Source organism: Haemaphysalis longicornis, unplaced genomic scaffold (assembly GCF_048455015.1).
Source record: "Haemaphysalis longicornis isolate Haplotype H1 unplaced genomic scaffold, Haemaphysalis longicornis Haplotype H1 scaffold_8, whole genome shotgun sequence".
Lineage (NCBI taxonomy): Eukaryota > Metazoa > Arthropoda > Arachnida > Ixodida > Ixodidae > Haemaphysalis > Haemaphysalis longicornis.
In genome coordinates, this window is record NW_027526445.1 from 33,650,901 (window position 1) to 34,227,616 (window position 576,716).

The 576,716-nt window shown below is 47.2% G+C and overlaps 1 protein-coding gene, 3 long non-coding RNA genes and 1 pseudogene across 6 annotated transcripts; 2 read left to right on the top strand and 3 right to left on the bottom strand.

Annotated features, from left to right (window-relative positions):
* The first annotated feature begins 11,886 nt into the window (after positions 1-11,886).
* On the top strand, positions 11,887-359,913 carry LOC144149862 (sperm-specific sodium:proton exchanger-like). Of its 3 annotated transcripts, none has more exons than XM_077681576.1 (26): positions 11,887-11,914; positions 261,751-261,864; positions 312,734-312,970; positions 314,000-314,260; positions 314,563-314,703; positions 315,685-315,801; positions 316,636-316,906; positions 319,101-319,244; positions 320,067-320,238; positions 322,396-322,477; positions 324,057-324,247; positions 325,803-325,973; positions 329,292-329,389; positions 329,507-329,567; positions 331,445-331,726; positions 335,102-335,305; positions 337,445-337,630; positions 339,529-339,693; positions 340,296-340,421; positions 341,515-341,613; positions 345,047-345,364; positions 350,584-350,781; positions 353,326-353,520; positions 354,811-354,978; positions 358,303-358,461; positions 359,736-359,913. In XM_077681576.1, exons 3-26 carry the CDS (start codon positions 312,793-312,795, stop codon positions 359,901-359,903), a joined length of 4,155 nt encoding a protein of 1,384 aa, XP_077537702.1. In that variant the 5' UTR covers positions 11,887-11,914; positions 261,751-261,864; positions 312,734-312,792; the 3' UTR covers positions 359,904-359,913. The 3 variants fall into 3 exon arrangements, with proteins under 3 accessions (XP_077537702.1, XP_077537701.1, XP_077537700.1); XM_077681575.1 differs by lacking the exon at positions 11,887-11,914 and adding an exon at positions 204,746-204,767; XM_077681574.1 differs by lacking the exon at positions 11,887-11,914 and adding an exon at positions 210,732-211,488.
* Positions 143,045-148,929, bottom strand: LOC144150201 (uncharacterized). The gene is made up of 3 exons (XR_013318456.1): positions 148,729-148,929; positions 148,035-148,121; positions 143,045-143,862 (listed from the first exon to the last, which is right to left on the bottom strand). It is a non-coding gene; the product is annotated as an uncharacterized LOC144150201 (long non-coding RNA).
* Positions 359,914-427,414: 67,501 nt separating the features above from the next.
* LOC144148239 (uncharacterized) lies at positions 427,415-431,827 on the top strand (annotated as a pseudogene).
* Positions 431,828-462,147: 30,320 nt separating this feature from the next.
* Positions 462,148-467,737, bottom strand: LOC144149050 (uncharacterized). The gene is made up of 3 exons (XR_013318148.1): positions 467,485-467,737; positions 465,851-466,124; positions 462,148-462,419 (listed from the first exon to the last, which is right to left on the bottom strand). It is a non-coding gene; the product is annotated as an uncharacterized LOC144149050 (long non-coding RNA).
* A 47,312-nt stretch (positions 467,738-515,049) lies between these two features.
* LOC144148741 (uncharacterized) lies at positions 515,050-520,838 on the bottom strand. Its single transcript, XR_013318046.1, has 3 exons — positions 520,541-520,838; positions 518,739-519,008; positions 515,050-515,854 (listed from the first exon to the last, which is right to left on the bottom strand). It is a non-coding gene; the product is annotated as an uncharacterized LOC144148741 (long non-coding RNA).
* Between the last annotated feature and the right edge of the window lie 55,878 nt (positions 520,839-576,716).

The window sequence follows — 576,716 nt, forward strand, 5'->3', positions numbered from 1 at the left end:
CCGCACCCGGAACTCACAACAGCGCAAGAGCAAGACTGGAGGCTCATACAAACAAACACATACCCACACCCAACCCGCCTGCACCTAATCCACCCAACACAAGTCCCATCCCCGAACTGCACCCTCTGCACAGCCCCAGCCACCCTACCCCACATTCTGTGGGCCTGCCCCCAAAACCCCTATCCCCGAATCACCACAGCTGAGCAGTGGAGAGAAGCACTGGCATCCCACGACAGGGAGGTACAGACCTCCCTGATCGCAAGGGCCGCCTCGGTCGTCGTTGGGCTGATAACAACGACCACTAACTTCTCACGCTAAAGACAAGCTCAGTTTAATAAAGTTTTGTCTCTCTCTCTCTCTCGGCGAGTTCTTGGTATTTCTAACCGCGGGCATGAAAAATTACGATTTGCTAAACACCATCGCAGTTAATGTCGAATGTCACCGCCCGCCACACCTATATTTAAACCTTAGACGAGAAGTTCAGTGTAGATGGTTTGTTTTAGGACAGCGATACCCGGCAAACGTCGATTACATTGCTCACATCTGAAAGTGTTTATTCGATAAGGAATATCGCCGATTTATACCATGTACGGGTATTATTTAGCACTAAAATATGAACGCTATATTCAAAATCTCTAGCTCAGCTTCTTGATTACCCTGCTTCAAGCAGAATCTCTCACAATAACCTTTCTGCAAATATATATATATATATCGGCACATTCCCTCTTCTCTTATAATGTTCCGGCCACATATGCTCCGACGTATCCTGATAACTCTCTCGAATAAATTGCTGTCCAGTAGAACAATTCTTAAAACGTGTAGAGTAGTTGACCTGAGATGTGCATTATTTGAAAAAGTTCTTCCTTTTGAAAGTTAAGTTTATTTCTGCCTGCTCCTGCTATGTTTATGAGGATTGAGTATTTTTCTCTGTTATGTTTTCGTTTTGTCGAATGCCTTGTTGGCTGATTCATCTGAATGTGAGATATCTTCTCATTGAAAAGCCAAGATAATGACGTGTCACATTCATTGCGCGTTCCGGCTCTATGCCTTGTACAGGGGGCTCGCGCATCCCTCAAGGTACTTCTGTTAACGTTTTGACCTGGCTTACGCATCATCTTTTTAACTGGGCTACTCCTCTCTTCCCCTCCTTCCCCTACCCCTATTTTGGCCGCATGGCCTTCCCTAGCCTAATAAAGGACTACAACAACAACAACCTGCATCGTTTTTTGTCCATGTAAACAAACTACAATTTAAATTTTGGCCTTGAGGTGCCTCAAACACTCCCTCTACGCACAGTACCGCATGCGGGCGGTTTGCGGCGGTATACTGATTGACCTGAAATTATTCTGCAAATGCTTCAGCATGCACACGAATATTGCGACCTTGTTCTACTATGCTGTTAAACCAGCCGGCATCTAGACTAAAAGATGACACAGAGTTCGATTTTTCCTAACACCGTTCCGCCTCTTCGTGTAGTTACGTTTTTGCCTTGTACAAATGTAATCAGTTAGGCAGAATTTGAATGTTGACTGTCTTTCCAGAGCAAACATTGCCGGCAAGTGAGGGAAGCCGATGCTTCTGTGGTTTCCGACGTTGCGAACTTCATAAAAACTAGCCCGAAACAAGGTTCCAAAGTGCGGCACTCCGTAAAAAATGGTCATTCATTTGTATGCAAGGCGATTTTTTTTGCGACAGCGAATAGTTTTGAAACTTTTAGTTGTGGCAGAATCGGCCGTATTTATGTATCTTAATCTGCAACTCCCTCGCGTTGTTTTCAACATCCTTATTCATAATGATGACGATGATGAATTCATAAAACTGGGCCATCTGTCGCAAATATGTCGCAAAAACACTTGGAGCCTCAACAGAGTTCTAGAGACGGAAAATTCAAGTTCACGCAATTCACAGCTGGAAGCCGTGATGGCAAATTACAGCCCACTACCTTTTTCCCCCCTCTGGTTAGACACAACAGAATCACCTACACTCTAACTGAATGGTTTTTCACCTTCTGGAGAAAAAAAAACTCACCCTATTATTGGCGAGGAGTCTTCGAGTGGGTTTGGGGGTTTCCGAAGCCACGTCAAGTCCCTTGTGCTGGCAGAAGCACGAGAGTCGCCTGTTGTGGTTCTGCGGCGAACAGAAATAATTCAGCACCTGTTCAGAATATTCACGCAACACGCTTCCCACCCGCTAGCTGACGAAATAATAAAGCGAACTGGTTCAGGGGTCTCTGCCATGCTGCAAGACTACCAGGCACTCCTTCCTGGATTCACACGGTGGCCTGATCCAAGTCCTCCCTGGCTTCTTCCACAGCCTAATATCACTGCTGGAATACCAGGCATCGACAAAAGAGGCCAGTGTTCCTTTCCCGGCGTTGGTCCAATTAGTGCTGATGCGTATGTATAACGCGCACGTGGACAAGCTACATGTGTACACGGATGGGTCTTGCAATACACGTAGCTCGGCTTGCGCGTTCGCAGTGCCTGCATTAGGTGTGCAGCAGATGTTCCGATTGTCGCACAGAACATCCTCTGCATTTTCTGAACGCTGTGCCATTGCAGAGGCTCTCAAGTTTATTGCCACTAGGCAGCAAAGTGCATCGTGGGTTGTCTGCTCAGACTGTAAGCCAGCACTTCTGTTCCTATCAAACATTCAGGCCCGAAACGGGTACCGAATATTGGCTCTTACGATTGCTGAACATCTTCAAAAAGCCCGTTATAAAGGGCATGTCGTAAATTTCCAATGGGCACCGAGGCACAGCGGCCTAAAAGGAAATAAAAGAGCAGAGAGACTCGCAAAAAAGGGGCACGACCACGGCGACGAGCTCACCGTTCCTCTCCTCGTCGATGACATAAGGATCATCATACGGAAACTGAGTGAGCAACGCTCCGCAGAGGCGTGGTTTGATCAGGACACGAAGCGGTCATTGCTGTACGCAAGAGACACAGCCTTACAGTTCAGACTGAATGTGGAGCTGCCCGGAAATGTGGAAACTGTTCTCCATCGTATGCAATCGGGCGTTGCCTATACAAAATCCTTTCTGTTCAAAATTAGCTGTGCGAACTCGCCATCCTGGTCGTGCGGGGCGCCCGAGGAAAATGTCTCCCACGTGATGTTAGACTGCCCACTATATTCCCGGCAAAGACGCGAACCCAACTACAAACTGTACTAAGGTATCCGTCGTGTGATGTGTTTAGCATCTTTACTAGGACAATGGCCTGATGCGGGTCTTCAAAATAAGGTTGTTCGTGCCTTTAATGTGTTTTTACCTCGAAAAGAATAGCGTCAAAGTATTAGGCGGTTTATTAGCTTTTTATCGCGAATCCGTGAACCCAGGAGGACATTTTATAGACAACTATTAGAACTCACGAAAGCTATCGTGAACAGTTGATTTGTATAGCCGGGTCTATGGCCCTTTATTGGTGAAATGGAGTAGCCGGGAGCACACTCGCTTCCAACCTCTCCAATCAATAAATCAGTTAAACGACCACCACCGATTGTCGTCATATACGCGTATGTAAGCGGATTGCCTGATACCTCCTCTGAAGCGGGGAATATGAAAAACGTGCTCCTGTTATTATAACCGCACTAAAACAACTACAAAATAGTAGCAAATAAATGCAATGACTGATGTCTACACGTTCAGGTAAGAACTATCTTAGCGTATCAGGCAAACATATGCAGCGGACAGCGGACGCAATGCCTACTTCGAGGTGATTAGGAAGCGCAGCATCGAATTCTCAATAATCAATAAACAATTGTCAAAGATGAAAGGCCTAGCGGTAGGTTTCTTTAACAAAGAAGGCATCAGAGTACGTAATAAAAAATGCCCGCCAATCTGCTCCTTTCGTTGCAAATCTCGAGGAAAGACGATAGTCGACTGGCACCCCCTGCCAAGTAAATGCATCCCTTCTCTTTCCCGCTCACCTCTCATGCTGTTCCTCTCCCGTCTCGTTCCACCCAAGATAACACGCTAGAGGTTTAGTCAAGTCAGTTTAAATTTCAAAATGGGAATGAAGTTTAAATTTGCCGCGTTCCACTGCTCCAAGTCGGGTGCGACGATACCGGCGCTACCGTACGGCGGAGACGCGCGTGAATCGAAACACCCTACTACAACTTTTAGAGAACTACGTTGCCCTACTCCCTGAGCATTTCAAGTGGAACGTGGACCATATCTAGTGGAATATTTTGTTGCTGTTGCCGTATGATTTCTTAAATGCCGCCAGGAGCGCGGGAAACAGCAGGCGACGGTTTTCTGCAATTGATGTAGTATTTCATTCGCTATAGCAAAAACCGAGGATCCATTAAATTTTTAATAAAGGAAGACGGCAAATTCACTTATGTATTGATTTTCTGCCTTAAGTTTGCGTAATATTTTGTTCTTGTTCAGCAATGTTGACAAGTATGAACACTGATACCGGACTTCGACGTTCAGATTCTGGAGTCTGGAGGTCTTGGAGGTCTTGAAGGTCTAGAGTCTGGAGGTCTTGGACTCGTCCACATTTTTGTACACCAACGGGTTTCCCGCTTTCTGCTCTTCAGAAATATCAACGTCCGTTGGGTGCGCATTTGCCGTATTTATTTCCTCCTGTAGGACTAATGCTGGCTATGGCTTCCTGGGGACTGTGATATCTTTTTTTCTCTTTCGTGGTATTTATTTCAAACATAAAACAACTATTTACAAATATTGGCGCTTATACACAGGTTTAATCGGGTAACCCGGCATCCGGCGAGCAAAACACTGACAACACTTTCCGCTAGTAACGGTACAGTGATACGTGCACCGGCGCAAAGGGTACCAATAAGGTCTCAAATCATTTTGGTCATAGTAACCTTTTACTTCAATCATCATTTTACTAAAATGCGACTTAAACGGTACCATCGGCTCAGCGTTTCCGCCTAAATGGCGCGTTGTCTATAAACTGTGTAGAGCCGTCAGGAAAAAACAGGTCATACGGCACATAATCGCAGGTAGCTACAAACAACCGTACAGTGTGGGGGGTTGATTGCAAGTATTTCTGAAGTATTGTTTCATTGACAGCAAAGACGCTAGGTTGGTCTGGAATGTGCATGAACGGACACGGTGCTATCTCAGTTTTCCTAATTGCAAGTGAGAACACGATTAAACGTAACGACAGTACGAGAATATTACATGGTCAATCACACAAGTGAACAAACAAAAACTGCGGAAAGAGAAAACCGGCCAGGTGGTTGGTCTAAAAACTTAAATACACTATGAACAAACACGACCACTTCTCGGAAATCGGCTCCCCAGCTTAAGAAAGGGGCAGACTTAAAAAAGGCCAAGTTAAAGATAGTGAGGACCACCATCTCCGCTGTTTCGTCAGTCTTCGCATCTAAATAGCGAAAGTGGCCGAATTTTTTTCTTTCAAGTTTCGGGGGTGTGCCGTGGCGAAGCAACCTCTGGACTATGGTGCACGCTGTAGTGGAGAAGTACGGATTGATTTCGACCACTTGCAGGGGATCTTTAAGCTGCGCCGAAATCTCCACAGCTAGGCGTTTTTTTTTTTTTTTCTTTTCGCCTCGATATAAAAAGCAGCCACCGCGTCCGGGATCGGACTCGCGCTCTTGAACTCTGAGCAGCACAGCGCCATAGGCACTGGGGCACAGCGGGGGATGGGAAACATAAGTGGAGACGTATGTGTCCCGAAGCGCCATAAGGAGTTTGCACATGTTTCACGACTCACGGCGCCCCCATACTTCCCCGCTATATCCGGGATATATTTAGGAGTATTGACACTGACACCTTCGACCTTTCCCGTAAGTGGGGCCTCAGAAACAGCGAGAAGGCCTGTTTGTTGAGCAGGCTCAAGTTTACCGTCGGAGCCTCCGGCACGAATACGATCGCGTGCGCAAGTGTTTAGGCATTAGGTTGAGTGTCACGCTTGATCGACAAGGCGCTTCGATCGACCGTCTTCTCACGAAGCCTTAGCGATCGAAGAGGTCGCTCGATAGAGAGCGCGGTACGTGCGTGGTGTTTGGGTTTACATGACACTTTATCAAAGCGAAGTTTTCTATGCCCGCATTTTACTAGCGAAAAAGAGAGATGCGGACGAAGAAGTAGTACACAGGACACTCGCTAGTGTCCTGTGAGTGTCCTGTGAGTGTCCTGTGTACTTCTTCTTCGTCCGCATCTCTCTTTTTCGCTAGTAAAATGCAGTCAGATAACCAACTAGCCCGACTTTCTGCCTTGACTTTCTATGCCACACTGGTGGCGTCGAAGTCCGAGCAAAACGCACTGCAGGAAAGCCAACTTTACACAATGGGTTTTCCCCAAAACAACGATGATGATGATTCGTGGCGCTTTCTATGCTCCACTGTTGTCGTCACTCGCCTCACTAATGCCGTCCACTGTTACGCCTGAAACGCACTGCAGAAAGGCCAACTTGCGCAATGGGTTTTAACAAGTGCCCCAAAATAAAACGAAAACGCTCCCCCTGGTTGGAAGCGAACGTGGATCCATCGCGTTATGAAGATGACGTCTATCCGATTGTTTCATTCCGACACGGTCGAAGCAGTTTGAATGGAAGCAGTTTGAGGAATTTGACTCAGGTTACATGCACGCTTCGCGTTTTAACCATTTTAGCCCTTGTTATGAACTGCTGTGAGCAAGATCTGGGGATGACTGACATATTTCGCGATATCTCCACAGACTGGCAGTTTCACATGCTTGAACTGACGACGTCCTGAGAGAAAAAGGTGTGTCCCACCGCCTGCTCCGCTTTAACGAGCCACAAAATTCAGCGCTACGTGGAAGCTTTTCGAGTTTCCGATACGGTATAGCGTCGCTCAGGTGGGGTCATTGGTGGCACTTGCGTGCAACGCCAAACCTGTCTCACCCCCTCACTCACTCTCTCAAGGGGAGAAGGGAAATTGGGAGGGACGTTGGGTGTATAGAACCGGTTCACTACGATGTGGCAAAGAGTACTTCGTTGGGGAATAACACTTGCAGTGTGTGTGGGAGAGAGAGCTAGAGATGGAATGGAGGGAAGATTATGTGCCAAAGTGTGTTTGAGGGAAGCTGCAGGTGTGAAATTGTGAAGGGTGATTTCATTGGCCTTTGTTAGAGAGGGATGGGGTGGGAGGAAGTGCACAGAGAGAGCTTGCAATGTGTGACAAATCGCTTTGGGTGAACAGAGTAGCGGCATTGAAGTTGGGTGGATGAGGGTGGGGGGCCTGGTGAATCGCTTCTCCGTCCGCGTCGTGCAACGCTTCATTGCCGGTAAACTCACAATGACCAGGAGTCCATAAAATGTAACGCACCCCGGGGACTAAAACTGAATCTAAACAGAGGTGAGAGGGAGATGGGGGGCGAAGCAAATCAATTAGGTTAGCTAGGAGTACGGCAACTAAGTGGAATAAAACAGGCAAGTCGGTTGTAAAGGGACAGCCAGAATTATAATCATCATCGGTGAGCGGGGCTCACTGCACGTGGGGACTCGCACTCACACACGCCAGTCCAAAACAATGGCGCGGCTCACTCACCACTCAATCATGAGTGGTGAGGGGGGGGGGGGGTGTGAGTGCACTCATGAGTGAGCCTGTCGACCTATGTACTTAAGTGATCAGAAGTGTAAGCTTGAGGTCCATTTCATGTCTTGCACGGCTTGCGACTTCGGTGATGACCGCGTGCACAACTTGGGACAATCGTTTTATAACGCCTCATGCTTCAAAACATGTATCTTTTCATTCGGAAACAGGAAAGATGTGTGGAACCCTAGCCATTTGAGATTCGCTTAAAATTGAACAACGATCGGTTGCAATACCGTTCGGGGGCTTAAAGGAATCATGCAAACAAAATACAAGTTTGTTTTATTCGAAAGATTTAGTTTTTATAGTTCCCCCAGCTTTTGTCCGGCAGCAAACGATGCCGTATTCACCCAGAAATTTAACAATTTAGGTTAAAATGTTTGAAGCTAAAACGGTTAAAATATTTATTCTTCCGCCTAATTGTGTGTTTTCGTCACGTCTGCCATTCAGTTTGAAGGGCGGGTATTCAAACGAACTTGCAGTGGGTCATTATTCTTCGCAGTCCTGCTTTCCGTCAATCCTCCCAGATGGCGTTACCCTACTCAGCCGCAGACCGTTGTCCGTCGTTGCTTTGTTTTCGACCGTATTTTCATCTCGCTTGTTTTTGTTATGGTAGAAACTTATCGTTTTGTGAAACATGGGGTATGCTCGACCAACAGGGTCACGTAAGACAACGTCGCTTACGCCAATCGGCCGGCGGACTACTGTGCATCTAAAACAAGCATAGTGCGCCCAGTAACAACAGCAGTACGCATCGGTACTTCTACGTTTACGTGTATTTTCATCTTTCATTGTTTACCCGACTATTCTTGGTGCTGTAAAATGAATACGTATTCCATTTAAGCGCAAATAGCTCATTGGGCAAGCTTATAAGCACTGTCTAATTTGCGTTTGCTTTTGCCGGCCTAAGCCAATCACACAGCTGGGCTGATATGACATCATAGGTCCCGTTGCGAGAAATGAGCTTTTGGGTCGCATGGCCATTCCCTTTTTAATGGGTAGCATTCTTTGCCGAGTACCCCCACAACCAGTTCTGTGTAACGCCCTGCATTTCAAACAAAAATGCAGATATGGCCGAAGCTCCCCCTGTAACCCCTATAATAGCGTAAATGTATATAACTGGAAATTTTGAAAAACTAAAAAGTGAAAAAAAATATATAACAAATTAAATTACACCATCTTCCCGTGGGGAACCATGAGGAGGATGCGAAGCGTCATGGGGGTTCCGTGTAGGTTCCATTGTGTAGCCGTTATGTTGTTTCATTTATCGGAGGAGAGGAGGAATGCCGGAGAGGAGAGGAGTGTCGGAGAGGAGAGAAATGCCTCGCATACTACTCAGGGTTCCCTACGAGAAGATGACGACGGTGGTTGAACGCAAAGCTATCTCGTGATGGATTGTTTGGTTGGCCAATCCCTAGGGGCATCCTGCCATAATCAACATCACCTTTGTCTGGCCAGGCATGCGCACTGGGTGAGCGGACGGCGGACAACGACAAAGACAAGGGAGGGGTAAGCCCCGTACGCCGGCGGCTTTCACGCGCGTGGGTGCTTGTTGTTTATCTGCTTCCAGCAAGAAAAAAAAAACGCTCATGCATTGCACATTCAATGAATAACAACGATTATTCCTACTAGTGGTTTCCCTGAAAGGTAAGCACTCTGTGACAAATAACCAACACGCACACACGCGCGCGAAAGCCGCCGGCGAGGCCAGGAGAGATACCGAACCGGAAGTGGCCGGAGCAGACGACGTACCCGTGAGGCTTTGCGCTTTTTACCAGTCACCCATACACCACTATGACGGTGTTTCGCGGTAATGCAATCATGGCGACCGCTGTCGCGACCCACCCGGCTACTTATTCGAACTTCCATGATACTTTCGGGAAAACCCGCTGCGAACATAGAGAACCGTTGCATGGCCCGACCCAATCGCTAGATCTGCGCTGACGTCGAATTGAAAGTGTTTGGAGCAGCATTGTACTGCAAAAAATGCACGTCAGCGGCTGTGAACGTGCCTGATCCTTGAGCAAAGACTGTCACTTTAGAATCGCCCGTCCTGCGCCCTCCTTCACCTGCTTTGCCATGGTTGTCGCCCCGTAGGCACATCCTAAACTTTAGCGAGATTTTGATTGATTGTAGGGGTTTAACGCGCCGACGCAACGCAGGCGATGAGGCGCGCCGTAGTGGAGGGCTCCGGATTAATTTTGACCACCTGGGGATCATTAACGTGCGCCGAAATCTCGTACACACGGGCGTTTTTGCTTTTCGCCTCCATCAGAAAAGCGGCCGCCGCGGCCGGGAATCGAACCCGCTACCTCGTGCTCAGCAGCGCAACGCCTTAGCCACTGAGCCACCGCGGCGGGTCCTTTAGCGAGATTTTCAGTACGATAAAGACACTGCTTCTTGCTATATAGTACTTTGTTTCATTTAACTTTTACATTCATTAACCGCGTCAGCTAAGTGTTGTGCTTCAATAACCAAATCTTTGGAGCACATCGGCAGCTGTGTGACACTCAGTGGGGCACTTCGATTTACAGCCTCGGACTCATCGCGGGCTCCCCGAGAAGCAGTCCGGCATTAGATTTTCCCATGTATCCCTATGGCTTCGGGGAATCCTCGGACTATCCGCGGTGAGTCCGTGACTGTAAATCAAAGAGCCCCAGTGTGACATTTTATTTGAAACGGGATATTAACATTGTGAACAACGAAAACCAACGAACAACGACAAAGTTACCCTAAAGCAGGAAAACTGGCCCCACTGCGCATTGGAAGTATATCAGGCTAGCAAGAAACTAACAGTTTTATATTTTTATCCCATTGGGTCAATTAAAGAAGGAATAAAAATTTTTAATCGCGGTTCGGTTTAGTCGAAAATGCACCCCAGGCAAGTTCTCCTCTATACGCAGGTATTTAAACCTGTTTTCGCCAAGCGTGAAAAAACAATTAAGTGGTGCGTACGTGCGAAGCTCGCAGTGTGATTAGCGAAGTCAGGTATGCTTTTCTGAAGAACCCCTCTGGCCCCCGCTCAGTCGGGGTTTTCAGTTTTATAGCCGTCACCGGCCCACTTAATCAATTATCATTATCGCGTCCGCCTCGTCTGCCTGCGGGGTTAAAGGCGCGTTTCCTGCCCCCTGTAATTGAGACCGCACCATTATATTCTCATTCACCAAGTCTCACGACCGCTGTGACTCAGCCACGCTCTCGATCCTCGTCGTTCGGCCGCCGTTCGCAGCGTCGTCGAACTTGACCGAATTTCCCGAGGCGGTAATAACCTCGCCCCGAGCGAACCCTAAGCCGCTCGCAGCCATCGACTGCAATCAAACATGGCGGCGGTGTTCCGTAGAGCATTCAAAAAAGTCACGTGATCGCGATTCCTCAACACAGCCGACCAATGAGACGCCGTCTTTTTTTTTTTTTTTCCGCGGTGTCACACTCGGGTCGTCGAGGGCCCCTGTCTAAGTGACCGCGCGACTTTGAGCTCACGCGAATAAATAAGCACCTTCTAAAGTAGGCACGCGAATCAGATCGCACGCGCGGCTTTTTAATTGTCCTCGGAGCGCGCGAGCGATGTTTTTTTTTGGTTGTATTTTGGCGCGCTTTAATCTCGGCGGGCGGCCTCCTCCCTGCCACACGCTGCCGGGCTTTCGAGCCCTGCAACAGGTCCACGGCGGAGAGCAAGAAAAGAGCAAAAGAAATCGGAGCGAGCTGCGCATAGTTTTGTTTGCTGACTTGTTCCGGCCACGATAGGGGGGCCCCTCCGACAGTCACCTCTAATATGGCAGCCGATGAGGAGACGGAAAGCGAAAGAGGGGGGGAGGGGATAGAAAAGAAGGAAGGTTGTTCCGCGCCTGTATGCAAGCGCCGCCGCCGGACTACGGTCGTCGCCGCGTCGTCTGCTACTGCTCGATCGTTCCGGTCGTCTGCAGTACTTTTCAGTGTCGGGGTTTCCTCTGTGCGCTTCAGGTCGTCTGCTCCCCCGAATCAGCCCGGCTCGGACCAGATCGCTATCTGCAATCGAAGAGTTTTTGTTGCTTATTTTGCGACAAGGCAGCAGTTTGGTGTTTATTAAACCAAGTTGGGAACGAAAGTTTCCGTCTTCGCGCCCTCTTTGCGGGAAGCTGCTGAGCGTGTGACGCCTGTTGCCGGGTGACAGTAGGGCGCTCGTCTGCTTCAATCACTGGCGGCAAACTCCAACAGCTTCATCGGACAAGGTGTCGTGGTGTGCTCTCTTTTGTGGCTATGAGGCGAAGTGTTCGGCAGTCGTACGGTGGCTGCGAGTAAACTGAGTGCTCTGGATTTTATTAGCCCGTCTTCATGAATTCTGCGACATCGGGACTGGCGTGACGTCGCCTACTGAGATTGACAGGTGAGTAGTAAATACTTATCTCAACGTCTAGTTTTTGCGCTTTCTTTTTGCGGCGTTTCGGTGACAAAATGAAACAAAAGAAAGTATGACCCGGCTGTACGTCACCGCTCTTGCTTCGAAACGACATGCTAGTCCACGTCATTTTTCGTCCCTTAAAAGAATCAATTTTCTGGTGATTAGGAACTGTGAATAAAACGCGAAATAACTGAAAACGCGATCACAAGTACTATCTTTGCTCAATATGTCTGTTTCTCTCTTACAGGGTGAACGCTTACTTAAGCCTCAGGAAAGCTTACTAGCAATGTTCTTCCCTGTTTCTATGTTCTTCTGTTTTTTTTACGCCGTTACCACCAGACATGTATTTTTCGCAGTCATTATGTGCGAGAACGCGACGGAAAGCGGAAAAGTGGGCTTTAAATTCAAAGAAACGGAAAGCACAGGCGAAAACAGTGGAACAACTACACTTTACACCACGTGCTCTCACGAAAGCGTTCTTTTGCCGTATTCTTTGGACAAGTGACAGTTCCCGCTTCGGATTAACTCATGAACCACACGTTTTGATGGGGCAGATGTGGCTGCTCTTTTTTCAACCTTTTCGGGAAGAAGGTTTAGAACAATCGCAGTATTCCGACCGCTATTTGACTGCAGAATCGTCGGAACAACAAAAAAGTATTTTTCCCGATATCGCTAACGCCTGTCTTGCGAAGTTTAATCAGCAGTAACTATTTCACCGAACCATCGAGGGACGTGGACTTAACGTCGTACGGTGGGCGAACATGCAAAAAGCCGCGTGCCTCGTAGAACATTTCTCCTACTTTCAAGCTGTGTGCTGTCAATTTGTCCAGACTAACTCTTGAAAAGTCTTGTTAACCAATTTCAACAGTATACGCAATTGTTTAAAGACAAGTTAAAACAATTTTCAGGTGATAATAAAAACATCGCCAAAAAGAAAGAATCATCAGATGCCGGGCTTGCGAGAGTATAACGTTTAGTCAGACTTGGTCTGTATGCGCATGTACGATTGACTAATGTTAGTCGTATTGATACCAACACATTGCCGCGCTATAGTTATCTACTGTCAGTAGTCGATTCAGCCATTACACCATAACGCGCAAAATTCGTTGAGCAGCGATATTTCATGTATACAATCTTAGTCAAAGCTTTCATCTGAGGGGTGGCATTTCTATATGACAACGCGCCTATCCCGCGTCGTAATTAAACGGTGTGCCGCTCATTACCGTAAGCCTAGTTTGGGATGTTGGTAGCATAGATTGGCCACTATAATGCGTTAATGCGTTATAGTGAAGAGGCCCCGCCGGACAGCCTTATTCAGTACGAATCACACGTGGATGCTCCGAAATAACAAGAAAATTCATACCGTGTCCTGAGCCATTCACTTCAATTTGCGGCTCCGCGGCGTCATCATCGACATATAGTTATAAATGCCTCGTTTTTGTTTCGATATTCCTATTAAAAAAAAATTATACCTTTGCGTTGGTTCCAGAAGTGAAAGTCAAACTGTTAACGCCCATTTCGTCAGCGTTATTTTGTAAGTTTTATTAACAAAACATACACTTCAGGCCACATTTCTTTTAGCCACCCGTGCTTAAAGGAGCATGGTGATATATGCAGGATATTTCCACCAAATTGCCACGTTGGCACTTTCCAACTTTTGCCGCCAACCTTCACTGACTCTGTGCTCTGACTTCCGAGTGCACTTTCCTTGAAGTAATCCGTTACACGTCATGGGGTTCATACTTTTGCGAGGAAAACTGCGAGTGGCGTAATTAAGCTAGGTAGCATATGAACTAACGAACTACTTTTCAGGGCATTGAACTGCTTTTAATTAGTTTTCTTAGGAAACTGGGTTGTATTTGGTGTAAAGACCCCACAGCCACATATCATGAAAGCGGAAGCTTAACTTTCAGAGTGTAACCAGAGTACTCTTAACTACAGTGCTTTCGCCATCTTTACGGTGTAAAACACTTGGTTTGATTTCTGAAGTCAGGCTTTCGTTTTCTATTATCTGTGGTCTGGAAATTTCCGGTGCGGTCTAGGGACTTTCGACCCCTACTGCACATTCGCACCCTCACCCGACGACAGGGTGTGAGCGCTTTCGAATTTTTTAGGGGGAACACCGGATAAATAAACGAATGAAGGTCCTTATAGCGTTCATTTTAAAATCGTGGCTTTCTTTCCGCACGAGCATTATCACCAAATGTTAATTGCCCAAAAACGGGGTGGCCGTGGCAGCTTTACGCACACGTATTAACGAATCACGCTGCAGTCTTAGCTCGCGAACGCACAAGGTGCTCTGAGCTATAGAATGGCACCGGAGACTCAACTGCGGGTGAAATGCTGTCGGAAGTCGAATGACATTGGGCAGTTCTCATTCACAATGGCTCCTGTCCGAATAACAAGTAGACTTGAGCGAAACACGAGCGCTTTAGGGCGCAGTCTTTGCTGCCACCCGGATATGCAGCCGCGGAGGCGCTCGCCAGTCACCCGTCACTTCATAGCGGGCTTCTGTGTTCAAACTGGTTAGATTGTTTGGCTGCCTTTAAACTTTCACATCCTTCGCAGGGAATGCTTAAATTATCATAATATATCGTTTTTTTGTCACAACTGATCATGATGGTCATCAGCGAACGCAGTAGTATCCCCCCCCCCCCGGAATTCTGTTCTCCGCACAAGTGCACTTTAGGTGCACTTACGTCTAAACGGAAGCTTAGATGATGATGATGACACTGTACCGTCTGGCACGATGAACATAAACAAACGCGCAGGAAAGTTTACATATAAGGTTTCGAAAAAATAATTTAACGCTGTTTCTACCGCGCTGATGTGAAAAACATGGCACCGTGGACCTGGGAGAGGACCTTTTACGGGCCTTCGCAACTCTGGCATTAAAAATCTCTTGAGCATCATCAACCTGCTTATCAAGATCCCGCGAGTATCAAAACTAAATCAGGGAACATTGACAGCCGGTTTCGGTTTCGAGCCCGAATGTACCGCGCAGGAGCATTTTCAGGCTAAGTGCGCCTTAGAATAGTGCAAATACGGAAACGTAGGCAGCGGCGTGCCGATGCTTACGGACACAGCTGGAGCACTATAAAAAAAGTTGCAACGTAATTTCACAGAGTTCTCCTCTCAGGCTCATGTTGCACTGCTTTCAGTTCTCCTACGTTTCAATATCCGGTCCGTTTACTTGTAAAACTGTTATCTCGGTGTTCGGTACACCGTTTGGAATTTATGTGCCGGGTTTACACTTAGCACACCTTATTGCCGTGGTCCATATCGTGCTTATACCATGCATACGCGAACATTTCACACGAACCTCCGTCGTAAAGCCATGAGTTGAGATAGAACCAGTTACAGTCCCCTCGGAGAACTTGGGTTCACTCAGCGCAGTGTACGTAGCAAAGATAATTTCTAGCGGAGCCTATATTGCACCACGTGGTGCGTCGTCGGAGCAAGGGCAGGCGTCAAGTTAGTCCTTTCTTTCTTCCTTTCCTTTTTCTTTCTTTTTTTCTTCCTTCCTTCCTTCCTTCCTTCCTTCCTTCCTTCCTTCCTTCCTTTCTTTCTTTCTTTCTTTCTTTCTTTCTTTCTTTCTTTCTTTCTTCCTTTCTTTCTTTCTTTCTTTCTTTCTTTCTTCCTTCCTTCCTTCCTTCCTTCCTTCCTTCCTTCCTTCCTTCCTTCTTTCTTTCTTTCCTTCTTTCTTATTTCTTTCTTTCTTTCTTTCTTTCTTTCTTTCTTTCTTTCTTTCTTTCTTTCTTTCTTTCTTTCTTTCTTTCTTTTTAGAAAGGCAGGAACATGCTAAAGGCTTGATGCCTGCCTAGGGCCTTTGGTTTGGGTGGAAACTAGCGTGCGGGCATAATGTACAATGCACAACACTTGCAGTTGTGTGTACAAAAGAAAAAAAATAGTACAGAAAGAACATCTGCAGTCACGCGCCTTGAGCGCTCAATCTGCGAATACTTAGCACGTAACAGAAAATGCGCAAAACGAAAATTTCGCAATGGCTATAGAATCACAACCCTTGCGAGTTTTTCACTGCAGTGCGATGGACGAACAAAGAAAACAACTATATACACATGAAGCGGGGGCTTACTTAAGAATATATATTTACAATTGCGCTGCTACAATTTCTTTCATGCTCCGGTAACTTTCAGCTATATGCAATAAACTGCTCTAACAGGATATTTTTAACGCGTATTTTTGGCAACCGTTGGCCACAATTTATGTGTTGCTGAACTTTGTTCAATAAGGAGGGGATTCTTGACGACCTTCCTCCCATACGTGTAGCGTTTTGGCGATTCCCAGGGGTACCGGTAGAAGATTGCGCTCCTGGGCACCGCCTGGAATCGCACACAATCAATGTCCCATTTTACGGCACCGGGATTGGCCGATGAAACAATGTGTGCCCCTTCTTGACATTCTTTCGCGCACACTCATGGGTTACGGCTACGCGAAAATCGAGTGGGAAGATTTAGGTTTTCTTCACTGTCTGCAGGACAGTGGGGGAAAGCTGCTATAACGTCTGCAGGATTCCTTTAAAGTAAAAAGAAAAAATCAGAGCTCCTTGCCTAATTAAGAAGAGAGATAATTAAAACGTAAGGCTTTTTCCCATGCAATTCGAGTCAAAGTCAAAGTACGAAATCTAAACTGCATCTGCCGTGTCGTAATGGTGCAGTCGGATATACGTTCCTATTCATCTTCACAGCGCACAAACAACGGGGCAAATGGAAGTATAAGTGTTATCCTTCCCTTTGTCCCGGTGTTTGTGCGCTGCGAAGATGAATACGTACCAACTGGCCCGGTTTTGCACGCTGCTTCGCTGCTTCGGTTTTGCACGCTGCGTTGGCTTCGTAACGCGAGCAATCCATGATCGACTCCGACCACTGATCTCCACTAAGTGGAGATCAGTGACTCCGACCACGGCAAACGTTTTCTTCTTGAGGCGCAATGCGATGATGGAACGTTCATTACCATCGGCGATTCTAAAGGTGGCTTTCTTGCAGCACGTTTCGGTGTAATGATGAGCGGCACCACGTAGGCATAGAAATCATCGCTCTGAAATGCATCGCGGGCGTTCCCAAATGAAGTATATGGCTAAGAGAATAATCTAATCGTTTCCGCTACCTAGCCAGGTTAACTTTCCAGCATTTATTCCTTTCCGCTACCCGAATGTTGCTACTTTTCTTCCGCTGCTTGAGCCTAGCAACGTGCGTCGTTTTCCGTTCCCCTGTTTCACCGAAAAAGCTTCCACGCTATTTAATATCACCTTTAGTTACTTTACTTACATCATCCTTTTTTTAAGTGGGACTTTCCTCACCGTGTTTAGCTTTTTGTGCAAGGTTCTTGTCCCTGTTAGGTAAAAGGAACTTCCCTACGAGAGGCAACCTACGTGTAACCAGATTAGGAGTGCATTGTGAGGCGCCTAGTCTCTCACGAATCACATGCGGGGCAAAAAAACAAAAAACAAAAACGAAAAAACTGTCAGTTGGCCAGCCAACGAATTCCTCTTTTCTTCGACACAGGCTTGCGCTGCCCCGATCTTACCGTATATTCTCGGCTTCGGGAAAACGTTGGCTGAACCCACAGGCTGTCTAAATTCGGGTTTGAAGAGTATCCCGGATATTAAGTGTCAGTTTCGGTGTACTCATGCCGGCGACTCAACAAGGCTCGTCAGTAACTTTCACGAAAGCTGGAGACATGATAAGGCCAGCTGTTGTATATTCATGTTATAAGGATGCTGATGTTGTCAAAGGCTGTAGTTGTCTGGCTGCCCTGGTCGGTCGACGAGGACCGGATGCTTGCTTCGAGAATACCACCAAAGGGCAGAAAACGCGAATTCGCAACAAAGCAAAGCTGGCGCGCACTTTATCCTCGTCATTTTACAAACTTTTAGCCTGATATTCTGCGTTTCCAACTACGACTGCTGGCGTCCCTTTTGTAAATAGTTGAGCTGAGAGCTTTGAAGGCTTCGAAGGAAGTATGGAATTCGTGTTTCGAAGCGCAAAAGGACCAAATACGAGGGAGTGGACAACATGAGCGCTTTCTATCAAGCCCTCAGGGCGATTTCTATAAAGTTGTCTGTACTCTCGTGCTTTGCTTTTTTGCCCTTTTAGCAATATAGTCAAACTAGTTCAATTTTGTGTACTTTTAAAGTGTGTAACTTTGCAAACGCACACTGTCAAACTTGACTATTTTGCTTTTGTGGTGGCACGCAGTTTTTGTCAATACAGCAGAAAACCCGCAATTGTCGTATACTCAACGAGCAGCTTCCGTGAAGCGAACTAACCTCGGTTTGCCGCTACCGTTCTTCAGTGCTCCTTCAGAGTATTTCCTTTAGTAATTTAGTTTTCGGCCAGAATTCGTTATGGAACCGGCTGTCGTGTGTTTTCCTGTCCCACATTCGAGGGTAATGCTTCGGCAATTTAAGTCTCGAATTAAAATTCTGAGCGCTTATAAAAAAAACAGCGCAGTATCACCTAAAAACCCGATTGCAGTGAAAAGTTTTTTAAAGAACAGAAGAAATTGGAAGAGGAATTAGGGGAAGATAAAATACACATAAAGGGCGATTACAGATTAAGTAAGCCCACCCTCTAATGCAAATAAGATAAATGAAAACGACGGCAAGTACGAGACGAAAAGAGACCACGGCTTATCGTATACAAGCCATTCATTAAGCCACGCATATTCGTCAGAGTAAAGCGGATCACCCAGCGCGCTGATAGTTTCAGGCGCATTATGGTGTCTTGTTTTTCAGATAACTCCAGTTTTCACAAAGTGTAACTTTATAAGGCCTAATAAAGGTGGCAACAATATAGTGCGATATTAATTTTTTCCGTTACGCTGCAACCATTTCTCGTAATTTTTCAATCGTGGCTTATGATGTTTGCCTCACTCGAAGCAAAAATGGTTCGTACGTACTACTCGGATGGCTTAGAGATTGCTTTGATGCCAGCAGGCCTGACGAGTTATAAAAAGGACGGACGCTTTTACAAATCCCATTTCCCTGTAATATCTACCGTGAAAAGCGTTGAAAAAGTCAGCATAACGGTTTGACGCGTCAATTTAGAGATTCAAGATAAAAAAGTGCCTTGAAGAGGTCATTTGAACCCAAAATAAAGGTTTGCATGGGTCCGTTAAAATACTGCCTGCAGTGCATTAATAGCAACAATGCCAGTTTATCGGTTTTACCGCCAGCTTGAAACAAATAATCTAGTTATCTAGGGAAAGAGTTGAAGCAGTGGCGAATTCCCACTCGCTTGGTACTTAGGATATGTCACAGGGTCACCGATCAGGGCTACCGCTCAGAAACATGACTACCTATGTGGTTGTAGCGGTGCCCGTACTTCCATTTGATGGCAACACTTCAAAGCTAATGCGCAGTTAAAACACTTTTAGCTATACTTTAATGTTCTCTCTAGTGCGCCACTGCTGATTTCATTTAGCGCGAAATTCGAAAATTTACTAGTTTACCTCGTTTTAACGAATACTGATATCGCGAATTATCGGTTATAGCAAACTAAATACAAGCTTTGGTTGGTCACGCTTTATTTCAGCCACGCTTTCTCTTTTATAACGAAAGTGAAACGGCGAGGGCTGCGCGCACTATCGAATATAACGAAGAAATATTTGACCAGTGGGCTGAGAAGCTACCTGGAAAAAAACTCCCGGTGTAAGAAACTGCAGAAGTAGAAAATGCCCCTTTGTTCGTGGACACTGTGGAAAACTTTATCCTGCTCAGTGCTGTGAGTAGCCAACGGACAAAGATTAGATCCTTCCTCGAAAAATTGGAACGCAGGCCTGTTTTGTCAAATGAACTATGTTCTGTTGTAATTCCCCGTTTCATGTCCTGGTTCATTGAGCTTGAAATGCCACAAGGAGAAGGATAAGGGTTACCTTGTTTACAGTAGGTTCGCAGATTAAAATAACGCGTTTTTGTATAGGTGATTATTGCGGGAGCCAGATTACAGATTAATTTCAACCGATGTTAGCTCTATTGTTACAACGAATGTCGGATATAATGAACTAAATGACTGTCCCGATACTACTTCTCTAACTAACTGCACAGGACCGGGATAACTGGAGATTAATGGGAGAGGTCTTTGCCCTGCAGTGGACGTAGATAGGCTGATGATGATGATGACTACTTCACTATAATGACATTAAACTGTATATTATTTGCGTTTTTATTTTTGGTAAAAAGTGTCTGTCGTTGATGGAATGAATATGAGTGGGTCACGAACGTCTAGTTCTCTCAAATTTAACCTGGCTAAATTAGGGGGGAACGAACCTATAATACTACAGCCTCGCCTCACTTCTTGGATCTTCCAGCGCTGGGGTGCAGTGTACCACAATATCGTTATTCATAGATGGCTCCGTGCCACACATTTTTTTATTTAACCTCCCTGACAACGCATAGCGAACGGAAAATTTAGCGCAACGAATCTACCCGTACCCCCCTTGTGACATTCCTCATTGCTGCAATCCTTAAGCATATGAAGAAGGGGGGGGGGGGGAGGTGGTTTCGGCTGCCCAGACCAATTTCCCACTTAGGCCGCCGACGCTGGTGCAAGGACAAGCTGGGATGTACGATTCCGGTCGAGCCGGCGTGCATCGCGTATCATCGAACTCCTTTGGTTACCCATTAATTATACTTGCACGGTTACCTTCGCGACGGCCTTAAGCACGTGCTGCAAAGCAAATAAGTCGCGGGGTCGGGTAATCTCGGAGGGGGCGAAAAGGCCGGCTTCGACAGATTACACCGCATGGCGGGAAGCTTCAAGGGAGCCGGCCGCAATGCGGTGTGACTCGGTGTGGAAGCTTCAGCTGCCCGGCGCTGCGGCTGCTGGGTAAATAAGCGAGGGCGCAGAGTCGCACCCTGGTCCCGCCCACTGCCCTTCCGCCTCCTACTGCATGCCTCCGCGGACAAAAAAGAAAGTAAGGAAAGGAAAATGCAGTGCCCTTCCACTGCGTGAGGAAGGATGACCAGTGTAGCTGGACGCAGTCCAAGGGGTGCACAAAACAAAACGAGCTTGTTTGTAATTTTTGCTAAATGAAACTTTGAAGTGTTACAATTTATTTTTAGCGGACGACCGTAGGGCTGTCCCCTTACCTCCCTTAGAAGCTCAAGTTTTGGAAGCAGATGGTATTTCCAGAACGTTAGAACATTTAGAACTTCACTGTGAAGTACTGTGATCACGAAACGCACGGTATAAATTAATCGTAATGTTTGACTGCTACTAGCGGGTAATTCGTGTATGGTTTGTTTCGGTATAGTCTCGAGAAAACAAGACTTACCAAGATGAACACACATGAGCACAGGTGATGAACTAGATGAAGACAGGTCCGAGATTTCACATCATCACCATCGTCATCATCATGACACGCTCCCCAAGGCCCGCCCACGGCTTACTATACTGAACAGCGTGTGGGTGTGCTCATTAAGAACGGCGTTCGACAGAAATAAAAAAAGGATACCATTTGAAGCTCGATACATAGAAATAGGGGTGTGCGCTGCTAGCGTGCATGCTTGTTTAACGAATTGACAAGGTAGTGTTGTCAGTTGGTTGAGTAAGATGGGGCTAACATAATGACCTCGCCAGTCCTGGGTTTATAAAGTGCATATAAGTGCAATTGTGCCGGCGGAATCCCTGTATGCAGAACTGCACGGGGGGCATCCACGCTTCAGCGAGAGAAATAACCCCATGTAGCGCTTTCCTGTTCACCGAGTCACTTATAATCCGCGTTTGCAACCGCGTAAACAGGTTGTAAGCACGCCAGTGGTGCTCGTTTAATCGAAAAGAGAGTACGACAGGGGACTTCGATCGGGTGTCGTGAATAACAAAGTGCGAATAAATTCGGAGCAATAGTGCTGACGTTCGAATACGGGCAGTAAAGGCAGGTAAGTGTGTTCCTGCCGTGATTGGCTGGTGGCTCCGGCATGCCGTTGTACCGAATTCGCGCGAATATAACGGGCCCCCAATTCTAACGCGCAATAGAATTCAGCATCCCGATCTACCACGCACACGAATTAACGCCATTAACAGACGCCTAAAAATTATGAAAAACATTTATTTTACATAAATCGGCACATGCTGTGGGCAGCTAAAGCCCTTCCGTGAAGCTTTGCACTTAAAAATGGGGTCCCATTGTTTTTGCCAATAGCGAACACGCGACTGCGGGACGACTTAAGCACGGGACGCCGTCCGATCCCCTTTCGTTCCCGCCGAGATGATTGTTTTGTATTTAAACGAGGCCTACGTCATTTATTGAGCCGTTTGGTTTCAGTGTAGAGTTGCTTCGGCTCGGGTTTTGAGGTTTTTGAGTTTGACGTCCACTGGTAACGCGCAGGTATTTTTTACATGCCTACTTCTATAATAACAGCTGGGCGTTAGCATCGCGCAAATACGTTGTATGACTACGTAAAATACCCACGCTGTGGATATTTCACACGTGGACGCGAATTGCGAATTCTCCTCTATTGAATGCTTTGGCGCGGGCGAATGACCCCGCACGGCCCTGAACTAGTCCGCAACCCTGCAATGCGGTGTGCCTCCTATCCTGACAAATGATTCTTAAATAGCGCACAGATATTGAGAGATATCTTAATATCGAAACTTATTTTGCTATTAACTGCGAGAACCATTGCTTTCTTTGAAATGAAAATATTTTGTTATTAGACGGACGAAAAGTTTTTACACGTTGTACTGGAACTTTAGTGCCGTTGAAAATTACGTTTAAAATAACGTTGGAGTTGAAATCAACTAGGAGCGACGAGCTTAAGTAACTGTCCGGCAAAACGTTAGCAAAACTGAGTGGAATTTTATAGTACGGAGAAAGGAAATACCAGTAATGTGCAAAAATATTACCCCATATAACGAAAGTGTACGACATTCTTTGGTGGCACGTAGCGGTTATAAAAAAAGAAAAATTGGGCCCATCTCCCCGCGAGGGGGACTCGAGTAAATGCGTCGCATAGGGGGTGGGTGTATTACGTTAACGTTTAGTGTTTGGGGAGTTGGTGGTAGTGAATGCGTTGTATCAGCAGCTTCTTGACGTAGTTTGAATGAGTCAAGGACATAAGGCGCGTTCGTATCCTTTGATTCTGTGTCGGCTTTGTGGCGCAGTGGGTAGAGCACCATGTACATTGCGTTCCGGCCGCAGGGTCGAGGGATCGAAACCAGGCGCCGGATAGTATTTTTTTTATATAGTGTAGGGGGAGGGGTGCGGACTACGACTAGGTACGTCAACGCGGGTGACATCGTCAGTTACTGAAATGCTCTGCATTTAAAAAATAATCGATGTGCGGCGAAATTTTAAGCTTACCTTCCGTCATATTACAGTCAAATTGGGGTATATAGTGCCCCAGGCTTCCCACCCGCGTTAGTAACGTGAATGGTAAGTGTGCTGCCCGTGGGCAGTGAAATTACCGGTGGTCGTAACTGGTATGGCGCGGGAAATGCAAGAAAAATGAATTAGCGGATATTTTCTGTTATTTTCGGCTGTCCTTTCAAAGGCGCATACGAGTAATAGAGTTCATCTAAACTTTCGCCCGCGGAGGAAAATTGCCTGGCGACTCAGTGGGCTCAACGTAAGAAAACCACACTTTCTTCTCCGGTTTTTTTTATTTCTGAAACTGAAATAGGATTCACACCATTCCCAGTCACCGCCCGACTTTTTTTTTTGTAAGCAACGTTTTTGCCTACTTTCCCTTTCCCACGTGCAGGATAGCAAACTAGGCTCTAGCCAGGTTAACTTTCCTGCCTTCCTTCTACATCCTTCCTTCCTTCTTTTTTGTGTTTTCAATTTGGTGGCCGAGCTGACATAGCTTTAACTAACTGGGAATGACAGGCATAACTTTGTTTCCAAGATAAGAAAATTTTAACTTTTTCCTCGTCCAAAACCGCGAATCATTTAAGTGCGTTTAATGCGTTTCCATCGGTTCGGGCTGCTTCCTTTTGGCTCAATAAATGTCACTATGTTCACATGAAATGGAATTGTGCGCTGCATTATCACTTGGATAAAAACGAAAACGTTTCTTTGCTTACCCTAACTAACTACTGAAATTGTGGTAGGAAGTGTCGTCGAGCAGTTCATTTCGTCGGACGTGTGGTAACCAGTTTGGGAACGTTTCACGTACAGTAAACGGATTTGTACGTACTCAGAAAGCTCCCGGCAAGAATCCATCAATGAATTGGACAGCTTCCAGGTTTCGCTGTGAGGGAACTTTATATAATCCTCCTATCACAGTGCAATCTGGAATGGCTTCTTGAGCGGGGCGGAGTCGTAAGAGTTTCCGAAACAAAGATTGGGGATGTCGTGCGCCACAGCTTTTGGACGATGCTTTAAGCACCCGCAGAATAACTGAGGACCGATGCAGTGGGTGCGCAAATAGTGTACTTATACTCACTCTTTACAAGGCTTGGTCCGTTGGGCTGACGTGAACGAAACAGTACGTTCGGGTCAATCGTCAGCAAACAAATTGTTTTCTTCTGATGGAGGCGAAAAGTATGCGTACATTTCGAAGCACGTTAATCGACCCCAGGTGGTTAAAATTATTCCCGAGGAAGCTACACTACGGCGCGCCTCATAGCGCTTCGGCACGTTAAACTGCACAATCAAATCACGAATTGCTATCTACTTTTACTCTTGAGCCTCCTCCGTGTTCCGCGCCGTGTGCATGAGCACACAAAACAGCTGATTGATCGATTGATTGATTGATTGATTGATTGATTGATTGATTGATTGATCGATTGATTGATCGATTGATTGATTGATCGATTGATTGATTGATTGATCGATTGATTGATTGATTGATTGATTGATTGATTGATTGATTGATTGATTGATTGATTGATTGATTGATTGAGACTTGTTATCCTGTAGCGTCTCTTGGGATGTGGTAAACATTGTTATAACACTGCTTATGTTTCGCGAATTCCATCAAATCTAAAATTTCTAGGTGTCTCGCAGGGAACCAAATTTTGCGAAATAAAGGGCACAAAAGGGGAAACAACGTCTTAGAAAGCTCTTAATATCTCTGTATTCTCGCGCATACGGTCTGGATATATTGTTATGCGCTTAATTAACAAGTAATCAGAATATGAAAGACTTTGCTACATATTAAAATGCGCGCATTTCTCAATAACTGGTTTGGAAACGCTCGAAAATGAGATACTCGCGAACATGATGTCTTTCGCATAATTTGTACGAAGCGTAGAACATAAGTTCATCAACGCCAACAAAATTAAAAAGCTTGAGCTCGAAGAAGGCCGCACAGGAACGAAATGTCACTGGAGCTTTGCGTAATCTTCAAAAACCTTATTGCTTATTTCGGTATAACTGCGGTGAATACTTTGTCTAGCATTTCAGTTCTATGAGTAGATGCGCAAGCGAGCTTGTTCTGTTAGAATGTTAAGTAAGCGTCACTCAGACCTCCATTACATTGCAGGAACAAGAAATGGCATTTCTGCGAATCGACTGAAGGGTGAGGCAATTAGCCACGTAAAGCTGATCTTGAGTATATTGGTTTCGTAGAACGAAACGTTTTTTTAGTGGTACCGATGGCGTCTTGTCAAAAAATTAGCGCATTCGCGCAAATAGTGGATCACACGCGCGAAGTCGGCGTCATCAGTTGTATCACTAAGGCTTTTTTTTTTATTCGTTCATCCCGCGCACGTGCAATGACTGGAACCACCTTCCACGAGACCTTGTAGAAATTAAGGATGTCAATTTGTTTCGCTCTGCATTGTGTAGTATGACTTCAATAAGTCTTGTTTTGTGCACGCGCAATTTCTTACGCGTGAAATGTATTTAAATTACTGCATTGCTTCCGAAATGTATGTACATGTACAAATTTGTATGCCTGTAGAAATGTGTTAAGTATTTTCTTCTACATTGCTCGACCCAGCTTGGTAATTTTTTTTAAATACCTGCCTGTTTTCATGCTTTTCCGCCCTTAAACCCACTCCCCTGTGTAATGTACGACCCTGAATGTACCAATAAATAAATAAATAAATAAATAAATAAATAAATAAATAAATAAATAAATAAATAAATAAATAAAAAGAAAAAAATTAATAAATAAATAGACCGGTTTGTAGACCGAAAAGCTCGGACAAGATGTCTTGGCACACGGCGCGTGCGTGAAACCCGTGGCTTCCATTTTGTCGAAAACGCGAAAACGCGAAAACGCGAAAAAGGAACGGTTCTATAGGTAAGGGAGTACAGGCATCGGCCATGAAGGAGTAAAATAGTATACTTTATCTCATCAACCACATATGGGTGTACATTTAGATCGTTCGTATGATGCGCTAATTTTGAGCCCGGAAAAATCGTTGGGTGGGCTCATTCTGCGTTTGCAATTTGGGTCTTTGAAGGCACGGCGATCGATTGGATGCGCTTTCAGCGAAGGTTGAACGCATATTTTGACGCGGTTTTTGATGATAGAAAGCTTTTGCGCTTATCACAACTTTCTGTAGGAATGGGTGGACAATATTTTTCTACCATGCGGCAGCCACCTAATTCGCACGTTTTATTTGTCGAGCCTGTTTATGATTCGTTCGTAGTCACTTGCCTTCGAGATTGCCGACAGGCTTCACCAACAGACTTGGATGCTTTTGATTATAAATCCTCGCACAAGCACTGATTCAGTAGGCATCATTCCAACGGTGAGAGCCATCAACATAAAATGACTTGGTTGCTGGCTAGTTCGTAAATTCCTGGCAAAGAAATGAAACTGCTATCATAAACGCTAAATAAAGTACTGACGTATTTTAACTGATTAACGTTTACACCGCACCCTGGTGGGCAGAGCTGCCGATCCTGTCTGTGGCAGAAAAGGGAGGGCGGTAGGAGTATAACTTTTTTCAAGATTCGAAAAGTATTACTTTTACTGTATATTTCCGCGGTGGTAACTGTCCCACGTGAGCGACGGTTGTTACGTTTGCCCCAGTTGAAGAACGAACGAAGGCCCCGTGTATTGTGGTTTGCGAATCCAAGCGGTGGCATTGGACTAAGCCCTTGATTGGCGACCCCATAAGATGCCAACCTTTGTCTCGTATACAAAATAGCGGTATACGTTTAGGTATGAATTAATCTGTCGATGCGAGCTAGCTGGTACGCCATCATATGAATTAGCCGGAGGTTCTGAAGTCGTGCTTGGCGCTTTAAACCTGATTAATACGATTACATTTAGATCGTTCGTGGATGCGCTCACTTTGTGCGCGAGAAATCGTCTCATTGGTACAGTTCTACCTTTGCGATTTGGTTCAGGAAGGTTCGACGCGACGATCGATAGAACGCGCTTTCAGCGAAGATTGGGCGCACTTTTAGCTTTCGCGCTTCTCTAAACGTTCTTTAGAAAGGTGCTGTAAACTTTCTTTTCTTATAAGCGTGTTCGGTGCGGTTATGACCCTCTGCATACTCCTTGTCTAGTTTTCCAGAGTAAAATTTTTACTTCACACTTAGCGTGTGTGGGAGCTCTTTCCTTTCTTGTGCGTTGTCGTTTTGTTTTGCGCTGCCTTCACCATGAATACGTTCCAACTATCCCAGCTAACCACGCCATATGCTAGCTCAACCTTCGGACTTTTCCGTTGGCCCGTCCTCCTCCTCCTCCTCCTCCTCCTCCTCCTCCTTTTCCCCTACCGCCAACAACTCTCTGGGGCGGGGGGTATGTATCGACACGTGGAAATAAGTGAGCCACGTTTCGTGCAAAGGCATCAAAAAGTTCTTCATCACGTTGACGTGCAAGATCAAAGCACCAGCTGCTGTTTGGGGGCGCTCGTGGCCGCGCCTTGAACGGACACTTTATTATGCATTAAGCGGAGGCGTGCGCCGACGCCCACTTAGGCGTTCAATTATGCATACGTGTTCCGCGCGAGCGGGAAACAAAATTCGAAGTTGGCGCCAAAAAAATACAACAGTGAGCACTAGTTTGTTATGCATCTGTACGGGAGAAAACAGGAAAATGGGAGTTGCTGCAGCCGAGTGCTTTCTATTGACGTATGCGCGGGCAGAAATTCACCTCCGGGTGCAGGGGATTTTTTTCCACGTTAGAGACCCCCTGGGACGGCCATGTTATTCCGCTGTTCCCCCTTACTACATTCTATAACCGCGTTTCATGATACCAGAGTCCTCATGCCTCGTTTTAAAGGCGACAGTTTAGCACATTTTGTACATGCAGTATCCGTGTAGTATCAGCAGCCAGGCTCTTACTTCTGCTGCGACCAGTTTTCATGCTAGGTGGACATGATCACACTGCTTAGAAGACGCCACGAAACAAGGAGAGATTTTCGTGCCAAAATAGGATATGCTTTACGCGCGGAAACCTACACACTTTTGTTCGCTCTTGCAATGAACTGATGTCATGCAAGAACGCTGCCTGGAATATATATTATATATATATAGAAAGGACGTTGCATGCTTGGAAGGTGGTGAGCACAAAGGAAGTAAAATTCTGGACGAGGCCAGCGGCCGGTGCTGCCAATGCTTCGACTTGCGTGACTTCGTCAAACAAGTCTCTTTGCAACCCCCCCTCCACACACGTACACGCACACCGTTCTCGGCCAGTCCCAGGCCGAAACACCAGAATAAGCCTTATGTTTACACTCTGGCTATTCAATCGCAAATTTTACCTAATAGCCAGGAAATGTTTTTCTAAACTGTATGTGTATGTATGTATGTATGTATGTGTGTGTATGTATGTATGCATGTATGTATGTATGTATGTATGTATGTATGTATGTATGTATGTATGTATGTATGTATGTATGTATGTATGTATGTATGTATGTATGTATGTATGTGCGTATGTATGTATGTATGTATGTATGTATGTATGTATGTGCGTATGCATGTATGTATGTATGTGCGTATGTATATATTGTCACGGGTTGGGCATGTACCCTCTGAAAGGAATATGGACACCGAGGGATTGGGCCCAGCCCGGACAGCTGGTGCGGTGGACGGTTCACCGACGAGGAGGAAGAGGACGAACCATCTCGCTCTCTGGCTGCACCCCCTTGAGACTGTGTGCTACTGTGTTCCCCACCGTGTGGCATATTTAATTACCCCTGCAATATACCATTTTCCCCGTAACAATATGTATGCATGTATGTATGTATGTGCGTATGTATGTATGTATGTATGTATGTATGTATGTATGTATGTATGTATGTATGTATGTATGTATGTATGTATGTATGTATGTATGTATGTATGTATGTATGTATGTTTGTGCGTATGTGCGTATGCATGTATGTATGTCTATGTGTATGTATATTTAAAATGCACAGCGGTGACTTACATCGTTCATGCGTTTTATCCTCTCGTGTTGTGTTCTTACGCGCTATATAAAACGTGTTTCTGGACCTTTTCCCCGCCCACATGAAAAGCAAGTATACAGGAACATGTTGTTTTCCCCTCTCCCGCGATTACATTGTGGAACGTCGTCAAAGATAGACAAAACGACCTTGAAGCTCCCTGCTTTATGTTTCGAGGCCATAGACGCCGCTCACGGAGGTTCCTGGTAGTAAAGCAGAGCAAAATATGACTGAATACAGGACTTCTTTTCAGAACCATATTTTAAAAGCGATATTTTTTTATACTTCAAGCATTCACCTGCAATAACCGCGCAGAGAGAACACTGTATGTATGTCTAGAACATTTGTGTAGTCATTTATTTGTTGATTTGCTTTAAATAAGTACTAAAACAGTGTATCGACACATTGTTAAGTTCCAATAAAGCTTGGTTATGCTATGTTATTTATTTATTTGAATATACTGGTGACCTTGGAGGTTCAGCCAGGAGTGGTACAAAGAATACACTCAAATAGTACACACAGTAGGGTCACGTAGGACAGGTATGAATATTTAGATAAGGAACAAAACAATCTTACAATTTCGACATTATTAAGTTGAGCGAAAAAAAAAAATATATTAGGTGGTTGATAAGTTTACAGCTGGATGTCTTCTCTCCAGAAGTAAATACCACATGTGATGTATACTCACTCATATAAATTTAAAATATGGAACCAGATCGATAAATGATTTTAGAGCTTTACAGTAGTTAATCTTCAAACGCTTTTGCTGTCCCTTTATCTATATGCATATCCATCTTTATGAAACGTATGCAGTGGAACGGTCGCTTTAGCGCAGCATTGGATACAAAGCACGGCCTCCCTTTTAACGCTAGCCGCACAGGATAACTCCGTAAAACACATAAGAGCATCAAAGTAATTATTCATGGAACCAATGTGATCTGCCGAAAATTCCGGGCACGCACAAATCGACATTCCCGTTGGTCTCTCAAGGAACAGAGAAACGAGTCTATTAAAAAATCGCCTGCCCCCTTCAGTAGGACGAACCTTACAACCGGTAGTCCCAGCTTTTGGGAAATGCGGACCTTTTCAATTTGCGTTTCCGACTCGCTTCGCGAACATTTGTACGTTTTCGCAAATAATGTCCACCTTTCACCGCCTCTCTCACACAGCTGGGTGACATCGTTCATAACTACACCTATCTTAAATACATGGCTGCCATTCACGAGATTACACGCATCAGTCAAAAGAATTGAGCGGATGGACTGGACTGCGGTGGGAAAGATGTTCCTCTAGATAAAGGACATTTAGCTGGCAGCGCACCGGTCTGCCACTCCCGCCACCCCAAGCAGGTTTCGCGCTTAACGATTTGCGTCTTTTATGGAGCAAATCGCCGCAGCACACGCGAGGGGTGTGTCTGGGAATGCCCAAAGAAGGTGGCGGGCCTGAATGTAACCCTGTTTGGTGAACTACCCTGGGCCGCGGCCACGACCCTTAATCATAGATTAAGGGTCGTGAGGTACTGTCAAAGCACATGACAGGGAAATTTGCGCGGGGGGCATATCGAAAAGGTGCCGCTTTTATCTGCATCTTTGATGCAATCAATTAGTTTAAGTTGTACATCACGTTCTGCAACCCCCTTGTTCTTTTTCTTTTTTTGCTTCCTGCAAAGCTGGTAAGTGAAGATGCCGTGACAACGTTATCTAGCATGCGGTTAAAAGAACGTACAATTCACCAGTGCTCGTACTTGTAATAGCAGCCAAGCAAGGTAATGTCAAAGGAGCCCGCAATGTATTCGTCGGACAGAGGAAAAAAATTGCCCCAAACTTTCGGTTGCGACGGTTCGTTAAGCAGTGTTTCCCCCCAACTAACGGAATTCTCAGTAATCTTTGGTCGTTTTCACGCACTTTAATTTGTCGCTAAGCCGTACGTCGAGCTATTATCTGTGAACATTGAATGAAGGAACTTCTGAAGATTACCCAAAGTTCTTAAAAGTACGCAGCGGTGCTGCCATGAGACAGGTCAACACACACCCCCATGACGTCCACTCGCATGCGGGAGTAATTGAGGAAGCGTCCGTATCCCGAAGCAACGCTGACTTCTAAAGTGATGGTGTTGCTGGGGCTAGCTAAATGTCTGTCTGTCTGTCTGTCTGTCTGTCTGTCTGTCTGTCTGTCTGTCTGTCTGTCTGTCTGTTGGCACGGTGCGTAAGGGGCGTGCGAGAAATGCTCTATTGTGGGCCCCTAAAGCCGAAGTGACGGGGAGGAATGAGATGCTAATGGATTCCTAAATATCCACCAGTGGATACTCCATTAGTTCATTTTGTCCTCAAACTTGCTCGTTATATCCGCAGAGAAATGTCCATTTTATTAAACATAAACTCTCGCTGACACGGTTTACAGTGTATAATCTGATCCGTACGTATAGGAACCGCAAGAACTTTGCTAAAACTGGCATCCTGTGGTTAATCTCGCGTGGGAGACGCCCAGAGGCTTCGAGACGACGCACGTCTGTGTGGGTGTATCATCACGTAGGCCGCTCTGTTCAGTTCGCTGTCCGGCTGCTCTCCAGGCGCAGACCTCGAAGCCCTCCCGCCAAAAAAGTGGCAAGGGAAAAAATAACATTTAATCTCCTCGAGGCATCAGCAGCATGATGTTATCCCCAGCGGGTCTTGTCCAAAATTTTTCCACATGACCCACTCATTTCTGATAAAATATTACAGTAAAAGCTCGTTAATTCGAACTCGAAGGGAACCATAAAATTGAGCGAATTAAGCCGGGTTCGAATCAGCGGGCAGGCGGTATACAATGAATGGAAATCGCGCCACACTGCGCGGACAGAACACAAAGAAGCCACCTCTTGACTCGTTATCGCAAATTAGGCGCTACTACACTTTTGTGACTGGTCATTTAGTAAAAAATGTTTCGTAAATAATAATGAAATGCGCCGGAGCACAGGCGTCGGTGGCGCCGCGCCCTCTGTGGAGCCGAGATAATATGCTGCAGGTGCTTAGCGCGCGCGTCACGCGGTTGTTTTTCTGTTTCGTTAGTTTGCAACTCTAGTAAATTTGCTTTGGTTTGGATTTGCACCACACTGTAATCACTCTGGGCCTACTTCTTCTGCGAGGAGCGATGAAAACCAGGGGATCCCAGTTCCAATTAACCGTTCCTGGATACCAGGTTTGTTTTTAGACTATTTTATCAGCCGTTCACCCATGTTTCAATGCTGTAGCACAGCATTATGCACACATTCTTAACAGACCTCTGCCGATAGTAACTAAAAACGAAGTCGGAAAGGCGGTTATGGGGATGAAAGAAGGGAAAGCCGCGGGGGCCGATGGAATAGCCGTGGGTCACCTAAAAACATGGAGGAGACATCGTATTACAAAACCTTGCAAAGTTATTCTGAGAATTTCCGATGAAGTTCTTTAGCCAGGATAAACCGCAACATACTTGTGATCCCCAAAAGAGTTGATGTCAAAGAGCTTCAGAATCACAGACTTATACAATTATTACGAGCTGTTTACGAAGTATTTACAAAGGTAATAGTTAACAGCACAATTAACAGCCTATATTACTACCTACCGGCAGAACGGGCTAGATCTAGGGAACGCTACTCGGAAATTGATCACGTTCATGTCGTGAATTAGGTAATAGAGAAATCCGCGGGTTAAAACTAGCCATTTTGTAAGACATCTATGGATAACGAAAATGCCTTTGATTCAGTATACAGTGATGTAGTACTGGAAACGTTGAGATACTTATTTTTATTTATTCACAATACCCCTAAAGGCCCCCGTGAGGGGGTATTGCATAGGGGGGTTACATAGCACACGTTTTGTATTAGCGCAGTAAAGCGGAAAAAATAAACAAAAAGAAGCAGGAATGTTCACACTGAAAACGCAAATAAATATACATTGTAAACTTGAAAACGCAGTAATCAAATTATTATAGCAAACAAAACAGACAGGAATATAATACAGATGGTTCAAACTCAAGCACGACACGATGTACAATCTATCAGAACAACAAGAACAAAAATAAAATACAGAGCAAAAATAAAAATGTTCAGTACACAATTTCAAGAACGGAAAAAAAAATCCAAAAAGAAGAGGAAAGTGCTAGGTTAGCTGTTGAATTAGTTCCTGGAATTTCGTGTTGTCTTTTTGAGAAGCGATATGAGATGGTAGATTATTCCATTCGACTATGGTACGTGGAATGAAAGATCGGGCAAAGGCAGATGAGTGGCAGTTTGTGCGTTTAACTTTGTAGGAGTGGTCTCGGCGAGGGAAAATGACTGGAGGTGGCTCGAAGAAATCATCGCAAAGTGACGCGTGGTGATACAGCTTATGGAACAGTGATAGGCGGGAAAGTTGGCGGCGATGTACTAGATCAGGTAGTTCGGCGCGACGTTTTAATGCTGTGACGCTAGAATGAAATGAGTAGTCTGAATATATGAAGCGAGCTGCCCGGTTTTGCAGAGATTCAATATCAGTTACGATGTATGCCTGATGGGGATCCCAAATGGCTGATGCATACTCAATTTTAGGACGTATTAGTGTAGTAAAGGCAAGTTTTCGAATGTCAGAAGGAGCATGTTTAAGGTTACGCTTTAGAAAACCGAAAGAGCAATTAGCGGAAGCCAGGGTGTGTTTTATGTGATAATGCCATGACAGATCGGGTTGAAGGTGAACTCCTAGATATTTATAAGTGGATACGAGGTCAATTGAACGGTTATTGAGCACGTAGGACGTAGGAAAGCGGGAGGCGCGATTAGTGAAGGACATATACTTAGTTTTAGAATGGTTTAGGGTCATTAGCCAAGATGAGCACCATGCATTGATAGCGTTAATATCAGTTTGTAAAGCTTCACGGTCATTATCGCAAGAAATTATTCGGTAAATCACACAGTCATCAGCAAAGATTCTTATTCGGGAAGAGACGCAGGATGGTAAGTCGTTAATATAGATTAAAAACAGTAGCGGTCCTAGTACGCTGCCCTGGGGGACTCCGGAAGTAACAGGTTTGAAAGAAGAGGTACAAGTGTTAGCAGACGTGAACTGTAGGCGTGATGAAAGGAAATCTTTTACCCATGATAAAATGTTAGAGTGAATGTTAAGCCGAGAAAGTTTCGTGAGGAGCCTGTGATGAGGAACACGGTCGAAGGCTTTTGAAAAGTCAAGAAAAATGGCGTCAACTTGGGATCCATCGTCGAGAGATGAATGAATGTCATGAATGAAACCTGCGAGCTGTGTGTCACAAGAATATCCTCTGCGAAATCCGTGTTGGTACTTATGTATGATGTTATGATCCTCCAGGTAGTTGATAATTTGTGTGTGTATTATATGTTCGAGTAGTTTACAAATGTTACTGGTTAACGAAATAGGACGATAGTTTAGGGGAGAAGAGCGTTCACCAGATTTGAAGATTGGAATTACTTTTGCAATTCGCCAGTCATGGGGTATGCAACCTGATGATAAGGATTGGGAAAAAAGAGCACACAGTATGGGACAAATGCTGGCTGATAAATGTCTGAGTATTTTGTTATTGAAGCCTGCATGATCCGAGGCAGTAGAAATTTTGAGCCGATTGAGCAATGAAAATATTCCAGCTTCACTGATTATTATTTCAGGCATGCTGATGTCTGGAATGGAGTTAACTTTAGGGCATGAGGCGGTGTCTTCACACGTAAATACTGATATGAAGGCGTCGTTTAAAACCTGTGCACACTGAGACATGGGAATGGCATCATTATTACTGTCAGTGAGGATGATGTCAGGATTGCTAAGAGGATTGATAACGCGCCAAAATTTCCGAGGGTTATTTTTTAACATAGATGATAAGTCATGTTTGAAAAAATGACGGCGAGTTGATGCAAGCAGTGAATGATATTCTTTATCGCATCGTTTGTAACGCAGCCAGCTATCGGAAAAGTGGTCTCTTTTATTGGCGCGGCGATAAAAACGTTTCTTTTTGTTATTGAGGCGTCGAAGTCGCTGGTTATACCAAGGAGCGGTGTTTTCTGTTTTTATGGTGATAATTGGGATGAACCTGTTGATTAAATTGGTAAGTGCGTTTTTGAAAATGACCCAATTATCTTCAACTGAACGCGATCCGTGTTCTTCCAAGAAATTATCTGCGAATGAGAACAGTTCATTGTTAATGCTTGTGTAGTCAGCCCTATTGTAACATCTTATTTGTTTTTTAGTAGTTTTGCGCTTGATAGGAGAAATGTGAAGAATACCAGTAAGGATGTCGTGGTCCGATAGCCCATCGAGATGCGTGATGACAGACAAAATATCAGGGTCGTTGGTAAAAACTAAGTCGAGAATGTTAGCCGATGTGGACGAACTGCGCGTGGGACGACTAATTAATTGAACCAGTGAAAAATCGAGACAAGACTGAACAAAGTTATGCGCTTCGGTTTGGCCATCCGTAACCGATTGAGTGGACCAGGAAATGTTAGGAAAGTTGAAATCGCCAAGAATTAACAATAGAGAATTTGGAAAACGGGAACAGATTAAGTTCAGCACACGGGTAAATTCACTTGAAAAATCAGTATACGCATCGGGTGGCCGGTAAAAAACGCCAACAATTAGGTCACGAATACCACACTTTATGGAAACCCATACACATTCCAAAAAAGAACTAACATACACAGGCACGGCAAGTACTTCATTTGCTACCGCTAGGAGAACGCCACCTCCTTTTCTGTGTTTTCTATCACAACGGAAGAACCTATAGTTAGCCCAGGTTAGAAAAATACTGCTATCGGGAACGTCCTCGTTTAACCACGTTTCAGTAAGCGCAATAATTGATGGAGTGCTAGAATCGATCAGGGAAGAAAGCGGAATGCTTTTTGACCGAACGCTTCTGATATTTGTGTACAAAAAAGAGAGGTCACTAGAACGGACCTTTTGAGGTGATGGACAGCAATTGTTTGTTGAATGGGAAGTGAGATGGGAATGCAGTCATACCGTGGTTGGATTTGGAACGGGTGCCGCTTGATTTGCAATAGTGTCCCACACGTACACGTCGTTGTTTATGCATAGCCTGTCAAAAATGAGCTTCACACGGTCACCATCTTTTTTAATTGTTTTTGAAAACTGCAGTAAGTTTCACCGTTTGTCACGAACTGGCTTCGAAAAGTCACGTGACAAGCCGTAAGACGTATTTTTCAGCTTGCCGCCACGGCTCATTATCGCCTCTACCTCTTTATCATCGAAGAATTTGGCAATAATTGGCCGCGTTTTATCTGGCGAAAAACGTCCCAGGCGATGTGCTCGTGCGATGGATGTGACCGTAAGTTCAAGCTGGTTTTGACAAAAATCATTTACAACCTTTTGAACAGCATCCCATGTCTCTGCTTCATTACTGTCAGTGATGCCATAAAATAAGACGTTGGACCTTCGCGAGCGGTTTTCTAGATCGTCAATCTTATCCTCGATATTAGAAATATTGCTTAGCCTTGTGACGGCCCCTGAGGCACCAGAAGACTGAAGTTTAGATTGTAAATCGACGATTTCGCTTCGAAGTTTTGCAATTTCCTCGTTGTTCGCGGGAAGTTGCACAGACGCAGACGACTCCAATTTGGATTCTATTTCAGCGACTCGTTTGGAAAGCAATTCAAAGTCATTTTTCAGGCCTATATGAATGTGTAAGACCTTGTTTACAGATTCCAGCACAGATAAATTTGATGCTTCTAGCCGTTGAACTGCATCAAAGACAAAATCAAGTTTCTCTTCCTGAGGCTTAGTCATGGGCCCTGGGTTTGACTCAACGTCACCGTGTCGCAATAACAGGCGCCAAAGGTGCAACGCTGCCGCGCGAACACGCTTCCAAGAGCAAGAACAAGGGGGCCACGACACCGCAATAACACAAACGTCATTGTCACGGTAGCTATGCGTATTAAAGTAACTGACCTGCAGTTGAAAGAACGGTGAGCGCATCACAGTCATCGCGCTGTCGTGGCCCGAAGTGGCGTCGAAATGCGCGCGCTTTTGACCTCCCTCGTAGGCGGCTGGTTCAGCGGAAGCAGTCACTTGTTGCCAGACAGGAATCCGGATGGCCGCCGAAAGCGCTGGTGCTGCCGCAAAAACTGCAGAATGGCCGTCGCCTAACGATGGCCCATCGAAGACGGGACAGGCCTCGGTGCGCCAGTCTTGCTCGACTGGGGCGAACAGCTTGGCAGAGGTGATAAGCGGCGACTGGCCCAGGACAGCGAAGAGTAGTATCTGCAGTTGAAAGAACGGTGAGCGCATCACAGTCATCGCGCTGTCGTGGCCCCGAGAATAGTGTCGATACCTGAGAATAGTGTCGATTTCCATACTACTCTTTTGGAGCGAGAGAGAGAGAATAAACATTTTTTAATGAGTGTAAGCGCTCATATCAGGGAACTCTCCTGCGAAGGGCATCCCTACTCCGGTATTCTTACCCTGCGGCTTGCCTGCAGTCCAGGCCTTAATAACCAACTCTTGCTGGTGTACAAGGACCGGATAGGGCAGACGAGCCCTCCACTGCTCAAAAGATAGGACGGGGATAGGGGGGTAGGTTTGGAGTTTGCCTGTAATCGCCAGACTGGTTGCTTCTTGTTTCGTTAACCGAAGATCAGGTGGTGGGAATTTTCTTCCATTTTGATGGCGCAGAAGAACCTTCCGTCTCGGGAAATGGCCCGGTGTATGTACGGGAGGACGGCGGCGAGAGCCGGCTCATTACTGTCGAGGCATTCACGCCCTGGAACCCAGACGATTTCCATCTCGGGTAGCTCTGCAATGGTTTTCAGAATGGTCCGTGCTGGTGTACTGATTCGCCCCCGCTGATAACACCGACATGCCGCTTGCGAGTCAGTTTGTATCGTGATGAAGTCCTTGCTGGTCATGGCAGCTAGGGCAATGGCAACTTCCTCTGCAGCTTCGGGTGAGGCTGTACGTACAGTCATAGCTGTCATTTTTTACCCGCGGCGCTAAAAACGCAGGCGACGTGTGTTGCATGGTTTGCATATACGGTGCGTCGCTTTATCTAGTTGTTGGGTTATTTGCGTACTTTGCAGTAATGGCTTTATCCCTTGTAGGACATATGTATACAAGGAATGCATGGGCAGGATCCTTCGCAAGAATAGTGAGAGGTTCCCCACAAGGAGGTCGTGAGACAGACACACCATGCACCTGTCCAAAAGTTATTTACAGCGCGGCTGCAAGGGGTGTTTAAGAAGCTTTATTTGGGGAAGTCATGATGCGAGGAAGTGGAGAATATTTGAGCTGCTTTAAATTTTCGGACGATATTGTGTTTGTTCCGGGAGCCTGGAGAATACCTGCAAAACATGCTTCAGGAACTCTCGTCAGAAAGGTCCGGTGCGGGATTAAATATGTGTATGAAGAAATCCAAAGTAATGGTAAACAGACGCGCAGAAAGCGCTCCTTCAGCCTATAGGCAATAAAGTACTAAGATAGATGGCTGAATGTATCTTGGACAAATTGTCTGTGCTGACTGCTACCACCAAAAAGAAGTGCGACGTAGAATTTAAATGGAATTGGAATGGCGGTTTGGATAGCGGAGCATTGGGCAAACGATCTCAAATAGTGCACAATAAGCTACCTCTGTCGCTAAAAGAAATTGTATTCAACCAACCATATGGGGCAGATACTTGGCGTATTACTAAACATATTAAAAAATCACAAGTCATTCCAATGAGCTGTGAAGACGGGGAATGTAAGGGTAACGCTTAGGGATGGGAAATGAACATCCCGTATTGATCAGAGAATAAACCAGGCTGGAAGAAATAATAGCACAAATTAAGGGATTGAAGTGGGCTCGGGCCGAGCATGAAATACAGATAACTGACAACTGATGGACCATCCTAATAAAAGTGCCTACCGAGGGACGGTACTAGACGAAGGGGAAGACCGCGAACTCGATAGATGGATTAACCAAGAAAATTCGGGGGCAAATGAGCCGTTAGGGTGCAGCAAGAACGGAGCGGTTGAAGGAGAAGGAGGAGTAATAAACGTCCCTATGGAACGTCCAGGACCCCTTGAGGCCACCCGACTTCTTGGGCTCTCTTCACCACCAAAGCTGATCATCAGGGTCCGAGCTGGACAGTGAGACTTTCTCCCAGGGCTCAGGGGAAATCTATGGGAAGGGCCACCACTGGCTGTGAACGCAAGCAGGTTGTGGTTTTTGCGTTTGTTGTAGAGATAATGATAGTGGTGGTAAGGATGATCATGATGATGATGACGACTACGACGATGATAATAATGATGATGGTGATGCGGGTTAGACTAATTATTATACGATTTACCTCTTCAGGGGGTACCTGGCGTTAGAAGTGTTTACGCCGCCGTGTGTCCATCGCTGATGACGATGCAAATGCTGCAAAACAAACTTCCTCGGCCATTTCGAAAGTTTTAGGCCTCGAACCAAGGCCGCTCTCTTTCTGAAGAGAAGAGGCTGAAAGAGAGAGAGAAGAAGGAACTTTAGTGGTTTAGAAGAGAGCCCGTCGGGGGTGGTGTCGTCCTTCCAATATTACCAGTTGATATAGCCGCCTTTCCAGCGTGATTGACCAGACGAAGCATGATGCTGAACACACGTCTGGATCAATATCTTAAAATGCTGCATTCTTCGGCACTTGTCTACTGTTTTACCATCGAGAAGTAGCCGGCCTCTCTGCACGACGAAACTTATCTCGTCTGAGTGAACATGAATGGACCGATTACGGCTTCGTAAGCCTGAACGTCTGCGTACAAGTTTCGTTAACCAGGCCTAACAACAAAACTGTGTCGATGCAAACGAGGGCACAAAGTGATACTGAAGAGTTCCGGAACTCATGAATATTTGAGACGCACTCCTCCAGTGCTCAGAACATTGAAGGAAATAGAAGGGCAGCCTTAGCCTCGTGTCACTGGTCCGACAAGTGGCTGATTACTCAGGAAGACAAGCCTCTCGTCTAACGTAAAGCACTATGGCTGAAGCTTCGTTCAATGTTCGCAGTGTTTTTACCCGTTCGCTGACCGCCATCCAACACTCATCGCGGAATATATATAAACTTAAATGTCTTATTAAGTATTCCTTCCGCAGTTCACCCTTTCGTTTATTCACCCCTCCCAGAAGTGATTAGCATAACGCGTCCGTGGCGAAACTAACTAAAAGGCGGCCTCCATAAGCCTGGACTATAGTGCGTCGAAACGATATGCAAAGCCGAGTCGGGATGTAAGCGGAAGCGTCGGTCCCCTAATTAATGTCCGCACGCCGGCCTTAAGCGGCTCTCCACCCCGCACCACGTAAATTTGGCTGGCTACAAAGAGATAACATCGCGCCTGCTACATTTGAAAAGACGCCCCCACTCGGCTCTTCTTTCGGCAAACTCGTCCACCCGGGGATTTAAACGCGCCTGCATGAATAAAAGTGGAAAGATAAGCAGGCAACGTGAATGGCATCGTTTTATGGTTTGAATGAGGAGCGACTAAGCGGAAACTTACATTATCTCACAATTCAAGAGCCGAACCTCCTAACGCGCAGTTTATGCCTCCTAGCGTGCAGTGCGATTCGGATAGAGCTCGCGGACACTACCAAACGTGTGCTGCTATGCATCTTTTATATGACTCCTCTAACTTTATCTGATGTCGGACGTCCATCCGAACCCCTAAAATAATCTCCTATAAAGCCGATTTAGGAAGGCTATCAGAGGAGGCATTGAGCATAAAGTATACTGGCGCGCCTGCGCGGTTGGCCTATGTACTGCGAAAACGGGCGCTACGAGATGGGATGTAGTAAAATTTTAAGGACGCGACCTCAAATCACGAACCTTTCCGCAGTCCTCCACTTCGCAGCATTAGTGTGGCCCCGAACGAACACCAAGCCCGACAGGTTGTATGGGACGCGACAATATTGAGGTGACAGTACGTGGAAAGATGTTAGGACTAACGGATTCGTACGCCGAAACCGTATTTAAACTCGAGGTTATTCGATGAGCGAGACTTGTTTTGTGGCCGCCAGGTGGCGAGGGAAAATTTGGGGGTGGCAGCCTTCCACGTCACTAAAAAAGTACGCCGGAACATTTCTAAAATCCATGACAACGAGCAAACATTTTTACTGTAAATAAAAGCTTAATTGCCCGGTGACCTGAGTAGACACCGTGTCTGTAAATCAATAATTAGTTGCACTAGAAGCTCCAGTGCTCGTTTGTAAGCTTACGGTTTCCAAAATTTTTGGCAAATACACAGGAAGATTACCTTCTCTAAATAAAAATCTAGGGCTTGGGTTCACTACAAAGGCGCTTCCGTACATATAAAATGCTCAACGGTTGCTGGTTAATTTCTATTTATAGCAACGTAATATTAAGTAATGTAACTAAGTTATATTAAGTGAAGCAGCGCATTTAATTTTTGAGCCAGTGTAGCATAACGGAATTTAGTAACTTGTTTATACACGTGTCCGCGCATTAGTCTGATGGCTGTCTTCTATAGGTGATAGTCGCTTCTATGTCTGTGGTACACTGTACAACCGCTCTTACAAATAAAATTAAGCTGGCGTGCAGGAAATTTGTGCTTACGTCAGTTTCGCACCTTAGCGCGGGATCAAAACGCTGACTAGAAACGCCAAGCACCTTGAAGTCACGTTCCGGGGAGCGAAGTTTGAATTGCGATTACTGTTGGAAGAGGGCACCGAGGTCGTTAATATGTGCTCCTCGAACTCGGTTCGAGAACTAACTACGCAGCGCCTATGGTGTGCTCGTCTGACCAGTAATGGGCCACGTTTTCCGAGGGGGATTGGACTACAGAGAAAGGCCCTTTGTGCCGGCGTAATAATTCCGTTGTCGTCTGGTGGTATTGCACTCTCTCCCTTACGAGTTCTCGGCTCGTTTGGCCTCGTGGGCCGGTATGAAGAGGCCTAGTTGATCTTTTCTTGCAGCAGCGAGATATGAATTCCGGTTTGTTCCGTCGTTATTACAATATGACGTGGTCCTCACGGGAACCCGTGCTCCATGCCGTTCATTGAAGGAAGGACCGCATGGTCAGCCGGATGGTGGCCGCGGATAGTACGAAACCCTCCTGCGTTCTGGCACTAACTTTATTGCTAAGATTTGTTCACCATCTCGATGACAGTGCTGGTCAGCGTTTAACGACCTGGGGGTGAGATTCTGCTCCTGTTTTAACACCCTTTTGCCGTTTGGTCACTAAAGTCGGTTTTAGTGGTTCTGTCAATACGTTGCCTTCATGCGCACTGTAGACGCCCGAGCTTTCGTCATATCCTGGGTTTATATGCTTTTGGCTCTGTTGATTTTGCATCCTCGCTGTGGAGTAGGGTCCCATCGCCGAGAATCGTGGTTGTAATGTGACGCTCCCGAAGAAGTCGTACGGGTGGGCAGCTTTTATTATTTCCGGGTGTGCGCGCGTAAGTCGGTCCCAAACTCGTATACGCTGGGGTGTGTTCGGTGCACTCCATAATGCGTGAGAGGTTTCACGTGGAACAAACGTCCATTGCGGTCATAAATGGTCTTTGGGAAATACTAATGTAAGCGAATTCCCTGTTTTATTTGTGCTTTGCACTGGAGACTCTCAGGGAATTTAATATCTACGGTTCGTCGATGTTTGTGCGGCCTATAACCTCGGATGTCTCAATTTTTCATCACAGCGTAGAAAATGGGCGCATGTTTTTTTTTTCATTGCGTCCACCGAGGGTTTTGGAAAATTACAACAGTCGTTGACACGTGGGCACCGGTGATGTTTGAAATACTCACAGCTGGAAAAGCGGGACTCTGGTGCATTTAGGATGGAGAGCTAACCGTCATTGACGAAAAATGGAGCGCATTAAGACGTCATATTTAGAAGCTCATTCATTTCTCAAGCTCTCTTTAACGTCAAAGTTCCGCAAGACTCGTGATTGATGATCGTAGAACTGCGAGTGTTTAAACCTCCCAGGATGCTGTTCATATATAGTCCGCACACCTGTCGAATGCTCACTCAAACGTACTTCAGCGCCAGTCAGGTGCCCGCACTGAACACAATCTACGTTACAGCGTTCAATGAAATTTACTCCCACAGACCACGACTTATTTCGGTTGACCTTGTTGCCAGAGCCTATAGGAGAATGAGGAGCTCACGTGCTTTCAATGTGGAGGAATTGCGAATGAGTTAACTCGCCAAAGCATTCAAAGGTGCGTTCCAATTACTTTAAAATACCGCTTACGCGGAATCACCGCCATTGTCATTCTGGAATGTTCGCATTCTCCCCAGTGTAGGGTAGCAAACCGGGCTCTACACCTGGTTAATCTCCCGGCCTTTCTGTCATTTCTATCTACTCCTCCATATTTGCAGAAATTGCCAAATTTACAGCTCGTCAAGACACCATCCCAAGCCTGCTACGATACAGGATACCTTGAGATCAAACTGAAATACGGTGACAGCGCCGTCATTTTCAAGTTTGCGTAATAACGTTGAAGAAGTTACGTGGAATGATTGGAACTTTCTAGAAGTGTGAAGGCCAAGACCTAGTGGCACCTTCTGTGGATCTGGTGTTGAACTTTCTGTTGAACTTCGCGACTACGCCCGTCACCGCTTGACCAGCCCCCTAGACAGCACCCTTTGTTAGCTCGTTCCGCTCGCTCGCCATCGCCAGGAGCCCCCTGTTCGCCTCTTTTCACCTCTAACGGCGACTCGTATTGCAAGTGCGCAGCAACCGACCCTCTGCAGGCGCTGCTGTCTCCCTTTCCCGGCATGCGTTCGCCAGCTGGCGCTCGCTCCGACCATAACTTGAACTCTTTAGGGGCGAAGCATTTTAGGGGCTCGGGCTGTCGGCGTCTCATGTCGTCGTATTCTCATGTGGACATGGTACTAAACCTCGGGACACTCGCTTTGCAACGCTTCGCTCTACTTTTTAGCATACTTCTTAGCGTGCTGCGGCGTGTGACAAGAAGACAACTTACGGCCAGTCTGTCTCTAATTTAATTGCCTAAATCTGGTTAAACGTAAGAGAGGGCGCCACCGCCTCAGCAAGCGCGCGATCGTTCCTTCCACCGGCTCTTCTCCAGCGCCCAATCAGCGCGCGCCATGTGGCAAAAGAGAGACTTGCAATCTTTCAATACACTTATACACTGCTTGCTTCGCCCCTTTTAAGGTTTCACTTTATTGGAGATGGCCCGTGATTTTGGTTTTGTACCACCCATTTTCGGTGTCTCACAACACGCGTTCTTGAAACATGAGGATCTAAGGCTTTCGTCTCAAAAAACTGACACGTATCCAGTTACTTCGGCGCATATGTTTTTCAAACACGACGATCTTGTACCGCCCCTGCCATGTAACATCCTCTTTTACCTCCCTCTCCCATTCAGTATGCTCTTCTGCTCCCCTCTCACTCCTCGCAGGATGAAGGCATGCAGGTTTGGTCAATTCAATTTTCCCGCATTCCCTCTACTCTCGCACAGTTACTTCGTGCCTTTTGTTTCTGATGTGCTTGGAACAGCTAGAGGCGTCATCATTGTTTCGAAGTGTTTGGTTTTATCTCGCCTTTCTCCGTCACCGTTTTTAACCGGTACCTTTTTTTTTCGTTTGCTATTGTAAAAGCCCATTTCATTGAACTATAGCCGAATAGCTAAGGATCGACGCGCACATTATTGCGTTCGTGTGAAAGCTACAAAATAAAGGACCTCAATATGAGTCTCAAATTTGTATACCTAATTAAATGACCACTCGTGCTTTAGGCTATGCAGTTAAATTTTGCCTCGCATTCACCCAAGGTTTCCTTAGCACTACGTAAAGTGGACGTGTATCAACCGTGGGAGCATTTTTCGTCGTTTGGAATGGTCATGCCTATTATAAACTTTGTGGTGAAGCAATATTTCGCCTATGTTCTGGACAGACAGACAGACAGACACACAGACAGACAGACAGACAGACAGACAGACAGACAGACAGACAGACAGACAGACAGACAGACAGGCAGTCAGTCAGACAGACAAACCAAATATCTTCTCGTTTAGGCAGCCCGAGAAAAAATATGTTCGTAAAAATCGGCGGCTGCTTGTGAAAACAAACCAAACAGATGGTTATTTGCGGCTGTCGCCGCCCAAAAATGAACAAATTGTTCTTCTCAAGTAAACATGCTACGCGTATACTTCACGTCAACCCCTCTTCCCCCCTTCCCTTTGTGACCGTGTCCTGAGTTATCGACCTTCACATCCTCGTCCACCTCCTCCCCAGTGCCCCCCCTCCGAAAAGGCCACTCTGGATCACCAGCCTCAGGCGCGTTTTTGGCAATCTGATACGAAACATGGCTAGGGGAAAACAACTCCCGACATGAAGCTCACAGGACGTTTCATTTGCCTCAAAACGACGACAACAACCTCGACGCTGGGCACTCTCTCGCATAAAGATGCTCTCATTTTTTCCGAAGGCGCGTTTCCAATGCCTGGCTTGGCTGTGCGAGATTGGTTCCACGGGGTATAATTTAATGGTCGTCTCTCAACGAGGCCTCGCGGCTGGCAGCGGTTTATGGGGTCTTGTTTTTACTACCAGTGAAAGCCTAGCGTGCGCAGCCGTATTTCTCGGATTGAGATGTTTATTGTCATTTTACAACGAAGCCCTCGGCGAAAACAAGTCGTACGCGATACGTGCTCCGGCTTATCTCGGTTTGCGGTCCGTCGTGACCATTGGGTTCTGATTAGCGGGAGGGGGAAAAAAAGTCGTTTAGAGGTTACGTTGAGGGTTTCGCTTTTCGTGCAACGAAATAGGCGCTCTGAGCCAGCGACTGCGTGGTTGACATATCAGGAAACACGCTCTTCAAAGAGGCTTTATCGAGGCTGTTCTCGTTTTATAGAATAAATCGGCTTGTGCTCGTTTCCGCGAGTTAGTTAAATGCGGAACACGTCCCGGACGAAAGCATAAAAGGTTTATGGGACAACCATGATTTCACGTTATCTGTCGGTATTGTTTGAACAGTGCACTGCAGTGATCGAGCAAATGCCGCGGATTATTGAAAAAAATAGTTCATCAGACTTTCACTACAGCGCTGCCAGTTTGAGAATATAACCTATTTGCGCACTAAAATCAGTTCACGCGTGGCATAGGTTGCATTCCGAATCGATTTCTAATTCAAAAAGTCCATTGCGGGGTTGATTGATTGATTGATTGATTGATTGATTGATTGATTGATTGATTGATTGATTGATTGATTGATTGATTGATTGATTGATTGATTGATTGATTGATTGATTGCGGGTTGTAACGCACTGACGCTTCACAGGCGATGAGGCGCGCCGTAGTTTAGGGCTTCGGATATCGCTAATTCAAAAAGGACTGCTGGTATGCTTCACACGTTTGCAATGAGAAATTGCTAGTTTTGGCGAATGCTGAGTTGGTACCCCACTCCCTGGTTGTGGTTGAGCAATATGCTCCAGTTTGGAGCTGGAGTGCAAAATGTTCCGATAAGGGCGTTCTTGGAGGAAGCTCATTTTCTACACGCCTGTATTGAAGTCAACAAACGCGCTGGCTTTTTCTTACTGGGCTTTAGTGAAGGCATGCGCCTTCCCTGATAGCATCGGCTTATGGTACGTTAGGCAGTGAGAAGCCGTCTGTCCTTTAAGCGGATAGCGCGCAGGAGTGGCGTATGATACTTAGCATCTGATACATATATGAGCGGTCAATTAAGGCAAAACGCAAGGCCCTTTTCATAAAAGATGGTTCAAATGCTAAGCTTTCTCCCATGCAACTTGAGGGATAGTCTAAAATCCACACTGCCTCGTCCGAGTCGGAATAGCATGAAATGATTGAGCACATCTTTCTGTACTGTTGGGAAGCGGTATTGCACTGAAATGCCTTTGACAGAACCTTGTTTTAAGCCACCACGTCATCCTACCGGAGGCTATAGAGCTCTTACTCTGTGTACGGCGCCTTGCGTTTTGTTTTGACGCCAAGCAGGCAATGAAGAAAAAAAAATTACACCATCTTCCCGCAGGGGAACCCTGAGTAGTATGCAAAGCAGCCATGGGGTCGATTCAAGCGCCCGTTAGTTTTCAGTTCGACGTTTCCGTTAGGTTGAGGTACGTAGCTACCGTTATATTTACAGATTGGTTTGCATGGTAACTACCACACTTTTAACTTACCGGAACTACGAAATGGGAAATTGCGTTGACCCCATGGCTGTTTCGCATACTACTCAGGGTTCCCCTACGGGAAGATGGTGCGATTTTATTAGATGCGACGGGGCTATGTCTCTCCCTTGTCGTCATTGCGCCGTCCACACCCCCACTGCGCATGCTCGGCTTGCTGAAAGCACGTTGGTGTCTTATCCTTTAATGGCTCCTGGAGTGACAGTGTTACCGGTGTCTTCCTGGGCCGGCCCGAGATGAGCCGAGCATGCGCAGTGGGGGTGTGGACAGTGCCACAACAAGGGAGGGACATAGCCCCGACCATGAGATGCTGGAGTGACAGTGTTGCCGGCGTCTTCCTGGGCCGGCGGATGGATGAACGACGGACGACGGACGACGGATCCGAGAGCAAGAGATGCTTTGCATCTAAATCTGTCGGTATGGCGCAATCTGATGGACGTCGGCTTCGTGACGCCAAGAACCCAGGTTGGATTCGTACCGCGGGAAGCGTTTTTCTTTCTTGAGGCGCTTGTGTAAAGGCGCTTGTGTGTGAGGCGCTTGTGTAAGTGAGCATAGAAAGCTCCGCTTTAGTACATATTGATGAACACAGACGACGACAGAAGCGCACCGAGCGCGCTTCGGTCACCGGCCGAATCAATTCGCGTTGCCGACAGAAGCGACTCGTGGCCTTACGAGGGCAGCGCGTTTCGTCTGTAGACTGGGAGAAATACTCGGAAAATCATTTTGTGGAGAACGAATTCGGAACGGAGTGCAACTGAAGCTTCATTTCACGTCGAATACCACCATGCGGAGGATTCGTCCATTGCTTCGCTGCGTTTCTTGCACGCCGGCTTTTGCACTTGCACTCAGTGAGCCACTCAGTGTCCTGGCATTGCATTTTTTCCTGGATGCGCGGTACGATTGCGATAACGATAGGGAGCGGCCGCGTTGAAGCGACCGCTTGCGGTACAGAATGGAGTATACTAACTTAACTTCCGTACTGTTATCATTATACAGGGTGTCCCAGCTATCATGCACCAAGATTTAAAAAAAAGAGTAATGGCGTGTGTCGAAGAAAACCTAGTGCATAATGTTGTCAGTATTGTGTAAAAGCCGGGCAGCATTTTTTCGTTAATGAGGCTTCACTAATTAATTGTAACTAATTATCTAAGTCGAGAAGTACTGTCCTAATTACTAAAGTGTCAATGAGGCACTTGTAGGTACCCACGAGGAGCATCTAACTGCGGTATTCTCAGCGACGAACTAATTGCATACACGTTTATCCTGACTGATAAAGAAAACCCGCGAAATATGAAAAATACCACGTGGTGTCGCCTCCGCGCGCATCGTGAAGCAATGCCCTCAAACAGGCTGCCTCTGAGTTAGCCAGAATGAAATAAACAAAACAAAGAAAGAATAAATCACGACCAAGTTTGTGCCTTATCTGGACACGCGCCCCACGAATCTTGCTGTTGCTGCTCCTTCCATGCATGCCATTATCAAGGTGACACGCTGTCTCTTCGGGCGAGTGACAGGCGAAGCAGTTGCTTTCAATCAGCTTATTTGGGGACGCTGCTTTACAATGCGTGCGGAAGCGCCGTCACGTGATATTTTTTCATTATTCCCGGGTTTTCTTCATCAGTCAGAATAAATGAGTACGCAATTAGTTCGTTGCTGAAATACCGCAGTTAGATGCCCCTCGTGGGTACGTACAAGTGCCTCATTGACACTTTAGTGATTAGGACAGTACTTCTCGAGTTAGATAATTAATTACAATTAATTAGTTAGCCTCACTACCGAAACAATGCTGTCCGCTTCTCCACAGTGCTGCAAACATTATGTACTAGGTTTTCTTCGACTTACGCCATTACCCTTTTTTTAAATCCTGGTGCATGATAGCTGGGACACCCTGTACAAGAAGACACGGTGGGTTGAAGCGATAACGATTGCGCGGGGAACAAAAAAAAAAAAAAAACAAACAGTGGAAGTCTTCTTCGTATCTGGTCTCGACCCGATTTCGACACTGTGACATACCCCGGCAACTTTACGTTAAAATGGGCTCAATTTAAAAAGTACAGCTAATAAGGAAGTCCTCAGAAGAGGAAACATGATTCATTGTTACGGAGTGCTTCATTCAAAGCGGGTATTATGTGCCCTGAGTGCACTGCGTGGGGACCATTAAACACTTCTGATACAGTAAATTTTCGAATAAAGCGATTTCATTATAAACGCAATTTACTGTAATTGATCTACCTGCAGCGCTATTAATAGCAACAATGAGTGCGTCTTTGTTTTTGGCCCGCTGCTTTAGTTAAGTGTTTCTGAACAACCGTTTTCGGCTGCCCGACTATATACCACCACCGACACCTGGAGAATATCCAGTGGCGGTAATGAGACGAAGGAGGAGCTTTTATTGCTGCTTTTGACTTGCGCTTGAGTATAGTTAACATATGTGGTGCCAGCTGTGACCAGAAGATTGCTGTACAAAAACAAACCTTGTTAAAGTTGTGTGGGAGATGCAAATAACAGCCTCGAAACAAAATTTTTGTATTAGGCATGCGGAACTAAAAAATTAAAATATTAAAGCTATTTTAAACAGAAAAAGCAAATGGCTTTAAGCAACAAAACTTAGTCACATTTGCTTAAGCAAATGTGACTAAGTGAATTAGCCTGGAATTCGAGGCTAATTCATCAGGTGTCGCTACTCGTATTCTCGTATTACAAGCATGCCTGAATACGGAAACCGACGCAACACCGTGCTGAGACATGTTCACGCCGCTAAGTTGCAGTAACCACAGTATTTCGTTAAGTCCGAACGACATGCGTAAGCGTTGATGCGGCAACAGCATGCTAATACTTTTTGAAATGCAAGAACTGCAATAACCGTGTTTAAATAAATGTTTATTCAATGAATTTCGTCAATTAAAGGCAAATAATGGCTGTAACATGTTCTTTTTTATTTGGAGGTATGTAACGGCTTTACTTACGTTGTCGAAAGTAATTTTTATTCTAACAAGAAAAAAAATGAAGGCCGCTCGAATTAACGCGTAAGACTTGAATGTAACGAAGCCGTACGCAACCTTCATGACCATCATGAAGGTTTAAGTCCACGATTGCGGCCGATTTCCTTCTTCTTGGCTGTCACAACAACCTTGACTCAATGATTGATGCTATAGGTGTGACCTTCTTTCACTTTTTAGAAAGTGATAATCATTGGACATCGCCTTGGAGAGGCGTACGCTATGACGTGTCTTTCTCATTCCGAGCAAGCGGTGCCACGCTTACGGTGAACTCTGCAGTTGGGGGGGGGGGGGCGCAATCTTGGTCAATCCACCTAAGTGAGTATGCTTGGCTTGACGAACGCGCGGAGGGGACGCTGGGTGGTCGTCGCGAGGCGCGCAAACACGAGCGCTAGGCATTTTCTTGGTTTTGTTAAGTGCCTGGAGGTCGCCGCGATGCCCGCGCTTACGTGCGCGAGCTCGGCAATTTCTTGGTATTCTTAACTGCGGACACAAAAAATTACGACTTGCTTAACAGCTTCACCGTTAAAACAAATGCGTACGAACAGTAGTCACAACTCCGCACACTGGAGTTCCTTGGGCCGACATGATACTATCTACTGTGGTTATCTACTAGTTCAATTCTAGTACAGCAGAGGAACGCGCGATTGCCCTGTATTAAAATAGATTTGGCAGGACAACTACTTCAGGAACCATCGTTAACCCCCCCTCCCCCCCAAGAATAGAAACAAAAACAAAAACAACGACAAACAAACCCAAATAGTGGCTCCAAAGGGGCCGTTAGAAATGCTATTTGAGGCCGAATATCACCGGAGGCAAGACGTGTTCGGGTGGATTTCCGGAACCACAGAATAGTGAACAGTTTATTGACCCCAGCACACTGTTCCTTCCGCTTCAACGAGACAGCTGACAACACGGAATGAAGAAAACGTGGTGCAAAATAGACGTGGACGAAGAAAACAAGGTAAGACTCCAGACAGGCTTAAGACAGGCTTAAGACAGGCTCCATGTCTTACCTTGTTTTCTTCGTCCACGTCTAGTTTGCGCCAAGTTTTCTTCTTTCTTAAAGTATGTACCAACTACCTCAGCAACAAGTTTTGTGGACAACACGGCTCGACGACTCGCATGCCGAGCCACCGACGAGTCCGCGCTGAGGTCGAGAAGAGACCGCAGGGTCTCATATAGGAAAATTACTAATCATTACAAAATACAAAAGGGAAATTACTAATCATTACGTTTCCCAACATCCCCGACCCATCCATTCTTAAACAAAAGGCAATCGGTGGTCTCGCGTCTTCTCCACTCGAAAGAAATGCGTATCCAAACCTTGTGGCATACAGTCATTACCACCCTGGACAATAGTCAGGCATGTGCGCGCTACATAAGCACCGGGTGGACCTTTCACATATACTACGCTCATGTCGTCGGGCCACCCAACAAGGCTGCGAAATCACGAATGACGAATAGTGAAAGACTGCACTGCTCAGCTGCGGCCCAGATGTCCAGTTGGTTCACTCCGTCCATTTGGCTGAAAACGACGCCAGGGCCTGGCCGCCGTTTAAGGACAAAGACTAGCCCTCCTTGTGAACAACCGGTCTCTCTCTCTCTCTCTCTCTCTCTCTCTCTCTCTCTCTCTCTCTCTCTCTCTCTCTCTCTCTCTCTCTCTCTCTCTCTCTCTCTCTCTCTCTCTATCCCTCCCTCCCTCCCTCCCTCCCTCTCTCTCTCTATCCCTCTCTCTCTCTCTCTCTCTATCCCTCTCTCGCTCTCTCTATCCCTCCCTCCCTCCCTCCCTCCCTCCCTCCCTCCCTCCCTCCCTCTCTCTCTCTCTCTCTCTCTCTCTCTCTCTCTTTCTCTCTATCCCTCTCTCAATTTCTCTCGCTCTCTCTCTCCCCCTCTCTCTATCTCGCTCTCTCTCGCTCTCTCCCTCTCTCTATCCCTCTCTCTCTCGCTCTCTCTCTCTCTCTCTCTCTCTCTCTCTCTGTGTCTCTGTCTCTCTGTCTCTCTGTCTCTCTCTCCGTTTCTCGATGTTTCACAGCAGCACTCTGAACTCGGATCGATAAAGATTATTGGTTTCTGCGTGTACTTTTTTTATAGTGGCGGATCAGTATTTCAATAGTTACCAGTTGTTTGTCGTTAACGTGTGTCGTTAACAGCATCTTGCACGCACTGTCGTTAACGACAGTGCGTGCACGATGCTGCACGATGCTGTTAATGGCGAATACTCGCCCTTATGAAATGTATTGATCATTTACACCAAATCGGCGTCTCAGAGACAATCCAGAACTGCATATCCTCACCTGTGAGATCGTGTGGACTGTTACGTCACCCACGCAAAGCTTCAGGTTCATTTTTTAGGGGCGCAGCACCTTAGGACCTCGCTTTGCCCGGTGCTCGGCGTCTGTGTACACAGTGTTGCGCATGCGCGAGGAGCATTGGATTGGATTGGATTTGGATTGAAGTTGATTGGGTTGGATTGGATTAAATTGAATTGTGTCGGATTGAATTGGATTGGAATTGTATATACTGTACACACGCGTTGTCACTCATTTACATGCGCGAGTGGGCGATGCCACGGGTGATTTACGGTAAGAACGATTCCGAGTGCTTCGCCCACTCCTCATGATTCACTTCGTGGAGATGCGTTATTTTTTTTACCTCTCCTTTTTCCACCTCACTCTTCCACCCTACTACTTTTACGACCTTTACTCCCTTCTCCCCATCCCCGCAGAGTAGCATGTAGACTGAACATGCCGGCAAACCTCTCTGCTTTCATCTAATGAAGGGCTCTCTCTCTCTCTCTATCTATCTCACGGGATATGACACACTGTTTTCCAACGCCTTGCGTTGCGTTTTTTTTTCCTTAAATAAAAGCTGGTAGAAGTCAAATCTTCCTCGTGCTGTATTTGTTTTCTTTTTCTTTTCGACACTGCGCTAACTCTTCGTCTGAAAATTCAATTTTTTGTGCTTTTCTTGCGTTTTTCGTTGCTTTTTTTAATCATCTTGAGCTCTTGTATCTTTGTTCTAGCCTTCTTGCATGATAGTGACTACTTTATACTTGTATTGTGTACGCTTCTTTCCACTCCTGCTTGAACTCTATAAACCCTGCAGTATTCAACAAATAAAAAAATAAATAAGTAAACAGCGTTGAAACTCGGCGCGCAGATTTTCGCCGAGGTCTGTTTCTTCGCTTTGTTTTTTTCTCGCGCCGTTACTAACCTTCTTTTTTGTTCAGATGGCAGAGGCATTACTGATCCACACATCAAACATTTGTGACCCGTGTGTGTGGCTTAGTCATCCATTAGCATCGGGGCACTCGTAACCCGGCACCCCGTTGCGTACCTGACAAACACGAGCCGACGAAGATGTAACCCTATTGTCTCTCACATCGAAATGTGTCATCGGTTTTTTTGTATACTGCGCTGCAGGATGCTATTGTGTCGCCATATTTTTCGGAAGGATAACAAAGTGCGTGACAGTTTTTATGTGCGGAGTACATCCAGGCGAACCACGACAGGTTTTTTGCAGCTCATAGCGGCCGCACACTGTTGCGACTATACGGTGCAACAACTGAACTGCCCTGCGAACGAACGCACATGGCGAGGTTGGAAATTCTCCGTGACACAAACTTCAATAGATTTATTTATTTATTTATTTATTTATTTATTTATTTATTTATTTATTTATTTATTTATTTATTTATTTATTTTGTGCGTAAGCGTAGGGGTGCGTTCATACAGGCCGTATCGGTACCTGTTCATAGGCGAGGCATCAGGAGCAGGCACCGCCCATGCGCAAATTAACGGTGGAGCGTGACATGAGAGGCCCAGCGTCAGCGCGCTCACAGCGACAACAAAACTATTGTGACCGTCGTTACTTCATAAGTGACGATGACTTAACAGTTGTGCAGATCGTTTCCCTTCGCTGCTTCGCATTATCGCGCGCGGAGCCGCAGGTGTTGCCATTCGTTGCGCAATCCCGGAGAGGAGAGGAGCTTCGGAGAGGAGAGGAGGAATGCCTCGCATACTACTCAGGTTTTCCCTACGGGAAGATGACGACGGTGGTTGAACGCGAAGCTATCTCGAGATGGATTATTTAGTTGGCAAATCCCTAGGGGCATCCAGCCACAATCATCATCAGCGGTGCCTGGCCAGGCATGCGCAGTGGAGGTGTGGACGCCGCACAACGGCGCCCACACAACGGCGGAGGGAACAGGCTCGACCTTAAGCTGCTTCGCATCTAAAAAAACACAGAAGGACCGAGAACATCACCACCCGTTTGAGGGACGAGAAAAAGGAAATTTGGCGGCCAAGAGGGGATTGTGAGAGCGCAAGATATGAGCAGCTGCAAGTCGGTGGGAGCATAGAGTTTCTTCTATCTACACTAGATGGGAATCTGGCACCAGCGTCTATGCGGCTCATATCAAGGCAGTCTGTGTCGTCATGGGCCGCCATTATACCATGCGCTCGCCTTAGTTTCGTCACTGGCTCGGATTGAAACGTTTTAGTGGCCGTATATCTGAAGGCAGTGCAACAAAAACGCAACAAATGCAGTGTTATTATATAGGTGGAAAATAAAACAGACTGTTTTAAAGCTAGGAAAAAAGCCAGTAAAGCGCATTTTTGACCAGAACGGTTACTATTCTGCAGGCCAAGCTGGTAGTTAACAACAATGTTAAAGTTTGGGGGGACACTCAATAGACACTCTTCTTTTATTATTTTAACATTATTTCAAATAAATTGTTTGAAAGGCTTGGAAATGCTTTTGAGGGTGCCTATGAAAACGTCGCCTTCGGGGTGAACCGGTGCACCGACCGTCCGCTACAGCTTAAAAAAAACATCCCCCTCGCGAGGGGCACGGTCAAATGCAGAGCATTTTCGGGGGGTGCACATACCCGATTTTATCTGGTTCGAAAGAAATTGACAGCGAGAGCGAATGCCGAGAACCGCCCCATCACGGCACGACCGCGCCACGGCCACGTCCCGACTATGTCACGATCACGCCACAACTGTTGTTGCTCCCGCGCCAAACTACGACGCATGCGCGCCCCACCTGTTGCTGAACGCGATCCGAGCACGCAGAGAACACGCGAGGAGCAGCGGAGAGCAGGCGAGGAGGAGTGGGGGAGAGGGCGCACCTGGAACGGCTGTTGCGGACGCCGAGGCACGCCAACGCCGGGTGACATCGTGAGTTAAAGAAATGCTCTGCATTTAAAATGTTTGTTGGTGAGCGTGTTGGTTCATACTTGACGAAAAAAGAAAACGTGGCGTTAAACCATCGTAGACGAAGACAAGATTGGACGGATACGGGCACCCGTATCTGTCGTATCTTGTCTTCGCCGAAGTACGTTTGGTTTCCTTGTTTTTCCGCCAGCTACAACTTTCGCTATGGCATATTACCCGCTCAGTCATACGTTCCCTAGACTCCGGCATGACCAACGTTAGATACGATCACGCACTGCCTGCTCTTTCACCGAACACGCAGTTGGCGTGGCTACCTCAGAACAGGGAAGATTTAGGCTACCTCGTACTTTGTAGACGCGTTAATGCATATTCAAGAAAGCGAATCCCCAAAACCGCTTAAGAATCCAATTGTCATGCCAAGCCCAAGCAGAAACTGTGGTGTTCCCATCAACCCCCCCCCCCCCCCCGACATGGATTCCCCGGTGCAGTTTTCTCTCTAGTATACTTACTAAGAAACTTGATGAATGGGGCAGACCTTCACCCGGCAGTAGAGATAAAGTGCAGTAATTCCTCGTTATAACCAAGTCAGCCGAACGGCGACAAACTTCGTTATAAGCGGTATTTAGATATAAGCGGCCACTCGATAAAAGCTGAAGTAATTTAGCTTTAATTTCGCCCCAACTGCGAGGAATCAAAACTCAATGTATCCAGTGAGGCGAAACTTTACTCAGGTGCAAAAAAGGCAGTGAGCTTTGGCCGTTTCAAGTGTTTGCCGGGAGCGAGCAGCCCCTGCTCCAATTTGACGAAGCATTGCCTAAGACTTTGGTCTCCACTAATGCATTCGACTGTATTTCGCAGTAAGCTTAAGTACTCCCGCGTCCAAAGACACACGCCGTCGGCGCCCAAGTGACTGAGCGTGGCCGGCGACGCAGGAGGAGCATTGGAGGAGCAGCGACGTCGAAACTGGCTACAAGGCGACCAGGAGTCGACATGAAGGCGAGAGAGGGCAGTGGCTGGCAGACCGGATAGCAAATGAGGAGGAGAAGGCCGCTTTTATGGGGGAGTGAGGGCGTCACGGAATGCTACGAGAGTTTCGCGCTGGAAAGCCCCGGAAATTCCGTGGCTCGAGCCTGAGGTTGTGTTTTTTGAGCTCAAAAAAATATTGTAGCGGGAGCTTCACTGGCCCAGGTTGAGCAGTTTCGTGTGGCTCGCGGAGAGCCGTGCTGCGCATGCGCGAGGAGCAGGGACGTCTCACGGCGCACAGAACGCTGCTCGGTGCCCGGCGTGTCTCACGCACCCCACGCACCCAGCGTCTTCGCCTGCCTCCGTTCCGGACGTGGCGGCTCGGTCCACTCGATGATCATGCGAGGGGTGCCCCGGTGTGGAACCGATGGCTCGTGCATCGCAGCAACACCGGCGTTCGCCTGTGGAACCATGCAGCTTAGCTCTGGGGCGATTGGTTACGCTGCGCCGGAGCCGCTTAATAAATATACACGTGTCACATAATGCGTATACCGTTATACCGTGTGTGTATCACTGAAGCAGCAGTAAGCATGATAATTAAGCAAATCCTAGCCAACCAGGAAAGATAAGAATAACCAGCTGAACCGTAGCTCACTACGTATATCTTGGCATAGTCGAGCTAAGCCACTGCTAATATTTTAACCGTTCATTGTGGGTACACAGCGCAATCGTGAAAACTCATCGGTTTTGCACCACTGGCTTTGCATGATCACTTGGCAATTTTGTTCCTGAGATGTGCATCCGTGCAGTTTGCAAAAAAAATTTCCCGCATTTCCCCGAGGGGAAGAATGTGAAAGTGCGAATGCACGAGTTGAATTTGCGCGGTTCGGTAATGTTCGCGGAAGAGAGATCACACACACACACACAACTACAAAGAAAGAAAGATGCATTTATTCACAGACACCTATTTGTGTTGTCGTTGTACTTGATTGCTAGAGCGGATCTCAGCTTTGAAATTTCGTGTCAGTACTCCTTTAAGCGGGTGCATTAGCCCTTCTCACGCCCGATTCCTGGCCAATCCCCCACGTGGGTATGTGCCATGTCAGCGGCCAGGCAGCGCGCGCCCATCTCCCCCCGTTGCTAGGGAAGACGAGGAGCGCGCGCACCCGCAGCTGTTGCTATGCGGACTACGGCGGCGGACGATTCAGGCTCGCTTAAGAAGTGCATTCGCACTTAATAAGAGTTTTTCGGCGCCCCGTTGTCGACGACGCTGCTAATTATACGGTTCGAGTGTCGGTATTTGCGCACCGTCGCGTCCACGCTATTGACCAATGTCTAGGAACAAACTTCAATGGCCCTACCACGCATTTGGGCCGTTTGTCTAAAGTCAGATAGCCCGAATCGAGCACGACCGGCTCGAGAAAATCGCCGGGGAAACAAACCCCAGACTGCGTTGACCCGTCATGTTGACAGCCCGTCTCGCCGCTGGGTAACTTCCGCTCGGCGACGCCTCCACTCGCCGCTTCTACGCGAGTCAGGCTCCTCGTGCGCTTCGAGTAATGCGGCCTAGAATGCGTGCGTTTGGGTTGGCACCAGGGCCCGTTTGCCCGAACGCGATAAGTGTGGGAAGAAGTCCTCAACTACGACTTTAGCGCTGTCTAGGTAATAAGTCGTTTGCCCAAAACTGATACAAACGCTCGGTTAAGGTAGCGTTTCCGTCAGGTTTTCTGGCAATCGGCTTATTCGCCGTGGCTGACTTCGGCTTATTGACGTCTTATTCGTAAGCGGGAACTTAATCGGGATCTTATGCGAACGAGCAAACGGGCCCAAAGGAAATGGCGAAAAAAGTGATGTTGCGAACAAAGCGATTTAGTTATAACGATTGAGGGATTACTGTAGGCCCATGATGATGATGGTGATGAGGACGATGATGACGACGCATCTAAGTTTTTTATTTGCAAAGTAGACGTTAGCCTTCTGCAGAACGTAAAGGCAGAGCACTGGTGAGCCAATAGTTCGTAGTTATAAATTCATAATTCATTTTGCTAGTGACAACAAGCGTATGTGCGCAGGCAAAAAAAAATTGCCGGACGGTGGCTCAGACGACACGGTACAGAAAGCCAGCCATTCGTAAATGTTCCACCACCACCAACTGTGCGTCATTGCTGCCGCCCGCTTTTCTCGGTTGGCGCTCGGGATTGCGCGCCTAATTTTGTGGAAAGAAATTTTTGGAGTTTTATTTTTATACTCTTGGAGTTCTTCCAACCACGGACTTTTCCCATCACGTCGCTTTTCATCAGACTTTCGTGTTTCCGCTCTGTTATTTTTTCTTCTTATAAGTCATGAATTCCGAGGGAAGCCAGCATTAGGTACGCCTCCTCTGCGCTTCTTAAACTCATATCGTCGACTTTATAAAAATGGGATTCCTTTGAAGTACTGGAGACACGCAGTTTCGCAATGCCCCTCGTCGCGAATTTCGAGCGACATGAATAGTGCTGCGGCAGCAGATTATTGGCACGGCGATCGCATTACCGGCGCGTGCGGCTCGTGGAGAGTACTGACAATGAGCTCGTCGTGCCAATAAGCCGCTCCCGGCACACTCCATTCGTCACAGTGAATTCGTAACGGCAGGGTTTGCGAAGTCATTTTTCTCGGATGCTTCAAAGCAATCCTATTTTTCTAAAGTTGGCAATTCACTTCAGCGTATACACGCAGGCCGCGAGGCGACTGCGGGTTTCTGTGGTTGCGTCCATGTACAGCGGATTAATTTGTGAAGGAAAATAACGACTGTGTTTCACAACGAACAATTGGTTGATGCCAAGCACCATAAAGCAAGAATAAGAAAGTCAGCACTAATTCCCTGCAAACATGCTCTTCCGCTAAAGTTTTAAACGCTGGAGGAAAAGCGGTGGTAAACGGGATTGTTTTTGCGCGACAACGACCGGAAAATAAATAAATAAATAAATAAATAAATAAATAAATAAATAGGGCACGAAAGAAATGAAGAAAGAAGAAGGGAAGGAAAAACAGGGAGAAAGAGAAAGAAAGAAAGAAGAAATGACTTCCAAAGTTAACTTCCGAAAGCACAATGTAATGTGCTGTACAGTGTAGGTGTGCAGGAGGATGTCCGAAGGTTGGAAAGAGCAGGCGGGACCTACTGTGGTAAGGGAAGAAAAAAAGAAAGACGGAAGAAAGCGAAGAAAAAAGAGCAAAAGAGAAAGAAGAAGAAAAGGAGAAATTGAAGGAACGAAGGAAAGGTAAGGACACAGAAGGAAAGAAAGAAAGAGAGGGAGAGAGAGAGAGAGATAGGCAGAGAGAGAGAAAGAAAGAAGGATAGAAGAAGATAGAAACCAACCGAGAGTGAAAGAAAGAAAGAAATGAAGAAAGAAAGAAAGAAAGAAAGAAAGAAGGAAAGAAAGAAAGAAAGAAAGAAAGAAAGAGACAGAGAAGAAGGGAGGGAAAGGAAGACGGAAAGCACGGGATGCCGGAGTTATGTAAATTCCGCCGTGCGGCGGGCCTCTCAGAAAAGAAAAACCTGTTACTCGACGACAACGCACTGCCTTCGTCGAACCCTCGGTAAATTTGGTTTATGTGATTCTGACATCCTGCGGTAGAAAATACGCGGAACTGTCGCTAAAATGGCATTACCGAGTCGCTGCGCGAGCATCTCGCAACGGCGTGCCTGGCTTTTGAAGAAAGCACTTGAGAGTTTGGCGCTGCTTCCCCGTGTTTTACGAATGTTCCTGGGCTCTGTTGAGGAAAGAAACAACAATACTCAATTCGCAAGATATTGTTGAGGCTGCTGAAATGGTATGGTTGGGAAAAGTATTCCAGGAAAGAAACAGGAATACTAAATGTGAAATAGATGTTGTTGAGCGTGCTGAAATGGTATGTTTGGGACAAGTTTTGGAAGCCTCAAAATCAATACCTCTCTCCTCAATGCAAAAAACTGGCGGTCTCTCGATGTGGACGGCGGTGCTCGAACAAGGTTTGAGCGTTTTTTAGCGCTGTGTGGTTTCGTTGTGTGTCATGATTGCTTCACGGCTGATGCTGGAATAAAGTTTGGTACGAACTGTGCCTGTGTGCCTTTTTAACGAAGCCCAGTTCACTTTCAGACCAGGGATAGGGACGGCCTCCAGCTGGTACATTTATTTCTATTTATTTATATACTTTAAGAGCGCACAAGGGGGAACATCAGCGTGGTACAAGTCTCAACTATACATTTGGTGAGGGAACAATACTAATAACAACGTAGTCAGTCAGCAACAACATGTAACACGCTTTAAGAGAGGCAAACACACATTGTCAGCGCGCATAATACATTTGACAGGAAAATGTAGCAGCAAATCCTGAGCGGCTTAAATGATATAACAAAGCAGATTTGAAGCGTGGTGAATCGGTGAGGGCGGCGATATGCCTCTCACTGGGTGGAGGCCCTACGAACATCCTCCTGCTCACCAGTATAATAAATGTTTGTCTCTCTCTCTCTCTCTCTCTCTCTCTCTCTCTCTCTCTCTCTCTCTCTCTCTCTCTCTCTCCGGGTAGAGCATTCCATGTTAACAACAATGACAACGCTTAAGCGCCCAACTGACACGGGCCCTTTTTATAGGGGCCATGAAGACAAAATACAAGTTTGGTTCATTTGAAAGACTTATTTGCCCCATAACAATGATACCAAATTTATCGCACACTTCTGAGGAATTACCGAGATATCAAGGAAAAGAGGCGAAGCACTGGCGGCTCCTCGACCACTTTCTGCTGACGTCTGTAGGACGTCACAGAATCTTCTTTGTGTGATTGGCAGCCGCGTCGGCCAAAGCCACCGCCGAGAGAAGCATGACTGGGCGATTGTAGAGGGGCCGTTAGGTCTGTTTGAATATATCACTACAATTCTAACGCACAGTTTACACACTGATGACTATGTATAGTGCGGTAGCCCTCATTGCATCACTCCGGCAAATAATATGCCACTGTAGCGCGAAATTCGATCCTGTCACAATTTCTTGCAGTTTTTTGGTTAACGAAGAGTCTTTCGTGGCTGGAGTGGAACCGAGTGGTTCGCGGAAGGTCACTTCTTTAAAGCTAAACAAAGTGGTCATGTCCCTTTTAATGCCTGGACAAAACCTGGCAATACGGCTTGTCTTAGCGATGTGGTCGATCAACTGGTGATGAGAAAGTCTAGAAGTGCTCCAGTCATCTACAGGTTCTTTGTTTTAAAAAAAATGGCCGCGTATCTGCTCCTTTCGTTGCAAATGCCGTCAAAAGACGATAGTCTTTATCGGCTTTTGCGAGGTAATTGCATCCCTTCGCTTTCCCGCTCACCTCTCATGTTGTTCCTCTTGCGTCGCGCTCCTTTCAAGGTAAAGACGCCAAAGGTTTACTTAAATCATTTTAAATTTCCCGCGTTCCCCTGCTCCAAACCGGGTGTCTCGATGCGAACGCTGCCGTACGGCGAAGACGCGCGTTAATCGAGGCGCCCCTATCTAGTGGAACCTTGCGTAACTGTTGCCGGTTGATTTCTTAAAATGGCGCCAGAAGCTATAGTGGCGCGGGTGACAGCAGGCGACGGCGGAGTGAATTCTTTTTCTGCAGTTGATGAAGTATTTAATTTCGCAAAAGTCAAGCATGTTTGATTTTTTTATAAAGGAACGCTGCAAATATCACTTCTGTATTGATTTGCTGTCTCATATTTGCGTAATGTCTTGTTCTTCTCCAACAATGTTGACAAGTATGAACCTTACACCGGACATAGACGGGTAGATTTAGCTGTGACTATATAAGACTATTCCGCAGGCATTGTTTCGCTTTGGCCGGGTGGCTGAATCGAGTCACAGACAGACAGACAGACAGACCAAAATTTCTGGGTTTAAGTAGCCCAAGAAAGACTATCGTCTTTAAAAGAAAAACGATAGCCTTTCTTGGGCTACTTACGCACAAAAATTTTGATCTGTCTTTATGTGTCTGTCTGTCTGTGACTCGATTCAGCCACCCGGCCAGAGTGAATGGTAGTCTGCGCAATAGTCTTATATGCCCACAGCCAAACCTAAACGACTACGTCCGGTGTCAATCTTGATACTTGTCGACATTGTTGAACAAGAACAAAACATTACGGACATGTTAGGAAGCAAATCAATTCATGAGAGATATTCGCAGTGTTCCTTTATTTTACAAAAATTCATGGATACTTGTTTTTGGCGATATCAAATGAAATTCTACATCAACGGCGCGAAATCGTCGCCCGCTGTTGCCCGCGCCACCATAGCTCCTTGCGGAATCTTAAGAAATCAAACTGCAGCAGTTATGAAACGTTCCACTAGATAGGTTCCATGCCCCGCTTGGAATGCACGTGGAGCAGGGCAACATGGTTCTCTAAACATTGTAGTAGGGTGCCTCGAATCGCACGCCTCTCCGCCGTACGGCAGCGCTGGCATCGAGGCACCCGACTGGGAGCAGCGGAACGCGGTAAATTTAAATTGACTTGGCCAAACCTCTAGCGTGTTATTTTGGGAAGAACGAGACGGGAGAGGAACAGCATGATTGGTGAGCGGTAAACAAAAGGGAGGCGTTTACATGGCAGGGGCTCCAGATCTACTATCGTCTTTCGTCGACATTCGTAACAAAAGAAGCAGATACGCGGGCATCTTTTTTTCGTCAAAAAATTTGGTTCTAAGTGCTGATCGTATGCAAGACGCTAACGCAATAGCCTCGCCACTGTTCGAATGGCAAGGTGTGAATCCCTTTCTTCGTTCCGATTTTTCCTCCACGTTCTTTCGTTCCATTCATGGCGACGTATTCTGAAACGACGTTTCGACCTTCTGGGCTGCGCAACACTCTAGATACACAGGCGCACCTTGGCGGCTTCCGTCACGGTTGACCCCGATAAATGGTCGTAAATTGCACCGACAAAGGCTCCTTACCGATAAAGGTGCGAGGAGCCTCCTTCGTGGTCTTTACGCCCCAAAACAAACAAAAAGAAACACGTTGCTAAGAAAACACGCCTAGGTGGAGCCCATTTCAAACAATCGTGGCTTTTACGGTGTCGTAAAGAGAAAAGAAGTGGCGGCGAGAATAACATTGATTGTAGAGTCGGCAACCGCCGGGTTGCTGGCAAGGAGAAAGTAGTCCCCAGTCCATCAACGAACCGGTTTGGGAGATGCCGAAAAAAATTCGTGTTAAGAAACACGGGCAGCGCCAATAACGTGGACGCGACAGCTCACGTAATAAAACGACGCAGCCAGCCGTTTTCCAAAAAATCGTTGCGTAAGAGCACATCCTTGTTGTTTTTTTCACGTATAACGATTTCTCGTGCTCAGTAAGGGAGCATATATGTATATATTGTTTGCAGTAAGTAGGCGGGAATGAGCGAAATGAGTTGCGGTTAAAGCCGAATTACATGGACGCGTATACAACGGCCTGCTCGCACGTTGACGTCAGCGCGCGGTGAACAAGGCTCTATCGCGCAGTTCGTCGGCAAAAGCAAACAACCCCCACCAAGGCAGAGGTCGCAACCGTGCCGGCGGCTGCACTTCATAGGCCTCACGCCGCTGGAACCGCCTCAACCGAAGACCGTCCGTAGTGTTTCGAACCTTCAAAGGCATACGGACAAATAACGACATAACCTAGACTTTACTTTTCTTACATGACAACCCATTGTAAACGTGGGAAGAAAACGCATAGGAAATAAGTGCAGGGAAATCTCTTTGATACGATTCGGCATAATCAGTTTTTCATCCTAATACGCTTTTCTTTTCATTGCCAGGGAACGGCCCTTAGAAGTAATGCCTTTTCTTGCGTTTAATACGATGACATTTATGCCAAAAATTGGATAATACGGCCGCAAAGGTGGATCTTGACCGACATTTCGAGGAATCTTACGTTTATTCTACCCTAAACCGCGTTCCAACAACCCACGATTTGTACGTTGCATAGTCGCTGAGGTCGCAACAGCACCGGTTTTGCGGGGGAAACATCGCTGCCAGGCGTGGGCATGGCCACTCCGTCCAATGATGATGATACGATCAGCCGATGCACCACGTCATGTAGCGAAGCGGATGATATTCACCCCGGAAGGCGTCCTTCTTCAATGGTTCAAACAAGTTAGAGCAGCAGGAGACAACGTCAATGGGCAGTCGCGAAACAGTTGATAAATCCGTGTTGTTCTTGGAAATTGAAGACTTGCAACGTCCGGCGGCTGACTTTACCTAATTAAGGCACGACACGAATTGTCCGGCGTAACAAAAAATAACGGCCGCTTTTTTTTTTTTTTACGTTCCAGAAAAATTTACTCCCGGGCTTTGAAAAGAAAGAAGTGCCGCTCGCTACCTCAATGCTGCTCAATAAAAGTGAGTTGCTGAGGGAGTGTGCATATTTTCCTAATTTTTTAACCTCTTTGGAGAACACGATTTTCGCATAATACGTTTTATGTTCGGGTTCCCTTGTAAAACGTATCAACGACATTTAACTGTACACCGTGCGCCGTTATCCTGGCCACTCGGACAGAACTGGTTTCATCGCACAGTACGCGCAAATGCAGCGCGCTGCCGTACAGACTTTAACGAAACAGTCTCGCACCAATGCCATTGCTGTACTCCTGAAATGCTCACTGCTACGCGGGCTTGCGCCGAGCTACGTCGATGCGCGAGTACTTCTAGGAATACGCGACCGTGTGGTTGGTCCTTTCCTGCTTGCGGCAAGCATGTATTTATGCGCCAGCATGTAACAAAGTCTGCTTGCGTGCTTTGAATCCGCAGCTTATGCGAAAATTGTGGGTGGCTATGTTGACGTCGCAGCCAAACGGGAATTGGGAAATCAGCCGTTAGCTTCTGGCGGCAGCGGTCATCGGGATTGGCCAATATAAGGTTATATGATACTATTGCTAGGCCTATATCCACCCTTAGCGTTGTGCAACAGTGACGATATTTAATCTTAGCCACGCGCCTATGCGGTTCAGTCGAGTTGCCCATGGCACAGGAACCCCTCATCGTAGTTCGAGGGTTGCCTATCCCGGGTTGTTTCAGGCAACTTGACTATTTCCTGGGTGAGAGAGAGAGAGAGAGGGGGAGAGAGATAGATAGCGGCTCTCACGCAGTGCTGCTGACGTTCCGACCACGTGGCCTAGGGTAAGGTAGCCGCTAAATGCACTGCCCTGTTCGGTGGTCTTCGTCTTCCAGTTCTGGTCCAGTCTGTTCCGTTGTTTCTACTCTCCCACGGTTCCATCGTTTACTTTGCTGACACCAGCGACATCCCCTCAAACTCAACGGGGGCGGCTTCATTTCTCCAACTCCCTTCTTTAGGCACTGCCACGGTTTCCGTTCTTTCCCCACCGGATTCGACCTCAATCGTCCTCCCTCGCCATTGCCATTGCCTCGCTACGCTCACTCTTCCTACCAGCACGCCAGCGTACATCTTCTCCGACTGTCAGTCAGCTCTTCGTAATTCGTCAGCCCTTCGCCACGCTTCACAGTGGCTTGGGTTCCTGGCCACGCTGACATGTGCGGAAACGCCCTAGCAAGCGCGCTTACCCGAGTACCTTTCCCGGGTACGCCTATGTACTGGCCCACCCTGTACCACTCACCGATGGTTCGTACTCAGCACCCCGCTTCCCGCCTTACTAATTGCACACCCAACGCCTAACACGCACCCTGTACCCACCCCCCTGTTTCCATTAAACTCGTGAGGCTGCGTGCCTGGTTGGGCAGGCTCAAACCTCTTTACTCCCCTCCCATCGCATTCTTCACCGCATCTATCGGCGCCCAAACCGTCCTTCCTGTCCCACCTGTTCTTCCTACCTCTCCATCCCTCATTCTTATTGGGACTGCACCCCGCCATCTCTTGACCCATCCCTCGCCTCCATCACCTCCTGGGAGCTCTGGCTGTCTCCTCCACCGACAGTGAACATCCAGACTGCCCAGGAAGCCCTATATGAGCATGCGCACCGGATCAGCACGGTCATTCTGCAGTACTACGTGGACCCGGTGAATTGAAGACTGAAATTAGGACCTGGACGTACGTCCTGCCGAAAATAAAAGTTCGTTCTCTCTCTCTCTCTCTCTGTTCCGTTGACTGTTTTATACTTGGCCGTGCGTCTTTATTGGCTTCTTCGAAGAATGCCAGACGTAATCTTAGTCTAATTCTAATGAAATCATACTAGTCATGCCACACGGCCACTTAGTTCGGAACGAGTCAAACGATCCCCCGCTACGACGATTGAATAAACGTATGCTTCGTATTGGCGTTACACTTAACCCTCATAGGAATGTATCTTAATTATTGGGAACTTATTTCGGGAATTCAGGATTTAATGTAATGAATGAGAACTAATATTCAGCGCAAATATTTTATTTTAGGCGAGAAATGTTTTTTTTATGGGTAATGTACACAAAAAAAATCAGCAGACAATCATTCGATACGATAATGCAAAAATTACACTTAGCGGCACGATTATCCCATGAAATGAAGCTGTCAGATATATGAGTCAATATCTTGATGTAGTTCCCCTAACAAACATTTTACAAAGCCAGGGGTTGTTCACTTATCCGTTCTGCGATGCGTGACGTGACTAGATGCAAATGTCACGCTTGACTCAAAACCGTATAATTCGCTCATCGTCCTTTAAACAGCTGTGCCGTATTTGCTAGCTCGAGTTAGTACACCTGAACGATGACATGTCTGACAGGTTGCCGTAATGCGTGTGCGTACGAGTCTTTCTTAACACACCTATTGTCCACTTTGCCCGGTCCGCGGGGAATGCGTCTGCCAGCGCGGAAGTTATGTGTTCCGTAAAGGAAGCGTAAACCGAAATGACTACTGAGTGCGTAGATGATTATGTACAGGAGAGCAGGGCATTCCGGTCGCATTTCACGAACTAGCGACTGGGAAACGAGTTTACAAAACTGTACGCCCAGGGTACAGTATGATGTCCGCCTCGATGATGTCCGATGATGTCCTGCAACTCGATGATGTCCGGCAACGTCTCTTTATAATACCACAGTGACCTTTAAATGCTTTAGTTCTTTGGTAACCCACCAGGGTCGATTCTAGCCATGCGAAGGACGTTTCTTTTTTAACCGAAAACACGCAAGGAACACGCAATAAGTAAAATTTGCGCTACAGTGGCGTAATATTAAAATGGGGGTCCTAGTATGGGCAAACACAAACACATATATCAATGATCTAAATACACTTTAGCATTCAAGTGGGGCTGAAAGCCCCATGACTGTAATTCCAGTCATGCTTATCGGGAGTGACTTCGGCCGCCAGCTGCCATTCGCGCAAACAAGATTCGGTGACGTCGTGGAGTAATCGCTAAAAAGTGACTAGGGAGTCACCACTGCTTATCTGTTTTCCTTAATATCTCTATCATAGGTTTGAAGTTTACAAAAAAATGTGGTGACATCCTTATCGGTACAAAATGGCCCTTTTAATAAACTGAGCTTTCATTTTGCCACCATGAAAAAATAAACGAATGAAGCCAGCACCATTTTGAGAGAGAGAGAGAGAGAGCAGTGCTTCTCCGCGCTGGCGTAACTGTAGCTTTCGCAGTGCTTCCAGTCGGCAAGGGGAGAGGGAAAGCGTTGATCGGAAGTGTGGCAGAGTCCAGTATTGCTAAAGGGCGATTTAAAGGGACTAAAGTGTGTGCGCGGGCCTGCTCTTTCCCTTCCTTTTTTGCCTACCCTCTCTTTCATCGCCCTACACACCCTTTCCCCAGTGTTGAGTAGCAATCGGGGCCCTAAGCCTGGATAACCTCTCAGCCTTTCCGTTTGATTCCCTCCCTTTTTACTCCGTCAAAGGGGTTTTATCTCTCTTCCACTTTCAAAGACAACATTAGCCCATCATTGGTCACTGATGAGATGGTTGCCGTGCGCAGTACACGAATTCCACGGCGTTCGCTTTCGCGTGATTCATATGCGAGGCAGCGAACATTTCACAGCACTGGCTGTCAGTGACAACGCCCCGTAAACTGCCCTTTGCGTAAAGACGAAAGAAAGAGAAAAAGAAACTCGCCGTCTCACCAATTTATTTCCTTGAACATGAATAAATTAAACATATACAGGCTCCAACTGGCGCACAGGCAACCCATAAGCCTTGTACAGTGCCCGCTCGAGGGTACGTGTCACACCCATTGAGAGCATCATCATGGTCATCATCAGAAACAACAACAGCGGCAGCTACAGATTTCGACAGTTCATAGCTTCTAAGTCATCGACAACGCCATCGATGGTGGTATAAATGACGGCGTTGTTCGTGCACATGAAGTTTTTCAAGGTGATAGTATTCCGTAGGCTACCTAAGCGCTCATATTCTGCCTGTCTGTTTGTCTGTCTATGGCTCTATTCAACCACTTGCACCCGCTCAAAAAAACCGTGCACCGCTCCCTCAAACGACGATGATGGTTGAACGCTAAGCTTTCTCGTGACGGGTTCTCGGCTAAGTTTTCCAAACCGCTTCGACCATGTCGAAATGGAGCTATCGGATAGACGCCGCCGTCCTAACGCGTGGGAGCCAGGTTTGATTCCCCCCACAAGAAGCGTTTTTTTTCTTTCACCTCGGCTCTTTCACGCTACAGACGTGATTAGTGAGAACACTAAGCTTCGCATTAAAAAGAATAACTACCGCGTATCCGCATCCTTCCACTGCAAATGAGACGCTGCCCCGGCTCTTGCATGTTCCCATTATTCAGGGCAAACGGAACCTCAGGTATATATTAGCGTCATTGAACAAGCTACGCTCAAGAGTACCGCCACTTCGTGCATCCGGAAGCGTCTGGGGGCCATTTTGTTCCTGGCTTGCAGTGTTGCCATCTCTCCCAACGAAGCCGCTGCCGGTTGTGACGGGCAGAGCGTGACCGGCCGCTCCAGCGTCCGCGCAGCAGAGCGAGAGAGAGAGAGAGAGAGCGAGAGGCGCCCAGAAATAAAATGGCTGCGCCCATATGTAAACAAATATCACGTGGTGCCGACCGACCAATGAAAATTCTTGCGGCGCATAACAATTAAAGAATAAAGTGCTGATACTTTAAAAGTCGTCATTTAGTGACGCTAGCATATATCAAGCAAAATACATAACCGGGAGTCCGGGAGTACATGCCTTCTTTTAATAAGGAGCACGCGTTGGATTGACTCGCACGATAGGAAACGAAAAGAAAGCAACGCGTTAAAAACGGTGGCGAAGAAGGCTGCGAAAAAGCAAACAAAAATTTGGTACAGCTTGCGCTAGTCGTGCAAGGCTGGAGAAAACACAGAGCTGGCGGCCCCTTTCCCTTCGTCGGAGATGCAGCTGTTCCTCCTCACATGGATTTCCCAACTTGCCGCTGAAAGTTCTCCACAAATAGCAGGCCCGGATCGTTTCGTCAGCAGGCTATCACATCGTTCATATTCAAAAGTTTAACTGCGCGAAAGACGAATACAAGAAAGCACACAGACGAGCGCAGTCTCACAACTGAAGTTTTATTGAAAAAACAGAACATATATATGCGCAGTCACATGACACTTCATATGACGTTGTGGGTAACCGATCAGCCAAGGCCACTCCAAGAACAAAAAAAAAATCGTCTTTCGCGCAGTAACACTTTTGAATATGAACCCCTTCCAACTCGCCCAGCTGTCTCTCATTCTATCACATCGTGGAGCGCGTCAGCACGCGCTAGAACCCGCGACCAAGTCCAAAGCCAACGCCAACGCTACGAACGCAGAGGAAATGCTGTGCTGCCGGAACGCAATGATAGCTCAGTTGGATAGGCGCCGGTTTCATAATGCGTGGGACCCAGTTTCGATTCCGACGAGAAGAGTGTTTCTTTTTAATTGGCCGTACATGTTATTGTTCCGCCGCCCCTGCTAACCCCGTATTCCTTCGGCCTCTGGGGTAGCCCAGTGGCTAGGTAGCCGGCTTCAGGGTGTGAGGGTCCCGGGTTCTTTTCCCGGGACGTCCCTAGCCACATTTTGTTCTTGAGGCTTCAAAGTTTTTCCCAGTGACGGACGGTAAAAGCTCGGCCTATACGGCTCCGCTTAAAAAAAAGATGACATGCCATTTCGTGCCTTTTAAAGCCAAACAGAAACGCCTTCTGCTGCGTTCAGGCTCATTGCCTTAAGTTTATTCTTTATGGGTATGCTTCACAGTGCAATACGCAATGTGGTACAGCCTGCTTACAAGCACCAAGCTAACAATGATTCCTCCAAAGTTGGCTTCACCTGTAGACCGAAATGCATTTTGGGGAGGACATTTCCAAGGGGGAATATAAGCAGTGATATCAAAATATGCAGGCCCCACGACCGTTTCTATATTTCTTTATGATGTTTTTTCCATACATTGAGAAAGGTTGGTCGGCGATCGGTCTGCCGCCGGAGATGATCCGCTGGATCGTGGCCATAGACAGGTTCGCTGTAAAAAAAGAACAATAAGTCATCGTTTTGCGGGGATACGCGCGCTGGCTCCATAACTGGCGCACGGCAGAGGATGTAGCGTCAGACATCGTTGCCCAGGCTGCAGACGTGAATATGACATCACCAGTGCGTAATCGCCTGGCAATCGATCTGCAAAGGTACCTTCTTCGAATCATGGCAAATAATAGCTCGACGCAAATCTCGGCGTCAAGATTGGGGGTGGGGAAAGGGAACTAGAATTAGTGAGAATTACGTCCTGCTCGTTAGGAGCACTACCGCTGAACGTACCGTCGAATCAAAAGATTAGAGTAAATAGTGTATTTCTTCTCAAAGACATTGCGGGCTGCTTTTGCACTTACATTTCTCAAGGTGTTTGTGAATCGCAAGTTTGCCAGCGCGATGTACCGATTAACCCAATTTACCTCTTAGTATGCGACTTTTCCCTCCCTTTGCCAGCATTGCATGAAACTACAAGAAGAAAAGTTCTAGAATGAGACCGAAAACTGAAAGTAATTGAGTACAGCAAAGCTGCAAATAAGGAAGGCACCCATTAAAGGTACCCTGTATTCAAACTGTACGTGTCTTGTGCTTTAGCGGCAAAACGGCACGTCGATGATTAATAGTCGGGGCAGTTATCCAGTGTAATTCATCAAACAGAGCCACAGCTAGGCTGCCGATAGAGTATCACGCTAACGCAGAGTAGAAAGAAATCTGGCGCATCTGGCGCTAGCGTTTAGGTGAGCCGCGCTTCAGCGAGCTTGCTATCGCGCGCAAAAAAACACATTATCTCGTAAAATATTGTTTAAAGTCGTTTTATCAACGGGAAAGTGGGGCTTCATAAGATTACTAGTGAGGGAATTTTTTGAGGAGCTTCATGAAAGCCAGCGAAATAAAAAGAATGTCAACCTTTTTTGTTAGTTTTGGCTTCAGGAGCAAAGATTAGCTATGTAGGTAGCCAATCCAAGCCAAGCAGGAGAAAAAAAACATTTCTAGGGGCTGTGGCGGCCCCCGCGACAGCAAGCGATTGCAGCGACAGATTTGCTCCTAGTGTAGTAAGCAACTATGCGGTCGTGCTCCAATTCACGGAAAGCATGGTAGACAGGTTGGGAAGCAGTCTAATTTAACGTCTAAAACGACGAGAATTGTAATGGCACCGCGGCCGCAACGGCGCACCAAAACTTCGTATAAAGGATCACACCAGACTAAATAACAAACGTGCAAAAAAAATAGCAGTGGCTTTGCTCGGCTATGTCAGCACATACGTAGCGTGAGCTGATTATTCTTAGCTTTCCTTATTGTCTAGGATTAGCTTGATTATCATGCTTACTGCTGCTTCAATGACACACACACGTTATACGCATTATGTGACATGTGTATATTTATCAAGCGGCTCCGGCGCACCGCTACCAATTGCCCCAGAGCTAAGCTGGTTCCACAGGCTAACGCCGGTGTTGCTACGACGCACGAGCCATCGGTTCCACGCCGGGCCACCCCTCGCATGATCATCAAGTGGACCGGGTCACCAAGTTCGAAACGGAGGTCGGCGAAGACGCTGGGCCCGTGGGGTGTGTGAGAGACGCTTCGCAGTAAGCAACGTTCTGTACGCCGTGTGACGTCACTGCTCCTCGCACATGCACAGCACAGTCTCTACGAGCCACGCGAAACTGCTCAACCTCGGCCAGTGTAGCTCACGCTACTAAATATTGCACTCGCTGGATATACAGAGTAAGGAAGACAATGTGCAATTCCTTACCCTGTATGTCCAGATAGCGTAATAATTTTTGTAAGGCATGCATAAAGCCGGGTTCAGACTGCTGCCGCAACTGTCGTAATAACTTTAAAGAATGACGTAATTGCACGTCTTAGTCAATATTAGTCAATTTTAAAAGCGAAGTAGGTACACAAATATTAGTTTACAAGAAACGTTATGGCCTGGGAACAAGTTTGTTAGAACCTTCGCATGCAATGAAGGTGGCGCTGGTGTCGTTTTTCCGTTTAAACAGCAGCGTATTCTGCATCGTTGGCTACGATGCTGTCTTCGCAAAGCAGTCTTCGTTGCCCTTTTCGCGAGGATTGGAGCATGGCTTCGTGTGGTGGACGACCGGCTTATGCGGCAACGGAGACGACTAAATGGGAAAACGGAACGCGCCCTACGAGGCCGTTCCGCTCCTTCGGGATCGCCGGACGCACCCCTCGATCGCGTGCGCTGCGGCACTCTGCGCTATCGAAACCTGCTTGGGGTGGCGAGAGCCTTCATTGCCGTCGATGCGTTGCCCACTAAATGCACTTTATCTGGCCGGCTGTAAGCCGGTCCATACGTTCAATTTTTTTGGCGCAAGCGTGTAATCTTGCAAATGGTTGACGTATACTTAAGATAAGTGTCATGACGGATTATGTCATCAACGTGTGAGATGGAGGTAGTGAAAGCTGGGCATTGTCCGTGAGCCCGTGCAAATCTTCAAGCAAAAAAATAACTGATCCCCGACTAAGTGTGCCAAAAAGAAATCAATAAAGAATGTCCACTATGCTCTGAAGTTGGGCTCTGAACTTCACCTTGCGAAGTGACAATTTTAATCTCTACTGTGGTTTCGCTGTTTCTCGAGAGGCAAAAGGGGGGGGGGGGCGGTTTCCGCATATCCGAAATTTTAGACATATCCCATTGGATGTACGAATTACTACTTTATGGCTCTTGTGTGCTTTGCAAAGTTTTTTTGCACGGTTGGGGCTCAAAGGAAAACCGTGTTGTGTGTTCACTATTGGGCTCCAGGAGCGGTTCCACTAGGTTCCGGGAATATTAAAACCACAGGGAATAACTCTGTGGGCTGCAAAAGCATTTGATGTTTAACTACCGACAATTCCTGAAGTTAAGCTGGCTGAAAGGGAAATGCCGCCTGTATAGAGTTGTCCTAGGGAGAAGAAAGCAATAAATGTGCAAAAAAGTTCAGTATTCCTGGTGTCCTATGATTGAGAGATTATTTAAATACTTGGTGAATTTATTTATTTATTTATTTATTTATTTATTTATTTATTTATTTATTTATTTATTTATTTATTTATTTATTTATTTATTTATTTATTTATTTATTTATTTATTTATTTATTTATTTATTTATTGCTTGATTGAATTTAACATCCCCATCTAATCTGCAGGATAACATGCTTGATTTCGCAATTTGTTTTAAGACACCTACACTAAACACCATGCCCTTCTAATTTCAGCGCTGCTGTAAGCGACCGAATCACAGAATTTCCTCTTCGTTTGTAGCTGGGGACAACTGTCTACGCTAGATCAATCATTTTTGGTAGCGGGTTCGATTCCCGGCCGCGGCGGCCGCTTTCCTCATAAAGGCGAAAAGTGAATCTCGGCGCTCGATAAAGATCCCCAAAGTGGTCAAAATTAATCCAGAGCCATCCACTACGGCGCGCCTCATCGCCTGCATTGCGTCGGCTCGTTAAACCCCACAATAAATTAGATCGATCATTTTTTCTGCTTTTCTCCACCAGTATTATAATCTCTTTTGCAACTCTCGCCCACCTTCCAGGCCTACCTTTTTCACGACCTGCGAATCACCTTTGACCTCTAGAGCGGTAAGAAGGTGATCGTTTCCCTCACTCAAATATCCCTCGCGATATGCCACACGGAACACTCTCTTCCGACACACGGTGGAGGAATTGACAAGGCCGCTACGTATTACCGGCCACGGACATTCGAGGCACGCTTGCAGTTCTAGCTGCTTCCTGGTCCTGATGCATGAATTGATGTTCAACTCCCACCTGCACTTACCTCGAAGATTTCACTAATAGACGACGGATACGCCTCATTTAGGCCGCAAAACACAGGCAAAACCAACGGAGACAAGGCGAAAGGAAGGCCTTCAGTGTCGAGCCACGGTGGCACGCTGCAAATGCATATCATGTCCTGACGTCCATTAGGCTAATCGGAGATACGCAGGGCCAATATAGCACCCCATTAGGCATGGCATTTATTGCACCGGCTCCCGTAGAGGATTCTGTCGATAAGATATTGGCACAACGCAGGGATATGCACCGTTAGAGTCAGGGGTTTGTTTACATATTCGCGACAGCGAGCTCGAAGCTGCTTTAAGTGAACGGCTGAAGAGCAAATGAGATGGTATATAATATAGTAAATGCGGCGTTTATGCACTTGATACGGCTTGTCGATACAGCCATCATCATTTCGATGTGTGGCCTTCGATCCGTAATATTAGAGGGGAGAGAAAGAGATTATCCGAATACGTTTGTCGGCCGCTTGTCGGCTGGTATTGTTGCCTCGTGGTACACAACGAGGCCAGTTGTATGTAAAACACGCGCCAGTTCTGCTGCAGATCTGGAAAGCATCTCTGCCGCATCAGCTTTTTTCTATTGGGAAACCGTGGTGTCACTCGTCGGCGGTCTGGCTCGATGGAAGCGTTCAAGTTTGAGCGCGCAGATAGGCAGGGGAATGTTATCAGCCGCGCGACCTCCACCTGAGGGTCGTTGTCGTTCTTCCGAGCGGAGGTCGCCGTCTTGGCGGTTACTCTCGCCGGATAAGGGGGCGGAACTTGGCTGACAGAAACGAACGACCACAGCGCTCCTTCGTGCCGTGGTTGTATACGGCCCGATTAAAAGTAAGCGCGTACAACCTACACGGCAGAACCCCCCCAAAGTGCGTTTTCTTTCAAAACAGTAAACTTTTTGGAGTGTCCAGATTTTTCTAGCTCCAAATAAAGGTGAAGCTTTATGTTTTGCGGAAGGAACCAGAAGCTCCAGAGAGGAAGGAAGGAAGGAACGAAGGAGGGAGGGAGGCAGGAAGGGAGGGAGGGAGCAAGCAAGCAAGCAAGCAAGCAAGCAAGCAAGCAAGAGAGCAAGGAAGCTGTCTTGATGAAACTGGCTTACTAGCTCAATTTTACAACTTGAACTCGCGTAATCATTAGTTAATAGGCGATTTCGCTTTGCGAATCTTGCAATGCTCCCTTACCCCTAACCAAAAGAACAAATATTTGAGCAATTTGTGTCGACACTGAGTTGGCTTCGCTCGTAAACTGAGCCGCACTTCGCTCAGTTTCATTTCAAATTTGTTTACCATGCCTTGGATTTTCTGCTGATCCTCCGTGTTTGTGTCGTCCGTCCTCTTTGTTGCTGATTTGTCTTCGTAAGGGCGCTACAGTGATTTGGTTGTGTCTTTCTGGTTGATTGGTTTGTTTTTTTGCGTGTGGGACTGGATAGCAGGCACCGAAAGCACGCATCGAAGGCGCGCACAGAAGATTACGGAGTAAACAAAGATGTTCCGCACCCACTTAATACATTGAAAAAATGGTGAGGTGGAAAAAGAAATTATGAGAAGAATGAGCAATGCGTGGTCCACATAAGGCACAACAAGGCTTCAGAGGCTACATCGTTCTAGTTTGAACTGGGGACCCCCTCAGGGATCCATACTCACTCCGACCCTTTTTAACCTTGACCTCTCATCCTTCAAGCACTCCGTTTACGCGATTGACACGACGTCTGTACTTCCAGTGAACGCGAAAAACGAAAACCGCAAAGTGTAAGATATCTTGACACGTGCTAAATTTCCTCAGTTGTGGAGAGTGTAGTCCCCCAATTTTAGAAAAACCCGTATTGTCAAGATTACAGAGAAAGTTGGGGTAATCTAGAAAATTACGCAAGAAAAATCGCAGTTTTAAGTGCAGTAGAATTCTCAGTTTCATTGCAAGTGTTTGCTGACTGGAATGTCGAATGTGCACCCAGAAATGTGCAAAGCTGTCGGGAAATTAGTGTTCGCGAAGTGATAGAACACCATAATTGACCTCACTAAAGCTCAAATAACCGAATCGGAGGTTCTGCGCGATAAAAAAAATACGGCTTAAGCGTGCTCATGCCGCGTGTCTTAACGAAGAGGCGATTGCGCGTACGCCTCTTCAATGTTTTCAGTCTATGGGCGCAGCCAAGTCCACGATTGAAACGTTACCGCGGTTCTGGGCGTTTGGGGCACTCATGCAGATGAGCTCAGTGCGTGCAAACGACGGCCACTTCTTACCATAAACGCGCGTATCTTGTTATTTTGGCTTTGGACGATCCACGAGGACGAAATAAAAGTTGGGGTAATTAAAAAGACCGCTTTGTTTCAGTAACAATGACGTTTTTACAAAAGATTCCAACTACTGAGCTAGTTAATAAGGAAAAGAGATTAAGCAGGAACGACCAGCCTTTTTTTCACGGCGGTAGTTAGGACGTTGCAGGGAGTTGTTTGTCATTGGCGGCCACGGACAAAAGAGGCTGCGAACAAACGAAACTGTGCGATCATAGTGGGGCTTGGAGATGATAGATAGAAGCTTAATTAGCCACGGGATGGTGCGGTTGAATGAGCCGCCTCGGTTCAGGCAGCTATAGTTCTATAGCAATTGAATACCCAAGTGCAGTTAATGCTCACAATTCTGTTTTTGGTATTGCTGTGTTACGTACTCGCGATGTGGTGTGGCGAACAATATGAAAATGTTTGCATACTTCTTGCGTTTTTTCGGTTAAAAAGACGGCTTTTGTGGCTGGAATGGAGGTGAGTGAGTTACCAAAGGCTGGTTGTTTCAAAAGAAACAAAATTGTATTTTGCTTTAATCGCTCCTGTAAAGAATGAGACAAGCTTTGCATGTGAAGGATGCGGAGATGTAACTTCATTTCACTCCCGTCGAAAAAGAAATGGCTCTTTCTGCCCTAGAACTGGTAGTGTGCGTGGATATATTATTTGGTTTCGTACGGACGTAACAAAGTCCCCCTCCTCAACTTTATGCCGCTATATTCACCGTCCTTCTAAAGCTTATATCGCCTAAGGCGAGGCGGCTAAGGCCAGAACGAGTGAAACCCCGTTGACGAGCCAAACTCCTGAACGGCCATGTCCGACTTTACTCTTTACTAAATACCAAGGTCTGAGAGTGGATCTCTCTTTTGCCTTCGGTGCACAAGTTGTCGAGATTTACTATTTCATTTTCGAGCATGGGAGTCACGTCATCATAGCTATCATCCTGCTTACGGACGAGCGGATGAGCCATCCCTCAAGAACAAGGAGGCATGCAATGACTGGGGAATCAGAAGGATGCAGATAGGATACAGGGACAATGGTAGCGCTGCTCAGAGACACATAGCGGAAGATGGGGAGAATGGAAGCTCGATCCTCCTCTTTGTGAGTGACAGTGACCGATGAGTACACGTAGTGTAGAAAATGCAAGGGTATGAAGTTGTTCATCTTCATCATCACAATCTTGATCGCTATTCTAATGATAGGGACGTAGGATCATTATTCATCTGCTTGTCACCCTTTCCTCAGTAAGCAATAAATCTGCTCTAAGCAAGTATTCAAAAATAATTTCACCCGGAACGTTCTGAAACGTGAACAAACCGCCGTGCAGCGAAACGGTCCACAAGCAGAGCTTCCTTTCGCACCGTCTCTGCTGCAGGCGGCCGTCGGTCAACTACGTATCGTTGTCTTTACAAAAGTGCCACCGGTAGAGATTATCATCTCCTTCTTTGAGACACCGTGCTGCCGACTTATCGTGAGTCGAAGCCCTTCACAAAATCCGGCTTGTGGAGAATATAAGCGTCTCAATGACGAACGTAACCACGCGCTGAATGCTTCGCCGTCGTGCCGTACTCTTGAGGCTGCCGAGGGCACCCCTGAGGAAACCCTTTTCTCTTTTATCCTCGCCGTGTTGCGGTGGTTCGACGGCCGCCTATACTGTTGGGGGGGGGGGGGGGGCAGCAGCCAGCGGGGAGCCTTCACCTACATCTGCTCCCCAGTGCGGCGCAAGGCGATGTCTCGATCCGTCGACAGCGAAAGGGGGCGTGGCGTAATTAGAGGTGACGGCCTATGCAGCTCCGACGGGGATCCGTGATACGCACGATCGGTCTTGCACCCGTCGCCTCCGCAAGGAGAGGCGCGGGCGAATGAAAAGAAAAGACAAAACTGCAGGGAGGGTGCACGAAAGAACGACAAGGGCAGATCGCTCGCCGAAAGGTTTGCAGGCTAATCTCTGCTTTCAGGGAGTGCGGCCACGAGCGTTCGCTGTCTCGTCGACTTAGTGACCGGCAGCTGTATAGTCGACTGGAAACTGGGGCTGCTTGAGGCGCAGCTCTTAGCCGAAAAGGCGAAGAGAAGAAAAGAAACAAAACAGGGGCGGTATTCTCGTGACTGTCCCTTTTGAAAACGTCCCTTTTGAGTCCCTTTCATGGTGACGTACTTCCGGTTAAGCAATGGGCGTTAACAGTAGGTTTGCTGTGCTTGCGTTACGTCACTTCCGGTTGTTTGCTTTTAGCCAATCAGGGGCGGTATTCCCGTGTTTTGTCCCTTTTGTGTCACTTTCAAAAGTGTCCCTTTTGAGCGATCCCTGATTGGCTAAAAGCGGACACCCGGATGTGACGCCATGCAAGCACGGCGGAGCTGTGAGCTGTGGCTACTCGGAGCATAGAGTTTCTCACTAGTTGTTATGTATGAAACTCTATGACTCGGAGCAGACGATTTGGCGCAGACGATTTTTCGTCGCCTTATTTTTGGTTCGCTCGCGGAACAATAAACACATAAAAGATACTCTGATACGGTTTCAGTTCTTTAAAATGCGTTTGCAAGAACAGTTACGGTATTTGAATCAAAGGCCCACTGCTTAACCGGAAGTACGTCACGATGAAAGGGACGTTTTCAAAAGGGACAGTTACGAGAATACCGCCCCAGGGCTCGCCAAAAGGGACACTTTTGAAAGGGACGCAAAAGGGACAAAAATAGGAGTCGAGAGGGAACACAGAAATTGTGGGCCACTACACACTGTGAAGGTGGATAGTCAGCGAAGCTAGTGTCACTACATGAAATGTAAGAGTACCGCTGATGAGGCACGAAAGTGAGTAACGGCGGCCATTTTGGTGTTTATCAGAGTTGCGAGATTGCCGCATCTACGGCCTCGCCGCTAACTTCAACCGGGTCGCTTGTTAACAAGACTGCCGAATATGCAGCAAAACGGCATCTTCGGACACACTTATGCTGCTGAGATGCTGCTACACAAGTTATCTTTTATTCGCGTTCGGAACGACGTCAGTCGCGCGCAGCCGCACAGCAGGGGGGACAAGCTAAGCCTACCAGAGTTCACCGGCTAAACCGCAACAACAAAATGGCGGCGCCGATGAACTGTCGCAGTGTAAAAAAACGTCACGTGAGTCGAACTCACCAATGATCATGGCGGCGGCACGGAACAAAAGGATAAAGGAGTGCCGATACTCTGTAACATTATCTAGGGGCACTAAGCGAAGCTTTTTAGCTCAATACATCGAGGTGACACAGAATTCAAGCGGGATGTATGAACAAGTTTTATGTGTCTTGGATAGTCATCCCTTAAAAAAGTAATATGTACAGCCATGGACAAGTGAAACACGAATACAAAAATATGAAGAACGAGAACACGCAAATAGCGCGATTTCTTTCTATGCAAGTCAAATTGATGTGTTGCTTAATTACAATAACAATGTTGGGAATTAATGTGGCATTCAAGTTATAGCAATAGCGCGCCATTATTGGACCTCCACGAACAATATTTTACGTTTTTGCATGTACTGGTTCATTTTTTTCGGGTATGCATTTCATTTGTCCGTGCTGTACATGCACACACAATAATCTTCGCTTTACTGACCTTAAAAATGGGGTCTTTGGAAAACTAATAAGCTGAAAATGCTTATACAAGTAATCTGATGAATCAGCGTCAGGTGGAAATCATGTTATAAACGCCGTGCGACTTTGGTGTTGACTGCCCGCACACACATAGGGACGTTATTTTTCTAACTTTCCAAGCATCACGGTATAGAACACCTCGCGCTTGAACGACACGTGGGGCCTCGGGAGTTTTCGTTGGCGGACATAAATAATACGCGGAACCCTATAGGGTTCCCCATATTTTTAAAATAGCTAGACATCGGCCAATAGCGGAAGTGTTTTTCTCCTGCAGTTGGATTCCGTTTTGAACATGTTTCTTTTCTTTCCTACATATACAATCACTCATCCGGAAATTTTTGTGCGCCCGTGCTTGCTTGCGTTGATGCGTTTAGCAGACATCTAACAAAACGTGTTTGTCAGTAGTGCTCTCAAAACTTTTGTTGCTCTCGAAGCTCGTGTCACGACCTTTTAGCTGCAGCTGATTAGAAGGTTGGGAGGTAGCAAAGTTTTGAGACTTACGTGTTATCAATTTGAAATGGTGGTGGAGCAATTTATGAGTGTTTGCAGATTCTGCGGCCAATGAACTCAAGAAAACTATCCCGGTCACATATCAGCACGACCAAGAAGGTATAAACTAATTTTCTGCTGGACAGATTTGCAGAGGAATGCCAAACTCCGCCGTGTGTCCCTAGCTTGGGGCACATGCGTAACGTCACGCAGAGAGAGAGAGAGAGAGAGAGAGAGAGAGAGAGAGAGAGAGAGAGAGAGAGAGAGAGAGAGAGAGAGAGAGAGAGAGAGAGAGAGAGAGAGAGAGAGAGAGAACAAGCTTCATTCAGCGACTGAAGTCCGGGCCGCGGCGTTATATATGAATCCTCCGAAAAAGGGGGCGTTCGCTCGGACCCTGGAAAAGATGGGATAGTAGCCGCGCGTATCATGCCAGGGATTGTGTTTTCTTGCAGGCTGGCTGTTTTGCTGTTGGGCTTGCTCAGTAAAAAGGTTCATATTACCATCTAACACACTCGGAGCCTTTATAAAGAATTAGTCCCCTGCCATTTTCATTTTTTTTTAAATTCCTTGGCTTGCACGGTGGCGGATTGCGTGGCGCAGAGCATGCCGCAAGGAACGTTCTCCGGCTGAGGCCACGTAACTGCAGCATCAGAACGCCATTCCCGAGCTGCGCCAGAAGTTACAGACAACGGACTAAACGGCCACGCGTGGATAGTGACTGTCATTGGTGGTGGGAGGGTCCAGGAAGGAATTTTTAGCGCCACCCAAAACTAAATATGAGACGGGAAATTTACGGGTTGCAGTTCTTGGTGGAAGCTTTGGGTGCGAATGACACCATACTCCTTGAAACAAACAAGTTGAACATACGGCCGGTGCTGAAGAAGCGTGCAGATTCGATTCGGCCAGATTGCGCTATTCTTTCCGGAGGTCTTCTGCCAAAGAGAAAACTGACACTGGAGCTAATTCAACTACCAGTCAAACTAAAAAGGAATACATTTCAACAAGACGCGGATGAAGAAGAATGCCCAAAGGATGCTCGTTGCCTTATTTCTAACTATTAACAGTCTTGCAACAACGTTATCAGTCCTGTCTGAAATAGTAAATCACTGTCTTTAAACCTTCCCGAAGCTTGAGTTGTATCTGAGCTCTGGATCTTACTAATAAGATGCAATAATGGCACTGCACATAGCATAACTTGCAGATGACGGCGCAATATACAAAGAATAACTAGCCCTGTCGTCATTATTGTGTTGAATTCTTATCAAGATAACTTGAATAATTGGGGCGTCGTATGACAAATGAAAATATATTAGAAAACTAAGGCGTTTATATGGATATCTCGTTCTAACCGCTGGTTTCACATAAAGAATGTGTTCATTTAGAGGACACTAGCGCTATCGTCGAAATACCTTAAACTGTTTCTTCCTAAAAAGTTTAAGCTAGATCCGTCACACTTAACACATCATTACTGAAGCACTGAAGAAGCCCGGCATCTTCAAGGGATGCCAAAGCGATGATCTTCTGTTAACAAACAAACCACGTTTCATGCATGGTCTTTCTTATCCTACCATCACTGCAATAGTCTTAAATGTATGGCGTCGCCATCATGCTAATTTAACTGACTTTCTACAGTCGGTTTGGAGTAAAGGTGCGCGCAGATTAGCATATTTATACTGGTGTTATGAAAGTGCAACTTCCTACAAAAACGTGCCTAATCTTGCATCCCTTTCCAAGCGCCGAAAAATGGCGCGGCTGTAGTTTTTCTACTGACACCACCAAACAACTTCCTGTTCTCCCGCAGTTATATTTCCCTGCCGGCTTCTAATAACGCTCGCGTTGATCCCGCCTGACAAAAGTAAACCATGTCTTCTGAAGTACTGAAACGCGCCTATAGCATTATCGATAGGAGAACAAATTCCCTGCCAAATAATATCGCAACACTGAGCCAGCACCTTTTTAGCAAGCCGTCAGAGTGTTCTTAGAAACTGTGAATGGTTACGGAAATTATGCCGAGCTCTTGTTGAAGTTATTTTTGTGTGTGCGTGTTTATGCGCGTTCACGCTGTTGCACGGAGTACAGACCATCTGAGTAATGCATCGTGCTCTTGTAGATAGTGTGCAGGTTCATGCAAGCCTGGTTCAAAGCAAAGCTTTATTACTTTCGTAGACCGGTTTCACTGCCGGGGAGGATTTGACCTTCATTTGACCTCAGCTGCACCGTTCCCTTGGCAACGTATCACGTGACTCGCAGTGCCGAGCTCCGCCGTCAACCACGTTCGCTAGCCGCCGTGCGCTCTCCGCAGCCGAGTCGCCGACCCATCACGCGAATCGCCGTGTCAGTGCGGGCTATCGGCCACGGATCAGAGCGAGTCGTCACCGTATTCTCTTCTCCAAGCGTTCCGCGGGAGCTGAAGGCATCGAGCGGTAGCCAGCAAGCGTCGGCGTCTGCCGAACCCGCAGCTATCGCCCGGCGAACTGCTTCACTGGAGAGGGTCCCGAATGCCAAGCCTGCGAAGCTACCGTCGACGAGTGAGGAACAGCGCCCCGTTCGGCTCGGAAAACGCCGCAAGCGGGACGACAACAGTAGAGAAACGCAGACTTTGGAGAATAGTATAATAATTACAGCTAAATTAAACGTTAACCAAGTGAAGCCGTGGCTTAGGCAGGGTACGCCAAGCTTTCGCTTTGCATATCCAGGATTAGCTGAGCTAAGCCGCAGCCATTTTTTTTTCAATCACTGCAGTTATGGGACATTTTGTCTCACATATACATGAGTTCATTGCGTGTATCGCATACGCATAGTTCCCGTGTTGGCCACCCTCCAAATCCCCCTCCTCCACGATTGTAATACTCGGGCCATGGGTCCTCAGGTGGGTGCGAATAGGGGAATAATTGTTGTCTCAAAACACTGGCTGTACGCGACGGGGTTTAACTACTCATAAGACGGTTCGCCGCCTATACGGATTGCATTGCGGGTAAGAAACGATGTCCTGTTGAGTAAAGGCAATGCCGTTGTAGCGGCCACTTCGTCATCGACAGCAAGCGCCTACCATCCTCATCATTGGCCGGTACCAGCAGCAGCAGCGCGTGACTTCGGCACGCCGGCAGAGCCACGCGCGAGCGAAAAGAACACCCAGGCTTTTGCGCTGCTCGGTCGCATTCGACGGGCGCTCCCCTGTTCCTCCACTACATACAAAAGTCACCAGGCCGTCCGCACTGTCAGGTATGCGGTGGCTATCCGGACAATGAACATACATATTGGCGCTGTGTACGGGCGACCTCGTCTTCCACATTTCTTTCGACCAACCCCTTCCCCCCTGATATTCCCTACTCGTGGTCTAGCTGGGCCGCTCCCCCTGAAAACCTACGGGCAGCCCTGTGGTCCCTCTTGGCTGCCCACATTGAAACTCTTTGTGCACCTCCGCCAAGCCCACCACCGTCGGAGGACCGTGGAACACCCCCTTCCTCCGTGGACTGATAACTCCGCGGCTCGGACTTGAGCTGCCTAATAAAGTTTCATCTCTCTCTCTCTCCCCGACTCGCCGACTCCTGTTGCCATCGAAACTCATCTGAAAATAAATGTAGGGTCAGCCGCACGACTACATCGGCGCCTAGACCTTGAAAGTTGAGGATGGTAATCTTTTGACTTTGGAACATCTTTTTTTACATAAAAATCAGTGCATGAACAAAAGTGGCAAATACATCGCAATTTATGTCGGTACTGTCGTTAGACCAATCAACGACAGGCACCGCATCTACTGGGGCAGCAAAAATTAAAATGAATACCCAGGTTTGCAATTTGTGCATTTCTGCTTATGGAGAAAATGTGTCAACATGAAAATTAGACCCGAAAGTAGCAAATGATTAGATAGTATTATTCATCTATGGACTAAAACATCTTTCAAATGTCATGTACACAGATCAGAGATAGGAAGATTGTACCCCATTATGTGTGGGAGCTACGCTAGGGTTTTGGACACTGCACAGTGACGACTCACACCCGCTTATTAGAACACAGGTAGAGAAGATAATATCTGACAAATCAAGGAGTCCAATCTTCATTGTCAACAAATCCGCAGCCGCAACACCACGTGCTGCTCTCTGGTCATTTGCGGTGTACGAAGAACATCCGCAAAGGGAAAAAAAGGCCACCGCTGGCGCGATTTTAAGAACAAAGCGGACGAACTTGTGGACGGGGAACATGAGGACGAAAAACGTGTTTCGCCGGATTGGGAATTGTTGATTACGGGGCTTAATGCGGCGACGCTACACCGCGGATGAGGCGTGCCATAGTGGAGGGCTCCGGAATAATTTCCACCACATGGATATCTCTAAAGGGACCCTGCTACCCTTTTGATAAACGCTTTCACTCTTTCCTTTGCGTCTGGAAGCACTGCGAAAGCTATAGCTATCGCCAGCACGGAGCGGCACTGCGTTATTTGCTCGTCGCACTAGATAGGTCTTCTGTTTCTGCTTTCGTTTTGGCGGCTTTATTTTTAAAGTTGCTATTGAAAAGCGTTCATTGCTGCAACTGAAGCAAAACAGGCCAACAGCCGCTACATGGCCTTAATGACGTGATTGTAGCCGTCGAAAAACGCCAAGACCGGGAAAGAGAGAAAAATCTTTTGAGCGAGTGTCCAAGTTATCTGATGGGCATAGAGCAGTGATTTTTGGCTGAGGCACTTTGGGACTCTGTAATCTAAGCACTGCGTGTGTGTGGTGACTACGTTCTGCACACATTTAGGATTTCCAAAAAAGATGAAAAAAGGTAGTGCAGGGTCCCTTTAACGTGCACCGAAATCTCCCACACACGGGAGGTTTTTCGTTCGCGAATTGTCATCGTAAGCATGTATACGAACATCATCAGTGGTGGAATTTTTTTTGTCGGCTCTACGTCACAATATCTATCAGCTTCCACTATGTCGGCTTACGTCCTGGCAACTCCCCCATCATAGGTGCGGGCAACTGCTGATTGAGGCCATAATCGCCATCGTCAGCAGGTGGAAGGGCGAACTAGAGTACTTTGAAATATAAAAACTTGCAGGCCTAACTCGTTTAGGAAGGACCTCAGGTCCCGTCATATTGCAGCTTCTCACAAGTTTTTTTGTTAAGCGGAATCAACCTCGTATTTGTATTATTTCAAATCAAACCAAATCTTTATTTTTTTTTCATGGAGAGAGGGAGAAAAAGGGGAAAAAGCCGCACATTTGCAGCTTGCCGGAGCCCAAGACCCCCCCATTTTATTTTGTCCTATACGGTATCGTAATGTGCAATAGTTTTCTCGTTGCGTCTCGAGTACACGCAATTTTATGAAGGAAAGTTTGACATCCGCCTAAATGCAGCCATACGGCTATCCACCTTGGGGATTTCCCCTAAATCTTGTTTATTAACGCAATTTTATACAAACAAGTATTTTCCCACTTGAAAAAACAAAAACAAAGAAAGCCCAGAAAATTCTTGTTTTTTGTGCTTATTTTGTTTTTTACTGGTCCGTTTTCTTCCACTACCGCGGCGCTTCGACGTGAGTCGCGTCTCTGCTCACAAAGAGCCAACTCTTCGGGGCGGCCATCTCGAAGAGGGCGAGCGTCAGAGGAATGAACGAACGTTGCAGCGACCAGTCCTTGCGGTTGTCCGTAATCTCTTCCACCCCCCTCCTTCCACTTTAATTCATCCTCGCGGCGCGTCCTGCCCGGAGACCAAACGTGAGCGCGTCGTGAGTTGCGCCGCCACCCGAACAGTTTCTCTCGGGTGCAGCGGGTATGACATCCCCGCAGAGGGGACTTCCCCTCCGCTCGTCTCCTTGGCACCGCCCTCCGTCATCTGGAGCGAGGTCGAAGGAGCGCCCGCGTAGCCCTCACCCTCAATCTCTTTCCCTCCGAGGGGAAAGGGAAGGCATATCGCAGTGCGGGGCACTTATACATATATGCGCGCGTGTGTTTGTATTCGCTCGACGGTCTACGCTCTCATACACTCTGTTCGTATTTATTCACTTCACTGTTTGCAGGGCGCAGCTGTATAAGCCCCCCCCCTTCCCCCCCCCCCTCCTGACTTGCAGATTTTCTCCGGTGCCCGGCAAAGAAGCCGAACGGCGGTGTCGACTTTGTGAGAACTGTGCGGGCGGCCTCCGCTAAAATATTCTAAACTGAGATCAAAGCCAAAGCAAAGTTAGGCGAGGGAACGAAACAGCAAACCCGAGGAACATGTTGTAACCAGTGGAGACTTCAAGCTTCGGGATGAAATTCCAAGAAATAGATGAGAGGAAAAAAGTTATATGGGTTGTACTTTACGGAGTAACGCATTGAAAGTGGCAAAGAGGAAAGCGTAGGAGCTAGAGGCGTTTTTTCTCTCCTTTTTTATACCCTGCGGCAGCCATGTAATTCGCTCGTTTTATTTGTTAAGCATGTTTATGATTTCTTCGTAGTCACTATCGTTCAAGATTGCCAACAGGCTTTACCAACAGTATTGGATTCCTTCGATCGTAAATCCTTCCACCCACACTGATTCAGTAGGCCTCATTCCATCGCCGACAGCCGTAAAGATAAAATGACTCTGCTGTTGGGTAGTTCGCACATGGCTGGCAAAGAAATAAAATTGCTACCAGAAGCGATATATAGAGTACTGGCGTATTCTACCTGATAAACACTTACACCGCACCTTAATGTGTACAGCTGCCGGTCCTATCTCTGGCGTACTGTTACTGTACACAACCGCGGTGGTTTCCCTCACCACGTAAGCGACGGTTGTTACGTTTGCCCCAGTTGACGAACGGGCGGAGGCCCCGCGTACTTGGGCTTGCGAATTCAAGCTGTGGCATGGTACTCAGCCATTGGTCGGCGACCTCTTAACAGGCCCACCCACGCTGCGCAACTGTTGGACCTCTGGGTCCTCCAGCTGCGGCGCGATGCTCAGGAAGTGCCTCGATGCCAGCGCCGCGGTACAGGGTGGAGACCCTGTGCCGACGCTATTGGGTGAAAATGCTCAACGCGTTGTTTTTTTTTTTTTTTTCCGTTTCCCACGAGACCCGGCAGCGCGGAACAGATACGATGATGCAAACTTCGCCAGTAAACCACGTTGCGGCGATAATTTTAGCGCGGTTTTGATACAATGACTTACTTCGGCGGCGAGCGAGTGACCCAAAATGGCGGCGCCAGCACGTATACGTGTCTCCACCCTGTACGGCCGACACGTGAATCGAGGCACCCTAGATGCTCAGGAAGCGAAGCGACACGTCCTGGTGGGATGAGGCATTAACTGAAACTGCTAGAAAGCGGGCGCGAGCCGGCGCAGCCATGTGAGCATGCGACAGCTCGTCAGGACCGCAATGAAATGATGATGATTAGCGTCGTCTGCTTCAAGGGGTGACGAAGAGGAAGTCACAACAGCAACCTTCATATTTACGAAGGTCGCGTGGACGTAGCTAAGTCATACTGACGTTGTCTCCGGATCGCGCAGTCACGGCAGGAAAATCACGTCAAGACGACAACCGCCGGCCCACACGCAGGAGAAGCCATTGCATAGGACCGATGAGAAAGGGGAGCGAAGTCCCCGTGGTTACATTGAGTACGTTTTACTCCGCAGAAACTCCTGTCCTCGTCCTATATGCACTATTCCTGTGGAGTTCTTTTCGTATGAGTGATGGGTATTGAAGTAATCTTAAGTGTGGAAGGGGGGAACGTGCGTGTGTGGAGGGGGGAGGGGTATTTAGCACCCACTGTAAACTTGGTAATAGTACTTTCGAAGGTACTAGGGGGCGTTGTGGATCCTGGAGTGGACGAGGGAGGAGTCGGGTACAGCGCCACCTTCAAGACTACAGTTCCAAAGCCTATACACTTCATGGTTGCCTCCCCCCGATTTCGCTACTCCCGGATGTTGAGAGGAGAGACAGAGCGGCTGCCGCTTTGACTGCGCGTTCCAATATTTTGAACGTTCCTTCATGGTTTCCGTTCTTGCTCTTGTTCAGTTTCGTCTCTGAATTTCGCGTGTTTGCGGAGAAACGCTGGCAACCTTTTCAGTGTTTCAGCGTTCTTCTTTCCGGCTGAATCACTTCTCTGCCCTTGAGCATCGCTGCTCCCCGGCTCGCCATCGCGACTTCTTTAATCTGAAACTCAACAGGTAGCCCTGGAGGCAGCACTCTCTCGAACACAGGCATCAGCATCGGGTCATAACCCTCTGAAGAAACATTCAATGACTCGAGGGCTAGTGTGTACCCTTGGACTGTTTGAACCGGTTTTTGAAGGGCGTCTGTTTGCTTTGGAGATTTGATTCTTGAGTAACTCATTCACGTGCAGGTAAACTCATTGCTCCTGATTACCAAATGTCTCCTTCAATATTGCCACTTCTTCATCATAGTTGTTTTCGGAGTACTGGAGGCATTCTATAGCGGAGGCTGCCTTTCCCGTCACCGACGACATCAAGTAAATAAAATTGTGTCCTCATGGTTGGCCTTAGGTGCGCAGCCGATTCATATACTACGACCAAAACCGCTGCCAATCGAGCGCATTCCAGTCAAACTTAATGAAGTCCAGCTTAGGTAACTTGTTTAGCTCCATCACGTCGGTCGAGTGCGTCCGCTCTGCGTTATTTGCAGTTATTGGAATGGTTGGCCCGCTGACCTGCGTTGGCTCTGCTATGCTGGTCTCCAATTGCGACAGAGTAGCAAATATCTTCATATCGTACACAATATTCCCTACAAACTCGCTATCTGCTGAGTCATCCATGATAAACTGCTCCATTTGTTCGTTTCTTGTCCTGAGATCATCGTCTATTCCTTCGATTTGCGCTTGAAGTACGTTCAAGGTTCGCTTATCCGCTTCGTTGGCAATTTTTTCTTCCGCTAGGTTAGTTAGCTGCGTAATCTTGGCTCTGAGCGCTTTCCTTTTCTTGATTAGTGTTTCCTTGCTTATGCTGACAGCGTTGTACGCTTATGTTGTTGCACGTTAACCCCAGTACATCGTTCTGGGTTCCGGCAGACTCCGCCGCCTTCCCTTTTCCGTCCAGGTTTCTCAGCTGCTGCTCGCCGTAGTCGTCTCTGCTGCTCCGAAGCAGGTAAGTCGCTTGTTGACAAGGCTCGGAGGGATCCTGCAGTCACGACACCATCTTTTTGATGGCAGAAAACAACGCAAAGAAACCGAACGGAAGACGGTGATGATTGTAGAATTTAACGCGCCGACCCAACGCAGGCGATGAGGCACGCCGTAATGGAGGGCTCCGGATTAATTTTGACCTTATAGAAATCTTTAACGTGCCCCGAAATCTCGAACACGCGTGTGCTTTTGCTTTTCGCCTCCATCATAAAAGCGGCCACCGCGGCAGGGAATCGAATCCGCGTCCTCGTGCTCAGCAGCGTAACGCCTTAACCCGCGAGCCGCCGCGGCGGGTCTGAACGGAAGGCGAGAAAGCGCAAACACGGGCGCTCACTAACAACTGAATAAATTTTATTGCGCGGAGGCAATGTAAGAAAACACAAAAAGAACACTAAAAGAAGATACAGTTAAGATTGTAGAAATTGCTAAGATTGTACCACCTTTTTGTTGAGACGAGATATACAGATAGAGAGAGAAAATGAACTTTATTTCAGCCCAAACTGGTAGAAGATTCTGATTGCACGGTTTAACACACCGACGCAGCGCAGGCGATGAGGCGCGCCGTAGTGGAGGGCTCCGGATTAATTTTGACCACCTGGGGACCTTTAACGTGCGCCGAAATCTCGTACACACGGGCGTTTTTGCTTTTCGCCTCCATCAGAAAAGCGGCCGCCGCGGCCGGGAATCGAACCCGCAACCAAAAACTGGTAGAAGGAAGCGGGCGACAGGGAGGAAAGGCCTTCTCCGTTATAGAGCTGCTGCCGGAACACGCAGGTTTAATGCCAAAAAAATACAGTTTCCCCGCTCGCTACGCATGACCAAGTCTTTCTTCTTCGTCGTCTTCTTGATCTTTGATGTGAATATTTTACACCGGATAACCCCTCACGTGCGACTTCCACACCAATGATTTTGTTCCGCTACTTGTCAGATTTTGTAGTAATACGAAAAGGCCCCCCAACGGGCCTACATCGGGCGAGCTGCTTCGCGGCACCACGGACAATCTGAAGCAGCGTTGTACTATTCAGTTATTATTACCGTCGTCCAAACATGCACGGTGGGTTTTTGACTGACGCGGAAAGGCCGCTGGAGAAACGCCCCGTCACCCCACCTTTCTGCGCCTCTCTCCCCTCCCCTCTAATTCTCCTACAGTCAGAGTCATTGTGCTTGCCGTGATTGACAGCGGGGAAGAAGAGTTTGAGATTGGCCGCGGGCAGCAGGCGAATGGAAAGGATTGTCCTTTCATCGCTGCCGCCGAACTCTGCAGCCAGCGAGGTCGACAGGGGTGACTCAACGCTTTCCGTGACGCGGTGGGACGTTGCGTAGGCGCGCTGGCGAACAACGCGTCAGACGAAATTGGAAGTTGGGAGACAGGGTACGACTGGTGGAGGTAAAAAAAAAATCAAGGAAAAGGGAGTGTAAGGGCACTGACCTCGGTGCACCATTGGGGACCTTCGTTCTGTCTCATTAGGTGACAGCCGTCGTGTGGCTCACTAATTAACCCTGTCTGTGCGCGTCGTATTAGTGGTTCGTCTGTCGCACTTCGCCCGCGTCGGCACAATTGTTTTCTTATTGTAGTTCAGCAGTAATTTGTAGCAACGCGCGGAAAATTGTGACCTCATTTCACGCAGCAAGAAGCCCTGCCTACGCAACTTTTGGGGATGTCTTGTTAAGAGAGCTAATTCATTGTTATGCAAATAAAGTTTGCCGAATGTTCCCGCGTGGGTTATTTACGGCTGTGGAATAAGAATACTAACGTGTAAGGCCAGAACTCTCATAGGCATGTTACTGGTTGTTCTGGAAAAAAAATCAGGGAGTAGAGACAGGCTGGTAACGTACATGGAGATTACGCGCCACTACACGTTGAGTCGCCTCAAGTACCCTGCACCACGCTCTTCCCTCAACAGATGGGAGTCGGTTGCGTGGAGGCGACTACAGTGAAACAACTTCCCCATCCCCGTTTTCTACAACCGATATTTCCCAGACACATATTCCGACAGAAGCAAGTGGCGTGCAGGCAAAGCTACTCTACAACACATCAAATGGGCATGCCCACAGAAACCTCACTCACATAATCGAGCATTAAACATCAGGACTCAAGAGCAATGGCAGCCCGCCTTGCTCAGCTCTCACCCCGACTTACAACAACTACTCGTCCAGCTGGCGGAAGATGCCGCTATGGCCCCCGGGCTCATGTCCGCCATCTTACGGGGTAGGCGAGGTGACTTCCCCCCTGTTACCCACTTCCTTCTACCAGTTTGGGCTTAAATGAAGTCCCTTCTCTCTCTCTCTCTCTCTCTCTCTCTCTCTCTCTCTCTCTCTCTCTCTCTCTCTCTCTCTCTCTCTCTCTCTCTCTCTCCATATCTGCTGGCTTCGCGGCGAATGCCGTCGAAAGAGGATACTCTTCTGCCGGCCCTGCCACGTATCTGCCCCTCCACTCTACCCCCCTCACCCCTCACTTTCTTCTCCGCAGACAACCTCGGTCCCCGTGATAATGCAATCGAGGCTTGCTTAATGCAACTTAATTTTATCGTGTTTGCACTGACGGCCGGCCATGTGTTCAGATTTTTGTCACTGAACTGGGCTAGGAGCTAGAGACGCAATCTATAGGCTTGAGCGTGATCCATTTTGTATTTGGTAGTTAAAATATTGTTTTTAACAAGCTTGCTTTGTTTGTTGCCTCAAACTTTGGGCCCACATCTATTTTATTTTAAAATAACACTGCTAGCACCAGTTGTGAACTTTTTTCGTGCCGCAAGTACGCCTCATGTTTTCTTCTTGCTTAACAATGTTGATAAGTGTGAAGTACGCTCCCAGATTTAGTTGTTTGGAGATGTTTTGACTGGCTATATAAGCGTTTCGTAGCGAAAATTCTTTTTAACTTTTGGCCGGGCGGATATAGTGATGTACAGACAGAGAGACATACAAAAATTTGGGCGTTTAAGTATCCAAGAAAGATATTGCTGTGCACAGTTTATTGATTGATTGTGGAGTTTAACGCGCCGAAGCAACGCAGGTGATGAGGCGCGCCGTAGTGGAGGGCTCCAGATTAATTTAGACCACCAGGGGATCTTTAACGTGCGCCGAGATCTCGTACACACGGGCGTTTTTGCTTTTCGCCTTCATCAGAAAAGCAGCCGCCGCGGCCGGGAATCGAACCCGCGACCTCGTGCTCAGCCTGTGCGCAGCTTAAATTTCGAAGCAATATGTTACATTGTCGGCCATGATGTCGGGGTATCCCCTTACGCTTGTGGTTTAACGCGGTATTTCGGGATAGATTTATAGACGTTGCACGCGGATACCCTATAATGCTGCCCAATTTGTCGTGAAATAGCTCGATGTGGCGGGGGGTTCAAATCTCTAAGGTATTTGGCAAATTATGAGTCACGGGACGCGAGAGGTTTTATGTGCGCCGGTTAATTAGGGGCTTTAAAAATGTAATACTGATGTAAAGCCCATTGCATCGTTTTACGCATCTTTTTAGATGTATTTGGAGCACTGCGCCTGACGATGGTGCACGGAGCGTCAGGGGTGATGTGCAGTTAGATTTTTATAATCGCGGGCAGCCTTCGCGTCCTTTCGGAGAAATGCCTAAATGCCTGTTTCAGCTGGAGCGCAGGCACTAGTAAAACCGCTCCTGCTCGATTAAAATAGTAGCGAGCTCTTTGTTAAGTTTAATCATAGCCCAGACACTTCTTCAACGCACGCATCATCAACACAAAGCAGAGAGCATATTTTAAGTGTCAACAGAAATTAGCAACTTCCTTTCAGAAGAACATCGCTTTTAATCACGAGAGGTTTCTGATCGCGAGATATTTTTTTCTCACTGTCTTAAATGGACACTGAAGTGATATGTAAACATTGCGGGATTACTTGCGCAAATTGTAGTCCGGAGTCCCCAGGCCATGTTTCGACCACCCTGGGCGCGTTTACGCGATTTTATTTAGTAGAAAAATTAATTCGAAAATGCTGTCCTCCTCTCTTTACGCTCGCCCATTTTCTGCGGCGTTTTCGTGTGACGTCGAGAGGAGCCGAGCTCGCAATTGGCTGCGCTACTGCACGGCTCCCCGGCCTTCAGACAGAGTCAGTCGGCCCAGCCACAGAACAGGGAGGATTGCCCAGCGTTTCGTCCGCCGGCCGCCGACGGGTCGTCGCAATTCGTTCGTTCAGTTGAAACGAAGCCAGGACACGTTTGTGAATGGAAGAATCTGCCTTTCTTTACTTGGTTAGTTTGTACACTGTATCTAGCTCCAAGTCAAGGTCGCTTCACACAAGCGCTGCACAAGCGCACATGCGACTCTTCGCTGACTGGTACGCCAGTAGGAAAATATAAGGCCTCTTGAAGGCGGGAGAAGAGTCAGCGAAGTCAATATAGGTACTAAGGAAATGAAATCAACTGATATTTTTACCGTACAGCGTAAAACTAGGGCGCGGGAAGCACTTTTTTGCGCTGGGCGAACAAGCACAGCGGTCAGCAGCACGACTACGCATCTGCGAACGCTTTTCCGTCTACGAAACGCAATTGCTAGACGTGAGCTATTGTGGAAACTCGGGCGACGCTTACTGCACGAGCGCAATACAACAAATAGTCACCTAAGCTGCTTAAAATGCCAAAACTAAATAAAAGTGTAAACTGGTTGTACAATATATACATTATATTACCAAGGGCTGCGGAGCCCGACCCGTGGCCGAGTTGGCTGGGGCGCTGGGTATGCCACGGCAATTATTTTGCAAGTCACGAGTTCGAATCCCCACGCGTACGTGCTTTTTTTTGTAAGTTAACTTTTTCGTTTTCCGCCGATGTTTTCTATATTGAGTTCACCTTTTTTTGGGCCGCAACGTTCATGGCTCCACGAACTAGTTCACAAAACGCGCGCAGGCTGGCACTGGTGCGCTAGCGAGTTCTCGTTGGCGTGCTGTTGCCATAAGCACCGACTCTTGCAGGCAGTGGGCACAGGCCAGAATGAACAGACCCTTGGCCTGGTGCGAACACGCTTTTTACGATACAAGCATGAGGGAGGCAAGCTCCAAATATGGGGGAAAAGCGCATGACATTTGGGCGTCTACGGGTACGCGGAGGGCGTTCATGCACTGCGTAGGTCTCGGCTAGTGAATGCTACGATTCCAAGCGGTCCTGGGAGGCTTATCTTTATGCATTTTTACAGCTGACAACATGGCAGAAGCGCGGTACGATGATTACTGAGTTATTGAGAATGCCCATCCAACAACGCCACCGGTTGTATTTTACAGAACCGAAACCGAAACCGAAACTTGTTTGGTTGCTCACCTTGGGCATCGTCCAATCACGGTGCCCGCTCCTCCTAACGTCACAGCTTTAGTTGGTGAGGCCGCCGCAAACCGCGCATGGTAGTTTTTCTTCTTTCGCGCTTTGTAAAATAATTACCGATTTGTCAACCAGATAAACGATGAAAAGTGTGCTAATTTGAGCGAGTCTACGCAGTGCAAGCAAAAACGGGAGCTTGACAAATTCACTTCAGTGTCCCTTTAAGGGACTTCCCGAGATATACAGAGCCTCCATCTGCTTTGAAGAGCACTTCACGTCCGCTTCGTTTGCGTAAGCTGACCACAGCTCCGGAAGCACAATCCGAAAGCGGGCCTTAGGCGTTTATTTACTCTTCGAAGGAGGGACGCAAAGCAGTGCGTTGCGACGTGGGCGTGGAATTTTCCAACCGTCTTTCGTGCCTACGTGACCGGCCTATCATTGCCTGTGATGTATTTGTTTCGCTGCAGATTTCGATCTGCAACAGCCGCTTTCCAATAACGCGCCCCCTAATTAACTTCTCCCTCCATCGACCTGCTCTGATAGCATCTTCATTCAGTGCGCTGCCCTTTTTAATCAAATGAATTGAACGCGAAATTTGTTTCTCGCTTGTTCCCATTATTGTTTTCGTTTCTGTTTCTTTTTTGTTTTCTGCATTACCTCCGAAACACATGTGTTTTCTGCTTTCTATGTGCTTTTTCGGTGCTAGGAGAATGAGCACGTCGAGGCTCAGAGAGACCACGAAGACGCAGTTGTTTTATTTAAAATTGAATTACCTTGGATATCTCGCTCAACGACACCCCAGACTCGAATGGCATTGTAATCACCCTGCACGCTCCTCACCCTAATGAATAAATGCGGTCGGAAATAACAAACGTCAAAATTTACCGCTACACAACGTCGATAACGACGTCATTGGGGTGGTACGAAAAACGATGTAAGCTGTCCTCTAACTCCGGGCTGGCGAAGAAGCGGTGCGATCATATGGAAACAGGGGTGGAATTCTCAGTTTTTTTCCATTTCATGGCTTTTTTCAAAGTGACCGTTCAAGCGAGCCCTGATTGGCTGAAAGCAAACGACTGGATGTGACGCAGCACATGCAGGGCGATATTATTGGTCAGAGGTATCGCAAGCGCAATTACGTCACGACCAAAACGCACGCGAAATGGACATTTTCGAAAGGGCACAGCTCAGAATTCCGCCCCCGAGACAATCGCGCAAGCGCTTTTTGCGGGTACCGGTCGCCTCCGCCCTTTTCCCCGTGACACCATGAGTTGTACGAGAAAGGGTATGCCGCGTTGTCACTATAGTACTTATTCCTCATTAATGCTTTAACGCTGCTAACTCCTTACTTCACCACCTCAGTGAAAAACCGCAGCGTTACCTGACGAGCGTCGGCAGAAAACGTGGTCAGAGCTTGACGAAATTCCCTCGGCTGGCCCCCCATCTAAGTTCTCATTCGGTGCGACGGCCCAAGCACACACACACCCACTCAAGTGAATTGTCTAGGGACGATGAGAGCAGTCGCTAACAGCTGACGCCCGGTTCAACAACGTTAGCCGCGAAGTTACTTTCTGACGCCTAACGTGACAAACGTGCAACCTTTGCTTGACGTACGATGCATCTGATCACTGCTAGGTACCTCGTTCGGCTCATCGTGAAGGTAACCACCGCACGCTGAAGCTGAGTATATGCCTATACTCGGTGACAACTTAAGAACGGCGCCAGAAGTTGCCGCTGTGCCTTATCACCGTAGCCGGATGTTTGTCCGCGCGGCGCAAGTAGGGCGTTACTGGGAATATTTTGAACACGGCGTGAGTCGTTCCCGTGATTTTTCGGACTTAATATGCTTATAAACGACTCCAGTGACGACAAACAAACTGCGTGAGACAAGGCAGACGATATCACGCATTCATAGCAAACCCCTTTCAAAACGCGCGCGCACTGACGTCACGGGTCCGGTGCTTTGGCGGAGTGATACACTACATGAGGTGGTGCCGTTCTTAAGTTGTAACCGAGTATAGCAACGTTTCACTGGGGTAGATCGGCCAGCACATATTTCTAGGGACCATAGAGTAACGGTGAGAGCAGCCATCAGGATCCCTAATTTTGAATAGGCTGGAACTTCAGCATAGTGGCACTCCGTTCCGATATAGGTACAAGCCAGCCTTATGCGGTGCGATGCAGGAACTTAATCAAACGTGTTGGTATGCCCCGTTCCGCCCCTAAGCGTACCTAAGGTATATCAAACCGTACTTATTAATTGTGAGAATGCGTGCAACTGAGCCAAGCGAACATTTTACTGGGGCCTTCCAACAACTTCGGCACTGCTGAAGTTCGAGCCGATGTCGTACGCGCCAAGTCCCGGGATTTCACACTTGCTTTCGTTCCCTGGTGGGTACAAGCCAGCCACTTCCTGCATGCACACAGCGCCACCTACTAGTTCCATTCGGGCACTCCTTCTATCGACATTCCGTTTCCAGGTCAGTGCATGCCGGGCACTTTCGCTGGGACGCAGAACTTTTACTAAACGTGGCTATAGTTCGTTTTAGCAGTTCATCAAGAAGATAGCGGAAGTGTTGGAAGCTAGACTCTTGACGGCGCTAGGTGTAACAGGAAGTGCCCCACCTGTAGAGACTTGCAAACGGAATGTCGCTGCAACGTCAACATACCAACGTACAGTTCACACATACCCACTCAGGGAGATTGGCCAGCTAGAGCAACCACTGGAAGCCCATTCCCAATTCACCAATTCCGACTGGAAGTGACGTTGGCAAAGCCAGCCGCACGTATGCTTTTAGAAGTCAAGGAGAAGTGATGCTCACGCATTTTGACGCCATAACAGGAAACTTGGGTGTTTCTGAAACTTCTTAAAATTGAAGATCTTAAGCTAATTGCTCAGTATTTCGTGGCGACTGCTGTACTAGGTGAAACAAGTGGTTGAATTTCTCAGCGGTGCGTGCGTGCTGCAGCTGCACGTATTAAAGAAAGCCCAGCAGAAGCCTCTCGTATCCAAAACGAATAACAGAAAATGTGGTAGAAGGGAATAATTTTAGGAAAGTCCGTGAGCAGTGTTGCTGCACCTTTTACAGCTACGACGGCTAAGTCTGCCCGAATGTCGCGGATAATGTTGCGGCGCTTTGACAAAGTAAAATTAATGGGGGCGTGAATGAGTACAGCTAATTACCGAAAGATTTCGCGGCGTCTATTGGTTTCTTCGGCGTGCCCAGTAAGCTGATTTTTACAGCGGAGCTGTCTGTAGCTAAGATCCAGCAAATACGACAGACCGAGCGTCGAATAACAATTTTCAGCGTATGAAAAAAAAAATAATAAAAAAACTTGGTCTCCCTAACTGACATCTCAGTCTGCCAAGGCATTAATCGCACAAGGGTTGTAACTGGTGGTTCGTCAATAACGGATGTTATGCAGTTCTGACACCCGGAAATCAACTTCGCGTAGACTTGCCCATATACATGGCCGAAACGCGGGAATGAAGAAAACGCAAATGCTTGCGGAGTTGTTAACTAACTAACTAATTAACTGACTGACTGAGTGACTGACTGACTGACTGACTGAGTGACTGACTGACTGACTGCAACGGCTTACTTGCACGAATGCTTTGCTCTGTGGACAGCCAATCTACTCGCCATTTGTACAAGTGCGGCACGCACACACACAGCTGGCTGGCGCCGCATCTTTTCAAAGTGCTACGAGTTGTGCCGCGCCTCCGCCAGATGGCGCCACGGGTCCCGCGACCGAGAGAAGACGCAGTGAAACATCCCCCTCGCGAGGGGCACGATCAAATGCAGAGCATTTCCGGGGGCGCACGACGTTAAGTAGTTTGCGTTACGTTAATGTTGTTGCACTTGTGGCAACTGCTGACGAGAGAGCGCTCGTCAGCAGTAATTTGAATGAGTCAACGATATAAGGCGCGTTCGCAGCGTCCCATTCTGTGTCGGCTTTGTGGCGCAGTGGGTAGAGCACCATGTACATTGCGTTCCGCCCGAAGGGTCGAGGGATCGAACCGGGCGCCGGATAGTATTTTTTATATATATAGTAGGGACAACGACGGTGCGGACTACGGACGTCAACGCGGGTGACATCGTGAGTTACTGAAATGCTCTGCATTTAAAATAAGTGTCCTAGGGCTTCCCTATATTGATAATATAAAACGTTTTACATTTTCCCCGAGAAAATACTTCCAAGAAATTCATTTCCAGGAAGTATGGCCTTTCTACAGGGGATGCATGCTTACAGCCCCACATTATGCTCCTCTCCACGGCCGCCGCCTCTTTCCGGAGTAGTGGATACCTCTCGCCACACGCGACGTCTCTCTCCCAGCTGACATTGAGCAATCCCGCGCGCTCTGCGGCGGCAACCTGTGCGGCGCACTAGAGACGTCATTGTCTGTACATGCATGTCCTTAGTTGGTTGACGTAGGGACCACACCATCGTCCTTATAGTTCAGCATAGCAAGTGCTCTGTGTAGCTAAAACCCAACACAGCAAATCCCACCAAACCACAGGGTGGAAGGGCTCGGATACTTACAGAACTAGAGGCGCAGAAGAAAGGGAAAAGGGTAGTGGGCCCAGTGGACGTCCTGACACGGCAAGAGGGCTGTACCCCGAATTCCCGTTTCCGAATTCCGGTTTCAGCCGAATTCCCGTATTCACGTTTCAACCGCCACCGTATAAACCCATTCCCGAAAATATATTCCCGTATGAACCCTTCCTGGATTAATCCGCTCCCAAAACGCTCTTCCCGTTCGAACCCGTCTCGTTTCAACCCGATCCCATTTCTCGTTTCTGAAAATATGAGTCACGCGGTGCACTGCTCCGGCAGCGCGATCTCCAGTGGCACCTACGTGCATTACAGTTTCTGAAACGTACCCCTAAGTGTGCATCTACGGAACAGACCCATTTATTTCTAGGCAGTAAATAATCGCGAGTTGGAACATGGCCCATATTTGTGGCAGATGATATTCTGCGAACACCCGAGGATGAAGTTGCGTTCTTTACTCAGAATTTGCAGCGGCGGAAGTCCAGCACAGGAGAAACCTTTGACCTTGAAAAGGGGCGTGCCTTGCTTGGTCTTTGCCACAGTTCGCGTCCGCATTCGTGCGGATTGAATGGAGAGTAGCCGGAACGTTGATTCTTGCAGCGTAGCCTTAAATGTATCCGCCTTTCAGACAGGGTTGGCAGGGAGTGAGAACAATTGTGGGGCCACTTTGTCTCCGTTCACGTAGCCAAGAGGGCGAGTAGTTCGCTGCCTAATTCTGTGCTTCGCTGTTCGGCTGAAGAACGCAAAAAAAGGCCTGGTACAGTTGCCGCGCGGCTCAACTGTGGTTTGACTCTCGTCTCGATAGCGCGTTCCCATTTCCGTTCCTCACCACCGGTCCCTGTAATAAAAAAGCACTTCGATGTAGCTTGTTCACACCGAAGCTATACTGGGAATCTTCGATTTACCAGTCCGGGACGGTCCGCGGGAAGTCCTCCGACTGCGTTCTGACCGGAAGTCCCATAGGAATACATAGGGAAATAGAGCGCCGGGTGGCGTTTCGGGCAGTCCTCGGATCATCAGGGACGGATAATCGAGGAGGCCCACTGATTTGTCTGATAAGTGTAAAAAATCTATAAAGTTTGTGCTATCATACATGACCTTCCCCATGAACGAAATATTCGCACTCAAAGATAAATAGTGTGTCATAAAGAGGCCCGAAAACGACTGGTCATCCTAATCAAAGCAACTTAGCAACAAATCAACACGTGGAAACCTCATGTAGGCAAAAATAAGCAAGATATCCCAGCCTCTAAAATTGCCTTTATATTTGATTGGGATTTGTACTAGGAGCATTTTTAGGAGTGGGGGGAGGGGGAACTAGGCGACGTGTGAAATGATTGTCGCTGATCTGCCTCCCTCAAAGTTGAATGTATACACCTGCACGCTGAAACTCGCGGAATCTGCTGAATTTGACAACGAGAGCAGGCTCGCGCGCCTCGGTAAGAGTCCTTTGAGTCATACTGGGAAAGTTATTCACGGAAAAGGCGAAAAAGGAAAAGGTAAAACGGAAGTTCCGTTTGTGCCGGGTTACCACGGGAAAGAAATAAGCGAAGACGGTGCAATAGGAATAGGTTGAAATGGGAACCACAGGAGCATTATTTCCTGAATATTGTTTCCTCCACGTGCTCCAAGTGCAGCTGCAACATGTGGACAGAAAATGTAGACAAGGGGAGGGGGAAGGGAGGTTTAGTGGATAGTGAAACAATCGTGGTTGAAAGGGGGAGGAGAGGGTGAAGTTCTGGAATCTTCTGGAATGCACAGAATCTTCTGGAATTCTGGAATGAAGTTCTGGAATCTTCTGGAAATTATGCACAGCCTGGTAGCCTACAACCACGACCTCCACATACTAGACGCCAAGCGGCTGAGGAACTCCACCCTGGTCCAAGTGCTGTTCCAGGGACCTCACGTGCCATTCTGGGTCCGCTACAGGGCGGCCACCCTCCGCTGCCACCCGTTCAAGCGGAAATCAGAGGCCTGCTTCAACTGTTGGCAGCCGGGCCATCGAAAAGACGTCTGCCCCAACCAACCACCAACCCAAAGATGCCCCGCGTGCGGCCTAGCCCAAGCCCCGGAACAGCACCCGTGCAAACCGAACTGTATCCTGTGCGGAGAGGCGCACCCAACGGGAGCCGCGGGTTGCCCCCGCCGCTTCCAACCAAGGCGTAGACCACCACACATCAAGAACGAGACGCCGAAGGTATTAACCAACAATCAACAGAGCAGCACCAACCAAGGCAAACCACTCCAGACAGAGGGGAACCGCAACCACAAGACTACCAAACCCCCCGAGAAGACGACGCAGGTGAAACAACTGCCACCACTGGGGCAAAAGCGGAGTTACATCCAAGTTCTCAAAGGAGCGACCAGCACCGCAACAATGGTTACACCAGCACAGGCGAGTACCCAGGGCCTTTTCGCTCCCAACTTCACCCCTCCTCCCCTACATAATATACCCCCCACAGCTCAGGATAGCAAACTTGATCTTATTCTAAAAGAGATGCAAAATATGCGAGCCGACATAGCCCTACTTAGAAGCGAGAACGCCCAACTGAGGGCAGAGAACAGTAACCTTAAAGCGCAGATAGCGAAGCTGACAACCAGCAACGCCGCGGAGACAGAACCCACCCCGCCACCACTTAAGCGCAAAAACATGAGAAAGCCGGCGACTACCCCGAAATCCGACGACAACAAGGTCAGAGTAGACATGGAAGAACTCAAACAAGAAATGCTTCGATCACTTAACGCCACCCTAAAAGAATCCATAACGGCCCTGCGCGCGGAACTACTTGGTCTGGCGAGCGCGGAGGCACCGGCAAGCAACCCAACCGACCAGGCAAGCATGACCCCTCTACCAATAGATATCGAGCAAGATGCCGACTTCTAGACAAATCACCATATGGCAGTGGAACTGCAGAGGCTACAGAGCTAAGAGAAGCCAGCTGCAAGCCCACTTGTCCACGCTAAATGAACAACCCGACGTCATAGCATTACAGGAGACAGGACCCAACACCAAACTTCTCAACTACACAGCACACACACACCCCGATCACCCGCAACTAGCTACACTCATAAACAGAAACATATGCACGTCCACTAGCGAAATCACCAACACAAATATACCGCACATATTCACCACTCTATTGCCAGTCAAGAAAGGACAACAGCCGCTCCACGTGCTCAACGTTTACAGCCCTCCAAAACAGACGACCCACAACTTCAAGCCCCTCCTGCTCGAAGCCCTGAGAATAGCCGGACAGCAACCCCTGATAATAGTAGGAGACTTTAATGCTCCACACGAGGCATGGGGATACCATAAGACAACGAGCAAGGGCAGGAAACTAGAGGAATTAATGCAGACTTTGGGCCTCACTATACACAATACGCCAGGAACCCCAACCCGCATCGGCAACAGCGTGCAAAGGGACACAACACCGGACCTAACCCTAACGCACAAAATAGTAGCGGGAAAATGGAGGGTCACCTCTCAGAACTTTGGGAGCGACCACCACATAATAGAATTAAAAGTCAACTACACGACGCGGCTGGCACATGAGCCACCAAGGAAACCCCTCACCAACTGGGATCTATTCAGACAGAAATGTGCGCAAGTGGAACCACCCAAAGAACTTTCAGAAAGCAACATCAGAGAATGGACGCAGAACATTTTAAAATGCAAAGAAGGCAGCGACGCACCAGTAGACCCCATGATCCCGGCCCCGTACGTCGATTCTAAACTACAGCACATGTGGGACGCGTATCGCAGCATCGAAGCGAGATGGAAAAAACACCGGCACAGGAAAGCACTGAGAAAAAAGCTACAGAACCTTAAGATAGCAATAGCCAAACACGCAGACTACCTGACGCGATTACAGTGGCTCCAAGTGTGTGACGAAATGCGCGGCACACTATCGATGAAGCGCACGTGGGCGATCCTACGGAAACTAATCGACCCCAGTAACAACAAGACAGAATCGGCAAAGAAGATCACGAAACTTATACAAGATTACCAGGGCACGGAATTACAAATGCATGGGGAGCTTATTAAACTATACGCAACGCAAAATGATAGTGCGCGCTCTCCCCCTCCGCATTATATGGGCGCGAGCAACGAAATGCTAGACGCCGAATTCACATTCGAAGAGGTGCACGCCGCCATTAGAGAACTCAGAAGAGCGACCTCACCTGGAGAAGACAAGATATCCAACAAGATACTACGACATCTAGAGGAGACGGCGATTCAGACTCTAACAGACTACTTTAACAAGGTGTGGCGGGAGGGGGAAGTGCCCCCTGACTGGAAGCATGCTAACATAACACTCATTCCAAAGCCAAGCAAGCCAATAAAAATAGAAAATCTCAGACCAATATCGCTTACGTCGTGCGTGGGGAAACTCATGGAACAGGTCGTGAACTCCCGCATAGTAGATTACCTCGAGACGAACGACATGCTACCACACAACCAACTCGGTTTCAGACCAAGGCTCTCCACTCAGGACGCACTTCTACAGATTCAACACGACTTATTAGACCACCCACCGAAAAAAGACAACGCGGCCATTTTAGCCATTGACCTCCACAAAGCCTTTGATAACGTCTCGCACAAGGCAATACTCACAGAAATCTCCACGCTCGGGCTAGGAGAAAGAACATTCGCTTATGTCAAATCCTTCCTCACAGGCCGGACGGCCAGGATGAAGCTAGGAACGTCCCAAACACAGATCTTCAAGATGCCAGACAAGGGAACCCCCCAGGGAGCCGTAATTTCGCCTTTGCTCTTCAACCTCGCAATCCGACCGATGGCCAAAGCATTATACAGCATCCCAGGACTAAGATCAACTATATACGCAGATGATATTACCCTTTGGGTTAACCGGGGCAGCGACGCCGGCATCGAACAGACACTAAGGACAGGCGCCGAAATAATCGCGGAACTCGCAACCAAGGCGGGCCTCACTTACTCAACGACAAAATCCGAACTGATGATCCTTCATCCCCCCAGGACGAAACCGGCCACCCAACCGCCCATCAAAGTCGACATCGGAGGACAAAACATACCCACGGTCTCAAGCATAAAAATACTAGGACTACGGATACAGGCCAACAGAGGGACAACCGAGACAGTACGCGTCCTACGATCACACACGATACAAACAATTTCCATGCTAAGAAGAATAACCTCAAGGCAACGTGGCCTCACAGAGGAAGAGAGACTAAGGATCGTACAAGGCTTTGTAGTCAGCAGATTCAGTTATCACCTGCCTTATGTGAACTTAACCCAATCGCACAAAGATTCGCTCGACGCTCTACTTCGGAGAGCCTACCGCACGGCCCTGCACATTCCCCACTCTGCTTCAACAACCAGACTTGCGAACCTGGGCATTCACAATACCGTAGGAGAGATAATCGATGCCCATCGGACAGCACAGATACACAGGCTGGCGCAGACCACGACGGGCAGGTCCATACTGCAGCGGATCCAAATTCAACCGCCCAACACCGACTCCACTCCGGCCAGGATACCAAGAAACATCCGAGCCCTAATCAAAGTCAAACCTATCCCCAGAAACATGCACCCGACCTTCCACGCGGGAAGAAGAGAAGCACGCGCGCAGTACCATTCGCAGCACTACCCACCAGACAAAGACACCGTGTATGTGGATGCGGCACGGTACCCCGGCAGAGCAGCCTTCGCAATCGCAGGCATCGCCTCCGCCACAGAAACGCAACCAACAATCAAAGCCTCCATCTGTACGGCAAACCCCACCACTGCAGAAGAAACGGCCCTGGCTCTCGCCATAACCAAGACGCCAACACCGACCGTCGTCCTGTCAGACTCACAGCAGGCGCTACGCAATTATGAGAAGGGCAACATCTCAGCCTCAGCCCTGAAAATTCTCGTGAAAAGACCTCCCGACCAGCCCGTGATACTGCTGTGGACCCCGGCTCACACTGGCGTGGGAACCAACGAGGTAGCTAACGAACAGGCCCGAGCATTAATACCCCGGGCGAGCACTTCCCTTGGTTCTACGCATGGATCCGCACTCGAGTTCACTGGGTACGCCCTCACCACATACCGAGACATCACACAGCACTACCGCCTCAGCCGCAGAACACTACCCCCGCCCAACGCCAAACTTACGATAGAGGAAGCACAGATGTGGCGCACTCTACAAACCCATTCCTTCCCACATCGCACGCAGTTACAGCACTCCCACCCACACCTCTTCCTCTCCGCAGAGTGTCCGAGATGCCGCAGCCTCGACACGCTATACCACTCTTTGTGCGAGTGCCCCGCGGACCCTTACCCCCCCTTCCCCACCCCCACCCACTGGGAGCAGGCCTTGGGTAGCTCTTGCCTCGTGGATCAACGGACCCTGACGCAACGGGCGCTGCAGGTCGCTTCGGTCATCTGGGCTGAGGCTACCGCCCCAACCTGAACCCGGTGTCTCACCAATAAAGTGTTTTTCTCTCTCTCTCTCTCTGGAATGTTTCGGAATATTTGGCAAAATACTCGATTCTGATAAGTAGAAAGGTGGGGGAGAAGGTGAGTTGCGAGGGGAAAGAAGGTTAGAAGCGGTGGGGAAGTTGACCCAGTTTGAGTTTATAAAGCCCGCACCCGGAGAGCACTAACACCCGATGCAACATAGTGCCGAGGAAAACGCTGGACGACAAGCGGCAGCGTGCAGCAGCGCTTGGCCAGCGACGTCTCAGTTGCAATTGCTTGGTGATTTGCGTATAATCTATGCCTTGCCTAATTGTTTGATGTGTGCGTTAAAACCGGGCACGATATTTATTCTGACCTGGCAGTCATTCGAGTAAAGTAAACTTCTGTTTGGTCTTCGTGATGACCTCGTGTTAACAGGCTCGCTGATGAAGCTGTTTGCGTTTCCGCATCGTTTGTTGCTTTGTGCGTCGGCACTGTGCCTATCGCTGTTGTTCGTCCTTAAAATCAAATAACGCTTGCATGAAAGCGTACACATGGAGAATTTCGGTGATGCGCCTGGTGCGCACAGACAGCACCGGAGTATGGATCAGAGTTGACGGTGACAAAGCTTTGAAAGTGCTTCCAGAGTACGGAGAAAAGAGGGAAGGCGTTTATTCAGCACAGTTTCAGTGCCCTTTCAATCGCGAGATCGTTTGTTCGGCGATTGAAGGGGAACTCGGAAACAGCCTCTTCTTGCTTAGCGCGGCGCGTGCAGGCTTCTTTTCTGTTTCCCTTTGGGACTTCGGAACGATCGTTTGAGTGGTGCCATGCAATCGAGTCTTCTGCATGTTGCAATCCTGTTCACCGCATTTATACCATGCTGCGCATGTAGGCGTTCCTCTTTCTCTTTTTTTTTCCTATCAACTTCCTACCCCCCCCCCCCCTCGCCTTCGATTTCGCTTAAAAGATACTTCAGTTAGAATGTATCGTCCTTTTTCTGAGGTGAAGGGATGAATGCATTTTTTTTTTGTGTGTGTGAAGTAGGATGGCTGTTGCTTGCTGGAGAAAACTACACGTTTGAAAACCTTCCTGGGGTGCACGTTGAACCCCTCTTGCTAACACCGCCAGAGTGGTGGATTTTTGAGAAAGTGGATCTCTAACGGGTTTATGCTTTTGCGTTATATGATCATATCCTGCCTAATATGTGACTGTGTGCGCTTTACTACACAAAGAGTGTCTCTCGCAGTGTCCCTGGGCCGGCCGCTGTCCGGAAAACTAGAACTGAGCGACGTATTAGGTCGTTGGAACTCTTTCAAACGTGTCGCTCGTGCAACGAAAGCCTTATTGGCATACCTAAAAGACACAAGTCTTGATCAGACTTTGTAATTAGTTAAAATCATATGTATTCCTCTTCATCATTATAATTATAATCGTCATCGCATTCATCTGGCGTAGCAAGCCAGGCATCTTAGCCGGGCTGACATCGGCAGTTTTCATTAAAGACTGTTCTCTCTCTCTCTCTCTCTCCTAAATGCACACAGTTACCCTGTTTTCTTGGACAACCCCGCGGTGTATTCTACGCTTTCTTTTCCAGCGATATTACTGAAAGTATAATCGTAAACTTGGGTTGCGCCAGCAGGTGGTTTTCCGGAGCTACCTTATGTCTGTTTGCACTTCAATTGCGCATTTTCTGAGCGTTCGTGGCTGCCAAGTGACGCCCTCTCTTTTTTCTCTTCGAACGGCTAGCCTTACGCAGCTACATATTCGGCCACTGAGAGACTCGTTCGTTGCCTGTGGTATCTAGTTCACCTCGGTTGACAGTTATAATATGCACGAAACCGTTCAGCGATAACCAAACTCTTTAAGCCATATGCAGTTACCGGAAGTAGCAGAGAAACGTGCGCTCTACGTATACGGGAACATCGGGAGAACGGGCAGGTGGAACAAAGGAACGAACAGGGAAGTCGTGAGACCTGTAACCTGGAAAGATTGCAGCCTCTGAGGAAAACACGTCACAGCGGCCGTGCAACATGTTGCAGGAGAGGTGATCCCTTGGTGGTGAATGGGCGTGTCAAGTTGCAAGGATACGGGTGACACCCACGGTTGACGCTAAAAGACGGGCGGAGTGGAGATTCTAACGTCCACCTGCATGCGCAGCCAGCCTCCTGCTATTCCGACAGGCACAGCTACTGCGCTTGCAGCCTGGATGTTGAGTACGCTCGCTAAGAGGTGATACTCCAAGCATTGTAGGATTTCAAGCAACTTCTCTTCCGCACTGCATCATTCGCATTCATGTCAAGATAATGTGAGTACACGCAGTGTAGGCTTTTCTAAACAATACATTCCCCCTCTTCGATATGTATAGGGAGCTTAAGATAAGGTCTAGGTGTGCAAGATCAACCAAACAAGATCCAGGCGGTGACTGCTGTTGCCACGAGAGCATTCAAGGCCTGCCATAGACATGTCAACGAATCGAGCTTATCGAGAAATAGAGAGAATGAAATGTTTAATAAAAAAATTCCCGGGCCAGCTCCATTAATATGAAGCCTGGGGAGGGGTGAAACATGCAGTGCACAAGTGTATTCTTGGCGCCTTGGCGTTTTTGCCAACGGAGATGAAACCATAGGTGGGTAGAGGTATACAGCTTTGCTGTAAAAGTCTCGTATTCGAAGCACGAAGCTCTCTAGCGCGAGACGTAAACGAGTGTCGCGGTGTTTTTAGTACGCGTTACGAAGTGCTTCACCGCGAGGCGTAAACGAGTTTCCCAGTGTTTTAGTACCGTGACTACATGAGACAACGATTACGAAGACGACAGGAGACGCCAACAGCCCGAGCACCTAAGGGGCTTCACCCCTAAAACCGAAGAGGTTAGCCCCACTAACGGAAGGGTTTGATACTTCAGATGGGGGGGTCAATACAACGAGCCAAACGATAAAAGGAGAGATGAAAATATCCAAAATAAGAGGGAATATGATACGCAAAAAATTGTAGCGGAGTAATTGACACTTCACTAATTGGAGATGGGCATCTGGGGACCAGATGTTTAGAGAAACTCTGACAATCTGGAATCATTCAGAAATGTTGAGCTGCCGTATACGAAGGACGGGGACAATGGCCGGGGTTGGGCGGCTTGTCGCGCTTCACAGGGCGGCTCACCTCGCTGTAACCAGCTGCCGCACACGGGGCCTGATGGAGCCGGCAGCTGCGTTGATTGAGCGCCAGGAACGCTTTTCGCTGGCAGCCGAGTAAAGACGGAGTTTGTCCAGCGGACGCGCGAACGCCTTCGACAACGAGCCTACTACCTTGACCCTTCTTTTTTCGCTCTCTGCAGAACTGTCGGCGCCTGCTTTTCATTTGTTCCCTTCTCATCGTCGGTACGAGTCAGTGCCGGCTGTATTGATACCATGCCTTCAATCTATTTCTGCCTGTCTGCTGTCATCCGCGTCATTTACACCCAGCAAACCGTGCTAGTAAACGCAAGGTGCGTAGAGAGTAAAAAGAAAGGCAGGCCTTCTTAGCTTCCGGAGCATTGGGGCAGCACGCACACATTCCTACACACACGCACGCGCACGCACGCGCACAGATGTGCCCATTGCCGATCCATCATACGCGTCACCATCACCGTTCAAGGTACCCGTTGGGCTCTGCAATGAAGAACTCGCGGACAGATAGCCACAACGGACCAGAAACGTTCACTGCAATTTTTCCACAATGCCGCCTTCAAAATGTGTCCCATGACAATATCTCATAAAGGCGTTTGTCTTTCTCACTTACGCAAGATATTGTCACGTATCTAAAGACGACGAAGTTGTCTTCAAGGAAAACAAGTTTATTGGAGCGAACTTGTTCTCCCCTAACAACTCAAAGAATACACAGGCGGAGAAGCAGCAGTCAACAAAGTCACGTTCGCAGACTGGTGTCGGCGAATCGAATACCGCGGCGTCTGCTCTGCGGGCATTTATGTTCGGGAACGGATGTTTCTCGAACCGTTGAATTACATCGAGAACACTGTAGATAAAGGAAGATTATTCTAGTCCAGTGGCGTTAGGGCGAAACATCCTCCCTACCAAATGAGATAATCCCTCCAGCATAAGAAAGAAAAAATAGAACATGCGCTTCACTCGGAGCACAGACAACACAGCCTCGGCGCAGCCGGGCAATTAAAGCAAAAACATAAATAAATAAATCTAGCGCATGGTTCGCGGCGATATTTCTTCCATCGTTTTATCTAATGGTCTTAAAGAATGAAGATGGTTCGTATGAAGCTGAACGGATGGGACATGAGAAAGGGACACATAGTTAAATACATTGTGATTGGATTAGGGCTCATTCCTGCGTCTCTTCACACGAGCCAAGTGCCAGTATTTGTAAGCCTTGTATATTGTCACGAAGCCAAGGACGACGCAGTTGTCTTGAAGGAGAAACAAGTTTATTGGAGCGAACTAGTGCTGCCCCAACAACTCAAAAGAATACTGGGGTGGCGAAGCGGCGGTCAACAAAGTGACTTACGCAGGCGAGTGTCCTCGAATCGAATGCCGCGGCGTCTGCACTGCAGGCTTTTATCTTTCGGCGCGAGTGTTTCTGGAGCCGTCGATTCACATCCAGAACGTTGTAGGTTACGAAGATTTTTCTGGGCTAGCGACGTTAGGGCGAAACAGTCTGCTTATCTGAATGTGATAGCCCGTGTGGCATAAAAATAAAGAATGGAACACGCGCTTCGCATGGAACACAGATAACACAGTCGAGCGTGGCCCGGCAGTGAAAACAAACAAAAAATAAACAAATCCATACATGGTTCGCGGCAATATATTTTGTTTGGTATTGCTCAAAAAACGTAGCCAGTACTGGCATCAAAGCACCTTAAGATTGTGTTCGCGCCAATCACAATTGTGCCAATCACAATTGCGCCAATCACAATTGTGACATTAACATGTCCATTATTTAGCTGTAGCATTGCCCTTTAAAAAACTTTGTCTCCCTAACTGACATCTCAGTCTGCCAAGGCATTGATCGCAAAAGGGTTGTAACTGGTGCTTCGTCAATAACGGATGTTGTGCAATTCTGACACCCGGAAATCGACTTTGCGTAGACCTACCCATATACACGGCAGAAACGCGTGTATGAATAAAAGAAGCCACTACGTAAAGCCGCGCAGTCGACCGGTTTGTGGGAGCTTGGGGAACGTAGTCAGTGGAATGTGACGGTGTACGTATTCTTTTGTTGTTACTCATGGTTGGGCAGGGATAGCGAGCCGTAGTACCTAAAAGAATGCACGAGCTGAAAAGAAAATTCTATGCCCTTCAACTCTGCGAAGGAGGACAACCAGCGAAGCTGGGCGCGGTGCAAGGAGTGCACAAAACAAATCCCGTTTGTATTTAATTTGACATTCACCATACTTCCCCACTAATTCGCTGGATGAAACGAAGTTTTATTCTAATGGGCAGACACGCGGCTCTGCGATTCATTCCCGCACAGTGCCCAACTTACTGTCTGTGTAACACGCCAAACCAAACTGCTCAACCGCGGAGGACAGCAGCCATGGTTCGCATCGGGCCGTCAGGCGTACGCGCTGAAATCTCCCACCACCACATCCGGGATGTCATCGGTGAGCGCGTGAAGCCTGGCTCCACGAGCATGTCCACCCGCTTTCCAATCCCCCTTCCCCCCATGCCCGCATGACATGGGTGGTGTGCGCGGGCATAGATGTCAAAGACACCGGCCGAAACTTAAAGGTCCAGACACATGTTCGGAGAGCGACGCGTTTCCGCGCGCGTTTTTTCCCTTTCCAATACCGGCACTGTAGCCTTCGTGCGTGCTCGTGTCGGCCGCAGGACCGGTTTTCAGAGAGGGAAAACGCGTACCATAAGCGTGTCGCTCTCCGCACATGTGTCTGGACCTTAACGTATGTCGCTCCGTAATCCTATCAGGATGGGCGGGAAAAAAAATACTCGCCAAAACGACATTCGGAAAACAATGGCCTCGGAAAGCGAAAAATTTTCCTTCTACGCCGATGTGTCCACGTGAACGATATGTGGAAACAGGGGCATATACAGCTTCGCTGTAAAAAAAATGTTATAGGTGGTATTGCAGTACCAGGGGTGATGACAAACAGATTTGTGCTGGGTTGAATTGGACCGCGGGAAATTTCGAGTGGAGTGGTAGCACGTTTTTTATAAGGGGTGCTTACTGTATGTACAGGAAGGATCTTAGTGTAGAAGTCAGAAGGTGACGACCTATCAATATCTCAGAACCCGCAGCTGCATTGAGTTGCCGTCACTTAGAATTCGCTATGAAACAGCGATATCTGAGCACGACTCTTACCTGGACACCCGGTCAGATAGCAGGATTAGACGGCCTTCAGGAAATAAGGCCGTGGGAAGCTGACTCGGTCTTTTTGTGCACTCACATGTGTTGTATCCGCCGCGCACCATACGTGGCAGAGAGACGCAGACGCTACCTCGTACCCACGGAAAAGAGCCTTTATTCTTGTTACACGATATTTATAACCGGGCTTGCGGTTGCTGATGATGATGCTGGAACTTGGCCACCATATCATTGTGCGCCACCTGGTGGCATGAACAGAACTACCTTACACAACACAACATCCACTCCTCCCAAAAAGGGGCAGCACACCGTCACACAACACAACATCCCCTCCTCCCAAAAAGGGGCTTGCACAGTCACTGCATTGTCTCATAAGTCATATTCAGCCAGCCACGCAGGCTTGCGTCGATCTCTGGTGGATCGCCGTGGAGCCGCCTTTCAGCACTTGTCTCAGTCCCTCCCTACACGTTCCTTGGTACACTCATGTCCGTGACATCAACACTCGGCAGACCAGTACTTGCAGTTGAAGTTGGAACTGCCATTCTGTCGGTGCTGGCCGGGGTAGTAAGTGGCTGGAGCATCTGGGCACTCGGGGGCTGTGCTGCGGTGGAGCCGGGAGTCCCAGGGGAAACGCAGGTTGCTTCTGTCGCAGGATTCCAGGCTGCAGTGTATGGAATCAGCCGCTCACGATTACAAACGCGACCATCGCTCAGCTCGTACGTGTCCTCATGTTGGCGCTGAACCACGGTGAAAGGATGTGAATACGATGGGGAACCCTTTGGCACATGTCCCGGTAGCTTAATCCGAACTGCTTGTCCTGCGCTCAAAGACGAATGTTTGGCTGCACGACGACGATCCGTATAGTGCTTGCTTGCAAGCTGTTTCCGAGTTACCCTTTGCTTGACGGCTTGAAGCTCCACGCCTCCGACCTCAGGAACACTTCCAGTCGGTCCTGCAGCGAGATCGAGTCTGGTCCTTGGGTGACGGCTGTGTAAGAGAACAGCAGGTTTCTGACCCGTAGTTGCATGCGGGGTGGAGCGGTAAATCCCAAGGTACTCTGTGACAGCCTCCTTCAGTGGGCGGTGTTCCTCCAGACACACCTGAACGTAGTTCTTTAACACACGATTAAACCGTTTCACTTGTCCATTTGACTGTGGATGATAGACTGCCGAGAATGTGTGGTGGATACCTCTATTGCGCATTGGATTGGATTGGGAAAACTTCTTTGGGGCCTGCGAATGAAGTCCTATTGCTAGGTCTTCATGACTTGGCCAGAGTCGTCACCGCAGATGTAGCCAACCCGGCTAGGGGTCCTCCGCTCCCCGTCACCGGGTAGCCGGGGTCCTCCTGCCTGGCCAGCGCCACGATGACTCGCTGGACAGCCTGGAGTTGAAGATTTTGGTCTTCAGTCCGCACCGCCTCCTCGAAGGCAGGTGGCATCGTTCTTGTGTTTGATTCGTCCGGGTACGCGAGGCAATCCCAGACGATGTGCTCGAGCCTTGCTGGAGCTTTGCGGCACACCCGACAGGTTGCATCAGGGTATGTCTCCGGGTACATCTTGTGCTTTAGGTAGGTCTATTGCGCAAGAATTCTTCAAACTCGACGGATGCAAATTGTGGCCCATGGTCACTCACTATCTCCTTCGGAAAGCCTACACGGCTAAATATACTCCGCAAAAAGGACATGGTCGTCGCTGAAGTGACGTTGGAGGTGAACCCTACTTCTGGCCACCTGCTGAAGTAGTCTACTAAAGTAATGGCAAAACGACAGTCCTGAGGAGCCCTTGCGAAAGGACCAACGATGTCGATGCCTATCTTCTCGCACGGTGCTGAAGGAAATGGTACCAGCTGCATTAGCGGCACAACTGGCTTTGCTGATTTGTCAACAGACTGACAAACGGCACAAGACTTCATGAGCTGTTCGACGTGCTTGTTCATGCCAGGGCACCAGTATTTTTCTCGGAGTCGTTGCTTTGTACGCGTGATGCCTGGGTGTGATTCATGGGCGATATCCAGAAGTCTGCCCACCAACGAAGAAGGTACCACGAACTGTTCCCCTCGGAGCAGCAGGTCATTCATCACTGACAGTTCGTCCCGAACCCTGTAGAAAGGCATTGCTTCTGGAGGCAGCGTCTTGGCTGATGGCCACCTGGACGCTGTTTACTGCATCACTTGGCAAAGTAAAGAATCCTGCGCAGTTGCGGTTACGAATTCCTCGTGAGTTAAGCATGAAGAAACAAAGCAAACAGCATCTTCCGGCTCCGGACGGGCTCTATACTTCTCCTGCGGTAACCGGGAAAGGGCATCTGCGACAGTGTTTTCAGTGCCCTTCTTGTATTCTATTGTGTAGTTGGATAGCAGGTCAGGAGAGACCCCTTCCGGTTTACAAGAAGTGTGGAAGCAGCTCAGTGACGTACCATTTATCTGTAGTTGCAGTGTGTTGATGGCGTCGATGCCCAGGAGATTTGTGCCTTGTGGTACCAAGTAGAAAAGGAGTTTAGCATGCCGGTTCCGATACTGGACTGGAGTGGCGAAGCATCCTTGAATGTAGATTTTTCTGCGTGAAAAATCGAGCAATGTCGCCGATGTTGGCTGGAGTGGTGGTGGAGGCCTCAGTTTGCTGTACGTGTCAGCAGCAATAATTGAAACTGCAGAACCCGTGTCCACGAGGAAATCAACGAGAGTTTCTTGAACTTGTATGCGCACTCCGGTGCTCTGTTCCCCTTTAAGTTGCAGTACGCTGAGAGCTGTTGGATCGTGGTACTGGACTTCTTGAACAGCGAGTGACTTCTTGCTTATCTTCTGGCTACGACAGACTCTCTCGAAATGGCCTACCTTGCCACAATTGTTGCACGTCTTGTTCCTTGCTTTGCAAAAACTAGAATTGGCTAAGTGTTTCGCCGAGCCGCAGCGAAAACAAGTCCTACTATTTTGTCCCGACGAGGCATGTTTGGCTGGCCCTGGCGCAGAACGCTTATCCACTTTTTGCACGTACCCTGCAGGGCTAGCTGATGACAACTCCTTGGAATATTTTGCAACTTCTTTGATACTCCGAGCAATTGTTGTGAGGGCCCTATCCAAAGTCAATGAGGAGCCTTCCAAAAGTAGCCGCTCCCGAAGTACGGGGTTGCTCGTCTTGGCGACGAGTTGGTCGCGTATGAACTCGTCGGCCCTGACATTAAAGGCGCAGGAAAGTGAAAGTTCTCGCAGCGAAGAAACGAACATGTCCGCGGTCTCACCCCGCAACTGAACGCGTTGACCAAACCGCTGGCGTTCAATGACAACGTTAGTACTTGCTGCGTAGTAGGCCTCGAGCGTCTGTAGAGCAGTCTTGAATTCGTCTTCGTCCTCCGTAGGTTGCTTCTCTGGTAGCGTGTAGTAGATTCGTTGACCCTCGACCCCCAGGCAATGTAGAAGGAGCGCCTTGCGGCGTGCTGGCAGGTACGCGTCGCTTGCCGACGCTACGAGGTAGTTCTCGAACAGCCGACGCCATTGCGTCCACGGTATGGCGGGCTTTCCCGGTGTCGGTAGAAACGGCGGCGGCGGCGTCAGTGCCATTGAAGAAGATTGCAGTATGCCGTACTTGAGTAGTGACGTGGCGTTCCGCCCGCAGCCGAAAGGGTTACCTCGTCGCCATTATGTTGTATCCGCCGCGCACCATACGTGGCAGAGAGACGCAGACGCTACCTCGTACCCACGGAAAAGAGCCTTTATTCTTGTTACACGATATTTATAACCGGGCTTGCGGTTGCTGATGATGATGCTAGAAATTGGCCACCTTATCATTGTACGCCACCTGGTGGCATGAACAGAACTACCTTACACAACACAACAACATGGGTAAGTCCACGTTCACACAACTTATCAGCGTATGGTGTCTAATTACATGTAAAGATCTTGGCTCCTCGGTGCAAAATTCGAATATCAGAACAGCAAAGAGCTATTTCTGGCCTGGAAACTCGCTTATAGCAACGACTACGCAGCTCTGAGAACCTTTCTTACCTAACGCTGAAATTGGTGGAAGGGGACGGAGCCAGCGCCGCTGTCACCTGTGAAGGTGGCCACAAAATGGTGCAGCTGGCCCGTTTTAGAGCTGGTTGGACGCGTATAGGCGTTTCCTAGTCAGCACAGCTAGGCCACACATGGCGCCATCTAGGAACATGTTTCAAACTATATCCACGTCCTTGTGGCACCCTATTTATTCGCTTTACAATCGCTTAGTATCGTAGTCTGGTGGGGTGGTTCCGCTCCTATGTGGCAATCATGCAAACCCGAGTTCGAAACCGTTTGGCGCTGTTGTTTTTATTTTGAATGGCCTGGCATACTTGAAGATCCTTATTTTTTATCACGCATATAATGTATTTAGGATACCTTTATGCATTTCAATTTGTATTTCGGGTGTTTAGTAACATTTAGGGCAGTCTCAGCTACTCTTTTGGTACGTTTTTTCTGGTTTTGCCTCATTTAGTTCGGTTTGGCTATTTTGCCTAATATTTTTAAAAGCTGTGGTTGTTCGTCTGTTGGGTTGGTTTCAGTTCTGTCTTTTTTCAATTTGGCGGATTTTGTCAGCTTTAAGATGGTGTCGTAAGCATTTATGCGCGTTATTGTTCTTTTAAATTGCGTCGTTTCATCCATTTTAGGTCCGTTTTGGCTGATATTCATTTCAGTTCGGCTGGCTTTCTGTGCTTTAGGTAGATTTCTGCTGGATTAACCCCAATAGAAAGCTCAGCTGACGCCTGGCTATGCTGAATAGGAAACGCATATATGCCTGGCGGAACACAAATATAGGGAGGGTAGACACGAGAATTTCCGCGTAACAGCCACATTTTGGAGTGTCCCTTCTTGTGGCGTCCCCAGCATATTATGCCCCGGTTCCCTTTCCTAATTCAGAGCTTTCAAGGCAGTTCCACGTACAGGTACCAAAGCGCGAGCTAGGTTCAATTGTTCGCGACATGACTTAGAAAAATTGAAGTTTCTAGAAAACGATTACAAAACACTTAAAGTTGTTAAATGCTGCGTAATTGGCAATACCGGTTAGCTTTTTGTGTGCACTGCTTGGTAATGTTATCACTACGAAACTTCGGTCATCAGTGAAGAGTTCGTGATTTTTTAAACATATTTATAAAAACTTCATTCAGTTACCGCTGTGCCAAACATAAATGTGAACTTGAGGCATCAGATATTCTAAGCTGAAATTAAGCAAATCGGTAACACGTTCCTTGCTCAACTGCTCCTGCCTTGTACTGGTGTGGGTAAAAATAGCTCCTAAAGAAATGGTTCCGGAAAAATGGTGCTCGTACGCGCCCACCAAAACACTCTTTTTTTTTTCTTTATTAGCGGCTTGGTATAGTAAACAAAAAAACAATGACACATGCGTCAACACAACATAATAATAAAAACCCCTCCCGCTGCTACGGGTGGCGCGTATTAAAGGCGTTTCAGGTTAATTAGTTCATCCAAGATGTTAGCCCAGTCAGGTTTGTAGGGAGAAAAAAGGATTACGTTTGGAACTATACGCAACAACAAGAAGCCGCTGCACACACATTTGATGAAACGCTAACACCGTTCCGTTTGTTAACCCAGTCTCCTTGTTGCGTATTTAAAATGTAGCTCTTCCCTTGCTATATGCAGTACCAACTAGCCTCTTTCACTGCTTTCTTGCCACTCCTGCCGTCACTGCCACAGTCTAATTCAAACGTCCCCAGGCCTTGCCAAAAGTTCGCAGGGCACGAATAATCATGAAAAAGGCCTAACTAACGACTTAAGTCAGGGGGAGTTTTGTTGTAATTGCAGTGAATATCGGTATTTGTCAACATTGCGGTGTAAAATAATTTCATTTCGATAGTTAACTTCTTGCTTTCACATATTAGTTGTTTAGAAACCTTGGATTAAGCCTGTGGACTTCTCCACACTCCTGTACGCATTTCACACGTTATGAGATTTCTCCTGCGGCTGAGCTTTTTTTAGTGAGACCGATGCCGTCCTGTGAAAGGATTGGCGCAGCTTGCTCTACTTGTGCGAGGTTGGAGATACAGCAGAGCTGGGGGTCGACCTAGCTTCGTCCGGTTCTGCTAAGTTTTGTAAGGTTTTGCTAAAGGTTTTGCTAGGCTTTGCTAAGTTTTGTTAGGCTTTCCGATGTTCTTGCTAGGCTAGACTAAGTGTTGAGGGGTGAGGCCTAATTTAGGCTGATGTTACAAGGCCATTCCGGTGGATCCCCAACACCGACAGCGGATTCCAGGGGGGGAAGAGGCTAGGTCGACCCCAATTTCCGCTGTTTCTCCAGCCTTGCACCACTGGTGCAAGCTGCGCCATTTTTTTTTTGCGTTTTGTAGCCCGAGAAAGACTATAACCTTTAAAGTGGTACAGTAAGGGGTGCGCATATGCACATGCCGCTTGTGCTCACACTCGAGCAGGTGCGAAAGCCGGCTTCACTGCTATGATACCCTGTCTGCGGTGGTGCACCCTTTACAGGAGGCGCAGTTTTTTTTTTCTTGGTATTTTTTTTTTCTAACGCCACCGGACCAAGCTGAAGCTTAAATAGCTTCGCTTTTAAAAACTAATGCATTTGTCTTTAGAGCTATTGGTCGCCCTTAAAGCTCTGATAAGATCTTTGGACACAGAGCGCGTGCGTGAAACCGGTCTTCTATTGTGTCAAAACTCTTAGTTGCAAATCGCAAAAAGGGACCGGTTCAAATAATACAATGCACTTATCAACCATGAAGGAGGTGTACGATTGTATACCTTTATCTCATAAAGCACGTATTGGTATACATTAAGATTGCTCGCAGATGCGTTTACTTAGTGCGCGAAATATCGTCGAATGGGTGCGTTCTTCGCTTGTGATTTGGGTCTCTAAAGATTTGGTCGATTGGGCACACTTTCAGCGTTGCTTTTGGCGACTTTTGACGCAGTTTTGACGTTAGAAAACTTTCGCACTTCGCTTGACTTTCTTTAACAAGGGGTGGTGAAGTTTTTAAGTTGAGATTCCTAAAGTGCCCCATTGCACAGAAAGCCATCGCTGTTGCAATTGTTGTTTGTTACCGAAATTGGCCGGCGCTGTAAAGATTGAACGAAACACACATTTGAGCTCGTACTGGGTGTCCACGGTACAAACGCGATGTATAGCAGCAAAAAAGCCTGTCGAAGAAGCAAAAACGAAGAAACGAGAGCGAGCACAATTACGATGTAGGCGTAAAGAAGTTGACTAATATCGCCAGGCTTTAGCCTTCAAAGCACATGAGAAGACTTGAAGGAGCCACCAAGACAAAATGCAAGTTTGTATCATGAAAAGGAGTGCTTCGTTCGAATAACAATATCAATTTCTTTCTGAACTTCAATGGGATAATGGCTAAAGTAAAAACAATTGGCCGCGTATCTGCTCCTTTCGTTGCAAATGTCGACAAAAGACGAGAGCCTTTCCTCGACATTTGCCAAGTAAATGCCTCCATTCGCTTTCCCGCTCACCTCTCGTGTTGTTCCTCTTGCGTCGCGCTCCTCCCAAGGTAAACACGCTCAAGGTTTGCTTAAATCATTTTAAATTTACCGCGTTCCACTGCTCCAGGCCGGGTGTCTCGATGCCAACGCTGCCGTACGGCGAAGACGCGCGTGAATCGAGGCGCCCTCTTCAACGTAGACAGAATTCCAAGCACAACGTGCAAACTATCTAGTGGAACCTGTAGTAACTGTTGCCGGTTGATTTCTTAAAATGGCGCCAGAAGCTATAGTGGCACGGGCGACAGCAGGCGATGGCCGAGTGAATTTTTTTTCTGCAGTTGTGAATTTTTTTTCTGCAGTTGATGACGTATTTATTTCGCAAAAATCAAGCATGCGTGGTTTTTTTAATTAACACTGCAAATATCACTTCTGTATTAATTTATTGTGTTATATTTGGGTAATGTTTTGTTCTTCTTCAACAATGTTGATTAACATTACGCCGGACTTACACGGGTAGATTTAGCTGTTACTATATAAGACTATTGCGAAGTCCTTGGTTTACTTTGCCCGGGTGGCTGAATTTAGTCATAGACAGACCAACATTTCTGGGTTTAAGTAGCCCAAGAAAGACTATCGTCTTTAAAAGCACGTGAAGCAGAGGCAACTCCCGAGCCGTTTTCAGGCGATTTCTCCATGACGCCACAGAGTCTCGTTTGTGCCATTGGTGGCCACTGACCTAAGCCACCGCTAAGTCACGTGACTGGCCAATTGTAGTGGGGCCACTGGCTCAATTTGATGGCACCACTTGAATGCTCCGTTATCACACTAACCGTCCGCTGTGGCCCAGTGGCTAAGGCATTGCGCTGCTGAGCCCGAGGTCGCGGGTTCGATTCCCGGCCGCGGTGGCCGCTTTTCTGATGGAGGCGAAAAGCAAAAACGCCCGTGTGTGCGACATTTCGGGGCACGTTAAAGATCCCCAGGCGGTCAAAATTAATCCGGAGCCCTCCACTACGGCGCGCCTCATCACCTGCGTTGCGTCGGCGCGTTGAACCCCACAATCAATCAATCAATCGTTATCACACTAAGTGCTGGCCCGCATGATGTCACTTCTGCCCATGTTGCGTTACTGTACTGCTCATTTCGAACGTTTTTCATTATTTCTTGCATTTTTTTTTTTCGGTTAACAAAACTCCACGTTCGTGGCTGTAATGGAGCTGAGTTACCAAATGCTACTTTCTGTGCAATCGAACACAGGTGTATTTTGTCTCCACAGCGCCCTTAAGTTCCCGCACAGAATGTGCCCTCCCCCTCCACTGAATGTGTGAATAGCGCCACGTCCCCTCCGCGCCCGTGTGTTTCCCAGACAGCGCTCTTCGTGGCCCAAGGTGAAAGGAGCGTGGCGGCCGCGTTCGCGGAAACCGGCCGACGTGCGGCGGCGGCGTGCAAAGCGGAAGCCGCGCCGTGCTCCCCCGGGAAAGGGCAAGATAATGCGATGTATGCATGCGGCGGCGGCTGCCGCAGTATAATTAAGAGCTCATGAGGCCGAACTTGGTGTGCATCCTTCGCACACGCGGGGTAGGTAGGCCTAGCTCCCCCCTCCTCTTCTTCTAAGAAGAGCGTGTGCGTGTGCGCGCGCGCACCCGCTCTTAATGGGGCCGATATCTAATTACACCCGTCGCGTGGGCAGTAGAAGCGAGAGGGAAGAGGAGGAGGAGGTGCTCGAATTCCTCGGTGACGCCGAGGTGAGGTGGCCGGTGTATATACCGTGTTTCTGCGAGCGCAACCCTGGGCGAGCGCTACCAACTGGGCAAAGAGTTTTCCCTACGCAGTATCACTTCACGGAGATTGGACTGCAAAACGAGAATTCGTTATACAACACTGCGGAAGCTGATGGTTGTACTCAAGGCCAATTATCACTTTTTTCTAAGAGGAATACATGATCTTAACTTGGACATGAAAGTTACATGGTCGTTCCACCAAGTGAGCCTGTATTTCGCGTGCTATTCCTGTCGCTATAGTTTCATCATCGTCATCAACAACAGCGTATTAGGTCCACTGAAGGACGAAAGCCTCTCTTATCGACCCCTAGCCTCTCCTGTCCCTCGATGCCCGAGTTCATTGTTTCCCTCTGAAAATGAGCCCAGTCAAATGAGCCTGAAACATGCCATAAGTAGCGTACTCCTGTTTTAACGCCCAATTAAACTGCCCGGAACTCTGCCTTGGGATTCATTTTGTTTATGTTGTTTTGCCCTTGAGTTATCTTATCATGTGTTTAAAGCGTTGCTCCCGCTCGGCCCTTCCGTTGCACGCTGCACCGGTATTCGAGCTTCAAAGGGAAAGGGTGTCACCTTGTCACTGACCTAGACTGTTCGTGTTTGATCGACACTGTACTCAACCTAATTCGACAGTTCTGAAAGATAAAGCGTTCATAAATAAACGCGTGTAGAGCAAACGCCATGCAATTCCATTCACCGATGCTCGCCTGGGCAAGGCACCCGGGTCCGGCATTCTTCAGTCGTTTCTTTGCGATATAAAATCCTCTATACAAGCCTTACTTTCTAGTTCTACGTCCTACTAAATCTTTCCTTCGTGAAGTCCTCTATGCTAGTCCTACCTCCAGAAAGCCGGTTTGCTTTAACAATCTAACTGGCCCATCAAAGTTACTTTCACCAAACTGCCACAGGACTTAGTAACGTCTGGGCGAAAGCCCGATCCTATAATTATGGTATTGTCACTACGTATCTTTACCACAAAGCCTGCCAAATAGTGATCTCAAGAAAGTTCAAAGTGCTGTGGCTGCTGTCGAAAGGCAATTCAATGCATGAACTGAAGCCCGACGAATGTTGTGGCCGGAGGGGATTCAGAGTGACACGCAAGCAGGAGCCATTCTGATCGAATCGACCTCAAGTGAGTGAAATCTGGAATTACACATGAAAAAACATAACGAAATGGCATTTCTCGTGCTTTTATCTATGGCTGCGTAGCCGCCAATCGCCCTCTGACTCTGACTTTCGCTTTGTTTCCTGTATTCTACGAACAAGAAAAAAAGAGCACGAACAAACCAGGAAAACGGAAGGTAAATTGAATAAAAAAAACACACAAAACGACCTTTGACCGACCTTTGACCGAACTTGTTTTAAATTCTGCTTAAGTTTCCCATACATGCCGCGTGCACGCCACCGTTGCCAAAGAGACACGAAAGCGCATGCATGGTTGCGCAATTACGAGGCTGAGCCTCCTCCGGCATCCTCTGTCCTACGCGCCAGAAGACCTGCATCTGTTTAAAGGCAGCTCGAGTTGTTTAAGACCCGCCGGCGGCGTGAAATGTACACACGTCTTCCCCCGTGTCGAACACGGAAATTTAGCGCTTCGGTCGTCGTCGGACCGCGTCCGCCGTCCTTGCTCTTCGGCCGTAAAGATTAAAAAAAGCTGACCCAAGCCTTGCGTCCCACAGCGGCCAGTACCTGGCAAAAGCCGTGTGAAAGTGCTTTTGAGTTGATGCATGCGGCCTGTACTCACGTTGTCTCAGGCAATTTGCCCAGTGGAGGAAGCATTTTGTTAGTGATGTACTGATCGCATCAGATAGTTTTTGGGCGTTGTGGTGAGGAGAATGTTCATCCACTCGACTTTATGGACTGCAGAGTGCAAGTCATGACCCCTTATTCAAAAGCGCAAATTTAACGAGGTCGAAGCGAAGACCACGACACTGGCGCTGCTGCTGTAAATTGCAACTTTAATGGAAAGGAAGGCTTGATGCCCGTCGGGAAAGAGGGGGGGGGGGAGAGGATTCCGTCCTAATGGAAATTAACTTGAAGAGGCATCATTTATAAATCACGTAGACGACGGCTAAATTTTCCGTGGTAGGCCCCTTTTCGCGGCATAAGTGATTCCCCTTCAGCCGTAGCCACTAGTCCTAAGATCTTCTGATGGTAAGGACGATATCGCAGAGGCTTCTTGCGCACGTTTTACCAAAGCGGGTAAGGCAATGTTTAACTGAGATTATTCAATCTGCTTCACGAGTTTCGAAAGTGTAATCACACCCACCGCTGCTTTGATGGTGAGAACACAATTTCCGAGATTCATGCTCAAGTTTCTTCTCAGCAGGGAGTCCAGGAGGCGAAAGAATGGTTCGTCATGGTTCGCTCTTCGGCCACTCCTTACTACAACCAGAAACGACAAATATACAGGACATTTCTCGATCAATGTGGAGGCTAATTTTCTGTCAAATAGACTGCCTCGGGCCCATGCCCACCCACGGCATGAACTTATGCGGAGGACTGGCCAACCAATTTGCCTCGAGCAATCGATTGATAGATGGAATATCATTCATACGATGCCAATGGAAAATTTCTCCAGGCCATCTTGTTTAGGTGATCTTGGAAGCTTTCGTTAACCAAAGCTTCCGAGTCTCGTCTAGTCGACGAATTGCTGCAGGATCCCTGGTTCCACACTGTATCTTCTACTGGCATGGCATCTCCGGAGAGTCTGGATGAAATCGTTAATGTGTTTTATGCGAACGTCGACTGCCTGAGGAAGCGATTGAAGCGGCTGCCAAAACGTCACAGGGGAACGCTCGTTTGTGAGAGCAACGCATCGGAGGTACCAGATGTGTCGTGATCCCCTCCTCCGTTCTGATCTCAGGTTTTGGTATTACAATTTACTCGCTGAGTGCAAAAGGCACGTCGAGGCAGCAAAAGATGAAGCCGTCAGGAGGAGGTGCACTACAGCCTCTCGTAAGAATTTATATGGAATTCCCTTCAAAATTGCTTTTCAAAAGTTTTCGTCTCCTTCCGTTCTGCCCCCGCTTCACTCATCAGACATCTCACCTACATCCTCCACTTTATAATCGGCAGCGTTACTGCTAAGAACTTTTCTGCCAACCGATGATTTCGAAGGCAATACCCTTTCCCATAGGGCTATGATGACGCTGATACTTCGGACGGCATACGCGCAAACAACTACGGATTACGAATTCACTAGGAATTAACTCCGACTGGTTGCTGGGAATTTAAATTGAAATTCCGCGCCTGGACCTGATGGCATTGCGGCCAGTATGTTGGCCCTTCTTGTTGGGCATGCTTCCCCGTTTTTGCAGCGCGCGTTATTAACCAATATATCCTGTTTCGCTCTACGGCAGAGCAGGGTACACGCTCTCTCTGGTCGCGGCCACGTTTACGGGTAGCATTTTGCGATGAAGGGATTTTATAAATAATCCCAGCTCTCGACATACTTCCCGAGGGTCGCGCAAAAGTTGGAGGAAAAGAATCCAGACCCTAGCCGTGCCGATTTGATCTATCGCCTGCGAGCATCTTCCTCGTCAACGATTATCACACAGCTGAGGCATCTTTCATTACGTGTGCCTGACATGGCAAGGAGGCCTCGGATGTGTTCGCCTCTCACGACGACGGTGCCACCCGCAGCGCAGGCGCAACGGCTAAAGCGCCGCGCTGCTGATCCCAAGGACACGTGTGCGATCACAGCCGCGCGGCCGCGTTTTTTTAGCGAATGCAGGCGATGAACGACAACGCCGTGAGAGTGGAGATTTTTAAGCCCGTTAAAGATTCCCGCCTGGTCTAAGTTAATCCGTAGGTTATAACGCAGGTGTAACTCCAAGTTGCACTTTTCGGATAGCATAAGCGAGTACAGAAACAAAGGAGGTGCAGGAGTTGAGAACTGTCGGAGGGACCTAGTTACATGACCTAATTACATGACGTAAACGCAGCAAGCAGTTGAACGTGTTTTAGAACATCCTAACACAGGGGTCGAAAACCGTTCCAGGCGGACGGCCCAGTTGTATAAAGCCGACACGGCAAGGCCGGACGGCCCATCGGGTGGGGGTAGGGGCGTGGGGGTGAGCTTTTTATTAACTGGTGCAAGGAAATGAAGTGAAGCCGTTATCTGACTAAGTGTGAAGCTGGGGGGCAATGCAAACTGGAAGCGATCTTGCTTTGTTTCTGTCTAAACCCATTTGAGGTTAGAATTGCCGTGGCAGCCTTGAGATAGGAAGTGAAACAAGGAGGGGTTTCTGACGCCGTGCAGGGGGCTTCAATATACTTCTTCGCGGGCTGCATGCAGCCCGCATGCAAGACAAGCAAAAATAAAACATAGAACAGGAACCATGCAATGATGCTACTCCGAGAAGAAACACACAAACAATCTGTAAGAGCAATTATACAAAGAAAAATGATATTGTATAGTTTGTCACATGCGTATATCTCTGAGCAGATATAACAAATACTTTGCGAAACGAATGCAATATGTAAGTTGACTTAATTTCTTCAGGTATATTGTTCCATGTCAACACAGCAGCAAATTTTGCGGTTTTATTGCCGTAGCATAAAGTTCCATCGCAGCATAAAACCCCAACGTTTGAAATTTAACAACTGCGCATGCGCCCACACTGGCTTGTGAAGCTTTGTATTGGAGACGCACTATGTTGGGCCCACCCGGTATCTTAGTCAGCAGGCCTTTTCGCCTCCGCACTTCACGTGTTTGGGCTGAATGCAGCGGCTCCCAATTCTATATGCGGTGTGAGTGGGAAAACTGACGCCGTGTTGTCTGGTTCTTGTTTCGTCCCAGATCTTTGAGCGCTTTTTTTCACAAGGACGACTACGTGTAGGCAGTCGATTGTCGGCATCGGAGTTTCCATTGCCCTATGCGGGGTAGAGCGTGCATCCTGTAACACTGCGGTCCGAGCTCCCAGCGAGCACGACAAGAGACGTAACAACCCCTGTATTTTGTACAACTGAAATTTTACGGGGCTGCGATTGACATTTTCCCATCCACGTGAAATGCAGCTACAAATCTTTTGGAGGGGGTTGCGCTGGGTATGCGGACAAAGAAGGACACAGAGAAAAACGGAAACTTTAATAAGAAGACGACGTACGCATTAACAAGCGAATTATTATGAACAAGGCGAAAACACATATACTAGAAACAGAATGAAACAACAAATTGCGAAGGTATAAATGCAAAATATCACAAACGTAAAATTTAACACGGGTATAAATGTAAAGATAGCGGGCGTCAAAATCCGTTTTTTGTTCTGTGTCCGTTTTTTTTTTCCGTCCGTCTTTGTCAGTATACCCAGCGCAACTACCTCCAAAAGAGAGTTGCATTAATGAAGCCTTAATGAAACACTAATGCATTAATGGTTTATTAATGCATAATGTAATAATGCATTATTACATGAAGCATTAATGAACTACAGAATCGAAAATAAGGCTAAAAAATAAATTCGCTTTGCCCTAACAAATTTGTCACAACACCGGAATGATCCTGCCACAACGATGAGACCACCGCATCGATATGAACGGTCGCTCGTAAATCCTATTTTAGACGTGGGACAGTGCATTAGCTTTCCCAAAACCTTCACCTTTGATCGCATTATTTGGTGATGCCGCAGCGCTGTAGTGAAGCGTATACACGCACAGCGCGTTGTCCTGCAGCGTGCAAATAACCGTCCGCATTTCACGCCCACGCAAGGACGTGTGCGCCCTCCCGCGTCTCCACGTTCTCGCACACCAAGTGCTCGTTGCCAAACCAAATAAAGAAGCCAAGAACTGTCATTATCCAGCTATTACGAAGCGGGAATTTGTGGTGGGAGTGGGAGCGTCGCGGTTTTGCGCAATGTTCGATCCGCGCCAATTTGTCGCGTTCGCCGTCGCGCCGTAACGAGCGCGGGATTAATGGAGATGTATTTTGCCCTGCCAAGCATTCGTCGGGTGACAGCGCCGCGACGTAGTTCAGGGAGGCCTCGTGGGCAGTTTGAAGGTCCTGCTGGTCGCTTTTCTGCCAGCCCCCGGAATAAAAGGCTCATCTACGAAATTGCGCGCGTGGAACGAAACATAACGCGCAGAAATTTCCAAGCCGTACCTAGACGGGACCATTTCCTAGAAGATGAACACACCCCGTTGTATAGGGATTCGTCGTAGCATTGGGCTGAAATGCGGGACGCAGGTGCTGTTCTTGCCGCCACAAATGCTGTGGCTGTAGAGTATTGCTTGTGTTCACTGGCGGGAGGCGCGCATGCAGACAACCGTGTGAGTGCGCCGTCACTCGTTACGTCGGGCTCCGCGGGATGGCGGTACTTGTCCGTGCTAAGCACATGACTGTGTTGCACGTTTACAAATTCCACCTCACCAAACGCAAAATATTGCCCCGAGTCCAATGTGAGTGCGATGAATAACATCTCTGTTGACACCACCGTTGAGAATCGTTGTGAAACGGAGCAGAAGACGCGCGCCGGCGTTTTTTTTTTTCTTCGGAATGCGGGCGCAGTGACCCAAGCCGCGCCATGTCAGTGGCGCATCAGCCATGCCTGTGGCCGTTGCCAGTGTTTCCAAGAGAAGAAATTCACAGCTAAACTTTTCAACGAATACCACCTATACAATTCTCCACCTCGGGTTTCAGGTCTCCCTCCAAAACGTTATTCCGTAGTTTTAAAAACGTGCGTCACGAGGGTTGATCGGCAGGATTGACGTGGGTGGTGCGAAGACTATTCAAAGTAGAAATTCCGGCTAGTTGGTGATACGACTTTTACATGGTGAAAAGCGCACTAGACGGGGACAGAAGAGGAGATTGGGACACGGGACGAGCGCCAAACATCAACTGAGGCGTTACTGACAGGAAAGGCAACATAAATATGAATGCGCAGAAACCCTAAAAAAGACACGGAAGGCGCAGCTTTCACAGAGAATGTGATTGAAGCTGCAGATAGGCTCTTTCTTTTGTGTGCAAAGCCAGAGGCGCTGTGCTCACGCATTCGTTTTTTTTCCTTGATGATTCAGAACGCCTCGCAGATCTCTCTTTGCAGCTGTGTCCTAAAGCTGGGTAGGACGCGTGTTCCCTGAAAGTCAGGCGTGCAAGAGCACCGCCGGCAGTGACCTGCCAAAAATGTCCTCCCCCGCCAATGAATTTACGGCTGCGCGGTGCTCTCTCAATGTTTCATTAATGCAGCGTCCGGTCTGTCCGACGTAGCATCTTCCACAATCTATAGTGAAATCCTGTAGACCACACCTACTTTACAACCCACGAAGGGTGTGGTGTGCTTAGTTGTGCAGCCTGCCTTTGCAGCTTCTTTGTTAACGATTTTGCACATACATACAAGCTTGCCTGGCGCTGAAAAAACAACCTGGGTGCTGCACCTTCCTTTTTTTGAGCCGGTGGGACAGGTTGTGTACATATGGCACGACGACAGGCCACGCCTTCTGGCATTCAGCTTGATTCAGTCAACAAAGTAGTAATACTTGGTTCGCCAATAAGGATGCTATGAAGACAGAATACAACTTTGTTGAATTAGAAATAACGAGCCCTTGTTAACTCACTGAGCTCCATTCCACCCACGAAAGGCGGTTACAACAGAAAAACACCAGTACTGCTCAAAACCTGTGAATTTGACGCCACAGTGGTGTGATACTGGCACAGGTGACGTATTATGGGCCAGCAATGAAACATGATTATTAGGTGTGTGAACTGCAGGTTACCATTCAAGTGATGCGATCAAATGAGAAAAAAATACACGATTCCTCGGGCGCTTAAGTCTCCTTACGTGGTTTGAAGGCGAAAGCACTGCGTTTATCAAAGAATTCTCCACTGCTGCATCATGTTAGCGTCTCTTTTTAGTGCGAAGCAGTATACCTATAACCAGGCAAGGATATTTTCGTGCCCGCATCAGCAGAAAACTCCAAGCCTACTTGCCTTCTCTAGGGAACCACTCTGTTACCCTGAATGACCAACTGTAATCTTGCCTTCGCATTACATGCCCTGCCAACGTCCATTTCTTCTTCTTAATTCTACTAATATGTCCTTAACACGCGTTTGTTCCCTGACCCACCCCGTTCTCCTCTTGTCCCTTAATGTAACACCTATCATCTTCCGTTTCATTGCTCGCTGAGTCGTCCTCAATTTAAATTTAACCCTCTTTGTGAGCCTCCAAGTTTCTGCCCGGTAAGATGCAGCTGTCATACGCTTTCTTCTTCAGGGACAATGGTAGGTTACCATTCATTATCTGAGAATGCCTGCCGTATGCCCTCCACTCCATTCTTATCCTTCTAATTATCTCTGCCTCATGGTAGCGTAGCAGGGGACACCAGAAAGTTAGATGGGCAGATGAGATAAAGAAGTTTGCAGCGATAAATTGGTCGCCGGGGTAGTTGGAGATTATTGGGAGAAGTCTTTGCTCTGCAGTGGGCGTAGATAGGCTGGTGATGATGATGACTACTGGATACTGGCTATACACCCAGGCTACGCAACCAAACTACTGGCACCGCCAGGGATCGAACCTGGAACCGTATAGTAGAAAGGCAGACCGAGGCTACGCCCACACGAGGAGGTGGGGAGACAGACGGCGGTTTGGATTCAGCGTCTGGGGACGGGGCGACACGCGCTTTTTGGAGGCGACACATAAAACAGGAGTGAGAGGGAGGCAGTGAGAGAGGTGACGCCGTAGCAGCGTTGGCCTTAGCTGCGCGTGCCGCCGTCCTCCTCACCCCTTGGAACGACTCTCCTCTCCCGACGCTGCTGCGTTCGGGATCGCCCCCGGAAATCCCAGGTAACGGCTGCCAGAGTCTCTGGTTTCACACTTTATAGTGCCACGTGTGCGAATTGAAGGGACGCTGCAAGGGTAATCGTTGTAGGTGTCGTTTACAGGTTCGCAGTCCAACCACATTCACAGCGTGGATTGGAGCAATTTTTTAGCTTTAATTTTATCTTCGGACGGGAATCACTCCCAGCGGCACACGGCTGCAATTCCCGCGGCAGGTTCCCCACACTCAAAGCTGTCTTCCGCGTGCTCCCGTTCTACGCACGTGCCGTCACGTGACCTGTCATAGTGCATGCGTTATACCAATTTTGTTCTACTGTGGCGGGGCGTCGGGTTGCCGCTATGGTTAGTGCATTTGGCTGCTACTCTCGTGACCAGGTTTCACAGCCCACACGAGCCCAATTTGTTTTCTTTTGCCAGCGGCGGCCATTTTGGTACCATTCGTGATGACGTCGACAAAGACTGAGTTCGGCGGCCACCAATCACGCAAACAAGATCCTGTGACGTCATGGCAAGGTTGCCAAAAAGTGGCTGAGTAGCCACGACTGCTTCGTATGCGTACCGGCCAGGTTTCCTTAATTCTACGGGAGACTCCCTAATTTTGATGGTGTTATACCATGGCACGACCGAGACGAAAATCTCCCAAAAACGCACCCGTACTTTGCCAGATCTTTCTCCGAGTCTGGCGACATTGCGACAAAGCTACCAGACAATCCAATCCGATTCTACACAAATCGACATTGTTTTCCGTGAACAGCTGAAAAAGCGTAGTCGGCCGTTCGCAGAAGTTGAACCGGTCAGCATCTAAAATACGCTGAATGTGAGAGGCATTTCAGCATAGCAGGAAAAAATAACCCTCTCCCGAGCATCCATGTCTGCCAACCCTCGGTCATGTTCTTTAAGAGATGCTTCGCACGGGCCAACACTGTTACGCTCGATGGTATTCCCATGATTTTCTGAAAAGGGCGGCGTCAGCCACGTGGAGGATTTAGCCACTGACCGGTGTTGAAGGTTGTTAGTTGTATGGAAGACACAGTTCGGTTCCTGCTCGGTTGTAACTAAGTTAAAAAGGCAAGTAAAATATTTAATTCTGTTCTTACTAATCCCACCCACCCGCCCAGATTTCCCCTAATGCCATCGTGGCAAAGCTGGCAGGTATGGATATGTTATCTTTAGTATTGAGATTATGTACTTGAAGTTTGCGATAAAATTGGTCTAATTTATCGGAATAAATCAGCGTTGTAATAAACAAAATTGGTATTTTTATGGCCCTTTTAAAACCAACACCAAGAAGCTGTATGAGAAGGGAAGGAAAACACGATGGCGGGGAGGGATCCCGTAAAAATAAAATGTAGCCGCTCGAAAAAATTCAATAACAAAAAAAAGAAGAAAACACACACCCTAAAAAGCGCCAGCGCAGCCGTCATAGCATCAGGAGTTTCTTAAGAGATAGAGACGCAATATTCTTGATGCAATGTTGACGCACTCAATTCTTGCCGAAAGTTACTCCAGAGTTATTCCGAGCCGAGATTTAAACGCAGTGGGGGGGGGGGGGCAGTAACCTACTGGTGTATACGCTTCCTAACATTCTAAACTAGGCCTGCAGCAAAGCCATAGTTGAATAGATAGCAGTCTGTCGCAACGCGCATGGCTACAGTCTGCCCCTGTACCACGACAACTTTCCAGATACATACTTAGGATTATGTAAATAGTGTGGACGGAATTATCTCTTGTTTTCTTGTGCTCATGGTGCGTGCTTCCCCCCCCCCTCCCTCGCTCCGCCCACCCGTCAAAAGGAAGAAAACCCGTCACATTAATCACGCAAACAGGTGTAATTAGTAATGAGCGATATGAGGTCGTCCGTGCCTCATTTAAGAATTGCGTCCGCCGGTTCCAGCCACACACTAAACTTTTTTACACCCTTTTTGGCCGAAAAGGGTGTAAAAACCTTGTCCCATGGCTAACACCTTTAAAAGGTGTTTTCGCAAAAAAAGGGTGTACGGACGAAAAAAGGGTGTAAGAACAAAAAAAAGGTGTTGAGGATGCTCAACACCCTTAAAGGGTGGTGAGGACGCTCAACACCCTTAAAGGGTGGTGAGGACGCTCAACACCCTAAATAAAGGGTGTTGAGCATCCTCACACCGTTATTTAAAGGTGATGGCATGCGCAGTACCATGGTGTTGCGCATGTCATCACCATAGCCTTGGAGGCTTGCGACCTATCACCAAGGTGTCCTAATGCAATTCATGGCGACAGGTGTATGTCTGGAGGCTCTGTAAGTAAATGAAATGCAACAATTTATGACTAATGCCACAATTTTAAGTTATATATACAGTGATCCCTCGTGGCATCAAACTCGGATATCTTGAAATATCGGTTAACTTGACATGACACACAAAAAAAAAACGTAGTAGTCTGAACCAAAAAAGAAGAAATAATAGAACTTCACAATTTCATGCACGTGACGATCACAACATTGGTGCACTAGAGGGACCACTGAAAACCGTTATCAGTGTGCTCACTACACATTAGCATTCAAGTGATACAACTAGACAGAACTGGACCCCCACTACAATTGCAATCATGTTTTCTGGTGGTAGCTTCCAAAAACAATATCCCATGTGACGTGCACCCGTAGAGAACTTGTATTGGTATTTGTCGTCACAACTTTTTTAAAAGGCAGACAATCACATTTATAAGTTCTATTGACCATAAATTGCAAAATTTCTTTTGTGTCAAAAATCTTGAGACTCAAGCCGAATGAAACCACGTTTTCCGAACAAACTTTTACAATCGACAGTAAATGTTGCAACACAAAAAAAGAAACAAGAATGTTTGCAAAATTCTGTGCATGAATCCTGAGACTAAAACTAATTCACAACCATAAACTATGATTGAGGTGTCTATTAATAAACATTTTGGCAACTTCCCTTAAAACTTTACAGCCAAGCACATACCAAATATTAAGATACAAGCAATTATGAACTTCCTTCCCTCCGAATGCAATGAGGTGGACACAGCAGTCTGAACTATAAAGAACATTTATCTTTGACCCATCCTATAGCCGGTATTCATTGAAAAGTTTAGCTGTCAATTTCTTCGTTTGGCAACACTGAAATAGCCACAAACATGGCTGATCGCGCGGCTCGTGCCACTGCGGCCGCACGCCGAAGAAAAATATAACACCGACGTGCGTCGCCTGCTCCGTTTCAATCGATTCTCAACAGTGGTGTCATCAAAGTTGTTATTAAAAGCACTCGCGTTGGAGTCAAGGCATTACTTTGCGTTCGGCGGGCTAGAGCTTGGAATGTCCAAACCATATCATGCGCTTAGCACGGACAAGTACCGCCAGAATCCAAGCACACCCTTTAGGGTGCTTGGATTCTTTCGCCGCAGGAGCACCCTTTTCTGCCCAAAATATCATAGGTAGGAGCTTTTCCTGCAAAAGCACCCACCTAAAGGGGTACACAAAGGGTGCATCATCCTCGGTTCACAAATGGCGCTGCAGGTGTGCAGCCACATATGGCACAGTATGACACACAATTACGGTATGAAACATTCGTGCTTTCCAAGCTCCGTTCTATGAGACATTCCATTAAAGCTCAATGTCAGCTGATAATTTATTTGAACTTTTTGACCCACCGATTTTTGAAACATCCATTTATAAAGTCTAATATTACAGCCAAATCGCAGTACAGAAGTTGTATCATTGGAGGATGTTGATTTTTCGAAACGGTGTTAAAAATTCAATTTTATGTTCATTTTGCTAAACTGCAGCGCACATCCTTCGAGCTTCACTGCACAGCATAAACGTGTTATGCAGTGAAAGCAAGTAGGCGTGCAACAGATCAACTGCACAAAAGTTCTTCGAACCTTAAAACCCTTGGCTTCTCAGCATTTCATCAAACTTCCAATCACGGTAGCTACTCGCAATGTTTAGTGCCTTATTCTTGAGCTGAGCAGAAAAGCTCAATATTAAGGCAGACCAAATACAATATGTATACTTCCCTACGTACTGTGGCTTTATTCTACCCATAAAAGTTGGGTCGCCACTGCCACTTATTTTATTTTACATTATTCTTTTTGCTTCATGAAAAATGACCCCACATAGCAATATACCAAGAACTGTAAACATCACAGAACAATGCATATGAGTTCCCTGGTTGAAATGTGATGACATTGTTGTTATAGCAGTATTTTATCATGAGTCTAGCTTGTGCATGGTGCCTTGCATTATGTCCCTGCTGGTGGATGTGGGGTCATTTTTCGATGTTGCAAATGAAAAGCCAACAGCCAGTGCCCATTAGTTTCGTCTAGTATTACGAGGTGCGTCATGGGAACCATCAAACCCGTCTATAGCCCTTTTTAGAGTTGACTAGAAATAAAATCAGCAATATTATCGATAAAACGTTTAGCATCTTTTTTATTAGCAGCTTTAGTGTTGCTACTTTCCATATTTAGGTTTTTTCTGCTTTTCTTAATGACATTTTTGTTTCGCTGAGAAGGTGCATAACCAATGAAAGCTTTTCTGTAAACCTTTGGTAGCTATGCAATTGTTAGAAAATATTTTACTAAATAAGGCAGCTTAAACTTAGAATACTTGCATTTAGGAACATTAAAATCAATTTAAATTGATCATACATTTCTGGCTGTTTTTACACAAAGCTGCACATGGGATATTAAGTGCACCGCGAGGAGGGCTCTGGATTAGCTTTGGCAACTTTGGGATATTTATTGTGGACTTAAATCTCCACACATGGGCATTTTCACTTTCTGCCTCCACCAGGAAAATGGCCACCAATTTAGAGAGCTATTCTTACTAGTATTTGATGTACATTTTAGAATAATCTCAAGTATTATAGCCACAAAATTATTCTCTACAACAGCACCCAGCGGGTGCTGTTATAGAGAGATTGTGCACTACACCAGACAATGTACTACACTGTCGAGAGCTTTGACATCTACAAAGCAAGCTAATACTGGTAAAATGTTTCATACCATAATTACTGCGTGTTCAAAGCTCACGTGTGAAGTACAGATACTGGTGCTTCAGCAAGAACCGAGGATGAGCACCCTTCCTGGTTCTGAAAAAAAATAAACATGGAAAAATGCTTTAAGCAGGATTAAGAAACAGGGTTGAAAGAAAGTGAGTAAGCAATTCTTTCAAAATATGCAAAGCAATGCAAACAAATATTTATTTCAACTTCATGTCTACAAAAGACAATCTCATTAAGGCTGGTAATGGGGTCTTGGGTAAAAAAAGAGCAGAGAGCACTTATATAAATGCTACAGGGAACCTTCAAGCCAAAAATTGCTTGAGCACTTAAACTAATCACTGTTCAACAAATTCATGAAAATTGAATGGATGAAAAACCAGCGGTAAACACAGGACACAGTTAAAAGAGAACAACGGGACAAGCTTATCCTGTCGTTCTCTTCCGTACCCTGTGTTTTCCGCTGGTTTTTCATCCATTCAAACATGTACCAACTAGCACAGTCCGATGCCTTGGTATCATAAAAAGACGAATTGTCACTCCTTACAGACAGTTGAAAAAAAAGAAAGTATAAAGCAGGTGACAAAATTAAAATGACAGCAGATTGGTTAACTTTTAATTTTAAGTGATAATATAAAAAATAATGGCATGAATGAAAGTGAGCAGCAACCACAGGACCATGATGCTAGGCCAACATTCCACTTTGAAGCAAAATATCCGCTTTCAACGCTACATAGGCCAAACATGCAATGCGGCAACCCTTTAGGCCCACAAAACCTTCCATAATCTTTAAAAAAGCTACAATTTAGTTGAGAAAAACTGACCACAACAAATTGGAATTGACAACTAGATACAGTTGTCACACCCAAGCAAGCCGGCGAAAGATGAACAGATATCTAGCTGTCCTACCCCCTATTTGTGCCCTAGCCTCTGATCCGCTGCAGCAAACAAAAAAATTGTTTATATGTAGAACTATTGCTCTTGGTCAAACATAGACAGTTCTAATGAAGGAGCCAAGTAGGTTCCGAAACGTTGGGAACGCTTCGGATAAAGTCCTTGGCTAGAGTATTATATTTGTTTCCATCAAACACACAAAAAAAATGCATGGTAAAGCGCTAACATTAACTTTGTCTACTGCGGTTCCTTCATGGTGACATCACTACAGGAACCAAAAATACAATACAGTGCATTAAAGGGGCCATTCGGACAACATAGAAGTTCGCTTCGTTCGAAATATTTCCTGTTTTATAGTGCCCCACCGCTTCATTCACTGAGAAATTAATTTAGGTTAAAAGTCTGATTCTCCCACCATATCGTGTGTTTTTGGGATGTCAGCAATGAAGCCATAAGTGCATGTAATCAAACAAACTACTGCGTCACTCGGGTCTGCAGCCTTGCTAGCCATCAGTCCTCCCAGGTGGAGCTACCATACTCATCCACAAACCGTTGTTTGCCATTGCTTTGTTTTTGACCGCGTCTGCACCTGGCTTGTTTTCGTTACTGTAGAAAGTAATGGTTTTGTGAAACATGAGGTATCCTCGACAAACAGGGTCACGTAAGACAACATCGCCTATGCCAATCGGCCAGGGCCGTGCAAGCCAACTCCAAAGCAGCGGAGTGCTGTGCAGCTAAAACAAGCATAGTGCACGCCGTACCAACAGCAGTGCGCATCGGTACTTGTATGTGTACGCGTATTTTCGTAACTTTCATTGTTTACTGCCCCATTTTTACTGCTGTAAAATGAACATGCATTACATTTAAGCGCAAATAGCTCGTTCGGCATGCTTATAAGGCCTGCCCAATTTGCGTTTGCTTTTGCCAGCCTCAGCCAATCGCACAGCTGGGGACATATGACATCATAGGTACTGCTGTGGGAAATGAGCTAGTGGGTCGCATGGCCATTCCCTTTTTCCTAGTTATATAGCTTATTCAAGTGAAGTGCGCGTTAAAAATGGTGTCAGTATGATTCTAACGAGGCAATCTGTCGAATGAACCGAACTTGTGGGTTGTCTACATGGCCGCTCTAAGCAAAGGCAAGGCAGCCAATTTTTCTGTTTAGACTGCCTTCATGCACACAGTAGTGCTCTATTACTGCCAGAAACTCATTACGGGACTCCTGACATATTTACAGTTGCAATAAAAATCAGAAATAGAACGAATAATCATTGGACACTCCACAATGTCCAAAAACAAAGGAATAATGTGCGAGTGAGCTACCTAAAACACTGCGACAGAAGATCATATACATCAAGGCAACTAATAAAAACCATGGCTAGTGCATAGCCACTATGCAGCTCATTTGTTAAGAGCTTATGTGCGTCCCCACAAGTTGGCTGTGTAAACCCACTGACACCTAACAGAGTCCAAGGTTCGACGAAAACACGTCAGGGGAGAGTGATTCATTGATGAAATACAAGCAGGCACTCACCTGGTCAAAAACAAATAAATAAAGATGCCTTGGGGCCCCTACTGGCCCCTTGTTCACAATGAAGAGGGGGTGAAAGGTCGCGACTATCTATAGGTTCGGTGGCGCAGATTGCGCATGTATATCTCGGGGAGATTACCCCGCTACCGGTTAATCGTGTTTTTAGTTGGTTGAATATGCTCCGATTCTAAAAGTAGTCGTGTCGACAGGCGCTTCTCTGATGCGATTATGCTTGCGGAATCCTAATCGATGGGGTGGTCAGTAGCCAGGTGATGATCCGCCAAGGCAATTCAACTTGCATTGCATTTTTTGACATCGTTCTGGTGCTATTGAATTCTTTTAAAAATTTCCAGTTTCACCTATGTAGGATTAGGAACGAAAAAGAGACGCCGACCAGTCCAAACAAAACGTACTGACGTTTGGGCTTCCAGCACGGAAGCCTTGTTCACAATAAATGCATCACCAGAAGTGGGTCGTTTAAGTGGGCTTAAATAATCGCTGCAAAGAGAGTGCGTAGATCGGGTTTAGATTTCCGTCGTTACGTTTGACTGTGTTAGATGTGGTCTGAATGATTAGTGATTCCAGATGTAGCCGTGATGCTGTCACTTTTTCTGTAGCGACGATTCTTGCATTGTCCCAATCAATCTTGTGGTCATTCACGACGGCGTGTTCGGCTAAAGCATTGTTGCGGACGCTTTTATTCTTTACGTCACGTGCGTACTGCTGCAGACGATTCTTATAATTTCCTGATTCCCCGATATACACGCCACTGCAGTCTGCACAAGGTATCTCGTATACCACACCGGAGAAGCGCTCCTTGGGCAAGCGGTCCTCGACTCTCACGAGCTCATGGCGCATCTTTTTGGCTGGAACGTGGGCCACCTGCACGTCATATTCCCGTAGGATACGTGCCAAACATTCACTTGTTCCTGGAAGGTAGGGCACAGGAACTCGCTTCATCGGGGCAGGAGGCACGTCCAGTTGTCCCCGTCGGGTCAGTTGGCGTTCCGTTGCGTTTTTAAAGTGCCTAGGGTAACCGCAGCTAGCCAGGTCGTCCCGTACCTTTGCCGTGTCCATGGAGGAAAAAAAAGTTAGGAGACGGCATGACGTCACGCAGCTAGCCTTCGCAAGCCCAGGTCCGTTGAAGCCGCTCCCTCCGCCGTTTCCCTTTCTCAAGCCGCCGCAGTCGGCCCTCCAAGGTCGGGTGGGCCGGCGGCGGCGGCGGTCTCCGACTCCGGGGCATCTCTCGTGTTTCGTTGGCGGTAGCTGTTCCCCGTCCTTCCTGCATTTGTCTGCTCGGCGATCTCATGCCCGTGTGCGGGCAGGAGTGCCGCGTACGTGCGGAAGACAAAAGCCGTGGGAAAAAAAAACAACATATAGCAGGCTTCGCGACAACGGGCCGCAGAGCAGTTTCGAGCAGACGAAATTGAAGAGCGCGGCGGCCCATACAGAGGCGGTGCGGTGGGGTCACGTGGTGCAGTGACGCCTGGGCTTGGTGCAGGGCCTGCACCAAGTTCTGGCTCCGCTCGTCGGTAAAGGGACCACTCACATTCGTAATTCTTTCGATTTTGTCGAGAAGACTGGCACCACCGTGATCGAGAAAGACGACTTGATGGTGTCCTTCGACGTGAAGTCCCTTTTCACGAGCATTCCGATTGACCTGGCTGTCAACCTATGCACCGCTGCTCTCGAGGCTGATCAGACGTTGCCCAAGAGATCACCGATAGATGAGCCAGAACTACGCAGGCTTCTAGATTTTTGCCTGAACAATACGTACTTTGTCTTTATAGGCCATTTTTACAAGCAAAGGCAGGAAACTCCAATGGGTGCCGCTATTTCGGTCACGGCGGCAAACCTGACCATGGAAGCGCTGGAGGCACGCGCGCTAGCCTCCTTTGCCCCTCAACCAAAAGTGTTCTTGCGTTATGTCGACGATTGTTTCGGCGTCGTTCAGAAAGACGCGGCGAACAGCTTGCTGGCCCACCTCAACAGTATGGAACGTGCCATTCAGTTCACGTCAGAAGAGGGGGCCGATGGCAAACTTCCCTTCCTGGACGTCCTCGAGTCTCGGCAGGGCCAGAGGCTACGTTTCAGCGTGTACCGCAAGGAAACGCACACAGACCGCTACCTGAACTTCAACTCCGTGCACCCCGCTTCCCGCAAGACGGCTGTTGTTAGCACGCTACTGCAGCGTGCGAAAAGATCGGGCTCGAAGCCCGAGGATGCGGCGGTGGACACGGCAAAGGTACAGGACAACCTGGCTAGCTGCGGTTACCCGAGGCACTTTATAAACGCAACAGAACGCCAACTGACCCGACGGGGACAACTGGACGTGCCTCCTGCCCCGATGAAGCGAGCTCCTGTGCATTACCTTCCAGGAACAAGTGAATGTTTGGCACGTATCCTACGGGAATATGACGTGCAGGTGGCCCACGTTCCAGCCCAAAAGATGCGCCATGAGCTCGTGAGAGTCGAGGACCGCTTGCCCAAGGAGCGCTTCTCCGGTGTGGTATACGAGATACCTTGTGCAGACTGCAGTGGCGTGTATATCGGGGAATCAGGAAATTATAAGAATCATCTGCAGCAGCACGCACGTGAAGTAAAGAATAAAAGCGTCCGCAACAATGCTTTAGCCAAACACGCCGTCGTGAATGACCACAAGATTGATTGGGACAATGCAAGAATCGTCGCTACAGAAAAAGTGACCATCACGGCTACATCTGGAATAACTAATCATTCAGACCACATCTAACACAGTCAATCGTAACGACGGAAATCTAAACCCGATCTACTCACGCTCTTTGCAGCGATTATAGAAGCCCACTTAAACGACCCACTTCTGGTGATGCATTTATTGTGAACAAGGCTTCGGTGCTGGAAGCCCAAACGTCAGTACGTTTTGTTTGGACTGGTCGGCGTCTCTTTTTCGTTCCTAATGTACCCTCCCGGCCAGACGGGATTCCATCATGCTCTCGATTTCACCTATGTAGGATGCGTCGCAATCCTTGCATGGAATTTTGTAGGCAACACCGGGGAATCTTGATTTTTCTAAAGGGTCCTTCACGCGTACTAGCTTCTGATTAAGCCTGTTCGTTGGCACGTGTGCAATTTTAACGCCATATGTGCCAAACACCCTTGCAAGAGCTTCACTGATGCCTTGCGTGTAGAGGACGGCAGCGCGGTTTTGCCTGTATTTTTCAGGAACCCTTTCGGGGGAGGCAACTGAAGCCCGGAATTGTTGCGTCCTCACAAGCTTTGAAGGGTAGCCATTGCTGCGAAGGTCCTTCCTTACCACGGCTAGCTCTTGCTTGCGCAGACCAGGCTCAGAGCAGATTCGTGATGCGCGTGAGAAGAGTGCAGCGGCGACGGAGCGTTTTTGGCCTATAGGATGCGCAGAGTCGAACCCCAGGTATCTACTCGTGTGGGTAGGCTTTCGATACACACTGGTTGTAAATCCTTGGGCCGACCATCTCACAAGTACGTCGAGGAAGGCGATCTGCCCATTATTTTCCTGTTCCATGGTGAACTGGATGCTTGGAACACAAGAGTTTAGATGCTCAAATAAAGGCATTACGTCTCGGCGGTGGATCACACAAAAACAGTCGTCTACGTAGCAGACAAACATCTTGGGGCCGCCTTTTACGAGTATAGCGCAGAATTTTCTAGAGCCTCTAGGGCAATATTCGCACAGACTACTGAAACGGAAGCTCCCATCCCTGTTCGAAACCGCTGGTCCGTTGAAAACAAAATATATGTGTTCTGCAGGCCAAATTCCAGGAGACAATACAAGTCTTGCGTCTCAATTGGCGAACGTGAAGGCAGAGATGCATCGTTCTCGAGTAGATCCTTGCAACTCCAGACCGCGTAATTTTGCCTGGAATTTGGCCTGCAGAACACGTTTTGTTTTCAACGTATAATGTTACAAGCAGCGGTTTGGAACAGCGATGGGAGCTTACATTTCAGCAGTCTGTGCGAATATTGCCTTAGAGGCTCTAGAAAATTCTGCGCTATGCTCGTACAAGACGGCCCCAAGATCTCTGTCTGCTACGTAGACGACTGTTTTTGTGTGATCCACCGCCGAGACGTAATGCCTTTAATTGAGCATCTAAACTCTTGTGTTCCAAGCATCCAGTTCACCATGGAACAGGAAAATAATGGACAGATCGCCTTCCTCGACGTACTTGTGAGACGGTCGGCCAAAGGATTTACAACCAGTGTGTATCGAAAGCCGACCCACACGGGTAGATACCTGGGGTTCGACTCTGCGCATCCTATAGGCCAAAAACGCTCCGTCGCCGCTGCACTCTTCTCACGCGCATCACGAATCTGCTCTGAGCCTGGTCTGCGCAAGCAAGAGCTAGCCGTGGTAAGGAAGGACCTTCGCAGTAACGGCTACCCTTCAAAGCTTGTGAGGACGCAACAATTGTGGGCTTCAGTTGCCTCCTCCGAAAGGGTTCCTGAAGAAGACAGGCAAAAACGCGCTGCCGTCCCCTACACGCAAGGCATCAGTGAAGCTCTTGCAAGGGTGTTTGGCACATATGGCGTTAAAACTGCACACGTGCCAACGAACAGGCTTAAGCAGAAGCTGGTACGCATGAAGGACCCTTTAGAAAAATCAAGATTCCCCGGAGTTGCCTACAAAATTCCATGCAAGGATAGCGATGCATCCTACATAGTTCACTGGAAATTTTTAAAAGAATTCAATAGCACCAGAATGATGTCAAAAAGGGCAATGTAAGCTGAAATGCCTTGGCGGATCATCACCTGGCTACTGACCACGTCATCGATTGGGATTCCGCAAGCATAATCGCATCAGAGAAGCGCCTGTCGACACGACTACTTTTAGAATCAGTGCATATTCAACCAACTAAAAACACGATTAACCGGTCGCGGGTAATCTCCCCGAGATACACATGCGCACTCTGCGCCACCGAACCTATAAATAATCGAGACCTTTCACCCCCCTTTCATTGTGATCAAGGGACCAGTAGGGGCCCCAAAACGTCTTTATTTGTTTATTTGTTTTTGACCAGGCGAGTGCCTGCTTGTATTTCATCAACACCGAACTAACCCGCCTGAATCACCACTTCATAGACATTGAGCAATTCTTTGAATTGGTTTATTGTAGCAAGCTGTCTTGTTTATTTCCTTATTTTTTGGCATTTCCTGTCTCATTTGAAATTGGGAGACCAGATAGCTTTTACTACGGGTCATGCACTGGTGACAACAAATATTTGATTTCACTTTAAACAATTTTGAGTTCTGTTTTACTGCTCACCAGCCAATGACCTGAAATATAAGAGGCTCTTAAAACATGTGCTGGCATTTCTTTCCTGCACTGTAGTACAACTAATCATGACTTTTATCATATTTTGTTCACAAATTGTAATATTTAGAAAGTATTCAGCTGAATGAAAACGTTATTTCAGAAGCATGCGCAATCAACAAGGCCTCAATGACTCTCACCACGTGGTTCACTTGATTCCGTCACAAATAACCTGATTGCAGCCACATTCCACCCAAGACGAAGGTAACATACCCTCTGGGATGATGAATATTTAAAATGCCTTACGAGTAAGTGCTCAGCACATGAAATTGTGGCATTAAAACAGAAGATCCGTTTGCGGCATCCTTCACTTGGGGCAGCGCTTGATCACAAACTTCAAGAAGCTGAAAAATGCTCCATGCGCCGCTCCAGCCAGCAGAAACAATGCAGGACGCAAGTTGGTAGGTGGACCGTTGGCATCCTGCGATTGTGAAGATTTTTATTTAGTAGATGCTCTTTTTTTTTGTACCGTTGTTCATTTTTCCTTTAACAAGCAGCTGAACTCCTGCAGGTTCTACGAATCATACAAGCATAATAAAATGCAGCAATGCAGAACAATTGGCAGGGTTACCTCAATTTTTCTTTTCTAGGAATGAAAACAATGTAGGTAATCTATACACAACTACAATCAAACCTTTCAATTTTTACCTACTTCACTCCTAACAAGCCCGCATACACGTTAGACATGTGAGAAAGCTGCTAAATTTATGCCCACAAACTTAATCAGGCATCAGAAATCGGCAGGGAACGACGTGTTACCTTTAAATGGCACTTTTTTTGTTCAAAACACGTAAATGGGCGAGAAAGGCCCATAACTATGATTTCGTACCCTTATCTGGAATGGTTTTCAGGCAATGCTTACATCTCACTTCAGTACCTTCAGGTGGTGGAGATCTTTGAAAACTCATTGCGGGCAAGTGGGTTGTGTTCAAGCTCTCGTATCTTGCCAGCATATGCTGGATTCCAGCATTCCCAATTCAACGTGACGACTTGAATGTGGTGGATGCAAGAAAGAATAAGCACACGCCAAGGGCGTAGCCGGGGGGGGGGTCCAGGTGCTCCCCCCCCCCCTTCATAATGTTTTATGCCAAGGCTGGGGTGCGGTTTAGGCAGCCTGAAAAACCGCCTGAAGTCACCTGCAGTTTTAAGGACATTCTTGCTCACATAAAGCTGAAAACAAGGGCTATGTCAACGTCTGATCCCTGCGCCCGCTCCAGATGCTGTACCTGTCAATATATACAGCCCGGCTGCATTTCGCGCCGGATACACCGACAAGCACCGGGAACCTGCCGCGAGCCGATCAAAACAGCCCTACTGTTTCAATGGCGGAACAGCACGGCCGGGGAATGGCAGAACAGCAGGAAAAGCCTCATATAGGCTTACATGTGGTCGGGAGCGTGTCATTCCTTGTCTTTACACTGGTACAAAGTATAATCACATGACAGAGCATGTCGCTGTATTTTGTTCAGTCAACTATCAATCCTTGATATGTTTATTTTTCTACCGACATCGCATTTCATTGACTATTGCAGATCCATAATTTCTGCTGCATAAAAAGCATTGCTCTGCCCATGTTGTATTTCCTCCACATCAACAAAACTACACAATTCTCCTTATTGCGGAGCTTTGTTTTTTTGGCACTATTCCACTGTTTCCTTGACCTCCCTCTTGGTTAGAATCAGCATTCTGTATTTGCTTAACCGGAATTTTACTGAAGCCATGTCTGTTTCGATTTAACAGATAGAAATATAATGAAATTTAAGAAACGTGCAACAAGCTCAACATTCAACAGCAGTGCAATAAGGTGTTCTGCTTAGCGCAAGTTTACTACTCACGTTACTAGCACAAAAAATAACAAAAGGCGATTACTTAAGGACGAAGACGCACGTTTGCTAGCTTCACCGCCATAATATACGAATGCGCCACATGTACAGTCCACTGCGATTCGATGGTTGTCGCGGGAAAGCTACTCTTTCAAACGAAGTAGAAAGAACACCAGCTTTAGCAAATATTCTATGCAAGTTTCGTTATCGTCGGCGTAATAAAGGGCAACCAAGTCCAAGTCTGTGCTTGATAACAACGAATGTACAGCTTGAAACCCAAAGGGTGGCAAGTCAGTCATGCGGGCCATTGTTGTATCATGGAACAGCCAACAAGGGAGCGAAGAGTGCGAAATCTCGATTTTCATGGTTCCGAAACGAAACCGTGGGCTGGTGGCACGCTTGGCCGCTCGATGCTGGCGCGATAACCTTCAAATCGTGCTCGACTGTACTTCATAGCTGACAAGAAAACTTAATAGTCCCTTTTCTAAAGGAAAATCTAAAACACGAGAATCTTGATAGCAAACATTCAGTGTTGGCCTCCACTTCCTCCCGACGAACTTCGGGAACCGCGCGCCACTCACGAGCGCACTCATGATCACGCTCATGAGCGTGGGTCCGCCTAACCACCTGCTCTCGGACGAATGATTCGCCCGTGGTCTGCCCATAGACCAGCGAACGGGAACTTAGGTGATCATAATTATCATCACCATCTAAGCTCCTTAAAGGAGCCATGAAGAGAAAACACAAGTTTGGTTCATTCAAAAGATTGTCTCATTAGAATCATACTGACACCACTTTTAACGTAAACTTCGCTCAAATAAGCTACATAATTAGGAAAAACGGGAATGGTCATGCGACCCACCAGCTCATTTCCCGCAACAGAACCTATGATGTCACATGAGCTAAGCTCTGCGATTGGCGGAGGCTGGCAGAAGCAGACGCCAATTAGGTAGAGCTTACAAACTAGACGAATGAGCGATTTGCGCTTAAATTTAGGGCACATTCTTTACAAAGCAATAAGAATGATGGGACAAACAGTGGAAGTTACGAAAGCACATGTAAACATAGAAGTACTGATGCGTTGTGCTGTTCGTACTTCGCACAGCATGCTTGGTTTAGCTGCACAGCACTGCGGGGCTTGGGGTTGTCTCAGACGACACTGGCCGATTGACGCAAGCAACGGTGTCTTACGTGACCCCATTTGTCGAGCGAGCACTATTTCAGGGAACGAATATTTTCTCCCAGAACAAAAACAAGCCAGATTTAAATGCGGGCAAAAACAAACCAAACGCTTGCCACGGTATGGTGGCGCCATCTAGGTTACAGAACGTAAAAAAACGCGGGAACAAACCAACACCGCTGTACATGGTGGAGACAACCTTTGAACGGTCCCGTGCCGCCACAATTGGGCCAACGGGCTCAACGCGTTATTCTTTTCGTTTCCCACGAGACCTAGCAACGCGAAACAGACAATATGATTCAAACTTCTTCAGTAAACCGCGTTGCGGCGATAATTTTAGCGCGGTTTTGACACAATGACTTGCTTCGGCGGCGAGCGAACAACCGAAAATGGCGCCGCCAGCGTATACGTGTCTCTGCCCTGTACGGCGGATGCGTGAATGAAGGTACTCTAGGCTGCAGAGCGGTCGGTTCCTGTGATGTCATTTGGGACCACAAAAACGCACGATTGAGCGGGAAAATCAAAATTTTAACCTGAATTGTTTAATTTCTCAGTGAATAAAGCACCATTTGTATCCGGACAAGCGCTGGGGGCACTATAAAACACGAAATCTTTCGAATAAAACCAACTTGCATTTTCTCTTCATGGCTCCTTTAAGGTGGGCTTTACAGTTAGCGTTGAGCATACACAAATCGCATGTTAAAGTCAGTTATTTCAAGCTTCGTTTGCAAAACAACGCGCAAGATGCCTTGCCTACATATTTCCCCGTCCCATCTTTTGGTCGACCACGGTTCCCCCCCCCCCCCCCCCCGAAAAAAAATTCCTTGCTACGCGCCTGGCAAACGCCCAATCAGGAGTACGTTCAGCATGCACGTCGGTTGTATAAAAAAAAGGGTGTAATGTATTGCTCAGAAGACTCAATGCTTGCACGCATCTTGGAGCAGCAACGGCCTTGGCAGATGTGTTTGAGTGGTTTTTCCTCTCTCATAACATCCACAGTGCTTTCAGGAAAAGCCCCAGGCCTAGCAATTAGCATGTTCCAGTTAAGAATAATGCTGCTGATACTTTACATTTTCAAATCTTTTTCTTTGTGGAAGGATGTTTCTTTATTGGCGGTACAGCACTAGCGTGCGTAAATCGCAGCCTTCAGAACCCCAATCAGGCCTGTTTAAATGGTACAGGCAGTTACATAACTATTTGAAAAAGTGGACTGCAAGGACTCAATTCACATGATAAACATCCAAAAAATAGCTGAAAACAGAACTGGTAAGGCTTTATCGAAGACTAAACTACAAAGGTAATAACATTTTTGTGTCACCACCTAAGAAATATGGCTTCACCGTAAACATGACTAACACCAGGAAGTTCGTATACATGGTGATTAACTGCTACGCCCACATTATGATTTTGGGTGAAACTTTTGAGTTTTCCGAAATTAACAATAAAGGTTGCCATTGAGCGCCTACATGTTAGGTTATGCATGAAACACCAATAATTGTTACGGGGGAGAGAACTTGTACATTCAAGTGACCGAACCTTATTCAAGTGTGATAGCCCACTGTGCTACCAAAACTGTGTTTGAAAACTTACGTTCTGGCAGCCAAACACTGTTGACAATGCTTGTGGCTCTTGTCCGGTTGAATGGAGGGACGTGATGCGCTCAGACCGTCCAGAGGTCTAAAACGGGATGACACATGATTACCACACATGCAAGAATGGAAATGATTAGGTGCACGAATGTTACGTCTCGGGCAACACAACATTCAGCCAAAATCACTGCCCGCGTACCGCCGCACCGTACACATGGTGAGGTGGCTCGCCGCAAACGCAACGAAGCTTGCGAGGCGCGCACATTCGCTCGCAAACGATTCTCCCTCGCAATTCCCAACACGGCACAAACGACTGCGGTGATCAACGAAGCCGAAAACGCTGCGCAGCACAGTTTAGAGGAGTAGCCGCCCGTGTTATGATAAACTACGCGTAAGACGTGGTTCCCAGTGGTGAACTCTGAAGCTGTTCAATATAGTGCTGCGGAATGGGAAACGTTACTGAGTTACTGAGCGCCACGGCGTTACTGAGCGCCAGTGCGTTTAGCGCTCAATGCAAGCACCACAATCTTTCGCACATCGCCTTTCTAGAGACGAGCCCTCTAGGTTCAACCTCGCCAGTTCAGTTAAACAATTCACACACGCGTGCTCCTGTTAACGAATCCTTAAAGCGGCGATGACAGCTACAAACGACATCCAGTGACAAGAAAGGCGGCAAATGCGACGAGACAGCTTACCGAGAGGAGCCGACGCAGAAGAGCGAGCGACGTTCAGAGGCAAGCGCCAAACCATATTAGCCGTCTTCAGGTGGCAAAGTTGTTCTCAAATACTTCATCGCGAAGTCGAACACGACAGGCACAACCGAAGACGACGAGGTGCCCAATTAATCATAATAACTGCGCTTGTTTAACCGCACACCACAGTAAACACGTAAACAAATGGTAAACAATCGATGAAAGACGGGTCACGGGGTATCTGTTCCGGAATCCGGCCACGCCGCCGCGCGCCGTACTCAGGGTATCGGCCGTTGGCAGGGGGCAACGTTTTTAGATTAGGTCAGTTTGCAAACTGCGCCTCGAGAGGCGGTACCATTTTGTCGCCATTCCGAGAGGTGGCGCTGGCGTTGCGTTGAGATCTAGTTTGTGGAGCGAGGCTCGCCCCGGCCATGTATTTTCGCTGTGCTGTTGGCGCTCGCCTGTTCGTCACGTCTGTATTAACGTATTAGCTCTGTGCTGTCATCGTGCATACATATTTTAGTGGATCTCTGAAGTGTCGGTGGAGTTTGTTGACGTGCTGCGCGCCAGGCTGCCGTGCGGGGTATGCTTCGGAAGCGGCCAAGTCCGTGCAGCGGCATTTCTTCAAAGCGCCGGAGGGTCCTGACGGATTGAAGGCGTGGGAAATCGCGATTCCGCGGAAAAACTTCAAGGTTACGCCATAACATACGTTTGTGACATTCATTGTGAGCCTTCAGACGTCGTCAACTGTTACGAACACGCTGTGAACGGTCAAACTGTAAGGATACCGTAAGGCAGGTGGACTCTGAGGGACGGCGCGGCGCCCTGTATTTTCCCTAACATACCTGAGCATCTGTCGCCACCAAATACGTCAAAGTCATGCCAAAAACCATCCAAATGGATGACAGTGGTTCCCACCTATGTTGCGTCCTGCCAAAATGATGGGTCTTTGCGCGAGGAAACTGGCGTAAGTGGCGCGAGTGGTGTAGAAAGCGCCGATGTCAGCACGTACATTGGGAACTGCATGAGTTGTGGTTCGCAGTTATGCAGGAATTCAGCAAATGTACGACATTTCAATCGTGGAATGTGAAGGCTTCGCCTAGCCAGGTTATTCTTCTACAAGCTTGAACATTCTGGGTGCAGTTGTGCTGATTGAGAAAGGTGCAGTAGTCGGGCAAAACTTGTCGGATGAAGTTAATTCAAGAGGTTTACTTGTACCGCCGTGTAGCTACAGCGATAAAAATGGGAATATTCACCCTCAGCTGACAAGGCAGGAGAATGTAGCAACATTTATTCGCTACATTGTTGCCTTAAAGATCAGCCCTTGGAACAAATGTTACCTGTTTCCAGACGTTTCATCCGCAACAACTGCCGTGAAAGGGCATGCAGTGTGTGTGGCACAACATATTCACGGTGCTATCAGATCAGATCCCTACCCGGCGCGGTGGTATAAGGCGCCGTGCTGCTGGGCGCAAGGACTCGGGTTCGATTCCCGGCCACGGCGGCCGCTATTCTGATAGAGGCGGAAAGCGAAAACACCCGTATGTTCCAGATTTCAGCGCATGTTAAAGATACCCTACGTGGTCAAAATTAATCCGGAGCTTTCCACTACGGCACGCCTCATCGCCTGTGAAGCGTAGGCCCGTTAAACCTCTTATAAATTAATTCATCTGACTAGTCAAAACTGAGAAGTGTTGCAAGAAATGTAGATTGCAAAAAGAAACAAGCAGGAAAAATCAACGCAGAAGACGCCATAAGCGATGGCTCAGCGGAAAAACTACCAGGCTAAACGCTTTAAAAAATCGGCATATCAGGGCCAGAAGAAGATAAGTGAAGGCTAACGCTTTAAAAAATCGGCATATCTGGACTACAAGAAGATATATGAAAGTGTCTGTGACCCTAACAGATAGTCCATCAGATTTACGAACCAACAAAAAAGAATAGCAATACGACAAACATTCTCATCCGAGAAAAAACGTTTATTTCTTTTAAAAAACCACATTTATACCTGTCAGAGAAATAAAAAAAAAACATTGGTTTAATAATTGGTTCAGTTTTCTTTGTTAACAGCGAAACTGTTTAACAAATCATAATTTTTCGTGTCCGCAGTTAAAATACCAAGAATTTGCTGAGCGCGTGCACTTGAGCGCGCACGTCAGCACTTGGTTTCCAATCGGCTCACTTGATCAGTTTTGTTGGGGTTGTAAACATGTTCTTGTGAAAACGTACCTACTGCATTTGCTTCCACAGCCACGGCCGCTGGATCGTGCGCTCCCATCCAGCGGCCGTGCCACAGCATAAATAAAAATGTCGAGGCGCCTTTTCTTGATTCCAAGTAGATCGCTGACTATTGTAGACTTTCCCGCATTCTCAGAAGTGTAAGACGTATTCGGGTATGCTTTAAACATTAATGAGCTATAAGGGATCCCGTACTGGGGAAAAAGAAATGAAAAAATAAATAAATGGAACGGGAAGCAGTCGAAGACAAGCGGACTGTGCAGTGTTTGCCTTGTCTTTTTTTTTTTTTTTTCTGAAGTACAGCTTGTTTCTCGTTATAATGTCGATAAAATGGTAAAGCTCTTGTCACTAAAGCGTAAGAGTAGCGCGAAGTTGGATTTCGCATGTCAAAGAAGAACATTAACGGTGTGCGGTGGTCGTTCACCGGCGCCTTTCCAAGCAAGGAGTAGCAGACGACGCGCCGAGACCGATCTCAACGCTACCGCAGCGCCACCGCCTGGTCGGCGACAGCACCGGCCCGCGCCGCGGTGCTTGGAAGGCCGCGCTCTTTGCCAACTGACCTAATCTAAAAGGCTGCGTCTGCTGCAACCCGGGGCTTCCGAGCCGATTCCCCCCGAACTGGCTGCTGCGCCCCACGGAAGTGACGTATGTCAACAAAAAAATTGCATAATTGCATTACATTGCAATTACTTCAATATTATTGCGTATATTTTTGGCAGTGACACACTAATATTACAGTATCAAGATTTATTTTTAGCCTGAGTTTATTGTCTTTTAATATGACGTCACCTAGTCACCGTGACGTCATGGACATGCTTTGTAGATGTTTGCATTATATTTTTCTCTGCGAAACTCGAGTTTGTTATTGTGTTTGACACTCGCGTAGAAGAAGTTGTGTAAACAAATCACTTTTTATAGATTTACCACGGGTTTTACGGATGACCTACGGACGAGCGGCATGGAGAAGAGGCCGAATTCCATCGAAGAGCGAATTTTGGCCCGTACGGGTAGAGTTCACTCTGGTACGGGCTTGTCTGTTCCGAGTTTGTTCCGTTGGCCTATTTCAAATATTCCGGCTTCGCGCGGTGCCGAGGCAAGCAGCGTCGGCGTTGTGTGGAGTCGCTCACGAGTGGTGCGGTACTGCGCTGTGTTTTCGTTTCATATGAGGTGTTCAGCTCCAAGCCTATGTCACCGCGCTTGTATCTTCTGCAGTAATTCACAGTCTTCAAAGTCCGATGACTATTCGTGGCAGCAACGCGAAGTGCTGGTCAGCGCTTGCGCAATGTTTTCATATCAAATACGTACGTATCAAAACCAAATGTTGCCCCAAAATGTGCAGTAAAGTACGAAGCACTGTGTTGCCTTCAAAACGTGACCGATGTGTGTGGTGCGTCATAGTTTTCCAGAGGTTTGTTTGTGTGAAGCTGCTGGCGACGCAGTCATCGATGCTATCATCACACTCATTGCTATACACGGTGTTGTGTCGGTATCACAACGCGAGGCAAATACTTTGATACTGCTCCATACTCGACTTGCAAGTGTCCAGATTCGTATCGCTGCAGGAGTGTATACGTGAATAATCTAGAGCCCCATCAGCTAGCAATGGTGCGTCGCAGTGACAGCGAGTTCTCGTTCGTGCGCTTCAACTTGCCGTGATCTCTGTCGTTACAAGCGTGGCCAAAAAATGCGCCGGATATCTGTCGTGAGTTACTGTGGCATTTTCCGTGTGTGTTGTGTTCGTGTGCTCCAAAATTTACGATGTCGCCAAACGTACGTGATCGTGCCCATTTATGACAGGCTAGGTGATGCGTCAGTGGCTTCAGCAATAACAGATGCTACGTGCTGTGTTGAACTGTTATATCTACATTCTAAGCATACCATCTAGGTGACTCTGCGCAGTTGTTTCTATTTGCTCTAACCTCAGTTGCCTTGTTCATCTTTTTTGCAGGGTATTTTTATTTACGTGTGCACGCAGCATATTAGCACTAAATCAACCTTACACACTTACCTGTACATGCCATAGCCCTCTTCGTAATCACGTGTGCATGTGCTACTGTTACCCAGCAGTATTTCGTCAGCTACTGTGCATGCTAGCAAAGATTGTTTGCATGTCGTTCTGAACCATTGCTAATAGCCTGAATTTCCTTTAGTATTACTAGCATACCTTTTTCTTTCTCACCTGCTGGCTTCGTGCTGCTTTTAAAAGGAATTGACGATTTAACGCTTATGTCGGACAAACTTGTAAAAAACAATACACGGGATATACCTGCTAAATTTCTCCATGGCACAAAGCACGTACACTGATCACACAGGCTAAAAGTATGTCTGACGTGCTCCACACTCTTCGTCTGCCCCTCAACGCTGTCATGCTTGATTTTTACCCAACCGGCAAAACCACTTCTGCTCACTGACGAGCCAGGGTCACTGTTACGCCCACTTCACAACATATAGTGAAAGCAGTCTGTTCTGATTTTTACCCAACAAACCAAACCACTTCCACTCACTGACTAGCAATGTAGAGTCACTGTTAATAATTAATCGTTACTAATAATTTAAAAAATCCAGATGTAACTGTAGCGATGGTGAAGGCGGTAGTGAAAGTCCGGGGTGGGCGACTTTGACGGCGCTTGTGGGTTTCAGTGCATTTGGACTAAGAACGGCTCTCACGGGGTAGAAGCCCTAGCATCCTTCTGCTCGCAAATCCATAAAATATTTCTCTGTCTCGTTGTTTAATGCAAGGCAAAGTTGAGGCCATTGAAAAGCACCATCAGAGAAACATGAGAAAGCGTTGCTTTTGCCTCCGTGGACTGAACCAAGGTGGACCCACTAGGTATATCTGCATCTAAGCATACATTGGGTGCTGCTGCGCAGCCGACTGGTACCCGTTGGCAAACCTGCTTCCCACACAACAACACAAACACATGCCTGTTGCATGCGGCCTGTGCGCATTTTGTTCGTCTGCGTGGAATGGAATGGCTGTGCCAGCAGGAAATAATTCATGAAGCACTGCAGGGCAGTGCAACAGTCGCCAGAAAAAATTTCCATCGGCAGACTCGCATACTCGAATGGCAACTGGCAGGCTCCATGGTTCAACACAGTGGTAATTCCAGTGTGCCACCAATGCAACAAGTCTCTCCATAGTATCAGGAGATTCGAATATAGGTTAACAAGGGCGGTGTGACAACTGTCGCCGTGCTGAAAAATGCCACAACAGGGCTGTATTGTGCACAGATTTTTGTTGCCACTCCCATCCCACCTAGTTGTGCCAGCTTCCAAGTTTACCCCGTATCATTTCAAATTAACTGACGTTTGCTGGTGTTTGATTGATAGATGCAAGCACCAGTAAAGTGTGTCTGTCATCTTTAGCACTAAAATCATGTTCTCAAGGGGAAACCGAGTTTAACGAGGTTGCGGACATGAAAGCTGGCAGTGCTCATGGGGGTCGTAGCAGAAAAGTTGCAGCATGGCGTCGTGCTGTTTTTGCTATGTTGATGTTATAAAGCGCATGGTATTTATATGGGTCATACGTTTCAAACAAGGCACTAGCTGGAAGTCGTTGCTGTCCCTTCCCTTTGTTACACTTTGTAGTTGTGCTCTTTGTTTGAAAAAATTATTAGAAACTAGCTAGTGTTATTACAATTATAGAACTTATTTTCTGTGAAGGAAATGCTGCCTTGTGCCGGCTAAAGGATACACACTGTTTTGGCTACACACATCATAAGACAAGATAGCAATGCAATACTCCACAGAGCCCGTGCACAAGCTGCTGCCTTGCATTGGTCTGACCCACAGAATTGACAGGAACAGCTCCCCAGGACTGATCCCGAGCAAAGGTTCTGGCTCGCTCATGCCCCTCAACTTCACAGAAGTCAATGAAACCTTGTTACACAGTCTGCGGCTTAAAGTAGCATTGACCTGAAAGTATCTGCACACAATTGGACGCGAGGACAGCCCAGACTGCCTTCTGTGTAAGGCTGTACAGAGACAATTGATCATTTGCATAGTTTTTGACCAAGGTATACTAGTGGGTGAAAAGACCTTGAAGCAGCCTTACTACGCTTGAATGCTTACCCTCTGTCTGAACGAAAGATTTTTGGCACGTGGGCTGACACGAAGAAGCAAGATCGAGCTGTCAAATCGCTGCTTGTCCTGTCAGGACTCTTGGGTCTATGTGGTGAAATTTCAGAAACTGCGGAACTTTTTTTTATGGTCGGTAAATAAGTTAAGCGAAATATGCAGTGATTAGTCTGTTTCTGCGCCCCATACATGCTTTAAGTGTACAAAGTTCATTGGTTGATTTCACTGTCATTTCTCATACTCTCAGTCCCAGTGGGATTTAAGTAGCAGGCCCAAGTTCAGTTTCTCAGGCTGGCCTCTTCTCCTTTCAAAAATCTTTTACTATCTTTACCTCTCTCTTGCCAGCATGCCAGGTGCTTGTAACGGTTTACTAGGATTCGCAACGGTCACCATACGATAAAAATTTCTTATGACTACTTTCATTGCTGAAGTTCACTGCACTCAGTGTACTAGGGTGTTTGGCGCACAATAGTAATTATGACTGCAGACAGCCTACAGTTCTTAAAGCCCACATCGAAATCTTGCCACGGACTCGTTCTTGCCTTCACTTCGATAAGGCTGTCACAAATGGGTTGATCAGCCGAACATGCTGGAAGGGATGTTTTTCTACACTCTGAATTAATGTTTGATCATTGTGCATACATTAAATACATTAAAGCATTTTTGCTGGTTCTTCCTTTTTATCTCTTGACACCCAGTGCAACCAATGGGCTGGTAAAAGCTGTGGCTTGTCATATGTGTTTCCAGTTCATAATGGTGCATTCTGCTTGTTGCCAAAGCCAACTGCAGAAAAGTTCTTCAGCCATAATGCAGTGCTGGCGATGGTCTTTTGTGGGCTATAAAAGCAAAATGTACTGGTTGTTGGTCAAATAAAGTGAGCCAATTTTAAATGTTTCTTCCCAATGCCGGATGTGTTTTCTTGGAGGTTGTGTGTTTGCTTAGTCCTTTTGGGAACAGTTGAACATGTATGGCTCATGTGTTGGCCATGAGACTAATCAGCATTTGAAGGTTCATGGGGCAGGTACAACTTGTACAGCTGGTGAGCGAAGGGATATAACTATTACATTTCCGATTTTCTTGCAACATGGCACTAGCATACAGCAATTAGGATTTATAATTTAGCTGCAGTTCTTTTTTACGACAATACTGCTATTGTGGCCATTATAAAATGAATAATAATTACGACCAGCCGCCATACGTTGCTGGCCGTAATGTGTGCGGCGTCATCAGAAAACGTCATGTCATAGTTACTCCCGCCGTTTACCGCGCACGCGTTTTGCGATGCGCGTGCGGCATCAACCTGGCTTGCCCGTGGAGCTCGGAAAAATACCAGGAAAACAGTCACGTACGTCTGCGCCACAAGGATGAGCACAAGACACCTCGCAGACGCCCAGCTGGCGAAGCCTAGGTGTTCTACCGCGTGCCGACGCATTTCACTTTAGGAGGAATGGGAAAGCCTGCGGACAAAGCAATCCGGGTCAGCCAGTCATGCATGCAGAAGATGGATATGACGATAATTTTAGGGACCTTATATGACGATGACTACTACTGCCACAGTGAGAAGCGACGACGGAACACGTAAATAAACAAATTTCGCAATACGTGGTGGTGTGTCATTCGGTGCTTCAGGAGGATCTAAAAAGAAAGCCTCCAGCTCGCCTTGCGTCACTTAGTGCAAGTTTCGCCAGTTTTAAAGACGAAGGTGTAACATCAAACGCGAAAACTGACCGTACATATACGTGGCGTCGGCGGGGCCACCGCTGTATGGACTGGTGTACTTGAACTCATTTCGCCAGAGCAGCAGCCAAATCCTCTCACCACGGCGCTAAACCGGCACCTTGGCAGAATGGAACCTTGCTGCCACGTGCTGCCAGCTGCAGCTGTGCACGTGGCAGCACGTATACGCGTAAACGGATGCGCACACACATCTCTGACTGCTGGGGAACTTCAGCGTGATGAGTATCCAGCCTGCTTGTCAGAAAACGAAGGCCTGTATGCTTCTTTCTTTTTGGACAACAAACGTCACATGGTTGGCCGGTTCTTCATCACTTGCAGTGGTAGGCTGTTGGACAGCTGCTGCTATGACCAGAAGCAACATGCGCTCTACTTACATGACGTTTGTATACAAATTATGTGCAACAACGCTTTTATCAATTTGATGTTCACAGTAGCTGTGGGCACAGTTTATGTGGGAGACTATATTGGCGCTACATTTGCTGCCCTTACCAGCGTGTGATACAGCGCTGTGCTCTCGCTGTTTATTAGTTACCAGCACAATTTTTACAACGGTGTGTGAAGTTGGTGAAATGAAGTACAGTGTATCTGTGCTTCCTGCTTCGGCGTGATTCTTTCCAGGCCATCACTAACAAGGGTGGCGAAGTTGTGCTTGTGCCAGAAGCCAAATTTTTTGACGCTTTAATTGTGATCAGTATATACTTGTAGCACTGCAGTGTACCTTGTAACTTTGGAAGCTCGGAAAAGTTGGTACAACATGACCAAATATACAGAGTTGTAGGCACGACGAAAAGAGGCATATTAACACGCGTTTACTCCAAACATCATTTTGTCACATCTAATATAATTCAGGCCTCTTTTGTCCCAGCTGTGCTGATTCCACTCCCCAAAATAAGGCACCTGCTGGTCTTTTTATGCACAGAAAGTATGGTGAGGTTTCAAAACATTTCAGGCTGCTGCGCCAAAACTATACGGACAAAAACGCTGGTGTTCAGCGTACTACAGTGCACCAGAACGGAAGATCAAGTGCACTGGGCACCAGTAATCTAGACCCAAGAGAACTCTTGTCAAATGAGGGCCTTCAAAGGTATTCCTTCGGCCTATTCTTCTCCCCACAAAAGCCACAGATTCTATGATCTAAATGGGAGCGCAAGCAGCCTTCGTGCAACACTATTTAGACCTTTGCCGGCAGAGTCTTCAGCCAGTGCCCACGTTTGAGGACAGCAGATCAAACCTGATGGCGTGATATGGGGCGCACACACACCTTCCAAAATAAAAAGAAAGAAAGAAGTGCGGTTACAAAAGCCGGCGAATTTAAACGTGCAACACAATCCTCTGAATCCTCCACTCGGAGTGGTTTTGCCTTGCCCGCAGGTACGCCGTAGATAATACAACACCGAACGACAGGCGATGTACCGAGGAGGAGAGTTATCAGCCTGCGCTTACGGCGCGTACAAAAAGCGCGTGCTTTTCATCGTAAACAATGAAAAGCACAGCCGACCTAAACATGAGTGCCGGCACGGCCCCTTTGCACGGCTCTGGTACTAGTTTCGGAGATCAAGAACGACGACCAAATCCAAGAAATAATAACAAAAAACAGGTGACGTCACTTCCGTGGGGCGCTCCAGCCAGCCCCGATCGGGCGAGGCTGGAGCACCCCGGGGGAAAGGATCCCCGGGGTGCAGCAGCCTTTGCCAATCTAAAAACGTTGGCAGGGGGTTGCGTAAACAAATTAAAACGACAACAATAAATAATTGCCTATTTTACTGAATAAAACATAATCTTTAGGTTTATTACTTATTGTGTGTTTTATAATAAAGAAGCTTAGATATTTAAAGTTTACAAACACAAAACGCGAACTGAAGCTTTTGGCGCTCGATTTGAACGTTAAAAAAAGCAGCAGAGAGTAAGATAACACTGCGCAATGAAATTTGGCAGTGTTCTAGTGTAAGTAATCGTATTATTATTTGGCGTCTGTTTATTTAGCGCCCGATTTCATGCCCCTACCTCCCCAACTTTTGTTTTCTTTTGATATCTGCCTTGTTCTCCAACGTTGTTTCTGCAGGAGAAACTAGGTGGTCTGTTTATTGCATTTGTACACAATATTTACGGTCGCTAACAATAAGAATGGAATAAAATTGTGATTGCTAGTACGTTATAACTCCACTGAGTGACGAGAATGACTGTTGTCAGAGAGGGCTATGATTGTGCTGGTGGGGCAGGAGAGGAACAGGGAACGACGGAATGATGATACAGATGTCACAGTTCAAGGCTGTGCTGTGCTCCGTGCAAGGCTGTAGGAAACAAAAAGTGGGAGGGGGAGTGTTATTCTGTCGATGTCGTAATAAGCAAGGGCTGATATTTTTCCTGTTTCAACGTCGGTGCTGCCGCTGCTTTTTATTGAATTTGGCAGCTTTTTTTTTTTTTGCTTTTGAACATTTTTGACGAGGTTGGGTGGATGGTACAATGGGATGTCTTTTTGAAATTATATTGCATGCATGACCTCAATCAATGATGATCTGAACACCTTTTCCCCACCCTTTCAACACCCTTAAAAAAAAAGGGGCGTTGAGGTTGGTCAACACCCTTTTTTTCACGCAAAAAGGGTGGAAAGCTACAAAAAAGGGTGTTGAGATTCAAGAAAAAGGGCGTAAGGGCCTCCCAACACCCTTTTTTCAATTATTTTACGCCCTTTTTGGCCAAAAAGGTGTAAAAAAGTTTAGTGTGCACCTGGGGTTGTTTCATCCCGCTTAGACAAATTCCGCAAAAAAGAAATGACTGGGATGCGTGGGACTGTCCAAGAACCGTTGAGCTCTCCCACCATCAACAGCGGTCCACCACAGCAGGCGCTAATTACTGTGGCCGGAGCTGGTCATAGCTCTATTCTAAAGCTCGTAAGACGAATTGACGGCATTACGCGAGCGTAGTGTTGCGGGATCGCACGCCCCTATAATATCAAAGGACATCCTAGGGCCCCCGCAGAGCGGCATAGCGGGCAGTATAGGGTGGCTTGCAATACAGGACATCTAGTGGGATGGAGATGATGTTAGTTTGAATGGAACTGAGCTTCCGTTCGTCCTTTTTGCATTGGTCTCTATGTGCCGGTGGGTAATTCAGACGCCCAAACCTGCAGTTGTGTGATATCCGTATGGAGGTTGGTTTAAGCGTTTTGACCGCATACCACTTTAGGCTTAGATACGCGATTACGCATACCTAAACAGATTTATTTATTTTGGGCCGACACCTTTCCAGCAGGGATATTTGTTGTTCAATGGTATCCTCATATACCAAGCACATCTTCCACACACACAGACACACGCATGTACCAAAAATATAGTCATCATGGTTTTGTGCAATAAATTTGATCGACGTGGCAGCAATTTATTACGCTTGCCTGCAGTCGCACTGGCACGCAGTCAGTGTAAAATCCGAGGGGCACGTTTTTTTGAGCGGTGCGTATGCAGTGCAACCTACCTCTAATCCTACCCCGGTTTCCCCTTCGAAACAAGACGCCATTGCTACCCCGTGCTACAGCGTCGTGCAACCTCGCTAAAGCGTCGTGCAGTTTCACGCGGCGCGGAAAGTATGAAACAGCCCAGATTGCACTTGCACGGCTTCCTCGCGTGCAACGTACGCATTCATCAGGCTGTGGCGGGATGCGACGCCGAGCACCTGAGTTTCGAAACAACACCGATCTGTCGGACGGAGCGCGCAAGATGGAGGAAGATCGAGAGACGCGTAATAACAGGCTGTCAGATACCGAGTTTGTTGTGGTTCTGCCTTGACTGGTTGCGGCATGGAACGGGTGTATTTGGCCGAGCTCGTGCGAAAACCGTGGGAAGACAGGATCTGCACGATCCCGCTGTCGGCGGTATAGGTATACAGAAGCTACGGGAAACATTAGGTGCTCTCGGGGAGCGACCCATTCTTGGTACCTTGGCAAATAGGTTTTTCAAGCTGAAGCCAGAAGCTGCAGCACCTCGTTTGTTTGGACAATTTTGGGTAGGCTTTGGGGATGTTGAGCACCGCCTATAAACACACAAAAGCACACACGTTCAAAGGGAATGCGTCCGAATGCGTACGTGCCACATACAAAACAGCCTACCTGGGCTACTCGACAGAAGCTTTGCGCACGAAGCCAGAGAACGTTAGAGAACATTGATGGTGATTAAACTCAACAGTAATCTGTCAGGCTGAAATGGCATAGCTGTAGAGCAGCCCCAAAGCGTCAACTATTATAACTTTTTGTAAAATTTTGAGATTTTTAAAACTTTTTGAAATTTTTGTAAAATTTTCTTTTAATGCAGGTACATGCTTGCGCACAGCCACGTACAGATCACGAACCACTTCCGTTTCGTTGCTGTTCCGAAGATATTACCTGCTCTGCTAGCTTTTTATACACGTTTAGTACTTTTTCGTATACCCGTACTTTGCTCTACTTATAACCCACATAATATGCACGCAGTTCACCACCACAGTGAACCAAGCGCTGTTGTTTGATAGGTAAAATACACAAGTGAATAAACAAACAAACAAATGAAAGAATTAGTGAACGCATGAATGAAGGAATATTAACCAGGCTATAGCCCAGTTTTGTATCTTGCAGGTCCAGCAGGAAAGCACAAAAGGAGGGGCGAAGGTGCGAATAGAGCGCAGAGAGTCGTGACCAGCGTTAGGGTACTAGATGTTAGATTTCATGGAGAGCCATAGAGTCTTTTGTGCGAGTCTGTCGCTCGCAGGAAGCGTTTTAGCGGCTGTGTAGCCTTCTGCACTCATGATGGAGAAGGGCGATGATGACCTATGAAGAGCACTCGGTCAGTGAAGAGCCGCCGAGTATTTAGCGTACAACTTGCACAGAGTCGGTAAGAGCTCTTTCACTGGGTCTCTTCACAGTCCGCGAAGTACAAGGCCATTGCAACGTAGCGAAACGTACGAGGCGACCTGCTGCAGCGAAACAACCTTCATTCACGCATCGTTAGAAATTCGGGCCCCCCATGGTCTTTTTACTTCTCCACTGTTACAGGTTACCCCCCGCCCCCCTTCCTTTTTTTTCCACCCGTGGACCGCGAAAAGCCGCCCCATCGTGTCCACCTCCTCATTTTGTCACATTTTCTCAGTTCAGCCACCTGCCTGTCCCCCCCCCCCCCTTTTTTTATGCTGAATATCGACATCCATCTATCGCTCAGTTATGAATAGATTATACAGGTTATACGCACTCGCACTCTGCTGTCCCGCCATGTGGTCTTGCGAGTGTCTCGCAATCGGTGAGAGAAACGGAGCAAGAGAAATGGCATTTTGACCGTGCTCTTTCCCTAAACAAAGCACGCCAATTCGTGGGAATTAGTGAACAGAGCAAAAGAACGGCGCTCAGTGTACATATTAACGCCAAAGCCTTAGGTGTCTCATCAAACGCGAAAAGCGATTGCGTGTAGTCGTCGTATTCGTCGATGGCGTCAACACCAGTGGTAACGAAATGGCCACCGCTACAGAGCAAAAATAAATTGGTTTCTCGGGGTACTTAAAACCGGGCAGGTGCTCTGAGCGCCAGCGCTAAGCAGGCACCCTGCTAGGTCGGAACAAGAAATTAACCTGACGCGTGCGCCGTGACTAGGGTTTGTGGCGGCACATGCGTAGAACGGGTGCACGTGGAGGGAAGCTGCGGGGTGGGTTGAAACCAGTGTGCCTGTAGGAGTCATCATCATCATCATCGTGTATACTCCCACCGCAGGGCAAAGGCATCTCCCATGAATTTCCAATTACCCCGGTCCTGTGCCAACTGCGACCAATTTATCCCCGCAAACGCCCTGGTCTCATCTGCCCTTCTGACTTTATGCCGCCCCCTGCCACGCTTGCCTTCTCTGGGGATCCACTCCGTAACCTTTAATGATCAACGGTTATCTTGCCTTCGCATTACATGCCCTGCCCACTCCCATTTCTTCTTCTTAATTTCTACTAATATATACTTAACACGCGTTTGCTCCCTGACCCACTCCGCTGTCTTTTCCCTCAACGTTACCCCTATCATCTTCCGCTACATTGCTCGCTGAGTCGTCCTCAATTTAACTTGAACCCTCTCAGTGAGCCTCCAAGTTTCTGCCCCGTAGGTGAGTACTGGCAAGATGCAGCTGTCATACACTTTCTTCTTTAGGGACAATGGTAGGCTACCATTTATTATCTGAGAATTCCGGCCGAATGCACTCCACCCGATTCCTATCCTTCTAATTTTCTCTGCCTGCGGAGTAAGTCGCGTCAAAGGACGCTGAAACGTTCGGGAAGGGAGGTACCCACATACAATGAAGCATTAAAGATAGGCTTTGGTAATGGCTGGGATATTGCCTTCAAAGCACGTAAGTAGACTTAATTAAGTGCCCAGAGGAAGTTTTCGTCCCCTTCCTATCCCTCACGCTCCTTCAATTAAACGCGTGCGAGAGGCAAAAACACGACAGCTTCTCATTTGCGATTTAGCGTTCTCGTTTAAGCATTCACTGACACCAGTTTCACGCTGCTACTCAGGTTGTAAGGTATGCCATCCAATGCCCCACTATATCCACATGATCCCCGTTTTGCGTACGACGTGCCAAGAAGAGCAGTCGCCTCGTCCCCGCGAATGCAAGCCCGCACGCACGGCTGTTTTGATGGATGTAGGCTCAGGAAGGGCGTGTCCGCCGATCTTTCCACGGTGTCGGCCCAGCCACGCTCGGAGGCCGTCAGGCGGGGAAGACACGCGTGTGACAAGGTCGGTGCGAGCCGTGTTCAGCTGTCGCCTCCTTTGCTGGCGTGCACCATGCACACTATGCGTGCCGCGCGGCGGTGTATATAGTGTTTGCGGCGGCGCTTCGCGGGAGCTGCAGTGAGTCGACGCATTCCCGCTCGTCACCGGTGGAGACGCCCCGGAAAAGGCCCGCCAAGTTCCGCTGCTTCTGGTGAATGTTGCGTCCGGAGCGCGGCAGCTTCGAGATTAAGTCGCTTCTAGATCAAGGTTTCACCAGTGAATGTATACGTATAGAACGGGAAAATCCGGCGCAACTTCACGAGTCAATGACGTTTCATTCGGGAGACACATCACACGAACAACCATACTTATAACGCCGAACAAAATAGACGGATGACTGTTTCGCCTTCAGAGTAGGCATCAGTGCTTTATTTGCACGGACTTTGCAGTAACCACTGCCGTAACCAAAACGACGCGAAAAATGAACACCTGTACAGTCTGAAACATGTGTGTGATGTTTGTTTTATACTAACTTCACTGGTGATCCACCTTACCCGAGTGAAATGGTCCCGTATTTTTTCTTCCTATTTCTGGTTTTCTGTACATTTGCTGACTGATTCGTGGCCCTACCGTACGTGGCCCTATCTCAGAAGGATATTGTCTATTTTAAAGGGGGCGGCTTCCACCAGAGAAGCTCCGGGTGCAGCTACGCTGCGGCCGCGCCGGCATCGAACAACTGCGATTTCGCGCATTTTCTTCGATTAGCAGCAGTTTAAAATGCAACATGACGTAACAGTTGCCTGCGTTATTTTTTCTCAAGTGGCTCAGGGGTATGCATAAGCAAGCCACGGCTGTCTATAATACGCGATATTAAAGTAGAGCAGACCACTAATCGGGGAATCGTGGGTACGTGACATGCGAATTCAGGGCCAATTTTGCGTCTTTGTGTTGATTTCCCTTCATCTATTCAGTGCTCTTACGTTGACCCGCTTCTGATCAGATGTAATAGCCTGGCTTGCTTTCTTAAAACACGCCAGTATATTTAATGCCTTATCAATAATTACAAACTAAAATAAAAATATGGAAATTTTTTTTCACATCCAGGACAAAATCCTTTCCTCTTCCGTAAAATGTTTGCGAACTATTTTTGCGTCTTGATACCCACTTTCTTTATTCCTCTTTATTCCACAGTGAAGAAAGGAAGGGAGAATGTTTCGAGAACTTAGTATCGCCGTATGCACAATGTAATCGTACTTTGTTTTTGCCCGACTTGACCAGTTTTGTTCGTTTTGTAGGAAACTCGCCGTTGCAAGGTTTGTTAAGTTATTCGTCCGCGCTTCACACATAACAAATGATTTTTTAGTGCCCATTTCCGCGTCTTTCCCTTCTAGATAGCATAACGCGCTCCTAATACCCTTACTTACTCCTCTATGTCCTAAAAGGGGCTTGCTGTATGTACTTCCTTGAATCAATAAGCAACAGCCAAAATCCTTAACAGAGCTTCTCGCTCATTAAAATGCGTCCTAATGCAGACCCAGCTACACTATACAGAAAACAGAAGATTTGACCATAAATTCAAGAAATATTGGTAGCGGCCGGAATATAAAAAAATTAAGCGCACATTCATCCATCGGTCGATTGGGTTGGTTAATTTTCTCGATTCATGAACGTTCGGACATATACTCCCGCATAACGCGAGTGTATGTCCGCTAACATGAAACCTGGTGAAGGGCGAAGCATGCAGGGCATAAGTGTATTCTTGGTGCCTTGGTGTTTTTGCCCACGGTGATGAAACCATTTGGGGAGAGGGGTGGAGGTATACAACTCTGCTGTAAAAGTCTCTTATCTTTGAACCACGAAGCCCTCTAGCGCGAGGCGTAAACGAGTGTCCCGGTGTTTTAGTACCGTGACTACATAGAACACGGTTACGACGACGCCATTAGACGCCGACAGCCCGAACCCCTAAGGGCCTTCGCCCCTAAACAAAGTGCACATTGTTGATTTCTCAGCTGACTTTTAGGTAGCTTTTGTTTCCGGTGTTTCGGCTTCAACGTACCAATGTTATTTGCAAAGCCCTAGGTTACGTGTGTTTCATCAATTCTTGGAAATTTGAACTCTGTAGCGAGCAGCATAACAGCGCCGAATTTGTCGCCTATTTCAGACATTAGCTTGATGACCGATGACGGTGCTCACATAAACTGCGGCCTCAAGTTTCACCTTCGTTCAGATGTCTCGGAAAACGGGATCAGAACTCTGAGCCCTGCTGTGAGAAAGAGGACAGGTTAGTGCGCTTTCCAAAACATTGCCTGCGGGTCTCCGTAAAACAGCTCCTACGGAGTTGCCTTGCGGGATAAGTGAATGCCCTTTAACGGAGAGCATGCAACTTTACTTGTGTCCGACGGAGAGCATGCAACCTTACTTATGTCCGGCTATATTGACATGTCGTACAGCGTGTTGTCGCTGCAATTGAGCTGACCCAAAGTTATGCTACAAAATAAGGCTGATAAAGCAACACGCTAAGTGCACTGTACCACGCAAAAATTCAGGCAGTCTTGGGAATGGGGCGAACGCGGGCCACGGTAACCTGGCTCCAGCGATTAAATCCCCCCGCCCCACTGCGTATACGTGTTCCTGTGACTCCGCCCACCACGGGACACAACGCTGGTATACGATACCCGTAGAACAAGTCCAGCCTAACCAGCCCATACACTAGTTATTCGAGGAGCCGTGCGCGTTGAGCCGCCTAGGAAGGTTATCCCCTTTTCAAAGGCGGCATTGTTTACGCCAAGGCAAAGCCTGGCCATTTAGGTGCGCTGCAAAGAATGCTCGTGGGTCAATGTACGCCCGCTGGAACTCGAAGCTAATCCAAGCGTCAAGTTCGAACAGGGAGCGTCACGCTTCCGGACGTTCACTCCTCTGCTTCTAGATTGCTAAAAGATTGCTTTCCTTTTTCCCGCGTTTTTTGTATCGGTACGCCTGCCCTCATAAAGAACCAGCCTGCCACAACGTAGATGGACCAGAGGGCAGCGAGGTGAATGGTCTGCAGTCAGCCGTGGTCTCACAGACGGTTCTCTGTCGCAGCCGAGATACAGGAGAAGAGCTGGTGGAGAAGAAACGGAATCGCGCAGCAGCCTAACGTCGTCCTCTATAACGGTATGTATCTAACTTAGTGGTTCTCTAAAAAAGAAATCCCTCGCTTTTTATACGCCTTATGCAATTCCCAGGCGGCGCCACAGGGAAGGAGGCCTTGGGTTCTACCTGCCTCCGCGTTTCCCATATACGTTTGCATTGTTGAGCAACGCAAATGAGCGCGGCATTTTAGATATTTACAGCGAAGCTGTTTGGCAAATCGTAATTTTTTGTGTCCGCAGTTAAAAATACCAAGAAATTGCCCAGCGAGCGCACGTGAACGCGGGCCTCGCGGCGATTTCCCGGCGTCCCCGGGTAACGTTTGTCAAGCCAAGTATACCCATGCACTTAGGGAGATTGCCCAATATTGGTAAAAAAAAAGAAAAAAACTCAAGTGTTCGCTGCAATCGTGGCAACACTTGCTCGGAACGACAAAGACTCCAGCATTCGCCGTAATCGTGGCAACACTTGCACGAAACGAGAAAGACACGTCATAGCGTACACCCCCTCCAAGGTGATGTTCAATGATTATCACTTTCAGAAAGACTGAAAGAAGCTCACTCACTATAGCAACAAAGATCGAGTAAAGGTCATTGCGGCAGTACTTCAAGTTTTGCGCGCTACTGTGAGCTTCCTTCGTTTTTTTTTTTTTTTCTAGCGGCACGGGCTCCAGCCCACCACCAGGGTAAAGCACACTCTTAAGCACATCATTTGGCAGACAATATAAATTATTTGGCGCGAAAATCAATTTACTGCGTCTTGCAAACGGCAGGTGCGTGACAGAGCTTTCCCACACGCAAGCGCAAAGACGTTCATATAATAGAAGCACAGTTTGAGCCGAGCATTTTTCGCTTAATCTAATAAGCTTTGTGACAAAGAGTTTTCAATTACCGTCCGCCATTGGAAACTAAACCGAGTGCACTGAGCCAGTATTGCACAATTCGTGTGTTGAGGGCTCCGTGCAGAGCTGATCGAAGGACGGTGCATGCGCTGGCCGCGCCGACTGCGCACTATGTGATTTCCCTCGTTTTCGATCGTTAGCACCCATTTAAAAGTACAACTCTATCCAGCAGCTAACTGGGTTCGCTTTTCGTACGGATGAGTGGCATGCGACGGTGAGAAATAGGTGATGGAGAACTATAACAAGAACAGAGTGAATGGCGAGGACGTGACAGGCGACGTCAAGTCAGTGCCGGTTTTCCGTCCTTGTATCGCTTTCATTTCTTCTGTTCAGCCCTTTTACGTCACCTATGTGGCTTTTCTGCTCATGAATTCACCCACCTCGTTTTCTCAAAAGAAGCGTGTGGTAGAGGCGAAGCTCCTTAGGGGCTGAGGCTGTCAGCGTCTCCTGTTGTCGTCGTAAGCGTCGTCTCATGTAGTCACGGCACTAAAACACCGGGGAAGTCGTTTACGCCTCGTGCTAGAACGTAATGCGCCCTAAAAAAACACCGGGACACTCGTTTACGCCTCGCGCTAGACAGCTTCGTGCTTCAAAGATGCGAGACTTTTACAGCAAAGCGGTATAACTCTACCCGCCAATGCTTCATCTTTTTTGGCAAAAACGCCAAGGCACCAAGAAAACACTACTACACTGCATGCTTCGCGCCTCCCCAGGATCCGCGTTAGTGGAGATGGCCCGGGATTTTTAAATACGAATCGACTGCCGTAATATGCTCTACCTGTTCTGCAAGAAGCTAGTCCTTTTCAGTGCTACGAAAATTCCTCTGTGCTTCATGCATTGCATAGCATTACAGGTGTAATTTCTGCACGCGTGCATCTGACGGTGGCATAACGTATGCAGAGTTCACTGCTTACCCCTTCAGGCCATGGCAGGCCGGAACCCTGCGCGGATATTCTTTCGTAAATAAACCAATGAGCAACTGTAGAGACCGTTCGTAGAGTGTGTTAACAGAATGAGTCAACACGGAGCCAGCTACACAATAACCGAACTAGAATATCATTAATAATATTTAGGGCGAAAATTCCACAACTTTGTGGCCCCGTATGGATCTGTAGATCGACTTTAATAGACCGGTTGGATACTTCCGTAGATTTCCATCGATTGGTACGTAAGCACACGCACAAACACGAAAAAAAAATGCGCTCCGTTTATTTCTTTGCCGGGTGATACTTTCCGATAGTTTAGATTCCTGATTGAGGGCTCAGGTTTACCCGTATACCCAACGCCGTAGGTCACGTATACGTTCGGTGTATTTTAAATCATTCGGGCTGCACAGAGCGCCCAGAGTAACAGTGCTTATTTGTTTAGCTTTTTCAGCCACTGACGCCTTTTGTATACAATGAATTGCAGCTGCTATGCATCGCTGTAAAGAATTTGGCGACTCATGCCTGGTCCATATAAATCATCATCAGGTTTCCACTTCGGACACATTTCTCTGAAAATTTGTTGCCCCTTGAATGGCTAGTACACTCATGAGTGCGGCTGCGCGCAAAGCAGCTTGTGCGAACTTTAGAAAGTGACGCGACATAAGCGAATGACAAACCAGAGGCACCACCCATTCGGCTGCTTTGACAGCTTGCCGCGCATTCCGCTGTCTCTGAAATTGCCCTTAACAGCGAAAAAAAAGCGCGCAAAGGAACAAGCTAAGTGCGCGCAATCGCGGCAGAATTGACGCCTTCTTGTGAATGGGGCTGACAACGCCAGCAATGAAACGACTACGGCGATTTGCGCAGGCTGGACCACTTCTGTATTATGAAGTTCGACTTGTTGCATCGTCAATCGCCGAGGCACCTGTTTTCAGCCATCCCGAGGGTTCCTTGTTCTTTGGTTACAAGGAACCAAGGAACCGGAGAACTTGTTTCTGGGTTCCAGCAAGCTTCCTTGGAAAAAATCAACGCATATCCACGAAGTGAATCATGACGAGGGGGCGAAGCACTGGGGATCGTTCTTTCCGTAAATCACCCGTGGCACTGCCCACTCGCACATGTAAATGAGTGACAACGCGTGTGTACAGTATATACAATTCTAATCCAATCTATTTCAATCCAATCCAATCCAATCCTATCCATTCAGTCCAATCCATTCAATTCAATTCAATCCAATCCATTTCAATCCAATCCATTACAATCCTATCCATTTCGGTCCAATTCAATCCAATCCACTGCTCCTCGCGCATGCGCAACACTGTACGCGGACGCCAAGCCTCAGACAGAGCGAGGACTTCGCCCCTAAAAGGAGCGGTTTGAAAGCGCCGGCAAATGTACATACCACCAGTCCACCACCTACTCGCGCGACAACGCCGCGCGCGGGGGCCCGTCGTGCTGTTTGCAGGGAAAAACGAAATACGCAGCTTTTGGGCTTTGTTTGACCTGCAAGTAAATTGTCGTGATATTTTAACTCTTGTGATACCAATAAAGCTCATTAAACTCCTTTATAAATTAATAAAATTCGACCGGCCATTTTCCAGTCAATGCATGCGAATATATGCTGGGCTTCTGCTCTTGTCCTGTATACCCACGGCGGCAGGGCATGAGAGGACGTCGCATGTCCACTCCAGCGCAGGAGGCTTATGAACATCGCGCGTAGCGACACTGCCTGATATTTATTTATCCTACCTAAATTTAAAGTAAAACGTCTGTTGACAGCAACTGAACTGAAGTGTGACGACTCGGCGCAAAAGTTTTTTTTTTTTTTTAAAGCGAAAGCTCTATAACTCCACCTAAAAACCTGGAAAACGCCTCATTCCGTCACCACGACCTTGAAGCGCAGCCAATGCGCCATTGAAAGAAATGTATACCCCCCCCCCCCCTATTTCTCTAGAACGGCGTCCTTCAACAGTATTGCGCCTGAACAGATGCTAAGGAAAACAGCGCATAAAAATGTACTATACCGCAGGAGTACCTATTTCCGGATAATTATATACTTTTTTGTCATAAGAACACATATCAACACAGCTTATACAGTGAGAGCAACATCGAGAAGCGCGCCTACTTTGCATGATTATTTTAATATATTTTATGCTATAACCCGCCGCGGTGGCTCAGTGTCTAAGGCGTTGCGCTGCTGAGCACGAGGTCGCGGGTTCGTTTCCGGGCCGCGGCGGCAGCTTTTCTGATGGAGGCGAAAAGCGAAAACGCCCGTGTGCACAAGATTTCGGCGCACGTTAAAGATCCCAAGGTGGTCAAATTAATCCGGAGCCCTCCACTACGGCGCGCCTCATCGCCTGCGTTGCGTCGGCGCGTTAAACCCTACAATAAATCAATCTTTTATGCTATAGCCGATCGTTGCAGTTCTTACAGCCGTTTCCCCGAAGCCAGAGGTGCTAGTGTTCTTAAATATTTGCAGGCCCACGACACCCACTTCCTTACCCACTTCAAGTCCTCCAGAACTATTTTATCCCCCAGTATATGAATACCGGCTCCCATAATAGCGTTTACATGAAGTTTTAGGTGAAAGCCTTAAAGGGACACTGAAGTGAATTTGTCAAGCTCCCGTTTTTGCTTGCACTGCGTAGACTGGCTCAAATTAGCACACTTTTCATCGTTTATTCGGTGGACAAATCGGTAATTATTGTACAAAGCGCGAAAGAAGAAAAACTACCATGCGCGGTTTGCGGCGGCCGCACAAACTAAGGCTGTGACGGTGGGAGGAGGGGCGCCGTGATTGGACGATGCCCAAGGTGAGCAACCAAACAAGTTTCGGTTTCGGTTCTGTAAAACACAACCGTTGGCGTTGTTGGATGGGCATTCTCAATAACTCAGTAATCATCGCACCGCGCTTCTGCCATGTTGTCAGCTGTAAAAATGCATAAAGATAAGCCTCCTAGGACGGATTGGAATCGTAGCATTCACTAGCCGAAACCTACGCAGTGCATGAACTCCCTCCGCGTACCCGCAGACGCCCAAATGTCATGCGCTTTTCCCCCATATTTGGAGCTTGCCTCCCTCATGCCTGTGTCGTAAAAAGCGTGTTCGCACCAGGCCAAGGGTCTGTTCATTCTGGCCTGTGCCCACTGCCTGCAAGCAGTCGGTGCTTATGGCAACAGCACGCCAACGAGAACTCGCTAGCGCGCCAGTGCCAGCCTGCGCGCGTTTTGGGAACTAGTTCGTGGAGCCATGAACGTTGCGGCCCAAAAAAAGGTGAACTCAATATAGAAAACATCGGCGGAAAACGAAAAAGTTAACTTACAAAAAAAAAAAAAAAAGCACGTACCCGCGGGGATTCGAACTCGTGACTTGCAAAATACCTGCGGTGGCAAACCTAGCAACCCAGACCACTCGGCCACGGATCGGGCGCCGCTGGCATTGGTAATATACGGTATATATTGTACAACCAGTTTACACTTTTATTTAGTTTTGGCATTTCAAGCAGCTTAGGTGACTATTTGTTGTACTGCGATCGTGCAGTAAGCGTCGCCCGAGTTTCCACAGTAGCTCACGTCTAGCAATTGCATTTCGTAGACGGAAAAGCGTTCGCAGATGTGTAGTCGTGCTGCTGACCGCTGTGCTTGTTCGCCCAGCGCAAAAAAGTGCTTCCCGCACCCTAGTTTTACGCTGTACGGTAAAAATATCAGTTGATTTTATTTCCTTAGTACCTATATTGACTTCGCTGACTCTTCTCTCGCCTTCAAGAGGCCTTATATTTTCCTACTGGCATACCAGTCAGCGAAGCGTCGCATATGCGACGCTTCGCTGACTGCGCTTGTGTGAAGCGACCTTGACTTGGAGCTAGATACAGTGTACAAACTAACCAAGTAAAGAAAGGCAAATTCTACCATTCACAAGCGTGTCCTGGCTTCGTTTCAACTGAGCGAACGAATTGCGACGACCCGTCGGCGGCCGGCGGACGAAACGCTGGGCCGACTGACTCTGTCTGAAGGCCGGGGAGCCGTGCAGTAGTGCAGCCAATTGCCAGCTTATCCCCTCCTGACGTCACACGAAAACGCCGCAGAAAATGGGCGAGCGTAAAGAGAGGAGGACAGCATTTTCGAATTAATTTTTCTACTAAATAAAATCGCGTAAACGCGCCCAGGGTGGTCGAAACATGGCCTGGGGACTCCGGACTACAATTTGCGAAAGTAATCCCGCAATGTTTACATATCACTTCAGTGTCCCTTTAAGTGCCCCGTTCTGCGAAAAACTGCCGTTGTTGTCCGGTCAAGAAAATTGCAGCCGCTGTATAGAGTAAATAAATAAATAAAAAATGACTGCGGCTTAGCTCCGCTAACCTTGGATATGCAAAGAAAAAGCTTGGCTTAGTCCGGGTTGAGTCTTGGTTTGCTTGGTTAACCTTTGGTTTAGCTGTATTGCCGACCACGTCTCAAAGCCGTTCGCTTCCGTGCAACACTCACAGAAGGAGGGGCCGGGCGAACGCGGCGTTCATTCATGGCGAACGCACCGTTCCTCTTCGCCGGGTGCGAGACGAGTCACGTTGCCCGAAACGACTCAGCGCCGCATGCATGCGAGGCTGCGTGGGTGGTTGGCTGCCTCGGCCGCAGCGGCGGTGGCGACCACTGTCGGCGCCCGCAGGCGCCAACTGCGGGCCCGGCGAATCACGCGATGCGCATCGAGGGGTGTGTCGCCGGGGGTGTGTGTCCGGTCAAAAGGTCACTTGCGCATCCTTCGCGAAATCGCTGGACAAAAGTAGTAAATCTTTGCTTTCAAAAAACGCATGTCTGATCCATTGGGGTTTGAACGCGGGTCTACGCAGCAGCAGCTAAGTGCTCTACCGCTGCGCTATCTGCGCTTCCTTTTCTTATTGCCAGTCTTCAACACACATGTACAACATAAAAATAACCACAGGCTGCATGTGGTGCGACACACACCTACATAAACCTACCAGCCGTCTCTGTGGCTTGTCTTTGTCATCTGGTCATCACTTTAGAGTAGTTAACGACTCCACAAAATCCGACCAATCTTGGACTGGCTGCTGGACTCTCAGCCCCTCAATGAACTGCGTGACACACTCCCAAAAAAACTGCCGGGCCGGTCGTCCATCGACATTATCTGCGGTCTCCGCTTTTTTCCCTTTAATGCACATAAAAGTAAGGCACACTCACGATCACACATAATGACTAAGAGGCAATGCAAAAGCTGCGCTGTTTTAAATTTAATGTTTGTTTTTGAGACAACAGTGACACGGTAAAAATGCCAGCGCCTGCATACACACAAAATGCTGCCAGTCTGATCCTTGCTAGCGTTGACGGATTTAAAATTCCTTCATAGTTTACGAAGGTTCAATTCTTAATTCTTAACAGCTATTCTAATACATACAGTTGAGCTCTTGGCAGCACTTCAACAAAGTAAATTCCACCGCGCGTAGCGAAAGAACAAAAGTAATTGTTGTTGTCGTTGTTGCCTTCTTCGTGACACACGCCTACTTGGGGGATTGGGCTGGAATAGGGAGCTTTAAGGAGATAACGCGCCCACTTCACCAAATTCGCATAACTGTGAATTCAAAACGTAAAAGTTGTAGAATTATGCGCGCCGCGTGACACCTCAACGGGACACCACGTGTGTAGAAGAAAAAAAGCTGGTGGAAGTAATTTCTACGCCAAAAGAAAAAACAAGAAATAAAACGAAAGCGGCGAATGGAGTCCATGACTTCATTGGCGGAAGGAGGCAATGAGGCCTTGTTGCGGAATTTGAGGAAGGGTATGGGGAGATGGTTCGATTGTTCATATAAAGCTTTTTCGTTGCACTGCGGGCGTTCACTTAAGCACGTTTTGTGCCATATATACACGCACGCTTGTAGTAGTGGCGAATACACTCTGAGTTGATGATTATCCGGGTATCCATAAGGAGCCTTTCGGGAGCCACAAAGGGTGTGCTAAAGAGACGGAAATACGATATAGCAGCAAGGCAGTTTTTAACACGCATATCCAGACTTTTGCCTTCAAGGCCCGTAGGCATACTTAAGTGACCCGAGGAATTTTATTGTTTATTAATACAGCTATGTCCATCGATATTTGCTTCTTGCGGTTTCCTTATTACCCGAGATTATCAACGAGCCCAACGTATACCCGTTTTTTCCTAAAACCGACGAACCTGTCAACAACAACGATGTCGTTAACTCTAACGTTCCCCGGCTGCCGGTAAATAATCGCTGTCACATACCGCAGCTGGACCTCGATGAAGCCGCCGTGGCTATTGGCTCGATGCACGTAAACGCGTGGTTATGGCGGCGTGCCGGTTGAAGGAATTCCGAACATCAGTTAAAAAAAATCTTACGTTGTTGTTGTTTTAAAAAATGTTTAGCTATGAAAGCTACGTTTTACCAATAACAAGGGGAAAAGGATGAGGAGGGAAGGGGATCACAGCCAATCTCGTCTACTTGGCGAAACTACATATATGACCCTGTCCGGGCGGTAGCTTGGCGCGTTGATCGTTACGTGCGTCCGATCTGGGTCTCGTAAGACGTACGTGTGCGTGCACGCGTGTGTGTGTCTGTGGAGGCGCTGTTAATGGCTCATGGTGTGATTCAGAGCTTCTTTTAGGTTGGGCACGTTTTGTCTTCTAATATTAAGTAATTCACAGAGGCTACATTGGTTTGAAGCGTGGGAAAATACTCCACATTTTGCTATGCGCGGACTATGAAGCCTTAAAATATACAGGCTATGCACGAGTTGGGGGGCTTCGTCGAAAGCTAAATTATGCTTTTCGTGTGGCGCCAGAGTGAGAACCCAACTTTTGCAATATCTTTTCTGAGGCATTATAGCTGATGTTCAGCTGTGCGAACTATTCATTGGTCATAATCCGCTGATTGGCATGGACGAGTTCATTGCGACTTGCCTATTGTGAGGGGTGGTCGGTGGACTGAGGCGGCTGGACTGAGGCTGCGTCCTTTTGACCATTTCCGTATTTACTGTATGCACATTTCTGTATGTACAGTATTTACCGAAGTAGCGTGGAAAACCGGGCTAGTTGGTATAGATTCATCTTCACACAGCGCAAATAGCGGAACAAAGGGGACGATAACACTGCACAATCGGACAGCATAGGGGTCCGATTCAACGCTCGTCCAGTGTTGTCCTCCCCTTTGTTCCGCTATTTGGGCTGTGGGGAGATGAATCGGTATTTACCGTCTAAGTGTACTCATTCCCGGTGCATCGTTTCCGTATACGTTAAGCGAACGTCCTGGTGCAGCGAGCCCAAGAAGCCGGACGGACTCAAGGGGTCCTGGAATGAGGACTCTTCCCCAGGGCTCACAGCTTCAGATACACGTTTATTCCTCCTCCTTCAATCAATCAATCAATCAATCAATCAATCAATCAATCAATCAATCAATCAATCAATCAATCAATCAATCAATCAATCAATCAATCAATCAATCAATCAATCAATCAATCAATCAATCAATCAATCAATCAATCAGTTAATCAATCAATCAATCAATCAATCAATCGTTTATGGAAATTATACATGCGTCTATAGATATCAGCGGGTGCAATTGGTTTAGCCCTGAGGATTTCGCTAACACACCTCTGTTTCAAGCTGGATTTCGCTAGACGGCTGCTACCGGTCATACAACAGCTAAGTTAACATGATATTAGCAGCAAAGTTCAACGATTACTATAAGACCCCCGACCAGCGGCTCGAAACTTATTGACTTACGCAAAAAACAGGGGGCACTACTTTCCGAATGACCACGGGCTGTGTTATCAGTGAGCCTACATGTTGTAAATATCAGCAACTATACTGGTCTCTCAATTCCTAAATTACTGTGGGCTCCTCCACTGAACCAAACTAGTTTTCGTATTTTGGCTATGGCACCTTCACGTATTAGTTAATTGCACAATCACATTACACACAATGAACTCAGAAATTTGTTTTAATCTCGAACCCACCGGGAGCAAATTTCTTCGTACGGTAATTCATTTCACGCAGGAGAAGCAGACCCATCACCTACATTGCATTGAAGTGCTCAAAAACTTGTCTCTGGCGTACGAGAGACGAACTTAAGCGGCTAATTTGGTGGGTACAAAAAATAGCGCACTCAACCTCGAAAGTGGTCGAGTAGCGCGTTGTATATGCTTTGACGGCATTGTTTAACTGGGAGACACCTCAGCCAAGTTGAAACAAAGGCGCTACGAAAAGTGACCATAATAATTACAATTAAGTATTTAGTGCTCGTTGTTTAAGCATGTTTACTTAGAGCGTCTTTTAAACTGTAATTGGTAAATATTTCGAACTCTGCGATACCAACTCGAAAGGGCGCTTGTTTTGAAGATTTTATGGTGAGCAATGATGAAACTGCACCATGCAGCGTGGCGGGCTGCCCCAATATCACTCAGCCTCAAATTCTTTGGCGCAAATGTAGCTCAAAGCCCTCACTTGCTCAGATACGTCTGATACGGTAAAATCATCGCATCATCTTTTCACGTTACGGTCGACGTTAATGCCAGCTTGAAGTCACTCCTAAAGTTTCGTGAGGTCAAAGCATCATCAGTTCAATACCCTCTGCCTGTCGGATTGGACGGATACTTCTGACATGCCACGAATGCGCAGAAGCTGTAATCGGCGGCGCTGTTGCGCGCAGTATTGCGTAGGTCAGGGCTGTTTTCCGCGTTATCTTTTTCGGCGAAGGAACCTCTCTTTGCCAGAGAATGTTTAGGGAAACTTCCGCAATCTTTATATTTCTTGGACACTCTAACACGTTGTGATTGAATAAGCACTTACGCTCTTTACTTCGTATACAAATTTGCTGTTTCATTGTATAGTTTATTACCTGAATGTGCTGTAAGTTTGTCTTCTGGTTTTAACAGAACGCAGACTTAACAGAATCACAATGATAGAAACCTCATAGATCCCTGAATTCGTATGTCTTGATTGATTGTGGGGTTTAACGCGCCGACGCAACGCAGGCGATGAGGCGCGCCGTAGTGGAGGGCTCCGGATTAATTTTGACCACCTGGGGATCTTTATCGTGCGCCGAAATGTCGTACACACGGGCGTTTTTGCTTTTCGCCTCCATCAGAAAAGCGGCCGCCGCGGCCGGGAATCGAACCCGCGACCTCGTGCAATTCGTATGTCTTGCTGTTGCCTTTGGAGAGAAAGAGGGGGAAAAAGAGAAAAAAAATCCTACAAGTGCATTATTTGCATACGTTGAGCCCTGAGGTGATCTATGGCTCTAGGTTTCTGTAGCCAAAAAGTTGTCGGAAAGAAAACAGACATCTTTATCGTCCACCTCAGATACCAGCATGCGACATTAGTTTGCAATTCTTCCTTTTTGCTGCTAAATAAAAAAGAAAGCATACGGCACCCACCTTCATTTGCAAGTGTTTTATTGAACGGCGTTTTTTATTGGCGAACTTTGATACCTCGCCGTCGTAAGCCCCTAATAAACGGCGTCGCTATATTGCCAAATTCCGCGGCGTATCTTCCAAACTTCCTTCGGCGAGCATCCGCATTGGTAAAACGCAGCTGCTTGCATATTTGCATGCGGGTACCGATCGCGAAGCGCGGCCATTTGTGTACAACCCGCGCGTTTATCAGCCAGCCAAGAAGAAAAAATATTGCAAACAGGCAACGACCATCCCGTACTGGTCGGCTAGAACGCATTGGCGATGCCTCAATGCACTCGAAAAAGCTGCCCAATTTCAGTGGTGGTCCATTAATTCCACGTTTATGAAGCTAATCATTAGGGAGAGTATAATTAGGTGTTACGAGGTCTGGGCTTATGGTCCCTCGACAATGGGCGCAGGGGCACGGTGGGAATTTTCTGAACCAGTTAGCGGACAATTGTGGCCACTGGAACGGCGACCAAATGCGTGGACATGAATGTCGTCAGTAGTGTATATTTTCTTTAAACGTTTCGCAGCTCAGCATTACGCATGCAAATAGCGAGAAGATTTTGTTGGTGTCTTGGAATTACCGGAGGTCAGAACGAGGTCACGGGTTCGATTCCTGGCCGCGGCGGCCGCTTTTCTGATGGAGGCGAAAAGCAAAAACGCCCGTGTGTACGCGCCTCATCGCCTGCAATGCGTCAGAGAGTTAAACCCCACAATCAATCAATCAATCAATCAATCAATCAATCAATCAATCAATCAATCAATCAATCAATCAATCAATCAATCAATCAATCAATCAATCAATCAATCAATCAATCAATCAATCAATCACCGGAAACACGCTATCAGAAGCCATATATTCTAACAAATACCTAACAACGGGGGGCTGTACCGGGTAAGGATTTTCAAGGAGTTGACAGGCTTTATAACCACAGTGGGACTGCATACTCTAACGAAGTCATTCCGTTCAGCTTAACTGAAATGCGCTCAAACACCAAAATAAGGAGTTTGTGCCACCAACAATAACAATTCGACAAATCACGATGCCCTGCGTGCGATTTGACGCAGAAATTCGGTGTGCTCTGTGGCGTCACCAAATGTAAGCGTGGCGGTCTGCATTAACCCTTTCAGCCCTGAATTTTTTTCCATCGCAAAACTTTTTCCTGTGTGTTTTCTTTATTAAGTAGACCCTATAAGCTTAAGAACGAAAAATTGAGCTTGTGATGAAAGTAACTAGCACTTTGAAAGCATGACATCTAATTAGGTCATCAGGCAATTAAATTTTAAATTTACAGCAGAAAAAGTTTTTATCTTGTTTTCCTCAATTTTCGAAAACAGTAAGTCCACAGACAAAAAATGAGGCTGGTAGTTCAAGTATATTTAGAATTGGAGCCATGTCATCGAACAGGACTTCGGTCACTGTGACGTCAGTTTGGGCTTCACTGCAATGCCTTCCTCTTTCTAGCGTTCAGCTATATCAAGAAATCAACAATGGCGATATCTATCGAAAAGCCATCCGTGTAGAACTATATCCCAGACAACTAGCTGTTTTGGTTTTGTTCTCAAATGGCTATAAGTCTTTTGGTTCATGTCCTAAATATAGGACGCCATGGCCAAAAGGGTTAACGAACTCCACAACACGGATTGAGTTTTTCGTAAGCGAGATTTTTGGAAGGCAGGTTAAGTTGGGTATTTTTGCGATATCGTTCACTAGAGGTCTGAGGTGTCTGAGGTGTCACAAGAGGCACGTGTAATGGGGGAGGCCTGGCTCTGGTAGACCTAAGATGAATGTCAGAGGGCCTAATTTAGGTGCCGATGTATCCAAAGGGGGATCAGTAGTGCACACACAAAGCGCTCGCTCGCACGCAGGCCTGCACAGACACTTGCACACATTCATACCATTGAGAGAACTCTTTTCCTAAAAATCTGGATAGCAGTTTTATTTCTACCATTAAATTGCGGAGTGAGCAACTGACTGAACATAAAGCCATATTGACCCTCGTTCGCCTTTCAATAACCACCGCATTCTGCCTTCTCTTGTCTTTAGTTTAACTCTGCCCTTGTTTTGCTCTCATCATTGTTTTAGGGTCGAAGCTCCTCTTGCTCGGGCCCTGTCCCGTCCCTCGTTGCTGCCGTGTACCTACCGCTGATGGTGATTGTGGCAGGATGCCCCTAGGGACTGGCCAAACAAAGATTGGCCGAAGAGGTCAAAACGTTCAAAGCGTTCATTGCTACCCAACAAGGAGGAGAGGAAGAAGACGTGGTTGTCGTTCGTCGTCTGCGAGCTCAAGACACGTACGGGGGGTACGACGCGACACAAGACGCTCTGCAGAAGGTGACGGCCATGGTGGCTAAAATGTCACACACCGAATTTCCCGCTTACCCATGGAAATTCTCATCGTCCAAAACAAGCCCTACATAATCAACACAAACATCGACGTCGTCGACGGGCTTGCCAATGGAGCGGTGGGAAGTCTCAGGTTTTGCGAGCGAGGAGTGGTGGTCTTGACGCGGCGGCGCCCGGTTTAGATCCCACGACTCCCTGGCCGCGACGGGAGGTACGTGGCGCTCTTCCCACTACGCTACAAACCGAGACGCGAGCATGGCTACGAACGCGCCTTATGTCCTTCACTCATTCAGATGGTGTGCGCCGTCAAGAAGACCTATAACAACGTGTTGAGTCTTTATATGATGGGTGGGCGAATGTTTCGCGGTTTTACCGATAAGCATTTTATCTTCGCCCCTCTCATCATCATTAACTTCGTGGAGTTAGCGGGATTTTTTTTATTTATTTATTTATTTTCTTTTTGTTTGTTTATTTATTTATTTATTTTACCATCAGGGCATACAGCATTGTAGAAGGGAGGGGCTTACATTGAAGAGTAAAATAAATCCACAAAAATGCACGCGGCAAGTGTATTACATCGTACACGCAGAGAAAAACAATACTGTTTATAAAACACGTAGTGCAGCAAGCGCAATGAACGCAGTGATAAGCGCAGTGAGACACAAAGTAAGGAGGAGGAGGAATAAACATTTATTCAACTGTATGAGTTCCGTTGTTCGAAGCCTCCTTAGTCCAGGAAGCCTTGGTTCATGGCTGCCCGGCGGGCCCTGTCCACCAGTCGTTGAAACTAAAAACAAAAAGGCCCTTCATCCGCAGTACAACATAAACATGTACACAGAAATAATGGGCCGATAAAGCATATAATGTACTGACAAAAGAACAATAGATTGATTGATTGTGGGGTTTAACGCGCCGACGCAACACAGGCGATGAGACGCGCCGTAGTGGAGGGCTCCGGATTAATTTTGACCACCTGGGGACCTTAAACGTGCGCCGAAACATCGTACACACGGGCGTTTTGGCTTTTCGCCTACACCAGAAAAGCGGCCGGCGCGGCCGGGAATCGAACCCGCGACCTCGTGCACAACGCCTTAGCCACTCAGCCACCGCGGTGGGTAAAAGAACAATAAAATTGCAAGAAAATTGCAAGAAAATTGCAACAAATTTGAATTTGAAAGGGCTTCTCGGAAGCGGTCAGGGTTAGTAATACAAGCTAATGAAGCAGGAAAGCGGTTCCACTTACGGCAGGTTTTCGGCGGAAAGGAATGAGAGTTGGTGGCAGTGTTTTGTTCCGGTAAATGAACTTCGGGACGGTGGTCAAGGCGTTCAGAAATAAAAAAAATGCGAGTTGTATCCAGCGTGATTTGTGTACCTGGTTATTGTGATAAGCGTTCTGAAAGAGGCAGCGGGGACAGTTTTCTGCGTGTAGCAAAAGGCGGCAGGTTCAGAGTAGACTTCATAGAAGTGACTGAAAAATTCGCGTGTAGAAATTTGTAGTGTTGCCGTACGCGTGAGCCTTCTTGACATGGGTGCAGGATTGGGTGAGCTGGTAATCCACCTTGAAAACTATAGCGCAGCAATAAACAAGGACGCACAGTTAAATGCGGCAACAAAAGATAGTTGCTGAGGAAAGGCACAGAAGTTACTTTTGCACTTCTCAGGACTATATCAGCAAAGCCATTACAGCAAGAAAAGTGTAGATGGAAATCACTTTAAACTCGTGCTGGTGGATGCGTGTTGGTGGTTAACTGTATGATGACACCCGAATGGAAAAAAAAACGGGAACAGGTTTCGCAACCGCACACAGTCTAGTCTACCGCAATCATAAACCTAACCCCCTAGAAATGTGTGATGTTCCGAATACACCCAACTAAAGGTAAAAACAAATCTCATCTCTATGAAACAAACCTACATGCTGTCCGGTGATTTTCCTTTGCTGTAAATAGGCTAAATCAATACCAAAAAAAAAAAAAAGTTTCCGTTTCACCTGGGTCAACACACAGGTCGTCCAGATCGACAATCAATTATACAGTAATGACAACCGAGCAAGACACTTCTCTTATTCAAAACTGGCGCCGACGTAATCGTTATACGCTTTACCCGTCCCAACAGAACCAACGGAGCGTTCCCGCGCGGCAGCACGCTTATTAATCAAACAGGGGAGCTCCTCGGAGGAGCTGGACGTTGTGGATCTGTACTCCGTAAAGGTCGCCGCTTCAAGGTCCATGCATCTTTCATAAGCGCGGTCAAACAGTGCATGCATGCACGACTGATGACTTCACAGGACCTCAAAGTCACCCTTCTGCCCAGTGACCTCAGGGTCGTCATCGTTTCATGCACAGAACCAAGCTGCAGTGACTGAAGCCGTGCGGGCGCCAACTGATTTGCCCGTTATCAATCCACTGCACATGTGCAACGCAGCGGCGGTCAGTTCGCAGTACTCAGTACGTATACGCCCTTCTTTCAAAGTCAATTTCTTACGTAAACGGGCCGAGGGAGCCTTACCGGTGAGCCTGCCTGCAGCTACGGCACGGGTGTATATACGCATACCGATTTTTAAAGCCGGAGGCGCAGTTGCACACATTCGACGCTTTGCATACTAATGCACTGGCACTCCTTGCTGCGGGCATTTTCTTTATAGCTTTTTTTATTTCTTCTCCATCGCTGATTGTTTGCCGCTGTTCTTAGAAAGCGCCCAAGCGTCCGGTTTTTTAACATTCCGCGTCGACCGCTGCGCGCTGGGTTTATTAGGCAAGCAGGTGGGGATTCACCTGGCTTAGTCGCGTGTATAGCTGGCATCCAGACTGGTAACGTTTCTTTTTTTTGTTTGCCGTTTCTTTAATACGCGTGGACGGGTCTGCGTGCATCGAATGTCCCCGTCCAGCAGGCTGATGCGCGATCGCTTGCGCATTCCTGAAGTGCGAAAGTGTTTGTGTCGAGGTGTGGTCACATTGGCGGTGAAGTGGTGAGGGAAAGTTCTCATGGGCCTAAATAGTTCTCCGATGAAGCAAGATTGAATTCGCGCGTGAAGCGAGGACACTGACTCTGGGAATAGTCGAACGGCGACTACCGATAATTATTTTTCTGTCTCAACCGATGCGTCAAGCTTATTCCGGGCTTCATCGTATGCTCTCTCCACCACGATCAACCATTCGCGCAGGTCCTTGCAGACAGACCAAAATGAATAAAACGATCGGAATGCTAGTAGAATGCAGCCATTGCTTCCCAAGGCTTTTTCTTTACTTTATTCAATTTTAGGGGCGAAGCTCCTCTTGCTCGGGCCCTGTCCCGTCCATCGTTGCTGCTGTATACGGCACGGCACATTAATGATGATTGTGACAGGATCCCCCTAGGGATTGGCCAACCTAAGATTGGCCGAAGAGTACAAAACGTTTAACGCATTCGTTGCTACCCAACAACGAGAAGAGGAAGAAGAAGAGGTTGTAGTTCATCGCCTTCGATCTCAAGACACGTACCGGAGGTACACGACACAAGACGCTCTGCGGAAGGCGACGGCCAAGGTGGCTAAAATGTCACACACCGAATTCGCCAACTTACCCATGGAGATTCTCATCGTCCCAAACAACCCCTACATAACCACCACAAACGTCGACGTCGTCGACGGGCTTGTCAACGGAGCGGTGGAAAGCTTGACGTGTCGAGTCTTTATATGATGTGCAAGCGAAGGTTTCACGGTTTTACCGATAAGCATTTTTGCTTCGCCCCTGTCATCATCATTCACTTCGTGGAGATGGCGGAATTTTTTTCTGTCTTATTATTGTTCCTCCCCGTCAGGTTCTTTCTCTCTTTTTCTTTTTTTTTTTGTAAGTCTGCCCTGCCCCTCTCCCCCAATTTAAATCCTGCCTACAAAGCCAACTGGAAACGTTTTTGTTTGTGAATGTGTGCGCACGTGTACGAACAGCGGGTGGCCCTCACCGTACCCTGTGGTGTCGCCGCTGTACATAACTTTATTAGCTCAAGGCAACGCCCGCATACCCCTCCCTCCACCGAGAAACGTCTTACACAAAACGCTGAATTATCAAGAGGTTGGCAAATATAAGCTATTTCATGAGCCCTGCGCACAGCACGTACCGGTTGCAACGATCAATCGAAGGTGGATTCATCTGCGCCATGGCAAATCATCTGCGGTAGTATTGTCCTCCGCAGGTCGCTATGAGTTGGATGAGCGTTCTTGCAATATTTCGTCTCTGTATACAACCGTCTTCACCCACCTGGGGGCTTTTTGAAGGCGAAAGCCTTAGAGGCACTTTGCAGCACTTCCGATAAATGCTGCCAGTCTTGCCTTTGCACCTGGAAGCATTGTTAAAAAAAGTGTAGTTATTACGAGCACAGAGCGGCACTGCGTGATTTCCTCGTAGCAGCAGAATTATCCGCCTTCCGTTTCTTCTTTGCTTTGTGGCTTTTTTCTAAAGTGCCTATCAAATGCGGTTATTTCTGCGACTTAAAAGATACGGCTAATAACCGCTAAATCGCTGTAATGACGTAACTCGAGCACTCAAAGAACGCCAAGACTCACCAAAGAGAGAAGAATATTTCGAGCAGGTTTTCGAGTTACCTGATGGTCATAGAGCAGTAAGTTTTGGCTAAAGTACTTTGTGACCCCGTTTCAAAGTACTGGATCCGTTTATCTAGTACGTTCTGAAAGCATCTAATATTGAAAAGAAGTGTGAAGAAAGGTTGCAGGTCCCTTCAAATGGCCAGTTGTGCGACAAATAAGCGTTGTTGTTGTCTGGTGCAGAAAATTGCCGTCGCTGAAAGGAGTAAACAGATAAACGCATCTGAGTTCGCATGGTAATGGAACGCGGCTGTCCAGAATTGTAGCAGAGTACGTTAGCAGCACGCTATCTCAGCACGTTGGCAGTGGCGGAGAAAGAGATAGCCTAACGTGTGTGGCAGTGACGTTTTATCGTGCGAATGACGAACGTGGCGACACGTAAGTTAAACAGGTGCAAGCTAGCCATGGACAACTCTGATTCTGACGGAGCTGTCGTGTGGGGCGTCCCCAGTCTGCGTGGTGAAGTGATTCACCCCAAAATACGAGGGAATGAAAGAGAAGAAAAAGCCGCAATTACGAAATCGCGTCAAAAACGAAGCAACGAAAGCGAGCAAGGAGATGCTGATACAATGCAGCAGTAAGGAAGTCTTTGAATTGTATCGCCATCCTTTCGCACTAAAACACAAGCAGTCTTGTTTTCCCCGAAAAGTTTTGCGTAGCTGCAACTCGAAGCAAGAAGTGATTTCGTATGGCGTTCTCAATGCATGCGCTGTGGAATGCCGGAATGTGCGCGGCAGCGGTGGCTCTTTAGTTCCAGATGGTTTTGGTCTACAGGATGAATATTTTTGCTTGATATTTATTCTGGTATGCAGCGTTTTTGTTAAATCAAAACACGCCTCGCACTTTCGCCGTGACGCTACGCAGAGAACTGCGGCGAGCTAGTCATGAATGGCATCCTAAAAACTTCCTTAGCGCTCAACGCGGAAAATTTTTATTCACTGCTTGCTAAATCACCCTTGGCTCTCAATTTGGTGGAATTTGAAAACGCCTTGTATGCAAGAAAGCAAGTTGCTGTTTTGATTTCAAAAACTGTAAGCTTTGTTGACATTTGCGCAGGCGACACAACATCTTACACAACTTACATGTTCGCAATGAACACGTGAAGTGTTCATTTTTTATCTGCAGACACCCCGAAATAGCCCAGAAGTCCTCCCTTTCGCCACGTTTAATACCGCTAGCCATATCACAGTATTCGCTGAGCCGCCGCCGCCCTTGAGCCTGCATAGCGAAAATCGTTTTCCCCTGACGAATGTTGCCCTTAAGGTGGCCATGAAGACAAGATATAACTTTATTGAATCTAAAAGAAGTAGCCTTTGTAAAATTACTCGGCCATTCCAGCTACAGAAGGCGGTTTTTGGATCGAAAGAGAAAACTGAATACACATTAAGAAGCTCAAATTTCGCTCCGCAGTGACCTAATATCGGCAGGGGTGACATAATACGGGCGAGAACTGAAACCTTGTTATGAGTACGTTAATTGCACGTAGCAATGAAGTGGTCCGACCAAACGAAACTAGAGGCCCCACGGTGGTGTTGAAAGCCTTTAGAAGGGGAGGGGGATAAGCAGGGGAGGCCCGGCGACTCAGAAGAATCCGAGTGCCATGGACGCGGTTTCTGCTCTGCCGACCAACAGGAGCTGGTCCCACTACAATCGCCCAGTCATGTTTTTTAGATGCAGAGCATCTGATTCACTAGCCTTGTCCCTCCGGCGTCGTCGTCGTCGTCGTTGTCGTCAGCGTTGTCCACCCCTCCCCCATTCTCCTCGCCGCGCGAGCTGCGCTCTCCGCCGCTCACCCCCTCTCCTCTCCGATAGCGAACACTCTCTCGCGAGGGGCATTGGATTGGATTGGATTGGATTGGATTGGATTTGGATTGGATTGGATTGGATTAAAGTGGATTGTGCTGGATTGTGTTGCGTCATAGCTGCGGCACGTCGCGTCATAGCCGCGGCAGACGCGCTGGGGCCGGCGCATGTGCAGTACTCTCTCTTCCGCGGTTTCCTCTCCTTCGGGCGCGCTGCGCATATAACCGGTGTGCCGTTCTCCGGCGAAGCAACATCCACGCTTGGCTCAAACACCTAGAGTCCACGCCGCTTTACAAGTACACCAACGTCGTCATCGACTGGGACCGGCTTACGCAGTCCCCTCAACCTTATGCGCGCTATGAAACGCGGTCCCTTCGCCGCTCCGCCTATGCGTCGCAACTACACAGGGGTTCCCGCGAGGGGAGGTGGGAGTTTTTTGGTGGGAGCTTAGGTCGGCGGCCGCCAATGGCACGAACAAGATTTTGTGACGTCACAAAAATGTCGCCAGAATGTGACTAAGGGGTTGCTACTCAGCCGTCCGCTCCCCACGAGTTGTGCTACAGATGTCGCCGACTTCTTCCTGGAGGACTTCATCCTGCGTCACGCTGCATGCTCCGCGCCACTTGCCGGTACTTTTTGTCACAGATTGTCGAGGACCTTCTTCGCTCTTATGAAACAAAGCACAAACTGACGACTGCATACCATACTCAAACAAATGGCCTTGCTGCGCGGCTCAAAAAAACGCTCACTGGCATGCTTGCAATGTACGTCTACAAAGACCATCTGGATTGGGACTTTACACTACCTTATATCACATTTGCATACAATTCGTCCCGGCACGACACTGCTGGGTAATCTCCGTTCTTCCTGCTCCCTGGCCGTGAGGCTACTGTACCCTTCGACACCACGCTGCCGACTTCAAGTCATGCAGCCGACCACTGCATATGCCCATGACGTCATCGCCCACGCTGAACTAGCGCACCAGGTTGCCCGAAAACGACTCTTGACATCACAAGCATCCAGGAAGTCTCGATACGACGAGTGCCTCCGCCCTGCACACTTTGCTCCTGGCTCCTTGGTTCTTTTGTGGACCCCTTCTCTATACGAGTTGGACTGTGTGAGAAGCTCATGTCCCCCTTCACTGGCCCCTACCGCGTCGAGCGTGCCGTCGCCCCCGTCACCTACGAAATTGTGCCCCTGCTCGCTGCTGCCTCTGACATCGTCTGGGCAATCAGCACCTCAGCTCGTTCACGTGAGCCGCCTCAAGCCGAACCACCGACGGAGTCTACCCGCTACTGCTCCTCTTTCATAACAGGCACCGGGACGGTACTTCTGCGGCGGGGGAGTTGTGTGACAGACTTTGGCCAGCTTCCCGAGAAACTTACACGGAGCATAGCCGCATATCCATGCGGCCAATTTCTCCCTATCTGGCTATGTGCTCCGGTGGAAAGACGCTGGTCGATGACCAACGGAAAGAAGAGAAGGCAGACGAAGTGCGAGTTCCAGCTGGACTGGGTCTGCGCCATCAACCCGCCTCTGTGCCGGTGACTACGGTGTCTGTTGTAAAGACACCTTCTTCCTGACAACCTATCTCTGCGTTGTCACGTGACAATATCTTCCTTATTTTTTGACGTTTGCCACAAAATTGGTATCATTGTTATAGGAACGAAGCGGCCTTTTTACTGAACCAAGCATGGCCCCTTTAACGGGATATTGCGTGGAGTTGCATTGCATAAGGTATCAACAAGCCACTCTCAACCATGCAGTCACTTCGAAGTTAATTAAGACTGTCGTCACCAGCAGAAGCTATATGGAGAACCCGGCCATGCTGCTTATCAGGCAACTGCAACGTAGTCGAGGACACGTATACCGGGTGGGCGTATATGTGCATCACGAACACTAAAAAATGAAGGGCGTTTCAAACCTCTAAACGTATGCGCTATTAAATCAGACCCCCAGGCTTCTGCTTTCCGTCCAAAGAGGGGGGCAAACATAGCGCTATTTCGATAACGGTAAAACCAAAAACAAACGTTAATAGACGATCCTTCCGGCAGCTTTTGCCGTAAACGTGTAAGCGATTCCGTTGATCCTCATTCTCCAAGGATAATATTTCATACTGTGCGCCTTTTATCTGTCGCTTCAAAACGAGAGACGAAAAAATTGCCTGCAAGGATGGGCACGTGCCGTGCTGGCAAATGTGGGCGTTTGCCAGTGGTAGATCATCTTGAGGATATAAGGGTATTGGCCTTGCCATTTTTGGTCGATCGCCCGCGTGGATACGCGTCATGAGCCCGTCGGGAATATCGGTCTTGAGCAGCAGCATGCAGTGTGTAGTTATGGCTCCGCTGTTTCCATTTACGGTGAAAGCTACACGCCATGGTAAAATTTCCCTCAGCCACCTGGGCCCTACAACGGGTCTAAGCACTTGAATAGAAAATCCACAATTATACATCGAGCACTGTTTCGGACTCCACAATAGGGAAAAGGGGGGAGGATCCGTAAAAGGTCGCTTTAAAAACATTAACCACGTGTGTGCTCTTTTCGTTGCAAATCTCATCAGAAGACGCTAGTCTTTGGAGACATTTGCCACGGAATGCCCCCTTTGCTTTCCCGCTCATCTCTCATGCTGTTCCTGTACCGTCGCGCTCACCCCAAGGTAAACCCACTAAAGGATTGCTCAAGGCGATTTGAATTTACCGCTTTCTACTGCTACAGGCCGGGTTCCTCGATGCCAGCGCTGCAGTACGGCGGAGACGTGCGTGAATCGAGGTGGCCGACTTCAAGGTTTATAAACCGCGTGGCCGTTCTCCACGTGCGTTCCAAGCAGAACGTGCAACCTAGCTAGTGGAACCTTTCGTTGCTGTTGCCGCGTGATTTTTCATACGCCGCCAGGAGGTGGCGCGGGCAACAGCAGGCGGTGGTTTTCTGCAGTAAATTTAGAATATCATTTGCTATTTAAACACCAAGCATCCATGAGTTTTTTTAATAAAGGAGCATTGTACATATCCTTTCTGTACTAATTTTTTGTCTCATATTGGCGTAATATCTTGTTCAACAAAGTTTACGAGTATGATCATATAAACCGGGCTTAGACGTTTACATTTGGCTATGAGTATATAAGACTATTGCACAATACCTATTTTACTTTGGCCGGGTGGCTGAATCGAGTCACAGACAGACAGACAGACAGACAGACAGACAGACAGACAGACAGACAGACAGACTAACATTTCTGAGTTTAAGTAGCCCAAGAAAGACTATCGTCTTAAAAAAAATCCCGGGCCATCTCTATTGACGTGAAGCCTGGGGAGGGGCGAAGCATGCAGTGTATTAGTGTATTCTTGGTGCCTTGCCGTTTTTGCCAACGGAGATGAAGCCATTGGGGGGTAGAGGTATACAGCTTTGCTGTAAAGTCTCGCGTCTTTGAAGTACGGAGCTCTCTAGCGCGAGGCGTGAACGAGTGTCCCGCTGTTTTTTAGTACGCGTTACGAAGCGTTCCAGCGCGATACGTAAACGAGTGTCCCGGTGTTTTATTAGCGTTACTACATGAGACGACGGTTACGATGACATTAGACGCCGACAGCCCGAGCCCCTAAGGGGCTTCGACCGTAAAATGACGGGCAGTGCAAGTTGTTCGGCCGTTTATCCATGGAATGCAGCATATAGTGCAAATTCTGGGCAGGTTTAGACGCAGGCAGAAGAGTTCGACAGATTTGGGATCTCTAGAAGCTAAAATAGATCCTGAGGAGGAGGAAGAGGAGGAAGGGGACAGTGAACGGAGAGGCCGAAAGGTTATCCAATAGAGCCTTGGTGAAGGCTCTGGGGAAGACTCGGCACTGGGGAAGGGGTGTTCGGGGGATGAAAGAGAGGGCAGGCGAAAAAGAGGGGATAGGAGCGGGGTCGCGCACACACTCTTTTGTCCCTTTGTGGACAGAATGCAAACGTGCCGCCATCTATCGGAAGAAAAAACGGAACGAGCACGCGACGCCATGTTGGGGGATGGCGGTCGCGGGATTGCTTGGTACGGAGCGTGTGAGGGGCGGGCCTTCTGGGCTTGGGGATCCTTTTATATTCAGATTTAAGCCCAGCAAAATGAGCGACGAGTGATCTGTGGACCTTTCTCTGTTGCCCACATTTGCGAGCGACTTCGTAAATACGCATTATGCATCGAAAAAGCAGTCAGGGAGGCACCGGCAGGGAAGCTTTTGGAGGATGTCGCGTTTCTTCTTATTCTTTTTTTTTTGTTCTTTGAGAACGCAAAAATTGAAAGTACGTCTGTGTTGGTTCGCAGCCTCCGGGTTTCTCAGGAGGTCATTCCTGAAACGCTTCGACCTGATGCGGGCTGCCCTGAGGTTTAAATGGGGAGGGGGGGAACGGGTGCATTCCGCGATATAACTCTACGCAGGACCCTCTGGGACGCAGTTGAAACCTGAAAAAAGAAACACTTAATAAAAGAAATTGCATACCTGTCATTTTTTAACAGCGGGGCTGTTTTAGGTCACCGTAATGTGTAGCGCGTAACGCGTGTGGCGTGTAATGCGTTAAAAATTGCCAATATATTACCAATCAATTGTCAATGAATAACTAAATTACCAATAGATTGCCGAGCGCTGGTGAGCGCGTGCCTCCCGGCGACCGCCGAGCGTCTCCAGCACACACAAAGGCTTTAGCAAAACAAAACAAAAACTGCGAAAACCTTAAAGAGCGAGAAAATGCCGAACGCTCGTGAGCGCGTGCCTAGCGGCGACCGCTGAGCGTCCCCTGCTCGCGCCCTGGACAACAAAACTGGGTGCACAGTACCGCTAGGAAAATTCCGCTGGAAAAATTTGATCTTGGGAAAATAGGCTACGGTCGAACAGCTGGCGACGAGCGGTAAATGACCGATACACGGAATTACCACGTACAGCCGGTAAAAGGCTTGTCTATAACACAGCGTTCGTACTCTTAGCCCTATCCTGCCACGCCGGAGCGGGATTTGAATAAAACTACTGCGGAATTCTGAAGTTTTAGCCCTTCGCTTTTGCCTCCGACATGTTTGGAACGAGTATGTTTCGGCAGCTTTCGGATGTAGCTGGTTGAAGTTGAAATCGCTGTTATAGACAAGCGTTTTACCGGCTGTACGTTACTTGCGCTACTCATGGCGCTACGTGAAGGGTGCAACTTTCGTGGATCGCTTATTTCCTGTAACGTTTGGCAAACGAAAGAATGCGTAGTACTTCCATAAAAGCCGACCGAACGTCCAAAATAAAAAGAAAACACGGGCGCGCAAAGCACGAACGGCAGACTCAAAACTCACCCCACACGATAAAGTACGAGCTGACCGATGCAGTGCGCCTTAACTACCAGCACGCACGAGTGCTCTGCGGCAAATACAGGGCTAGAAAATAGCTCACTTTGGGAACCTTTTAGTCCTGCACATATTATTCGTTTCGTGACTACGCATGCGATCTAGCTATAATATTAGTACTGCGCGAAGGAAAGTCGACACATCATCATCTTTGTGCACAGCAAGTTACACGGCAGTATTTAAGCATCTTGGACATCGATAAATGCCGACGTGCGCGTCGCTAACCCCGGGCTATCATGTATACTGCGGTGTCCGGAGATCCGGAAATCCCCCAACATGGCGGAAGCGCACGCGGTTCCCGCAAGAGGGCGCCAGTTTTTGCATAAGGTCTATAGTCTTTCACTAAGCAAACGAGAGGGTTTGCTGGGTTTCCCACCTAGAGGCTGCTCCGCTAAAGTTGGGTGCTGGAGACGGAGGTTATTGAAAGACAGCACGACACTGGTAAGAGGCGTACCAATTGACTGATTATAAAGAAAGATAATGAAGGAAAAAGTGGGCATTTTAGTTGAGGCTTAGGACGTAAGCTAAACTTCGAATCATTCTGGATTTCACTGAAACATTAAGCCGACGCTCGGTGCGCCTACAAGCTCATCGATACGTCGTCCTATTACCATGACCCATTCGAAGCGTCTGAAGTCCACTCAAAGCCATCTTTGTAGACGTTTTGCTTTTCATGAGAGTAAAATGGGCCATTTATGTTTGTTACTGGGACCAACACTGATATGGCAATTAGCTGAAGGCATGATAAGTGTGCTGGCACACCGATCCCAAGGAAGCTGTTTTGTACGTTCTGGTAAAGATTGCAAGAAGTTCTTAAAACTGTCTACGCAACTTTCCATCGCGTAAGCTACACCGTCAACTGCGCAGTAATTACCACGAACATAGGTTGCGCTTTTACTCCGCCTACACAGGAGGCAGTACAAGCGTTCTTTCACTGCTTTGACTGCTTACATCGACATTTGGTACTGAAAAGAATACGTACCAAGCCACTGATTATACGTGTAAACAACAATATCGTGCTTTTACTGGAAACTTGCGAGACGAATTTATACTCTTTCGCGGGACGGGAATGTGAATGCCGTCACTGAAAAATTGCGAATTGTAGGGAGACAGTCGAGGTAAAAAAAGTAAGTGCACTAAATTTAAACCTCCCTGTAACTTCAATCTCAAGTTCAACCACACCAACTCAAACTCGTCGCTGAAATTCATGTCAAGACCTCTCACTCCGCATATCGCATATTGCAGCGTCACCCTCATATGGTAAGGCTATGGTAACGACGTCATTAGACATGATTACGTCGTTCCTATGAGGTTGCTTACTTTTGTTCACTTCCAGAATAGAATATTTGTAACTTCGGCTTTCCGGAGCAATGCATCGAAGCCGCAACGATCCTGCCAGGAACGGAGACTGCGGTTTAGCTTCGCAAGCACCTCCCGTTCACCTAAGTGCGCCCGCCGGCCAGACGCTCAAATTCCTTTCACCTTATCACGCAAGCGACGCACGATGGCGCGCGAACAAACTTAACAGTTGCGAAACTTGATATATTCAGCGAGAAGGCACAAAAACAAACGAAGCGAGGGAAATAAAACGCCTAGTAGTGAGTGCTATCCTCCTGGGGAAGCGGAGAATGGGTTTCAGATAGAAAAGCTTAAAAGCCACGGAGCTGCGCTGAAAAACAAACTTTTCAGGGGACGCTGGCGCCAGGCTGGTGTATGTGCTCCTATGCGCTCTGTGATAGAATTGGCGAAATCGCGCACGCCTAGGTATGGGTTGCGCTCGGTCCCGGATTGCCGGCGACGCCAACTTCCTGTATGAAAGTATTGACGGCTTCAAAAATAAAAAAAGAGTAGTTATTCTCAGCGGTGCTGCGTAAGAGGAGGCGTACAGTCGCGTGATCTCCCTATGGGCAAAAAACGAATTGTGGAGAAACCGGAGAGAGAATGCAGGCACTATGCGCTCGCGATGCGGAGAGGAGTTTGTGAAGAAAGCACGAAGAACAAAACACGGGAACGGATAAGGGTTAAAAGCCATTCGACTCGGGCGGGCAGAAAATCCTGATCGATAACCCGCGTGCTCGGCCAACTATTTGTTTTTCTTCTTCGCCTTTTCGTTAATATTGTTCGGACCGCTCGCTCTGAAGGTTGCGCCTGTTCGCAACTAAAAGTTCACGGCACAGTCTGGCAACGTTGTGCGACACAACCAACATGGCAGGCGCATGCAAGTTTGCGGAGCAACTTTCCCTTGCTCCTAGTCTGAGATGCTTTCGTTGCAGCGTCTGCTCGCGGTGTTCCATCGAATCGGAGTGCATCGCCGCTAGGGATAATCAAGTCAAGTCACCTTTATTTGGTATCAACAACAACAACAACACAGATACCAGGGGCACAGACAAAAAGCCAGAGAAAGAAGGCTTGACGGGGTCTGTGCCCCTTTCGTAGTAATGTACAAAAAAAACTAATCGTGCGTGTGAAAACGGTAACAAGCTAATACACACAGTTGAAATTTTATACAGCAAACATTCTTGATCAGCACATGCGCGAAGACACATTTCAGACACAAAAATGAGAAATACTCTATAAATAACAGATTCACACAAAGGAATATCTATGTACCCAGCGAGTTAAGTAATGACGGCAATGTAAAGGAGAGCAACTGGCGACCATAATTTGTGCGTGTAAGGGGAACCACCCATGTGTCAGCATGGCGAATATGACGAACAGGACAGTTTCGTTTCATAGTTGATAATTCATCGATGATAATGTTGTTTCGCTTCATTCCTGCGTAGTAACGCTTGAGGAGCGTGTCATTATAAAATCGTGGAACAGCGCGGATACAAAGTTCTTTAAAAATGGGTGCAGTGTGAGCATCATGCGGCAAATTTGAAATAGCTCTCACAGCTTTCTTTTGTAAGATATGAAGTTTTGTTATGTTTGACATTGTTGTGTTTCCCCAGACCAACTGGCAGTAATTTAGTTTGGATACAAAAAGGGAATTATAAATTATTAGTTTAACACTTGTTGGGAGATAGAAACGCAGCCTTGCAAGAACACCTGTAATACGCGCCAAGTTTGTTGAAATCGCTGCGATATGCCTATTCCACACCATGTGTTCTTCGAATATCACTCCCAGGCTTTTCGCGTGATCTACTATTTCTATTTTAGACGTACCAAGCATAAGATCCCCATCAACATTTCCTTTTCGGTTTTTTGCTCTGAAAAGGACAGCCTCCGTTTTAGTGGTATTTATGTTTAACGAGTTGCATACGCTCCAACTATGCAGTGTACTTAATGCACGATTTGCTTCAACCAATAGCCTTGTACCATCCTTACAGGTTATAAGTAGTGTAGTGTCATCAGCATAGATGACGAATTTGATTGATGGGGCAATGCTCACTAAATCGTTTACGTATAGAATGAAAAGTAATGGCCCAAGGATGCTACCTTGAGGAACTCCGGCTGTTATAGGTTTAATTTCGGACAAATGAGTGTTTATTGCAACGGTTTGGCAGCGGAACTGAAGATACGATTGAATCAAATTATAGAAAACTCCCCTGAAGCCATAATGGTCAAGTTTTCTTAGCAGCGTCGCGTGATTTATCCTATCGAATGCCTTTGAAAAGTCAACAAATACACCCAGTGTTAATAATTTAGCTTCGAAGGCGTTTAAAATAAATTCTTTTTGCGTTAGAAGAGCATACTCGGTCGATATGTTTTTGCGGAAACCGAATTGGGAGATTGTTATTATAGAATGTTTGTCAGAAAAAGAAGTCATACGCTCAATTATTAGTTTTTCTAATCCTTTGGAAAAAACCGGCAGCACAGATATAGGGCGGTAATTCGAGAAGTCATTCTTGTCACCCGCTTTAAATACAAGACAGACTTTTGCATGCTGCATGCGGGCTGGAAAGGTTCCATGCTGAAAGACAAGGTTGTAAATGTGTGCAAGGGCAGGGCAGATTATATCGATTGCGTATTTGACAGGCCCAATCTGTAGGTCATCTACATCAAGTGCTTTGCTATTTCGGAATGAACTAAACGTGGAAATGATTTCGTGCTCAATTGTAGGTGCTAAAAACGCACTTTTGCAGTTCCTGGGTGCCATATACTCTAAACAACGTGGGTCGTAATTACTCTCACCAACAGATACAAAAAAGTTATTAAAAGCGTTGGCCAGCTGCTGACCGGACATGCGTATCCCATTTTGCATTACTTCGGTACCCACTGTGTTATCTTTCTCACGACCAAGTAAAGTGTTTAGATTCTTCCACAGTAAATCGCTACGTCTTAATATTTCAGGGCTAAATAGATTGTGTAGGTAATTTTGTTTGGCTTGCCTCAAGTAACTTGTAACTTTATTACGAAACGTTTTAAACGTGCGCAGGTCGGTAGGGTCTCTTGTCCGTAAAAAGTGCCGATAAAGGGCATCCTTTTGTTTAATTAATTCAAGTGAATGTTTTGAAATCCATGGTTTCCGCGCTTTTTTTATTTGTTAAGGGCGTTTGAACGAAAAACTTTTTGTAACTAGCTGTGAATAGGGACAGAAAAGTATCGTACGCAGTGTCAGGGTTTGTTTGCTGATGCACATCATCCCAGTTTACTTCCGATAGGTCCTGTCGAAATTGCTCCAGCAGGAGTGGGTTTACGCTTTTAAAAGTCCTTTGGGGGGTGCACTTTAAAGGCTTGGTCGATACATTGCTTTCTTCTATTAGGAATATTGGAAGGTGATCGCTGATGTTGACGCCAATAACGCCCGACACTGTTTTTTCAGGGTTAATATTTGTGATGAAGACATCAATTAGCGTTGAGGACTCTTTCTGAACGCGAGTGGGCGTATTAATGGCGTTGGTGCAGGCATTTGAATCCAGAAGCGTCATAAGACTACAGTTTTCTGATGACGGAAGTAACATGTTTATATTTATATCACCGCCCAAGACCACGTTCAAACCGTTATCGTTAACCCAGCCCAAAAACTTATCTAGAAAGGCTAGAAATACAGATACATTCCCCCTTGGAGGCCGATACACCACAGCATAAACATAGCGATTGCAAGAAAGTGTTAAAATTTCATAATCACGTTTGGTTTGACAGATACTTGTACTTCGCTTCGAGGAAACATAGAACGATTTCGAGCCACTTCAAATAACGTCCAGCCCAGTCAAGATACCAGATATCGAAGTGCCTAAGAAGAAACAGAAGCTCACCCTAGACTCAAGCACCACAATCACAGACTCTCAGACAGCTTGCAGGAATTATGAACGAGTCAATGGCGACGATCTTCCACAGCGGCGCTTGATGTTCCCCAAACAAGCCTGAACACTCCAGGAGTATACATATTCTCGGTTACCGGCCACGTATCCCTTGGGCTACAAGCGCTTGTATACACCCGGCCGTTTCAATCGCTGGAGGATCGCCACCGCGCATGCCTAACCGACAACCTTTATTTCTCTACCCAGAAATTTTGGCCCACTGTCGACCTCAACAAGGAATTATCACCCATCCACAGTCACAAATCACAAGATACGACTCCAAAACAACGCCTATTCGCACCGTACCCTGCTCCATGATACACATCCAACGAAGCATCGATGATAATGATAACTGGCTGCTTATTGGCGCGAGGCCAGCTAGTGCAAAGATCGCCATCCAACCGAGTATCAAGCCACCTGCACTTACTGCCCAGCAGTCGGTACCCTATACTATCAGCTATGGGAATGCCAGCAAACGCGATGTCTACAACTCGCGCATCTCCAATCCAATACGACGTCCAACAGTGGACGGCGCGGTTGGCCAGCCAGGTCTCTGCGGTCAAGCTTGACCTGGTGATAGGCCAGCGCAGCCAGCCACGGCCAGGGGATACCAGGGTGATGATCCCCTCCACCGGGCGCGTGCCCTAACAGCAGCACCTGTTCTGCAATAAAGATTTTATTCATTCATTCAAGGAACTAACTCAACTGTGGCTGCGCCCAATTCGCTATTTGGTAGGAACTAGCTCAACTGTGACTGCGCCCAATTCGCTATTTGGTAGGAACAGACGACATCGGGGCGTCTGAGGTATCATATCGTATTTTGAGCAAAACGAAAGTCTTCTCCAATAAGCCCAAAGTTGTGGAAAAAAGCAGCACTTGCGCGAGAGGGCTGTTAGCGCGCGGCAATTCCATTTGAGCAGCGCTCGTTTGCTTTTCAGGGAAGTTCGTGTGCGGCTTTTACAGCCCGGTACGACTAAAATCAAGATACTAAGACACTTCATTGCCGATGCACGAATGCCAAAACAATGTGAATACAAACTGCACACAATCACAGCTTTGCGCGGAAGAGATAAAACAAAGCGATGGTTTTGATTTCGTTATCTTTTTCTCGCGATGCGTGCTTACGCTTGTTTCGGTAATAACCGTACCAGTGGCCGGTGATGATGATGCTGATGAGGGGTGTTTATGGGAAAGAGATTGCGGCCCCGCAGCTATCACTTGACTACCCATCAATCGGGCAAGCGAAAGAAAGAAAAAAAAAAGGGAGGGGGGGGGGGGGGAGACTAGCCGGTAAAAGGAGGAGCGGCTAAGCGGTAAAAAGGAAAATAGACCGGAGAGCGAGTCTTTGTCTTGAGCCAAAGAGGGGGCCTAGGAATGAAGTGCTTTTGGTGTCGTGTGGTTGGTTAGTAGGGAGCTTCACGTAAGCTGCCATTACGTCAGAGCAAGGAACAGCATTATGTGAGCAATTTTTAATAAAAAATATGAAGGAAGCTCACTCTAACGCATAACACTTAAAGGTAGCGTAGCTGCACGCAACCTTCATGACCATCAGGACGTTTTAAGCCCACGATTGCAGCCGATTTGCTTCTTCTTCGCTGCCGCAACGACCTTTACTCCATTCGTTCATTTTTTTTTTGAAGTGGTAATCATTGGACATCACCTCGGAGGGGCGTACGCTATAACGTGTCTTTCTCGTTCTGAGCAAGTATTGCCGCGATTACGGCGAACTCTGGAGATCTATTATTTTTTCGCAATCTTGGCCAATCTCCCTAAGTGGGTGGGCTTGGCTTGAGAAACGTGCGCCGGGGACGCTCGACGGCCGCCGCGAAACATGCACACACGCGCGCTCGGGATTTTCTTTGTTGTTTTAACTCCGGGGTGGTCGCCACGAGCCGCGCGCTCACGGGCGCTCGGCATTTCATTGCTATTTTTAATTGCGGACACGAAAAAATAACGATTTTCTAACAGCTTCGCTGTAAAAAACAGGCGGTTGAGCGTAGGGGAGCCATTAGAGGGTGGAATAGAGGCGATTACTACGCTAGTCTGATTCGCGTTGTTTTTTTTTTGTTTGTTTTTGTTTTCTTAAAGTGAAATCTACAAATCTTCGTTTGTCTTCAGTGCGCATTAAGCAATTCTGTATAACCATCAGTATAGATTCATTCCATTACCCACGTCGGGAAACCAGGGCGGTTGGCGCCTTAACGACAGAAACTTCATGGTTTCGCTCAAGTTTCGCTTAAGTTTCGCTTTAACGCCCTGTTAAAGAGAAACTTTATATTTTCGAAAGCGAAACTTCATAGTTTCGCTTTAACTGGGCTAGTCGCAAGTGTCGCTTTAACAGGACTAGGCGCAAGGAAAGTTCAGCGCTCTTGTGTACGCAGGAACTTCCTCCATAGCAACCCCATGCGTATTTGCGTGAAAGAAATAACGAGGTTGAAGAGGAGTCAAAAGCAAGGAAAAAGAGGTCAACTGGGTTTATCTGTCGCGCAGCTGATCGCGCGGGCAGCTGCCCGCCTGATCGCGTTATCTGTGCGTGAAGCACAGATAAAGTAAGCAGCGTTCAGGTGACAATGGCAAAACAGCTCCCGCAGGTTACTTCAAAATGGGAATTAAGGCCACGCGTCGCGCATACTTCCGCGTAGCAGTCAGCTTAGGATCGGCAACGCCGCCAGGAGGAACGGTAAGGAAAGAAAACACCAAGAACCACGTAGCTTATAATGAAAAAGATTTTAGTGAATAATTTAAGAAGAAACACACGTCTAAACACCGGGCGCGTATTACAGCTTTGCTGGTTATTCATCTGTACGAAGTGTATGCGCGCATGTTTTTAATTTGCCGTGGTTGTCCATCTTAATTAGCTGAGATACACAGCGGGCATTTAACGTCCGTTTATCCGCCAGGTTTTCGCAGAAATGTCGACGTTCCGAGTTAATTAACGTTTTCGATTTAAAATACGGTGTCTTGCGCGCAGGAGACGCCGCACTATAGTGGCCGACGGTTCAAAAGATAAGAAGGGGTGAAAAATGCACCGGTGACGCCACCTTTGTGAGGGAAGCTCCTTAAATACAGTATAGCAATTTTGTTGAAATGAAAATTCGGTAAATTGCGGTCTGCGATCAAAGTTTCGGCCTTCCGGAATGGAGATGAAGACGCACCATTACGCGATATTTCAAGAACGTTACCTCGAAGACCACGAATTGTACGGAAATGGCCGCCGCTGCAAAGAATAACTAACTAACTAACTAACTAACTAAGTGACTAACTTACAAAATAAATAAATAAATAAATAAATAAATAAATAAATAAAATGGCGCAGACTGCACTAGGGGTGCAAGGCTGGAGAAACAGCTGAGCTGGCGGGCGCTCTGCTCTCTCTTCTTCGGAGACCAGTCTGTCGCACCTCAAATGGATTTCCGAACTTGCCGCTGAAAGTTCTCCATGACTGGCAGTCGCGGATCGTTTTGTCCGCAGCCTTTCGCATCTCAGCCAGAGTGGACCACGTCAGCACGCGCTACAACCCGCGCCAACCGGCTTCGCGAGCTCGGCGTCTGTAGGGCCTCTGTGCTCCCCACTTGAAGCGCAGACACACGTGAACTGGCGAGGAGAAGAGCACGCAAGAGATACGCTGGACCGAGTGTTCTCCAAGGTCGAGCGGTGGCGGCGCACGAGATAACGTCGTAGTTAGGCTACGCGTGGCTGTGGTCTGTGCAGCTGCGCGAAAAACGTTTCGGGCGCGTTGTGCTGGAGGAGTTCTTTTTGTTGGTTTTTTTTTTTTTGCGAACGCCAACGGACCAAGCTCAAGCTTAAACCGCTCTGCTGTTAAAACACGTTCGTGGCATTTGGAGGTTTGAATCGGGTCGTAGGCCAGGAAAGGGGGTGGGGGTGGTTTGCGAAAGAGGAAAAGGAAAGGAAATGCACTGGGGATATTTTGAGCTCGGCCTGCAGGGATCTCACATGCCTACAAGTCAGTGGAGGGGAAGGCAAGTAGAGGGGGAGTGATAGGATAAAGTAGAGAGAGAGAGAGAAAGACAAGTGCGCCAACCACTGAGCTAACAAGGCACAGTGCCAGAATGGAACAACGATTAGCCTGATGCGTGCTTTGTGGCAAGTGGAAGGGACAGGTGTAGCCAGCGGAGAGCTCTTTTCTGTGAGGAAGCTGCAGCATGAAGTGCGGCAGTCGTCCTGTCTGAGTAATTCGCTTCAAAAGACGATGAATCGAAAGCGAAGAAATAGACGCAAACGTGATGTACCAGTAAATAAGTCTGCTAATCGCTATGCAACACGGATTGTAGTAGGGCTAGTTGGTACATAACACAGCAGGAACAGGCCGATAGGAAGACCACGAAAACACAGCGTTGCACCGCCGTGTTAGTGTGATCGTCCCATCGTTGTGTTCCTGCGCTGTTTGTGACTCAATCGCTATGCTTTCGCCTTGAAAGTACGTACTCAGACTTAAAGGGACCCTGCAACGCTTCCGATGAACACTTTCAGGCTCCCGTTCGCGTCTGCAAGTCCTGCGAAAGCTATGTTTATCGTAAGCACGGAGCGGCACTGCATGATTTGCTCCTCGCAGCAGATACGCCTGCTTCCGTTTCTGCTCTGCTTTTGTGGCTTTATTTTTGAAGTGGTCAAGGAATCCGTTCATTCCGGCAGCTGACAGAAAGCCGGCCAATAGCCGATACACCGCTGTATTGACGTAATTCCAGCGCTCGAAGAGCGCCATGACCGGGAAAGAGAGAACATTTACTTGAGCAAGTTTTTAAGTTATCTGGTGACATAGGATAGTAGTTTTTGTCTTAGGTACTTTGTGACTTGCTATTCTTGGTACTCAGTGTATTTATGGAGTGTGTTCTGAAAGCACTTTGGATTTAGAAAAAAAAAGATAAAGTTTGCGGAGAATATTGAAATTCGATTCAATGGGGCGTGCTTAAACTAACATGTAGGCGGAGTGTTAGCACTTAATTGTAGCAATGCGCGGATATTTCAGATTATTTTATGAATCAAATAGATTTTGTGTGCTAAGGAAAAATCGACACTTTTTATGTTTGATAATGCGATTACCGTGATATATTTTGAATCAATATCCATTTCTTCTTTGTTTGTTTTTATATTTTAGATTACCGTTTCTTGTAGTGGGTATATAAAATCTACGTAATTTGTGTGTTTGTACGTATAAACGTATGTCTTTTTTTCATCATCCCCATTATCATCATCACCACCACCACCACCACCATCACCAGCCTATCTACGCCCACTGCAGGGCAAAGGCCTCTCCCATACATCGTCATATCCCGGCCCTGTGCTAACTACGACCAATTAATCCCCGCAAACTTCTTTATCTCATCTGCCTATCTAACTTGCTGCCGCCGCCTGCCACAGTTGCCAATTCGCTTCAATTGAGTCGTCCTCAGTTTAAGTTGAACCCTCTGAGTGAGCCTCCAAGTTTCTGCCCCGTAGGTGAGTACCGGTAAGATGCAGCTGTCATACACTTTCTTCTTCAGGGCCAATGGTATCCAGTATGCTTTATTCGAACACAGGCAATGGCATTATGTTTATCTCCTCTTCCATTCTTGCGCAGCAGGTATGTTTTGTTTGAATTTGTGATAAGTCAAACGCAGTGCCATTCTTCATCACGCTTCGTTGTTGTCTTGTCATTCTATTGTTTTCGTATTCTACAGTTGAAATAGTGAAATTTATCGCGCTGAAGTACGCCTCGGCTGAGAGGCACACCGTAGTGGAGGGCTCCCGAATAATTTGACCTCCTGAGGATCTTTAACGTGCTCCGAAATCTCGACACACGTGCCTTTGCTCTTTCCCGTGTGTCGAGATTTAGCAGGAGTGCGCTGCAGTGATGGAAGACTACCCATTACACTAGCACGAAGTGTGAAACCAGTTGCCTTACATAACGCATAGAGGATAAACAAAAAAAAGTCATGAGCTGTTCACTCTGTGGTGATGGGTGATCAACGAAGCTGTGAGTAAAACGTTGATCCAATGTACTAATTAATTTATTGTCTTCATAGAATACCAACATGGCGAAATGTACGCACACATACATATTGTCTCGTGTTTCTATTTTTATATACATTCGCGAGGACGACTCGCCGCCCCGAGGAGTGGGACGAAGCTTGACACGCATGTCGTTTCAGCATGCCCGCCTGAGAAGAAGTACCCGCGTCTACGGGAGAGTGGAAGCAAGGAAAACTATCCATGCAAGCGCTTAAAACTACAGCAGCTGCCATTCTTTGGGAAACGTATCGAGTTAAAGCAATTTAGATACTGGTCAGCTTAAATATAACTCACGACACAGACAAAGACGAAAGACGAAGCACAAACGCTGACTTAAGTGTTTGTGCTCTGTCTTTATCTGTGTCCTGAGTTAAATTTAGGCTGACCAGTATTTAAATCAAACAGGATCCAACTAGCTCAGATTCCGCCAATTGGAGTTAAATCAAGTGCGGACTCCAGTAAAATCAAGCAAGCACTTGGGTAAACACACAAACAAAAAAGCAAACAAACAAACAAACAAACTGACAAACCTAGACCAGAGTCCGTCGAAAGCATTGACGGACTCTGGCTAGACGAACGGCTCGCGCTTCAGATACACGCGGGAATTTTTGATCACGCACATGAGAAATTCATGCACCCTTAGCCATAAACAGCTTTGCGGTAAAAAGCACGTCTTCGTTTAATTTTTTTTTTTTGCTAAAAAGGCTCAAGCATTACTTTAAAAAGCAATTGTATGATTTATACTGAATTCAGCTGGGTACTTTCGTTGATGTGGGTTTGCTTAGCAAAGTGTTAGAAACGTAACAGTGCTCAAATACACGCTCTCGAACTTGAAGGGTAATCGGAGTAGTCGCATCGCTTCAATGGTAACGCGCGCAGTTAACACATTGATTACTATGTCTTTAGGATATGTCCACATTCCGTCATTCCTGCCCCTATCGTGTCACAGCGGCCAGAAATTTGAAAGTCTTTCAATATCCCGTGCGTTTTTTTTTTCGGGGAAAAACGTCTTTCGTGGCTGGAATGAAGCTGACTGGGTTATCAAAGGCCAGTTCTTTAAAACTGAACGAAGTCGTATTTTGTCTTTACGGCCACTTTATAATGGAGTCTACATTTTAGGCGCGAGGAGTCGACAACCGCCCTGTTTTTATAAACATAACGTTGACCGAATCCACAGCGGACGTAATCGCCAACGTGACCGCGAACGTGATCGCCCGCGGAGTCAGACCCATTCTTTATTGCTGGTATATTATTTTTGTGCGAGACAGAGAGAGAGAGCGAGAGAGAGAAAACACTTTATTGTTGAGACAGCGGGTCCAGAGCGACGTCGAATTACAGGCGCACGAAACCGGCAAGATCGATAACGCATTGTCTTCGAGCACGGAAGAAAAATGACGCCACGCATCTGCGCGTTTGTTCCACCGTTTGCGTATAACCGCCTGCGAACACTTCAAGCCCCCAAAAAAAAGCAAGGTGGGCAAGGGGGGGCCTTGGAGGGTGCTTACTGGAGCGCGTCCTAATACGGCGTGCGGCTTTATTCGCCAGCCACGATATCCGCTACCGGCGATCTGTTGAAAGGTAAACTCGATTACGCCGCGATTAATGGAGCCGTCTTTTCTTACGCCCTAGTCTGTTTCCTTATTTTTTTTTTCGTGTAGTTTTCGTCTTCCATTTTTCTCTGAGTGCGTGAGCAACAAGCTTGCCGGTATTTTGACAACCATAAAAGGCAATGTTGAGGGGTGGTCGGAATCAATAAGGAAGTGGTCGAGGTGGCACGTGATTGCGTGTGCGTCAGGTATTTTGATCGAGTAGCTGCAGGGCGTGTATGCGGTTACTACGACTCCGGGCGGGGGGGGGGGGGGGGGGGGGGGAACGCGAATGGATGAATCAAAACAGGCAAAACTTGAATGTATGAAACTTATAAGCACGGGTGCGCTTGAAGGCCCTGAATAAATTGTCTGCAAGGTAAGCGTGCTCAGGATATACTCAAGGTGTATGTAGAACGAACGAGCCGCTGATCACATGAGTGACGAAGCGATTATATTGAAGAGAGGGTAATAAAATGCTGAGTGTAGAAGACTAAACTACGGGGTGGGATTATCAATGCACCTATGAAAACTTTTTTTGCTGTCATGCAAAAGTGGCCGTAGACCCAAAGTCAGTCACGCGGTTCAGTTTCAGCCCAGTGCACTTGATTTACGAGTTCTTGCAACCATCAATAAAGTTTTGGGGAAGGATGATGTCGAGCATATATAGATTTGACATCCGCGATTGGGCCCTACGCATGCCAGAACGCAGGCCGAACTTTCGAGTCAAATTGCATGCTACAAATAGTTATTCCCCGAAGCTTCATTGACGGCTGCGAGAATTCGTAAATGAAGTGCATTGGGGTGAAGTTGAACTACGGCATTACCTTGCTCTGTAATGTACAGGAGTCACTTGTTTCTCTGGGTGCAACGTTGTGTGAGCGTTTGTGCATGCGCATGACAAGAGTGCACATTTCTCTATGCATACACCTCATTGTTTGTGCATATGCATTTTGGGAAGTCAAGTGCCGTCCGATTTCCTTCGATTGTACTATTCCTTGATTATTTCCCTTTTAAGGACGTGGGTTCGATCCCGGTCTCGGTGGCTGCTTTTCTGGGGGATGCGAAAAGCGAGAACGCCCGTGTGTAGAGATTTGTGAAAATCAATCCGCATCTCTCCACTACAGCGCGCCTCGTAATCCACGCGTAGCCTCGATTAAACCCCGCAATCAATCAATCAATCAATCAATCAATCAATCAATCAATCAATCAATCAATCAATCAATCAATCAATCAATCAATCAATCAATCAATCAATCAATCAATCAATCAATCAATCAATCAATCAATCAATCAATCAATTCTGTTCGAAAGTACTACCAAAGTGCTTCAATGCTTTACTGGTACTACACAGGTACAGGACTCGCATGGATTATATAGAGACAGAACTAAATGCGGTAATGACATATACCGGATGAATATTCAATGCTGTCAGCATGAATGATAGAGCCTTTCCCGAAGGTGTTCGAACCCAGAGGGCTATTACAATGCTTAAAAATTTCTTCCGTACTTTCTAGTCTGCGCTAGTATTCCATGACAACCAGCGAAGAAAATTTAGTTGTACCGGTGTTTTTTCGTTGCGTCTGCGCGTACGCTCGGGCAGACTTACTCCCGGAACTAGACATATATATCACATGTTGTGACAGATGCTTATCGCCCCCGATTCTATTTACTCGCGAAGTTAGATTGGCAGAAACCGCCCGAGGGTATGGCTACGCGCTGTCTGTGCGAGCGTCCTGATTGTGAAACTTGTCGCGCAGCGTTTAATTTGTTCGTTGTGGCGCACGTGGAACTCATTATGTGCCTGTGACTTTCCCTGCGGCTTCCGCACTTTTTTGCTTCCCTACCCCTCCTCCTCTTTCTTCTGCCAAGAAACCTGTATACCTGTCCATGGGGTGGCAATTTTCCAGGTGCCCTCGGGTGACGCGCCGCGCTTATCAGTATTTGTCGCTTTCAACGCGACTTTAAAGAATGCGCCTCGACGTTGTCCTGGCACGTTCTACGTTGTCGCATGCCTAATTGGTCCCCTAATTGCTGCGCAGACGACAAGAAAAATATAAATATCGCACGATTTCACCATGCAATCACTACGCCGATAGGTGTCGCCACTACCGTTCTCTCAGCTTCATCTCCCGCGCCGCTATCTACGCTATTTGTTATTCTCCAAAAGCGCGCGCACGGAACAGCCGACCCCCCGCTGTTCTCGTGCGTGGTGCGAAAGTCCTCACGTGATCCAGCGGCGCTAATAAGCCGAGCGTGTACGTTGTGCTGGCAACGTGTTTCCGATTCCAGAAGAGCGAGCAAATGCGCGTGTTGCTGCGTCTACGCTGCGTTGGTCGTGGGCATCTCTGTGGACACGGTTGCCAGGATTGGTCCCATGTGGACGGTATTTCCTCTTGTGACATCACGAGTACATTCTATCGAGCAGTAGGAGTGGAATCACGCTGGAATGCTGGGACAGCTTACCCGTCCGTGTACGGTTGTGCATTCCTGGAAGTGAAACTTTCTATGCACGGAATTTCGCAAAAGAAAGAAGTAGACGGAAAAGATTGGCCCTGTGAAAACGCGGTAAGACTGCTTACATCCAAACACACCCCTTCACGTCTGTTGCATGGAAGCCATTCGTTGCTGGATACAGCGTAAAAGCAACCGGTTCCCGCGTGTTTTGTCAGTATTCACTTTATGCGCAAAGAAAAAGAGATGATTTAAGCGGACGTAAAATGTTTACACGTAATTCGCTCCCGATGATTGGGCAAAGAATGAATCACACACGTGGTGCAGTAAGCGCATATCTTCGTGTCCAGTTGCTATCATTCCTGAAGAATAGTTGGCTTCGGAGAAGATGTGTAGACGCGCATAAAATGTGGGGTATGCACACAGGGAAAAGAAGGAAAGAGCTGCGCAAAAGCATGATAACGAAACGGAAAGTTTGGCTTGCAACTGCGGACGGGCTCACGACGGACGTCGCTAAGCCTCTCGCGGCGGCGGCCCGATCATGTGGCAGCCGTACTATCCCGGGGACGTGCCGGGAGTTCGTAATCAGCCCATATCGACCTCTTTGCCCGCACGGGCGTCTCAGCTCGGTGGTCGCGTAAGTGAAAAGATTCCCAAGGAAACGCGCCTTTATCCTTCCATTCGTCGAGCAAGGTGATCCTATTCAGACCTCTCTGGTAAGCGCATAACGGGTTATATTTATATGCGCTGATAAGCCGACGCCGACCTTTTCATTTTTTGTCGCTTTTGTGAAGGATGACGTGTCTGCACCCATTTGTGCGGCGCTGAATAGCAGACGGCGGATTGCGTCACCTCCCTTAATACGTCGTCGGGATGGTATCTAGAGTGTCATCCGAAGTTTGCTGCCCGCACCTCCCCCCCACCCCCCTCCATAAAAAAAGTTCAGTTGTGAAGGTACTGCAAGGAACTGAGAATCCCAGTCGATTAGTTCCTCTCAAAATGCTGAGAATTGTGTAGTTTCATATAGCGTTGCGAGCGGCATCCGCACGCTAGGAAATTTGACCCGCCCTTTTTATACGTAGCGAGGACATCCTAAATGCGTATTACGTTGGTTAACAGAAGACCTGAGACCACGGCCTCGGGCCGCGTGTAGCTCTGCACCAGTCGTGACGTCTCAGGCGTATTGCAACGTCGTTGTGATCGAGAACAACGCAATAGTCGCTCTCCGTCGCACAGGTTACCTTGACGGCGATTGTATCTTTCGTAATAAGGGTCGACCGACAGCACTGGCTCAGATATGGATTACGTACACGACGTTATTTTGTCAGACAGGCGTAGCAGACGGAATGTCCTCCTCCTCCTCCTGAGAAGGGTCTGCTGACGGACTAGTTGGTACATGTAACTTCCACGAAAAACAGCGCGAAGACAGAACAAAAGAGGGGAACTACACTTTACACAAGCGCTGACGGACAACTGAGCGCGGTTTATTTGCGGCAGGAAAATATACGCAAAAAAAAGCAAGGATAGAAATTTCTTGTGTCCTGTTCTAACGCTGCTCACCTTCGAAGTAGCCTTCTTCTCACTACTGCGTTTGCCGTGTCTGAAGATGAACTCGAGCTATTCGGTTCGATAAGGCTGATGTCTTCAGCGCAAAGTATGAGAAGTGTTCGAGGAATGCGAGAAGGCGAATGTTCACGGGCACTTGCGCGCTGGAAATGTCGCCATACCTGAGCCCGGCGTGTAGACAAGTGGCATGAAGACAAAATACACTTTTTTGTCAGTTTTCAAGAAATAGCCCTTTTGTACTCACTCAGATCTATTCCAGCCACTAAAGATGCTTTTTTAACAACAAAAAAAGAAAAACGCAAGCTACATTAAAAACTTTTGCAATACAGGGACGTAAGTTGTGCAGGAATGGCGTAATATGGGCCAACACTTAATTAAAAGACAGTTAGGCCTATGAGTGTCTTTGCTGCACGTAAGAATTCAAGGGATACATTCAAAGGGAATTAGAGGCTCCAATGCATTCACCCAGTCATTCTTCTTGGTGGGGGTGTGGGTGAGCGGACACCATGCAGTCACAAAAACAAAATTTTGTGAAGTCATAGCGACTTCTGCCGGAGACAGGTTGGAGAGTCGCCACGGCTTAATGTGTTTTCTTTATATCTGTTACTTGTTTTAAGTTCACTACAAAATAGGTATAATTTGTATTGGGACAGAGGATTGATATTTTGGCTTCTTGACCGCTTTTGGCTTTTTCTTTTTTTTGCTGCGGAGGACCCGCTTGATTCTTTTCCAGCGTTGGTCAGTGTTGGAATATTCACCCATCTAGGTTGTGATTCTAGAGCCTATTGTACACCGGAGACCATTCCCGGCTTTCTTCTCGGCGTGTATACACGTGAAACAAAGCGATTAACCACATCGACGCCTGTTCTGCAGTTTAGGTTAAGGTTAGCATCTTTTATCTAGCATTATTATAGTGCCAGTCAGCAGGAAGATGAACACGAGCGCTGCTGAGCACAAGGTCGCGGGTTCGATTCCCGACCGCGGCGGCCGCTTTTCTGATGGAGGCGAAAAGCAAAAACGCCGGTGTGTACGAGATTTCGGCGCACGATAAAGATCCCCAGGTGGTCAAAATTAATCCGGAGCCCCCCACTACGGCGCGCCTCATCGCCTGCGTTGCGTCGGCGCGTTAAACCCTACAATCAATCAATCAAGATGAACACGAATGACCCATAATTTATGTAGCACGTAAGACTTTTTTTTTTTGACATCGCTCATTAGCCATCATCATGTCGCCTACAGCTGAGCCGTGTCCCGTTCAAAGTGCTATGAAAGCTGGTGTTATCGCTGTCTTGGGCGAGAGAAAGACACCTTTTCAGGCTTAGAGTGAACGGAGGATTCCAACTTCAACAAAAGATAGCAATGCTACATAACTTCTCTAAAGGACTGTCAATAAAAGCTTTCAGTAGCGAAATTCGCTAAAAAAATGCGGGATAAAATAAGCGCGGGAATTATTTCCGCTGTTCTGCCACTCTCCTGCACAGCCATCATCCAGCTAAAAGCGTGCTACGGGATAAAATATGTTGTGGTTGAAAACCGCGTCCCCACCACAAATTTCGAGGAAATGCACGTTTTGTCCGAAGAATTCCCGGAGATGTGCCATTACTTACCCGCGCAGTTTAAGTCTTGCACAAACTCCTTGTACTGTCATTGCCCAGGGAATTGTTACGTCCAGCGTAGCTGTACTTTACGCGCGTAACAGTTGCATAATAACTAACATTGAGTTCTGCATTGTCTGCGCGTTTAAACATCGCACGAGATCTTCTTCGTTCGCCCGCCTATTCTTGTTGGTCTCCTGTAACTGCTTCCTCTCTCTTTCTTCTCTGCGTACTCCGTTATCTGCTTCCTCTCGAGCAGTTGGCGTCCAAGTGTCCCTGCGAGAACCTGTAGCGCTGAGGATCAGCCGTCGACGCTCTCCATCGAACCTCCCCCTCTCTCTTTCAGACCAACGCCTCTCCTGTCCATGGTCGCAGACAGTGCCTCTTCACTGCTGACGATTACTAACGGGGGAGGCTGGCTAGGTGGCCGCGTCACAACAGTCACTTTCGTTTGTGTCTCCGGTGTTGACTTTTCACCTCGCCTCCTGCGCCACCTTCCCCCTCCCCGCTACCGCCGATCCCCTTCCCCCGCATCGGCGCCCTCTCGCTCCCTCCCGATCCCCCTCGCCCGTCATCGGCAACGTGCCATCCGCGGGGACAACGCCGATTTGGTTTGCTCAGTTCCGCCGTGCGCCCGTGTCGCGTGCAGCTTGCACGCACGTTCTGCGTGTGTTCGTGCGTGCGTGAACCGAGGGCTTCGACTTCGTTGTTATTGGTGTAGCTGTCCGCCGACAGCCCGTCATCATCTCTCTCACCGGTCATTGCTTTCAACTGTGTGCAGTGCACGCACCTCTGGGAATCGCCGGTTGACTTACTCGAACCGATCATCTCCGTCGCTTCGACATCAGCGCGGTGACAGACCTCTGAGAAGAACGACGGGCTCGAAAACGGTGTTATTTGTTGTGCCAAAAAGGAAAACGGTTATTCGTGCATCGACTCCTAGCGGGCCTATTGGATTTACCGTGCGCCGTTTGAATCTGGTGGAGTGAAGCCGGTGGACAGCGCCTTGCGGGGAAGTGCGTCGCAGTTGTTCGGCGGATTGCTCACACCGAACCGTCTTTGTCGGTCAGCACATCCACGACGTAGTATCCGCTTGGGGTAAGTCTTCAACCGACCAAGTTACTTGTCTCTGGTAATAAAACCCAAGATAGAGAGTGCAAGAAATGAAGGTAGTTGTATGTTCGCTCGAGATCGTCGAAGGCAGGTTCACAACGCGAACACGCTGTCAGCCTTAGCTGTTACTGTAGTTTACCTCGTGTCTTTAAATGCGCGTTGTGTGGGCGCTACCACAGTTAGCAATAATTTCACGAACATAGCGCCACGGCTTATTACAACGCAGGGCTGTGAAGCAGTAGTTAAGAGAAGCATTGCACGAGTGGTAGTTCGGGAAGCCCTAATTTAAAGTCACTTTAGCATTACTTCGAGGAGTGCTAATTAGGCGTTACTCCAACGCGTCTCCTTCACGGTGTAGACACACATACGGAAGCACTCTCTAACCTACGAACACCAATCGTTCCCCAATGGTACGGGTGCGCGTTCTGTGGTACAGCGCATGTTTAGCGATCTTGGCTCCTATCGGACTAATTCGAAACTGTGGCAGAAAGAGCCACCTTTCGTATTTGCTCTTATGGCACAAAGCGCCTGAGTATTGCCTCACATGGCAACCTGATGCTTTCATTGCTCTCTGCTCAGGGCTATCGTTATACGAGTTCGATTGGAGAGACATATTCCTGATACTTTCGAGCCGGGATGAATACGCTAACCCGAGTGAAACGAATATCGCCCAGTAAGGTGGAATTAAGGTCGTCTTGCCCCCATCGAAAGTACGTTGTCGAGGCCATCTTGGAGTCTTTTCTCGGACATTTCCCCCTATCGAAGCACGAGTTCTGGTGTACAGCTGTAGCGCGTACAAGTTTTATCTATTACTCGAAAGCAAACAGCCGCCGTGGTGTGCGTCTGTTTGCCGAAGGTTCCGCACCTAGCTAGAAATACACGTTGATCGAGCAGAACAAAAAACATCATCACTTCCGTTTTGTGACACCTATTTCGAAACGTTCCTTGTGCCAACAATAGTGCTTCCACGAAACAATGAAGGCCCATCTTGCTCCTACGCTGCCCGCCCCTACTTATCGAGCGTCTCTGTATAAGCAAACAAAGCTAGATATTGCTATTCGGGCGAACGGGTGTGCCTGTGGGTCACAAGCCGACGTCTTGCATTAGCCGCGCAAGAAACGTGTTCATTGCTTGTAGGCGGCGACAAGTACATCCATTTTTATTTGTTTTTACACCGATATAAATGTTGTTTCTGGGTGTTTAGAACGGTGCAAGCGTCTTTACAAGCCAGCACAACGTTGCTGATGGCGCGAAGACTATTTTTAGTGACACGATACGCTCTTGTGTCGTTTTCTACTGATGGTACCCCGGGAAGTAATCGAAAGAAAAAAAAAAATGTTAGGGGGATAGTGTAATTTCACAACTATGTAGAATTTCCTGCGTAAATCTCAGAACTCCGCTTAAAGAAAAAAAAAAAAGGCGTCAAAAGTGTTGCTGAAAAGAGTCTGAAGGCTGATTTCTCATAATTTTCATTCTCAACGCTGCATTTGCTCTTTTTAAGCAAGCGTCAGTGACAAACAACTGGTTTTGTCACCTCTGCATCAAGATGAAGTGGTTTTCGCCGTTGTTAGGGGCGAACCCTCTTAGGGGCTCGGGCTGTAGGCGTCTCATGCAGTCGTCGTAATCGTAGTCTCATGATGTCACGGTACTAAAACACCGGGACACTCGTTTATACTCGCGCTAGAACGTAACGCGAACTAGAAAAACACCGCGACACTCGTTTACGCCTCGCGTTGGAACGCTTGGTGACGCGTGCTACAAAAACAAGGGACACTTGTTTTCCACCGCTTCGCGCTAGAACGCTTCATGCTTCAAAGAGATGGGACTTTTATAGCGAAGCTGCATACCTCTACCCCCCCGTGGTTTCATCTCCGTTGGCAAAAACGCCAAGGCGCCGAGAATACACTAATACACACTGCATGCTTCGGCTATCCCCAGGTTTCACGTTAGCGGAGATAGCCTGGGATTTTCCGTATAATAATTAGGTCCTGGGACAATCGTGGTGGCTTCGCTAAGTCATCAGTTAAAGCTTCGTTCTGGTTTTCCCAATATTACGTGTTTAAAGTGTGCCATGCGTGCAGTAAATGAATTCGCTATACTTTGTAATCTCTTGAGGCCGCCGAATGTGCCGGAACCACTCAGAATGCTGGATGGCTCAAATTGAAACTGCCCCCCTTTGCTTCGTTATACCCTCCACTCGCAGCTTTTTGAAGTCTTCCCTTTAATTAACGCCGCATAATTAATTTTTTTTTCAATTACACACCCGGATGATCGTTCCGTCTTGGCGACGGTACCATGGCTTGAAAACATTTGCGGAACTTTGCGTGCGGATCGCATACCGTGGAATCGCGGTGTCTAAGGCGGTTCAAAATTAACCGTAGTCATAGGAGTAAATCTCAGAATGAGAAAGGTGTAACAAACAGAACGAAGAGACGAAAAAAATAGCAAAGAAATAGTTTACGTCAAATTTTGGACGGCGTTCTCTTTAATCCAGGTTCTGAGAACGCTTTCCGCGCACAAAGTTTTGTGGTTTCGAGCAGTGAGTCCCGCGACGGCCATTTGGGGTGTTTTCATTTTAGCCCTCAGACTGTTGTTTTCTGTTTGCCTCAGGTTTCTTTACTAATTGAACAAAACAGACAGACTACGGGCGTACGTTTCCTACGCACATGTCCGTACGTACGTTCCCACGTAGATACGTATATTCTCTCGTGAATTTGAGTCGTCGACCGCGCAGCAATATTTAACGCCCTTTATCAGCTCTAACTACAGTGATATTTGGGGAATCGTTAGAGTCCCTCCTAACTAGTTTCTCCTATTAAGGTTGCATTGTGTATAAGTCAAAATGTAAGTGGAAGCCTTACCGTGCCCACATACACGAACGCGAGCACACACGCAAAAACACCCCGACTCAGACAGACAGACAGACAGACAGACAGACAGACAGACAGACAGACAGACAGACAGACAGACAGACAGACAGACGCAGCATTCTCACCTCGGTCTCGGTAGCGCCTCCTTGTGCCGCGAGAACAAAATGTGCATCTTTCGATAAAACACTTTACCCCGCTAAAAACTATCGCTTCCTAGCTTTAGCTTTCCCCAAATTTCATTGGGTGCCAGTCGGCCGCGAAATTGTTTACTGAAATTTCATTGAGTGCCATTCGCCCGAAAAAAAATCTTTAATGTGCCTTGAGCCAGCCTACGGCGAGGTCTTTAAAATTTTGAACTTATGTGACCAGATCGTCTTATTAGAACCAACTTGAATGTGGTATATACATCGAGGGCAAAAAAAAAAAAAAGGTTGTGAAAAACCCAAAGCCCTTATCAGGAATGGAGTCTGAGATGCCGCGACAGAACTTCGCCCGCACGCCGTCGCTCCTTCAACGAACAGATCTCAATTTTAAAACTCGCAGGAAGCCGTGAATCCCGCCGTCCATACGCCGCCGTATTTCAGGTTTGTCGGCTACGAGCTCTCGAAGCAGACCGTTTCTTCCAGCCGCTTCTAGAACACACAAAAAAAGAAAGAAAGCACGCCTCTCGCGGACATTGCAGAAGCGCGGGGTGGAATGCTAAATTGAATCAGAAACCGGACTCGCACTCATGCTTTTTACTCGGCCAAACCTCGTGTCCTTCTTGTTAACCGCAGCATGTCCCGCTTTGAGTCTTTGCGGAACGTTGAGGGGAACCCGCCCAAGCGTACACGCGCTGCTTCTCCGTCTCTCTGCCGCGCGTTTTCTTTTCATTATTGTTATTCTATGCCTTCAACGTAGCCAGTGCACTAAGCTCCGTTTATTTAAGACTGAGTGGCGACCGGCCGTGAAGAATAGAAAAAGTGTCGCAGCCGGCGCGCAAAAAAGAATAAGCAAGGAGAGGGAGCACCGGGCATTGGGGACGTGCAGCCGCATACGTATTGTTACCCGTTACGTGGGAGAACAGCTGCCGGGGAAACTCCTTGCGGAGGCAATCTTCCTCTCTTCTCGCGTTTCCTACTTTCTCGAGAGGCGCTTCCATGCCGCGCCTTTCTGCGTGCTCTTCGGAATAATATAAGCGCCACGAACTTTGGAGTGTTTCAACGCGTCGGTCACTCTACATTCCGGCTTGTTGAGCGGCTACACTGAGTGACGATGAAAAGGCGTTTGAATGTGGGCGCTTATTGTCGATGAATACATTTCGCTGCGAGGCGGGAAACTTCCGCGGGTTACAGTTGCTGCGTTGAGGTGGTTGCGCAAACACGCGATCCGCGGAGAGCATAGACCGGCGAGCGAAGTTGCGTCGACTGGGCATTTTCTTCTGAGAAATGCGCCCCTTTATCAGGGTACTCGTAAACTGCACGATTTTGCATTTGCTATGCGCCTTGCTAAGCGTTGCTATGCGCCTTGGGTGAAACCGTGCACGTGCAAGCCTGCAGTTTATATAAGCACGTGGTGTGGAGAGGTATTGCGTCATACTACTCTTGGTTGCTGAGCGGCCAAAGGTTTAGGAGAAGGTCGACTGTCGACGAACAAGCTACCGACAGTTTTCAAGCTCCCTTGTTCATTTCGTTTTAACTTCGGGTGCGTTCCAATTTGCTCCTTAGACTGCTTCGTTGCCGTCTTCGCGGACAGTCCGCCGTGTTAAGCCCCGTTCCAATTCAAACGAAGCAGTCGACGAAGTCTTATTCGAAGAGACAGCATCGAAGACAGCAGCCATGCGGACTACCTTCCTGTCGAAACTACTAAGCGACACCAGCGACACCTTTTTGTGTACTAATGTTGTGACAAATCAACTTGTTGTTTTAGTGAGAGATTTAGTATAGTTTACTAGTGGTGAACATGCTTTTGTTTAGTTTTTTTAATTAGATGACGATTTTAATATTAACGGTAATATTATTTACGAAACCTGCGGCTTGCATTACTCAACATGTCTGCTACCAAGTTTAGGTCTGCGTTGGTGACCGCTGCGCCGTTCCATTCTGCTTCCGTTAGACGTCTAATTTGACTGCTTTGTAAGCTGTCTACCAAGCTGTCCACGAATGGGAACGCAGCCTTAGATGTATTTCCCTAGGTACTTTTAACGTACAGCCACGAAGAAATAAATTGAGAACCAGAAAATACGACCCATAACCCGACAAATTAAAAAAAAAAGCTTTTCGTTGAGGTCCCATAACGGCGCGATATTGGTAAATTTGGAAAGCCACACTTCCCAACTTTGTTAATGTTATAAGCCACGCGTCATTTTGACTTGCCGCGGATAGAAATCGCGCTGTTTGTGCGTTATGGTTGGTATTTTAGCATTCGCGTTTCATGTGAACATGACTGTATTTGATATTTTACTGGTTCGCGCCTACAATCCGCTGCTGTGATTCGTGGACGTCGTGAACACGAGGCGAAAATACGTCGAAGCAATGTGGAAACGCTGTAGTATTTCCATTTCACGTGACAAAGTATCGCTTGCTTTGGCATTTGAGGTGTTTTTGTTAATATTGCGCTGGGTCATTTATTAACTAGCGGAAACCGCTGTGAAGAATAAGTGGATCGGGTCTTTCGCAATATTGTTGTGTATGTTTTTGAAATCACCAATATAGGCGAAATCTAGCTAGTTCTTACGAAATCACCGACCATTTGTCTCCAGTAAAATACATCAGCATTTTACTGTTCCTGCATAGAAGTACTTATGGTGACTATAGATAACCAGCAGATTTAGCTATCTTCTCCTGAACAAAACCAACGAAAAAAAAAACTTCGTGAATAATTTATCTGCCTTTCTCTCTCTCTTTCTCTCCCAATATATATATATATATATATATATATATATATATATATATGTAGGACAGAAATAAGAGTTGGCAGTCAACAAAACCTCGGAAAGCAAAGGGGAAGATGTGGTAGGTCATTGAAACAGATAAAGAATTTTGAAAGAAAGAAAGTGGAGAAAATATTCCCGCCAGGTGGGAGCCGAACCTATATATATATATATATATATATATATATATATATATATATATATATATATAAGGTTATATATATATATATATATATATATATATATATATATATATATATATATATATATATATATATATATACGGTGTGTGTGCTGGCGTGCATGGGCTGATAACACGCACGAGCTCTTCATTCCCAGTTTGAAGAAGTTTCTCCAAATTTACAAACTTTTAATCTGCTATATTTCCTTCCTTCCTTATCGGCATTAACAGTTGCTTGATTTTATGTTGATTCTCATGCAGCGCTTCGACATTTAGTATTTGTGATTTAAGAATGACAGCTGCGAAGATCGCTTTTTGTTTCACTGTTTTGAAAGGCGAACGTATTGTTACATATGCAGAAGTTATCTTATTCTGGTAATGTCGAAGTCTTGTCAGTACATCTTGCTCGGCCGATTTCCAGCTAACACTCTCTTTGAAAAGCGCCTCATGAGTCCTTTTTCGAGGTGGGAAATGACTACATTTTTTTTACTGGCGGAGTTATAAATTTGGGGATTTCTTTTGCAGTTCGTGCATCCCATCTAAACAGAAATAAATTTCAGGAACACAATGGTCTTTTCGTTATCAATGCCTCACAACTGGTTTTAAATATCTGGAAGCGCGCTCAAAGAGGCTTTTCGCAATGCCTAATGAACATGAAAAGCCTCTTTCGTAACAGTCGCTGCGTGGTCGCCGTTTCAAAGGCTGAAAGACCATCATCATGAATTTGTTTTCTTTTCTCAACTACTGGGTAATCTTTTGACAGGAGATTCAGTTCTAAAATGCGACGGTTTTGTCAACAGCTAATTGTCTACGATAATCAGAACCAGCTGAAAGACCCATTCGGACGCAGCGCCACCATTTTATTGTGCCTCATTCGTGGTTCTAGCCGTGCATCGGCTGACGCCGGCCGCGCTTGCAACATCTCTTCAACGTCCTTTGGGGGCGCAGCACCTTAGGATCTCGCTTCGTCCGGTGTTTGGCGTCCTTGTACAGAGTGTTGCGCATGCGCGAGGAGCAGTGAATTGGATTGGATTGGACTGGATTGAAATGGATGGATTGGATTGGATTGGAATTGTATATGGATTGGATTGGACTAGATTGAAATGGATTGGATTGGATTGGAATTGTATATACTGTACACACGCGTTCTCACTAATTTACATGCGAGAGTGGGCAATGCCACGGGTGATTTACAGTAAGAACGATCCCAAGTGCTTCGCCCTCTCGTCATGATTCACTTCGCGGAGATGCGTAAATTGTTTTCTTGCGGAAATGATAAAATCCTTAATATTTATCGGATTGTTTTTTTTTTTTTTTTTTGCAAAGGTCTTCCCGTCACGGCGTCAGACAAATTTCTCGTTCAGGCATGTAGGCCGTCTTTGAAAGACGGAAAGTTTGTGAGTCGGGCAGACGTTGTTCTTAACAAAGACTGGAGATGGCGAAAGACAGCCGAAGTCGACGCTTTTAAGGTGCCGTTGTATATGCTTTTCAAGGAGAGCATCTGTTTCTGTCGCTGAGCGAACTGTACGACAATGTAGCTATTTTTGCAGATTTCATCGTCTCCTGAGCGAGCGTTTCTAACTTGCGCAACACTCCTGTTACATTCTTGTCGCTCTTTGCTTCGATTTCTTTGATTTTATGTTGCCTTGTCTTCAGAGGACTGTTCGGTGTGCAGCAGACCGTACTCGGCGTCCGCAAGACCTTTTTTCTCAATGGTTTCATTGTGCTCCTCGCGTGGCGCATTGTACTGTTACTTTATAGCAGCGCTTTCCGACTTGATAGCAGGTCAGCGGAATGGCTCCTCATATCTTCAAAAACCGAATTCAAATTTTCGCGGGTCGTTGTCGCTTCGCTATACACTGCAGCGACGAAATTGAGACTAGCCGTTTAATCAGACATGACTAGGTAACGCGCTGCTACGCTGACTGTGGAAAGGAAGGAACGTGCTGGCAAGTGTTCTGAGACTGTTTTTGGTATTTTAATTCCGCCCCTTTATTGTAGATACCCGCGAATACGTACTTATGCCTTGTACGGTTTGTAAATATATCCTAGCAATGCTTCGTTACTAGGGCAGGCGACCTTTTGTCAGTCTCCGGCATAAAGCAGCCCACCCAAGGGACGAGGACGGATACCCAGCCGGCTTGATGCATGCGCGCCGGTGCGATATACCTGACGGTGATTGGACCAGTTTTCTGTGCGATGAAACGCACGCGCCTCAACGCATCTGTCACCGCTCACGTGTCTCGCGCTTCAGGCACAGCCCTAACGGGGATAAAATAGCACTGCCGAACAAGCAAAAAATAGATGTAAATTGACCCATTGATCTCTAAGGAAATGACGCTGCACTGGAGCTGATCATAATTGAATGATAAATTAATGGAAACTCAACGGCCAGATCTTAAGACCCCGCTTCTCGCTAACGTGGAAGTGAAAATAAGAACGGAGGCCCGACCCAGTTCTCGTGAAAGACCGTTTTTGGTGGCGCGCCGTGATCATGGACGTGAGCCATGAAATAATGGGGAGTATTTCCGTGTGTTGAATGAGGTACGAATATATCTTTCGTCTACACCGACGCACGATCAACAACCCACTTCGGACCTACCTAGGCATAGTAGTATACACAGCTTCACTGCAAGAGAGAGAGGGAGAGAGAGTAATCGTTAATGATTACTGAGGAGGTTGGTCCCGCGAAAGAAAGAGTTGCGGCTGTAAATAAATCTGGTAGATATTTCGCTGCGTTAGTTGTAGGCCCACACTTGTAACCACGGTTTTTGTCATGCTTGAGCGTCACACTGCTTGCCTTTTTAATGGGATTAACTTCAAGCAATTGGATATTGTCTCAACTCGCAAAACTGAGAAGAACAAGGGCAATGCAGTTACGAAAATAACGAGACACCGGCCATTCAATCTCAAGGGCTGATGGGCGCCATGTTCGTATTACGTTACAAAGGCCAGAAGAGGCAGTGTATCAGGTGGCGCAGTGCTACAAAACATTCGGCGGACACGGCATGGACGCAGGCCAGTCTGCGTGGATCAACACAAGTTGCGCAACCAAGCGACAGTCATTCGTATTTTGCTCGTACAAACAGCATCAGAAGAGAACCTTCAATCGTCGTGACAGATTACCACACCTCCAGCGACTATAAATGAAACTTTAACGCAGCGGCAACAAGGATGGTTACCCGATTCGACGGGTGGTACACGCAATTGCCTGGTCAGCGTCCTTGGGCTGCTGCGTTAAACCTTCATTTGTAGTCATGAACCGACTCGCCCCACAACACGTTTTATTTAAACGCCTTCTGCGACACCGCGTCAAACATGAATCTACGCGTGCAAGAACTTACTAGCAATTGCAACAACCACAAAAAGTACTCCGACGCGCATGACGAGAGAGAGAGAGAGAGAGAGAGAGAGAGAGAGAGAGAGAGAGAGAGAGAGAGAGAGAGAGAGAGAGAGTAATTTCATGGAAAGAAAAAACCCAGCGCAATGCTATTGTCGTCCTAGCGGGTAACTGTGATACAACTTGTTCCGGGATATTTTCGATAATAAAAGAGTTTCAGCAATTTTCTGTAATCATATTGACCCGCAGACGGGAATTCTGTTACGTTTACAACTTCACTGGGAACGAACTCATTATCACCAGTAAATGAAACCCGCTCTAATGATAGAGTCGTCTTAGCGGCCAATTTCAGCATGGCTTCTTCCTGAATAAATGCATTACATTGAGAGCTACGTAGCATTTTTTTACTAGCATTGGAGACGAAATTTCATATTTTACGCGGCTGTGCTGGCGGGCGCAGGTTTGGTCAATACCTAGCCACATCCTGATTCGCTGCAAAAGACCACATAAAAATCATGATGTGGGCTGTGGACAGCTAGTCTCTGCTCGGGAAAGGGAAGAAAGAGCGCAGATAGAGTATGATAGGGATGAAGTTGGGGGAGCAATGAAAGTATGGCAATATTCAAAAAATGAATGCCTGTACATAGGCAGTTCATGATATCAGTTCATGAAGACAGTGCCTGGAAGCAGCCAGGCCACTACTGCACATAAATGTCACCACTGCTTTGAACGCAAGTTGTATACAGAGGGCCAAATAACACAATCATCACCATCAATGGACAAATTCTTGAAAACAAGTCCAGGGAAGCTTGCAGGCATGCGCAACACTTGAATGGCGAATCTGTTGTAGGTGAGCGTTGCCGGACACACAGTTCAGTTTCAGTATGATTGTTTATTTGCATAGTTGCGGTAACAGTAATAGTCGTCGTATGCTTCGAAGAGGTCGTCGTGATCTTCGCGGCGAGTGGTGGAAGCGAAGTCATCCTAGCCATTGTAGACTTACACCAGCTCTTCGTCATCTGCTCTATAAGCAGCGGTGGTGGGATCTGGAAGTCGTCTCGGGAAGGATTGGCACATTCGTAGCCACGTCCCCCAAGCATGCAGGGTGTCTCTTCATCTGTAGCGTTAGCGCTATTTTTTTTTTTTTTTTTTACGTGAGCGGTAAGGTTTGACGACAGCGCTGGAGCATTTTCTTCTTTTGCTAAAGCCACTACCCGAGCCGTCGACTCAGCGGTCATCGCGAGGCATGCGCTCACGAGCGCTGGGCAGTTTCTCGATCCTCATCGTTTTTGCCAGTTACTTTAAGCCACTGCGCGTGCCGTGGACGCGCGGCGGTGCCCGCGAGGCAGGCGCTCACGAGCGTTTGACAATTCCTTGGTTTTTTTACTTGCAACGGTGCTCGTACGGCTTGTAAAACAGCTCCGCTCTTATAAGACAGCTGCCGCACTATATCAGCGTCGCCGCGGATGCCCGAGTAGTACCTGACCGGAGAGAAAGAAGAGGGCTAACCAGCTAGCCCGTGGTGCAGCCGTAGCTGGGCGCTTTCTTTTCCCAGTCTAGCCAAATCACTGCTCCGTCCTGCATGCGCGTGGAGGTGAAGATATAGCAGTAAGTGAACAAATTAATCTACGGCGAGGAAGAATAATTGAGGAAACTTGGAATGGGCGGTAATGAGGGGCATTGAAGCACGGGTATAATGTTAAAAAAGGAGGTATGAAAAGAGAAATAGGAGAAGAGGTGTTAAGGGGAAAGGGGGAAGATGACTTCGGTTAGATTAATGCGCTGCTTAGGCTTACGATACACACGTCGTAAGCGTGAGCAGCGCAACGTATCGTAAGCCTAAGCATGGCATTAATCTTTTAAAAACAGCGCGGCAGACGGGAATAAGGAAGAACAGACGACACGAGCGCTGTTGTAAAATGGCGCACTAAAGGGAGTGTTGGTACATCATATGGTTTAAAAACAGCGCGGAGCGCTTGTGTCGTCAGTTCCTTCCATAGTCTCGTCTGCCGCGCTGTTTTTAAACGATATAATGTACCAACACGCCCTTCAGTACAATCCTTCGGCATTAATCTAACCTCAGTCTGAAATGAACCAACTAGTCCAGAGAAGTACTTTACTGAGGGGAAGAGGAGTAACCGCGAAAGGAAAGAAAAGCGGAAGGACATAGGCAACGGCAGGAAACGCGGAGAGGGAAATGTTGCAGGAAATGGACAGATTCGAGAGAGCGAAAGGTGGGAGTAAGATAGAGATTGGGACAGTGAGGCGGTACGAAAAAGGAGTGAGTGGGGCTTGAGGAGAATCGGAGGAGGGTATGGAGGAGGAGTGCAAGCGCGTGAGAAAGAATAACAGAAGGGAAGGTCAGACGGGGAGAGGAGAAATGCAGTAATGAGTCAGAGGTGGTGGAGGGAGCTCGAGGTGGGAGGGCAGGGAATAAGGTAAGGGAGAGGGTAGAGAAGGAGACGTTACGCGGCCGTAGCTGCAAAAATGCAATCTTCTTCGGACGTCTTTTGCAAAGGAGAAAGCAGATACGTTACCCCCTTTTTTCCTGCCGGGTTTCAAAAAATCTTGCACCCCTTCGTCTAAAGATGACGACGGTTGAACGCCAAGATTTCTCGTGATGGATTCTTTGGTCGGCCAATCCCACATTGCGAGTATACGTGCTACTCAGAAGGTACGCACCAGTTCGCTAGAATACCCAGCGCAACTCTCAGATGTGCACTTTGTAGGCGCAACGTTTGGGTTTGGAGTGTACGGCGCGAAGCGGTAGCTGCTGCTTGGCGTTCAGGGAGCAACTTTTGGTTGGTTGCCGGTTAAAGGTGCTAAACTCCCTATGTGAGGTTAGTCCTAACGTCAATTGAAAGCTAGGCCTAAAGTCTTGTGGCTAAAAGCCTTACGGCATGCAGATGAATTTCCTTCTCATCCTACGTCGACCTTTGGGTAGCGACTGTCGATGTTTACCTCAGAGCATGACGTTATGCCTATTTACGCCAAGCTGCCGCACGCCAGCGTCATTTTCTTCCTCTGTTGCACATCAACCTTCAGCGTAGGGGGCGTAACGGAACTGTCGCCAAGCTTCGCAGGGAAGCATTTTAACTTCGCTGCACTTCGCCAACAATCATCACCATCGTCAGAGACAGTTGGCTTTCCTGCAGGGCGTATTCGCGTCCCAGACGCCATCAGTGGGAACATGAAAGCTTCGCTTTTCTATGAGCACAGAAAAAATGTGGTTGATCCCTCTTCCATAGGAACCGGTAAAACACGAAAGTGAAATGTGCCCTTACAGGAGCAGTTGAATGTTTATTGTGCATATGAACTTGCACATTGCATTTATATTTCGTCGTTATTGCACCGTTATACGCATCAACGTTAGACACTGGAGCCGACTGAAACCACAGGCACTCGCAAACCATCCGTGCGAACGAAACCAAACGGGTTTTGAGCGAATCGTTTGGTGAACACACGGTGTGCTGCAGCGAAAGGAGCAGCGAACCGTGTCACGAGAGCGGCCCCCGTACACGTAGGCGCTGACATCGAGGCACGAACTGTCGGTGCTCAATAGAGTCATGGTGCAATACTTCTATTCGCCTCTCCTAGACAGCACCACCATCTCAAGAGAAGGATGTAAGGCGCGTTCGTTATTCTATTTACGCGCCTGTTCATAGCGCAGTCGGGAGCGCGTGTTTCGTACCTCCCGTTGCGGCGGTCGAGTTCGTGGCTCGAATACCGGGCAGCCGCGTCAATCGAAGTTTTTGTGGCGATGTCATTTCCGTGGTGGATATGGCGTCAGTGAGATCTTGGCGGACCGCGGCATGAAACACTTTCGTGTTAGAAAGCGCGGCAGTCAGATAACGAAAACCTTATGTGCTAGTCACCAGTACTCTTGGAGGGTCCGATATCGCCTCTAAGCCGTACGAACTCTGGCAAGACATATGGGGTCGTAGACTGGGGACTTCATGACCTGAAGACTCCATGCAACCGGTGCCAACTATAAAGATGCTTGCCTTCGTCCTCCACGGCGCCTGTGAGTAACGGCGCGCGATGGTGGGCGGTAAGTGTTATAGATTCTTCGCTGGCTTCAGTGCTTGTTCGCTGCTGGTACGTGCAACCTAGCTGACCCGTATCTGGGCTTGCTTTGTTTTCGTAAAAACCTTTCTTTACCCACACGCTTCCTTGTTGAATTTGGCAACGGACTCTGTATTGTACAACGGTTGCCAACCCGACTACCAACAGCCGCTGGAAAGTGGGGCATCGAGTGAGTCAGAAGGAACAGACATGGTGTGGGGTTGTGTTGCAAGCACGCAGTAATTGTTCCTGTCCGGTCTGTTTGTTTGCTAAGGCGAGCATCCCTGAACGGAGGCGTATTACGCGGCGAACGTTTGAGCACCGTCCTTATCTGCCAGAGCGCATGAGCCATTCAGTCTGCGAGAAAAATCTGGAGTGGCAGGAGGACGCTTCTTGAGAGATACGGGACTGGTGAGATCTCGTACCTCGAGAAGTCTACAGGCAGCATGCTTTCAGTCCTGTGCGCCTAATCTCGCGTTCCCTCAAGTCTTATTCTCCTCCTCGCCCACAAGACTTTTATCCTCGAGAGATATTGGGAGATGTCTACCAGATACTCGTTCCCGGAATGACACCTAGCAAGGAGATAAAGTGGTTCTATTGAAACGTGTTCTGGGGACGGGCGGCCATTATGTGAATGAAAGTACGTGCGAAGTGCCATGCGGCAAGTGTTCATAGCAGAACGTGGCTTGGGTCCCAAGTTGCGCAGGTTTGATAAGCGCCGATACGTACTCCAATGTAGGTCGCATGCAAAAGATGTGCTTGGAGACGCCCTGAATCGGCATCGGAACTGAAGATAATTCTCAATAAAGAAAATGCGGTAGTAATCCTTATTGCCCGTGGCTCATCACATTGCGTACAGGCTGACAGCACGTCAAACCGTAGCAGTTAAATGCTTTGAAAGGGTAATGAAAAATTCTGAAGCAAATTGCCGCACCAACTGCGAGGAAGCACGAAAGCAACAATTTCGATAGCGGCTGATTGGAATAAAGGAACATTATTTGGATATAAAAGAAATATTACAACTAAAGCGCAAAAAAACACACACCTCACGTCTTTTGTGTAACATCCGCAGCACAGGTTTTTCAGTCTTATTTATAAGAAAACTTGAAGCATACGAAAGTGATATTGATGCATCCGGATATAACTCAGTCGTGCGCAGTATTTCGTAACAGCATCTCCATGTAATGCGCGCAAGAAACGAAAAGATGCGCACTGCAGTTCGCTGCAACTACCGAAATACAAGAAAAAAAGATGTGCTCAGATAAAATTGCGGTACAATAGCATGTCAAGCACAATACAAGAAAACGAAAAGGCTGATTTGCCCAGCACGATTCGTTTGTTATAGTAAAGAAGGAAATTGCGAAACTCAAGGAACCAGTTTTCCAGCGGCAGAAGCAACTGAACGAAGGTTTAAAAGTTAGTATTTTTTATTCCATGGAGCGGTTTCGTTGTGTGATCTATTCAGAATCCTTGTTGCATGTTACACAAGGTTTATTGTCCCTATGCCGTTTTCACGTTTTCTACTTCTTTTCCTACAGTTCCTCATTTTATACAAGTTCAATTTTACATCCACTCTGGATTTTTAGAAAAGTGACTTCCTCTTTGTATTTCTTGTTTGTCCGCTCTAAAAACCCCCAGTCGTACATGGGGACTGGCGTAATATTGTGCTTTACAAAAAGAAATAATTTGTTACAGCATATTTTGAAACGCAATAAAGCTTGACTTTGGGCTAGTTGGGTATGCATGACACCTTGAAAAACAGCGCAAAAAACTCGGACGTAGAGAGGTTACACAGACACGAGCGCTGAATGAGTTGGAACATTGCCCAAGCATGTTGGAACATTGCCCAAGCATCAGCGCTCGTGTCTGTGTAACCTCTCTACGTCCGCGTTTTTTGCGCTGTTTTTCAAGGTATTTTGGAACGTTTTTTACTCCTCTCACAAAACTCTTTTCATGCAATATACAAAGTTTTTCTAAATTTCCTAGTGTTGTAGCGACCAAAAAGAAGTCACAGATGCTAAGACTAGAGCAGTATTGAAATCGGCACCATTATTTTTCTAGCAGTATATGACCGTTAGGGTAAGCAGGCCCGATTGTTTCATAAAATTTTGTTTCCAAGTATCTTGTCCACATAACCCATAACGAGTTTTCTTAGAACATAACGCCTAAAGATTAAGGGCCGTATTCTGCGTCCCTCCTTTACTCTATTTGCTTTCTCCACTCGGCTGTGGGGAGGATTCCGCAATGCTTATGCATGGGGAAAACGATTTCAAGCAATGTCCTCCACTCGAGGAAAGATTCAGAAAACCAAGGTACGAAACCGCGATAAAATTGCGAATGGGTTTAGATAGAGCAATAAAAGCGCATTTTTTTGCTACGGTTTTATCCCTGCTGTTGAAAATTATAGCTGTTGTTGTGTTGTTTAGTTTAAAACTATTCTGATCTTTCGAGGGTTAAATTTGCTTCCTCAACTAATTGATCCGCAAAATTTTCTACGAGGTATACGCAAGTGTTCCCGGCATAAACAATAAATGTTCCTTGATAGCAATACTATTATGTCATTAATACCAAATTAAGCAGGAGAAGGCCCAAAGTGCTTTCGCAAGACACGCTGAAACAGGCAGTGACAGACATGGTTCATCGTTAATATTAACCTTTTGCTTACATTGTTCTATAGTACACGTACCCTAAGAGAAAGGTAATCATTATATGATACTAAAATGTTTTGTCGAATTCCTATAACCATGCATGCGCGAACCAAACAACCTTCGTTAATTGCCCTTTTATTTACTCTTTCAACGGCCGGTCTGGACGCCCTCGCTCGCTCGTCGAGTGCGGAGCGAGCGAGCATGCTCAGACCGGCCGTGCTCTTTCTAAGCATTTTTTGCTGAAACCTTTGGAACTGCCATATTGGTATTCAGTTTGTTTTAGCTTTTTCTCAAACCCAAGAAACATAATAAAAATGCACAAATATCAAATACCTAGGAGTAGACGGCAAAAATTTGTATGCAACGCTAGTCGCTCGGGTAAATTTCTCACCTTTCTTGAGCAACAGAATATTGCGAGGTTATCTGAGTTCAACAGAAAAACAAACTTGCCGTACTGAGACAAACGATAAGAATATCTGCAACGTAGTACGCCAAAATCTCAACACCGTATGGTAAAGTTTTCATCCGCAACCTGTTCGCACTGCTCTCACCAGATTAAAGTCTTGAATGCTTGGGCAATGTTCCAACTCATTCCGACCGATTGTCACTTTTAAGCGGGCAATGTGCGTTCGAAAGTTAGCCGTGTCCCTCGCGCAATCTTCCCCGTGGATTTGATGATGTTGCTTGAGGCGACTCACTGGTACATCGACTGGGCTACATTTTGAGGATTCATAGTATTTTTATGTGTGAATCACATGCGCGAACAAATTAACAGTTTATGGAAACCATAAAATGTAAAAAAAGCGAACTAGAGAAAGCGGAAATAGCAGAAAAACACATTGCATCCAAGTGTGATGTTCCAGCGTGGCTGGTCAAATGAGCGGTTGCAAAATGTCTAATGGCATTTTCTTTTCTGTCAGTAGGGCTCTCAACGTCCGCTGAATGGCTTGATAATGAATTAGAGGAAACTGAGCAAGGAAGCCATTAACAAAATTTGGACTAGATCGTTTTATGGTCTCTTTTACTCAAAAGAACTTTTTGCGCACTAATTTCGAAATCGAACAAATACTTGCGCTAATCTGCAGTGATGTATCCTCGGTATTCAATGGCGTGGAATGCATGCAGGCAACCAAGCGTGCGCCGCCATATCTGTGGCCAAGCGTCTGTTGCTAGGCGACGTTGTGCGCACGGCCCGCAGATCTTGCAGCCCGTTTCTCCTCCATGCAACCGCGTGAGTGCGCCGTCACTCGTTCGTTACGTCGGGCTCCGCGGGTAGGCGGCACTTGTCCGTGCTCAGCATGACTGTGTTTCATGTTACGAACTCTTCGCCGAACACAAAGTATTGCGTCGAGTTCACTGTGAGTGCGATTATTAACATCTCTGTTGGCGCCACAGTTTAGAATCGGATTGGAACGGAGCAGCTGACGCACGCCGCTGTCTTTTTTTTCTTCTTCGGCGTGCGGCCGCAGTGGCCCAGGCTGAGCAAAACGTTGGGCTGAGCCGTGTCCGTGGCGCATCGGCCATTTCTGTGGCCGTTTCCAGTGTTGCGAAGCGAAGAAATTGACCGCTAAACTTTTCAACGAATACCGTCTATACATCTCCCATCCTTGTACACCAAGTGCGGCTGAGAAAGATTTAAGCTTTCGTGGCAATTTTTAAATTTTTCTGGTCGGAATCTGGAGGCACCAAAAAACATTTTATGGCAACAATAAACACATCTTGGGGCGCTTTTGGGGGTCGGAAATTCCACGCTACTTCAGGGGAGACTTCAGTTCATCTATGAGAAGTTTTTCTTTCACGTCCACATGATCACTGCGTGTAAAAAGACCAAACAGTCACGCATGTTTCAACACTACAAAGCCATCCAGAATATTATACAGCGTGATATGATTGCGAGTGCAGTATTTTTTTATAGATATTTTGTACCGCGACTGTGAGCACGCAGTATATTCAGCAATAAAAACTCGTCATATGTTGGAACGCGAGATCTATATGGGCGCAGCCGTCACTTTCCCGTAGAACGCTGAGCCGGCAACATTTTAAACACAGCATGCTGTTCAAATTGCGTCCGAACAAGCGTGCATGCTTAAGCTCTGAACTCTGGGAAATATCGTGTTACCGGGAGATCTTTGCCAGGGGAGCACAAATCTTTCAATCAAATTAACCTTGGGCTTCATGTATTCCTTTTATTTGACGTATCTTTTTTTCGTGGACTTTCACCACCTGTTGAAGTTTTAGACTACCATTTTACACTGTAATATACATAAAACTGGAAATGAAGTAGATTACGGGAAACATCTGGCGATTTTATAGAAGTTGGCAGCCAGAAAACCGGAAAGCTTATTTACTGTCTTGCACATAATGCTTCGCGTTGTGTGCCAGCATTAACTAAGCTAATAACTAGCTCTATCACCACCACCACGCCCTGTAGGAGTTATATAAGGCGTGACTTATATATGGACTTAATCGACGAGATTTACGGAAATCCCCAAGGTGTAGTAAGTTTGTGCGAAGTTAAATTTGACAACCACGTCAATGCAACCGTACGGCTACAAATAAGTCCTGGACCAGGACATATTTTTCTTCAACGGCGAAGTTTCTGAGAAAGCTGTACAGGTTTCCTTTGTAGCCGTACAGCTTGCATTGGGGTGGATGTCAGATATATAGGGACTTATATAAGGCCACAAATAAAGTGGCACCAGAAGCACTGTTATCGTCAGAAGTGACGTAAGCACTAGACATCTGGTCGTCAGTAACAACTTATGACGCCAATTCGAGCGACGCAATGACAGTAATGTTGGAGAATTGCGGCGAAGCAGTAGTGGTCGGGGAACTGAATGAACAACACAGCTGAAGGGAGAATGACACGAGGTCAAATGCTCGTAATTGCTGCGGCCACAGCGATAACAATACCGAAGGAGGGACGACGGGATAGACTAGTCCTACTTCAATGATGAACGTCAGAGATACGTGGTGGAGCGCCACTAGCGGCCACCGTCAACATAGCAACGGCTTCAAGGGTATACTGGACCCAAAATACCGCTGGGGGCATATCTGTAGGCGTTGCAGCAATCTGGCAGCAATGAATGCCTCCTCCTCCCCCCCTTTGTGGTTTACATACGGGGAGTTGTTCGAAAGGCAGAGATACAACGAGTCTGTCGTCTCTCATTTTGGCCCCTATGCATGTCTACAAAGTGAAACAGTCAGAGCAAGCTTGTAGGTCTCTAATTCACGCAACGCAGTCAAGATAAAAATCCGCAACACTCATTTTTGTTCAGATTCAGCATGCCTTTCCCACCGTTGCAGACAACATGGCTACGCAGTTCTTGCAGAATTACGCGTGCATTTCGATCAGCAAAAGAATCCTGTCCTTCAATGAACAAACGGGAGGGGCTTCATAGAAAACGAGCAACGCGTTTTTGCTTCTACTCCCCATCAAGAACACCGCACCTCAGATGGCGAAGAGGGGTGCCCCTTCCCGATATGCACAGTGGCACGTCGCCCCGTTCTTCGCTAGCGCACATGAGCGCAGACTGGAGCGGGATATCGTTAGTTCTGCGCATTGCTGTTGAGTCTGGGCGGAGCGGTAAAATCTGGAGTAAACGCTTCTGAGATTTGCTTCTCGTCAGCTTGCGTGTGCATTTTTCAAGGACCCCTGAGGGGTGGTCGACGAAGGTAGCTCACGGTAAAGTAATCAATTGTTTTTCTGGGGTAATCGATTCATGGTCCTGGAATAAAAAATACAGCGCAATAAAGTCTGGGGCAAAGAAGACAGGCAGACAAGACAAGAAGGCTTTTTCGGTCTATAATTAACTTGTTTGTGCTGGTCTCCTTTTTTTCAAGCTCTATTTTGTCATTTTAAGATCAAGGTAAAGCTCCTAGAACTGGGGGCTCGAGGGCAACGCTGCGCACTTTGGGTCGGCCTAGAGCTAATTCACTCGTTTCGCCAAGATACGGCGCAGAGCACGAGTCGTTAACAGATAGTTTGCTGCACCGCTAAGCAGCGCGTTCGAGGGGCTCGGGGCGAGAACAATGCCGTGACCGCACGAATGACAAGGGCCGACCTGAATTTGCGGCACTTCCCGACTGCCGTTGACGCGCGAACAAACTCGTGTCAACAATCGTCGCGTCGATTTGTCGGCGCGACGTTGAGATGCCGCAGGCGTGCACGTCTTATCGGGCGCAGTCAGCGACCGGATCACGAAGTCCTGCTTCAGTAAGCCAGGGTCGGCGGTGTGAAAGAGGGCGATACACGGAATAAAGGCGAGCGGCGGAGAGGGAATCCCGTCACGAGTTTGAAACATGTCAGACGATATCTGCGACAGTTGGAGAGGGGCACTTGACCATTCAGGAGAACCTCGACCGGCATTTTGCATCGTTAGCGGAAAAGGGGTAGGATACGCCGTCACCCTGCGGGGCCCACCGCGTGACGATACGGCCGCACTGCTCATTCATTTTCTTGATGTACACTGGTCTTAACGGTGGTGACCGTTTTTTCAAACGCTTATTTTTTGCCTAGTCTGTGTTGCTGTGTTTTGGGTGCGATGAAATTCACGGCATTGGGGAGGGAAATCTCTGAAACAGTTTTGAAGAGTAAACGAAGGAATACAAGAGAATGTAGCGGTTCCCGTGGGCTAAGGTCGCCTTGACGACGGGAGATGCCATCCCTTAATTGTTCATATTTATAGGCAAAAGGACCTAAAGCACAAAGATGTCTGTGTGTATGTCATGCAGGGCAGAGGTTAAATAAACACGTTGGGGAGTTGGGACGTTGGGGCGTAGACTGTGCTCCTCTACGGAAAGTGTCTTCGCAACCAGGTTATCAATGGCCAAGTTCAAAGTTCAAAGTTCATTTATTCAGCATTGTAATCTTGTACAAAGTGCAAATAATAAGGGCAGAAACAAAAAGCTGCTAAGAAGCAACTTGACAGGGTTTCTGCCCCGTTTTTGACAGCGAAAATACTTTTGCCACAAATACTTTTGCGCGAAAGTGCATTCACGTCCTATAAGATCTCTTAGGGAAACCGATAATTGCCAACGACGAGCCAAGGTTAATGGAAATGTTTATGCTGATTGGTTGATTTACCTTGTTGTGCGCGCCCATAACCTAGAATTCGAAATAATATCGGGGGATAAGAGACTAGCTCCTTCAAAGCTGCCATTCCGCAAAGTGGCCGTGAGTTGCGCTTGGCGCGACGTCACAGCGATGATGCAATTTTTCACAACAATGCCGCGAATTCTGGTAATGTCATTTGCCCAATTATAGTGGTCGGATTTGCCGGTGTCGTGAGCTACAAAGAAAGGCTTGCACGCAGAAACCATCCAGCACACAATTCAATGACGTTTACCAACAAATTGACCAGATCGAAAGACTGAAATACGTTTTGGAGGCGTCAACTCGCACAAAATCTACTATACCTGAAATATATGACGCATGACAGTACATGAAAATGACAACTGGAGCACCCCCCCCCCCCCCTTTCCGCCTTTGTTATATCATATCCCGAATAAACCATAACTGCAAAGTCAGCTTTCCCCCTTTCCGCACTAACCCCTACGATGATTCATGTATCCCCAAATCTTGCTTCCAGACTTGTGTATCCTTTATAATGGACTGACAGATTTTATGAAGCCGTGACACGGTACTGTTAGTTTAAAAGGCAAATAAAGACAAAAAACGTTTTTTCTTCAAGAGACTGCAATGAACCAATAGCTATAATGCTAATTCTACCGAAGGATTCCAATAAATAAACGAGATATCAAGAAAAACAGGTGAAACAGTGGCAACCTACAATCGAGCCACTCGGGCCTGTTGGACGTAACCGGGACTCTTTTGTGTGACCAAAGCTACCTCCATGAAAACTGACTGGCCTCCAGTTTGGTTTGGTCGTGTAGCTTGACTGCTAGCGTTAAGTAGCAACATAGACTATTGTGTTTTTTGGGGCCGTCACTGCTGCCATCCTGTAGCGCAAAACTGAAACTTTTTCTATATTGCTTCTCTTCGATTAAAAACGTTTTTCAGGGCTGTAATTGAGTTGAGTGAGCTACAAAAGCTGTACTTTTAAATGAGACGGAGGTGTATTTTCTCGCCCATGACCCTTAGAGGCAATAACCCCCTGCAGGTTTATGGTCACCGCTTGTCCAGTTGGGGCAATCGACATCGCTCTCGATTCCCTTTCGTTCGCTTTGTAAGCCTTGCGGCCTGGTTATTTTCTTTCGATTTATCAACAACGGAAGCAGACGGATAAAAACATTGGACCATGAAAGTCGGCTCATTCTCGTATTGGTTCTGCAGCAAGGGGAAAGCAAGGAAAAAAAAAGAGCGGCAACTTGTGGAATGGGTTTCAATCGCAACACCGCACGAAATGGAGTTCACGAAATTGAGTCCAGGAAATGGCGTTCTCCGCACGGATCGACTGAACTGGGCCTTGGTGACAAAATGATGCTCTGTTCGATTTGAAAAAAAAACAAAACAAAAAAAAACTACCCTTTGGTAGTTCAGCCGCCTTTATTAGCCCACGGCGACGAATGACGTTTTCGTAACCGAAAAAGAACGGAAAAAATCTTGAAGAACTTCTAGATTTACGCGCTACAATGACGTAGTATGGGCAGGAGAGACATAATATGGCCCAGCACTAAAAACCAGTCATCAGTGCGCGAACTGCATCACATTAGTATTCCAATATACTATCGAACGAGACTAGTGGCCGCACTACAGTCGCCCAGTCATGTGTCTTGGCGGTGGCTTTGGCCGCTAATGGCGCGAACAATGTTTTGTGACGCTATAGAGAAATCGCCGGAAAGTGCCGGGGCTGTCGCCACCGCTTCTTATGTTTTCTATTAGGGTCTCCACCATTTGTTTAAATTTTTGTATAAAGTTGGTATCGGTGTTATTGGTTCAAAGCAGCCTTTTTAATGGATCAAACTTGTATTTTTGTCATCACGGCCCCTTGAAGGATGGGCAAGCGAGGGGAAACGGGAAATTTGTTGGCGTCCCTACTAGAGGTGGTGGCGAAATCCCCAGAGCGCCCGAGTGTGGGGAAAATTACTCCCACCTCGCCTCGCGGGAACCCCTGTGTAGATGCGACGCATAGGGGGTTCCGTTCAATCCAACACAATCCAACACAATCCAACACAATCCACTTTAATCTAATCCAATCCAATCCAATCCTAGCCAATCCAAGCCAATCCTAGCCAATCCAAGCCAAGCCAAGCCGAGCCAAGCCAAGCCAATCGAATCCAATCCAATGACCCTCGCGAGAGTGTGTTCGTTATCGGAGAGGAGAGGGGGTGAGCGGCGGAGAGCGCAGCTCGCGCGGCGAGGAGAATGGGGGAGGGGTTTGGACGGACAACAACAACGCCGTATGGAGGGACAAGGCGAGTGAATGAGATGCAGTCGCATCTAAAAGACCACCCCAAAGTCGCCCTCCATCCGCAGTTCAACTGTCTTACAAATTGGGCCTCGACATCGAAGCATGATGGAGCTCTTAGGATAGATGTAAACCCGCAATGCGGATTGCTTGCTGCCTATTTTTTTAGACACTTCAGCATTTCTCTCTCGATTGGGCGAGGAAACCCGTAGGTCCGTCTGGAACGCTTGATGTGTCACTTTTTTTTCTCACTCGAAAATGCAATAATAAAAGGTGCTAGGGCCTCCATACCTCGGTATCAGACTCCTTATATTGCTTCTAAAGAAATGTATTCTCAGCAATGCAGGCGTGTACAGTAAGAAGGCTACTTTAATCAGTCTGTGCCTATACGGCGTCCGAGGCATGCATGGGGTCTTGAGGATGTATTGATTATAAGGTCCTAATCCATCATACTAATTTAATATGAAACGTTATTTTTCAGCACCGAAAAGAATGTATACTGAGCAAGGCATTGTATTGATGCCGACTTTGAAGGGGTTCCGTGTATAGCGCTCCTCGATGAGAAAAAAAGAGTTTTATGGAGGTGGTAATGACCCCAGGGATTTGTCATTTTGATGCCACAACTGTTTCGTTGCCTTATTAATGCCGGCCGAGAAATGCATATGTGTATAGTAGTGAAAGCGAGCTAATAAGGGCAGGGCGAATGTTGGTTCATCTAGGACGCATGAGTTGTTCTGAAGGTATTTGAAGGTATTTCAACTATATCGTACAGACTGCTTGTTTGTCGCCTAGAGAAATGTCTACTCCACGTTGCATGAGTGTTTAGCAATGAAGCTGACTTGAAGGGGCTCGCTGCACAGAAGAGTCACGCATTCACCCGATTTGTGCCCAATTGGGACTTTCTGCAATACGTTTTTAACAGCAAAGCTGTTGTTACTAGCCGTAAGATTGGGGTTCGTGCGTGCCGAAAACTCCCCGCGAAGAACGCTATCCCGCAGGCGTCACGCAGATGTCGCTATACCCACTCGACATCGGAAAGACAAGTGATAGCGGCCGCCGCAGCCATCGAGAGGAGCATGCGCATGCGCTCAGTATCGTACAAGAGACCTCGCGCACAGCGTCGTCCCAGTTCTCGGCATGGCCCTGCCGCGGGTAGTTGGCATGGCCGAGGAAGAGGCCGCGATCTGAAAGTCAGGCCGGGGTACTGAAACTATGTGTCCGTCAATGCTCACAAAAAATAGCTTCGCGATTCAAGTCTTGTGCATGAATGCAAGCTTCCCTGGAATTTTTTTTTGTTCCTGAGCAAGCGTCTAGCTTTCGCATGCTGCATTTACAGACACTCACGTTACTGCGCAGCTAAGGACAAGTGCCTAGCTACTATAGAAATTGTATGCTTGCTGACGGAGTCCAGCTACCCGAAAATTCACTGGTTAAAATTTTTGCCCGCATGGGTGAAGTATCACCGAGTGCGAGGAGTCTTTGACGCAGCTGGCGAATGCGAGAGATATACCCTGAGCTGCACAGCATGACAAGGCAAGATACAACGCTCGTAAAAAGTACTCCGCTTGCTCCATACCTCCTCCAAAAGACAAAAATGAAGGAAGATCACACTAACGCGTAAGCCTTTAATGTAGCGAAGCTGTACGCAACATTCACGACCATCACGAAGGCTCAAGTCCACAATTGCAGCATATTTGCTTCTTTTTTTATACTTCAACGACGTTTAGTCCAACATTGGTGCTATGTGTGAGCTCCTTTCATTTATTTGTAAGTGGTAATGATTGGACATCACTTTGGAGGGGCGCACGCTATGTCGTGTCTTTCTTGTTCCGAGCAACTGCTGCAACGGTTACGGCGAACGATGGAGTTTCTTGTTTGGCCAATCTTGGGCAATCTCCCTACGTGGCTGTGCGTGGCCGGACAACCGTGCGCAGGGGACGCTGGGCAGTCGTCCAAGGCACGCGCACACGAGCGCTCAGCCTTTTCATAGTTTGGTAACTGCCGGGTTGCCGCCGCGAGGCCCACGTTCACATTCGAGCGCTCCCCTGAGCGCACTGGGCAATTTCTTGGCATTTCAAACTGCGGAAACGAAGACTTACGATTCGCTAAACAGCTTCGCTGCTAAAAAACAAGACAATGAAAAAAAAAAAAGAAACATCAGTCTGGGGTCACTTAATTAAGCACGTAACACGGGATTGGTTTTGATGTATCGACGCTCCTTTTCGGACATCTGGGCGCAAGCATTCAACTTTTCCCAAGGTCACCCGCTGGCAATAAACCGTCCCGTATCGGTCGGGGTTGTCCCGCACGTTCACGTAAACTTGTGAGCGCGTGTTGGGCGTTATAAGAAGCAATTGTGGCTGTTGTGACGAGTAGGCGCAGAAGATCGAAACGCGCAAATGACGCGTGGAACGACGTAGGAAAGAAAAATCAAAGCCATTTCCTCCCAGAAAGATGATTAAAGCGCAAAAGCTTTCTTTCGTGCAACCTAAGCCAAAGACAAAAAGTCAAGCTGCTTCGACAGCGTCGGAATGGTGAAATGTCAAGCTAAAAGTCGTCGGCAAAAAGGCAAAAGGTCAAAACGTTTTTCTTTAAGCTTCATTCGCAAACGCTTCCGGTTAAAACATGGCTGCGAGACAAAGGAATGTCGATCCCTTGGTCAGACAATTGCCGCTTGTGCAACCAACCAGAAACTATTGACCACTGTTTTGTGCTGTGCCGTGACGCGGTGTTTTTCTGGGACGTTTTGCAACGGACACTAAAAAAGGACATTGACATCACCCCATACACCATTCGCTTCTTGCCATTTGAGGACGTTAATCGGGTGCCGTATGACGTTTTTGTGCTCCTAGGTTTGTTTAGCTTGGGGAAGTGCCGCATGACTGATCGGCATGCTGAACCCCCTAGGCCGACCAAGGTCATTTTTCGGGAACAGGCGGCGTTGGTACGTAGCGTTTACGTTGCGCAGAGTGATCCACCAGAGTGGCTGCATCTTTTGGATGCGTGCGTTTGCTTGCCTGAGTTTTGAATTGGTGCCGACCTTTGTTAGACTGACGTGCTTACCCTTTGCTGTCTGTTAGTGTTTATATTGTGTGTCAATTGTCTTGGCTGACTTCTCGCTAAAATTTCCATTTATTAAAGAAGAAAAAAAAAGTCGTCGGAATGGTGAAATTGGATAGAAGTAGGCTTCACAACGCCAGAGGCCCAGGTTCGATTCCGTCCACTGGAAGCACTCTTTTTTTTTTAAAGGCGCGTGATGTGCCTTCGCTATCATCACCATCGTTTTGTGAAAGACATGGCGAAAAGTTGGCTTTCCTGCAGCGCGTTTTTGTGACGGGATGGTCGCCATCAGTGAGGAATAGAAAGCGTCGCTTAAAAAAAAAACAGAAATTGAAGGGCGATCAGTGGGACTCGGTTAATATTACTGTATACCAGAGCTTGATTTTGACTCCATGTCCCTTTGCGCGTTCCTACTCTGTGCCGGCTGATCGGCCTGATCAGGCTGACGCTGATCAAATGTTTGAAAGTAATCGTTGGGCAAAGCCTACACCTAATTTAGTTGCCTTTGCTCTTTCGTTGCGCCGCACGTCTTCGCCGCATAGTCTCGTCATTCTTGTGTCCATGCTCCTGCTCAAGATCCCTCTTAGAAGTGCGGCTAAACTAAACAGCGCACAGAACGCAAATGATACGCACGTTCGTGTCGGTACCGTGCTCTGATAAAAGTTCAGAAAGGCAATAGTTCATGTCACTCCCTTGAAGCGACGGGAGCGTGATGTCACTGCACGCGCGCATCTTGAAAGAATATAGTTTTTAATGCGTAACGTCGTCCGCTTTGCCCTGTCCACCTGTAGTTGCTGGTCTTGAGGGCGTGAGCTGGTCATCTTGTCCTCCCACTGCTCCAGAAGGAATTGGAATGACAGCGACGAAATTTCCATACTGGTGGATACAGCGAAAGAAGCGGCAGGCAGCCGACGACGATGATAAACCGCGCAATCGCGCAATTCGCGATTGCGCGGTGTTCCCGATGTGCGAGAGACGTGCAAGAAAACGCCACTTTGCTAACTTCTCAAGCGTGGAGTGCGCATAGAGGGCAGAGCCTCAAGTTCGCGCATTCGTAAAAATCCCCTAGTAGATCTTCAATGAACTTTTGAATGCCGAGAAGCAGCAAAGGCACAGGCGAGGAACCAACACAAACGACGTAATCAAATGTCAGTTTACACGATGGAGGTTGTTGGTGCAGTACGAGAACTCCCACCACTCCACTGAACAAAATACTGCATGCGAAAGAGTAACAACTAAAAAAAATACAGCCGTTCCACTCAATGTGAAAGCTGTCGGGAGTGCAGAGCAGTGATTCGCCATAATGGGCTGTAGTGCCGTTATTCCCTCACTGCTACCACCCAAATCATTTCAAATTTAGCGCCCTCGCAGTCTCGCGCGCCCCCTGCCTGAAACTGCGCCAGCGGGCGTTCTGCTCTTTTTGTGTTTGCTTTTTTCCACGCATGTTCTCGCGTTGCACTGCCACGTTTTTTCGCTTACTATAGTAAAAACCCAACAAGCGTTCCTAACTAAATGGACGCGGGCTCTGCCGGTTAATTATGTATACTTCGCCTCAAATATGTACCGGCAGTTTTCTTTGCGCTAAACAATGGGGACATGTATGACAAGCACCAGCGGTTCACGAGTTTCGAACACATGAATATACAAACCGCTTGGCTTCCGAAGCCTCTGGGTCGCGCCGCTGCGACGGAACGCCTGTGGTTCTACTCGGATGCAGCGAGCGAGCTACGACGACAAGACGAACCCCTAAAGTCCTCTGCGCTTAAAGAATATCCGAAGTAAGTCGCATCAAAGACGGCCATGCGAAGCACCTGCACAGAGACAGCGAGCAGACCGCAAAGCACTGCAACGCATCGCTGGAAAATGAAGCCGGGAAAAGGGTTAGGAGGAAATGGCACCAAGGGCGGAAAAGCCGACGTGCGAAGATCGCTCCTGGATATCTGCGAAGCATCGTGCACTGAGCCGTAAAATCGCCCGCGCGGAATAGCTGCCGGAAAATCTTAAGGCGCAATAAAAGTGTCGCCTCGCGGCATTCTTTTCCCTTCTCGCCATCGCCGATATCCACGCAGTCTCGGTGATGCACCCCTTGTTTCGTCCACACGCATCACGCAGGAAGGATTACGAGACGCCGCATATTTGGATAGATGACCAGAGCCGATACCCCGTGACCCTTCGAGAGGTGATGGGCGGCTTTATCCCTCCAGGTGGCACGTTTCCAGGCTTCCGAAGTGCGGGGGAGCTGGCAGGTGGCTTTCTTTCCGAGATCAAAAAAAAAAAAAAAAAAAAACAGAGAGAGAGAGAGGAAGAGAGAAGGAGAGACGAGAAGAATATAGCACGGAAAGTATATTGACTCGGTGGTGTTCGTCTCAGGGGCGAAAGCGTTTGCTATCTATATGCCTTTTATGAGGCCGGGTATATTTTCTCTCCCCGTTTCTGGCAATGTCTTTGTCAAAAGTATCCGCCTGTTTCACTTCCTTTGTGCGTATAAGCCCTACGGGATTCCACGAGATCAAGCGATACGCGTAGCTGCCGGGTCGCACTTTTTCTTTTTTTTTCTTTCAGCCCTTCGAGAGTGTCATCTGCGGGGAGGCAGTATGATGAGGATGGCAAGGCGTCGAAATTTTCTGGCAGCGCGAAGCTAAAAAAACGCGGAGAATGTCCGCCTTCGGATCGGTTTTGTATTCATCTTTTGGTACCAGCCATGTGAAGGACGACGAATAAACATGGAAGAAAAAAAAAGGAACAGCAAAACGACCTTTTTTAAAGGCGACAACGTGCGACCTGTAGCGAATCTTCCTGCCAATGCCACCCTCTTCCGGTCATCGAGGTCATCGGTGTCATAAAGGTAGTCTGATAAATGGCCGCGGTAACCTCAGTTTTCGTGATAGCGAACTTTTCGTGATAGCGAACCGTTCCTTCTTCAAGTTAGAATCAGGGGGACTTCGCGTTGTGATTATTTCCGGAAGCAGGAATGACGGTTATATGTTGGGATTGATTTTCTTTCTCTTGGCCCTATTGAAGATTTGGTGTTGCATAATGAATATTACATTGAGAGAAGCAACGTATGAAGCCACTTTCCCGGTTTTCAGAGGCGAGGACTTTGGCACGCTCTCGTTTTGTCCGAGCGTCCGGTTAAACAATAGCTGCGGTAACTGGCGAAATTCTGCATTCCATCCAGTCCTATGCGCTAGTAAACAAGCTGCAGGAAGAAAGGACAGCGTAAAATATGATCAACTAAGAGGTCGTGAAATATCGCCATGCATTTAAGCAGCATTAGGTTCCCTTCTGAATCCTCACCGGTCGGTCAGAGTCAACTCTCATGCAGTAAGCTCACCTGTCAGGCTATCACGACGTGTGTGGTCGATAGAAGGCGATTATATATATATATATATATATATATATATATATATATATATATATATATATATATATATATATATATATATTATACATACATACATACATACATACATAGGTATAGTAATGAAACTAAACGTGGAAATGGTCGGGCAGCGAGGCCAGGCTGTGCAACAAAGATAAGTCAAAGGGGCATCGCCAACGCGAGCGCAATAATTAGTGGCAGTGGTACCGTGAAAAACGAACTGCCGTGTTTCCAGCAGGGGCAGTGCGATCGCCATTGACTGGCGGGAAAAAGAAAGACCACTGAGGTCAGCACCATCTTGAGTTTTGATTCCGGCCTCTCGCATGCTGTTTTCCTTAGAATACCATTAAAACAGTATTTATTCGAAATGTAAGATAGGTTGGCCTTAGTCACAGGCCCCGCATTCGCTATACGCTCTTCCTTTCGAAGGCACCGCTGGCTGTTTTTTTGTTTTGTTTTCCGCGGATCAGTTTACCCCATGAATATACGCGAGCCGGACAAGTAGTAGGTACGTGTGGTGTTTCGTACGGTTCATTATCTTGCTCGTAGGAAAGACGGCGGCGTAAAGCAGTTTGGGTTTCACAACGTTCAAAAGAAATAAAGCGTTGGGACATACTGTTCCGAAGCTCTGCATACGGGTCTCGCCAGTTGTGGCTCTATTGGTTTTGCATAACAAACGATGAAAGCGGTGCCGCCGGACTATTGTTCAAACGGTGAGCTTTGTGCGCGCGGCTTTGTTGGAAATGTTGGAGTTTAACTTGTCCCGAAGCAACCTATAGGGTGGACAGATAAGCAGGATTGAGAACTTTGAACGAGCGTGCAATACCTCTGACATACAGATACTGAATAGAGGAGAAAGTTCCAAGTGGATGGAAATGAAAAGCAATAAAAGAATAAAAAGAATGATTGCGAAAGTTTTCAAAGAATGTTTTTTTTTTATTTTCCAGTCTCAGGTCGTCTTCGTTTGTCATCGCCTGTCTCTTCCGGTTTTGCCTTTTATTCAACCTGTCTTGGCTTAACCATCGTGTTCGTTACTGTCTGCTCATTATTGGTTACTCCGCGATTGCGTGGGCGGGCGCCTCTTCCTGTAAACTTTCCTTCATTAACATGAGAATGATATCAGACTGTCTTATTACTTTGTATAAATTAGCCATCGTCAGTAGTCGAGAGCAAAGCGCATTTCCCTAGGCGGTTTTCGGTTATGAAGGGGAGAATGATCTTGAAACACCTATGCTTTATGACTCTTACGAGGCGTATTCTCTGACCACATTGAAAAGGGGAAGGTAGGCTTTAACGGGACACATTGGTGCCACATTTCTCCCAGATAGTTTTACTTCCCCGATGGATGCACATGACGTTGTATAGAAGTACAAAAAGCCGGGTGCGATGCGCTAACGCTAAGCTCCCTATTACAAGGAACAGTTCCCTCCCTGTAAATGTCGAAGTAATCGTGTAAAGCGACACCAATGGCAACAGCCGCATTAAACTGAAACGAGGAATGGCTACAGTGGCCCCATTGAAGGGACCGAGGAAGCTCTGGTGACAGACTACACATTGCGTCTGATTTAAAGCAGTTTATAAACGACAACACACCTTTCAAGACCAAGTCTCAGGCTTGCGCGATGAGGGTGCATACACGTTGTGTTTTATGTCATTCCTGGCAGCGCCTGCCCGGCGAGGTACCAGGCATTTTTGTTTTTAGTGCCTAATGTGTTACGATCATGATGATGATGATAGTTGGATGTTTATGGCGCCAGGCCAACTAGGGCAAAGAGCGCCAAAACAATGGTTATGTATGACGGATGAAGATGTATACTCTAAATTTGCTCAACAAAAGCAAAAGTTAATATCAGTAGATTCAGTAAAAGACAATGAGGATGGCTGGTGTAAAAGGCAAGGGTGTGATAGTGCGTGGCATGAAATTAGGAGCACAAACTACGCGTGATAGGAAATGAGGTGTAAAAATTTGATTTCGCTAAGAGACTTAAAGTGCGTTGAAGAGGAATCATGGAATCATCCGCTAAAAACAGTGCTTGGTGTAGTTGGAAATGTTGTCTGTATAGTTGTAGGAAATGTTTGCGTCTTGTTGTGTGGAGTGCTTTGCATGTAATGAGAACGTAAATTACAGATAGGCCCTCCCCACACCTGTCTAATGTGTTACGAATGGTATCATAGGGTCAGACGCAGCTTAACGTATACGCTGCGCTGCGGAAACAAGCCACGGAATATATGATTGGGGGACTAACTAACTCCTTGATTGATTTATTTATAGGGTTTAATTAAAACGCCTATATCACCAAAATAAAGGGGAGAATTTTTTTTCTGTGAACAATTAGCCTGAAGCGGAAAGTAAGGTCCGGAGTCACGAGGGTTGGGACAGCGTTGTGAGGTACCGGAGGATGCGAGATTTCAGACGGCCGTGATCCGTGTATGCCTTCTTTTTGTGTATACGACAACGAAAGAGTAAAGATCGAGTCACGACGACGACAAGGACTAGACAAACTAGACGACAAATGAAGGCGCCGTTCCTCGTTCATATTCGTCCTGATTTATTGATTGCAGCTAGGGTTTAACGCGCCGACGCAACGCAGGTGATGAAGCACGCCGTAGTGGATGGCTCCGGATTAATTTCGACCACCTGAGGATTTTTAACGTGCGGCGAAATCTCGTACACACGGGCGTTTTTGCTTTTCAGCTCCATCAGAAAAGTGGCCACCGCGACCGGGTATCGAACCCGTGACCTCGTGCTCAGCAGCGCAAAGCCTTAGCCCCTGAGCCGCCGCGGCGGGTTGTCTTAGTTATGGTCCTCTTGTGCGTTTTTTTGTAGATAATTATTGCTTAAGAGGCGTATAGTTCGCTGTACCACGGAGAACGGACGGGAAGCAATTTCTACGAGTGCTGGCGGTGCACCTAACACGCTTTATGCAGACATTCTGCCGAGATAACAATGATAAAAAATAATACCCACTCGGCAAGAGTTCAGCGCGGAGTGCGCTCTGTCTCCGAGGGCAGTCGAAGGTTCGGGGTCTTGTACAGCCCGCCTGCGACACAAATATTATACCACGGGGGCCATTAAAGACTGCAGTCTTTCTTTTTTGGATTACCGTGCGCCGAAATCTCATACACACGGGCGTTTTTGCTTTTCGCCTCCATCAGGAAAGCGGCCACCGCGGCAGGGAATCGCATCCGCATCATCGTGCTCAATAGCGCAACGCCTTGGCCACTGAGCCACCGCGGCGGGATTTCTGCAAGGGTTGGAAGAATATGGCGTTATGAGCGAAACTATATCTACATCTGGCTTGAAGAAAACGTGAAGTTGTGCGTTGGCCGAATATTGAGTGCTCGTTTCTAATCCTCAAATATTTATATATGTATACACCCTGAGCGCCGGTGCGAAGTTCTCGTTCGCTCTAAACATGATACCGGACCCCGGCTTCCTTCTGAAAACGGAGGAGCAGCCTCACCCTATCCCTCCATAGAAGGCAGACGAGTCAGCATTCTGGTCCCGTGTCGTGTGCAAGCTTAATCTGGGAGTCTCACTTGTTGGAGAAAACTCGGTCAAGTTTGCACGAAATGCGTCAACGCCACGAAGGCCGGTAGGTATACTCCTCGAAAAAAAGTGGCGCCGTGTCATACAACGAATAGAACCAAACAAAAACGATAGAAATTCAAAATGGCGGTGGCTCTGCACCATTTCCGTTTTTTATCATTCAATGCGCGACATTCCGGCACGTCCTCCCCTGCAACGTCCATTACGAATTCTCTCGCCGTTCCCGTCTTATCCTTTTCACGAACCGGGCTCGCCCAAAGCTATATTCGAACGCGGCACGCGAAGACGATACGCGCCGTTCAGAAGATAGTTTTTTTTTGTTTTTGTCTTCGAGGCGGAGGACCCGAGAAAATTAACGGCGCAAATGCAGTTGTAAACCTGGGGGACCTCCTCAGAGTTATAAAATCCGCCTTTTCGCGGGATAAGAGGAGATATGGTATAGACTACTCGGGCACAGTATACCTGCGCTTTTATGCTGAAATTGCGCACGGTGTTACGAGCGCGCCGGGTATAAAACCTCTTAATTGTTTTTTTTTGTCTTTTTTGTTCTCGAAAGCCGTATCTCGTGCAGATTTCGGGCTCCTCTCGGAGACGGGTCGTTCGACGGCGAGTCTTTTTTCTAACGCTTGGGCGCGCGAACGACCGGGACATTGGAGTCGCACTGATTGGGCAGATGGACGACGAGGATTATACGGTGGAGAGTCTCCTCGGGAGTGAAGTGTTTTTCATTATCGACGTTTTCCATTTGTAAAAAGCTGTCCCTCTCGGCACTCGGGACTTTATGTCCTCTTAGTCGAGATACTCATGTCGGGAGGGCTTCGTGTGCTGATTGCACAAAACGTGCTCACGCTGCCTCTTTTAGGAAGCGTTGATGGGATACTTTCTGTTTCCCGATTCCAGTTACTTCTCCTTTGTACTTTGTGACAGCCGTGAGAAGCGTTTCAGGCTCTGTAGTAATGTGTGCATGTGTGCATGTATGTATGTATGTATGTATGTATGTATGTATGTATGTATGTATGTATGTATGTATGTATGTATGTATGTATGTATGTATGCATGCATGCATGCATGCATGTATGTATGTATGTATGTATGTATGTATGTATGTATGTATGTATGTATGTATGTATGTATGTATGTATGTATGTATGTATGTATGTGTGTGTGTGTGTATGTATGTATGTATGTATGTATGTATGTATGTATGTATGTATGTATGTATGTATGTATGTATGTATGTATGTATGTATGTATGTTGATTGATTGATTGATTGATTGATTGATTGATTGATTGATTGATTGTGGAGTTTCACGCGCCGACGCAACGCAGGCGATGAGGCGCGCCGTAGTGGAGGGCTCCGAATTAATTTTGACCACCTGGGGATCTTTAACGTGCGCCGAAATCTCGTACACACGGGCGTTTTTGCTTTTCGCCTCCATCAGGAAAGCGGCCGCCGCGGCCTGGAATCGAACCCGCGACCTCGTGCTCAGTATGTATGTATGTATGTATGTATGTATGTATGTATGTATGTATGTATGTATGTATGTATGTATGTATGTATGTATGTATGTATGTATGTATGTATGTATGTATGTATGTATGTAATGTGAGCATAAGTGGCACATTGAGGGCAGCTCTAAAACATAGTTATTAATGTGTTTACTGTACGTTTGCATTTAAGTTATTCGTCTCGGGATAGGCCTAAGGTTGGCGACAGCGTAGCACTGCTATTGTGGAATATTTAATAAGCGCATGCTCCGCTGAGGGTTAGCGTGTGAATGCACGTGTGCCTATTTCATGCCTTATGTGCGCATAGAACACGTAGACAAGAGTTGTATGCTGTAGTTGGGTAACTCAACGTTCAAAGGGTTGCATGGAACTGAAAAAAAGCTTGCATTACCATGCTGAAAAAGCAGCGACCCACCGTTTTGTCTGAGCACGTTTTGTCTGAACGGCCGAAATAATGGCACGAAACCTGTATGCCGACGTTCGTATCAGGTACTTTCCCTAGGGTGACTTCAAAGAATAAAAAAATAGAGAGAGTGGAACGAATGAGGTAGCCTTAATTAAAGCAGTTTCAGTCGCTTTGTTTCTTAACATGCGAATGACTGCATTTGTGGGAGGCCTTGAAAAGCTAACAGCGCGATCACAGCTCCAACACTCATTACAGCAACTTTCGACATGTTGTTGTACCGAAACAACAATTAAATTCCCAATTTTTTAGCGCATACCTATAAATCCAAATATGCAAACAGAAGTCTTAAAGCGCTAGGTTAAGACAGGTTTTGTGTATAACGCTGTAGTATCAGTCATTTCAGGCTTTCATCGTCACTGAAGTTTAGCACCAAATTATTAACGTACCCAGAGCAGTAAACATCTCAGTTCTAGTTGGGTTTCTGCAACGTGAGTAGCGGGTCTACAGTGTTGTGTAAACCAATCTCCTTAAACGCGTACCTTACACTGAACAGAAATTTTATGCTGCAGCTGCGCTCTTGATTGTTTGCGTTCGTTCTCAAATCTTACAGTTTAGCGTTTTTCCCTCCGCGTTCATCCCCTCCGTAAGGACTACGTACGTATACATCCGTTACGTGCTTCTCCCCTACACAAGACATCCGAGAACTGTTGCCGTATACCTGCACGCCGCCAAGGCGGGAAACACAAACGAAAAACAACCTTGGCAAATTCGCACATGGAAAGCATCCACGTACCGTATACGCAATATGAAGGCGCATATGGCATACGCGACTGCGTGTCCTTGCAGACGATTCGGCGCGACGGGGAGGTTCGGATCTTATCCTTGCCCCCAAACTCTGCAGTTGCTCCGCGCGGCGTTGAATCCGCCTTTCGCACTGGGGCGCAATTGGCCTGCCTCTTTCTCCACAGCGGCGCTATCGTGGGCGCTGCTTGTTTTCACGTAACCCGGTAGCGCACATTCCGCTATGAGCTCCCCCCTCCAACTTATACGGGCGCAGGCGCCCATTGCCGTGCTATCAGTGGCCTCCCTCTCTTCGTGCCCCAACGAAGCTTTCGTACCGGTGGGGTTCCCGACCGTGTACCGTGCCCGAAAGCGGCTGTTCGAAGAAAAAGTGGGAGGGAGAGCTCGATCCGTTTGGCGAAGTACAGCGCGGACAAGGGTCGGATTGAATTATGGATTGCGCATCTTGCCTTTCGAGAGAGATAGTGATTTCAGGGGGTGAAGGGGACGGTGTTTAGTAAGAGGCTGGGAAGTTTGCCGTCGTTCGCGGCCACTTCTGCTAAGGACGAAGGAATCGGAATGCGTCTGGGAATACGTAGTTCGAGAGGAGAAGGGCAGACGTGTTCTTTGCGCCTTGGGTGTTGAGTTGGCTCTTTGCCGTTCGAGGTTTCCGTTTGCGCCTTAAAGCGATGTCACACATGAGGTGCGATGAACAAGGAGGAAATGGAACAGCTTGCAGCGTCCTAGATCTCGCGCTCACCTGCCCTTTCATAACCTTGCTTCACCTGATCTCTGGAGTCACTGAGAAGACAAGAACGCAGAAAAACGCTCCACATGCATCACGTTATTGTAAAAAGAAGGTCCCAAGCTGCGTAAACATAGCCTCTTATGAAAGCCTCTGTTACAGCGGAGCTAGAATGGCTTGCCCCCGGTAAATGTTTCCCCTCCGTAGCCAACAACTCCCGACTGGCCTGTACGGACGGGCAAAGCAAAACAGTAAGACATGTAAAGACCCCTCTCATACTAGAAAAAAAGCTAGGAAACGACGCGATGAGACGCATATACCACGCGAGTGAATTGGGTGAGCTCAAGAGTGCGCATTTGAAATTACAGAAGGATTCTCTTGTGCGGTTTCCGTCACAGTGTGGTTCGAGGACGATTTGATGATGATTTAGATGTATCGAAGTGTGAACGTGCAGAGGACGTGTTTCTGCGTACTTTTGCTGAAGAGGCTGATGAGTGCAACGTTCAAAGGGTGCGGGATCTGCATGCACTCCGTAGTGCGCGAAGCTGTACCACGGCTCTGTACAACAAACGAATAGGTACTGTATAGTTCCACTAGCCTTCCCCTTTACCAAATTGGAATTGCCTTGAATTTTTTAACGTAATTTATCTTGGGATTCGTGGCTGCTGTGTCTGAAGCCTCGCGCACTGGCGCGGCCTCCCAGCAGGGAAATGAACGCCTAGGTATGTCTTGTTTGCACGAGGTCGTCGTCAAACAGTTCGTCGTTTGCACTTAAAGGTTATTCTCTCTCAACCTCTCCATATCCTTCTGATCTAGACACGGAATGTGGTTTGGGGACACGTAGAATTAAATAGCGCAGAAAAGCGCCGAACCGCTAAGCGCCATCTCACAGTGCGGAGGCTGATTACCCGGTTTACCGAGTAGTGGGGACGTCGCCTCTTGTCCTTCTATAGTACTGATTAAACAAAGGTTACGTGCCGCGTCGTAAGCAATCCGAGGAAGAACAACGAGAGTGTAGGTGCCTAGCCGAGGTGGATGCACTAGTCGAAAGAGAACGGTGAAAAGGCAGGCCTAAGCAGGTAATCTATATACATAGCGATTTTCCCGTCCTTGAGAATAGAAAGTAATCACAGTGCAATGAAATGAGGTATGTGCCTTTATTCAGCCTCAAGTATGGCGTAAGGTAGGGCAAGTGGCACAAAGTATACATTTCGCTCGCGCAACACAACCGCCTAGAAATATGCTGCAGGTTTCTGTTGTTACGCGTAATACCAAACCACATCCGCACATCTGTGCGTTTTTGCTTTCATCCTCATGCATTGTGCTGTCCATAGAGATGACTAATATTTGTGGCACCGGTCGGTGCTAATTAATAGTCCTAAAACAGCCGTAAAGCATGCAACGTAGATTCAGGTTGTTCGAAGTAGTGGAAGAGAAAGAACAAAGATTTTAAAAAAGTGGGTGGAATTTTCATTGTCCGTCTTAATATGGCTGTACTCGAAACTAGAACCACTTGACTTCCTGATCCTGTTCACCGCTAAGGGAGCAGTGTGCTAATAACTCGGCGATGCATTATTCGACGCGGCGAGCTGACGGTGATTCTCCATGAACAAGTAATGGATAGTCTGCGCGCGAGTTCCAGGGCTACCTCACTGACCGGAGGTCTCATCGATGACTTTGGGGATGGCGCGCGGGCGTTCCCGTATTGATAGTTGAGGGGACTGAGAGTGAAGAATAAGGTTAGGGCGGCCGCTTTTTCTAATGCTCCCCCGCCAGAACCGTGAAGCGTTGATCCCATCCCTGCGCTTCACGTTGTCGCATCAAAACTTCGCGAACGGGAACGGTAACATCAGAACCATTGTTTTATAGAGCACGAGTAGTGCAAGACTGAACTGACCACGCTACGTAAACAGAATGCAAACGCGCACACGCGCGCACACACGCGCGCACGCATGCACACACACACACACATACACATACACACAACACATTCTTTCAACAATTCTTTGTAGAACGCTTTCTGAAATTCTTTGAACGCATGCACCGCAAATTATTTGACAAGAAACGCAACGACCAAGGTGTCACAGGCGCAATACAAATCATATAAATGAAATATAAAGGGTTATATCAAACGCCTGACAACGGATAGTTGGTTGAACATGCTGAAGCGGGAAACAAGGCGGGAAAAAAGTGCATCAGTACAACGTCAGTCGCATTATCAGTCCAGGAAATCGAGTTCTTAGATGGAGATGTGTAGGTCTGCACACATTGGTAGTGACGTTTTCATGACATCAAAAGCAGTGCATTTAACCAAGGGTGTTCCCAAATAAAGTTTAGTGGGAAGAGGCGCCGTGTCTGTTTCCACGTGTTAATTTCTACTGGTCCCCGTTGTTTAGCGCCTTGATCTTCAGTAGTATTATATGCCAAAAGAGAGAAAACCAGATTGGCTTAATATTCCTGGCACCACCGCCAAGTTAAAAGGACACATAGCAGGCATTCGAAATGCGAAGTCCGAGTGCCGTAGAAGTAATTATGTTGTAGAAGTGCCTATTGCGGATGATGTTTCTTAGGTATGTTTTTGGAAGACCCATAAGCGAGATATCAAAATGAAAATAAAACGGAGCTACAATGAAGAAAATTAAACACTAGAAATCAACTGCACCAGAAGGAACATCTGCAGAAGCACGGAAGGCTCTCGTAAAATAGAGCGTTAGTTTGTTAACGCACGTTACGATTGAGGCCCACTATAACACGAAAAAATCTATCTGCTTGACAAGAAAGCATAGGCGCGCCTATGTGCAAATATTTCGAAAGGTGGCAGTGCAGGTTCCTCAATTGCGCAACAAAGACCGAGAAAGAGAGTGAGCACCTGACCTAATACGTATGGGTTTACACCAGTGATGTTCAGTAAATAGGGAGTTTTTATCTTGTGACATATTACGCTGTAGGCGACCGAGTTCATTGGAACCTGCTCAGAGGCGGCAACATGAGCCCGCGAATCAGAGAGTGCCCTTAGATTGCAGCCGACGAGGGCGGAAACCACGGTGTTTTGCCTTGCGTCATTATCTCCAATAATACTGTTGATGAAGCCTGGCGTTAAAGATGATGATGCTGCTACGACGCTAACACTCCTACGACAGAGTCATGTGATCTACACATATATTATACCACTGGAGGAATTTTCAGGCAGGGACTAAGCGCAAGATGTTCGAATGAACATTCGATAAAAGAATGCAGCGGCGAAGTACCATCCTTTGGATTAAAAGAAATGCACTTAGAAAAGCCACGACCAAGGACCGCAGCTCGTTTAGCAAGACGGCTAGCTTCGAAGCGACATTGCAGTTTTGTCAAGGTTCAGCGCTGAATTCACTTTTTTAAAACCCGGGAATACACCTCATCATAGGAGAGTTCCGTCGCGAAGTTGCTCGCTACAGACTGTTTTTAACGACATTGAAATATGCCCATCGCTTTTCTTAGTGTCCCCAACGATGCCAACAGAACGACGAAGGACACGCAAATGTTGCGTACTCTTAGGTGCGTAATAATTCCTCTACACACGGTCGTGCCTTCGTTTACCGAGGCAGGCGAGGGTACAGGCCAATTTCTCGCTGCCGGAAGCTTCGGATGCGGGATTGTGGCGAAGTTGTCACCGCGGTAAAAGACCATTAATCTCGGAAGACGATGCGACGTACTCAGGTACGGGCTTGTTGCCGAAGGTGACAACACCCATTTTTCTCGCATGTGACACTTCGGGGCAACCGCGCGCGATTTGTTCGAGTTTCTCTGCCCGAGGCCCCCCGTGCTAGCGGGCATTCAATCACGTGCAAGTTTCACGGAAGCGGACATTTGTACAGCGAAGCTGTCGCACGTTACGCTCTTACCGAAATTGCGCCCATCTTTTGTGTCGCGTCGCCCACGAGTTTCACGGGCTCGTTGCTGAGCTAGTATGAAATGATGTGTAGCTCTCAATCTCAAGCAGGCATCTTGTAAAGCGTTACACTGAAACTGGCAGCTAAGACTTCTCATTACTACGCAGGGCTCGGCTGCTCGTAATGAATAGTTTACCGTTAAGGTGTAAACGTTACAGAATTGCCGGCTGCTGTCAGCACATGAACATATTGGGAGGTAGTATGTTAAAAGCAAGCGGCTGTAATGTTTGTTTGTTGAAGCTATTGCTAAACAAATCACATGAGAATCAATTTACCATTTTACCGTTAAGCCAACAAAATCATGTCTACGTGTCTTTATACGGTAAATATGGGTTGTCACCACACAAACTGCGTATATATATATATATATATATATATATATATATATATATATATATATATATATATATATATATATATATATATAGCGATGAATAAGTTCCGGGATTCGGTTTCAAAAATACACGAGAGGGTAGACACACGTATGAAAACGATGATCGAACTAACGTTTCGACCGGGGTCCGGTCTCGACCGGGGGTCCGGTCTCGACCGGGGGTCCGGTCTTCGTCAGAGACGAAGACCGGACCCCGGTCGAAACGTTAGTTCGATCATCGTTTTCATACGTGTGTCTACCCTCTCGTGTGTATATATATATATATATATATATATATATATATATATTGTAGAACAGAGACGTACGGGACGAGGGATTCCGTAAGGACACATATCAAAGTTGCAGTCCTTATTGCCAGTGCTGTTTGGCGTTTTAACACTGTTTTACAGTGCCGCATGAGGTATGATTGCATTTTTTTTTGTTAGGAATAAATAATTGAAAATTCAAGTCGAGAAAAAATGCGCCGTTTTTTCCGGAAGCAAGAAATATATATATATATATATATATATATATATATATATATATATATATATATATATATATATATATATATATATATATATATATATATATATATATATATATATATATATTTATATATATATATATATATATATATATATATATATATATATATATATATATATATATATATATATATACCCCGCGGTGGCTCAGTGGCTAAGGCGTTGCGCTGCTGAGCACGAGCTCGCGGGTTCGCCGCGGCGGCCGCTTTTCTGATGGAGGCGAAAAGCAAAAACGCCCGTGTGTACGAGATTTCGGCGCACGTTAAAGATCCCCAGGTGGTCAAAATTAATCCGGAGCCCTCCACTACGGCGCGCCTCATCGCCTGCGCTGCGTCGGCGCGTTAAAACTGTACAATCAATCATCAATTATATATATATATATATATATATATATATATATATATATATATATATATATATATATATATATACATATATATATATGTGTGTGTGTGTGTGTGTGTGTGTGTGTAGCGACTTCCCAATGTAGCCTAGATGGTCTTCCATCGCCACAGTAGAGGAATCGGTTCAACTATTTTTTTTATGAGAGCTTTGCAGCTGAAGACCGTCGAAATCAATTAGTAGCGTTGATAAACTGCACTCAATGTGCCGTTTGCATGGCAGAGTTTCAGTGCAAAGACTTCGTGCGGTATCCTTGGCGGCTTGACAGGCAATGCCAGTGGAATACTTGGCACGTGTGCTGTAGCAGTATGACCATCCGTTTTCGAGGATGGCGGTAAACCTTGGTGTTCGACGTGTCTACAAGATCGATGGATGTGTACATCGATCATGTCGACGAGTGGGTCTCTGGAAATGTTTCGGCAGGAAATAGCGCTCTCCACTTTTGATGAATCGATAAATGAGCACTTTCGGCGCTTGCTGGCTGCAAAATGAGCCGTTGGTCGTGAGGGCATGCTTGTCGTCTTGTGTGGTAAGCCGGTAGGGGGATCTTACGCCATTTGCATTGAAAAAAAAAAATGAACGCAGCACTCCAGAATTGCACGCTGCGAAAGAGAAACGACCAATTATTTTAACTTTTTGTTTAATGCCAAAGCCTTGGGTTCCTCATTCTGCGAAAAAGCGCCGCTGTTGTTGCCGGGTCAACAAAATGGCCACTCCTGTAAAGAGTAAATAGACAAAAACACGTGTGATCCGGTGGGATTTTACTCCGGGTCTCCACAGAAGCAGTGCAGTGCTCCATTAACTCTTCCATCAGTTTTCTTGCATACATTGAAAATTTAGGCACACTCACGATCACACATGACAACTAAGAGACAATACAAAGGCTAACAGGCATCGATGAAGATGCACATAAGTTCAACTGCGGTTTGACGCCCTTCAATAGTGAGGTAATGTACAGCTTGTGGCAGCACAGCATGACTGACCGGCATGCGGAAACCTCCCGGCCAACTAAGTTCATTTTTCGAGAACTGTCTTCGTTGGTGAGGAGTGGATATGCTGGCACATACAACCTTGTAGGGTAGGTCACGGAGGGGAAGCTTTGAGGTGGATGTGACCGCTTCGAAACGTTCACAAAACTATGAATTGGAATGTAAAATGTTGTAGAACAATGCGCGCCACGTGACACCTAAGCGTCATGGCACATGAGTCGAACATTCGCGCACCAACCACGCGGAACCCTGATGCTTGATGACATAATTCGCTCCGTAATACGGAGGAAATATAGCGAAGATATAGACGCGTAAATAGTGTTGTAGCAGAAAAGAAGCCGTGTGAAGACGTTTACACGTAAGCAGGTTCAAAGGCCCTGCGGAATTTATTTTTAGCTTTCGTGCCGCGCCCACGTGGCACAGAACGTGATCATAAGTCTACACAGGCAAATCTCTGTGGCGGCGACCGCTACTTTATTACTGGCCTACGACAAGGACATCGTGATATTGAGCCTATTTCAACTCTTCAAGAATATGCACACTTGCCAGAGTACTTTCGGGCAACAACCTCGGAAATTAGTGCTCACGTTATGGCGTATCATTATTTCGACGCCGTTACCGCATCTTTTCAGGAATGTGCTCACTCAAATAAAATACAAACTTGTGCTAGTCGCCCAAGTTTGTGGTCACTCACTCACTCACTCACTCACTCACTCACTCACTCACTCACTCACTCACTCACTCACTCACTCACTCACTCACTCACTCACTCACTCACTCACTCACTCACTCACTCACTCACTCACTCACTCACTCACTCACTCACTCACTCACTCACTCACTCACTCACTCACTCACTCACTCACTCACTCACTCACTCACTCACTCACTCACTCACTCAATAATCGGCCCTCCACCTACCCGTCCCATTCGATTCGCCGAACTCACCGCCTTGCCCACTAAAGAATCCTTTTGTTTCGTAATAAGAAAGCGCAGGAAGGCACATTTTGAATATTTGGTACGAAGTAATGCCCGTTAAAGTTACAGTTCAAGAAAACATTTTGATCAAGTAGTTCCGATAATATTTAGCGGATCTTGTATCCTTTTGGTTCATTCGAAGAATTGCCAAGTTATAGTTATAACAACACACTTATAGTTCTAACAACATAAATTCGCCTTCGCCGCTCTGTTGAAAGCTTTCCACATTACGGCTTCAAACATTTCTTTAATGGAATCAGAATATTGCATGCTGCAATGTAGGCTGGATGACCTCCGTGACGACTCCGTCGCCATTTTTTGGAAGAATTTACTTGGCGTTAATTGCGAACGTTTCCGCTGGGTGCGAATGTATCCGCTGCTGTCGCAACTAGCCATTTCACTTCTCACCATGCCAGTTTCAAATGTTGTGGTTGAACGAGATTTTTATCACGTAACTCTAACGAAGACGGACTTGCAGAACAGAATGTTCCTAGAAAAGTTTGAGAACATCCTTCATGTAAAGTTTCGAGTCACGAGAAACGGCAAGTGCTGTAGAAACTTCACACCAGCAAAGGTCATTTTTAAGCGGTTAAACACCACCGCTATGTACTCAGGTTCAGCTGTTTGGGTTCCAAAATAGGGATGTTTTGTCTTGCACTCCTTCTTCGAACATCTCAAGTCTAAAATATCACAAATAGCAGACATATGAATAAACATTTCAAATGAATCGTGTGAAGTTTTCTGATTTGGCTGTTTCGGGCATTTCTGTGCGTCGACATTCGGCTACTTTTGGGCTATGGTTGTTAAAAACTTTGGCGGGTTCCTCTGTGAGAACCTGACATCGTTGCTTGGGAAAGCGGGCGAGGGTTGAGGCAAACAAACTTTGCTTTCCATAGAATCGTGGCTGTTTATCATAAGCTACGCACCAAGTGGCTACGACGCCTGCACTGTGAATGGAAGCTAGCCACCCTAGTTATCTGGTGTAAAAAATTAATGTAATTTCGTGCAGGCCATCACCACGCCTGTAGTGATGCGGGCGCCTATCCGCAACCTGTGGTTTTTGTTCGTTCCATTGGGGTGCTTCTTACCGGGGTCACTCATGCGGGCCTCCGCGAGATGTCTTGTTCACATTAAAGGTCGATGCACACGACGGAGACAATGTGATTTTGGGCCCGTGTAGCTTGATCAGATGACCACGTGACCAATGTTAAGCCACACCCCCCGCCGCGGGTAACCCGCGGATGCGCAGGATAGAAAATTTTTGGCACCTTTTCTCGCGCGGCCCTTCGTGGAATTCGGCCCGGAGTGGGCTAGTGTTGGCTTGCAGACCATTGCGATGGGTTCCGCCATTCCTGTCGTCACTGCGGAGGCACCCAGATTTGCAATTGTGAACCACGGAAGAGGGAGGTCAAGGCCCCAAATAGAACGGTGTGACTGAGGGCGGCCTTAGTTGCAAGTGCTTGCTGAAAGAGCCGGGCGCGTGGTTTCGCGTGGCAGTCGCCCAAGTTTGGTGGGAGAAGCAGCCGAGCGCGACTTGTTTCCGTGGCGGCTTCTAGGCTTAAGAGCTTCGTTCATTCAGCAACCGCGCTGCGGTTTGGTCCCTTTCTGCGTGCGGGCCTCTTTTGAAAATCTCGTGGCGATACGCCTTTTGTGTGCTGCCACGTATTCTGTTAAACTCAGTTCAGTTACTTTTGCTCTCAGTTTCTTTGTGTTTCGTTGTTTTATCTCCTCTCAATAAATTCTCGTAAATAGTCTGATTCCCAACGCTCACCTTTCTGTGCCTCGCTATCGTCTAGACGCTCTTTCGCCGAACACCCCTCTATGAACATCAAACTTCGCTTTGTCCTTCAATGGCTGTCTAGTCACTCTGGCATACAAAGCGATACTGGATCCGACGCAGCGCCAACGCTGGCCACTGCATACCCAACACGACCACGGTCTTACACCGTGGACACGACCCTTCTTTATATATCTCCAAGGGAGAGTAATTTTCTTCTCTCTGTATCTGAATCAACGGCGCGAATTTGATTGATTGATTGATTGATTGATTGATTGATTGATTGATTGATTGATCGATTGATCGATTGATTGACTGATCGATTGATTGACTGATTGATTGATTGATTGTAAGGTTTAACGCGCCGACGCAACGCAAACGATAAGACATGTCGTAGTGAAGGGCTCCGGATTAATTTTGACCACCTGGGGATCTTTAACGTGCGTCGAAAGCTCGTACACACGGGCGTTTTTGCTTTTCGCCTGCATGAGAAAAGCGGCCGCCGTGGCCGGGAATCGAACCCGCGTCCTCGTTCTCAGCAGAACAATGCCTTAGCCACTGAGCCACCGCAGCGGGTAACGGCGCGAATTTAGGAGTGGCGGGGCCCTTACCGCCGGTATCCACCTCGGCCTGCCATTGTAATCACCGATGGGAATCAGCTTCAATGCGCACAAACACAAAGGAAGGAGGAAAGACACGACACACCGCCGTGTTCTTGTGTTCGTGTACATCCAAGCTGATTCCCATCGGAGATTTTGTACCAATTAGCCCAGACCAGTGCCATTACGCCATTGTTAATTCCGCTTCCCGCGTGGTCTCAACGAACGGTCTATAACAGTACTGTACCATTTCCGTCTCAACGCGGCGTAAATCCGAAGTTTACAGCCAAGCTGTTATCCTCTGGTTATTCGGATTTTTTGTGGATTCCGTGGGAAAAAAATAGGTGAAAGCAAGCTGAAAGCCGGGAGCAAGAAAGCAAAAAACGAAAGCAGAATCTGAGAAGAGAATTAACGCGAGACAGCGCTCGCGTGCTCAAGGTCAAAGAGGACTCTTCCTTATTTGCCTTCTGCAAAAGACCACGCGAATGTCTGGAACTTGAAAGCTCGGATGCTACGTCACAAACACGTGCACAGCCAGCCGCCGGTCACGTGTACATCACCGGCTGGCGTGACACAGCAGGTTTACAACTAAGGAGGAACGGCGGGAACGGGGGGGGGAGGGGGGGGAGGGCCAGCGGGAAGGTGTGAGAACTTCGCACTCCGTAGTTTCTCTGGGAATACATTTATGTCGATCGATCGGGATGGCACCTCAATTTTTTTCTTTATTCACGTGGCTTTAGTCTTGAAAGTGAACATTCAAGCGTAGTAAAACACAATCTAGAAACAAGAGTCATGAAATCACGTGAAGCCCACGCGATGCGAACACACTGACATTGACCAGGAGCCGGACATAAGTTACGAGCGTTACGTCACTCTGTTCCCGTGGCTCCTTCTCGCTTGCGAGAACAAAGAGTCCACTTCAGAGATTAGATGTGGTCATCGCCTTCACTGAAGCACGCTGCACTGCTGTGCTTGCAATTTAGTGCGCGTATGTCAAAACCGCAAGATAACAGGCTCAGAGTAGATGACCGAACCATCCGTACAGGAACCCTCTTGGGCAAACTTCAGTCTTAGCAGCAAGAGATATTCATGAATGACCTGGACATTGTTGGAATTCTTACCCCGTCGTTCGTTCACCGATTTTTGCGCCCTCGTTTGAAAGGGCCGAATTGTTGAAATATCAACAAGTAAGACAAAAAGCGACTTGTCAGGAGGAGGATGGCGCAATATGGACGGCCAAAACTTGGAAAATTCACATTATGGGGTTTTATACACAGTAGCTTCACTTGGGCTACGTAGCGCGATGTCGTGAAGGGCTGCAGAATAATTTGGACCACTTGGAGATGTGACGTGCGTCAAAATCTCCACGCACGGTAGTTTTTTTTTTTTCAAACGTTTATCAGAAAAACAGGTCGCCACGGTCTGTATGAAACCCGAGTCCTTGCGTTCTGCAGCACAACGCTCTGGCCGCTGAAAAACCGGGCGTATTTCTCTGGAAGGCATGCAAACTACCTAGCATTTTCGAAGTTGTAAGGTTTAATAATGATGATTCATTTCAAATGCTTTTGTTAAGGCGTGCTGGTTTTGTTTAATACCTCTTGTTTAATCCTGATAATGTGGGTAGAAGCAGTCGGCATGAAACAAATGAGCAAGTTCATCTGTTTCACAAAATGGAAACAACGTAAAGTTCAGCTCTTCAGCCAACAGTCTTCCATCAAACCTGGATAACGTAATTACGCAGGAAGCCGTCTTTCACAGGATTTCCTGCGATGCTTGAATGACACTACTACCGCCGCAACGTGTTCCAGACGGTTGTACGACGAGTAAAGCTGTAATATTCAATAAAAATAGTAGCCTTCCTTTTTTTTCTGAACTGAAACTCTACAAGCCACCTAGGCATGATCTGTTTGCAGGGACGCCATGCCGATATCCTACAAAGGCCTTCGCTTTACATCGTTTGGACTGTAAATGAAATCTATAGCGCTAAAATGTCGTGCAACCCATTTTTTACGCAGTAATGGATTTTTCGAGTCGTTACACTTCCTGTTTAAGCGACCTTGTACCATGCTTATTCCGTGTACCTTATTTACATAAAAATAACGTTGAACTAGTTCCGTGCAGTCGAAAGATAGCAGCTTAGCTGCTAAGAATGCAACTGCTTTCCTGCCTTCGTAATCCCGGACCACAGCGTCTAGCTATTGTACACCGTCTTCATGCCCCTGCAACGAAGGGGACCGTCTTCTTTCCATCGCCTGCTTACAATTAGCTGGCTCTGTGGAACACGCTTGCACTATCTCGACTTCGTCTAGTTCTAATTTTCCTAGCTTCGAAGCTGTGTAGCCGTGCAAATTGTCACAAGGCATGCTCGGAGCTTGTCAAACCACGCTTGAGGAATGCCTGCGTGCGTCACTCGTGTGCCCTGTGCAATGCCGCAGCGGCCAGCTATTGAGAGAGAGAGAGAGAGAGAGAGAGAGAAAGAGAGAGAGAGAGAGAGAGAGAGAGAGAGAGAGAGAGAGAGAGAGAGAGAGAGAGAGAGAGAGAGGAGAGAGAGAGAGAGAGAGAGAGAGAGAGAGAGAGAAAATACACATTTATTGGATCAACAAGAGTTGGGGTTTGCTTGAGACCGAGATGCCTTGAGCAAGGGTGGCATCCACATGCCTTTGGGCCAGCTGAAGATGGTCGTTTACGCCAGTGTCCACCAGAGCTGTCGCGCAAAGCACGGAAATAAAAAGGGGCAGGTCGGGTGAATCAGTTGGGATTGGCCACAGCCACGTATACCACATGAAATAACGTTCCGGGTTCTCTGGAAAATCACCAAAGCGGGAAGTTTTGATGGTTAAACAGGTGGAGCCGGATAGGATAGAGGTATGTGTTTTTTTTGCATTGCGCCTAACGGTCGTTCTTGCTCTCAACATTAAGGATTGGTCGGGGAGTGAGTGTCGGACGCGACAGTCTTTAGTGTTGTGTGATGTCTGCGGAAGAGGTTAACGGCTGCATGTGCTCAAGCTCTGCAACGCTGCTCCCGGCGCCCGCTCAGTGAGCCAATTCTAAAGTGATGGCGTCATCCACCTCGTTTTCAGGGATGCCATCGACGCCAAGCAAGCGGTGTGAACATATCATTGGCTAGTGCGAACCCGGTTGTTCGGTGATCACTTCATGTCCACTGCTTTTCGACTTGCCTTTTCGATGGGTGCACAAAAAGACCGGTGTACAGTTATCGGCTGTGCAGAGCGGGCGAAGAGAAACGAAAAGTGCACTGGCGTGCACATACATCTGTACACCAATAAAGAATATTGGGGGGCCAGGTTACGTGAACGATATTTTACTGGACCCTATGATCATCAAGTGCCAGCGGGGGGCGTTCTAGGACACCTTTAAAGCCGGGATGTTGGCTGGCTCGAGGCTTCGTTCCAGGTACATCGGACAGCAAACAATACCCTTAATAGATTTCGTCCATGGGGTTACATCTACACAATAGAAGGGTTAAGGCTTGGGCGAGTTGGTGCATGATTACAAAAGGGGGAACAGCGCAAACTCAGACAAAACACAAGAAGAAAAAGGTGACAAACACGAGCGCTCGTGTTTGTCACCTTCTTCTTCTTGTGTCTGAGTTTGCGCTGTTCCCCCTTTTGTAATCTACACAATGGTTTGAGCATTGCTGGCATGTCCCACACTTTGGTATGGGTCTAAACGCAGATGTACTTACACCTATCGGGTATGCCATTTGCGGGAAGTCTCTCACGTGGATATGTGTTGTGTGCGCGCTCATGGCCACGGCGCGACGAATCTCTTCTTTAGCTGATTCACTGTTTATATTTTTTCACACATGTGCAGGCGGGCGTCGCTACGCACAAGACGAGGCGGCAGTGCCTGCCGCGACGCGGGCAGTGCGGACATCACTTTGAAGACTTTGCTCGGAGAGACCCACCAGCCGCCGTGGCATAGTCGGTAAGGCAAAGGCTTTGGACCCGGGCTCGACGCTTGCCCCCGCATATATTTTTGGCTTCATACAAACAAGGGCGAAGTTCAGTTTGCCGGACTACCAGTGCTTTCGCACCAAAATGATTCCGCGCTATGTCTCGGGGTATTTTCACTGCTGTCAACATTGTAAGTAGAATAACGAGTGGGATTATTGTCCGGGGGGGGGGGGGGGGGAGGTTATAAGATAAAGAAGCTGGCTATACCCTTACTGAGAAATGCTTAAAAAGAAATCGCAGCTCCACTTAATTTTCATTTAATTTTCTCAGGCAAGTTACGTATCGCGTAAAGAGGGAAAAGGCGGATTAACTCTGGCTGACGGCGCCTTTCTCACGTTCAGTAATGCAGAAAAACACGGAGTATAATAACGCAAATTTGCCCCCAGAAACCAATCTCTGGTCTCGTGAAGTACAATGACATGTAATTCAGCGCAATAAGAAGCAATGGAAGGATACTCCCCAGTAGTAATAGTAGTCGTTTCCTCGGATTGAAAGGAGTGCGTTTTTACACGGATGCGAATGCAACCATCACCGCCCATAGTAACCCATCTTCTGATCACTTCCGAATGAAGAGAAATTAACCCTACATTTTAACCTACATATTAACTGCTTGCACGCAAACATTCTAGTTTAGTGCCACGGGGTGCACAACAGCACGGCTTTAAATAAAGCAGTGCCTTAAACAGAGTAGGGGTGTAGCTCGGTTGTCCCTACGCATTTTTAATCTAAGACATTTAGCATTGATTTTCAACAAAAAGACACGCATTTTGAATTTTCGCGCTCTCCGACCTTCTTGAAAAAAAAAATGGAAGTGTGGTTTCATGCTTGCTACTGCGCTAGCAATTGCAGGGTCGCGTATCTTTCTCTGAATGTTGCAAGGAAACATGAAGGGGGCGCTCGATACGTATGCATGTTAACACGAATCTGATTTGCTTCATTCAAGCACTTCTTGGTAGCACAAACGACAAGAAAGTGTATTAATCGAGTATTGACCTGGCGATAACATTGAATTCTTTTATCAGTAAACGGATGGGCATGCTTTTAAGCAAGCGTGTGAACAATTCCCTCGCTAAATATTCTGCGCGATTGCAGAACGTAATCGCAATCGCAGGTTCATTCAGGCCGTTGAACAGGTCACCTCGGAAGTTTGATTGATTGATTGTAGGGTTTAACGCGCCGACGCAACGCAGGCGATGAGGCGCGCCGTAGTGGAGGGCTCCGGATTAATTTTGACCATCTGGGGATCTTTATCGTGCGCCGAAATTTCGTACACGCGGGCGTTTTTGCTTTTTGCCTTCACCAGAACGGCGGCCGCCGCGGCCGGGAATCGAACCCGCGAACTCGTGCTCAGCAGCGCAACGCCTTAGCCACTGAGCTACCACGGCGGGTCTCACCTCGGAAGACAATCGGGACAGGGTCGTTTGTTTCAGCCATTAAAAACTATACTTGTAATCACAAAGACACCAACGAAGCCTTATTTGGGACTCAATACAAATGGAGGGGGGGGGGGGGGGGTCACGGGGTGACATCTAAAAGGCACGAAGAGTAAGATTTAGTACCCAATCGTTAAACTGGTCTAGAAACGCTTTTATCAAGTGGCTATTAGATACGTTCAATTGTTGGGAAGCATTCGAGCGAAACGGCGAAATTTATGTAATTGAGAGATCACTTCGAAATACCCTATACCCTATACCATATACCCTATACCCTATACCCTAGAATATACCCTAGAATTATCAATCCTTCATCCACTCGAGCCTCCAGATGAGGAGATCCCTCAAAGCGATTTTTGAATCTCTAAGCATTGCGGTATTCTCCACTCACATCAAGTGGAGGAAAGGCTCAGAATATGGCCAGTACCCAGTAGTCTTCGTCAACCTATGACGCTGTAACGCCTTTTGTGATTTTGTTTGTCCCTGCAACAGTGTCACACGACACTTCGTTGAATGGTTAACGGTAGCGTTCGATCTAGAAATTTGGGACGTTATGCAGGACGTGCATTTATGCTATATGTTTTAAAACGTCGACAGGCTGTTTTCAGTGATGCGATGAATCAGAAAACCACTCCTGAATAGTTGCGCGGATAAGGTAGGGCAGGGTCTACAGAAATTCCCTCTCAGCTGCAACTGTATCCCATGACATAATTTGGCTGAACCTATTTCCCGAGACCCACCGCGTTGATAAAGTGTTAAAAAATGTTACAAATACGTAGAATGCTGCCCCACGGCTTTCCAACGTAGCGCAGCCGCCATGGCTCGATGCCGTCCGGCAGAGTTCATATTTTTAAGGCTAGGTGGGCGCGATGTAAATTGTCCGGCATAATCGTGTAGCGGCGACGTATTAGTTTCACGGTGCAAAATGCCGCCGTTCGAATCAGGTACTTGGATGTTGTTGTTATTGTTTTTTGGCAATATTTTCTAGATTTGGGTTAGTGTTTAGTTTTTAAGTGCTTTACATGATGGTTTGTGTTTGTTAGACAACGTTACATTGGGTTAGATCACGTTACGTTAGGTCAGGTTACGTTAGGTTAGGTCAGGTTACGTTCAACAAGTTACGCTACGATAAAAAAGCATAGCTTTTTTTTCATTAGCCAATCTAAAAACGTTTGTGAGTGTGAAGTAGTGCCTGACGTGGCGTTCCGCAAGATAATGTGACCGGACATTGGACGACACTGTAGACGCAAGGATTCAAATCACGTGATTTATTGGCAGCGTTTGTGTAAAAAAATGTTTCGATGAGCGGGAATGCAAAAAAAAAAAAAACACGAAGATAACGCTGAAATCAGGCCGGTTGAGGTTAACATACTTCGTGCTAAAGTGTGCAAAAAGGGAAAGAACAATGTACAGAATATCGGGCCAAGGTGATGAAACGCAATGAGTTCACGAGCGGCCATTGGTTGGAGCATCTAACAAGATGGTCACAGGCTAGTAATGTGCTGGCTATAGAATTTATGGTTTATCTCCAGCGTGTATATGCATGTGAATTGTATATCCACAAAGCAGCAACGCCGCTGCGACGGCCGCCGCAACGGCATTCACTTTTGTGTTTTAAGTGCGAATGCACTTTATAAGCGACCCTGAATTCCGGCGACCGCCGTCCGTCCACATAGCAACAGCTGCGGGTGCGCGCGCTCCTCGTCTTCCTTGGCAACGGGGGGAGATGGGCGCGCGCTGCCTGGCCGCTGACATGGCACATACCCACGTGGGGGATTGGCCAGAAATCTCCTCGTCTTCCTTGGCAACGGGGGGAGATGGGCCCGCGCTGCCTGGCCGCTGACATGGCACATACCCACGTGGGGGATTGGCCAGGAATCGGGCGTGAGAAGGGCTAATGCACCCGCTTAAAGGAGTACTGACACAAAATTTCAAAGCTGAGATCCGCTCTAGCAATCAAGTACAACGACAACACAAATAGGTGTCTGTGAATAAATGCATCTTTCTTTCTTTGTAGTTGTGTGTGTGTGTGTGATCTCTCTTTCGCGAACATTACCGAACCGAGCAAATTCAACTCGTGCATTCGCACTTTCACATTCTTCCCCTCGGGGAAATGCGGGGAAATTTTCTGTTTCCATACTCGCCGGAACCTAAAAACCATGATAGATTTGAATTCTGCCTCCTAGTCCTTAAAACTGGCCACAAAGATGGAACGCAAAACTTTCAATAATAATTTGTTATCAGGGTTGTGTGTAAACCGCCGGATTTGTTTTCGATGTATGATGGAGGACGGGGAATGGACGCCTATTATTAGTTGTTCATTCGGAAGTTTGCTGTGGAGCATTATGTATTGTAAACCAGCGCGGTTAAATGTACTGGAACAGGTGGTTTTCAGCAACATAGTCTAAGTGACTGCGCCGATACTTCTCCAATCACCGTTTGTAGTCGGGGGGTCGGTCAGAATACAGTTCCACACTGTTTAACAGCTGTTGCCGGGAGCGCTGTATGCCAGGGTGCGACATTTCATTTCATCAACTGTACAGAAGCAGCCGTTCCTAAGCGGCGAAAATCTTACAATAAATACTCTGAGATAATACGCACGCTGCTCCTGAAGCAATATAAAACTTATGCAATCACTGTTATTCCAAAATCATACGGAACCACTGTTATATACAAAAAAAAAACTGTACAAATTTTGATTTAGAAATTGTTTAAAGAAAAAATGATTTAATTGAAAGCATGTAGGATTGCGGGGGCTCGAACCAGGAACGAGAGGCTCTATTTCAAAGCCGCAAAGTCTTAACGGTAGATTCTCTTAACAGTGGAGCTGTTTAAGCTTGTTTGGTTCGTTGGCGTTTGCAAAAAATACCCAGAAAAATCCGCACAGACCTTCCCGCAGTGGGTTTACCAAAACAGAAACCCGAGCGCATGTGAGCGTGCGTCTCGTGAGGAACACCCGGCGTCGTCCAGACGTGCGCGTAGGCTTGCGCCACACGAGGAACTCGCGCCTTGGTTGTCGTCGCCTCAAGAACGTGCACAGACTTGCTCTTTGTGCTACCTCTCTCCTGGGATCTGCTGTTCGTGTGGAAAGAAGCTAGGTCGACCCTCAGCTATGCTGTTCCTCCAGCCTTGCACCACTAATACGGCAATTTTTTTATCAGTCGGTCAAAAGAATGGCAGTAGTATTGAAAGCGAACCAATAAATGGCGCTGCTTGCAGTTCTGTTGCGCATTGGAAACAGAAAGTTGCGGCTAGGGTCAGTTTACTGAAGACGGCGAATATCTTCGGTCGATTCCGATGTGGAGACATATGGGCAAGTGATCCGAACGGTGCCGTCGGCCCGGTGGCACCGTGCGAATGACGGCTTGCGTGAGTACCGGACGGACATGAATCTTCCCGTGGCTTGTGAGCCACCCTACCCCCATTCCCACGCTCGCCTCCGTGGAATTTTGATCAACACGGTGGAATATGTGCACGTGCAGCGGGCCGTAGATCTTTTTCGGCACGCGCTTTGTGCCTTCTTGTACTGGTGTGGTCTATCGTATCCCACTGCCCTGTCCTAAACGTTGCTTTGGACGGACGGGTCAATATCTGAACGGAGGCTTACAGAGCATCGCTCAACAGTAGAGGCTGTAATGGGAGGGGGGCACTTGGCTGATCATCGCCGCATGTGAAAGCGCACTCCAGTATACGGAAAAGCACAGGTTTTGCGCAGATCAAACAGCCAAGGTGAAAGAGAAATCTACGACGCGTGTATCAGCACACCTTCTGTGGCATTGTCTAAACACGAATAGTATTGCTCAATCAAAGATTAACGCGTGCATGTGTACACTGAATAAGTTCCCTCTTTTTTCTTTTTAATGGCGCATGCGCTGACGGGCTAGAGTGTATGTGTGTCTATAGTCTAGCGTTCTTCCTGTGTTTTTCTTCCTTGTGTGATCCGTCCTTAGCACTATTACAATTTACTTAGCGTCTTTCTTGTGAGTGACCAAACCGAAAACGGAATACAGTGAAAATAAGGGCAATGAATACGTCCGAATGTTGCCGTCCGGGAGTTGACGACCTTGGGGACCAAATTATCTCCTCGCGGAAGCTGAATCTTCCGGCATTCGAATGAATGGCTTGCGATATAACGTATATTTGATGTAGTACTATACGATGACCACCAACGGCCTCCATCAAATCCATGAAGATCATAATAGGTTATGAGTGTTCTGGCCTAAGCTGTGGAGTGGTCGTCAAGGCGTCAAGTATTACTTTGAGTTTAACGAGGGTCGACAACGACCTCTGATTTTCTTTGTAGGGACAAGTTGGAAAGAAACTGCATGTCAGGTCTCTCATAACGACACTGCCCGAAGCACTGCCGTCAACGTAAAATGAATCTTTATAAGTACTGGGTGAAGGTAGGGGTGCAACACGGCTAGATCAGCCCAGAGGACCGCGATTGGTAAGCAGTATTCGAGTTCAAGGAAGGGGCTCTAAAGGGGTAGACAGAGCGGTGGGTTCGACTGAAAGCCCATGCAGTACATTAAAGGGGCTTTGGAGACAAAATAGAAGTTTGCTTCTTTAAAAAACACCGGTTGGTACCGGTAACAATATTACCAATTTTCTAGGAAAATAAAAAAAATTATCGAGATAATAATGAAAAGCGGAAAAGCAGTGACAACTCCACAGCCACGTCCGGCAACTTATGAAATCAATGAACTCTATCGCCTGCAGTGCCGTAACGCTGGGCACACCTCTTTACACTCTGTTCTTACCTTCCCCTTCTAATGTTTTCATCTTTCTTTACATTGTTCCCCTTCCCCACGTGTGGGATAGCAAACTAGACCACAGCCTGGTTAACCATCGTTCCTTTCATTTACCTTCCTTTTCCTATTTCCTTCCTTCCTTCCTTCCTTCCTCTGCTTCTAGGAAGGAAGGAAGGAACATGATTCTAGCACGTCCTATGATCCCCGGTGACGTCCTAGAATCGTGTTCGCGCGATTGGCGGCGTCCGACGTGAGCCACCGCCAAGAAACATGACTTGGCGGCTGTAGTGGGGCTTCCAAGTTCCGTGGGATCGTATCACTTGATTGCGAACGTGCAGCTAGAAAACGGATAATAATGTTTTTAGCGCTGGTCCATAATACGACTCTCTTGCCCAAATTCCGAATCCGTAACGCGAAATTTGAAATTGTTTCTATATTCCTAGCGTTTTTTTCGTTTAAATTCAACTATTACGTAGTGGAGGTTATTGATTTACGAAACGCTAGTTCTTTCAATGAGAGCAATGTTGTTTTTGATTCTGATTGTGGGGTTTACGGCGCCGACGCAACGCAGGCGATGAGGCGCGCCGTAGTGGAGGGCTCCGGATTAATTTTGACCTCCTGGGGATCTTTATCGTGCGCCGAAATCTCGTGCACACGGGCGTTTTTGCTTTTCGCCTCCATCAGAAAAGCGGCCGCCGCGGCCGGGAATCGAACCCGCGACCTCGTGTTCAGCAGCGCAACGCCTTAGCCACTGAGCCACCGCGGCGGGTAATTAACTCATATATCACGTTAAGGCGGGTGTGGATATCTGTCAAACGACGAAGGCCAGTAGTGGTCCTCGTTTCTTCTCCCTTTATCGTCTCTGGACGAGCCCACCCCGTTTTTGCCATATCACCGTGCCTCACGTACAGAATTGAGCTCGGTACGTGAGACGCGGATGAAGGATTGCACGTACGAGGAACCGAGCCACGTTTGTGCTAGCCCTCCCCTGCGCTTTCGTGCAGATCCGGGAAAGTAGTGCAAACGTTAAAGGGAGTGACTGTGTGTTTCCCGGCACCGTGGCGTTGCTGAGCTGGTGGCCGAAAATTTCAAGTCAAGAAAAGCGGTGGCAAGTTACAGGCTCGTTATTCAGGGTAAATGATGTGGGGTGGTCTTGCTGCCTTTGTCGAGCGCTGCGACTGCCGACGATAAGTTACACAGTCTCGTCTTAGGAGAACGGAAGACCCGCTCGTTTGCGCCACGTGACACCAGTCGTTCGAAAAGTAAAGTCGTTCGAATAAATGAGGCATTTCACATCTCTCCACGCACCCTCAGTCCAAGCGAGCGGGAGAAGTGCCAGGTGGAATAATGTTGGTGCCAGGACCGAGCCTTGCGGTACTCCGCTACATGTAGAAAATGGTTCTACCGTTTGTCCCGACACTCTCACTTAATGTGATCGTTTCTCTCTTCCCTGCCGTGATTTACCTCTGTATGTTGAGCGAAGATCTTCCTGTGCACAACCAAATCAACGCACACAGCTGCATACCTGGGCGTCCGAGCTGGAGCAAGCCTGAGAAAAAAACACACTTGATACCATACTGCATACAAATACATGTTTATTTTGAGAGGTCGTGTGCGTGTACACTAGCATTAAACCCTCTCAGACGCGAACAATACAAGCCCAGTTTTCATTTCCGTTGTGCAACATGTTTTAAATATTTTTTCGCATACGGGTTGAGCAAGGCTGCGAATCACGCACCCTTAATACGTTACTACTATATTCCTGCTTTTCTGTGCGCGTGCTTCGAGGGAAAATCAGATACTCCGATCTTTCGCCACTCGAACGACACTTGAAATGCGCACAGAGACACACAGAGGAGAGAGAAAAACAAAAAGAAAACAAAACGTTCTGATCGCTTGGCGGCGTCTGGCAGTATGTGACCGATAAGGTCGAGCGGCAACGCTGTGCAAGAAGGGATGGGTGTACCCGGTTCTCATTCGAGAATCTCGAATGCGTCACTGTTATTCTTACCCTTCCCTCAGTTCCCATTTCGTCTGCTTCGGAGAGCTCTCTTTCTGGAGTAAAAAAAAAGCAGAAAAAGCTGGAGAGCGAGATACGTCAAGATAAAGAACAAAAAAAAATGAACCTAAGCAACCAAAATGCCTCCTCTTTCATATCTCTCCCCTCTCCGATGCACGCAATGTGTACACCTTTACCCATTCGCGTATTATACCTGTTGCATGCCGTATTTCAAGTACACCTCCACCGTGTGCGCGCTGATTGCGTTCACGGAGTGAGTAGTACGTCGCCTCTCAATGTCGTGGCTGTGAACCAGCGGTGCGGAGCCATGCCCGTGGGTTAAGAAGTCCCTTTGCGAAACGACCTCGTCTGTCTGCCGACGTGTTCAACGTTGCCGCGCGTACCGCTTCGAGCTTTTACGGGCAGCAGACGATCTGGTGTACCTTTCGCGTGTCGTCTGTTACAGTTGCTTCGACTTGCGGCGGGACGTCGTCTGCTATTCGACTTCCCCTTGGTTGTACCATTCTCCGGTGCGTATGAGATCGCTTTCGTTTAGCGGCACTTATTGGTGGAGTACGAACGACTCGCTCTGTTTATAAGTTTGGAAATATGGTAAACTTCGCTACACCCATCTTGGACCCGCTTTTGTGAGGAGCAAGTAAGCCCGACCTTACTAAAAGATAGTCCCCGCGGGTTTTAGAGATGTAGTAACATATAAGAGTCACTGTAGTTCGAAGTGGTTTGCTTTTGGTTTTGTTTCCCTTAAATATCTAAGTACCTTCCGTGGTTACTTAATACTCTCAAGAAATTTTATCCGATGAAGTGTAACTACGACGCCTAGTTGGCTAGCTTCCTCCCTAGGTGCTTGATTGACCGCTTGGTTGTAGACTAGCGGTAAATGTTTAAATTAATGGCAGGGAGATGGTGAGATGAAGTCACATCAATACTAATTCCTTTGCGATGTATACTGCTTATTCCGCATGCAGCCAGAAAGACCCCATAAATCAAAACTAGCCATTGTCGAAATACGTTGCAAAGAAGGAGGTAAAGAAAACGAGAATACAGGACAGCCACCGCTGATTATCGAAAAAAAAAGCTGAGAGAAATGATTCGAATACGATTTTTACCGCTTTCTTACGAATAACGAAAAAAAAAGCTGAGAGAAATGATTCGAATACGATTTTTACCGCTTTCTTACGAATAAGTCAGAAGAGTCAGCATTCCGGGCAAGGTTTTCCTCCATTACATTTTACGACTCATTCCAACAGCTTTCCCGTCTTTTTTATATACTTATGAATCTCAGAGAAGAGATTGTATGCCGTACAACAAATTGCAAACAGGTTCTCACCGGTCAACTACGACATGGCGGGGACGTGTACCGTTGCGACAAGGCGGGCAAAAAATTGCGGAATTTCAGGTGCACCGCGCCAGTTATCTTAGATTCTACTCCTGTAGTCGTCTGCCGTAAATTACAGAGACAAACACAACGCAACTGACATGTCAATATGCCTCTAATTACTCAGAATACTTTTCTGAATTTTCCCGTCAGCTGCTTGTGAAAATGAGCCGGTTCGATTATGTGTCTCAGACGTTTGCTGCAAGGGCATTTTGAAGACTCTTAAACTACACTTAATTCGACTCAAATGCCAGTTTTGAGCCGCTACACAACGTTATTCAAGAGCATTAGAATGAAAATACGTTCTAGTCCAAAGAGTCCGTCAGAGCCCTCTGAAGCTGTCAACTACTTTTGAAGCCAAACATACAAACATTCATACATTCGTTCTCACAGTCGGACGGCCGTAATTACAAAGCAGCAGAAGATTTGCGACTAAATCTGCACTTCGAAGATCACATTCTTCACGAAACTTCCGCTGAAGAGGTAGCAAACCAAATAGTGATGAAACGATAACAAACATAGCAACGAAGGACCACTGCCGCCGACAACAAAACGCATGTTCCAATTCTCCGAAGTAATCAGCATTTTGTTAATGAGCCCCCCAGATTTACTAGTATAATAAGCGCTATTATAAAAATGCGATATTTTTCTCGACCAATTTAACTCTGCAGTTGAATATTTTGCTAACTCGAGAAAAAGAAACTTGGGAGCAGAAGCGACACTTAAAAAAACATTGCGGGTGAACGCTCAAGCCTTCAACTGCGCCCTTGAAAATCACCGTGTAGATGGGCGGAACGTCTTGCAGTTCGATTGACGTTGGAAACTTTGAATGCCTTTTCTACTCACCAATAATTTCAAGCGTCTTCGTAACATAAAACGGTTGGGCGCAGTCCGCTTCGTACACTACAGTGTTCATGTCATTTGAATATGCTAAGTCCGCGACATGAAGCAAACTTTTGCGATGCTCGAATCGGCCTGTACATAGCCTGAGCCCTTCGGCATGCGATAGCTCTTCGAATCCACCTAGCACACAAACTGACCCCAGCGAAAAAAAAAGTCGCGGGTGAAACCTCGTGTTCGGTCTTGGTTTCGCTCGTAAAGCCGTTCAAAGCGATATCTTGTTGTTTCGCCTTGAGCGTTGCGGGGCAGAAAAGAAGCCTTGTTCATACGTGCTCTCAAAAGTCTCTGCGCGCAGGCGTTGCGCCGGCCTGGCGCCTAATTAATGCCTTTCACGTCATCGGCAAGAATTTATAGCTGTGCGTGCTCTACGAATGTCAAGTCCACACGCTAGGGTTTTTCACGAGGCGCCTGTTTTAGATGGCAGAAGGTGACCGTACCGTTCCTGGAACAGTGTGGGGATATATGTTGCAACGCGCTAGGCGTGTTGTTCGTGTACTCGAGACGACGTCTTTCATGGTGCTGCTGCCTCTACGAACGACTAATATGAAAGCTGAATCAACTGGGCTGGTAAAACAGTCGACAGGGCATTTTAATTGCGCAATGACTGACCAACCATGAGCAATGTCGAAGCTATACGAGTTACGTGATTGTTTATACGTTCCCAGTGAAATAGTGCAGACGGTGACGTGCGAACTCGTGCCACATGATAGTCATCTACTAAACACTTCGGGGCTTAGTGAACGACGCCGAAAATGACTTTACAAAGTCACGTTACCATGGAACACTTTGTGCAGAAAGGGTCGTTAAATGGGAAATGAAGAGTAAGTAAGTACGTAAGTAAGTATTGTTGAATAAGGCGGACTTAGCCTTGCATAGCTGCCGGCAATTGCTCCGCCTAATCGTCCCCAATACCATATCAATACTCTCGAAGTCATCACACCTCCCTTAGTCCTAAAATAACAGACACACAATGTCACCACACCTCACTTAGTCCTGTGGACTGCAGAATCCGAGTAGGAGAAGAAACACCTCTCTTCGCACAATCCAGTGGTCCTTAGGAAAAATAATGTCCTCCGATGTAGAATGGGGCAATCCTAACTTCTGGAGATCACGAAAAAAGTTCGTCCGCTCGGGGTTGCTTTTGGAGCAGTTCATAATGAAGTGATCAATGTCACCAGTCACACTGCACGAGGGGCACAAAGGGGATGAAACAACGTTGATTTTATGTAGCCAAGCTGGTGTACGGGCTGAGTCTGTTCTTACTCGGTGGAGCAGACAGGCTTCGCCTTTTTTCAGGCCCTTCGTCACGACTGGTTGATGTACTGGTCGCCACAGCTGCCGAAAGTGCTCGCAAACGGTCTGTTTCTGCATGTATGCGTTGGAAATCGCACCGCGTTTGCACCGTCCTTGTAGAAGATAAGGCGTCCTTGGCTAAGCTGTCAGCATGTTCGTTTCCCGCTACACCGACGTGCGACGGGATCCACTGGAATTGCACGGTGAAGCCTTCAGGCTTAAGCCGCTTTAGTAGAACTAGGGATCGCTGACAGGTCTTTTAAACAGGTATACCCCGCTGCAACAGGTGAAGGGCTGACTATGAATCGCTGAATATTGTGACTTTTTGCCTTTCAAACGATGACAGTTGGCGCAACGCAGCTTCTATGGCAACACACTCACTCGCTGTAGATGAAACCAAAGGCGTCACCCTGGCAGCCCACGAAATATTAAAAGTGGGTATGAAAAAAGCCGCCGATCCATCAGTGAATATGTGCAGAGAGTCCCCGTATTGCCGTTCCAAATGCTCCAGCACCAGCGATCTTGCTTCAGCAATAGGTGTAAAACGCTTCGAGCGCATATGAGGGATGGTCAATGCACAATCAACACTCTCGTGGGACCAAGGCAGGTCCAATGTAGCCCTTTTCCCAGGCCATTTGGGACACACCAATTGGTTCATTCAAAACACTTGTCTGCCCCAGAGACAACGATGGCAGTGCTAATTCGCAAAACTACAATAACTGAGCCAGATATAAAGAAAAAACAGGTTTAAAAGTGTGAACTCACCAGCAACCTTCTCGCAAAGTCCTTACAGCATCACAGGAATTCGTTCCAGCTATATTGGCTGGCCCCATTCCTAGCCGCCGCCGCCAATATAGAACGAACAAATTCCTGTGTTGCTATAAGGACTTTGCGAGAAAGTTGCTGGTGAGTTCACACTTCTACATCTGTTTACCAGTTCTATACCAACTTCTACATCGGCCATCGATCCAAGCCACCGCCATGAAGCATGACTTTGCACACACAAATCGATATACCCCTTTTTAGGGTTGCTCCACCGTCGTGTAGGGCAAAATTTGGAAGTTTTTAAATATTCCTTATCGTTTCCTGGTTAACAATTCGCTTTTTAGGGCTGAAATTGAGTCTAGTTACCAAAGGCTGGTTGTGTTTTGTCTTCGGGGCCTAATTGAAGCAGGTGAGCTGAAATGAATTTTGAGCTTACCGCATATGTTGATGACGATCGTAGCACAAAAACCACGTTGGCGCAGGTGAAATAAGCCGAAATGTAGAAGTTCGAAAAGTGTACGTGATGCTGCAGCAAATGTCGGAGGGCTCACTCATGAGTCCACTCCCTCATACTCATTAGGGCTCAACCCACGCACGACTTTGAGTTTGAGTGAGCGCGAGGGTAGTGCAGCATCGTGGGTTCGAACTCGAGTGAGTTCCGAGTACATTTTGAGTTCTGAGTTCATTTTGATTTTTGAGTCCATTTGAATTATGAGGTAATTTTGGGTTCTAAGCCCGAGTGGGTTCTGAGTTTATTTCGACTCTTGAGTCCATTTGAGTTTTGAGTCCATTTTGTGGTCGGAGCCCGACTGAGTTCTCATTTCATTTTGAGTTCTGAGTCCATTTGGGTTCTCAGTCCGTTTGAGTTCTGCGTTCTTTTCGAGTTCTGAGCCCGAGTGAGTTATGAGTTTTGTGCTCGCTGTGAGTTTGAGGGAGTGAGCGCAGATGTGTTGCTCAGGAATGAGTGACTTTAAGTGAGCGGTGATTCCAAAAGAAATTTGTGAATGAGTTTGAACGAGCCGGGTAAACTTTGCAGAGGTATGCTGTGCAGTCACGTGTATGACCGTAAACGTGCACCCATGACAGGGCTGAGTGAAGTTTATATATCTTTGTACCGTGGTAACTCATGACAGCATGTTCATGTGTGCATAGCTGCAACCGAAAACTCCGTGTCTGATTATCACTTCACTTAAAGGAACGGGTCTTCATGCCGCAAAGGAACGGGTCTTATGTCTTTCTTTGCGGTGACTGGCATTGTCAGACCGTGGCCTCCGCGATTTGCTGCCGGCGGCGCGCCGTTGCTCCGGCCGTCCCATTCGGCGCGGAAGCAAGGGGAGCGGTGTAATTTTGCTAACTCCGACACACGCCGCGAGGCGGCGCCGTTAGCCTAAGGTTGAAGCGAGGCTCGTCTGGCCGACGCTGCCTGCGCTTTGAGTTGTAAATCAGCCTTCGTTGTCGCGTCTTCGAGATAGAAAACTCTCAATATGTGGTCTATGTATTTTGACTCGATCCTACAAGTACAAAGTTGTTTAACGTACGTTGTTTAACACCCACGATTGCCTTTGCACGCAGCTTTAGTCGTCGTTTGCTTGAAAGGTGAATGCCATAGCCCAGGGTTCTGTCATCTCGGGCAGAGTGAATTCCAGCCTGCTGAATTCTTTTTTCGCTGTTACAGCATTTTCGCGCGATATCGCTGCACAAAAATATGCTTTTTTGCCTTTTGAGTTGTTTCGAACGCTCTGGGTATCTGTTGTGTGTGCGTGTGCGCGTGTGCGTGCGCGTGTGCGTACGTATGTGTGTGTGTGTGTGTGTGTGTGTGTGTGTGTGTGTGCGTGTGTGCGTGCGTGCGCGAAAACAGCGTAATGATAAGCTCGTGTATTGTTTATAGGCAGGCGACTACGATAGTCAAATAATCTGTTAGGCTTCCAATGGTACGAATCAATCATATTTTTGTGTTTTATATGCTTAGGGTTTCAAGAACCTAATCACGCTACCAAATTATTTGCCGTGAGTGAAAAAGTCATGATATTCCGCGATGCCTTTCATATCGCTATCGACTCTACATATGTATTTTTTCGAAAGACTGTTTCTGAATTTCTAGATTTGCTAATGTTGTCATGACATATATTAGTGAATAAAAACATCAAGTGGAGAACTATAGCAATCGTAACTCGGGTAAAGATTTTTATTACATTATTTAGAACACGTCCATTTATGGTAGACTGGAAGTCTCTCTGCACGTTTGTATATGCAAGCTTGCATGCCAATAAGCGGCAGCAGCACGTTTACCCTGCCTATTGCGGAAGAAATACCGATAGCCATTTGGACACTATACACTTCAGATGCTGAAGTATACGACGTCTCTGTTAATAGTATCGCGGTAAAAGTTACGCCAAACGTTTCAAGTAGTGTTGCCATGTCATCTACTTTATCTGTCAAAGACCGCACGTTTAAAGGAGAAAAAAGGAAACGACATAGGGGGTATTTTCGTGTTTACTAATGGCTGGATTTCGGTCGGTTGAATTCCCATAATTTGGTTCTTGCTTGGAACGCACGGAATATGCGTTCCGTGCGTTCCAAACAACATGTACGAGATTTTTAGAAACAAAACCGGAAAACGTGTTGTGTTTTGGAACCATGCGTGACTACAAAAAAGAATACTGCTGTGCAAAATTAATTCACTTACGCATCACCCCGGGCATAGTCTACGTCAAAAATTCAAAGCACCAGTAATTACCCTAATGGCACCAGTAACTACTTCTACCTTTCACCTGCATTGGTGTGCGGTAACTTTTTTATTAAACGTCGCACACAGGCTGCGAAGGCCGAGTTTTCGTCCTCTGCACCCTCCCGCGCCAGGGAAAACGACCTTAGGCAACGCGCGCCGCGGTGCGGCGGAAAACGGCGAAACGGTCTCTTCGGAATTACGCTCTCTCCGGGCGATTGGAACGGCCGGAGCAACGGCGCGCCGCCGGTAGCCGATGGCGGAGGCCACGGTCAGACATTCGAGAATTTCAATCAACTGTACAAGTAGCATTCATAAACATTGTGCTATCGGCGCCATGAATTTGGAACAGGAGTGGGGGATCATCAAAGGGATCGTGCGATCCGCTAGTTTTAGCGGAATATTAAAATTGTGTTATATGCAATACCGCGAACCCCGCTAGGGCATGGAAGCAGAAATGATCCTTCCCTACAAAATGTTCCTGCACGAGCAGTCGTCTGCCTTCTGCATTGAAGGCGGACACAGTCTCAAGGAGATTCATGACGAGCTGCTGACGGTGCAGCGTGACAACGCACCAGCGTATGACAGTATTGTAAAACGGCGCAGACGATTGCAGTGTGATCGAAAAAGCCTTGACGACGAGCGTCGAGGAGGCTGATCGTCGCTTTATGGTGAACCACCGCAGGCTTCACAAGTGGAGGCTCTGGCGGGTAACTGTTGAATAAAAGTGCACCAGGTTTACGTGGTTGAAGGGCTTCGAGCTCGAATGGAAAGGGAACTAATGAAGCTGGGCACGATATGCCAGGTGCGTGAAAAATAACCCGCGGCTCACACCAACAAGAAAATGGATGCTGAAGGACGAGCTAGTAACAAGAGCACAAATCGAACTGTAGCGAAGGTACGGATGCTGAATTTGTAAGCCATAGAATGAATTGGGCTGACGCGCAATCGCAGTTGGAAGTCACTGGCAGACCCCTTCCTGCTGTAGCGGACATATGCCGGGTGACTGGGACGATAATAACCGCAATTATTATAAGTATTCTTTGTGTTGACGCATTATACAGTTTACGTATCAGCGCAGCCTACTCCTAAAAACGTCATTAGTTGATTTTGCTTGTCACCGAAACACAATACTTGCAGATACGTGAACGAGGTTTGTAGAATTCTCTTTGTCGGTCGAGGCCATGCGCTATAGAGTGACAGCGTCTGGACGCTTGTCACTCAGGCGCTGTCATACGCGCTGTGGAAACAAAGAAAGCAGTGCAGGCAGCTCTGAAGCGCGATACGCTGATTTGTTGCCGTCCTTGCACAGACCTCGGACTTTATGCGCTATCAGATGCGCCGTACAAATTGGGCGATGTCGTATCAGCGTAATTGGGGTCAAATCAGTGCGGCACCCTTCCTGCAATGTTACCGAACAGGAGAAACAGTGCTCTGCCGCACGCTCGCACGTTTAGGGAGCGTGGAAGGGACCTTTTGTGTACCGCTAGACAACAGTCCCGCGGTGATAAGGGTGGACAGCGTTCAGCGGCAAACACAAGTGCGGGCGAAATCGACTTGTACTACGAGGCGATTGTTATGATACGGTGTCCTTAATGGATCCGTTTATCCGACTGGCGGGTCAACGAGATACAGAAGTCTTTCGATTTCTTGACCGCGTTGCATGCACTCCCGGATGCCTGCACCGCTTGGATGGAAGGAGCGAATACCGCTGCCGCACGTTCCCGTTGCCACGGTCAGGTGAAGGGTTTTGGACAGGGTTGTGCCGAATATTGTAAGGGGTTTCCCACCAATGTGGAGTTTAGGACACTCATGGGTGACCGCAGTGCCACCGAAGCCTGCTTTTCGGATGCCACTAATGACCGAAAACGTTGATGATGCTTGATATGCCACTCAGCCTTGGTATGAAAGTTTTCATATCATGCCCCTAGATTCTTGAGAGCGCGAATTACCTCTCTGATACCATTCACGTTAGCTAATAGTGGAAATTTCGTTATGATTACTACGTTAGTCGTAGCATTCATTGCCTCTGGTTGTGACAACGTTACATTTCGGGCTGGACAAATCCACTACATAGCAGAGTACTGCACATATTCCCTAAAAGCGCTCGTACAGAGCATCGGTGCACGAAAGGATAACAGAAGTCATCTAATACTGTAAGAGTGTCTTGATTTGAGAAGAGATAAATTATGCATCACTCTTAACAGAAATCCTTCGCGCTACAGAAGGACACTTTGAGGACACTTTGGAAGGAACACTCTTTTTTAGAGTCAGGTAGAGCTATATATCTATTGTTTCCCTAATTAATAAATTACGCGTTTTGCCCCGCGGCCTGTAAGCCTTTGTGAGGTCAGTGTGTAGTTGAGTATTTAGATGTTGCCAGGATGGCAGCCAATATTTTCAGCTACAGGAGGAGAAAGAGGCAGAGAAGCACCTTTATTTTTTTTAAAAAAAAGGTGTCTGCGCAGTAGGGGCATGTTCAGCTTTTGCCGCACTCTGGCGGACATCACGAGGATTAAAATGGCGAATATTGTAACTTAATTCAGATAAATTTAGATAACATTGGAGCACGTCACTGAGTTTCACTGCCCATTTTCTGCGTACATAACTGCAATCTATGCACCACCGAGTTCTCGCTTTAAGTGGCTCTTCAGGTTACTGACGTAAAAGGACTCGGAAAATGGCGATTCATGATGTTCGAATAGCGACAATTTCCGCCAAGATTTGAAACATTTATTCCCTTATACGACACATAGTAAAAAAGCACGGTAAATACGACACCGGAAACAAGCTCTGAACTACGGAACTGCACTGCGCCCGCTCTGTGTTCTCTTGCTTAGTGTATTTATTTATTTATTTATTTATTTATTTATTTATGTGTTTATACGTACATTGCCAATTCTGGCAATACAGTGGAGGGGTACATACACAAAAAGTAACAATGCAAGCAAACAAGAACAACAAAGATTAATGATGTACAATCAACACTAACAGAGGGACGCAAAAATTTTCACAATGCCTTCATAAACGCGTGGTTGTCAACAATACTTAATCTTGTACTATGATTTCAGTCCTGAAAAAAAATAACTAATGCAATCAGTTTTGCTAGTATATTTACGTATTTTCTGATTCGGGCCCGGACGCGGAAACATGCAATGCAATGAGAGCGAATCACCGGGTATCCTGCCCGGGGTGTCACGGAGCACCTGTCAAGGGGTAAACAAACTTGGCTTGTACAGATATTATGAAATATCCTTAGCCGAATTTTTTACTTAATTTTAACGATTCCCCCATCAAAGGCTGTTTTGAAACCGTCATGCATAGACGCCTCGCATAATTTCGAAAAACACTGGATTCTGAGTTTTTTTCTGCTTTTCTTTTATCGCTTGCTGTTGGTAGATTCCACACTGTGCATGCATATTCTGTTATCGATCTCACATATGTTTTAGACAAAAAATCTCGTGAACTTTGGGGAGATTTTTTGGTGATTTTACGCAGGAAAGCCAACATGCGGCTGGCTTTTGTAGTTAAAAATCTACCTGTACATTACAGCTTAGTGACAGCGCAAGGAGCTCACCGGGATACTTGAAATCACTTTCCGTTTGAAGCGAGTATTTGTTTATCGCATGAACACTTCCAACACATTTAGTTGCTGCGAAAAACTCAAGCGTAGAGTTTTTTCCAAGTTTAATGTCATACGCAACTCTTCACCCCACCAGTGTGTGTTATCTGAATCACGTTGTAACACACGGCTGTTCTCAACACCATTCACATCTCGGTGTGCTACAAAATAGTCTGCGAATAAACGCATGCAGGAGGCGATATTTGCCTATATATCATTTATATAAATCAGGAACAACAGAGGCCAAAGAACGGACCTCTGCGGGACACCTGAAGTGCTACCAACGACATTCGACTGCGCTCCATTTATAGTTGCAAATTTAGACCATAAAATTAAAAATTATTCAACCGAAATAATGAATAACGTGTTCACTTATATTCACAGACCACAGTTTGTTCACAAACGACGCATGACACGCTGGGCCAAAGGTTTTTTGAAGTCTATAAACACAACAGAGTGGCGGCTTACAGTTTAGCTCACTTCATGGAGAAATTCTGTTAATTGGGTTGTACAATACACACCCTGCCAAAAGCCATGCTGATTTATTGAGAAATGAATGGAACTTTAAGTGTTTCATTATGTTTGTGTAGAAATACGTTCCAATGGTTTACAAACAACGCGCGTCAAGGAGATTGGAGTATAGCTAATCGCCAAGTACCGTGGTTGCGATTTGTAAATCGGGACAATACCCATTCTCTTCCAGTCAGTAGGAAGGGACGTGGGACAAACGATTTTTAAACAGTACAGCCAATAAAAGTGAAAACGATCGTGCACATATCTTTAGCATCTTGCTCGGCAAGCCATCAGGACCTTCAAGCTTATGTTCATTGAATGCTTGCAGAGGTATAGTTATTCCGGGCTCTTTTACTGCTATTTCCATCATGGCAGCAAAATCCCCCGCCGCTGTAGCAAATTTGATGGTATGAGATGTACAAGGCAAGAACATAGCTAAAAAGTAATTAAAATAGTTTGAGTTTTCAAGATCTTCTTCCACCAATTTTCCGGAATGTTTTAGTGAGGGGATACATATATTGTATTTACCATTCCGTTTTATGTAACGCCAAAAATCCTTATGTTTTTGTATCTTCTCGAGGGAAAAGAACATATTTCACTGCTACAGTAAACAACTCGCCCACATTAAGGCATTGACAAGTAGTTAGCCGACCTCGCGTCAACAAAGACGGTGTTCGCAATGCCGATACTCGTTTTGTTCATACACACATCGCCAAGACCACGCAAGCTTTTGCACTCCACTGGTTCAGTTGAATGTCATGTCCTGGTCGTATTACTTGCATATAGGGGGTCGTATTACTTGCATATAGGGAAACCGTGTTATCTATAATAGGCGCGACAAATGATTTCACCGGTCTTGCAAGCTTTTTTTCGATGAGGCCGCATTTTGTTTTGGTTGATTGATTATAAGGTTTAGCGCGCCGACGCAACGCAGGCGATGAGGCGCGCCGTAGTGGAGGGCTCCGGATGGACCACCTGCAGGGGATGCTTAACGTGCGACGAAATCTCGACCGCACGCGCGTTTTTGCTTTTCGCCTCCGTCATAAAAGCAGCCACCGCGGGGCACAATTTGTCTATGAATACATACGCACAAGTCAGAAGCCAAATCTCTGTGCACATTCCCGAAGAAATTTCACCGAGTGGGCGCATCAATTCTTGTTGTTGTTGGTAAACTTTGTTGACACACACACACAAAAACTCCCATCAATTCTTTACCGGCAGGAGTGCACGCTCGTGGTCTCATGAGTAGGTTCCGACAGAGAGGGAAGTCAAGGGCTCTTTATTGTGATTTGGTGAGGCTAGCTTTGCTGGCGACAGGGCTTGCCGCACCAGATGGGGACGACTACAGTGATAAGGGGTGAATGTCTTGACATTATGGGCACAGCAGCGAGAGTGCAAAGAACAAAACGTTGAAAACGAGCTACAAGGATATGCAGCCAGAAACGTTCAGGCAGAAAGAAACCTTAAAAATAAAATCTTTAATGCAGACTCTGAATAAAAATACTAATTCAACGGTGAAAGAAAGCAAAGGACACCAAACAAAGCAATTTAAAAATATAAACATCACAGTGGGAATCGTTAACCTGTGCGGTGCAGCATTGCTAGAGCTGTACGACGGATGACACTTGCATAAGGGACTGAGATGCACGGGTATGTCCTTTTTTTCCGCTCTGATATAACCCAGATTTATTTTTGTTCTTTTCTCGAGGTCAAAGGCGATTGATCTGCGCCGCAAAAGAGCTTCGAATCGAAAATGTGCCGAAGCGGTAGGCAATCCAAACCGACCGGTTTGGTATCCAACAATACCTTGCTTGAATAACCTTCCGTGCCAAGCGATGTGCGCAACAGTAAGTCGCTTTTATTGCTTTTGTAATATCCGTTCTCGTCGTTCAAGTGGTCTCCGGGTAGCATGGAGCGATAGCGGTTGACCTCTTTCCTCGTGAGTTTCGAGTGTGGTCGACAAAGGTTTGAACACGCGGCAAATTCCGCGGCAGTGATAATTCTTGACAGAAAAAAATACTAAGACGCAAATTCGATTAGAACCGCTATTAAGTGGAAGATTTCTAATATCCGACAAGAGATCAAGTGACACATCTCGTGCTCACTTCGCGTACTGTGTCAGGATGGATGAACGTGATCGAAAGGACGATGAATGGGGCTGTGAACTTTGAAAGCCGGGAAGAATGAGTTTATTTTTGAAGTTGGTAGCAATGAAAAACTTATTTATTTATTTTACCTACTTACTTACTCATTTACTTACTTACCTACTCACTTGCTTACTCACTTATTTACCTACTCACTCACTTACTTAATTACTCACTTAGTTACTCATTTACTTCCTCACTTACTTAATTACTCACTTAGTTACTCATTTACTTACTCACTTATTTGCTTACTCACTTACTTAGGTACGTACTTATTCACTTACTTACATACGTACTTACTAACTTAGTTACTTACGTACTTACTCACTTATTTACTTACTCACTCACTTGCTTACTTACTCACTTACTCACTTATTTACTTACTCACTTATTTACTTACTCACTTACTTGCTTACTTACTTCCTTACTTACATTGTTATATTCACTTCCGTTACCTCAAGAGCCCCATGTGCCCTTGTGTGGCCTTGAGGTGAGCAGTTTTTGTGGTTTGCTTACATACCCTGGCATGCTAGTTCTCGTCGTTTAGGACGTGCCCCGTTCTTTATGCCAACGCTCATGCAGCTGAGGGAGACGACCGAGATATCACCGCAGCGCACGAAGTTCGGTGTGAATGCGTACCCGACGCAGTAGAATAGGGATAAATCATTTGTTTATCCAAAACGCAGTTGTGTCTCTGCCTTTTGTCAGTCGTGGCTGTTCGTGTGATAAAGCTAGAACTTGAAAGCTCCACTCTGAACAAGGTTTCCAGGGAAAGTTAAAGCCACCCCAGGTGTCCTAAAAGGATCTACTGCCCCACGGCGTTCAACGCATCCCTGGTCCAGCCCCGATGCGCAAGGCATGACGGGTCATTAAAATACGGCACTAAATGGCTTTATCCAAGGGCAGAAGTTCGATCACCCACACTACTTGATAGCTCTTTGTCCCTTTGTCTCGCCGGTGCGAAACGGGATGTAAGCGTACCCCATACCAAATGACGTCATTCCTCTTTTTTTGGCGCCGTGATGCAACATTAGGAGTAGCACTATGATACCGCTCCATTTTGCTGCTGCTAAGTGCCCGTGCATCTATTTCCCCCATGAATCAGTAACGGCAATAAAAATTATGCAAAGGGTTTACAATGCTTTAGGGACAGATAATGTCACAGGAAGAGAAGAGAGATACGGAGACTATCATATTTTCCAGCGTCCCTTTTCAGTTCAATGGATGTTATGTGTACTAGCCTGTTATGTTCGAACTATTTTACGGTGGCATTGGAACACGTCATGTCGCCTTTTTTGCAACTCTGAAATTTGTTGTATTGAATGTATTTACAATCGATAGGCAATAATGCTGCTGATCTCACAGCAGTCCCGCTGGGCGCACTTTACGCAAGAAATACTTGAGGCACTCTCGACTTGGTAGGAAAATGTTGAGGTAGAGATAAGAAAGTATAGGAAAATAAACATGGGCAGAGAAGGTAAAAAGAGGCCATGAAGACAAAATACAAGTTTGATTCATTAAAAACACTGCTTTGTCACAATTAGAATGTTGCTAAATTTATTAAGAACTTGAATCAAAGAATCGAGATATTAAAGTGAGAGAAAAAAAAACACGAAAAAAAATTGGCTTGCCATTACGATAGTCCCTAATGCGGTATTTGGGCGCAGCAGCAGTGCGTTGAGGCAGAACTCACTCGTCGGTTCTCTCGACGGCAGCGATGATGAGCATCTGCGTCGGCGGTGCGAAGTGCGTCTCAGGGAAGTGACCACGAACTACGTCTTAGGAAGCGAACGCAGATCATCGTCACGCGCACGCCCCCCTCACGTGTTCCCCGAGCGTCGGTCAGTGAAGCGCTTCGTGCAGGCACAGCATTCTGCCCCCTCTCCTCACCCACCGCACACTTTCGGAGAGCGCTGCCTGGCACCGCCACGGCAAACCACCCTCCCCTCCCAATTTTGCGACACTCTCCTCCTTTGCTATCTTTCATCGTTCGCTTTATCTTTCACTAGTCGATCTTGCCATCGTTCACTTGGTTACACCGACAACGCGGCTCAGCCTGGAGACGGCGGCCAAAGGACTGGGCCCCGAAACTTAAATGTATATGCGCAGGCGAGAGCTTGGAACATCCCCCTCGCGAGGGGCACGATCAAATGCAGAGCATTTCCGGGGGCGCACGACGTTAAGTAGTTTGCGTTACGTTAATGTTGTTGCACTTGTGGCAACTGCTGACGAGAGAGCGCTCGTCAGCAGTAATTTGAATGAGTCAAGGATACAAGGCGCGTTCGTAGCCTCCCATTCTGTGTCGGCTTTGTGGCGCAGTAGGTAGAGCACCATGTACATTGCGTTCCGGCCGCAGGGTCGAGGGATCTAAACCGGATAGTATTTTTTTTATATAGTGTAGGGGGAGGGGTGCGGACTACGACTACGGACGCCTACGGACGTCAACGCGGGTGACATCGTGAGTTTCTGAAATGCTCTGCATTTAAAACAGCACGCGAGAGGCAGGAAGATGGTGAAACGTGCCGTGAACCCCCTGCCGCGGCTATGACGCAACGTGGAGTGGCTATGACGCAACGTGGCGCGGCTATGACGCAACACAATCCAACACAATCCACTTTAATCCAATCCAATCCAAACCCAAACCAATTCAATCCAAGCCAAGCCAAACCAAGCCAATCCAATCGAATCCAATCCAATGACAGACCGACGGGGAGCGATGTGGACTGGCACTACGGACGTCAACGCGGGTGACTTCGTGAGTTACTGAAATGCTCTGCATTTAAAATGGAAGCGGAAGAGGCCAGCCCTACTAACGAGGTACTGCAGATGGCGCCGAATACAGTGATATGAAAGAACAAAAAAAAAGAGAGAGAGAGATAGAAAAAAGAAAAAAAAAAGGGGGAGCAAGAATAAAGCATTGCAGCATGTAAGGGATACAGATGGCGATATACACGATGACACGCCAATTTTGACTATCGCTGCATAAAGCATTATGTAACTGTCCGTGATAAAGAGATTCACACACATTTAAAATATATTCATAGGGTTCAACGGACCTCTTCCAGCAAGAAAACAGAGAAAACATTGGCGCCTCCCCAGCCACTCTCCGGCGATTCTTCCATGGCGTCACAGAATCTTGTCTCCGCGATCGGCGGCCGCCGGCCTGACCCACCGCCGAGAAGCGTGACTGGGCGATTGAGGTTGGGGCCTTTAGTTACATTTGATCGCCACAATTGAATGCTGACGTGGAGTCAGCGCACTGATAACCATGCTTTCATTTCCGGCCCATATTACGTCACTACTGCCAGTATTGCGTCATAGTAGCGGGAAATTTCAAACTTTTACTTTTTTTTGGCGTTTTTTTATGACAAAAAAAAAACGCATTCCGTGGTTGGAATGGAGCAGAGTGAGCTACCACCGGCTAATTCTTCCAATGCGAACAAAGTTGTGTATATTTGTCATGGCTTCTTTAAGAGGAAGGTCGGAAACGTCGTCCACGTATAATTCCAGGACACTCGCGACGCGGTGCGTTTGCCGACTTTTCGGTCAACAGTACGGGCGTCCGCATTAGAAGCGATAAAGACGGCGCTCAGACGTGCAGCCACGTGCAGTGCAGCCGACGTCGCCCCGATAACAGAGATAGGTGCTACGTTCAGCGTAATGTTGGAATGATATTGTGGAGGGCCGATTGCAGTCCTCTTAGACTCAATAGAAGGGGAGAAGATACGTTAAAGAGTAGTAGTGGTTGTGTAAAATTGGATCGAGTGTACCCTTCCCCGTTATCACCCCCTAAAGAGAATGAAGAGATGAATGTTACGGTTAGCGGTTATTTCCAAGAAGTTTGACGGTGCAACAAGAGAACAAGAAATTTCAGCGTTCTTGCGCGTGTTAGAGACAACTAGAAGTGAATTTTCTAAAAAGAATTTTAACTACGGGGTAATTTAGACACCCTATCGATCTTTAACGCGGGCCGCAATCTCTACACGCAGGCGTTTTCGTTGTTCGCCTCCGCTGCGGCCGGGTTTGAATCCGGCGTACCCGGGATCAGCAGGTCTACGCCTCAGTCACTGGGCCACCACGACGGGAACTTTAATGAAGGAGAGAGAGAAGGAGGGAGATAGAGAGAACGGGAAAGATTGTGATAGAGAAGGAAAGGGAGACAAGTGTAAAGAGAGGAGAGAGCGGGGAGGAGAGGTGGTAGATAGAGACAGGGGAAGATAGAAGGCGCGAGAGAAGGGGAGAAACAGAGATAGACAAAAGGGGAGAGGGAGGAGGATAGAGATAGAGAGATATTATTCCGGAGTCGTGAGTGCGCTAATTTTGCGGAGAGCGTCACCTCCTCCCCGGAGAATGGGAGGTATTCCCGTGGAGGGCAAGCACCAAGGCAGTGATGATAGCACTTGCTTCCTCTTCCACGTCTCGTTCTCCGCGCCGGCAAAGCAGGCGACATGTGACGTCCGAGGATGGCTGGAAAGAGGCGACCCGCAACCATCTCGAATTCTATACTACAGTTAGCAAAAATATTCCTTTAGCTTAAACCATAATCTCGATCATTTTAGGTGGGACTCGTGCGTCAGCTACAATACGCGCAGTTATAGGGGCTGGCGGAATTACTTCGGCCACGTTCGCTGCTTTTCCTGGAGCCAAATATTTGCCTTGATCAGATCACGGCTCGTGAGAGGAAATAAAATCTACCAGCACAACCAACAGGAAGGTTGAGTCATACGAGAAACCGCAGCGTATTAATCTTTCGTGCAGAAGGGGGGGGGGGGGGGGATAGGGGGATGGGAGCGAAGTAAGCGGGCTTTTCGCCAGAAGGGATATGCGCCATATTCTGGCCTGACATGAGTGAAAACTGTGCCTACTCCTAAAATTTCCCTCACTGATCTTTCAAAAAACGTATTTCAACCAATCAATAAATCAATGAATCCATTCCAGAAAAAAAAAAATTCACCCGCATTTCCCCGAAGGGGAGCATGGGGAAGTGCGAATGCACGGGTGATGCTATGAGGGGGAGTTATGTTGAACTGTGTTGGCATTCGCCCGTTAGTTGCATTTAACACCCCCGCGTGATCAAGTGGGGATTCACACACCCCGTTAGTCGTTCTCTGGAAATCTTGGTGAATTAAAGTGTATGTTCGAGGAGATCACACACACACGCAAGTAAAGTGAAACGACAGTATTCTTTATTCAGCACTTGTTGGTGTTGTCGTTGTAGTTGAAGGTCATTATGACCGCCTTGTGGTCACTGAAATGTGCGGTCAAGAGTTGTTGCAAGACCGCGCGTATCAGACAGTTCCTCGCAAAGGCCAGGTCGATGTAGCTGCCGTTGATGGTGGTGGGAGCCTCTAGCGGTAGGCACGTCATGGAGTGGTTGGCGAGCATGTATTCCATCAACCACTCGCCGCCCTTTCGCACGTCCACGTTAAAGTCCCCAACAACCACGACCGGGTCCGAGGGCTTTACGCGCCTGGCCACACTCTCCATCGCCGCGTCCACGTATTCGACGACGTCGTCGCGCGAGAGGTTTGGCGCGAGCTAGAGGGTGACGACCACGATTCCGTCGCCCGAGTACGCGTCGGTGTAGACGGCACTGTACGGCGACTCGTCCCTGACCGGCGAGGTGGACAGGGCGTGCGACACGAGGTTCGCGTAGACGTGACCGACGAGGTAGACGCCGCAGTACTCGCCCCGACTTCCGCTCCTGGCGAAGCAGCAGTCGTCGATGGGGAAGTGGGAATGCACGGGTGATTCGAAAGAATTCTTCTTGGCCAATCGCCCTAAGTGGGTATGTGCTAAAGAAATTAGGAACTCTTCTTGGCCAATCGCCCTAAGTGGGTATGTGGGGCGGATGGACGGACGGCGGTGGACGCGTGATTCAGGGTCGCTTAAGAAGTGCATTCGCACTTAAAAATGAATTACCGGCCACCCCATAGTTCTTCGAACTCTGCTCGGAGTATTCTGTCTTGTTTAGGTGTTAGCAGGGGCACAGACTGTGACCTGCAACGCAGGCAAGTGGGCATACTCACACTCATTACCTTTGGCTGTGTTGTCCGCTATGAGCGCATTATAGAAGGCATCCTGAGTAGTCAATCAACACGTTCCCCAGTCATCCACACGCTCATCGAAAGCCGTAAATTACGCTTTAGTGGACGGTGTTTAGCAAACGCTAACGCTTCTGAGCGAAAGCGTCGCTTCGTTTGAACAAAACAGGTGCTTAATTCGAGAGGCGCAAAATACGGGGCTCCGTGGTCAGGTTTGTGCACGTCTGTATACGGCTGTGGGTGACTGCAAGCGCGCCGACTTTAAAGGCGCCATGAGCATCAAATGCAAGTCTGGCTCATTAGAAAGACTGCCTTGTCCCGATAACAGTAATACCAATATCATCGCAAACTGCGAAAAATAACAGAGATATTAAAGAAAATATGCGAAGAAGTGGCGACTCCCAAGCCACCTCCCTGAAACTCTTCTATGACGTCACGGAATCTCGTTTGTGCGATTGGCGGCCTCCGAACTAACCCATCGCTACGAAACATGACCGGACGACTGTAGTGGGGCCTCTATAGTTCCATTTGATCGCATGAGTTGAATGCAGACGTTCAGTTAACGAAATGAAAATTATGTATTTGTTGTTGGCCCGTGTGACGTCACTCTCGCCCATAACACGTAACTATAGCGCGAAATTTGAGCTTTTCAATACTTATTGCATTTTTTTTTTGGTTAAAAACGTGTTTTGTTGCTGCAATGAAGCTAAGTGAGATACTGAAGCCTAGTTCTTTCAAATTAAACGAAGTTGTACTATGTCTCCATGGTCCCTGTAAGGGCGCGCTTTCAATGACCTTAATTTAAGCGGCTTTCAATTGACAGAAAAAAAAAAAAAAGCTCGAAACCTTCAATTCTTCCAATGCTTCTCCCTTTGTTCACAACTTTTTCTCTTCCACGTGAAGCACGCCGGGTTTTGCAGACCGCACGAAACAAAAATTTGCCCTGGTAACGGCTAGTCGTCTACGGCTGATGAAGATTCGTATGTCTAGGCTTACAAACCTGGAGTTAACGCCCTGGCACTCGAGGGCGGCGACTTTGCTTCAAGTGCGCATAAGGCGGAACTAGCTGACCTAATCGGGTATCCCTGTAATGCCCAAACAATGAAAACAATAGATAAATATTCTAATACTTAATTACATCATAGTTTGCGACTCAAACAATGAAGAAATGCGGATAAAAATGTTTTTCTCCCAGGGTTACAAAATAACAATGTTTCATAAACGCAAAAAAGTAAGTATACATATACCTACATAAATATTGTAGGTATATAATATAGGATATACCCATTTACATGTAGGTATATGTATACCTGAATATAAAGTAGGCATATAATGTATCATATATCCCGAAAAAAGGTGTATCATACACCCATTCAAAGTAGGTGCAGAGCAGCCGGACGCGCTTACGGTGGAGGAACCCATCTTTAAACTGTCTTTGCTACTCCGTGCGGCCAGTTATCGAGGTATAGGTTTTTGAAAAAAAGCTTAGGAGTTATCATAAAAGATACAGTGGACAATTCGTGGCGGTCGAAAGGACCAGGTGCGAGTAAAAAAATCCGAAAGATGGCGTATCTTATATGATACATTGGGCATTACAGGGGTATGCAATCAACGCGATTGGACACGTTATTTCCTTTATTTTTCCCCGTGAATCTTGAATCAATGTTGTCTATGTACGCTTTTGCTGCTGTCTGGGAACAAAGCTGAAGCCATCGTAGAGCCCACGGATTTCTCTTGCTCCTCCAGCTTTCGTTACTTCCGACTTGAGACTCTGACTTAATTGCCTTTTTCAAGCCGACACTTCTCCTCACAGCGTGGGAAAATCACACTTGTAGCGGCGCGACAAAAGTTCGGCCTGTAGAGTTCTAGGTTTCCAACGTTGCTTCAATCCCCTCAATCGGGAACATGTCTTCTATGGGTGCGCTCACTTCCCGAAGGGACAGCAGCACTGCAGTTACTTACCCTACACAACCAACGCCACCTGGAAGATTTTGCCAAGAAATTTGTCAGAGTTGCCCTGAGCTGAGGGTATAGCTAACCCATTCCAGAAGGGTTAAACTGCTATACCCCTTCCTGGACGCATTTCTGACTGCGCCCTGCGACGGCCGCACTATTTCCTCGCGGTTGTTTATACGACTTCAACGACAGGCTGCAAAAAAAAAAAAAGAAAAAAGAAACGGTCGCACGTTATCACCGAGGGACACGTTCAGAAGATAAATTGCGATAACAGTTACGTAATTGAGGCGGCCCACGTACGCGCGTGCATACCGTATGCCTATGGTGCCTTCCGGAGGAGTGTATGTATAAATAGCCTCCAATTATCGGAATTGAAGCGGCGCGTAATGTAGCAGCCGCAGAAGAGACGGCAACGCGAACGTTGGACGCGTGCACAGCGATGTGTTCTGCATCCCTGGGGCGCTGTAGCGGCAGAACCATGGAGGAAGGGCAGAACACAGGGCGGGCTTGTTAGGCATGATGTGTGTGCCGCAGTATATCACTCTTTACGTACCGCACTTCGATGCGCTCATTAAACACCCGCTCTTTCCCTCTGTCTCTCACGCACTAGTCGCCTGCCTCCGCAAATTCGATTCGCATACCGCGCTGGCGTACGCTAATAAGGTCCAAATGAGCACGTGTCTCCTCCGCTTTGATTTGCACCTCCTGCGCTGTGGGGGGCCGGGGCGGCCGTCAGCCCGCTTCTATCGCTTAGCGCGTCCTCATTCCGTTTATCAGTCTTCTTTAGTTTCCCGCTGAAACCAGATATTGCTTGCTATTAGCTCGCCGAAATACGTTTAAGAAAACCGCGTTAAGTCCTATTTTCCTCCGAGGATTTGCCGCCCCCCAAAGATATTCGTGGACTCAAATAGGGGAGGAGGCTGGGAAAAACGAAATTATTCCACCTATGTAAAATTGCGTTGAGTATATAGAGCCGAGCCCCTATTCGCAAACACGACCTGAAATGTCAGCATGGGAACTTAAATTCTAATTGGGCTTCAACGAATGACTTCAAAGGAGTTGCTTCAAAGTGAGTTTCCGCCGTGCACTTTTAAGGACAACTTGAAGAACACAGTTGCGCACGTACTTCAGAGGAAACATTGAAATTTCTTCGCACAATCCCGTAAGAAGTGCTCCACTGACGTTATTCGTTATTACAGATTTGAAGCGGCTGCAATTGAAAGTGGGAGCTTGTACAAACGGCATGCAGATGTCATCCAAGTTAGAGAGCCTGGATGACACAGTGCTACCAATTTTGGTGTGCCCAATAGCCTTGCAGAAGCTTTGGACATCTTAATATGTATTAATGGGGTCGAATTACATTTCCTTGCCTAAGAAAAAAAAAAAAAAAACCCGAGTTTTCGAAATACGCCACCGGAGGCTCGGTTTCTATTCGTTTAGAAAGTTTCAAACGGATGTTACCTCCCAATACGGGCATTTGAAAAAAAAAAAAAAAAAAAACGAAAGATGAAGGACGTGTCAGAGCATACATAGAAGCGCTCTATCAACTATCCACTGGATAATTTCTTATCGATTAAATTTACACAAAATGATCAACTGACCCCTGAAGGCTCAGAGAGCATGTTTGGGAATTTTTGATTTCCTTAAAGGAGCCATGTAGACCAAATAAAACTTTGTTTGATTTGAAAGAACTAGACTTTGGTGACTTAGCTCCGTTCCAGACATGAAAGACGCTTTTTAAACCGACAAACGCTAGAAATATTCAAAATGCTTGGCGTTTCACGCTACAGTGCTTATATACATACGTAGGAGTGAAGCATTAGATGCCAGCAAGAAAAATGAATTGGTGTTTTACCTGCCCGTTAGCATTCAAGTACTGATACGATCAACATGAGCTACACGCCAGACCCCAATTCCTCCGGTCAAGTTTGTCGGCGGTTACTTACAGACCGGTGGCAACAAATCGCACAAACAAGGTTCTGTGACGTCATGGAGAAATCGACGGAAAGTTTTGTTGCCACCGCCCTCATTTCATTTAATTTTTAAATCATTAAGGGGGGCTTTCCGTAAGGGGTGCTTTGCACAAAGAAAGAAAGAAAAATTTGAACGTATTCTTTTCGCGAACAAAGGTGAGTTGTTACATTTGCTACAACAGTTGATGTGCAGGTGGCTGAAACAATTGAGCAGGGTAGGGTTCCAGTATCTGGCTTCATGGGGAAAAAAATAAATGTTTTCTTTAATGTCCGCATGATTAACTTGAATCTTGCAATAAAATTGGTGCCCATTGTTAACCGTGGAAAGCGGTCTTATTAATGAACGAAACTTGTATTTTGTCTTCATGGCCTTTTCATAAGTGTAAAACACACAGTACGAAGGCAGTTTCTTACGCGTGGGTAATGTGACCGTCCTGTCACAGCCCGTGTAAAGAAAACGGCTTGTGGTCCCCGATTCCAAAGTTTTTATCCACACACCTTTAAAAGCTCGCAATTTTTTTTATTGTCAGCATCATTCTACTCATAACTCAGTTATCCTTACGGCGCGTCGAAGCCTCGTGTTATAGTGCAGGCGGTATTTGACTGCGATATAGTCGATCGGGACATCGCAGGAAATAAGCGTTTTGAACACTGATCTCCAGTAGAGTTGCTGGATGGCGCTTCGAGCTCTCCGGCGCACGGCCGCCGGAAGTTCGAGCGCTCGTCCCGGAAGTCGGGCCGTTCCAGCATAGCGCATGCTACGCATGGGCTGGTTTCGCACGCATTCCGCCAAAAATGCCTGCTTGTTGCACCGTCAACTGCACAAGCAGACCAGAGAAGTCGTCTGGGAAGACGTTCTACTTGGAAGTATTACAATATTCTGCACGACGTGCGTGGTACGCAGCGAAACGCAAATGTCATATCAGTGTCGTTTTTAAGCTGTGGCTCTAATTACGCAAGTTCCCCCGCTCTAAGCCGGATTTATACCGGCATTGGGTGGCAAACTTATACCCTAGTTACACGGCGAAAGTAACCGCAGTTAAGTTTAACCACGGTTACTAAACTTTAACCGCGGTTATTGCCAACTGCGGTTTTGGATGTTACACGCGAAATTGCAAGTTTGGTAACCGCAGTCACTTTGATTATGAGCGCAACAAAAATAAATTACCACACTTTTAACTTCACGATAAAAAACAAAAGAGAAGCAGCGTAGACAAAAAGAAATATCGTTAAAGCATTCGCTTCCGACACAAACGCTACGCACTCGCGCGCGGCGAGAAGAGGGGCTTCCCCAACAGCTCGCGACTCGCCACTAGGTGGCCGAGCGAAGCCGACGCATCCCACCCAAGCTCCGTCGACTACGGTACATTTAACCGGACTTGTGGTCCCCGGGCCCGCATACCCGGTCTCCGTCGAACCTCCTACAACCATGGATCCCGCCGAAGTTGTATCCAACGCCCCAACCTCGGAGGACATGGATCTGCAGCTTCCCAGTACCTCGACCGACGAAGACGCCATGATAGGCTTACCGACAAGTACGGCACTGGCCGTGGTCGTTCCAGCGGCAGATTCAGTCGCTGTCATGCGCGCACCACTGCGCATTCACGAGAACCCTTTCGCTCCTCTCTCCGCTACTGCGCCCCCGCAAGACAGCGAAGGCAAGTGCGATGTTTCACTCACTTCTAACGTACGCATTGTGCCAACTGCAGCGCACGGCCAGAAACGCTCCCGGGGGACGCTTTCCTCACTGAACGCGGGGTCCGCGTTTAGGCCTAAACCTTTCGATCGGCACGGCGGCGCCCGAATCGGGCGTGGACAACAACCTAACGTGGTCCGCCGCGGCCCTAATTGTCATGACGAGACAGCTGACTACAACTCATACGATTTGGATTCAGATCCAGCAAATCCACTACACCAAAACGAAGAAGGGTGGCAGACAGTCACTTACCAACGCCGTAAACCGGGGCGTAGTCAACCTGGCCTAGTCGAAGAACGCCGCGCGACCGGCGGGTGTACTGTTATTCTAAAACCTCAAGAGCCGTGCAGAATTATGGACGAGAAGTTCATTCTACTCGACGCGGCAATTTCGAAGCACGTGAAGATTTCCTCAACGCCAGAACGGACAAGCGATCCGCGCATTCTGATCCGGTATCTCGACAGAAGCAACCAAATAGCCGTGGATACGGACGACTGCGGAGTGCGAGATGCCCTTCTAACCATAACGCAACTTCCTATCAATGGAAAACCCACACCGTTTCAAGCTTACGAAGCCATAACGAGAAACCAGATACGGGGCATCATCCACAACGCGGGCGGAATGACAGCTACTGAGCTTAAGGCGAACCTACACTGTCGAAAGTGCGAAATCATCAGCGCTCGCCCTATTGGCGAAAAAGGCACGGCGCTGGTAACCTTTCAGGGAAGGAACCTCCCTTTCAAGATCGGACTCAAATCGTTTACGATTCGAGTTTTCCCTTTCAAGCCAACAGTGTATGCTTGTCAGACCTGTCACAAGTTGGGACATGGGAAAGAACAATGTCCCAATGCAGACAAACCACGTTGTCCAAAGTGCGGCGGCAAACAGCATGGCAGCAGTGGAGAATGTCCCAACAGCACACCGAAATGCAGGAACTGTGGTGGGAGCCATCTAGCTACGGCCCGAAACTGTCCCAAGCGCGTAGAGGTCAACAAAAAACTAACCACGCGGAAATCGCCAGCCGACGCTAAGCGAAACCAACGCTCAGGACCGAAAACAGACCAAGGCCCACTTTCGCCATCGCTTGAAGGACGTTCAAAAATGGTGGCCGTCAGGCGCAGTGCCGATAAAGCTCCAAGCAGCGCGCATTCAACACCCTCCGGAAAATCTCTAGGGAAGCTTGTAGATCGCGAAGAGGGCACGCTTAGTTTTGCGGACGCAGTCAAGTGCACTAACCGGAAAAAGCGCGGCCAAGAAAGATCTTTAAGTCGCGCACCCCCGGAACAATCGCCCCCGCTTGCGCCCACTACATCAGCAACAACTCAGCCCACTGCTCCCTCTCACAAGGAAGCCCATCAATCCCCACGCAGTGCAACATCCAGTGAAAGTACTAACCACGTCCTGCAAACTTCTCAGCAGCCACAACCCCAGCCTGATTATGAGGCGGTATTCTCAGCACGCCTATCACAACTAGAGAGCAACATCATGACACGGGTTCAGACTATGATTGAACGCGCAGTTGAAACATGTGTTCGCACTGTCATGGAGCGTCTCATGTTCACTGGAACGCTCCCTTTTGGGGGCTCCATGGCCACCCCACCAACGAACGGAAACTCCCTTTCTCCTGCGAATGCCAATTCTCCCAGTCAACCCTTCAACGTGAACCATGGCTCGCTTTCAGTCTCAAAGTAGCGCCTCAGGTCGTGGTCGGGATGCAGGGGGAGACATCCCGACCGTGATTCAGTGGAACTGCCGTTCCCTAAGGAAAAAGAAAGCGGACATGATATTACGATGGGGACTGTCACACAACGGGCGCAAACCTGCTGTGCTGTGTTTACAAGAGGTAAACGGACCCATTCCACGTCTTCCAGGCTACGAAGGCTATGGTTTTCCAGAAGATCCGGGCACACCAACACGTACGGCCATGTATGTAGATAGAACCCTGACACACACTAGGCTGGATACTGATCCTTGGTGCTCAAGCAGCGCCAGCGTCACTGGATGTAGACTTGAACTCGCGTCAAAAAGAACAATCGTCGTTTTCTCGGTATACCTCAATCCAGAAAATACCAGAAACAAGTCTAAGCGCAGTCCGGCAGACCTCAGCTTCATACCACACTTCCAGAAGGTCTACCGTAGTGACGAAGTGCTTGTTTGCGGCGATTTTAATGCCCAGCACATAGCCTGGAACTACACCAAGTGTAGCCCACGTGGAAGGCGCATTCTAGGCGATCTCGACCACTACGGACTCACGCTTCTGAATTTACCACAAGCTCATACTAGACTTGGACAGGACCGACGCCAAGCTGACACTACTCCGGACCTGACGTGGGCCTTGCGACCAAGTCACTTTCGATGGAGCCTTCTTGAGGATCCGCTGGGTAGTGATCATCTCCCCATAGCAATAACTGTTAAGAAAGATACCACGTCCACGCGAGGGTCTAATAGGCTTAAAAGGGAATGCAAGGTCACTCATTGGGACAAACATAGAGCACTCCTGAGGGAATGTGACTCCATACAGAGCATAGATGCGCTTAAAGAAGCCATGGCCAATGCCAAACGCCAATCCACCAAAACACTTCGCGTCTCTTTTGACGATCCAGATCCCGATCGACACCTTCTTCATTTATGGAACAGAAGACTACGAATACAGTCTACCTTCCGAGCCAGGGGGCGTCCTAAAACACTAAAAGCAAAACTGAAAGCAGTCCAAAGAGAAATCGAGCAGTATACCGCTGAACTGGCGTCTATACAGTGGGCTCGAATGTGCGAAAAAATCAACGGTTCAATAAGCTCTCGTCTAGCTTGGGGCATACTTAGGTCCCTCCTGGGGCAACGTAGGACTGCAGATGGGGCAGCCCGCGTGGCTCTCAAAGAAGGCATTGGCTCTGAAGCGTTCGCAGAGAAAGCGGCTGAGGAAATCCACAAGCATCGAGTCCCAACTCCCTAACCTACGAGAAGGACGACACTCCAGCTGGGGAGGACGAACTTAACCAACCTTTCACAATGGCAGAGCTCGAAGATGCCCTACGCAGAATTAACACGCATGGCGCGCCAGGCGCAGACGGTATCACTGGATCGCACATCAAGAACCTCCCAGAAGAATGCAAGGTGACTCTCCTTGCGGAATTTAATCGCGTCTGGCAAGAAGGCTCCATTCCCGACGACTGGCGGCACTCAATTGTAAAACCAATACCGAAGCCAGGCAAAGAACCTAACTGCCTGGGGAACTTGCGACCGGTATCCCTTACGTCATGCTTGTTTAAGCTTTTGGAGAGCATGGTTAACGCTCGCCTTGTATGGTGGCTGGAGGAGCGTAGCCTTCTTGCTCCCACACAATACGGGTTCCGCTCCGGTCTGACGACGCAAGATATCATGTTACGCCTCAAGGAGGACGTTCTTGACCCGTTGTCTACATGTCCCCGTATGGTCGTAGGTGTTGACATTAGGAAGGCCTTTGATGGCCTTCCTCACACCTCGATCATGCAAGCCGTAAGAGATCTTGGCATCAAGGGATACATGCACAATTTCATTGCCGCCTTCCTTCGGGATCGAACTTTCCAGGTCAAAGTTGGAAGTTCCCTCAGTCGCTTTCATCACAACCGGGTAGGAGTCCCTCAAGGCTCTGTCATCGCTCCTACGTTATTCAACGTAGCACTTGCGGCGCTTCCTGGAAGACTGGCCAACATCGAAAACGTCGAACATGCAATTTACGCAGACGATGTGACGCTCTGGACCAAACAAGGTTCTTTAGGTGCACAAGAGCAGGCACTACAAGCGGCCCTGGATACTGTCGAAAGCTACACACAGCAGATAGGGCTAACGCTGGCACCCGAGAAGACAGAGTTTGTGGTCATCCACGGTGGCAGGAAAACCCCATCCAAGGATGAGGAGAAGGCTAGCGTCTACCTCACAATAGGGGAAAGGCCTATCCTGAGAAAACGCTCCATACGTATACTCGGGATGTTTATCGACGAGCAGTGCATAGCATCTACCTGGTTTGGCCGGACAGTTCGTGTCACTAAACAAGTCATCCAAGTCCTACGCAGGATCGCCAGCCGCACGAGAGGAGTCAAAGAGAACGAACTGCGACATTTTGTACGCGCATTTGTACACTCCCGTATCATATACGGAGCACCGTTCCATCCGATCACGCGCACGCAGCTAAGCCTTCTTGAGCGCCTAAATAATGAAGCCAGGAGGGTGATAACTGGGCTTCCGAAATATACGCCCCTTCCGGCTCTCAAAAGCTGCAGCGCGTTGAGCGATATAGCGGACCTAATGTCTACTCATGAACTCACGCATATTGCGCGATTAAAGTCCACCGAAGCAGGCAGATTCACTCTGAAAAAAGTTGGTTTTGAAATCTCGACATTACCACCGCTCCCAGAAATATCTCCCCCCTGGGAGCACGTCGACATCGTAGACTCCAAGCCGCTACCCCAGAACATGGGACAAGAACAAACGGCAAGGAGACAAGCTTTCGCAAGAAGACACGGCACCCAAGCAAGGCAACTCATCGATGGCAACGACCTTACTCGCAAGACCCATGTCATCTATGTAGATGCAGCAATCGGTGAGCACGAGTAGCAGCCGATGTTCACCACGGCATGGACAAGCCATGATGCAACAACGCGAGGAAACAAACTCCACCTCACCCGTGAAGCCGTCAGCAGCTCCCTTGCAGAACTGTGCGCCATTGTAGATTTTGCCGAGCACGTCAGTTTGGCACAACACCAAACGGGGGAAGATTGCTCCCATCACTACCGAGTCTACACGGACTCGCAGGAAGCCTATCGTGCCTGCCAAAACACTCGCACTACTACCGTCGTTGTCAAGAAACTTCGTCTCCACGTTAGCTCCCTCCGTGCTCTGGGACACGACCTTCACGTACACTGGATCCCAGGACACTCCGGAATACCAGGAAACGACCGGGCCCACCGACTAGCGCGCGCTTTACTTCTATCCGCGCAGTCGAAACCACCCGAGCGATTTTCCAGCCGGTTAGCCGACTACGTGGAGACACACAATCAGTGGCTAGATCCCGCCATAACGGTTTCTTTTGCCAAGCAGCACCGACGCAGCTTTCTACGCAGCGCCTGCAATCCACTTAATATCCCTCCACTTCCTCGCAAGGCTGCTACCCGCTGGCAGCAAGTTATGCTCCGGCGGGTACAGACTGGCACCCTCCTTACCCCCTACCTTTTGCAGCGCTTCCGAAGCAAGGAAAGCAGCCGTTCCCTCGACCAACCCAACACTGGAATGTGCAGCCCATGTGGAACCCGGGCTGACCTGGAACACCTCCTGTGGTTCTGCCCGCTGTACTCGGCTCCCAGAGCTCGGGCCCTGGCCTCACTCCCGAGTGACATAAGGCCGAACACCCTTCAGAGCTGGGCTGCACCACCCCCGTGTACAACTGCAGCGGTCGCCAACGAACTTTGGCGGTCGCTAAACCAGTTTATGGATGATGCAGAAGCTCCTGCCACCGGTTCCCGGCTCGGACACACTGCCAGAACCACAGCCCGTCACGACCGAAGCCAGTGATCAAACGACGAAACGTTTACCTCTTTTTTCTCTCAGTTTTTTCTTTCACAGCAGCCTTAAATTGGCTTTAAAATGTGAAATAAACCTGTTCAACAACAACAACCAACAGCTCGCAACCGGCTTGGTTTGCTTAGGTCTGTTCGGTGTTGGGAACTTTCAGCTTAGCATCGCGGTAGATATTTGACCACCGCTATCTCTACAACTGCGAATTACAATCCATAGCACAATTTTTCACCGCACTAACATCCATTTTCTCGAAGGCGGAAGTTCTTTTCCGCGATCAGATTGATTTCGAAGAGAGGCGACGCGATAAGCTGTTGCTGCCGTGGTCTGGGCCGGTTCGGGCCGCAAGCAGTGCCGTGCGGGCAGGCGCGCCGGCGTTTTACAGGCACGGCCACGGCCGCTGAATGAAAGCGCACGCAAGTCAGTGCGCCTTTCATCCAGCGGCCGTAGTACGGCTAAGGTGGCTAGAAAATAGCCACCTTAGCACGGCCGACGCGCGCGCCGATCGTTTCCGAGTGCTGAAAACGCTTCAAGATTGCCTGCTATATCCATTTTTGGCGGACTACGCGCGGAATTTGCAAATTTAGCGCGGCTTTTGTCATATACTTGATCGGGCGGATCGGGAAACGAGCCGCTGCTGACGGGCAGTCGCGCTGATTGCGAGAGCGATGCAAAGAACGCAAGCGCGTCTTGGGGACAGCTTTGGGGTGCCCGCTATTTGAGAACCGTTGTCTCTTCCGAACGCCAGGTTATTTTTTTTTTTCGCCTCCGCTGATGCTCCGCCACTTGCGTCCGAACTGAATTGTGCGATTTTGAGCACTGTGGCTGCGGGAACTGCGGTTAGCGTGACCGAAATGAGGTGGCCAAGCTCAGTTTGCGCTAACCATGGTAAGCGACGTAACCGCAGTTTCGTCTGTCGTGTAACGCAGCAAACTGCGGTTTTGTTTAACCGCGGTTCGCTTAACCGTGGTTAACTATGCCCGTGTAACTAGGGTATTAAGAAGGGACCAATGGACTCCATCCCCAGGCAGCAGGCTCTGCAGTGACCACTTTACTGAGAACTGTTTTGACAGAACGGGAGCACGAACTCGGCTACAGCCTGACGCCGTGCCCACGTTGTTTTCTTTCTAGCATAAATCCCTAGCATAAATTTCTAGCAGAAATCCCGTTCGAGCTGCGTCGTTTCCTCTCAAACCAAAGCCAAGTGACATTTTCGTTCTCCTTTGCAATTAAATTCTGCTTCATATTAACGTCGCATATTTCGGTATAGCATAAGTTGCAATCTGAACGCAATGTGTATAGCCAAAATGCAATAAAGTGAACAAAATGCCAAAATGCGCCAATGGGGACGCTTATCAGCGGTTTAGAAGCGTAGCAGACGCCTGACTTCCGTGACGAGCCGTTGAACTTCCGGTGGCCGTTCGCGCGCCCGGCCGCGACAGCGGCGAAGCGCCATCCAACAACTAAGTAGAGATCAGTGGTTTTGAAGACTATGCGAGGATGCTGATTGATGATGATGATGACGACGATGATGACGATTAAACGCAATGCGAAAGTCGGGTTTTAATCGTAATGAACTTTCCTTTTGGGGTCTTCTTTTTCTGGAAGTACATTAATTACAACAATAAGTGGTTTAGCCCTGGACATTTTCCCCTCGTGGGTACGTGCCAGAAACATCAAGACATAACCACCACCACCACTATCACCATCAGCATCACCATCACCACCTACACCACCATTACCACCACCACCACCACCAACACCATCGTCATCATCATCATCTGATACATGCGCAATATTATTCTCATGTAGTTACAAGCCTGGCACTTTCGGCGCGATGCGGAACGTAATTGACCGCGGTCACAGGCAGCGCTCTGCACCTAAACCGACCTAAAGAAAGAAACAAACCAGAGTAACGCGTAGAAGTGATATTAGAAAATTCCGTTACAATAGGATTACATAAATTTGTAATATCCGCGAGGGCTCGAGTTCAGGCCGTCGGTGTCGGAGCCCAGAAATTTACCTCGAAGCCACGGAGGCCGAACAGCAGGTTTCTTGACATCTGCTCCAGAGTAGGGCGGGAGTGTTTAAAGAAGACTGGTACATGTGGATAAGTTGGGCAGGAAGGGTGTAGCTTGTACCTTCAGAACCGTATTGAGTTTCAGCTAGAGAGAGAGAGAGAGAGAATGCATTTAATGGTAAAAGCGAGGTTAGCCGAGCCATATCGCTTAGCATGCTACGCCATATGAGGGAACGAAAACATGAGAGTCTGTGAACTTTCTGAGCTCTCTGTGTACGTAGACACCTGCGAACTTTCTCTGGACTGATTTTGCAGTAGCTTGTTTCACCACCACAGACATTTGTTGTGCACAGTGTTGAATGCCGGAGCAATGGGGAACTGATTGGGTTTTTTCTGTTTTAGGGCAGCGCTGTTACCACTAGTCGCTGCGGCCTGGTATGTGAATTGTAATAAATTCTCTTTTCAACCCTCAGAACATTCGTGGTGGCTCAGTGGCTAAGGTGTTGTGCTGCTGAGTCTAAGGATATTCCCGGTCTTAAAGGACAAGAGAAATTTCTGTCGAACAACAGACATTTATGTTGAAGAAATATCTGTCGTACAACAGGGACCTCTGTTCGCACTATCGGGTAGTCTGTTGTGCGACGAGAATCTCCGTAGTAAAACTGCAGAATATCTGTCACACTACAGACATTTCCGTTGTCTGTCACACTACAGGCATTACAAGATCATCCTGTCGTATATTATGTTGTGTTTTTCGGCTGGGTTGCGCGTGCGATCTTTGTCGACGTGGCAGCTTTACAGATGAAGGAGAAAAGAAAAAAAGCACGCCCGTGGGTCGAGATTCCGCATCATGTAAAAAATCCCCATATGGTGAAAATCCAGCCAGATCCCTCTACGCCTCATGGCCCACGTGCACCTTCGGCGCGTTAAGCATTCAAGGTTTTCTGTGTCTGCCCTGGGGGAACGGAATCTGACATGGCGCACAGCTTGAATCCTTATACATATGTTTTTACAGACTTAACGCTTACAGTTGTGAATTGGCATGGCCTAACTTTCGAAGCCTCGAGGGAGCAGATGAGACGGCAGAGATGGTTACAGGCTCGTTTAAATGGGGTTGACGGGCGTCGTGGGCGAAGAAGGCGGTGGCGGTTCGTGCATGTGCTCGAAGCTGAACGAAGGAAGGAAAACGCAAATAGAGGTGCGTTTACTGCGAATAATCGCTTTTTTATGCTATTTTGAGCGCCAGCACGTCGGGGTTATTCTCACCTGCGCAGGTTACCAAGATAGACGGAATGTTTGACCGCTTTGCAAGGGTGACAATTACGGAGGGAAGAGGGGCGGGCGTCTTTGCTGGCCGCGATCTTTGGAGGGACGAAAGGGCACACAGAATGCTGCGGGCTATAGTCACAGCCGGCCTTTAGAAGGAAAGCGAGCGAGGTAAACGGCGCACCCGAGGCTTCGAATGGGCAGCGACCATTGGCATCTAGCTCGCGTATTTGCAAGTGGGCGTGAAGGCATGCATTCCCCCGCGGAAAATGTTATCGGTTCGTATGTCCTCAGTTTAATAGGCGCCTGCGGAGGCCAGAGGTCACTACACCACTTATTGCACCGTTTAGACTACGGGCTGTAGGGGAACAGACGACATACACGCGGGAACGATTGCGAATGGCGAGAACAAACCCACCTCCTCCGCGAGACAGGTTTTGGCGAAGTTTTTTCCTCATCAGTAAGGGGCTGGAATGTAGTTCTTCCGAATTATAATGATTTCAAGCTGGCGTGGTTTTTAAAGGAATTGTTACATACCAGTTCACGGGCCCGTGCTTCTTACTGCGAAAGCAATTTTTTTACTTGGTAGGTTGAAAACGTCGTGTTGGCTAAGAGAGGGAGCGCCAAATGTTCGACATGTGGCACTCGTCTGTTCAAAAAGGTGTTAAAGAACCTGTTCAAATTAATGTGATCGATGTGGCATTGCTTGTGGAGCGGTTAGTGTTATAAAAGTCAAGTCGTGATGGGTTCCCGTACCAAAATGGTGCATTCTGAGGGTGAATGCTCTTAAGTTGTTTATTACCTCACCCTGTGGTGCTTTAATGCGACATGACCAAGTGTGACGTTTTTTTTTACAAGTAGCCGCTTTTCGTACCAATAATTGATCGAAGATCTTCAGCGATGTCATGTGAATAATGAGTTGACAGTTCTTCACACTACGGGACAGATCGAGGCCTTCCGATACAGCATCCTTGTTTTTGCCTCTGAGGAAACTGTTTTCCATACCGCAGTAGCCACTTTAGTGGGGCTGCTTAGAAATTTTAAAAACTGCGTGGTGCATCTAAACGTCGGTATCGCAATTAGTAGTGGTGTTGATACACGGGCTAAACCCTAATTCCTGATTGTACAGACGAACACAGGATATCACCCGCACTCGAGAACACTATAATGGCTGCCACAGTAATATCGAATCATCCTGTCCCGGCAGGTGTACAAATAACGTACTTAAAACAGGCAGTTAATTGCCGACGGAGTCATTCAGAGACCTCAATTTTGTAGCGAGATTTAGACAATCTATTCTCGCGCAGCTAGGGCAAGTATACCTCAGAACACAAGATGTGAACATGCTCTTGGCATAACGGAAATCGCTGTATTACTCTTTCCTCCGTAACCCTCAAATAGAATGGAAGGAGCGACAGAAAAGAAATTACCCCAGCTTCACTCATTTAACGCCGCGAACGCTGATGGCAACAGCGAAGCTGCCTTGCGTTTTCCCAATTACAGGGCTCAGCTTCATAGAACTCCTCAAAGTCAGCAGATCGATTCCCCTTCGCGCCAATTTATTCTTGCCGTGTTCCACTGTTCATGCCGTGTACTGGAACCATTGCTAGTTTTGAACCCGAAACACTGGCGCGAAGAGGCGCTGCGACTGTTTTTTATGTTTGCATGGTCTATTTTTTTTATTTGATTTGATATCGCAACAATCAAGTATCCACCTATTTTAATTAAAAGAACAATGTAAGCGTCATTTATGTATTGATGCCTTGTCTCAGGAAGGCTTATTGTTTTCCTTTTGCTCAAAAAAAAAAAAGAACCGGCGTTATTTTGTGGGGACGGGTGAGACAAAACATCCCCCTCGCGAGGGGCACGATCAAATGCAGAGCATTTCAACTCTTCTCTTCCAGCGTAGACATTGTCGATGAAGTCGATGGTGAAACCTGCCGTGAACCCCCTGCCGCGGCTATGACGCAACGTGGAGCGGCTATGACGCAACGTGGCGCGGCTATGACGCAACACAATCCAACACAATCCACTTTAATCCAATCCAATCCAAATCCAAACCAATCCAATCCAATCCAAGCCAAGCCAATCCAAGCCAATCCAATCGAATCCAATCCCCGAGAGAGTGTTATAGCGCCGAAATCGCGCGGTGCGGACTACGGACGTCAACGCGGGTGACATCGTGAGTTACTGAAATGCTCTGCATTTAAAATGATGACAAGTATCAACATTGCCACCAGACTTACGAGTCTAGCTAGAGCGGTTTTATCTATATAAACGTCTTGTTCAAGCATTATTTCAACTTTCTGCACGTGTGCTTTGCGCCTGTTCTCCTCGCTAGGCTATGGCCTCTCCATATCGCTGCGCTTGCGTTTCCCTTATTTTGTCCAAAGAAAGCCTCGATCAAGAACAGCTTCGTTGTTAAAGCAAGACAGTTGATGTAATGGCGACCATGACGTCTGGTGAGGAATAGAGCGACGGGCTCTTGCCCTTACGGAGAGGGTCCTTCGGCCTGCTTCCTCCCAATGTTGCCTTCACGATCTCCCACGTTCGCACATAACCGGAGTCAGACCCACCTGGCATAGCAAACCCCGCCGCTAGCAGTGCTGGCCTCTCCAGTCTACATTAAACAGCTTTCTCTTTCTTCATGTTGTGTAAAAGACAGTTATAGCACCATCAATAAGCTCACCTCAGATAGAGGGTTGTAAACAGCCGGTGCTCGGCCGGCACCGCGGTACGTGTATATGGACTTTTTCGCGGGCGTGTAGTTATGTAAGCCGCGTCGCTGTCGATCTCATTACGAGAGGCGTGACTCAGTCACGCCTTTTCGTCTCTGCATATGACCCAGTCTCTTGGGTAGCACTGCAAAGGTCGTCGTAAAAGCTTTCTTCTCCCTGGAATTGTCGGCGAGGCTGGAACTCCCGGAGGGCGAATCTGAGTATAGGAAGTCGAACAGGAGTATGCATACAATAAAATCATACGTTCTTAGTGCAACTTAATTCGAATATAGTAACAACTAGCTTCTGGATCTGCAACTTGCCCATCAAAGCGTATTTCCTGGGTCTCAGCAGTCCAAATGGACAACTCGAAGGGAAATGATTTCACAGCCAAAATGCAGCTTCAGCCCGTGAAAACACCCCAAAATTTATTGTTAAATTTGAACTTCTAGTGAGATGTACCGAGCACCATTTGAAGGGCGTTGTTTCATTTGATAACGTTTTCTAGAGAGAGGGTGGGTAAGGGGGGCGTATAACTTCTAAGCTGTTTGCCACAGTTTTCCATTTGGAGTCTGTACTCCTCAATGAAACTACACCCAACTGCGTTCACGGTCGTTCTTGAGTAGACTGTTTGTTGGAATGACACACTCAGCTGCTAGGTGCACTTTCACCAAACTACACGCAGCTGTATAATTTTTTCACAGGATATCCAATGAACGTGATCTTATTTAAGGGGCTTTCGAAAGTGGTGCAAAAGATTTCGCTTGCAATACAAGAAAGATTGACATGCATGACTCCCTGTATACACCGCAGCTCGCATGCCGAATGAAATGGCGTAGGTGCAGTTGCACTTTACATATGATATCCTGGCACATATATCCTTGTGGCACGAAGAAGCTTTGAGCTTTCTTTTTAGGGCATGCACAGGCATTTGTTCACTATAAAAAAGTGCAATCCAAAGAGGCTTACACTTTCACGGAGCGCTTTTTTTAAGACGGCTTGAATGACGCTTGGCAAGTTCGTAAAGACGAAACCTAGCAGTCTACGAACGCGCATATTCTGTAGACCCGGTGGTTGAACTAAAAGTAAACCCAGTTACATCTACGAAACAGGTTTGAATGGAGACCGAAAATCTTACTATGGCATAAAGTCACTCTTCGCCGCGGCAGTCAAGGACATGGTTGAAATTGCGACATTTGAAGATTTGCAAACTAACTAAGGCATCCGGATTTTCGCTACATAGTGAAATAAGGGTTTACACTGGTAACATAAATTGCACAATGAAAAGAAAATGCGCGCCCTGCACGCACGTTTAAGTGCGCCCTCAAAAAGGGGACAATGCGGCTATGGTGTCATCTAACGAGAATAGATTTTACTTTCTGCCGTGGCGGAAGTCTTTCGCAACGGATGCAGAAAGAAGGGGCAAAACGCCCGTGTCTACATCATACGGTGTCAAGTTAAAAAACCCATTTTGTACAAAATAATCCGTAGCCCTTTGATGCAGGGTGCCCCAGGTGTTTTGAAGGAGGAGGAGAAGTGGAGAGGGTGGTTCGAGGTTCCGTTGTGTCATCAAAAGCAGACAGCTGAACCCTCCCGTCGTCCTGGTCTTCGCACGATCAGACAAGCCATGACTCCAAAACAAACGAAAAAAAAAAATCAAAGCCGCTGCCTTAAAAAACGCAAGATAACTAAAACGTGAAACCGCGTCCACAGCATTGTAAGGCGCAATCAGATAGACATAGGCTTCATAACGCGAGGGGTACAGGTTCAATTCCGATCGAGGGAATCGTTTTTTTCTTGAAGTGCTTGATGTTCCTCCGCTTATCATCATAATCGTTCTGAGAAACCCATTGCGTAAAGTCGGCTTTCCTGCAACAGCGTTCTGCCCGAGAAACGACGCCATTAGTCAGGCATAGACAGCTTCGCTTAAAAAAAAACTGGATCGTGGGGTCCAAATCACCAGGCTCAATACTTGTGCTATCGTACCTAAGAAAGCTCCACGGCACCCCGTCGGCATTGTACCTAAGGTACCCCTTTAGTACCCCGTAACTAAAACCCACGCTATGCCTACACACACTCGTCCCGCCAAATTAGACCTTTTGAACTTGGCGCACACGTCCCCGAAGCTTTAGTCCCTGTGGCCTGCGGCCAGGTTGCCGAATGATATGCAAACTCGACCGAGGTTCTCGATTAATTGAGAGCGAAAGCCGAAGGTGAGTCATAAAAAGAGGTTTTTGTCGCGGATAAGGCCGCGCCAAAAGCGCGTCATTCGCGCCAATTCCCGGCACCGCGCATGCAACGGGCGCGCATAAATCGAAGGTCACTCGCGCGACCATTTAAGCGACGCGGAAAGCTTTCGAACCGAGAATGCGGCACTGATGTTAAGTGCGAGAAAAAAAAAGCACCTGTGTCTATGCCCGTCCAGCTAGACTTCTCGAGCACTTAAAATACCCAAGGGCTTCCTCTAAATAAATTACCTTATTTTTCCCATCTCTCCATTCTTTCTTGTTTAGTGGTTTTGTCGTTTAAAATTCCAGCGTTTACCACCTAATCGCCTCGATCTCTTAAGGAGTATAAGTCCTGACTATTAGCCCCACCGTTGTCGCAAACGCATAAATCAACAGGCCTGAAGGTTCGTGTCTGTCAGCTTACCCATGTACATTAGACCCCCTATGTGGCGGCTGAAACTTGTGGCGGGCACGCAGGCATACTGAGTGTTTCAATCCCTCTAATCGGTCTAAAACTGTTGTGTGGAGCATGTAGATCGATAAGCGCCGATACAGTCGCAAAATTAATTGCAAAAGCTTACAGGTGGCGGGCACGTGCGGGGAAAGGCATATGTTGTCTAAATTGGAAAGCGGCTCGCGATGTCAGCATTACTTTCGGGGTCGGGATCACGTACAGGTTAATGGATGCTTTATAGATAAGCTACTCGTGTTATCGAGTTGCACTTGTTGATGCCTCCTTCAGAAGTGTAATCGCAAGTGGGAGCAACATGGGCATTTGGCTGATGCAGTCCAGAGAGCGTGTTGTTCAATGAGCTGGAGCTGTCAGTTGTCAAATTGTATGCCCCCTCCCAAACAAAAAAAAGAGAGAAAAATGCAGGTTGTCAAAATGTCCCCGCCAAGTACGCGCGACGGTGTCCTTAATTTAATGCGAGTGAATAAGTCAGCAGGGTTGTTTTTCCACTACGAGCGCCATTCTAGATACCTCGTCGATCGCTTTCGCTGCTACTTCGCTAAGCATGTTGCGCTCGTCTTGAATGCGGGTCGCTGAGTGGCTCGAAGAAGATCTAAACTCGTACTTTCTGGAGTATAGAGACTGTATAGAAACAGCAACGTTTGTATTGAATGGATATCTGTATTTAATACTCCCGCTGCAAGTATTGCTTATCCGAAGCAATAAAAAGAGCATGCATGCTTCCCTTGAAGTAAAATTATTGAGCTAAATAGGCTTCGATCCTCTAAACAATGCTCTACCGGTATGGGGTTTTCAGATAGTGTGGAGCTTCCGAGCCGTAGCGGAGCGGCATTACTTAGACGGATGCAAATGACTTCCAAACTATTTTTTTAGTTCAAACGCATGTTTAAGCACGGTTTAGGTATCACGCAATGGTGCTCTGAAAGACAAAAGCTGGATGTGATGGGAATGTATATCTCAATTAAACGGCCATTAAGCCGAGCATTTACCTTTCTTTGGCGAGATCTCAATTATTATTACATGCTGTAAACCTTGAAACTTAAATTTCAATCTCTAAAGGTTTTATTCGCGCAGCAACGGTTTATCGCGCACTTGTGAAAACTGACTTCTGTCGCTCATATATTTTTTAATCTTACAAAATTACCATTTTTTCCTTGATTACCACGCCATTTTTATATGAGCGCAGCAGCGCAGTGACGTGTGAAGTTGCGCGTCGGGTAGACGTGACAGAAATAGCCGACTACACCAAATGGACGTATATCACGAGTGACGCAATGATCGCGGGTCAGCCGAATCGTCCGCGAGGAAAGTTCGTGCTCCCGAGGAAAGAATGTCCCCGCTGTGTCTCAAGTTTCTCTAGCCCATATATCTCGCAACTGATTCGAGTCGATACGAAGGCAAAACCCCGCGGCGACATCATGTTTCTTCATTGCCGGACTGTACACACCAAGAGTGGCCGAACAAACCACGCGCCAGCGCTTGAGATAACCCTCCGGCTAGCGTTCGGCACGTTTCTTGATTTTGAGCCGCGGAAAAGCCGCGTGCTGGAGCTATCTATATATAAGTAAACGGGCTATGAGATGCTTTGAAACTAGTCGAATGCCATTTCTCAAAAATTACGGGATTTGTTTGGAAGTTTCAAAGATTTTGAAGATGAAAGTCTAGTCGGACCTTCTGTTGATGTGCTATAGAACCTTCTATTGAACTCTGCGGCTGCGCCACTCCGCAGCACCCTCTGAAGCTCGTTCTGCTCGTTCGCCATCGCCAGGAGACCCCGTTCGCCCCCTTCGGTATCATCACCTCCCGAGGTACCTGTATACTGCACGTTCGGTAGCGGCCTACCCTTCTCTGGTGCGCCGGTTTCCCTTTCCCGGCGTGCAATCCCTGGCTCGCTATTCGATTTTATATGCGATTCTTGGTACCTCACTACAATTTTTTGTACTTCACGCGTTCAATGAAACATACAAATGTAAAGCTTTGGAGGCCTAGGGTTAACTACTGGGATACAGTTACACCAAACCAATAACTGTAGTTTCATTACCGCACGTAAAACAAAATACGAGACATTATTTTTGTGTTCTGTTATCGCTGACTTAGCAGTACAGCCAAAAGTGTAATTTCTTTTGCTAGAACACAGCTTTAAACAGCGCCACGTGCGAAGCTGCGCCCGTCGCAAATTCACGGGGCCTTCACAGTGCTGAAGGCCGTTGAAATTTTTGCCCTTTTTCGGAGCGATGGCATCAGCTACTTGTAAGCTCTTACGTAAAATCACGTGACTTTTATGCGGGATGAAGATGCCAGTGTGTGACGTATACCTTCCCGCCAACTGTTTATACTGCGTCATGTCTTCTCAGCCAATCGCTGAGGAAGCGTGACCTACAAGTTACATCCCCGTTGAATAGCAAAAACAGGCCTACATAGGAATGTCTGTTATGTCTCGCCTAGTTCTTCCATTCCAGGCAAGAATTAAGCCCCTTCAGTTGAGAAAAAAGGCAAACTTTAAAACTGGTGCCAGTAAACGTCATGTAACGTAAAATGACGAATCCACACACAGCCACGTTGCCAGCAGGAAGCACGTAACAAAACTGTACGCCAATCAGACGAAACCTCCGGGGAATTAAAGAATTACGGGAGAATTCCAGACATTATTTCGGAACCTCTTCTCCCCCCCCCCCCCAACTCCCCAAACAAATAGCAGAGATAATAAAGAAATCATGTGAACTCTCTAGTCACTTTCCCTAAAGAACTCCCTAGCCACTTTCCGGGGATCTCTGTGACGTCACAAAATTTTGCAGGCGTGATTGACGGCCGCTAACCGAACCCACTGCCACAAAATATGAATGGGCGATTGCAGTGGGGGCCTCTAGTTGCCTTTGATCGTATCACTTGACTACCAAAGTGTATCTAACTATTTACTACATTTAAGAATTTCCCTCCATTGCGTGATTGCTGATGTCATGTAGCGCAAACATTGATAGTTTCTCAATATTTCTTTTGAATTGAATTGAAACAAGGTTTATTAGATCCTGGTGAATGTCATACAACACAATATACAGAAAGAGGTCCCAAAGTGAACACTGTAATGGGACCTCTCGTTAGAAAACGCGAGAAGTGATATAAAAAGGTACAGAAAATGCAGTCGCGCGTACAGTAGATAATGTGAAAAAAATATTTTTTCGGTTATAAAACGTATTTGGTGGCTGTAACAGAGCTTAATGAGTTATCAGACACCAGTTATTTCAAACTCAACAAGTTCGTACGTTGTTGTCGGGGCCCGCAAGAAATAGCGATCACGCAATGCCAATTAATTTTGCGCCCTGCGGGATGCGTGTGGTGAGCTTCTGCATTACACATTCCTGCTGGCGTTATTTTTCCCGCAGGGTCACACGGATTCTAGCGAGCAGACAGGCGGCGGCCCAGGAAACGGCGCGGACCCAAGATGGCGGAGGGTCTCGCGGAGCGAATGGCTGCACACGTGGCGGTCCCGCACATGGCGGAGAAACTGGCGGAGAATGAAACGGCGGCAGGCAATGAGCCGCTCATGGAGATAGAAGAGGCGGAGTACGTCAAGGCGGTGGCGCCCATCCTGTTCCTCTTCGTCAGCTTCATCCTGGGAAGTGAGTCTTTTCAGGTCCTCACAAGCAATGCTTGTTGGCGAACTCGCTGAATCCTTCTTGAGTGAAGAATAGTAAATTAACTTTCACAAATAAATTCATAATCTTAACAAAAATAAGATATTATATAACAGCCGTTCAGTTTGAAATGACGAAATAGTCATATGTGGGACTCAGCAGATTCCAGTGAGCGGAGTTACGCGAGGGTAGGAGTTCGCCTATTTTTGCAGTGTCTGATTTCAATAGGTCGGTTACTAAGGGCAAGATTCTTTTTGTCTAGGTAACTTGAAAACTTTCAGCAGCATTGGATTGAATAACGCTGTAGTAAAATTGCTAAATTGAGTTGTTCTTGAAGCTCAAATTTTTAGAATGTTGCAGAGAAACTCTCGTGAAATCTTCCCTTGTTCCCTGTGTAAAAGTGCTTCTAAGCTGACCCTGAAAGATCGGGCCTTGGTGGAAAATTGTCCAAAAAAGTATATTTGGCCTGTTGATATTAAGTCACCGCGAAATTTGTCCCTCATTATTTAGGCGAGATGTTCCTGAATCTTCAAGGACAAAGCTGTGTGTTGATAAGGGAGTGGGCGCATTTGAACGGCGTTGTTTCTTTAATGTAATGCTGCAAGATGAAAGGAATTTTTGAATCTAAGCTTACCCCGCTGTGGTGGCTGAGTGGCTAAAACGTTGTGGTGGTAAGCGGGCACATTTGAACGGCGTTGTTTCTTTAATGTAATGCTGCAAGATGAAAGAAATTTTTGAATCTAAGCTTACCCCGAAAGACGTTGTTCTGGTAAGCTCAAGGACGTGGGTTCGATCCCGTGCGCGGTGGAGGCCCTTGTATTGAGATTGCGGCGCACGTTGAAGGTCCCCAAGTGGTCAAAATTCATCCGAAGGAGCCCTTCGCCACTGCTCGCCAACTAGCTCGGGTGTAGATTCGGCGCGTTGAACACCCAAAGTATGAACCTGAATCTTGATTGGCATGCATGCTAGCCGTTACTGAAGTTCATCGCCCACCCATTGCCCACACCCACGCAGCGCTGGTGCGGTTCCTGCTGAGGCGGCACAACGTGCAGCTGCCGTACACGGTGGTGCTGTTCGTGTTCGGCGCCCTGATGGGCCTGCTGTCGCGCGAGTACGAGTCGCTGCAGATCTACACCTACCTGGCGCGCATCGACCCCAAGCTCCTGCTGCACATGTTCCTGCCCATACTCATCTTTGAGTCGGCATTCGCCATGGACGCGCACACCTTCATGCGCTGCTTCACGCAGTGCATACTCATGGCCGTCCCCGGGCTGCGTGAGTGGGCCGGCTTTCGATGAGTGAACGAAGAAACGAATGAGCGAAGGAGTGAATAAACGAACGGGTGAATAAATGAATGAATGAATGAAGAAATGAACTAACGAAGGAACAGAAATACGAATGAATGAATTTATGAATGAATAAATGAATGAAGGAAGGAATGATGGAATGAATGAATGACTAAATGAACCGAAATGAATAAACGACCGAATCCACATTTCGATCAAGAAAACTGAATATGTTGTTTATTTATTATTAGCGCTCTAATTGCAGCGAAATGTTCCGGCCCGTATGCGCAGTGATATGCGCGGGTCTGACGGCGTTCTTGTCGGTGAACCTGTTCGTGAGCTACAAGTGGGGCTGGCACAGCGCGTTCCTCTTCGGCTCCATCCTGAGTGCCACCGACCCCGTGGCCGTAGTTGCACTGCTCAGGGACGTCGGTGAGTGATTTGGCCCATGAACTCCCTCCCTCTCACATTACTCATTTTTTACTATGCATTTTGGGATGACCGCACGCCGGAAAAAATTACTATGGCTCAAGAGTTGTGAGAACACAATTTCGTGGAAAAAGCCTCCTCCTCTCTCCCCCCCCACACACACCTTATTTGTAAAAGTGAACGACTGATGTACTTGGCGCTGTCCTTATAGATAGTATTACCTGAAAAGTTAAGCGGTCAATTTCTTCGCTTGGCCACAATGGAAACGGCCACGGACATGGTGCGGCCTGTGAAACTGCGGCCGCACGCCGTAGAAATAAATATACCGGCGTGCGTCGTCTGCTCCGCTTCAACCAAATTCACAATGGTGGTGTCAAAAGAGATGTTATTAATCGCCCTCACATTGGAGTGTAGGCATTATTTTGCGTTCGGTGGGGTAGAGTTTGGAAAGTCCAACACACATCACGGGCCTAGTGCGGACACGTACCGCCATCCCGCGGAGCGCGACGTAACCAGTGACGGCGCACTCAGATGGTTGCCTGCATGCGTGCTCGCCAGAGAATAATACCTGTAGGCTCTATAGACAGACGGATTTGAATGTGTAGATTTGAATTTGAAGATATTTGAATAGCCATGGCGAAAATCGGGGTTTGCTACGTAGACCACGAGGGTCATTTGATGTTAAGAAAAGTCCCTCGCCTATGCAGTGTAGTCCGCCTGTAAGTGGCAATACAAATATACATTATAAGACCGCATCACGTTGCGACTCATAATGCTATTGGTGAAAAGCAGGTCTTCCAGTTGTTTGAGTGAACCTGTTGTGATGATGATTATGATTATAAGAGGAGGCCGTAACATACAAACGTGCGCATGTACACACAAATAACAGACACTATTTTTGGCAGAGATTTATGTACGTGTGAAGGTGCTGTCGTACAGATGTCAAAGGTGGTAATCGTGGCATTCCTCTGTTTGCGTGAACAGGCACATCGAAGATTCTCACCACGATCATCGACGGCGAAGCTCTCCTGAACGACGGCTCGGCTATCGTTATCTACGAGGTGCTTGTGGAGCTGGCTGTTCCTGGAAGAAGCATGACCGGTACTCCCCATCCTCCTACAGGGGCGCAGCTTAAAAGCAGTGGTTTATGGAATGCCATTTACCAAAGTTATACGTAGGTACAAAGGGGAACGAAATGCAGTGCAAGTCTGTTTCAACTATCAGAGGGAATTTTCCTACTGCCCGCAAACATTAGCGGCTCAGCGTTCGAAGGTTGTTCTCCGAGACATGGTGCATTACTCACAAACTAGATATACGCTGTGCCACAACGCAGCGGGAAAATATAAACTGGTAGCTGAAACTTCGTCCCTGGGACCTTTGTTTCTGCCATTAAATTATCATCGTGTTTCCCGCCGGAAGTGTGCCAGTTATAATTCTCGGGCGATAGGTGGTAATTGACAGAGGCGGGAGCGTTCTTCTGCATTGCGGCTTCTAAAAGATTCCACTTAAAATTAACGGCCGCCTAGGACATCCTGTTTCTTAGCGGCTGAAATTCAGTACTGTTTAATAGGAAAGTTCAAATATAGTTAAATTTTTTACAGACGGCTCTAACTGCTCGAAAGCTGTGCTGCTGAAGTTTTTTCTTGCGTTACTTGATGTACTTGAAAACCTCAAAAAAAGCCCAACCAATGACGTTCAGACACTGTGCGTGAGCATTTGTTTGTCTGGATACTCGTCGGTGGCGCTGTTTCAAGTATTTAATAATATTTAAGAACTTAGCCAAGCTCCCACCTTAGCTATCGGACATCATATACAGTGTTGTGGCTAAAACGAACATTATTATTCCTTATACTTGCACTTCACTTTTCATTCCCGACATAAACGGATCGTTCAGTGTAGCACAAGTGTGTGAATAAACTGCATCCTTCTTTGCAGCGGCCGAGATAGCGTGGATGTTCTGCCGCATTGCATTTGGCGGGCCACTGCTCGGCATCATCATGGGCAAGCTCTCCGTGTGGTCTCTGTCCAAAGTGTTCAACGACTCAGTGATTGAAATCACCATCACCCTTAGCTCAGCCTACATCACCTACTACCTGGCAGAGACGACGCTCCACGTGTCTGGCGTGCTAGCAGTCGTTGCACTGGGCGTGGTGATCAGCGCCAACAAGGTCAGCATCAGCCCCGAAGTTGAAGAGTTTGTACACAGGTATGTTGGGCTGCTTTCAGATTGCTGGTGTGGGTCCCGTGAATTGCTCAGTTGTAAAATCCTACAAGGGTGCTTATGGCAGATAAATGATGGAGAAGTAATTTTAGGGAAAGAAGATATACTTCTAAATCAGAGAATTTTGCATCAAGAATCTCTGCCCTACAATTTCGTAGATTAAACTTTTTTGAACTCCCTGCAGAACGTGCAACTTCTCTGTTACTTTGATTATATTGCCGTCCTTCTGGCGTATGCAAAGACCGGATTTTATTACAGTCACTGAAGTGGTTAAATGTATTTAACGTAATAAAAGCTGACCAGCGAGAAACCACCGTTTAGGTATTCATTACTAGTGGGTACAGGTACTGTTTCAAAAAGCAAAAAGAAAAAAAATTCGCTTTATAATCAATCACACTATGTGATCACGCACGCAGTTTTCGGTGGTTGAGAAATGACTGTCATTTTAGATGTGACGCATGTCTTTCACTCGCCTTGTCCCTCCGGCGTCGTCCGGCGTAGTCCGCATCCCTCCTCCATTCTCCTCGCCGCGCCAGCTGCAGGCTAGCGCCGCTCTCACCGCAGCGCCATCTGCGTGTTAGCGCTCGCCGGCGCTCGCTCCGTCGCCGTGCCAGGTGTGCGTGGGTGCGGGTTAGCGCGCAGCTTGCGCTCGGTAAACACATGCGCATGCGCTGCTATGCGCTGCTCTCTCTCATTCCGCTGCATATAAACGCGGTAAGTGCGCCGCTCCGCTCAGTCGTTCCGCCGCCGCTCCGCCGATGACATCCTCCGATGACCACCGATGATTTGAATCGGTGCCTGCTATCGCGATGGTCGGCGCAACCGTAACAAGCACCGGCCACCCCGATAAAAATTTACGCCATTTCCCGCGAGGGGAACCATGGGGTAGATGCGACGCATCGGGAGTGAACATGCTGCGTAAAATATGGACACGCTAACACAACGGAAACGCAACGGAAACCCCCGATGCGTCGCATCTACCCCATGGTTCCCCTCGCGGGAAGATGGTGTAAATTTTTTTATTTCTAGGATCAATGCAAATATTAACCTAGCTTAGTGAACTCAGCAGTGAACCCCTTTCAATTCTAACTCCGTTCAAGCAAGCTTCCATCCCCTTGTTTTATGGAGTTGCTTCCAATTATTACTTCTAAACAGATAATGCAAATTAGAAGCAATGATGCAACCCAAATAAAAAAGACTATTCATATGAAAGACAGCATTTCAGAATTTGTTGTGCGCACATTTTTTAAAAGGTCCTAATCATTTGCGTTAGTATAGAACAGACACAGAATGGTATTTCTAGGTGGTAATAAACTTGGACAATTCAATCTTCACGATACCAGTACGTCATTAACTCTAAATTATCGCAATATCGGAGCTGCACTCTAACTTGAACAACAAGTGGTGAAAGTAAACCAGACGGCATTTGTTCATTTTATTGATATTTTTCCCCGGGTTGCAGTTCAGCGGCAATAACCAGGATACTATTATGAAAGGATCACAAAGGGATGTTCAACAATGAGCGAAGATCCGTACAGTTTTAGTGACAAATTTCTCAGCACTCACCATGTTATTACTGTAAAGCAACTCTGCCACCGCTGTGGAGGGAAAGTTGAAGTTCTATGTTTTCTTCGGATGTCACGGTTGGTTTTGGAATAAAGGAGAAGGGTTTAGTTCTTCTCCCACATAATAAATTCACGTTGAGTCGTTAAATGTTGTGACTAGTTGAATGGACAAGCAATGGATTTCTTATGTTAGATAAATCGTGCATTTAAATTAGCTCTACAGTAATCAAAGAACGCAGTGGTTCTACCTAACAAAACCTTACCTACAATGCTGAGTTAATACCCCAGGTTTCCGCCCTTATGGATGCCGCAATAGAGCTTACAAAACGTACAGCTACAAAATATATCAGCATTTTTTTCGCTACAAGAACATTTGGGACTCCGTAGTTTGTGATGAGGTGTAAAAGGTGTGCCCCTAACTCCAATCTTCAGCTATGCATAATTTGTATTTAATGTCTAGAGACAGTGCTACCACTATACAATACATTCAATACCTTAGTGTTTAATGTCGATAAAAGTGTACCGCGAAATACACACCCACTTTTTGTAATTCTATTCGGTCCATTATAGTGGGCTAATTGTGACTGACGATGTTCGTTTTCAACACCCACCAGCTTCTGGGAAATGCTGGCATACCTGGCCAACACTCTCATCTTCATCATCGTCGGTATTGTGATCACCGAGCGATCTGTGTCCTTCATTGAGAAGAACGACCTCTTCCTCATTCTAATCACCTACATTGCCATCACTGTCTTCAGGTGAGACTGCACTTTGTCATAATTTTGGTTCCTTTAAGACGATCGTTCAATAACTCAGAAGCGTAAAACCGGTAACGAAATCAGAGAAGCCGGTTGCATGCATTATCTCCATGTAAAAGTTCGTTAATCCTTCCTCCTTACAAGATATCTTTACGTAGAGAGTTGTTGTGGCACTCCATACAAAACTAATCGTTGTGTGAAAGCAGAAGTTGTTAGAAAATTTGAATCTTCGTCCTTACAAGATATCTTTACGTAGAGAGTTGTTGTGGCACTCCGTACAAAACTAATCGTTGTGTGAAAGCAGAAGTTGTTAGAAAATTTGAATCATGTTCTTCACATTAAATGAAAATCAGTGAATTTATTCTATTTTCTGTTGCTCTCAGCAAAACGGCACATCTGTAGTTCCCTGTGACACAGGTCTCTGAGAGCACAGGTGCCAAACTTATTTAATGCTGGTCTCCGCCGGCAACGTTTTACGATGATTCTGGAACCAGCGATTCAACAATAGTAATTCTTAAACTTTAAAGACTATAGCGTTTCAAAAGTCCTGCATGATCGTTTCATTATTTGACGAATATTGTCAGCATCCAAAGCCAGACATCCACGAATTTTAATATTATTCCCTATTATTCCCAATGTGTAATTTTAGGTGCCCGTAACTTGACCAGTGTTGTAGTTCACTATATGCTATCTCCGAAAATATTGGGTGCTCCGAAACAATCTTTATTTGGGTGATACTATATACCTTCTGGCTTGCCAATGGTTGAAGGGCCTCAACAAGATCTAGGCAGGAAAGAATGACGAAACGAATCTCTCTTCTAGGTTGCTGATGATTGGTATGCTGAGCCCTATCTTGACTCGTCTTGGATACGGCTTGAAGTGGCAGGATGCCATCATAATGACGTGGGGTGGGCTCAGGGGAGCTGTTGGCCTTGCCCTTGCCCTTTCAGTGGCTGAGAGCCGCTACATTGACCGTGCCAACATCGGCAACAAGGTACTGCTCCAATTTACTCAGCACTTAACAATTAATTTACCAGGCGTAAGGTTTATTTTGTAAGATCATGTACTGCGGCTTTTGTGGCTTTTCTGAGGCTATGTTTTCAGCATTATTTCGAAACATATCATGGCAAATTGCTAAGCAGGTTTAAATGCTTGCCTTGGAAAAGTTTTGTCCATAGTATGTTGTTAGAAACTGTTCGCTCAGATTTTTAAATCTTGTACTTGATGTTGAAAAAAGGGGGACAGTACATTTTACGCACCTAAACAGAAACTGCGGCATCTGTTCTTCCCCTACCAGCCGTTTTCTGTTATTTGTGTGTGTTTTCACTGTTTACTGTTAACCCATGGAAGGTGTAAAACTAACAAATCTCAGTATTAGCCCTTATGGGGTTTGCTCTCAGGGGGTGCATTAAAACGATGTTCGTTTAATGAATGAAGCCATTGGTCGTCGACCATTCGAGATTCATTCCCCAACGCACAAAAAACTACCATTTTTTACCCGAAAAATACCACTAAAAGGAATGATTTAGACGTGCTGTGCCACAGTGATTTGTCTGCCTGGCGAAGCTACTAGATCATAAAAAGCAGTCCCGCATCATCTAGTCACGGCGCCTACCCCACCTAGCACAGCCGTTATCACCTTCTCTGCACCCCTCCTTCACACAGTCAACTTCGTCGGTCAAGCAATAATAACGGGCTAATGGGGGGATATGAGAGTGCCGTGCGAGGGAAACTTCAACTACAGGAAAAATGAAAGGTGGTGCCTTGGATTGAAGGTTTGTTTCTGACGTGGTTACTAACCGGAGTTTACATGGTGCCCAGCCCATCTGGGTGCTGGTGGTGGTGTGCGAACGTAATTTTGTTTACGTTGTGTTTTCCGATAGGGACCGAATGTATGAAAGAGTCAACGTGAATATAATAAAATCAAACTGGCTGAGACTGGTCTTGTGCAGGACACGCGCACTATACGGGCGTTAATTTTTGCGGGGAAAATGCGAAATGGCCTACCCTTGACTCCCTGTGCCAAGTTCTTTGAAATTTTTAACACCGATACTCTGATTACAGCAAATATTGAATGAAGTGTTACCCAATAAAACATCTGAAAATAGAAAACAATATTCGCTCATGCTTAGTATTGACTTGCACAGGAACTGAATGGATCTGCTGGCCACTGCTTAGCCTCTGGGTGTTCAACTGAGGAGTGTCAGTGTTTAGTTTTGCGTGTTGCAATCAATAAAACCAGTAATAACTAGAATGAGCAAAAATTTCGCTGTTTCTCGCAAGTGCTCCGCCAGGTGAATCCGAAAGGGTTTATATCGTACAAAAATACAGTGAACTCACGCAGCGGTCTGGTAGCTTTACCGCTTTATTTATTTACTACCCGCCGCGGTGGCTCAGTGGCTAAGGCGTTACGCTGCTGAGCACGAGGTCGCGGGTTCGATTCCCGGCCGCGGCGGCCGCTTTTCTGATGGAGGCGAAAAGCAAAAACGCCCGTGTGTACGAGATTTCGGCGCACGATAAAGATCCCCAGGTGGTCAAAATTAATCCGGAGCCCTCCACTACGGCGCGCCTCATCGCCTGCGTTGCGTCGGCGCGTTAAACCCCACAATCAATCAATCAGCTTTATTTATTTACTGATATAAGAGAATCATGTCGGATAAACAAGTCTGCTCAGTTGGCACAATACAAAAGTATTGAGAGCTAGGCTAATTGGTGAATATCAAAACAGCTTAAGGTTTGAGGGCACATGGACCACAGTCACCTGTGGCATGTGCTTCGGTTAATGTGTATTAGGGTTTTGTGCTGTTTTATCGGCCATTACAAGCAGTTCACATAGCATTGAACTGGTAATAAACCCCAATGACTGTGGTTGGGGTATCTACTGAAATAGCTTTTGATTACAGTTAGCATGTTGTGCGCATTTTAATTTATGAAGGTCGCCTCATGTAAAAATCATTGCTTTGACTATATTTTGTTCGCATGTGTGGAGCCAGTATATGGGACGAATCTTGTTTCTGCTGCAGGCTTTCGGCATCGGCATTTCACCTCCTAAAATCGTGCCATACATCGTATAATTTATTGGAATTAATTACTCGATGTTGAATGTGATTTTATACGAGGAACGTGGTGTGTTTTATTTCTTTTCGTTCAGATTCTGATTCAAGTGTCCGGTATTGTCATTTTGACACTGCTCGTCAACGCGACAACAACGAATTTTCTCCTGAGGATTCTAGGTAAGATCATACTAAACACAAACTTAAAATCTATTTAATGTTTTGATGAACCCTTTTGGACGCGGATTTATCGGTACAGTAGTAAAGACCATCTCGATAAGCTAAGTAGTAGATATGTCGAACCTCTCCACTGCACCGTCTCTCCTCACACTATAAATGTTGATTGGTTCTCTCACCTACATGAGTGCCCGATTAAAAGTAATTAGTGTCTGTCAGAATACCATATTGGCGCGATTATAACACGCCTCTGACTGTAATTCCCAGGTACGTTCGTGCAGGGCAATTAAAAAAAATTTGACACCGATACTACAGCGCAGATGTAAAAGACGTGACAGCGCGTAGCTGGGAGCAGACATTTTATTTTACGCAGGCAACTGTGCATCGAAATTCTAAGGTGCTTCTTAAACTTACTTATCCAACTCAAGCTGAAATAATAACTGGAGCGGGGAACAACGAAAGTGTTTGTGATTTTTGTGTCTTGACTTCATCAATTTAGATGTGACGGGCCGTTCGTTCATGCCATGCTAATTTATAAATTACACCTGAAAGTCTAAGTTCCCCAATAAGCCAATGCTCATGTCCGGTGAAGCCATGGATGAACTTGAATAAGGTTCGGCTTTGTTTACATCAATCGCACAGTCGTGTCTCCGGGGCGCCCAGCTTGCATGGTGCTCCTGGGTTCCCCTCGCTGTGAGCAAAAAAAAATTACCTTGCACTTGATAGATGCTTTATAGTGGTATCTCTTCGGAACCATAGCAACTGAAAAAAGGCGCTAATTGCACCAGCAGAAATATATGTAATAACGTGTTATGCCTATTGTGGGATGAGTGCACCAAAATGTTTTCACCTGATGTTGATGAATTGTTTCGGATTACATTGGGTTGAACTCTCAAAGCAGTTCGTGTCGACAGCTATTCTGGTGGCGCTTTTTAGCCGATCTCCGTTTTGAGCCCGATTGTATTGCGCATGCGAATTGGAAGGGTATTTTCGCAAAAAAGGCGCGAGTTATAATCTTGCAAAAAGAGAGACATTAAAAAATATTCCTATTTCCACTTATGACACTGTGATGAAGAGCGACGACTACAGTATTGTTCTCATAAAACTGTAGAGCTATTATCTTTAATTTACCTGGCGTATCACATTGTAAAATGCTAACATGTATGTATGAAGTTTTGCACCATTAGGATAACCAGTATTCATAGTTTCTACTAGTAATGAAGCAATGAAAGCCTTAAGACCATGACAAAAAATAGATGTGCCAAAATAGGAGCGCCGGGGAGGTGATGTGGGAGAGTTTAGCAGTGTTATCTTAGCTGAGTGGGTAACATTGTATAGTATTTGTGCAGGCAGAAAGAAGAATGGAGGCAGGCGTTTTTTCCTATTTGACGTAGAAAATGAGGCCCTCAGTATCAGCTTTTTATTCCTCTTAGTCCTACGACTTAAGTATTCTTTTCCGCTAACTAAAGTGACTGCCAAGGTTGGAGTGAGTTTGATTCGTTGAACTTCGTCATAGGCTCCTCGAATGATAAGGCTGATAACCTTTCGTAACGCCTGTTTAAGAGGTTGCCGTTCACCGCAGGCATGAACGCGCTGTCTCCATGGAAACAATCAAACATGGTGAACGCTGTGCGGCATCTGCGGGAGGTACAGAAGCGCTCGCTCCAGGTTCACAGGGAAGACGTCTTCCTCACCGACGCCGACTGGAAGTATGTCGAGCAATACACGGCTATTGGAAACCCCTTCAATCCGAAGGACAATGGCCAGGAGCCGGTGAGTCTTCGTCACGGATCAGGAGTATACATAGCAGGAGAAACAACCCATTGCGAGGTGCGTGGGGGCGACCATATAACGTCACAATGAAAACCAAAGCGTACTGCAAATAGGCGTAGCTACTTCGGTGAAGTAGAGGGTAGCAGCACCTGATGGACGGGATGGTAGCGGCCAGAACTCATTTTGGGGCTGTGTAGCGGAACGCCAATGGTGGCGGCAGCGCAAATTCCTGCCCCGCGACAGACGCCACTAGGTTAACCTAGCTAGGCGAAGCACCTTTGATGTTGTCTGGCTACCATAAGAAGCCGGGTTTCCTTCCTGTATTATTCTTTCTTCGTGACCTCAGTGGAGTTTATGATGACTAGACAGGATAGCGATTTGAGCAATTTATTGCCCACATTAGTCCCTCTAATCACAAAACTTCAGTGTCACCCACAGGTCGTATAAGCCAGCATTACTGAGGGTGTTAACTGCCAAGTGCCTAAAAAGCATGCCCCGTGGCCAATTCATTGGCTTAAGAGGAAGCGTGCCTGTTGTTCGGCTCAAGGCACGCAAGATCATGGTTGGTATAGGCCTGTCTCCCAAAGTTCCCTTAGTGATGGCTAAGGCGTCAGCCTTAGCCATCACTAAGGGAATCACTAAGGCTCACGCCTTAGCCATCACTATTTCTATCTATTTCCATCTATTTCTATGTATCACTGTTTCTATCACTATTTCTACCGCCAAAAGACGATAGAAATACAGGCACGGCGCAGTGAAGGTTTTTGCAGAGATTAGGCTCTTCAGAAGGAGGAGACATTACTGTGCTTTAGAGTGACAGCTATGGGGTGACTGTTGTGGTTTTATTGCAGACTGGCCATACAGGGCTAGTGTGCCTGTAAAGAATGCTTCACAACAAGCATACACATAATGCTAGAAAGCAAATGTGACGTAGAGGTACTAAAGGACGGGAATGTAGACGACAATATGAGAACCTTTTAGCAGAAGAACCTGGTGATCTTGTGACGTTCGCACCTGCAAACACAACTATTCGATGGCAATTCCTTCCCTGGATATCTACAAAGAAGTTAAATTAAAATCAAAAGAAAGTTTTGTAAGGTAAGTACAATACAACAAGCAGAGCTCAGTGTCCCTGAGTGGACGGTGACACACAATGACTTGAGGCTATGTGTGTCACAATGAAAGTGAGCCCCAAATTACACTCGAGTAAACATAGTGAATTTAGTTCGAGTTGCCTTGGATCTCGTGTTCTCCCTGTTATTCAAGCTAATGAAAACAATGTTGGCTCTGACTGTTGTTGGGTTACTATAGGACAGCGTAATCAATCGAAGTCAGACAACCATTTTCTTGCTAGTTTGAGAGTCTCGAAATAGCAAGTGGTCTCTCGAAATAGCAAACAAAATTGAGCACACGGTCCCCAGTTTTGTTTTTATATTACGTAAAAATGAGGATTTGTTGTCACTTTTGCTTTGGAAAGGGATTAGCATGTGGCGTGCGCGTGTAGTTATTACACTACGCATCAACAACTATGCTTCGGTTATTTTCTTCACTGCAGGAAAACCAGACCACGGCGTGCAACAGCGCCCTGCCTGCCTACATGTTTCGCAAGCTTAGTCACGTGTCACTCTGCCCTGACTGTTCCGAGCACCACTTGTGCCAGCCTTCCCAGCAAGAGAAAGATGAGATGCTCAATGAGGCCCGCATCCGCATGATCTCGGCACAGAAGGTACTCTCCTGAATGGGAACCCCCCCTTAATGCCAAATATGCCTCGCAGGCCAATAATTGGTTTAATTCGTTATTTACAAGTTCCAGTATTGCTGTGTTCGTCATGTATAAAGTGTAGTTTCCTTGATGTCAGCATTGTTCAGGGAAGAAGCAAAATCCCGAACGGGGGTGCATGAACCGCATACGCATAGCGTGGAATCGCTAAGGCCTGTTAGGTGGCCAATGGTAAGGAATCAATCAATCAATCAATCAATCAATCAATCAATCAATCAATCAATCAATCAATCAATCAATCAATCAATCAATCAATCAATCAATCAATCAATCAATCAATCAATCAATCAATCAATCAATCAATCAATCAAGTAAATTAATTGGTCATTCGATCAACTAACCGATCTATCGATCGATTGATCAGTGCAATAATAAATCGATCAATCAATCAACCAGCAAATCAATCAAGCAATGAATCAATAAATCAATTATTGAAACAATAATGAATTTAGCTTCTGCTGTACCTTACACCAACTGTATGTACTGGCCCTGATATTGTCTGTCTTGCGCTGCATTGGATGCCACAGTTCATAATTCCTTAAAAATGCACTAACTCAAGCCACGGCTGGACTTGACTGTCCTCCTCTCGCGCTCCCCTTACGGCCTTCGGAAATTCCGGCTCGGTGCATGGGATTTTGTCTGACGTGTCATTGGGGGGGGGGGGGGGGGGGGCTGACGGCACGAGGGCAGCACCACCTCCCCGCGAGCTCTGCGTCACCGCGGTCTGCGCTCAGCGCAAGAGCAAGGCAGCTTGAGCGTCAACACCATAACCAGTGAGCTTTCGCGGTGGCATTTCCGCATGAAACGGGGCAGTTCGTGCAACTGATATGGCTCAGATTGTTTTGTTCTGGTATATAAACGATATATACGCAAGGCAGTTGTTTACGCAATAAGATCAGAGCAATAGTTGTTCGCGTATGTACTATATTTGCTTGGAACATTCTTGACTTGAGGCGTACCGTGGCACATGGTTTTATTTTATGCCCAGCTGTATACAATTTCGGAAAAAAAGCATATCCCGCATAACTACACCTGAATAAAAAAGCAATACAATCTACAAAAAAAACGAATAAAACAGGCATCTAAAACGCAAAAATTACACCAAGGACGAAGGAGGACGACAGGGACAAGCGCTACTTCCAACTAGCAAACTAACATTTATTCGTAGCTCAGGGAGGCGGGTTTGATTCCCGGCTACGGCGGCTGCCTTTTTGATGGAGATGACAAGTGAAAACGCCCGTGTGTTTGAGATTTCGGTGACATTTGATACTCAGGTGGTGAAAATTATTGCAGAGCTTTCCACTATGGTGCGCCTAATCATCTGTGTAGCGTCAGTGCATTAAACCCCATAACCAATCAATCACCATTTTTCGTAAAAACGCTCATATATTACACAAAAAATGCGCACACCAGCGAAAAATTAGATTCCGCAGCGTATATAACCATCTCTCAGGCAATGGCAATATGTTTTGACACAGCTCGTGTTCTTAAGTGCAGATAACAACTAGGCAACAACCGACAACTTTGTGACAACCGGTACCACGCTCACAAAAAAAGGCAGATAAAGCAGGATGCAGCCGTTCGGAATTATTCAGGGGCAAGATAAGCAATTTATTTGGCCGATAAGCCCCTTGACGGCATAATTATGAGAGTGTGACCAAGGCGAGCCATCTAGAACGTCCCAACGGTTTCTCTTGCGCGCTGGTTTTCCTGCTTTGCTACCCCTATAGTCTCATAGAAGAGAGGAGTGCATTCGCATTTCCGGCAATGTGCACTGCGTTGCAGTGTGCGCATTCTTTACGCCCCGGAGATGCTCCCGCAAGCGCACGTTCAAGCATCGCGATGTCTGCCCTACGTATTTGCGACCGCATGGGAGGTCTACGATGCAATACAAACTTTCCCAGAAGTCCGCCCTAATATGCACAATACAGTCCATCAGGCAACTAGGTATGAAACACCAGTCCTTAAAAATAAACAGGGTAGAAAAAATTCATAGGCATACTAATTGTACAGTCTGCTGCAACTGTAATGATCTCATCTGTCGTTTACAGATTAAAAAATTATATATTCCTTGTGAGCTATGCTGCTACCTCGCTGTGCGAATTTTTTTCGGTTGATTTCTCGGAAAAATTGACGAGGCGTGGATATTTATATACGGCTTGGCAATCCGCCTTGACAAATCGTAAATACGATTGTTGAGTGGATAGCAGTTCAATGATGAGGCTTCAACTGACCGAATAATGCTAGCTTGTTTGAAGGCAACATCACTGCCATAAGGCGCTCGCTATGTGAATGTAGCTATTTTAGGTCCTTGCGTTGAACCTGCAGAACACGAAGCCATTTCCCCACAATGCGGTCAATCTTCAGGGCCTCTTTTCATGGCGCCACCATTAGTTTTCGCCGCTATGAGTGCTGGCCAACGTTACTAGGTTAGATGCTGGCAGGTTACTGGACAACAGTGGTTATTCATTGGAGGATGTTTAACCATAGACTTTCCGCGTCACAAATTGTCACACATGTGGCGGTAACCGGCGCTGCGGCGCACACACTGCGCCTGTGAATGCTCTTGGCGGCGGCGGAAAAACAGTGGCTTAGCAGCGCCACCCCAACTTGCAGCGGCAGGAACCAAGACGCCCCAATGCGAAGGCCGTAAACGGAGCGCAGAAAGGGAGTAGAGTCCGGCCGCGCTCAAGGCCGTATAGTCATGTGAAACATGTTATTGTATAGTATGTCATGAATCATTGAAGGAGAAGAAAATGTGGCGGATCATGACACCTTTCCATGTGTGACGGCCACTCGATGGAAACAAGACCTTGACATGAAAAAAGACCAGTTTTAGGTTTTCGGTGAATCAAATCAAACGGGATTGATAATATTGATAAGACGCAATCACTTTCTAGACATTGGCATACACACAGCATTTGTATATAGTTACAGCCACCAAAGCTTTAAAATATATAAAAATCCTCCAAAGACCGTAAAAATAAAGGCGTAATGAAAATTTACTTTGAACAATTCACTAATTATTACAGTTCCTTGAAATAGCCCTAATTTTTTACATCGATCAGTTCAATTCTTTAATAAAGAACATGGTTTTCGCATAGCACTGCATGGTCCGTAATGTGGCGGAGTTTGGGTAGGACCTATGTGATCATTGGTAAATTACATCTGTAATATCCCTAAATCTTCAACTTCAACCTTAGCTGAAACAACAATTTGTTAGAATTCTACTTACGCCAAAGCATGTTTACGATTATTTTATAGGTTCACTACTGGCGCCAATTCGAGTCGGGTCTGCTACTACGGGACAGTGCGTCGGTGCTCGTATCGGCAGCAGATGCTGTATCTGACAAGCCTGACCAGTAAGTAATCCATTCACCTACAACTTTTTTGCTCTGATCCAATGTGGCCAGTTATGTATGCCCTAAAGCAACTTGCGAATTGTTCTAATGCCTTTTCTCCGTCTTTTTACTTGGTAGGTTCATTACCGTAGATGAACTACGGAAGAACTGGGAAGTCAACAGAGTCTACAAGTGGTTGGTGAGTTACCATGACTTAGTTAACCTGAGCTTTTTAGATGCGACGCTGAGAGGAGGATCTCTTGCCGGCGGCCCTGTCCTGCATGCATCCGTCGTCCGCGTCCGGACAGCTGCGTCTCTCCTCCGCTCGCCTCCTCCCCTCCCTCCGCTCCGATAGCGAACACTCTGTCCCAACATCTGCGGTCGCACTGCGCGCGGCTGCGCACTGTGCGCATGTGCAGTACTCTCTCTCTCCGCGGTCTCCTCTCCTTCGGGCGCGCTGCGCATAGAAGCGGAGTGTTGCGCTCCGGCCGGTCTCTCAGTCGACGGTCGTCCGCGCTTGCGCTTGCGCTTGCTCTCTTGCCATACCCTACGATTGCTTGATGCGACGCCAATGGAACCCCCTTCAGCGTCGCATCACACCAGGGTTCCCGCGAGGGGAGGTGGGCGTAATTTTTTTTAGATGCGACGCTGAGAGCATCTCTTGTCGGCGGCCCTGTCCTTCCTGCGTGCGTCCGTCGTCGTCGTCGGCGTCCGCACTCTCCTCCGCTCACCCCCTCTCCTCTCCGATAGCGAACACTCTCTCGCGAGGGGCATTGGATTGGATTTGATTGGATTGGCTTGGCTTGGATTGGATTGGATTTGGATTGGATTAAAGTGGATTGTGTTGGATTGTGTTGCGTCAAACCGCGGCAGACGCACTGGCGCCGGCGCGTGCCCAGGTGAGAGCGAACACTCTCTCTCAACATCTGCGGGTGTGCGGCTCAGCGCGCTCTCACTCCGCCGGTGGGCGGCGCTGCGCGCGGTGCTGCGCATGTGCAGTACTCTCTCTCTCCGCGGTCTCCTCTCCTTCGGGCGCGCTGCGCATATAACCGGTGTGCCGCTCTCCGGTGGCCTTTCGGTCGACGGTTGCTCTCCGCTTGCGCTTGAAACCCCCTCAGCGTCGCATCACACCAGGGTTCCCGCGAGGGGAGGTGGGCGTAATTTTTTTTTATTGGCGGCTCTTCATTCAGCCTACAATGCTCTAGGGGATTGTTATATCTTAAGAACGGGAAACTATTTCTTAAAAAGTTCTAGTTGCAAGTCCTTCTGATCAGAAAAATTATGAATTTATTACAGAGCATAGGTAAAGTTATTTGCTTGATGTGCACGTGCGAGGATATTGTTTGCAGAAGTGTGTGCACAGTTCGGTATTTCAGAAATCTAGGTTTTTTGTTGGCAGCACAAATATTATTCACCATTGCTATACTATTTCAGATGCAAGAAAAAAGCTGTCTTAAATAGTGCACTCCAACGAGGTACAAACATTGTGGGAACGAGGGGGCCGCTTGAATTTTTAACCATGAACAGCGTCGGTGTGGTATTTTTAGAAGAGTGCCGCGAAGGTGTCCAGAAATTTCCTTCGATGGAAAGTTTCCTCAAGCACATGCAGGCAAAACCTTCCTTGGAGGATGTTGTTGCAGATTGTCACCGAAGTAACCAGATTTTTCTGCTGGTGAAATAATTCACAGTCTTGTTATATTTGCTTTTGTTTAATAACTACTGCGATGCTTTACCTCTACAGCATATTTTCACTTTGCGGGAATAATTTCTCTTCCGTTGTGAGGAGGGGATCACATCGGCAGATATGAAGTTTTGCCCACGTAAGAGGACTCGAGGTATACATTCTCCAATTATTCGTTTAAACGAAATTGAGCTTTCAATAATATAAAATGTAGAGAAGCATCCGAGGGAAAAATGTTCGATGCGTTTCTTGAAATAACAAATCCAAATGACGCACTGTATTTAACATGTTTGTTATAAAACTTCTTTGACTCTAACAACAGACGAGCTGTGACTTTGCATCACGCAGCAAACTGAAACACATAACAGCAGCGCGAGCTATTTCGTTGCGTGCAGCAAGACCACTTCGTGGACCCTGTTACGGAGAAGCAGACGTACACGGAAACGCGCTGGCGCGAGAAAATGCCGAGCGAGCCGTGGCGGAAGCTGTTCTTCGTCACGTCCCAGCACGCCACCTTCAACTTCGTCCTCATCCTGGTGCTCGCGACCGACATTGCGTGCACCATCACCGAGCTGGTGCTGCGCTTGGGCAGCTGTGGCCAATGCTTCACGACACGGGTGCTCCGGTGGACAAACCTGGGATTCGTGGCTTTCTACTTCTTCGAGCTGGTATTGAAGGTGGGGCTCTGAATGGCACATTTGAACTCGACTTTACGATACAATATGATGTACCTCATCTAAGTGGAAAACACGGCATGCTGGTACATAATCGAAAAAATGGCGCAAAAGAGACAAGGGCAGAGAAAAGACGAGGAGGATGCTCTGAACTTCCAACTAATTGTATTGCCAAAGAAAAGAAATGCATAGATAATAAGCCGCCCAACCGGAGACCCTCGCCTGTACATGCATGCTTAGAAACTCCTCTCTTTCTGAGAGCGTCATAGAGGCCAAGCTGACGCACGCCTCCCCAAGTGTTAAAATTCGTTCTAACTCAGCGATTTCACGCGACAGATGTGTTTGCTTTTCCGAAGGAAGGACGGAAGTATTTTCCTTGTCTGGTGAGCCGTCTTTGCAAGTAAAACAACGGCTTTCCATGCAGCCTTCTGCACCTTTCCTGTCCCGCGTATTTTTCACATTGTTTGCGTGCATCATCTACGTCATCTTTGCCGTCATCCCCATAATCGCCCACGTATCACTAATTTGGGGGTGACATGCTCCTATGCTCATGTACAAGTTAAAGGGAGACAACAAAGGGAGACAACACCGAAGTTTGTCTAAATAGGGTGGATTGGCGTCCTCAGAAATTGAATATACGAGTTTCTGGAGCAGTAGAGTTAAAATTATCTCATAAATGACCAAGAAGTAAATCTAGGAGTTGCCCAGTAGAGATGACGTACGGAAACAGCGGCTGACCGGATGTGCCGAGAGTCACGTGACGAACAACAGAACGAGAAACGCGAATGCAAGCTCTCAAAGAAATGCGCAAAATCTCTCTTTACTTGTTATCTTTCCGAAGTTATTAACTATTTTATATGTGCATGTACAATTCAATCCGTGCCGACATGCGCAAGCTAGTACGTCGTGGCGCCGCTGGCGGTAGCGAAAGGTAATTGAAGGTTCGTGGTAGCTACGCCATGGTGCTGCGACTGCGATAGGTTTTAGTTTTCCTGCTAGACCACACCGCTCACTCGCCTGTCACTCGCTTCCAGTCGCTGTTGCCACGCGAAACGCCATAAAATGTTGGGAGGGAACTGAGGTAGAGAAACGCGTTATTTAGATTGGCAATTTCTCTGCAGTTAAAGCCTTTCGCCACCGAAACTCGCTAGTTGCTTTCAGTGTGGAAAAACTTGCTCGGAACGAGAAAGACACGTCATAGCGTATGCCCCTCCAAGGTGATGACCAATGATTATCCCTTCAAAAAAAAAAAAAAAATGTACGAAGCTCACACTTACAGCAAGAATTAAGCGCTAGACACATGTACGAGTGGTGCATGCGAATCGCATGCGACTGATCGTTACGACTGTCGCCACGACTAGTCGTACGCGTGAATTTGAGACACATGGCCCGATGCGCGCTTTCGATGCGTCGTCGGCGTCGCTCCGCCCACTGTTTTTGCTCCATGGTCAACTACGACGATCGCTCAGCTGAATTTGTTTATTCCCCGCGTCGTTCGCAAGAAATGGATAAAGCAGGCAATCGTGAAACGTTTTCTGCCTTCGGAAACAGTCCGCACACACGCCGGCCGCGCCTGACAGCTCGGCACACTCAGCGGCTCGAACCGGCGCAGACCACGGTAGCAACCGCTTGTCGCTGCTCTTCTGAATCAATCTGATCACTTAAACGAAGTTCCACATGCGAGAAATTTGGTGTTAGCGTGCTGAAAAATTGTGCTAGGGATTGTTGCCAGGGCTTATTTTAAAAGCGGCGATCAGATATATGCCGCGATGCAAGCCTGCGCTGACCGGCCGTGGATGCCGCGGCGCGCGGTGCGGCGAGCGGCGAAAGATGGCGATACCTGCGTGGAAGCACCGAAACAGGCTACGCAGATGTCTTGGTCACCGATCGCGCAAACGGCAGTTATAGCTGAAATAAAGTTCGACATTCGAGAAAGGGGATGATAGTGTGGTGAAAAGTTGTGTTACGGGTTGTCATTCGCAGTTGCACCGATAGTGGCGATCAAATATCCGCCAGGATGCTAAGCCTAAACTTCCCACCACCCGAGCCGACCCGAGCAACGCAAGCCGGTTGCGGGCTCAGCGGTCTCTCATTGGCTGTGGCCTCACGACGATCGCGACGATGGCACGACTGCATCTGGCTTGCCAGTCGCACGTCGTGAGCCTCCTCCGACCAGCGAACGAGGCCAAAACAGGTCCTAACGATCAATCGTAACGATCAGTCGCATGCGAATCGCGTGTACCAATCGTTTAGCGCTTTATGGGTTTATGGGTGTACCAATGGGTTTAGCGCTTTATGGAGTAAAGGTCGCTGCGGCAGCGAAGAAGCAGCAAATATGCCGCAATCCTGGACTGAAACCTTCCTAATGGTCGTGAAGGTTGCTTACAGCTTCACTACCTTCAAGGCACACGCGTTAGTGGGAGATTCTTTAATTTGTATTTAAAAAATCTTTAAGAAAGCCACTCAGGAACTGTTATTTTGGATATTTTAGAAAATAAACAGTTCCAGTGAATTGTCTGCATAGTGTACCAAACTAGACAAACTAAGCCTTTGCTGTGGCCACAAAAAAGGCAGCTGCGTCTAAATTTTATCAGAAAAGATCGACGACTTCCGACCTTCTTAAGATGTTCTGAAAGCATTGAGGTGCCTTGTTGAAATATTTCCTTCTCCTGATTACGTAGCTGTGGTAGTGCGCTGCCTAACAAATGCCTATTGCAATGCACTGAATGTAATGCCCGAGTATGATGCGTGCTCAAAGCTTGGTTCTTTCTATTCGAATGCGAAAACAGAATTTCCGATCACATTTAATGCAGTTACTCGCGTAGAGTGTGGTTAAAGTGCATCATTCACTGCAAAAAGTGACTTTTTAATGAATGTCAGCTCCGTAAAAGTGTCAGCAATTTAAATCATAATAAAATAACTCGAAAGTTCAAGATTCTACACAAACTACAATTGCACCATTTGAGCATAAATTTGTTCGATGATATTAGGAGGACCATGTCATGCAAAATCAATGAACCATGTTATGCAAAGATAAGCACGCATACTAATTTGAACGGCAAGCAAGTTCTATGTATTTAAAAAAAAATATTGCAGAATTTTTCCACGCCTGAACTGTCCATTTGAGAATCAGTACCATCATTATAGGTTTTAGTTCGTTGCACTAACCTGCTTTGGCTGGATCATGTAAATGATGGCGTGATAAATTGCAACTGTCGAAAACAAAACCTTCCATTGAAAATGCTAAAATATCTTTTAGCTTTGTTTACATTGTTGGAGTTCTCATCACTCTTTTCATTTCCGCTGTGCACCATGCCTGGTTTGCACTGCTTGCCCCGATCGCACCCTCATACCACACTCGGTGCTCCCCTGGTGCAGCTTCTGGGGCGCGGGCTGCGTGCCCATTTCAAGAGCTACTGGAGCATGGTGGACTTTGTGGTTCTGTGGGCATCCATTGCATCAGCGGCCATCGAGATCGAGATGGAGCTGTCTATGTCGTGGTACTCTCCCTACATCGTGATTCTGCGCCTGTGCAGGGTGGCCAGGCTGCTCCATTTCCGGCGCTTGTTCTACGTCCTACTGGTCAGTAACCGTGACGATTCACCCTTGTTTCCGCATCATACCTTGTTGAGGGAGTGATTGAGTGAGTCAGTGTGCGAGGGAATGAGGGAGGGAGGGAGCTATAAAGTGTAGTCAAAGGGACTGACCCTGATAATTTTTTTTCGCGTGGGTCAGTGAGTAACAAAGTGATTTTCGTCAAGGAGAACGAAGCTGTTGAAGACATTAAATGTAAGCAAAAATTTATTCAAGGCTAAAAACTAACGTTTATACTAATTTGTCTTTTGGTCTGGTTGAGATTACTGGCATTGTGGATCCCGCATAAATGCTGTACCGTTTAGTCTGGCTTTAGGAGACAACCTGCTGGGATGGGTGAATATGGTGGGTGAAACAAATTATTACCAAAAGCACTGAACATATTTTGTTCAAATGTGGGTACCCTGAATACACTGTTTATGCTAAAACCCTTGATTTGTCAGCTATACAACGCAAAGTCATGGTCACCTAGCACTCTTTACTCGAGCAAACTGGCCCAGGCAGAAATGCTAAGGTGAGCCTAGGAGCATGCTTTACATTTTTGCTTGGGCTACACCCTAAACTGTACGTTATTAGGCACAAAAAGATTCTGAAAAATGTTTCCGCTTGACAAGTCAAGTTTAGCAGCAGCATCAGATCCCCTTTTCTTTTCTACAATTTCAGTGCCCATTTTTTATTGTGTTGACCTCTAGGATGACCGTATCTTATCTATACAGGAAATGATGACTGCAGGCAAGAATAGGCTCTTTATGCACCTTAACTTTGTTTTTTGCAGAAGATTCAACCTGTTAAAACATAAGCAGCATGCTGTCTTTAATGATGCTCGACAGCATGGATATCAATGGAAGGCTTAGGCATAAAATTTTCATTTACCATGCTGTTTTTGTCAATAGCACTTGTGTTAAATATACAGTTTGCATTCTTCTAATAAAAAAGAGAGTGCATAATTTTATCCAGGAAATTGTTTCAATACTTCCAACAAAATTCTAAACTGCACTTTTATGACTTTCTGATGTTGGGCTTAAAAATATTTCAACCGTGCGGTGCGTGAGTAGCAAATGTCGGGGCTGCCAGAAATGCCCTAGTTGATTTCAATTTTCCAACTGTCGGGCTGGAATAGGGCTGTGACGGCATCACTGATAAAGGAGTGGTCAGTTTGGTGGCTAGGAATGCTAGTAAGGAGTGGTGCGAGACCGAAAGTTTGGTGGGAGCTAATCATAAATCTTGGTGTGCAAGTGGGGACGCGTTTGTGACGGTAGCTCAATGTGTACATCGCTTGACTGTTGGTTTAAGAAAACTATGATTGTACGTGTTAAAGTTTATGAAACGGCGTTATTGTGCAGATCGAGTGATTTCCTTCTGAAGGAATGATTTGAAATCGCTGCTGTAAAAAAATGCACAATGCAGCAGCAATTTATTTGGCCAAGCTTCAACCTAGTTTTCCCATGCTTTCCATATACCCTCTTCAACAAATTTTAATGCATGTTGGATGAGGAAAACATTTGCTGCTTCACTGTTCAAAAATTGCTTACATACGAAGCAATACATCGGGGGCTGTTCGAAATTGCAGACACTGGGACCGTTGTAACTGTGCTGTCAAGAACTGACCTCAGCTGCTGCAAGTAGAAGCTTGCACCGTAGCTGGGCGACACATCCAAAGGCACCATGCGCATAAAGTGAACGGAGTAGTTATGCACTAAATTTATTTCGAAGTACTCTTTGCCTACCAAGGCCAGTTTCAATGGCCACGCTGGCGGGGTTTCTATCCTGCATGCGCTGTCTAGGCTGTGAAGTGTGCATCACCGCAGAAGGGGCGCTATGGTGGTGAAGCAAGCTTTAAGAATGCGGTGGTACAAGTAGCAGAATTGCGTGTATAGAGGGAGTAGGATTGACAATAAAACATGCGTAATCCCAGTACTCGCACTCCCGCTATAAATGCTACTCGCACTCAGATCCCTCGCGCAATTCGGGTACAGCCGGGTACGCTAATGATCCAGCAGTCCCTATCTATGGATGTCTTTGAGGTAATAGTGGTTAATTTTCCCAAGCCAATTCTTATAATTCACACACAATAATTAGAGATGAACGCTGCCTGCAACTCTTTATCGTGTACTGCTCACCTCACAGCCTGTGGGAAGCAAAGTGGCGGACGTTGTGACACACCGTGTGAACGTGCAACTCACGGCCGGCTACGACATTGGCCGTGGCTTCATGATGGGCCAATACGAAGTGAGCAAGTTCCTGGACCACATGGTCGACTACCAGCCCATCGCAGACCGCCTGCGCAAGATATGCGGAGACAACAGGCTGGAGGTGCGTAGTAGGGGCCATCTGGCCAAGATAGTGTGGAGTGCGTTTTTTCCTGATGGTGCAGTTGTTGATAACGAGATACCATTTTCCCACGACCCCCAAAGGAAAATTTAGCATTGCATAAAAGAATACGTACTTACTTCTGAGGGGTACGGCCGCCATGATCTTCTGGCTGAACAGAAGGTAGCGTGCAGGCCATGCACCCCGTAGATCGGGAAGTGCAGATCAGATACAGAATATATCAGCACAGGTCTGAACATATTGTTACGTAGAGAGTCAATCTATTTAGTATTTACGAAGCTAATTACAGCGTATTTAATATTTACGAAGCTAATTACAGGGATGCAGAGGTAACATCCTGGAAGAGTAACCAAGAGCCCATGAAAGCCTAGCCAAGTCCCTGGAGTCGTCTTTTCTCTCCCTCCAGCTTCTGAAAGCACCAAATGGTTTACTCAGCTCATTCAGCGTTCGTGTGCTCATCTTCCTGCTGCGTACTTTCTCCGCGAATCGTTAGTGCCACTCGTCGCGGCCCGCTGGCAGCACGGGCTGTAGAACCGAGTGTCGCGGGAATGGCCAGCGCTGCCAGCCCCTGATACGTTTTCTCTGTCTCAGAAAATCAGAGAACGACAAGCCGACCTTCGAGTGAGCGGCAACCCCGGTGGAGGGGCCGCAAAATTTGTGAATTGGCACTATTAAACACAATCTCTTAGGTGAAAGCTGAGGCCTGAAAAGGAGGCAGACATCTTGGATCAGCTAAAGAACCAGCTGCCCCCATTCCCTTCCCATTTCTCATAAGCCACTTCCTTGTACCTTTTCCTTTTCCTTTCAACACAACCATTTCCGCTACGTCCGAGAAGAGATAAGGAGGGTCTCCCCGGACGCGTACTCCTGACTGTCGGTCAGTCAGTAGCTTTTCCCGTTTTTATTTTATCTCCACCCTCGGGTGGGAAAAATTCCACTTGCCATTTGGCCAATTCATTTATTTTACGATTAAGCATAAACCGCTTTTTCTTTATGTGGTACCGGTTGGGACTTTGATTTCTGTTCTTTTGTGTCATTTACTGAATGTATAGTGAGCCACACATTCCAGTCAGTTCGTGCAAGAAGATAGCCTAAAGAACCCTTACAATATCGACAGATGGCAGCAGCCTAGAGAGATACCTCAGCCCCTTAGCCTGCCATCAAGTTGTTGGGATAATGATGCAATATCAGACTTTTTACTTTGAAATTCTGATAAAAGATGAAGCGACGCCCATTAAAAGTGAGTCAAACGGTGAACATTTTTTTAAATAGCACAAAATAATGTATGGGAGCCCCACTACGTGTAGTCACCTCAGGCAAGAGTTTGGAAATCAATTTAAAACGACTCCTGGACGGTCCTACATTTAGCTTTTCACATCACACTTGGTCACGCTATGATATTTAGGCAAGGTAGGTCTGCTGCATAAGCCGGCGCGAAGTACTATAGAGGCCGCATGCTATACTATGCTGAACTGAAAAGACGCGGTGTTTTTATTCGAGATTGCACGCGCACTGACATTGTTGAAAAAACATAATACCCTGTACCTCCAATTTGCAGTTGCGCAAATGAACACAAGGAAGCACAAATCAACAATACATGAAACACGATCGTGATATTCAATAGTCAGTTCAGTGTTTCGTATTTGACCACCGTCATATTTTTCAGTATGTTTACTTTGTGCGTTTATATCATCTATTTGTAGGTAACAGTCAAGCAAGTTTCGAGAATCTTACTATGTGCCTTTTCCTACTGCTCGAAATGCTTGTATTTGGGGCTTTTCGATTAGGAATTTTTTACTGCCGTCTAACTTTGATTCCTACCAGTCATTGGTTCTGTCACTGCATTTTAAAAACACCGCACCTCGGTCTCGAACTTGCAGATCGTTCGTGAGCTGGCTGCCCTCCAAGACAAGTACCCCAAGGTTGCTGTGGCTGTGAAGACTCGTCGAGCGGTGCGTCACGTGCTCAACACCACCCGAGACGAGCTAATAGAGCTGAAGGAAGCCGGCATGCTGGACGACGGGGTTTTCCATGCACTCATGGAGGTATGCATGACTCGTGTCATCCTCACCTGAAGTGGACGACATCAGTCTGCCATCCCCGGGCAGCGCCTGAAAATAGACAAAATTTACGCACTATTTTTACAAGCTAACCACTCTCAAAGCAGCTTTTAGCCTGCACTGAAGACAACTGGGCTGTAAGACTATAATATGAGATGGCTTTTGCCAAAGCAGAGCGGGATTATTAGCTCTTCACTGAAAATAGGAATTTAAAATAGTAAGCAATGGTCTCTTTTATTAGCCTGTCCAGAGCTGTTTTGATCATTTAGTGGGTGTTATACACTGCTTATGGAATACTTATTATACAGGGAAAAAGGTTATGAAGCAACTCTGGAGCAGTTCTGAGCACTCCAAAATGATAAACGAAAGACAGGTGAACCCCCAGGGTTACCATTATTCAGTTTTTGCGACCTTGTTCTTTGAGCGGCTGCGTTGTGGGCTGACCCTGTCTAAGGCCATAGTCAAGTAATCACAATGCAAAGATGTGCCCACCTTGTAACATAAGTATCGGTACATGTATTATTCCTTAAAGCCATGTGTGTGCAAAAATGTGAGCTCGCTGTTTATTGCATATGATCATCATGCAGCAACTGGAGGAGAAGATGATGCGCCTCCACTCGGCTCCCACAAGCATTGTTCCAGCACCACCCACAGAGCTGCTTAAAAATGTCAACTGGATCAAGGGCAACGAGGAACTCTTCAACCACTTTAAGGTACAGTTGCTGCCGTTCATGTCCGCTTTGAAAAATGCGATTACAAAGTTTTAGCTTATAGAAACCACCTTGTTTGAGTAGGTATATCTGTGAGATGAATTGGCAATAATTAGTTTAGTGGCGCTGCTTGCTTTATCAGAAGCAAATGAAATAAATATTGCCTGTGTGTTCAGTTTAAAACAACGAAAAGAAAAAGAAAGAAAAATCAAGCAAGATATGTGTTACAATGGCCGTGACAAGATAGTCCTTGCTTAAAAATCAAACATAACGACAGGCCTGTGAGATACTCTCCTAGACTAATCAAAATAAAAAGGAGAGCGAAAGCAGCAAAATGGCAAAACATACTAGTTTGCTCTAATATTCTTTCAGTAATAACTGTGCCTTTAAAGGCGCAGTCATTCCAGTAAATATCGGCATTTCTACATTAGTTTACTCTCGCTTCCATTTGATTTCTTCATATCCCAAGACAGCTGTTTCTTCTTTTGCAGTCAGGTACCGAATAAAAAACCTGAGTCACCGGGAGAAACTTAAGGGACCATTTTATAAAGTACTGCGGTGGTTCTCATATGAGTGCTTGTGGGGCCTGAAAGAGTCCCCGAGGGCAGCTGAAGGATCCGTAAAGATCTCCGTCCAATTCTCCCCTACCCGTATTTCGATCTCATTTTCCCTTCCTTGGGAAAATCTAGGCAACAATTCAGAAAAAAGACACTCTGCCACATGGCTGGACTGTTTGCATAGCGCCAGCCTTAAATTCGGCGTTCTTCACAGCTGAAACACAATGCGAAAAGCCAGACGAAAATTGTATGTTGTGGGTAATAGGTGTGTGGGCAAGTTTAGTTTCAAGAGATAATTGCGTAAGAATAACATACTTACCAACATACACCACAATATGGTCTTCCGTCCTTTTGCAAGTCCATAGGGAATTTCTAGCATTTTGAGGGTTAAAAAATGATGAAGGAGTGCATTAGCTGTGCGATTTTAGACCATCCGCAAGCCACTACCGCGACATCTTTTCCTGCTTGCGCTATGATTAAGTTGTCGGCCTTTAACAATATCATCGGAGCTAACAGTGCTTTTTTATGACTCTATTCAGGAGAGAGCGACACTGCAAACCTTCCCATCTGGCTGGAGCCTCGGTAAAGAAGGCGATGAACCAGGCGGAATCTACATAATCGTTTGCGGTGTAGTCAAGGTAAGACTCCTTGAATTAGAGCACTCTTGTACATTCGAATTCTCTATCAAATTCTGCAGGGGCACTTTTGCAGCCTAATTTTAGAAATTTCAAAAGCACTGCTGCGCACGTCAGTGTCTGCTAGAGTTTTATACCAAATAACTGGGTCAACGGAGCTGGTGCAAAATATCACGTAAAACCCATGGCCGCGGTCTATTTACTAATGTATTGCACAGCCACGCATTCAGTTTTCTACCGGAGGGGTTGTTTTTCTGGTGAAAAAATAAAGGAAAACGCCCATATGCACAATATTGTGGCATGTGCCAAAGTTCCCTTAGGGTTTGTTAGGTTAATCCACTCACCCCTACAGTGTAGCTGATATAGTAGCCTAAATATGTACATCAAGTAAGGCTAACCCGCTTAAGGCCCGAGGTTGTTTTTCTGGGTGCTTATAGAGTACATGTATTTTGAAACTGTAGGAAAGCTTGGACGTTTTCTCCCTCAGGGCTTATGCTTCTAAATAATGCTTGCCCTACTGCATTATCGCTGAATTATGCTGGAATCTCTGGTTCCGTACACACATATATTGCGAATTCATGTTGGTTTTCTGAATGTCTTCACACATAGCCGATGTTAGCCAAAAGGCTCTAACATCTGCCCAACTCTTCTTAACCATAGTCGTCTTAAAACAGAGAAAAAAAAATCATTAGTTCCGCGTTGTAGCGTTTCAGTATTTGACGTTCCAGTACGTGTCAGAAGTTGACCCCTTTCAATGTCGAATTATTATTCAGAATGATAGCAAAAAAAAACGTTTGCAGTCTTTCTTGTATTTGATGTGTCCGTATCGGCTCCTGGCACAAAATTGTCATGATTTTAAATGAAGAAATTTCAGTGTTCTTCAAAGAGGTCTAGGGGGTTTCTGAATGGTGAACCGCTCGAGCGAAATTGATCGTTATGAGCATAGAGCACTTAGCCCAATTCGAATGCGTTGAATAAAGGAACTGAAACGTAAATCTAGTCCTCGAGAACAGATTGAATTGAGTAAAAAAGGGAGGCTACAAGGGCCTAACCTGGATTAAGAAGTCTGTAGAATAGGCTACGTGTGTGACAACTATGAATGCAGTCCCTTGCCAGCATAAAGCCACCAACTACTAGTGGCACCTAATGGTGCGAGCAGAACTGTGGCCACGAAGGCAGGGCTTGGGGGATTGATAAAGCAAGAATAAAGCAGTCATGTTGCAATGCCTACATTCTAGACACTATAGTTACATGTTTGTTTGCTAAGCTTGGTTCTCAGCTCCACTGCTTTGGGGCCACATATGCGACAGCATCTAGCACAAACTTGAGCGTCACTGCAAAAGGACAGTTAAAAATATTAAATATGTAGGTTTAAAGCACCGAAGCTACGCCTGGGGAACGGGGCCGGCCGTAGTGGAGGGCTCGAATTAGTTTCGACCACCATAGTATGTTTAACCTGCGCCGAAATCTCGATTCACGGGTGTTTTTGCTTTTCACCTTCACCAATAAAGCCGCCACCGCTGCTGGAAATTCAACCAGCGTTCTTGATCTCAGCAGCACAGCGCTATAGTCCGCAGAAGTTTGGATAATCTGCCGCCAGAGTCCTTCAGCAAGGTTCTTTTGGGGACAAACGCTTCGGGGAGACAGAACACTGGCTGACTGCAGCGCCCTGACTGGCCCTTTCCACTGCTGAATCTTTTTTTCTAAAATAGTACGTTCTTGCTTTTATAGATTCTGGCATTATTCTTTTTCATACTCTTCTGGGTCTGAAAAAGTTTAATTAAGAATTTTAAAAGCCTTATGCAACACTGCATGCTTCTGATCGTCTGCACACCGCAGAGCGCGGACAACCACAGCTAAAGCGACAGGCAAGCAAACGGCGGTAATATTTCCCTTTAATGCTTAAAAAAATTATTCGGGGCATAAAAAGTAAGCTAATAAATATTTTACAACGAAAAGTTGTTAGAACAGAAGTTTGTGTTAAAAACACCTCAAAGGAAACCCGGTGAGCGCGCGGACAGGGTGCTGCCGTGGTGCAGTGTATTGGTTATCGCGCATTTTCATGACTGCAACGACACACCATTGTAACGCAAAACGGGCCGGAATGGCAGAGTAGCCAAATAGAGTTCTTTATATACGCCTGTTGCGAAACTACACTTTAGAATCTGGGTGGCGTGGGCACCCCTGCTTCGTCGAAGCTGGTGTAGTGGCGGGAGTGCGTACCGTTCGTCGAGAGACAATTTGTAAAAGTGCATTTCAAAATTCTTCGCAGGACGATTGGTCACGTAGGACAGTTCGCATAGAGCTACTCGTCGAAAAAAACCTTTAATAACTTTAAAGAACAACGGACTATTCGAAAAAAGGCATCGAGCGTGTAGGTGGTCACAGTTTTCTTAACACATTCGTCGAAGCAAAGAATCGTCACATCGACAAATTGTCGTATTACGATTTGCCCTATGCAACGAATGCCCTACTACGAGTTGCCCTATTGCAATTTCTCTTTAGACGAATAGTCCTAGAGCCGCATTGGCGCAGCACGGGGGGAGGGTGCAAAAACTTGACTTTGCTAGACATCCCCTTAAAAAAACACTGCAAAAATAAAGTTGCTCTTCAGGTAGGAAACATGGTAATGTTCAGATAGGTTTCCTTGGTTTTTATTTGAGTACTACTTCAATTCTCTGCGACAGATGACCCGTTCTAGTCAACTTGCCCGGCGCCTGCCATTGTGAATCTCGAGATCAGGAGGTCACATTACCAGATTCCGATGTTGCGTTCTTTTTATATGCAACGAGCTGGCCTCACCCCATCCGCGCTTTGCGCTGTTTGCAGTGGATACGAGACATTAAACCGCTTTTTTTGTATTGCGGTGGTTTTTCACCAGTGAGGCAAAAGGCAGCATGTTTCGCGATTACAGTGACTTCCACTTCTTATTTCAATGCCCGTACTGCTTTCGTTTGTGGCATACCCCTGGTGTTTTGTCACAGAGAGGTGGCTGCAGCTATTTGCGCATACGAATCCGAGACTAGGCTCCTGACCAGATAGGTTATACTGTTGAATATTTCTTTTTCGGCACAAGAAGTCCATTTTTCTCTTCCAAACTCCTACTTTCAATTTTTAACGATGTCTCTCGCGTGATTATACGCTATTTCTTTATGTACATGGTTAGGTTTATATTTCACAGTTTTTTCGAGTGGCCGTTTTGGTCCCCCTTACAACCGATTCATGGCCAATCCTCCACGTGGGTATTTGCATGACATGAGGAAAAACAACAAAAACAACAAGCTTTCCTCAGCGGAGGGGGGTCAAGCGCAGATCACTTTTTTATACATGGGGTCTACGGGGAGTTTCACAACTGGTGCATATTGAGTAACTCTGGCCAGGGATCAATTGCCTATAACAATGCCTGTGATTCAAAACGACTCCCGTGTCGGTGTAGGTGGAAGGCGTGGTGACGGAAAAGGATCGAGGCAGCCTCCCTAACACGGACTCGTACCACTGGTTCGTGAGCGAGGGACACTTGCAAGACCTGCTCACCGTGGGCGCCGTGCTGGGCGAGCTGGGCGTGCTGACGCGCAAGGCCCGGCAGACGCGCGCCACCTGCGAGACGGACGTGCGCGCCTTCCACATCACCCAGACGGTGATGCTCGAGGCCATCGCCCGGTTCAGCAGCCTGCCCTCGCTCGAGTACCGGCTGTGGCGCAGCTGCGCTCTCAAGGTGGCACGCAGCGTGCTCAGCCTGGAACCGAAATACGAGGTACGAGGGTCACTCTTGCGCCTGCCGGTTCCCTTTGGCTGCGAGCCTTTGGAGGGGCCAGGAAGAGAAAATACCACTTTGGTTCATTAAAGTCTGCTCTGACCCGATAACAATGTCGCCAAGATATCGCAAGCCTCGAACAAATAATCGAAATATTAATGAAAAATATGTAAAGTAGTGGCAGCTCCCCTGCAACTTTAAGGTGTGGACTCGGTGTCAGAGGGTCTTGTTTGTGCGACTGGGAGCCGCGAACTTAAGCTGACGATGAAGAAGGATGAGTGGGCTATTGTAGTGGGTCCTCTAGTTCCATTTAAAGATATCCCCTGAAATGCCAAGGTGGAGTTGACACGCTGATTACTACGGTTGCTGCGCTGGCACGTATCGCGTCATTCCTGCCCATATGATACCACTCTAGCGCGAAATTTATTTTACTTTTTGTTTATTGATTTATTAATACTGCAATCCCTATTAGGGATTTTCGCAGAGTGGGTTACATGAATTACATGAATATTCATATGCAAACAAACAAATTTTCAAAGCTGGAAGATAAAAACACACACAAACGAAAGTACGCTCAAGCAACTAAAAATACACAAAAATTTCCAACGTTTGTGGGGTTACAGAGCTTAATTATCATGTTAGTTTAAACGCTGCTGTTCAGGCTAGAAGAAAACAATGTTCAAGATGGCTGTAAAGCTTCGGTGTTGGCCAGTTTGTTCTGGTCATTTATAGTTCGCAGAAAGAACAAATGTTTAAAACTCAGGCCTTTGTCGAGTTGCATATCTGGACGAAAATGAAAGAACTTGAAAAATGTCTGTCTGGTAGTATCCCTTTACTATTTGATATAGAAATTGTAGTCTAGATAAGCGGTTTTTTTCTGTTAGTGTTGGTAGATTAGCTCGAGTTGAAAGTTCCGTAATTGAAGTGCGTTCGCAGCTGTTATAAAGAAAACGAATGGCCCTTTTTTGCACAATTTATAGCTTGTAATATAAGTTTTGGTGAAAGGGTCCCATATAATGGAAGCATAATCCAAAGCCGGTATAAATATTGTTTCATAAGCAAGAAGCTGGACGGAGGGGGTTGAAAGTTTCAATGCTTGTCTGAGGAAGAACAGTTCACGCATTGCAGTGTTAGTCACCGTAATAAAGTGTTTAGTCCAATTCAGGTCATTTGTGATCCAACCCCCAAGATACTTATGATGTGGGACTTTGGAAAGCTTAGTATGGTTAGTAGAGTACTCGTGCTTTAATAGATTTTTTAAATAGTGATTTGCATAAACACTGCTCTTTCCAGGTTAATAGCCATTTGCCATTCGTCGCACTTAAAGGACACTTTTTGTAGAGCAAAACTTAAGACCTGTTGGTCTACGGGACAGTATATTTCTTTATACAGTACACAGTCATCAACGTAACCTTTGATTCTAACCGGTATGCCATCAACAATATCATTAATAAAAAGGAGAAAAAGGAGTGGTCCTAGCACGGAGCCCTGGGGAACGCCAGAGTCAACAAGCTGTATATTTGAGCAGCAATCAGCAAAGACAACAATTTGTTCACGTTTTGTTAGATATGCAGAAATCCAGTTAACTACTTGAGAATTATTGATTATTCGACTTATCTTATATATCAATTTTGTGTGGGAATACGTATCAAGTGCGTTCAAAAAGCTCCCAAAATAACGTCAGTCTGTGTTCTACTATTTGTTGATTTGGCGAAGTCATGTATTGTTTCAAATAACTGAGTGCTGGTCAAGTAACCTTTTCTAAAACCATGCTGGCATTTTGTAGAACGCTGCAGTCGTCCAGAAATTCGCAGATATGATTGCAAATGATACGTTCGAGAATCTTGCATACGGTACATGTTAACGAAATTAGGCGATAGTTCTTAACGAACCTCCTATTTCTGCTCTTATGAACTGGTTTAACTCCAACGATTTTCCAGTCTCTTGGTATTTCTTGTTCTTGTAAGGACTTGGACTGGGAAGAAATAACACGAAGATATTTTGACTGCCACTCAGCGTACCTTTTCAAGAAGCTATTCGGAATGTCATGGGGGCCTGATGATTTTTTGGCATCAAGGCTTACGAGAAGGTTAAATATACCACCCTCAGTAACAATGACAATAGACGTCGGTGGTAGGGATGTATGAAATACAGGTATGTACTATTATCTTGGGTGAATACCGATTTAAAATGGTTGGTAAAGGCATGGGCAATTTTTGCACTATCGTGAGTCAGGCAGCCATCAACTTCAAATGTATCACACTCAGTGGAGCGCGGAGAAATTGAACGACAAAATTTCTCGGGAGACGTAGTAATAAACCTTGGTAATGATTCACCGTAATAGCGCTTTTTATCAGCAGCTACTTGGTCTTTAGTTTGTGAAGAAAGATTCGATATTTCTTTCTTTATGAATAATGTTCTCTTGTTTGTTAACCTTTTCTTCAAGGGCTTTAGTCGCCTTTTCAATTGCAATGTCTCCCTCGAAATCCATGGGTTCTTGCCTTTACAGTTTTTGGTAATCTTGGGTACAAAACTCTCGATACATTCATTCACAATTTCTTCAAATCTGTCGCAAAGGTGGAGTACATCACAAGTGCTACTGCGGAAATCATCAAAATTGTCAATGGACGTGTTAGGGGTTCTATAGTAATTGCTATTACATATTTAACCTTATCGTGGTACGCTTTGCAGAATATGCACTCAACGTCAGTCAAGTCCGGCATTCTCAATATACGCAAACATTTTTTGAAAAGAATGCATACACCTACTCCTTTACAGCCTCAGTCTTTTCGAATTACAGTATATCCGGCAGGAACGTATTCGCTGTCGTATATTGAATAATGTAGCCAAGTCTCAGTGAGAACTGCGATGTCGGCATCGTGTTCTAGTAATATACTTTCGAGTTCAGTAGCTTTATTGATTACAGTCCTGCAGTTGATGTTTATTATATTTAATGACTGATTTTTAGTGCTATGTTGTAATGCAGTTTTCTTATTTAGCCTAAACCGTTTCGCCTTTTCCTCGTTACAACCACAGAGTACACCGTCTACGCTTTACTTGTCGAGGAGTATTTTGACTTTAGCGCCTTTTCTTTTTTCTTGAGCTGGGCTCCTCCGTAACTGTTTGCGGTTTCCTGCATTCTGTTGAAAAGTCAGCACAGAGTGAAAAAGTGGTGTCCTTTAGTTAAGGAGAAACTTTTAGTACTTCGATTTTTTCACGGTAGTCAACGAACTTTATAATAACGGGTCGACATTTTTCAGACGTTTTTCGCCCAAGCCTGTGACACCTCTCAATACAGCTCACGGTTACACGCAGTATTCCATTAAAATGTTATCTTTGATTGTCACCTCCAGTTGCTCGTACGTTTCTTTGTTAGGCTCCTCTAAACCATAAACGATTAGGTTGTTTCGACGTCCCCTATTTTCCAAATCATCAACCTGATACATCAGCTCTGAAATCTGTTCATCAAACTTAGACACCGAGGCTTCCAGAACTTTCACTTGATTGGTTACAGCATTTAGCTAAGTAAACTGTTTTTCAAATCTATCCAGGCGGTCCTAAAGTTGAGAGCTTATCTTCGATTTTTTTCTGCGCGGTGAGTACGGCTTCAATTGTGGCAGTCATTTTACGCGGTCCCTCTACCAGTTCTAATAAGATTTCTCTATCTGTTTTCGAAGGTTCTGGATTAGCCTCTATGTCGCCACCAGACAATAAGTCATCAGTGAGACAAAGACCGCAACGAAAAATGCACTTAACACGAAAGTGGACATGGCAGCAGAATAAAAAAGCGGTCATCACTCCGGTAACACTTTGTATACCAATAATAACTAACCTGTAGCACGAAGTAAAAGCGGAACGTGTTGCCAGTTTCGCTGCTGCCATACCCACTGACGATGCCCGGTGTTCGCCCGTCTTTTATAGTGCCTCGGTCCGTCACGTGATGGCGTGTCACCGACGTGGTGATCCACGTCGGCGCAAGCGCAGCTCTGTAGTGCAGCGATGATTCAGCGATGATGCAGCGTGTAAAGCCACCGCTATCTGCAGACAACGTTCCGTCAGTCACGCCGAAGCTGTTCGCACATGTCATCCCAGGATGGATAGCGGGTAACATCGCCGCGCCGTAAAAAGGACCTGCAGCGCGAAGCAAAAGCGGTTGCTGAGAATGTTTCCGGTTTCACTGCTGCCATGCCCACTGAGTCTTTTTAGTATTTCTTGCATTTTCTTGGTTAAAATTGTCTCTTCCGGATTGAACGGAGCTGAGTGAGTTAGCAATGTCTAATTTTTTTAAACAAAAAATAGTTGCCTGTGGTCTTCATGGACCCTTTAGGATGCGTATTTGTTTTGCGTGTTCATTCATCGGTGACATTGTCTTGCCTATGCCTGTTTTACTGTATTTTACCGTGTTATTACGGGCTTGTTGGTACATACTTAGTTTAATAACAGTGCTAGGACAGGACACAGAGGCCCACAGGAAGAGCGCCCAGTCTCGTGTCTCCTCCTCTGTGTCCTGTCCTAGCGCTTTTATCAAACTAAACTGTATTTTACCCTTCTCAGGGTTCAGCCACTAATACACTCGTGCGGTAAAGGGAAGGTGGTGGGTGCATTTCAATGCCAGTGATTTAGAATTACGGCAAAGGGGAGATAATATGTATGTGTTCAGAATGGATGGATAGAAAACATGCTATATGAGTTGCAATGTCGGAAGGTGGGGGTTTTTCATAAAAATATACAGCGCACAAACTGCCGGAAAACCGAGGAAGGAGTGACAACTGAAGTTTTGCCATCTGTTTTTCACCTGTGTATTTTCATGATATAACATCCTGTTATTACAGCATTTTCCACTACACCCAAGCTGATAATGGTTCCTTGACCATCGTTGCCACTGCTGTGCCGAATAACGCAGTTTGAGACTCGGTTTCCTGCATTGCCTGTCCTTTCATTCGTGTGTTGCTAAGTTATGTATTCTCAGGTTATTTGGTAAGGGTGTGCCATTTGGACCAACTCACAGCACAGACACAAAAAAAATGTCACTGTCGCTCTAGGAATATATCCGCTGCTTTTTGTGGGCGTTCTGCTGATGGCGTTAGCAGTGACAGCCATCAAAATAGCGACAGCTTCTAAACAGTAGGCAGTCTCATTGGCGAACGCCTACAGTCTTGCTTTTACTTTGGAAACATGAGGTAGATTTATACAGCAATGGGCCAATAATTTCCTTTCAGAACTGGTCCCAGAACAAGCTGATGATGCACCTGGATAACGCATTCCTGCCCGACCTGAGCGCCGTCAATAGCTACCTGGTGCGGCCTACCATGACCGACGTCATATTAGTCCAGGGCGTAGCCACAGACGTCAACAACTCGGACGAGTTCCTCGGACCTGTGTACATTCCGAGCACAGTCTACTCCATCACAATCAGGGTAAGCCACACATTGCGAGTAATGTTTCGGATTGTCTGAAAGCCGTGCCCACTTACTTCCGCGTGAGTGGAGGGTTTTCCTGCTAAGATTGGTATTTGAGATTTTGACTGGTTGGGATCGGCAGCTCTGTCTTCAGGCTGCTTGAGGCAAAGCTGGAAACGAAATCTGCCTTCTTGCACTGAAGTTCTGAAGGTATAATGCTACAACATGTTACAGTAAACATCAAGATGAATGCCTTAATAGAAATAGATCTGGAAATTTTCCTGCAAAATACTTAGGTGTAAATAAGATTTCAGTAAAAAATTTTAATGTCTCTTGTAAACGTACTGTTGGCTGGGTTAAAAGAGAACCCATTGCAGGCCCAAAAGCACTGCAAACTAATTTTGCCTGAAACAAATAAATAAATAAGGAGGAAATGACTTCTGTGCGAAGGTGCACATGATGTATTAACAGTAGAATTGCAAACCATGGAATAATCTCAGGTCTAAGCGTAAAGACATAGTGGAGATTCATCCCGTCAACCGCATGTTAGTTGAGTCCAATGAAGAATGTGTCCAGGAATTAGAACCTGTATCGCCATGCCATCTGTGGCTTCAGTGACGCTGGTAACATAACTTAGTCCATGATATCTTCGTATGCACAAACTGCACAAAGATATGTTTATATACATGACAGGTTCATGTAATTTACCATTTCCACATGATTTCCACTTGAAAAAACTGCAAGCATAGATTCTGCATACGTGCAGGGTCAACCGACTGAAAAGACAAAGTCATGAGAATAAAATATTGTTTTCTAATGAAAGCGTTAATAGTATTGCCTTTAGTTTAAGCTTATTTCCACCAAAAAACAAGAACTAGTATACTGCAAGAAGACTTGTTCATTTATACTACGCTTACTGGAAAGCTGTCTGGCACTAGCTTGTAAACAAAATTGCTTATTACGGCCAGGTCGTGTCGACAAAGAATCATAGTTGTCAGTGCGAACGGAAACAACACACGAAGAAGAGAAGCTGACCACCATGAATGCTATCCAACTCGCCCATTTTGCCACCTTATGACACAGAATCCCACAAACGCCCTCTAGAGCTAGTGCCAAATGCTCTGTAGATATAGTGCCGAGAATATACATGTAGGCACTATACTGTAGATAACGGTCGAATGTAGGAAGCCTGAACAAAAAAAATGGCCACACATCTGCTCAATTCGCTGCAGATGTAATTGAAAGACGATAGTCTTTTGGCACCCCTGCCACGTAAATGCCTCTCTTCCCATTCCCTCCCACCTCTCACTCTCTTCACTTCCGTGTCGCTCCTTCCACCTTAAATACGGCGGTGGTTTACTAAAGACAATTAAAATTTCCCGCTTTCCACTACTCACGTATGCTCTACCGGAACCTTCCGTTACTATGTGACGTCTTAGAATGCCACCATGAGGTTTAAGCCAGGCGCTAGTGCTTTTGGTATTTCGTGGTGAAATCATTGTTTCCAACACGTATTACTTTTTTCCTATCGCAACAACCAAGGAAACATGCATGTTTGTTTCTAAACGACGTTGCAAATACCATTTTTGTATTGATTTTTTCCCGAAATATGCTGTTTTTGCCGAACAATATTGACAAGTATGACGTGTGTCTTAAGATTTAGTGGTTTGCAAAAGGCTGCATATTATAAACTTCTCTTTGAAGAATTCCGTAAACTTTTGGACAGAAGGCTGAATAAAGTACGAAGCAGATGCACGGATAGACATACCGAAATTTCCGGGTTTAGGTAGCGCAAAGACGACGGCGTATTTCACGTCATGCTTAAATTGGCTGAAATTAACTCTATCTATACGTTAAGTTTTGTTCACTCGTAATTATTAGTTATTCACTGCGAAGTTATAAACGTTAAAGGATGTCCAGTTACTATCAATAGATTGTCGGCTACCGAGGGAGTATGGTTAGAGAAAACGGTGGCGGCCCTTGTTTTATCCATACTCTCTAGAGACAAATTCTACGAGTTAATTTAAAATTTTTTTAGGGAACTTGTGTCGTTATTTGATCAACCTAGAAGGTCACCATACATATCTCAATACAGTTATCCACGAATACAATGTGTGTGCGGGGGTATAGTGTATTCCTTGTTCCCTGAAGTGACGCACTCCTAATCGCTGCTCTGTATTTCAACCACTTTTGCTGTAGCCCTAAAGGGCTGCAGTGTGTGCACATAAATAAATAAATAAATAAATAAATAAATAAATAAATAAATAAATAAATAAATAAATAAATAAATAAATAAATAAATAAATAAATAAATAAATAAATAAATAAATAAATAAATAAATAAATAAATAAATAAATAAATACAGCTTGGCTGGTCTCCCATCCTCACAGTAGCAGAAGAACTCTAACTTATATTGCCTTTCCTTAACGATGTAGCAGAAGCAAAGCATCAAAGAGATGAGGCCAGAACCTTTAAAATATCACGTGTCTTATAAGTATCGATACCACTGCTTCTCATTCGCATATAAGCTCGGTACAATGCTCGTACTTACGCTTACGCAGAAAAACATCTACAACGATCGCACCATTCTGGTGATTGTGGGAGATGAGAACTTCACTCCGGATGCCAGCCTGGACTGGTCCGGCACTGCCCAGCAGACACGGCGGGGCAGCGTGATGAACAGCTTCGGGCTCTGCCTGCTGCACGACGTGCGTCGAAGGCAGTCTATCATGCCCGACGAGGACGAGACACGAGTGGTGGGTGCACTGCACTTCGAACAGTTCTCGCTTCTTTTGTGCACTGGCATTTTCTCCACTTGTGAGGCTATTTTCAGCACTGCCGGGTATGGGGAATCGGAAACATGTGGAGGGAACTACGTGCGACACGAGTGCTGGGTGCAATGCTCACTGAAAAATTTCTGCTTATTATGCACTGACGTTTCCTTGACCTAGTAGGATAATTTAGTCATCACGGGTATCGAAGAACAGGCAGCTTCGGGAGAGAACGGCTTCCTGATTGATCCTGAATTGCGTCATGTGCATCAACAAAACGCACTGCACTATTCCTGCTTTTGCCTGATGTTCATGGAAACCGCAAAATGCCTGAGTTTTTAGGGAGAGTTCATGAATAATGGTATTAATATGCAGTGTTTTTGCTGGGACTTGCATTAGCAAATACTTTCTAGTAATGTTACAAGAGACAAGAGAGGCAATGAGAAACTTGTAGACTGACTTTGTTTCCATGAGCCATAGAACCTTTTTTGGAAACAACATTCAATTTTAGCAATGGTGGAGCGTTTCTAGTGTTAGGGAAGGTGGTGAAATAACATTATATACTTGAAAAAAAAAACACTGCAGTCCAGGCAACACTGCGGAAAACCGGCGCTGGAGCTCCAACCTAACTCATCACAGTTATGATGATGATTATGAGGTTTAACGCGCCGAAATCACGAGGGTTATGAGGCGCGCCGTATTGCAGGGCTCCTGAATAATTTTCACCACCTGGAGATCTTTAACGTGCTCGGAAATCTCGTACGCATGGGCGTTTTTGGTTTTCGCTTCAATCAGAAAAGCGGCCGCTGCAGCCGGGAATTGAACGCGCGTTCTTCGGCTCAGCGGCACAACGCCTTAAGCCCGTTCTGCATGGGGCGAATTTCGCCTGCGAATTCGCAGTTGCGGCGCCACCCGTGCGCCAAAACAATTTATTTTCCTATTTTCACTGCTGCAATATATTGCCAAATGCTAAGCGGCGTTCACAAGAGAAGTTCGACTCTTCCAAACATTTGGCAATTCGCCACAGCAACGAGAATAGATCGCTTTGGTGCACGAGCGGCGCCGCAGCTGCGAATTCACAAGCGAAATTCGCCCCATGTAGAACGGGCTTTAGCCACTGAGCTACTGCAGCGGAAAACTCATCAAAATTGCTGCAAGTATGTCGTTACAAATGAGATGTCATGCAAACCTGTCATTTTGTGCTTTTTTCTATTCTTGGTCTCTTTCCCACAAGCACTTTGATTTCAAATTCCGATTTTATTTTATTTAATGCAGCGTTCCTGGTCCGACAACTTCCGGAGGCGGTTCATGTCGAACGCAGACCCCTCTCAGCTGGCCGCCAGCAAGCGGCGTCTCTCCATGTTCAGCACCGGCGATAAGCTGGGGCTCGACAATCCATCCTTCGTGACGGAGAAGGGCGACCATCATAACGAGGACAAACCTGTGAGTTTTATGAAACATTTACAGCGTAAGCTGTCAACACAATGGAGTTGGGTCGGCGACCGCCAAAAACGTTATGATCTGCCTCGTTGCTGTTCACAAGAATAAAACATACGTACACTTCAGCATGCACACAAACGGTGGAGGGTGGCTGGCAAAGAATTGAGAATATGGCCAATAAAGTACATGATTCCAAGCACTTGACTCCAATCAATCAATCAATCAATCAATCAATCAATCAATCAATCAATCAATCAATCAATCAATCAATCAATCAATCAATCAATCAATCAATCAATCAATCAATCAATCAATCAATCAATCAATCAATCAATCGATCGATCGATCGATCAAAGGAGTTAATATTGATTAACTTGCTAAAAAATGGCTGGCGATTCCGATATTCTGTAATGCAAAATTTAAGCCCAGCGCGAACTCCAGTCTTCCGGGTTATGGCTCGCAGCTCCTGCATCTCTGGACGTGTTCGTATCTCTGGCGGTATCTCGCAGCGCATCGCCGCCGCCGAGCATGCCTCGCGCTGTCTCGGCATACCACCCTCCGCCACGCACTTCCGCCATTCTTTCCTCTTCTGTTTACCTGCTCGCTTTATCGCATCTATGTTCAGTATCTTTTTCATTCCCTCTGTTACGACGAGGCCGATGGCGATGTGAAACGACAGGATCGGGCGCTTTAGAGCGGCGCTATAAAAATCAAAGCACCTTTCTTAGGAGAAAAATGATTAAAACCCGAAAATTTCTCAATGAAAACTGAGGAAAGCCAAAGTCCAAAATCTCTGCTGTGAAACTCCGAAATATATACTGCCCAAGTCCAAGCTAAAGTCTGCTTCTACTGAACCGAAGTCCAAAGCCAACTCCCGCCCAACGAACCCGAAGGAAATGCTGAGTGACTTGAATGCGATGATGGCGGATTCGGATAGACGCCGATTTCATCACACGAGTGACCCACGTTCGATTCCGACCAAGGAAAGCATTTTTTTGCTTTATCATAATCCTCCTCCTCCTCATCATCATTATGTGTCGTGCCATTATATAAAGTTGGATTACCTGCCGTGCATTTTGGTTACGTCACCAGGATCAGTGAAACCAAAAAAGCTTTCGTGTAGTAATTTCTTCAGCTGCCATTTAATTGCAGCTAGGATCATAGCTATCATATGAACGAGATGATACGTAATCTTGCTGGATATTGACAATGGGCTTGTTATACAAGAATTGACGATTTCTTACATATCTCGGGCCAGTAGAATGCCTCTTTCATGTGTAAAAAATAACCTATTCACAAACAGGTATCCCACTGCATCTGAAACTTGCTGCCTTTCTATTGTCATCAAGCAGTTTCCTCGAACATTTAAATCAGGAAGAGCTGTGTAGAAACATTCGGTTGATAGATTGTAATGAACAGCAGAATTTGCTCAGCATATAATGTTACATTTCTCCTTCAAGAGTGGTTTTATTGCTTCAGTGGTACAACGATTTCCGTTTGTTTCAGTGCTGCAACGGTGATGTATGCATAGGGAGCGGATTTAAAGTGTTAAACGTTCTTAGCCTATTCCGTGCAAAATACCTTTCGTGATTACGCGAAAGCCCGGTGTGTTTTGTGTCACTCTAAATATTTTAGGGCACTTGGCGTCTATCAAATGCTTGGGATACCCGGTGGCCTTAAATTCTCCATCTGCTGGTGAAAGCTGTGCTGGACATCTTTAGTCATTACTTAAGTAGTGCTGAACAAATACCAGAAAAGGCTATGCCATTTTATGATCTTTAAATGCAATGGAGAGAACCTAAATCGCTGCTTTTTTGACACATGAGAGTGACATCAACAAATATGGCCATTCTGATTCAATAACTTTCCGCTTCAGTTCAAACAATTGTAGGTCATGCCTACCCATCAGTTCCACCGTAATGTTAAGCTTTAACCATGTATACGGAAAGCCTTCATAACATCCTCTATTCTACTCCTATATTCACATCAATAAAGAAAGTTCAGGCAAGTATATTTATACCTGCAGCCCAGACAAAAATATGCTACTGGTTTTCAGCTCGAATCTGTTGATCCCAGCGAGTCGGAGCTAGTATCGGATGGAAAACAATTTGTCTCAGATGCAAACTAGCTGGTATCATTACGGGGAACAACCGATCCCAACGCGAAACAAGAGCCAAACAGCTGGGAATCAACTGGTGTCAAATCGTGTCATGGGGTGGTCTCAGTTGGCTTAGCTTCCCGTCGAATTGGAACCAACAGGTTAACCATCTGCAAATCATATGCTATGAGCTGATCTCGACTGGAATAAATTCTTAGCGAGGTGGCGTGACTCCCCAATCTGCTTGTCTCAGCTGGTTTCAGAGAGTGAGGAAGGGGCTTCAGCTGGGATAAACTATTAACTAATGAGCTACGAACGCCGGATTTGGTCACGTTGTGATTTGTTTAAGGAATAAAAAATGGTTAATGCGTTGCAGCTACGCCAGGGCTATAGGAGCGTGTAGTGGTGGAGGGAAAAGTTTCCATTCAATAGTACATCCGATTAATGAGGCCCAGTAATATCCCCAAAGGATTTTAGGCGTTGCGGTAGCGGCGATATTTCACCGAGAGAGTGATAGTTTTGATACAAAATTATCGTTACATGCCGGCACACGTAAATTCCCGAAATGCTCGACCTTCGTGATAATTTCTTCGAGACCACCCTCGAGCTTCTTTCTACTTGGCTGTGAAAAATATTGAACAGATAGGGTGCGACTCAACACCCAGCATCGATTCCATTTTTGTACGTCAATGTCACTCCCCTTTCCACGAAAGGGAACTGCAAATGCAGACACGACAGCCCAAAGAAGAACTGAACCGAGAGATCACTGTAACGTCTAAGGATGCACGACGGTGGATATGTAGTGCTGAAAGAAGGTGAGGTTTGGGAGGAGAAACGAGAGCAGAAAAGAGATGACATTCAACGTGATGAGGCCACAATGATTATCCTTGCAATTAGTCATCCTTGGACCTCCTCTTCTCGAGGCGTGAAGGTCGAACATGCTACCGCTGGGAACATGCATTTGGAGCGGCCAAAAAGTGCAGCCAGTTTTCAAAGAATATTCCTTTATCAAACAAAAAAACTGTCAGGGGGGTGTTCGTCAGCACAACCATATAGCACATAAAGCAACCACATAACTGCTGTAAGTGACATCGTGAACACGTTGGCGAACGTTTGGTCAGCAATAATATACACCAGTTGGATGAAGGGCTTAAGATAATGATTTATTTGCTGGCTTGGGGCACCAAGGACGTGGACGTCGGTTATAAGTCACGCCACTTTTCATGCAGAAATCCTGGACGGACAAGTTCCGAGTGCGCTTTGGTCCACTCGAGACGCAATCTGCCCACACGAACGCCACCAACGCGCAAGACCGTAACAACCGGCGCATGTCCATGTTCTGCCGCATGGAGAGGATCGACAGTTACGGCAACGTTAATGATCTGCAGGTGCGTCGGTGGTTTTGAGTGTGAGAAGTGCACATATATTTATACGTACTTAGTCCCGTTTTACTGAACTCTGTGCCCATTGTTAGGGGGGGCAAATCTGTTTCCGAATACCCAAGTGAAATGGACCAGGCGAAACAGCAGGCAAAGTTTAAGTCATCTTGAGGTATACAAAACGCGGAATTGCATGGGGAAACTCGATGCCAGGAATCAAAAGAACTGCACCTTGAAGCAGGAAACATAAATGTAGCGAAAATCAGTATTCCTGATGGAACAAGTAACAAGGCTTTGGGTTTTATAGTTGGAATTAAAATAATTTACTTGTACATCTCCCTGTCGTGGACTAAGCAGTACGGGGTTTCAATGTAAGCAAGTACTGACACGTGTGATTTCATAGAAACCAAAAACAGCTACAGAGCTTTCTCTTGCACGTGATACATGATATGACTGAGGCGAGTATGTGTAGGAGAGGGAGAGAGACTTGATTTAAAAATGCACTGCAGAGGGCGGGGTGGCCACGGCATGCGCGTGACGGCGACAGCGGCGAAGCTTTGTCAAAAGCAGTCAACCCTGCCAGCTTAGTAGCTACACCGAGTGAACTTTAATGAGCTGCTTAATATTTGGTACAGATTTGAAAATTTCTCTAAAGCTAGAACGGAAGGAACAGTAGCGGCAAAGAAGAGAGGTTAACAGGGACACTGTCCGGTTGGCTACTGTACACATGGACGGGAATTGTACAGGAAGGACAGGAAGGACAGCGGTGCATATGAAAGAGGAAAAATGCGGAAGAAAATCAGAAGCAAAAGAAGTGGGAATTGTAAGTACAAAGCAAGTACAAAGCTGCTAAAAATTTGCTCCTTGCAACTGGCATCATTAGAATGAATCACTTCTTGAGGCGGAGATTGCGCTCGTCTTCATTGCCCCTTTTTGTCTTCGTCCCAGTTTTAGTGTGCGCAAAGCGTACCTATATAAACCCACACCAACTAGCCCGCCTGTCTGTGTTATTGGTGTTCTTGCGGCCTAATTGCTCTGGATGCCACACTGTAAGCTGGACTGAAAGCCGCCATATGGAAGTAAGGAAAACAGTTACCCCAAAGCGAACATTTATGTTTATGAACACAGTAAACAAGATAGACAGAACGGCCATACCTTATCTTGTGGTAACTGGCTAAAAATTGGGTTGCATGCATATGGAAGTAACAATATCTACTTACGTCCATCAAAAAATATAGTTGACTAACCAAGCATCAATTATTCCCTTTCCTTTTGATTTCCAGGACAACACCGTCTCGAAGACACCCGAGACGGAAAGCCGGAACAGAACCAAGAGTAAAGACAGCAGCGACAGCAAGGAAAGCAAGGACAGCAACGCCAAGAAGGACAGCAACCCGAGTAACGAGTCGTCCAGGAAGTCTGTGCCTGAGATTGTGTTCAGCCACTTTTAGGCGGTGCCATGAACAATGCTTGAGTGCGCAAGGACAAAGTGGCAAGGAATGTGGCCCTTGCAAAGGACAAGGAACGCGTGAAACCATGGAAGTGTGTAGTGCATCGATTTATCGCGAGGACCGCAGTGAAGAGTGTGCGACGCGCAGACTGTTGACGACTGTTTCTCAGTGGCAACATATTATCCTAGTTGTGTTTTGTTTGTTAGGATGGATTAGCTGCGTCGCTACTTGTCAAACACACGGGACATCATAAGCAGTCCTCATTACTTACCCTGCTAACGAACAAAGTGATGAGATTACGGTAAGTGTTGGTAAGGATTGCAGAGCTTAGCCTATTCTGAAAAAAAGCAATTAAACCCTATAAATATTCTACGCGTTTTTTTTTCAATTTGCCATGCCGTGGAGAGACAGAAAGTATGCCGCGTTTTGTTGGTTGTAGCCCGTACCTCTCCATTTGTATGAGTGTACCGGCAACCACCAATTATTATAGTAACATGCAACTTATTCAAACGACTGAATAATATGCGCACCTCATCAGATGTACACAACTAAGACAAGAAGTGTTGTACAGTTCTATAACACACTATCGCTTAATTTTTACTCAAAGAGATTTGTTTGAAGATTATCCGCGGTAAACTGCTTTCTTCATCGCGAGGTTGGGAGCACGGTTGATGATACATTTTGATAAATTATAATATAACAATATTATTGTGTAATAACAAGAGCTGAGATTGTGAAGTGTGTTAAAAGACTCAACATCTCTTCCAGGTCTTGTAAATATAAACCTCTAATTGTTTTTACGGCGAGCGCTTACAATTATGTTCACCGCATTGGAAACATTGAAGTACGATATTGTTAGCGTCGTTGACAAAGCTTGTTGCGACGGAGACACGTAATGCACTAAGGGGACAAGTCGAGTGACGGCCACTAAGATAAAAGAGTTACCTGAGAAAGTGCAAGATACGTACAATACTCGTGACTTAGGAGAAGTGAGCGATATTACTCGTCAGTGAGGTGGAGACATGATGGACTTACCATTTTTTGCATGCGGCGTGCCGGAAACAAATTGAAACAAAAGATCAAATTGGTGACGGGGTCTCATTAAGTAGGAAGGGCTTAGAACAAAATGACTAAACTGACAATCGCAGTGGTCAATACAGATTCGGATTGAAATGGTTAGAAGAGTCGTTCTAGAAAAGGGTGTTGTACGTATATCTCATGTTTTTGTGTGTGGCTGTCCTAACCGAGATGCAGAGCTGTTTGTGAATAATTAAAATGTACGGTCGTTGCACAGTCACAGCAGCTCTCTAATCTTGCAACACAAGCAGCTATGTCATCCAAGTGGTCACACGCGTTGTTGTTTACGTGTAATATATGTTGTTAAGTTTTGTTGTTGCTCCGTCTTCTAATGTTGTTTGTTCATTGTTTATTTGTTAGTTGTGAATGAGGCTTGTACGACAACACAAATCTTACTTATTAAACCACAATGAACCAACAAAAACTATGTCTGTTTGTCCTGCCTGTGTACCTGAATAGCAAATTTCAAAGCCAGGATTTATAAATGAAAATTTAAAAGACAATTACTGCTCACGAATAATATCTTCTATACAAAGCTCTTACAAAGGTCATATCGTAGCTCAGATTTGATCTTTGTGGTGAATGAAAATTTGAATATGTAAAGCAGATGAAATGCTTTCTACTCTCTAGAAGACAACTAGCTTCAGAAATGGAACAAGGAAAAACATTTTCGACATTCTTGTGTATCACTGCCAACTCAGAGAGGTAGAGATACGTTTATTGACCCTTACGTCAGATCCAGTTTACCTAGAAGGTAGACAATGAATAGAGGCGGCTACCTTCTTTGTAGGGCAACATGCCCTACAGAAAATTCTGAAGATGGGAGCAGAAATCCTTCAGGGTTGCTAAAACGTCTCTTCCGAGTGAGAGAACTACCAAAATCTTCCGTGAGGAGATGTGAGAGAGGGAGGGGATTTACAGGGTGGCAGTACCAGAAAGAATGAGGGGTGCAAAGATATAGGCTGTGTGTGCCACGCGTACAGTAAAGATATGTTCCAGCATGTCATCGGAAAAGCTCCTGCAAACTTGCTTTTGTCAGCGCAACACAGTGTATTAAAGCGATATACGAGGACTCAGACATATTTTGACACACACAAAGACGTATACTTTATCTTCGCGTGTATGGACCACTCTGTGCTGAAACTTGCACCCACTGTTGGTCCCAGAGAAAGACAAAATCATACGGCGGAAAAATGTGTGCAACATAAGCAGCGTAGTGTAACATTTGAGGCTTCGTAAAAAGGAGTGTTTCACAGTTAGGCAACGAACGTACTGATTTGAATTCTGAAACTTATATGTTTTCTTGCTCATGACCGAGCAGGCAAAATGCAACCACGAGAACTACACAGTCGAACCTCGTTATAACGAAGTACCGTCGGTACAGTAATTTAGTTTGTTATATCCGATGTTTGTTGAAACAGTAGACCTAAAAATCCATTCAAACCAGTAAGTAATCTGCCTCTCGCACAAATCCTTCATACAAAAACGTATTATATTAATCTTCGAGCCTACTACAAACAAGGTAACTTTTGTTTTTCTCCTTGAGGCAATTCAAGCTTAATGAACCAGAATATGAAACGGGAAATCACAACCGAACAAAGTTAATTTGACTGAACAGGCCTATGAGCCTATCTTTTCGAGGAAGGATGTGATCTTTGTCTGGTGGCTGTTCGCAGCACTGAGCAGAATGAAGTTTTTCACAGTGTCCACGAACCAAGGGGCCTTTTCTACTTATGCAGTTTCGGACGCCGGGAGTTCTTCCAAGTAGCTTGACAGCGTACGGATCAATTATTTCTTCGTTATATCCGATAGTGCACGCGGCTCTCACAGTTTCACTTTCGTTGTAAAAGAAAATTACGCCCATCTTCCCCCGAGGGAACCCTGGTACACTGTAACCCTGGTGTGATGCGACCCGCGGGGGGTTCAATTGGTGTTTCCGTTGGGTTGATTCTCGAAATCGCGTGAAACGTGTTGTGAACGCGTATGATGCATTTCCATCACATGCGGGTGTTCCTATACGCGGGACGATGGGCGTAAATGTTGTGTCACACCACTCACAGAAGGGACCGTCGCTTCCATCACGCCTTCATCGGAGGAATCAAGTCAAGCACGAAGTAGTCAAAGCAAGGTCACGTCAGTGCGAGAGCGAGCGCTTGACTGAACCGCCGCGGCGCGATAGCCGCTTTATATTCACAGCGATTGAAGGTGAGGAGACAACGGAGGAGAGTCGTGCATGCGCGCACTTGCGCGCACCGGAGCAGTTGTTAACGCAGCGTAGCGCGCGCCAAACAAGCGCGCTAGCTGTGGTATGCTAATGAGCCGGAGTGAGAGTGTTGCACACAGCTGTGGGAGAGAAGAACGGAGGAGGGATGAGGACGGAAGCCGCGACGACGACGCAGGAGGGACAAGCCCGAGTGCAAGAGATGCGTCTCATCAAATAAGTGTCATTGCAACGAAGCTTGACCAACCAAAGTTTGTATTTAGTTCGCTATAGCCAACAATTCGCTATATCAGTGTTCGTTATAACGAGGTTCAACTGCATTGCTGTATGCAATGGCACATCGTAATTTGCTTGAGTATCTGCTTAGCCAGCCTAAGCTGATTACTTGTAACTACAAGGTAGACAGAGGATGTCGCTTATGCGGAGGTTGTTCTTAATTATTGTTATCGACACTTTTGGACGCCACATGGAGGCATTTCATGCTGGAAGGCATTGTCCCCTTATAGATAATAAAGAGCCTTGTCAAGTCAGAACAAGAAACTGCCCTTTAGTTTAAGATGAAACCTTAGATCTCCGTGTTTCAAGCCGAGGCATTCCCAGGCACAGAAAATCGTTGGTATAAAAATACATCTCTTCCACTTTGTGAGGAAGGATGAGCAGTATGGATATGATGTGCTTTATCTCAATCGACACACCTCTGCATGAAGCAAAACACGTTTGTTTGTAGTTTGCTCTTGAGCTTATTTTTTTTTAGTTAGCTGAGTGAAACTTGGGAGGACTACAGTTTTTCTTTACTGGTCAAACACGGTGCTCTCCGTTTCCCTCCCATAAGAGCTCATTATTGACAGCGAACGGAAATTCCACAACATTTACAGCTTCCCTAAAAGTGTGTAATTTTGAAAAGTAAATGTATCTTAGTTTAATATCTTAGCAGCTAATTATCATACAATGTGTTTTGGTGTAGGTTCGATAATACAATAGTTACCGCCATTTTGTGTAACCGTTCCCCCTACGCATATACGGCCACGTATTGATAGCAGACGGGAGTTATGTAACGTTACAACTCCAATTTCAAATAACTAGCATTTATGACGAGTGAATAAATTGCGGAGTAATGATAAAGTAGCCTTAGCGGCCAACGCCAAGTATGACATTTTGCAGCATACCCATTTACATTGAGAGCTACAGAGCATTCTCAAGAAACTAGAGGCGAAACCTTTTCCTGTCAACGCAAGGCGTGCACGGACGGTCATCGACCACCGCCGGAGGATATTCATATTGAAAATATCCATATTGTCCATATTCGAGGATGTCCTATTGTCTGTAAGATGTTGAAGTGGCGTCGGAGCGAGCGCTAGCCGGGGTTCACGCACCCGGAAAGAAAAACAGCAGTGGAGAGAAAACCAACATTACCAATTGTACTTCCTCCCCCCCCCCACCCCCCTACACTCTTATTACCTCTGATATTTGACACTTACCATTTCCACTCGTCCCCATCCAACTCGACGTTCCCATCTCTCTTCTCCCAGACCCGCTCTCACTCTCTCTTATCTCCATATCCTACTCTTCCCCCTTTTCCCGTCCGATGGCTCTTCCCTCTCTGTCACCTGATTCTGCACCATTGGCAATTCAGTTGTCCTTCACTCTTCCTCTCATTCCTTGCACTCCAATGTCGCTCCACCCCCAATACTCTAACATTCCACTCCGAGTCCTCCGACCCCCGTTCCCTTAAACACTTTCCATCCGCTATTCTACTCACTCTCTTTATGCCATTGCGGTCCTTCGCGTCCCCATTCCATACCGCTACTTCTCTTATCAATCACCTCCCACGAATTCTCAGAGGCTTAATACACAAGTGACAAGGCTCACCAGTTATATTTCTGCCTGATTCGTATACAGACAAGTAGACAGACAGACAAACTGACCGGCCAAATTTCGCGTTTATTTCAAGAACGATAAAAAAGTTGCAGATGACATGTACGTTTCAGTCTTAAGATGTATGACGCGATAGCGTTACTTCAGCGTGGAGGGAGAATTTTCAATGGGAGTTTGTGCATTTATGATTTATGCATTCCAACATCTGTAGTCCAGCGATGAGAGCTAGAACAGCAGCAAGGAGTTTTGAATCCCTGCCGGTACAGCGAAGGCAGATGCCATTTACGCTTTTGTGCCTTAAGATGTGGGCATGAATTGTGGCGGGTGCGGTGTCCTTGCCAGTTAGAGCACGATGCGGACAGTGGTAGTCTTTCAAAGCGTTTATTTTCTAGCATCCTTGCCTGCCTGAAGCTTTTGGTTATTTTAAAACACACACCTAGAGAGACCTTTACTGGGAAAGATTTCATGGAAGTTCGGGAAAAGGGGATAAAGAGATGGTAGACCCCCAGGGTGGAACGAAAACTCCAGGGACTCAGCATCAGCTGAGGATGATCTTGTGGTCACAAGTTCGCCAGGACAGTCTCGTATGTGTCGATGAAAGTGTAATATGCAATGCTTGATATGTTGACCATGAGCATATCCTTGAACATGATTCTTGATTTCACAGCGCACACACAAAACAAGGACGATAGGGAGAGCGAGGCACACAGACGCTGTGTTTCTTTGGCGTTGCGATTCTCGTGTTGCACCGGGAAAGATGGCGTTTCTAGGTGCAGGATGAGATGTTCGCGATATTTTTCAGGGAGGGAAGGTTCGCAGTGGTGGTGAAAGGGAGCACGGTATGCTAGTTTTCGTGGATCTTCGTCGGCTGCGTCGTTCCTTTCCAGAGCCTTTTGTCCGGCTGTTAATTTGGTGTGAACTGTCATAATTGTGGATTTAAGAATGCTCCTCAAGCGTTTAGGTACTACAGTTCCAATTACCTTTGACCTTTTTTTGCACTAATGACCTTGACCTTTACGCTTCCTAATGACGACTGAATGACCTTTTAAGAGTGAGTAATGATGTTTAAGCATCGGTTTGGTAGTTCCACTGGCAGATCGCCGAGAGGATGTGCGCTTTTCCGTTCCTGCATGTAGGACGGTAATGAAGACGCAGGGGTTGCCATGGCAGTCCAGTGCGACAATTGTTGCCGTCGTCTTTTCCAGCATCTCGACGTCCGCGCAGACTGTGTTTTCATAGTTTTGAAGATATACTTGTCGGAATTTTATCAGGCTGCTTGTGTAAATGTTGGAGGTTTTGTGTAGTATTCGGGCTTTTACAGAGAGCTGCTGGATTGGGCACATATCCATTATGGCGCCCAGGCGTTTTCTCTCTGGTAGGCGGTGCGGTTGTTTTTTTAGAGGCTCCTTTTGTGCTAGGATAGTGGACTCTCTGATATATTTGACGTAATATAAGACACAATTTAGGACCCGGGCGGTCATCATGAAAATTGAGAGGTAGGGCTGTCCTATATGCCGCTGCAATAACTGTGCTTATTGGGGGTCTTCAGTGGGGGTAAACTTCTGGTAGGGCACGCCGGGTGATATCCGTGTCGTGATCAGTGGCTACGTAAGTTTTGTCGTTTTTTTCCTTTATTCGTGCTCTTCTCTGGTATCGGCGTTTTACAATGTGGACGAGATTTTCAAATATTTCCTGTATTTTGGCATTTGTGTCACCGCGGCTAGGCCGCATCTCCGAAGTGCGATGCCAATGATTCTTGTGTAAGAGTTTTTTGAGATCGCATACTGACCTATTTTTAGCATGAGTAAATTGGCCACATGGCAATATTCATCGTTTTCCGGACAGAGCTTGCGGCGACGACTAGGCGGCAAAAAATTCTAAAAATCATTTTCACATTGTTGTAATTCAAAGCCGCATAACCGGTTTTATTTTTGTTTGAACAGATTCTATTTCGTTTCTTGTTGTAATATAGGTTTATCTGAGTTTTAGAGGCCCTGGAATTCGTATTTCCTCCCTTTTGTATGTAAATGACACAATGCCAGCAATAACGCCGACATTAGTATGGTTTGTAAAGATACTTTGGGGGTGGCGTAAGTTGCGAGCGGTGCTGGCCACCGTGTCTGCCGAGCATGCGACTACTTATGGCGCATACATCTTACTTCACTACGCACGCGCAGCGCCTGCTTAAATCGTGTATCTTCAGTCTTCACGGCTGTACTACCATTGTCCTCCTTTCCACGTTCTCGTTGCCGCTGCTCTGTACCTCGCGATTCGGGCGAGCCCTCGTATCTGGCTGCCTCAGTTGTGATTTCCTGTTAGCATCGATGGCGTACTTCCGTGGACACGTGATGAGCATGACTTTTAACGGACGGCTAGCAGGCACTCTGAAAACCGATAAATGCGCCTAATAACGCTACCTAATAAAGATACAAGACAGACAACGTATCGCCGCCGGGCCCCTCCATCACTGACATTTGTCGCGTCGCTCGCTGAATTTTCTGTTTTATTAAAATACCGAAATAACCTATCCTGCAGCTGATAACTGTCTCTCGGGTGGAGGGCACCTAAGTCAAGACTGGGTCAAGGAGTAAAAGTACGGATAGAACGGAAAACAAGAAATGAAGAGAAGAATGATGAAGCAACATGAGCAGCAAAGCCCTCAAAGCACTGACAGAAATATTGGTGGTTCGAAAGTCTCGTATGGAAAGGCGTCAGCGCATGGAAATCCCTTTCGCGAAGCAAAAATAGTTTGGGAACACCACTCGCGAATGTATGCCTGACTGCAATTCCACATTCCCGTACGAAGCAGTAAGCACGTTGTCAGCCTGAGGCAAGATTGGTCCATCTTGTTCCCCTTTCGGTGACCAATTTTGATGGCTGCACAGAACCCTACAAACTCAACACCACACTTTCTTATCCCGTGCTTCCCTGTGCAACACCTGGTCCGCACATCCGGGTGCCATAATTCCTTATGCGTGCTCCGGGCGTGACATGATTTATAAAGCATTCTGTTTATAGTGTTTTATTGTGAACCACGCCTACCATTAAGATTGAGTCAACTGAGGATGGAGAGAAAAGTCGATAGAAAGAAGGAAGAAGAAAGATGATCGATTATAAGCCGCGCAGCACTGACGCCACAGGAAACATCATAACCAGTTCAACAGTCCCGCGTCCTTTAGAAAGGTCAGCAGGGCCAGAAGGCGTTTTCGCGAAATGAAGGCCGACAGCCCAGGAACAACCGATTAGAAAAAAAACAGCCTGCTACTGTTAGAAAGGCGTGTTCGAGGGAGTGCAGCAGAAGGTTTGAGACATTTTTTAAGCCGATAGTGTTCATTGGGCTATCTAGGCGCAAATATTTTGGTCCTTCCGTCTGTCTGTGGGTTGCTAAGTGCGCAGCCAAAAGTTAGACGAATTTTTGAACAAGAGGTATATACGGCCAACGTTTTCCGAAATGCGAAATCCGGTAGCATACGTAATATTTCAAAAAATTGATTCCGTAAAAGGAAAAAAAGGCCTACTTGAGGCCAAACGGAAAGCGCCCTCGATAAACACGCCGGCCCGGTTGACCCGGCATTGCTGCTCGCTTGGGGGCAGCCTGGCCATATCGCATTTTTAAGGGAAAGGGAGTAAATGGTGGCAAAATGTCGTGGGCAGAACGATTAGTGGGGCTCTTGTTAATTTCTTGAGAGTCAGTTATGGCCTGGCTGGTTTCCGTTTTTTTCCTTTCTTATAGCAACTCGTGCCCTCACACAAGCGCGCACGTTCTCACGCTCGCATACACGTGCTCAACAGCTGTGTGTTCAGCCGGCACAGAACTGTGTGTAGATGCAGTGTTGGAGCACTTCCCACATAGCTTGGCTAGAAATACTTTGGCAGGCAAGCTGGCGGCACTGCCCGCTACTACTGCCGGAGAAGGAGCGTTGTCCTCGGGTAAGGCCTTTGAACATCTACATTTACTTCGAACAGGCAAGCTCGCGCATCCTATACAATAGAGCCGACCCCCTTCAGCATGCTCGCTTTACGAAGACATTCACCGAACGACCAGGCATTACTTGGCACCTTGTCTTTTGTTAAACCGCCAAGTGCCTGGTACGAGGTACCTGGCAGGGTAACGAAAGTGCAAACCGACTCGCCAGTGAAACCGCAATCCGAGCTCCCTACAACCACGGGTGCAATTCTTACACGGGAAGTATTCTTACCATCCCCATGTGCGATTCATCGACCCGGCTCACTACGCATCCCGCCCAGCCACAGCAGTAAGCGTCTTCGACGGCTCAGGCGTTGTCGTTCGCACTGCAACCGTAAAAACCAGAAACATCGTTGAAGCCCAAGAAACGGCCATCGCACTGGCGATGACGTCCTGAACTCCGACGAAACCACTTCACATAATCACAGACTGCCAACAGGCATGCAGAAGCTACGGCAATGGTCGCCTCTCATGCCTAAGCAAACTGCTGGAAAAATCATAACCAACAGGCTCTCCTAGTATATCGAAACGATAGACTCATTACCCCACTGGATGACAGGCTTCAGGATAGGCCTAGCTACACAAGACGATTTTATCCAACTCCAGCACGATATCTTCAAAAAGAAGGAAGGACGGGAACAATTTATCCTCGCACTAGACCTCAAAGGAGCGTTTGATAACGTAACACACGACACCATAAAGAGAGGCTAAAATGCGGGGATAGAATATTCCACTACGCGAAAGCCTTCCTATCCGACAGAACAGCTGCCGTATTCATTGGAGACACGAAGTCAGATGCCTTTGACATGTCCAACAAGGGCACATCACATGGATCTATCATCGCACCGCTTCTCTTTAACATACATATTATAGAGATAACAAAGGCAATCGCCGAATACGACCAACTAAGGGCCGCATGCATGTTTACGCTGACGACATCACCCTATGCACAAAAGAAGCAACAGAAATAAAAACAAATCCTGGGGAGCATTGCAACAACAGGTTGCAATGTGCCCCAGAAAAATCAGAAATAATCAGAATGTTGCCCTCAGGGCATGAAAAGCAAACGTCACTCTACTTCGACTAGAAACCAGTAGATGAGAGAAGCCAAGTCAGAATCTTGGGCCTGGAAATCCAACGCAAGAACGGAGCCGACGAAAGTCTACAAAGATTCATTAAAACCGCCCAAGGATTAACCAAGATTATAAGAAGAACCATCAGAACCCAAAACGGAACTAATAATCAGGAGGGTAGCTTACAACGTGCCATCCCACATTCTAAATTGTAACAACCTGAACAGGATCAGTGCGACAATTAGAACAGCTTATAAACCAGCACTCGGCCTCCCCATCCACACAGCTAATCAAAAGCTGTGCGACCTCACAGCGGGTAATGTGATTGAAGAAACAAGGAATGAAGTGCTCGCAAACCACAAAGAACGGCTACTCAAAACCGGCACAGGTCGAGCAATCCTATCAAAAATGAGCTCTCCGGCAGAAAAAAAATTCTTGAACACAATGGCGGAACTCTCACAAGACCAACGGAAGGGAATAAAAACACTCCATATACCCAAACACGCGGACAAACCCCTCAACAAAGAAAGGAGAATAGCAAAACAAATCTTCAAAGAAGAAAGTTCCTAAATCATGTAAACACTGTCTGCACGGACGTAGGTAAGGGGACACACGGCTCTTACATTGCAGTAGTTGCTCCTTTAAAGGCTCCCCCATAGACTACGCCACGCTGAGAAGACAAGACACTGACAAAACCACAGCCAGTGCTATGCTGATGGGCATCCGATGGGGAGAAGCAAACAACAGGAGCCTAAATATCATCACGGACTCGACAAGAACCATCAGAAACATCACTGTAGGGGTAATACTATCAACTCAAAACGTATCCTTCCAAGGGAGTTGAGCCATGTACACATTGCATGGTGTCCTGGACCCGAAGGCTTGGAAGGAAACGAGAGCGCCGACTCGCTTGCGAGAAGCCTTACCACCTGCAACGACAGAGACCACTCCAACGCCCTTCCACCATATGAATCCTACGGAGAGCGCCTTAAAAGAAAATGACTTGAAAGGAGAACACTACCTGCTCCTCACGTGGCACTAAACACCCACGAGACACAAGCACCGAGAAGAATACAATCAAACACAATCGGACAAAAATCAAGGTTATGTTCTGAGGCAGATTAAGTGAGGTCTGTTACAAATGTAACAAAAAAGCCACCCTTTTCCACAGAGTACCGAACTCCCCAGTTATATAGCACACCGAGAACAATACCACACCTCGTTCACTAGAAACATGGGAGGCGACCCAGGCCACCGAGGACTTGGAATATCAGCGCAAGCTGGTCGACGGGTCTTGAGCCGGGACACAAGCTTCTGGGGGTCTGGAAAGAGGGCGCCACCCCAGGTTCTCCTTCAATCCTATCCCCAACCTCAACAAACGTTTACTGAATGAAGGACTGAGAACGGGGGGGAATTCGCGAGCGTGCGTGTCTCGTGCTATGGAGGCCCGAATTCGGTTCATACAGGGTCCGGAATGTACACAATTTTCTTTCCAAAGAGGAGCTTCCCCGAAAAGTTTGACGTCCACCTGTAGAGTTTTGGAAGAGCTTTTGCGCTTTGCGCCGTGAGGTATTTTTTGTGGCACCCGGCAACATCAGGAAATCTTTGTTCTTATATGCACTTGCACGCTTTTGCTTTGGCAAGTGTACCATGTAGAAAGGAATCAGTTGTTTACGAATGAACCATTGCGCAATTCAGATTCGAACCCCTGATTTCTCAGCTTTAAAGCAGGTACAGTTAAACTAGGATGCAACGCAGTTGATAAAAATTCACAATTTTTCGATACATGCAGGTTTTCGTTAGATGGTGGTTTCCAGTTAAGGCTTCCGTAAATGAAGTGCAATCTAAATTCAAATGCTAAACATCGCAGATAGTGATCTCTGCCCGCAAGAATTTGTTTCAGAATAAAAAATGCGTGCTTTGCGCCATCTGCTTTCCCACGAAAGTAGTAAGTACAGGGCACTCCAAGGAATCAAGGTCGCTTACCCCTGTATTCGCAAACGTAACTTAAGTATTACCTTTTCCTTTTGACACTCTTCGGTGCATTAACCAGCTTCAAGGACCAAAGGTGTGCTGAAAGAGCGACTTTGGTACTCTTTGCCGTACTCAAAACTTTTTGAGAGTGTGCCATCTGGGATACTATACGGGGCTACAACGTTCATCTTTGTTGCCGGCGTAAAAGGCACCTGAAAGTAGAAGCTTGTCTTGCAAAGAGAAAACTTTTCGTTTTCTGGCCGCAGAACTCATCGCCGGCGAACATATACCTCAGAAAGCAGTGGAGAAGCGCTACTACACATCAACAGGCGGGCCTATCACACATGAAGACGATTAGTTGTTTGCGGTGCGGGCGAAAGTAGCTAAATTAGTGCGCTTGCCCAGTCGATTGTTCAGATAAAATGCGAAATAGCATGACTCATCAGCATAGAAAATTCTTTGCATCAAGGTTAACAGTCGCCACGCCTTCGTTATATCGAGGTCGCAAACACATGGGCTTCAATGGGGCTGGCTATGGGGAATCGAAAAAAGTTAGAGGTTCGTTACATCCAGGTTTAACTCTATACCTCACCCACCACACTATTGGTTAGTTCTCATACAAGGGTCACCCCGTTGGCCACCATGTATGGTCACGGGTCGTTCCCTGCCGTGGTCCCTAACGATGACACGAGTCAAGCATACTTGAGTCTAATGTACTGGCTTGACCTTAGCATACATTGCCTCAGCGTAACGCCCAAGCCTTGTAATTAGGGGCTCGGGCTGTCGGTGCCTCATGTGGGCGTCGTCGTTCATCGTACTATTCTCATGTGGTCATGGTACTAAAACACCGGGACATTCGTTTTCCAACGCCTCGCGCTATAACGTTTGATATCCGTGGAAAAACGCGTACTAAAAGAATACTCTAGGGCACTCGTGTTGGACCGCCTCACGATAGAAAGTTACATATCCGCGGGAAAAATGCGTACTAAAAGAACCCACCGGGACGCGTATTTGCAAACGCTTCCGCTGCACAGCGCACCGCGTGAAATGTGACTTGGCGCAATGAAAAACGTCAATTAAACGGGGTCACAAGGTGCGTCCCGAACCTGAAGCCGACTAAAACACGAAATCACCATTTGTAACAAAAACAACAAGAAGAATTGAGTTCTACGCAATGAACATATTTTAGTTTCGGAAAACAATTTGCAGTAAAAAATACAGTAGACCGGATGAGGCTCGAACCCAGGCCGCCGCTTCATGAACCCAAAACTCTACCTCGAGGCTACAGAGCCCGAACGGCGGGTTCGTTTTAGCATCAGCTCAAAGGAATAGCATATGCAGTGGCACCACAAAGGCCACGTGGGTGGATGTACAGCGAGGCGTTTGGAAACACGCACCCGGTACACTCGTTATTCGTTGGTGCTTGCTGATTTGATTCTAATTCGCTCGCACTCGCTTTAACTTTAAAATTTACAGTTCTACGTTTCAAATTTCACTTCCCCTCTGTTTTTGTAATTGGAATGTTGCGCGCACCATGTGGCAAGAGAAAGAATTACAATCTTTGAATACACTTATACTCTGCATGTTTCGCCTCTCCCCAGATTTCACGTTTGGGGAGATGGCCCGGGATTTTTTCATTTTTCTATTATTCCCTCCCTTCCTTCATGTCCCTCTCCTTTCCCAACAGGGCCTTCATGCCCCTCTAATAATAAAGGCATTCATCCTCCATTGTTGTCACCTCACTCCTGCGACATACCCAGGGAGATTGGCAAATGAACGGAGCATTTTATGGTTAATGCACCCACTTCATACCCGACATATTGTTTCCCTGTAGGTATAAGCCCGTAAATACCTGTCTGCACTCAACCAACACTCTCTCACCACCAGATGCCTGACCAAATATTGAGAGGGTGATGATGATTATGATGATGATTAGACCGACTTGCCTGTTTTATTCCACTTACATAGATTTGCTTCCTCCCCCCATCTCCCCCTCACCCCTGTTTTAAAATCTCATCGCTCCCACCCCCCTTTTTTGTCCCCCCGCTGTTCTAAATTCTCATCCGTAGGATTACTCCATCTCCGTACCCAACCCTTCCCTACTTTTCCTCCACCACCATTCCAGTCGCCTTTTCGTCCTCTCTATGGCCTTAAAGTTGATATTCCCCCTCGCCCCAAATCCCAAAGCCTCCGCCAACGTCTTTTCCCCCTCCCCCCGCGGTGGTCGTATCTCAGTACAGCCCTTGACTGTAGTCTATAGTTTCCCGATCACTGCCGCAGCATGCACATATTAGATCTTGCTGCCTGTAGGTACCCGTGTATGCCCGGGTTCTCAGGCACCCCGTCCGTGCTTCGAAGAGCAATGCCCTGCCTCTCGTATTGTTATAGATACCTTCCTTCCTAATTTCTAGTTTCTCCATCCTATAAGCCTGCAGGTTTTTTTTTTTCGCTTCCATTCTTCGTGCCCACTTTGTCGTCTTGCTGCCTTTATCTGCTTTTTAACCCCACTCTCCCCTACCAACTTTCCGTGCCGCTTGGTCAGCTGTCTGGTCCTCCGTCTCCACCGCGTATCCATGCTCCTCATATACAGATGCTTAAACACCCTCGCGGCCCATTTTTTGTCCTCCGCGTCACAAAGTCGCTCCTCAAACATTATCTTGCTCTGCGCCTCCCTCGCCTCGAAAGACGATGAGGCACCTACTGGTTCGCTTGGAACAGTCATTATATTCTTTTGAGCAACCGCTAAACGAACGCTGTTGCTCGACCTGGCGGCCTACGGGTAGAATCTCAGGTATTCAAGCGAAGGGCCGGGTTCCAAGCACATCAGTGCTACTTTTTTGGAAGACACATGTTTGTCCTGACTGTAAAATGTTGTCTTACCTCAATTCCGGCATTGTTTTCGTAAAAAAAAGGGTGGTTCGGAATGCTTTAGGGCAGTTTTGTAGAGGGGGGCAGTACAAGAAGACGTTCAATTAGCGTTTTGCATCGCACCGTAAGTGCTGGCCTTCTTTTTTCTGTTTTGGAACGTATTCTTAATACTACAGCCTGGCTTATGCAGCGTGCGCGGATCCTAAAAGTTCTTCACCACTATCGTGTTGCGCAGTGGCGTAAATGGATTATAATACATGTTGTTGTACAGGGCTACTGCGTTTCGTTGTTCACCGCAGTAATCGCTGAGGGATTAAAACCGACAGGGAGCGCGCCGGCTGCGAATGCAGCAACTGAAAGAGGCGCGAAGTGCACACCCACGGTTTGACCGTTGGTCTCCTCGATTTGGCTACACTTTCTTGCAGCACCCTCGCACTCAATTTGCCAGTGCAGCTAGCGCCACCTGCACTTTGGCCCTCTATTTGACGCTGTGCTGCACGAGTTCGTCTACATTTCTGCACAAGCCTCTGTGCAAGTTCTCGTCTCGTGCAAGGTGCAGCATGCTTTGGCGCGTTTTTTGTTGCGCATCGTAGCAGACGGCTCCAGCATGATACTTGTGTCCGTAAATGGAGTAGATACGACAGAGGTTCCCGTTGTAGATGAGAATGATTGTCACGTGCAACAAAATACTGAATTTCTGCACGAAACACCAGGTGAGTGCAGGGTGACGCCACCTCGAAAAAAAAAGAGCGAGTGCGCAAACACGGATTGCAGCAGACGAAGTTTGTGCCCTTTGGCCCTCGATTCAGCCGCTGCACGGAAAGCGCTAGTGTACGGCTGCACTCGCTCTCAAATAACTGGCGCTGCACTTGCACGACACTTTTGTGAACTAGTGCGGAAAGTGCAGCCAAATCGAGGAGACCTCGTGATCGCCTTGTTAAGTGGTACCAAAGCGGCGAGGCTCCGGACGGGCGCAGACGGGTCCAGCTACAACGCCTCTCCGCGGCAGATGACTTGGCTTGACGTCCCACCTGCTACACTTGGCGGCTAGAGAATTCTTCGCGACACAATGACTTGGCGCGGCGGCGTACAGTCATGGAGAATTCAAATGCCAACCGCGGAGCACATGGCCGAAGATACCGGTGCCGTCACCTGGCAGCAGCCGTGGAAATGCGAAGAGGCCGTCAGCAATGCCCTCAAACGAGCCTCGGCACTGCACGGCTGCTACCTGGCCAAAATAAACCGAGTTACGACGTCGTTGCCAATGGGCTAATTTATTTACTTTTCGTATCGTGGCATGCATGCATGCGACGCCTCAGGATCAACTCCTGACTTCACTAAACATCGCTTTGGGCCAGTCCCAATGGTCTTCGTTTGTTCGAGTCACTGCGCCACGCACCCGCAGCTATGTGACGCTGGCAAAGGCGGGGAGCGGCCGATCGTGGGCGGCGAGCGCTGAGTAACCGCAGTTGCCTACTATCTTGCGCCGCCTCGCTAACAGCTCAGCTTTCAGCGCTCTTGCTGCGCGGCGACAAAGCAATTATGCGAGCGAGCAGAGGGCAACACATCGAAGTGGGACACGAAGCCTCGCTCCGTTCATCTCAACTGCGCATGTCCGTGAGTTTTCCACGGCCGCTGCCAGGTGACGGCACCGGTATCTTCGACCATGCACTCCGCGGTTCGCATTTCAATTTTCCATCACTGTACCTTTCGCTCTACAAATGGAAGGGAGGCGCCTGAGAGAACTGTCTTCTTTATTTATTAGACAACAGTCTGTCTTTGGCTACTTAAACCCAGAAATTTTGGTCTGTCTGCCCGTCTGTCTGTGTCTGTCTGTCTGTGACTCGATCCCGCCACCCGGTCAAAGTGAAACAAAATCTGGGCAATGGTCTTACATACTCACAACCAAATCTAAACGTCTAAGTCAGGCGTCGATGTTCGTAGTTTTCAACAGTGTTGAACAAGAAGACATTAGGCGATCATAAGGCAGAACGTCAATACATAAGTGATATTTGCAGCATTCCTTTATTAATAAATTAGTAGATGCTTGGTTTTTACGATAGGAAATGATATTCTACATATACTACAGAAAACCGTCGCCTGCTGTTGCCGGTGCTCCTGGTGGCATTTGAGAAATCACACGGCAACAGCAACGAAAAGTTCCACTTTATAGGTTCCACTTGCTTCTTGGAACGCATGTGGTGTACGGCGACGCGGTTCTATAAACGTTGAAGTAGTGGCATCGATTCACACGGGTGTCCGCCATACTGCAGCGCTGGCATAGAGTAAGCCGGCATGTAGCAGTGGAACGCGGTAAATGTAAATTGACTTGAGCAAACCTTTAGTGTGTTTACCTTGGGAGGGGCACTACGGAAGAGGAATATCATGAGAGGTGAGCGGGAAAGCAAAGGGAGGCATTTCCTTCGCCAATGTCGACAAAGACTATCGTCTTTTGTCGACATTTGCAACGAAAGGAACAGATTCGCGGCCAATTGTTTGTTAGAAAACGCCTCGTTGGCCATCGAAAAAACCTTGGAGGAGTGGCGATACGTGTGATCTTTCGATTAAAACAAAACATTACAGTGCTTTTAGTGTCTCAACCACCCCTTTATATATTGTAGGATGTTAATCGTTCAAAGCTCGCAAGACTCAGTTTCATTATCTTGTAGGGAGCGGACTGGGTTGGTGTGGTTGATGCGGCTTCCTACATTTATTTGGACTACCTAGGCCCGGTCAGAAGTGGAAGTCGCCGACGAGATACCACCCAGCTGCTCAGTCGTGTTCGATCTCACGTGTGCGGTGCGTGGAACTGCTGAAGCTGGCCAGGCACCGTTGATGATGAGTGTGGGACTGATGATTACGAGGACGATGGTGTAGCCACAAACTTTTAACGCTTTCTAGAAACTGAGATTCCATGGGCGAACTGTATGGTCTCCTTCACCTAACTTCAGGTGGTCATAACGACCATTCACTGTCGTGGGTGGATGTTTTGGAATGTACCATCGCAGGTCTCACTTGGCAGAATCAGCTGTTGGCGGAGACTGTACTAAGAATCGGCCCATCGACCACTCCTTATTATCCAGTAGACTATTTTCACACCTCAGTAATCAACTGTTCGAAGGGGCCACTAGACAATTCGGGGGTTGCTATTTCGGTACCGGCAATTTCACTCGCAGCTACCGGAGCGTGGTAATGCCGTTAATTTTTCTATTAAGACATAACGTTTATTAAGTGACGAATTAGGAGTGGTTCTTTGTGCGCGAATCGAACGGATTACCGGGCGAACGATGCGCCGGACACCAGGAGGCTGGATGTCGAAGGGGTCGCTGAGGATCACGTTGTGTCACATCTGAGGGAGCGTGAGGTCAAAGTAACAGGTGGGACGTGTGAGTTATCCGCACACCATATTCAAATGTAGGCGAATGTTCCTGGCTTAGACCAGAGGGCCAGTCGGGTTTGTGCTTTGTCCTGCTGAGTTTCACGGAAAATTATAATACACAGTTTCCGCTATAATTTTTTTCTTACATAACGAACTCGTTTTTGTTTCTCTCATTCTTCATTTAGTTCTATTTTGGTGGCTCCAAAATTCTATTCACACCGCACTTAAATGGTTTTTGGACTGCGCCCTGCAAATAATGATCAGTGGCTGAACTCTTTTTGGGTTAGTGTCCCAAGGAATAGCATCATCAACATCATCCAAACATGAGACAAATAATGTACAAACAAAAAAAACATAAACAAAGTTACAGACTAGCGACAACTGTGATAAAAGGATTGCTTCAAGAGGGCAATTAAAAAAACGCAGTGGTAAGGTGGAGCACCTGAGGGGACGAGAACAAATATGTATTGAACAAAAACGTATACAGTTTGGAAGTGAAAGCCCTGGAAGGGCACATGGTAGTTTGTACAGCAAAAGATCACCTTTTTAAATGAATAATCGCAAGGCGCGACAAGCATAAGTATAACCGCTCCAAAACTGCGATTTCGGCCAGGAAAGCTGCAAATTGCGCTCTCTCCAATCTGCAGTCGGAGCTTCGGTCAATTGTCGGCAGTGGGCATGTTCCAAACCGGTAAACGCGAAGACGAAGAGGCAAAAGCAGCTACAGCTGGCGCACTAAGCCGGTTTGGGGAGCGGTTTGGCGCTTGCGGGCATGTCGAAAGTAGGTCATCCCCGTGTCTAATGCACCCATCCCAGGCCGTCCCTCCAGAGAGAGCCAGAGCAACCGCGCCTCCGCGGCCCGCTTTCTAAGAGGAGCCCTCGTTGACCAGCCGGGTCGAGGGGCAGCGACCAGAAGAGACATGGACAGCCGGTCGTCTGGCACCCAGCTGCTTTCGGACGGGCCACCCCGGGCCACCCCGCTGCAGAAGCTGCGCAGGACCAAGATCCTGATGATGGTGGCTGCCGGCCTGGTCACCGTGGTGGTGATCGCGGTCGCCTTCGGCCTCGCCTTCGGCCAGCGCAAGGAGGACGCGCCGCGCTTTGGATTCCACCAGGCGGTCATGGCACGGCTCGCGATGGCCAACTTCAGCTTCGACAGCTTCAACAACTCCGTCGCCGTGGTGGAGGTCCAGCCGGCACAGCCTTTGACCGGCGCGGAGCTTGTGAGCATGTCTCTGCTGACGAAAATTGTGCTGGAACGTGGTCCCAACGAGACTAGCTCGCTGCAGCGTGGCAATTACGGCGAGTTGGACAAGGTTGGGGACGACGTGACGAAATTACACAGGTGATGGCATCGAGGGGGAAGAGAGAAGAAAGGAGAACGCACACTGAGCAAGCCAAGGGAGAGAAAGTGCGCAGCGCTGAACTCTGGTAGCATTGGCAATTAACCTTTTGTCAGGGTGGTTTTCAGGAAAAGTACGGACACGTACCCGACCTCCTGAACGATGTCTCTCCTGCATTCGTTGACTAAAAAATTCCCGATTCAGAAACGTGCGTCCAGTTTGCTTGTTTAACGTGTCAACTAAACATGAAACCCGGAAGGCCCATTGCCTTTGGGCATCGCCCACCTTATTGGTTATGATTTCTTGTGACCCATGTAAAGAACAATCAAACACCTGTCCTTTTAAAGCGCCGTAACCGCAACGGTTATAAAAACCCTTCCCAGGTTACAACGTAAGTTATGTGTGTGACGCTATACTAATCAAGTTTACCCTATTTTGGGCTCTAAGAGCACGCGCAGTGGGCTTGACAACGTCACTTTGGGTTGCAAAAAATGCCGAGAACTGCACATAATTTTAAGCGTTTATTTTGAGCTTTAAGAGCACGCGCAGTGAGCTTGACAACGTCCCTTTGGGTTGCAAAAAAAAACGCCGACAACTGCTCAGACTATTTTGTCGGAATGCGTCTTGCAGCTGTATTGATTTACCATATGTAAGCGAGGTCGAGTGGCTAGCTGCTCAGTTTACAGTTACACGGTTTAAGGAGGTACGAATACAGCATCCCCGGCGTTATCGGGCAGCTGATGAGGTTCATAAAGCCGGATAAATCCTATCATGCAATTTAAACGTATGACGTGATGCCAGTTTACAACAGTGTTGCCCAGAAAAGTTGTAATAATTGCACACTTTCCCAATCAAAAGTTTTGAGCGTTGCGAAATTTTACAACGCAGCCATTGGTGGCGCACAATTTTAGGAGATGGTCTTCACTTTTAGAAGAACCTTAAACACATTTTTCACAATTTATTGAAATCTTAAATGCTTGCAGAACACAGTCAACCAATGCCTACAGTACTTCAGGGGTCGAAAAGTACCTCAGACAAAAAATTACGGCTTTATGTCACCAGATAGCTTAGAAACTTGATCACACGATTTTTCTCTCTTTCTCAGTCTTGGCGTTAATCGACCACTCAAATTACGTCTTAGGAATGGTGTAACGGCAATTTACCGGCTTTTCTTCATTTGCAGCAATGAACGCACTCGATAGCCACTTTAAAAAGAAAGCCACAAAAGAAGAAACGGAAGCCGTTTCTGCTGCGACGAGCAAATTCCGCAGTGCCGCTCCGTGCTGGCGAGAACTATAGCGTTCAGAGTGCTTTCAGACGCGAAGGAAAAAGTGAAAGCGTTCATCGAAGTGTTACGGGATCCCTTTGAAGGGACAGACAACCGATTTTAGCGGAGTATATGCTCTCTATCCCAAATAAAATGGCATCACTTAAAACATTTTCGACCTAAATGGTTTCGCTAATAACGCCATTGAACGTTTGAAAGCGGAATGTTTTGGTCCATCAGCCTTACGTAGGCGGTCAGTACGGATACCCGCAACCATGACCCGGAGTCCTGCGGTAACACGATTTTAACTGTAGGTAATATGAAAAAGAGGAATTCGAAAACTTGTCCCCAGCTAAAACAAGATCACAGTGCAGTAATTTGCTATTTTGTATGCGGTTTCTGAATCAATGCCTTGAACCAGAAGAAGCTTTTTTATATGTACAGTCTTTGCAAAATTTTCTAGGCCAAGCCGAAAGTGCGCATTCCGCAAAGAGTAAATGTACAAGCTTATGCCGAGAGTGAGGCGGAAACGTTTCATGCCGAAAAGCTAGAGAAAACACGTTTCTTTCTTACGTTCATAAAGTAATTTTGTTCCATTTAAAGGTGATGCTTATTCTTTGAATTCTTTGCGGTCGAGAAGGCTTACGATTCACCAAAAAATTCTGACCAAGAGTGCACAGTAGTGTCACGTTTAGACCCTAGCTGGCGCCGCCTTTCAGACTTCAGAAAGTTTGGTGATAAGTTGTGTCAATTTACGTCTGCTTATTTTGACATTCTTCGTGGTTACCTAGCTACAAAAAACGCGTGCTTTCATACGAGCTAGAGGGCATGCACCTTTTAACGGAAGAGGCGACGACCTTAAAATAGATGAAACTATTAAATAATATGCCAGCGAGCAGAGGGGCAGTGGTGTTAGCAACGTTTTCCCGTGATTAATATATGTTTAAAACGAATGGAGTTATAGCCACGTTTATGTCACATGGCCAGTGCAAACAAGCCACAAATGTGACTTTGCCATCCGAACATTTTGCGAACAGCGACTGCCACGAACTCGAGCGTGAGCCGTCTAAAAATATCGGAAAGCCTTTTCATATTAATGCACAGCGCCTAATTCTTGTGACAAAGTCGTCCGATGCAATCAGTTTCGGTTCTATTCGCCCCGGGAAAACCCTGCAACTTTCTCGAACGAGGCGACGGTAACACCACCCCGGCCGGCTCGCCGGAAAGAAAATAACAAAAATAAAACCTCCGTCGCTCAGCTTTCGTCGAAGCTTCGAGCGGTTTCGAGGGGGCGAGCGTAGCTTGGCCAGTGCTGAGGCACGCCCATGATTCCAGAAGGGAGAAAGAGGGAAGCTGTACGCTCGACGGCGGCTGGCGCGTTGTTCTCTCTCTCTTCGCGCCGGCGCAGTTATAAAAAGAGATTACGCGCCGAAGCAAATTTTACGTCGGACGTTGTGATGTGATAACGGCTTCTGCCGGTGTGTGTATCACCATCGGCGACCCGCGCCCTGGAGGACTCCAACGTACTCCCGGGCCTCGAACCACCCTTATCTGTCTTGAACGAACTGCACTACGACAAAGCCACGCTTCACAGGTAGCCGAATCGCCTCCGACGGCGGTGCAACATCCGGCCCGGTCGGTGGATATTGTGGGACGTTGCCTCTGACATGCACCGAACTGTTTTAAAGGAAAGCTTTCTACCTCTGCCAGGTAATGATTCTTTCGTGGCGTGCGGGACAAGAAACTGCGAACGCGGATGGGGTGGGTGAGAGCGGTTTTCACTCCCGGTGCACAGTGCAGATGGCGCGGCGATAGGGCGCTATATGATGGACGAAAAGGGTAATATTGCCTACGATAGTTACCACCTGCAACAGGAACCAAACAAGCATTTTGTGCTTAATAAGTTTTCTGTGCGTGCCCTAAGCAGGGCTAGTATTAAACCAAGGGTATAAATCATAGGTATGTTAGTCCTTTTTGGTAAGATGACACGTCATCAATCAGCTACAAAGGGGAAACCAATAGCAATCAGCAATACCAATCATTATCATTATTCAGTTTTCCAGCGCGCAGCCGCCTGCTCGCACCGGCGACCCCGTTGGAGGGACGGCTTTATCGTCTGCTTTAGCAACGGTTGTTTTTGGCCTGTTCTGGCGGGATTCGCGTCCATTGCTCGCTTCCGTCGCGCTGCTTGATTATCGTGTTCGACCGCATCTCCTGGGTAACGCACACCCGACGCAATTAAATGGTCGTACGGCAAAGATACGTTAAGGATTGGTTTTCAAGGCGGGAAAACAAAATGTAGACACCGCATACAGACATCTGACCGCTAGAGAAACGGTACCTTTGAGCACTGCTTGCCACGAATCGTACCCCGTTTACTTAATTGGTGATTACTAATTCGATTGTGGTTTAAGAGGTACTTCAAAAGACAAATGGAGCAACTGGCTCTGATAAATAGCGAATATAAAAGTTCCCTCATCTTTCTCCCAATTCAAACCTTACTAAACTAACTAGTTAAAGCCGGTACAAATGGGAACTAAGCTAACATGCTGATTTTTTCAGTATGTACGCTTGCGCATCGTGGTGGTGTAGCAACGAGCTAGCACATCAGGATGGCTAGGTTCCGCTGTCTCACGCTTCGAAAAACGGTGCTCTTCGTTTTTTTTTCTGCCGACGCACGGCCGGGCTACAGCGGCGGCGTCGGCCGTTCTAGCCGGGTTGTGGCTGACTCTGGTGCGTTCGGGATGCCACCCCCGCAGATTCTCTGGTTTCACTCTTTGTAGAGCCAGACGTGTAAATTGAAATGATGTCGCATGGGCAGTTGCTGTGGGTGTCGTTTAAAGCTTTACTTTCCAACCACCTTCGCAGCGTGGATTGGACCCAATTTTTTAAAGCAAAGCTTTCTACCTCTACCAGCCAACGGTACTTCTGTGGCGTGGGGCACAAGAATCTTCCAACGCGTCTGCGGAGGGAAGGACATTTTCACTCAAAGAGCGCCGTATAAATGGCGCGGCGAATTTACCCAGTATTCCCCGCGTGCTCACGCCGGCGGGCGCATTCGCGCGACCCGGCTTTGTCCTATGCTTTAGCGACGGTTTAGGAGCGGCCTGCTTTAGGCTCTGCTTTAGGAGCGGCGGAGGAATCATCATCATCTTTTTCCGAACAAGACCAGCCTCGTATGGGCTCCTGCTTTAACGTCTGCTTTTGGCTGCCAAATAGCTAAATCAGCTCTAACGTTGCTTTATACAGCTCGGTAAGGCCACCACGAACGTGCCGGTACCACCCAAGATGACGTGCGGTCTACCATTTGCCAAAATGGCCACTGAAGCCTCAGCCACGCTGACGGCCGCGGCTAGGCCTACTACCGCCTAGCCGGGTTGCCGTCACCTCCGCGCCGGGGATACCGGACGCCGACTCGCCAACCACTCTCCACCATGCAAGCTGAACAACTTCCAGCCGCTCAACCAACCACCACAGGTGCAGCGCCCGAAGACACAATGGATTTTGACCAGCTAAGTGGCAGAACACTGCCACGAGACGACCCGTGGCAACAAATACTACGAAAACGGCATGACCTGAAACACCGCAAGCAGCCCTCGACAAGTAAGCAGCAATTTACCCCGCGCACGGCGCCAGCTCCCCGACTTCCCGAGACTGACTATAAAGTCATATTTCGCCCACGCTCGGGACTCCGAATCTCTGACTGGCACGATCGGCAAATCACCCAAAGCATCCAATGCGCAAGTCGCATTCCTGAGCATGTCTTCTTCGCGCAAGTGACGCTTCAACCACAAGCTGCCCAAAATCTTATCGTTGCCAGCACGCCAGACGAGGCCTGCGTTGAAGTTCTGCGAAACGTCACCAGACTAGAGCTTGGCGCCGCAACGTACGAAGTAGTGGCGTATCTAAAAAACATCCCGGGAACCGTTCGCGGCGTAATTCACGGCATCGATCAAGGCACTACACAAGATCAACTGCACACTATTATCACTACCACGGGGCCACGCATCATCAGCGCCCGCATGCTAGGAGCCTCAAGCTCCGCAGTCATCACCTTTGACGGTCTGCACGTACCCTTCTACGTTAAGGCGTACGGAATTCTCACGTGATGCCGCCCTTACCGGCAAACCGTCCAATGTTTCGTGTGTGGGGAACTCGGACACCGTCAAGATGTCTGTCCTAATCCTGACACACCAATCTGCGCGCAGTGCCACGTGAAGAATCCTGCCGCCGACCAAGAGTGCGCACCGACGTGTAAACTCTGCGGATTTGACCACCCGACAGCGAGCCGAGACTGCAGCAAGAAGCTGCGGCCACCACCACCTCCTATCCGGGTCCGGGAACAAGGCCTCACATCGCCCGCAACAGCAGGCTACTCTTCGACCCACCAGCAGTGGCAAGCTCCAGGGACTCCACAACCACTGCGCCCGGTCTCCCCGCACCTGAGCTGGTCGGCAGTCGCCGCTGTACCACCCACTGCTTCAGATCAATTCCCACCCCTCTCTGCATGTACCAAGTCCCCACCCACCCCTCCCACTGACCCCCAATATGCTAAACTCGAACAGGAAAATGCCCAACTCTGCGAGAAACTCGCCGAAAACACTAAAAAATTCGCGCTCCTCGAAGAGCACATAGCTCAGCTCCGTGCAAAAATTCCACTGTCAACACAACCGACCCAAGACATAATACCAACCACTCCAACAACTGAAAGCGCCACCATTCCAGCGGTTGTTTCACCCCAAGAAACCATACCAACCAATCCAACAACTGAACGCCCCCTCCCAGCTGTCGTTTCACCGATGATTGAGGACCTCAAACGCTACATCCACGGACTTGTTTCGGACCTGAACACGAAAATTCAAGCGGTTGACACACGCGTTGCCGCACTCGAATTTACCCAGAGGAAAAAGCGCGTTGCCGCACTGGAAATTACAAAGATGAAAAAACGCAAGAAACCCAAACAAGGCGCTCGCCCACATCCCACCGGGAGAACAGTACCGCTCAAAGATGATGGGGACACCCCCTTCCTCTCCGCCTAAATTCGCCACCCCACCGACCACCCTCGTATGGCAATGGAATTGTCGCTCATACCGTAGCAAGAAATCATCACTCCTTCATTTCACTCAATAACACCGACCCGATATCATCGCTCTACAAGAAACAGACACCACCAACGTCACCCTCAGAGATTATACCACATACACTACAGACACCCTTGCCCGCACCGCCGTCCTCGTACGCACCGATCAAACGGCCCAACAACACATCCTCCCCACCAGCATCGATTACACCTTCGTGGAGGTTATCCCCCGAAAAGAGACGCACTCAAGTCCATTTGTCCTGAATATCTACAGCCCACCCGCTGCTCTCCTGTCAGAAATTGACAAGCTCTTCCGAGAAGTAAAACTGCGCACTAAGGGACATCAATTATTAATACTAGGGGATTTTAATGCCCATCACATGATGTGGGGCTACCATCGAAACGATCGAAAAGGCATTCAACTTCATGACGAAATTCAACAGCATCGTCTTCATTTATGCAACAACCCAGACACACCCACGTGCATTGGAAACAGCGTCTCCCGCGATACTTCACCCGACCTAACCCTAACTTACAACATCAAGAATGACGAATGGACGTGCCTACACGAAACACTAGGAAGCAACCATCACGTTATAGAACTCCGAATCGCTCATCACAAAAACGCCAGGCAAAGAATTGGTACAGCCAGACTTACTGATTGGAAGGCCTTCAGAGAAGACTCGCCTACTGAGTCAATCCAAAATATTGAGGATTGGGCCGCTGAGATTATCACGACATTCGCCAAGCACACAAAAGAGCCGAAGACAATCCGAAGACAATCCGGCCATACTCTTACCGAAGACAATCCGGCCATAGACAATCACCTCAAGCACTTACGGGACGCCAGAAACGGCCTTCTGAAGAGGTGGAAAAGGCGCAAGAACCACCTGAAACTACGCACTCGTAAAACTTACTCACACAAGAAGCAGAAGAATATGCTCGACAACTAAGCCAGAAAAATTGGAACCAATTCTGCTACGCTCCAGGGAACCCTCGGCACCCGGAGAACTTGGCACCATCTCCGTTCCCTCATGGCCTCCAAAGAATCAAAAGCCACGACTGCGCACAAGCTTAAAATATTAATCCACAACCACCCCGGAACGAATGAAGACCTGCTGCAAGAGCTGCAGAAATCATTCGAAGCTCAGCCCACTACACAGGTACAGCCGCCACCGCAGTACACCGGTCAACCGAACCAAGAATTGGATACGCCTTTCACCATTCATGAAATTGAAGCCGCAATACACGGCCTAACAAGGAACACCACTCCTGGACAGGACAAGATCCCCAACAAACTTCTGCGCAATCTGGACCCCATCGCCCTTGAAAATCTGCTCGCATATATGAATGATCTCTCCCGCCACAGTGGAAACATGCTGATATCACGCTAATTCCCAAGCCCGGAAAACCCCTCACACTCAAAAACCTCCGTCCCATTTCTCTCACATCGTGCGTGGGCAAACTCCTTGAGCATATGGTTCACAATCGTCTCGCCCATTACATAGAGGACAATAACTACTTCCCAACCACCATGTATGGATTTCGGCCCCATCTCTCTACCCAAGACATCCTGCTGCAGCTTAAAGAAGACATACTATTGAAAATATCAAACAATCACAAATATTCGATTGTCGCACTTGATATAAAAGGGGCATTCGACAATGTCTCGCACCAAGCCACCCTACAAGGGCTAGCTACTACCAACTGCGGGCCCGGACTTTACAACTACGTCGCGGCATTTCTTAGCAACCAAACCGCCACTGTGCGCATCGGCCATCTGCGATCCGACACTTTTTCAGCAATTCCCCGAGGAACACCTCAAGGTTCGGTTATTTCACCCCTACTCTTTAACCTTGTCATGAAGGACCTCCCACCCTGCTCCAAGATATTCCGCATCTCCTACACGCTTTCTATGCGGATGACCTCACGCTATGGACACCCACTGGATCAATCGGAGATCAGGAAGAGGCACTTCAAATGGCAATTGACACCGCCCAACGATATCTCCAATTCAGAAGACTGGAGTGCGCCCCCGAAATGTCTGGTTTACTAACGCTCAGCAAGAGATCTACCCACAAGACCGCACACAGTATACCAGAACCAGAATTATACATAAATAATCACTCTGTCCCTAATGTCTTTTACCTTCGGATATTGGGCCTCATTATACCTAGAGATGGATCTGGCTTACACGCCCTGCCACCATTACAGCTTACACTCAACCAGCTCATGCACATCATCCGCCGCGTCTCCAATCGTCGCTTCGGACTTCGTGAACACGACACCCTACGCATGGTCCAAGCCATTCTCATCAGCAGGATAGCGTATGGCACGCCATACCTGGCCCTGAGACCACAAGAAATACGGAAACTCGACGCCACCATACGCCAGGCCTACAAGATCGCTATTGGGCTCCCAATCAGCACGGCAACCAAAACACTTTTGCAGCTAGGGGTCCACAACACCTGGCAGGAAATACAAGAGGCCCACCACGCATCTCAGATACGCCGACTACAGATAACGCCCACGGGAAGAGCAACACTTCTCCATCTACACTACAACGTCCCACCACGAGAAGATGAGAAAATTCGAATCCCAGCAGACATTCGGCAACACATCCGCGTAGCCCCGATACCCCGAAATATGCACCCGGTTTTCAACAAACAGCGGCGCACTGCACGAGCTCGCTTGATTCATAAGGACAATCACCATTTACCATGCACTCGGTACACAGATGCATCGCCGTACCCTCATCAGAAAGCACATGCAGCCTGTGTCGTTAGCATGCAAGGTACAGAACTGGCAGCAGCGACCGTTCTCACCACTTCCATCGAGACTGCTGAGGAGTGTGCTATCGCCCTTGCCGCTACAACAGGCGAGGAATTTCTTACAGTTATAACCGATTCACAGACCGCCTGCAGAAACTTTATCATTGGCCGCATCTCTCAACCAGTACTGCACGTTCTACGCCAACTAAAAAGACTACCAGAAATTAACATCATCTGGTCACCCGGCCACCAGTCCCTCGAAGGGAACGAGGCGGCACACGCCGCTGCCCGTGCTCATACACACCAGGCCGTTACCTCAGAGGGAGAAAACAACGACCAAAGCGCCTCAAAGCCAGCACCAATCCATACATACACCGAAATATTATCCCACTACAAAAAATTCCCAGCATTTCCCCGAGGGGAAGAATGTGAAAGTGCGAATGCACGAGTTGAATTTGCGCGGTTCGGTAATGTTCGCGAAAGAGAGATCACACACACACACAACTACAAAGAAAGAAAGATGCATTTATTCACAGACATCTATTTGTGTTGTCGTTGTACTTGATTGCTAGAGCGGATCTCAGCTTTGAAATTTCGTGTCAGTACTCCTTTAAGCGGGTGCATTAGCCCTTCTCACGCCCGATTCCCGGCCAATCCCCCACGTGGGTATGTGCCATATCAGCAGGAACAACAACAAGAATGAGCCATGGGGACGCGGCCAGGCAGCGCGCGCCCATCTCCCCCCGTTGCTAGGGAAGACGAGGAGCGCGCGCACCCGCAGCTGTTGCTATGCGGACTACGGCGGCGGACGATTCAGGCTCGCTTAAGAAGTGCATTCGCACTTAAAACGACCGCTGTCGCTTCCCGCCACCTCATGCACAACTAACACGCGACGAAGAAACCTCTTTCCGGCGCCTCCAAACCAATTCGTATCCCCATAACACCCTACTGAACGCTATGTACCCCACCCAATACCCTGCCACCTGTAACGTTTGCCCTGTTGCTGGCACCCTATACCACGTGGTATGGGAGTGCCAACGGACCCCCACTCTAACCCCAAATCCCAACCCTACCTATGAGCAGTGGGTGGAGCAGCTGACCAGCTCTGAGCTCTCGGACCAGCGCCGACTGGTGGAACGGGCCCGGACGGCCAGCCAGCTCCAAGGCATCTTGGAATAAGGATGCCTCTCACTGGGTGGAGGCCCTACGAACATCCTCCTGCTCATTACTAAAATAAATGTTTGTCTCTCTTTCTCTTAGGAGCGGCCTGCGAGTTCCAAGCCTACAGAAAGGACCAAAAAGCCCAATCCTAGAGTCACAGCTCCGAAAAACGAAACAAAAACATATCCCCTCCAGTAGCTTTCACACTAAATAATGGGAAGGGAAAACATAATTCAATAGAACTGTAGAGGCCTTCTTAGAAATCTTGACGATGTGTACGAAATACTGCACTCCAATCAGCCAAGTGCCATGTGTCTACAAGAAACGCATTTAAATTCCAAACATACATTTTTATGAATATTTACCCGGTATTTAGGAAGGACAGGGATGATGGTGGTACATCTTTCGGGGGTATGTACCGCGCTCCGGCAGGCCTTAACTCAAGTACTGCGCTCCGTAAAGCCGTAAGCGGACAAGTACCGCCATCTGGTGGGGCCTACTTCAACAGTCACTCACGTGACGTAGATTGCGCGGGCCGAGAGCAGCAGTGCGCGCCAAAGCATGGACGACGCCGAACACCTCCCGGCTAGTTCTCAATAAAGGTCCTTCTTTGTGTTATAGCTGTGCGTCACGAGTCTTGTAGCATTGGCGACGAGGCGGAGCACCCACAGCGGCAGGAACTACTGAAGAAGTGAGAATGGCAGCGCGTACGACGGACTACGCCGGCCGCATTGAAGAATTCGGTGCAACGTTGCGTCATGAACTTCTTAATACGGGTGTCTACAGTTCTATTTTGGAGCTAACGACGTCAGGGACGCAGAAAGGAAACGTCACACCTTCTCACGCTGTGCGGCGCGCAAATGTAGGAGACTGTCTGTGCGCTACTACAACCTCTCACGCCGGACCAAGTCGGCTACGCCGACATTGTGGCCGCGCTTCAAGCGCACTTCGATCCCCGGCCGTCGGAAGTGTACTCCAGGGCAATGTTCCAGTGGCGGGATCAACGGCACCGGTAATCAGTGAGTGACTACGCGGCAGCTTTACGCAAGCTCTCCGCTAGCTGCAACTTCGGAACTTTTCTTTCGGTGACCTTGACGCCGGCTGCAGTGGAGCCGGAGGGAGCCGCCGCCATTATAGCGGCGCCGTCGCCGGTTCACGGGGGTGGGGGGCTCGGGCTACGAACCCGACGCTCTTCCCGCTGGAAGTCATGTTACGCGATAGATTCGTTTGCGGCCTTCGGGACGAACAGCTCCAACAGCGGCTCTTCGCCGAAAAAGACTTCACCTTCTCCCGAGCATACGCCCTCGCGGCCCGCGTAGAGGGTGCGGTTCGCCAGCAGCAAAGCATCGAATGAGAATAGACGGAATTAAACAAGGCAAGCATCAGTGTTGCGTCCGGAACAATGCACCAGAAAGGCCAAGTGAAGGAAGGACAACGCTGCTGGCGCTGCGACGACAAGCACTGCCCGAAAACGTGCAAGTTTGCTACGGCAACGTGCAACCTTTGGCGCAAGCGGGGGCATATAAAGCAAGCCTGCATCGCGAAGAAAGGAGGGAAGCGATGTCAGCGGAACAACTACTGGGGTGCGGCGCCCGAGCATCAGTCACCCCAACAGGCGGATCCGCTGGCTTCAGAGCTCTACGAGCTTCACGGGGTTCCACGTGAGGGCACCCTGCCGAAGATAACGCTGACAGTCAAGGTGCAGGGCAAGCCGGTAACGTTCGAGGTAGACTCGGGGGCCACCTGCACAATGGTAAGTAACGAGACATTTTTACCTTGTGGCCTATTAACACGCCAAAGCTGCAACCTAAGAACATTTACCTACGCACTTGGTCTGGGCAATGGCTCGAGATTCTTGGAACAGCAACGGTCGATGTCAAGTACAGTGCCAAAATGTGCCAACTGCCACTGATAGTGGTAAACGGTTCGGGCTGCAGTTTGTTGGGGCGCAACTGGTTCGCCAAGCAAGGCATTCACATCGGTGGCATTCATCAGTCAACGGAGCACCCACGCATTGCCGAGCTTCTACAGGAGTACCAGGGAGTGTTTGCAGAAGACATACCTGGCCATGCTAGTGTACCAGTACATCTGGAGTTGACAGAGGAAGCGAAACCCAAGTTCATGAGAGCACGTGCTGTGCCCTTTGCAATTCGCTCGGCATATGAAGGTGAGATTGACCGCTTGGAGGAGCAAGGGGTGCTAGAGCCAACGCAGCATTGCGAATGGGCTACACCTCTTGTGTGGGTACGCAAGAAAAGCGGCGATCTGCGCCTTTGCGGCGACTATAGCTGCACTGTCAACCAGGCGACAAAGAAGACTGCATACCCCCTTCCCACAACGGAGGGAGTGTTGAGTAGGGAGCGAGGTGGAACGATCTTCAGCACGCTGGACCCAGCTTAAGCATATCAACAGCTTCGGGTGACTCCAGAGACGGCAGAGATCGTCACCATCAACACGACAGAGAGATTGTACAAGGTTAAGCGGCTACCATTCGGAGTATCAGCAGCCCCAGCCATTTTCCGAAGGTTCATGGAGACGACATTGTGTGGACTTGCTGGTGTTTGTGTTTACCTCGACGACATTATCGTCAGTGGCACCACCGAGGCAGAGGATAACGACCGTCTAGAAGCAGTTCTACAGAAACCGGCAAAGGTAAACCTTCAACTAAACAAGGTCAAGTGTAGTTTTGCAGTACCTGAAGTACATTTTCTGGGCACAGAATCGATGCCAAAGAGATTCACACAACGGATGACAAGGTCAGGGCTATTGTCGGAGCACCTGCGCCGATAAGCAAGCAAACCTTGCAGTCATTCCTAGGGATGTTGGCCTTTTATGACCGTTTTCTAGAAGGCCGAGCAGCGATCGCTTCGGTGCTATACGAGCTCCTGCAAAAACATGTTCCCTGGAAATGGCATCAGAAGCATCAGAACGCTTTTGATGAGCTTAAACGGCTCACTGTGAGAAGAATCGTTTTAGCACACAATGACGAGGCCAAGTCTCATACTCTCATGTGATGCATCCCCTTACGACGTTGGGGAAGTACTGGCTCAGCAAGACAGTCTGGGAAGATAAGCCCTGATAGCTTTTGCGTCCCTTACACTGGGGGCAGCCGAGCGTAACAATGCTCAGCTAGACCGGGAAGGTCTTGTGGTAGTGTTTGCGGCTGACCATTTCCACAGGTACATCCTAGGACGCAAATTCACGTTCACAACTGATCATCAGCCCCTGCTTGCAATCCTGGGTCCAACAAAGGCAGTGCTGCAGATGCTCTCGCCCCGCATGACACGATGGGGCTTGAAACTGGCAGCCTACGACTATGACCAAAAATACCGGGCGGGAAAGTTGAACCAAAATGCGGATGCGCTGAGCAGGTTGCCGCTACCGCAGTACACTGAAGAGCCACATGTTCCAAGTGACGTACTCATGTTTGAGGCCCTGTCACGGCCGCCACTGACGGCAGGTGTCATAAGAGCCTTACCACATGAAGATGAGACTCTCTCAAAGCTGTTCACAGCCGTACAAGAAGGTACAATACATCAGCTCAAGGCAGCCGAATTCACACCGTACCGCAGAAGAGGCTCTGAGGTGGGAATAGATCGTGGTTGTATCACTTGGGGATCCAGGGCAGTCATTCCCGTGGTAGCGCGCAAACAAGCGATGTAACTGTTGCATGCAGGACATCGTGGAGTCGTGACTATGAAAGGCTGCGCGCGCAGCTACTTGTGGTGGCCTGGCTTAGATGGCAACATAGAGGCAACAGTTCGCTCGTGTGAGCCATGCCAGAGCACGTAGCGCACCCCAGCAAGTTCCCCAATGCCGTCATGGACACCAACGTCAACGCCTTGGCACACAGTGCATGTGGGTGTCGCTGGACCTGTGGGCGGACATACATTTCTGGTGGTAGCAGATGCTTTTACCAAGTGGCTGGCAGTGCGAGAAGTGAACCAGCGTACGTCGGCAGCGGTGATTGCGGTACTGCGCAGCCTTTTCGCTACTTTTGGCGTAGCGCGAAAAATTGTGTCCGACAAAGGCGCAGCTTTCGTGTCTGTTGAAATGCAGAGGTTTTGCACAGACAACGGAATCAGCCACATAACCTCGGCGCCGTACCTGCCTGCTACCAACGGGCAGGCAGAGCGCTACGTGGGCGAGTTGAAAATAGCACCGGCATGGGACAAGTCTGCGTCGATGAGTTGCCCGCTCGCACGATTCTTGCTTCGGCAGCACAGCACCATTCACCAGACAACAGGAATCACCCCAGCCATGGCAATGTTTGGACGGGAGCTTCCAGCCCATTTAAACCAGATCAAGCCTGCACCAGAACTAACTGAAAAACAAGAGAAGCTGCCCAATAACCGACAGTTAGTGGCAGGCGAACAAGTCATGGTACGGCAGTTTCTGAAGGAGCCCAAGTGGATTTCAGGAGTCCTCGAGAAACAGATCGGCCCCCGATCTTAGATCTTGGAACGTCCGATGTGGGGGAGGAGGAGTCGTTCGACGACAGCTGAATCAAAAATTACGCCCATCTTCCCGTGAGGGAACCCTGATGTGATGCGACGCATCGGGGGGGGGGGGGGGTTGCAATTGGCGTTTCCGTTGGGTTGATTCTCTAAATCGCGTGAAACGTGTTGTGAACACGTATGATGCATTTCTATCACATGCGGGTGTTCTCATACGCGGGAAGATGGGCGGTATTGGATTGCGTCAGTCCACTCGCTGAAGGGACTGTCGCTTCCATCACGTCTTCATCGGAAGATCTTCAAGTCAAGCATGGAGGTGTCAAGCAAGGAGGTATCGTCAAGCAATGTCAAGACAAGCGCGAGAGCGAGCGCTTTACTGATCCGGCGCCGTGCGCTCCCCCGCTTATATTCCCGATTTGAAAGTAGAGGAGCCGCGGGGGAGAGTCGCGCGCATGCGCACACATGCGCGCACCGAGAGCAGCGAAGTGCGCACGCGTAGCTGTTGTTATGATAATGAGACGGAGTGAGAGTGTTGCGCACAGCTGTTGGAGAGAAGAACGGAGGAGAGTTGCACATGCGCAGTGAGCGTGCAGACAACGCCGACGCCGACGGCGGAGGGACATACTCCAGAGCAAGAGATGCGTCGCATCTAATAAGAAAACGTGATACCAAGAGAGTCACAGATGGCTCATCAGGGACGTTGGCGTGGGACCTGGATATAAGTAACAAAGTTGACCCGCCGGAACACCGGGGTAACCTACCAAAAACAGTCGTGGAACGACGTCCAGCTGAACCAATCGCGACTGCTGCAAGGAACGGACGAGAGTCTGACACGTTGAAGCCCCGGAAGGCTCAGCGAGCAATACGGAAGCCTCGGCGCTACCTTCTCTGAGGGGGAAGAGGTGTCATGTACGGCTCTCCAGCAGGCCCCAACTCATGGAGGAAAGGAAAGGTTAGGAGAGGCCCTAACGTCACATTTGTGAAGCCGAGTCCCGCCATGACTTCAGCACTCTATCCCATCATCCTTTGCTGTCGCCGGTTTGATTTTTGCTGTCGCCGGTTTGATCGCCGGTTTGATTTGCGTCGCCCTGACCTTCCGCTTCGCTAGAGTGTACTAGAAGTTTTAGAGTGGCCCGACCGGCCGCCCTGAGAGGTGCTCTTTTCGCGCAGAAAATAGCGGCGGCGCTGTAGTCAACGACCACTGAAAGCGAAACCGGCAGCTGGCCGTGCGCACGGCCGCGCGCGCGCCCACTCTTCCCTGGAAACGCTGCTTCTTTACGCGCGGAGCGCTCGAAATTTGTTCTGCGGGTCGTCCCGTTGCCTAAATATACTTTAGGTACAGTGGACTGTGGGCAACTAAATGAAAAATATATGCTGCAGCTCGTTCTGCGTTAGTTTTGCCTTTACCACTGGACAACAACAAGGAAAATTACGGATTTTCCTTTGGGGAAGCATTCGTAGCGGATTGTAAATAAAGTAATTGCAGCGACATTTTTGCTATTCGAATTTCCCATAAAAATGTATTTTGCGTGCAATTGCCTGATATGAACCAGTTCATGATTGCTTTATGATTGTGACCTTATTGTGCTGCTTGATGGACATAATTGGTCGGCGCAAATGACACGGAAAAATATGAGGACTGAAATGGTAGCTTCTCAGAAGAAATGCTTATTTATTGTCTTGCAAATTACTCTCGGACTGCAGTCATGTGGGTTAATATCATAAGTTGCGTTTGTTTATTATTGCGTGAGTTGTTATTATAGCAGTATTTAAGCAGTGGCCCGCTTGGGATAATTACGGGTCACCGTGGTCGCCGAACAGAAAATGACACCCGCAAGCGAGATATCTTTTTAACTAAAAAGGGGTTAGCTCAGCGGTTAGCTCAGTTGTCCCAATGAGCGTCTTTCATAGAACTATTCCCGCAACTTTCTATTAATCGCACCACCTTTCACCAGATTCCGCCAAGAAAGGAGTTGAATCAAATCAACAAAAATTTAATTCACCAGTATGCTGAGAGTACAATTAAACGCACATAAAACAAATGCAAAACATAGATCAGAAAGTATATTGACCCCGACAGAAATGAAGTATAACATGTCTACTATGGAGGTAAAGATTCGAGAACGCTAATATGGAGGTTCAAATAAACGGAACTGGAACAAAATACACGTTTCGTTTTCATTTTCCATAGCCCAGCAAATGAAATGTAACGCGGGAAATCACGCACAAAGTCTACGCAGGTAAAGCTTTAGGAATAACGCTAACATGGAGATTTAAATTGACATTTTTGGCCAACGAATTTTCATAACTGGCCCTCGATCATTAGCGACGGCTAATTGTTTAAGGTGTTCCTCCCACCTTCGCATGTAATCACGGAACTTGTTTAAACCTTTCATATAGAAATGAATCCGTGTCACAATGTAAAGAGAAGACAACCAAATTTGCTGTCAAGGTCTCACGTGCTGGTCGCAACCAACGCCATGAAGGTGTTTGTTGTGAATAAAGGCTGCAGCACATCCATAACGCTGTCATGCTGGAGCTCCTTTTCGCTGAAGCAACTGGCAAAAACGTCCTAGAGATCGCTACTAAACTTTAAAGGAGTACTGACACGAAATTTCAAAGCTGAGATAATTATGTAAAACGCTTCCTTTTTATCAGGAGATATCTCCCACCAAGTTTAAGCAGGAACTGTTCAGTGAAACATATTGAAAATCCTTTTTAATCTTAGCCCACACGAGAAAGCCCAGAGCGGACGACATGACATCATCTGCTACTTGCCCCAAACTGCCTACGTCGGGGCTCCCGTGACGAAGCCGATGCGCTGGCTGTGGTTGGCGCGCGCTGCTCGGGCGTGTGTACACGTCATGGTTTTGGGAATGACGTCATGCTGCCCGGGCCTGTGGGGACGGCGAAAACCTCGGCTGGTCTGGGCGCGCGCGTGCGCTCGCTCGCGCGCGCTTCCAGAGAGGCAGCGATACCGCAAGAATGGTGACGTCACGTGATACATCCTGTCATGGCGGCCGCTCTGCGTTTTTTGTCGAAACGGAAACTGGCACGAATAAACGACGCCGTAAATGAATGTTACGCTGCGCTCGACCGTCTAATCTGTCATTCTATGATTAGTGGGCTGGTAGGCACGCATAGCAACGAAAAAAACTTAACACGAAAATTTCGTGTCAGTACTCCTTTAAAAAATGCACGCAAGGATTCAGAAGTCCCCCCAAATTACAAGAGGTAGTAAACACAGCGGCATCTTCCCCTGGCATGCAGGATTGGTCCTGCAGACTTGGCCCTTCGTTTTCAGTACGCACTTCATAAGAAAGCCCACTAACGACAGTACAAGCATCAACGGTAGGGGTATCCCAGAAGAAGGCTCTTGGCATTTGTGTTCCAAATAGGAAGGTAAAAAAACAGTAAACTTTTTTGCAGCCTATAAAATGTGCGCCCCGCCGCTTTTGCTTCATGCGCAGAGTCAAGAAGGGGAAGGGAAAAACATTCCCTGTGCCTGTCCGTCAAATTCATCCCTCCTTAACTCGAACTTTGCAATCTCAAAATATCTTCTCGAGAAACTTTTTCTCACGGTGTGTTAACCTTCCATAGGCGTTACGCATTTGCCCGCATTATCTCGAAACGTTTTTTCGGAGGATCACGGATGTCTCGAAATACAGGCAGAGAGGACACAAGGCAAAGTCCGCTGCAGGCAGCTGATAAGGTCCCCGTTCGAATGGTATACTCCCACTACTTGCCGAACGCGGTCATGAAGTACAAGTTTACGCGGACTACGCGTCCCCGTTACCGGAATGCCGTCTGGCGCGTACATCATTGAGATAGGTGTGGACGACGCAGCTGATCTTGCGGACGAGGAGGAGCCCTCAGAAGTTCCTACAACGGCAGAAACAACATACATGCTGCGTCTGCTTTGTAACAAGGTAGAATGTAGTGGTGGCGACACGAAGAAAGAAGTATTTCAGGAGGGGAATCCGCTGGGCTCGGACAGCGCGGGCTGGCGGCGCGTTAATGTCACCTTCTGGCGAGGGGGAAATGCAGCTTGCGGAGCAGCACAACAGATGGCGCGTCAAGCGCGTTGCCATAGTTTACATGTTCTTCTCCGGGCGCGACTCATAAAAATCGTAATATCATCGAAAATATCGTGAACATTGCCAGATTTCTTCCTGTAAAATAGATAAATAAAAGTGCTGGACATTTTAGCAGGAGCTATTAATAAATACTGCCCTAGTTACAAGCCGTACCGCCTTGAAAAGAAGCACTGGAAGGAATTCCGGAGCAGACGACGTCTGCCGACGCCGCCTTCCCGCCACGAGTGGTTCACTCTCGCCCCTCTTTCCTCTCGCGGGCGGCTTCTCAGATTTTCGCGCGCATTTCATGTGGCACAGGCAGGGCGGCAGTCTAAATATGAACTAATGGCATTGAAGGTAAGAACCATCATTCAAGGGAACTAATCATACCTAGATTCTCAACCACGTGATTTTTGTTGTAGGTTCGTGTTCTAAAAAAAAAATCAAAGCCCATTCGTCCTACGAAAAATGTTTGAAACGCGATGATTTCATCCGCCGCAAACCGACTCCAATGAAAGTCTAGTTGTGCGAGGGATTCGTTGTCGTCGTCTGCCCACGGCGGCAGCCGGCTATGCACTGACTGACCTTGAACCTGCGAGCCTTTTCCCTTTAGCGCCTCGCGACAGAGGGCGCGTCGGTGCCGTGCCCGGCGCCATGACTTTATCGCGCCGCCGGAGCAAGCCCAGTTGCGCCTCCTGAATAATTCTTGCTGCGTGGGTGCGACCACCAATTCATGCGATGCATCGAGAAGCTCGGGTACGCTTTTCTGGGATGCAGATGCGAACGCGAAACAGCCGAGTGCAACACAGTTCTTTCTTCTGCAATAATAAAAGTTTCTTTTTCCTGCAAAATATTTTGCCTTTATTACGAAATCTCCCCTGTGCAATAGTGGTTTTGTTAGTAGCACTAGCTGTTATTTCAGGGACCTGGCAACAAATATTCTGCATTCGCCCTAACTCGAAACTCCGCGTTTATCTCAAAATTTTCAGCTAATTCTCCGACTTTGAGTCAACAAAAGGTTACAGTACATCAACAATTAACGTTTTCAGAAAACGCATAAAAATGAGAAAGTATCGTTGGGGGGGAGGGGGTCCATAATTTTATGTCGGGTCATACTAGTTTAGAATTTGCTCAAGCGGAGTGATAACGTTTCTGCGTCTACTTTCTAAATCAGCTAGCTGGCCAAAGGTGCAGGTTCGATTCCCGGCTGCGGCGGCCGCTTTTGTGATGGAGGGTAAAAGCGAAAAACGCCCGTGTCTTCGAGATTTCGGCGCAATCCCAGGTGGTCAAAATTAATCCGGAGCCCTTCAGTACCGCTTGCCTCATCGCCTGTGTAGCGCCGGCGCTTTAAACCTCATAATCCAAAATAAATCAGCTTTGCAAGCGCAAAACACCGTAGCGAGCAACGCCAATATTGCCGCGCGCAGGCTGGGAGCGACGGCTGTTCAGTTGTCGACGACATCAGCGCCGCCGCTATACCGGTTTTATTTTCTGCGCGAAAGTCGACCCGGCGGAGCAATGGAAGAGGCCGCCGCTCGGGCTACTCTAAAACTTCTAGTACACCCTAGCTTCACAGCGAAAACAGCTTCGTCGCTAATTCCTCGGTGCGATGTTGTGTTCTAAGCTGTTGATTTCGCCTTCAATTTGCCCATTCTAACCCTCACCGAAAGTTTCAATCGAAAAACGGACTTTTTGAGATAGAAGGACGATTTTTCAGCTCATAAGCCTGGCAAAATAGCGTTTCTCGTCGTCATACCAACAGGCTCGCGGGATGGCGAACGCAGACGAGGGGAGCAGTGTTTGGGGTCGTACAGCTCAGCGGTCTTTGTGCGCTACGTCTCAGCAGCGATGAATTTCACTTCCCTTCACAAAGAAGAAACGCAAAGTGAGCAAAGAACGAACTGTGGCTCTCGCCAACGCCTTCAAAATTTGTCCGTTCTATTCGCCCAGATTTGGCCGCTGCAGTTGTAAACAAGTAAGCAACATTGTGAATGGGCTCAAGTATAATGACGTCACTTCCTCCACACTTTTCGCAATGTATTGGGATGCTAGGGGATTCTCCTGACTATGCTTTCCACCATGCCCCAACCCAAGCAACGCGCTCCGTAAATCCTATGATGATGATGATGACGATGATGATGATTTCTATTGGTTTCCCGTTTTTATTGGGGTGATGACATGTCATCGTACCAAAAAGGACTAATATAGCTATGTTTTCACTCTTGGTTTAATACTAGCGCTGCTTAGGGCAGGCACAAAAAGCTTATTAGGCACAAAATACTTTTTTTTCTGTTACAGGTGGTAACTGTCTTAGGCAATATTCCGCTCTCTGATTTTCGTCCACCAGCATTCTAATCTTCTTTTCGTCCCGTCGACAGCCTTGAAGTTAACTTCCTCTGTTATACCCTTAAATCCTAGCGCTTCTGGAAGCAGAATATTTCCTTCATGTAGATTTGGATGGATACCCTCACATTCTAACACTGTGTCGCATAGTTTCTGTTTCTTTTCCGCAGACCACGCATACCCCATCATTTTGTGAATCATCATCATCATGTGATGTAGTGCCGGTGGACGAGGAAGAAGAGGAGACCGAGCGCGCAGCTGCAACGAGTGCGTGCAGAAAAATCGAACCAGGCCGGTGATCAGGGGACGCTTGTGACGCGCTGGGCTTGAGAGCGCGGCCCTGTGATCGTTTCGGGGAAGACCCGGAGCGCAACCGCTGCTGTTCCCGAGAGCCGTCCGCCGCTGATCCCGACAACCCGTTGGCTGGCCGTGCCTGGAGCTGGTGACGCGCTGGGCGAGAGAGCGCGGGTCCGGATTCACCTGGAGGTGGAACCCTCCGCTCACACCCGCTGCTACGCCCTCGAGCCGTGACTCATCGGAAAGGTCGACGATGCCTGCCCGACGTCCCGCGCCTGGTTACGACGAGGCCTAGAACCGGTCATCGAGCCAGCCTCGCCGTGACGTCCTCGTCGACTCCGCACGCTTCGGGACTTCAACACCTCGAGGGACTGCGACAAAACCCCGTAGGACGTTTACTTTCTTTATTGCGGACATTTCCGTTAGCCTCTTGCCTTTTTTAACGCTGATATCTTTCGTCTCGCGTAGTTGCTTTCGTGCCCTAACTTCTGCTTGTTTCGTGTCATTCATAAAGCAGCGTTACTTGCGCACGCACTGGCCACTGTCTCGTGACTTTCACGCCAATCCTTGGCCCGTTCATTACAAAAAGTGGCGAGCCTGCCAGGATTTCTTAACATCCGCTGAAAGGAGTCAGTGAGCCACGAGTGTGCCTGTAACGTTAGCTGCAACAGCATGGATCTTGAGAAGTTAATGGCAATGGGGACTCAGCTGGGACTCTCGGGACAAGAGCTTAGGGCGTGGATAGAGAGCGAACGGGCTGAGCAACGCGCCGCTAGAGCCGCCGAGAGGGAAGCCAGCCGAGAAGCCGCTGAAAGAGCGAAAGAAGCTGCGGAAAGAGCGAAAGATGCTGCAGAAAGGGAAAAGGAGTTGCTACTGCTAAGGATCCGACTCCAAGAGGGTGGTGGTACCAGCCAACCAAATGTCGCCGCGGGAGGGGAAGTTGTTGCAACTCCGCCTGCGATTAACCCGCAGAAACTTCTTCCTCTATTCGATGAGAAACGCGACGACCTGCACGCGTACCTGCAAAGGTTTGAGCGCGTGGCAACCGGACAGCAGTGGCCTCAGGACAAATGGGCCCTAGCTGTAAGCATGTGCTTGAGCAGGGAAGCTCTTACTATCATAGGCCGTATGACCGCCGAAGAGTCCCTTGATTACGTCAAGGTCAAACGGGCGTTGCTGCAGCGGTTTCGGTTCACAGCCCAAGGTTACCAAGAAAAGTTCAGGAAGGCGAGGGCTGAGGATGGCGAAACAGGGAAACAACTAGCGGCGAGGCTTACCGGTTATTTTGATCACTGGATCGAGATGGCGAATGTGCAAAAAACATTCGATGATCTTCGCGATCAAATGATCGGCGAACAATTCATCCGCTGCTGCCATCCCAAGCTCGTCATCTTCCTGAAGGAGCGAGAGTGTAAGACGCTGAACGACCTGGCCGAGGCTACAGATCGTTTCCTAGAGGCGCAAAACCTCTCGAACCTTGGAAAGGTGTCCGAAGACGACCGCGATACAACGGAAGTCGTAATCGAATCGCGGAAGCAAGCGCCACCAAAATGCTTTGTGTGCAACCGCCCAGGACACCGTGCACAAGAGTGCCGTTACTCCATGAAAGAACCGGCAAGATGCGCTACTTGTGGTCGCCACGGGCATAAAACTGAGCACTGTGGACATGGATTAAGGGGAACAGAGCAGGTTGCTGCTTGTGCCCTCACTGAGCCCCGGGAAGCTCAACAGCAGTGCATCAAGCTCGACGATACGCACGATGAGAATCCTGCTATCAAGTATTCGTGTGGCATCGTAAAGGAACATTCTTGCCTAGGGAAAGGAATGCCGGTAGTCGAAGGAAGACTATTCGGAAAGCCCGTCACCGTTTTGCGGGACACTGGTAGCAATACCGTTCTTGTCCGGCGAGACTTGGTCGCAGAAAACCAGCTAACGGGAAGAGCTACCCAAGTACTGTTCTTGGACGGAACAGTCAAGAAGTTCCCCGAAGCCAAAGTCTGCGTGCAAACCCCGTACTTTGTGGGCGAGGTTATCGCCGCTTGCGTGGATCAACTGATCTATGACCTCGTGATCGGGAACATTCCAGGTGTGAAGAAACCTCAAATACCGGATCCCGACTGGCAAACATGGCCCGAATGTAGCACTGGCTGCAACAGTCACCCAACTACACGCCGATTTTCCGGTTTCGGCTGTCGCCAAGACAAGCAAGGCCGAGGTTGAGTTTTTAACTGTGCCTCGAATCAGTTGCTCTGATATCTCAAGACAAGAACTGGCCGAGGAACAACGAAGAGACCCGACCCTCCGATGTTGCTTCCGGAAGTTAGGGAAGACTTTTTCATCTGAAAAAGGACAGACGTACTGGTTCTTCCATTCAAACAACGTATTATGCCGCCAATACCAGCTTGCCACCGGCAGAGCATTCACGCAGGTCGTTGTTCCCAAGAAACTGCGTGAGCGGATCCTTCGTGTGGCACATGAGAATATCAAGTCGGGGCACCAGGGGGTGCGAAGAACTACGCATTGCGCTTTGCAAGACTATTTCTGGCCAGCCCTGCGGCGAGACGTACGCCGTTTTGTCAGGACGTGCGATACCTGTTGGCGTAATTCACTGAAAAGAGACACGGAATTTGGTGGAGGGGCAGGAGTCCTACCATCCCTCCGGAACCAATGCCAGGACGTTCATGATTCAGAAGCTTTCGAGGACAAAAAGCCACCGCGCAAACGCCATGGGGCCCTTACCGAGCCGACGGTCCAACGACCAGGATGTGAACCCGCCTTCAACAAGGTATTTACTCAGTCGCCGGCGTTTTACAACAGCTTGCCTGGCTACCGGTCGACGAACCTAGAAGGCTTAAACGCGACCCGAAGGCTGAACTTCTGTGAAGACAAAAGAGGGGAAGACGAAAATTTTCCAGCACAGTCGTTGCGTCTTCGCCTCTAACGGGCCGACCGGACCACAAACGCCACCGTCTGAAAGGCGATGAGAAGACCATCCGCAGCAGAATCATCGTTAACTAGTCGGAGGGTCACCCACGGGAAAGCTCTAGTCAGGACAAGGGAACCGACAATCCAGGGGCCGACTACACGAGTGGAGTTTAATCCTCGCCTGTCGCCATCTCTTTTGTACATAGTGTGTGGTCCACAGTTGTGTGTAACGCGTAATTGTGGAACTACCTTTGCTTTAGTGTATTTTCCTATACCCCTCGCGCGTGTGCTGTGCGGTGAAGTGTGCCGATAGGATTGACTGTGCTCTGTGGACTGTGCGCAAAAACGTTTCAGTCGGTACAGCGAACTTCTCCCAACTCCACCGTGCCTTTTTAACTCTTAGAATAGTTGTTGCTCCCCAACAATTTTCTTAGACCCGGGGTCATTGTGATGTAGTGCCGGTGGACGAGGAAGAAGAGGAGACCGAGCGCGCAGCTGCAACGAGTGCGTGCAGAAAAATCGAACCAGGCCGGTGATCAGGGACGCTTGTGACGCGCTGGGCTTGAGAGCGCGGCCCTGTGATCGTTTCGGGGAAGACCCGGAGCGCAACCGCTGCTGTTCCCGAGAGCCGTCCGCCGCTGATCCCGACAACCCGTTGGCTGGCCGTGCCTGGAGCTGGTGACGCGCTGGGCGAGAGAGCGCGGGTCCGGATTCACCTGGAGGTGGAACCCTCCGCTCACACCCGCTGCTACGCCCTCGAGCCGTGACTCATCGGAAAGGTCGACGATGCCTGCCCGACGTCCCGCGCCTGGTTACGACGAGGCCTAGAACCGGTCATCGAGCCAGCCTCGCCGTGACGTCCTCGTCGACTCCGCACGCATCGGGACTTCAACACCTCGAGGGGCTGCGACAAAACCCCGTAGGACGTTTACTTTCTTTATTGCGGACATTTCCGTTAGCCTCTTGCCTTTTTTAACGTTGATATCTTTCGTCTCGCGTAGTTGCTTTCGTGCCCTAACTTCTGCTTGTTTCGTGTCATTCATAAAGCAGCGTTACTTGCGCACGCACTGGCCACTGTCTCGTGACTTTCACGCCAATCCTTGGCCCATTCATTACACATCATCACCAGCTTATGTACGCCCACTGCAGGGCAAAGGCCTCTCCCATTATTCTCCAATTACCTCGGTCCTGTGCCAACTGTGACAAATTTATCCCTGCAAACTTCTTGATCTCATCTGCCCATCTAACTTTCTGCCGCCCCCTGCAACGCTTGCTTTCTCTAGGGATCCACTCTGTTACCCTTAATGACCAGCGGTTATCTTTCCTTCGCATTACATGCCCTGCCAACGTCCATTTCATCTTCTTAATTTCTACCTATATGTCTTTAACACCGGTTTGCTCCCTGACCCACTCCGCTCTCTTCTTGTCCCTTAATGTTACGCCAATCATTTTCCGCTCCATTGCCCGCTGAGTCGTTCTCAATTTAAGTTGAACCCTCTTAGTGAGCCTCCAAGTTTCTGCCCCGTAGGTCAGTACCGGTAAGATGCCGCTGTCATACACTTTCTTCTTCAGCGACAATGGTAGTCTGCTATTCATTATCGGAGAATATCTGCCATATGCGCTCCACCCTATTCTGATACTTCTAGTTATCTCTGCCTCATGGTTGGGATCTGGGGTCACAACTTGGCCTAAGTAGATATATTCGCTTACCACTTGCACTGCCTCGCTACCTATCTCAAACCGCTGAACTGTCACGAGGTTATTGATAATTACTCTAGTTTTCTGCATATTCATTTTCAGGCCCACGGTTCTACTGTGTTCGCCCAGTGCGGAAAGCATGCTTTGCAATTCGTCCCCCGAGTTACTTAGCAAGGCAACGTCATCAGCAAATCTGAGGTTACTGAGGTATTCTCCATTAACCCTTACTCCCACCTGTTCCCAATCCAATGTTCTGAATACTTCTTGTAAACATGCTGTGAATAACATCGGAGAGATTGTGTCTCCTTGTCTGACAGCCTTCCTTATAGGTATTTTGCTGCTCCCAATGGAGGATGATGGTAGCTGTAGACCCATTGTAGATATCCTCTAGTATTCTTACATAATTCTCATCTACCCCCTGGTTCCGTAATGCCTGAATGACTGCTAGGGTTTCGACCGAGTCAAATGCTTTCTCATAATCTATGAAGGCTATATATAGGGGTTCAGTATAGTCAGCGCACTTCTCTATCACCTGATTCATCGTGTGAATATGGTCCATTGTTGAATAACCTTTACGGAACCCTGCTTGTTCTTTAGGTTGACTGAAATCTAAGGTTGCAGAAATTCGGTTAGCGATTACCTTGGTAAATACCTTGTAGACGACTGACAGTAAGCTGATCAGCCTGTAATTTTTCAAGTCCTTCATGTCGTCTTTCTTATGGATTAGGATGATGTTCGCGTTCTTCCAAGATTCCGGTACCATTGCGGTCATTAGGCATTGCGTATACAGGTTTGCCAGTTTTTCAAGTACAATTTTTCCGCCATGCTTCAAGTGGTCTGCTGTTATCTGATCCTCACCAGGTGCTTTGCTCCCTTTCATTTCTTTCAAAGCCTTCCTTACTTCTTCGGTCGTTACTGGTGGGATGTCTATCTCCTCTAAACTACTGTCTCGTTCGGCATTATCCTGGATGTCCCAGCTAAGCTACTGTACAGATCCCTATAGAACTCCTCGGCCACTGTGACTATTTTATCCCTATTTGTGATGACATTGCCTTGCTTTTCCTTAGGTGCATACATCTGATTTTTGCCAACGCCAAGACGTCTCTTCACTGCTTTCAGGCTACCTCCGTTCTTTACAGCGTATTCGATCCTCTCCATATTATACTTCCGTATGTCAGCTGTCTTGCGCTTATTGATTAGCTTCGAGAGCTCCGCTAGTTCTATTCTGTCAGCTGCGGTAGAGCTTGTCATGGTTTGCCGTTTCCTGATTAGATCTTTCGTCTCCTGTGAAAGTTTACCAGTATCCTGTCTAGCCATAGCGCCCCCGACTTCTACTGCACACTCCGTGATAATGCGTGTAAGGTTGTCGTTGGCTTCCTGTGTCGTAAGCTCGGCTTCCCCGTTAAGAGCGGAATATCGGTTCTGCAGCGCGATCCTGAATTCTTCTACTTTACGTCTTACTGTTAGCTCATTTATCGGCTTCTTTCGTACTAGCTTGTTGCGGTCCCTCCTCAAATCTAGCCTAATTCGAGATCTTACCATAAGGTGGTCACTACACCTTACCCTTCCGAGCACTTACACATCCTGCACGACGCCAGGGTTATCGCATAATATGAAGTCTATTTCATTTTTGTTCTCCCCATTCGGGCTCCTGCAGGTCCACTTCCGACTCTCCCGTTTACAGGAGAAGGTATTCATTATGGGTAGGTTATTCCGTTCTGCAAACTAAACTAGTAGATCCCCCTTGCTATTTCTACAGCCCAGACCATAGTTCCCAACTGCCTTGTCTCCAGCCTGATTCTTGCCTACTTTAGCATTGAAGTCCCCCATAACTGCGGTATACTGTGTTTTTACTTTAGCCATTGCCGATTCCACATCTTCATAGAAGCGTTCCACTACTTGGTCGTCGTGGCTGGGTGTGGGCGCGTAGCCCTGCACCACCTTGAGCTTGTACCTCTTATTGAGCCTAATTACAAGACCTGCTGCCCTTTCGTTAATGCTATAGTATTCTTCTATGTTGCCAGCTATGCTTTTATTGACTAGAAATCCCACTTCCAGTTCTCTTCTGTCCTCTAGACCACGGTAACATAGGACGTGTCCATTCTTCAGCACCGTAAAGGCTTCGCCTGCCCTCCTAACCTCGCTAAGCCCTATTACATCCCATTTAATGCCCTCTAATTCTTCGAACAACACCTCGAGACTTGCTTCGCTAGATAAGGTTCGCGCGTTAAGCGTTGCCAGGTTCAGATTCCATTGGCGGCCTGTCCGGATCCAGGGATTCTTAGCACCCTCTGCTGCGTCACAGGTCTGACCGCCGCCGTGGTCAGATGCTTCGGAGCCGCTGAGGACTGAGGGCGGTGAGTTAATTGACGTATTCATGGGAGGTTGTGGCCGTTACTGTACCAGGGTGGCCAATCCTGCTCTGGTGAGGGAGTGCATTGCCGGCAATGGTCGCCGGGGTCAGGCCGCACCTTAAGCCCCTTTGTGCAATTCCATGATTGCGTGATCGTTTTTTTTTTAGGGGAGGGGGGGGTAGCATTGAGAACGCGAATGGTTTGTTCTGCTTTCTGAGTTGGCTTTTAACTACTCGGCGGGGGATTAGCTGAACGTTTATTGTGCATCGATATGAACTTGCACGTCGCTATTTGAATTTCGTCGGAATTGCACCATTAGACGCATCAACGTTAGACACTGGATTGCACTCGCCGTAGCATTGCGTAAATCCGACTGAAACCACATGCGGTCGCAAACCGTCCTTGCGAACGAAAAGAAACGGGTTGCCAGCGAATCGTTTGGTGAACACACGGTCCGCTGCAGCGAAAGGAGCAAAGGAACAACAGACCAGGTCCGGCGGCGCGCCAGCGCGTCGCCGGAAGCAGATCGTGGATTCACACGCCGTTCCACACGCCGTTCCGCCGTTCCAGCAGGGCGATCCACACGACGGACCGAGTCCGCGGTCCGATCGGTCACGTGAGGCCACGTCACGGCCCGCCGCGGTCCGATGCAGCGCAGAGAGCATCCACACGGCGGACCGCCGTAGCAGAGGAGAGAGAGAGAGAGAGAGAGAGAAATAACTTTTATTTACATAGTGGATTAGGGCGCGGTGGGCGCAACCCTGAGGATTGCGACGACTTCAGCCGCTCGAGTTACGAGCTCCTTCTGGAGCTGGGGGTCCGAGCGGCCCAACGCCTCCATCCACTGGTCAGGGAATTAATGTAAGGAAATGGGTCCTCTGCACAAGCCCACATTTGGTGCTGTACCGTGGCCCTTTCACCGCAGGTGGGGCAGAGGGGGGATGGGTACAGGGAGGGGTGGATGTGATGCAGGACGGCTCTGCTGGGCAGGGACTCCGTTTGCAGTTGACGCCAGAGGCGTTCTTCCTCTGAGTGAGGGATGAGTGGGCGGGGGGAAGCTTGCGGCGGGAGAGGCGGTAATGCTGCGTGACCTCTCTGAAGGTCAGGAGACTATCCCTGGTTGATCTGGCTCCATGGAGGGTAGAGTCCACATCGTAGGCCCGGGTGACCAGAGCGGTCCAACCAGCTACACTCTCCACCCCAGTGCTCCCAACCAGACGAACTCGCGAACCCATACGAACGGCTCCCGCCCGCGGCGCACATGTTTTATGTATAATTTGCGCTTGGTTTCGCGTTTTTTTTTTTCGGAGAACACAGAGCTAGGGTGCCTGAGACATTGAGTCGGGAGACAAGTCCGACAAAGGGGAAGGGGGAGGGGGGTATTTCGACCGCCCGCTGTGCGTAAGGTCATACTCCCCTTTCTTTCTTTCCTTTTCTTTTTCTCTCTACTTTTCTCTGTCACCTCACTGTATTCACCCCATCTGGAGTAGCAAGCCCTAACGTTAGTAGGGCTGACCTCTTCAGCTTTCATTAAAGGCGTTCTATCTCTCTCTCTCTCTTAAAGCAGGGACATGTGCGCCCGCCGCAATTTCTCTGAACTGCGCTGCAGTGGCGGCCGAGGGGCGGAAAAGCAGACGACAGAACTGCTGGCTTTTTCTGAGCCAAAAATTGGATTGGATTTGGCTAAAAACACTGTGTTGCCAGACAACATTCGTTGTACAGACCAATTCCTTCGGTACAGCTCCTTCTAGCGCTTCGAATCAACCGCGCTGCCCGCGACGTTCTCTATTGGCGCAACTAGCCGGCTCCGCCCACGCGGCGCGGTAGCTGTGGTAGCTGTCAGACCACGCTGATTGATGCCGCGGTCCGCCATCGAAACCGCGGACCATTTTTCCTCCATGCCGCGGACCGTGAAGCCTCGGCGAATATTTGACCCGCGAGGGCGGCGGTTCTGCGTGGATCCGAACGAACTGGTGACGTCCTATCACGTGATGCGGGGACCATGGTCCAAATAATCGTTTTGGTCCGCCGTGTGGATCGGCCTTAAACGGACACTGAAGTGACTTTGTCAAGCTCCCGTTTTTGCTTGCACTGCGTAGACTGGCTCAAATTAGCACTTTTCATCATTTATCCGGTTGACAAATCGGTAATTATTTTACAAAGCGCGAAAGTAGAAAAACTACCATGCGCAGTTTGCGGCGGCCGCACCAACTAAGGCTGTGACGTTGGAAGGAGGGGGCACTGTGATTGGACGATGCCCAAGGTTAGCAATCAAACAAGTTTCGGTTTCGGATTTAGTTCTGTAAAACACAACCAATGGCTTTGTTGGATGGGCATTCTCAATATCTCAGTAATCATCGTACCGCGCTTCTGCTATGTTGTCGGCTGTACAATGCATAAGATAAGCCTCCCAGGACGGCTTGGAATCGTAGCATTCACTAGCCGAGGCCTACGCAGTGCATGAACGCCCTCCGCGTCCCCGCAGACGCTCAAATGCCATGCGCTTTCCCCCTATATTTGGAGCTTGCCTCAGTCATGCCATTATCGTAAAAAGCGTGTTCGCACCAGGCCAAGGGTTTGCTGATGCTGGCCTATTCCCACTCCCCGCAAGCAGTCGGTGCTTATGGCAACAGCACGCCAACGAGAGCCCGCTAGCGCGCCAGTGCCAGCCTGCGCGCGTTCTGTGAACTAGTTCGTGGAGCAATGAACGTTGCGGCCCAAAAAAGGTGAACTCAGTATAGAAAACACAGGCGGAAAACGAAAAAGTTAACTTATCAAAAAAAGCACGTACCCGCGGGTATTCGAACTTGTGACTTGCAAAACACTTGCGCTCACATACCTAGCGCTCCAAACCACTCGGCCACGGGCGAGGACTTTTTTTTTTAATAACAAACACTTTATTTACAGAGATATATAGATGATCACATCAGATGATTGCAGGGTATTCGTCGTGCAGAATAGCATCTTTACGCATGCAGAAAAATCGACGCTTACGGCCTTTACACAAGCATGGTGTAAGCATGTTCTGCCGGCAAGTGCTTACACTTGCCACGGGCGTGGACTGGCGACCTTAGAAATATCAGGTATATAATGTATAACCAGTTTACACTTTTATTTAGTTTTAGCATTCCAAGCAGCTAAGGTGACTATTTGCTGTGTGGCGCTCGTGCAGTAAGCATCCCCCAAGTTTGCACAATATCTCACGTCTAGCAATTGCATTTCTTAGACGGAAAAGTGTTCGCAGATGCGTAGTCCTGCTGTTGGCCACTGTGCTTGTTCGCCCAGCCCAAAAAAGTGCTTCCCGCACCCTAGTTTTACGCTGTAAGGAAAAAATATCAGTTAATTTTATTTTCTTAGTACCTATATTGACTTCACTGACTCTTCTCCCGCCTTCAAGAGGCCTTATATTTTCCTACTGGCGTACCATTCAGCGAAGCGTCGCATGTGCGCTTGTGCAGCGCTTGTGTGAAGGGACCTTGACTTGGAAGTAGATACAGTGTACAAACTAACCAAGTAAAGAAAGGCACATTATTCCATTCACAAACGTGTCATGGCTTCGTTTCAACTGAGCGAACGAATTGCAACGACCCGTCGGCGGCCGGCGGACGAAACGCTGGGCCGACTGACTCTGTCTGAAGGCCGGGGAGCAGTGCAGTAGCGTAGCCAATGCGAGCTCGGCACCTCCCGACGTCACATGAAAACGCCACAGAAAATAGGCGAGCGTAAAGAGAGGAGGACAGCATTTTCGAATTAATGTTTCTACTAAATAAACCGCGTAAACCCGCCCAGAGTGGTCGAAACATGGCCTGCGGACTCCGGACTACAATTTGCGCTAGTAATCCCGCAATGTTTACATATCTCTTCAGTGTCCCTTTAGGGGAACGGAATCTGGAGCTTGCCGGGCGACACTAGCTCCACTTTGTTGCCCTAGTGGCGGAAAAGAGAAGTTGTGGAAAGAAGCTGACTGCAAGTTTTTTTATTGTTTGTATTGGCGCGAGCGCGGTCATTGCTCCCCCGGAGTTTTTCCCGCGGGCGGTAGTGCCCGAACATTATTCTTACAAAATTTTGGTTAATTAGTCAATTATTAATTAGTCATAGATAGGGTTAGAAGTCAAAGTGATGACAGTTGGCTTGTTAGGTATCAAATTAAAGGGCTCGATGAGTGAAGTCAAGTGGGACAAATTAAAAATCGCTTGTCAGTTATAGTTATGACATCGTCACGTGAGTCATAGATTCGGTTAAAAGTCAAATTGATGCCACGAGGGCTTGTGACGTATCAAATTAAAGGTCTGGATGAGGGGAATCACGTGGGAGAAATTAAAATTGCTTCCTGGTAAAAGTCATTAGATAGCCATGCGAGTCATGGTTTCCATTAAAAGTCAAATTGATGTCACTAGGGCTCGTCAGGTATCAAATAAAGGTCTCGATGAGGGGAATCACGTGAGACAACTTAAAATTGCTTCCTTGTAAAAGTCATGAGATAGTCATGTGAGTCATGGATTCGGTTAAAAGTCAAATTGATGCCACTAGGGCTTATGAGGCATAAAATTAAAGGTCTCGATGAGGGGAATCACGTGGGAACAATTAAAATTGCTTCCTGATAAAAGTCATGACATAGTCATGCGAGTCATGCATTCCATAAAAGTCAAACTCATGCCACTAGGGCTTGTGAGGTATCAAATAAAAGTTCTCGATTAGAAGAATCAAGCGCTGGACACATGTACGACTGGTGCACGCGATTCGCATGCGACTGATCGTTACGATTGATCGTTAGGACCTGTTTTGGCGTCGTTCGCTGGTCGGAGGAGGTTCACGACGTGCGACTGGCAAGCCAGATGCAGTCGTGCCGTCGTTGAGATCGTCGTGAGGCCACAGTCAATGAGAGACCGCTGAGCCCGCAACCGGCTTGCGTTGCTCGGGCGCTCAGGCCGGCTCGGGTGATGGGAACTTTAGGCTTAGCATCCTGGCGGATATTTGATCGCCGCTATCTGTGCAGCTGCGAATGACAATCCGTAACAAAACTTTTCACCACACTATCACCCCCTTTCTTGCATGTGGAACTTTATTTAAGCTATAACTGCCGTTTGAGCGATCGGTGACCAAGACATCTGCGTAGCCTGTTTCCATGCTTCCGCGCTGGTATTGCCCTCTCTCGGCCGGTCGGCGCACCACGCGCCGCGCGCCGCGGCGAACGGTCAGCGTAGGCTTGCATCGCGGCAGATATCTGATCGCCGCTTTGAAAATAAGCCCTGACAACAATCCCTAGCACAATTTTTAACCACACTAACACCTACTTTCTCGCATGTGTAACTTCAATTTAAAGATCAGATTGATTCAGAATTCAGAAGAGCAGCGACAAGCGGTAGCTACCGTGGTCGGCGCCGGTTCGAGCCGCTGAGTGCGCCGAGCTGGCAGGCGCGGCCGGCGTGTGCGCGGACTGTTTCCGAAGGCAGAAAAAGCTTCACGGTTGCCTGCTTTATCCATTTCTTCCGAACAAACGCGCGGAATCTACAAATTCAGCTTAGCGATCGTCGTAGTTGACCATGGAGCAAAAACAATGGGCGGAGGCTGCACCGACGCCGACAACGCATCATATGCGCGCATCGGGTCATGTGTCTCAAATTCACGCGTACGACTAGTCGTGGCGACAGTCGTAACGATCAGTCGCATGCGAATCGCGTGTACCAATCGTACATGTGTCCAGCGCTTCAAGTGGAACAAATTAAAATTGCTTCCTGGTAAAAGTCACGAGATAGTCATGTGAGTCATGAATTCGGTTAAAAGTAATAATATTGCCACTAGGGCTTGTGAGGTATCAAATTAAAGGTCTCGATGAGGAGAATCACATGTAAGACATAAAAACCGCTTCTTACTTATAGTCATGAGATAGTCACGTGAGTCATGCATTTGGTTAAAAGTCACATTGATGCCACTAGGGCTTGTGAGCTATGAAATTAAAGGTCTCGATGAGGGGAATCACGTGGGACAAATTAAAATTGCTTCCTCGTAAAAGTCATGAGATAGTCATGGGAGCATATAGTACTGGGTAAAAGTCACGTAAAAGTCCTGGTAAAAGTCACGAGATAGTCATGTGAGTCATGAATTCGGTTAAAAGTAATATTATTGCCACTAGGGCTTGTGAGGTATCAAATTTTTTTTTTTCCATTGTGTAATGTTTGTGTAATATTTGTTTCCATTGTTTAATGTTTTCCATTGTGTAATGTTTGTTTCCATTGTGTAATGTTGTTTCCATTGTGTAATTGTTTCCATTGTGTAATGATGTATCGCTGTCTCCGCTGCTGCACAGTCAACTTTGGTTGACTTTATAGGACTGTCAGCTTCCTGAGGGGGTGCGGACCCAGTCAAGCCGATCCTGCAAAGGCTTTTTGTCCGTGCTCCCAACATCTTGGTGAAAGATGTTGAATAAATATGATTTGATTTGATTTGAAAAAATTAAAGGTCTCGATGAGGAGAATCACATGTAAGACATAAAAAACCGCTTCTTACTTATAGTCATGAGATAGTGACGTGAGTCATGCATTTGGTTAAAAGTCACATTGATGCCACTAGGGCTTGTGAGCTATGAAATTAAAGGTCTCGATGAGGGGAATCACGTGGGACAAATTAAAATTGCTTCCTCATAAAAGTCATGAGATAGTCATGTGAGCATATAGTACTGGGTTAAAAGTCAAATTAATGCCAGTAGGGCTTGTGAGGTATCAAATTAAAGGTCTCGGTAAGGGGAATCACGTGGGACAAATTAAAATTCCTTTCTGGTAAAAGTAATGAGATAGTGATGAATCATATATTGGGTTAAAAGCAAATTGATGCCACGAGGGCTTGGAGGTATCAAATTAAATCACGTGAATTAAATCACGTGAGGGGAATCACGTGACACAAATTAAAAAGGCTTCCTTGTTGTAGTCATGGGATGGTCACGTGAGTCATAGATTGGGTTAAAAGTCAAATTGATGCCGCTAGTTTTTGTGAGGTATCAAATAAAGGTCTCGTAGAGGGGAATCACGCAGGACAAATTAAACATTGCTTCCTAAGTCATAGTCACGCGATAGGCACCTGTGTCTTAGATTGGGTAAAAGTCAAATTGATGCCACTAGGGCTTGTGAGGTATCAAATTAGAGGTCTCGAAGAGGGCAATCACGTGGGATGTATTAAAATTGCTTCCTGGTTATAGTCATGGTTTAGTCAGGTGTGTCATGGATTCGAATAAAATTCAAATTGATGCCATTAGGGCTTGTGAGGTATTTAATTAAAGGCATCGATTAGGGGAATTACGTGGGATGAATTAAAAATCGCTTCCTAGTTATAGTCATGAGATAGTCACGTGAGTCATGCATTCGGTTTAAGGTCAAATTGATGCCACTGGAGCTTGTGAGATATGAAATTAAAGGTCTCGATGAGGGGAATCACGTAGGGTGAATTAAAATTCACTCCCAGTTATGGTCATGAAATTGTCACGTGAGTCATAGATTGGGTCAAAAGTCAAATTCATGCCTCTAGGGCTTGTGAGGTATCAAATTAAAGGTGTCGATGAGGGGAATCAGTTGGGAGAAATTAGATATTGCTTCCTGGTTGCAGCCATGAAATAGTGGCGGAGTCATAGATTGATTTAAATGTCACATTGATGCCACTAGGGCTTGTGAGGTATCAAAGTAAAGGTCTCGATGAGGAGATCCCGTGGGACAAATTAATATTGCTTCCTGGGTATAGTCACAAGATAGTGACGTGAGTCATACATTGGGATAAAAGTCCAAGATGCCCTAGAGGTTGTTATCGCCCGCCGGAATGTGAAAAGAAAGTTGCACATGCGAGTAAGGGGCTGATGGCATGGTGAAAATTTGTGCTTCGAATGTGTCCAAAAGGACTTAGAATGGGGCTAGTTGGTGGGGCTTCATGTTTAATTGAGCTAAGTATACAGACGAAAGTACACTAACACTAATAGGACATGGACGAGGCGCAAACTTGCAACTGTTTATTTAAAATACGACAGAAACGGGGGACACCTAAATATACACACATGGGCGGCAGTTTTCGCTTGCAGAGTAAAACAGATAAAACCAAAAACCAAAACATGAAGGTGCAGAAACATGTCGACTCAACGGACAACAATACACGAGAACACTGGCAGGAAAAATGTGGGAGTGACTGCTTGGCGTATCTTGTCTTCCTTATCGTGGTGGCTCTGTCTGAATGAATCTCCGCTCCTCACTGGTAAGCAGTATTGACGGAGTGCTAACACACCCTTTCTCTTCCGTGATTATGTCAGGTATGATCTATGATCTCGCGTGTAACGCTGTCTTTAGCGCGTGCCAGAATGTGCGTGTTCTGAGATTGTGGGGCGCACTCGCGCAGTTTGCAAGTTTTGCAATGCAGTGACAGGTTGCTCGTTGCCTGTGTTTGCGGACCTGAGAATCGGTGTTCTCTGAGGCGTTCACTGACGCACCTTCCGCTTTGCTCGATATAAGCTTTCACACAAGCCAGCGGTATTTTGTATACTACACGTGTCTGACAATCAACAAATTTCTGTCTGCGCTGTATGCCGCATTCTTCTTTGCTTTCCTCTCTGCCGTTCACTTTTCCGCACATGCCTTTTAGCTTTGAAGGCGCAGAGAAAAGCCCTCTGACATCATTCTTTTCTGCCAGCCTTTTTAACCTGTGTGATATTCCATAGATGTATGGGATAGATACCGGAGTTTTTTTCTTTGTAACATCCCTTTATTTGTTCATAGTTCCTCCTCTGATAGACTGGAGCAGCTTTTCACGGACCGATGCCAGCCGGTTGTCTGGGTATCCCTGATTCCGGAGCCTGGAAGTTTGTAAGGCGTAGCTTTCTTCGTAGCAAGTTTTTCTGATGGCCTGTGTCAAGCAAGAGACTGCAATGCCCCTTTTAACTATTTTTGAATGTGGCGAGTCTTACCTCAAAAGCCCCATTTCCGACCTAATTTTTGTACATCCAGCAATGTGAGTCGTGCCTATTTTTATGTGTAGGTCTAGAAAATTAATGCAAGAATTCTCAGGGACCTCGTGGGATATTTCGAGCATGCCGAAGGCATCCTTGAAAACGGTTATCAATTGATCGGGGGTGTCTGCGGGTTCGAGCCTTGTGTCAAGGCATATTATGTAGTCATCTACGTATCTGAACCAGGCTACCACATTTTTGTAGCTGAGCTCTGCCGTGATTCTTCGGTCCCCTGCCGCCAGAAAAATATCTGACAGCACGGGCGACAAACACGAACCAATGGAAATGCCGTCCTCTTGAAATACAAATCCCCCTCAAAATCGATGTACAAGGATTTCAAATATAACTCAAGCAATCGTAAGCAGTCTTTAACACAAAACCCACACAGATTTTGGAACAGCTCTGAATGTGCCAATCGCTTCTTCGATGGCGCTGATTACTTCGTTCTGGGGTATGCTGTACTACAGATCCTTAATATCGATCGATACACAGGTCCCAGGCGGACACGTCTTAAAGAATTTTACCACTTCTTCAGAGTTCCATATCAGGAAGGGGCCGTCGATTCGTAGCAAGGAGAGCTTTGCCTGAAGGATGATTGCGAGCGTCCATTGCCATGTGCCTTTGCCCTCGACTATGACTCGGAACGGGTTGTCAGCATTGTGGGTTTTGACCGAGAAGATTTCGAAGTTCCGCCTTTGCAGTCCTTGATCGCCTTGGCCACCTTTTTGAGGCCCATACGCTCATAAATGGCGTTGGCTTGAACTCTGTGCTTTACGGCAATCTGTGTGCGTGCTGGTGCGTTCGCGCTGGTAGTGAAAGCGACGATGCATATCTGCACAAAATCCCAAGTCGGCAATGAGTCGTTCGGGGAAAACTCCTTTTTAAAGCTCGCCGCGAGCAGACTTGTTCAGTCGATGCTTCCTGCAAGCTCACCTAATATAAGGAAAGATTTTGTGCGTATTCCATTTTCCTAGAGACTTTATGGCCCGTATCTGAATGGGAACAGAATGAGTTCTGCAGGCCGAGTGGTAACCGCAGCTCCGGGGCTTCCGAATAGGAAGTTATCTACCGCTGCCCGATCGCGAAAGGTAGCCAGTGCTCTGACCGCACCCCGGGCAGGGGTCGTTTGCTTTCACGAAAAAAAGGCTGTTTGGGTGTATTCTCACAAAAAATCTTCGTATTTCTCGAATTCACTGTCAAGAAAGCTATAAAGAAATGGCCCCAAAAGTTTTTTTCAAAAGTTCTTCAGCAGCCATTTAAAAACATGTCGAGCTCTTGATATGTTCGGAATCGTGTTTTTTAAATTTTCGATACTTTTCTAAAAAAACATGAAAAGAAATTTTTTCATGCCCTACACTATTTGATGGAAAGTTACAACTCTACTGAGGTGGCATCTCCTTGCCATTCGAATTAACGCTTTTGTTTTATGTATAAATTAAATTCCTCCATTTGTTCTTTATTCTTTATGGCTAATTTGCTACTCGTGGCTGATATTCCATCTGGAGCAACGAAGCACCAACCCAACAATGTACCAGGATAGTAAACATATTTATGGCGCTTTAAGTTTTCACTGTAGTAGACAAATATACACATGACGAACCAGCGTGCGTCGGAAGCAGCTTTACATCCCAAATCAGTCTTACGGCAGTAACAGAAAATACCACCCGCTGCAGTGGCTCAATTATGCTGCTGAGCCCAAGGACGCAGGTTTGATCTCGGCCTCCCATAATTTGAATTTTGAACAGAAATAATACAAAAAAGGCCCTGTATCTGATTCCTTTGCTGCAAATGTCATCGAAAGACAGTAGGCTTCTGCCACCCGTGCCTGTAACACCACCGTTCCTCCCCCTTCCCTCCCCATGCTAGTCCCCTCCGCTCCCATTCACCATCAATGATTTAGTCGTAGTTTGCTCAATTCGATCCGATTTTCTGGCGTTCGCTCCATCTGTTCAGAGCTCTTTTTTCTATGTCTTTTTGCCGCAAATTACCAGCCCGAACAACAGCAACACACAGCGCCTCAAGAAAGTAAGCAGTGCTTTCTCTAAAATAGTGCATAGGGAGCGTCGCGCTGTAGGAGGAAAAGAAACTCGAGCCACCGTCGGGAAAAGAGAGTTAAAAATCACTGAGCAGATGAGTTTGAACGGCAGGTGAAGTAAAAATTAACCTTTTCCAGCAGTCCCATGAAGGCACCTGATTGCAGTGCCAGACTTTCCTGTACTGAAATTTTGTATAAACGACTTCATGCTCTAGAGAGTAGGTCGCAAGCTACGGACGGAACGAGTAACGCCTCAGTCACGTGATGCGCCGTCCAGGATGACTGTCACCAAGAATACTCGTGGCAACGCCACCCTTTTCTTCGGGAATTAGCGGCGCAACAGCGCCATAATACGTTTCGCAGGGTTACTATTTTAACGTAACCGCACTATACTTTTTTCTGCTCCTTACTAGTGCAATAGGTGAATGGACACACAGGAATCACAATATAGAGATACCTGTTTGTGTCGTCTCGGTACAACTATTGACAACTATCTGAATACTGACGCCACCATTTGTAAACTATTCCACAATGAAGATAAGAAAATTTTAGGAGAGGCTCTGATCGTGCAACCGGTAATGCCATCCTAGGAGTTTTCACTTTTTAGGTCGCCATTTCAATCGCGCAATCGCGAGAGTACCCCTTCACGACAACGTATACCAAATATTACACCTCTGCGTAAAGCAGGGGCCGCGCAAACACGAAAACAAGATTTCACTTTCCCTCCTCGCTCACCAACCATACCTTGCCGCCACGCTGCCGCGCTCTGACGCAGTTCTTTCTGGCTCTGACGCGCCTCTATGACGCACGAGACATTGCCCAGTACGTCGCCACGAACGCGAACCACAGCGACAGCGCTCACCGTGCAACCGGAACCTCGTGGGTGGAGCATGCGCGTCGAGTGCTGAAAAAAGCGCGCGCAGGGCTTAGCGCAGCCAATGACCGCACGTACATCAAGGAGGGTGATATATTGCCCTGTTTCTCTCGGTGGTCTTGCGCCGGGTCGATGACGTCGTGGCTTCCACAGTGCTTCGGAAGAGCTACTAGAGGAGGAGAGCCCCAGACTTTATGGGTGGCCCCTTTTAATGAGCGATAACTCGGCTAGTACTTAACGCATTTAAAAAGCTAGGAAGCATACTTAATCGTAATTCACAAAGAAGTCTGTTTTGTTTCGTCCCCTCTTCGGACTGCGCCCTCCTTCGCTGGGGCCCCCTCAGCGAGTGAAGAGCACTGAAGTGTTTCTGTGTTACACATCTGGGAAACGTTTCTAACCGCCATTACTCTCTGTGCGCTTTCTGTTTTGACAACTAAATTTGTTTTCGCCTCGCATTTTTGCTGTGGGCGGTTATTAGCATCTGTCTGTTGCATTTGTTCGTAAGATTGCTGAACAGAGACGCTGACGCCTAGGTCCGACTCTTCGCGCTCCGCAGAGGACCAGATTCGCAAGGAATGGGGCAACGCCGGCAATGTTGCTACGCTCGCGGAAAATCTGGTGCGGACAAGCATCAAAAGACATCCCCCTCGCCAGGGGCACGATCAAATGCACAGTATTTCCGATGGGGTGCGCCGGCAAGTCGTATCTCTCGATCGCGGGACCCGTGTCGCCATCTTTTGGAGGCGCGGGACAACTTGTGGCGCTTTCGAAACAAACGAGAAATGAAAGACACCATTTTCCATAAGCAGCCGGGAAAGGAGGAAAATACTCTCAAACCAGTTCTCTCGGCGGCCGACCAGTGTTGCCTGTGCGCGCTGGGCTGTTAACATCGCTCGGCGCGGTATGCTCCGCTGCGTATACAGGGGGCATTTCGCACCGCGTGATTAGTTTTTGCGGAACTTTCAACTGTTTTAGCCAATGCTGCGATGCCGTTCAAGGCGCAAACTTCGCCTGGTCAGCACTGCGTGGTGGTGGGTTATTGAACAACCAGAGAAAGCGAGAAACAGTCGCTGACAGCACGCATGTGCACGACACTGCCTGGAGAAAATGCACTGCGGTCGCGGCGTGTTTTTGCTGCATCGCTTCCCAACGCACACCGAGTTGGGATATCGGTGGATGCCGTTGATAAATCGCAACGACTTTGTACCAACGACCAACTCCAGGATTTGTTGGGTGCACTTGATGGCAAGCAGACGGAGCAAAATCCATTTATTACACGCAATGCTGCGACAGGGAACGGAACCCCCTGAAATGTTAGAAGCAACTTTATCTTTTACAATACAGCATTGATTGATTGGTTGATTGATTAATTGATTCACTATGGTGTTTAACACCCCAACGCTTCATGGGTGATGAGGCGCGCCGCAGTGGAGGGCTTCGGGTTAATTTTGACTACCTGGGGATCTTTCACGAGCGCCGATACATTACAATAACTTCTGGTTCCTTGTAGTCAATTTAAAATACCATATATTGTTTGTCATTACAGCCGATTGGCATTAAACAATCCCCTTTTCATTTAATCTAACCTTTAAAATCACGGCGTTTTGTTTACTTTTTTTCAGGCCAACGCATTACACTGCCAAACGATATGAAAAGATAACTTTCTCCATCGCACACTGCTGGTCGATAGCAGGATAAGCAGGCAGCCCAATGTGGAAACGCAGCTGGAGATACGCGCGAACGCTGCATTTGGAAAATAGCTCAACCTGTTCACAACGCGGTCAAAGGACTCCTTTTGCGTTGGCACGGCATCTAAAGTATTACAATTACAAAACAGTTACTGCTGCTCGCGTAAAGCATTTGTGGTGCAAGCAGCGGTTTTACAAAGGTGGGTTCCGAGGGAAAAGCCACATGCGCTGCGCAGAGTTAGATCAATCATGATCACGATCATGATCAACCAATATTTAATCGCCCGAACGTCGGCCCTTCTGCTCAACCTTCGAATAGTAATTTGACTGGTTGTGCGGTCGTGTTATTTTTCCGCGAAGGTAATTTCGTTTCGTCAGTAACCGTCATAAGTCTAGTTAAGAAAGATTATATTGCATTGCAATGTCAACAGCGTAGCAATCGCCTCGAAATCACCTCCATCGCGAGCACGGATCACCATGGCCCACATATGCTGTACGCGCTCCGCATTCGACGTCCGCGCTTCCGTAAACATGACTAATCGGTGAACATAACAAGCCCAGTGGCATTGAAAACACGTATTTACTACCCGATATCGATTTCTACGTCAGTCGGTGCCATACCGGAACGTTATCATCGCGGAACTGCGGAGCACCAGCGGCACCAGCACCACACTGCTACTACTGCTTTCAACAGCCGGAGTCGGCATTTTCCACTCTGGCAGCGCATTAGGACCTAAAATCCGTACGCAGATGATGAAAAAAAAAACAGAACACATACACACACAGGCACTGCAACCGCTAACTTAACGCCAAACCACTACGGTACACTCGGTAATGCACGGGTACCGAGCAGACGCACGGAAAGAACGGAGCACTTAACAGCCCAGCGCGGAGGTTTCGGCGGTCGCTTCATAGACGGCGCTAGCGGTCCGGTCAGGAAAAGCAAATGGCGGCGCCCACCTCTAGCAAGGAAAATGGTGTATAAGGCGCGTTCGGTGCATCGAAATCTGTGTCGGTTTCGTGGCTCGGTCGGTAGTGCGCCGGGCACCTTGCGTTCCGCTCGCGGCGTCATGGGTTCGAAACCGGGCGCCGGAAACTGTTATCTCATTTATAGTGAGTGGCCTGGCTGCGGATATAGGCTGCGGACTACGACAAGGCGCGCCTGCGGACTACGACAAGGCGCGCATGCGGAAGGCGCGCATGCGGACTACGACAAGGCACGCCAACGCCGCGTTACATTGTGAGTTACTAAAATGCTATGCATTTAATAATTTTTGCGGATGACTTTCCTTGCATAGTACTCCAGTTACTGGGCATGCAAAATTGTAGCATTCGGCAGCCTATTTAGGGTCCCTTTAAGTCGCATCTCGCTTCGTCTTCTCCAACTGTGCCTCTGAACCTGTGGACACTGCTTTGAATTGCTGTGACGTAGGTCTTAATTGGTCGGTGCTTTGCCACGCCACTATTGCCACAACGCCAATACTAGCGACGCCCGAGGGCGTTAAAAGAAACGCGAATACCTTCACAGTTCTAGCAATACGCCGGATGGATGGGAACTCTCCTAAGCGTTTTTTGATGATATATTAATAGCCTATAGCCCATTCTACGTGGTGCGAATTTACTTCCAAATTTGCATTTGCGGCACTGCTCGAGCGGTAAAACGACCTATTTTGTAGCTTCGGCAGCAACGAAAATCCATCGCGTGGATTATTTCAGCTTGTGTAGCAAAATGACATATTGCCGCACTAGCGACGCCCCAGCTGCGAATTAGCCTGTACATTCGCACCATGGAGAGCGGCCTTATGGTACCCTACTTGCATTTACGCAAAGGTAGTAGATCAATTATTGTCACATGCGCGCTTCCAGAACATGAATACTCATCCACGCACTTTCATTCCAATACCGTATGAATTCGAGGTATGTACAAAGGAGTGGTTAAGATTATCATTGTGACGATCGTCTTTCTGCAGCTCCACTAGGCATCTTGTACCCTATCAGATACCTTAACTTTGAGGTTCACTTCATTCGACCGTTACAGTTTATATATCCAAACCCGACTAACTTTTTTTGCAGTGGCTTAGAAAATCAGCCCGTATTTAGAAAGAGCCGCGCAGAAATATTTTCCAGGGTGGACCGAGAGCAACACGTGAGGCTCTCACTGTGTTCCCTCCTTGCCCTTGTGTTACTTTACCATCGCGCCCCCGCGTGGGCGAACTACATTATGCAAGCGGCCAGCGCGAACGTTGTGCAAGCCATGTATTGACATGGAGTGTTCTGCGAAAGCCACATTGCCTCGGGTACAGAAGCGGCTGCCCCAGAAATGCTTCACCTTATCATTAGTATTTTATTTTATGAGCAATAATATGATATTGCGATCGAAACTGCGTAGCATGTGTAATACAACTCTCAGACGACAGATAAAATTATGTTTAGAGCGAATGACAGCTGCTCTAAATGTCAATAAATCAGCGCTACACGACAACACCGAAGGACATTAAAGGCGAATTACATTTAGCATCTAACTGAGGTTCGGGAGCTCATTCAGTGACGAATTGAGTGACCTCGACAGCAGTAGCACATCAGCAGTGAGGAAAGTTCACTAATACACCAAAGAATACAATTTCTAAAACGCAGTGTCTAAAGTGCCCTCCGACGGCTCTGTATCTGGGCCTTGCTGCCGTCTGACGGCGCTGCAAGCGTATGCTCCCGTGCCGTCCGGCCGGTCCGGCGCTTTAGCGGTTTGTACGGAGCTCTCAGCACACGGCCAGCACGAAAGAAAAGAAGTTCCTTATGACGCATCAGCCAGCTCAACATCGGACGCTCGCGAGTGCTTAGCTGTTGTGTTAATGTATCCCTGCGAGCAAGCTGTCACGTCGCAAAGCAATGAGGCGGCCTTCGCTTTTCGTCGCTTTGCGACGGCGGCGTCGATCGCTCGTCCCTCGTAGTGCGACCACATCGCAATACCGGATAGTTAATTACGGCTTCAGAGTCCCCTAACGTAGCCGGTAACGACACGTTTGTTTGCACCTGCAATGCCAAACGGTGGGAGCCGCCTCCCGGTCAAAGTTGGCCCGGCCCACCAAAGTGGGCTCGCTGGGCCAGCAAGCAGCGTCCCGTGCTCGTCAGCTCTTTCATCAGTGGCTTCAGCGCACACATGTACCAATCTACGAACAGAGTGGGACTCATCAGTGCGCAGAAACTACTTTGACTGGTCAAAGCAAGTCATAGCTGAAGGCATAGCGGGAAGGTAGGCTGACTTGTATCCTTGTCGTACCTCTGTCGACGAGTAGTAAACACCCATAGAGTTTCAAGGTTTCAACGTGGAGTTCGAAGGTGCCAGAACTTCTGCATCTGTGAAAAAACGCGAACTTTGCGGTCTGGGATACGGATGTTGGGGCGTGAAACCAAACGTGCAAGACGTTAAAAAATGCTTGCGTTCGTTATTTTCGACTCTTCTCGCAACCCACAATGCTTTCGGTACCATTCCGGTACTATTCCAGAGTGATTTCTACCTGTCTTTGTCGCGTCTATGTAACAATTTTCTTTGACTGCAAATGGTTGAAGCACCAAGGAAGCCGTACAGGTCTGGTAACAGCTCCCCTAAATTACTTTATAGCTAAATGAAGTCGCATCATCTCTCGTCGCAAGTGCGAACACCGCCTCATCGCGCGACACGCGTCGCGCGCCCGACGTGCCCGAGTCACTGGGTGAGGACACATTGAACCTTGGTTTCGGCTCGCTTGTTCACAGGGATACATTAACACAACGTCATATAACCATCTGCGAGCGTCCGAACGTGAGCTGGCTAGTGCGTCATAAGGACTTCTTTTCTTTCGTATAGGTATCTGAAGACGACTGAAGCTCGAAGGAGCGGCGCTGGCCATGTTCTGAAAGCTCCGCCGCACCAGCCGGACTGGCCGGCTGGCCGGACGGCACGGGAGCATACGCTTGCCGCGCCGTCGGATGGCACTGCAAGGCCCCGCTAAAGATCCGTCGGACGGCACTCTAGACACTGCGTTTCTAAAAACGGTCAGCAAACATATTTTCCCGTCATGTTGTTTCCTAAATAAAGACAAACAAGTACTAGCTAAAAAGAAAATCTCGTCCACAATGTGCTCTCTACCCTAATACGGATTTTTCGCGGACTTGTCTAGTCTTCTGATGTCTGGTTATGTCACCTAAACCGGTGATTTTTTTAAGTTTATTTAAAAATTTTCCGTTGTTATCTTTCCAAAAATAGAATCTAGGAAAATGTTCGAGATCGAGATCTTTACTTTGATCTCTCCCAAACCCTAGTGGCACCACACTGACATTTAACCAAATCTATGACTCACGGTACAATCTCTTGACTATGACTAGGAAGCGATTTTTAATTTGTCTCAGGTGATTCCTCTCATCGAGACCTCTAATTTGGCAATTCACAAGCCCTAGTGCCATCAAGTTGACTTTGAACCCAATATCTAACTCACGCGACTATCTCATGACTACAACCAGGAACCGATTTTTAATTCATCCCACGTGATTCCAATCGTCGAGAGCTTTAATTTGATACCTCACAAGCCCTAGTGGCATCAATTTGACTTTTAACGGAATCCATGGCTCACATGGCTATCTCATGACTTTTACCAGGAAGCAATTTTAACTTGTCCCACATGATTCCCCTCATCGAAACCTTTAATTTGATACCTCACAAGCCCTAGTGGCATCAATGTGACTTTTAACCGAATCCATGACTCACATGACTATCTCATGACTTTTACCAGGAAGCAATTTTAATTTCTCCGTCGTGATTACCCTCATCGAGACCTATAATTTGATACCTCTCAAGCCCTTGTTGCTTCAATTTGACTTTTAACTGAATCCATGACTCACATGAATATCTCATGACATTTACCAGGAAGCTATTTTAATTTGTCCCACGTGATTCCCCTCATCGATACCTTTAATTTGATACCTCACAAGCCCTAGTGGCATCAATTTGACTTTTAACGGAATCCATGGCTCACATGACTATCTCATGACTTTTATCAGGAAGCAATTTTAACTTGTCCCACATGATTCCCCTCATCGAGACCTTTAATTTGATACCTCACAAGCCCTAGTGGCATCAATGTGACTTTTAACCGAATCCATGACTCACATGACTATCTCATGACTTTTACCAGGAAGGAATTTTAATTTCTCCGTCGTGATTACCCTCATCGAGACCTATAATTTGATACGTCTCAAGCCCTTGTTGCTTCAATTTGACTTTTAACCGAATCCATGACTCACATGAATATCTCATGACATTTACCAGGAAGCTATTTTAATTTGTCCCACGTGGATCCCCTCATCGATAACTTTAATTTGATACCTCACAAGCTCTAGTGGCATCAATTGGACTTGTAACCCAATCTATGACTAATTAATAAATGACCCAAATTAGGTAACTAATAAAATTAGCGATCATCACCTGCACCTAGTTTCGGACAAAAACTGAGCGTGTCATATCACGGTAACAGAGGTTGCACTTCTAGTCAACACGGAAACATGCGTGCTCTGCATGCACACGCCAGGGCAAGTCTATACCATTCTAGCAATTTTCTTCCGCGGGTGGCGCTGTTGAACGGCGCCAGCAGTGCCACGTGTCGCACGTTCGGGCCAGTTATGGCGCGTTTGTCGTCCCATTCGCGCGTCCGATCGTAGCGCTGTCATTCTGTTTGCGGCTGCCGATAGGAGCGGACGCAGGATGGATGGCTCCATGCGAGCTGCGATAGCGGCCGATGCCGGCCGTGGTGAACCGATTTCTTCTTTGCCCAAGGATTACCGTGTTCTGCCCCCCCTGCCCACCGGAGAAGCGATGAATCGTGTGGTTGGTCCGCACTGCGACGTCGGCGGTCGACCGTACAGAATTGACGACTGCAGGCAGCCGTTGGAAGACGCTGGAGTGATACAGGAAATTTGTGGCATAGGGGCCTACCAGATGTCTCACGTTTGGCTGATAAATTTTAGGACGAATGGAGCGAAGAAAAAAGCGCACACCCAGCCGACGCGCCGACCGAGTGCGACACGCAAACGTTATATAGTGCTCCGAAAGTTTGCACCATCCGGTCCGTTTGCTCCTGAATTTCAAGTTTCGTCTCTTGAACGGCGATTATGTCGATATCACCCTCCAGAAAAAGGCGGTTAAGCTGGTACTGTCTCCTTTTTGACGACAGGCCCCTGACGTTAATTGTTGCCACCTTAAGTGCTGAAAGGAGATTCGCTGCCATTCACGTTAACGAGCGTGTGGACAGGATGGTGCTTTCATACGTGCCAGGAAGAGTAGCGAACCGGTATAGTCGGCCAAGTGTGCCTAAATGACATAGAAGCTGTCATAGGCCGCATACAAATTTATGGCACATGTTCCGCCCTCGCCAATATCCTTACGTAGTCCTGCCCCCACATTCACTACGCACAGCACCACGGGTCCGGGGCGTGGACTCGAAAGCAGCGCAGAAATATACTACTATTACGGGCCAGGAGTCTCGAAAAATTAATCAATCAGAAGACTGCATGCGCTCTATCCCCGCGCACCGCACTTGAAGAACGGTCCGGTTTAACTGAGCTTTCGCAAGTTAATTGCGGCAGCATCACAAGCCCACATTTTTCCCGCTCAGGTCCACTCCCAGCCAAATTTACTGCGTTGTTGACACCTCATCTCGAACGAAAACGTCTGCGCTCAGTCGGGTACCGGCCCGGCTGGCTTGCATTCGTCATCGATTTCTTTGATTTCTGCCTCGCAACTACTTCTGTGTTCTTCCAGAAATAACCACGCGGACGTAATCTAAAAAAACAAAGTGCACTTCGTTGTGTTTAGAGGAACGATCGGAACTTTTATCACTTAGCGCAATCATAGCACGACGACCTAATCAGCACACGTGCGCGAATGATTATCGGTCTTTGTTCCTCCTCTGTCCGTCCCCAGAGCGACCACGCGGCCTTTGTTAGCGCCTCGTGAACAGCCATCTAACTCAGAAGATGAAGAGAAGGGCCGGCTTCCAGCGTCGGTGTACGACGCGACTGGCCATGAACCCGCCGAGCGTGCGTCGAGCAGGAGGGGAGCCTGGCTAGACCCGAGGCAAAGCGCGTCATCCCTATTTCATATTTGCCGCGCTTTCGAGGCGCTTTTTCAAATAAAGTGCTACGAGTTGTGCCGCGCCTCCGCCAGATGGCGCCACGGGTCCCGCGACCGAGAGAAGACGCAGTGAAACATCCCCCTCGGGAGGGGCACTATCAAATGCAGAGCATTTCCGGGGGCGCACGACGTTAAAGGGACACTGAAGTGATATGTAAACATTGCGGGATTACTAGCGAAAATTGTAGTCCGGAGTCCCCAGGCCATGTTTCGACCACTCTAGGCGCGTTTACGCGATTTTATTTAGTAGAAAAACCAATTCGAAAATGCTGTCCTCCTCTCTTTACGCTCGCCCATTTTCTGTGGCGTTTTCGTGTGACGTCAGGAGGGGATGAGCTGGCAATTGGCTGCGCGCTACTGCACGGCTCCCCGGCCTTCAGACAGAGTCAGTCGGCCCAGCGTTTCGTCCGCCGGCTGCCGGCGGGTCGTCGCAATCAAGGAGGTTAAAAAAAATTGCTTGGGCGCAATTCGTTCGCTTAGTTGAAACGAAGCCAGGACACGTTTGTGAATGAAAGAATGTGCCTTTCTTTACTTGGTTCGTTTGTACACTGTATCTAGCTCCAAGTCAAGGCCGCTTCACACAAGCACTGCACAAGCGCACATGCGACGCTTCGCTGACTGGTACGCCAGTAGGAAAATATAAGGCCTCTTGAAGGCAGGAGAAGAGTCAGCGAAGTCAATATAGGTACTAAGGAAATAAAATCAACTGATATTTTTACCGTACAGCGTAAAACTAGGGCGCGGGAAGCACTTTTTTGCGCTGGGCGAACAAGCACAGCGGTCAGGAGCACGACTACGCATCTGCGAACGCTTTTCCGTCTACGAAATGCAATTGCTAGACGTGAGCTACTGTGGAAACTCGGGCGACGCTTACTGCACGAGCGCAGTACAACAAATAGTCACCTAAGCTGCTTGAAATACCAAAACTAAATAAAAGTGTAAACCGATTGTACAATATATACCCTATATTAGCCAGCCCTTCGCGTCCTGCTTCGTAGCTCAGTGGTCTGCGGTGCTAGGTATGTCATCGCAAGTGTTTTGCAAGTCACGAGTTCGAATCCCTGCGTGTACGTACTTTTTTTTGTAACTTAACTTTTTTGTTTTCCGCCGATGTTTTCTACATTGAGTTCACCTTTTTTTGGGCCGCAACGTTCATGGCTACACGAACTAGTTCACAAAACGCGCGCAGGCTGGCACTGGCGCGCTAGCGAGTTCTCGTTGGCGTGCTGTTGCCATAAGCACCGACTGCTTGCAGGCAGTGGGCACAGGCCAGAATGAACAGACCCTTGGCCTGGTGCGAACACGCTTTTTACGATACAGGCATGAGGGAGGCAAGCTCCAAATATGGGGGAAAAGCGCATGACATTTGGGCGTCTGCGAGTACGCGGAGGGCGTTCATGCACTGCGTAGGTCTCGACTAGTGAATGCTACGACTACAAGCCGTGCTGGGAGGCTTATCTCGTGCATTTTACAGCCGACAACATGGCAGAAGCGCGGTACGATGAATACTGAGATATTGAGAATGCCCATCCAACAACGCCATTGGTTATGTTTTATAGAACCGAAACCGAAACTTGTTTGATTGCTAACCTTGGGCATCGTCCAATCACGGCGCCCCTCCTCCCAACGTCACAGCCTTAGTTGGTGCGGCCGCCGCAAACCGCGCATGGTAGTTTGTCTTCTTTCGCGCTTTGTAAAATAATTACCGAATTTGTCAACCGGATAAACGATAAAAAGTGTGTTAATTTGAGCCAGTCTACGCAGTGCAAGCAAAAACGGGAGCTTGACAAATTCACTTCAGTGTCCCTTTAAGTATGTTGCGTTACGTTAATGTTGTTGCACTTGTGGAAACTGCTGACGAGAGAGCGCTCGTCAGCAGTAATTTTAATGAGTGAACGATATAAGGCGCGTTCGTAGCGTCCCATTGTGTGTCGGGTTTGTGGCGCAGTGGGTAGAGCACCATGTACATTGCGTTCCGCCCGCAGGGTCGAGGGATCGAAACCGGGCGCCGGATACTATTTTTTTATATAGTAGGGAGGGGTGCGGTGCGGACTACGGACGTCAACGCGGGTGACATCGTGAGTTACTGAAATGCTCTGCATTTAAAAACTGTCGGAACGCGGCCTGTTGAGTGTGAAAGGACGGCCATGCCTTGTAGTCGAACCCGTAAGGCACGAACTTCGGGTGAAGCTGCACTGGGTCGCCTTCAACGTTACCAACGAGACGATAAGGAAGATATTCGCCGAGTACGGCGACGTGAAGGAGGTGACGAGTGACAAGTGGCGCGTTCAGGACTTTGAGAGCTCCGAGTCGACAACCCGGATTGTGCGCCTAGTTTTGCATGAAGGTGTCACGCCGGACAGGCTTCCCCACCAGCTGCGGTTAGGCCCCGGCACGGCGCTCGTCGCGGTGCCTGGGCGAGCCCCTCTGTGCCTCAGGTGCCGCAGAGCCGGGCACATTCGCTGAGAATGCCGGGCCCCCAGGTGCTCGGAATGCCACGCCTTTGGGCACGAGAAGACGGACTGCACCCGCTCGTACGCTCGGGGTGTGGGTCGAGGCTTGGAAAGTGACAACAGTGAACTCGTTATTGACGAGGAAGAAGCAGAGGGAGCAGCGGCACCCGCAGCACCTGAACCCAAGACCCACCACCCCGAGCCGGAAACGGACGCGGATACCACAAGAAAGGACGAGAGCAAGCTACTAACGGCGGAGGGGCGTAGCGCGCCAGCAGCCGATCCGCCTCGGCAGGCTACCGCTCACGACGGGGACAGTGCTGGAACCACCAAGGACGAGAGCGAGAGGATGGACCTCGAGGTTCAGCCGAGCAAGCGTCGGCCCGAAGATGGTCCGGAGACTGCGGACGAACCAAACCAGCGAAAGCCAGAAGCGCCGTGGCAGGCTGGTCGTGGAAAGAAGAATCAGCGAGCCGCCACCACTAAGCAAGGGGTGGCGTCACCGGGAAAAGGCGGCACGAAAATCACCTGACCACATGTAGGTCCGGGCATACTGTAGGTAAGCACTTTACACTTGGTCTTGGACAGATAGCGAGATTGGACACTTGGACACAGATTGGACACTTGGACAGATAGCGAGAATGGGGCATTTCTGGAGGCTCACGACAGAGGACAGCGTAAGTACACTGTGTGTAAGGCCCCTGCCGAGAACGGAGATGTGTCAGCGTTGTGTTCGGTGTGCTCAGGTTCACAGGAGGCCTTAAAAACGGCAACCGACACGAACGCGCGCAGTTCGCAGGCTAACGACATTCCACGGGAATGCCCAAACCGTCACGTTAGGGAAAAAGGTAACACGAGTCATTTGAAACGAATGGTGTGTCTCCGGACTTGATTTCCGAACCGAGCAACTTGTGCAGAGCCGGCAGTCGAGACACTGAACGGTTTTCACGGGGCAGCCAAGCTTAACGACGACGCCGCCACTGAGCGAGTCGCTAGCGTTCCACCTGAAAGTCAGATACTCGATGTCAGGCAACGGCCAGCCAAGCAGGTAGTCATTCCGGTGTCGCCTGGGGTTGAGCCGTCTGTTGAGACCGGGCCGCCCGCGCCTGAATTGGTATTGACTGCCAGAAACGAGATCGAGAACACCCTCTGGTGTTCGCTCACCGAAAGTGTCGCAAAAAGGTGCGGCAAGAGCTCCCATGCGGGCCTGCCGAGTGGCAGCGCCGCACGCACGCTGTGCGCCGGGTCTCAGCGGACCTCGGAGCGGCCGAGAACGAAGACGCATGCCTTGCTCGAGCGGGGGAAACCAGAGCAGTTTCCTCCGCGCGCTCGAGATACGTCTCGGAAGAAGGGCGTTGTCCTCTCGAGCAGTCGCAGCAGCCTTCACAGAACGGGCACACCTAAGCTGCGATTCAAAAGAGGGAAACCTCCGGGCTATGACGAGACCTAAAATCCCAGCTCTAATCGCGAGAAGTGGCCTGTAGACACCTGACTTTCTCAATTTTATTGTTTTTCCTGAAGCAGGTTTCGCCCTTTACAATTACATTTCTTTCTGTGTGGGACATCTTCAATCACGCTAAATGTCATCTTTCAAGTTTGTGTAATTGTCTAAAGTACTGCTCGGCTAAGCATAACTAGTGTAGTTAGTATAGCGTATTTTATCGCAACTAAAAGCTTGGTAGATCTTCAGTGTGGATTTGTCTTCGCACTTGCCGGCGATGCGGTTGTGGCATACAGTATTGTTCTGGTTCTTGCCTGACCAAGCCAGAGACGTTCTTGGGGAGCCATTATTCGTCCAGTGACCAGCCCGGTTAGGCTCCAGCACAGTGACGTACAGCCCAGGCCTGGAGACGAGCATCTGGCTACCAGTTCTCTCCGTAAGCATCCCTCGGGACAACTTTTGAAGACATTTATTCATCGGGATCTCGGACCCCCGGCGTAGAAGCTGATACGAATGAGCCCGCCGCTGTGCTTCCTTAAATACTCCTCGGCTGTGCGGCGAAGCCTTCACTATGTGTGCCTCTCAAGCAGTCCCCCCTGTCGGTGACTCACGCTTGCAGCCGACAATTCAAACGTTTCGCTACACGTCTAGATGGGTGGCGCCTTGTTATCGGCGTGACCAAATTTCGGTAGCGCGCCGCCGCAACACACCGAGACTTGCCCAAGGACACGAAGCCCCGCGTCCACTGCGGAGACCTTCTCTCTTCCCTCTCTTCGACTCAGCGTGCGCCGCTACTACGGACTGATCACGAACTCTGGAAAGGGTGTTGTGTATGTCTGTGCCGTTAGTGTCGGGTGCAAAATCTAGAGGGAACGCCTGTTTCGACCGTTGGTGCTTTAAGTATAAATAAGACCCCCCCGAGCACTGTAGTTCATTCCTGTTTGAGGAGTGAAACATTGCTGTCATTCTGCTAGAGTCCTGTGCTGTAACCCCGCCATTCGGGGCATTGTTCTTTGGCTTGGGCTTACCTCTCGCTATGAAGTAAACAGTTACCTTTGCCTGCAGCTTCTGTACTTCCTCACGGCTGCAACATTATCTGGCCGCTCGCTTCACATACCGCTATTACACGTATGTCGGAGGTGACGGAGCTGGGCTCGGGTCCGCCTTCCCGTACCCAACAGTGCACACAGATATACAGGTTTCAGGCCATCACTGATGACATTCTCGTTGTGGTATCGGAAGGTTTAAACATTCACGCCCACCGCCCTGTTGCGCACTGTGTGGTTTTCTCAGTGGTTGAGTGATGGGACCAGAAGAAGGGGAATGTCAATACCACGATGCAGGGATGAAATGCGGAAATTCGGCGGCTGACACTGGACTCAAAGACGCAAGACAGGAGCTGTTGGAAGTCAATGAGAGAGGCTTCACCCTGCAGTGGGCCTAGTAGTCTGATGATGATGATAAAAGGCAGTGAGATGCCTAAGACGCGGGAGGAAAATATACAGCTCCATACTTGCCCGCTTGAATAAACCTCGACTCCTTCCAAATTTCATTTAAGTAAGTGCTTATTGCTCTACGCAAATTGTACACAAACGTGCTTTGTTTCGTGCATTTCGTGGATGGCGCCCAGATTCGCAGGTCAACTTTCTGCACAGAGTGGAAGGGCACTAATTGTTTTCTTGGGAAAGCGTTGCACGATCTATTCGGTGGATTGGCCACCACACTGCACTGTCCCTTAACTACACAGGTGGTCTTTCCACCTGTTCCTTTCCCGAGCTGTGGGAGACACTGTTGACCAGCTGTCAACCGGAGGACCAGACTCTCCTGGTGACACGGGCCAAGACGGCGAGGGCAACGCATGGATTCCCGGACTAGGGTTCCACTCTCACATTTGAGCTCAATAAAATGTTTCTATCTCTCTCTCTCTGTCCATTGACTCTTCAGCCCAACTCATCCCAATCCAATGTTATGAATGACTATTTTAGACATGCTGTGATTAACATTAGAGCTATTTTTTTGCTTCTCTGACGCCCTTCTTATACGTATTTTACTACTCTCCTTATGTAGATCGATGCCAGTAGTGGATCCATTGTAAATATCCTCTATTATACTTACGTAACGCAAGTCTTCACCCTGATTCCACAATGCCTGAATGATTGCGGAGATTACGCCCTAGCCAAATGCTTTTTCATAATCTATGAAGGTTATATATAGGGGTTGAGTATACTCCGCGCATCTCTATGACTGATTGAAGCGTGTGAATAGGGTCCATTGTTGTGTAGCCTTGACGAAACCCTGCTTGTTCATTAGGTTGACTAAAATATAAGGTGTAAGAGATTCTGTTAGCGATTAGCTTGGTAAGTATCTTCTACACGACTGAGAGTAAGCTGACCAGCCTTTAATTTTACAAGTCCTTTATGTCACCTTTCTTATAAATTAGAAAGATATTCGCGTTCTTACAAGATTCCGGTACACTTGCGGTCACTTGCAGCTTTTCTAGTACGTTTTGCCCGCCATCCTTCAAGAAGTCTGCTGTTATCTGATCCTCAGCAGGTGCTTTGCCCCGTTCAATTTTTTCCAATGCCTTCCTTACATCTGCGGTGGTTTCTGGTGTGATGTCTATGTCCTCTAAACTACTTCCTCGTAATGTACTATACGGCATGTCGCGGCTACTGAACAGATCTCTATGGAACTCCTCGGCTACTACAACCATTTTAATCCTATCTGTGATGACGTTGCCTTGCTTGCATTTAAGTGCATAAACCAAATATTTTCTTACGCCTAGACGCCTCTTATCTGCTTTCATACTGCCTGTGTTTGTACAGCATACTCAATCCTCTCCATATTGTACTGCCGCATGTCAGCTGTCTTAAGCCTATCAATTGACTTCGAAAGGTCAGCTAGTTTTATTCTGCCTGCTGGGGTGGATATTGTGATGCTTTGTCGTTTCCGAATTAACTCTTTGGTCTCCTGGGAAACTTTACCCGTGCCCTGTAGTGATCGTACCTTCGACGTGAACTGCACACTCTCTGATAATGCGTGTAACGTTGTCGCTGACTTCTTCGGTCGTAACCTCTGCTTCCTCGGTTAGATCGGAATGTGGGTTCTGAGCGGAATCTTGAATGCTAAGATTGTTCATCTACCATTAGCTTATCTATGGGCTTCGTTCGTACTACCCTGTTGCAGTCTTTCCTCAAACCTAGCCCTACTGGAGATCTTACCATTAGGTGGTCACTACACCTCACCCTCCCGAGCTTTTCTACATCCTGCACAACACCAGGGTTATCCCATCATATGAAGTCTAGTTCATTTTATGCTCCGAATACGGGCTTCTCCTCGTCCACGTCCGGCTCTCCCATTTGCAGAAGAAGGTATTAATGATGCTCAGATAATTCCCTTATGCGAACTCTACTAATACTTCCGCCCTAATATTACTACAACCCAGACCATAGTTCCCAACTGCTTTATCTCAAGCCTTCTTCTGGCCTACTTTAGCATTGTAGTCTCCGATAAGTACTGTATACTGTGTTAGCCATTGCCGATTCGACATCTTCGTAGAAGAGTTCAACTACCTGGTCGTCGTGGCTGGATGTGGGCGCGTAGCCCTGTACCACATTGATTTTGTACCTCTTATTAAGCCTAATTACAATTCCGGCTACCCTTTAGTCATGCTATAGTATTCGTCTATGTTTCCAGCTATGCTTCTATTAACTAGAAATCCCACGCCCGCTTTTCTTCTGTCCGTTAAACCACGGTAATATATGATGCGTCCATTTTTCAGCACCGTAAAGGCTTCACCCGTCCTCCTAACCTTGCTAAGCCAGATTACATCACATTTAAAGGGGCCGTGAAAGGCATTTTGAGCACACTAAATGAACTAGTGCAACCGTTAGATTGGGTCGTCAACGTCCTCTGTGCCAAGTATTACTCTTTTACGCGCAGCGGAAAGCTCACACTTTTGTTGCAAAGTTTGTCGTTTTTTTCTCACCCTTTCCTTCGTGTTTTTGGACGCCGCCATCTTCACATGTCTACATCATCGATTCCCAGATGTTCGTCATGAGCTAGACATCCTGCTATTGGGCGGCTTTTTTAACCAACTTCCGGCAAAGAGACCAGTCGTCTGCTCAGCGTCGGCTCGCCGGCTGATCTGCCAGCAGAGTGCCGGAGTGCTTGGGCATTTTACGACAAACGAAACAAGTGTAAAACAAACGCTTAACCGTTTGTATTGAATGCAACACGGCCATAACACGACATGGATATTCTGTTACCTGAGTACGTTCCATAAAGCGTTGAAGCCCCGTGGCACTTCTTTCGTGCAATCGCAGAGAACGCCCTGAGCCGAAGGCCCGGGTTTGACGCATACATTTTATTCACCTTCAAAACAATCCAAAGATGCGTTTCTAACGAACACAACGTCACAACATGCGTTGAAAGTCTGAACCACAATTGACAGAGGATGGGTTGCCTCCTGCCCGTCGTAAATTCGGTACTCACCTCGCGCCCGCTTTGCGGGGACGAACAGCAAGTCACTTAACCCTGGCGCCCAAGCTGAGATGGCTTTTAGCCACGCACACTGCACATACCCCATGCGAGGTTGAGTCGTACGTCGCTCGAGAAAGATAATCCAGACCATGGGAAGCACTATCCACCCGCAGAAGCACAACGTCGCATTTCATCGCGAAACAAAGGCGTCCACAACACACACACCATCGCCTCCTGTAATGCCAAACGCATCTCGCACTTCCCAATGAGAGTGAGTGGTACGCCTGCAGTGCCCACATGTCGCGAGGTGGGGCCCCGAGCTGAACCGGGATCGCGGAACCGTAACTGACTTCTAGAGCGGTTTGTGCCTTGTTGCCAAGGCAACCGATGTTTGAGATTGTCAAAGAAATGGCGCTCGCTCCAGCGCTAGAAAGCTCAGAGCCGCGCGGGAGCATGTTTTGCCAACGTTGCCGCTCTCCACCACGCGTCGCCCCAAGCTAAACTGGTCACATGATTGAAGCGTTTTGTGCACGGGTTCTGTATTGGTTTAATATGACTTTTTCACATGCCGCCGGCAGGAATTACCACTACGGCAAAATAAGAACCGGCACCAGCGGGGCCACATCTGATACGGCGCTTTTTGGATAAACAGTGCGCGGTGCATCAAGGGAACGAGCGCACGACCCTCCCCGTGCGGCTGCGAGTTCGCCGCCGATAAAAAGTCATGTGCCGCCAGCAACGTACACCGCGAAAGGGCAAGGCCAGGCCGTCGCATACATGAGGCCAGATTTTTCGTTCGCTTTTCCAGCCTTGATCGGAGTGCGGGATTCATGGTGTCAACAAAGCTTGCCCGTAGCAGACGACAGTCTGGGCAGCGCAATAGCGGAAGTACGTCACCGCTGCGGAGCGCAGCATCATGGGAGGCAAGGCTCTCGCACCGTCAACAGCGGAGAGTAAGTCGAAAGGAGGAGGAAACGCGGAGCGACGATAATGCGCGGTTTTTGATTTACGATTTCTCAACTAATACTCATCGCTTTAACAAAATTCTTGCGGGAGGAGATTGCAAATACATTGCTTTATTTGGGTACATGTACATCCATGCATCGGCGGGAGGTATTTCAGGACCCCTTTAATGCCCTCTAATTCCTGGAACAACCCCTCTAGACTCGCCTCTCTAGATAACGTTCTAGTGTTAAACGTTGCCAGGTTCAGATTCCAATGGCACATTTCCGGATCCAGGGATTCGTAGCACCCTCAGTTGCGACACAGGTCTGACCGCCGCCGTGGTCAGTTGCTTCGCAGTCACTGGAGACGGAGGGCCGCGACTTAAATGGCGTTTTCGTGGGTGTTTGTGGCCATTAATACAACAGGGCGGCCAGTTTTGATCTGGTGGGAAATTGCGGTACCAGCTATGGTCGCCAGGATCAGGCCGCACCGCAAGCCTCTTTCTGCAATCCCATCAACACATGTTTCTTTTAATCAGGAGGGAATTGTGGGGTACCGGGATTTTAACCACGGTCCTTCCGGTGTTTGACGTGTAAAAGAGTCTGGTGGCATTCCTCAGTCGCGTTGCATGCTCAGCGTCATAAACGGGGATCTGAATTCAGCTGCCGGCAACGTCGTACCTAGGACTGGATGGCTCTGAATGTTGCTCAGAAGGAGCTGCAGTGTCTATAAGTGTAGCAAATGCAGTCTTGGGGATGTCTGGTACGCTGATTTTCGTGAGTGGCCTGAGAAAGAGTAGGGAACGTGGTCTCCTTACCCTGTCCAGTTTGTGATGGCCGTCGTGCGGGATGGGCGACGCCGTTGCCACTGGGTCCACCCATACAAAAATATTGTATGGTCGGCTATAGAAAATCCTTTTTATGGTCGTCTTTAGCTATTTGGCCCAATAATCTTTAGACTTTTCTAAGGCTGTCTTTAGCGATTCGTATCGCCATTCCTATGGGTGTCTTTAGCTTCTTCTATAACTGGTTCTACGGCTGTCTTTAGCTATTCTTATCGACATTCCTATGGGTGTCTTTAGGTTCTTCTATAGCCGGTTGTATGGTTGTCTTTAGCTATTCGTATTGAAATCCCTATGGGTGTCTTTAGCTGCTTCTATAGCCGGTTCTATGGCTGTCTTAGGTCTTCTTTGGATATCGCTATGGCTATAGAAGAATCTAAAGACACCCATAGGAATGTCGATAGGAATGGCTAAAGACAGCCATAGAAATGTCTAAAGATAATTGGGCCAAATAGCTAAAGACAACCATAAGAAGGTTTGTCAATAGCCGAACATACAATATTTTTGCATGAGCTGCAGCCAGAAGAGAATCACCACTACTTGAAACACAGCGACAGCAGCAGCCGCTGAGAAATTATTAGCACGCTGCCATGCCGGCACAGAGCCTTGCAGATCTCTAGAACTTGTCCTGTGGCACTTAGGTGCATTCTGTAATATATGCTCCATGCGTGAACACTTCAGCGATATAGGGGGAGCGCGAGGTTGTGATTGCAAACACTTCGCCAGTTTTCATTCACAAAAGGCTTAAACACAGGCATTCAAGGAAAGCAAAATCAAGGGGTTTATTCATTCCATTCATCACATAAATGGCTACTATCTACGCTACTTCACCACCAGTAAACAGTTGTTCACATACGCCGATCGAAAAACACAGCACACGCATTCCAACACCCTGGCTCACGCTTAAGTGACTCGCTCGACAGCCACACTACGCGGCACATTCCCCGCGAACGTCCGCCGAGACACAAATACCTACAGGTGCTGGGTAGTCCATAGAAAAGAAAGCACTCAGAAGTCGTTCATTACACTCTTGACTCAACACACACAGCTGCAAGTTCGGTGGCTAAAATGGAAATGCACTCTCAATAAAACAATGAAGATGGTCGCACACAATGCAATGATAAAAAAAACGTTTTTCCAAGTTCACTCAATTAGTTTCTAGTAAGTTTCCTCAGTTCGCGAAAAAATTATTTTTGTCACATCACCGCGGCCGAATCTTCACTTCTGTCTACGTTGCAGTGCCCATGTGGTGCAGGGTAGTTTAGAAAAGTATTCGTGAACACCAAAAAAAGTCCTGCATTTCTCGCACTATAGAGTCTCTTCAGTTCGTAAGATCACTCACCCTAGAGTTCTGCGTACGATGAAATTCCTGTCACAGTATCGCAGGTATCCATTTTCGCATGACTTGAAGTTGATGTTGAATTAATCGTAGCACTGTCACCATAAACACCGAAATTCACGACACCAAAAAGCGACACATTTGCTTGGCATCACACCATCTACACGAGCACATTGCCGTCGAGTCGAAATTCCCAGCACCAGGCAACACGTGCCATGCCCGCGCACATGAACAAGGAGACGAAATGTGGCTGACTGAGTACATCCAGGTATAAGCAGGTCCATCGCGATAGCAAATAGTGCGGAGATACATGCCCATCTTTCGATCTTTTTCTAACTTGTTTGCTGGTAATTTTTTTTTGGTAAGTACAAGATCGCTTAACGTTTTGTTTTCTTCATCCGAAAAAAGTTGTATCTGTTCTCAGTACTCAGGGAACATTGTCTGTCACTAGCATTGCTGCGCGCAGGAATACTAACACAGCGCGGGCCGCACGGCCGTGTCCTTCGGTACCCATCGCCAAAACCAGTATGTCAAACAAACAAAAGAAAATAAAACAGAAAGCAGGGGTGTCCCCTCTACCCTTTCATCGCTTCCCAGAATTTCTTCACCGCTCCTCCTTCGCCCGGCGTGGGTCACTCTCCCACTTTCTCAATGACTAATCTGAAAGTGGGGTCCGCGGGAGAAAGAATGTGGTTGTTCGCAGCTTCCACCATATTTATGAGAGAGCGTACCCTGGGCCGCTAAAGTTATTTCCAATCTGCTTCGATGCTGTGAGGGCCGTTTTCAGAAAAGCCCGCTTTTTCACTTGACCGCGGCAGCGAAGGGTCACAGAGGAATCATCATCATCATCACCAGCCTGTCTACGCCCACTGCAGGGCAAAGGCCTCTCCCATTATTCTCCAATTACCTCGGTACTGTGCCAACTGTGACCAATTTATCCCCGCAAACTTCTTGATCTCATCTGCACATCTAACTTTCTGCCGCCCCCTGCAGCGCTTGCCTTCTCTAGGGATCCACTCTGTTACCCTTAATGACCAGCGGTTATCTTGCCTTCGCATTACATGCCCTGCCCAAGTCCATTTCGTCTTCTTAATTTCTACTAATATGTCTTTAACACCAGTTTGCTCCCTGACCCACTCCGCTCTCTTCTTGTCCCTTAATGTTACACCTATCATTTTCCGCTCCATTGCCCGCTGAGTCGTTCTCAATTTAAGTTGAACCCTCTTAGTGAGCCTCCAAGTTTCTGCCCCGTAGGTGAGTACCGGTAAGATGCAGCTGTCATACACTTTCTTCTTCAACGACAATGGTAGGCTGCTATTCATTATCTGATAATGTCTGCCATATGCACCCCACCCCATTCTGATCCTTCTAATTATCTCTGCCTCATGGTTGGGATCTGGGGTCACAACTTGGCCTAAGTATATATATTCGCTTACCACTTCCACTGCCTCGCCAACTATCTCAAACTGCTGTGCTGTCCCGAGATTATTGATCATTACTTTAGTTTTCTGCATATTAATTTTCAGGCCCACGGTTCTACTCTGTTCGCCCAGTGCGGAAAGCATACTTTGCAATTCGTCCCCCGAGTTACTTAGCAAGGCAACGTCATCAGCAAATCTGAGGTTACTGAGGTATTCTCCATTAACCCTTACTCCCACCTGTTCCCAATCCAACGTTCTGAATACTTCTTGTAAACATGCTGTGAATAGCATTGGAGAGATTGTGTCTCCTTGTCTGACACCCTTCCTTATAGGTATTTTACTGCTTTCCTTATGGAGGATGATAGTAGCTGTAGACCCATTATAGATATCCTCTAGTATTCTTACATAATGCTCATCTACCCCCTGGTTCCGTAATGCCTGAATGACTGCTAGGGTTTCGACCGAGTCAAATGCTTTCTCATAATCTATGAAGGCTATATATAGGGGTTCAGTATACTCAGCGCACTTCTCTATCACCTGATTGATCGTGTGAATATGGTCCATTGTTGAATAACCTTTACGGAACCCTGCTTGTTCTTTAGGTTGACTGAAATCTAAGGTTGCAGAGATTCGGTTAGCGATTACCTTGGTAAATACCTTGTAGACGACTGACAGTAAGCTGATCGGCCTGTAGTTTTTCAAGTCTTTCATGTCGCCTTTCTTATGGATTAGGATGATGTTCGCGTTCTTCCAAGATTCCGGTACCATTGCGGTCATTAGGCATTGCGTATACAGGTTTGCCAGTTTTTCAAGTACAATTTCTCCGCCATCCTTCAAGAGGTCTGCTGTTATCTGATCCTCACCAGGTGCTTTGCCCCCTTTCATTTCTTTCAAAGCCTTCCTTACTTCTTCGGTCGTTACTGGTGGGATGTCTATCTCCTCTGAACTACTGTCTCGTTCGGCATTATCCTGTATGTCCCGGCTACTGTACAGATCCCTATAGAACTCCTCGGCCACTGTGACTATTTTATCCCTATTTGTGATGACATTGCCTTGCTTATCCTTGAGTGCATACATCTGAGTGCATACCCTGAGTGCACAGAGGAATAATTCTACGAAATTATACGTCTTTCAGTCAACGTTCATTTGCAAGCTTTGCGGACGCGCAGTATCCAAAGTTGCAACCTGAATTTGAGCGTTAATCAGTAGCTTCTTTGAATTGTACTTTTCCCTTATTGTTGGTATAATAAGTACCTAACCTTATTGAACAAATACGTTCATATAACCGGCCGATCAACCTCATCATCGTTATCCAATCTGTGTTGTAGATGTAGCTAGGTAAATCATGAGTATATGAATTTCGCGTCATAAGTCATATTGAAACCAGCAGAATAAGATTTAATGGTTGCTCGAATTATACCTTTATAGGCGAACACTTTTCGATTAGCGGCTGGAAACTTGGAGCCGTATGTTACTATGTAGTTAGTTAAAGAAGTCTTTATGGATGCAGGCTTGTCAGTTCTGCGCCAAACGCTTTCTTAATGCCGGCAAAATGTTGCTTAATTATCACACATCTAAAGGTTTACAGTTATATATTGTACTGTACCCAGCAGCAGAAGCTTTTATGGCTGCCTCACTTTAGCTCTAAAGCAAATTCTCTCCAATAGCTGGCAGAAGACATCCGTGTGGTTCCAAGTTTGTAGACTTAGAGCTAAACAACGGCCCATAGCCAGCCAAATGAGCTTTTATGGCTTTATCTGTATAGCTTTAGGACGAACTCTTTTCAATAGCTGGCAAAAGACAGCTGAATGGCTTGAAGTCTGTAGACTTAGAGCGAAACAACGGCCTATAGCCAGCCGAATGAGCTTTTATGGCTTTCTCTCTATAGCTTTAGGACGAACTCTTTTCAATAGCTGGCAAAAGACAGCTGAATGGTTTTGAGTCTGTAGACTTCAAGCTAAAAAATGGTCTATAGCCAGCCAAAAGAGCTTTGCCGCGGCTGGTCTATAGAACTAAAGCCATACATATTTCTTTAGCTGGCTACAGTTACCTGAATAGCTGTGACTCTATAGACTAAACACATTAGGATGTTCTATAATCATCTAAAGAGAATTGTATGGTTTACAGTCTTTAGTGCAGGATCTATAAAAACTTCAATAGCTGGCTATAGCCTAATTTATGCCTTTTTATGGGTGACCATAGAGACCCATAGGCGGCCATAGCTCACCATACATTTTTCAATAGACGCCCATAAGGCATTTTTGTATGGGCAGGGGCCAGAGGCTTCATGACTTCATCTCCTTCTATGTCTTGCGCCTCCAGTTGAGCATCTAGATAGGCTTGGTCAGCTTGAGCATCGTGCGGATCGTGAGCGACTGCGGTGGGGGCATCGATATGGTAAAAAGCGCACTAGACGGGGACACAAGAAGAGACAGTGACATGGGACGAGAGCTCTCGGCGAGCAGTTTCGCCACTCTCAGCGATTAATTGAAAGGCGTTCTTTAGATTCAGGGTTCTGGTTGTACTCCGTAGGCCATGCTGAGGCAGCCGACGAGCTCCAAGCGCTCATGCCGCGTTCTCTGGAACCCGGCTCAATCAGCGTTATGCTTAGCGCAGGGTGGCGCAAAAAAACCGTCCGTGAATGTCCTTCCAGTGGGTTAAATCAGGCACCAAAGAGTACGCAAAGCTCCGCCGATATTCACAACCAAGGGTTCGACGAAATGTCGTTTGGTCAGGCATGAGAACGTACAATCGTGAAATATATTTTTATTCATGGTCAATGTTCGCTTTTCTTTTGTACGATATTCACAATGAACGTGGTCACTGCAAAAATCCATGGTGGGAACGGCACGGACTATAGAGTGTACTTGAAGAGACGGAGGGTATGTTGCAGCCATCCAGGCACATGCCTAGTAGTGCCATTACTCTCGCCCTCTTCCCCTGCTAATACAAACGAATGTGCATCTAGGGGGATCTGAACATTGATTTCTTACTGCATACCTACTGAACTGTACCTTTTACACTTATTTTACATTGTCATGGCTTGCAGACAGTTCGTTATTGTTTGTCTAACTCGGATTACAACTTCGACGCAGTCGTTACATGAACTGTTTATTACTACTTCGACATACGAAACTACAGCGTCTGGCGTATTGAGCTCGGATATTAGCGATCGTTTGCAAATTGTTATTTGTAGAAACACGCGCATCACCAAAATGTGTGACAACAAAAGCTTAACATTCTGCGAGATGTCGCCCCACACTCTAGAAAATTTTAGAAAAAAGATAAAATGCCAAGAATTAGGGATAGCATATTTGCTGTGAACGACGCAAATGAGTAGTACTATCAATTTTTTCTGTTTTAAACGATGTTATGTTGAGTCTTTGCCCATGAAAGCTGTTCCGCATAGATAGCCCTGAAGCACAAAAGAATTTCTAGAACGGTTCGAGCGAAAACCCGAATATACGAATGTTTTATTCATTCTCGATAGATTGATTGTAGGGAACGCGCCGGCGCTACACAGGCTATGAGGCACGTCGTGGTGGAGAGCGCCTTATTAATCTTAGAAAAAAGATAAAATGCCAAGAAATAGGGATAGCATATTTGCTGTGAACGACGCAAATGAGTAGTACTATCAATTTTTTCTGTTTTAAACGATGTTATGTTGAGTCTTTGCCCATGAAAGCTGTTCCGCATAGCCCTGAAGCACACAAGAATTTCTAGAACGGTTCGAGCGAAAACCCGATTATACGAATGTTTTATGAATTCTCGATAGATTGATTGTAGGGAACGCGCCGGCGCTACACAGGCTATGAGGCACGCCGTAGTGGAGAGCGCCTTATTAATTTGGACCACCTGAAGATCTTTAACATCCGCCAAAATCTAGAACTCACAGGCGTTTTTTTTCGCCTCCATCAGAAAAGTGGCCGCCGCGACCGGGAATCTCACCCGCATTATTGGGCTCAGCAGCACAATTCCGCAGCCACTGAGTCACCTGGCGGGTATTTTATCGACTCTCGCTACAAAAATAAACTAACTCAAATCAAAACGTTCCGAAACAAACGAGTCAAGGATATAAAACAATCAAGCAACCACTATTGTAAACGTATTTTGCTGCTTCCAGTTTACGCAAGAGTGATGTACTGTGGAAAAAATGATAGTGTCTGTTGAATAGAGGCAGGACACAAAAAGTCACAGAAAGCCTCACATTGTCACCTTAGATGTGAAGGGAACAGAACTTTCTCTTCGTTTTAACAATTTGTTTTGAAGTATAGCCGCTAATATTTTTTTCTTGAAGCCGATATTTGTATTTTACCGATACTACAATATCTCTTCCTCGAACGTAAATGTGTCAGGGATGATGGTGATGATGAATAAATCTGGGAAGTTTTTCAATTTTGGAAGAACTTTTGAAGCATGACTTACAAAGTCAGCGGAAAAGTATGGACCGGGTCTGATTGCGCCGGTATTCACACAGATATCTAACGCCGCCTATTAAGTGGCGTCTTTTCTATTAGCCCGAATATTGCGAAAGAAGGAGTACTCTGAGCATGGCGAGAAAAATCATTCAGGAAATTATCGCCCACGGTCGGTGTACATTTCAGGACTTCTCCTTATCCAGGAATGCACCGCAGTGTCTTGTGTCGCCGTGAGGGACGAGACAGACTCCGATATCCATATTACGTACAGTTCATCAACAGGAATATTTACAGGCATATACAAGGAAGCAGAAGTAAATCTCCCGTTGGGTATGGGCCATTCAATATAATCATCATAAAAGCAGCAAAGTTATTAAAGTTGTCGTTTCCGCTAAGGGCAGCCATGGCCAAGGTCGTTTTTGCGTCGTTCTTCCGCTATATGTTGCGTCGTTCTTCCGCTATACCAAGGAGGCCACCGACGTCCCCTCTGGCTTGAGGATACTAGAACCCCGCGATTTTGACTGTTTCCGCTGATCAGCCCCGCCGTCAGCCGGAGGCCGGCATGGCTGGCACAGACCGTCCAGTGACTACCAGCAGTAAGTGTGGAATGGATAAGCTGCGCCGGCAGCAATACATCTTTCGTGTAGCTACTTCAAGACTGCTCAAGGCAGCGAATGAGCTTCTGGAAGCCCCTCCTCCAACTCCGCATGTCTTGCAAGCGACCATTGATCAGCTTTACATCAAAGATGCCGCAATGTACGAGATAGACCAGAAAGTTATCGATCTCCTTGATCATGAGGACGTTGAGCGCGTATAATCCGAGGGAGGCCCTGGCGTACCGAGGAGATATATGCCGCGCCCAAAGCCCCGTCTCCAACTCCTCACGTCTTGCAAGCGACCATTGACCTGCTTGATATCGAAGATGCCGCAATGTACGAGATAGACCAGAAAGTTATCGATCTCTTTGACCATGAGGAAGTTGAGCGCGAATACTCCTAGGCCCTGGCGTACCGAGGAGATATATGCCGCGCCCTCAACCGGCTCCGAAATGCCTTGAAGGTCCCAAAGGCATCAGGCCTGAGAGGCACCACCAACGCCCCTCCTAGCAGGCCAAATTTCCTTCGACCACGTACCATTGTGGCCAACAGCGTTCTCCCGACGATAATCGAGATGTGTCTCTTGTCCGCTCACGGGCAGCGACCTTGCCGATTGTAGCGCAAAAGCTCAAGGTTGCAACATTTAACGGTGAGACACGTGAATGGAAAGGGTCTGGGAACTATTTCGAGTCAGCAACCCGTGAAATAACGGGCTTTCTGACATCGCCAGCGTGAGGATCACTGCGGACCCTTCGGAGCTATCGTCGTCGTCGTCGTCATCATCATCATCATCATCATCATCATCATCATCATCATCATCACCCGCCTATCTACGCCCACTGCTGGTCAAAGGCCTGTGCCATTATTCTCCAGTCACTCCGGTCCTGTGCCAATTGTGACCAATTTATCCCCGAAAACTTCTTGATCTCATCTGCCCATCTACCTTTCTGCCGCCCCCTGTAACGCTTGCCTTCTCTGGGGATCCCCTCTGTTACCCTTAATGAGCAACGGTTATCTTGCCTTCGCATTACATGCCCTGCCCACGTCCATTTCTTCTTCTTAATTTCCAGTAATATAACCTTAAAATGCATTTGTTCCCTGACCCACTCCGCTCTCTTCTTGTCCCTTAGTGTTACACCTATCATTTTCCGCCCTATTGCTCTTCTTCAGGGACAATGTTAGGCTGATATTCATTATCTGAGAATGTCTGCCGTATGCACTCCACCCCATCCTGATCGTTCTAATTATCTCTGCCTCATGGTTGGGATCCGGGGTGACAACCTGGCCTAAGTTTATATATTCGCTTACCACTTCCACTACCTTGCCCGCTTTCCCAAACTCCGGTGCTGTCCCGAGGTTATTGATCATTACTTTGGTTTCCTGCATATTCATTTTCAGGCCCACGGTTCTACTCTGTTCGAACAGTGCGGAAAGAGTGCTTTGCAATTCGTCCCCCGAGCTACTTAGCAAGGCAACGTCATCAGCAAATCTGAGGTTACTGAGGTATTCTCCATTAACCCTTGCTCCCACCAGTTCCCAATGCAACGTTCTGAATACTTCTTGTAAACATGCTGTGAATAACATTGGAGGGATGGCGTCTCCTTGTCTGACGCCCTTCCTTATAGGTATTTTACTGCTGTCCTTATGGAGGATGATGGTAGCTGCGGACCCATTGTAGATATCCTCTAGTATTCTTCATAATGCTCATCTACCCCCTGGTTCCGTAATGCCTGAATAACTGCTAGGGTTTCGACCGAGTCAAATGCTTTCTTATAATCTATGAAGGCTATATATAGGGTTTCAGCGCACTTATCGATCACCTGATTGATCGTGTGAATATGGTTCATTGTTGAATAACATTTACGGAACCCTGCTTGTTCTTTAGTTTGACTGAAATCTAAGGTTGCAGAAATTCTATTAGCGATTACCTTGTAGACGACTGTCAGTAAGCTGATCGGTCTGTAATTTTTCAAGTCCTTCATGTCGCCTTTCTTATGGATTAGTATGATGTTCGCTATCTTGCAAGATTCCGGTACACTTCCGTTGACTAGGCATTGCGCATACAGGTTCACCAGTTTTTCAATTACAATTTCTCCGCCATCCTTCAAGAGGTCTGCAGCTATACCCACTATCAACAAATGATCAGGTAGGTGAGCAGCCAGACACGTTAATGTTTCCGTTCATGACGCTGTAAAAACGACGCGAGAAGACGTTATATTCCTTTGCTCACATCACGACGTCCTCAACCACGACTGAGGACAGCGTGAGGCCAGGAGGTCGATCGAATGATAACGTCTTCATGATGGTGGTGCAAGAAGACGCTCCATCCAATGCGACATGCGACGCGGAGAAGCGATTCGTGTCCCTACCAGAAAAAATTATGCCCGCCTCCCCTTGCGGGAACCCTGGTGTGATGCGACGCTGAAGGGGTTCGTTGGCCGGACGGAGCGCGGTACTCCGCTTATATGTGCAGCGCGCCCCGAAGGAGAGTAGCCGTGGAGAGGGAGGGCACTGCACATGCGCACAGTGGGCGGCGCCGCGCGCAGCGCCGGCCACCGGCAAAGTGAGAGTGTGCTGCGCCGCGCGCAGCATGCCCGCAGATGTTGGGAGAGAGTGTCGCTATCGGAGAGAGGAGAGGAGGCGAGCGGAGGGAGAGACGCAGCTGTGCGGACGCCGACGCGGACGGACGACGCAGGACAGGGCCGCCGGCAAGAGATGCTCCTCTCAGCGTCGCATCTAAAAAGAGAAGACTGTCAACAATTTTCCCGGTGACGTCTCGCATGTCTCCGTACAGGAACAAGCCGTCGTCGCAGCGCAGGATGCTTCCTACCAAAAGGCTGAACACACGAACATGCAGGTGGCACCCAACACTGTGGTAGCCTCGGGTGTCCCAACAAAAGGCAAGGGTGAAGACTGCGAGGATACACGTGCAACAGACAAGGACGACTCGGCTGCTTCCGCTAAAATTGAAGACGAAAAACATGAGGTTACGGACTGGAAAAAAAGCCTACAGCCTGCAGAGTTTGGGTTTGAGTACATCTTTGTTCCAGACTTCATGAAGGGTGAATCCTTATCGGAACTTCTTAAAACCCGACAATCTACTACCGTCGAAGTAGTTGAAAGGGCTGCAGTCACGCGCGAATCCCAGTAGTTTGATCGAACTGAAATTGAAACCATAGAATAAACCTTGCTGTTCACTGCTTGTCAGTTGCATAAAACAGCAAGATGTGGTCAAGAAGTAGTGGAGCCACATAGTACTCTGACACCCAATACGAAAGCAGGCTTCTCTGAAGTAAAAAAGACCAAAAGGAAAACTTGAGACTGCCGGCATACTGATTGGGGAAGACCACTCTACTCGCTACGCGAAACTTGCGGCTACACCGATAATTTAGGAATATCTCGACACCACATTTACTACAGTTTATACAAACCTACGGGACTGAAAACGCTTGAGGGAGCTATTCGCCCAGTTTGGTTGTTATACGCTACGCCTTGGCGCCACCAGGGTGTGCTGAAGGCTGAGCGATGCTGCACGCATCGATGGAAACAGAAAAGGTGACAAATTCACGACCACTTCGCAAGGGCTGGCTATGGGCCGAGAACCAGAATGTTAGGATTGCGGATTCAGTGTTCAACTATCGATTATCTGGGCGTGGGAAGATGTTAAATCTCCCGTTGGGTATGCTCCGCTCATAGTAATCATCATAAAAGCATCCCTGTTATTAAAGTTATTGTGCCCGCTAAGGGCAGCCATGGCCGAGGTCTTCCATACGTCGTTCTACCACTATAGAAGTAGCCCGAAGTGTGGCTTAGAAGCTTGCCAGGGTGTAGTCGGCGCCGCGGCACTCCACCCGCGTCGTGCAGCAAGTTCGACAGCAACAGACCCTTTTCCTCTCTCCGGGATTAGCGAGGGAAGGGGAAACGTTAAAGAAAACAAGAAACGTCAATGCCAACTGAGGCGCTAAGTTGGGCGAGTTGGTTACTAACTAAGGAATTCAAGTCATGCATTGCGCCCTAGCCGAGTTCAGTGACGTTTACGCACGGGTAGATTCCACCCAAAGTAGTGAAAGCCCGCCGTATCGTTTTGACCCCCTCCGGGCGCCGTCTAGAGCGCTACCGTGCCCCTTCCCCCCATGCATCCGGCAGCCAAATTGCCAGCGGTCCCTTCTGGAAAATAAGGAGGTCTTCAGTCGGTGTCGTTGTGGGGGAAGGGGGGGGGTGCTGCAGGCAGAGCGGCGACATCAGCGCTCGGCTCGGACCTCACACCGTCCACACCGGAGGAATTTTTGCATACGCTGGTCTTGTTCCCGCGCTCCGGTCTTGTTCCCCCGCGAACCTTGCGTACAGGTGGCTTAATTTGCGGCGACGGCCCGTCCCTGGAAGTGCGCCGGGGGAACGGGGAAGGGGGGGGGGGGGGGGGCGGGTCGCTTAGGTGCGATCACCTCCGCCCTCGAACCTTACACCTCACACGCAAGATACATTTATTGCCCCTAGAATAAATAGATTAGCACAAAAAGGGTTTGAGTCGTGCGAAATTTGAATAAGGGACACACAAAAAACTTCGCGAGCGGCAAATCAGCCTGACGCACGCACCCCGCCGTAAAGCTAGTCGATAAAACATATGTAAATGCACAAAAAAGAAACACAAACCATGGACACCACGGTAAAGGATAAGCTTATCTTGTAGTATACAAGACAAGCGTCCGCTCAAGAAATGTTTTGCTCCGCTTCGTCCGTCAGGCGCTGATGCGCCAACACTCAAAAAAAGAGAAGAAATTGGCTCCAATCCATGGTGTGAAGGTGGTTGGAAAGCAAAGTTGTAAACGACACCCACAACAACTACCAATGCGACGCCAATTGAATTCACAGACGTGGCTCTACAAAGAGTGAAACCAGAGATTCTGCCTGCCATTACCTCGAATTCGCAGGGGTGGCATCTTGAACGCAGAGGCTTCGGCGACGCCAGGGCTAGAGCAGCGGACCCCGCCGCTGTAGCCCGGACGTGCGTCCGCAGAAAGAAAACAGGGAGGAGCGTCATTCGAAGGGTGAGACAGCGGCACCTTGCGATCCCAATGTTCTTGCTCGGGGCTACATCACCGCGCGACACAAGCGCGGACACCGTAACATTTGGGCATGGGAGCTTAGTGATTCCCATTTGTACCAATTTAAACTAGTTAGTTTAGTAAGTTTGAGAATGGCCAGAAAGCAGAGGGAAATCTTATAATGGCTATTTATCAGAACCAGTTGCTCCTTTCGCCTTTTTTAATACCTGTTGAAACACAACCGTATTGGTATTCATCAATTTGGAAAACGGAATCCTATTCCAGCAGACCGGCATTTCGTTCCTGGTTTGCTTGTGCGGGCTGTAAAATGTGGCTATGCAAAGCGCTTATTCCTGCAACTGGAGAAAGCCGGCTAATAGCCACTACACTGTAGTAATCACGTAACTCGAGCGCTCGAAGGACGCCAAGACCGGGAAAAGAGATAATTTTCTTGAGTAAGTTTCTAGTTTATTTGCTGGGCATAGCAGTAACTTTTGCCTGAGGTGCCGCGAGAACTCCTATTTTCAGTTCTGGATGTGCTTCGATCTGAAAGAAATAATGATTTAAGATAAAGAAAAAAAAACTTTGTAGGGTCCAATTATTATCGGTTATAACCTGTCTTTTTTTCTACACACAAAACACAAGTTAGCCTGAATGGGAGTTTCTTGGCTGGAATACGTCTTTTAAACTCCTCACGACAGGCGGCCTGCTCCCACGTGTGGTAGTATGATGGTGGAAAAACTGCCAGTTTACACCGGGGGCCACAAGCCGTCGTAAATAAGCGCATTTACCACGGTTGTACCTCTTCACAAAACGCAGTATCTGGCTGTGATTACTGCGTTTGTCCTAATGGGAGTATTAAAAACTCCCACGCCACCTCCATTTCCTTCTCCTCCTCCTTCACCCCTTCCTCCTTTACGGGTCCTTACAAAATGGCTGCCAGTTGGTGTCGTGTGTCATGTGAGCTCCAGCGCCCCCGAAAATTTATTGCCAGTGTGAACTTGCGGCCGGACGAACGGATGTGAAGTGCTTCCCAACAACCGAAGCTCGTTGCGAACATTGTGGAACCAGCCTGGACTGACGTGCGACGGACTGCAACGTCGCCTCCGTGTAACCGACCTTCGACCCGACGGAATACGCCAGCGAGCCGACGCGAAGCCTAAATGCAGTGATCGCTGAGAGTGGCTCGTTAAAAACAACGCGGTTGTGCCTCTGCGAGGTGGTTGAAGGTAAGATTTTCACGTTTTTTATTGTACCCAACATTTTGGCAGACTTGTGCCCCTTCTAGCGTCAAATAATCTCAACGTGTTTCCCGCGCCACTGCCCGGGCGATTCTCCGCCACTGGAGGTGAGCGTTGTGCGTGAAAGACGGCACCATGCCCGGAACGTCATTGGGGAGGCCGAACGGTGTGAAAGCAATGCGTATTTGCGCGGGTCTCGAGCAGAACACTCACTGGTTCACACTCGCAAGCAGAATGAAAACTGTCCGAACTCTGGACGGCTCTTAGGTGTTTTTGTTAGGCTGTGTCTGTGGCTTACTGGCAAGCGAGGGTGAAGTTGGCCGGTCAAACGTCGCAGGGCAGCCGCTTTTCTTGAGAAGTAGGTGTGGTGCCAGCCGCGCCTGCTACGAGGAGGGTGACTGCCGCGTGCCGCCGGCGATTAATTGCTTTCACTGGAAAGGGAGAAGGTCGGGGCTCCGTGGGAGCTCTCCGTACGCTAGGCGCGTGTAACTATAACCAGCAAATGCCATTCGAGGGAGCATTCTGTAGAGTCGACAGACGACTGCTTATTATTTTTTTTTTTTGAAGGGGGGCACGCGCAGGCGTCACACCGACCGAAATTTTTCCTTAACTTTCGGTGAGGGGAGAGAGGGGCAGTGCGGGGGGTAAAATCTGAATCTCGTTCCCAGAACACTACACGCAAGGAAAAGAGGGAAATGAAGCATTTTGAGAAGTTGGTCGCCACAAGGAAGGGTCGCGCACCTTTTTGAACAGCAGAACACTTCGTTTTGACGAACTAGTGAGCGCAGGTGTCTCGGACAGAAGTGCAATTTTGCGTAGCTTTAAATAAACATTCAGACATTACGGAAAGTGGGACACAAGAGTGACAAGTTCAGCGTCTTTACAGTGCCGTTTCCTTTTTTTTTTTTCAGGTCAGATGCCCAATATGCTTATGCATTTGTTACCGCAGATTTAAAGCGTTTTGCTGTCCCTCTAATGAATGTGCTGCTGTGGCTTCCAGAAGAACGTGCCAGGGGGTGCGGCAACGTCAGCGTTTGGGAGGCAGGTGCAAGCAAACAGCGCACCGACGACATGCTGACCTCATTGTTTGCAAATGGCTTAAATTTTTTTCGTTGAGGAGTGTTGTAGTAGATAAAGTTCTTACCAAGATACCTTGTGTTCTCGATGTAGGTGTTTTGTTGATTCAGTGTTTTTATTGTCTTATGAACGTGTTCACACGTATATGGTATCCATGTAATTTTTATGCAATAAATTGACTGTGCAGAAAACAAACTTTTCACGTTTCGCCATTCAACGTTTGAAGCGGAAAAAGACTAGAAATTACGTGATCCCCAACGAAAAATAAAAATGCGGCATGTGCCTTTATTAAGAACTCCCAAATGCAGTAATAAATTCCACTGCAGCGCATATATATGAAGCGCACAAAAACACACACAAAAAAAACCTCGAATGCAGGTCAACACTGCTCCCAATGCGCCCCCTGAAAACTCCCAGTTGGAGGAAACAATACACTCCCAATGGTACCCCTGGAAACTCCCATTGTAGTGGCAGTAAAATGAAACTCCCATATGCTACTAAAAAAACTGCCGAAATAATGGGAGTAAGGAGAAACTCCCATTGGAAGGAGTTTTGAAAACTCCGAATTGGTACTGAGTTATGACACAAGCCATTTACTCCCATTCCGGCTTATTTGTGTTCTGTGTGTACGTTGCGTCCCACTGCCGATGCGTGTCGGCAGTGAATTCAAACGTCAAATGAGCGGCCTCTCCTTCATTCCGATTTATCGCTGTTTTTCTGGACCGTAAATAGAACCTGATTGATCGACCGGTCGATCGACCGAATGATTGATCGATTGATTGAATAATTGACAAAATAAAACAAGCAATGGTGCATTTTATTTGGCCACCTCACTCTGAGCGCCAGGAGATGCCGAACAAAGAAAATTTCCCTCGCTTGTTTTATTTAACGAAGAAAACACCCAAGCATCAAAGTGTTCTTCATGTTTGTTAATAGCAGCTCCTAAACCATTTATTACATGTGCAATGTTCAGGGCAACGACCATCGCCGCTGCATCTCTGAAAAGAAAGAAAAAACAAGAAAACACGTAAATACCCTCCCTCCACCGAATTTGCGTAGTATGATTCGATTCCCTTCGATTTCTGGGGCTATTTGCCGGGGTATAGATGTGTCGCTATATGTTTAATGTTGTTGCAAGCTGGAGATTTCATATATTGCTCACAACAAATCATTCGGGGATTCCTGATTATATGCATAACATAAGTAGTCGCTCAAAGAGAATTCGCAGTGAGTGATCGTCTACTTGTGTCGCTTCAAATACAGAAAGTATGAACGACTGAAATGCCTAGTTTCCTCCCATGTGCATCTGCGGTGCGGAGGACTCTACTCATTTCGCTTCGGTCAATTCGGTGGTGTGCGAGCGCCGAAGTTTCCTGGCTTCTACATGAGAATATCCGAAGAAACCCTTCATCAGTGATTTCGGTCTTCGAAATTGTCCAACGGGAAAGCAACGTGGTTTAAAAAAATTGGCGAAGCTTGTACTAAGTCGCGCAAGGCTTGAAACATAGCGAAACTTGATGATTTCCTTCAATGTAAGCAGTGAAGGACACACCACCACGAATTGCGTTAGGTTTAAAATGGTTTATTTACATGTTCCGTCTTCGCTTTGTATTGTGCCAGTGGTAGTCATCGTCATTTGCATCTACAGTCAAACCCAATTATAACAAACTCGGATAAAGCGAAATATGCTATATATCAAACAAAACCAAATCCGCTAAGAAAATGCATGTTAAACATATTCCTTATAACGAAATTCACATCGGATATATTGAACTCGGCGCGCCTACAATTGCCTTAGAAATGCATGGGGCCTCGGAGCGGCGATTGAGATGTTGAGACTCGCATGCACACTAAACTTTTTTACGCCCTTTTGGCCAAAAAGGGTGTAAGATAATTGAAAAAAAGGGTGTTGGGAGGCCCTTACGCCCTTTTTCTTGAATCTCAACACCCTTTTTTGTAGCTTTCCACCCTTTTTGCGTGAAAAAAGGGTGTTGACCAACCTCAACACCCTTTTTTTTGGAAGGGTGTTGAAAGGGTGTGGAAAAGGTGATCAGCTCATCATTGATTGAGGCCATGCATGCAATATAATTTCAAAAAGACATCCCATTGTACCATCCACCCAACCTCGTCAAAAATGTTCAAAAGCAAAAAAAAAAAGCTGCCAAATTCAATAAAAAGCAGCGGCAGCACCGACGTTGAAACAGGAAAAAATATCAGCCCTCGCTTATTACGACATCGACAGAATAACACTCCCCCTCCCACTTTTTGTTTTCTACAGCGTTGCACGGAGCACAGCAGAACCTTGAACTGTGACACCTGTATCATCATTCCGCCGTTCCCTGTTCCTCCCCTAACCCACCAGCACAATCATATCCCCCTCTGACAACAGTCATTCTCGTCACTCAGTGGAGTTATAACGTACTAGCAATCACAATTTTATTCCATTCTTATTGTTAGCGACCGTAAATATTGTGTACAAATGCAATAAACAGACCACCTAGTTTCTCCTGCAGAAACAACGTTGGAGAACAAGGCTGATATCAAAAGAAAACAAAAGTTGGGGGGGGGAGGGGGCGTGAAATCGGGCGCTAAATAAACAGACGCCAAATAATAATACGATTACTTACACTAGAACACTGCCAAATTTCATTGCGGAGTGTTATCTTACTATCTGCTGCTTTTTTTAACGTTCAAATTGAGCGCCAAAAAACTCAGTTCGCGTTTTGTGTTTGTAAACATAAAAATTTAAGCTTCTTTATTATATTACACACAAAAAATAATAAGTTACTGTTATATTCAGTAAAATAGGCAATTATTTATTGTTGTCGTTTTAATTTGTTTACGCAACCCGCTGCCAATGGCCGACACCCTGAGTACGGCGTGCGGCGGCGCGGCCAGTTACCTCCTCGATCGTCCCGTCACCCGTCTGGCGTCGATTGTGATCTGTGGTGTACCGTCGTGCCGTTAAACAAGCGCAGTTATCAGGGTTAATTGGGTCCCTCGTCGTTTTCGGTTGTGGCTGTCGTGTTCGACTTCGCGAAGAAGTATTTGAGAACAACTCTGCACCTGAAGACGGCTAATTTCGTTTGGCGCTTGACCCTGAACGTCGTTTGCTCTTCTGCGTCGTTAAACGTCCTGGCAGGTAAGCTGTCTCGTCACATTTGCCGCCTTTCTTGTCACTGGATGTCGTTTGTAGCTGTCATCGCCGCTTTAAGGATTCGTTAACAGGAGCCCGCGTGTGTGAATTGTTTAACTGAACTGGCTAGGTTGAACCTAGAGGGCTGGTCTCTAGAAAGGCGATGTGCGAAAGAACATTGTGGTGCTTGCATTGAGCGCTGAACGCACTCAGGCTCAGTAACGCTGCGGCGCTCAGTAACTCAGTAACGTTTCCCATTCCGGAGCACTATATTGAACAGCTTCAGAGTTCACCCTTGCGAACCACGTCTTACGCGTAGTTTATCAGAACACGGGCGGCACTCCTCTAAACTGAGCTGCGCAGCGTTTACGGCTTCTTTAATCACCGCTGTCGTTTGTGCCGTGTTGGGAATGGCGAGGGAGAATCGTTTGCGAGCGAATGTGCGCGCCTCGCAAGCTTCGTTGCGTTTGCGGCGAGCCACCTCACCATGTGTACGGTGCCGCTGTACGCGGGCATTGATTTTGGCTGAATGTTGTGTTGCCCGAGTTGTAACATTCGTGCACCCAATAATTTCCATTCTTGCCTGTGGGGTAATCATGTGTCAACCTGTTTTAGACCCTGGACGGTCTGAGCACATCACGTCCCTCCATTCAACCGGTCGAGAGCCACAAGCATTGTCAACAGTGTTTGGCCGCTAGAACGTAAGTTTTCAAACACAGTTTTGGTAGCACAGTGGGCTACCATACTTGAATAATGTTCGATCACTTGAATGTACAAGTTCTCGCCCCCGTAACAACAATTATTGGTGTTTCATGCATAACCTACATGTAGCCACTAAATGGCAACCTTTATTGTTAATTTTGGAAAACTCAAAGTTTCACCCAAAATCATAATGTGGGCGTAGCAGTTAATCGCCATGTATACGAATTTCCTGGTGTTAGTCATGTTTACGGTGAAGCCATATTTCTTAGGTACACAAAAATGTTATTACCTTCATAGTTTAGTCTTCGATAAAGCCTTACCAGTTCTGTTTTCAGCTATTTTTTGGATGTTTATCATGTGAATTGACAGTCCTTGCAGTCCACTTTTTCAAATAGTTATGTAACTGCCCGTACCATTTAAAGAGGCCTGATTGGGGTTCTGAAGGCTGCGATTTACGCACGCTAGTGCTGTACCGCCAATAACGAAACATCCTTCCACAAAGAAAAAAATTTGAAAGTGTAAAGTATCAGCTGCATTATTCTTAACTGGAACATGCTAATTGCAAGGCCTGGGGCTTTTTCTGAAAGCACTGTGGATGTTATGAGAGAGGAAAACCACTCAAACACATCTGTCAAGGCCGTTGCTGCTCCAAGATGCGTGCAAGCATCGAGTCTTCTGAGCAATACATTACACCCTTTTTTTTTAAAACAACCGGCGTGCATGCTGAACGTACTCCTGATTGGGTGTGTGCCAGGCGCGTAGCCAGGAATTTTTTTTTTAGGGGGGGGGGGAAGGGCGTGGTCGACCAGAAGATGGGACGGGGAAATATGTAGGCAAGGCATCTTGCGCGTTGCTTTGCAAACAAAGCTTGAATTAACTTACTTTAACATGCGATTTGTGTATGCTCAACACTAACCGTAAAGCCCACCTTAAGGAGCTTAGATGGTGATGATAATGGCAGCAGTGGCAGCAGGCGTGCTGGTTGACTGACGAGCTCCGCTACTTCTGCGCAGATAACATTTCATCGCTGTCCCCTGCGAGAGGAACCGTCTGCGATTGCCGCCGATCCAGCCGATGGCCAGCTACTGACGCAGCACCGAGGTCACACCGGTGGAGGAGCGACGCCCCCATGCAGGATCAGCGTACATAAACAAGGCATCGGAGCATCAATCCTCACTTGGCAGCAGTGGCAGCAGGCGTGCTGGTTGACTGACGAGCTCCGCTACTTCTGCGCAGGTTGGCATTTTTGTCGGAACTTGTGACCTGTGCATGTATTTTTTGAACTCCCGTTCTGCTGTTGCTGCTGCCACATTTCTACCATGAGTGTGCTTCGCGGTGAACTAGACACGCTGTTAAAAGAATTTCGGCAAGAGATGACTGACATGCGCAAATCACTTGAGAGGGAGCTGCGGAAGGAAAATCGTGAAATAAAGACAACTCTGGATAGCTTAAACAAGTCATTCCAAGAAATGACAGACCGGTTCAAGGAAACTGAAGAGCAGAATGCAGAGAAGGCAGCAAACAGCTCCCTCGAAACTGAGCGCGGAATGTTAAAAAAGCAGGTTGTTGAATATGAGCACCGAATAATACAGCTGGAACAATACAGTAGAAATAACAACATTGAAATCAAAGGTGTCCCTGGAGAGAATCTGTCAGAACTTATGGCTACGATTGGAAATGTTATCAATGAGCACGCGACAGACGATGATCTTGAGATATATCACCGCGTACCTACGAAGGACAGCTCACGTGAGAACATTGTCGTGCAGTTTATTTGCCGTTCTAAACGTGATGCGTTCCTGGAAAAGGCAAAGAAAAAGCGACTTTCTTGTCAGACAAGAGAATGCACTGCCCATCTATGTAAACGAGCATCTTTGCCCGTCGCTGAAAAAACTGCTCGGAATGACCGTCGCAAAAAAAAGGAACATAACTGGCGTTTCTGCTGGACGAAAAACGGAAAAATTTTTGTAAGGAAGGCTGAATCGACGCGTGCTCTTCTGATCCGTTCCCCCGACGACCTTGATAAGATAGAGTAAACTTTTATCCAAAGTTCGACCCTAATATACTATGAACAACCACCGCTTTTCAATAGAAGAATTCCGTTGTTTTGCAGATAAGAAAAAAACCATCTGTTTCATTTGTTCACATAAATGCTCAGTCGGCTAGAAATGAAGAATTGACGCTGTTACTAGGCATAACACCTCCGTTTAATGCTATCATGTTAACGGAGACATGGTATCGAAGCGAACAAGAAGTGTTAAAACTAGATGGGTATACGTCTTATTTTTTAAACCGTAACTATAAACAAGGAGATGGCGTTGCAATCCTGTCGAAGAATATTTTTTCTTGCTCTATAGTCACTAGCTTTTCTATATAAGCCCCCGACTACGAAATCTTAACACTGAAAAGCGATACTAACATTTTCAGTGTGATGTATCGCCCTCCTAAAGGGGCGCTTTCGGACTTCCTTGTGTTTTTAGAAACATATTTAAACTGGATAAACGAAAACAATTACTCTGTAACCCTAGGGGGCGACCTTAACATTGACTTCTTACAGCACTCGTCGGTTCAAGGAGAAGTTATGAGAATTATTGAGGCAAATAGTTGTATTAATGCAATTCACCTAGCGACACGTGTTACATCTAGAACGGAGACCTCAATCGATGTCTTTATTACGAATTCTGAAATAGAAAAACATAGCGCCGGTGTTATTGATTACCCCTTGAGTGATCACCTCCCTATCTTCCTCATGCTAGATAACCTAAAGCCCACTAATCCCTTGAAGAAGCCTGTACCAGCTGTAACTTCACGTGATATTAATCCCACTACACTAGAGCGTTTCAGCACAGAACTTATGCGAGTTGATTGGACAGAGGTTTTCCAAACTTTGAATCCAGAAGAAGCTTACAACAGTTTTCTAGAAACCTTCCAAACGATATATTTTAGATGCTTCCCCCAAAAGTACGAAAACAACCTCGAAAAGCGCGAAAACCATGGATAACAAAAGAGTGCTTAAAAGGAATTCGGGAAAAAAATAAACTTTTTCAAAGATTTCTTAAAAGAAAAGATCCATCCGTTTTTCAGAGATTTAAGCAACATCGAAATAAGTTAAATAGCCTCCTTCGTGATGCCAAACAACGATATCTGTATGATCTCTTCAATCCTGAAGTACTGAAAAGGTCTGATCTCGTATGGAAAAGGTTAAATGCTATACTTGGCCGAACGACGCATAATGAATCAGTATCCGTAATTGCTTCTAATGGCGTCGACCTAGCAGGGAAAGAATTAGCTGATGCCTTCAATAGATTTTTTGTTTCAGTAGCAAACAGTAGTTATAACCCTAGGTGTGCTGAGTATTTAAAGCCACAAGTCACAGAGAGCGCATTTCTAACACCCACCTCAGCGCATGAAATATCAACCATTATTATGTCTAGTAAAAATAGCAAATGTTCTGACATTGACGGCCTGCAAATTCAGCCAGTTAAATATGTCATAAATATAATCTCTACAATTCAACATATAGTGAACTGCATTTTTGCAGAAGGCGTTTTTCCAAAGAAACTGCAATTAGCCAAAGTTGCTGTAACATTTAAGGATGGCGACACTAACAGTTTCACAAACTACCGTCCTATTTCCATTCTACCGGTTTTTTCCGAGTGTGTTGAGAAACTTATACTCATCCGCATCACTAATTTTTCAGATAAACACAACCTTATAACAGAGTGCCAAGTTGGTTTTAGAAAGGGACGTTCAACAGAGACAGCTCTGTTGACTCAGAAAGACTATATTTTGGAATCATTTGAAAAAGAACATTACACATTAAGTATATTTGTCGATTATTCTAAGGCTTTCGATTGCGTTAACCACAAGATTTTACTAGAAAAGTTGGGGTGCTATGGTTTTAGAGGAACATTTCAAAAACTAATTGAATCTTACTTTGCACATCCCCCAAGAGAAATCCCAACAGACATTCAGGCTGTTGGACCGACAGCCAATCCGGAAATTCGGCATATCGGTCTGTCGGTCTGATGGCACCCTGTTGGCCTGATGGCAGTCTGTCGGTCTGATGGCAGTCTGTCGGTCTGATGGCAGTCTGTCAGTCTGATGGCAGTCTGTCGGTCTGATGGCAGTCTGTCGGTCTGAATGCAGTCTGTCGGTCTGAATGCAGTCTGTTGGTCTGAATGCAGTGTGTTGGTGAAGCTATAGGTCCGATGACGAGATTGACTTAGGACACATGCTGTGAGGTGTGGAACTGGTTTACAAGTTTGGCAAGTATGTAGGCCTTTTAGCAAAATAAAAATAGAGAAGTTCATTTTGTGCTGCTCACTCATTTATTTGCGCTGCATGTCGCCGTGCTTTTGCGAAAGGTGCTTTCGCACCACCTTTAGCCTGGCTTCAGTGGGCTCCGCAGACGCAGCCTGGCCACATAGATCTGAAAAAGAGCTGTAGATAGAGAGAATTAAGGGTTCAATGACCTTGTGAACAAAAGACCATGTGGTAAAAGGGTAACAAATATTGCCAAACAGGTTGCCAGTAAAAAGCAACACTTTGGGGAATAAACTAATACCCTGTAGCATTTTTTCTTGCAAGCTAACCCATGCTGGGCCCGTAGCAAACCATTATTCATGAATGGCATTCAGGCACAATAGAGTTTTAGCAGTCCGTCGTTCCGTTGGTTACGTTGTTACAGGGTTGCCGGAACCGGTCTGCGCCTGTGCGCGCGGAAGGGCGAGGAGGCACGGACATGGCGAAGGCAGGCGTGCGGAACTTGATTGATTGATTGATTGATTGTAGGGTTTAACGCGACGACGCAACGCGGGCGATAAGGCGCGCCATACTGGAGGGCTCCGGATTAATTTTGACCACCTGGGGATCTTTAACGTGCACCGAAATCTCGTACATACGGGCGTTTTTGCTTTTCGCCTCCATCAGAAAAGCGGCCGCCGCGGCCGGCGTGCGGAACTAATCCCCCCACTGTGAAGAATGCCTAAGTGCCCAGACGGGTCCCGGTAAACACGCTAGCTACGTACGTGACGGAACAGACGGACTGCTAAAACTCTCACATGTGAGACCATTTATTGTGCCAGAAGTTTCATATTAGGGGATGCTTGCTTTTGCGAAATTATGAGTTAGCTATGAGTTCTGATGCCAGATATCACATGCAATACCTTTCAGGGATGTGACCTCTGGTGTCAGGGCTGGTTTGGGCTTCGTTTTTGCATGGCCCTTGTTCACTACGTTCCGGTGCTACATTAATCTTCTGTGCAGATTGCCTGTTTCGCCAATGTACACTGATTTGCATTCGGCGCACGGAATCTAATAAACAACACCTGGAAGCTTGAAGCGTGAGAGGGGTCTTTCACGCTGACAATGTCAGAACGTAGCTTGCTAGTGGGCACGTGCACGATGTGCACACTGTGTTTCTTGAAAATGCGTGCAAAAGCGTGATTGATGTGTAGGACGAGAATTGCAGCACGTTTTGACACAGGCCTTGTGGACGCTTCTGCCTGCTAATGTCAATGCGGATTCCTGCTATTCGCCCTCTTAGCTTCTTTTTGAATACAATGCTTTAGGCAGCCACAAGGACTGCATCCAAACGTGCAGTAATTACCTACGTCCCACACATCAGTGAAACTCCCGCACGCATTTTCAAGAAACGCAGTGCATACATCGTGCATGTGCCCACTAGCAAGCTGCGTTCTGACATTGTCAGCGTGAAGGACCCCCTCTCACGTTCCAAGCTTCCGGGTGTTGTTTATTAGATTCCATGCGCTGAATGCAAATCAGTGTACATTGGCGAAACAGGCAATCTGCACAGAAGATTAACGCAGCACTGAAACGAAGTGAACAAGGGCCATGCAAAAACAAGTTCACTGGCAGAGCACCGTGAGAGGACGGGACACGTGGTCGACTGGAACAAGGCGAAATTACTGACAACTGAGTGCAATCTATCTTCTCGATTACTGGTCGAGTCCCTCATCGTTCAGACGACGCCCAACATTATCAATATAATGGATGGCAATCCGCACCATATCTATGCAAACTTATTGCACTGCGTAATGCCAAATATATAGCTTCGTTTTCCACGACACATGCTCACCGTGAACAAGCACCAAACCGTTAAATGGGTTTTTTGACTTGGTCAGTGACCTACGTTTCATCATTGCAATAATGCTTTTACCTGCCTACACGGCATTTTGTCAAACACTGGACTACACTACATGAGCCATTGCCGTTCTTAACCTGCACCAGAGTATATAACCTTTCACTACTGCTATGAGATAGACCCATAAACGCACTTCAATATGGTCTTTATATTTAGCTCTTGGAAACATGCATAATTTCACCTTTATGTTGCACCTGCTACAGCAGCAGGTAATATTCCAAAAACATGAAGAAAGAAAAAAACGGTGGTTTAACACGCCAAAGCTACACTCGGGATATGGGGAGCACTGTAGGGGAAGGCTTCGCATTAATTTTGACCACCTGGGTATTTTTGTGCGGACCGAAATATCAGAACACGGGCGTCTTAACGTGTTGCCTCCATCTGAAAAGCGGCCACACCAAGCGGTATCTAACCAACATTCGCCTCCACAGGACACCACCCTAGCCACTGCAGTCAGTTAAACATATGAAATAAAGCAAGCTTTGGAGTGCAAATGAAAATATTAATCACACGTCTTATTTTCCCAATTGATCTACCTTTTGAAATCCACCATGCAACCCCCCTCCCCTACCGGCCTACCAAAACACCTTCGTCTCAAGAGGTAACCAGGCTGTTGTTAATGAAGTAAGTATTTACAATTCGAGACTTGCAACCGTTAAAGTCATGCACTTTGTTTTAGAGATAAGCGACATTAGCCATTTGCAGCACCAGGAGTTAAAATTGTGTTAAGATCTGATTGAAAGCATTGACGGTAGTAGTTGAAAGAAATTGTGTGATAAATTACAACATCATCTGCAAATAGACCTACATGGGAGGATATGCAACATGGAAGATAGACAGGACCAAGCAACCTGCCTGGGGGGACAACAAAGTGGCACGACCAAAAGTATACAGTTACAGTTATTAGGAGAAGTAAACTGCATTTGAGAAGAATGAAAATCTTTCGCTCAAGTGAGGACATTAGGGTGAAGTTTGAAAAGTAGTCTGTGGTGTGCAATGCGATTGAATGCTTTACAAAAATCGAGAAAAACTACCGCAGTTTGTAAGCCTGCGTCAATGGATCAATGTCGATCGTGAACAAATCTTGAAAGTTGTGTTTCTCAAGTAACCCTTGTGAAAACCGTGGTGATATTCGAATGTGATATTGTGATTTTATAAATAATTAGCCACCTGAGAGTGGATGAAACGCTCCCCGACCTTGCATATGGTGCTTGTTAGGGAAATTTAATGGTGAAGTACAGTCTCCTGATTTAAAGATTGGTGCTACCTCGACTATCTTCCAATTATTGAGGATAGTGCCTGTCATGAGAGACTGCGAAAAAAGCGCTGTCGGAATTCTACAGACTGCGGGATGTACTTTTCGGTATAGTATGATTAATACCAGTATGATCTGAAGTAGATAAAATTGTTAGCTTACTTAAAATGGAAAGTAGTTCCACACGAGTTTTTGTTGCAAGTTCAAAACCATATCGAAAGATCCTAAATGTTTGCTTGGCTTGATTACATACGAATACTTGCTTCAAAGTCAGTCCAATTTCTCTTTTTGCCCTTTAGTCATCGGCCCCAGATTCTCTTCAATATCTCTGCTAAGCAATGACACGCTCCATACGCACAGCACTGCTTCATGAAAATGTTTCAAATAATCAGAGGCCACAGCTCTGCTAACAGGTATACATCATGGCAGGTTCCACAACATGCAATAACTAACCTGAAAGTACATAATCGGTGGGTGTACCGGTATGGCAGCAGTGCCTGGACCGATGTGTCGAGCAAATGCGCTGGCTTCTGAACGGGTGGTCCAAGCGGCCAGATGATGGATGAAGGAATGACCATTCCTGGCAGCAAAGCGTACAGAGCACCAACGAAAGGCCAGGCAGTACTTGGGTACAGCAGGTGCAGTGTCGGTTGGCCAAGGGAGGCCCTGGCAAAGCTTTTGAAACTGGATTGGAAGGCAGCCGACCCAGGACAGCCAGCAGCAGCACCTGCAGGTGCATAATCTGAGTGTGCTGACACTTGTTGAAATACAAGAAGAGCACACACAAAGCACGAATGCTTACATCAAGTAGATTTTTAATCGCTTAAAGACAGTAACCTCCAAGGCACTAATAAGAACAATCCCGGAACACCCCAAGTGAAATGTAGGTCACAGTAACAAGGTATTTAATAGACCCGCAGGTACTGTGAGTGGGGTATGCATGATATATGCAAAGCTCACTGCTGAGCTAATTTGCATGGAACGCATGCTAGCAGCTAATCTGCATCCCTTGCTTTCAATAGGTTCTGGTGTGTGATAGTTGAGGCTCCTCCATTTCAATGTCTGACTTGTATCTGCACGTTCAATTCTCAAATATAAATCGAGTTGAGTGAGTGCCTACAGCTTTCTTGTTAGTCTCTGTATGGCCTGCGGTTTTGCGAAAATGAGAACTTGCGAATTCGCTCAATTTTCTGCACTAATTTAAACATTAAATATGCCTCTGATATCAAGCCCCAGACTTCCCGAGAGCTACTCTGACGGAATCGGCAGGCGCCTCGTTGGAGTTGTGAAATCTCCCCCACTACCCCGAGACAAATCTCTCCCACTACCCCGAGACTATGCTAGCTCCCTGCGAGGCCACATGCGCGCATTTCACCTTCAATTTGCACGTATGTGAATTCTATACCTCTATGAACTCTCAGACGGGCGTCGTCATATTCGTGCCGGACTCGTGAAGCTCGGCAACTTCAGGCGTCGTGAAATCGCCGCACTCGCTCGCTGGCGCGCGGCCCGAACTCTCACCGTTTCCTGCCCTTGCATACCAGTTTCTCTCACTTGCACTTTGTAAATTCTCATCTGTTTAACTACACCTCCTGCGTCCTCATCTCTTGCCTGCTTTTCTTCCAGCACAACTCCGCCAGCACCCGGTCGACGCGTACGCTGTCGGGGTGCGTTGGCGAGCGATTTCACGACGCTGTGGCCGAGCGTCACGAGAACAGCACGCATATCGCGGCCCGAAGAGCGCAAGGTCGCAACGGCGGCAGCCGGTCTCGCGAGCGCAATAGCTGCGAAGCGCAGTGCACGGAATTCGGGTACGGGGGGAGACTTCACACCACCTACGAGACGCCAGCCAAAGAATCAAGTGCACGCTTTCTTTTTTTTTTTTAGCAGCCGTGTACTACAGCGCGAGCATCGTAGCCAAGGTCTAGCTTCAGCGTAAATTGATGCTGACTTCTGCGGAAACAGTGGACTGGGCGCGAAACAAGTATGCTAAATCACCTAGGCTCTCAGAGTAAATGAGATGGGGGTTTAGTGAACCACTGAACTCGTTCCAACCAAATACAGAATAATAAAAAATGCGTACTTACCCTAGCAAAAACGATGTTTCCAACGTACGATTCTCCTTCACTGTCGTCTTCATCTCGCGGACACGAACAGGCAGCAGGCTTTGTTCGAACGCAATGTCATCCACTTTTGACGCGCACTATTTTATGCGGCGATGATCGGTCTTCCCGGGTCTCCATGTTCGACACACGCGTAGGTTGGAAGGGTAGACATCACCCATAAAGCTTTTATAACTATGATTTAAGCTTGAAATAGATAAAACTGAACCAGCAACTACCCGGCACAACACGCCATGAACAAACACACAAAAAGTGAGAGATAGTTGCCAGACTTCAATAGCAGCACCTTTATGTTTGACAGAAATTGTGTTAGTGCTGTAATATTGGTAACTATCTTTCTGATTTCAAAGTCTGAAAGGTGTTTATAACTCGAATTTGAGGTTTTTAAACGCAAAAGGGAATACACATATAGTAACTGACATATATACTGATATTGTAAAGAAGTTTCGACGTTTGTTTTGGTTTTGTTTTCACGGCGGGCTTCTCAAGGGAGAAGGGGCGAGACAACAAGCTACTTTGGGTTTAGGAAGAGGGTGGTAAATGTCGGCGGGATGGAAAGCAAGCAACAGGCGCTTACCCTGGTCTTAAAAAAAGAGCTAATAAAATCCTCGCCCGAAAAAAAAAAAAAAAAAAAAGCGAGGTTCGACGAGGAATCGAACCACGGACCTTCAAAACAGTAAGCGGACGCGCTACCACTGAGCTATCCTGACAAGTGGTCGGGGCCCGCCTAAGACAACTGTATACTTACGTAAGTTGTCAACGAATCTTGTCGTTTGTGTTTAGTTTATGCTGCATTTTTGAAATTCTGGCTGTCCTAACGCTTATTTCTCACGCACCGATCTTGCAGACGAGGCCACATTGCTAGCGCTGCAAGCGATTGAGCCAAAGCTCCCTTATTAGCCTCAAGAAAAGCTATCCCAGGTCAACCCGACCTTTTCTGCGCAAGCCACGGTAGCCACGAATGAAATGGAATGTGCCGCTAGAATTCTGGCGTTGATAACGCTTGTTTGTTCGGCACCGTCTTGCAGACAAGCAACGTCGCGCTAATACTACGAGCGATGTCACTCCGGGCATGTCAGGCGCATCAAAACTGCTAACAGTGCGAAAAACTCCGAATTTGTAACAAGTGGGGATAATGCAAGGCAATATTAGATAGCGACCGAATCATGCAGTGGCGGCGACATAATAGGTACAGCAAACAGGTACCGTGGACGGCAGCGACGAGCGAAAAAGATTTTACAGGGGCCGCCCCGGGCGGCCTGCGCAAAAAAGGAAGATAGAACCCCTGCATACACCCCCTCGAAGAAAGCTGTACAGCCGATTCAGTTTGTTCTTGACGAAGGGCAACCGAGGCTGCAAACAAACTGTTGTGCTTGCCGTGGTATGAGCCAAAGCATATCTTGACATCGTTATCGTCCGTCTGACTGTTCATATTGAAGGGAAAAATCAGAACACAAACGTTGACGTTTAGCGTCTATGCCAGACAGACGCTGCTGTTTAGGCCCTAAAAACACCTTCAGGGCGTCTGTCGGTTCTGTCTGATGGCGCGCTCGCGCCGCTGATTACCAACAAGGCGTCTGTTGGCGTTCACTGATCGTGTTGGCGAGCCGGTAAACGCCATCACGGTTAAACTTCCTGTCGGAAGACTACCCTGTTGGGACGATAGAGTGCCGACAGAGCTTCTTATTGGCCCCACAAACGCCATCAAGGTTAAGCTCCCTGTTGGAAGACTAGGCTATTGGAACGATAGAGTGCCGACAGAATTTCTTATTGGCCCCACAGGCCTGCTGTCAGCCCAACAAGAAAGTCTTGTTGGACTTTTTGTCCGGGTCGCTATCAACAGGTGACAATTAACGGTGTTGCTTCTGAATTAAGGCCTGTAAACACAGGAGTGCCGCAGGGCAGTATATTGGGTCCATTGCTTTTTAATTTTTATATCAACGATGTTGTTAATATTGACGTAGAAACGAAATTTGTCATTTATGCTGACGACATCAGCCTCTTTCTTACAGGAAAACACCTCGGCAATCTTATAGAAACCGGCAATGCGCTGCTAAATAAATTGGATGCTTGGAGTAAAGCCAATTCCTTGACCATAAATGAAAAGAAAACGAAGGCTGTTCTGTTCCGTGCCATGCGAAAACCTGCTGAGATAGATGTCGAGCTGAGACTTGAGTCAAAAAAGATTGAGTTTGTCCGCGCAGTAATGGAGTACTTTTAGAAGAGCACGTCTTGGAACGACCAATTAGAAGCTGTTCTGAACAAACTGTCTAAAGCAGTAGGTATCATGTGTAAATTCAGATTATTTTTCCCTCGGAAAATAAAACTGTTACTTTATAACTCCCTTTTTTTACCATGCCTAACGTACTCATATTTGGTTTGGGGTACAACAACGAAAAGCAACATAGAAAAATTGTTAAGAATTCAAAAGAAAGCCGTTCGTACAATTGTTAATGCCGCGTATGACGCCCATACGGAACCTATTTTCAAGTCCTTGAACCTATTACCTGTAACGGAACTTTACCACTCCACACTTTTGAAACGACACCAACTAGCTCTTAAGAATAATGACGGGTTCATGATACAACTTTCCGGGCTGAAGGCAAAACAAGTGCGAGAGTTGCGTGTAAATGAACGTTGGGAAATTCCAAGAGTTAGAACGAACTATGGGTACGAAATAATTCACTATCAATTACCCGCCCTGTTAAATGCCATGGAGTCGTCTTGTAGCAATGTATAAGCGGTTATTTTACTCATCAAAGAGCGTTTTTCTTTTACTGTTTTGTGTGCATTTTACTTGTTTGCATCTGGTTGCTTGCTTGTTCAGTCTCATTTTTGTGTTGATTTTTGTTAATATTCCCAATGCCACTTGCCGCCTGTTGCAGCGGGGGGCTGGGGCTCGTCAAGCCGTTTCTTACGGCTTTTTTTCCGGCTCCCTTTGCGCGAAAGTGATTTGTTTGTTGTTTTTTCGCGAAAAATCAAAATCAAATCAAATCAAATCAAAATGATCACCTAAATTCCCGTTCGCTGGTCTATGGTCAAGGAAACAGTGGAATAGTGCCAAAAAAACAAAGCTCCGCAATAAGGAGAATTGTGTAGTTTTGTTGATGTGGAGGAAATACAAGATGGGCAGAGCAATGCTTTTTATGCAGCAGACATTATGGATCTGCAATAGTCAATGAAATGCGATGTCGGTAGAAAAATAAACATATCAAGGATTGATAGTTGACTGAACAAAATACAGCGACATGCTCTGTCATGTGATTATACTTTGTACCAGTGTAAAGACAAGGAATGACACGCTCCCGTCCACATGTAAGCCTATAGGAGGCTTTTCCTGCTGTTCTGCCATTCCCCGGCCGTGCTGTTCCGCCAGTGAAACAGTGGGGCTGTTTCGATCGGCTCGCGGCAGGCTCCCGGCGCTTGTCGGTGTATCCGGCGCGAAACGCAGCCGGGCTGTATATATTGACAGGTACAACACCATCCTGAGCGGGCGCAGGGATCAGACGTTGACATAGCCCTTGTTTTCAGCTTTATATGAGCAAGAATGTCCTTAAAACTGCAGGTTCCGTGCCTGCAGGTGACTTCAGGCGGTTTTTCAGGCTGCTTAAACCGCCCCCCAGCCTTGGCATAAAACATTATAGGGGGGGGGCACTGGCCTCCCTCTCCCTCCCCCCTTTCCAGCTACGCCCTTGGCGTGTGCTTATTCTTTCTTGCATCCAGCACATTCGAGTCGTCCCGTTCATTTGGGAATGCTGGAATCCGGCATATGCTGGCAAGATACGAGAGCTTGAACACAACCCACTTGCCCGCAATGAGTTTTCAAAGATCTCCACCACCTGAAGGTACTGAAGTGAGATGTAAGCATTGCCTGAAAACCATACCAGATGAGAGTACCAAATCATAATTATGGGTATTTCTCGCCCATTTACGTGTTCTGAACGAAAAAAGTGCAATTTAAAGGTGACACGTTCCCTGCCGATTTCTGATGCCTGATTAAGTTTGTGGGCATAAATTTAGCGGCTTGCTCACATGTCTAACGTGTATGTGTGCTTGTTAGGAGTGAAGTAGGTAAAAATTGAAAGGTTTGATTGTAGTTGTGTATAGATTACCTACATTGTTTTCATTCCTAGAAAAGAAAAATTGAGGTAACCCTGCCAATTGTTCTGCATTGCTGCGTTTTATTATGCTTGTATGATTCGTAGAACCTGCAGGAGTTCAGCTGCTTGTTAAAGGAGAAATGAACAGTGGTACAAAAAGAAGAGCATCTACTAAATAAAAATCTTCACAATCGCAGGATGCCAGCGGTCCACCTACCAACTTGCGTCCTGCATTGTTTCTGTTGGGTGGAGCGGCGCATGGAGCATTTTTCAGCTTCTCGAAGTTTGTGATCAAGCACTGCCCCAAGTGAAGGATGCCACAGAGGGGTCTTCTGTTCTAATACCAAAATTTCATGTGCTGAGCACTTACTCGTAAGGCATTTTAAATATTCATCATCCCAGAGGGTATGTTACCTCCGTCGTGGGTGGATTGTGGCTGCAATCAGGTTATTTGTGACAGAAACAAGTGAACCACGTGGTAGGAGTCATTGAGGCCTTGTTGATTGCGCATGCTTCTGAAATAACATTATCATTCAGCTGAATACTTTTTAAATATTTCAATTTGTAAACAAAATATGATAAAAGTCATGATTAGTTGTACTACAGTGCAGGAAAGAAATGCCAGCATATATTAAGTGCGAATGCACTTTATAAGCGACCCCGAACCTTCCGCCGTCCGCATAGCAACAGCTGCAGGTGCGCGCGCTCTTCGTCTTCCTTAGCAACGGGGGGAGATGGGCGCGCGCTGCCTGGCCGCTGACATGGCACATACCCACGTGGGAGATTGGCCAGGAATAAGTGCGAATGCACTTCTTAAGCGAGCCTGAATCGTCCGCCGCCGTAGTCCGCATAGCAACAGCTGCGGGTGCGCGCGCTCCTCGTCTTCCTTAGCAACGGGGGGAGATGGGCGCGGGCTGCCTGGCCGCTGACATGGCACATACCCACGTGGGGGATTGGCCAGGAATCTCCTCGTCTTCCTTGGCAACGGGGGGAGATGGGCGCGCGCTGCCTGGCCGCTTACATGGCACATACCCACGTGGGGGATTGGTCAGGAATGCACTTTATAAGCGACCCTGAATTCCGGTGACCGCCGTCCGTCCACATAGCAACAGCTGCGGGTGCGCGCGCTCCTCGTCTTCCTTGGCAACGGGGGGAGATGGGCGCGCACTGCCTGGCCGCTGACAAGGCACATACCCACGTGGGGGATTGGCCAGGAATCTCCTTTTCTTCCTTGGCAACGGGGGGAGATGGCCGCGCGCTGCCTGGCCGCTGACATGGCACATACCCACGTGGCCAGGAATCGGGCGTGAGAAGGGTTAATGCACCCGGTTAAAGGAGTACTGACACGAAATTTCAAAGCTGAGATCCGCTCTAGCATTCAAGTACAACGACAACACAAATAGGTGTCTGTGCATGGCCCATACCCACGTGGGGGATTGGCCAGGAATCGGGCGTGAGAAGGGCTAATGCACCCGCTTAAAGGAGTACTGACACGAAATTTCAAAGCTGAGATCCGCTCTAGCAATCAAGTACAACGACAACACAAATAGGTGTCTGTGAATAAATGCATCTTTCTTTCTTTGTAGTTGTGTGTGTGTGTGTGATCTCTCTTTCGCGAACATTACCGAACCGCGCAAATTCAACTCCTGCATTCGCACTTTCACATTCTTCCCCTCGGGGAAATGCGGGGAAATTTTTGTTATTTTAAGAGCCTCTGATATTTCAGGTCATTGGCTGGTGAGCAATAAAACAGAACTGAAAATTGTTTAAAGTGAAATGAAATATTTGTTGTCACCAGTGCATGACCCGTAGTAAAAGCTATCTGGTCTCCCAATTTCAAATAAGACCGGAAATGCCAAAAAAATAAGGAAATAAACAAGACAGCTCTCTGCAATAAAGGAATTCAAAGAATTGCTCAATGTCTACAAAGTGGTGATTCAGGCGGGTTAGTTCGGTGTTGATGAAATACAAGCAGGCACTCGCCTGGTCAAAAACAAATAAACAAATAAAGACGTTTTGGGGGCCCTACTGGTCCCTTGATCACAATGAAAGGGGGGTGAAAGGTCGCGATTATTTATAGGTTCGGTGGCGCAGAGTGCGCATGTATGTCTCGGGGAGATTACCCCGCGACCGGTTAATCGTGTTTTTAGTTGGTTGAATATGCACTGATTCTAAAAGTAGTCGTGTCGACAGGCGCTTCTCTGATGCTATTATGCTTGCGGAATCCCAATCGATGACGTGGTCAGTAGCCAGGTGATGATCCGCCAAGGCATTTCAGCTTGCATTGCCTTTTTTGACATCGTTCTGGTGCTATTGAATTCTTTTAAAAATTTCCAGTTTCACCTATGTAGGATGCGTCGCAATCCTTGCATGGAATTTCGTAGGCAACTCCGGGGAATCTTGATTTTTCTTAAGGGTCCTTCACACGTACCAGCTTCTGCTTAAGCCTGTTCGTTGGCACGTGTGCAATTTTAATGCCATATGTGCCAAACACCCTTGCAAGAGCTTCACTGATGCCTTGCGTGTAGGGGACGGCAGCGCGTTTTTGCCTGTCTTCTTCAGGAACCCTTTCGGAGGAGGCAACTGAAGCCAGCAATTGTTACGTCCTCACAAGCTTTGAAGGGTAGCCGTTGCTACGAAGTTCCTTCTTTACCACGGCTAGCTCTTGCTTGCGCAGACCAGGCTCGGAGCAGATTCGTGATGCACGTGAGAAGAGTGCAGCGGCGACGGAGCGTTTTTGGCCTATAGGATGCGCAGAGTCGAACCCCAGGTATCTACCCGTGTAGGTCGGCTTTCGATACACACTAGTTGTAAATCCTTTGGCCGACCGTTTCAGAAGTACGTCGAGGAAGGCGATCTGTCCGTTATTTTCCTGTTCCATGGTGAACTGGATGCTTGGAACACAAGAGTTTAGATGCTCAATTAAAGGCATTACGTTTCGTTGGTGGATCACACAAAAACAGTCGTCTACGTAGCAGACAAAAATCTTAGGGTCGTCTTGTACGAGCATAGCGCAGACTTTTCTAGAGCCTCTAAGGCAATATTCGCACAGACTGCTGAAACGGAAGCTCCCATCGTTGTTCCAAACCGCTGCTTGTAACATTCTACGTTGAAAACAAAACATGTGTTCTGCAGGCCAAATTCCAGGCAAAATTACGCGGTCCGGATTTGCAAGGATCTACTCGAGAACGATGCATCTCTGCCTTCACGTTCGCCAATTGAGACGCAAGACTTATATCGTCTCCTGGAATTTGGCCTGCGGAACACATATTTTGTTTTCAACGGACACTATTACAAGCAGCGGTTTCGAACAGCGATGGGATCTTCCGTTTCATTAGTCTGTGCAAATATTGCCTTAGAGGCTCTAGAAAATTCTGCGCTGTGCTGGTACAAGATGGCCCCAAGATCTTTGCTACTTAGACGACTGTTTTTGTATGATCCACCGCCGAGACGTAATGCCTTTATTTGAGCATCTAAACTCTTGTGTTCCAAGCATCCAGTTCACCATGGAACAAGAAAATATTGGACAGATCGCCTTCCTCGACATACTTGTGAGACGGTCGGCCAAAGGATTTACAACCAGTGTGTATCGAAAGCCGACCCACACGGGTAGATACCTGTGGTTCGAATCTGCGCATCCTATAGGCCAGAAACGCTCTGTCGCCGCTGCACTCTTCTCACGCGCATCACGAATCTGCTCTGAGCCTGGTCTGTGCAAGCAAGAGCTAGCCGTGGTAAGGAAAGACCTTCGCAGCAACGGCTACCCTTCAAAGCTTGTGAGGACGCAACAATTGCGGGCTTCAGTTGCCTCCCACGAAAGGGTTCCTGAAGAATACAGGCAAAACCGCGCTGCCGTCCCCTACACGCAAGGCATCAGTGAAGCTCTTGCAAGGGTGTTTGGCACATATGGCGTTAAAAGTGCACACGTGCTAACGAACAGGCTTAATCAGAAGCTGGTACGCATGAAGGACCTTTAGAAAAATCAAGATTCCCGGAGTTGCCTACAAAATTCCATGCAAGGATTGCGACGCATCCTACATAGGTGAAATTGAGAGCATGACGGAATCCCGTCTGGCCGGGAGGGTACATTAGGAACGAAAAAAAGACGCCGACCAGTCCAAACAAAACGTACTGACGTTTCGGCTTCCAGCACGGAAGCCTTGTTCACAATAAATGCATCACCAGAAGTGGGTCGTTTAAGTGGGCTTGAATAATGGCTGCAAAGAGCGTGCGTAGATCGGGACGTAGATCGTAACGACTGAAATCTAAATTTAGATTTCAGTCGTTACGATTGACCATGTTAGATGTGGTCTGAATGATTAGTGATTCCAGATGTAGCCGTGATGCGGTCACTTTTTCTGTAGCGACGATTCTTGCATTGTCCCAATCAATCTTGTGGTCATTCACGACGGCTTGTTCGGCTAAAGTATTGTTGCGGACGCTTCTATTCTTTACGTTACGTGCGTGCTGCTGCAGACGATTCTTATAATTTCCTGATTCCCTGATATACACGCCGCTGCAGTCTGCACAAGGTATCTCGTATACCACACCGGGGAAACGCTCCTTGGGCAAGCGGTCCTTGACTCTCACGAGCTCATGGCGCATCTTTTTGGCTGGAACGTGGGCCACCTGTCGAAGTTCCTGCACCAAGTTATGGCTCCGCTCGTCGGTAAAGAGACCACTCACGTTTGTAATTCTTTCGATTTTGTCGAGAAGACTCGCAACACCGTCATCGAAAAAGACGACTTGGTGTCCTTCGACGTGAAGTCCCTTTTCACGAGCGTTCCGATTGACCTGGCTGTCAACGTATGCACCGCTGCTCTCGAGGCTGATGAGACGTTGCCCGGGAGATCACCGATGGATGTGCCAGAACTACGCAGGCTTCTAGATTTTTGCCTGAACAATACGTACTTCGTCTTTATGGGCCATTTTTACAAGCAAAGGCAGGGGACTCCAATGGGTGCCGCTATTTCGGTCACGGCGGTGAACCTGACCATGGAAGCGCTGGAAGCACGCGCGCTAGCCTCCTTTGCCCCTCAACCAAAAGTGTTCTTGCGTTATGTCGACGATTGTTTCTGCGTCGTTCAGAAAAACGCGGCGAACAGCTTGCTGGCCCACCTCAACAGTATGGAACGTGCCATTCAGTTCACGTCAGAAGAGGAGGCCGATGGCAAACTTCCCTTCCTGGACGTCCTCGTGTCTCGGCAGGGCCAGAGGCTACGTTTCAGCGTATACCGCAAGGAAACGCACACAGGCCGCTACCTGAACTTAAACTCCGTGCACCCCGCTTCCCACAAGAGGGCTGTTGTTAGCACGCTACTGCAGCGTGCGAAAAGATTGTGCTCGAAGCCCGGGGATGCGGCGATGGACACGGCAAAGGGGTGGGACGACCTGGCTAGCTACGGTTACCCGAGGCACTTTATAAATGCAACGGAAAGCCAACTGACCCTAAGGGGACAACTGGACGTGCCTCCTGCCCCGATGAAGCGAGCTCCTGTGCCCTACCTTCCAGGAACAAGTGAATGTTTGGCACTTGTCCTACGGGAATATGACGTGCAGGTGGCCCACGTTCCAGCCAAAAAGATGCGCCATGAGCTCGTGAGAGTCAAGGACCGCTTGCTCAAGGAGCGCTTCTCCGGTGTGGTATACGAGATACCTTGTGCAGACTGCAGCGGCGTGTATATCGGGGAATCAGGAAATTATAAGAATCGTCTGCAGCAGCATGCACGTCACGTAAAGAATAAAAGCATCCGCAACAATGCTTTAGCCGAACACGCCGTCGTGAGTGACCACAAGATTGATTGGGACAATGCAAGAATCGTCGCTACAGAAAACGTTAACACATCACGGCTACATCTGGAATCACTAATCATTCAGACCACATCTAACACAGTCAATCGTAACGACTAAAATCTAAGCCCGATCTACGCACGCTCTTTGCAGCCATTATTCAAACCCACTTAAACGACCCACTTCTGGTGATGCATTTATTGTGAACAAGGCTTCCGTGCTGGAAGCCGAAACGTCAGTACGTTTTGTTTGGACTGGTCGGCGTCTCTTTTTCGTTCCTAATCCTACATAGGTGAAACTGGAAATTTTTAAAAGAATTCAATAGCACCAGAACGATGTCAAAAAAAGGCAATGCAAGCTGAAATGCCTTGGCGGATCATCACCTGGCTACTGACCACGTCATCGATTGGGATTCCGCAACTATAATCGCATCAGAGAAGCGCCTGTCGACACGACTACTTTTAGAATCAGTGCATATTCAACCAACTAAAACCGTGATTAACCGGTCGCGGGGTAATCTCCCCGAGATATACATGCACACTCTGCGCCACCGAACCTATAAATAATCGCGACCTTTCACCCCGTTTCATTGTGATGGAGGGACCAGTAGGGGCCCCAAAACGTCTTTATTTGTTGATTTGTTTTTGACCAGGCGAGTGCCTGCTTGTTTTCGTCGAACCTTGGACTCTGCTAGGTGTCAGTGGGTTCACACAGCCAACTTGTGGGGACGCACATAAGCTCTTAACAAATGAGCTGCGTGGTGGCTATGCACTAGCCATGGTTTTTATTAGTTGCCTTGATGAATATGATCTTCTGTCGCAGTGTTTTAGGTAGCTGACTCACACATTATTCCTTTGTTTTTAGGACATTGTGGAGTGTCCAATGATTTTTCGTTCTATTTCTGATTTTTATTGCAACTGTAAATATATCAGGAGTCCCGTAATGAGTTTCTGGCAGTAATAGAGCACTAATGTGTGCATGAAGGCAGCCTAAATAAAAAAATTGGCTGCCTTGCCTTTGCTTAGAGGGGCCATGCAGACAACGAACAAGTTTCGTTCATTCGACAGATTGCCTCGTTAGAATCATACTGACACCATTTTTAACGCGCACTTCACTCGAATAAGCTATATAATTAGGAAAAAGGGAATGGCCATGCGACCCACTAGCTCATTTCCCACAGCAGTACCTATGATGTCATATGTCCCCAGCTGTGCGATTGGCTGAGGCCGGCAAAAGCAAACGCAAATGGGGCAGGCCTTATAAACATGCCGAACGAGCTATTTGCGCTTAAATGTAATGCATATTCATTTTACAGCAGTAAAAATGGTGCAGTAAACAATGAAAGTTACGAAAATACGCGTAAACATACAAGTATCGGTGCGCACTGCTGTTGGTACAGCGTGCGCTATGCTTGTTTTAGCTGGACAGCACTCCGCCGCTTTGGAGTTGGCTTGCACGGCACTGGCCGATCGGCATAGGCGATGTTGTCTTACGTGACCCTGTTTGTCGAGGATACCCCATGTTTCACAAAACCATTACTTTCTACAGTAACGAAAACAAGCCAGGTGCAGACGCGGTCAAAAACAAAGCAATGGCAAACAGCGGTTCGTGGATGAGTATGGTAGCTCCACCTTGGAGGACTGATGGCTAGCAAGGCTGCAGACCCGAGTGACGCAGTAGTTTGTTTGATTACACGCACTTATGGCTTCATTGCTGACATCCCAAAAACACACGATATGGTGGCAGAATCAGACTTTTAACCTAAATTAATTTCTCAGTGAATGCAGCATCATTTGCTGCCGGTGAAGTGGTGGGGGCACTTATAAAACAGGAAATATGTCGAACGAAACGAAATTCTATGTTGTCCCAATGGCCCCTTTAATGAACTGTATTGTATTTTTGGTTGCTGTAGTGATGTCACCATGAAGGAACCGCAGTAGACAAAGTTAATGTCAGCGCTTTACCATGCATTTTTTTGTGTTTGATGGAAACAATATAATACTCTAACCAATGACTTTATCCGAAGCGTTCCCCGTTTCGGAACCTACTTGGCTCCGTCATTAAAACTGTCTATGTTTGACCAAGAGTAATACTAGTTCTACATATAAACAATTTTTTTGTTTGCTGCAGCGGATCAGAGGCTAGGGCACAAATAGGGGGTAGGACAGCTAGATATCTGTTCATCTTTCGCCGGCTTGCTTGGGTGTGACAACTGTATCTAGTTGTGAATTCCAATTTGTTGTGGTCAGTTTTTCTCAACTAAATTGTAGCTTTTTTAAAGTATATGGTATGCTTTTGTGGGCCTAAAGGGTTGCCTCATTGCATGTTTGGCCTATGTAGCGTTGAAAGCGGATATTTTGCTTCAAAGTGGAATGTCGGCCTTGCATCATTATCCTTTGGTTGCTGCTAACTTTCATTCATGCCATTATTTTTTATATTATCACTTAAAATTAAAAGTTAACCAATCTGCTGTCATTTTAATTTTGTCACCTGCTTTATACTTTCTTTTTTTCCAACTGTCTGTAAGGAGTGACGATTCGTCTTTTTATGATACCAAGGCATCGGACTGTGCTAGTTGGTACATGTTTGAATGGATGAAAAACCAGCGGAAAACACAGGGTACGGAAGAGAACGACGGGATAAGCTTGTCCCGTTGTTCTCTTTTAACTGTGTCCTGTGTTTACCGCTGGTTTTTCATCCATTCAATTTTCATGAATTTGTTGAACAGTGATTAGTTTAAGTGCTCAAGCAATTTTTGGCTTGAAGGTTCCCTGTAGCATTTATATAAGTGCTCTCTGCTCTTTTTTTACCCAAGACCCCATTACCAGCCTTAATGAGATTGTCTTTTGTAGACATGAAGTTGAAATAAATACTTGTTTGCATTGCTTTGCATATTTTGAAATAATTGCTTGCTCACTTTCTTTCAACCCTGTTTCTTAATCCTGCTTAAAGCATTTTTCCATGTTTATTTTTTCTCAGAACCAGGAAGGGTGCTCATCCTCGGTTCTTGCTGAAGCACCAGTATCTGTACTTCACACGTGAGCTTTAAACACGCAGTAATTATGGTATGAAACATTTTACCAGCATTAGCTTGCTTTGTAATGTCAAAGCTCTCGACAGTGTAGTACATTGTCTGGTGTAGTGCACAATCTCTCTATAACAGCACCCGCTGGGTGCTGTTGTAGAGAAAAATTTTGTGGCTATAATACTTGAGATTATTTTAAAATGTACATCAAATACTAGTAAGAATAGCTCTCTAAATTGGTGGCCATTTTCCTGGTGGAGGCAGAAAGTGAAAATGCCCATGTGTGGAGATTTAAGTCCACAATAAATATCCCAAAGTTGCCAAAGCTAATCCAGAGCCCTCCTCGCGGTGCACTTAATATCCCATGTGCAGCTTTGTGTAAAAACAGCCAGAAATGTATGATCAATTTAAATTGATTTTAAGGTTTCTAAATGCAAGTATTCTAAGTTTAAGCTGCCTTATTTAGTAAAATATTTTCTAACAATTGCATAGCTACCAAAGGTTTACAGAAAAGCTTTCATTGGTTATGCACCTTCTCAGCGAAACAAAAATGTCATTAAGAAAAGCAGAAAAAACCTAGATATAGAAAGTAGCATCACTAAAGCTGCTAATAAAAAAACATGCTAAATGTTTTATCGAAAATATTGCTGATTTTACTTCTAGTCAACTCTAAAAAGGGCTATAGACGGGTTTGATGGTTCCCATGACGCACCTCGTAATACTAGACGAAACTAATGGGCACTGGCTGTTGGCTTTTCATTTGCAACATCGAAAAATGACCCCACATCCACCAGCAGGGACATAATGCAAGGCACCATGCACAAGCTAGATTCATGATAAAATACTGCTATAACAACAATGTCATCACATTTCAACCAGGGAACTCATAAGCATTGTTCTGTGATGTTTACAGTTCTTGGTATTGCTATGTGGGGTCATTTTTCATGAAGCAAAAAGAATAATGTAAAATAAAATAAGTGGCAGTGGGGACCCAACTTTTATGGGTAGAATAAAGCCACAGTACGTAGGGAGGTATACATATTGTATTTGGTCTGCCTTAATATTGAGCTTTTCTGCTCAGCTCAAGAATAAGGCACTAAACATTGCGAGTAGCTACCGTGATTGGAAGTTTGATGCAATGCTGAGAAGCCAAGGGTTTTAAGGTTCGAAGAACTTTTGTGCAGTTGATCTGTTGCACGCCTACTTGCTTTCACTGCATAACACGTTTATGCTGTGCAGTGAAGCTCGAAGGATGTGCGCTGGAGTTTAGCAAAATGAACATAAAATTGAATTTTTAACACCGTTTCGAATAATCAACATCCTCTAATGATACAACTTCTGTACTGCGATTTGGCTGTAATATTAGACTTTATAAATGGATGTTTCAAAAACCGGTGGGTCGAAAAGTTCAAGTAAATTATCAGCTGACATTGAGCTTTAATGGAATGTCTCATAGAATGGAGCTTGGAAAGCACGAATGTTTCATACCGTAATTGTGTGTCATACTGTCCCACATGGGGCTGTACACCTGCAGCGCCATTTGTGAACCGAGGATGATGCACCCTTTTTGTACCCCTTTAGGTGGGTGCTTTTGCAGGAAAAGCTCCTACCTGTGATATTTTGGGCAGAAAAGGGTGCTCCTGCGGCGAAAGAATCCAAGCACCCTAAAGGATGTGCTTGGATTCTGGCGGTACTTGTCCGTGCTAAGCGCATGATATGGTTTGGACATTCCAAGCTCTAGCCCGCCGAACGCAAAGTATGCCTTGACTCCAACGCGAGTGCTTTTAATAACAACTTTGATGACACCACTGTTGAGAATCGGTTGAAACGGAGCAGGCGACGCACGTCGGTGTTATATTTTTCTTCGGCGTGCGGCCGCAGTGGCACGAGCCGCGCGATCAGCCATGTTCGTGGCTATTTCAGTGTTGCCAAACGAAGAAATTGACAGCTAAACTTTTCAATGAATACCGGCTATAGGATGGGTCAAAGATAAATGTTCTTTATAGTTCAGACTGCTGTGTCCACCTCATTGCATTCGGAGGGAAGGAAGTTCATAATTGCTTGTATCTTAATATTTGGTATGTGCTTGGCCGAAAAGTTTTAAGGGAAGTTGCCAAAATGTTTATTAATAGACACCTCAATCATAGTTTATGGTTGTGAATTAGTTTTAGTCTCAGGATTCATGCACAGAATTTTGCAAACATTCTTGTTTCTTTTTTTGTGTTGCAACATTTACTGTCGATTGTAAAAGTTTGTTCAGAAAACATGGTTTCATTCGGCTTGAGTCTCAAGATTTTTGACACAAAAGAAATTGTGCAATTTATGGTCAATATAACTTATAAATGTGGTTGTCTGCCTTTTAAAAAAGTTGTGACGACAAATACCAATACAAGTTCTCTATGGGTGCACATCACATGGGATATTGTTTTTGGAAGCTACCACCAGAAAACATGATTGCAATTGTAGTGGGGGTCCAGTTCTGTCTAGTTGTATCACTTGAATGCTAATGTGTAGTGAGCACACTGATTACGGTTTTCAGTGGTCCCTCTAGTGCACCAATGTTGTGATCGTCGTGTGCATGAAATTGTGAAGTTCTATTATTTCTTCTTTTTTGGTTCAGACTACTACGTTTTTTTTTGTGTGTCATGTCAAGTTAACCGATATTTCAAGATATCCGAGTTTGATGTCACGAGGGATCACTGTATATCCAACTTAAAATTGTGCCATTAGTCATAAATTGTTGCATTTCATTTACTTACAGAGCCTCCAGACATACACCTGTCGCCATGAATTGCATTAGGACACCATGGTGACAGGTCGCAAGCCTCCAAGGCTATGGTGATGACATGCGCAACACCATGGTACTGTGCATGCCATCACCTTTAAAAAACGGTGTGAGGATGCTCAACACCCTTTATTTAGGGTGTTGAGCGTCCTCACCACCCTTTAAGGGTGTTGAGCATCCTCAACACCCTTTTTTGAGCTCAACCCCTTTTTTGTTCTTACACCCTTTTTTCGTCCGTACACCCTTTTTGCGAAAACACCTTTTAAAGGTGTTAGCCATGGGACAAGGTTTTCACACCCTTTTCGGCCAAAAAGGGTGTAAAAAAGTTTAGTGTGTGGAGTGACGTGACGCCCGACACCTTCCGTAACTGTTTCCGACTCACGGGATTCACGATGGAGCCAATCTAGTCAGCCAGTATTGCTTCGATATTGAAGGACATTGACTGCAAGCGGTGCTTATGATATCTTCGCCAAAAAGAAAGTGAAAACGAAAATCACCGCTCTTTTGTGAAGTAGGCAGTTAAGGCGGAAAGTTGCTTTACTGCATGTAATAAATGGATTGTTTTGTGTAAGGTAATGGCATACTCTATGTGTTGTTTCTATGTGAGATTGGCAGAGGGGGTCCGTGTATTGCGAACTCGTAACAAAAAAAATTTGTTATAGACGGTTTCGGCAACTATTGGATATATGGAAATAATCGATCCGCATATTAGAGTTCGCTATAACCGGGTTTGACTGTACATCGTCGTCTTCTCCATGCATAACTGGCGTTCCCGGAACGTTTTGTCCGCAGGCTTGCACAGTTCTCTCAAAGTGGAACACGTCAGAACGTGCTAGAACAGGCGGAAATGGGCTTCGCAAACTGAGCGTGGTGGTGGTGGTGGTGGTAAAGACGCTCGCTTTCCTAGCGCAACTCGCAACCGCAGCGCCACGGTGGCGAGAGTCGCGGCCGGCCGCCTTCTCTCCACGGCCGAGGCGGGGAGATACGGAACTGTAACTAAAGCGTGGAAAACTGTTCGCATGGTGACGCAGTGAAACATCCCCCTCGCGAGGGGCACGATGAAATGCAGAGCATTTCCGGGGGCGCACGACGTTAAGTAGTTTGCGTTACGTTAATGTTGTTGCACTTGTGGCAACTGCTGACGAGAGAGAACTCATCAGCAGTAAAATTGGCAGCCTCGGCGCACGTTGAGTCCGAGAGAGGGGAGAGAGTGTCCTTGAAACGTGCCTAGGCGCGCTATCGAATGTTGATCGCGCCGATAGCGAAACGTCTGAGCAGGGCATGCCGAGGCGAGCGATGCGGACAACTACGGAAACCAAGAACGGGTGACATCGTGAAGTAAAGAAATGCTCTGCATTTAAAACTTCATTACTCCGAAGCTGCATGAAAAATGTTGTTGTTTCCTCTTGCATAGAAACCGGTAAAACACGAAAGTGAAATGTGTATTCACAGAACCAGGTGAATGTTTATTGTGCATCGATATGAACTTGCACGCCGCTATTTGTATTTCGTCGGTATTGCACCGTTAGACGCATCAACGTTAGACACTGGATTGCACGCGCCGGAGCATTGCGTAAATGCGTCTGAAACCACAGCCGCTCGCAAACCGTCCTCGCGAACGAAAAGAAACGGGTTGTCAGCGAATCATTAAGTGAACAGTGAACACACGGTCCGCTGCAGCGAAAGGAGCAGAGGAGCAGCGGACCGGGTCCGGCAGCGCGCCAGCACGCCGCCGGTAGCAGATCGCGGAGTCCACGGAGCACCATCCGCAAGGCCATAAGGCGCGTTTGTCGTTCCATTCACGCGTCCGCTCGTAGCGCAGTCGGGAGCGCGCTTCGTACATACCGCCGCGGCCAGAGAGTCGTGGGATCGAAACCGGGCGCGGCCACGTCAATTGCACTTTCTCTGGCGACGTCACTTCCGTGACGGATATCACACCACCAAAATCTTTGTGTAGCCAGGAATAAAACACTTCCGTGTTAAAAGAGGCGCCGGTTGGGAGCACTGGTACACTATACGCGTCGAGCGCGGTCTGTAGGGGCTAAGGTCCCTGAAATTACTAAGGTAGCGCCATTTTTACATCTCGCCGCCTTTCGCCCTCGCCCGCGCTCCTTTCCTCCTTCTTTTTTTGCCATTTTCTTTTTCGCCGGCGAACGCCGCGCGCCATTGGCCAACGGCCAGTGACGTAGTACCTCGTCCCCGCGTTGTTTGTTTTTTCTTCTCTTGGCCGCCACTGTCCATTTAAATTCGCCATTTTAGGCTCAGCTGCCTCGGAGCAGGCCTTATCGAAGCCGCCAGCGTATAACAACCGAAGAGTCAGCTGCTCGTTTCAAACAAGTGTTGCGTCGGCGTCACTTTATGTAGCTTCGCGATGCCGAGTTGTTGTGCCTTCGGCTGCTCGAATAAGGTCCGTGCAGTAACGGCCAGCTCGGCTGTAGCAAGCTGTAATTTGTCAAAGCCCACACATGAATCAACGTTAGCTGTACAGCATAAAAAGGATTCACAATTGCGATTGTTAGCGCGCTTCTGGCCTTGGAATACGGTAATTATTACAGTACTGGGCACTACAGCTAATTGTAAGCTGAGGGCATAACTGCCCGTGCTTTGTGCCAGCCTTTTCCAGATATGCCCGACAGGGCCTTACTCAAAGTAATTGTGAACGCTAATCGCACGAACATTGCTATTCCATGGACGCACTGTCAAAAGTACAGCCGTCATGGGCGAGGCCAACGAGGAGACGCGAGAACTTTGACCCTGACAGCAGCCTATAACGACGTGAAGGTGACATATATTTTGCAACAGCGTCAAAGCACCGGAAAGTGCACGGAATAAAGGTAGCATGAATTTCAGTAGCTAAGGCGGGACGCATACTGAGCGCTGCCTAATGATGTACAACTGACGCAAAAAACGCGAACGCAAAAAATCCAGCGCAGCGCTCGAACTGCCGCGAACCAAGGTCACCGCGAACCATGAGCAAGCCCTCTGTGCAGCGTTGCACGATCACAACTTAATCACGCGAATGCAAGAACGGAATGACTGTAATAAATGAATTTGAAACGTCTGCGTTCGATCCTTTCACGTTCACGAACTATCCTGAGCATGCCGCACACGTAAACAAACACCGCGCTGTCCGTATGCGCCAGCGGCATCCATCCCGCAAATATCCCATTCTACACAAAAATATACAACAAAACAGCCTCACTTAGGGCGTGTTGGTAGTACGGGGCTCTAGAAATACTATGTAAGGGAGCAGTTTGAAACGTCCACGTTCGATCCCTTCGCGTTCACGAACTATCCTGAGCGTGCCGCACACGTAAACAAACACCTCGCTGTCCGTATGCGCCCGCGGCATCCACCCCGCAAATATCCCCTTTAGACAACAATATACAACAAAACAGCCTCACTTAATGCGTGCTGGTAAAACGGGGCTCTAGAAATACTATTAATGCTACCAAAGAGCGATTGCGGCAGGAAAAAAAGAGCAAACTGCACGAAAAACTGCAGCGAGCGGCCCGAAGCGTTGCGAGGGCGTCTGCTCTGAGGAAGCCAACAAATATGGCGGCCCCGCCGCGGAGTTAAATGGACGGCGGCGCCGCGGGTGAGGGGAGAGAAAAAAGAGCAGGGCAGCGGAGAAGGAGGGAGCAGTTGGCGCTACCTTAGTAATTTTAGGGACCTTAATAGGGGCACCACTGAAATCCCCCTAGCGGCCCGTTTAGAAAGCAGGCGCGGGAGTCCGCGTGCCGCTCCCCACTGTCACCGCTGCTTTTGCGGCACGTTCACGACCATGATTTACCGTTTGCGGGCGTTTGAAATTCATGTTTGTGTGGAGCAGTCACTCTGTTTGCAAATGGGGTGTGTTTACGAGAGTGTAAAGGTTTCCGACGCGATCTTAGTGTGGTATTTTCGGTCTGTATAAGCGCCAGGTGTGTCTCACAGGCCAGCGTTGCGGAAACGGCGTATGATGGAGCCGATTGTAGTTACACTGACCTGAATTTACTAGCCGTGTCTCCGTAACCACCGGCTCCTCAGATGTACATGCTACGGCTATACACTACGATTTAAATCGGTTTTGTGAGCTTACATAATCAGCGGAGCACTCATACCTGACAGCACACCAGTTACGTTTGCCAATATTGTACCTCAGATATTGATCACCACAATTTACAAGCCAGTCTGTGTTAATTTCGGGACTATTCAACAAAAGTACAATGGACAATGCATAATTATACTCGGGGATCAGCACACGACAGAGTCGTCTTGTCGAGAGGTGCGCGCCCGCAGACCTTCATTTGCTACATATATCCTCTGCGAGCAGCGCAGAGACGGGCTTACAATATAATCCGCGTCCGCGACTAAATGCTTCTTCGACATATCGTCATATGGCACAGGGAGCCTGTAGAATAAACCAGAAACTGAAATCGAGGGCCTTATCACATCCCACACTCTTCCAATGACACATTTCATCGCTTGTTGAACAGCCTACCCTGTATACTTCCAAAAATGCGTCCGCCGTACGATCAGCTCTTCGTTGAAGTAGAAAAACAAAAGGAAAGTGAACGCGAGATGTATGTGTGGGATTACTAAAACGTTCATTGCTTGATTCCGCTCCGCATTTGTACACGGCGTCCCCCCCTCCACCCCCCACCGATTTCTCGCGAAATAGCAGTGCATTTCGCGTATAGTTGGTCAAGTGAAACCTACCTGGCTTAAGTTTAGACGAACGTCTTTATCATGCCAGAAGCTGCACTGTTTTTTTTTTTCATTTCCGTTAGAGCTATTATGTTTCTAAATTCCGCATAGGCACAGCATTTATTTTCTATGGTTTCATTTCCTTGGTTCTTGCTATATGGCGTGTGTGGGCACATATTTAACGACGCACAGGCTTGGAATATACTTTACATTTTCGCATGGTTTGTATTCTTAAAAAAGGCTTAAGTTATTGTCCGGAATTGGGTAATCACATCCCCGAAACATATTTTTCTGCGGCGTATATATGCGAAACGAAGCCGCATTCGTTGTCCACGCTGCAAAATGAAGCCAACCTCTCATTGTGCCAGTATCAGGTCTAAACGAGGCTTCAGTAGAATTCATTTGTGCTTGATGTTTTGGGGGTGACATGGGTGATGTGTTGCCGCCGTTGCCGACGCCCGGAAGAGCGGCGACGAAGCGCGCAGAACCGCGTCCGCGTGTAGCTCTTGCAGGCGATCGCGTAGTCTACGAAGACGCAGCTGCTTTTTAAGTGACCTAAACGTACTCTTTGCCTATAGTCGTCACCATAACAAGTTTTCTTAGGGCGCGGAAAGGCGAAAAGAAGCGAAATAGAACCAAAACACTGCACGAGCCCCTATCAGTCACGCAGCGCGAATCCCATCAACGCCGCGGAGAAGCGGCGGCAGGCGGCGCAGCGATCGCGAAGCTCGAGGCGTATAGTCTCCTTGTCGATGGCGAGGAGCCCGTAGGCCCTGGAGGCCAGTTCGGCAAGCTGGATCACACTCTTCTACTTGTGGGTCGAAGCTGTGCAGCCTAGCGTCCCATTGCTCTAGCGTCGTAAGGGGCAGGGACAGAGTAGCATGGAGGGGGGGGGTGCGTTGGAGGGGCATCCGCTTACTATGTGGTGGAGAGAAGCGGAAGGAGCACCGCACCAGGTGAACGTGTGGAAGTACCGCGTAGGGAAGTGGAGGTGGCACAATGCGGGATGCGGTAAGGTGTTAGCCTGCGGTCGACGCGACTGAACGGAGTGCCTGCCCTTTAAGGTGGGAGCGGGGCCGAGGAAATGCGTCCGATTAATGCGGTAGTGCTGCGTGATGTCCCGATAGGTGACCAGGTGATCCCTCCCTCCCGCTCGAGGTGGAGAGGCCGCAACCGAGGCTTCCCTGCAGCCGAAATCTCTGGCTGCCACGTTAGCCAGCTCGTTACACGGAAGGGACGAATGGGCCGATGTCCATATCAGGCGTCGACCATGTTCAGACTTAGTCTGCTCAGTCTGCAGGATGAGCGCGGTGGTTGGTGATATACGACCCGTCGTAAGGTTCCGAAGAGCCGTCTGCAAGTCGGGGATTTTTGTGGGGGCCGGGGTAGCTGTCAGGGTCAGGGCAATGGTGACTTCTTCACCAACTTCAGGGTGAGGCTTCGAGACAGAGCACGACGCGACATAGTCTCCTCTGGAGTTTACCACTACGGCGACGTAGGCTGTACGGTCGGCATATTCCTCTGCGTCGACGCGCAGGGTAGAGGGGTCCTTGATGGAAGGCAGGATTCATGTTCCACTGGATGGGGGCCACACTGTAGCGGGACTGGAGAGAGCCACTCAAACTGATTTTATCTATGTGCTGCATAGCAAAGGAGATGCCAACATTTGTTAGAATGAACCGACCCGTAATAGTAAAGTTTATATGGTGAAGTTGGCCAACACGCTTGGCTTTAACGGGCTCCTCGAAGATATTTTATGTCTCGGTGTTAAGAAGCTTGTCAGTGGAGGTATGACCGGGGAGACCCATGGCCAGGTTGGCCGCCCTGCGGCATAAGTATATTGGCCAGACCCGCACGTCCTTTAGACTTCGTTTCAATAATCACAACTTCGCATATTAAGACACTCCCGAACCTGCCGTTCTCCCACCATATCAATGTTGTTGGTCATTCATTTAACAAAATAAAAGGAACAATCCGCGAATCCGGTTTCCGCTCGCATCATGTTAGGGAAGTCAGGGAATCGCATCTCATTCACAAATTCAAATCTATGAAATCGGGGTTAAATAAAAGCGTTGGCGCGTTGGCTTTCTTCTCGCACCGATCACCTCTGTGTAACCTTTGTACTCCTGTTTACGTAGATATATTTGTGTTTGCATTGGCCCACGTGTATATGGTTGCGCGCGTGCCCCAAATAAGCATTTATTACCATTTTTTCTATCTTAGCTTCGGCATTAGCCTGACAAGTGATGATATCTAAACCGCATTCCTTCCGACCGGCTGACTGTTCAGATGTCACTGTTTTATCTTTTTTTCTTTTGTTTCCGATCTGCATTGTATATTTTATGCTGACTCCGCAGTTCAGTAACACGTTTGAGTTTCATTCACTGCTCTTTTCCTATAACCATTTCCCGTTACTCTATCTACCGTTTTTGTACAGCCGTCACGGTTTCTGCCAGTGTAAGTGACCTGGCACTTAAAAATGCTGTTAGCCCTGGTATGGAATCAAATTTTCATCAACTGTTGTCGTCTTGCCCAACACAACACCTGTCAACATGTTTGCCGTGGTTGGCTCCTGATTGCTTTATAAATCAGTTTGTTTGCCATTAGTTTTTATTCTGACGAAGGCTTGCCCCAACCCGCAACGTTAATACACTTTCGTTCATTACCCTTTAGTTTTTATTGTGTATATATATATATATATATATATATATATATATGTGTGTGTGTCAGAAATGAGGGGCTCGGCGAATTAAGAGAGAATAAAGGTTGGCAGTGAAGAACACCTCGTAAAGCAAAGAGGAGAAATCGGTAAGTCATAGAAACAGATGAAGAATTTTTTGAGTAAGAAATAAAGTGGTGAAAAAATGCCCGCCATGCACCGGGCATTTTTTCACCACTTTCTTCCGGACTCAACAAATTCTTCATCTGTTTCTATGACTTACCGCATTCCCTCCTTTGCTTTCCGAGGTTTTCTTGACTACCACCTCTTATTTCTGTCTTATTTTCAACGAGCCCCTCATTTCCTATCCTGATTAACTACATGCATAGCGAGGGCCTCTGTTATGGGAGTCTTCGTGCCATAGGAAGCTTAAGAGGGTTCAACGCTGGTCGACCATTCTTGACATGTCGTAGACACTTGAGTCACGACCCGGGGGTAAAAAGAACGTCTCCTTCACCCCGAGTAGTCCGAGTGACGCTGGCTACCACCCCGAAGCACAGGAAACAAAAATACCATAAAAGAAATACCCTAGGAAGTGGAGGGTAAAATCGCCCCGCCGGTAGCGTAGTGCTAATCGCAGCAGACCAGTATTCTGGAAGTCGTCGGTTCAGATCCCACCTGGCGGGAATTATTTCTCCACTTTCTTTCTTTCTTTCCAAATTACTTATCTGCTTGAATGACCTACCATATCCTCCCCTTTGCTTTCCGAGGTTTTCTTTACTGCCAACTCTTATTGCTGTCTTATTTTCAACGAGCCCCTCATTTCCTATTCTGATTCGCTACTTGCATAGCGAGGGCCTCTGTTATGGCAGTCGTGGTGCCATAGGAAGCTTAAGAGGGTTCAACGCTGGTGGACCACCCTTGACATGTCGTAGACACTTGAGGCACGACCCGGGGATTAAAGAGAAGGTCTCCTTCGTCCCGAGTAGTCCGACCCTCAAGCACAGGAAACAAAAATACCTTAACAGAAATACCCCACAAAGTGGAGTGTAAAATCACCCGCCGGTAGCGTAGTGATTATCGCACCAGATCGGTATTCTGAAGGTCATGGGTTCGAATCCAACCTGGAGGGCATTTGTTCTCCACTTTCTTTCCAAATTTCTTATCTGTTTCAATGAACTACCACGTCCTCCCCATTACTTTCATAGGTTTTCTTGACTGCCAAATCATATATGTATATATATGTAGTGCTCCCGCTCCCGGACAAAACTGCGGATTTTCTCGTCTTATATTTTCGCCTATTTACACTGTATCAAAGAAACATGACAAACAGACGTCATTCGACACTATTAAATATTCCAAAACAACCGAGTAGCACTGGCAATGACGACTGCTACCTTGATATATATATATATATATATATATAGCGAATCAGAAAATGGGAAATGAGGGGCTCCGTGAAATAAGACAGAAAATAAGGGTTGGCAGTCAAGAAAACCTCGGAAATATATATATATATATATATATATATATATATATATATATATATATATATAGACTGAAAAGATAAAAACTCACACAGAGCGCGAAAAAAATAAGGTTAGTAGAGACAGAGACAAACGAGAAAGACTTAGAAAATAAAAATAAGTTTACTGACGTTTCAGGGAGAGGACTCCCTTTCGTGGTGCCATAGGAAGCTTAAGAGGGTTCAACGCTGGTGGACCACCCTTGACATGTCGTAGACACTTGAGGCACGACCCGGGGATTAAAGACTCTGAAGAAAGGGAGTCCTCTCCCTGAAACGTCAGTAAACTTATTTTTATTTTCTAAGTCTTTCTCGTTTGTCTCTGTCTCTACTAACCTTATATATATATATATATATATATATATATATATATATATATATATATATATATATATACATATACATATACACGCACACAAAGAAGGTCCCCTTCTCCCCGAGTAGTCCGAGTGGCGCTGGCTACCACCCCCAGGTGCAGGAAACAGACAATGCCTTAACATAAATACCCGAGAAAGTGTTGGTGAAATATCCCCGCCGGTAGCGTAGTGGTCATCGCACCAGACCGGTATTCTGGAGGTCGTGGATTCGGGTCCCACCCGGCGGGAATTTTTTCACCATTTTCTTTCTGACTCAAAAATTTCTCATCTGAGTCTATGACCTACCGCAGTCCATCCTCTGCTTTTCGAGGGTTTCTTGACTGCCAACCCTTCTTCTGTCCTAATTCATCAAGCCCCTCATTCCCCATGTCTTATTGGCTACACACACATACACACACACACACACACACACAGATATATATATATATATATATATATATATATATATATATATATATATATAGTCTGGTGCGATGATCACCCCGATTAGTCCGAGTGGCGCTGGCTACCACCCCCAAGCACAGGAAACAAACATACCTAACATAAATACCCCAGAAAGTGAATGGGAAAATCGCCCCGCCGGTAGCGTAGTGGTTATCGCACCAGACCGGTATTCTGGAGGTCGTGGGTTCGGATCCCACCTGGCGGGCATTTTTTCTTCACTTTCTTTCTTTCTTTCCAAATTCTTAATCTGTTTCAATGATCTACCACATCCTCCCCTTTGCTTTCCGAGGTTTTCTCGACTGCCAACCCTTATTTCTGTGTTATTTTCAACGAGCCCCTCATTTCCTATTCTGATTCGCTACATGCATAGCGAGGGCCTCTGTTCTGGCAGTCTTGTTGCCAAAGGGAGCTTAAGAGGGTTCAAAGCTGGTCGACCACTCTGGACATGTCGTAGACACTCGAGTCACGACCCGGGGGTTAAAAAGAAGGTCCCCTTCACCCCGATTAGTCCGAGTGGCGCTGGCTACCACCCCCAAGCACAGGAAACAAACATACCTAACATAAATACCCCAGAAAGTGAATGGGAAAATCGCCCCGCCGGTAGCGTAGTGGTTATCGCACCAGACCGGTATTCTGGAGGTCGTGGGTTCGGATCCCACCTGGCGGGCATTTTTTCTTCACTTTCTTTCTTTCTTTCCAAATTCTTAATCTGTTTCAATGATCTACCACATCCTCCCCTTTGCTTTCCGAGGTTTTCTCGACTGCCAACCCTTATTTCTGTGTTATTTTCAACGAGCCCCTCATTTCCTATTCTGATTCGCTACATGCATAGCGAGGGCCTCTGTTCTGGCAGTCTTGTTGCCAAAGGGAGCTTAAGAGGGTTCAAAGCTGGTCTACCACTCTGGACATGTCGTAGACACTCGAGTCACGACCCGGGGGTTAAAAAGAAGGTCCCCTTCACCCCGATTAGTCCGAGTGGCGCTGGCTACCACCCCCAAGCACAGGAAACAAACATACCTAACATAAATACCCCAGAAAGTGAATGGGAAAATCGCCCCGCCGGTAGCGTAGTGGTTATCGCACCAGACCGGTATTCTGGAGGTCGTGGGTTCGGATCCCACCTGGCGGGCATTTTTTCTTCACTTTCTTTCTTTCCAAATTCTTAATCTGTTTCAATGATCTACCACATCCTCCCCTTTGCTTTCCGAGGTTTTCTCGACTGCCAACCCTTATTTCTGTGTTATTTTCAACGAGCCCCTCATTTCCTATTCTGATTCGCTACATGCATAGCGAGGGCCTCTGTTCTGGCAGTCTTGTTGCCAAAGGGAGCTTAAGAGGGTTCAAAGCTGGTCGACCACTCTGGACATGTCGTAGACACTCGAGTCACGACCCGGGGGTTAAAAAGAAGGTCCCCTTCACCCCGATTAGTCCGAGTGGCGCTGGCTACCACCCCCAAGCACAGGAAACAAACATACCTAACATAAATACCCCAGAAAGTGAATGGGAAAATCGCCCCGCCGGTAGCGTAGTGGTTATCGCACCAGACCGGTATTCTGGAGGTCGTGGGTTCGGATCCCACCTGGCGGGCATTTTTTCTTCACTTTCTTTCTTTCTTTCCAAATTCTTAATCTGTTTCAATGATCTACCACATCCTCCCCTTTGCTTTCCGAGGTTTTCTCGACTGCCAACCCTTATTTCTGTGTTATTTTCAACGAGCCCCTCATTTCCTATTCTGATTCGCTATATATATATATATATATATATATATATATATATATATAGCGAGTCATAGTGGGAAATGAGGGGCTCGTTGAATTACGACAGACACAAGTGTTGGCAATCAAGAGTACGTGTAACACAATAGTATCAGCTGCGGAATGCAGAAAAGCAGCAAAATTACGGATAGCTACTTTCCACGCACAGTGACACAGGTATGTATATTATGTCAACATTTACATTTAAGTATACTTATATTTTGTAAATTCATACACAACGTCGCTTTTTCTGTTCTCGTGAAATGGGTGCGATGTGATTTCTGCTGAATAATTTGCAAGCTGTTCTATGTTTAGGTAGTACAGAATAAAAGCCAATAAAAAAGCACATACGGGTAGCTTGCAGAAGAGAACGCTTTGGTTAGAAAAAGTACAATAAAAATCACTGAGCCAACAGATTTGTACTCACTTTCAACGTGCAGGTTTTCACGTCAATTCTTTCTGATACCTTTACTGGATCCACATCTCCATTTGCTCTAGCCCAAGAACTGAAAGAATACGGCAATGAATGAATGAATAACATGTTTATTCAACATCAATGTAGATAATATCAATGTCAATGTCTATTATATCAATATCAAGATCAATGTAGATTATAACGTGTGTATGAACACAAATAAAATGATTATTGGAAACAGTGGTGTGTAATCGCGCGAGATTGCCTTTAAATTTAGATCAATGAGAGGTATTGCAATGGTCTGATTCGGGAGCCACTTACTCATTATGGATACAAAAAATAAAACAAACAATTTCTCCTCTTGTGATGGAGACATTTGGCTTGAAAATTTTTATAGCTGATTGATAACAATTGTTTGAAGCATTTCCCCAGCCGCATTCCTTTAGGTTTGGAGGGCGAAGGAGGGGGATCCCTTTTACAGGCGCTGTTACTTTTGTTACTATTATAGGGTGCAAAAATATCCCGGCAAATAAACTTGGTCTCTTCATGAGGTCAATGTGAAGTTGTTTTTTTTATGACATACACTACGCACTATCCTTGTTCAATTCAAGGATCTTGCATTACACACTATCCAAGGATCTTGGAAGCCGTGTTTTGACGAATGCGACATTATGTTCTCACATAAAGACCACCTGAGAAGAGAAGTTGTTTAAATGTTATCATATCAGCAAGAGGCGAACCGGATGTGTTAGCGAGCCTTCGCTGACGCTGTACAAAGAGGAAAAAGATATCTTAGATGCCACCTAATTCTGTAAGCAGTTATCAGGCCTTTACGCGCTTTCATCAGAGGTTTCAAATTTTGTTTGCTTTCACCACATCAGATTGTATGTGTCGGCTTGAAATTTGTGTACCTTTCCAAAAAATACTAGTTGCTAGTCAGCGCTCGTCTTGTGAATTTTTTTTGTGTCTCTCGTCGTTTATTGCGCTGATACATTTCACCATGAATGATTTTGCGTTATGTACGTTGCATTGGGTCGAGGTGGTTCATTTAAAGAGTTTCCACACACTTGTTGGTTTACGCCGTGCGGTAAAGAATGCATGGAAAGGACAGGGGCAAAAGCTAGGGTAAGTAAAGGGTGCGTATGAGACAGTGTGGCGCTGTCGGCTGGGATGAAGGAGGAAGCTGACATATCACAGTGTCTTTTCCGCCTCACATAACGTGCGACAAGATGGAGGAACCGTGGTGAGGCTTCCTTTGTTCGTAAAAGGGGAGCTGTCCAGAGCAAAAATAAAACCTAAGCTCACTTTCTATAGGATGAGGTCAAAAACCGAGTTTGAGATATTGCAGAGACTTCAGTACGACATGCCAGTACTTTGGGCACATAAAAGCTTATTTGAGATTTTGGATTTATTACGCAAATTTCCATTTTATAAATACGAAAGCCTGAGATGTCGTTGTTTCATAAGGAGCGCGTCATCGTCATCATCGTTATCAGCCTATTCAGCTCCACTGCAGAACGAAGCCATCTCGAATTGAGACCCAACCGGTACCGCCCTGGTCTCCTCGAGTCCGCAGTTCACACTCGAATTTGTTTATTTCATCCTCCATCGGCCTCCGCCTTCTATACACGCGTCTCTTGCTATCCCCTCTGTTACCCAAATTGCCCACCGGTTGTCGGTTCGTCTCACTACAAGGCCAGCCCAAGTGCATTTTTTTCTTTATCTAAGCAATGGCATCTCATACTCTAGTTTGTTCTCTGATCAAGGTAGCTCGTTTCCTGTCCTTGAGTCTTACTCCTAACAATATTCGTTCCATAGCCCGTTGAGGCGACCTAAGTTGGCTTTCTAGTTGTTTAGTAAGGCGCTATATAATCACCATATGTCATCACCGGTAGTATGCACTGGTTGTAGATTTTTCTTTTCAGTGACAGAGGTATCCTACTTTGCATTATTTGGGAGTGCTAGCGGAGTGTTCCCCAAACACACATTTTATGCGCCGGATTTCTCTCTAGTGGTTGGGGACAGCACTAACTGTCTCAGCTAGTCCTATTTGACTTGTTCTAGTGTATCGCTTCCTAAGATGAACAGGGCGATGTTGGCGTGCTTATTCATCATCAACTTATATTTATTCATATTTTTTTGTAGCCCCACGTCCGTATTTTCTCATGATACGCGTGATGTAAAAACATTGTTGTGAGGCACACAAAATCGCAGAGAAATGCAGAACAGAAGCTGGGGATCGCGCGCCGTGAAACCGGAAGAGAACTGCGGGGTGAGGGTCGTAAAAGGGCTTTGAGAAAGAGCCATTCAGTGTCCGCAGAGAAAGGGAAACGTGAGAACCAATGACTGTAAACAGATGCCGCACGTGTAGTACGAGTCGCCTTTTAAACATATTCATAGTAACAGCGCTAACAACACGAGACAAAGAGAAGAGGGCAGAAACACGGCGCCGTGTTTGTGCCCTGTTCTCTTTGGCTCGTGTTGTTAGCGCTGTTACGATGAAGATGTACCAACTCGTTCAATCTGCCGTTTTAGCTTCGCCTTTTCAACGTAAAGGTACTGACGGGCGAGAGCAGCAGGCTCTTGGTTATGGCTAGCGAGTGGAACAAGCTTCGGAGGGTGTGGTCCTGGCACTGATAAATAAGTGACGGGTCCGATTACAATGTACAAATGAAAGATCAACAGGAAGTCCAGCTCGGCTTCCGCCATCTCATTATCAAAAAATTCTAAGCATGTCCCCTAAGTGCCTAGAAACTTTCTCCGTCCCGGAAACCCACTTATAGAATGTCTTTTCCGAAAACCGCATAAAGGGCTTAAGTTAATGGCACTTATGGGGATCACACTATGCCACCCAGAGAGGAAACATCGGGTGCGCGGCGCTATGGTGACAAAGTAATACATGGAAGATGCCAGCTTTACGGGCTTCGAAAAGAACAAACGAGTAAATGTGCATGAAGTTGTCAAGAACTGCCTTACGCAGAAAAACAACGAAAAAAAATTACTAGAGGGGCGCTAATCCTTTTATGCGCTTTGAATTCGAAAGCATTATTGCAGTGAGTATTTGACCGTCTGCCGTCAACTGCCGTCTTCAATCGCCAATCCTCCAGAGTAGTTATGTGAAAGTTTTGTTCCGCATGTTGACTTCGCAACAAGTGGGAATATGGAAACTGGTAGTGGCGTAACTGAGGGATGAGGAAGGGGGCAGGAGACCGAAACGTGCATTTCGTTTTAGCCACACATATCCATAACTGCACGAAGAAAACAAAACGTTTTGATACCAGACCTGACAGCCCATGCTTCCGTTTAATACATTACATTAAGCTATCAAATATGCTTTCATAGTCTGCTTGATAGCGCAACCACACTGTGTACCTGGTTGAAAAGCCAGCAACAAGCTAGAGGGAAAACTTTGCTCCCATTTTTTAAGTGCGAATGCACTTCTTAAGCGACCCTGAATCACGCGTCCACCGCCGTCCGTCCGTCCGAACTGCATACCCACTTAGGGCGATTGGCCAAGAAGAGTTTTTAAGTGCCAAAGTGACCCCACCACATACCCACTTAGGGCGATTGGCCAAGAAGAGTTCCTTCGCATCACCCGTGCATTCGCACTTCACCATGCTCCCCTTCGGGGAAATGCGGGTGAATTTTTTATGGGTCTGAGCTTCCTAACCGCCTCGCTTTAACTCATCAGGCATTCTTAAAGGACCCTGCTCAGTGTTACTTCTACTTGTGCTCGTAATTCGGTTCTGCTGTAACCAGGCTTTGAAGCAAACGACAGGCATGACCATCAGAAACCCCCTACATACGAAGTCCGTGCCAGTGTGCTACTGTGGGTAGCGCACTTCTGTGGGCACATGCAATGCAAAGGAAATTGGCGGACACACAATAACACCTTGCAAGCCCGTAATTCTTAACCGTGAGATCATACCGCAAATTATTACAACTTATGTTTTATCAGATGTAAGTAAGAGCGAAAAGTTTATGGCTCACCCAAGGAACTGTCATATGTCCATGTGAACTTTCGCACGTACCATGGGTATACACAAGAGGACGTAGACGCCCTCAACTATTTTTTTTGCTGCCTTCCCCATTCGCGAGTAGACCTCGAATAACCCTTCCTGAATAAAGAATTATAATAATAATAGTAATTTCTAGCTTTCTGGTTAGGAAGAAATAGTTAGTTCTTAATGGGCTGAACGATAATGTTGCCCGAGAATAGTTTTGCTGAGATTGTGGTGATACCGGTTAATGAGTGATAGTCTGGGGGTCATGGAATAATTATTAATTAAAAGGCGCACAAAGGTAATAAAAGGTTTGAAAAACTCAGTTGACTGCCCACCTAAGTGTCTCCTTCGTCATGTTATGCTACTGCGTCAGAGAGAAATAAACGGCTACAATATTCGTGCACTCACCAGGTATTGAGAAGGGCGATAAGCAATATGACCATCAACACGCTCTTTTCCATTCTTCAGAGCCCTTGCTTTTTCAGGCGTGATAAGATTATCTAAATGAGAAATGAAGGTGAATTGTTCTGAATAATGAGTTACTGCAGACTTCGAAACTCGCAACTTGTAGCCGTACAGAGGTGAATGACGGCGTTTGCAATCAAGCCGGAAAGGTTGTCCGCGCATACTGCATCTCGCAGGATACCCCCTATTTAAATGCACTCGTTTCGGTATCTTTGCTTTTTGTCTGGGTGCTGACAAGGTTTTTTTGCAAAGAGTTCCACAAGAATGATTTATAACAGTAAACACAAAATACATCATTTTACTGGTGACAGCTCATTCTCATGGGAAATGGTACGTCAGCGTTTAAAAACCCATTCTTCTTGCTGACGGGAAAACGTACACGTAAAAGCATTGTAAATACAGCAGTTAGGAACTGTTACAGAAGAAAACGTCGTTCTAGTTAGAGCTTCCACTAGTAGAGTATATTCCACAAGAGGCAAAAAACCCGGGGAGGGAAGTGATTGATTTTTATTCTCTCGGGAATTGTCAACCGTGCTTGTTTAGTAGGGATGACGATACATAACGCAAATTCGCTGCTCGGACGTTTTTCAACCAGTACACTTGTTTCTCATGATAATTATCTATGTTCTCATGTGCTGCACTGTTTTGAATGCTGGGGGGGTATATCCCTATTCTAAAAAATAAGTTTCCATGCATGGACATTAACATTTGTTATAGAATAAGGGTAATTAAAATGATCCATTTATACAAAACACTTCTGTGATGTAACACTCGTTGGCCCGTGACGTTGGTGTCTCGTTTGCGTTGTGGGGCGATTCCGCGAAAAATGGTGTGCTAAATGATCACTAAGATTGCTCACGAATGATGCAGAAGCCCCTTTGGGATATTTATAAATGATGCCAAGTATACACTACTAATCGAGTGTCGTTAGTCGTTATGAGGTGCGGTGTTCAGTGTAATGGCCAGTTAGACCACCGAAGAACTGTTACGACTGAGGAACACGGTCGCAACGCCTAAAGGCTAATTATACCAGCAGAAGAGGACGGTGAAGTTGCGATTGGTAGTGGAGGTAGAAGGTAACAAATGCTAAGAATATACAGACGAAGTAGCGGGAATTGTAATAATAAGTCACTGAAAAAATTAGGCAAATACAAAATTTGCTTTATATTGTTACGTAAAGTGCCCATTTACGAACGGCTAAGTGCACCGCCATAAGCAAAAGCACGCCCATCAGCACATCAGTTGCGGCTTTAAAGTACTTCATCTCCAAGCAGGTAGGTGTTTAGAACAGGATGGGAGGAGGGAAGACCAATATCGGTCATGATTTCACGCAAACAGGCATCGCAGCACTGATTAACAAATAAGTCGGATACGGCCAGGATATAGACATCCGAATTGTCATTGAATAGATCAGGTGCACCGACGGGGTTACAAGACAAGCAGTCGGCCTTTTCATTTTTGCGCCTGGACATGTTGACAGTTAAGAAATCTTGAAAGCTCAAGTCTCATCGTCGTAAGCCAGCCCACGAGATCTTTTAGCTAGGAAAGTGGAGACCAAGCACGATGCTGCGTAACGATCGAGAATGGTCTAGCGTACAGGTCGGGGCGGGATTTTTCTAGGGCTCATACAAGGGCAAGGCACTCACGCTCTGTTATAGAAATGTTTCGCTCTAATGGCGACAGAAGGCAACTGTCCCATGTGGTGACTCGGTCAATAGCAGGTCGTCGTTGTGCCAAGGTAATTCCGATGTAGTAGCCACTTGCGTTCATTCGTTCGCGTTGTTCAGTCCTGATGCTTAATGATCTATTAGATGGGCGAGACTTCTGTGGGCGGGCCCATATTATGGGTCGTAGGGTGGCTTTCTCTGCACACCTCTTGCTTCTGTATGATTATGAGTTTGGGAAATATCGGTTGTAGACGACGGGGTTGTGGCAGGTTTTTGCATCTGCTGAGGGAAGAGTCCAGTGCATGGTAATAGGGCGTCTCAGTTCGTAGTGATGCGATATGTCCCCCTGTACATGAACAGCCTTTCTCTGCTCCCCGTGAATGTAGACCCTATGTCTACATCGATGTCAGCCTGGTTGCTGAAATATCAGGCTGCCTCGTGAGCCACTTAATTCCCTTGCGGGGAAGAGTGTGTTGGTGTCCATACAAGGCGAACTTGCCTGCCTTTGTAGCCAATAAACATCGAAAAGATTTTGGCCGCTGGCAGGAATATTCTTCCTGTTCGGAAGTTTCTTATTGCCGTTTTGGAGTCAGACACAATAATTTTATCTGACGTATTAGCTATTGCGAAGAAGCAGGTATATTACGCATGCAAATAGCTAACAGCGGAGATAAAGCTGGCGTGCTATTTTGGAAAGCTACCAGTGCTCGGGGTACTCTCCATGCGTGTCTACCAGAAGTCAGCGGAGGTTGATTGTAACATGATTATCTTGCACTCCGAAGGTCCTCACCTCAGCGGTCGATTTGTTGCATTAACTACAAGAGGCGAACGCAGTGGTGCGCCACGTAGCGGTTCCGATATTAGAGTCAATCCTGTGGTCTCTGTCAGTGCCTGCTGCGGACCTCTGCTAGGAGGCCGTAGGACTCACAAAAGACCGTCCGACGAGCCTTCAAATCAAGCCTACATTCACATTGAAGTTCTCCAAGGCAAGAAGAGTACCCTAGGCTCTTCTTGATAACGTTTCAGAGGCACTAGATCGACTCGTCGCTGCTGGCATTATACCCTCACTGACGCACTCTAGTGGGCCATACCGAATATTCTAGTTTTAAAAGGACTGTAAGGTTCGCACTTGTGGCGACTTCAAGATTACATTGAAGTTAATGTGGAAGCTGGAACAAAACTTGCTGCTGATCATCGAGTATAGTTTGCACAAGTGGGGAGTGTGGTTCAGCATTTTAGATTTGCGCGACGTTTACAACCAGATTTATTTGATAAAAGTCTCGCTAATTGGCCGTGATAAACACCGACAAGGGACGCTTTTGCTTCAGCTACCTCCCGTTTAGGATTGCTTCGGTACTGGCGGTATTTCAAAAGCGGTTTGAATGAACCCTTTAAGGTTTGTTGGGGTACAGGCGTACCTAGATGACGTGCTGGTGGCGGATAAGGGTGACAGCCAAAACCGAAATGCTCTTGCGTTTAATAAATATGGCATTAAGTTTCGTGGTGATAAATGCCATGTCAGTGAGCGTTCGGGTAATACATAGGTCTCCGTATAAAAGCAAACTGACTGCATCCCAAAGACGGGGGATGCTATCAGGCGTGCCTCGTCACCATAGAGTGCTAGCGCGTTACACTCCTTTCTTGGAATGGTAACTCTTGATAACAAGTCAATGGCCGACTTGTCTACTATTCTGGCACCGTTGTACAAACTCCTGGGACATGTTGCGAAGGGGACGTGGAGGGGGAAAGAAAAGAATGCCTCGGTCCAGGAGAAGAATTCTTACTGCACTGCACCCGTCTAGGCGCATTTTGATCCGAACCGTGAGCTTTTCTCGGAGTGCGATGCGTCTCCCTACGGTGTTGGTGCTGTACTTGTTCATTACAAATAAGGTGAGTAGTGACCGGTGGGGTTTCGTTATAGAACACAGAGAACTGCTCAAAGTACCCTCAGATCGAACTCACGGTGTTTGCCTTGATATTTGGTGTTACTGGGTTTCGGGACTACACGCAGAAAATTGGCATCAGCGTGGCATCGTTCGGTGGTAAAAGAAAAGACGTAGCCGTGTGGGTCGAAGACTCGTAAGAATCTCGTGACATCGTTTCACACACCTGGTCCAGCAAGCGGCGACGAGGAAATGGAGGAGGAACGACTTTAATGATGAAGCGCAGTCAGCCTGGCACCGAGCTTGGCTTGCTAGTCCACATGAACATGAGAGGTGCGAAAATGATAGGAAGCGAAGATACAAAATTTCATACAAAATCTAACAAACGCAAATAAGCACACTGGGCACTGGCGCGTTCACGAACCGATCCACAAGCCAGAGCTACAGGCAAAATGACTGCGCAGAAAGGCCCTCTTGTCCAAAATAAAGCCACTTACGAGCCAGGAGCAGATAATAGCCCAGAAAAGGAAGAAAAATCGCCATCAGGACTTCAATTGAAAGCGGTCATCAAATATCCGCTGCAATGGCAGGCCTAAACGCTTTAACGCAGCTCAGCCGCTCACCTCCGGCGGTGGGGTGGTCGAAACAAAGCCTCCACCGGCCTCTGCAGTGTTTTGACGTCTGCTAGAAACGGCGAGGTCATACCGTGGTTCTGTCATACGTGCTCTCCAGGCTTGGAGCGCGGGAAACTGAAACGGACGATTTTCATGCGGTTTAATGTAATTAATTATCGCGTGCTCAAGTATTTAGTGCTGTTTGGGGCTAGCTAGGCCAGTGAGCATCATTAAAATAGATTAAAAAGGAATATAAAATTTTCGTGCCTGTACCCGTTTAAGGTACGACCGTCCGATCCCCGTCATGGCGGCAGCCAGAATCCAAAGATGGGCTTTACTACTTGGTGTCTGTAAGTATAAACCGTAGTACCATCCCGGTAACTAAATGCGCAACGTATATATGTTAAGCCGGTTACCCAATCTTCTGAACAGGGGCTGCAGGACGCCGAGGATACGGCCGAGTTCATTGTTGTCGTAGACCAGTAGGAAAACCCTGCGATGCCAGTGGGATAATTCCAAGCCCCCACATAGTGAGACAGACTACGTACACTCAACTGTGTGCAGGTACGTCATCGAGGGTTGGCCGAAACGAGCAGCCCAGCAAGGCACATAGATTCTAGAGTACCACGAGAGGCGACACGAGCTGTCCGTACACCATAGCTCTCCGAACTGGGGCCATGGTGTTGTGGTCCCGGCGGATGAATAAGCTACAGGAATAAATACGGAAATCTTCAAGGAGTACCGGCAGTGAAGTCAGTTGTATTGTCAAAATGTTGGAGCCCTGGAGCACGGTAATGTGCGCTTAGCCACTTAGTGTCAGAATTGAGCACCGCCCTGGCCTATTCTATGCGCCCAAGCACCCATTAACTGGCCAGAGACACAGGAAATATGGTTGTGACTGCATGTAGCCTTCGCAGGACCAATCCAAAACAAGAATGTGCATGTCGTCGTAGAGTGCCACAGTAAACGGAATGAGGCGATTCCGTTGTCTCACACGATCTCATGTATCACCGTTGATGTCCTGCAAACTCTGTACAGTATGTTAGGTCTGCCACAGAGAATATTGTTGGATGATGTGTCAGCATTTCCCGGGTGGGAATTTAATCAGTTGTTGAAGCGTAACGGGGTGGTTCACGTTAGGGTGCACCCCTACCATTTACAGAGTAATGATCTGCCAGAGCGTGATGATGATGACGATGGTTGAATTTCTGTGGAGCAATGCCAACTAGGGCAAAGAGCGCCAAAAACAGTTGCTAAAGGCAATAGATGAAGAAATCGATAATGAAATCGGTAATCAAGATAAAAACTCAACTAAGCTGAGGACAATAAAGATGGCTGGTGTGGAAGGCCAGGTGAAAACTACGTGGGATGAGAAAAGAGATGTAAAAATTTGATTTCGGCCAGAAACTGAAAAGTGTGTTCTAGACGAATCATAGGACTATCTGCTAAAAAGAATGCTTGGTGTAGTGGATTGTGTTGCCTCTATAGCTGTGACAAGTGTTTGCGTCTGTCTGTGTCAAGTGCTTCGCATGGAATTAGGATGTAGACTACGGATAGGCCCTCCCCACGGCTGCTACTCAGTGGCATTGGAGATCAAGTGAGTAGATGAAAGTGTGCGGCGTGTGTGTGGCGTATCCGTAATCTAGCTAGGGTAACTTGGAAGAATCTGTTGTGTGAGTCAGTAGTGTATCGTTCTAATTGCGGTTTTATTTTTTCTGTAACCCTTTGTCTCTCTGTGTACTCCGGTAGGCTTGCCATGCTTTGCGATGGTGTTGTCTGATGTTTGGCTTGAGCTCGGTGTAGAGTATTGCTGCTATGTTGCCGCGAACCATGCATTGGGTTTGTTTATTTATATGTTGCTTTTACCACCTTGCTGCTGCGGTCTGTGTTACTTGTATTGTGTGTGTGCCAAGGGAAGAGCGCGTTTCATTCTTTATTTCTATGCCGCATGTGTTATCTGTTTTGATACTCTCTTTTGACAGGGAAAGCGTTTTGAACTGATGTCAACAGCCTAGAATAACCTTCTTTGATCTACAGTGTTCTGGATGTAATTCAACGGTTAGAGAAGCACTCACGCCCAAAGATAAAATCCCGCAGAGCAGGCGCCGAGGAATTCGATTCGCCGACACTCGCTTGCGCACGTCCCTTTGTTGACTGCTGCTTCGCTGCCTGTGTATTATTTGAGTTGTTAGGGGAGCAGAAGTTCGTCGTGAACTTCGCACGCATTGAACAGCCACTCACGCGCATGACAAAAGCTAGCACCCCTTTCAGCAGGGAAAACGCCCATGAAAAGGATTCTGCGAGCGGCAAAAACGCCTGCAAATCCCGCCCGTGCTCGCTGATTTTGACGAAAACGCCCAAACAGAGGAGGATGAGGTAGCCTTTACTGTGGCAGGAAGACTCTACGTCAAGTGAGGGAAGGGGGAGTATAAACTAGGGGGTTTGTAACTTGGGACATCTCAAATGCGCATTGTTCGACCCGAAACAGAAATGCAAATGGACGCCAGTTATATAGGCTTGGGTGCCTTCCTCGTTCAGAAGCAAAGAGGTTGCAAAAAAGTAATCGCCTTATGCAGCCGTGGTCTGTCCAAGGAGGAGAACTACTCAGCCTCTGAGAAAGAATGCCTCGCAATTATATGGGCCATGTGAAAAGTTCGCCCATAAGTGTATGGTAGACCATTCAAGATTCTGACAGACCACCAAGCGCTGTGTAGGCTGGCCAATTTAAGGCACCCCTCTGGCCGTCGTGGGCGGTGGAGCTTCCGCCTGCAAGAGTTACAGTCGTCTATAAATCTTGCAGGAAACACTCCGACGTCGACTGCCTGTCTCGCGCCCCCGTCGACCCACCACCAGAGGACTCCGATGAAGACCGCGCGTTCTTCGGGGTCGTGACGAAGAGTGGGCTAGCCGCCCAGCAGCGAGCCTACCCCGATTTCCGCGTCATTATTGACTACTTCGAAGAACGCAACGTCACCGTGCATACGGCCCTCAAACGCAACTCATCAGCATTCAGCCTGAAAAACTATGTCGTCGTAAAGAATAATTTCAGCGCCACAAGGAGAACGAATTATCTGTTTTTCATCCCCGCAGACCTTCGGGACGAAATTTTGGAAGCATGCCATGACGACCCGTCTTCAGGACATCTCGGGACAGCTCGCACTATTGAAAACTCAAGGCGAAGTACTACTGGCCCCGATTTACCTACGACGTCACCCACTACGTCCGGAGCTTCCGTGACTTCAAGCGACGAAAAAGGCCGCCGACAAGACTCGCGGAGTTCTGCAGCTGATCGCCGTCTCATCGAGGCCCTTCCAACAGACTGGGATGGACCTTCTGGTCCCGTTCCCCACGCCGCGATCCCAGAGCAAGTGGATTGTCGTAGCGACAGACTACATGAAGCGATACGCAGAGACCACTGCTCTTCCAGAGGGAAATGCACAAGAAGTCGCGAAGCTCATCATAAACCAAGTTGTGCTGTGAAGTGGAGCCCCTGAAGTCCTAATAACGGACTGCGGAACGGCGTTTATTGCGGAGCCTATGAAATGAAACTTTATTTATCTCTGGCTGCGGTACAGTAGAGAGAGGAGGCATGTGAAAAAGTTACAAACAACGCAGCTTGAAGACCCCATCAGCGCAACCCAAAATCTTGGTTCAATTCATACATTGGCCAAAGCACAATTGTAACATCTACGTGATATGTCGCTCGCTCAGAAGGATAAAATAAAATCACAAAACACATTTCCACAAGAACAAACAAAATTAACACAGGCATAGAAAGCATAGCACATAGTTTAAAAGGCAGAGCATAAAACGTAAAATATTCCTAAAACACAGACTAACGGGCTTGCTGTTCGTACAGACTGCTGCTTGATAAACTGCTCAATGCAGTCTCATCATGATAATTCAGAGTGACTCGAAAAGGTAAAGAACAGCATACAATTTTTCTTCCAAATTTTTTCGAGGCAGATATTATTACTCTGAAGACAACTGAGATACAATGGTAGAATGTAGCACAATGACTGTAGGCGATTGTTATTTCGGAAAAAGGCAGGAACCATGCGAGGCGCTTGCGCATGTTGTAAGAAGTGGCATGGCGTGTGAGTTGAGGCATGGAAATAAAGGATTCATTGTTTCTTGAGATTGCATTGTTATACATGACTAACAATGGAAAGGGTATAAGGTATTAACTGTGACTACATGATATTGAGCGAAATAGACTGACTGGGGGGTTTAACGCGCAGACGCAACGCAGGCGATAAGGCGCGCCGTAGTGGAGGGCTCCGGATTAATTTTAACCATCTGGGGATCTTTAACGTGCGCCGAAATCTCATACACACGGGCGTTTTTGCTTTTCGCCTCCATCAGAAAAGCGGCCGCCGCGGCCGGGAATCGAACCCGCGACCTCGTGCTCTTGAGCGAAATAGAGTACGGTTTGCGCATACCATGGTACATTTGCAATTAGTCTGACTGGTGTTCCCCCTGGCGGTGGGTCGCAAGAAAGCTTTTTCCCGTTAATTTCTCTCCACCTTCGGGTGGACAAAATTCTCTTTGCCGGTTGGCCCTATTTTTGTACTGTTGCAATTGGGTATAACCGGTTGTACTACGGTGGTACCGGGGAGCTATTGAAAGCTCCATTTACTCGATGTTAGTTTATGTGATACCAGTAATTTTAGAATATTTTTCTTTGTTATTGTTTCCCATATGCTATGACAACATGTTATGGCTGGAAGCAAAAAAGCATTGTAAATAACCAGCTTGACTGTGTTTACATACTACACCGTTTATTTTATTATTTTATTGCGCATTTGGTCGATTTGTAGATCCCAACTCAGTGTTTCTGAAAAGACTGCGAATAAGGACTTTATGTTTGCAACAATATATAACTATATTTCCATACATATGTTGAATAGCATACTGTACAATTTTGTTTTTCACTCAATATATTCCACCTTTTGCCTTGTTGGTATTAACTTTTAAGTAGTTTTTTCCGCACCATTGTCGAATGTATTCGAGAACGTGACTGCGATATAGTGACAATGGTGTTTTTGTACTCTCCGAAACTATCTTGGTGATATCATCGGCGTATGATAGCACGTTACCTAGCAATGAACTATAAAATATATCATTAATATATAAAAGTAACAGCAAAGGGCCTAAAATACTGCCTTGTGGCACACCAGACACGACTCGTTGCATGTCTGAGAAGATGTTATTATGAGCTGCTACTTGACTGCAGTGTTCCAAGTGTGATCATATAAGAGTAGAGGCAATTGTCTAATTAGTGTCGCATCATGGCCGCCACGGGAGCAGTCAGTCGATTTTACCCAAACGGACCAACCGCTTTTCAGTTTCAGTTTCAGTTTATTTGTTTGCATCCTTTCGATGAGGTAGGCCCGGGCGAAGAAAGCCCGGGCCCCCCGTAATGGCATGCAACGTCAGCAAACAGTGCTTTTTCAATACAAAACAGTGAGGTATAAAAAAAAACTAAACCTTTTCAATACAGAGTTTCTGACGTAGTTTCTGCTCATACGTCAAACCATGGTAAATATTTGTATACAATCATGTGTTGAAATCACAGGAGTCACCCGAACACAGCAGGGAAAAATCAACATAGGTACAAAAAAATACAAAGAAACAACAGAGAAAACGTATATCAATAAGAACTATACATGCATAGAGTCAAATCTAAACAGAGTGCGGTCTCCAAAATTTATACATTGTTAGGTTAACATACACAAGAATATACATCAGTTCGCAGGCTTTTTTTTTACAGCATGGCACTAGCAGCGGTAATATGTAATATCATGTACTGAAAAATAATAAAAACAGAAAACTAAAAGTAAGCATAGGCGTGAACAATATTCACAGTAAGAATAACTGCCTAATGACATAAAAATTGCTGCTATCTAAATCTATATTTTGGGCTCTCAACTTATTTAGAAGGTGTGGGACTGTAAGACGCAGCATTTGACGACCGTAATCCGTACGGCAGAATGGAATGGGCCAAAATACTTGATTGCGGGTGCTGTAGGCAGAAATATTTACTGTGAGATTAACAAGTCGCAATAAGCTATGCTGTCTAGATTTAATAAATTTAAGGTATCGGATTGCTAAATAATACTCATGCAGTTTTGGAATAGGGATAATGTTGAAGCGTTTGTACAAAGGCTCCGTGTGTGCTAGGTAGTCGGCATTAGCTATATGGCGAACGGCTTTCTTTTGCAATACATTAATTTTCCGAATGTTTGTTTGCGTAGTGCTACCCCATACTAAGAAGCAATATTTGACGTGGGACATGAAAAGGGTGTTATTAAGAATGCACTTTACAGGTATTGGGAAAAAACAACGATATTTTGCGAGTATCCCGACACATTTAGCCAGGGAAGTAGTCACCGAATCAACATGGGTGTCCCAAGTCATATTTTTATTATGATAAACTCCCAATGTCTTTATGTTGTCCACAATGTCAATTGTCTTTATGTCTCAGTAAGCATTATGACGTCAAAGTCAAATGTGAATTAATTAAAAAAAAGCGTAAGGTCATCCTCTTTATTTCTTGCGGAGCGGATGTTTAGATGAAGACACTTTAAGTTCAGATGTTTGTGATAACCCGCCCTAATGCTCACATCGCGTGGTGATTCGGGCATTATTTCTTACAGCAACTGCGCAGTAAGCCTGGTTATTGCCTAGACAATTTTTTCAGCGTCCTGCGCATTCCGAATGTGCAGTGAGGGTCCCGTCACACCTTTGTTTGCAAGGATTTTTCCGTAGCTAACCCACACAAAACGCCAGCCTTTTGCTTTCTTTTGCGCCACCGTCATTCCAAGGAGCTGCTTCATGGCCGGACACAAGGTCTCGTTGATAAACACCGGTGTGCCCGAAGTGTGTCCCAAATCTCGTGTCGAGGTGCGTGCCTTTCTTGCTTTCTCAAGCACTGCGTTACGCTTAGCTCGGCTCTTGAACTGGACCACAATGTTCGGGGGGGCGTCGAAGTTTCGCGTAGGCAGACGGTGGCAAGCTTCAATCTCACTTTCGTTAATCGGCTCTTGGAGCAGCTCGCCAATTTGATGAAGTGTGTCGGGGATGCTTTCCTCCTCGGGAACCGGGATTCCATTGACTTCAACATTTGCATTTCGGGAGTACTGTTCTGAGGCCATTAATCTTTGTTCGAGTTGAGATGTCTGCTTTTTCAAAACTTCAGAGTGGTTAAGTAGCTTTTGGTTTGCTTCCTTCAGTTCTTTGTTCTCATTCTTGAGCGCAATCAAGTCCTTTTTTTGCTCTTCAAAACTGTCACTCAGCAACTGGGCGCTCTTTTTTAGTTCCCGCAGTTCATATCGGAAGTCGCGTTCCATATCTGCTCTTTGAACTTTCGCACCTCTTTTTTTATTGCTTCGCGAAAATCCGCAAACTTATCCATAATTTACGTCGCGCAAGATCATACGAAGCAACAAACACAATTGGCAGCAACCGCGGCAGCAATGCAAGGTTCACTTTAGAGTAATTGTTGTAGTACAGAAATGGCACAAACCTGCAACGGTAAGGAGGAAGGGTCACGTTGGGGCTGTGCACCGCTGCCTCAGTCGCTGCCAAGTAAGTGCCGATCAGCGATGCTGCAGTCTTTGTAGCAGTTGCCCCTGGCGGCTGTCTCTCCCTTCGCTTGCTTGTGCAGGCAGTCTTGTGCGTGCGTCACCCTTGATCGTTTCCCGGTGTGAAATGCGCTGGTATATCAGCAGCGGTAAGGAGGAGGGGTCAGGTTGGGGCTGTGCACCGCTGCCTCAGTCGCTGCCTCAGTCGCTGCTCACTGGGTAGGCAGAGTCACTGTTAATTATTTATAGTGACGCTGGCTGGATAGTGAGCGTAATCGGTTTGGTCTGTTGGGTCGAATCAAGACATACTGCTCCAATCAAGGCAGACTGATCACTTTCAGTTGCGAAACGACACAGCGAGAATTTCTGCACTGTATTGGAGCAGTATGTCTTGATTCGACGCAACCGGCCAAACCGCTTCCGCTCACCAACTAGCCAGCGTCACTATAAATAATTAACAGTGACTGTGGCTACTCAGTGAGCGGAAGCGGTTGGTCCGTTTGGGTAAAATCAACTACGACTGCTCCCGTGGCGGCCATGATGCGACACTAATTAGACCGTTGCCGGAGTAGCGACCGACCCTCAGATGCCGTAACGAAAAAGGTTGTCCAACAAAATTGTGTGATTACATACGTCAAATGTCTTTGAAAAATCTATATAAATCCCGAGGACAAGATGCTTTGCCTCGAATGCCTTAATTATCGTTTCTTTTGGTTTCAGCAGGGCAGTCTCTGTTTTTCTGCATTTCCTGAAAGCAAACTGACACTCTGAAAAAACGAAGTACTTACATAAAAAAATTTTCATTCTGATGCAAATGATCTTTTCTAAGCCCTTTGATAATACTAGAAGGATCGAAACAGATTTATAATTGGAAAAATCAGAAATTCTTCCACCTTTATGTATGGTAACACATTTCGCAATCTGCATTGCACACTAAAAATTTTTACGCCCAAAAGGGTGCTTCAGCTTGTCGCCGCAGGAGCACCCTAAAAACTGAATATTTTACGCCCTTTAGGGTGCTTGGATTTTGTCGCCGCAGGAGCACCCTCTGTGAAGCACCCCAGAAGACAGGTGCCTTATAAACACCCTTGTCCGCCTAAAAGTATCCTAGGGTGCTACTTAGCACCCCAATCTGTAGGAGCATCTTCTGCAAAAGCACCCACCTAAAGGGGTACAAAACGGGTGCGTCATCCTCGGTTCACAGGTGCAGCAGGTGTGAGACCACATATTGCACAATATCACACACGATTATGGTATGAAACATTCGTGCTTTCCAAGCTCGGTTCTGTGAGACATTCCATTGAAGCGCAACATCAGCTGATAATTTCCTTGAACTTGTGTCACCGATTGTTAAAACATCAATTTAAAAAGTCAGGAGCCACATCTCAGTACAGTTATAACTTTAGAGGTAGTTGATTACCCAAAACTTCGTAAAAAACCAATTATATGTTCACTTTGCCGAACTGCAGTACACATCCTTCGAGATTCACTGCAGAGCCTAACCATGCTGTGCAGTGAAAGCAATTAGGTGTGCAACACTTCAACCACACAAAACTTCCTTGAACCTTAAAACCCTTGGCTTCTTAGTATTGCATCAAACTTCCAATCAAGGTAGCTACCTGCAATGTTTAGTGCCTTATTCTTGAGCTGAGCAGGAAGGTTCAATATCAAGGAAGACCAAATGCAAAATGTATAGTTTCCTCCGTAATGCGGCTCATAATATAGTTCCCTCCGTACTGCGGCTCATAATCTACTTATAAAAGTTGGGTACCCAAGCCATTTATTTTCGTTTGCATTATTATTTTTGCTTTACGGAAAAATATTCATATGGTACAGCATTGCAAGGTTTGGTGGTATTTGGAGTTTTATAAACATACCTTTAGACTAAATGACCCCACATAGCAATAACAAGAACTGCAAACATCACAGAACAATGCATACAAGTTCCCTGGTGAAGCCCATGGTTGAAATGTAATGCCATTGTTCAGAAAACATTATTTTATCATGAGGCTAGCTTGTACATGGTGCCTTGCATTATGTCCCTGCCGGTGGATGTGGGGTCATTTGTCACTGTTGCAAATGAAAAGCCAACAGCCAGGGCCCATTAGTTTTGGCTAATATTACGAGGTGCCTCACGGTAAGCATTCTACGTCGATAGACTTTTTTAGAGTTGACTAGAACTGAAATCAGCAAAAGATTCTCTACAAAACATTCATTCTATCCGCAGCTTTAGGGTTTGCTAATTTCCATAGTTGGGTTTCTTCTGCCTTTCTTAACAACATTTTTCTTTTGATAAGAAGGTGCACAACCAAAAGCAAAAAGCTTTTCTGTAAACCTTTGGTAGCTATATAATTGTTACAAAATATTTTACTCTAAATATGGCAGCTTAAACTGAGAATATTTGCATTTAAAAACATTAAAATAAGTTTAAATTGATCATAAATTTTTAGCTGTTTTTACGCAAAACTGTACATGGGATATGAAGTGCACCACAAGGAGGGCTTTGGATTAGCTTTAGCAAATTTGGGACATTTAAGGTGCACTGAAATCTCTACACATGCGCTTTTTCACTTTCTGTATCCACCAGGAAAATGGCTGCCAATTTAGACAGCGATTCTAAATAGTAGTTGACGTGCATTTTAAAATAATCACAAACATTATAGCCACAAAATTAATTTTTACAAGTTGTAGACATTGCCCGTTACACCAGACATTGGACTACACTGTCAAGAGCTTTGACATCTACAATGACGTCTACAAAGCAGGCTTATACTGGTAGAATGTTTCATACCATAATTACTGTGTGTTCAGAGCTCACGTGTGAAGTATGGATACTGCTGCTTCAGCAAGAACCGAGGATGAGCACCCTTCCTGGTTCTGAAAAAAAATAACAGAGGAAATGCCTTAAGCAGGATTCTGAAACGGGGTTGAATGAAACAAGAATGAACAAGAAATTCTTTCAAAACATGTAAAGCAATGCAAACAAATATTTATTTCAACTTATTTCTACAAAAGACCACCTCATGAAGACTGGTGGTGGGGTATTGGCTCAAAAAAAAAAAAAAGCAGAGAGCACTTATACAAATGCTACAGGGAGCTTTCGCAGCCAACAATTGTTTGAACACACCTAAACTAATCACTGTTCAACAAACTCATAAAAAATGTTTGAATGCATAAAAAACCAGTGGTAAACACAGGAAACAGTTAAAACAGAATGACGGCACAAGTTTGTCCCGTCGTTCTCTTCTGTGTCCTGGGTTTTCCTATGGTTTTTCATCCATTCAAACATGTACCAGCTAGCCCAGTCCAACGCCTTGGTATCATAAAAATATGGATAGTCAATCCTTACACAAAGTTGAAAAAAAAAGAAAGTATAAAGTAGGTGACAAAATTAAAACGACAGCAAATTGGTTGGCTTTTAATTTTAAATGATAATATAAAAAATAATGGCATGAATGAAAGTGAGCAGCACGCGAAGTACCTTGTTGCTAGCCCGACATTCCACTTTGAAGCAAAATGTCCGCTTTCAACACTACATAGGCTAAACATGCAATGAGGCATTCCTTTAGGCACACAAAATATACCATAATTGTTAAAAAAGCTAGGAATCAGTTGAAAAAACCTGACCACGACAAATTGGAATTAGTGACTAGATACAGTTTCAGAAATACACAGCGACATCATATAAAAATATATGGTTCCCATACAAAGATTGATCATAACAAAAATTCAGGACATTTATCAGACTGGCATCAATGTGCAAAGCAGCTTAATGAAGGAAGACGGTCTTCACTAAAAACATGTTAATATTGGGAGCTCATGTGCTTCCCTGCAAGTTGGGTGTGTAAACCCACTGACATCTTAACTAACCCGCCTCAATCATCACTTGATAGACATTGAGGAATTTTACGAATTGGTTTATTGTAGCCAGCTGTCTAGTTTATTTCCCTATTTTTCTTGGCATTTCGTGTCTAATTCTAAATTTGGTGACTAGATAGCTTTTACTATGGTCATGCACTGGTGACAACGAATATTTGATTTTACTTTAAAAAAATTTCAGTTTTGTTTTATTGCTCACCAGCCAACGATCTGAAATATCAGAGGTGCTTAAAACGTATGTTGGCATTTCCTTCCTGCAGTGTAGTACAAATAATCATGACTTTTACCATAATTTGTTCACAAATCGTAATATGTGAAAAGTATTCAGCTTAATGAAAATGTCATTTCAGAAGCATGCACAATCAACAAGGCCTCAATGACTCTCATGACGTGGTCCACTTGTTTCTGTCACAAATAACCTGAGTGCAGACACATTCCACCGAAGACGAAGGTAACATGCCCTCTTGGGTGATGAATATTTAAAAAGCCTTACGAGTAAATTTGCTGCTGAGCACGTGAAATTGTGGCATTAAAACAAAAGATCCCTCTGCGGCATCTTTCACTTGGAGGAGCGCTTGACCACAAACTTTGAGAAGCTGGAAAATGCTCCATGAACCGCTCCAGCCAGCAGAAACGATGCAGGACACAAGTTGGTAGGCGGACCGTTGGCATCCTGCGATTGTGAAGATATTTCTGTTTAGTAGATGCTCTTCTTTTTGTACCACTGTTTATTTCACCTTTAACAAGCAGCTGAACTCCTTAACGTTCGCATAATAAAATGCTGCAATGCGGAACAGTTAGCAGGGTTACCTCAATTTTGCTTTTCTACGAATTAACACAATGTAGGTAATCTGCACACAACTACAATCAAAGTACAATTTTCACCTACTTCACTGCTAACATCAGCGTTTGACTGCTCAAGCACAAATACAGGTTAGACATGTGAGCAATCTGCTAAACGTATCCCCACAAACTGAACAATCAGGCATCAGAAATCGGCAAGGAAGGAGGTGTCACGTTTAAATGGCACTTTTTTTGTTCAAAACATAAACAACACCTGGAAGCTTGAAGCGTGAGAGGGGGTCTTTCACGCTGACAATGTCAGAACATAGCTTGCTAGTGGGCACCTGCACGATGTGCACAATGTGTTTCTTGAAAATGCGTGCGAAAGTTTGATTGATGTGTAGGACGAGAATTGCAGCACGTTTTGACACAGGCCTTGTGGACGCTTCTGCCTGCTAATGTCAATGTGGATTCTTGCTAGTCGCCCTCTTCGCTTCTTTCTGAATATAATGCTTTAGGCATTATATTCAGGACAACGACTGCATCAAAACGTGCAGCAATTACCTACGTCCCACACATCGGTGAAACTCTCGCACACATTTTCAAGACACGCAGTGCATACATTGTGCATGTGCCCACTAGCAAGCTGCGTTCTGACATTGTCAGCGTGAGAGACCCCCTCTCACGCTCCAAGCTTCCGGGTATTGTTTATTAGATTCCATGCGCTGAATGCAAATCAGTGTACATTGGCGAAACGGGCAATCTGCACAGAAGATTAATGCAGCACTGGAACGAAGTGAACAAGGGCCATGCAAAAACAAGTCCACTGGCAGAGCACCGTGAGAGGACGGGACACGTGGTCGACTGGAACAAGACAAAATTACTGACAACTGAGTGCAATCTATCTTCTCGATTACTGCTCGAGTCCCTCATTGTTCAGACGACGCCCAACATTATCAACATAATGGATGGCAATCTGCACCATATCTATGCAAACTCATTGCGCCGCGTAATGCCCAATATATAGCTTCGTTTTCCACGACACATGCTCACCGTGAACAAGCAACAAACCGTTAAATGGCTTTCTTGACTTGGTCAGTGACCTACGTTTCATCACTGCAATAATGCTTCTACCTGCCTACACGGCATTCCATCAAACACTGGACTACACCACATGAGCCATTGGCGTTCTTAACCTGCACCAGAGTATATAACCTTTCACTACTGCTATGAGATAGACCCATAAACGCACTTCAATATGGCCTTTATATTTAGCTCTTGGAAACATTATGTATAATTTTACCTTTAAGTTGCACCTGCTACAGCAGCTGGTACTATACCAAAAACATGAAAAAAAAAACGGTGGTTTAACACGCCAAAGCTACACTTGGGATATGGGGAGCACTGTAGGGGAAGGCTTCGCATTAATTTTGACCATCTGGGTATTTTTGTGCGCATCGAAATCTCCAAACACGGGCGTCTTTACGTGTTGCCTCCATCTGAAAAGCGGCTACACCAAGCGGTATCTAACCGACATTCGCCTCCACAGCACACCACCCTAGCCACGGCAGTGGGTTAAACATATGAAATAAAGCGAGTTTTGGAGTGCAAATGAAAATATTAATCACACGTCTTATTTTCCCAATCGATGTACCTTTTGAAATCCACCATGCAATCCCCCCTCCCCTACCGGCCTACCAAAACACCTTTGTTTCAAGAGGTAATCAGGCTGTTGTTAATGAAGTAAGTATTTACAATCCGAGACTTGCCACCGTTAAAGTCATGCACTTTGTTTTAGAGATAAGCGACATTAGCCATTTGCAGCACCAGGAGTTAATTGTGCTAAGATCAGATTGAAAGCATTGACGGTAGTAGTTGAAAGAAATTGTGTGATAAATTACAACATCATCTGCAAATAGACTTACATGGGAGGATATGCAACATGGAAGATAGACCAAGCAACCTGCCTGGGGGGACAACAAAGTGGCACGAGCAAAAGAAGTATATAGTTATTAGAAGTAAACTGCATTTGAGAAGAATGAAAATCTTTTGCTCAAGTGAGGACATTAGGGTGAAGTTTGAGAAGTAGTCTGTGGTGTGCAATGCGATTGAATGCTTTAGAAAAATCGAGAAAAACTACCGCAGTTTGTAAGCCTGTGTCAATGGATCAATGTAGATCGTGAACAAATCCTGAAACTTGTGTTTCTCAAGTAACCCTTGTGAAAACCGTGGTGATACTCTTATGTGATATTGTGATTTTATAAATAATTAGCGACCTGAGAGTGGATGAAATGTTTCCTGACCTTGCATATGGTGCTTGTTAGGGAAATTTAATGGTGAAGTACCGTCTCCTGATTTAAAGACTGGTGCTACCTCGACTATCTTCCAACCATTGAGATTAGTGCCTGTCATGAGAGACTGCGAAAAAAGCGCTGTCAGAATTCTACAGACTGCGGGATGTACTTTTCGGTATAGTATGATTATTACCAGTATGATCTGAAGTAGACCAGTTTGTATTGCAAGTTTAAAACCATATCGAAAGATCCTAAATGTTTGCTTGGCTTGATTACATACGAATACTTGCTTCAAAGTCAGTTCAATTTCTCTTCTTGCCCTTTAGTCGTCAGCCCCAGATTCTCTTCAATATCTCTGCTAAGCAATGACACGCTCCATACGCACAGCACTGCTTCATGAAAATGTTTCAAATAATCAGAGGCCACAGCACTGCTAACAGGTATACATCATGGCAAGTTCCACAACATGCAATAACTAACCTGAAAATACATAATCGGTGGGTGCACCGATATGGCAGCAGTGCCTGGACCGATGTGTCGAGCAAATGCGCTGACTTCTGAACGGGTGGTCCAAGCGGCCAGATGATGGATGAATGACCATTCCTGGCGGCAAAGCGTACGGAGCACCAACGAAAGGCCAGGCAGTACTTGGGTACAGCAGGTGCAGTGTCGGTTGGCCAAGGGAGGCCCTGGCAAAGCCTTTGAAACTGGACTGGAAGGCAGCTGACCCAGGACAGCCAGCAGCAGCACCTGCAGGTGCATAATCTGTGAGTGTGCTGACACTTGTTGAAATACAAGAAGAGCACACACAAAGCACGAATGCTTACATCAAGTAGATTTTTAATCGTTTAAAGACAGTAACCTCCAAGGCACTAATAAGAGCATTCCCGGAACACCCCAAGTGAAATTTAGGTCACAGTAAGAATGTATTTATTAGACCCGCAGGTACTGTGAGTGGGGTATGCATGATATATGCAAAGCTAGCTACTGAGCTAATTTGCATGGAACGCATGCTAGCAGCTTATCTGTATCCCTTGCTTTCAATCGGAACTGGTGTGTGATAGTTGAGGCTCCTCCATTTCAATGTCTGACTTGTATCTGCACGTTCAATTCTCCAATATAAATCGAGTTGAGTGAGTGCCTACAGCTTTTTTGTTAGTCTCTGTATGGCCTGCGGTTTTGCGAAAATGAGAACTTGCGAATTGGCTCAATTTTCTGCACTAATTTAAACAATACATATGCCTCTGATATCAAGCCCCAGACTTCACGAGAGCTACTCTGACAGAATCGGCAGGCGCCTCGTAGGCGTTGTGAAATCTCCCCCACTACCCCGAGACTATGCTAACTCCCTGCGAGGCCACATGCGCGCATTTCACCTTCAATTTGCACGTATGTGAATTCTATACCTCTATGAACTCTCAGACGGGCGTCGTCATATTCGTGCCGGACTCGTGAAACTCGGCAACGTAAATTACCGCACTCGCTCGCTGGCACGCGGCCCGAACTCTCTCACCGTTTCCGGCCCTTGCATACTATTTTCTCCACCTTGCACTTTGTAAATTCTCATGTTTAACTACACCTCGTGCGCCCTCATCTCTTGCCTGCTTTTCTTCCAGCACAACTCCGTCAGCACCCGGTCGACGCGTACGCTGTCGGGGCGCGTTGGCGAGCGAGTACGGCAATTTCGCTGTTGTCGAGCTTCACGAGAACAGCACACATATCGCGGCCCGAAGACCGCGAGGCGTACGGTCGCCGGTCTCGCGAGCGCAATAGCTGCGAAGCGCACTGCACGGAATTAGTGAAGGGGGGGGGGAGAGAGATTTCACAACACCTACGAGACGCCAGCCATTGAATCACGTGTACGCGTTTTCACATGCACTTCCAGGGAACCTCCTGTTCATGTTATTTCTTGGTATACCGCGGGTATTCACGAGGGAGGACTAATCACAGCGTTGTGCCACTCACGCGAAATTGCGACTGCGATCTGCAACCGCAAAGGCACTGTTTGAGAGACACATAAACAAACGCCCCGGTGTTAAAGAGCCTTGCGTGATGTGAAATTATTAGCAGCCGTGTACCATAGCGCGAGCATCGTAGCCAAGGTCTAGCTTCAGCGTAAATTGATGCTGACTTCTGCGGAAACGGTGGACTGGGCGCCAAACAAGTATACTAACTCACGTAGGCTCTCAGAGCAAACGAGATGGGGGTCTAGCGAATTACTGACCCATAAACACCAGAACTCATTCCAACCAAATACAGAATAATAAAAAATGCGTACTTACCCGAGCAAAAACGATGTTTCCAACGTAAAATTCTCCTTCACTGTCGTCTTCATCTCGCGGACACACGAACACGCTTTGTTCTGATGCAATGTCATCCACTTTTGACGCGCAGTATTTTATCCGGCGATGATCGTTCTTCCGGGGTCTCCATGTTCAACACACGCGTAGGTTAGAAGGGTAGACATCACCCATAAAGCTTCTATAACTATGATTTAAGCTTGAAATAGATAAAACAGATTAAATCACGCCACCAACCACTCGGCACAAAACGCTATGAAAAAACACACACAAAAGTGAGAGATAGTTGCCAGACTTCAAATGCAGCACGTCTAAGTTTGACGAAAATTGTGTTACTACTGTAATGTTGGTAATTATGTTTCTGCTTTCAAAGTCTGAAATGTGTTTATAACTTAAATTTAAGGTTTTTAAACACAAAAAGTGAATACACATAAAGTAATTGACATATATACTGATATTGTAAAGACGTTTGTTTTGGTTTTGTTTTCACGGCGGGCTTCTCAAGAGAGAACGTGTGAGAAAACGAGCTACTTTGGGTTTAGGAAGAGGGCGGTAAATGTCGGCGTGATAGAAAGCAAGGAACAGGTGCTTACCCTGGTCGTTAAAAAAGGAGCTAATGAAACCCTCACGTAAAAAAAAAAAAAAAGAAAAAAAAACACGTTCGACGAGGAATCGAACCATTGACCTACGAAACAGTAAACGGACGCGTTAACAAACAGCTATGTCGGCGGGCGTGTTCATGGCGCCTAAAACAACTCTATACTTACGTAAGTTGTCAACGAATATTGTTGCTTGTGTCTAGTCATCGCCTCCTTTAACGATGGTCTAGTTTATGCTGCATTTTTGAAATTCTGGCTGTCCTAACGCTTGTTTCTCACGCACCGGTCTTGCAGACGAGGCCGCATTGCTAGCGCTGCAAGCGATTGAGCCAAAGCTCCATTATTTGACTCAAGCAAAGCTATCGCAGTCAACCCGACCTTTTCTGCGCAAGCCACGGCAGCCACGAAATAAATGGAATGTGCCGTTAGAATTATGGCGTTGATAACGCTTGTTTGACCGGCACCGTCTTGCAGACAAGCAACGTCGCTCTAATACTACAAGCGATGTCACTCCTGGCATGTCAGGCGCATCAAACCCATCGTGTAAAACGACTGCTAACAGTGCGAAAACCTCTGAGTTTGTAACAAGTGGGGATTTGCGGTGGCGGCGACGTAATAGGTACAGCAAGCAGGTAGGCAGAACAGCAGCGTAGGGTTACAACCTTTCCCCGAAAAAAAAAACGGGCCTTCCGGGGGGGGGGGAGGGGGGATTGTGTTGAAAAAAGACGCCATGTTTTTTAACATGCAGTGCCATTTATTGTAGTGTTTTCTTAGAGAGAAATCAACATAACGTTTGTACTGAAAGTGATTGAGAGCTTGGTTAATCGCTCTGCATGTGCTTCACTGAAAAGTAACCGCAATTGCTGACCGCGGCGGTAGAATTTCGTTATTTTGTTCTTCCCTTAGGTACCCCTCCATCTGAGGCAGCGCGCTCGCCCGCGTATTTTCTCTGCTCGCGTGTCTTTGCGCAGCTTGTCGACATAGGCGTGCGCAGAGTTCTCAATTTGGGGGGGGCAAAGTCTTACCGCTGCGCCCCCCCCCCCCCCCCCCCCCAGAGCAACTCCCGACCTCTTCTCACTGAAGGCCTTGCGGTGCGAACGCAGTGCAAAGAGGGATGGTTATAAAATTTTTATTTCAATGTGATGGAATTGCAACACACACAAAATATTTCTGAGCAGAAATTTTACTTTCATGTGTTACATCGGCAAGGCAGGCATGGGGCAAATTTGGCGCCCCCTTCAGATGATTAGGGGGGGCGGCCGCCCCCCCTGTTCCCCCTGTGCGCACGCCTATGCTTGTCGACACGTATTTATCGTCTTAGTTGTTGAATTGACGCTTATAAAACGCCAAAACGGGCATAATCACGGCACAAAAGCCAAAAAACCGGCTGATGACGACTGGTTTTAGATATGGACCGGCAACCGGCCCGCTGTTTAAAAAACCGGTCGGGCCGGTCCAAAACCAGGAAGGTGGCAACCCTACGGAAGCGACGAGCGAAAATGATTTTACACGACCGCCCCCGTCGGCCTGCGCAAAAAAGGAAGATAGAACCCCTGCATACACGCCCTCGAAGAAAGCTGTACAGCCGATTCAGTTTGTTGTGGAAGAAGAGCAACCGAGGCTGCAGCCACAAACGATTGCGCTTGCCGTGGTATGAGCCAAAGCATATCTTCACATAGTTATGTTATCGTCCGTCTGACTGTTACTTACTGAAGGGAAAATTCAGAACACAAACGTTGACGTCTAGCGTCTATGCCAGACATAGACGCTGCTGTTTAGGCCCTAAAAACCACCTTCAGGGCGTCTGTCGGTTCTGTCTGATGGCGCGCTCGCGCCGCTGATTACGAACGAGGCGTCTGTTGGCGTTGACTTATCGTTTTGGCGAGCCGGTAAACGCCATCACGGTTAAACTCCCTGTTGGAAGACTACGCTGTTGGGACGATAGAGTGCCGACAGAGCTTCTTATTGGCCCCACAAACGCCATCAAGGTTTAACTCCCTGTTGGAAGACTAGGCTATTGGAACGATAGAGTGCCGACAGAACTTCGTATTGGCCCCACAGGCGTGCTGTGAGCCCAACAAGAAAGTCTTGTTGGAATTTTTGCCCGGGGCATAATAATACGGGAACAAATTCTTAGGTAAATTCGATTTTGTTGAGGACACCGATGCCTCGCGTAAAAGTTTTATTTATAGGACTACAAGAGGCATTTTGTAGCCTTTCCTTCCCGTGCACCCAGACATCGAAACGAGCCTTGTGATACACTCGAAGCAGTAGATTAGTGCAGAGTGGAATTTAAACATTCAGCACGTTTTGTTCAATTTACGAACAGCAATTTTAGAGCCTTTCCCCTGGTCTATGTGGAGAGTTCATATTTATTCTCTCAACGGGCGGTGAAATAGTGCAATGTGCGGTTTAAACATACAGCCTGTTTTTGTGCAATTTTGCATGCTTGCATTCACACACCGTTCTTTTAGGCACCCTAACGATAAGGTGCCGTGGTAACACCCCAATCGAGAAGAAATACTTTTTAGCACCCCTGTAACGGTCGTAGCACCCTATGAAACTGTTGATTACACCCCTGAATTTCGGCACCCTCGAGGTGGGGTGCCCGAGCAATATTTGGGTGCTTGAAAGGTGCAAAAAGGGTGCAAAATGTTCAGTACACCCTCCTTGCACCTTAAAGGGTGTAAAAATTTCAAGATTTACACCCCTTAATATGTGGCACCCTCATGATTGGGTGCCGGAGCAATGTTTTAGTCCTTAAAAGGTGCAAACAGGGTGCAAAATGTTGAGTGCACCCTTTTAGCACCTTTAAGGGTGTTAAAAAGTTTAGTGTGTGGTCTTGGACAAATCTCAGTATCCTGTGAAATGGTGTAAATGAAAGCCAACACAGGGGCTAGTAAGTCGATTACATATTTTAATGGCTGAATTTTAAAACCGTCGATATCGTGAGCCTTACTCAGTCTGAGATTTCTGTATATTTGTTGAACTTCTATTTCAGTTGTTGGGGACATGACCAAAGATTCCTTCACGTTTGGAGCTTGATAAGCATAACTCCGTGTAGAATTGAATGAGCAGCATAAGGATCGTGTTACGTTTACAAAGAAGTAGTTTAATTTGCCTCAAAGTGCCTTACCGCTTAAAGCAGTGCCATCATGTTCAATTGATTTTGGTGACACTCTTGATCGGAGGTTAGCCCTTGTTGGTGGCGGAAGAAAAAGCGCCATTAAAGTAATCGCATTTTGCCTTTTTAATTCTTTGTTTAATTGATTACGATATTTCTTGAAGGTACGTTATTAATGTCTCTCGACTTCATAAACTGCAAACATAATTTCGGTTTTATATTGATATTTTGTAGCAAATCCTGATTTACCCATGGTTTTATAGCTTTTCTTTTTCGAAGGTACATGAAAGGAAAACCGTTTTCATAAGGAGATTGAAGATTGTCAATGAGGGCTTCATACGCGCTATCCTCGTCGGTGTGTGACAGTACTCCCTCCTAGTTGGTTACTGGAATATTATCCCGAAAGCACTCAAGTGTTTTCATGTCAATACGTTGATAGCGTTCGCGAGGCCATTAGCGTTCGGCATTTTGTTTATCCGTGTTCATTATGATAAGGTCGAGTACTGTTGACGTCAACAGTGTGACGCGTGTCGGCACTTCAATGGCTATATAAAGCTCATCTGCATCTAATAAACTCGTTATCTCAAGCTGTGCGGGGGAAGAAAGACTAACATCAATATTCATGTCACCACAAAGATATGGAATTTGTTTATTCAAAGACAGGGGAACAAGAAGAGCTAATAGCATGAAAAAAATGAATCTAGCTTGCCGTCTGGTGGACGGTGCAGCACAGTATATACATTTCTACCACATTCAACTGTAAAAATTTCAATGTCCGGCGTAATAGTCCAGAAATTGCTATTGTCTGCTGGAACAACAGTGTTCAAAATCTGTAAGGACATGCCTACCCCCGCGACGGTTATATCTGTTAGGTGCAATATGCCTGTAGGTGTTTAAAACAAAATAACTATAGTCATCGGGATACCAGGCTTCTGTGAAGATAATCACATGGAAGGCAAACCTGAATGATGCGAAAAGTAATTGCAGCTCGTCTGTCTTCTTATTAATTGAGCGACAATTTAAATGAAAGACGCTGAGTTGGCTTCTGCTCGCAGAATCACAAAGACTTACGGGGGTACATAGTTCCTAACAGCTACACATTTTTGTGTTGTTTTTTCCCCCTGTTCAGTTCTTGACACATTGCGTTCTAGGGCAATTTCGCTGGATCCAATTCACTGCCGCATTTCAATGCGTTACATTTTTCTGACTTGCGAGCATATGTTACCGTTGCGGACCCGCACGAATTTCCAGCCAGCTTCTTGCTTTTTTCCGATAGCTTGTCCGAGAAAACGCTCCCGATCTGGGCACAGATGCTAATTCACGGAGATGGGTGCAGGATGATGTATCCCAAGTTCCGCGCATATCAGCTTCTTTTTCTTTGTGGCCTCAAGAATAGCATTTCGTTTACGCCGGTGAATCAACTGAACGATAATGTTTTTACTCGCTTGGTCATTTGGGACCGGCACAGGATGGCATGCATCGACATCGCAGGGTGGAATGAGCTCTTCAATGAAGTTCCTAGCTCAGTTAGGATATTAAACAGATTTTCTTTGTCGTGCACTGGTATTTACTTAGTTTCAACGTTCACATTTCTCGAGTTTTGTTCACAGTCAACAAGCCGTGACTCAACGGCATTTAGTGGATTTTCTTGTTTATCGCAGCGCTCCTTTAGGGTGACATTTTCTGCACTCAACTGCTTATTTTGCACCAGTACTGAGTTTAGGCGACCCTCATTTCTTCATACTTTTCGCCTATGAATTTCATGCTGGCTTTTATTTCCCGTAGGTCTGTTCGAAGGTCCCGCTCTATCGAGTCTTGAAAGACCTTCAGATACGCTTTAATTTCACTTTTGAGTTCGTCAACGGCAGTCGTCAGTTCCTTGCTTACTTTCATCATGGGGGTGCGAAAAAGGATGCGTAAGGTACCGTAGACCTAACAACAGGAATGGCGCGGCTGGCGACAACACATTTATTAACAGTACACATATATTAACACTGCTCCATTAGAGTCCGTAGTGGAGTATAAATACCTTGGTGCGCACATATCTAACAATCTCTCCTGGTGCCGACATATTGATTTTATAACATCTAAGGCTAACCGCACGCTTGGATACTTAAACGAAATTTTTCCTTAGCACCTTCTTCTCTCAAAAAACAGTTATATGTTACTTACGTGCACCCCGTACTAGAGTATGCTTCGTCAACCTGGGATCCTGGATATACTAATCTCACTAACAAACTTGAAGCTGTGCAAAACCGCTCCGCGAGATTCATACCTTCTAACTATCATCGTATGGCCAGTGTAACTTCTATGAAATCCAGCCTGAACCTAACTCCTCTCGCTACACGTGGAAAACTGCCCCGTCTATGCATATTTAGGAAGTGTATCATAATAACCATGCACTCAAATCACGCTGGATACAACAGCCACGTTTCATATCTAACCGTCTTGACCATCGTCTCAAAGGTTATATCCCGCACCAAAACACTGTCACCTACTCCCATTCTTTTTTGCCGAGAACGTGTCGTCAGTGGAACCACCTGCCTGCTTCATTAGCTTGTATTACTAACCCTGACCATTTCCGGGAAGCATCGTCAAATTCAAACTTGTTGTCAGTTTTTTTCTTTTTTTGCCTTGTACTTCCTAGTAAGCAGTGCTTTTTAGTTGTGTTTATTGTTCCTTTTTAGTCACTGTATTGTAGGCTTGTGTCGATAGGCCGTTTCTGTGTTCTTTTACGGCGAAAGATGTGCGTTTACTATTTGCTTTTCTTTTGCTCCGAGAGTGATTGAGCCTATGGCTACGTTTAGTGCATTCGCTTTACTTTTTATTACTCTATATTTTTTTGTGTGTACAATGGTTGAACACTTGGCGCGTGCTTTTGACATCATTTTTGCTCTTTTATGTGAGCGCCTCCCTTCTACAATGCTTGTATGCCCGTAGGGTAAAAAATGAATAAATAAATAAATACATTTATGTCAATGGTAAGTATGCTTGGGACTGACCAATGGCAAAGAAATACTTGTGAGCTTGTGCAACCCGTCAAAGAAGCACACTCCACTAGTGAAGGATGCTTGTCGATGCGTCAGCTTATGTAGCCGCTCCGTCGATGGCGTTAGGCAAGCCCAGCTCACCACAGGATGGCCGCTATCTTGCACGGGATCGGCGTCCGATGCTCCACGTGTAGAGCACCCACTGGTGATCAGGCTGTCAAGCAGCGGCCAGTCGTGGCTCGATAAAAACTTTCGGTTGGCAGGCCTGTGGCAAACAAATGTTTGTGAGCTTGTGCAACCCGTCAAAGCCGCACAAGCCACTGCTGCCGAGGCGTAAGAGATCTTATACAAGGGATGTTACGATACAGCAACACGGATCTTGATTGATGTGGGTCTTAATGCGCCGACGTAACGTAGGCGATAAGGCACGCCGTAGCAGAGGGCTCTGGAGTAATTTCGACCACGTGGGGATCTTTAACGTGCGCAGGAATCTGGCACACACGGGCGTTTTTACTTATAGCCTCCATCAGAAAAGAGGCCGCCGCGGCCGGGAATGGAACTCGTGACCTCGTGCTCAGCAGCGCAACGCCTTAGCCACTGAGCCACCGCGGCGGGTCAGCAACACGTTTGCGAACAACACGGCTACCCAGGAAACTATGCAGATGACACCATTTGAGTTTGTCTATGGAAGACAGCCGATACGATGCTTGACGCCATGCTTCCGCATGTAGAAGACGACGACCTCACCGCCGACATCCAACGATACCTTCCGCATGCGGAAGTGGCCTGCCAGCTGGCTCGCGTTCGTACAACGGACGAGCTGCTGGCGTGTGCCGGACGCTACAACCTCCGACGCCGAGATGTCGAGTACTACACAGGGGATCGTGTGCGGTTCGGGACTCCTATCCGACGACGTGGGCTCAGTAAGAAGCTTCTGCAATCGTATCTAGGAACCTACCGGAGTCTACAACATGTTGACCAACTTACCTACGAGGTGGTCCCCGACGGCGATTCCGGAACACCACGAGGATGCACTCTGCCCAAAGTCGTCCATGTGGTTCGCCTTAAACCTTACTACGTAAGATGAGTGCCTTTATTTGTTTTATTCGGACTGTTGTTTTATTCTAGAAGCGGGTCGATACACTCTTACAGGGGGGGGGGGTAAGCCCACGAACCATGCATTGAGTTTGTATATTTATGTTTGCTTTCACAGTGCTCCTGCGCCGGTCTGTGTTATCTGTGTCGCCTGTGTGCCAAAGGAAGCGCGTGTTCTATTCTTCATTTCTATGCCGCATGTGTTATCTCTTTCAATAGGGAGGGCGTTTGGCACTAACGTCAACGGCCTAGAATATTCCTCTTTGATCTCCAGTGTTCTGGACGTAATTCGATGGTTCGAGAAACACTCGCGCCCAAGGCCTATTTCCCGCGGAGGAAATACTGCGGCATTCGATTCGCCGACACTCGCCTGCACACGGCACTTTTTTGACTGCTGCTTCGCCGCCTCTGTATTATTTCTGTTGTTAGGCGACTACAAGGTCGCTCCAATAAATTTGTTTCTCCTTCAAGACAACTACATCGTCCTTGGCTTCGTGACAATAGCGACTGTGTTCGTGCATGCGGTAGCGGCGGCCGCTACCGCATGCATGAATCTTAATCTTGGATGCTCATTTCCTGCAATCCCAGAGTGACCCGGTACCCAGCATATAATCACTTAAAAATTTGTGGCACACATTGACATTAAAGTTTTAAAACTAGATTTTTGACGTTATTCTTGGAAGGTCTTTTGGGTGAAAATGCACGTACAACGCTGAGTAAATCTGTGCAAATGGAATTTGAATGTGGTGTTGGAGGATATCACCTCCGATAAGAAAAATGTCTTACGCTTCCGCCGTTAAGAGGCTCGTAGTTGCATGCTTTGTTGTAAAAGAATTTGAAGTTGTGTCTGTGCGCAGCAAAAGACACCGTGATGGAATTTTTCAATTCTCCACTAAAAAAAACCTGCAGCCTGGTATTTTTGCTGCGTATACAGAAAATGCGGCAAAATCACAATTTGTGGCACCCTGTTTTTTAGTAATAGTGCAAAAGACAAGTCATACGATACAGGGCGAAATTGAAAGTGGCTATAAGATCAATTGTGGATGGCTTCAATGTATCGAAGAAGGTAACGGCCAGCTCGGAAGCTTCCCTCTCGCCTTAAGTGAGAAAGCAAAGAAACGGATGGCGGATTAAAAAAAGCTGGATTGAGCACGTATCACTAAAGGAAGGCTTCAAGGGATGGTTATTTATTCATATGATTTTCAACGCGTGTAACGTGTCAACGGAAGTTCGCTGGTGCGCTAAGCATCATTTATCTGGGCAGGAGTAGTACGGAATGTGCCCCAAGAGGGTCGAAGCCCCAGGTGAAGCACTGGATCAAGCATTTTTAGCGCTTTTTTCGTGTCTCACCCGTAGACAACACTTCCGTAGTCCAACCGACACCCTACCAAAGCAGTTAAAGGCGCAACCGGAGTTCTTGTCCGCACCGGTGATTGGTTATATCGGGGTTTCAGAATATTCTATAATTTTAGCCATTTTTGAGTTGTTTGATGTGATGGTTGAATGTAAGTTTTTCATCCAGCATCACACCCAAAAACTTGTGTTCCTTTTTTACACTAATCAAGGTCTCATTGTGTTTATGTCAAGATCAGGCTGGATCCCACGCCTCTTTCGAGAATACAACACAGGTACTTTTCGCAGAACTAAGCTTGAAACCATTCATATCTGCCGAGGTGAAAGTTTGTTTACCTCAAGCTGGAACTCACGTTCACATATGAATGTGCCACACGATTTAAAATATAGTTGAACGTCATCTACATCAATTATGCAGGAAATGTAGTGCGGCAGTGCCTGACGAGTGAGTTCATCGTAAAGATGAACAATGTGTAGCTGAAAACGTCACCTTGAAGCACACCATTCTGCTGCACGTAAGCGTTTGATGGGGTCACCCATTTCTGACACGAAATATTCGTTTAGACATTCTACTAGATAGAGTGTTGAGCATGTTACGAGAACTGCCAAAAGATTTTAAGTATCTAAGAATGCCATAGCTCCAAGCAGTATCATATGCCTTTTTAATATCAAAAAATGTCGTCATGAGATATTGCCTGTGTACGTATGCATCTTTAATGTAGCATTGTAAAGCAACTGGTTGATAATTTGTGGATCGCCCTGCCCCGAAGCCAGCCTGCCATTTCTCGAGAAGTCCACTGTACCCTAAGAAGTACACAAGTCAGCTGTTGATCATCTTCTCTGGAAGATTCAGCGGGCAGTTTGTAAGGGTGATGGGTCGATAACTGGAGGAGAGGTTTGGGCCTTCCCGTCTTTCAGGAAAACCACTACAATGGCCTCCCTCCAAGACAGTAGAAGGTACCCCGAAACACGTATCTTGAGTGTTACAAGAAAACCTGCGTGTAGATGTTGCACATTGTATATGTGATGTTTTCTGGGCCTGGAGCTGAGGGTTTACACATCATTAGAGCAGCCCTGAGCTCCTGAAGCGAAAACGCATAGTTATGCGAAGTGGATGATCTGTCGTAATGGCGCAATGGCTGCTTCTCGGCTGATGAATCGTGTTTCGTGAAAGTTTGTGTAGTGTGCAGAACTGGGCACGTACCCCGCTATTCCGAGCTAAGTGTATGCATGTAGACTCTTCGCTTCTTTTTATCATATCAAAAATGTTTGAGTTCGGCAATTTGGCCACCATTTCCGGTAACTTCAACACCCCTAGCAGGTCCTCCTGCCAAATTATCCAGGGGCAGCGCCGTAGAGTTCCTGATCGAAACCAGAATTCGGGGTAACGAACGTTATAAAACTTGATTAGAGACGTAATTGTCTTTTCACCCACGTTTCAAAGCCTTCTCGATTGTGGTTCATCTATCATTCCCGTTTTTCATAGCGCCGGACTACAGCTCTATTTTTAGAAATGCCCTTTGGATATCCCCGAATCGTCACCCTTCAACATGTTGGAGCTACTGGTGTGTTCCTCGACTCTGAGAAAGTTCTTGCTGTCATAGAGTTCACTCAGCCTCACTCACCCAAAAGACGTCCGTAGTTTTGCCGGCATATGTTTATATATACTTCCGCCGCTTCATACCGGATTTCGTGACCACCACACTCCCACTGATTTATCTCCTTCAGAAAAAGGCAATGTTCTCGTGGGCACATCAACAAACTGAAGTCTTGGCGACTCCGATTAAACTCGGTAGATCTCCTACCTTATGCCTTTGTGGCCAAAAAATAATTTCGTACTGCTGCAACACGACCCGCGGCTGGGCACCGCTCGAAGTGCACAGAGTGGCCAGGGCAAGATACAACGTTTATGGCTGGCTTTGGTGTTTATAAAATGAAAGTAAGGGAGAGGGGAGAGGAAAAAAAGAAGGCACGCGTATGCGCATACGGATGGCGCCTGTGCAGCGGCGGCCAACAGCTCGTGAATTCGTGCTTCTTTAGAATCCATAACGCCCACAACCAGCTACTCGATACGTGTGGAAAGCCGTAGCTCAGAAAGCAGGTGATACGGAAGGCTGATGGTCATTGCCGTTGGCATTTCGCGGTCTTGTACTGGATGGTCCGGGCTTAGTTGGGGGCTAGCGGGAGCCTTTGAAGCCAAAGGTTTTTCGATGCCCCTCCCCTGGAGTTGGTCCATGTGGCCGTGAAGAAACTCATTCTATGTGTCAACAGACCCAAAAGGTTGATCGAACCTCTCCAAAGGTCGTCGCGGCCTTGATGCTACGGTACAACGGATCACCAGGGGAAAACTTGCAGCCGGCAGCATCAGCAGTCTGGACATCTCCTGTTGACTGGCTCCTGGGAAGAAAACACGTGTCCAAGCGGGATTTCTCATGACGAAGGTATTGACGGGAGCGGTGGGTTTCTGTAATGACACAGGATCATCACCAGTGCTCTAGCCAAGTCTGCGTCCGCACACTTCCGAAGTTTATTTGATGGTTCTCACAGCATGTTCCTCCAATCCATAACTCTGAAAATGGTAGGGAGCGCCTTAACGTGAAGCATCCCGTTCCGCTTCAAGAACGTGTTAAACTCCGACCCGCTCAATGGCGTACCGTTGTCCTACGCAATATGTGTGCCAGACCGAACCTAATTGAATAGCGTTCGCAGGACATCAACGGGGATACAAGAGGCCGTGTTACACAACGCAATGGCCTCAATCCATTCACTTTGAGCCCATGATGGCAAGCGGCATCTTGTTTTGGATTGCTCCTGCGAGGTCGACATGCACTCGGGACCATCTTTCCTGTGTCTCTGGACTGCTTCTCGGTGCTTCTGCGGGTAACATAGGCAACGACTGCAAGCAGTGCTGACGCGCAGCAGCTAATCGCACATTATCGTGCATCTGTGTTCAAATCGGGGACTGGCCACCCGGCTGCGGCAAGGGCGAAATTCGCCCATCACTGGGTCAATGCATGCCCGCTCGTGTGCTCAGTGCTTGCAGTGCACGTTAAAGATCCCACCATGCATGTTGGTGGTAAAATTGCTCCTCTTAATAAACCTCTTAATAAACTTCGTCGAGGCCAACTTTCGGGGACATCCCGAAAGCTTCGAAAATCTGACACCACGTGGCGTTCCGAAGTGGAGATTTTTCTTTTTTTTTCTTCTCCCCTACTCGGGAGGCCCGAAGCCGCTCTTACGTACGCGCCCCAAGGGTCCCCCTCTTTCCGGTGAGGCATGCCGAATTATCAAAAGAAGCAAATAGGAGGGTCGGGACGTGCACAAAAGGCCGTGCTCTTTTGTGCTCTTCGGGTCTCCACCATTCCTAAACATACAAGAAAACACGGCTGGGCGCTCGCGGGCCGCGCACGAGGTGTCTTTGGTCCCGTGAATGCGACTTCTTACCTCTAGAGATCTAACCGTTTTATGCTCCTTGCGCTGTAAAATATGTCAGCAGAGTGCCTGCGACGGGCTGCAGCTGTACATATGTGTTGGAAGCAAGCGCTAACAGCAATTAACTGCTCTTCTCCATGCGTTTTAACGTAGTAAATATTCACGGAGTGGTCTACAGTAAAATTATTATTCAAAGGCTTGTGTTTAGAATTGTGTTTAGTCATCGCTACTGAACATTTCAGGTGAGGCGTTGCTGACGGTTTTTTTACTTCGCGGGAACTTTAGCTGCCGAAAAGGTGCGATGTTTATAGCGTATATTATCTCGGGAAAAATTATGGTGTGACCTGACAGATATTTCATCACGGCGAGTTCATTTACTTGTCGTAATTAGGTGGGCCGCAGTGAAATAGTAAACGTTGAGGAATTGTAAACATATGAACGTCTACGGGATGAGAATGGTTACAGAAAATGGCTGTAACTCTTGTTGTGCTGAAGAGACCCCGAATCATATTAATGAAGTCTGACTGCTCAGGAGGCTACATGTTCATGTATAGTTTTACCTTAGGCGATATCGCGCACGGGTAATTACGAGTCACAGTTTGAACACAAAGAACATGGAGCCGCTGCCCCTAAGACATTCCATTAGCGTGTTGAAAACACCGTAAAACAGACAGCCTCATGTTTGTCTGCTTGAATAAAACTGCAGGCTTTTCAAATTTGATCACTATATTGAACAGAAGAGTAGCTTGAGTAGAAGAGTAGTAGAAGAGTAGTAAATCGCAAACAACAATCGTGTCGTGTTCCTTGTGCTCGTTCGGACTACGTCCGGTCAATACGCTCGCAAACAAGTTACAATCGACTCCCGACAATTAAAAGTCGCTTAGTTAGAATTTTCGGTTAAGTTGAAGTGATGTTCTGGTTCCGGAAATTATACGGGCAATTCGATTAAAAATTGCCTGATAATTCGAAGCCAAAACCAATTTTGTCGGTTAATTGGGAAGTATTTTGAATAAAAACATACAGGTAGCAGTCATTTCTCGAGGAAATTCAAATTTTTCAGCGTCAAAACACCACCGTGATGTGTTATGTCGGCGCCCTCGCAACTGAGGCCGCCCGAAGCCATGCAGTTCACTTGAAACTCGCGCCAGCGTTCGCATGTCTACGTTCTTTGTAGTTTCCTGGCTGCACACAACTCCGTGTAAGCATTTGGGTGGTGTAGGCTTCAGGCTTCATATTTAGCGATAAGTCTTCACACTCAGGACAAACCATGCCATGCGCTTGTATTGGCAAGGAAAGTCGAGACTGTGACCAAAATCAAGAAGGAAGACGTGTAGCGTAGTTATGGCATTGCTCTCATTGCGCTTTCCGTTTCATTGATTGATTGATTATGAGGTTAACCTTCCGACGCAACACAGCCGGTGAGGCGTGCTGCAGTGGAGGATTAATTTATACAACTTGGAAATCTTTAACGTGTGCCGAAATTGCGAATACATGGGCGTTTTCACTTCTCGCTTCCATCGAAAAAGCGGCCGCCGTGGCTGGTAATCGACACCGCGTCCCTGGGCTCAGCAGCACAACGCCATAGCCACGGCGGGATTCTGTTTGTTTGAGAGTTTTGTTAGTTCGAAGGTTTGTACGGTCCACATGGAGTTCGTATTAGTAGGAGTCAACTGTATTGCGAAATTGCAATTCGAAGCACTTTTGTAACTCATTTCGTAGAATCATTTTCATTAATATCTAACAGCTTAGCTGTCGGATCAGCTGAGCAGGAGTAATGGTCAGTATTTATACGAAGATTCCGTATTTTGGTACCAACTGTGCGCATCGCTGTCGAAGTTGTTCATTTTGGCTTTCTGAGAAGCTTCAGAAAGGTTCGCATATTCCAGCAAATATTCAACAAATAAACACGTTTTTGGCAATGCCGCACAACCAACCCCTGGCCTAACTTATCGCAGGATTGCGAACAAGAACATCTGTAATAATTAGGTTCGTATACTAAGTCAGAATCAAAAGGTCCGCGGGCCGCGTCTTTGAGACCCCTGCCTCAGAGGAATAGATCAGAGCCCGGCGGGCCGGGAACGGCTAGCGGGGCTCCGGCCCTGGTTGGGGTCAAGATGACGACGTAGGCCACGTCTGAAGAAGTTTTGTACAGAACGGCGTTCCTTGCAAGGCCGAACGTCTGTGCACTGAAATGTCCGCACCGAAACGTACTGCACCGGAATGTCGTACACCGAAATGTCTGGGTCCCCGGCGGAGCTTACGCGGCGTTCGATGGAGGAATAGCGCAGCCACGGGAATGCTTTTCCCCTGTCATCGTTTCTCTGGAATGGCCAGGATGCGCGTCTGGCCTAAAGAATTGTTCCCTGCCGAGGAAAGGTTGTTTGAAAAAACTGTCTGGCGTGGGGTGCCGACGGGGGAGTGGCGCTCACTGTGTGGTCATTCGAAGTGTCGATTGATTGATTATAGGGTTTAACGCGCCGGCGCAACGCAGGCGATGAGGCGCGCCGTAGTGGAGGGATCCGGATTAATTTCGACCGCCTGGGGATCTTTAACGTGCGCCAGAAATCTCGTACACACGGGCGTTTTTGCTTTTCGCCTCCATCAGAAAAGCGGCCGCCGCGGCTGGTGATCGAACCCGCGACGTCGTGCTCAACAGCGCAACTTCTTAGCCACTGAGCCACCGCGGCGGGTTCATCCGAAGTGTCACCGGCTAGGAATAGGGCTGGGCGCGCCGCAGTGTCTCAGTATGCTGTACTGCTCAAAGTTAGAGTACGCATGCAGTTCGTCACGGCGCGGTCTGGGGGTCGACGGGAATGGGTCGAAGGGAGTGCCAGGACCTTTTGTATTGCATGCGTCGTGTTGACCAAGGACAGGAATTTCGTCATTGTTGGGCATACTTTTGTCGCATGCGGTATGGACAATACCTGAGAGAGGCCCCTGGAACGTAGACGGTCAGCGTTCAGAGTTACTTTAGTTGGTCGGTTTCAACCTGTGCTTTTATTTCCTGTGCTTTTCCCTTATCCGTATTTCTAACCACAGCAACTGATTTGTGCGTCGAGTCAACATATTTGGCTATTTTCGGTTGTTTACTTTATCTAGTACCCTGATTGTGTTCGGTATACTTTGTAATTCTCGCGCGTAGATTTCATGTGTGACTACAGTGCTGACTTTTCTTTTTTTAATTTTCTTGACTAAAACTTGTATTGTGAACCTTGCAGCCATTACTTGTTCTGTTATGTTTTGTTACTCGCAAATTTGTGCTGTATGATCTGCAAAGCTTACTCAATTACTCTTACAAAGCTTACTCAAATCTTACTCAAAGCTTACCCCCTTACTCAATTCCCTGCGCAGGGCCTGTAAGGCATTTTAGATAACCTGCAATATTGTAATAACCATTCATTAAACGCCTATGTATTGCTGCTTTCGACAGAGTTCTTTATGCAAGAATTTTAATTATGTGCCTGCATGTAACTTTCTATCTGCACATCTCAAGCGCAGTAACCTTACTGCGCATTCGTAAAACCGAAGTTGAAAGTGCCATATGTGTTGCATCCATAATATACGAGCACCAAAAGCGCAGTTAGACATGTCTGGAGTTTTTCCAATTCTCACCGAAAAAATTTGTCTAGGGGCGTTTCTGTGGATTCATTTTATCTCAAGATAATCTGCTGCCGGAAAGGCTCCTATTCGTATGATATACGTAGTTTTGGGTGAGTTAAATTTCACACTTTATTTTGCCTCTGGATTATCCGACACCACACTTTTATTTAAAAGATGAAATGTAACGTTAATGTAATGACACGTTCCAATGTTCGAATGGAGCTGGAACGCGTGCCTTTCGCAATAAAGGAACTTGTAACGGTAACTCGTTTCAAAATTGGGAAGGAACGAGGAACGAGTTTTCTGTAACGTGTACAACACTGGTCTGAAGTGTATTTGCTGACTTTACTGCATGATCAATAAATGTTTCTTCCAGTCGATACTGAAAAAAAAAACAGAAAATGAATACAGCATAATCGAGGAACGATTCTCAATAAAGAATGACAGGAGAAATCGTTTCAAGGAAGTCGAGTGCACTTATATTAGGCTGTGTTTATATGCCGTCCGACAGTATTGTAAGCCCTCCACTGAAGCGCGCCCACCGGCGTTGTTTCGATGAAAAATGTCTCGCCTGGCTGTAGTGCCTAGAATGTACTAGGCACTGTAGTCTGGCACTGCTTCGCCTTCCATTAACGCACCTAAGGTGAACGAATCTAACATAACCTAACGAACAGAAAAAAATTGAAGACACCGAAAACTAACCTTATCTGCGAAAATTACTATAAAATATGAAGATGTAAAAAATAATAAGCAGAGAACCGACAAAGACTCCTGGGTTATAATGTTAAATGGATCTTAGTACCGGTCCTCCAAGCAGCCGCCACGGCGAACTGAAATTAGTCGTAAGGCACTTCCCCCCAAAGTCGGGCTTTCGCAGAACCTGTGCACAAGATATCTTCGGCCTGCAGTGCCTCCCGCACCCACGCGTCACCTGCGCTATTCTCGTGAATGTAGCAGGCGCACGCTCGCGTGACCAATCTGCAGTGGCCGGAGCGCCCCTTTTTCTTCACTTTTTTTTTCATTTTCGTTGCTCGCGCACTGGTAATAAAGCGATCGCAGGGTGGTCAGCCTCAAAAATTTTCGCCCCTTTCTTTTGAACGTCTTTTTTGTATGCACGTACGGATTCGCTGGGAACTGTCCGAAAAGAGGAAACAAAAATGTGCAGCCCTAGGAAGCATAACCGCTCCCTAAGCAGCAAGGTGAGGGGCGCCTCTTTTGTTTATTTCACCTGAGGCTACTGCCAAGAATGGCGTACCGGCAGTCCGCGCATGCGCAGATCGCTACTGGTAAAAGGTCCATTAGCCAGTGTTTAAGGTGTGGTAACGTATTTTTACGTAATTTTCTCTAAATGAGCTTCACAAACATCCGTTTACCTGAAAAAAAATGCAGAAAATCGTATGAAAAGATTCATGTAGGCTGGACTGTCACGCTAAAGTGAATTTGCAAACACTGTTGTCGCTACCTTTTTCACAGACAAGCCTATAGGATATTGTCGTGGAGGAAAAACGGTCCTTTTTGGAAACAGCTTTTCAAGCTCGTACGGGTTGTGCTCGCAAATACCACTCATTCCCGTATTAGGGCTTTCTGGTTGCACGCGTACTTCCATTTCATTTTAATTCTTCGCCCAAGCCTTCACCCATTCCCTCCCCACCCTCGTCTTTAGGTTTCAATCTCCCCCGGATTCCTTTTCCACTCATATTCTTTTCGGTTTCCCTTGAAAACCTTACAGGCCTCTGAAGCCTCACTGCATTGATGCAAGAAAAAGCTATACGGTCACCATGAGCTCACACAGCCTCAATTACGCAACAAAAAACCACCCGAACTTGAAGCCGCTGAGGACACAATGCCCAGGTATCGTTGGCGCCTGTCCACCCATCGAGGAACAAGCTTGCTGGCTACACCTTTTCGCGCGTGGGTACTTGCCTACTGTGCCTCCCCTCCAGGAATCGCTCTTTTTTCGCCTTCTGTCGCCTCACCCGAAATTACCTCTTCAAGGCGTGCATATCATAAACACCCCAGATAAACATCGCTTTCTTCCATTATAAATAGGAAAAGAATTGAATAGGCTGGTTTGGCGAGAGCTGAGACAGTCGCCTCCACGAGAAAAACAAGTGACACTCCCCCCTCTTTACCAAGGGGGCTGGTAGATGAATAGGAGAAAGCCTGAAAATTACCAATAAATATAGTTATCAAATGAACTAAAAATGTGCTCGGAATTGCGATTTCATAATACCTTCTTATTGAATGTATTGACTGGGCTCACTGTAAGCGTGTGTGTAAGGAGTAGAACAACCTTTACCACTGTGATGCTAATGGATTGTTTCAGGTGGAGCGGCTTTGTGTTCCTTGTATTAAAACTGTCACTGGCAATTACTCATAATATCGATTGGGATAAAACTTCCTGCAATTATAGAGCCGCTTGATCCGTCAAGCGTGATTCGTACGTTTCAGGGTAATTACGATAAGTAAAGAAACTGCGCGGGGCTTAGTGACATAGCAATCCTATCGCACCGTGATTTCTTCCCGAGATACAGAACTACAGAAGCTTCATAGGAATGTTGGCTTCGTCGCAAAGCATATTCTGCTGAACGATCCCGCTTATGTATACGGGCCGCGACAAGAGGAAATGAAGTCGAGTGAGCCATATACAGCTTCCCGCAAAATAAAGGTCACTGCCACCTAATTCTCACATAAAACATAATAATTGCCATCGTTGATCGGCTCATCAATCAAACATTTAAATTATTTGACTAATTAAAATGTTTATTTGAATGATTGATTGATTGATTTATTGATTAATCAAAACGTTGTTATTCGGATATGGGGAAAATACCATTGATTAATAAAATGCCGTCAGGGTCAAAGCCCCTAAGGGGGTCGGGCTGTCGGCGCCCCGTGTCATCGTTGTCGTCGTATCATGTAGTCACGGCACTAAAACACCGGGACACTCGTTTTCCAATTCCTCGCGCTAGAATGTAACGCATACTAAGCGAACACACCGGGACACTCGGTGTACAACGCTTCGCGCCAGAACGTTTTTCTCCGTCGTCAAAAACTCCTACTAAAAAACACACCGTGACACTCGCTTTCCAACGACTCGCGCTAGGACGCTTCGTGCTTCAAAGACACAAAACTTCCAGCAAAGCTTTATATCCTACCCCCGAACGGTTTCATCTCCGTGGGCCAAACCGCCAAGCCGGCGAGAATACACAGAGTCGTACACCCTTCGCCCCTCCGCAGGTTTCACGTTAGTGAAGATGGTCCGGGACTAGTTTGCTAATCATGCGCAGGTCCAACCTTCGACTCCGCGTCCTTTAAATGTACGTGTACAGAATATAACTTGCAGAAACGGCCTCTACAGAAGGTTTTGTACCGAAAAGCCTTCGTCCAAACGTTTAAATGTTCGATGAAACGGCCGCCGGGAGTTCGATAAAATGGCGTTTGATAAATTGCAGTGAAAAATTTCGCAATCCGCCCACCTGCTCTCTCCCTTTTTTATTTGTCAGGGTTATTTTTCCCGTGAGTGCGCGTTAAGTAGTTTTGAATATTTCCCGAAGGTAATTTGAAAAATCTCCATTCGCTGCCCCTGTATCGCGACACAAGGAAGAAATCGAGAAGCTCGCTCTGGGAATTCGATAACTTTAGGGGGGCGAGGAACCAACAATTTATGCTCTGCAGGGCTGAAATTTTACCTGTGAGTGCGCTTTAGGTAGTTGTAGGTATTTCGCGAAGGCCTTTTTAAAAATCTTTCGGTGCAGCACTAGTATAACCGCTAGTATTGCGAAACAAATCAGAAATCAAGGGCCCTGGTTGGAAAACTTTAGGTGTGTGAGGAACCGGTAATAAATGCTTTACACTGCTCTTATTTTCGCCGCGAGTGCGCTTTAGGTAATTCTAAGTATTTCAAGAAGGCTTTTTGGAAAACCTGCTTCCGTTCGAGAGCTACTATTTTTTTTGCTCCCTCCAATTCAGTTACGCTCGCCGTCGACGGCTGCCGCCGAGGAGGGCGCTAGGCGTCTTCGGAGGCGCGTGTCCCCGAAAGTTGGGGATGGTAATAACTTCATTAGCTTATGCTTCGCATCCGCCGGGACCACAACACGATGGCCCCAGTGCAGAACGCTACGCTGTGCGGACAGATCGTGTCGCCTCTCGTGATACTCTCGAATGTCTGTGCGTGACTCAGCAGTTCGTTTCGGCCAACCCTCGGTGACGTACCGGCACACACTTGATAGTACGTCGCCTGTCTGGCTGTGTGAGGGCTTGGAGTTCTTTCGCTGGCATCGTAGGCTTTTCCCAGTAGTCCACGATAAGGACAGACTCGGAGTCCTGTAGCCACTGTTCAGAAGACTGGGGTAACAGGCTTAACCCATGTGAGTTACACATAAATTTACCTGGTTTGTATTTCATTTTATAATTGTATGACCAAGTAGTAAAACCGTTGTTTGAATTTTCGCTGCCCTATTACGGGAGTGTGACGGGCGTGCTTTAAAGGAGTAATCATCATAACCAGCCCTCTCAGGTTGAGTGCAGGGAGAAGGCGTCTCCCATTAACCTCCAACTGCTCCTGCCCTGTGATGCTCGAATCCACAGTTTACCATCAAATTTCTTTAGTTCATCCCTCCATCGGGTTAATGGCTTTTCCCTTTGCTTAGACCCATCTTTTGGTATCAACTGTGTCACCATAATTGTCCACCGGTTGTCTGTTCGTCTCACTATATGGCTAGCCCAGGATTATTTCTTTTTCCCAATTTGGACAATTATATCGTCCAATCTGGTTCGTTCTCTGATCCAGGAAGCCCCTTCACTGTCCCTGAGGGTTACTCCTATTGCCTTCTCTGCGTGTCCCGCTGCGGCGACCTAAGTTATATTTGTAGTTGTTTTAAGGCGCCAACTTTCAGCTTCGTAGGTCCTCACCGACAGTATGCACTGGTTGTAAATTTTTTCGTTTGAGTGACAGAGATAGCTTTCTTACTTTTCATTATTTCGGATTGCTTCCAGCCTGCTCCAAGACCAATACCATTCTGCGCCGGATTACTCTCTTGTGGTTGGGGTCAGCACTAACCTTCTGTCCGAGGGAGTTATATTCTTTTACTTCTTTCCGCGTTTCGTTTCCTAAGGTGAAGATGACATTTTAACATGCATGTTCCTCATTAATTTCGATTTATTCATATATGTTTTCAACCCCATTCCAATGCTTGCTTATTATAGTTCATCAAGCACTGTATGCAAGTGTTCTGCAGTCTCACCCAGCAACACTACTGTAATTACCCGATTCTAACGCGCCCCCGATTCTAACGCGCACCCTATTTTCCTGGCAAAAAAAAAACAACAAAAAAAACTTGCACCTCCGATTGTAACGCGCACGGAACTTTGTGAGCAATAAAAACGAATGCGAGATAAACGGGCGATTTATTTCTCGAAGTAACCTCACCCATCTCCCTCCTCGTCGCTCTCCGCTGACCACAACATCTCGTCCTCGGTGCCGTCAAGCGCGTTCGCGATGCCACACTTCATAACGAACGTTCAACCATGATCGATGGTATCGTGGCCCACGCCTCGCACGCCCATCCTGCGAACTTCTCCAGAGGCGCACGCTTCAACCCACCACTCGTTTTGAACGCGCGAGAGCCGCTGCTGCCATTGCTGTTATCAAGTGCGCAAGTGGAACGATTTGACGATTTGTGTGAACGCCGATAGAAAAGCCTGGGCGCCTATGCTTCCTGCGTCCGAAAAATTATTGCTAAAAGCTTTGGCGCCATCCTGAGATGGCGATGGGCGAGACGAAATTTCCGTTGTTTCGCAGTTTCGGTTTCGTATCCGATTCTAACGCGCATGCGATTTTTCCACCTATTTTTCGGGAAAAAAGGTGCGCGTTAGAATCGGCTAATTACGGTATGTCGTCCACAATCCTCTAATAGCCCAAGTGTTCCCCATGCACCCTTAATCCTATGTTTTCCCAGTCAAGCTTTCTAAACACCAAACACCACCTCCACACGTGGAGTGAATAGTTTGGGGGAGATGGTATCTCCCTTTCTTACTCCGTTTCGCATAGGGAATTTAGCGGTTAGCTGGTGGATGGTTATCCTGCCCGTGCATTCCTGATATACGTCTTCTTGAAGTCTTACGTATACGTCTCTTCTGTTGCCTGGTCTTCTAGCATAATGCTTCTAGCTCGGCTGTGGTGAGTACGTGATGACACTGTCTTTCAGAGTCTATGAAAGCCTTGCGAAGGGGGTTAATGAATTATGTGTATTTTTCTATCCCTTAATTGACAACATGAATGGGATCCATGGTCGAGTACCTCTTTTTAACCCACCCTGCTCTCTCGGTTGCGGAACATACAGGATCTGAATTTGCGGCTAACTATACTTTCGGTAAAAATCGTTTACGCAACCGACAGCAGCCTAATACGTCTGTAATTGTTGAGGTTCTTGGGATCTCTTCCTTACAAATCCGAATAATGTTGACGTTTTCCAGGCCATGGGCGCTTTTTGAGTCTAAGTATTCTGAAAATTGTACAGCGAGATTTTCGTGTACAGTATCTCCTCACTCCTTCAAAATATCCACGGTTATGCCATTATCACTGGCAGCTTTTTCTATTCTGATACCACTGAGAGCCTTTTTTACCTATTGTTTAGTTACTAGGGGGACATCGCAAGTTGAGCTTGTACTCTCAGTAGCTTCTCCCAGCATGACATCGGTGGCATACAACCTGTTGTAGAATCTTTAGTATACCTCTATCATCACCCCCATGTTGTGCGTTATGCTGCCCTGCTCGTCTCTGAGTGCGTACATTCGGTCTATGCCAATTGCTAGCATTCTCTTTGCTACTTTCAACTTTTCCCCTATATGCAGCGTTTCTTCGATTACTTCCGTTTAATAAGCAGGAATGGCTTCTATTTTACTTGTGTTAGTCAGTTTCGACTGCTCGGTTAATTCAATCTCATCAACTGTACTTGACACTTGCCTGAGAGAGAGAGAGAGGGAAAACGTGTTTATTGCAAAAAGCAATGAGGAGGAGTCCTCAGTCCAGGACCCCTTGAGCTTTCCCCACCTCAAAAGCCCTCCACAACAGGAGGTGCTGGTCACTGAGGTCGGAGCTGGTGAGAGCTCTGACCAGCTCTGTCAGGTGGGACGATGAAGAAACCTTCCGGCATGTTTTCTTTTACTTGGAGGATGCAGCTAGAACTTGGTTCGAGAACCACGAGAGCGCCTTGACCGAGTGGACGCAATTAAAAAGCGAGTTCCTTAATACCAGCACGACCGTAGTGAGAAAAGAACGAGCTGGTCTTTTACTGGAAACTTGCCCGCAAAACCCAAACGAAGGAGTCCTAATCTTTGTTGATGAAATGAAGCGACTATTTCGTCGCGCGGACCTGGATATGACGGGAAAAAAGAAACCGAGGTTTCTGATGCGAGGACTAAAGCAAGAACTTTTTGCTTGCCTTGTCCGCAACCCCCCCCCCCCCCAAATCAGTGGCTGAATTCGCGTCCGAGGCGTCCGCCATGGAAAAGACGTTGGAAATTCGCACGAGAGTACGACCGTCCCATCAATGCGCTAGTTGCGGACACGATCGATGCCGGGGCTCTTAGCTCTGACACACTACGTGAGTCAATCCGCGCTGTCGTCAGGGAAGAACTGCGGAAACTCTTCCCAACAACGCCGCAACCACAAGTCACCTCGATGAGTGACGTGATGCGGGAAGAAATTCAACTCGCTTTGGGGACTTCTACGCCTTTCGAAGTACCACGTGAGCCTCAAGCTATGACCTACTCCGCGGCGTTTCGACAACCCCGCCCTGCTCCAACCCGTCCTTAAGAAGTCCCACTGTACCGCCGTCCACTGCCGCCCACCCGACCCCCTGCAGGCCAGAACCAGGAGCCGAGGAAGACTGACGTATGGCGAACCGCCGATAATCGTCCGCTGTGCTACCACTACGGAGAGGCCGATCACACCTATCGTCGCTGCCCGTACAGGAGACTCGGACTGTGTGGTTTCTCCGTCGACTCCCCACGCCCCCGACCCGGCCAGCGCCCTACTGAGATCGGCGAATACCTGTCCAACACCAACCGAGGACCAGCCCGCTTCAACCGATCACCGCCGCCCTACTCATACCAGTCGCCCAACCACCACAGCAATGCTGATTTCGCACGTGGAAGGTCCCGCAGCCCACGCAGGAGAAACTAAAAGCAGCAACTTCTGGAGGTAAAGTTGCACGATCGCGGACAAATTAAAACCCTCCAAGGACCTAACGACTCGCGAAAGAGGATGATTCCCGACATGCCCTCAGCCCGACGACCCGATCTAGCCCGGACGTGACTCTCGAACACGACAACCACATGGCGTACCCGACTTAACCGAACCTTCCGCTGAGAACACGACGACCACGATGCACAGTGCCCGACCGTCAACACGCACAAGCCGAGATACGACGCCCCGACGCACCCGGAACTCGAAGAAAGCAGCGTCGAACGTTCAACTGTCCATCGACGGCTTCGGTGTAGTCGCCCTCATAGACACGAGAGCCGACTATTCAGACATGAGCGGACCATTTGCGTCTAAGCTGAAGAAAGTTATGACAAGGTGGGACGGTCCGCACATTCGCACAGCAGGAGGCCACCTCGGGACGCCAAGTGGAACGTGTACATCGCGCGTCACCATAGACGGGACAACGTACCCTGCGGCGTTCGTCATTTTGCCTAATTGCTCCCGTGACGTAATTCTCGGAATGGACTTTTTGACGGACAACGGAGCAATAATTGAACTATAGGCCAAGTCTATAACATTTTCCTCCGATGACTGCATGACGCCGGAGCCCAACCCCGACAACCGTGCTGCTGTAAGGATCAGCGACGATGATGTCAACCTGCCACCCCGGACAAGCCTGATTATCAGCGTCTACTGTGAAGATGAGGTATCTGACGTCGACGCTATCGTAGAGAGTGACCAAAGGTTGCTGCTCGACCGCGGTCTCCGCGCAAGAGGAAATGCGCGCTTTAGGCAACGCCAATCCCAAGTTTTGGTCACTAATTTCAGCGAGGAATACCAGCATATAAACAGGGGCGCTGCAATTTCGTTGCTCGAAGAAACGCAAGAAGCAAGTGACGTGATCGCGGTTGCCGACTTCAAACGTACACCCAAAAATACCTTGAAGCTTCCGAATCACTTCGATATGAATCCGGCGCTACCGCAAGAAGAACAAAAAAAATTATTGGACTTGCTGTGTCGCTACAGCGAGTGTTTCGCTACAGCAACGCCGGCCATGAGGCACGCCGTTTGCTCCGGATTAATTTTGACCACATGGGGATCTTTAACGTGCGCCGAAATCCCATACACGGTCATTTTTTGCCTCAATCAGAAAAGTTACAGCCATGGCCGGGAATCGAACCGGGTACTTGTACTCAGTAGCGGGTTTATTTACACTAAATATTCTGGAAACGGCATTAACGTCAGTGCAACTTCACTGCACAGTCGAGCACGAATTCTAACCTTGGCGCAACATCGTTGTGCTTGCATCCAACCTCCACATCGGCACTCGACAAGGACCAACCTTTGACGCTATGTGTCAAAGATAACATACGATATTAAACGATCATAACTGACATTGATGACTTGAAATCACGCGGTGCGGAAATAATCAATTCAGGGAGCAAATGAGGGCCATAAGTTTGCTCCCATCTACCAGCTACGATAAAAGCTGCTCACGAAGAGACGAAACGAAAGACACGGGAAGGACGAAGGTAGCACTACTAAGAACGCGTGGCTTAGTGTACTGTAAGGCTCTTCCCTGGAAGCTAGCATGTGGCTGAAGTACAAGAGTGGTCGTTCCCGGCCGTTCGAACCCTCTTGGGATAGTACAGCTCCCATGCCACGATCGCTCGATCGCAGTGAATTACGAAACCCTTGCAAAAGTCGGGGACCGTTAAAACTCGCTCCTCGCTCAAGGCTCGTTTCAGTGTTGGAAACGAGTCCTTCTCCTCCTTTTCGACCCATTGACACCTGTACTGGCTCAGTCTTTCTGAGAGCGTCAGTCAAAGAACTACCCAGTGTGGAGTAATCTTTCACACGAGTCCGATTACATCCCGTCACACCTAAATAATTCCTTATCTCGTACTTAGTAGTTGGTGGGCGATAGTTTACGACTGCGGCCACTTTCATTTCCGACGGTCTGCGTTGGCCGCGCTACCATCACCACCATTTGCCTTTGTGAAGTCGCTTCGGCGCAACCTAAGTGACAATAGAGGGTTTGACTGTTACTCCTACTTCTTTTAGCCTGCTCAGGACGACTCGTAAGTTCTTTACATGCTCCTACCATGTGCTAGACAAGCTGGCGACATCGTCCAGGTGAAGGACGCGTACTCTGAGAGGCCGCGAAACACCGATGCATTAGTTTCTGGATGCCACATGGCGCACTTTTGAGACCGAAGCTCAACCTTACGGGACGGACGGCCCGAACGGGGAAATGAACGCAGCGTTACAACTAGCTCTTCCCCACTGGCTTATTTCGTCATTCGAAACACTTTCTCCTTCACCGGTCGTATACAAGCCTCGCAAGGCTGACGCTCGTAAGCTCGCGTGGAGCTGATGTCAAGCCAACATCGCGGCCGGCACCCATGCCTCTCAATCGAGTTTTCGCAAAAAGCAGGAAGTTCTCATCTCCCGCTTTCGCCCTGGATACCTTTGCTCACTGGGTTGAAACGCGCGCGAGTGCCCCACCTTGCTTTCAAGCGAGTCATCGAGAACAAGGAACAACATCCAGTTCGTTTCGCAACACTCGGCCACCTGGGTTTCCTCGCCGATAGGGATGGCGCAATGCACTTCGGCCTTCAGCGGCTCCACTAACCTACTGCTAGAGCTTTCTGTCCGCTCGCCACTCAGGCTTCGTTGCTCGGGCGTCTCTCGTGTCCCGCTCGCAGGCTTTGCCACAACATCGCTCGAGTTAGAGCTTGCACCCGAAAGAACACCTTCTGTTTCCGGGGGGCTATAGTGGCTTAGTCTGCATAGCCTCGCTGTTCACACTTTCCCGCGAAACCTCAGTATCTGGCGCACTGCGCGCACTCCTGTTGAAATCTGTTTCCAAGGCCACCCCCGATTCTGAGCGTTCTGCTGAGATCGTTGAACCCGACACCGACACCGACACATGAACGCGATCAGCAGACCCGCACTGTTCTCTATCGGACGTCTCAGTAAGTGCGTTATCTCACTTAGGTACCCCTTTGCTCTCTGAGATGGCGGTACCGTTTCTGTCGGCGTCATTAATGCGTCACGAGCTCACTGGATTTCTCTCTCGGCAGCGCTTCGACCTTAAGCTCGTCTTCGCGCCACAGCTCATCGGAGACCGGGGACAATGTACCGATAGTGTCGCCCGGCTGCATTTCTCTACCGAAGGATTTCGCGCAACACCGTTCTCCTGCTGGTGGTTTCACTAACCTACCGCGAGAGTTTTCGGTCGGCTAGTAGTTCTGGATTCACTGTTCGGCTTCCTTTCGCGCCTCGCTCTCTGGAGAAGGGTCAAGTTTGTGCGAGAGCTTCCCCATTTGCGAACTCGAAAGTGCCATGCCCTGGCCACTGCTCGCGGACTGTGCGCGCGTTTCGAAATCTTCATTTAAAAGCGGCTCCTCTGCCTCTGCGCCTGCCCGTCTCATTTCCCTGGCTCGCTTCTCTGTCCAAGAATACGAGTGCGGTCGCTTCGCGTTAGCCCTGGGGAGCCCCTCACCTCTCAACAACGAACGCTGGCGCTCGATCCCGAATTCTCGGACCGCTCGCCTGAACCATTGGACAAGTCACGCTAGACGCCAGCGACCGATCCCGAAGCTCTATCTCTAGCCTCATCAACTGAAGCTCCATTTCGGCTAGCTCTCTCTTTAATTGCCTTTCGACTTCATCTTTCCGTTTTCCTTTCGGCATACGCCCTCTGTTTCTGCCTTACGGCTTCCTCTCTCCAATCCTGCCTTTACGTCTCTTCACGTTCACGGCGTTTCCTTTTCTGCTTCCTCGCGCTCGCGGTGCTCTTTGTTTTCGGCTTCCCCGCACTCACGGCGCTCTTTGATTTCAGCCCTGGACTCATTGACTTCCTCTGGCGTTACTTTCTCCTTCCGCAAGACCTCAAGAATCGCTTGCTTTTGTTTGCGCGGCCTAAGTCAAGGCCCAGATCCTCGCAAATTTCGATTAGGTCCTTCACGATAAAGGGTTAAGTGAACTCAGAAACCTTGCTCCTCGCGAGAACGATTAATGCCATAATCGTGGTCGCAAGGAGCTATGGCTAATTAACAGAGGAGCAATTTGCGGGAAATATAATGACGTCTCTTCATCCTACTCTAGAAACAGGACACTTCACCGTGTCACAAGGCGTTTCAATTCTGACGAACCGCAAACCCTGTAGATGACAAACCAACACAAGTATCTAAACATCTACGGGGCCAAGATGTTTGACATAAAACACACGCTTTAAACTCTTCTACATTCGGGAACACATCCATCCTCTTCTACGCAAGTGAGCCATTTCTACGTGTATGCTATGGGGAGAACACCTCAAACATTAAGTCTTATTTACTCCATTCTAAGCCACCCTTTTTGCTAGGATTGCGATGCGCAAAGTGAGGGGGGGGTGTTTATATTCGAAAAACATAAATTTTCTCACCGCCCCCACCCCCACACCACTTATTTTCGCGGCCGTATCTCGATGAGACGGGCGAAAGAAATAGGGTTTCATTGGACAAATATTCAGCCCAAAAATGGCTAGTGTGAACCCGCTGCTGTCGTATGATACGCAGGTACCTTCAATACCATTTGAGGACGTTTTGCCATTTGGGCCGTTGTATGACCAGGCTGCGTACCCGGCGCACCCAAGCATGGACCCGGTGGAACCAACCAAACATATTTTACTTGCTGTCCGTGAAACGGGTTGGAAGCAGTGGAAATTGCCAAAAGTTAACCCAGACATCAGCGATTAAGGTACTCTGGTCTATGACCAACTAAAATAAAAAAAGCTCGGATGTTTGGGACCAGGCACAGAATAAGCGAGTGGTAATAAATAAATCCCATGAGATTTGCCAGCAAATGCCAGGAATTCCGATGCTTGACACACCAGAAATACTACACCGCTTTTGTTACTGTGCGTTTTGTGAGCAGTATTATCAACAAATAAATTAGAAGAGCTGTTGCTGCTGCACTCCCCTGACGTAGTAGTTATATGAGAAACGATGCTAAATACTGGCATACATAATTTCGAAGTAATTGCTTTGTCCTGTACCCTGCGACGTACGGATAGTGAAAGTCGACGAGGGGGCATAGCTATTGCCATAAAGATAGTCACGTTTTTCGCCCATCAAGAGTTCCCTAAGCACAAAAGTACTTGGTGCCCTATTAGGGTTTATAATGATTCAATTCTTATAGCCGGAATCTATAGAAAATCAAACGACGATCGAAAAAAACCTCAGTCGAATGCACAATTTCCTTTACCAGATTGTACCTGAGTGCACTAAACTTTTTATAAATTGTGATTTCAACCTCGGTGACCTTGACTGGGATGAGCTGACAACTGCTAGTAACGAAGTGAGAAGCCGTCAGCTGCTTTTAAATATAATATATACATTCTTGACATCTCGGCTGGTAAAAGAATCCGCGTGCATAAAAGTTAGCGCTCGTTTATTAGTTATCTGGCGTATGTATCCCGACCATTAACCCCTGAAGTAAGTGTACAAGGCATTTCGTAACGCCAAATGCTTTTAATAGATTGGGGAGCCAAAAAAAGAATTCTAGCCGCAACAATATACTCTTAAAGGCTCCAATAAAGGCGTATTACAAGGCAAACGACGAAAGAATCATCGATCATCCAGAAATAGTGTCTGATGAATTTTTGTGTGATTCTGATACAAGCAACAACTTATGGTTGAAGTTTAAACAAGCAATGGAGTTTTGCAAAGCCAACTTCATTCCTACAAAAGGAATCCTACATAGCAGAAAAAGCCTTGGATTACATGTTATATCATGGATATTAACACAGTTCCAAAGAATACGAGAAAATAGAAATTATTCAGCAGACAAAAATCAGCTCGCATGGACATTAAAGTCCCAAATAAAAAAAGCCAGAGATAATTTCTTTTCAACTCTTCCAAGTGTTATGATAAACAAGAGTAAGACGTTTCGGCGGTATTGGTCTAAGCCAGTTGACTGCATCATCATCGCATTGGAAGTAGCAGTGCCGTATTAAGCGAAGGAAAAACAAACCTGAAACTTCTGCAACAAGCATTTCCAATTGTTTTTACAAGTACTACTGTCGTAGTAGCACCGCCTACAACGTCTCCCTCAGCAATGGCGGGCATCGAAACAAAAGATTGGGGCATTAGAAACGTGAATTTGAAAATTGATGTCAAAAACGTGCCGGTCCTGATAATGCATCAAGTTTTTCCGTCAGACAATACTCTGAACAGTTGTTTTTATTCTTGGATGCGATCTTTGCAACGTCCCTCTTGACAGCCACCCCACCCCCCCCCCCCCGAAGAGTGGCTTTGTGCAAACATCACTCCCATTCATAAAGGCGGAACAAACTGCACGCAAGCCAATCTGACTAACAAGTTGTTGCTTCACATTGCTGAAACACAGTCTTAACAAAGCAGTGATATATTAGTTCGAAGAAAACAATCTGCTATACCCAAAACAACGCGGCTTTCCCAAGGGTTTGTCCCCGGTGACTGAGCCTATTGAACTAAATCATGATTTTACATCACCAATAAATTCTAATCTTAAAGTTGATACACTATTATTTGAATTCACTAAAGCCTTAACACTTGTACCACATAGCAAAGTTTGGAAAATTGAAGTCAAATAAAATTAAGTATCAAATAATACCTTGGCAAACAGCCTTTTTATCCAACCGCACTCAGTAGGTAGCCATCCACAAACCAGACTCTTACCGTTTTGAAGTTTTTTCAGTAGTCCAACAGGTGTCCTTCTTTGGCCCCTTACGTTTTTTTAATGTTTAATGGCGTTGCTTACTGCTTTGGAGACGGAGTGACGTTGTGTCGATCTATAAAATTTAGAGTACCGTTACTTAAACACGCAAATCAGCAAAGGCAGCCATATTGGTTTGTTCATCAGTGTTTCCAATGTGCCGCTTCGGCTGCCTCACTGCTAATATTGACGAGGTCATTTGCAAACAACACTGCCAAAGACGCAGCAACGCTGCATCCTCGGACTTCGGACACACTTCTGCAGCTGAAATGCTGCTAAGTTCGTTATCATTGATTCGCGTTCAGAACGTGGCCAGTGTCGCGCAGCTGCAGAGCAGGCGAGAAAGCTGAGAACCGCACAGTTGACGGAGAGAAAACGCATAAGCAACAAAATGACTTTGCCCATAAACCGTCGTAGTGTAAAAAAATATCGGTTGATGCGAACGGAGCAATGCTCATGCGGATGCACCGAAGAATAGAAGAAAAGGGTGCCGATACTCTTTGACGTTATGCCGTTTCACTAGGGTTACAGTTCGACTGTTTGCTGATCACGGCGTTGTTTATTCTATCGTGCGTAATAACTCGGCATACTTAACAGTAAACTTTTTGCTTTTTATTACATGTCGTAGGTGTGACATCTGGAACTTAAAAATCAACGTTAGTAAAAGAAACTGTATGAGCATAACTCAGAGTATATCACCCCTGGATGTTACCTACACATTGAATGACTCCGAAGTGTGGCAAAGAAATTCTATAAAATATTAGGCCATCTTTTACGTATATGTTGAAACGGGATGCTCAAATTGAAAACATGTGCACCAAAGCATTTAGTGAGTGTTAGTTCCTTCGCAGAAAATTGTCGGCAGCACAGCGTCACGTCAATTAACAGCATATAAAACACTTCTAAATCCCCTCCTCGAGTATGGCAGTTTAGTTTGGAACCCCCACCAACAATATGCTGTACACAAATTAGAAAAAAATCAACAGAAGTCGCTATGTTTTATTTACTCTGGTTTATTGATTGTAGGGTTTAACGCGTCGAAGCCACGCAGGCGATGAGGCATGTCGTATTCTCCGGATTAATTTTGCAAACCAGGGCTTCTTTAACATGCGCCGAAATACCATACACACGGGCATTTTTTGCCTTAACCAGAAAAGCGGCCTCCATGGCCGGGAATCGGAGCGGGTCGGCGTGCTCAGCAGCGTTTTTAGTTACACTAAATGTTCTAGTAACGACAGAAACTTCAGTGGAACTTCACTGCAGATTCGAGCACTAATTCTAACCTTGGCATCAAGTCGTTGTGCTTGTACCCAACCTGCACATCAGCACTCGACAAGGACCAAGCTCTGACACTATGTGTCATAGGTGAAACACGTTATGATAGGATCATAACTAACATTGAATACTTGAAATCAGGCTGTGCGGAAATAATCAACTGAGGCGGCAAATGAGGGCAATTATTTTGCTGCCACCTACCTGCTACGATGAAAGCTGCTCACGAAAAGACAAAACAAAAGACAAGGGGAGGACGAAGGTAGCACTACTAAGAACTTGCGGCTTAGTGCGTCTGCGTTACCGGCTAGATAGCACGCACACTGCTGCACTGGCCACACGACGCAGCGACATTCCTTTTGCGGATGTAGTGTAAGCCTCTTCCCAGCGAGTTAGCTTGCGGCTGAAGTACAAATCTGGGCGTTCGCGGCCGTTCGCATCCTCTTGGCATAGTACAGCTATCATGCCACGATCGCTCGATCGCACTGAATTAGGAAACCCTTGAAAATGTCGGGGACCGTTAAAACTAGCTCCTCGTTCAAGGGTCGTTTCATTGTTGGAAAGGAGTCCTCCTCCTCCTTTTCGACCCATTGAAACCAATACTGGCTCAGTCTTTCTGAGAGCGTCCGTCACAGGACTACCCAGTGTGGAATAATCTTTCACACGAGTTCAATTACATCCCGTCACACCTAAACAAGCCCTTACATCGGACTTAGTAGTTGGTCGGTGAGAGTTTACGACTGTGGCCACTGGCTAGCTAGCTCTGGCTCTGGCTAGCCTCGCTGTCCACACTTTCCCGCGAAACCTCGGTATCTCGCGCAGTACGCGCACTACTGTTGGAAGCAGTCTGGACGGGCTCCCCCGAGTCTGAGCGTTCTGCCCAGATCGTTGAACCCGGAATCGACACATGAATGCGATCAGCATACCCGTGCGGTTCTCTATCGGACGTCTCAGTAAGTGTGTTATCTCACTTAGGTACCCCTTTGCTGTCGGAGACGGCGGTTCCGTTTCTGTTAGCGTCATTCGCCATGAGCTCACTAGATTTTTCTATCGGCAGCGAGCGCTTCGACCTTAAGCTCATTTTCGCGCAACAGCTGATCGGGGACCGTGAACAACGTACCGTTCGTCTTTCCCGGCTGCGTTTCTCCAGCGAAGGAAATCATCGTACTAGCGAACACTAAACAGAGATAAAGATAAAATAATCATCGTACTAGCGAACACTAAAGAGAGACAAAGGTAAAAGAGGCGAAGAAACACACCTTTTATATTTGTCTCTGTTTAGTGTTCGCTAGTACAATGATTTCCTTAGTTGGTAACCAAGTCGCCGAATTTACCGCCTTAGTTCCACGGAAGGATTTCGCGCAGCCCCGTTCTGCTGCTGGCGGTTTCATGAAACTACTGCGAGAGTTTTCTGTCGGCTTATAGTTCTGGCTACGCTGTTCAGCTTCCTTTCGCGTCTCGCGCTCTGGGGAAGTCAAGTTTTTGCGAGAGCTTCCCCACTCGCGAACTCGTAAGTGCCATGCCCAGGCCACTGCTCGTGGACTGTGCGCGCGTTTCAAAATCTTCGTTTCGAAGCGGCTCCTCTGCCTCTGCGCCCGTGTCGTTTCCCTGGATCGCTTCTCTGTCCAAGAATACGAGCGCGGTCACTTCGCGTTTCCCCTGGGACGCTCAGCTTTCCGGCCCTGACCTCTCAACTACGAACGCTGGCCCTTGGTCCCTAATTCTTGGGCCGCTCGCCTGGACCGTTGGACAAGTCACGCTATACGCCGGCGAGCGCTCCCGAAGCTCTATCTCTAGCCCCATCAACTCAAGCTCCATTTCGGCAAGCTCTCTCTTTTTTGCCTTTCGGCTTCCTCTTTCCGTCTGTTCGCGTTCACGGCGCTCTTTCTTTTCAGCTTCCTCGCGCTCGCGACGCTCTTTTTTAAATGCGGAGCATTGCTTAGGCTCGCCTGGTCCTGCGTCGTTGATGGCGGCGCCGTCACACGCTCACTGCTCATGCGCAACTCTCCTCCTTACACCCACAGCTCCGCCATACTACACTATATAAAAAAGAAACAGAGGCGCCCGGTTTCGATCCCATGACTCTCTGGCCGCAACGGTAGGTGCGCGGTGCTCTTCCAACTACGCTACAAATCCGAGACAGGAGCAAATGCTACGAACGCGCCTTATGTCCTTGACTCATTGAAACTACGTCAAGAAGCTACCGATAGAACAAAGGCACGCGAAGCTGAACGTCAACGGAAATGACGAACTGGAAACTTTAGACGGGGATGCTGAATTTCCCATGGGAAAGCTGTGGCGGGAAGCGCCACGCGCCTTGCAGTTCAAGCAGCCCCGTCCGCAGCGCCTCTGATGTTGATTGTGGCAGGATGCTCCTAGGGATTGGCCAACCAATGAATCCATCACGAGATAGGTTCGCGTTCAACCATCGTTGTCATCTTCCCGTAGGGGAACAGCCGAAGAAGAAGAAGAACGAGAAGACAAAGCTGCGAAGAGGAGGGCGTGTACATTGATCTCAGCCGGTGCACCGATGTCAACAACCTTTACCTCACCAAAGCTGACGGAGACTACCGATTCTACCACAGAGACAACATCGACAAGAACATGATGGACGAGTTTCGGCGCCTCGAGAACCACCGCCTACTCACCGTAACACAACAGCACTTGCGTGCCTTTGCCATCGGTGGGGACCCGGACGCGGAATTCCCTCTGGCTCTAGTAAAAATCAAATCACTCAACATAACGGCAACACAATGGAACCACACGGAACCATCACGATGCTTCGCATCCTCATATGGTTTCCCACGGGAAGATGGTGTAATTTTTTTTTCGGCTTCCTCGTGCTCACGCCACTCGTTGATTTTAGCCCTGGCCTCATTGACTTCCTCAACCGTTACGTTCGCCTTCTGCAAGATCTCAAGAATCGTCTGCTTCCATTTCGCACGGCGTAAGTCAAGGTCCAGCTCCTCGCACATTTCGATTAGTTTCTTCACTTTAGGGTCCTGCATCCTTTTCACCGGCCTCTTGCTGCTTGCCCACATTAGAATTCCCTTGCCGTACCTGTACTATTGAGCTACTAGTAAGGCATGTGCTCACACAGCCCTTCTCTAAACTACGATACCTTGTGCTAAAGAAGTCTGGTGACCTGAGAGAAAACCTTGAGCGCTTACCACACTAGGTAGTAGCCATTTCCGGTCGATCCCACAGATGCCATCCACGGTTGCTACTGGCCATCCGAGCGCAGTCACAGGTGTAGCGACTTTGCTTTGCTCCGTCCGCTATTGACGCGGCGCAGAGCAGAGCGAAGAAGTTCTCGACCCGACGAGAAGTTGAAGCAGCATTTACAGACTGTTGCTTTATTTATATACAGAATGTCACAAGGAAAACAACAGTGTTACATGGCTCGTACAAAGGCGTCAGCACCTCTCCACTCGGTGCCGCCGAATAATGCCGCCGTGGAGAGCCTCCGGGCTTGTTTATACCCCCAGGAAGTCCGTTGTGGCCCCGAAACGTTCGAATTACTCCAATCAGGATCCTCGCTGGACGAAGTTTGAAATCCCACGAATGGAGGCGAAGGGGTTGCGTCAGCCCATGGGGAAATGGAGGGCGACGCCCATGCCCATAGAGATAATATATCCCATGCCGTCTCCGCGACGCCGCTTCCAGGCCGGTGTAGCCTGACGGTTTACGGATGTTCATCCGGTGCAGGATTCGGCCAAGCCGCTGCGACGCAAAAAGTAGTGGCGACTCTGCGGCGCTCTAAGTCTGGCCCGTCGGCCGCGGGTGGTTTGGTCTGGTTTCGACGAGGTGGGAATCGGCCCCGCTGTTGGAGCGTTGCCCAGAGCAACGAATTTGTAGCTGGGCGCCCTGGCACAACACTACGCGCGTTACTGCGGCGTTGGATAGGGAGAGGATGTTGGGCTAAAGCGAAACCATGGTACGAGTTCTGGGTGCTGTTACAAATCGTCGATGTGTGAGTGCGCGTGCGCTTGTGTGCGGGTGTGTGTGTGTGTGCGTGCATGTGTGCGTGTGCATGCGCAGGTGCGTGTGTGTGTGCATGTGCGTCGGCGTGTGTGTGTGTGCGTATGCGTGCGTGCGTGTTCGTACAGATGTGTGTGCGCGTGTGAACATAAAGCAGTCGTGAATGTCGAAGTGCAGTAATAGAAAGCTTGGTTCAGTACAATTCACTTGTCTCTGGTGTCCCTCTTTGTTCAGGCCCGCGTGAGAATTCAGGTTACGTCACATTAGTAATTCTCGTGGGTGTCATTTTAGGCTTCGGAGTCCTACCACATTCGAAGCGTGGATTAGAGCAACAGCTTTTTGTATTTTGCCTCATTACATAACTTGTGAATATTATATTGCCAACTTTTAATGCTGCAAATCTAGCGGAAAAATCTCAAATAGAAAGTTGTCTAGTGGCTTGCAAAACTTCCGAATAAATAGTTTCCGTAGTATTTTTCACCATACTCATGCATGATATACAAAAAATGACACCATCTCCCCGAAGGGAAATATGTGGTGTTGCAAAGCATGGGGTTTCGTGTAGGTTCCACACCGGAGCATAACCGGCGCAGGCGGTCTCTCGGACAGACTTAACGATGCCCAGCGCGAGCACCTGGTTTTATACAGCTGGAGAGAACGGAGGAGAGACGCGCATGCGCAGTGGGGGTGTGGACAGCGCAAAAACAAGGGAGGGACATAGCCCCGACAATGAGATGGCTCCTGGAGTGACAGTGTGACCGGTGTCTTCCTGCGCCGGCACGAGACGAGCACGCTTCCCCTTTAAGGGCTCCTCGAGCGACAGTGTTGCCGGTGTATTCCTGAGCCGGCACGAGACGAGTCGAGCGACGAGGAGGAGAGCGGAGTTATCACAGCTGGCGTGTAGAGGTTGACTGGGAGGAGAGTTGCGGACGCCGGACGACGGAGGATCGGCTGAGAGATGCTCTGCATCTAAAACACTGCGTGACATGCCCACTCGCGTGTCGTGACTACAGTGCTCCAACACCTTCGATGAACAAACAGGCCCAGGCATGCTGCCGTTTAAAAAGCGACAGGTCAGCGAGGCTAACGATTAACCGTTGTCTCTTCCTATCGCTATGACGAACTGTCGAGAGGGGAGAACATCGCGGGCGTAAATGGCTCAGCCTACGCCTACATCGCAGAACTGTCGCCTTTCAGGAGGCAGCACACCGATGGCTGTTTGTGCGGGAAACATGTAGGAGCACTGCATTCAGGACGCGCAAGCGGTCATGTCATGTGGTGTTTTCTGAGTTTTTTCAGTAAGCAGAGGAACAGTAGTACTGAATCGATAGAAAGACGGAAACTGTTTATTCGGACATACTGTGAAGTGCTCTGCAACTTTCCAATTAAAAATTTTTGCCCATCTTCATTGCTATAGGAGTTGGCTGATTATCTGACTAGGCAAAGTGCAAAAGATAGTGCGACACACTACATATAAAATAAAGCAACATGCATTTGGTTGCGTCGTCTTAGAGTGCAGCAGTACATTTTTTAAACTCCGGCTGGTTAGCTGAACACCCTTATATATAGTATTGGGTTGAACAATGAGATTTATTTGAGGATTTTGAGGATTCATTAGCAAGCTGGGTAACTGTGTCACTGACCGACTGGTTGGATTTATTGGATATAGTAATACGTAGCAATTCACCGGGGGAATATTTTGTTGTGATTATTATGGACTATTTTGCGTTTGTGGTCCTTTTTATCCAACAACGAAAAGAGCCTTGTGATATGCCGCAATTTGGCTGGTTCGGTTTGCGACATGGCACCGTGCGTATTGTTCGGCATACCGCCGATGGCGCAGCCGTTCCAAGATGGCCGCAAATGTCCACGATGGCTTCCGCTCACCAGTAGGTCAAAGAGTAGGCTCAAAGTCGTCCCAAATTATGTGAACAGGATTTCGCTACACTCATTCCGGGATGTGCTAAAGCACGACGAAGCAATTTTCGTAGTTAACTGTTCCGGCAATCTTTTTGAATGCTAGACTCTCCCACATGCTGGAACGAAGAAGCGGAAGTGTGCGCAATCCTCTCCGCATTCCGACTAGCTGAGCTACCGAATATATGCGTGAACATCATTACAGACTCTCAAATGGCACTGGAATATCGGCTGCAGCCAGAATACCTAAACACTTTGATAATATACTCTCATGCACAATAAAGAAAGTTAAATTTACCTGGACACCTGGGCCAAATGGGTTGGAAGAGAACGAGGCACCGACAAAGGGGTACGTGAACTCAGAAACCTTGCTCCTCGCGAGAACGATTAATGCAATATTCGTGGTCGCGAGGAGCTATCGCTAATTATTCGAGGAGCCATTTTCCGGAAATATTAAGAACGTCTCCTCATCTTACTCTACAAGAACATTCCTTTCCCGTGCGACAAGGGGTTTCAATTCTGACGAACCGCAAACTCTGTAGATGACAAACCAACACAAGTATCTAAACATCTATGTGGCCGGAGATGTTCGATGGGAACCTGAAACACAAGATTTACACTCTTCTAAATTCGGGAACACATCCATCATCTTCCGCGCAACCTAGCCATTTCTACGTGTATGTATGGGGAGAACAACGCAAACATTATATTCTTATTTACTCTATTCTAAGCCACCCTTTTTGCTAGGATTGCGATGCCCAAAGTGAGGGGGGTGTTTATATTCGAAAAACATAAATTTCGCACCATCCCCTCTCCCGCACCATTTATTTTCGCGGCCGTATCTCGACGAGACGGGCGAAAGGAATAAGCTTTCATTGGACAAATCTTCATCCCAAAAATGGCTAGTATGAACCCGCTGCTTTCGTATGAAACGCAGTTACCTTCGATACCATTTGAGGAAGTTTTGCCATTTGGGCCGTTGTATGACTAGGCTGCGTACCCGGCGCACCCAAGCGTGGACCCGGTGCAACCAACCAAACATATTTCACTGGCTGTCCGTGAAACGGGTTGGAAGCATTGGCAATTGCCAAAAGTCAACCCAGACATCAGCGATAAAGGTACTCTGGTCTATTACGAACTAAAATAAAAAAGCTGGGATGTTTGGGACCAGGCATAGAATAACCGAGTGGTAATAAATCAATTCCTTGAGGATTTGCCTGCAAATGCCAGGAATTCCGATGCTTGACACACCAGAAATACTACACCGCTTTCTTTACTTTGTGTCTATGTGAGAAGTATTATCAACAGATAAATTACAAGAGCTGTTGTTGCTGTACTCCGCTGACGTAGTAGTTATATGAGAAACGAGGCTAAATACTGGCATACATGATTTCGAAGTAATTCCTTTGTCCTATACCCTGCTACGTACAAATAGTGAAAGTCGACGAGGGGGCATAGCTATTTCCATAAAAATAGTCTCATTTTTCGCCCATCAAGGGATCCCTAAGCACAAAAGTACTTGATGCCCTATTAGGGTTTACAATGATTCAATTCTTATATTCGGAATCTATAGAAAAACAAACGACGATTGAAGGAAACCTGAATCGATTGCACAATTTCCTTTACCAGAATGTACCTGAGTGCACTAGACTCTTCATAACAGGTGCTTTCAACCTCGGTGACATTTACTGGGATCAGCTGACAACTGCTAGTAACGAAGTGAGAAGCTGTCACATGCTTTTAAATATAATATATAGATTCTTGACATCTCGGCTGGTAAAAGAATCCACGCGCATAAATGTTAGCGCTCGTTTATTACTTATCTGGCGTATGTATCCCGACAGTTAACCCCCGAAGTAAGTGCAGAAGGCATTTCTTAACGCCAAACGCTTTTACTTGAATTTGGGAACCAAAATAAAAATTCCAGCTGCAACAATATACTCTTAAGGGTTGAAATAAAGGAGTATAACAGGGCAAACAACAAAAGCATCATCGATCATCCAGAAATAGTGTCTGAGGAATTTTCATGTGATTCTGATACAAGAAACAACTTATGGTTGAAGTTTGAACAAACAATGGAGTTTTGCAAAGCCAACTTCATTCCTATTAATGGAATCCTACATAGTAGAAACCGCCTTGGATTACATGTTATATCATGGATATTAACACAGTTCGAAAGAATACGAGAAAATAGAAATTATTCAGCAGACAAAAGTCAGCTCGCATGGACATTAAAGTCCCAAATAAAAACGCCAGAGACAATTTCTTTTCCAACAACTCTTCCAAGTGTTATGATAAATCAGTGTCGGACGTTTTGGCGGTATTGGTCTAAGCCAGTTGACCGCATCATCCGCGCATTGGAAGTAGCAGTGCCGTATTAAGCTAATGAAAAACAAACCAGAAACTTCTGCAACAAGCATTTCCAATTGTTTTTACACGTACCACTGTCGTAGTAGCACCGCCTCCAACATCTCCCTCAGTAATGCCGGGCATCGACATAAAAGAGTAGGGCATTTGAAACTTGAATTTGAAAATTGATGTCAAAAACGTGCCGGTCCTGATAATGCACCAAGTTTTTCCGCCAGACAATACTTTGAACAGTTGGTTCCATTCTTGTATGCGATCTTTGTAACGACCCTCTTGTCAGCCACCCCATCCCGCCCGAAGAGTGACTTTGTGCAAACATCACTCCCATCTATAAACGCGCAACAAACTGCACGCAAGCCAATCTGACTAACAAGTTGTTGCTTCACATTGCTGGAAAACATTTTTAACAATGCAGTGTTATATTACTTAAAAGAGAACAATCTGCTTTACCCAAAACAACGCGTTTTTCCCAAGGGTTTTTCCGCGGTGACTGAGTCTAATGAACTAAATCATGATTTTAAATCACCAATAAATTCCAATCTCCAAGTTGATACACTATTATTTGACTTCACTAAATCCTTAACACGCGTACGACATAGCAAAGTTTGGAAAATTGAAGTCAATTAAAATTAAGTATCAAATAATACCATGGGAAACAGCTTATTTATCCAACCGCACTAAGTAGTTATCCATACACAAACCAGGCTCTTACCGTTTTGAAATTTTTTCAGTGGTCCAACAGGTCTCCGTCTTGGGCCCCGTACGTTTTCTTGTATGTTTAATGGCGTTGCTTAGTGCTTTGGAGATGTAGTTACGTTGTGTCGCTCTATAAAATACAGAGTACCGTCACTCAGGCACGCAAATGAGCAAAGGCAGCCATTTTGGTGTTCATCAGTGCTGCCAAAGTGCCGCTTCGCCAGCCTCACTGCTTACTTTGACGCGGTCATTTGCAAAAAACACTGCCGAAGACAGAGCAACATTGCATCCTCGGACTTTTGACAAACTTCTGCAGCTGAAATGCTTAAAGTGCGTTATCATTGATTCGCGTTCAGAAGGAGGCCAGTCGCGTGCAGCTGTAGAGCATATGGGAAATCTGGGAACCCCACAGTTGACGGAGAGAAAACGCATAAGCAACAAAATGGCTGTGCCCATAAACCGTCGTAGTGTAAAAAAATATCGGTTGATGCGAACGGAGCAATGGTCATGGCGGGTGCACCGAAGAATAGAAGAATTAACATTAAAGTTTTTGCTTTATAGTACACGTCGTCGGTGTGACACCGGGAACTTAAAAATCAACGTTAGTAAAAGAAACTGTACGAGCATAACTCAGAGAATGTCACCCCTAGATATTACCTACACATTGAATGACTCCGAAGTGTGGCAAAGAAATTCTATATTATATTAGGCCAATTGTTACGTATATGGGGAAACGGGATGCTCAAATTGAAAACATGTGCACCAAAGCGTTCAGAGAATATTGGTTCCTCCGCAGAAAATTGTCGGCTGCACAGCCTCACGTCAAATAACAGCATATAAACACTTCTAAATCCCCTCCTCGAGTATGGCAGTTTAGTTTGGAACCCCCATCAACAATATGCTGTACACAAATAAAAAAGTTACAGCCGTTCCACTCTACGTGAAAACTGTTGTAAATGCAGAGCACTGATTCGCCATAATGGGCTGTAGCGCCGTTATCCGCTCACTGCTACCACCCAACGCATTTCAAATTTCCCGCCTTCGCAGTGCTCGCGCGCCCCCTGCCTGAAACTGCGCCAGCAGGAGTTCTGTTCGTTTTGTGCTTGTTTTCCCTCCCGCATCGCCGCCCGACGTTCACGAATGGCTGCGGCTTCTCGATGGCGAAGTTCGGCGTCGGCGGCTCGCTTGCGGCGCTTGCGCTCAGCATCCGCAGCACGCCGCCGCGCCGCCTTCTCTTCCCGCGTAGACATTGTCGATGAAGTCGATGGTGAAACGTGAAACGTGCCGTCAACCCCCTGCCGCGGCTATGACGCAACGTGGAGCGGCTATGACGCAACGTGGCGCGGCTATGACGCAACACAATCCAACACAATCCACTTTATTCCAATCCAATCCAAATCCAAACCAATCCAATCCAATCCAATCCAAGCCAAGCCAAGCCAAGCCAATCCAATCCAATCCAATCCAATCGAATCCAATCCAATGCCACAACGACGGGGAGCGATGCGGACTACGGACGCCAACGCGGGTGACATCGTGAGTTACTGAAATGCTCTGCATTTAAAAAAATCAGCAGGAGGCACTCTGTTTTATTTACTCTGGTTAATTAATTGCAGGGTTTAACGCGTCGAAGCCACGCAGGCGATGAGGCACGTCGTATGCTCCGGATTAATGTTGACCACATGGGGATCTTTAACATGCGCCGAAATCCCATACATACGGGCATTTTTTGCCTGAATCAGAAAAGCGGCCGCCATGGCCGGTAATCGGAGCGGGTCCGCGTGCTCAGCAGGGTTTTTCGTTACAATAAATATTGTAGTCACGACAGAAACTTGAGTGGAACTTCACTGAACATTCGAGCACAAATTCTAACCTTGGCATCACGCCGTTGTGCTTGTACCCAACCTGCACATCGGCACTCGACAAGGACCAACCTCTGACACTATGTGTCAAAGTTATAACACGATAAGATAGGATCAGAACTAACATTGAATACTTGAAATCAGGCTGTGCGGAAATAATCAACTGTGGCGGCTAACGAGGGCAATTATTTTGCTCCCACTTACCTGCTACGATAACAGCTGCTCACGAAGAGACAAAACAAAACACACGGGGAGGACGAAGGTAGCACTACTAAGAACGCGCGGCCTAGTGCGTCTGCGTTACCGGCTAGATAGCACGCAAACTGCTGCACTGGCCACACGACGCAGCGACATTCCTTTTTCGGATGTAGTGTAAGCCTCTTCCCTTAGAGTTAGCTTGTGGCTAAAGTACAAATCTGGTCGTTCGCGGCCGTTCGCATCCTCTTGGCATAGTACAGCTGCCATGCCACGATCGCTCCATCGCACGGAATTAGCACACCCTTGGAATAGTCGGGGACCATTAAAACTCGCTCCTCGCTCAAGGCTCGTTTCAGTGTTGGAAACGAGTCCTTCTCCTCCTTTTCGACCCATTGACACCTGTACTGGCTCAGTCTTTCTGAGAGCGTCAGTCAGAGGACTTCCCAGTGTGGAAAAATCTTTCACACGAGTCCAATTACATCCCGTCACACCTAAATGAGCCCTTACATCAGACGTAGTAGTTGGTCGGCGAGAGTTTACGACTGCTGCCACTGGCTAGCTGGCTCTGGCTCTGGCAAGCCTCGCTGTCCGTAATTTGCCGCGAAACCTCGGTATCTCGGGAAGCTGTCTCGACGGCCTCACCCGATTCTGAGCGTTCTGCCGAGATAGTGCCGCGAACCATGCATTAGGTTTGTTTATTTGTGTTTTGCTTTTACCGCCCGGCTGCGCCGGTCTGTGTTATCTCTGTGCCAAGGGAAGCGCGTGTTCCATTCTTTCTTTCTGTGCCTCATGTGCTATCTGTTCTGATAGGGACAGCATCCCGATCTAACGTGAACAGCCCGGAATAATCTTCTTGGATCTAGAATGTTCTCGATGCGAATCGACGGTTCGAGAACCACGCGCGCCGAAAGATAAAAAGCCGGCAGAGCAGACGCCGGGGACATTCGATTTTGCGACGCTCGCCGACGCAAGTCACTTTGTTGACCGCTGCTTCGCCGCCTCTGTATTCTTTTGAGTTGTTAGGGGAGCACAAGTTCGCTCCAATAAACTTGTTTCTCCTTCAAGACAACTGCGTCGTTCCTGGCTTCGTGACATCTGGTTGAGGTGCTGGGTACTCACACTTTATGCTCTCTACGACATCTAGGAGCCGCCAAGCCAGCCCAACCAGAGAAAGCCGCCGATTGCAAGGATTGCTTGCTACCCGAGTTCGGTCTCATGCCAGAAGGTCCCAAGAGAAGGAACGCTGCAACCAACACCATGGTGCAAGAAACAACTTCGCCAATCGTCCTGCAGCAGTCCCTGGAACCGTCATCTTTCTGGGGAGCCCTCGCTAAAGACCCTGATTAATGGTTGGAGAAGCTGGAACGCGTCCGCATCTTCAACAGGTGGGGCGACGAAGAAACGTTCCGGCATGTCTTCTTTTACTTAGAAGATGCTGCTCGAACTTTTTTCGAGAACCATGAGAGTTCTTTGACCGACTGGACTCAATTCAAAAGCGAGTTCCTGAAGACCTTTACTACCGTGGTCAGTAAAGAACGAGCAGCGCTTTTGCTGGAAACTCGAACGCAGCACCCCAACGAAGGGGTCGTTATCTTCGTCGAGGAGATGAAGTGACTTTTTGGCCGTGCGGACCCAGAAATGACGGAAGAAAAGGAACTACGGTTTCTGATGCGAGGTGTGAAGCAAGAGCTCTTCGCGTGCCTTGTTCGCAACCCCCCCAAGATCGTGTCCGAATTCGCGTCTGAGGCCGCCGCGATGGAGAAGACGCTCGAAATCCGAACGAGGCAGTACGACCGCCAAATCAATTCACAGGTTTCGGAGACTATTGGTGCCAGCGCTATCAACTCCGACTCACTACGCGACACCATCCGTGCAGTGGTGAGGGAGGAGCTGCGGAAACTTTTCCCGACGACGACGCCACACCCTCAAGTCGCTTCCCTGACTGACGTGATGCGGGAAGAAGTACAGCAGGCTTTGGGAACTTCTATGCCGTCCGAAGCACCCCGCGAGCCAGAGGCTATGACCTACCCCGCGGCTGTTCGTAGACACCGCCCTGTTCCAACACGTCGTCAAGGGCCCCGCCCTACCGCCGCCCACTGTCGCCCGCCCGACCCCCTGTAGTACGAAACCAGACGCCGAGGAAGACTGACGTATGGCGAACACCGGATAATCGTCCTCTGTGCTACCACTGCGGAGAGGCCGACCAGGTCTACCGTCGCTGCCCATACAAGAGACTCGGACTTCGTGGTTTCTCCGTCGACGCACCACGCCCCCAACCCGGACAGCGCCCATCTGACATTGAAGATTACCTGTCCAACACCAGCCGTGGACCAGCCCGTTTCAACCGTTTGCCATCGTCCTACCCGTACCAGTCGCCGGACCACCGTAGCAGTGCTGACTTCGCACGTGGAAGGTCCCCCAGCCCACGTGGGGGAAACTAAAGGCGGCAACTTCTGGAGGTGAAGTTGCACGACGGCGGAAAACCGAAAACCCTCCAACGACGCAACGATTCCCCGAAGACTGTGACTTACGATATGCCCTCATCCCGACGACCCAACCTAAACCTGACGGGACTCCTGAACCCGACGACAACCACACAGCGCGACGCGTACTTGACATGACCAAACCTGCCGCTGAGACGACGACAACGACGACGCACAGTAGCCGCCCGTCAACACGCACAAGCCGAGATGCGACGCCACGACACACCCGGAACTCGAGGAAGGCAGCGTCCGACGTCCAGTTGTCCATCGACGGCTTTGACGTAGTCGCCCTCATCGACACGGGAGCTGACTACTCTGTGATGAGCGGGTCATTCGCGTCTAAGCTGAAGAAAGTTACGACAAGTTGGGACGGTCCGCATATACGCACAGCAGGCGGCAATCTCGTAATGCCAAGTGAACGTGCACATCCCGCGTCACCATAGACGGCATGACGTACCTTGCTGCGTTCGTAATTTTACCTAACTGCTCCCGCGACGTAATAATCGGAATGGACTTTTTGACGGACAACGGCGCAATAATTGATCTCCAGACCAAGTCGATAACTTTTTCCTCTGATCAATCTACGACGCCGCCACTGAACCCCGATCACCGTGCTGCTGTAAGGATCGCCGACGATCACGTCACCCTGCCACCCCGCGCAAGCTTGATGATCGCCGTCTACTGTGAGGATGCTGCTCCTAACATCGATGCTATCGTAGAGGTTGACCAAAGGTTGCTCGTCAACCGCGGTGTCTCCGTCGCAAGAGGCATTGCGCGCTTTAAGCAATGCAAATCCCATGTTTTGGTCACCAATTTCACCGAGGAGTACCAGCATTTAAACACGGGCGCTGCAATTGCGTTCCTCGAAGAAACGCAAGAAGAAAGTCAAGTGATCGCGGTCGCTAACTTTGAATGCGCACGCGCAGATGCTTCCAAGCCGCCGCAACCTTTCGACGTGAACCCGGCGCTGCCGCAAGAAAACCGGGACAGATTACTGGATTTGCTCCGTCGCTACAACGAGTGTTTTTCGGCAAACTCAAAATTACGTCAAACACCCCTAGCGAAGCATCGAATTATAACCGAAGATGGAGCTCGACCTACCCGACTGTCACCGTGCCGCGTCTCTTCACACGAGCGGGGAGGCATCCGGACTCAAGTCGACGACATGCTCAGCGACGACATAATACAGCCATCAAAAAATCCGTGGGTGGCGCCGGTCGTACTCGTGAAGAAAAAAGACGGCACATTAAGGTTCTGCGTTGACTACCGGCGACTGACCAAAATCACCAAAAAGAACGTGTACCCCCTGCCACAAATCGACGACGCCCTCGACCACCTCTGCCATGCGAAGTACTTCTCATCGATGGATCTGAAGACCGGCTACTGGCAAATTGAAGTGGACGAGAGAGACCGAGAGAAGACTGCATTTATAACCCCGGATGGCCTATAGGAGTTCAAGGTGATGCCTTTCGGGCTGTGCACGGCGTCAGCAACGTTTCAACGAGTCATGGACACGGTGCTAGGTGGCCTGAAGTGGCACACCTGCCTCGTATACCTTGATGACGTTGTCGTATTCGCCCGGACTTTCGATGAACACCTCGCAAGGTTGGAGTCTCTACTCGAGGCCATTCGTACGTCGGGGCTAACGCTGAAGCCTGAAATGTGCTGTTTCGCGTACGAGGAACTCAAGTTCTTGGGCCATGTCGTCAACGCCGCGGGAGTGCTACCTGACCCAGCAAAAACTTCAGCCGTTGCGAACTTCCAAAGGCCGAAAGACAAGAAGGGCGTGCGAAGATTTCTCGGACTGTGCGTATACTACCGCCGCTTCGTCGCAAACTTCGCACGCGTTGCAGAGCCGCTCACGCGCTTGACGAAAGATAGCACCCCTTCCAGCTGGGACAACGACCAAGAAAAAGCATTCGGCGAGCTGAAAAAACGCCTGCAAAGCGCGCCCGTGCTCGCTCATTTCGACGAAAACGCCGAAACGGAAATACACACGGACGCCAGTGATATAGGATTGGGTGCCGTCCTCGTCCAAAAACAAAGAGGGTACGAAAAGGTAATCGCCTATGCCTGCCGTGGTCTGTCGAAGGGTAGAAAAACTACTCTGCCCCTGAGAAAGAGTGTCTGGCAATTATATGGGCGATTTCAAAATTTCGCCCATACGTGTATGGAAGACCATTCAAGGTTGTGACAGACCACCATGCGCTGTGTTGGCTCGCCAATTTGAAGGACCCCTCTGGCCGTCTTGGGTGGTGGAGCTTGCACCTGCAGGAGTTCGACATTACAGTCATTTATAAATTCGGCAGGAAACACTCCGACGCCGACTACCTGTCCCGTGCCCCCGTCGACCCACCAGCACAAGACTCTGATGAAGACAGCGCGTTCTTCGGAATCCTGACGGAGAGCGACCTAGCCGCCCAGCAGCGTGCCGACCCTGACTTACGCATTATAATCGACTACCTCGAGGGATGCAACGTCACCGTACCTAGAACATTCAAACGCAGCTTACCAGCATTCAGCCTGAGAAACTCCGTCCTCGTGAAGAAGAATTTCAGCCCCGGAACGAGAACGAATTACCTTCTTGTCATCCCCACAGACCTTCGTGACGAAATTTTGGAAGCGTGCCACGACGACCCGTCTTCCGGGCATCTCGGCACAGCCCGCACAATTGGAAAAATCAATGCGAAGTACTACTGGCCCCGCCTTACATCCGACGTCATCCACTACGTTCGGAGTTGCCGTGACTGCCAGCGGCGGAAACGCCGCCGACAAGACCCGCCGGACTTCTGCAACCGATCGCCGTCCCATCAAGGCCCTTCCAACAGATTGGAATGGACCTTCTGGGCCCGTTCTCTACGTCTCGATCCGAGAACAAGTGGATTGTCGTAGCAACAGACTACATGACGCGCTACGCGGAGACTGCCGCTCTTCCGAGAAGGACTGCACAAGAAGTCGCCAAGTTTTTCATAAGAAAAGTTGTGCTGCGACATGGAGCTCCTGAAGTCCTCATCACGGACCGCGGAACGGCCTTTACTGCGGAGCTCATGCAAGGAATCTTATGCTACAGTAATACGGATCAACGAAGAAGGACGGCGTACCACCCCCAAACGAACGGACTAAGGGAACGTTTGAACAAGACGATTGCGGATATGTTGTCCATGTACGTCGACGTTGAGCATAAGACGGGATGAAGTGCTCCCGTATGTAACGTTTGCGTACAACACGGCTATCCAAGAAACCACGCAGATGACACCGTTCGAGCTCGTCTACGGAAGACTGCCGACTACAATGCTTGACGCCATGCTGCCTCACGTAGAAGACGACGACCTGAACGCCGACGTCCAAGGATGCCTTCAGCGTGCGGAGGAGGCCCGCCAGCTCACTCGAGTTCGTATAACGGACCAGCAGCTGGTGGACGCCGGCCGCTGCAACCTCCGACGCCGATCCGCCGAGTACCACCCTGGGGATCGTGTGTGGGTTTGGACTCCCATCCGACGACGCGGACTGAGTGAGAAACTTCTGCGACGATATTTCGGATCCTACAAGATTCTACGACGTGTTGGCCAACTTACCTACGAAGTGATCCCCGATGGTGACTCTGGCACATCACGACGACACACGCGGCCCGTAGTCGTCCACGTGGTTCGCCTAAAACCTTTCTACAGACGATGACGAACTTTTATTTTTATTTGTTCGGACTGTCGCTTATGTTAGCATCGGGTCGATGCACTCTTAGAGGGGGGGGGGGTAATGCCGCGAACCATGCATTAGGTTTGGTTATTTGTGTTTTGCTTTTACCGCCCGGCTGCGCCGGTCTGTGTTATCTCTGTGCCAAGGGAAGCGCGTGGTCCATTCTTTCTTTCTGTGCCGGATGTGTTATCTGTTGTGATAGGGAGAGCATCCCGATCTAACGTGAACTGCCGGGAATAATCTTCGTGGATCTAGAATGTTCTCGATGCGAATCGACGGTTCGAGAACCACGCGCGCCGAAAGATAAAAATTGGCCGCATATCTGCTCCTTTCGTTGCAAATGCCGTCAAAAGACGATAGTCTTTATCGGCTTTTGCGAAGTAAATGCCTCCCTTCGCTTTCCCGCTCGCCTCTCATGTTGTTCCTCTGGCGTCGTGCTCCTACCAAGGTAAAGACGCCAAATGTTTGCTTAAATCTTTTTAAATTTTCCGCGTTCCACTGCTCCAAACCGGGTGTCTCGATGCGAACGCTGCCGTACGGCGAAGATGAGCGTTAATCGAGGCGCCCTACTTCAACGTTTATAGAACTGCATTTCCCTACTCCACGTGCGTTGCAAGCAGAACGTGAAACCTATCTAGTGGAACCTTGCGTAACTGTTGCCGGTTGATTTCTTAAAATGGCGCCAGAAGCTATAGTGGCGCGGGCGACAGCAAGCGACGGCGGAGTGAATTCTTTTTCTGCAGTTGATGAAGTATTTAATTTCGCAAAGGCAAGCCTGATTGATTTTTTATAAAGAAACACTGCAAATATCACTTCTGTATTGATTTGTTGTCTCATATCTGCGTAATGTCTTCTTCTTCTTCAACAATGTTGACAAGTATGAATATTACACCGGACATAGACGGGTAGATTTAGCTGTGACTATATAAGGCTATTGCGCAGGCATTGTTTTGCTTTGTCCGGGTGGCTGAATCGAGTCACAGACAGACAGACGGACAGACATACATACAGACCAAAATTTCTGGGTTTAAGTAGCCCACGAAAGACTATCATCTTTAAAAGCCGGCAGAGCAGACGCCGGGGCATTCGATTCTGCGACGCTCGCCGACGCAAGTCACTTTGTTGACCGCTGCTTCGCCGCCTCTATATTCTTTTGAGTTGTTAGGGGAGCACAATTTCGCTCCAATAAACTTGTTTCTCCTTCAAGACAACTGCGTCGTTCCTGGCTTCGTGACAATAGTTGAACGCGAAACCCACACATGAACACGATCAGCAGACCCGTACGGTTCTCTATCGGACGTCTCAGTAACTGCATTATCTCACTTAGGTACCCCTTTTCCATCGGAGATGGCGGTACCGTTTCTGTTAGCGTCATTCGCCATGAGCTTACCACATTTCTCTCTCGGCAGCAAGCGCTTCGACCTTAAGCTCGTTTTCGCGCAACAGCTGATCGGAGACCGGGAACAGCGTAATTCGTGTCGCCCGGGTGCGTTTTTTCACCGATGGATTTCCAGAACCCCGTTCTGCTGCTTGCGGTTCCACTAACCTGCCGCTAGAGTTTTCGGTCGGATCGTAGTTCTGGTTGCGCTGCTCAGCTTCCTTTCGCGACTCGCTCGCTGGGGAAGAGTCGTGTTTCTGCGAGAGCTTGCCCACGTGCGATCTCGTAAGTGGCAACCCCAGGCCACTGCTAGCGGACTGTGCGTGCGTTTCGAAATGTTCATTTCGAAGCGGCACCTCTGCCTCTGCGCCCGTCTCGTTTCCCTGGCACGCTTCTCTGTCCAAGAATACGAGTGCTGTCGCTTCGCGTTTGCTCTGGGACGCTCCGCCTTCTGTCCCTGACCTCTCAACAAAGACTGAGCCAGTATAGGGGTCAATGGCACAGAAAGGAGGAAGACTTTTTTCAACACTGAAACAAGCCTTGAGCGAGGAGCCAGTTCTAACGGTCCCCGACTTTTCCAAAGGTTTCGTAACTCAGTGCGATCAAGCGATCGTGGCATGGGAGCTGTACTATGCCAACAGGATGCGAACGGCCGTGAACGACCACATTTGTACTTCAGCCGCAAGCTAACTTGCAGGGAAGAGGATTACAGTACACCCGAAAAAGGACTGTGGCTGCGTCATGTGGCCACTGCAGAAGTTTTCGTGCTATGTAACCGGTAACGCAGACGCCCTAAGCCGCGCGTTCTTAGTAGTGCTACCTTCGTCTTCCCCGTGTCTTTCGTATCGTCTCTTCGTGAGCAGCTTTTATCGTAGCTAGTAGATGGGAGCAAAATTATTGCCCTCATTTGCTGCCTTAGTTGATTATTTCCGCACCGCGTTATTTCAAGTAACCAATGTTAGATATGATCATTTCATGTCGGGTTATATGTTTGACACACAGTGTCAAAGGTTGGTCCTTGTCGAGTGCCGATGTGGAGTTTGGATACAAGCACAAAGACTTGATGCCAAGGTTAGAATTCGTGCTCGAATGTGCAGTGAAGTTGCACTGATGTACTGTCGTGTCTAGAATATTTAGTGTAAATAAAAACGCTGCTAAGCACGAGGACCCACTTCGATTCCCGGCAATGGCGGCCGCTTTTCTGATTGAGGCAAAAAAATGCGCGTATGTACGGGATTTAGGCGCACGTTAAAGATCCCCATGTGGTCAAAATTAATCCGGAGCATACGGTGTGCCTCATAGCCAGCGTTGCTACGGCGTTTTAAACCCTACAATCAATAAAACACAGTAAACAAAACTGAGTGCCTTCTGCTGATTTTTTTCTAATTTGTATACAGCATATTGTTGCTGGGGGTACCAAACTAAACTGCCATACTCGAGGAGGGGTTTTAGAAGTGTTTTATATGCTGTTAATTTGACGTGAGGCTGTGAGTGATTGAAAAACTTTATTAGACGAGAGGCCATGGGGCCCTGGGGGGGTAAGGATGAGGGAAAAAGGGGAAGGTAACAACTCTCACAATGAACACAGTTGCAGTCTTGGCGTCCTAATCACAAAATGAACACATAAAAGTCAGTCAGTGGCACTAAAATGCACAGCTCACACTTAAATGTACAGTTCACACTGTAGACAACGCGGTTCACACTGAAAACAGTGCACGCTGCAGTCAGTTCACATTGTAGGTAGAACGGGGAAGTCTACCAGGCCGTTACACTAATTTGTAGAGTCCGTTTTCAAGGGCGTACTCGGTGATTGCTTCTAGTGTGGTGGGATTGTCGCGGACCGGACTAACATGTTCCTGTTCAGTCACAGGGGCGGGACCTAGAGTTAAAAGCTGGTGGCGATTACGGTCGAATGATGGACAAAGCCAAATTAAGTGATAAAGATTTGGTGTGCCTTCACGAATACAGTGGGGGCATCGGCGCAATTCGGATCCTGCTGGAGCTGTCCATTTATAAATAATGTGGGGGGTGTACGCTGCATTCGCATACACTTTATAGGCGAATACTTCCCCGGGACGCGAGAAGCGCTTGAGAGGGGCAAGGATGCCAACAGGAGTTTCTGCCTGTAAGCGCTTGCAGCTTTCCTTTTTGAGGTGACGAAGCTGGAGTTGCCAGTCTGCGTGGAGAGGGGGGACGGGCGTGGCGGGCACCGTGGGAGGTGATTGTAGCCTCTCCCTGGCAGCGTCCTGTGCCATACGGTTGCCTTCTGCGCCTGTAGTGTGTCCTGGAGTCCAAACAATTCGAACTTTGAAGCCTTCAATTTGTAGGTCTCTTATCAATGTGAGAATGTTTGTTGCCGTATTGTTCGGTGAAAACGGACGATTTAACTCTCGGACAGCAACATAGGAATCCGTGATGATGCGAAATTTCTTCGTGGATAGATGGCCGGAATGGTTATAAATTTGCTGCGTCGCTCCCGGAATTCCTAGAAGTTCTACCTCTTCTACGAGGCCGAATGTGTTAGAAATGTGCCTGGATCCATTCAATTTCGGCAGGTCCGCAGATGTCCAGGCAATGGCCGCCGTCGTTCCATTCAGAGCCGCGTCGGTGTAGATGTCAGCTTCGTCGCATTCCTTGTCATTTGCGAGAGTGCAAACGTATTGTTCGCGTACTTTTCTTTTATCCCGGCGGATCGGGCGTCGACGCAGAATTCCGATGGATGGGCGTTCCCACGGAGGGAACGCTGTAGGCAAATCGGTGCTCTCAGACTGACTATTTAAGTGGTCCCATTTTTGGAGTCTTTTTCCTTGTGGCGAATGGTCCAGATGATATTTGAAGCGTTGTTTTGTCTCTTCGATGAGGTTAGCGAGAGGCGGAAGGGGAACTGCATCGTGTAGAGTGTTTACCCTTGTGAAGGCGGGGAGGCCACTGATCGCACGGAGAAGGTGCCGATTCATTTGGTGGAGTGCGTTTACATGTGAATGCCGTAATTCGTAAACCGGGAAGCCGTACGTGAAGCGCCCATGCGCCACAGCACGGGCGAGCATGGTGCAAGCTGTTTGGTGCGCCCCACCATACTTGTTCGATATCCGGGTAACTAGGTGTAAGGTGGAACGCCAGGTTTTCCTAAGTGAGGCTATCCACTGTTTTGGGCTATTACAGCTGCTGACGGGAACACCCAGCAGTCGAATGGTACCATTGTGGGATTCGAGCAGCGTATCTCCCACTTGAAGGGTGATAAATTGTTCCTTATTTGTGCCACGTTTACCATCCACGCTGAGCAGTTCTGGCTTGGTTGGGGATAGCTGTAGGCGGAACTTGGACAGCGTATGTTCCAAACTTAGGACTGCTGCCTGCAACTCTGTTTGCATAGTTTCTTTGGAGTTGTAATCCTGGGCTTCTGTCCATACCACAATATCGTCCGCATAAAGCGCGAATCGGGCGGCAGTGTCCTGCTCGAGAGTTCGGGCCACACTGTTCATTGCGAGATTAAAAAGGAGAGGAGCCAAAATGGACCCCTGTGGGACTCCTCTATCGAGGTAGAACGTTGTGGGCTGATGTCCTTGAGGGTTAAGACGGATCGGCCTATGCTGTAAAAAGCTGCGTACCCAGGCCTGGGCCTTTTGGCTGGGGGAGGCGAGGGAAAGCTCTTGAAGGATACCTGACTGGCTGACGTTGTCAAATGCCTTGTGCATGTCTAAGGTGAGGACGTAGTCCGGGAAAGCCTTGCGCGAGGTTCGATTAATAACTCTCCGGAGCAGCCATAGGTAATCGTGGGTAGCAAGATGGTGGCGGAAACCAATGAGAGAGGGGTGAAACCAATTTGTACTTTCCAAGTGGTGGACGAGTCGATTGTTAATCATACGCTCGATAAGTTTGCATATTACGGGGGTTAGAGCTATGGGCCGAAGATTCTGGGGATTCCGAGGATCTTTACCGGGCTTGGGTATCGGATGAATGATCGTTACCCTCAGGGCGTCAGGTATCTCGCCTGAGTCCCAAGAGTGGTTGGCCAAATGTAGCAGCGCATCGAGGCCGTGCGGCGGAAGGTTTCGGAGGTCCTGCAATTTTACTTGGTCATGGCCAGGAGTATATTTGGGGTTGCCTTGAGAGATGGCTACTTGCAGTTCCCCTAAAGAGAAGAGAGAATCGAGCTCCGGCACCCTTTGGTCAATGCTTATAATTGGTAAAGGTGGGAGGGTTGAAGGGTCTGTAACGGCGTGTGGAAATAACGTGTGAATGATGGTATCTTCTACTTGCGAGTAGTCCATTTGAAGGCACATCTCATCCAAGATCGGGACGCGCACCTTCGCACGGCCGTTCATGGTACGGAAAACTCCCCAAAGACGAGAAAGGCCCGATTCATGCCCGAGATCTTGACAAAAACCGTGCCATTTCTCTCTCTGTAACGTGACCTGATATTCGCGAATAGTGCGGTAGTGACGTTTTAGCTGTATTAGGTGATTATGGCGTTTTCCTTGCGTACGGTATCGATTGGTTAGCCGTTCTGCCTTGCGGAGAAGTCCGAACATGTGTGAATTAGGGCAATCCACATCTGCCGTACTGGTTACTTCTTCGCGTGAGAGCAAACGTGCTTGGGTTAATGACGAGATGAATTCCTCAAGGGTAGGTTGACAGGAGATGTTGAATTGGGAGCGATACGAGGACCAGTTTATCTCACGGTAAGTACGTCTATTGCGGAATTTCTTGCTATTGATTTGAAGCATGATGGGATAATGGTCACTACCCCAGGTGCTGTCTAACGTGCGCCAGGTCTTCACCGCCCCAGGGGTAGTTAGGGTGAGGTCCGGTGTTGTATCGCTTTGAGCGTAGTAAAGGCCAATGCGGGTTGCGACGCCATATTCGTTTCTTAGTTGAAGGGGGCTGTACTCCAGTGTTTGTTCCAGAAGCCGGCCTCGACGGTTTGTGGACGAGTAGCCCCAAAGGGTATTGCGAGCGTTGAAGTCTCCCCCGATAATAATGGGACCGGTGAATCGTAGCGAAAAAAGATAAGGTATCCAGTCATAAAGTGATGGGGGGTCGGCACCAGATCTTGGCTTGTAGTATACAGACACAAGCATCGCCGATTTCCCTCCTGGCGGCGTAACGAGGACCATAATCACTTCTCTGTCAGCATTGCATGCTTGGTCCTAACGATGCTGGAC

Excerpts from the sequence above, each read along its gene's own strand:
- LOC144149862 (XM_077681576.1), top strand. The coding sequence starts at position 312,793 with ATGGCGGAGGGTCTCGCGGAGCGAATGGCTGCACACGTGGCGGTCCCG. Across the intron at positions 315,802-316,635 it reads TCCTGGAAGAAGCATGACCG|CGGCCGAGATAGCGTGGATG; the intron begins GTACTCCCCATC and ends CCTTCTTTGCAG. Across the intron at positions 350,782-353,325 it reads TCTACTCCATCACAATCAGG|AAAAACATCTACAACGATCG; the intron begins GTAAGCCACACA and ends ACGCTTACGCAG.